Genomic DNA, 436,109 nt, shown 5'->3' with positions numbered 1-436,109 from the left:
GTGACACGAACTTTTAAAGTCCTAAATTCAACCACATTTTAAAAAAATTCTAATGATAAAAACCCCAACCGTTTTAACAGTAGAACCCCTATTTCATACTAAGACAGGAAAACCCACCACAGCAAATATTTTTAAGTGTACTATAGAGTATACAAATACTGAAACATTTTGTAAGAGGCTGTTCCAAAACCCAGTAAAGTCAATGAAAAGACTCCTACTGACTTCAGCAGGCATCGGATCAGGCCCCAAATACAATATATTAGACCACATCAAATAATCTGCACTAATAAAGAGGAGCCCCAATGTGAAGTGGTGAGATTTGTGGACTTTGTGAATACTGTGATTGGTAGGGGCACCAGTGCCATTTGCAAACTCTGAGTGTCCTAGCCTTGTTTCAGGGCATTAATCAATCAGTGCCTAGAAGGTAGTATATATGCTTTTACAATTTTAGAGCAGGTTTGCAGTTTAGCAAGGTTCTCCTGCATTGTTTACAAATGAAATCTTGTGCATCTACAAAAAAGAAAAAGTAAAACTAATTAGGAGTGGCAAGTTATACGGGCCTGTGGTGCCCATGCTCCAGCAATGTTCAGGGAATGGGGGCATGGCACCACCAATGTTCGGGGCCAGGTTCCTCCCCTGGTCCCACCTGCCGCCCCACACAGCTCTCCCGGAGCATCCCCCAGCCCTGCCTGCTGCCCTCGCTGCCTCGCATGCCTCCCCTGGAGCATCCCTGCCTGCACCCTGGGCAGCGGGTAGCTGCCCTGCCACTCCACACAGTGCTTCCTTACCAGCCACTGCTGCTGCTGGCTACAAAAGGGAGCAATGCCAGTGGCAGGCTGAGGTGGTGGCTGTGCCACCGCCTGCAGAGGGAAGATGTGCACATGTGATGGCAGCCCACCCCCGCACCCACCACAGGGGAGGTGAGGGGGCTTCCTGGACCTGAGAAGGGCCCTAGGAGCACATGCAGTGATAGTGGCATGGGGTGAGTGTGATGCCAGGAGGGACGGGGGAGAGAAGTAAGCCCCTCCCCTCCCCTCCTCCGGAGCTCGCTGCTGCTGGTGGGGAGAGGGCTGGGGGGACTCCTCCTCTCTGGCCCCAGCCCCGGGGCAGCCAGCCTGCACCCCAAACTCCTCATCCCTGGCCCCATCCCACAGCCTGCACCTCCAGCCAGAGCCCTCACCCCCTGCCCCGCAACCCTCTGCCCCAGCCCTGAGCCCCCTCCTGCATCATGAACCCCTCATCCCCGCCCCCACCCTAAAGCCCTCACCCCACACCCCGACCCTCTGCCCTAGCACAGATCCCCCTCCCACACCCCAAACCCCTCATCCCCAGCCCCACCTCAGAGCCCTCACCCCCAGCCAGAGCCCTCATCCCCCCACACACACCCCACATTGTGCAATATAGGGAAACTGTTAAACGCTTACTGTTTCCAGTCCATTTTTACATTAGTTTAAAAAATATATATCAGCTTACAAGGCAGGTCGGGGGGACGGGACTTGGACCTGTTCTGGGCACCATCAAAAATTATTTAAAAATTGCCGCCCCTGAAACTAATTGTAAACAAAAATGAAACAACCTAGTCTGTGTTCATTGTTCAAGCTGAGTAACATGTAAAAAGTAAACAAATAGTAAAAAGCAAAGTATATTTTTTAAAGTTGTTTAAGTTCTAATAATCTCATGTTATTAGTAACACGGGTAAAGGACGGTTGTCATTTTTAAGAGACATTATTAGTTTACACAACAATGTCCTTTTAAAGATTCTTTTGTGCCATATATTGGTGTGATCTATTTCTTCCTGTTCTTTAGTCTGAACAAAATTATTTTCAGTTGGGCCACCTATATAGTCTCCTGAACATCTTTCCTTTTCAATCCATCAGGCAGCACGCAACACATTTGGCTCACTAAAGTTTCCCTATTAGAAGTCCACTATTTTGCATTGCTTCTTATGCTTCAATATTTCTGGAAAATGTTGTTTTTATTCAGTAAGGGATCACAAACCTACTTTTGGAAGAAAAGATAAATTAGAATCCAACAGTAATCATAATGACAAGAAAGCAATGCAGCAGGAAAACTATCCTCAAAGTTTTTCTTTCATCGGGTCTGGTCAGACAAATTTCTTTTATTATAATTTCTTCTCCTAATCCTTTAAACCCTTAGGGAAAAGATCTTCCGGGCCTCGGAAGGAGAGAACATATGGTTAGAAAATAGTATAAGAAAAAAACATTGTACATCTATTACACATGAATGACAGCCATAAAATTACCACTAATAAGGAGGAACCAAAAAAACTCACCCTTCAAACTGTCAAGCTTTCAACCTTATACCACAGTATATCCAAATACAACATAGTCTAGTAATTAAATCTAATAACTGTTATCTGAAAGGGCTCTTTATGCCATTTTAGCATGCCCATCAGCTAATCAGCCAAACCTTTCCAAATGCAAGACAGGACCTTGCCAAACCATCTCAGATACAAGACAAGAGGTTTCAACAATTGGCTACATGGAGCATGACATTTATTTTAACTACTATATTCTTAGTCAAAAAATAAAAACTTATTTTCCCATATCCTACTTATAGTAAGTTCATTTATGAACATTCAAAATTACTTATAAGGAAAATATACATCACCATTACTTCTATCATTAAGAAATGTTCCAGCAGAAGAGTCCAAGTTAAATAATAAAAGTCCCAGTTACAATTTTAGTGGTATTCAGCAGAGTCTGAGTCATCACAACTACAGTAAATTTAAAAAAAAAAATCTTAGCTGAAATATCCTGTGGCTGCTTTGGCTATACCAGGTTAGCCTCTTCTGACAGAGATGATAATGTAAATATGTTTTCCATTGCTGTCTGCAACTAACCCAGTACAATGGAACATTATCCCAGCCCAAGATCTAGAATCTCACTATCCTTTTCCTTATTTTAACAGCCTGACTTCTAAAAGGAAATACTAGCTGAAATGTGAACAGATTATTTCATTCCTTATTCTCAATTCAAAACAATTTAACAGATTTTCAACTTTTCTTCCTCTTTATTTTTTTAGCTGGTGGTCTCACTGAATCAAATATTGATTAACATAAAGCATTCTAAAGATACAGTAGTCAAGTACAAAAGAACAACAGGAACAGTAGATATATTTTGGATTTCAAATCATAGACATGTAGGGCTGGAAGGGACCTTGAGAACTCATCACATGCAGCCTCCTGTGCTGAGGCAGGATCAAGTAAAGCTAGACCATCACTGACAGGTGTTTGTCCAACCTGTTCTTAAAAACCTCCAGTGATATCACAAAAAGAACAGGAGTACCTGTGGCACCTTAGAGACTAACAAATTTATTTCAGCATGAGCTTTCGTGAGCTACAGCTCACTTCTTCGGATGCATAGAATGGAACACACAGCAGGAGATATTTATACATACAGAGAACACAAAAGGTGGAAGTATGCATACCAACAGGAAGAGTCTAATCAATTGAGATGAGCTATCATCAGCAGGAGAGAAAAAAACTTTTGAAGTGATAATTGAGATGAACCATAGAAGGTGTGAGGAGAACTTAACATAGGGAAATAGATTCAATTAGTGTAATGACCCAACCATTCCCAGTCTCTGTTTAAGCCTAACTTAATTGTATCTAATTTGCATATTAATTCGAGTTCAGCAGTCTCTCTTTGGAGTCTGTTTTTGAAGTTTTTTTGTTGCAAAATTGCCACCTTCAAGTCTGTCACTGAGTGGTTAGAGAGGTTGACGTGTTCTCCCACTGGTTTTTGAATGTTATGATTCCTGATGTCAGATTTGTGTCCATTTATTCTTTTGCGTAGAGACTGTCCAGTTTGGCCAATGTACATGGCAGAAGGGCATTGCTGGCACATGATGGCATATATCACGTTGGTAGATGTGCAGGTGAACAAGCCCCTGATGGTTGGCTGATGTGGTTAGGTCCTATGATGGTGTCACTTGAATAGATATGTGGACAGAGCTGGCATCAGGCTTTGTTGCAAGGATAGGTTCCTGGGTTAGTGTGTATGTTGTATGGTGTGCGGTTGCTGGTGAGTATTTGCTTCAGGTTGGGAGGCTGTCTATAAGCAAGGACTGGCCTGTCTCCCAAGATCTGTGAGAGTGAGGGATCATCTTTAAGGATAGGTTGCAGATCTTTGATGATGCGCTGGAGAGGAGTTAGTTGGGGGCTGTAGGTGATGGCTAGTGGTGTTCTGTTATTTTCTTTGTTGGGCCTGTCCTGTAGTAGGTGGCTTCTGGGTACTCTTCTGGCTCTGTCAATCTGTTTTTTCACTTCAGTAGGTGGATATTGTAGTTTTAAGAATGCTTGATAGAGATCTTGTAGGTGTTTATCTCTGTCTGAGGGATTGGAGCAAATACAGTTGTATCTTAGAGCTTGGCTGTAGACAATGGATCGTGTGGTGTGTCCTGGATGGAAGCTGGAGGCATGTAGGTAAGTATAGCAGTCAGTGGGTTTCCGGTATAGGGTGGTGTTTATGTGACCATCGCTTATTAGCACAGTAGTGTCAAGGAAATGGACCGCTTGTGTGGATTGGTCTAGGCTGAGGTTGATGGTGGGATGGAAATTGTTAAAATCACAGTGGAATTCCTCGAGGGCTTCTTTTCCATGAGTCCAAATGATGAAGATGTCATCAATGTAGCGCAAGTAGAGTAGGGGCTTTAGGGAATGAGAGCTAAGGAAGCGTTGTTCTAAGTCAGCCATAAAGATGTTGGCATACTGTGGGGCCATGCGGGTACCCATAGCAGTGCTGCTGACTATGATATCACAGCCTCCCTTAGCAGCTTAACTAATCTTATAGTTAGAAAGTTTTTCTTGATATCTAACTAAACTTCCCTTGTTGCAGATTAAGCCCCTTACTTCTTGTCCTTCCTTCAGTGAACATGGTGAACAATTGATAACAGCCCTCTTTATAACAGCCTTGAGCATATTTGAAGACTATCACGTCCCCTCTCAGTCTTTTCTCAAGACTAAACATGACTACTTTTTTTAACCTTTCCTCATAGGTCAGGTTTTCTAAACCTTTCATCATTTTTGTGCTTTCCTCTGGACTCTACAATTTATTCCTATCTTTCCTGAAGTGTGGCACCCTGAACTGGACATAGTTCTCCAGGTGAAGCCTCACTGGTGCTGAGTAGAACATGACAGTTACTTCCCATGTCTTATATACAACGCTCCTGTTAACACACCCCAGAACAATATTAGCCTTTTTCATAACTGCATCACATTGTTGACTCACATTCAATTTGTGATCTGCTATAACCCCCAGATCCTTTTAAGCATTCAGATCCTTTCCCCATTTTGTATTTGTGCATTTGTTTTTTCCCTTCCTAAGTGAAGTACTTTGCATCTGTCTTTATTAAATTTCATCTTGTTGAATTCAGATCAATTCTCCAGTTTGGCGAGATTGTTTTGAATTGTCATCCTGTCCTGTAAAGTGCTTACAACCCCTCCCAGCTTGGTGTCATCTGAAAATTTTATAAGCATACTCTCCATTCCATTATCCAAGTCATTAATGAAAAATATTGACCAGTACCAGACCCAGGATTGACCCGTGTGAGACCCCCCACACACACTATATATGGCCTCCCATTTGACAACAAACCATTGATCACTACCCTTTGAGTATGGTCTTTCAACTAGTGGTGCATCCAACTTCTAGTAATTTCATCTAGGCTGCATTTCCCTAGTAATTTCATCTAGGCTTATGAGAACATCATGTGCAACTGTGTCAAAAGCCTTACTAAAAATCAAGATGTATGAAATCTATTGCTTCCCCCCTATGCACTAGGATAGTAACCCTGTCAAAGAAGGCAATTAGGTTCATTTGGCATGTTTTGTTCTTGACAAATTTCTTTATAACCCTATTATCCTCTAGGTACTTACAAATTGATTGTTTAATAATTTTGTTCCAGTATCTTTCCAGGTATCAAAGTTAAGTTGACTGGTCTGTTATTCCCTGGGTCCTCTTTTTAAAGACAGATACTATGTTTGTCCTTCTCCAGTCCTCTGGAACCTCACCATCCCTCATGAGTTCTCAAAGATAATTGCTAATTGTTCCAAGATTGCTTCACCTAGTTTCTTAAGTACCCCTAGGATGAAATCGCAATGACTAAATGTTACTTCTGCTGTTTACCTACTTTTCAGTTTTAATTAATAATTCTCATGATGATTCCCAGACAAAAACAATGTTATGATGGAGTTTAAGTTGATAATACATATCAGGAATTTAAGAGTAAAAAGATCGCAAGCATGTTGTAATTATCCCCAAAACAAGCACTACACATCCAGGAAATTCAGAGTTAAGGATGAACTTAAAAGAAACCCAAATATGTTAAAGTTTAGCAATCAAACAATCTTTTAACTCGGCCCTGTAGTAATGCCATGCAATAGATATTATACTTAAGGCATTATAGTGTTTGTGGTGCTAGATTAAAGGAAAATGATGGTGTAGCGGGGCGGTCACACTGCTCCAGCCCTGAAGGGGTTAAAAACAGCCCTGTGAAGGGCTGCCATGGGGAGCCAATAGGAAAAGGCTGGGAGGCAGCCAATCAGGGCCAGGCTAGGCCCTATAAAGGAGCTGCAGGGCCGGAAGGCAGAAGAGTCTCTCTCCAGCACTGGAAAGAGAGGGCCTAGCTGCTGGGTGGTACCTGAAGCAGGCCGTGCTGGGGAAAAGGGCAAGAGGAGCTGGGAAGCTCCAGCCTGACAACTCCCCAGGCTGAGGCTGGTAGTGGGGCTGCAGAGGTGCAGCCCTGTGATCCGCAAAGGCAGCAGGTCCTACCCCCTTGCCAGTGATGAGTGGCCATTACAGACTGCAGTTTGCCCCAGTGAGTGGGGGCTAGATGATGACTGGCAGTAGCCACTGAGGCAAGGTGGGCTTAGAGAGTTGGGGGTTCCCCTGGGAGGGGAGCCCCAGAGCATGGGGATACTGCTGGGGCAGCACCCAAGGGAAAGGGCACCAGGGTCTGGGAGGGACATGTGGGGCCAGCAGCAGGCGAAACACCAGCCAATATGAGGCGCTCTGTATGCTGGAGAGCTAATTCCTGAGACAACCAGCAGGAGGCGCCACGTCAGTGAGTCTCATTTCGCTACAGGTGGTTAAATATTTGGTTGGGGTGGTTCTCATGGTGTCATTACTGGGCAGAACTACCATGGTTTGGGTGCCTCAACTGTGCATTTCCACACACTTTTTTTTCTGTTAAATTACTGATATAATCTCTAACAAGCTTCGTTTGCCGCTCCTCAAAATCTGGCACAATGAAGAAACCCCTCTGATTTACGTAACGCTAACATCTTCACCATTTTCAAAGAAAAAGATAGGGCCGACTATGGCAACTATCGAGGCATTGCCCTCCTCTCCATCACTGGGGAGATTCTTCCTAGAATCTTACTGAATCACCTGCTCCTTTTTGCAGAGGAAGTACTTCCAAAGTCCTAGTGTGGCTTCAGACAGTCAAGAGGCACCACCAACATGATTTTTACAACCAGGCACATCCAGGAAAAATGTCAAGAACTACACCAGGAGCTGTATATGGCCTTTATCAATCTGACCAAAGCCTTCAACTCTGTCAACCATGAGGCTCTGTGGAAAATCATGTCAAAATTTGGCTGTCCAAGTAAATTTACCGCCATTGTAAGACTCCTCCACGACCAGATGACTGCCTCCAGCCTGTGCAGTGGCTCTACCTCTGTGCCCTTTGTCATCCGAACTGACATAAAACAAGGTTGTGTACTGGCACCCACCCTTTTCTCCATTTTCTTAGCAGCTATGAAAATAAAAATGCTAACTCAAGACCGTCTCACACAGGGCATTGGCATCCAATATCAGACTGATAACTGGAGATGACAGTGGGAAAGTGTAGGAAGAACTTAGGTTTCAGGTGGGGTTCAGGGTAAGTAAGCAGGAATGTAGAGCTAACAGGGATATTTAGTGGCAATGTTCAGGATAGTGGACAGAGGCCACAGATGTGTATCAAGCTTGGAGAGGAATAGGGTTATCACAGAATCATAGAAACATAGGGCTGGAAGGGACCTTGAAGTTATGTGCAGGGGACCAATGTTGTGCACTGAGTAGGAGCCTGGGATGGACAACCCAGCCCCTCTACATTAGAACATCAGTGCTCAAAAGGCTCCCTCCTGACTCAGCTGGCTCAGCTCCAGCATGCCCCAAAAGAGAATAGCCATGGAGCTGCAACCCAGATGTCTGTTTCTATGCCCCAGGCTTTCTAACACTGATCCCTTTCTCACACACAGCCCTCCTCCCTCTGAAACCCCACCATAATCCTACCCTCTGCCACTGCCCCCTTCCTACTTTTCACTTCCCCCTTTAGCACATCTGCTCTCTGCCACAAGAAAGCAGCACTGTGGAGAGAGAACCCAGGGGAGGAGGACAACAGTCATGGGTAAGTTGGGCATGGGAGATTGATCAGGGACATAAGCAGGCATGGAAAACGCAGCAGAGATGTGCAGAACTGTCCAGTGTACCTTATTATGAGATACCTGCTACCCAAGAGCAGACCACAGGCTTAAGATAGGGGAGCAGGAGAAAGAGAAGGGAGCAGGGTAGGCTGACACCATTTACACAAGAAGGGGGAAAGAAGAAGGAGCAGAGCCAGCTCTGATCTACTGTGTCTTGCATCTGACACTCCTGCTAATACACCCCAGAATACAACTAGCCTTTTTTGCAACTGCATAACCTTGTAGGGTCATATTCAATGTGTGATCCACTATAACCCCAAGATCCTTTTCAGCAGTAATGCTGCATTTACAGTTATTCCACCATGATGGTGGATAACCATCTGAAAATGACTCTCCTGTGTAATGTGGTGGGTAAGAGTGCAAATTCGATTCTTGGATGTATAAGCAGTGGAATATTGAGTAGAAATAGAGAGGTGATATTACCTGTATATGGCATTAATGAGACCACTACTGGAATACTGTGACCAATTCTGGTGTCAACACTTCAAAAATGATGTTTACAAATTGAAAAGATTTCGGAAAAGAGCTACAAGAATGATCTGAGTCTGTAAAACCTTACTTACCTAGAGACATCCGAGACCAGTTAAGGACTGCCAGGGACCTTTAAAAACCCCTTTTCTGGGGGCAGGGGTGATACGGGCTGCAGCAGGGGTAGTGGCAGCAGAAAGGAAAGGTTTCCCCTAGGGGGAGGGCTGTCTCCCCTCCCTATAGAGTTTAAATTGCAAAATATTTTCTATTTTAATTCTACCAGTCATTAAGAGGCATCTAATTGAAAATAAGATTAAAAATACTAGGTTTGTGAATGCATTGATGAAAAAAATCTGGAGAATTAGATAATTTTGTTGCCTCGAGGTGATCTGAATTCTGATCTAACTTCTTCATGGCTGTGCTCATGATTTCAATGAGTTTTAACTAATATGGCATATTTGAAGACTGCCTTATTTACATCATTCAGGACAACAAAGGTCTGATCATACACTCTTACCTACCACATTACACAGGACAGTCATTTTCAGTTGGTTATCCACCATCATGGTGGAATAACTGTAAAGGCAGCATTACTGCTGAAAAGGATCTTGGGGTTATAGTGGATCACACATTGAATATGACCCTACAAGGTTATGCAGTTGCAAAAAAGGCTAGTAGTATTCTGGGGTGTATTAGCAGGAGTGTCAGATGCAAGACACAGGACACAATTGTTCTTCTCTGTTCAGCACTCATAATGCTTCAGCTGGGGTACTGTACCAATTCACGGTGCCACATTTTAAGAAAGATGTGGACAAACTGGAGTGAGTCCAGAGGGGACCAACAAAAAAGTTTTAGAAAACCTGACCTGTGAGGAAAGATTAAAAATGTGGTCATGTTTAGTTTTGAGAAAAGAAGACTGAAGGGAGACCTGATAAGTCTAACATGTTATGGCCTGTTATAAAGAGGATGGGGATTGTTCTCCATGTGTACTGAAGGTAGGACAAAAAGTCACCAGCTTAATCTGCAGCAATGGAGATTTAGGTTCAATATTAGGAAAAACTTTTTAACTATAAGGATAATTAAGTACTGGAATAGGCTACCAAGGGAGGTTATGGAATCCCCACCACTTGAGATTTTTAAGATCAGGTTGACCAAACATCTGGCAGAGACTGGTCCTGCCTCAGTGTAAGGGGTTGGACTTGATGACCTCTCGAAGTCTCTTCAAGACCTACATTTCTATGAACCCTAAAACTCTTTCAAAGTTACTGCTTTCCAAAATACAGTCCCCAACCTAACTGTGACCTGCATTTCCTTTCTAGCTATATAACTTGCAATTGACTGTATTAAAATGAATGTTCAAGTGAGCCCAACTCACCAAGAAATCCATATTACACCTCTACCCTGCTATAACATGACCCGATATAACACGGGTTCGCATACAGCATGGTAGCAGCAGGGCTCCGGCGGCGCTTTAAAGGGTTCAGGGCTCCGGCTGCTGCGGGGAGCCCAAGGGCCTTTACATCACCGCTGGAGCCCTGCTGCTGCTACCCCAGGGCTGCAGCAGCGGGGCTCGGGCAGCACTTTAAAGAGTCCAGGTCTCCAGCTGCTGCGGAACCCTGGGCCCTTTAAATCACCGCTGGAGCCCTGCCGCCACTACCCCGGGGTTGAGTACCTGAGGTATTAACCTTCTGGGATCAAGGCTGGCATGATTGATAAGCAGGGCTTTAGGCAAAAAGAGGATAGGAGAAGGCTGAGACATTCATGAAATCTCCATGTGTGGCTTCAGTACACAGGAGGAAGAAAATCAAATGAAAAAAGTAGGGGATAATGGAACACCACAAGTTAAGAGTATGGACAGCAATGAGAAAAAATATACAAATGTTGATTGGAGTAACAGTCAAGTAGATGTTGCAGTTAGTGAAAGGCCTATATCTATCCCAGCTAGAAAACTGGGCGAGGTCCAAGGGAAACAACTGAAACACTTGTACATTAATTCAAGGAGCCTGGATAATAAAATGGAGGAACTGGAACTACTGTTGCAGGAGATAAACTAGATATTATAGGGATTACAGAAATATGGTGGAATAGCACTCATGACTGGAATACAAGTATTGAAGAGTATATGGTGTTTAGCAGAGAGCAATAAAGATAAAGGTGACAGGGTATAACTGTACATCAAAAAAGATGTAAAACTGTAAAGGAATAAGTGATTGTATGGACAAAACAGAATCTATTCAGGTCAAAAATCACTTTGGGGAAGGATTGAAAGCGAGGTTCTATTGATATAGCATAAGGGGTCTGCTATAAACCCGGTGTCAGTCTTTGATATAGATATAGATTTATTTAATATGATTAGAGAGATAAATAAATTAGAGAGAGGATCAAAACCAGGTCATCAACTATGATTTTTATTTCAAACAGGCAGACTTTGGAAATTAAGGGAATTAGTTAAAGAAGTCAACTAGACTGAAGAGTTCAAGGACTTCAATGTGGAGAAGGCTTGGAATTTCTTTAAATCAACTATACAAAAACTATCTGAAATTTGCATCTCAAGCAAGGGGAAAAAATTTGTAGGGAAAAGGTTCAGATCCAACTGGATAAATAACCACCTCAGAAGGGTTATTAGGAGTAAGCAGAACGCCTACAGAGAATATAAAAAGGGTCAATTAGCCAAGAAAGCTACATCATGGAGGTTAGATAATGTAGGAATAAAGTGAGAATTGCTAAAGTCAAGATGAATTAGCTCTTGCTAAGGAAATTAAAATAAATAAGATATTTTTAAAATTATGTACATAAAAAGAGAATAAGGAAAGATGAGGTTAAGCCACTGTGTAGTGTGGATGGGAAAGAGATTAAAGATAATCTAGGTATAGCACAAAAACTAAATGATTGTATGGCAGGGTTGCTTGTGATAATAGGGTGCAGGGCTCAACAGCCCTGGGACTCACTTCCAGTTTATGTTATTCCAGCTAGAGCCTGAGGTCATGTAGACACCGCAAGAGCAAGGGTCCAACCCGCTACATCCCTGAAGAACAGCCAGGGCCTGGGAAGGAGGTGTAGGACGTGTGAGGAACAGACTGAACTTCCCTTACATTCCAGAGATGCTGGATGTGATGTCCCCATGCCCACAGATTGGGGTTATGTGTTTTTCTTTAACGTTTCCCATTTTTTCCTTATTTTTTTAATTGTATTTGCTTTGAACTATATGCAGTGATCAGTGGGCTAGGGAAGTGTCCAGTGCAGAGAGAGCACCCCGGAGTGCGGACACACTAGCCCCTGTCGTAAGTGACCACAACAAAGTTGGGGGTCGAGCCCCAGGAATCCTGGGCCCGGCTTTGTCGGGGTTACAAGGACTCTGCCACACAGGAGAGTGGAAGGGGAGTCCTTGAGGTCAGGCAGACCTCTGGGTAAAGAGTGTGGAGCAAGGACTCAGATCCTTTCGCTAGCCAATTCCACCAGGGTAATTTATAAGCCAAGAAAGCTCCCGACAATAGCAGGACCATTCCCCCATTTACATACATGCTTAACATGGCTGTCCTTAGGCATATGCAGCATATGTGGCTGTGTAGGGCACCCGAAAATTTGGGGCACCACCAGGACAGCAGGTAAGAGTGGGTTGGCTCACACACACCTAGCATGCGCTGCAGTCTCCTTAGGCAGGGGCCATAATCACAGAACCAAATGCACCAGCACAGCGCATTCTGCATAAGGGAGGGTACGGGGGTCTCTGTGGGGAACTGTGATTCTCCACCACCGTGAGATAGGCCAGGCGGTGCGGTATCCTTTGCTGCCTCCCCTCCCCCGGGGCTGTGAGCCCAGGCAGCCGCAGCATCTGCTGTGTATGAAGCTCAGTGTGTGTCAGCAATAGATGGGGTCCTCTGGGGGTCCATGGGCAGGGGTGATGGTTGTGCCCCAAGCCAGGCATAGGGGCACCAGTTTAATAATACTGCGTAGGGCCCCATAAATCCTAAGGACGGCCCTGGTGCTTAAGTACGTCACTGAGTTGGAATACCAATCTGGAAGGAAACGTTAAAGGCCAACCTTTTTTTTTTCCCTGGCAAACCTTGTGAAAATTCCAATAAACTTCATTAATATCCTTCAAGAAGCATCATTTCATTTCTGCAGGTCTCTTCTATTCAAGGACAAGTAAAACATTAACCCCAGGACAAGTAAACCATTAACCCCATATGCCCCATTACATTGTTCAAGCAACTAGTTGCCACTGGCACTTGTAGAAAACAGTTAAAAATTTTCAGTTGGAATTTCGAGTAGGGATTTAAGACTCCAATTTCTTTTTTTCCAAAAATATTAAACATTTTATTAACATCTACAGTTAAAACTCCAGATCAGCAAGGCTACAATCCGGCCCCCTCCTCCATGAGTGTGACAGCTCCCCAGGCACACAGTAGAATCAGAGGGGTTCTACTGCACAAGCTGTGAGAAGAGTCTGATGGAATTGCACATCCTAGTGCAGACAGAACTTGGCTCTTCACAGCAGCACACAAGGAGTGTGGAAAAGGTAGGGTTGGAGAATCTCTCCCTTTGTGTCGATCCTCCCCATTGTGAAAGACTTCAGAAGTCATTTTGGCCACTGCACCACAGTAACTTCCACAGAGTGGCTCCATTGCCTTTGAGGAAGGATTCATTCCTCCAGCGCATCTGCCTGGATGGCTACAGAGGCCAGTCACCGGGTTTAGGATTTGTCTCTAACAGAGTATATCTACAACCTTTAATAACAAATTACAAATAAGTGCACTTTAAGTTGTGTTTAAACAAGCCAGTTCCCCTCTTATGTGCCAAGATAAGAAATTCAAGATTCAATTTTTCCTCTGCAACTATTGATGAGATCAGCACCATCATCATTATCATCATCAACAGGCCAGGAAGGGTAGGAAAATCCAACAAAGAAGAAATTTCAGCGGAAATGTACTTATAAAAACAATTAGTTTAAAGGATCAATAGAAAAAGAGTAGAAGATGAATATTTTAGATTTATTCCAAATTTGAATGAGCTTCTGTCAGCATAAATAATGCATCCGTGGGCAGGGGGGGAAACAGATGCCTAGGGGACTTTTTTTCTTTCATCTATGTTCACTCTAGTTTATTCTGACTGTGCAAAATAGCTGTAATTGGAGTATAGGCTCATTGAAGCATGCAAATCACTGTTGTGCTACACTTTAAAAATGCTAAGGACTATATGCTGCTTTGGAATTTAAACAGGTGTCTGTATAGAGAAACAGAATATGATGAACAGAAACAGTGAAAGTCTAGTCCCAAGCTCACTGCCTGAGTGATCCAACTCTGCCTGAGATCAGTTCGTCCCTCACATCTGAACCCAGAAACAGTTCACCTGTGCAACTGGGTTGTGGCCACTACTGCAGTCGGTCCAGTGTCTCCCATAGTTTGCTGATCAAACCCTTGCTACTCTCCCATATCACTACTCTTTCCTTCAGAGAGAATCGCCATCCAGCTCATTTCCATGATACACAGATTTCTGCAGGATCACCTTGTGCTTCCTATTCCTTTCACTGTAGTCTCAGCCTTTCATTCTTGAGATGATTCCATCCAAAGAAAATTGAATGAGAAGTCACGAGAGAAGGTGACAATAGCAGAGAAGAAACCAGGAACAAAAGGAAATATTTGTGTAAGAAACAATTGCCTGCAGACAGTTCATCACCCGGAAACTGTCTATCAAATAGCTGAAGTAGTCAAAATGCACTCATTTGTTTTAGGTCATCCTGGTGTCAAGTAAGTTCCAGTATTGCCAACTCTCATGACTTTATCATGACACTCTGTTTTTCTTAAATCCCCTGCCATTGGCATCAAAAGATTGCATCAGCATCTCAGCTTTCATTTGGAAAAGTAAATTTCTAGCACTAATTGTTGCAAAGAAAAGATTGAAAATGTGAAACAAGTGAACCCTAAAGGCACAAAAAAACAGAAGATAAATGAAAACCCTTTTTTGAGTTAAAAATCATGAGACTTAAAAAAAAAATCTTATGGCCTGACTCATGATTTCTGAACACTTGGAACTGGCAATACTGAGTAACACCTAAACATATAGTACAAATATAGTCACATATGGGAACCAATGTGAATGGGAGTGTAGCAATGGGGTGACTCACCCACCGTGGCACCACCTGCTGGTCATCCTGGGAATTAGCTCTCCAGCTCCAGAGCACCCTCTGCTGGCCGATGTCCCGCTTGCCTTAGGCCCCCGTGTCCCTCCCGGACCCCGGTGCCCCTTACCTCAGGGTTCTTCCCTCTGCAGTACCCCCGCAGTCTCTGGGTCTCCCCTCCCTAGGGAACCCCCAGCCCTGTATCCCCACGTTGCTTCAGTGGCTACTGCCAGTATCATCTAGCCCCCACTCACTGGGGAAGACTGCAGTCTATCAACCACTCATCATCGGCAAGGGGGTTTGGACCTGCTGCCTTTCCTAACCCTGGGCTGCACCTCTGCAACCCCAGTACCTGCTTTGGGCCTTTAGCCAGGCCTGCAGCCTGGGAAACTGCCAGGCTGGAGCTCCCCCCTGCCTTTGCCTTTCCCCAGCCCTGCTCTACCTCAGGCATCTTGCTCAGCTCCCAGGCAGCCAAGTCCTTCTCTCTCCACCTGACAGAAAAACTGCCTGAGCAGATGCCTCACAGCCCTTTTATAGGGCCAGCTGTGGCCTGATTGGGGCGTGGCCCCAGCTGTGGCTGCTTCCCCAATCAGCCTACCTTATTGGCTCCCCAGAGCAGCCCTTTCCCAGGGCTGTTTTAACCCCTTCAGGGCCGGAGCGGGGTAACCTCCCCACTACAGGCAGCCATCCATCTCAAGAGACAATGGCCTGAGCACCAAAATAGTTCAGTTGCTATGTGTCATGCTGAAGCATTGCAAGTAGCTAAAACGTCCAATTCTTGAGCAACAGCCCTTGGCACAGAGCCAGAGGAAGAAGCTGGTGCGTTACTGACACTTGAGGCCTGCTGCTCTTTCCTCTTTACTTTCCTCTCTCTACATCACCTCTCTTCAGCCTCTTTGACTCTCTGGTGCAGCACAGCCCTCCAATGTAGCCTGTTAATAGTTACATCTTCCCAGTTTGTGATGTCGATGTTGAAAGTTTTCAAGTCCCTCTTGAAAACATTCTTGAACCTGAGTCTAGGTCATCCCAGTGGTCTTGGAGCATTCTCAAGTTCTCTCTACAGAAGATCCTTTGAAATGCATCCATTGTCCATCCAGTGCACATAAGTCAATGGAGAGCTCTGTGTTTGAGAACAGTGGTTAGACTTGGCAGTTTTGCTTTCCCAAGTACCTTGAAGCCAGAAACTTTGGTTTCCCACTTACTATTTAGAATACAGTGAAGATAGCAGGTGTGGAAAGTGTTTAGCCTTCTCTCATGATTGTTATAGGTAGTCCAGGCCTTGCTCCCATGCAACAACATGCTTAGAATGCACATCCGGTAGGCCCGTATCTTGGTGTTCCATGTTAGTGTCCTATAATCCCACACATGCTTGGTCAGGTGGCTGATTATGGTAGCTTGCCTTTCCAATGCAAGAATTAAGCCTGTCATCAACATATTGGAATAATGCATATAGAAAGATCTCTTATTCTGGATTTATGCAAAATAAACTTTAAATTTAATTCTAACAGTTCATGATGACACAAGAACCTCTTCATTCAAATTACTTAGTTTATACATTGTATGGTGTAATTTATTCTTTGAAATATTTGTCATTAATATCAAGATAATAAAGTGTGCCTCTACCTGAAGTTTCTCATAATCTGTGAGTTCAAATTCACAAATCATCCTAGTTTGTCTAGTTTAAATTTTACACCTCCAGGACCTCACAGATAACAAGATCATTCCAAATTTTAATCCTTTAAACCCTTTCCCACAATCTCTCTGAAATCTAGGATAATTAATAACTTGTAGTCATTGCATGACCAGATTGTTTAATGGGCCCTGGTTTGCTATTATGAAGAAAGTGCATATAAATTGTTCCTTAGGTATAAAAAAATCCCTTTAATAGGGATTTAAACTTATGCACATACATTTAGCCTATTTTATTGCTTCTGCTTTTATGAGGATAAAAATGAATGGTTACCCACAGCCATGCTTAATCCTTTCAGTGATCCAAGGCTGTTATTGGATTTCTTTTCCAGATTCAGTGCATGAACTGTGATGTGTTTACATATTCAAATAGTTCAGTAAATGTATACACAAAAGCCTGTGGGTTTTTTCTTCATGTCTGTAACATATTTACTTTGCCTAGATACACAGCACCATGTATCAAAAATCTTCAGTAAAACATTATGACAGCCTAAGTATGAACTTATCCAATACAATCAAAGTGGATTTTAACAAGGGAATATGAAACTCATTCCTTTTTTAAATTGTTTAATTCTGATCTAAATCAAGAAAACCAAAGAAAATGAGTCAATATTCTTATTTTGTCCTTAGTTTACCTATTGTTTCTAAGTGACAAACATACCATATATAACACCACTTTTCTGAAACCTCTGAGTTACACATTTAGGCTTGGGTGAGTTATTCCTGCTACCTCCAGAAGTCAAACTTCAAGTAGAAATCCCACTACTGGCAATAGGCATACCATGGATGCTGTACCCAAAAGTGATGACTAGACTAAGAAACTTAATCTAGATTCCCTTCTTTTTCTCTGTACTTTACATTACGTTAAAATAATGTTGATATTATACTTTGTTTTTATATATTCACAGTACAGGGATTTCCATTCTTGTCTCACTCTGGGTCTGGAATTATAAAACTCTCTTCTGGGTTGTTGGGTGATGCTAGTGTGGTGAAGTTTAGGTGAGCAAGTCTTGGAATGGCCCAAACATTGAGGAAGAGAACTTTATTGTTCTTATGACAGTCAACTGGAGCCAGGGGCGGCTCTAGACATTTCACCGCCCCAAGCATGGCGGCATGCCGCGGGGGGCGCTCTGCCGGTCGCCGTTCCCGTGGCTCCAGTGGACCTCCCGCAGGCGTGCCTGCGGAGGGTCCACTGGTCCCGCGGCTTGCGGGAGGTCCACCGTAGCCGCGGGACCAGCAGACCCTCCGCAGGCATGCCACCGAAGGCTGCCTGCCTGCCGCCCTCCCGGCGACCGGCAGAGCGCCCCCTGCGGCATGCCGCCCCAAGCACGAGCTTGGCATGCTGGGGCCTAGAGCCGCCCCTGACTGGAGCTTTATAAATATAATATTACATTCTGAAAATGATTATTTAGAGAGTAAATTACTTTGTTCTAAAAGAGGCAAGAAGGAGAAAAACAGTTATTTAAATCCCATGCAGTTTTGTAATAAGGTTTCCCAAATGCTTTGTTTCTCTGTGTGCTTCAATTCAGTGCTGTTTCTACACTCTCACAAACACAGTAGTTTCTGGGTTTTATTCTGTAACTCTAGTTATTTTGCTAAAGATGGTTTATTATACTACATAAGGCTAGAGATGTTTAATAGATTTTAGCTGTAGTATAAAATGCTTGCAGTTTTTTAAATGCCTGAGGAGCAACCCTACTCTGCATTTGAAGATTCTACATCAGGAAGTAGATTTAATTTTTTTGAGGAAAAATTAAATGCTTAGAATGTTGGCAGTATGTGGTCTGGGATTTTGTAGGAAGTACTGTAAAAGGAGAAGCCATGTTACAAAAGCCATGTTGACTCTTCCCCAATAAATCATGTTCATCTAGGTGTCTGATAAATCTGTTCTTTACCATAGTTTCAACCAATTTGCCTGGTACTGAAGTTAGGCTTACCAGCCTGTAATTGCCAGGATTGCCTCTGGAGCCTTTTTTAAAAATTGGCACCACATTAGCTATCCTGCTTCATTTACTTTATTGTTTAGCCACAGTGGCACATTTTTTTTTAAAGCAGGGCCAGCACTATGCACAAGCAGACTAAGCAATTGCTTAGGACCCCAAGCAGCTCAAGCGGGCCCCCTATTATTAATATGTTTTGGGGGAGAGGCAAAAATATTCCTGCTTAGGCCCCCAATGGGCTAACCACCGGCACTGCTTTAAAGGGTACATTTAGACCATGGTGTGATGAATCAGCTGAGAAGGCCTAGGTCAGCAGAAGGCAGAGTGATGAATCTGCTGGTTAGTGATTCTGCTGCTCTCCTCCCCCCTGCTCTAGAAGGGTCATAAATCAGCAAGGGGGTGGGAAGATTCTGAGCATTTGGAAGTATTAAGAGTGGGTCAGGGAAATGGGGTGTCTGAGGACCCAGGAGGGACTGATTTAGTTGGGAGAATGCTTTATTGGGCCCAGTAGAACTTATAAGGCCCAGTAGCTGAAGTGCCTTAAACACTTGCATCTGAGAAGTTGTATATATGGGCATGCTGTCAAGTACAAAGTTTGGTTTAACAAAATGCTCTGGCCATCCCCCTGTAAGGGTGACCAATTACAGTGTATATATTATACAAGGAGGAGAGAACTGGTCCTACTAATAAAAATAAATTACTGTGAGATTAGTAAGGAAGGCAATGAACAATAAAAGTCACAAGATATCTTTATTAACTGCTAGGAGCATGAGTAAGACAGAGAACACCACAGGTTCCACAAGAAGGGAATGTAGAGACCTGATGGGACAAAAATGATTGAAGAGATACAACTTGTCCTTCCAAAGCCTGCAAGATATTCCTGGCAGTATTAAAATGTGCGATTAAATTTATCTCGGACTCTAAACTATATTTTTCAGATGCCAATTCCAGTGACCAACCTGCTGGGTGTTTGAGCTCTACAGACATGAAACAGAAGTAGCTGTCCACCTTTACAATGGCTATCTGGTATCAAGAGAAAGATGTGACATTTGAAACAGTAACTTCTTAGCTAAATTTAATATATTACAAGAAATAGTAAACAATTATCTAACTTACAGTATGGAACAGTGACAGAGACCCAATAGCCAATTATTCCCAAGATTGTTTCTAAATTATTTCTTACAGTGGATTAGCTGAGGATGTCTGAGTCTTTTCATGTTCCTAAGTACCTTGCAACCATATCTGTCCTCTCAGACAGCATGGAAACTGAACACTTTGTGCTTGTGACATTGTCTGGTATGGAGCTGGTTTTAAGGGAATGTTTGTGTAGTCAGTGACACATGGTAAATGAACACTATCAGAATTCCCACATGATTTGTTGTTGATACACTGACTGTCTGATATGATAACCACTTTTTCTAAAGTAACATCAAGAAACTGATATAAAGTGGCAAGTACCTGTCTGGCTAATAGCTGTGGGGTGTCTGCTGATTTGGAAGGATTCTGTTGCCAGGAATACTGAGGCTGTGTTTTCTTCAGCAACCACAGGGAGCTCATTTACCTCACTGTGTTTGGCTTTCCAAATCTCCTTTCAACGCCTCACAGATATTTACTGAATTTTCTTTTAAAACAATATAGATCCCTGCCCAAAGCTCACTGAAGTCCCTAGGAGTCTTTCCTTTGATTTCAGTAGATTGAATCTGACCCACAAAGAGCTATTTTCACATCTTTACAGAACAAGGCATACTATTATTTTTAGTTGTTTATATAAACTGACCCACTACTGACTCCAAGCATGAATTTGAGGGGGAGAGGCTAGGAGGTAAGGTTACATTAGATTTGAAGGGACATGGACTAGAAATAGGGGTCTGGTTGGCATGGAACCATGCAGTCTGATCTCAAAAATGATACCTCAGGAGGAGGGATGAGTGGAGTCATGAAGCTAGCAGAGTATGGAAGGGAATGTGGGGAAATAGGAGATACACAGGGTAGGAGCATGGAAAGCCAGATATTCTTATCCATGTTAAAGTCAAAGAGCTTGAGTCTCCTCTCACACTAGTGAGAATCAAGACTAATCCAATAAAGACTCCAGGGGAGTCAATGGAGATACATTGGTGTGAAAACAGGGCAAATGGAGAATCAAACTATAAGCATTTAAAGTTTACAATGTGGATAAAAGCCTCTTTCTACCCCTATATCTCACCTAGGATAACTCCCTCCCCAGTGGGGATTACTGATATTTATTTACAGATAGACAGATAGCATTTTAAAAATTAGCAGATTCAGAACCTTTGAGTTATGCACATTGTTAGCCTACGTAAATGTATATTCTTATTGTTGTTACCCTCATCCTCCCTCTCACCTCTTCCTTCCTATTATTTATCACACACTTATTTTGTTTGGTGTTAAATTAGACTAAGTTCTTCATGGTTACTCTGTCATGTTATGTCTCTACAGTGCCTGGACCCTACTTCGGTCTTTAGGCACTGCAGCAATATAAACCCCATACAAAAACATTACATTAAAAGACTGTTATTTATGTTGCAACTGCTCAAAAGTTGGGAAGTGTTGAAACTTAGAGTGCCTGTACAACCTTAATTCCAGATTCTTGTACATATGCATTAAGACACTGTCTTTAATTACATGACCATATATTATTTTTTCCAAAGGATTCCGAGCTCATTCAGTAAACAGGATAAATACCGCTCAGGGAATGAGGCAGCTGTTCAGTATTTTTATCCTCATCTTTCAATTAAAGGGTGCTGCTTCAGTTACTGTACACCATCTAAAGCCAGCTCTGAGTACATAATTATTTATTTCCTCATGATCTCTTCTATGACGCTCATTACTGTTATATTTGAGTGCTTCACAAACATCAATAATTTTATCTCCACACCAAGATAAAAGCATTATCACCTTGATTTTACAGAAAAAGAGACTTGCCTGAGGCCATAGCATATGAGTGTTAGAGCCAGGATTAGAATTTAAGGACCTCCTGACTCCTAAACCTGTGGGTTTTTTTCTCCTGACCACCCAGCCTACCTGCCAGAGGTGCTGCACATCCATAGCTCCCATTAACTTCAGCTACAGCTGTGAGCGTTCAGTATACATGCATACAAGAACCAATGGTACTATTTGTTGCTTCTGGAGGCAGAGCCAGCTCCAGTTTTTCTGCTGCCCCAAGCAGCAAAAAAAAGCCGCAGCAGCATGATCGCGCCACTCCACAATTCAGCGGCTGGTCCTTCACTCCAAGAGGGACTGAGGGACCCGCCACCAAATTGCTGCTGAAGACCCGGACGTGCCGCCCCAATAGCGGCCGGAGTGCCGCCCCTTAGTATTGGCCGCCCCAAGCACCTGCTTCTTTAGCTGGTGCCTGGAGCCGGCCCTTTCTGGAGGAGGGAGTTGTCAGGGGAGCCTGACCTGGCTCTCTCCTCACACCCTGAGAGTCTGTCTGCCCGTGGGGTTCCTAATGCAGTGTGTGGTGGAGATGCTGCTCTGATAGTGGCCTGGGCCCAGCCTTAGGCCATGTCTACACTTACCAGGGATCAACGCTGCTGTGATCGATGCAGTGGGGGGTCAATTTAGCGGGTCTAGTAAAGACCCTCTAAATCGACTGCAAAGCGGTCTCCAGTCGACTCCGGTACTCCCCCGGATCAAGACAAGTAAGGCAAGTCGACGGGAGAGCATCTCCCATCGAAGCAGAGCGGTGTAGACACTGCCATAAGTTGACATAAGCTACGTCGACTCCAGCTACATTATTCACATAGCTGGACTAGTGTAACTTAGGTCCAGGGGCGGCTCCAGGCACCAGCACGCCAAGCACGTGCTTGGGGCGGCAAGCCACGGGGGGCGCTCTGCCGGTCGCTGTGAGAGTGGCAGGCAGGTTGCCGTGCTTGGGGCGGCAAAATGCCTAGAGCCGCCCCTGCTTAGGTCGACTTACCCTAATAGTGTAGACAAAGCCTAAGATTAGAATGTTCATATTCAGTTATTCTTTTGACATGTTTCCAAAATTTTGTTGACAAGGCAAGTGAAAAATTACCATTTCCCTCCTGTCAAAAGTTAATCTCTCAACTAAACCTGAACAGCAAAGAAAAGGCACTTCTCTGTCTGCAGGGCTTTCTTCCTACCAAATTTTAAAGGCCTGTTGCAAACAATGAAGATGTTGCAGTTTCTCAAGAAAAGGTCACAAGAATATTTCATAATGGAAAGTGTTAGGCAACCTAAATACTATCATTCCGCTATAATAATAACTGAAGTATAGGTATAGTTTTCAAGGAAGGTCCTCCATTGCAGCCATTAGTCATCTAGCTGAGGGAGAACGGGAGAGATTCCTTATATATCCCATTAATGCTATTGCTCAGTTGACCAGAGGGAATTGCTTCTTTCCAGCGTTCCCAAAGACTGAGGCCACTGCAGTGAATTCTTTTATATCACTTTTCTGATATTTAGGTCTGTGCTCAGCTTTTAAAAAATATGCCTTATTGAAGGAAGATAAGATTATCATTCAATGAGTACAATTTCTTATTTCCCCTCTCTACTGAATCCTTTTCAGTAAAATGTTTAGAGATTCCACTTATGGGAGAGAAAGTTTTTCAAAAGCTTTAACTTTTATTCTATGTTTATCATTTTTATTCAAATGTTATTTAATGAAAACAGGTTTTGTCTGAACTTTTGGAATTTTCTCTTCTTAAAACAGTCAGTAGTTTTAAAAACTCCATTTGATTTTACTGTTCACTTGGTTGTCTTCATAACTTTTGTACTTGGCAGTACAGGGGCTGCAGGGGCTTGACTTTCTGCCCCCTTGCCATTCCTTTCAGTTAAAGGCTGGTGGGGAAAAGGTGAGGGCTTCCATCTACCCTTTTGAAAGTCAAGAGGGTCACTTATACTAACAACTCAATTTCCATTCGCTTCCCCACAGTAATAACCCTAAAATTGCTTGTGAACTTGTGGGCCTGATTCTGGTCTTACTTATACCAGATTTACACCAATGTAATTCTATGACTTCAGTAAGGACTTGAGTCCTTATTTACACCAGCCTAGTAAATGAGATCAGAATCAGGCCCATGGTCTCTTGAGAATGCCACTTTATCTTCCCTCTGGCCAGCTGCTGATTAGAACTCTTGTAATAGTTTATTGGTTTATTTTTATATGTGAACTCCTAACAGAGAATTTTTGTGTGTTATTAAGCCACATTTTAGTGTCATCTATAGAAAAATGTGCCAAACTAATACAAATTCCAGGAAATTGCATAACAGTTTGTGCATAAAGTTTAACAGAATCAATACTTAGCCCTAGTCTACACTATGAGTTTAGCTCAAATTTAGCAGCGCTAGATCGATTTAACCCTGCACCCGTCCGCACGACAAAGCCATTTTTGTCGACTTGAAGGGCTCTTAAGATCAATTTCTGTACTCCTCCCCAATGAGGGGATTAACGCTGAAATCGACATTGCCAGGTCGAATTTGGGGTAGTGTGGATGCAATTTGATGGTATTGGCCTCCGGGAGCTATCCCGGAGTGCTCCATTGTGACCACTCTGGACAGCACTCTCAACTCAGATGCACTGGCCAGGTAGACAGGAAAAGCCCTGGGAACTTTTGAATTTCATTTCCTGTTTGACCAGCAATGCGAACTGATCAGCACTGGTGACCATGCAGTCCCAGAATCGCAAAAGAACTCCAGCATGGACCAAATGGGAGGTACTGGATCTGATCGCTGTTTGGGGAGACGAATCTGTGCTATCAGAACTCTGTTACAAAAGATGAAATGCCAAAATATTTGAAAAAATCTCCAAGGGCATGATGGACAGAGGCTACAACAGGGACCCGCAGCAGTGCCGCATGAAAATTAAGGAGCTCAGGCAAGCTTACCAAAAAACCAAAGAGGCAAATGGCTGCTCCTGGTCAGAGCCCCAGACATGCTGCTTCTATGATGAGCTGCATGCAATTATAGGGGGGGGCCCTACCACTACCCCACCCCTATCCAGGGACACCTGCAAGGGGGGAGTCTCATGCAACAGAGATGAGGATTTTGGGGAGGAGGAAGATGAGGAGATGGAGGAGGAGGAGGAGGATAGTGCACAGCCTGCAAGCAGAGAAACCATTCTCCCCGACAGCCAGGAACTATTTATCACCCTGGAGCCAATACCCTCCCAACCCTCCCAAGGCAGGCTCATAGACCATGAAGCTGGAGAAGGCACCTCTGGTGAGTGTACCTTTGTAAATATAATGCCTGGTTTAAAAGCAAGCATGTTTAATGATTAATTTGTCCTGAAGACTTGGCATGCATTCGCGGCCAGTACAGCCCCTCCTTTTAAATGGCCAACCCAACGGGTGCTTGGTATGGGAAAGGAGGGCACTGCTGTTTGAAACCATTCCCACATGTTATGAAGGTTGAAGAAGCTGAAAGGCTGTGGCTTACCATGGCTGCCTGCAAGCCGAATTCTGTTGCCCGCCTTGCATGTGTGATCTCTCACACCAAACCGGCAGGCCCTCAATATAAGAAGAAAAATGTGACCTTGTACTGAAAGCACAGGTGCTATGTAATGTTAACAGCTTTGTTCACCATGAAAGAGTCTACCCATTGTTCTCTAAAATGTGTCTTTTTAAATACTACTCTCCCTTTTTTCCCTACCGTAACTGCAAATGTTTCAACACTACCCCATCATCTCTGTCCCAGAGGCTAGTGCAGATAAGAAGGTGAAAAAAATGCACTCGCGATGAAATGTTCTCTGAGCTCATGCAGTCCTCCCGCACTGAAAGAGCTCAGCAGAATGCGTGGAGGCAAACAATGTCAGAGTCCAGAAAAGCAGAAAATGAACACGAGGACAGGAGGGACGAACGAGATGAGAGGTGGCGGGAAAAAGAAGAGACATGGCGGGAGCAAAATGAGAGATGGCGGCAGCGCGATGAGTGGAGACAGGATGCAATGCTGAGGCTACTGGGGGATCGAACTGATATGCTCCAGTGTCTGGGGGAGCTGCAGGAAAGGCAGCAGGAGCACAGACCGCCGCTGCTGCCCCTGTGTAACTGCCTGCCCTACGCCCAAGTTCCATAGCCTCCACACCCAGATGCCCAAGAACATGGGGGGGGGCGCTCCAGGCACCCAACCACTGTACCCCAGAGAACTGCCAAAGCAATAGAAGGCTGGCATTCAATCAGTTTTGAAGTGCAGTGTGGCCTTGTCCTTCCTTCCTCCCCTCATCCACCACCCCGCCCGGTGCTTGCCTCCTCCCCCACCCCTCCCGGGCTACCTTGGCAGTTATCCCCCTATTTGTGTGATGAATTAATAAAGAATGCATGATTTTGAAACAATAATTACTTTATCGCCTTTGCAAGCGGTGATCGAAGAGGGGAGGGTGGTTGGCTTACAGGGAAGTAGAGTCAAACAAGGGGGCTGGTTTTCATCAAAGAGAAACAAACAGTAGCCTGTCCAGTCATGCTCTTCTAATCACCCTGGTGTCTGGCTGCGTGTAATCAGCGGCCAGGTGATTTGCCTCAACCTCCCACCCTGCCATAAATGTCTCCCCTTTACTCTTACAGATATTGTGGAGCACACAGCAAGCGGCAATAACAATGGGAATATTGGTTTCGCTGAGGTCTAACCAAGTCAGTAAACTGCACCAGCGCACTTTTAAACATCCAAATGCACATTCTACCACCTTTCTGCACTTGCTCAGCCTATAGTTGAACAGCTCCTTACTACTGTCCAGGCTGCCTGTGTATGGCTTCATGAGCCATTGCATTAAGGGGTAGGCTGGGTCCCCAAGGATAACTATAGATATTTCAACATCCTCAACAGTTATTTTCTGGTCTGGGAAGTAAGTCCCTTCCTGCAGCTGTTCAAACAGACCAGAGTTCCTGAAGATGCGAGCGCCATGTACCTTTCCCGGCCATTCCACGTTGATGTCGGTGAAATGTCCCTTGTGATCCACCAGTGCTTGCAGCACCATTGAAAAGTACCCCTTGCTGTTTATGTACTGGAGGCCTTCGTGGTCCAGTCCCAAGATAGGGATATGCATTCCGTCTATCGCCCCACCACAGTTAGGGAACCCCATGCAACAAAGCCATCCACTATGACCTGCACATTTCCCAGAGTCACTACCCTTGATAGCAGCAGCTCAGTGATTGCACTGGCTACTTGGATCACAGGAGCCCCCCAGTAGATTTGCCCACTCCAAATTGATTCCCGACTGACCAGTAGCTGTCTGGCATTGCAAGCTTCCAGAGGGCTATCGCCACTCACTTCTCAACTGTGAGGGCTGCTCTCATCTTGGTATTCTTCGCTGCAAGGCAGGGGAAAGCAAGTCACAAAGTTCCATGAAAGTGCCCTTATGCATGCGAAAGTTTCACAGCCACTGGGAATCATCCCAGACCTGCAACACTATGCAGTCCTAGCAGTCTGTGCTTGTTGCCTGGGCCCAGAATCGATGTTCCATGGCATGAACCTGCCCCATTACCACCATGATGTCCAAATTGCTTTGAGAGAAGTCTGTGTCCATGTTCTCATCATTATCATGAATGCGCTGTCGTCGCCTCCTCGCCTACTTTTGCAGGTTCTGGTTCTGCACATACTGCAGGATAATGTGTGAGGTGTTTACAATGCTCACAACAGCAGCAGTGAGCTGAGTGGGCTCCATGCTTGCTGTGGTATGGTGTCTGCAGGAAAGCAGAGTTGCAGAGGAAGCGGTGGATGATGACGGATGCCACGAGAATAGATATTTATACCGAACGACGAGAGGACCTGTGAGGTGGATTCATGGCACCAGGAGAGCAGAAGAGCAGAGTTGCAGCGGAAGCAGTGGAGGATGAGGGTTAGCGCCGCGCACATTTCCTGAGGAAGAACACACGTTCCCGGGAGCCCATGATAGACAACATGGAGAAATTCGCTATCGAGACACGAGCAGGAGAGCAGGGTTGCAGCAGAAGCAGTGGATGATGATGGGATGCCACGAGAATAGATTTTTTAAAGAATGACAAGAGGACCTGCGAGGTCGATTCATGGCACCAGGAGAGCAGAGTTGCAGTGGAAACGGTGGTTGGATGACGACAGTTAGCAGTCCTATTGCACCGTCTGCTGAAAGCAGTATGGCATCTGCACGGAAAAAAGGCGCGAAACGATTGTCTGCCTTTGCTTTCATGGAGGGAGGGGCGACTGACAACATGTACCCCAAACTACCCGTGACAATAGTGCTCCATCAGGCACTGGGAGCTCAATCCAGAATTCCAGTGGGCAGCGGAGACTGCGGGAACTGTGGGATAGCTACCCACAGTGCAACGCTTTGAAAGTCGACACTAGCCACGGTACTGTGGACGCACTCCACCGATTTAATGCACTTAGTGGGGACACACACAATCGACTGTATAAAATCGCTTCCTAAAAATCGACTTCTATAAATTCAACCTAATTTCGTACTGTAGACATACCCTTAATGTGACAGAAAACTTGTCTCTCCTCTCCTCTTCCTCCAACCCAAAAAAACAAAAACAAATGACACCCACACAACACACCATTTTCCAAAACTCCATTAGCACCCTGGCAGAGATTCAACATTTTATAATATGAGGTTTCTCTCTCTTAATTCAGTTTTTTCCTTAATCTCTTTCTGTATGTTTACATAAATTAGTTGCAGTTGTCACACAAATCAGGGTATTTTGAGTAAATGTGTTCTTGGAATAGTTATTGGCATTATGGACATTTGTCTTTATTGATATATGTGCACTTATTGCAGATCATTGTTTCTCTCTTAGGCACACAGCCCCATAGATTTTATATATCTATATATTTGGTTCTTTGAGTCTCAAGAGTAGTAGCAATGTTCTCAGAAGAAAAACTAATTCCCACATCTAATCTGTATTAAAAGAGAAACTAGAGTGCATCACTTGGTTGCATTTCTATTCATGTAATCATTCTGCATTTAAAATAAGGCAACATGAGCCCTAGATATCTGTAAAATGTTCTAGAGTCCCTGCTTAAAGGAAAACTTCCCTAGCTTATGTAACAGTTTACACAGCTAGGCAGCTACCTCAGAGACTGCAATTGAAATTCAATCAGAATTAATTCAGTCAAAAATATCATCCAGAATAATGTTAGGGATTTTTGGACTCTGAAAGCAATAGACCGTTTTTGTGAGGAAGCCTCCTCACTGAAGTCAAAAACAAACCACAAAAAGGGTAAAATAAGACTGACTTTGTCTTATTAACCTGGCACACATGCCTAGTGATCAGCGGCTGGCATTTGCAGGAACCTGCTATGAAGAACTCTTAACTCTACAAATGAGTGTCACTATGGAAACTAATCAGATGAACAAAAGTATGACAGAGAAGGCCCAGGGAAAATGTCTGAGAGGAATGAATATTACTGTAAACAAATTCTTTAGTTTAAAGCGCCTGATTGAAAAGGTTAAATAAGCTAGCCAGGTGTCTTGGGGTCTGGCGTGAGTTCATGACTGTTTCTCACTGGGTCATTAGACTCTGTGAGCATTGTATATCTTTCTAGGGGAGAACACAGACTGCCTCATTCTTATGCACCCCAAAGCAGTTGGCTCAGAGAGCAATGCTGCTTATATTCTCCAGGAGGATGGCTTCTTGGCAGAGTGCAGTGTCCCTTGCAGTTCAAGAGACACAGGATACATAGCAGGAAAATGGCAACTCAAATACAAATTAGAATTAAAGGCTTTAACAAGCTAAATTTGTTAAACAGTAAGCTAGACACCTCTTGTATTCTAACTAAATATAAACATCAACATATATTTTTCTTGTAGAAAGTCTTCTCCACAATTCCCTTAAGTCAGGGGTGGCCAACCTGTGGCTCTGGAGCCACATGCGGCTCTTCAAAAGTTAATATGCGGCTCCTTGTATAGGCACCGACTACGGGGCTGGAGCTACAGGCACCAACTTTCCAATGTGCCGAGGGGTGCTCACTGCTCAACCCCTGATTCTGCCACAGGCCCAGCCCCCACGCCACTCCTTCCCGCACCCTCCCCTGAGCCTGCTGTGCCCTCGCTCCTCCCCCCGAGAGCCTCCTGCACACCACAAAACAGCTGATCGGGAGGTGCAGGGAGGGAGGGAGAGGCACTGATTGGCGGGGCTGCCAGTGGGTGGGAGGCACGAGGGGTGAGGGAGCTGATGGGGGGCTGTTGACGTATTACTGTGGCTCTTTGGCAATGTACATTGGTAAATTCTGGCTCCTTCTCAGGCTCAAGTTGGCCACCCCTGCCTTAAGTGAATATTGGTTTCAGCATATCTTCTGTGCAGCTTACTATTTAACTGATTTGCAAAACACTTTCTAGATAATAAATTACAGTTATTAATGAGAAAAGAAAGATATCAAAGTTCAAAGCTATTACTGACCCAAACCACAATTCTTTATAATTAAGTATATCATATGCCGCATCATATCTTGTTATCGCATTGTGATGCATCGTAAATAGCTAGTCTTTTAAAAAGAAGAATGAAAGCAAAGGTGACATTTGTTTGGAAACCAGTAAGTATTGCTGTTACACCAGTGACTCTGAACAACAGGGTAGGTTTGTAATATCTCCTGTATTGATCAACTGGCACCTGCAATCAGCCATAATTTCATACTCCAGAGGTACAGTGTAAAAGTCTACTATAATTGAACATCTCAACTATATTTCCAGCAAAGTTTGGAAAAGAACAAGCAAGAGAGCCAAGAGCTGTCTGATTAAAAAAAAAATCAAATGTAGGTGAATGAAGCAGCAAGTTTAGATAAAAATGTTTTCCCAACCTCTGCCATTAATTTCTTCTCAGTTTTTCAATGTGTACAGAAAATATTATAAAAAACATCTGTTTATTATGAAGTTGAGGTAATAGATTTGATTAGTATCCACTAACAAGAGAAGTAAAAGGATTTGGCTCTATGAATCAGTGTGACAGGAACTGCAACATGCAGAAGTAATCAGCTGTGATGTTTTCTTGCCAAAGATGGATCTAGCCTAGGAAATTCACAAGCTGCAATTTGATTAGTTTATAAATTTTCTGGTTTCCAGTCAAGCCATTTTGCGAGGATTTCATATATATATATATATATATATATATATATATATATGCCTAAAGACTTGTCCAACTTTAGAGTCTATAAAAAGTAAATGTTTTGGACCTGTGGCATGAAAAAGCCAGGCAAGGCCTTCTGCACAACTTTCTCTTCTGACTATTCTATGGGAGCTTTGCCATTGAACTGAAAGGAAGCAGACTTGCATCCAACAGTAGTATGTATAGCCATTCTATAGGCCTCCAGCCACTAGTGGGAAAAGATTGTATCATCAACTTGCAAAAATTACTAGATCTAGTATTAGTTCACAGGTATGCTGTATCTATGCTGTATTTTTATACAGTAAAACAGTTCCCTTGTTCCGTATTTCCCCTCACTCTATCCAAAGATACTATACGAAGATCCAGATCCTCAAATACAGCCAAGATGCAGAGTCAGGGGGTGGTGTGCAAAATTTTCTTTTGAATTGTGCTGTTCTGTTTATGACCATTCCCCCTCTGCTGAAGTAGAGCAGCTTAAAGCCTTGTGTAACTTACAGGCTTTTAATGGCCATAGGTGTCTTGCTGAGGCCCTCCACACTATAATGCCACTAAGGATGGATACGGTGTAAGGTCGTCCCTTTTCTGTAGCAATGTCTCCTTTTCCCTGCTTGCCAGCACAAGGGAAAGATGTGTCGCATACAACCCGCTACACAGGGTTGAATCTCCCTGAACTGGTTAAACTGGTTCATGACCAAATTATGCTGATGGTGCCATACCACGTGGCCAAAGTGCACTGGAGGATCTAGCTGCAGCTACTTGATAAGTCTGCTTCACAGTGTATAAACAAAATTATGGACTTGTAATGACTAAAAAGACTGATCAAGTTCAGACTTTTCTGATTTCAGTAGATCCTCACTTTCTTATTAGTATTGATGACCGAAGGTATCAGCCCATTATGATGGACCTATAGGACTCATTGATGTTGATTATAACTGAATCACGGTGTCCACATAATCTTTCCATTGAGCTGAATTTGTTCTTTATAAAAATGTTCTGAGAAATGTGTGGTGGGGGGTTATTTGCATATGAAGCAATGTGCATATTATTTTAAAAGTGAGAATTTGTAATGGTGATTAACGTAGGTGGGAAGTAGAATAATTTATCTGCTGCATGACGAAGGTAGCACTTCAGAGGCTGGCTTGCATAACAGCTTCCTTTGTGAAATTTTTTTCTTTTTTTAAGCCCCATGCTCACTTAGCTTCCACATGCAGAAGAGAAGTGCCACAATTAACTAAGGTCATTTAAGCAAAGAACACATCAAACAGAAGCCTTTGCTAGCATGTTAGGGTACGTCTACACTACGGGACTATTCCGAATTTGCATAAACCGGTTTTGTAAAACAGATTTTATAAAATCGATTGCGCGCGGCCACACTAAGCCCATTAATTCGGTGGTGTGCGTCCACGGTCCGAGGCTAGCGTCGGCTTCTGGAGCGTTGCAGTGTGGATAGCTATTCCCTAGCTATCCCATAGTTCCCGCAGCCTCCCCAGCCCCTTGGAACTTCCAGGTTGAGATCCCAGTGCCTGATGGGGCAAAAATCATTGTCGCAGGTGGTTCTGGGTAAATGTCGTCAGTCACTCCTTCCTCTGGGAAAGCAACGGCAGACAAGCATTTCGCGCCTTTTTCCCCTGGATTGCCCTGGCAGATGCCATAGCATAGCAATCATGGATCTTGTTTTGCCTTTTGTGACTCTCACCGTATGTGTACTAGATGCCGCTCACAGAGGCGATTCAGCAGCGCTACACAGAAGCATGCTTTTGCTTTGCATGACAGCAGAGATGGTTACCAGCCATACTTCACCATCCAAACCCTTCCATAAATTGGAACTAAGATGATCATGGCTACCAGTCCTTTTGTACCATTTGCTGCTGTCATAAGTGCCCCTGGCTGCTCTTAGCCAGGGGCACAAAAGCCAAAATTGGGAATGACTCCCTGAGTCAATCCCTCCTTTTTGGTATCTAAAAATAGAATCAGTCCTGCCTAGAATATAGGCAAGTGTACTAGATAACCACTGTATCATAGAACCAGAGAGCACAGCTGCTCTGTGTCAGATCCTGCAGAAACTATGATCTGTATGCTATTCACAGGGGGTGCTCCTGTAACAACCCCACCTGTTGATTCCGTTCTTCCCCCAGCCTTTCTGGGCTACCGTAGCATTGTCCCCCCACTTGTGTGATGAAGTAATAAAGAATGCAGGAATAAAAAGACATGGTGACTTGTTAGTGAGAAATGAGTGGAAGGCAGCCTCCAGCTGCTATGATAGTCCAGACAGGACATTAAGCAGTGTGTAGGAGAGAAGCCCAGCATCCCTCTGCTAGTCCAGGGGCAACTGAATCTGTTCTTTACACATGAAGGGTGGGGGCTGATGGAGCTCAGCCCCCTGTTGCTATGATGACGATGGTTACCAGCCATACTGCATCATCCACCATCCACCAGAAAAAATTAGGGCCAGGCGCCCTTGATCGACCTGACGGATGCTAGTCAGCATGGTTACTGCCCCATGTGCCAATAGACTGATGACAAGGACGGTTACCAGTCCTTTTGTACCATCAGCCACCCATGGCAGGGGGGGAGTGAGGATGTTGGTGTTGACGGCTGCAGCATCGTGTCTATCTGCAGCATTCAGTAAAGATAGGGTGACATGTAAAAGAGTCAGAGGATTGTTTTCCCTTTCGCTTCTGGGGGTGCGTGGGGGGGGTGAGTAGATTGCCAAGCTATGCCCTGACCCACCGCGGACACTGTGTTTGACCCTAGAAGCATTTGGAGCTCAGCCAAGAATGCAAATACTTTTCGGAGGCTGCAGGAACTGTGGGATAGCTTCAGTCCTCCAGTCCATGAGCGTCCATTTGATTCTTTGGCTTTCCATTACGCTTGTCACGCTGCAGTGCGCTGAGTCCCTGCTATGGCGTCTGTCTGGAGATTTTTTAAAAAGGATTCTGAATTTCATCTTCTGTAACGGAGCGCTGATAGAACGGATTTGCCTGCCCTTACAGCGATCACATCCGCATGGTCCGTGCTGGAGCTCTTTCTTTATTTTGATTTCGGACTGCATCGCCACCCGTGCTGATCAGAGCTCCACGCTGGGCAAACAGGAAATATTCAAAAGTTCGCGGGGCTTTTCCTGTCTACCTGACCACTGCATCCGAGTTCAGATTGCGGTCCAGAGCGGTCACTGCTGCACTGTGGGATAGCTCCCGGAGGCCAATACCGTCGATCAGCGTCCACACTACCCCTAATCCGATATGTTAATACCGATACTAGCGTTACTCCTCTCGTTAGGGAGGAGTACAGAAACCGGTTTAAAGAGCCATTAAAATCGATATATGGTGCCTCCTAGTGTGGACGGTTGTGGCGTTAAATCGGTTTTACGCTCCTAAAACCGGTTTAAACGCCTAGTGTAGACCAGGCTTTATATACAGGAGGCATGTTACAGATAAAATCTGTAAAAACTCCCCTGCTTCTCTGAGTTTGAGAAATGTATCCCGCTGCAATTCATCCTAAAAACAAAGAGCCCTGGAGTTCTGCTGAATAGTGGCACCATCTGGTGGATATTACAAGTACTCCTTGGCAAGAGAAAGGCACAATCACTTTCTAAATGCTTATGTTGCTTGGGGGCTTTTTTTTTTTTTTATAGTGAGGAAATATGTATGAGGAGGAGCACTTCTGCATTTGACTTTTTCAGTGGTCATTTAAATAAGTTTGCAGTGTACTTTTTGTTACTATCCTAATTGCTATGTTGTTATATTATCCTGTTGCTGTCACTTATAGTATTAAAATGTCCCACAGATGCATTTCTACATGACTGTTATTTTAATACTAGCTGAAAGCTCACGCTATTGCATGGGTGTAATTCAAAAAGATATGTGAAGCAACAGTGACTGCTGGAAGAAAATATTAGACAACAAACATAAAAAGAATATTAATGTAAAAGACGCACATTGTCAAATTCCACACATATGACAACTCTGCCTCATATCACCTAACTCAAACATAGCCACATCCCAGTTGTCCATTAAATGACTTAAGACATTTGTCCATGTTTATACAAAATTTTGGATACAACATTTCATTAATGTTGAAAGAATGTAGCCATTTCCATTTTGTGGCAGACAACTTCTCGACAACTTGAGTGCCTGAGACTTGTTTGATTTGAATGTGAAACTTGCTACCAAGGTATCCTTCACCAATTTTGATATACCACTGTACCAATGATGAACTTATTGCTAAAGTATGTTTTCGCCATAGTCTGCCTTTGGACTTTTTAACCTCCCTTTATTCCTTTGTGAATGTATGTGACATTAAAGGTTGACTTTTCAACCTGAAGTTCTACACACACAAAAATCACATCTCGCTTAGATGGAGACTTCACTTAGCTTTTCTTTACTCTAACACAGGCAAATTGCTGTCAATTTCCTATTATTGTATTGACCCACATCTACATTTCTCTGCCCCCTATTGCCCTGGGGCTTCTCTACCTGGGACACAGCAGCACCAGTTCCTCAGCTTCTGCCTCCCCTGCCTTTTGCTGCCATAGATCTTTTCTCTGCTATAGGGCCATACATGAAGGCAGGGTTCAGCGGCAGGGCAGATCTGTGACCTTAGACTCAAGGCTCTCACACAGAGCTCTGCCTGCATGCCCACCCTGAAAACTGCAGGATCAGAGACACTTCTTGCATCATCACCACAGCTCCTCCTGTAGGCCACAAAATCCTGTGGGGGGTAGTGTTGAGAGTTGGCAACACTGCCTTCACCTGGCTGCCCAGAGGGGACTCTCCATACCCACCACCATCCCCAGGATGGGGAAGCTGATGGTCTATCCCAGGGGTCAGCAACCTTTCAGAAGTGGTGTGCCGAGTCTTCATTTATTCACTCTAATTTAAGGTTTCGCGTGCCAGTAATACATTTTAACATTTTAGAAGGTCCCTTTCTAGAAGTCTATAATATATAACTAAACTATTGTTGTATGTAAAGTAAATAAGGTTCAAAAATGTTTAGAAGTTTCATTTAAAATTAAATTAAAATGCAGAGCCCCCCAGACCGGTGGCCAGGACTCAGGCAGTGTGAGTGCCACTGAAAATCAGCTCGCATGCCACCTTCGGCAGATGTGCCATAGGTTGCCTACCTCTGGTCTATCCCCTCCATCTCCCATCCCCATCACTGTCCCACCCCTCAGCCTCTCTCCCGCTCTGCACATTCTCCTGCGCCCCACTCCCCTACCTCCTGATCCCCACCAGGGACCTACACTACCCCATTCACTTTTCAAAGCAACTCTGGTGCTCCTCACAGTCCCTGTGTTCTGTCCAGCCTCTTAAACCATAGAATGGCAGCCAGCTAATTGAAAACAATGGGAGGTGGCAGACAGATTTTTTAAGGGCAGCCTGACTTCCAGATGCAGATAGACTGTAGGGAAATTATGGCAGCCATCTTGCTGGCTTCGCCCATTGAGAGAAATAGGACACAGTGGCCATTTTTAATAAGAGAAAATGCATGAGTTGAAAATGGCTTGTAAGTTACAACCTGGACAATAACAGCCCAAGAATCACAGTGATGATTGAATCTGGTGATGTTCTGAACTAAAAGATCTCTCAACCATATTTGTAACTGTTTCCATCACTTCACACTGACTGTACAGACATTCCAGGCGACAGAGTGACATGCAGGTATGTCTACACTGCACACTCCTTTAAGCAGTGTGTAGAGTACATACACTACATGACCCCCAGCATGGGTATAAATAGCAGTATAGATGATGAGGCACCGCTTAGTCGAGTAAAGACCCTTGAATCCTGTGGGTATGTGCATTACGTGGCTCTCTTTAGCAGTGTAGCATCCAACCACCTCCCCATCACTGAAGCCTCTCCCTGCCTCAGGGAGCTACTGGAGCCTTTTCCTGCCAAAAAGAAAGGATCCAACAGTGGGGAAATGCTCTGGTAGCAACCTGCTGCCAAGCCGTTCCCCATTGCCAGAGCCTTTCACTGACACATGTAGCTACACACCACATTGTGGACACAGCCTGCTTTTCACTGCTGTGTGTAGCTATTCATTCCCTATGTGCTGCTTCAAGTGGTGTACCATGCAGACATAGCCTAAGATGTATTGCTAGATGTTAGCTTTCTCTAATCCCTAAGTTCAATCTTTTGTGAAAGAACAACTGTATCAGACAATGAGTTTTTCCTACTCCCTTCGATGGTCACTTAAAATGGAATTACAGTGAAAGTTACTGTTACAACTGAGATCCCGATACTCAGTAGCATATTAATTGTATTTTTCATCTTTTCTATATTTTTCTGTGACTGATACTTATTATTTATATTGCAGTAGCATCCAAAATATATTAGGCACTTTCCAACTACATAGATGATGTGATGGGGCCATGTTCTGTCCTCTTCTTCTGATGCCCAAGAAACTGATTAGCCCCACTTTCTTTTAGTGTTTAGGCTGTATTTTATTCTAAACCTTTCCACCCACACCAGTATAGCGCAACATCACAGTTTTTCAAACCCCTACTTCTTTCAGCCCTTCTTTACTAGGGCCCTAGGAGGAGAAGAGGTCTCCCTCTCTAGGAAACTCTTTCATTGTAGGGACAATAGGGTTGAGGTCTGTTATTTCTCACCTCAGTATATTATTTATTTAAAAACATTTTTGCTGTTAACAAGCATGTTATCTCTAGACACACACATCCAGTTTGAGAACTGCAAAACTAAGCATCTCTGATGGTATCTTCTAGACGGAGCACTGAGTCCCATTGGGTAGATAGAAAGATTAACCTAAATGATCTATACAGAAGCCGCTGGAACCCCATAAGATTAATGTTCTGGAGGATGGCATGCATTGCACCCTCAGCAAGTTTGCAGATGACACTAAACTGGGAGGAGTGGTAGATATGCTGGAGGGTAGGGATAGGATACAGATTAGAGGATTGGGCCAAAAGAAATCTGATGAGGTTCAACAAGGACAAGTGCAGAGTCCTGCACTTAGGACAGAAGAATCCCATGCACTGCTACAGACTAGGGACCGAGTGGCTAGGCAGCAGTTCTGCAGAAAAGGACCTGGGGGTTACAGTGGATGAGAAGCTGGATATAAGTCAGTGTGTCCTTGTTGCCAAGAAAGCTAACAGCATTTTGGGATATATAAGTAGGAGCATTGCCAGCAGATCAAGGGACGTGATCATTCCCCTCTATTCAGCATTGGTGAGGCCTCATCTGGAGTACTGCGTCCAGTTTTGGGCCCCACACTACAAGAAGGATGTGGAAAAATTGGAAAGAGTCTAGCGGAGGGCAACAAAAATGATTAGGGGGCTGGAGCACATGATTTATGAGAAGAGGCTGAGGGAACTGGGGTTATTTAGCCTGCAGAAGAGAAGAACGAGTGGGGATTTGATAGCTGCTTTCAACTACCTGAAAGGGGGTTCCAAAGAAGATGGATCTAGACTGTTCTCAGTGGTAGCAGATGACAGAACAAGGAGTAATGGTCTCAAGTTGCAGTGGGGGAGGTTTAGGCTGGATATTAGGAAAAACGTTTTTACTAGGAAGATGGTGAAGCATGGGAATGGGTTACCTAGGGAGGTGGTGGAATCTCCTTCCTTAGAAGTTTTTAAGGTCAGGCTTGACAAAGCCCTGGCTGGGATGATTTAGTTGGGGATTGGTCCTGCTTTGAGCAGGGGGTTGGACTAGATGACCTCCTGAGGTCCCTTCCAAACCTGATATTCTATGATTCTAAGATTGAGTCCCTAATCCATGAACTATTGGAACTCATTTACAAAACTTTTCTTAAACATTACGTGAATATATTGTCTCCTACTATAGAATTAGAATTTATAATCCCTGTTCCATGATGAGATACATTATAGCTCAAAGCTATCTATCTTTAGATAGGTCTTTTCCTCAAAAAAATTTTATAAAAAAAAATTGATTTAAATAAAAAAAATCCGGTTTTTATTTTTTTAAAAAAGATCATTGATTTTTATCCACCCTGCTCCTTACTATACGTGGCAACCCAATGCAAATATTCTTGCTAACAATCAGCCTCTTCCCTCTGCACAGGTCCCCTCTTCATGACTCCTACTGTGAGTGGCTCCCAAAACTGCTTTTCACATCTCCACTGCTGAGTCCCACCAAAAAGCCTGCATGAATAGACTGGTGATATTACCACTTACACAGTGCCTGCCCATAACTTCTGGGAGAAGCTTTCTCTACCCATATTGCTGGGGGAAAGGCACTAGTGCCTTGAATAGGATGGGTTCCCTTCTGCCTCCCCTGCCCCTCAGTATCCAGGTCATGGATGGGGGAAAGTGGATGGCCACGACTGGACTGTTCTTCCCAATTTCTGGCTGGTGCAACAGTTCTGATTATTATTGGTGAAATTTCTGGCTACTAGAGCCTGACTATCTAAGCCATTTCTATTATCACTAAATGTTTATGCTTTACAATCTTGCATGGTACATAACTTCATTAAATTCTTCTTTGATGAGGCAGATGTCTTGCTTCTTTCGCCATCTTGTTTATTAAATCCTGGCACCTGGGTCTTTCATTTGTATTTATGGTAATATGCTTTTTTCCCCCCATGGCTGTTCAGAATCCAATTCCTTTTTTATCTCATATTAGAAACATCAAGGGAGTGTTTACAGTAGTGTCTCTGCTTGATTCTGCAGTTGTCCCACATAGCAAAACTCCCTTTGTTTTCAGAGGAAGCTCTGAGAGTGAACGATGGCAGAATTAAAACTACTGACCTGTTTTCTCATGGGAAGGGTATGGTGAGGTAGTAGTGGTAGTTTTGCTTGTACATACGTTTTCCAAATACAGATTTAAACAGGTTTGCATGTGCCTTAGTATTCTCCAACAATGACTAATTTTTCCTCTAGTATTTCAGAGAACCAAATCACAGACTGAAATTTGTTCAATAGTTTGCCACATGCATTCTCTTCTGCCACACTTCTGAATATTCCAGTGTTGCAGTAACCCCAGAGATGTATGGCACAATATGACATCAATTTTCTCCATTACTCTTAGTTCTTTCCACCTTGTCATTCACCTCTGGCAGCCTTTCCCTTACTTTTCCCTTCCCTGTTCCCTCTCTCTATCCCACTCTAAACTGATTCAAAAAATTTAACCGTTGCCATGCCAGCTCAGACTAGTGCTCCATCTAGTCCATAACAGTGTCTCTGACAGTAGCTAGCTTCAGGGAAGAATTAAAGCCTGGCAAAATGGACAATTAAACAATAACTTGTTCACTGGGGCAGTTTCATCCTAACCTCCATTAATTAGTGGTTGACTCATGCCTTGAAGAGTGAGGGCTTATATCTCTAATTTTTAAAAGTTATATATTTTCATGTAACTGGATGTTCTTATTGTCTGTGTAAGTATCTAATCAAAGTATCTAATCACTCTTTCTATCTTACTAAGCTCTTGGCCTTGATCTCTTCTGAACAAGTTCCACAGGCTAGTAATGCACTGCATGCTGGGTGGAGGAGAGGAATTCAGCACTCCTTTTGATCACTTAAGGGATTTTATTTTTCATTTTTTTAATTTTATTGGATGCCCCTTTGTTTTTGTAGTGGAAGAATGAGTTTTTCTTACTTACTTTTCTATATTTTGTATCTCCCTCTCATGTCACCGCTCATCCACATACTCCCTATTTAGTCTATATATGGAAGTTTTCCCTTGCTTCTATTCATTTGCCATCTAAACCCATTCTACTTCTGATATCTTTTTTGCAAAAGTTAAACTAGAACTGAACACAACATTCCAGGTGATGGAATACTATTATTTACATTTGGCATAATCATAGTTTCAGTACTTTCTATCTCCTTCTTTATTTATACACATTGAGTTTGTCATCCACTACCAATTAAGCCAAGGCTTTCATTAAATTGTCCTCAGTGACACCCAGCTCTTTTTCTTTACCTGGTTACAGTTTGTAATCCAGCAGCATGCATGAGTAGTTCAAGTTATTCCTTCCAATGTGTTTCACTTTAAGTTTGTCAGCATCAACTTGTATTTTCCACTCCACTACTATTTAAATGGCATTTAAAGATCACTGTTCAAAAGATTAGTCTGAGACATATCAATCACTGTACCTTGTTTTAGTATTAACAGTAAAAAGTGGCAATAAACTGATTTTTACATTTTCATTATTTGTATATTATGGCAGAGATTTTCAAAAAATTGCCTGAAGTTAGGTTCCTAAAGCCATATTTAGGCACCTTAATAAATGACCTGATTTTTTCAGAAGTGTTGAGCAGCACATATCTTTCATTGACACCAGTAGGAGCTGCTGGATGCACAGTACATCCAAGAAATCAGGCCACTTATTTAGAAGATTCATCTAGAAACCTTTTTTTTTTTTAAAGGAATCTTGGCCTGTATAAGCCAGCCTTCAATTTTTCCAAAGAAATGTTAAAATATATCCTGGCTTTACCTCTTTTCTCTCCTATCCTCTTTGCATGTGTGCATGCACACACACACACACACACTTTCACCAGCAGCTTGGGAGCACTATGCATAGTTAACCCACATCATTAGGTCTGCTCACCCTGCTTGTAACACATGGGAAAAATGGGGAGCACTGATTAAGGGGAAAATTCAGAATGTTGGAGCAGTATCAGCAGGAATGAGACGTAACAATAACTAGAGGTGTTCAAAACTTTTCAAATGAAGAACTGTTTAATTTAATATGGCTTTTATTCCTAACTCAGAAATTATCATGACAAATTTGTGTGTGTATGTTTGGTGTTTTTCAGTTTTTTTAATGAAACTGGAAAACAATTTTAGTCTTCTCATTTTTCAATTTTCCTTTGGTTCCTTCCTCTCAGTGGCAAAATGGAAAAGGAAGTGAGGGGATATGGGAAGGGGAAATGGGGGGACAGAAAAGTGAATTTTTCCATATTTCAGACAGCCCTAAGGACAACTTAGCACAGGAATAGGACAGAGCAAGTAAATCATCTTAATGTAGAAGCATAAGAATTGCCATACTGAATTAGACCCACCTGAAATACATCTAGTCCAATCTCCTATCTGACAGATGCCATCACCAGAGGCCTCAGTGGAAGGTGTAAGAACACCACAGCTGCCATATGTATCTGCCTCCACATTAAGTCCCATCCTGATCTTTAATAAACATTTTCTTAAGCCCTGAAGCATGTTTTAATATCACTTCTACAAAAATCATCAATTATAACTATGTATTCTTGATATCCTTAAATTTTCAATCCTTTTTTTCTTAAGTTCTTGCCCTCAACTTCTTGTGGCAGTGGGTTCCACAGTTTAATTACATGTTGTGTGAAAAAGCATTTCCTTTTATTGGTTTTGAATTTCTTACCATTTAATTTTAATGAATGTCTCTTTCTTTTTGTGCTTTGAGATAGGCCAGGAATTTCTCTACCTTCTGAATATCATTATTTTATGTTCTTCTTTCAGGCCCCTTTTTATTCATTTCCTTTTTAAGGCAAACAACCTAAGCCCTTTTTTTGCCCATGCCCTTATTCATTCCAGTCACCCTTTTCTGAACCTCCCGCTCCCACCCACCCCAATTCTGCAATATTCTTTTTGAGATGGAGTGATCAGTTCTGCACAAAGTGTTCCAGATGAGGTCACACCATTGATTTATATAAAGGCATTATAATATTCTCCATATTGTTTGCTGTTCCATTCTTTATGCAATATAACATCTTGTTAGCTTTCTTGATTTCAGTTGCACATTGAGAAGAGGTCTTCACTGAGCTGACTATAGTGAAGCCTGGGTTCTTTTCAAGAGTTGATACATTTAATATAGAACCCTGTAAAGTGTATGAGTTGCTTAAACTTTTGCCTCAAATGTGCATTAGTTTGCATTTATTGACATTGAATTTAATTTGCCATCTTGTTGCCCATTCACCCAGCTTGTTTAGGTCTCTCTGAAATTCCTCAGAGTCCTCTGTGGTCCTGACTAGCCTAAATAACTTTGTCATTTACAAATGTTGTTACCTCATTACTCATCCCCTTTCCAGATCATTAATAAATATATTAAACAGCACAGGACTTAGTATGGTACTTTGAGGCACCCTGCTGTTAGCCTTTTGCCATGATGAAAGTTAACCATTTAATCCTACTATTTGCTTTCTGTTTCCTAGCCAATATTAAAAGTTGCATGTACTAGAAAATACCAGAAACTTAGACTTAGACTTAGACTTAGACTTAGACTTAGACTTAGACTTAGACTTCACTAAATCAAATCCAATCAATATAGGATTGATTATAAATAGCCAGTCACTGGACTCACTGGGCCACATTCTGCCTTTATACCTCTGCAATCCCAATGAAGTAAATAAGAATTACAATGTAAATGAGGGGAGAACTTGGTCCACTTTGTGTCACAGTTCTTCCCCTCTCCCTGCATGTGCTCCAGGGAGGAAGTAATCTGCTCCAGTCCCTTACCTGGTGCAGATTACTTCCTGCCACTTCTCTCACCCCAGATCAGCTCTGCCGCTTGGAACATAGAGGGTGGATCAAGGCTCTACCCGATTCCCAGGTCCTCTATGCCTCCTCCCTGCTCATTTGTGGGAAGGGAACAAAGAAGTAAGGCCTCACTGCACTTGTTTCTCCCCTCTCCCCAGAACTTACAGCCACGGTGAGGTCCTCTTCCCCATTGCATGGCTTCCTTCTAGCTCTAAAATTGAAGGCAGGAGTAAAATGTTAGGCTCTGTTTCAGTTTTTTAATCCTAGTTTTCCCATGTGACTTATCAGACCATAGCCTAGTGTGCTATGCCTGAGAAGGCAGGTAGTTTACTGCTGAATATAAACATTTTTTTAACTACATTTTAATTTGGACATCGTGGTTGACTAAGATAATGCCCAAAATTATACACAAATATTTGTTGCCAGTAGTTTCAGGATATCACACTGCACAAACTCTTTAGTGACTGGGAACATTGTCAGCATCCTTCACCACAGCTGATTCCAAATATCAGCACTCCAATAAAAACTCTGTTTAAGCACATGTAAGTATTAAAGAAAATTACAGATTGGCTTTTATCATGTAATGGCAATCACTTATGAATATCATACTCATGAAACCATTACACTAGCAGAAAAGGAGGATACAATTTTTGAATCCTTTTAAATATTTACCCCTTTGCTCAGAAATATACCAGGTAAAACACTAAAGGACAAATTCATGAACCAAGGTGTTGACTTGTAATAGAATAATCTGTATCTAAAGTTAACGAATTTTGCAAATGACAAGGCTTCAAGTCACTACCTTTAACATGATGGTCCAGCTGTAATAATGAGTCTTTAAACAGACCAAGATTACTGGATTTCAAGTTAAATATGTTATAGGAAACACTTCAAAGTGTGTGTGTCACCCCTCAGTATGTATTACTATTAATGTTGACAAATAAGCATAGAAAAAATAGTTTGCCCAACACTTCACTGAAATTTTCACATCTAGTCTCACATAATGGATTTAGAATTGTTTCTGTAACCATAAAGTTGTGCATCTTATATACAGTCTCATGTTGCTGCAACAAAATTATCCCTTTAAAGTTTAAATAACTTCTCTAAAAAACTAATTTTTCTTTAGTTTTAGGACTTGTGCCATGTGGTTTGTTTTTTTGTTGTTGTTTTTTGTTTGTTTGTTTTTTTAATTGTAAAGAAAAGAACAGGATTTCATTTTCTACTTAGGGGCTTTTTAAATAAATATCAGGCCTATGATAATGTATCTAGGGAAATGAGGGGAGAGACTAAAAGATGCTTAATGCAACTCACACTAAACAGTACAAAGATTGCCACTCCATAAACTAGATGCCACTCAAAAGGAAAATCTGGAATTGGGTTACCAAAGAGATCTGTCTATTAAGATGAATAATTTTAGCTTTGCATTATAATAGTGCTATTATTTTATTTTTCAGAAGTTTTCACACATCCATACAGACAACATAGGGCAGGGGTTCTCAAACTGGGGGTCGGAACCCCTCAGGGGGTCACAAGGTTATTACATGGGGGGTCGCGAGCTGTCAACCTCCACACCAAACCCCGCTTTGCCTCCAGCATTTATAATGATGTTAAATATATTAAAAAGTGTTTTTAATTTATATGGGAGGGGTCACACTCAGAGACTTGCTATGTGAAAGGAGTCACCAGTAAAAAAAGTTTGAGAGCCACTGACATAGGGAAATACAGTGGCATGTGGATTTAATAATCCAATATGAAATATTCATAGATAAATACTCCTGAGCATTATAAAATAAATAATTCCCTAAAATCCACTCCCCCCCTTGCTTAACAAAAAGAGGCATCAGAATCCCAATCTGCCTAGAGTCAACCTGTAATGCTGTCATGAAAGATCCAAGTGTTTTCATAGTTGGATCCTGTGCCTATATAGATTGTCAGTTTTTCCAGGAAGGCAGTGTTGGTTAGCTCAGTTAGCCAACCAAAGAATGTCAGAGGCATAGCAAACTTCCATGTTCATACAATGATTCTTTTGGCCACCATAAGTGCTGCAGCAATCTGCTTCCTGGCATTACTCGACCAGGGTAGATCTTCTAGAATGCCCAAAACACAGGGACTTGACAGAAGGGAAACCTCTACCCCAGTATCACACTGCTCTTAAACAGTAAGCTTTTATGAGCATTAAACAATCTAATTATATGAAGAACATTCACATGAATATGACAGGGACATGTACGTTTGACTCAATCTTAATCATTCATTGGAGAAAACTCCCCTTACCATTGAGGATTTTCCCTTAGTAAAGACTGCAGAAATGGGCCGCTTATGTATAAATAAAAGTTTCTAAAGGGAAAAATGTTAATATAACTTTCGTAATATTACTATGCACTGTGGCTAAAAGTCTGCCCTGACTTGCACCCCATCCAAACCCACTGAAATCACAGGGTGTAAATCAGGAAGGAATTTGGTTCAATAACTTTTAATTGCTGATGCCTTAACAGTAATTAGTATGCAGATCCTGTTCTGTTCATTGTTCCTTAAGCTGTTTTGTGGGTTTAGAAGCCAGGTTGATATTGTGACAGAGCTGGAAGGCTCTTATTAAAACCTGATTGAAGTATTTGGAATGAGGAATTTATTTTGACTGGTGAGATGTAATTGGGTATATCCCGGTAGTTTGCATTCAGATGCAAGAGGAAGAAGAGATTAAGTGGATTAGCCTCAATCAACTGGGAGATGACATTTCTTGCTGTGTTTGAAGTATTTTGTGAACTGGAGGATGGGACTGATTTTGAAGTTTATATTAATCTAATCTGTTTGATGCAGCAGCTGCTGTGACACACCCTAATTCTTTAGAAGTCTTGAGCTCCAAAGGTCTGGGTTTAGAAAAGACCAACTATACCACAGAAATGTTGACTTCAGCCTCCAGGGGAAAGAGAAAAGCACTCCCCTACTTAGCGTCCTTAAAACTTATGCTGGTGTTGGCTACAAAAAGACGGATACTTACATACAGGGGCGGCTCTAGGCACCAGCAAAACAAGCTGGTGCCTAGGGCGGCAAAATCTAGGGGGCGGCAAAAGGCTGGGGCCCCAGCTCATCCTGCCGCTGCGAGCCGAGGAGCGGCCCGTCCCCTGCAGCCGGGGGGGGCGGCAGGCTGGGCCGGCGGACCTGCCGCATTCATGACTGCGGAGGGGGCGCTCGTCCCGCAGCTCGGCTGGACCTCCCGCAGGCATGACTGCGGCAGCTCAAGAGGAGCCGCCGGACCCGCGAACCGTCGGCAGCCGCGGGAGGTCCAGCCGAGCCACGCGGAACCAGCGGTCCCTCTGCAGTCATGCCCGCGGGAGGTCCGCTGCTCCTGCGGCTCCGGGGCGCCTCCCACGCATGACTGCTTGGGGCGGCCAAAAAGGTAGAGCCGCCCCTGCTTACATATTGGTATAATCAAAAGGAAAAGGGGATTTTTGCAGCGAAACAAACATGAAAAATCAAGGCCTGGTCTATACTAGAAAATTTAATTGGCTTAACTACGTCGCTCATAGGATGTGAAAAATCCACACCCCTGACAGGCATAGTTAAGTCAGCCTAACCCCCATTGTAGGCATGGCTAGGTCGACAAAGAATTCTTCTGTCAACATAGCTACCGCCTCTTGGAGAGGTGGAGTACCTACACCGATGGGTGAACCATTCCTGTCAGTGTAGGCAGTGTCTATGCTGAAGTACTACAGCAGTGCAGCTGTAGCATTTCATTTGTAGACAAGCCCTAAGAAATTACCAAAAGTAACACTTTTCTCTTAACTTCCTGCAACAACTGTTATCTTTCCCTTACAAGCAAGTTCCTCCTGCAGTGCACACACAATCTTGTATTTTTTCACATCATCTGCTCATACACAAGTGCTATATATTAATAAAATAATTGCTTAAGGCCAAATTGTGAACTACTTACAACAATAAGCAGTTACTCACATGAATAGTCCCATTAAGCAACTGCTTCCCAATGGGAGTAAAGGGTTCGTTTTCTGGGTGTAATTAAGTCACAGTTTATGGCAGAGGTAGGGAACCTATGGCACGTGACCCAAAGGCGGCACACGAGCTGATTTTCAGTGGCACTCACACTGCCCAGGTCCTGGCCACCAATCCGGGGGGCTCTGCATTTTAATTTCATTTTAAATGAAGCTTCTTAAACATTTTAAAAACCTTATTTACTTTACATACAACAATAGTTTAGTTATATATTATAGACTTATAGAAAGAGACCTTCTAAAAACATTAAAATGTATTACTGGTACACGAGACCTTAAATTAGAGTGAATAAATGAAGACTCGGCACACCACTTCTGAAAGGTTGCTGATCTCTGGTTTATGGTATAACCACTGTTTAATCAACACATACCTATAGAACTATATTTAAACACCCAGTTGAATTTGTTTAATATGTAACTGGCCCACTCTGTAAAAGTGCCATGAATCTGTCCATGACTTCTTCGGTGTCATTTGTCTCTTAATCTGCAGTCATGGATCTCCCATCTAGGAGGAGTTTAGATCTTTGGTTAATTTACAAAGTTTAGGCAATGTGGCCAGAGACCACACTTTTCTAAAGTTAGCCACAATACTAAACAAAGGGCATAAAATCTATCTAGATGAAGCAATATTATTGGAAATCACTAGATGGCACTATTATAAATGGTGTTACAAGTTCTGCTTTAATTAAATGCATAAGCAGTTAGGCCCTGAACCGTAAAAGTAATTAGGTGCCTAAGTCTGGAGTTCAGGCTTCATTGCAATCCACAAAAATAGCACTGAACCCTGTAGGTGCCTAAACTCACTCTGAACCTATGTTTTCAGAGTAAAAGTTCCCTGGTCACCTATGCTTCAGCCTGGGGACATGCACACTGCAACCTGGCTCTGGGCATTCAGATGCCTATCTCCTGCCTAAACCCCAGAGCGATCTGCAAACTTGGGGAGATAAGGTTGTCTGTGCTACCTGAATTCTGACATTTCCTAACTTCTGAATGCTTGACTGTGCAACTTTAACATTCTTTTAATGTAGCTTTTTTGGATGTGATACCAAAGTACATTTGAGACTGAGTATAAACTTGGTCTGATATTGACCTGCCCATCACTGTGTATTCAGGAAAAGGATGGTCAGTGTGAAACATAGCACTGAGCATCAGGAGATCCGAGTTCTATACCTGACTTTGCCACAAAGGACCAGATTCTCCCACCCTTACTAACATTCAGCATATTGGTCCTTGAGTAGTCCCACTGACTTCATTTAGGCTACTCCAGTAGTAAGGTGCAATTCAGCATGAGTAAGGGTAGCAGATCTGGTCCAAAAATCTATGTAACTTTGAGCAAGTCCCTCTGTTGCTTCATCTGTAAAACAGGAGTACTACTACTTCCTATCTCTGAAGGGTCTTAATTAGTGTTTATTAAGAACTTTGGGAACATGATCCTGTGCCCTGGCTCCTGGGAAGTGCTATACATCTTCTACTCCCATTGACTCTAGGCCACCACTCTCATGGCTGGGCCCCAAGATCCTTGAACAGAAAGCACTATACAGTAACTCCTCGCTTAATGTTGTAGCAATGTTCCTGAAAAATGCTACTTTAAGCAAAACAATGTTAAGCAAATCCAATTTCCCCGTAAGAGTGAATGTAAATGGAGAGGGTGGATTAGGTTCCAGGGAAAATTTTTTCACCAGACAACACATTTTATATACACCTCTACCCCGGTCCCTTTAAATCACCGCTGGAGCCCTGCCACCCCTACCCCGGGGCTGCGGCAGCAGGGCTCGCCAGCGATTTAAAGGGCCCCGGGCTCCCCGCAGCGGCTGGAGCCTGGAGCTCTTTAAATCACCACTGGAGCCCTGCTGCCACTACCCCAGGGCTGCAGCAGTGGGGCTCGCCAACGATTTAAAGGGCCCAGGGCTCCGGCTGCTGCGGGGAGCCCAGGGCCCTTTAAATCACTGCTGGAGCCCTGCCGCCCTACCCCAGGGCTGTGGCAGCGGGGCTCCACCAGAGATTTAAAGGGCCTGGGGCTCCCCGCAGCGGCTGGAGCCCAGAGCTCTTTAAATCACCACTGGAGACCTGCCGCCCCTACCCCGATATAACGGGGTTTCAGCTATAATGTGGTAGGGATTTTTGGCTCCCTACAACTGCATTATATATATATATATACACCTCTACCCCACTATAACGCGACCCGATATAATACAAATTTGGATATAACACGGTAAAGCAGCACTCTGGGGGGTGGAGATGTGCGCTCCGGCAGATCAAAGCAAGTTCGATATAACGCGGTTTCACCTATAACGCGGTAAGATATTTTGGCTCCCGAGGACAGCGTTATATTGGGGTAGAGGTGTATATATATTGTGACAGGGTCAGGCCAGATGGCTACAGGAGAGTGTTAGAAGGCAGATATATTAGTCCCAGATTAAGTAGATCCCTTTTCCCTGGGTAAGGTAATGGGCAGTTCCAGAACAAGCAGGAACTTGCTGGAACCAACTAAGGCAGGCAGGCTAATTAGGACACCTGGAGCCAATTAAGAAGAAACTGCTAGAATCAGTTAGGACAGGCTGGCTAATCAGGGCACCTGAGTTTAAAAGGACCTCACTCCAGTTTGCAGCGTGCATGCGAGGAGCTGGGAGCAAGAGGCACTAGGAGCTGAGAGTGAGAAGACATATTGCTGGAAAACTGAGGAGTACAAGCATTATCAGACACCAGGAGAAAGGTCCTGTGGTGAAGATAAAGATGGTGTTGGGAGAAGGCCATGGGGAAGTAGCCCAGGAAGTTGTAGCTGCCGCGCAGCTGTACCAGGAGGCACTCTAGACAGCTGCAGTCCACAGGGCCCTGGGCTGGAACCCAGAGTAGAGGGCAGGCCCGGGTTCCCCCGCAAACCTCCCAACTCCTGATCAGACACAGGAGGAACTGACCAGGACTGTGGCTTCTACCAGAGGGGAAGGTCTCTGGGCTGTTTCCTGACCCACATGGTGAATCTCTGAGTCAAGCAAATCTGCCAATAAGCGCAGGACCCACCAAGATAGAGGAGGAACTTTGTCACAATATATACACACACAGTATAAGTTTTAAACAAACAATTTAATACTGTACTGATTGTGAAACTTGGCTGAGGTGGTGAAGTCAGAGGGTGGGATATTTCCCAGGGAATGCCTTACTGCTAAATGATGAACTAGCACTCAGCTGAGCCCTCAAGGGTTAACACATTGTTGTTAATGTAGCCTCACACTATACAAGACAGCACGAATGGAGGGAGGGGAGATCTCATGGCAGAAAGAGACAGACACACACTGTGTGTGTGTGAGAGAGAGAGAGACACCATGTGTGGAAGAGCGAGAGACGGGCATTGCCCCTTTAGGTATGCTGACCCCACTCTAAGTACACTGCCTTTTTAAGTAGATCTGCAAATTGAGACAGCAGCTGCTGCCACCAAGCTCCCTCCATCCTGAGCCCTGTCCTGTCCCGCACTGCTCTGTGGAGATGGGGGGGGCAGGAGCTGGGGGAGGGAGACATTAGCACCCCTCTCCCCCCCACCCACCCCCACACAGCAAGCAGGAGCAGCTCCAAGGCAGAGGGCAGGAGCAACATACGGCAGTGCGGGGAGGGACAGCTGAACTGCCTGGCAATTGATAGCCTGCTGGGCGGCTGCTGCACAGGGAATTTAGGGGAGCTGATGCGGGGGCTGCTAGTCCACCATGGTTCCAAGCCCCCACCCTGCTCCTTCTGCAAGCAGTGGACAAAGCAGGCAGCTGCCAAACAACATTATAAGGGAGCATTGCACAACTTTAAATGAGCATGTTCTCTAACTGATCAACAACGAAACAATGTTAACCAGGACGACGTTAAGTGAGGAGTTACTGTGTTAAGGCAAAAAGTTATCTTGTACATGTCCATAGCTGATTTCAAATGGTAAAAAAGGCACTATATACCTGAAAGAAAGATCAGGCCCTTGTGTTCTGGTAGTTTAATCAAACACAACAGCAACGCTTTCACATGGGCATCCTGGTTCCACCTGGAAGAATTTGTGCATCCATCCATTCTGAACAAGTGCCAGTGTTATGCAGGAATGAACCCAGAGTTTAGATATGGATCTGAACTCTTTGCAAAGTTTGGGGCTGTACCGAGGAAGGATTTTGATTCAGCAAGTTAATAAAACAGGAGCCAGTTGCAAAGTTCAGTGAGAACTTCCCAAAGTACAGGAGTTTGCTGATCTGAGCTTCTGATCCCTGCCTATCTTTAGCTTTACATGTGAAAAAAAGATAATTACAGGTTCTTCCTTGTTGTAAGAAACATACTTCCCTCTCCTACCCCCCCACACCCCAAAAAAAAATACAATCTGATTTGGACAATATAATTCCAGACTGAACAGTTCTATTATCAATTTTTATTATTGACATTGGACCATGATAACAGCTGCTAGCAGAAAATGGAGCACAGCATTTTGCATTACTCTCCTATATGATATGCCAGTACTTGCCAAAATACATATTCTCCCCTGTTTTCTTTACTGTTAAAGGAATGTGAGGAAGCTTTGTAGTTTGTTTGTTTTAAAATGCATTGCCAATGCACCAAGAACACACACTATAATTGATAGCAGAAGAAAAATTGTGCAAACAATAGAAAGCATAAGAAACATCAGGGAGTTTGATGTACCTATATCTTCAACTCTATCTACTTTGACCTAGAAACTGAGGATCTGAAATGTGGTGCTCAGCACTTCTCAGGATCATGCTGCAAGTTTGGGGGCCATTTACAGCTAAACCAGTTTTAAAATACATTTTTGGCCAGCCACTATGGATGTGTATTTAAAATATTCTGGTCCCATCCTTATAGAATGGCTAAATCAAGTTAAATCCCTGAGTGTAAACAGTTAGATAACTTGTTTTCTAGGTCTAGGACACTGAGTGAAATCCTGCTTCATTGAAGTCAGTGGGGCCAGATTTCATCCACTGTCTTTACCCCTTGTATATGACTCTGTGTAATAATAGTAGTAAAGTATTAATGAACAAAGAATGAGAAATATCTTACTGAAACAGACATTCACAGCAAACTATGCTTCTCTGTCTGTACATGCTAATAATACTTATCTCAGATGAATTAATTAGGTCTGTATCCTGCAAAGATTTACACATGCACTGTGAGGAATCCCTTGGCGCTGTATGTGAAAAGTGCCATATCAATCCTAAGTGGTGGTGGTGGTAGGCCAAATCTTGAAGTCCTTATTCAGTTTTTACTTGGCTTTTATTCTGGTAAAATTTACATTGATTTCCATTAGATTTTTATCTTTGTAGAGACTTGGACTGTTTTTTGTAAAGCTAATACTCTTCCATCTTAACAATTAAAACTCTTTCTGTATTAGGGTGACCAGATGTCCCAATTTTATAGGGACAGTCCTGATATTTGGGGCTTTTTTTTATATGGACTCCTATTACCTCGCACCCCCGTCCCGATTTTTCACACTTGCTATCTGGTCACCCTATTCTGTAAGTCTTAAAACAGAAACATGGGTAAATAAATGAAATGATTCAGTGGCACTAACAGTCAATTTTCTTGGTCCTATTAGTCCTATTACAATAAAATATTAAGGGAATTCCCAGTTGATTAATATACATTATTCCAATAGATGCACCAATGGAGAAGAGCATTTAGTAGCAACTCAACGATAGGGACACTGAAAAAAATATCTCCAATGCAAAATGTTATGTTCCCTCTGCAATTTTTGTTGTTTTCTGCAGAATTATAGCGTGTGATATTTTTAATTAAATTTCAAGTTCTTTCCATTGTGAGATAGCCTTTGTATTAATCCAGCCTTGCAGAAAACATCCTTCAGTACAGCGGAAAACATGTGAACTATTCCATCTGCCATCCTCCATTCAACCAAGTGTTAACTTCAAAGCCTAGCTGGGGCAATTTAAAATGCTAACCTTATTAAGCACAACAATGAGAAACAAACACTCAGCTAGAGGTAAGGCACTTAGTTTGGCTTGGGGGCTTTTTGTTGTTTAAATCTCCCTCCTTCCTCCCCCATCATGTTTTCAGGATGGACTCTGGCCATCCATTCTCCAAAACAAGATTTTTCTGCCACACTGCTGAGTCACTTAGACCCAGCAGTGGAGTAAATAAGTTATTAATAGTTATTAATAGTAGTTAATGTTATTTGTAGTACCATAAGCTACAGAGAGAAGGCTGGAGGCAGTAGAGGTGAGAGTTCTTTGGAAGATGGCACAAGTAAAGTGGAATGATCTGAACACAAATGAAGAAATTAAGAGAATAGGATGTGAAATTGGAACAGGCTTGGCTGCAGTTGAAAATATTTGAGTGGTGAGGACACTACAGAAGACAGACAGATGACAGGATGCAAAGAAAATAATGCAAAGGCAACCAAGGTCAGTCAGACCTGAAAGCCAACCACCAATTAGATGTCAGAACATCATAAGCAGGGACATGGCCAGGCTGGACTTAGTGGAGAAAGAAGCTATAGATAGGAATGAATGGTGATGCTGTACTGCTCCCCGTGTCTGTAAAGATGCTTTGGGATGAGAACAAGTAGAAGAGAGACCCCCAGAGGGAACCTCAATTCCTATAGAATGCATCAAGCCATTTATTAAATATGTATGTCAGCCATCCTTTGTCTTGCAGCAATATCTGGCATGCAGTGTTCGTGGAGAGACTGCTCCTAGAACTATGGCAAGCACATATTTATTGTGTCTGTTTGGTTATTTCTAGGTAGAAGGTTATTTCTAGGTAGAATGGGTGAGGGATGTACTGTGTATATTGGATAGCTCCTAAGGACCTACATAGGAAACAGATTAGCATATTATAAGACATCACAGGGCAAGTACCCCTTTGAGGAAGGGAAGGGGCATTATAGCCCCACAGCTGCACCCACCTGACTGCCTTTAGTCCCAGGGCAGTACTGCCTAGGGGCCAGAGTCAATACAGCTGCTCTCCCTCTCAGGGCTGCATGGCCTAAGGGCCAGAATCACTATGGCTGTCCTCCCTCGCAGGGCCACATGGCCCAGTGGCCAGCAGAGTCAACATGGCTGCCCTTCCTCGCAGGGCTGCGTGGTTTGACATCTAGAAGGGGATGGTCCCTCACCCGGGTAAGTCAAAGGTAAAAGAACTGGGGCCCTCCCTACTCCACTGAGTCCTAGCCCAGGGCACTGCCAGTGGCAAGTGTGCTCACCACTGGGTCGACTGGGATCCAACTGAAACACACTGACTTAGTGCCTGGTCCTACAACCGGATCAATGTCTAGGTCCCCTGGGCTACTTCCTACTGTGTCTTCCAGTGGCGTGGTCACTGGGTCTCCAGCCAATGAAGCTCCCACTGGTTCCAGTGTCTCCTAGATGTCTACAGATAGCTGTGTGGCAGTCCCAATCTCTGCAGTGTTGGGCTCCAGCAGCTCCTGGGCAGGAACTTGCAAAGTACATCCTCTCTCTTCTGTAGTCCACCCTGACTGAGCTGGGCTGCTCTCTTTTATACTGGTGCTCTAGTTGGAGCATGCCCAGCATGGCTTCCCATGAGATTAACCCCTCCTTGTCCAGTGTGGGGCAAGTAAACCCCGTCACATAAGACTGGACTGAATGTCCCAGAGGCCACCACAGAGTACCTTTTCAGCATAGGTGAAGAGTACTGATGGCCAGAAAACTGGGATTTGTCACCTTTTGTAATTTTTGTCAGTGGGAAATCTCAAAAATGTGGGGAAATGTTATTTTCCCCAAACTTCCTTAATATTTTCCAAGGTTTGCAAGATGGAAAACAGTAACAAAGTGTTTTGTCTCTGAACACAACACCACTTTCAACACTCTGATACTGTTTCAAGTTTGAAAACGAAGTGGAGGGAGGAGAACACAACTTCAAAATCAATAATTTTGAGAAGTCTAAAATTTTCCAGAGGGTGGTATCCCAATATTTTTCATTTAGGATGATGGTGTTTGGGGGTAACTTCAGAAAACAAAATGAATCCAATGAGATTTTTCTGCAAAAAATCTTTAGTTTTGACAAAACTCTATTTCCCAATTTTAAAACTTTTTATTGGATTTTTTTATCATCATTATTATTAGTCCTAGTGATGAATCCTTTCCCAGACTTGCATTGGAGCTATTGAAAAGAATAATTCCTGAGGACATCTTCACTCAGTACAAATGTCCTGCTAGTTGCAGTGAAGGCAGGGGACACAAGACTCTATCGGCTTATGTTTTAGGCAAACTTGCCTTTGACTAATAGACATTCTCCTATTACACCAAAAAGCACTAGGCAAAGGTCAGCGCAAGAATCATCCAGTGTCTCAAGCAGTGATCTGTGATGTGTCCTCCAGGTCACCATGGACTGTGCCCCCACACACACACACTTCCCATGCTGGAAGCAGATTCGAGAACACTGACTTTGATAAAAGACTTTGGACCTTATACTTAATTCACTGACAGGACACTCCTAGAAGTCCTCAAATGGAGGTGTCAGAAACACTGATCATATACCATGCTTCATTTTTACATGAACCAGTCTTAATAGTCAATATTAAAGTTGGTCAAATGATTAAAACAGTTCTTCATGAATAATGTATTTGATTATGAGGGGGAAATGCAATATATTTATTAATATGCTCCAACTCTTCTTAGTCAACATCCATTATATTAGATGTGAGGTCATATGAAGCTGAGATAATCAATAACATTTACCTACTCTAATTCATGTTTGTTTCTGTGCAAGTTGTAGCACACCAATGAAAATCAGCCTTGAGAGAGGGAGGTGGTGTACATTTTAATTTTAAACATGAGGCTTTGTTGGAATGCCTTTATAAATTTCTCTGGTTTTGAAATGCGGTCTGTTCTTGAGATATTCCCTTATCATTTAGGCACTGTTTCTGCAAATGTCTCCAGTCAGCTTGGGTCCCTGCACCTGCATAGCACCACTCCTCCAAACTTGATGATGTTGGGACCCTGTGTGGGTACAAGGATCCATTCATGCAGAAAAAAATGTATGATTGGAACCTTAGGTCACAGTGAGGGACTCATGGAGCTCCACCTGTTTAGCTTAACAAAGAAGGTGAAGGGGTGATTTGAGTACAGTCTATAAGTACCTACATGAGGAACAAATATTTAATAATGGGCTCCTTAATGTAGCAGATAAATGTAGATCCAATGGCTGGAAATTGAAGCTAGACAAATTCAGACCGGAAAGAAAGCATACATTTTTAATGGTGAGAGTAATTAACCATTGGAACAATTTACCAAGAGTCGTGGTGGATTCTCCATCACTGACAATTTTTAAATCAAGATTGGATGTTTTTCTAAAAGACATGATGTAATAGATATTCTAAGAAATAGAAGGGACCTCAGGAGGTCATCTAGTCCAACCCCCTGCTCAAAACAGGACCAATTCCCAGACAGATTTTTGCCACAGATCCCTAAGTGGCCCCCTCAAAGAGTGAACTGTAGCCTATAGGACTAACCTGCTTGCATAGATATAGATATAGATATCTTTTTATTTGATGTATTATATTAGGTTTATATTATAGATTTATATTAAAATAAGTTTGGCTCTAATGCAAGAGACCTACAGGCCATATCCTGTATGTTAAGCTAAAGCAAAGTTAGCATATCTATATTAAGACCTTTTACTCAGAAATCAAAGTTGACCTATATCTTGTTACCTAAATAGATGAGTACCCATGCCTATGTCTATGACCTTTTATTTAGACCAATAGACAATGATGAATGGCATAGGGGGTTTTCCCACAGACTTAATAAGTACACCACAAGAGACTGATGTGTGTACATACCTGTCATCAATACACACACACATATTAGCCTATGGGTTAAGTGTACCCTAACATTTCTGTGGGTGAGGAATGAAATTTGGGCATAAGGATGTTCAGCATTTGCCCTATAAAAGAGGTAACCCACCTCAATAGAGTATCTTCATTCTCTCCATTTCTCTCTATCTCCATTTCTCACTTACTTCTTCCACTCTATCTATCTACGATGATTGCTACTATTTGTAGGCTATACTTGTTCTTCTTAAACTTTAAGTTTCAAGGGAACTAGGCTAAGCTTGGTTTCCCTAAGTTTTATTCTTAGTTTGTTTATTAGGTTTTGATGTAAGTTAGTCAAGTAAACCCTAGTCAGTTTTAACAGCTCTTAGCATTGTCTCAGCACGGCATCTCCCACTCAAGAATTGAGAAACCTGAACTGCAAGGCTGGTCCTGTGTCTCTTACCACCAGGTTATCAGGAAAGGGTGTGAGTATGTTAACCAAAGCTTTGTTGCATATAATACTATATTCTCATATGTATCTTTTGAATAGCAGTAATGCAATTGTAACTTTGTAACGCTTGAGTATTTTACCATTTACTTACTATTATTGATTTTAATAAAAAGTCTTCAAGGCTCTATCTGTCTCAGTGTGAGCTTCCTGTCATACCCTCGAGGGGCCTTTATAAAATCTGTGGAGCCAGATTCAGGACAAGAACGTTTATCTTCTGATCAAACAGATTGGCGAGCCTAAACCCATACTAATTAATATTATATTATCCAAATTAATATTATCAGTACACCCTAAATCAGGCTACAGCACTCACAACCTTGGGTTTAGCAGGCCAATGCTCAAACCATAATTGTTTTGGGGAAGTCCTATGGCTGTGATATACAGAAGGTCACACTAGATTATCATAATTGTCCCTTCTAGCCTTTGAATCTATAATTTTTTCTTTAATTTATATTCACCACCTTGAGCAAGTGCCCACTTAGGAGTAGACTGTGATTAGCACACTGCCCTACCTGGAGTGGTATTGAGCCAGAGCATAAAAGGAGGCCCTCCAGGAGGGCTTTTACCTCAGTCTCAATTTTGATTCAGGGTAAAAACAGTGAAGACATCTAAGACTCACTTTCAAAAGTCACTTAGGCACTTGGAAGCCTGTCACTTAAGGTGCTTTTAAAAATTATTCTTGGTTAATAACTTACTTACAGTTCCCATGTTTCTGTAAAGCATGCAATATTATTTGTGGGTGGGGTGGGTGTAGAAGATAAATCCCTTTCCTTACCAAGATCCTTTTTCTAATTTTATTTTTACGATTTCCATTTATTCCTTTCTTTTATGTTAGTGGATTTTTTCCCCTAGTTAAGAAACTTACTACTTGTAGTTACAGGTGCTTTAGCCTTGTTTTTCTATGTGTCTGCATCAAAATGTTCCATGACTAAAACGTAAAACCCTCATGTACTTCAGGAGAACAGGAACATTTGCCACTAGAGACTCTTAACCTTCCCTTGGTGTCATTTTATAAGGCAAGGTTACTAAACATAGTTGAAAAATAGTGTCACTATTCCGTTTGCCCGCCCCCTCAAAAAATTACTAGTTCTTAAAACCAAAAGTAACCTCTTTTTAAGCTGTCAGGTGTCCAAACAGATTCCTGAAGACCAATGATCTCTTGCTATTACCTATATTATAAGATGATGTTGTACATGGATTTTTTGTTTTTGGTATGCTATGGAGATAACAAAACACAGAAGCTTCATTAACTATTGGAAGCAAAATAATCGTTCCCTTCTGCCAGTTTTAGTTTGTTCCTGAGTCAACTTTGCATCCAAATCCTAATCATTATTAATCTGCAACCTTTTAGGTAATTTTGCCAATGAATAATTTGTTTTTCTAAGTTACAACATTCATTTGTACAGAAGTAAAATTAAGGTTATACATGTTTTTTGTCCATTATTGCATTGTCCTGCAAAAGCATGATATGAATCGTGGTTAGAGATGCAATTTTGTTCCAATCTGATATTAATTCAGAGTTTCCCCTCTTAAAAAGGAAACAGGTCAAAGGATATACCCTCTTGGGTATACATGGGGATTACACACCTGTGATTAATCTAACAAACTGCTGGAAATGTGATTGTTTCTTCATAGAACTGCAGCTGAAATAACAGTTCTTTGGCAGTAAAATAAATGTAACCCCTTGTGGTGCCCCTAGACATACAAGATAATTACAACAAAGTACATTCATAGGGGGTTAAGACCCTCCTGCTGCATCATTAAAATAAACGGACCTGTGATAACTGATGAAGCCATGGGAGTGCCAGAGAGGAGCATGGCACTCAAAAGATGAAAGAGGTCTGTTCTCCTCTTGAAGCATGCATGTGACTTCCATTAACCTTAGTGGAAACTGAGACTTGTATTCAAAATTTAGAAGGAAAAGTAAGAGACAGGTCTTGTCCCACTGAAGACTGTTGGAGTTTTGCCTTTGACTTCAGTAGAACAAGGATTTGGCCCTGCACTTCTAAGATTTCAATCTAAATTTAATTCAGATCCAAAATTTCATAAAGTCATAGACGTTAGAGATGGAAAAAATCTACTAATGATGGAGTCCATCCTGCTGCCAGCCCAGGCTTGATCCTTGCAGTATATATCCCCTTCCTCAGTCCATTCTAGATGTAAGTGCCTCCAATAATGGGCTTTCATTATTTTCTTTGGGAGGCTGTTCTGCACTCTAGTAGATCAGTGGTTTTCAACCTGTGGTCCGTGGACCCCGGAGGTCTGCAGATTATGTCTAAGATTTCCCAAGGGGTCTGCACCTGCATTTGAAATTTTTAGGCGTCTACCCAGGGCCAGCTCCAGGCACCAGCATTCCAAGCAGGTGCTTGGGGCAGCAATCTGCAAGGGGCGGCAGTCTGTGTGGTTTTTCCCCCAAGCAGCGTGCCGAATTGCCGTCACTGCAGACGGCGGGGGCAGTCCGTGTGCCGTTAGGGCGGCACATGCGTTTCCGCGGCGGCAGCAATTCGGCGGCAGCTTCTGTCTTCAGCCAGAAGACAGAAGCTGCACCGCCGCGGACAGCTGAACATAGAAGCTGCCGCCGAATTGCCACCGCCGCAGAAATGCACAAGCCGCCCTAATGGTGCATGGACTGGCCCCGCCGTCCGCCGTGGCAATTCGGCGCGCTGCTTGGGGCAGCAAAAACAGTAAAGTCGGCCCTGCGTCTGCCAATGAAAAAAGGGTTAAAAACCACTGTACTAGATCTAACCACCAGGATGTTTTCCTACCATTCTTCCAGAATCAGAAAGATAGCACTGCATTGGTTCACAGTTCAAAAGTTGTCTTAACTGCCACAAGAACTAAAAGCTTTTTTTAAAAAAAACCAAAGTCTTAAATTCGTTGTAGGAATCCATTTACACATGCAAGTTTGTCATGTCAGGCAACCATGTTCTAACAGTGTTAGGGGAGTATGATGTTATTATGCAACTTTCAACACAGTATATTTGCCTGTGTAGATGGGACCCTTAGCTAGATGAATACATCACGTCAACTGCATCCAACCAGTGAGCAGGGAATCTGATGTTCATGACCAGATGTCCCGATTTTATAGGGACAGTCCTGATTTTTGGGTCTTTTTCTTCTATAGGCTCCTATTACCCCCCACCCCCTGTCCCGATTTCTTACACTTGCTGTCTGGTCACCCTAATGCTATAGGAGGTCTGAGTTCCAGGCTCAAATTTGTTAGGAACATGTGGAAGCAAGTGTGATTAGATTTGGGAGCAGCAGAAGACAGAGCTTTTCAAAAAATACATTCTTGTACATGCAACCTATATCAGGCATGATAAGTAACTATAGCCAACTTCCTTGGCCAGAAGTAGATTTGATTCCTCCCAATGTGAGACCTGGAGAGTAAAAAGAGTAAAGCAAAGGTGTGGGAGGGAATCCTTAGTCTTAGAGATGCTCCTTTGCCATGGGGAAGAAAAAGTGGAAACTGTATACTAATTTACCACAAAATTACAAAATGCAGGTTTTAACACAATTTTAAAGGGCTATAATTTAAGGTGAAATGTATTATTGGACTGTGCACAACAAAGTATGTGGTTTATTCTCCATTGTGTACCACACATGTAAAGAATAAACTCTGAAGAATAAGAGAACTGAAAGTAAGTACAAAAAAATCATTAAAAATGCCATTAAAAGCTACTGATTTAAAGAAAATTTAAAATACACTAAGTGAAAATGACCACTTTCTTCTATAGAGTCCATTTTTGTGAACTGTATGTGACTGTATATACTGCTTTAAAGCAATATGTGTGAATTTCACAAGGTGTTTTTTTGTTTTAGTTTTGGTAACAAAGCATCACTGACAATTCTTTACAAATCTTGTGGGGGTTTTCACAAGGGGGTTTCTGCCAAAAATACCCTGTTCTGCATTTGGACAATTTTTCTTTACAAATTAATTACCATGTCCTAGTACAAGGAGTAAGATAACAAAAATATATTAGCCAAAGAAAAGCCTTTGATGTTCTGGGACTGGAACAGGCCAGCTCAAGGGATTGGAATGGAACACAGAGGCTTCATCTTTAGATTACCAGACTGAATCCAGCCCAAATATGTAGGGATAGAAAGTCACTATCTCATGACTATTTGCAGGCCTTGGTGAAAAGAGCTGATGCTTTATAGATCTGTCTACCAAGCAAATTATATTGTACATAAGGATCATGTTATAACATGATTTGGCCTTTCCTGTGTAGAGCAGGGCAAAGCCATATCATGCTTGTGTAAAGATCAGGGCTGTAATAGCGTTCTGTAATATGGCTGACATGGTTTAGTACAAATCCAAATAAATATTAACATATGTTCAGGATGCCATTGTAGGTACAACTCCACAAAATAGTAACATTTCTGTGATAATGGTCAGTTTCTTCATGGATAAGTTTCCACATCACAATTGCATTAATCGGTACTCTTATTGGCAGTGCCACATACTGTAAACAGGCATAAAGAATGAACTACCCTCCCACCCCGAGAGATGTTTATTCCCGGGCAGGGTTGAGGCACAATGGTAGAGTAAGGAAAACTTGTATTTTCACCTCCAAATGTAGGCGGCAGGTTATATATTTGTGCGGTGCCCGGGCTCCAGGAATATTCAGGGCTGGGGGCCCTGCTCCAGCAATAGGTGGAGCTGGGTCTCTCCCCCGGCCCTGCCTGGATCGGGCCCCGGCCCCCGCAGGTCTCCCCCCGCCGCCGCGACCCTGCCTGGATCAGGTCTCAGCCCCCGCCTGTCACACACCCCCCGCGTGTCCCCCCTCCCTTCGCCGCGCCGCATCGCATCCCTGCCTGACAGAAAGCAGCGGCGCGCCTCTCCCCTGCCTGCTCTGTGCTGCCGGAGGGCTCCCGGCAGAACTGCTGTCTGCTGCCGCAGGGTCCTAGTGCCTGCCCCCCACTAATGGCAAGGCAGGCTGCCCTTACCCTGAGCCTCTCCAATGCCCCAAACCCTCATCCCCAGCCAGAGCCCTCCTCCCCCTGCACCCTAATCCTCAGCCCCAGCCCTGAGCGCCCCCGCATCATGAACCCCTCATCCCCATGCACCCTAATCCTCAGCCCCAGCCCTGAGCCCCCCGCAGCATGAACCCCTCATCCTCATCCCCAACCCTCATCCCTCTGCACCCTAATCCTCTGCTCCAGTCCTGAGACTCCCCCCACAGCATGAACCCCTCATCCACAGCCCTCACCCCACAGCCCAACCCTCTTCCCTAGCCCTGAGCCCCCTCCTGCATCATGAGCCCCTCATCCTCAGCCCCACAGCCCTCACCCTGCACTCCCTCCTATCCCCAAACTCCCTCCCCAGAAGGTGCACCCCCTCCCCCTTCCCACACACCCCTTCCCAACCCCAAACTTCGTCCCAAAGCCTGCACCCTTCACCCCCTCCTGCACACCCACCCCCTGCCCCAGCCCAGAGCCTGCACCCAGCACCCAAACTCCATCCCAAAGCCTGCACCCTGCACCTCTCCTGCACCCTAATCCCCAGCCCAGGATCTGCACCCCAGACCTCCCCCGCCGAGCCCCCTCCCAGAGCCTTAGGCAGGTGGGGGCAGAGTTTGGGAGGCGGAGTTGGGGGGCAGGTTCTGGGCACCACCAAAATTTTTACAAGCTTGCCACCCATGCCTCCAAACTGTGCTATTCCCACTGTAAATAAATAGAAAAATACAGTCTCCTTTTCCTGAACACTAATATTTACCTAGATTTTAAAAATATATTATAATAATGTAATAATGGATCAGATTCAGTCTTCATTAACATTTGTGCAGCCCCCCATCCTCTTCAAAGAAGTTCTACACTGTAACGAAAAGCAAAATATGACCAATTCTTCTGAGCTCAAATACAGAAAAAGAAACAAATGTGAATTAAAGAGAGAACAGAAGCCTGCACTTCACACTTCCTGTGGGAAATGACAGACCTTGAAGACTACTTTAAAATAACTTATTAATTTTATAATGTACGTTTGAAGAAAATCTTAATGGAAATGTATAGCAAATAAACAATAAATTAATGAAGTAATAATGTAAAATCTCCTTTTGAAGTTGGTGAAGTCTAACATACTACACAGTACACTGTCATTACAATCTTATGTCAGGGGGAGTTTTATTTTAAAACACACATCTAATTAACCTAATACAGTATGCTGCAGAGATGCAATGTTAGAAGTCTTCATGAAAGAATAGTTTACACATGCAAAACAGCTCTTTTAAATTGAGTATTTCAACAAATTCTTTTATCTTCAGTACATCCTTTCTGTAAATCAACCTTTTTGACTTTGCAAAAAAATCTGTATTTATCATAAAGGTTGTATTTATCAGTTTGGCACTCATTTAACTGTAATATTCTTTAAAAAGTGTTCTCAGGATGATATGTTGTCTGATAAGGATCTTTCTGAGTTGAAACTTAACTACAAACAGGCTTTGTTGTATAATTTAGCACGGCTCTATCTGTTCTACCCTATAACTGTACCACTGTTACATACTTTGGTGAACTGAGACTGGACATTTTTCAGTTATTGACTGTTTCATATCTCTGAGTTTTTTCATGGATTTTGACATGTCTATACAACAAAAAGCTCATCCTTACCAAATGCTCACCATCTTCTCATGGCCCACCTGAACCAGTAATGCTAGGACTGGTACTTCTCTTCTCACTTCTCTTCCTGCTACTATTCAAACTTCTGATGGCACCATACAGCACTCTCTGTAATTTCTTATTCCCTTCTTTTGTGAAACTACTGACTCATCACCAACAACACAATAGCAACTCCCTCAGATGCTAAGGCCTTTGCAAGGGACTCCTAGATAAAGCCAAAAGGGGTCATTATGATCATCTAGTCTGATCTCCTACCCTGGACTTTTTAAATCAATTCCTGTTTGAATGAGAGCATATATTTTAGAAAAACACCCAGTCACCCCACGTTATCTATTGTTTTCCACCCAATGCTTCAGGATTGTGACTCTGTTTTACTATAATTTTGTTCTAAACAGGCTAGCCAGTTCCGCTCATATAAAAGAACTGTAATTTTATGGTGTCTTTCCCAAGTGTTCTTCAGAGATCAATAGCAGTGGAAGAGAGAAATTGAGAGACACCAACAAAGAAGAGAGCTGTTTTCGGCTAAGTTCAGAAATGAGTTGAATAGGCTGATGGCAGGACTTGCAGATAGGGCTATACTGAAATTCAACTTCTTAAATATTTTATTTGACTGAATTCTGGTCAGAATTTTGATATGTGTCTCTAGCTGAATAATTTTTCAGATACCAATTTGAAGCTGAATCATTAGGAACAGGAAGTATACCCTTGCCTTGCATCTATAGTATGGCCATCTTGGGCATTTCTTCTCCACTCAGTCCGGTCTGAAGTTAAGAAGGAATATAGAAGGAATGCACATGTACTTGGGAAAATCATTCATGGAACCTGTTACCAAGGGAGTTGGCATCAAATCATAGAAAAGGATATGCTCCAAAGACTAATTAAAAATTAGAGTGTCACATTCACTGCTGTATCAGAGGGGTAGCCGTGTTAGTCTGGTTCTGTAGAAGCAGCAAAGAATCCTGTGGCACCTTATAGACTAACAGACGTTTTGCAGCATGAGCGTTCGTGGGTGAATACCCACTTCTTCCGATGCCATCGGAAGAAGTGGGTATTCACCCACGAACGCTCATGCTGCAAAACGTCTGTTAGTCTATAAGGTGCCATAGGATTCTTTGCTACATTCCCTACTGGTTTCAGTGGGGTTGGAGCAGGGCAACAGAATTAGTATCAGAAATTTTACAGTGAAAAAGAGTAATAAGGAAATTCTACTGTCCCTTTTGTGTGTGTGTGATTTTCTAACAAGAATTCTTTTATTTAAATGATTGTTTCCAGAACCAGCGTTCTGAATGTGTTTATAATTAAAAAAAGCCAAGTTTGAATTATAGAAAATAGGCAATTCCTACTGATAAGAGATGAGATCTGGCAACTACTGGTTTCAAAGGATGTGTCATTCTCCAGTTACAAGACTGATTGAAGACAAGTGTGGAAGAAGGACTGCAATGGGTCTTTGGAAAGAAAAATAAGATATAAAAATATTTAAATTAATTTGGGGGGAAAACGTTAACTAAACTAGAGAATTTTCATGTATGATAAAAAAACACTTTGACCAGAATCTTTATTCTAAAGCCCTGCAAGTCATTAATTCAGTGTAGAAAACCAGCAGTGAACTTAATACTTCATATCAATATTTCCTTTAAGACTTGGAGAACTAGAGGAGACCTGTGGAGCAAGCTCCAGAAGAGGAATAGGACACCAAATCCCCAATGCTGCAAAGAGAACTGTGTGGCCAGATCCCTGGGCCCGCATAGAACCCTGATGACTTCAGTTTGGCTCCTGGATTCTATGGCAAAAGACTTGATGCAATTTAGATAATTTTTTCATATCTTAGCTCACAGAGAGCCGAGAAGCGATAGTATACCCTCTTCCTTCCCCACCCCCCACTCCCAAAAAAGTAAGGACACAAAACAAAAAAAGGAAAAAACTAAAATGTTAAACACAAACCTTCTTTAACAATCTCTTTTTCTCTCTTCCACTCTATTTGTATCATTTTCTTAAATGGAAAACTCTTGCTTGGTAATCTCTTAGATGGTATCAAATGTCCTTAGTAGAGAAAAAATTTAGGTGGTAGAGCTTAGCTCTCAGGTTACATAGCTAAGTCTAGTTCTGTTTCTTCTTAAAGCAAAACAAGATAAATGCGCACAGGAGGCGAGAGAGAAAATTTGTAGGAGACTGGAGACAGACACTGCATTTTCCTGTGCTCACAGTTTAGAAGTTGGAAAATTACAGGCATAATATATAGCCCTTGTTAGTCACTCCAGAATCTGGAAAACTTTTACCAGAATTAGACTTTTCCATCACTACTAGCTTACCTAGTGTTGCAAAGGCAGATGTGTCCTAGCTGCCTAAGCCAGATTCCTGTTAAACAGAACACAACACATAAATAAAAACAAAAAATAAGATGGAGGTGGAATTTAATACACTGGGGAGAAGGGGGCTAACAGAAACCTTAGATTCACATCTCAGGAATTGCTCAACAATCAGTCATACAAACAGGGGTCCTGTGACTCTAAGAACCCCTGGATGCCAGTTGGCAAAGGGTTGACTGTTCTGTATTGGCAACTCTTATCAGGCCTGACAAACTCACTACATCTAAGACTTTTCTGTCATGGTATTTATCTGTAAAAAATGTTGTATGAGATCTTAAATGAAAGCAAAGATCATGCTGGTCATTAACATCATTATGAAATGTATGTACTGATTATATTTAAAATTATGTCTATATGTTAGAAATGTCCTACTTTGCAGAGGTGAAAAACTGCCTTTGCCAGACAGAGGGATGTATTTTCAGATGTCTGCCTAGGTTCATATGTAGATTAAGCATTGTAAAGCCAACACAATGAAAGCCCTATTTACATGTGAAAGTCAAAAGGAAAAACAGTTCAACGGCAGGGAGGATGTGAAACAACAGGAGTATGGGAAGCTACATTGGAGCCAGCACCCCAGGAAGGAAACCATGGGGTTATCCTGTCTTTGGGGGGAGAAAACTATGAATTTGGAGAAATAAAATGTCTTTGCTTCTCCTTGTATCATCCATCAGTAAGGAAGCAAAAAGGACCGCACTTTTTGCATTCACGTAAGTTGGATCCTGGCATGTGGGCTAGTGGCATTGGGAGGTTGCTCTGGGAGAGAAACTGCTCTATGATGTAACCTGTTAAAAGTTAAGTTTACACTCTAAGAAGCATGTAGTCCCTTATTTTACATGTAACCTGTTGTTCTTATTATTCTTGCTCTCTATCTCTTAAATCTTAATCTCTGTAAATAAATGTATTTGTTTTCACTATTTCTAGATTCCAGTGCTGTGTTATAAAGGACCTGATCCTGACTTGTATCTGTCAGCTGTGTGTACACTGTCTCTGGGGACAGCTTACCTAGTAACTACAGTGAGTGTCCAGTGACAAGGCTGAATACTACAGGGGGGATGCTTCTGAGAAGCTCGAGGACTTGAGTACATCAAGGGTATGGCTACACTTGCAGCCAAACAGCGCTGCCGTGGGAGCGCTCCAGCGGCAGCGCTTTGAAGTGCGAGTGCAGTCGCGGCGCCAGTGCTGGGAGAGAGCTCTCCCAGCGCTGCAGGTACTCCACCTCCCCGAGGGGATTAGCTTACAGCGCTGGGAGCCACGCTCCCAGCGCTGGGGCAGTGTTTACACTGGCGCTTTACAGCGCTGTAACTTGCTGCACTCAGGGGGGTGTTTTTTCACACCCCTGAGCAAGAAAGTTGCAGCGCTGTAAAGCGCCAGTGTAGCCAAGGCCTAAGTGTTAACCTGCAGGACAAAATAGGGGCTGGTAGAGCTGTGACTGAGGAGAGTCTTTGAGTGGCAATGTCAGGGAACTGACATCCTGCTACCACGAGGAAGACTCCCTCACACCGGAGGCAGGAGGGTAACATGGTGACTCAGTCCTGGACACCTCAAGAAAATGTCATGGTTGCCATCTGGTTCCTGCTCCTCCTCTGCTCTGAATGAGGATCAGGAAAAAGAAGGCTCAATGCTGTAATACTAAATCCTTGGGTCCAGGGGTGCTGGAATAATTTTTATAGTGGGAGTGCTGATGATGGAAACTATGTATTTGGTGTTTATCATTACTTCAAGCCAGGGGTGCAGCAACACCCCAGCATCCTTAGTTCTAGTACCAGGGCTTGGATCTCAGTATGTTAGGCTAGTGGTGGCAGCAGTCAAGGCAGTGATGCTGATGCAAGTCAGTGTGATATGATATCCCCAGCTTACTAAATGACTCTCAGAAAAAAAAGGCTTGCAACCTTGTTCCATCAAAGCTATCCAAGCAAAACAATGCCTGATGGTTATGTATACATATGTTCTTTCATCTTAAGAAGGTTTTAGTCAGTTGCTATGATAATTCTGATACTGTTACAGAAGCCTTGAAAAGCTCTGAAGGTTTTAGTTCCCACAGATTGATTTACATCATTCGTTTGGGGGGAGGGAGTACAGAATGGAGTCAAATAACTTTATAAAACACATTCAGAGGTGACAGGAAGGTCACTTTAACCCATCTCCCACTTTGGACAATTAAGATTTTACCCCAGTGTGGCACTCAGCACACCATTTGTTATAATATTCACACACACAAAAACTACATTAAAAGCCAAAGGTTAAGGTTGCAAAGTTAAGCATTACAAAGTTAGGAAATGCCAGAATTAAGGTTGCCTGTGCAAACCTAATTCAGCCCCCTTGTGCATATGTATTGTGATACAGTCTTTAATTACATTAGCTTATGCAATTTTTTCCCACAGAATGCCTGCCTAATTCAGTGCCCAGGATGAGCCTACTCTGGGGATGAATCAAGGAAGGCTGTTGTCTCTAGGACTCTGTTTTCCTCCCCCTTCTCCCCAGCCAACTGGCTCCCGTCTTCTGTCCCATTTCCCTGTCTCCCAGCCTTCCTACCCAAACAGTCTCAGCCTCTCCTTCTCCCCACTGACAGTCTCCTCACTCACCAGTCCAAGACTTCCCTCCTTATCTGTTCCCAGTCTCCTTGCCCAGACAATCCCACTTCCCCACATGCCTCAATCCCATTCACAGTTGCTCCTCCCTCTGCCCCAGTCCCACCAGGCTGCTCGTTCCAATCTACTTCTTTCCTTCTCCTTGGTCCACCTTTTGTCACTTCCTGCATTCAGATCAGTTATCTTCCTCCTCCATTCTGCCTGGCTGCCAGAAGGGGCATTATAGAGAGTACTGGAGAGAAATGTGCTCAGGGCCCAGCCCAGAGCACCTGGGAGTAGTCATTACAGGGAAAGTCTGGCTTAACTTGTGTAGCCCTGGGCTGGAGCCTGCTCAGTGAGGATGTTGTATGTGCACTCTAGCCATGCATAGGAGCAGTGAGAGGCTGGAGCACACTTAGTCTCTCTGTGGCGATGGCACGTGTGTAGTCTGGTCAGTACTAGGAGCAATGAGATGCTAGAAGACAATCTTTGGAGATTTTAGCTGCTAAAATTGAACTCTCTACTGAGCATGTTCAAACTCACTTTTCAAAGGCTTATAGCTAGGGCCCTACCAAATTCATGGCCATGAAAAACATGTCACAGACCATGAAATCTGATCTTTTGTATATTTTACCCTATAGCAACATTTTCTCAGCCTGGGGGTCCCAACCCAAAAAGGGATTACAAGGCTATTGTAGGGGGTTCCGATAGTGACACCCTTACTTCTGTGCTGTCTTCAGATCTGGGCGGCTGGAGAGTGGTGGCTGCTGGCTGGGCGCCCAGCTCAGAAGGCTGTGCCGCCGCCAGCAGCAATAAGGATGGCAATCCCTGGGTGGCAATGGTGGCAAGACCAGAAGAGGCAATCCCACCCTTACTTCTGAATTAAGGGCTTTACATGTTTATATTTTGCCATTTTTAAATACATATTCATGCTTTGTTACACCGTAAAACTTAAGATTTAAATATCTGAAACCATGAAATTCAAGATTTTTTAAATGCCATGACCATGAAATTTATGAAAATGGACTGTGAATTTGGTAGGGCCATGCTTATAGTTTAGCTTAGCCAAATTTGGGGGCAAATTTCACAGGAACAGCAAAAGGCACATCCCTAACACAAAGGCCACCACTCTGCCAAATTTCAAGTCCATGATCCAAAGCATAAGGCTTGCTACTGCTTTTCAAATAAGCTAGCCAGAAATTTTTTTACATGGACAAAACAATGTGTTTTTTCCCTAGCCTCATTCTTGGAAACAGTTGAACTCTTTTGACAGAAATTTTCCAGAATAATTCAGTTTGACTCAGACACCCAGCATGGAAAATTTCAGACCAAATAATTAATATTTGGCAAAGTTATAAGCAACTGAAAACGGTCTTATTATGGTAAGTTTTGAACAACCTTTATTATAGGCAGTGCTACCAGCTCCACTAATAATACTTCACATTTCTATATCACATTATTGTTTCAAAGCAATGTACAAACATTAATCACGTAACTGTACATTTTTCTGAACTTTACATTTTCCATCATCTATTTCCATAACCTTGGGATACTATATGTAAGAAGAATAACTTACAAAAATAAATGGTGCAATCACATCCTATAAATATCTTGTAAAATTAAAGGATGAAAGTGATATTTTAGAAAAAGTTTACAAAGGATGCAAATTTCTCTTGGTAAGTTACTAAAGCATTTAGCACAATATACACTTTAGTCCTCATATAGCTGAAATCTTCAAGGATTATTTACTAAGCAAAAATACAGTAGCCATGGTAGTTAGAAATCAAGACAAGCACATTTCCAGGAGGTATAGCAGACATTCACAGCATTGGTTAGGCAGAACATTCCACACCTAAAAAAAATTAATATAAAAGTGCTTGCACTACCATATAGTGGAAGAGTATGGAAAAGAAAAAGGTAAGTTAAAAAGCACTGAATCTGAGTTTATTTAAATTAAAAACTGACAAGATTTCATTAAACTTTTCAAAACCGTAGTCCTCTGCCCACAAAGATAAAACGCTAACAAGATAAACTTCTAATTTAAATTACAAATACTTCTAGGATACTTTAAAGGGTTTAGTCTTTTCATTTAACCTGATGATGAAAAATGCCTTTGGGATTTTGCCTAGAATAATGTTTTACAGTATGTAGTCTAATAAAGAGGCTTTTTGCTTAAACTTGGATCAGATACAATTACTGCTCCCACCTCTTAATCAATTAAAAATATATATCGTAACAGCACATGCCTTGTAAGAGGCAAAACACAGGCGTTATTCTCCTCTATGAACATGCATAATTACAATTTACATTTAATGGGAGCTATGCATGCACATTGAATAGAGACTATATTGCATAATATGAAGGAGGTTTGTGTACCTCTATAAAAATTAATACACTGCTAGAGTCAGATTAACTCTGATTGGCAGAACGTAATAGCTCCCCCGTGTAAAAATCGCCACTAGTGTGGGGACAGCGAGAGAGAGGCAGCGTGTCAGTAGCTTATATATATATAGAGAGAGAGAAGAAAATTAGAAATATATTGAGAAAAATACCAAACATAAAATTTGTGTGTGTACATTCAAAGTAGAATGGCTACAAAACTGCCACATCTATGCCACCAACCCTATAAATTGTTTATTCTAAACAATCTACACTGGTGTTAGTGGAGATGTTACCTTTAAATATTTAAATGAAAAGCTGTGGGATGCCACACTTCAAACATGCCATGGAACATATCTACAACTGGCATTGTATGCACAATGGAAAGGCATTTATATTTTGTAGGTATAAATTGTCCATCACACCCACAGATTATAAATAGTAGGAACACTTTCAAAAAGTCATAGATCTTGGCGTTTAATACTATTTGATATGCGTCTAATGAAATGTATCTAACCAGTGCCCAAAGCTCTTTCACGAAGCATGGCAGAACTTTAACTTTATCTATGGAGCTATATTAAAAAGGTGGGAGGAGAAAAGTATAGCACTTCACTGACTGCCTCATGCCTAGCCCTTCTAGATGGGAGGACAACAAGGCAGCAAAGACAACAACAAATAGATGGTCTAGGGAAATCTGAGCTTTTAATTATTTATACTTCCCTGCTCCCTTCTACCCACCCAGTATCGCAGGACATTTAAGTAACTGGTGACAGAAAATATTATTGGTGAACTATCAATGATATTTCTACACAAAACATCATTTTTATGAACTAATTTACCCCCAGAGTTTGTTTTGCTTGTACTTGGAGCAAGTAAAGGTGGCAGGCTTTTCATACAACCTTTCAAAAAATAAATCAAACATTTTATTTTTAAAAATGTCATGGACCAGAGGCATGATGAAAAAGGTAGTGGAAAAAGAGCAGTTACGAATAACAGATGTTTTACAGAGAAAAAAAGCCTTAGCTGGTAACTTACTATTTATGATCAGCTAATTCTCTCTGCTTGGGCTGCCAACAGCTGTAAAAACATCCCAAAATATGCCTACCCACAAGTGAAGGGGGAAAATATCTAAATCAGTGGCAAAACCTGTGGCTCTGGCAACACTACTGGAGTCAATGGGCTTGATTCTCCTTCTGCTCCCCCTGCAAAGTGAGTAGGGCTGGAGCCAGCCGTGGGCATAAGCAGAGTAAGCAATTGCTTAGGGCCCCAGGTAGCTCAAGGGGCCACCCTAGCCACTTTTTATTATAAGAACTTGCCTTTTTTAGTGGGAGGGGGAGCGAGACCAAAAAATATTCCTGTTAGGGTCCCCTGTGGGATACCACCGGCACTGAGTATGACCCAGATCAGAGGAATTTTGATGCCTAACTCCCCTTGAAATCAACAGGAGTTAAGTGCCTAAATACCTCTGAGGATCTGGAGCTATGTGTATCACCACATTGAAATGGCAAAGTTTGACATCCACTTTGCACAGATGTGAAATGACTACAAAAGGTACAGTGCAGCAGAGAATCTGGGGAATTCTGTCCCTTCATCTGAACCATCTCTATCTGCCATACAGGCAGAAATGAACATGGCCTTCCCTGCAAATAGCCACAGGCTTGCTGTCAGCTGCAGGTTGAGACAATCTCCAATCAGTCCTTTCTAGTGACTTTAATGGATGTTGGATCAGTCCTTTGATTATAGCACTGAGGAAGGAAACATTGGAAGATGAAAGACCTAACCATTTAAGGTCCTGATCCTGTAAAACACTTACATACATGCTTGACTTTAAGCAGTGAGTACCCTTATTGAGGTCAATGGGACTACTCACCTGAGTAACAGTTTTCAAGATAGGGTGACTATTGGAGTAGGCAGCTAGTTGAGTTTTTGTCTTGATAACCTGATCATGAATATAGTAGAACAAAGTGAGAGGAAACAAGTGGCAGATTCATCACCCTTCCCACATTCTAAAAATAAAAGCTGGAAGTTAATGAGATCCTTAGTCTCCACCATGCTAAACACAGCATGTCTAACTGCTATCCCTGCAGTCCTTGCAGCTTATGGTAAGCAATGTTTTATGGGCAGTTTGGGGTTACTGTTTTTAAAAACTTTTTCTTAACTAGTCTGCGGTTCTTGCGATGTCTGATTAGCAGTGTCCTCTGTGGAATTTTGTTTTTAGTTTTGAAAATTATGGCTTGCCCATGTGTGGATCCAAATTTCAATTTCTTCAGTGAGGCTCTGTGTTGGAGGAGAGATCTGAGTTGATGGTGTTCCCAGAAGAAAGAGGGTCTAAGAGGACTTCAGAGTTTGGCGATAGTATTTAATGAGTGCTGAGCCCCGCAGTGTGATAGTCACAATTATAGTGGAGAAGTTTGCAATACATTTTTTGCCATTTCCTTTTGTACACAAATGCCACATTTTGATTCATTCACATTTTTTATTAAATAGTTACTTTCCAATCAAAAGGTTGTAAAAATACAAAGCTTTGCATGATTTCCACCCCTTCCCCCCAAAAAAAATATTGTTTGCAATAGGGACACAGTTTGTCGTGTTGTTATAGTGTTTATCCACCGATAAATTTATAGCATGAAGCATTTATGTTGCTTGAAACAAAACCAAAAAAACAAATAAAAGTTAACAATAAAATTCCAACATTAAAATAATGTTTACTGGGTCTGATATGATTTATCTATGACCAGTTTTTAAAATTTAAGGGGAAAGAACAGTAATTATGGAGCCTTTTAAATGTGAAAAAAAGTATAAAGATGTTGTGACTTGGGAGTAGAAAAGCATCTTTCAGCATCTTTTTTAAATGGAGACCAGATAGCTATGTATTCAGCATAGCTGTCTGATCTGCCTGCACGCAGTTTCTCCAGAACCAGGATGTTCCAAATACATTGATAAAGATCAGTTGTGAAAGGAATTATCAAAGGCTTCAAGTTACTTGCAGGTTGATTTTTAACTGCCATCTGTAAGTGACCACCATGCCACCTAACAATTAGAGGGAGAAGGGGATCTTGTAAATGTTTGGATCCATGACTAAAATGGTTATACTCAGGGCCATCACTGCTAAATATGTGCCAGGGAACCGTACTGGCCAGAGCCTTTCCAGCACAATAGAGTTGAATGCAGGGAAAAACAAAGTGGTAATATAAGCCCTACAGAAGATTTTTCTTTTACAAAGTTATAGATGCAACAGGTTGTTGGGGTTTTTTAAAGTTGTTTTTATCAATTTCAATTAATGTAACACCCAAGTCTCCCTCCCATGTATTCCAATAATAAAAGCATTTTTGGTGGTATGCAAAGAATGATAAGGAAATGAAATAAAGTCCTTGGCTGTACCACTTTACAAGATACAAGCCTCAGTAGAGGTAACTGCATATGAATGGCTTGCCAACTACAGAACCAGTTTCTCCTCCCTTGGTTTTCACACCTCAACTGCTAGAACAGGGCCTCATCCTCCCTGATTGATCTAACCTCGTTATCTCTAGCTTGCTTCTTGCTTGCTTATATTTACCTGCCCCTGGAAATTTCCTCTCTTGCATCCGACGAAGTGGGTATTCACCCACGAAAGCTCATGCTGCAAAACGTCTGTTAGTCTATAAGGTGCCACAGGATTCTTTGCTGCATATTTTATGTTTTTGAAAACTGCAGCAGATTTGAATATAATGGAAAGGAGAAACTTCCCTATGATGATTTTTGTGATGTCTTCTACATTCAGACTTCCCCCTCCTTTTCAACAGCTTGTATAATTTAGTAATTTTATAATTGACAAGGTCTACAATTAGATCCCTAGCATACTTTTATCTATGTAATTTATAACAGATTAGATCTTTACATGGCAAGAGAATATCTAACTTATTTTTAACTAGACCAAACCTGCCAAGGACGTACAGTGAGAAGAGCTGAGAAGTGAGTATCTTAGACTCCTTAATTAACATAGGAACATAAGAGGGTCAGAGGAATGGTCCATCCAGCCTAATATCCTGTCTTCCAACAGTGGTCAATGTCAGGTGCTTCAGATGGAATGAACAGAACAGGTAATCATCAAGCGGTCCATTCCCTGTTCCCCATTCCCAGCTTTTGGCAGAGGCTAGGGACATGTCAGAGCATGGTTGTGCATCCCTGCCAATCCTGGCTAATAGCCATTGATGGGCCTATCCTCCATGAACTTATCTAGTTCTTTTGTTCTTTTTTTAACCCTTTTTTTAATCCACTTCTGCAAGCACCAGACTGGGGAAGATTATTGTTTTGCTTTCCGTCACAGTCTAGAAGACAGGCAGGGAGAAAGCATACTATAGAGCAACACCTAGGGGACAGCAGCCATGTAATCAATGTTAAGAGGAAATGTTATCCTCCTTCTTTGGGGCAGCATAAAATGTATGTACCATTTAAGCTTGCATTTTTTGTTTTGTCAAATGAATCCACTGATCTCTGTTAAGGTATTAAAAGAAGAACTGGAGCCATTAACAGTGTCAGGGTAGCAATGTTGAAGAGGCAAAGGAGGGTGACAAATATCTGGACAGATTTTTGTGTGTCTCATCCAATTAATTAATAGGTCTTCCTGTTCACTAAGGTCATGAGGCACTTATGGAAGAAATTGAACATAATGTTTTTGATGCAAAAGCTATATTTTCCCAAAGAGAGCCGCCTTCAACTACCTGAAGGGGGGTTCCAAAGAGGATGAAGCTGGGCTGTTCTCAGTGGTGGCAAAACAAGAAGCAATGGTCTCAAGTTGCAGTGGGGGAGGTCTAGGTTGGATATTAGGAAACACTATTTCACTAGGAGGGTGGTGAAGCACTGGAATGGGTTACCTAGGGAAGTGGTGGAATCTCCATCCTTAGAGGTTTTTAATGCCTAGCTTGACAAAGTCTTGGCTGGGATGATTTAGTTGGTGTAGGTCCCGCTTTGAGAAGGGGATTGGACTAGATGACCTCCTGAGGTCTCTTCCAACCCTAATATTCTTTGCTTCTATGAAAATATAGGTTTACTTTTACTCTATAATTATATACATATAGGTCTGGAAGGGACCTCAAGAGGTCATCTAGTCCATCCTCAATGCTGAGGGAAGACCAGGTATACCTAGATCATGTCTTGACAGGTGTTTGTCTAACCTGTTCTCATGATCACTTATTCCAGTACTTAACTATTCTGGATATAGATCTGAATGGATCTACATTCTAATGGATATAGATTTATAGATTATAAGGCCAGAAGGATCCACTGTGATCATCTAGTCTGACTTCCTGTATAACCATAGAACTTCCCTAAATTAATTCTTGTTTGAACTAGAGCATATATTTTAGGAAAACATCCAATCTTGCCAATGATGCAGAATCCACCACAGTGTTTGGTAAGTTGTCCAAATACTTAATTACCCTCACCGGTAAAAATTTGCACCTCATTTCCAGGCTGAATTTGTCTAGTTTCAACTTCCCACCACTGGATCTTGTTATATCACTGTCTGCTAGACTGAAGAGCCCATTATTAAATATTTGTTCCCTATGCAGGTACTTATAGACTGATCAGGTCACCCCTTAACCTTCTCTTTGTTAAACTAAATAGATTGAGCTCCTTGTGTCTATCACTATCAAGGCATGCTTTCCAATGCTTTAATAGACACTGCTATCTTGCCCCCTCCCACAAGTCTATCACTGTCCTCCCCATCCCAACTCCTGCCTCCCATCTCCTCCCTTCTACTCCTATCCTCCTTTCAACTTCCTTAGCTTCTACCCTCTTACCATATGCAGCCCCTCCTCCACCCATCCCAGATCCTGCTCCCATCCATGCCTGGCTCCTGCAACCCTAAGTCCCCATATTCCCCAACTGTTCCTCACTCCTCTGCATGTCAGTTCTGGTAGGCGGTTTCCTCCTCCTTCTCCACACTGCCTCTGTGCCAGCAGGAGGAGCATTGAGAGCACAGGAGAAACAGTCTCTATGCTTTCTTCACTGGTGCCAGGCACGACAATGGCCCTTGGACACTGGGAGGAGCAACTCTATTAAAATTTCTGGAGCATGCCCAGTGATACAGTTGGAAGGTAACTGCACCTGTATTCACCCCCACCTCCAGGGTCCAATCCAATAGTGCCCAGTCAGGTCTCAGGCAGTGGGAGATTTAAAAGTCAGCAAATGCTGACTGGGCCCCACCTGGCCCTCCCCATCTCCCTCTCTCATCTGCCAGGGGCAGAGGAACAAAAAGATGGGCCCTGGTGCAAGTTTTCATTTCATTGTAGGACCCCATATGCCATCACATTTTCCACATTCAGATAAACTCTCACTTCTCCCACCCTGGCTTTGCAACCCAGCTCTGCTCCTCCTTCCCCCTGCCGTGACCCAGCCATGCCATATGCTCCTGATGGTGCAGGCCCTGCACCAGTGCTGCAGCTGCTAGAGCCATCACCATTTCTCCTGCCAAAGCCAGAACTGCTGTTGGGGAAACTAGAGCCATGAACCACGCCTGCTGTCGCTGCCACCAGAGCTGGACTCAGAGCCTCAAGGAGGAGGAGCGTGCCAGTTCCTGCTGCCCCATTTGAATTTCCCTGGACAGTGGGAGAGGAAGAGGGGCCTCCAAACAAACTGGAGACTCTGCCACTGGCAGTCCCACTAATCAGAATTCATGGCAGAGTCACCATTTTGGAGGCCTCCTTCCCAGGCAAATTCAAATGAGGGCAGTGCATTGCTCTTCCTAGAAATTCCAGCAGGCCACAAACAATGGCAGCGGACAGCACGGTGCAGCCCTGAGTCTTCAGGGGCCCTCCAAGTGCATGGGCCCCTGAGCAGCTGCACTAGCTATTCCATAGCCATCTGCAGGGGTGGCTCCAGGCCCCAGCACGCCAAGTGCGTGCTTGGGGCGGCAAGCCGCGGGGGGCACTCTGCCGGCGCCGCAAGGGCGGCAGGCAGGCTGCCTTCCGCGGCTTGCCTGCGGAAGGTCCACTGGTATGCCGAAGCCGCGGGACCAGCGGACCCTCCGCAGGCAAACCGCCGGAGGCAGGCTGCCTGCCGTGCTTGGGGAGGCAAAATCCCTAGAGCCGCCCCTGGCCATCTGCCCACCCACCTCACCTCCCACTCAGTCCTGGGGCCCTACCTTCACAAGTAACTGAGTCAGTCACCATGGCGAGGGGTCCCCTCACTGCCTCAGGGCTGATGCAATTACACAGAGTTTCATGTGTCTAACACGGCTCCCTATCCATCAGCACCCACCTGTACTGCAATGCCTTTGCAATATTGCACCACATTTGAGCATGCGCAGCAGTGGCAGGTGATAGTAGGAGTTTCCTACCCTTTCCTGCAAGGGTCAAAGCTACTGGGCATGCTCCCTTGCTGAAGGGGCTGCTCTTGGGGAAATGTAGTTTTGTTTCTATAGCCTCCATATCCTCCTCTTGCTGTGACACACTGAGATGTCTGTGTCTGACTGCTCTGGCTTCTCCCTAGCCCCACAATACTCTCCGCAGCCAGCCTCACTCTATCTCTGCTAGATTCTGCACAGAAAAAAATCAACATTTTTTAGGATTATCCCCACAATTTAAGGATAAATAAGCAGCACAAAAATACACTCTATTTAGGCCTATATTTCCAGCTTAGTTATTCTCATACTAGAAGATGTCTGAAAATGAAAACCATAAATATGAAGTCTAATTTTAAAAAACGAAAAGAAAAATGTGGTATACAGTAAACTGCCTTCAAAGATCCTAAGCAGCAGAAAATTTCATTTTGTAAATTTCCTTATCCCTTCATTCTGAAATAGAAAGTCAAGAACTACATCTCAGTTCTGCAAGCATGAATCTGTCATTGTGTCAAGGCTTAAGTCAGGAAGATGATTTGTGCAATACCACTGCAGTTGCACCTGTAGTAGTAGTTGATATTTCCAGAGAAACTTTGGTTGAAACCAGTGCAACTGATGGCATTTACTGATGAACTTAAGTCTTTTTAGCATCAGATACCAGGAGGTTCATAATTAATAGCTACAAGGAAGCTACTTCTTTTTTTTTTTTTACTGTCATTGCAGATGCAACCACAGATATTAGTCATGTTGATCAAATGGCCATTTTGCTTCACTTTGTTAATATTGATCTTACTGAAGGAAAAGAAGATGTATAAGAGCATTTTGTAAGCTTTGTGGGAGTAAGTGTGGCAGATGCTGCATCCTTGTGTGACCAGTTAACTAATGTTTTATTCTGAAAGTATGGATTAGATCCCAAGTACATGTCTCAACAGGGATATGATGGGATCGGTGTTATGGCTGGAGCTCATGGAGGATTGCAAGCAAAAATGAGAGAATACCTTTCGGGTAAGGGAGACAAAGTGAATTCAGGCATGCCTGCACTGGCCAGCACATCAAATTAACCTAGTTTGCTGAAGATAAGACCAGTTGGAATGACTAGTGCTGAATGCATAATGCCCACATTAAGATGAGTCAAAAACTGCATGTGTTCAGCACTATCACAAACATGGCTGAGTGACCTTGCTTTCCTTGCAATTGAGAAAGATGAGATAGCAAGATTTGGCATGGGCAGCATCATAGAACAGTTTGCCAAGGGAAAGTGTCTCCATGATGAGAGGTTCCAATCATTGGAAATTCACAAGGCAACACAACTTAAGTGAGATTTCACTTTTGTTAAGGCCTGTGATTTTTTTATTATTTTAACTTTTTATATTTAAAGAAGCCTCAGGTGATCTGGCCATTGGGCCCCAAGCTGCATTTTGGCTGACCATACGCTGACCCTTAAATCTGCCCCAGGCCTCAGTTCTCCTGCAGTAACTTGTCTCTGGGCCTTGTCCCACTCCTTTCTGACCAGAAGTTTTAAGGCTGCATAGCTCCCTGCCTTACACTGTGATATATCCAGCAAGCCAATCTGTCTAATGGCCAGTGCCTATGCATTGCTCTCACTGAGTCAGTTTAAACCCAGCCTTTTTATATCCAAAGCTGTATGTTGACCTATGGAGCACCCAGTTTGAAACACTACATAAAAGCTTCCCCAGAGGGTGGTACCTCTCTGGAGGTGTTTACAACACAAGTGATTCACCTTAATTTAAGGGGGCTGTTGGCCCCTGTGGGCTAGTGTTGGTGCAACAACACCCCTTCTGGCCAGGTGGGGCATTGCACCAGAGTTCACTTGATCTGGCAAGGCAGTCAGTCTGTTCCCCTTGCCTGAGTCCCCCTGGGGTGTGAGGGTTTTCTCCTTATACCTGGAAGTGTCAGCTGGTCCTGCTGCCCAGAGGGTCTGGAAATCCCCTCAATTCTCAAGAATCTCAAGGTGGTTGGTAGGGAAACCCACACCTGCCCATTCCACTGGGTTCTAGCTCAGAGCTGTTAAGCCAGACACGCAGAATCAGGATTCAATGACTCCAGCTGTGCCCTGAACCTCTCTCATTCTTCCCCTGGTTGCTGTAGGCATTTCAGCCTGTTGATCCAGTCATCCCTTCTCAAGGTGCTGTCTCTGAGCAGCTTGTTTGGCAGGAGTTCCCTTCTCCAGCCTGCTTGCTCCCCTGGCAACCACCATGCTCCCCTGTTTCCCATCCCCTTTTATCTTCCCAGCTGCTGTGAGGCTCCCAATCAGCACTGGCCAGCAGTACCTGCATTAACCCCTGGGTTGCTGGGCCAGCATGGGGTATATCCACCCTGTGACAGCCCCTTACTGAAACTTAGTGAGATTTTTTTGGTTGGCCCTCTCCCAATACCAGGAGAAAGGGGAACGGCTGAAGAGGAGTCAGGATCCTGAGACTGGGGCCCATGGGAAGAGGCCAGCACTCCAAGTCAGCTGAGTTGACAGTGTGGGCAAGCCAATGGGAGTCGGGAACCTAGGGCTTTCCTCCATGTGAGCTGGGGCTGTGAGGGCAGAGCCAGTGAGAGAGCTGAGCTGGGGAGAGTGCAGCGAACCAAAGCAGCAGTCCAGAACAAAGCCAGACAGGGTGCAACAGCCTGGTGTCAGAGCAGCAGCCGGAGGCAGAGAAGCATTGGCGTGATAGTGGTGGGGTGAGTCTCCTGCTCTGCAGCAGGGTTGTGTGCACTGGTCTAGGGTGAGAGGGAGAGATGGGCCCCTTTCCAAAAGGCTGTTGAGAGAACATTAAGTGTCAGAACCAAGGGTGGAGAACGGGTTCTATCCCATTCTAGGGCAGTGCCACAGCCGCAGGTCCAGAAAGCACTGGACTCATACATTGGTTCTAACTGTAAAGCTGATTGCATTTTAGAAACTGCTATTCTGAACCTTACCCAAGCCACTTCCTCGCTGTGTTTATGCTGTGACATGCTCTTTAATCTCCAAAGAAACAGCTTTGGTGTAAATAAATTGTATATGTGTTTAAGAGAATGGCAGTAATTACAGGTGAAAAGGGTAACAAAGGAGTTAGGAGTGTCCTGGAGTAGGGGCACCCTTGTCCCTCCCCACAGTTGCACATGGACTAAGGTAAACCCAGGAACCCTTGGGTTCAGTCCTCCCTGTAGGGTGTGAATCCTGCTCATGAGGGACTGGGAGGGAAAGTCAAGGCGTGTAAGTACTGAGACCCTTTAGTCACTAGCAGCTCCACCTAGAAAACACAGAAACCAAATCCTGCTAATTCACACTGACTGAGAGATACACTGCAAATGAATTTCCAGTGCAGCCCAGATCCTGCAAACACACATGGGAATAACTTTCCTCTACCAGGACTATTCATGTGTCCGCAGAGCCAGCCCCTAAGTCATCAGATATAATTTGTTAAAAAAGTGAGGCAAGTGCATGATTAAAAGTGTTTTGTTCATTGACTTGACAAGTTTAGTTCTGCTCTCAGAGCTGGTTCAGATGATGACAAATCTGCAGCCAGCAGAACAATGGGGGGGAGGGCAAGGGTCCCCTCCCAAGCCCCCCATTGGCCAGCTCTGGGCAAAGACCAACCAGCTGTCATCTCCCATCCCTGCCATGCCTAAGAAAGTAGCACTAGGTAACCTCGCAGCCAGGGACCCGCCACCCACACAGAAGGTGATGGTCTGAGGTGCCCACAATCCCAACTGCCCTCCTTGGCACTTCTCCAAGCCCTTTGCCCAGGGAGGGCAGCAGCAGGGATGAGGGCTACAGCCCAGATGCCGGGGAGCACTGAGAGCCTGCAGTACTGCATGGTATCTCCCCCTGTACTTTTCAGGCTGTGCCCTGCCCTGGCACAGGGGTCCTGGGCTCAGCATGTCCCAGCACTTTATTCCCCGGCTACAGCCCAGCAAACCTGCCTGCGGCTGTTTCTGCCCTCTGCAAACCATGCACACAGGGAACCCTATGCCCCATCATCTTCTCTGTCCCAGGACAGGCACCCTACTGAAGAGAGGTCTTCTCCCTGGGTCCTCTTCTTAGTAAAATTATGGTTGCACCCCTGCCTGCAGCCACAGGGTGTGACTCACGGGGACCCCACCCCACAGGAACAGGTTGAAGTGCTAGTTTCACTCTTTCCGGAGATGCTATATGCTGGTTGAAAGGTCTGCAGTGATAATAAAGTGAGCCCTCTGGGGAGCCAGGATTTCTCCTGCTTTTTCATGACCCTGGTTGTGACATATTGAAGGTTTTTCCTCCTCCAGCTATTTTACAGGAAGCTTCCATTCATGCTTCCATTCACTCCCTCCCCAGTTGCAGCAGCTCTGGACACAGCATCTTTTCTCCTCACCTCTTTGGAGGTGGACCCACCCACCCCACATCCCCTGCCACCTCTGAGCATCAGAATCTGTGGCAGGCAGAATGAGGTAATATCTTTTATTGGACCAACTTCTGTTAGCAGATGTATCCCACTGAATTGAGTCTCTTAGCCTGGGGGTCCTAATCATATGACTTCACAGAGGGCCCTTTATTTAAACCAGCCTGTCTATTCTATTTACACTGGTATACCCCACAATGAAACAAAACTACTGCTCTTTTTTTCCCTACTTATCATTCTTGTAGTTCGCAAATTGACCTAGACAGGTAAGCCTTATAACTCAACTTGCAGATGGATTTTCATGCAGATCCTACTGTGATCAAGTACAGTCACGGTTTGATTCTCAACATCCCTGTCAGAACAAAACTTACAGCACATCTTGAAACAAAGATGAATGGGGTTGATCTTTGAAGTAGCAGCCCTGTGGGTGGGAAGTGTAGATAAAGGGTGTTTATATGCCATCTTTTGCTGTTAAAAATAATGAATAATGCTGACTAAGAGTAAACATTTCAGTTTACAAAAGCAGCAGTGGCCTCCAGAAGTCTGACAGGGATAAGTAGACAAGAGCCTCTTACAACAAGAATGTAGAGAAATTCTCTCACATATATTTCTATTTAATAAAATTGTGTGATCTAGTAGCAAATTTTCAAATGCAGCCCCAGACAACAGTAATAAAATCAGCAGATGGTCATGAAGTGTTAACAATTTTGAAACCAAGGTTCAGACCAAAAGCAGTCTCTCTCACAAATGAAACTTGTAAACAGTGCATTGGGACTTTGGATCATAGGCACTGTTGGTAGTAAAGGCCAGATCATCAAGTCCACCCCCTTGTAAAGATAAGCTTATTCTCTGCTATAGATCTTATAATGTTTTATCCAGTCTAGTTGTACAGGTTCCATACAACAAGGCTTCTATTACTTCCCTTACAGACTAATAGACCTTGTCTCCATGGGAAGGTTTTACCAGTTATACAGATATAGTCATGTTGGTATAATACCCTGTGTGGTCACTCTTATTCTAATACAAGAGTGGCTTTTTTCTTTTTCTTATTTGAATTCGTTTTACCCCCTTCCTAAGCAACATAAACTAAACAAGAAAAGGATGCTCTTGTACTGAATAAGACTGTCTGCGTGGTAGGTTATACTGATATAACCATCTTGGTTTAAATTCACATCTTAAGTTATACTGAAAATCTTTCCCATGTAGACAAAGCCTTCGACAGCTGAATACATCTCGCTACTAGGAATTTTTTTCTTGATAGTCCTCCTAAATGTTTCCTCTCTTAATTTCATTCTTTATATCATTCTATATTTATATATTTATATCATTCTATATTTATATATTTATATCATTCTATATTTCATTCTTTATATCAAACTAAGGGCTGGTTCACTGGAGTCAATTAAAAGACTCCCATTATCTTCAGTGGACTTAGGCACAGGCCCTAATTAATTCCTCTTCATCTTTGGAATTAACACACTTCAAGTATTTATAGACTGTTTGGATGGAGCTGAAAGCAATCCCTGTTTTTAGGTTACCTAACACTTTCCATTACAAAAGATTTTTGCAACCTTTTTAGAGAAGCTCTAATACCACCATTGTTTGCAGCAGGGTTTTGAAATCCGCAGGAAGAAAGCCCTGGAGCCAAAGATGTGCCTTTTTTTTTTTTTCCCCTCTAGTCACTTTCCTTTGCGGCAAAATTTTGGCAGCATGTCAAAAGAACATCTGAACCTGAACTTTAATATTAGACCAGGCCTATGTTATTGCTGCAGGAGCAGCTATGGCACACACTGCAATGGGAACCCTGGGAGCAGACAGCCTCTCTCCAAGTGAGGGGGAAGAGAGACCCAGGTCAGGCTCTCAACTGTTTTCCTGACCCCAGCAACCCATTTTCCCTACCTAGATAACTACCTTCTCCCACTGCAAACTACTGTAGTTAGTCGTGTAGCTGAAAGTGCTGAAGGGTCACATTTCAAACCCTACAAATGATAGGTGATGTGATAGTTGCACCTAATAGAATTTGTTTTTGTCCTATTAATAAACTAGAAAATTGCGTACCCAAAAACCTATGTTAAAAGACTGTTATGCAGGCTGCAAAGTCAAGCACTTAAAAGTTAGTAAATGCCAGAATTTAGGATGCCTGTGCAATCTTAATGTGCCCCCCTGTCTTGTGCATGCGTTATGATACACATTTTTAGTTACATAATCACATATTGGTTTTTTCCACTGAACCCCTTCTCATGCAGTACACAGTAAACAGGTAAAGGACTTAAGAAATTAATCAGGGTTGTGTGATGAATGAGGCTGTTTGTACAGAAATATTTCTTTCTCTGATAAGCTGTGTTAAGTATGTTTCATTGTTAGATATATATATAGCCTTTAACTTCTGATATGAGACTTTTCTCCTACATATATAACTTTCAATTTTGTATGAGCCTTGATTCCCTGAAAATAGTTTTTGATTATGGATTGGAATTTAAGACTTTCCTTTGACTACAGGTACTGCTGATTAATTTCTCTTCAAAGATAAAGCATGCTTTAAAGCAATGTTGATTTTACTTGAAAAGATCCAAGTGATGAGACAGAGCGAAGGCAATTGAACCAAAGTAGCCATTCAGAGCATTTCATTTTCTGTCCAGAAAAGGAAGGTGGGAAATTCCCAACTTGTGTATTTGAGCTTCCGGGTCATATTGACTGCATACCAATAGCTGTAGACAGAAGATATTTTCATGCCATGGGATGTTCTCAAACACTTGAATAAGATTGTGGGTTTTTAATTTGAATGCTATTTACATCATTCTGTTCATATTGAAGTTTATTAATGTAGCATCCTAGCCATAGGTCATTTATAAAATACTAATTTTAAAGTGATACAATTCCAAGACACACAATATTTTAAAAAACACAAATTAAAAATGCAAGAACACAGACCCTTCCCTAAAATCAGTTACCCCTTTAAAATCACCAGTTCTAAAATGCTATACGAACATAAGATTTAAAAAAAAGTAGTACATTATTTTATTTAGCTCAGAAGTAGCCTCTCACATATGTTTTTCTTGTTTTTATGGCTAAGCAGGCAAATAGGGTCACAGCCCATATAATATAAACATTTTCATTCCGTACCAAATTTTCTGATTTCTGAGGTGATGTAGTAAAAGGCATCTGGGCCAGGAATGGCGCTAGCTATTTGTTTCTCAGGTGGCAGTATAGGTTACAAGACAATAAATAGTGGGGTAAGACTTCAACCTGGCCATACCTGCATGGATGAAGACGATTACACGAGCATACCTCCCTTCCAAAGAGGCTGCCTGCATAGTCTGGAAACAAGACCGGTAAAGGCCTTTTAATGTACTGCTGTTCAAAATATACAAACCATTGTGTTCATATCAATTGTTCTTCTTTTCAATTTATTCTATTTTCAGAGGTTTATTTCCTTCCAAACAGGGGCGGCTCCAGACCCCAGCACGCCAAGCGCATGCTTGGGGCGGCATGCCGTGGGGGGCGCTCTACCGGTCGCCGGGAGGGCGGCAGGCGGCTCCGGTGGACCTCCCGCAGGCGTGCCTGCAGAGGGTCCGCTGGTCCCGCGTGGCTTCGGTGGCCGCGCAGGACCAGCACATCCTCCGCAAGCACGCCTGCGGGAGGTCCACCGGAGCCGCGGAACCAGCGACCGGCAGAGCGCCTCCCACGGCATGCCGCCCTGCTTGGGGTGGCGAAATGTCTAGAGCTGCCCCTGCTTCCAAATTTCACATCAGATTATTGTAAGACCTAGGCCCTTAGGAGTCAGGCTAACTTTTGTTCCTGAAAGAGGAAAGAAAACAAACAATTTAATTTACTCTTCCACTCATAAGAGAACTTTTCTCATGTTATCACATAAGGGCAGCAAATTCTGGCTTTCCCCCCTCCTTCCCAGTTTATTCTGTTCAGGACATCGTGTAAGTTCTCTGAGCAAGCAGTTCTCTGAGCAAGAAAAAAGCAGATATTGTTAATGCAAATTTTGTAGAGGTCACATAGTACAATGGGACCTTTATCTTATTTACTCCTGAGCTGTGTTATTTACAAAGCCCTAAAAAGAACAAAATTTCAGCATTTTGAAAATCAAAATTTCAAACTACTAACCTGTTTCTATCTCAGAAAGCAAAGCAAAAACCCCAATGATGGCTACTCTAGCTAAAAGCATAAAATAATAGGGTAATTTTATAGCTGTGCTCTTTAGGATTTAATAGAGTTAGATGCTCATCTAAAAGGTTGTGCATCCTACTGTGGAGATGTTTTTATAGGGCAAAAGTGGTTATGAGAGACCAGCATAAAAGCTGTCTGAAGTAAGCCATAAGAGCTCGCAATTTTGCCATAACTGCACAGTCAAAGACAGATCACCATGTTACATTGTATTAAAAATGGACAGTGTGACAGCTGCAGTGGTTCTTCACAAGAGCTGCATATTCTGCTATCACAGTATTTTAGGGTGGAAGAATGTGATGTGACTCACCTAGATCCTTCCACCTGCCTCGCACTGGTGATCAAGATGCTAAAAGTTCACAAGTTCATGTAGTGAATGTGATTTCACTGTTCCATTTCCAACAACATGCCAGTTGTTTCCCTCCTTACATCATGTCCCCTTTCTTATGTCAGCATTGTAAAAGCTGGCAGAACATTATCAATGTTTTTAGAAAGCCTAGTTGGTGTTTAGAAAAAAACATCTTTTTAATTTCTGCTTTGACTTGGCTGAAAAATGGTTAAAAAGTGATTATAGTCTCACGGCCAACAAAAGCCATTGAAATATTATATTATCCCTGCAGCAAAGGAAGGGAGATACTAATATGACAGCAACTTAAATAACTTAAGATGAAAGTATATGTTCAAATCAAGCAAAAAGGAAGTTCAAAATAGTCTCACATAATTTGTTTCATTGGGTTAATTCCTCTCAAAGATGCTTTTAGTATAAAAGTCCTCCCACTGAAAGCAATAGGAGTGTTGTCACTGACTTCCAGGAAAGCAAAGCTAATGCCTACACCAGCCATTTTACAGCGTATCACGGTGTTAATCTAATACTCCACAAAGTGCTGCAGTTTGAGGTTCAGTATTGGCTGGTTTTTCTTTCCAGATTTGGGGGGGGTTGTGTTTTATAATATCAGAACCCTAGAACTTGGAAGTGGAAAGGCTCTAGTAGATCACCTAGTCCATTTTCCTGTGTGCACAGTGTTTCTTAATATACGTTTGCTGCTGGTATTTGAACAAGCCTGGTTTTTTAAATGTTCCAGGTGATAAGACTTCATTGAAATTCTAATAGAACTTTGGCTATGACCAAATCCTGCTGTTTCATGCTGTGCAAGAAGTCTCTCCAAATAAGTCAAAACCCAGGACTGAGCATAGTGACTAATATCATGGACAGTGCAGTTATGCCTAGTTATAGGGCAGATTGAATTGGGGAAATATTAGTTTATTATGCCATAGGGAAAAAGACAACATCTTAGGAAAAGACACAGAAACCTGCTCCAAAGTGCTTCCACCACAGATAAACATGGCAAGATATTGCCTTTAAATATATTGTCAAGGGAAATAACATTAAATTGAGGGGACATGAAAGACTCTAGTAAACAGCATTGTTAAGGTATAATTGTGCATCATGTTCCTCACTCATTGTTCGAACAATAGAACTGTGATCAAAGAAAAGCAAATAACTGCATCTCGCATCATTGTCAAGACGTTCATAGATTCAGAGAGTTATAGGTACCAGCAGACAGCTCCCCCACCCACCCCTTCCCCCAAACCCCCTTGCATTTTCCTGCCTCATTCCACCCCTTCCCCCCCAGCGCCTCCCTCCCACCGATGGGCATACCAATCAGCACCTCTCCCTCCCTCCCAGTACCTCCAGCTGGCCACAAATCAGCTGTTCTGTGGTGTGCAGGAGGCACTGAGGGGAGAGGGGGTGGATTGGGGTAGGAAAAGGCAGGGTGTAGTGGGGTGGGGGTGGAGGGAAGAGGCAGACGTGGTGGCTTGGGGAAAGAGGTGGAGTGGGGGTGGGGCCTAGGGCAGAACGGGGACGAGCACCCCCCGGCGCATTAGAAAGTCGGCACCACTGCAGAGAGTTTAAGCCCAGGGGGACCATTGGATCATCTATTCTGACCTCCAGTATATCACAGGCCATTAAATTTCACCCAGTTACCACTGTTCTGAGCCCAATAATTTGTGTTTAGCTAAAACATATCTTCCATAATGGCATCCAGTCTTGATATGAAGACATCAGATATGGAGAATCCATCACTAGCCTTCATAGTTTGTTCTAATTTTTTTTTTTTTTAGATCTGTCTTATTTCTAATTTGAATTTGTCTGGCTTCAGCTTCCAGCCAGTGGTTCTTGTGCCACCAAACCTCGTGCCACCAGGGGGTGGCAGTGGTGGATTACCACATGGGCCCATGGGACCAGTGCCCAGAGGCCCTAGCCAATTTAGAGCCCCTGGAAAAATCTCCCCCTGCCATGGCCCTGGGGCTGGAGAAGCTCTTGCTCTTCACCATGGAACTATGGCCACGGTGGGGACTCGGAACTTTTCTGGTCTCAGGTTTGCAGTGGGGGGGGGAGGCGGAAAGGAGCAAGTGGGGGGGGGGGTTCCTCAAGGGGAAACGGTGGAGTGGGGCTGGAACAGGTATGATTGAAGGGGAAGGGAAAGAATGGGGGTAGGGTCACAGAGGAAGGAGCAGAATGAGGTGGGGCCATGGGCATGGCCGAAGGGGCAGGGCATGGTGCTAGTCTCCCCAAGGAGAAGCTTCCACCACCACTCATGCTTGAATGGGCCCAGCTTACAAAGTGATCCCTCTGTATGACTGCCTTGTCCTCATCATTATTCACTGATCTTTGTGTCATCTGCATATTTGATGAACAGTGGCTTATATTTACTTCCAGATCATTTATGAAACTGTTGAATAGCATCAGGCCTAGTACTGACCCCTGGAGAACCCCACTAGAAGCATCCTTCTCCCACATTCAATGATTATTCCCCCTCAACAACTCTTTTTTTTTTTTTTGAGATCTCTCAGTTAAGCCAGTTCTTAATTCATTTAATATGGTGCTTTATTGGCTAGTACTAATTTTTCTAATCAGCATGTCGTGCAGTAATAGGTCAAACACGTTACAAAAGTCTGTGTATATTACAACTATGCAGGTACCTTTATCAGCCAAATTTGTAATTTCATCACAGAATAAAATCAGGTTTATTTGACAAGAATTATTTTCCATAAAACCATGTTGACTGGTATTAAATATATTCCTACTCTTTTTAATATTTATCAATTGAAGCCTGTATCAGCTTTTCCATTATTTTTCCCAGGACTGATGTCAGGCTAACTGGCCTATAGTTACCTTGGTCATTCCACTTTCCCTGTTTGAATACTAACACAGCATTGATACTCTCCCAGTCTTCTGGAATTTCCCCAGTATTCCAAGATTTATTAGAAATAAATATCACCGGACCAGAGAACTTCTCAACCAACTCTTTTAAGACTTTTGGGTCCAAATTCTCTGGAACTGCCAATTTAAAAAATGTTTAACCCCCCTCCTTAGATACTTAATGGACTGGAAAGTTCAAAGGGGTTGTTGAGCATCTGGAAACACATCTATAATAGATATCCCTATTCTAAGAAAAGGAGTAAGGTTGAAATTGACTAATGTGATGGCAGGGTATCAGTCATTGTAGTAACTTATGCTTATCATGAAAAATAATCACAGAAAACACATTTCAACTTTTTACAATAATGCATCCAGTCTACACAAACCAATGGTTCACCCCATCAACCAAAGTGCTGTAGTTCCTTGGAAGAAGGGATCTGTAGAAAATGTCAGATGCTAGAAAAATTATAATCCTGTGGCCCTTTTAAGAACAGCCATAGCAAATCTCAAAAGATATTTTTTTTCTCCTACAGACTACTGTAGAAAAATCAAACAATGCAGAAACTACCATAAACATAAAATTAACATCTCAACTTCTTCAGGTAGTGATCATCTTTTTAGTGTCTGGAAAAACGTCCAGAAGGTCGTGGCTGGCAGTGTTTGCCTGAAACATCCCATCCTGTTAGCAAGTGTTTGATCTTGATGGGAAAGAACTTAAATAAGTTCTTCTGACTCACTGATACAGGCGATTCCTTACATAGCTTAAATGCAAAGAAGAGAGAAAACCGGGATCTAGTGTCCAGGCTGAATAATCTTCAGGTAGAAACCCTAGAAGCAGCCAAATCAGGATGAAGCTTGGAGCTGTATTTTGTCAAGTTATTGTTAGTTTATTTATTAATAAACCCCATGAAGGAGGTGAGCTTTTGAGTCTAAATATTGTGTGGACTTGGTTTTAGAACAGGATTAAAAAGGCACTTGCTCATACATGTTGCCTATATGTATACGGCCAAAACTTGTACTGGTCTTTTTTCTGCATTGTTGCATTATAAATTCATATGTTACTTGCTGTTGATTACTGTTCAGATTAATAAATATTGCTGAAAGACTTTCCCTCTGCCTCATAGGTATACTGCATGTTAAAATTCAACATTAAGGCCAAATGCAATTTAAAAAAATCAGAGAAAAATCTCCTCTTCCTCCATGCTTCCATTTCTCCCATCCACCCATGGAAAAAAAATTGCTCCAGTATATCCCCTCCTTCAGTAAAACATATGGGAGGTTTCTTATAGTCTCTTCCACATCATTCCACAATGGGATGTAAATCTTACCCCTGCAGACAGGGCGAGGGACCCATCCCCAAGCTGCCTGAATCCCCTGGGATCAAAGAGAGACCATGGGTCCTATATGAAGAGGTTCCAAATCTCCACGCCTGTTCTCTGTGCCCGGTTTCTTTGGCCCGAGCCTTTACAGTACAACTCCAGTGAAGCTATACAGCCAGGGCCTTTGCAGACCAAGAATGCCCTGGGGGCCCTTGCTATGGAGAAGGGTCCATGGAGTAGCTATTTGCTACAAAACAAAATGAATTGAACCTTCTTTCCAGGTGAAAAAGGTACTCGCTGTGTTTCCAAATCCTGGATTCTTTTTCAGGTCCCACAGCTAGGAAATTGTTAGTCTCTATTACAACATAAAATCTTACTCATTTATTGTGACACTTGTTTGGGCCCAGGATAAAGAATGTGGTTAGTAAAACGGGAGGCAGAAATATTTTATTTTATATAGCAATAAGCTATACGCTATCTGTTGCCAGAGTAACACAGCATCAATCACAGAGAACAGTTTCTTTAAAAGGTAAATTCCCTCCTGTTGGCACTGCCAGTGTGCTTTATTCACCTAAATGACATGTACTTAGGGAGCAAAATATGTTTCATGTTGTTGACAATGTAAACACAAAAAACGTTTTGAATGCCAGCTCTTTTGCCAAGAGAAAACAGATTCTCTGATGATTTAATTAAAAATTGTGGAGGGGGTTGCCTAATCTGTTCCTTTTTAATCACTTTTCTGATTATTGTGGCTTGTTGTGATATTGTCTATTCCAGTCTATTGGATTTCTGCTGTGCTATGGTAAAGCTAATCTGGTCAATATAAAATATTTTTGACCCACCTACATGATACTGGCCAGCAATTTGATGTGCTTGTTTGTTTATTTTAAATCTTCTTGTGCCTGTTGCATAAGATGGGCATATATCCAAACCCTTTCATTCATCAGAACTGTGAATTTTGTATCAATTTACTTTATTTTGAAATGCATCTATTCTGAGCTAGTTCTCTGAGCTTCCTACTGTACTGAGCATGACTTATTGGCTAGTACACAACTATGTATAGTTGAAGTTTGGCTCCTGTACTGGCAGCTCATCTTTCATTAAATTGTAACTGGTTCGACTATTACTGTTTTCCCTTGTCTACTCCCCAGAATGTTTAAACCAGATAGAAAATGTCTGGTGAAATAAAATGCTCACACACAACCCCCACAATCATTGATAATTCAATGTTTCTTTTTAACTTATTTAAATTGCCCTAGTCTCTCTTTCACTCCAGGGGCCTTAATTAGACTTTCTACAATCTTAAAAGAATGGTAACATTAATTATTATTGTAATGAAGTTCTCTAAATTCACCAGACTAGATCTCCAAAGCTTTAGCAGAGTGTTCTTTATTCCTGCTAGCTGGAAATATCATATCTGCTGTTTCAGCCCGATCAGCAAAAGAGTTCTGTGACTGTTGTCTAATGAGACCAATTTTCATCCAGGCAGAGCAAGTCCAGCTTCTAACACCACCTTGAATTCTTTGCGTTTGGATTGGATGACAGAAATTAGACGCTCTGGGGGGAAATGGTGTCAGAGCATCTTCTTTTTTAAGCATAGTTCTCTCGATTCCACTTAAATAGTCAGCAATGCAATTAATGGAAGTAAAATCCAGAAAAGAAAATCATACTTGTGAATTAAATATGGTGATCCAACTTTCTCCTCCAACACTCCTCTCTTCTTTCTCGTGGCTTCCATTCTAGACATACTGCACACATTTTTCCAAGTCCTGCAGAACTCGCTTAGCTCCTTCAGCCAAAAGTCACATAAAACTAACAATCACATTAGTCACAATCCACTGAACATCACTTACAGTTGTATTACCCTGCATCTGATGAGGAAGAAAGCTTCCCTTGCTTTATTATCTTTTAAGGAGCACTCTGGAGCCTGCCTAAGTGCTATGACAAAGAAATAATATAGTGTAGATAGGTTTTTAAAAGATGCTTTGGTTTGTCAATAGCTGCATTGTTCAGTGTATTTCGATTCACTACATCTGTCATGCAAGTGAAATCCTAGCTTTCATTCTTACATTATTGAAAGTCATTCTAGAAAGATCCCTCTACAGCTCTTGGAAATAAATGCCTCTAGGAATCATCTTTTCAGGACCCTCAAACTATCCAGTTATAGGTATCTACAAGCACCTGAGACGCTTAGCCGATTCTTAGATACTTTGCAAAGAATTGTTACCGACTTTTTGTATATTCAGCAGGGGTGAAAGGAAACCAGGTCCTTCGTTCCCTGTTTTGGTAATATCTCTTCGGGTAATTGTGATATTTTGAAAGATGGTCTTGGTGCAATCTTCACTTACTGTTCCTGTAGCATACATTCTTACGTGTATAAGACACAACTGTGCTGTTTCTGCACAAAGAGATGACCAATGGAGAGTCCTGAATGAACTCAGCTGTTTAGTTTCATAGGTACATTTTATTACTAACTTCTGATTTTGGGCGGGGGGGAATCCATGACTTTGAAAGCAGTTAGCTTGTAATGTCTGCCATTGGTTATAAACTTTGATTTTACGAGCCTATGTGAAAGTGTTTTTGAAAGAGTACTCGGTCGGCATCTCTAACTGATGGCCCAGTGACAGCATCCTCAGTCTGTGAGGCTGTGCCAGTGATGGAATTAAGAAGAACCGACAGTGAGCGAGATTGTTCCCGGTTGATGAAATTGTGCAGTTATAAATCGGAAACAGGCCATTTTAAAGTCAAAATGGGTTCGTGGGTTTTTTTTACATTTCTCGTATGGAATCTCTGATACAGATTTACTTTCAATTAATTTCCAATCCCCAAACAAGTGGCTACCGCTAATGAGAAATGTACCCCTTGACATTTTAGAACCAGGGTTTTGTAGCCTTTTGGCAGCCGGCTACACCTATAGGTATTTGTGCTGCTTCTGTTTGTGCTTTTGTTGATATTTTCTGATATACGTGTGTAAATAATGTCAATGTGTCCTCACTGGGGGGTCGCCTCCATTTATTTTCGACCATAATAAAGCTTGTGGCTATGGAGCTGCATTATGTTAATTACTGCCAATATATTATTGATGAAGAATCTGTATAACCAGCAGGCTAATGGGGTTCTCCTCCCCCTCGAAAGTAAACACGTTATTCTTCAACAATACTCCTGTAAATCAGAATTTAAAGAAAGCGTTCAATTGCCGCCATTAATACCAAAAACATTACACTTTTTAAAACATTGACACAGATTGACTGACTAAATATCGGCTTCTGGTGGGGGGGAATTATTGTGGTAGACGTATCTGTAAATTTGGTTAGGGACTAATCTCTTGCATAACAGTTACCTTCATGGATGGGGGCAGGGGATAATGGAGACGTGAGATAGCTATAACTGTAATCCTCGGTGCTGATCCGAGATCAGCCCTCATGTATTTTGTGCAGTGTCTTCTCAACTTTAACGGCTGCGTTAGCTGTATATAGATACAGCGTGTGCTATTTGTTTGTCTTTCCTGGGACTATTGAATGCCATTGGCGCGAATTGGAATTGCCGGGGCAGAAAGTTCTCAGACTCTGGGTAGTTTGTAATTGTGTACCTGACATAACCATGGGAGTGTGCGGGGCTAGACAAACAACTCCATGCAGACAGGAGACGGAATCAAGGGGACGAACGTTTCAGAGGAAAATAACTATTCAAGTTAGTAAGCGGCTTCCAAAATATGTGTCTCGGTGTGAGCGATCGGGTGTGGCTTTCAGGTAAGCACTACTAAGTATCGCGCACCTGAAACTAACATACACCAGTTAGTTCAATACTGTGAACTATCTGCCAGATTACAGGGGAAAGAAAATCTAAAACGCACAGTTGAACAAATGGTCTAGGGGCATGTAAGCTTATGCGTAGCTGCACGCGAAAGGGGGTGGGTAGGTGGACCCAGAAGACTGACAAGCCTTCCCGACTGCACGTTTTCCTTCTCGTGTTATATTCCTCTGCCGCTCATTTCTTGCATGAATAGCTCAGCTACGAAACCATCTCATGAACCAAGAGGGAGGAGGCGGTTTCATATTATTTAGTCCCCACCCCCACTTTGAATCGTTTTAAACACGCGAACAGTCGTCGCCAAAATCCATCCACTTCTAAAACGTGCTTGCGAGCGGAGCCTCTTTTTACAGCGTGGCTGGAAGAGTGGCCACCGCCGTGCAGTTCTACACACGCATTTTCCAGCAAGGGTTCGCCGGTGCCTGCCGTCAGGAATAGGAGCGCCCTCCCGAAAGGTTGGCGGGAAGCTTTGGTCGGATCGCCGCCTCTCCGTAAAGCTGCGGGGTAAATGCGCTAGGAAGGAGCCCTGGGAGAGGGCAGCTGGGCACCACGGACCGCCCCGGGCCAGTGGGCACCGCTTTGCCATTCCTGCGCGATCCTGCTTCTGGAAGCTAATCTGCCAAGGAGGCAAATCCACCAACTCAGGTCATCAGGAACCTCCACTCAGGATGCCCGCGCCGCGTGGGGAGAGCCCTGTGTTCGTGTGAAAATAAAACACGCTCCGGAGTCTAGCGAACGGCAGCGCTCCCCCCCCCCCCCAACAAACCCAAATCCCAGAGCCAAACTTCTTCAGCTGGTCCGGTCTTCGGTCAGCTTTAAAACCAAAAAAAGTCCCACTTTGTGTTTTGTTTTTTCCCGAGGGGAAAAGAGCTGGATGTTGCGAACACTAACACGAGCGTTACGGCTGTTCTAAAAGCGGTCGGGGCGCTCGCATTAAAAGCTGGCTTCGGTGAATCAATCGGAGCTGATTCCTGTTGTTAACTCAGCCCTACGTACGGCTGAAGCAGCGCTAAGGAGGACACCGTCTTCCCCCGTTCCCCCATCCTCCACTTTCCTAAAATCAAACCTTGCTTGGAAGCCCGGCGCCCGGAATTCTGCTGGACGTGTCTGAGCCTGAGGACACAACTCAAAAATCGCAATCCGATTGCGAAAGGGAGAGGGGGGCTTAACAATGCAGACACATGTTACAGCACATGAATCTGCTTGTAGCCGTCAGCTGTGATCCGTATTAAAGCTGGCCAAGGCTGGCAAGAGTCCAGCAGGCTCATTGGCCGGTGTTTAGGCTTGGGAGCGCTACGGGCACATCTTTCTCCCATCGTTCCAGCGATGTAGTGGAGCGCTGAACTCATGGAAGGCTCGTGTGGCGCTCTAGCGTTTGTACCGGATGCTAGAACTGAATCCAGGGCTAAGGTGGAGAAAATTCCCAGGCAAGGGTTAGCTAAACCCTGCTGGGGGTGGGGGGGCTGGAGCAGCTGGAGTTGCTCTTCACAAATGGCAATCAGCATCTGGCGCGGTGCCAGCCCCTCCTTGCTAATGTAACCACCAAGGAACCTTTCCATGACAGTCCCACTTCTCTACAGTGACATTCCGGGCTGCACGTGGCCAGCCGCTGCGGGCTTGCCAAAAAACACTCGAGCTTCGGGTCCTCGCAGGGGTCGGGACAGGTGGAGGAGGTGAGATGGCAGGCAGTGTTTATAGAAGGGGTTGGAGTTGGGGGCGGGTGTTTAAAGCAGAGATCCCTATTGTTTTGCAAACGATTTCCGCGGATGAGGGAAATAATTGGAAACGTCTTGGCTATCCCAGAGAGATCTAATGTAACCCTGGGCTACTTGAAGTAGGATTATGCAATGTTAAAGTGGAACTGCTGAGAAGTGGATTTCGGATTGTGAAGATCTCTGGAGATTGTGGTTGTTTTTGTAAACAAATTCATAGGAAAGGAAAGAGACCCTGATTAACGATAACGGGGCTGTTTCTGCATTAGACTTTGCTTTTACTTAGCAGTTTTATTTCATTTTCATTTTCCAGCCGGAATACATCCTTTTTATGGTAATTCCCTGCATACAATTGAGCCATGAATTGTTGTTAGTTAAATTTTATTTCTGATATCGGCAATGTCTTGCCTCTAAAAAACACAAATTCTTTCAAAGCAAAGTAAAATGTTTGTTCTCTATAATCATGGTTGCGAACTCCTGGGGGGGAGCTTTCCTCGACTGTAGCGCAAGATTCTATGACCTTCCAGAACTTGCGTTTTTAATTGGATTTAAATAACAAATATCCCCGATCGGGATCGGCCTTCCCTCAGCCTCTCCCGTTATGTTCTAAAGAAACCCCGGGTTATTATTTCTACCCGTTATTGGTTTGCATTAACTGGAGGGCAACTGACTGAGTCTAGTTAATAAAATCGACACGGAACACACATGCAAATTCCAGGCAATAAGAAAAAGCAAACACTGCAGGTATTTCGAGATTTGAGGCAGGAACCCGTCCTGTGAGAATGATAAGGACAGATTCCCACAGGGGATGACTGCTGGGAACGAAGCATAATGAAAACGATCTGCTGCAAATAAATGAAAGGTTCCCTCTGCAGTTCTGAGCATTCCACCTTAAGAGCGCCTGCCCCTTTAAGAGGAAGCTTTGCTTCTAAGCGCTGCGGAAAGCCTGGCCGGCTGCAGGGGGCGCTGCAGGTTCGCGTTTCTCCTTGTGCCTGCCAGAGCCCGCGTGTTAATTGCCAACCACACAGGCAGAGCCGAGCGCGGCCGTCCGAGCCTTCTCAAGTGGGGCTTGTCACATGGAAATGAGGAGCCGGCGGCCTCCTTGTTATTCCTGCAGGGTGCTGGGCCCGACTCGGCCCTGGCCGTTCATTGGCTCTGGGAACCTGCTTGTAGTGCGGCAGCGGCAGAGAGGTCTGCAGAAAACGTTTCCCCCACCGCAAGACACCGGGCAGGATCGCCTCCCCGGTCTTTGTTCCCGCTGACACGAGCGGTGGGAGGCTGGGGCTTGTTTGGTTGGTTGCAATTAGGGAATTTGGGCTGGAGGCGTTTGTGTTTTCCAATCGCAGCCCATTGCATCGTATTTTCTGGGGTTCCCTCCTTCCATATCCTTCCAGCACCTTTGTCCTCCTACACTTGATCCTTTCCCCTGGGGGGGAGGGGAGAATCCCCGGGGGGGGGGGTGTATTTGGTACTTATTTATTTGTCCTGTGTAGGGTTACTTGACAGACTCGTGTCTTCTGCCACCATGTGACCCAGAAAGACAGCTGAAGTGTCTCCGAGTACTCGGACTGATTACATCCATTGTGAATTCGGGGGCGGGAGGTTACAGGTCCAAATTCACAAGAGCAGGAATTCGGTCCGATACAGTCCATCCAGATAAGTCCTGGGGAAGTTGTGGTGGGGCGTTCTGATGTATTTGGAAGGCTAAACTGGATGGGATCGTGAAGATGAATGTAAAACCCTATATTGTCCCAAATTAAAAACAGGAATCTGTCTTCTCCCCAGGTCCATTCCCCTTCCCCCTCTCTCTCAGAAGATATTTACGATAGTGACAAACAATTCCTGTAATGTCCTGATGCAATCACTGTGGAAGCAGGTACATGTGTATCTCACAAAGTACATTCCATTTTTTTTCTTCCGGGAAAATATAGAGGATGATTTTCATAAGTACAAACGAGCATTTGCTGCTCGCTGATATTCCCCTTGACCGATTGCAGGACACCAAGGACATACTGAAGCTGTCCTTTCTTAAGTGTTGCACTTGCAATTTGTGTTAAACTTATTTATTGGATCGGGGCAAAGCTCCGATAAACTCAGCCGCTGAATGAGCAAATAGCTGAGTGAAGGATTTCAGAATTTGAAATTCTTAAGTAAGAGAAGAACCTGTTCCATACACGGTACCATATGAAATAATGTCTTCAGAAATAGTTCAATTAAAAGAAAGAGGAGCATAAATACTTATGTGTGAAACGGAGTAGTTCAGGGTAAAATGGCAATATTATAAGATGCATGGACAACAAATGCGTTCAGAGCACAGGAGGTAGAATCAGAATTATCGTCAATTTCTTATAAAGTAAGGAATCAGCAGTGGTGTTCTGAACTTTTCAAAAGTCTTCTGATGATCATTTTGTGATTCTGCGATATGTAGGTACAAATCGAGCATATTAATCCGGAATCATTTATTCACAAACCCTGACAACAGCAAATTGGAGAGGGCAGTACAATTTATAACTTTAAAATGAAAGCACACTAATGTGAATACGAGACACCCACCCACACGTTCTGGTTCCAAACATAAGCTAGCAAAGCATTTAGTAATGTGTCAGTTCATTCAAATCCCCCCCCGTTTACAACACGTTTTCTTAGTGCAAAGCACAAGAAGCTTCCAATGCCCCCATTTCAGGTTGAATTCCTGCTAGGTATAATTTCATTTTAATGTATATCTATTCAATCCGAGCGGTCAGGGCTATTGGAGAAAGTGAATCAAACTGGAGCCCTAGAAATAAAGAGCGAGGCAGCTCGACTTTAGACTTCTAACATTCTACCTGATTTTACCACCGTGTTCCTCTCCTCCCTCCAGATGGCATCTATAAGAAAATGTTGAAAAGATACGTTGCCCTTTACCATAAGCAGGACTCATTATTGTATATTTCCGATCTGGCGCTTTTTTTTTTTCAAATTCCTGTCGAATTAAATTGCCTTTCCCTGGTAATTCAAAATATAATTAGGCTGAATAATTTTTGTTTAAAAGCCCAGATAAATTAAAATAATCTTAATTTTAATGTGACATGACCTCGTTTTTTTTCTTGTGAATAATGAGAATAAAGAAGTCATTAATTAAAACCAAGCTGTCTCTGTATGAAGATACCTAGATCTGCAAAGGCTCTGAAGCATCGGTTGTATTAATAATGATTATTATATAATTGAACATGTAGATAATCTTTGGTTTTAACCTGTAAGCACCGAATTTATTGGATCTAATATCTTATAATTATTTTTTTATTCCTCGTTGCTAAATAAATAATTTCAATTGATCTGTCTCTACACGCAAAAACAATGACTGCTGAGCAATACCCAGGTTTGAGAACTGATAGGCAAGTCCACGGTAGTATTACAACCTTCTCTCGTGGTCACATTTATGTCGTTGGTTAAGCATATCTTCCTGTAATATGTATCCTTGCTTGCAGTTATCCACATAAAGATAATACGGTGCAAATAAAAACACATTTCAAATGCATTACTCTCGTGCTGTAGCTATTGACTGTGTTTAAAGTTTCAGGATTTTGACATCGTTGTAAAGACTATAGCCTGGTATTTTTTTAAATAGAAAGCATGGTAACTAGTTGCCATAGATTTTGCTCTTATCTTCCACATACCCTATATTATCTCCTATTCCCAATTTTGTTAAAAATAGACTTTGCTCAGACATTCTGTCTTCCAACAAGAATTCAATATCATCATTCGAGATTTCCTCTCTGAAATGTACACAACTTTTCCACACAGAAGTAATTAAAATATCTCCTTTTTCCTAAATATTGAAGAAGTACGCTTTCCAAATATATAAGCATCTAATTATTTCTTCACATCTATTAATAATCTTCTAATATATAATTTCTACACAAAATCTACAGATCTCAGCCAGAAGATATTAGCATGTAACATTAAATATTTGATGGTATCCAATTGTTTATGGTGGTTATTTTTCATCTGTGAGGTTAATTTTATCCTACAAAACAGATAACCGTGTTTCTTATTCTAGTTTGAGGTTCTTCATGCAATCAATTCAGCCTTTTAGTATATGAAGGAGTAATTTTTTCTCTTTTCTCTTCGAGTTGGTATTTTGCTGCTATAATTTAGAGTAAAATAAGATTTTTAAAGGATCCAGAGTTCTAATCTTGGTTGATGTTTTGGTGTATTCACGGTAATGAGTCCTATTCCCTGGGGTCATGAAGCCCCTAATGTCAATCAAACAAACTGATTCAGAAATGCCATTGTTCGACTCCCACGTCACTCGCCTTCTTCTCATTTTACTTAACAATACCGGAGTTCTCTGATCACTCATTCGGAATATGGGCATTATCTGTGGAAAATGCACAAAGTGTCTTGATCTTTCACTAGCAGATACTGTTAAGGGATTTCTGCAGAGCAGACTGTGTGCATGTTTATACTTCTGTCTCTGGACTTTATTACAGCTCGGAAGAGCCAATGAATATCTTGAAAGCAAACCATGCCATAAATCCGTCAAAAAATAATTTGTCTAGATAGATGTTACATTTCTATTTCCGTGATGAAAGGAGTTTCCTGTAAGCCTGCACTCTGATTTGTTACCAGAGGACCAGCTCCCTGATTTGTTACGAGAGGACTAGCAGAACTATGTCTGCATTTAACTGACGTGCCAACACTCTCAACAGTGGATTATACCATGGAAATTGTACCCAAATTGCTATTAATAACACCAACAAATGATGATGTTTAATAAATAATTGTTAAAAGGTGGGCACATAACAGTCTGAACAATTTCAGGCCGCGTCAGCGAACTACTGCAGCTCAAATTCTTTATTCACTGTCCTAATGTAACCTCTTCAACTCTATACAACCTACCTACGAGTTACCAAACCAAACCGTACTAGGTAAGATTAAAGCGGCAGAACGCTAATAGCCAATCATGAGCATGGGAACGTTAAGCCTTCACAATACTGACAATCCAGCAAACAGCTAAAGGATCAATAAACATAATATTCAAAGCTATGTAAAAGAAAAATAAATTTGTAGATGACGGAATTCTACAGACAATTAGAGCTTTAGATGTTTGTTCTCACAAAGGCATCAGAAGAGTCTACCAAAAGATTAAGTATCCTTGATATTAAAGGCAGAGGTTTTGGTGTTACTTTTTAAATACATAAATCAGATAGGTGCCACCAAGTACCTTTTCAAATTGGTGTGTGTTTGTTTGTTCTGTAAATCTGGTATACTTAAAACATGAATAATTCAACAGTTACAGACTCAGAGGTAAGAGACAGTAAGTCAGGGCAGCGTAAGCACAATAGCATATAGGCTTGAAATAGTTTAATAACTTTTTTTAATTTCACAGAGATCTGAAAAGTGAGCACATTAGAATAAATGTTAGCCTTTCATAAGAGCACCAGAGCAGACATTACACAAATTGCAAGATGTTAACATCTTCTTAATTTAAAATTACAGACACAGGCTTCCCCACCCCCAGCGTTTAAAATGCCTTTTGTCTCTTCATTTCACTTAAGCAAGCTTTTTGTTGCCGGCTGCCAAGTTCTATTAATGAAGAATTTAATGGGAAAATGTTTTTCCCTTTTCTAAGCCAGTGGTGAACACCAGCCACTGAGGCCTAGGGTAGAATAAAATAGATCCCGCCTCAAGCATTAGTGATACCGTACAATTCAATGTTTGTTTCAGTGAAAACCATTTACATGCAAGCAACTTTTTGCTTTGAAAGGGAAGATTGGGGTTTTTTTTTGGGGGGGGGAGTTAACACACACCTATAACCCCCAACTCTGGAATATGAAACCACAAAGGTTTTCTCTAAAGGGAGAAGGGCCTTAATTGCTAGATTCCATGTACAACTAATCCTAAGGCACAGTTAAAAGGAAAGGTAATATTGTGAGTTTCTATTTCATTCTGAGTCCTTATGTATCTCCTGGCTTGATGCTTTCTAACCTGTCTCTTCAAATGCTTTTTGTAAGGCAGATTTGGGGCGATTCTCTCTCCATTTTGTTCAGAATATGTGTGGTTTTCTCAGTATCCCCTTATCCCCGTAGTGGGAATAAATGGAACGCCTTCTTTGGGATTAAACCCTTAGGTTTTCCCCTTTGCTAAACCGATAAAGAATGAGAGAAGGAAGAGAGGAAATGAAATTGTTATGGAGATTACAGTGTATGTCACTGGTTCTTTGGCCGGCCCTTGGTTTTTGTCACTGAACGGTAAGTGCAACCTTGTATTTCCCGTCACAAGAATGGTCAATTTTTCTCGCTTATTTGCAGTTTTCCAAAGTTCTACACCCAAACCAGTGAACCTTAAGCGCCCCTTTCACTCTTTTATTGTGAATATTTGTCAGTGGTCTGATGCGGTGATTGTAGTGACAGGTGAATCCAGGGGCCCACTGATGCCATTCTGACTTCATAGGTTTGGAAATGTAAAAGAATATCAGCCTCTTCACTCGGAGCCTGGCAGGCAACAGGTTCCCGTTTGCAGGGCTGTAGTTCGTCTCCTCTGTTCCCAAGAAGGATGGCAACAAACCTGAGCTCGTCCAAACAGTCTGTGGGCCGTGCAGGCATCCCCGTAATCTTCTGATGATAAGAAGAAATATGATGGTGCTGGAACAAGCGATAAAAGGAAAGAAACCTGGAGGGAAGTGAGCCCGGGTCAGACACTGCTGAGCGGGGATCAGGCTACATTTGCCCTAGCACGGAACATTAGTGCTTGGGAGATGAGCGGAGATCTGCCAAAGCTATGAAAGTTAGAAACGTCAAGCTCTGCGCTCTCCTTCCCTTCGCCCCTCTTCAAACCCCCTTCCCTCCTGTTCATTGTGAATTAAAGAAAAGACGGTCTGGAGCGGAGGTTGACAGAGCGCGGAGCGCTGGGAGTGGAGTGTGGCTCAGGCGCAGCTTTGTGTGCCGTTTTAATTGGCCTTGGCTACAAAAGGTTTGCGGAGTAAAAGGTCACCCCGATTCATTTTCTCCTTTAGCTGTTGGAGCTAAACACGCTTCCTTGTCTCCTCAGGTCTATTTTCCGAAAAGTGATGGGTTTTCATATTGCTATGGCGATGTCTCCCCTAACCACGGCAACGGGCGGCGCGGCGGCTCCCTGGCATCCAGCGCAGGCGAGAAAAGCCCGGGGGTGGGGGGCGGGCTCCGCCGGAGGGAATTGGCAGGCAGCGGAAGGAGGCACCTTTCCCTTCTGCACCGGTCGCGGCTGCCTGAGGAGAGCCTGGCTGAGCCCGCTGGATCCGGGCCGAGCCGTGCTGTCTGCTGGCCCGAACTGAGCCAAGCCGGGCCAGGCCTCTCCACACCCCACCCCCGCCAGGCGGGTGGGATTTTCTCTCCTTTCCCCCTGCAGGCCTGATCCGGGCTGGTGGGTTGCTCGGCGAGGCCGGATGGCAGCGGCGCTGCAGGGGCAAGCCGCTCCGGTTTAGGGCTCCCTGTTGCACGCTTCGCCTTTCGCCCTGGACACAGCCGATCCCCCTAGCAGCCAGCAAGGGAGCTGAGAGCCCCCGCGAGCTGCAGCTCAGTCCGCTCCCCTCTGGCCCCCTGCAGCCCGCGGCCTGCTGCACGCGGTGTTTACACTGGGGGGAGGGAGGTTTGCTTCGCTCTTTCCACATTGGGGACAACTCGGAGTGGTCTGAAACTGACAGATCAATCTGAAGCCAAAAAGCTCGCGTTTACGGACAAGAGCGATGCGCCCGGGATGAGGCTGAAATCTGTGCTCTGCACTCCCGGAAAAGGCTCCTCTCCTGCTCCTGTGCTGACCTAGCTGCTGTGAAATAAACCCGGGGGAGTCCCTGTCCAGAGACTCCCCTCTCTCAGGAGCCCCTTTGTCAGGGTGCAGCTCTTTCCCAGCCCTGCCGCGGGAGGAGGGTGTTGCTGCTGCGCAGACATCATCACTATGGGGCTGATGTTACCAAAGGAAAGAGGGAAGAGCATATGTAACGCTGCCTGCAGGCAGTTCCTTCGGCTCCTGCCTCGAGAGGCAATGCCCATCCCCCCAAAGAACAAATAAATTACAATGTAATACCGAGACTTGGTGGGAACAGAAGGTTTGGGCTAGAGGCCTGTGAGCGGGTCTTTGGGCCAGTGGGCTGGGAACAGGACGGTTCCGCTCCGAACAGACATTTTGAAATGGATCCCAACTTCCAGTTACCAAAACGTGAGACATTTGCACATTCTCTACCTCGGACAAACCTCCTGCAAACCTCATCGCGGGTTTGCCCTAGGTCGAAATTAAAAGGAGAATTGTGCAAAAGCATCTGCTCAGTCCGAGTCAGAACAAAGACAAAACCACCGGCGTGGAGCAGCCTCTCCAAAATGTGACCCTCCCTGATTTTGGAGGCAAACTCCTAGCGTGGTCAACCTATAATTGTGGTTGATATTTAATCCTCCTTTCTTAGGACAAAGACCCATCTTTTTACCACGTAGAAATGCCATTGAGATGTGACTAACCTTTAGGGTTATATCCCAAACTGGGAGCCTAGGGCTTAAAAGATGATTGTCCAGCCCTCTTCTAACCTGAACAAAAAGGATCTGCAGAAAATCGCATTTCTTTTCTTGCAACAAAGCATTGCTAATCACTTCATCTTGGGGGTGAATTTTTATTCCTGTGTCCACTCAGGGTATTGAAATCGATCGCTGCAATAGTTAATATATTACAGTTTTAGAGTCGTCGCTTTGTACGGCCTGTTTTATTTGCTGTCGGTCTGTCTCTCTAGCTATACTAGCCAGCTCTAAGTGTGTGTGTATATATATTATTTATTCCGGTCTTCCGGGGGAAAATCACTAAAAGTTGTGGTTAGCTTTCCAATAATGTGAAAAAATAAAACGCCAAGTAAATTAAGTTTAAAAATAGTTCCATTAAAATAATCTTGTAAATACCCACGTTATAAACTAATTAACTAAATAATTGTGGATATAGGTCCAACATTAGGACTAACTATATAAACCGCACATAATTAAAAATATAATGTACCCTTCCTTTTTTTTTTCTTTTTTTTTTTGTTTAACTTTCCTATAGTGACCTGTCCCATAACCTTGTAATCCACTGTGGGATATTTTCTTTCTGGCCTCTTTCTTTTGTTACACCCCCACAGGTTTCCAGTCTAGATGCCTTTTTTCCTTGTAAACGCGTATTTTAAAAATATTTGACCTATTTGACTTCGAGACATTCATACATATTGGGTTAAGGTTAGAGGTTTCCGATTATTTTATTAGTCTTCCTTAAGCAACTACACCGGAATTTTAAAAAAAATGAAAATATTGCAGGAAATTGCTGCATTAGCAGCTTTAGTTGGTTTGGGTATTAAACAGTTTGAAAAGTGCCTGGTTCAACAGTTCAAATGTGCCTGGTTTTTATAATCTTTTGATACATATTTGGGCGGATCCACGGCTGGTGTAAATTGTCATGGCTCCATTGATTTCAATAAACCACCTATTGGGCCTATACTCTATGTATATATGGTACTGCCTGTTATGTAAGACAGGCGGTATTCTGAGAATCTTGCAGTATCTAGGTGCACAGCGAGAGTGGCCTCAGTAGTTTCGTTTTTCCTTGATTTTGCTCGTTGAGGTAGACTCTAAAGGTAGATCATTTTATTTTATAATAAATATCACATTGGAGAGGAGTTTCAGGAAGAATAAGGACAAATCTGTGATTGTTTTTTAACCATACACAAGGTTTTCTTGGAAGGACACTCAGAATTAAAGCATCTAGTTGTTTGTTTTCAGATTTGATCTCTGAATGTTTCTGTGAGCAAAAGATTCGAAAACAAAATGAAAGCAGAGCTAAAGCGCGTATATCCTTATAGCCTTACTCGGAAGAAGAATTCACCCCGATGAATTGAGTAACGTCTAACGGGACTCCTACAGCACCTAAGAAGACGAAGCTAATGGATCTTCTTCAAATTACAAGCGAATCTTTCTTTCGTGACACATTTATCTTCAATAAACTTGGATTATTAGGGATGCAAATTCTTAATATCTATAATATCAGGACAATACTATTAACATTTTTATTGTTAATAGGGAAAATCAAAACTTCCTTAGTGAAGACAAATCTGCCACATATTGATGTATAAACACTTGAGGTACAATTTAAAACAGCTCTTTGCAGTTAGCACTGTGCTTGATTCTAATACAAAAGTATCATATGTTTATATGTAGTTCCTCATTTTTATATAATCAGATGCAATCCGCATTTCATAACCAAATGCAAGCAGTATTCTGAAGCTAAAAGACTTCTTGGATTTGCGTGTCGTGTGAAGTCACTGCACCTAGCAGGGTCCCAATAAAATTACGTTATAATTTGTTCTCGGGTTCAGATGGAAATTCCAGAACTATTGTCATATACTCTGGTGAGCTTCCAGAAACTGAACGTCCATAAAGCTGCTTACATAAAACTTGAGAATTACAGTACTTCGGGTTGTGGACAAAATACAGCTCAGTGTTGGAATTTTCACATTAAATCCTCAGAGAGAGAGAGAGAGAGAGAGAGAGAGACTGGCCTTTGGAAAGATAGGAACCTCTTTTAACCATGTTGGCGCAGAGTTCTTGCTCTTTATCCTCTTCATATGCGACAAAGGTTACATAAATTTATAAAAAGGAGTCATCAAGCTTCCCAAGCTATAGATGCTTATAAACAAAACTCAAAAAAAAACCCAAAACCACCACCCTATCTCCAGCCCTGTGTAAGACATTTCCAACACGTAAACATTTCTTTAAAATGCCCTCTGTACAGATTTCATGATCTGGCATCCCCCAGATTAGTGGGATAATATTGATATTTATCTGCATTTACACAAATATAGAGATAAATGCCAGTTTACACAGACTTGTTCGATGTTGTTTAATGGCCTGGCTTGTTTAGAATTACATATATTTGTACATCCCTTTATGAATAAAGATACTGAAATCATAAACTAATTCATACATTTTACTGCTATAAATTGAAAACCCGAGGCCATCATTTATAGAATAAACTACCCTTAGAATAGAAAAGAGACGATGGGATCATAGACGGGAAGACCAGGCATTATTTTGCAGTGTATATTGAATTCTGTTCTCTTTTTCTTCTAACACATCATTCACTAATAATATTATATGGCTTCAAGTGAACCTGGCAGATTTTGCTGAGTACAAATATATCACAATTGGAAATAATCCGAAAACCCGTTTTATGGGTATAATATCCACAGTATTCAAATATCCACACAGTGACGTTTTTCAAATGGTCTGGAACACTGTCCATTAAATGGCACGTTATCACTACTTACTCTCTTTACCAATGGTGTCATGTACACGGAAATGGAAACGGACATTTCCAAAAGTTAGCAACTTCTTTGTCCTGCAGTTTACTAGATAAGATTTCTGATTTTGCTGTTGTGCGATTGTCTCGAACAGTTTGCTGCTAAATCTTCGGAATACAATAGCAAAGTCGGTAAATATGAAACGTGCTGGCACAGGTTATGTTTCACACTCACGACACATACACTTACGTACAAAGAGCCAGCGAAGCCAGCAAATATGCTATTTAGAGTATATGTAATTGCTTTTCTGAAGCTCTCTTTGATTCTTAAATCAGGTTTATTCAAACTAGGCAGCAGGTTTGCTTGGGGAATAAAAAGTTCGCTCGCCAAGTTATCCTCACCCAAATAATTAAATGGCATTTTAACAAGTAACTAATAGATTCTTGTTTACCAAAATATAGTAGCTAGTAATCAGGAGTAGCACTACATTAATGGCTCTAATACAGCAAACCCTTCAAGGTAAAACAAAGAGTTGATAGCGAATGCCTCCCGGAATGGATTGTGTCACTGCTATTAGAATGGATGTATTTAATTATAAACAGGTACATTTTTGTTATCCCAGAAAGATAAAGAAAGAGGAATGACAGTTTGAAATATAATACAAAGCTGTGACGTGACCCGAATGGCAGCTAAAGACAAGGGTTTATCTCCACGTGTTTCTGGGAGCTGTTTCCCAACTAAACTTTGTAGTGATCTTTGGGGAAAACCAAATACAGCTTGATGGAAACATCCTGTTTTGAGGGAAATGGACTGTACAACCCCACATATCTATTTCGAGTGTGTGAATCAAACTGGAAAAGAGCTGGAAGTTAAAGACCTGAATTGGGCGAATTTTTGCATTTTACACATTGCAATTCAGTATTGATCATGAAACTCAATTTTGAAAATAGCTTCTGTCCTAAGTGGCGTGGGTTATGTTATCCCAGTATCTACACAAATCGACTAGTCTAAAAACAACCGTCACCATCGTTTCTATACAGAGAAACGCAATGTTATTTATAAAAGAGGAGAGTAGGAGCAGTAGAAAGTTAACAGATGTGGATTGTACAAAAATCCGTGGAAACAAGTGCTTTAAACCCAGGGGGATTTCTCCTAATAGCGAAATCAGAAAGATCGAGCGAGTGGGAGAGATTTTAGGAAAGAGAATAGCCCTGTATACGTTTCTAGAGAGGAATGTACGTTTCACCACGATTTATATTTGGTAATATACAGACACGTGCACTCGGAGTGAGTTTAAATGTAACAGCGTTTATGTTTCAGTTACAGTTAGCAGGGCGGGTTTCATTTTCCTTTGAAAGCAACGAAGAGTAAAATCTCTTGCCCACCACCACTCTGCAGACTAGCGTTTAAACCCAGCAGCCACAGCGCTGTATTTGCTTCGGGAACTCCTCTGAGCACGAAACAGCGTGCAGGGTAGTTTGGGGAAAATTCAATACATTTTTAGTCAGAAACTGGAATCTGCAGGTTCTTCTCCAAATCGCTATTGCCTTTCCTTTTCCTAGCAAGTCCCAAACCACAACAATGGCAGAGAAGCGAAGGGAGTGGGAATCTTTTTTCAAAAACAGAACTGCAATTTTCCCTCTAAGGACTGCACTTTTCAGTTAGCACTTTGAATTTTTCTCCCGTTTTACTACCTCCTGAGTCCCTCTGTAGCGAAGTTTCCAATGGATGATGATGATTATGATGATGTGTGTGTGTGTGATCCTTTAGTGGTTTATGTTAACAAAGGAGAGACGTGAACATTGCACGTGTATTTTCTTCATTTTCAGATTACTTAGCATTTTCTGCATTAAGCGGGTATTGGATTTTTTTTTTTTTTGAGGAATACCGGATCTGGGTAATTTCTGGAGCTTGACTGCGAGAAGATTTTTTAAAGGCGTCTGTCTATTTGCGAAGTATGAAGGATTCGCCTCTAACACGAGTTGGGTTTAATCAAATGATTAGATTTTTGCTTGTGAAAACGCGGCCCTTTCATTTCCCACTGACAGCAGCAAGGCTCCCCAACAGGCCGGCTGCCAGCAGGATTGCACTGAACTGGCCTGCGTGATACTGAACTCCACTTTCGCTTAGCTCTTCAGACCCTCATCGTTAAAAGCGCACCTTTGAGTGCATTAAAATCCGGAAGATCCTCTTTTTTCACCAGAAGAGACCTGCTCCTGCAGCATCTCTGAAAGGTCACCAGCTCCGCCATGGCTGATCCCAGCTTTTGCTACAGGCCACATTAGCAGAGCGGCCATTTACTGCCCCTTGATTGCACCAATGACCAGGTTAGCTCATAAAGCCATTCACACTCAACAATGGGGATTTTCTCAACAATTAACAAGAAACAACATAATAAACCCATTTACAAAGCCCTGGCTATTTACTATAAATTAGGCACTCTTTAAGAGACCAGCGCGTAATTTCACACACTTTACAACTGTAACTGCATTTTAAACGCGAGAGTAAACAACCTTGTTGCACTTTTCTCATTGACCTGTCTGTGCAGCTCACCACTATGGTTTCTCTCTTTCGTGTGTGCTGTTTTATTTGTATTGCGGAGCTCCCAGCCGTATCACCCCCAAATCCGTATTTGCTTTCCACATTGCAATTTGATTTTCAGATGGATTGGGTAGGGGGAAGGGAAATTGCATCCTACCTTATTTCTGTAAAACCTAAGCCCCCAAATAACAAGTGGGCTGCAGGAAGTGTATTTTTTGTTATATTTTTGTTATCTTTTCCCGACGATGTTGGCTGGCTGCGTCACTCATTTAATTAGTGAGTTGTTTTCAATATGAGCAGTTAACTATTACATTTTAGAGACAGTTAACTAGTGTGGCGCCTGTGTGTGAGAGAGAGACAGAGATGGGGGAGATCACACAAAAGAAGTGCAAAGTGAAATGGATGATCAGCCAGAGGAGCTACCAAAATGGGGGGAAATATGTGAGCCTGATCTTTCCACTGGCCCCCTCAAACTGCAGCCTGAGAGCAGACGCCTGCAAAAAGGCCACTTTGATGTGAATCTATATGAGAGCTACTGGTAGTGAGTGAGTGCAGGAGCTCCTGTTCCGCCTCGCCTAATGAGTTGGTAACAAATTCAAGAGAGAGAGAGAGAGAAGGAACTGGGCGAAAAATCACAAAGAATTTGTTTTCCATAAAGCAAGATGGCGGCATTTTTAGTGTTTTCCTCAAGTGTCTGCACGGTCTGAAGGGGAGTCTCTAGACCATCACTGCTACATTTCAGGGGAGAACTTTAGCTCGCATGTTCCTGCCAACGACTCTAATGATTTTGAAGGCAACGTACAGTGGTAACCTTATGTTGCACGCTACACCACAGACTTGAGGGCCAACTTCCTTCTTCTTTCTCGTCAGGAAGCAGAGATATTGGTCACTCCGGCTCATCACATTCATTTACAAAGTATAAAACGAGGCGTTGCTGGCTCCATCCAAGCTGCTCCCCCCCCCCCTGTTTACAAACACAGCTGTTGGAGTATATTTGCAATGCTAAGGATAAAGCCACCAGCAGCGAAGAGCAAACGAGAGATGATGCAGGAAAGGGTTTCTCGGCATCTGGAAAGGACAGAACGCCTTGTTTTTGAAACTGTCAATTCTCTCAACCCCTATTGTGAGAGCTTCATGCAAAACATCTAGGGCCTTTTAAAGCTGGGACTTGTGAGGCCGCCTGAGATTGAAAAGGAGGGGGTGGGGGCTAGGGCATAGTAAATAATTATATCAGAACAGTTTAAAAAATGCAACTTTGAAGGCCTAAAATCAGTTAACTGCATACCCAGGTGTCTTTTCCCAAAATGTTTTGGAAGTGTCTTCTATTTAACAGAAAGCAATTTGGCTACAGAGAAATAAGAAACCCCACATTCAACCATGGAACTGATAAACGGTACATTCTTAAACATGATTGTAAGGGTAAATACCAGTGGAAAAACCCCGTGAATGGCTCATTTCTGTAAATCTGATTTAGCTGGGTAGATTCCAATGCCTTTGTCCTTATTTAGAGGGATTTATTTTAATTTGTGCAGGATTGTACTTTTTAACTTTAAAGTTATGTCCAAACAGATTTTAAGATGAACCATTAAATTTTTTCAGTAACCATTTTAACTGTAGAAACCACAACTAACCACGTTCTCTCTGTTATATACTTTCTAGTATATTACATGTATTACAATAGTTTTTCTACAGATTACCACTGAATTAGACGCCTGTATAGAAAAAATGCCAATTTTTACATCCCTCTCTCTATCTTAACCACTCACACGTGTGAAGTGTAACAAACAAAAACATGATAGCATTGTTCTTATTTCTGCAGAAACTTTAATTTATTGGCGACTAAATCTGATATAGGAAAAAAGGTCAGAGACCATGTAGAAAATCACCAAGTGAATGATTGAACAGCAAACGTCATACAACAGCCACCACCATTTTTGCATTATTGCTACATAGTGGCGTTTTAAATAAACCAGTAAAGAGATTATCCCACTGTAGAAAAGTAAGTGTATACTATAGAACAATCACTTTTAAAAGTAAATTGTTGTAAACTGAAAGTTACATCTTTTTAAGGCAATATACTTGGTTGCTGAAGGCATTACACATGTTCCCTTTTTTAATGCTCTAGAGAATTAGACATAGTCCAAAACTTCCTTTGTCTTCAATATGGGCGCAGAAATCTTCCCAATAAATGTATCAGTAGCCTCTACTTGTAGCAAAATCCCTGGAATAATGTTCCAGACAAGTTCAAGTACTCTCCTAGGTGTGTTTTATTGATTATTTTTATTATTATTATTTTATTTCATTGTATTGATTTATGCATTGTACATCAAGAAACAGGAAAACTGTCAAGTTTCATAGCTGATACCCTTTAGTTTCTCTTTCCTACAAACATTACAGCAATACCATAATCCCGCTGGCTAGAAAACCCTCGTTTTCCTCAGTATTAAGACTTACCTTTATTGGGGAAAATGTGCTATTTATAACAGTAATTTTATTTTATTATTATTATCATTAAGTCTAAAGTTATCATAAACTGTGTTCGCAAGAATTATTACAACACAATGAGAAACAGCTCCCAAACTACCAGGGATTTGAAATAATACCTTTTTCAGTAAATTATTGTACCTGGCAGATTACTCTGACAGAAGTAAAACTCAAATGTTCTTGCTTGTGGCTTGAAACTAAATTGAGGTGTACACGTGTGACAATTATTTGGCCATTTAACTTCTTGCCTTTTGATGGTGCCTTTATTCATCATACTTCAGCAGAAAAGTCTGCAGGAATGATACACTCAGGAATGTATTTGGCTTGGTGGTGTTCGTTCTCCAGCTTCCATAAACTGGAACTATTAATTCATGTAGGGCGACAGAGCTAATATCAGAGCTGGGCGCCATATTTTACGATTTAAACTCCACTGAAAGTATTTGGTCTGAATTTGTGCTTTGTTTCTTTCCCCAATATTAGTCAGAGAGTCAAAACAAATCGTCTCTGCTATTTATAAGTTAGGGTAAAGTCAACATGTCTCTAATTGTAAGTACACAGGGTCAGTGGAGGAAGCTACTTTTAAAATGATATACAGTTTAATAGATAAGGTGAAATTTCAGGTTTTAAGCTTGCACATTGTAGCTGTGTAGATTTTTGTCAAGGGGAGACCCTTTTCAACCAAACCCTGCTTTCCCAAAGAGCCAGGGGATTTTCCTGAACAGTAAATTGTGTACGTATTTACAGATTTCTGGAAATAAGCCTGTAATTTATGCAGTTCCAAACACTCGAATGTAAACATTAATTTCAGAACAACTTCATCCAGTAAACAGATTTTTAACGACCACCATAATTTCCGCTGAGCAGGTTAAGTATGCAATGCACCTTTTGCAATTGGCAACTTAAAGTGTGTATATGGGGGGGAAGGGTGAATCAATTGAAAGGCAATTGTTTACTCTTTCTAAATATATTTGGCTGCAGGTATTCTTAGAAGAGGTCTTTTACAATGAGAGGAAAACCACGGTGTGCATATAGTAAATAGAGCTAAAAGCAGCCAGTGTCTACTTGGAATATTTAGAGACAAAGAGGGTAGAGGATAAAAAATAGTCAGTGAATTTCCATAAGAAATGTTGACTCTGAGTCACACGATAAACATTTCATTGTTGTTTTGTTTTCTTTTTTGATTTATGATAAATTATTCTCCCGGAATTAATGAAGAGGTGGAATCCCTAAGATGTAATTTGGAAAAGGCTCTAGTATAAATAAAATGTAAATCAAAAAGAGTAACCAGAAATTTTTGATCTAAAACTCTGCTGATTCAGCAGCTCAGTTGTAACTGACCTTTTCAAATCCCAAACTGTTAAAACGAGTTTATTATAAATTTGTAACGTATTTCCCTCCCAAAATATAAACTTTACATTGTTCAAGATTGCCTTAAACTGGGTTAATAACAATTTTATTTAAAAACAAAACAAAACAAAAATAGCCTCTGGAAGCGTATTTTCTCCAAATAAAAACCTTAAACTTTCAGATGAAGAGGAAATTATGGACAACTCTGCAATAAGTCGAAGTGTATGAAATCAGGAATTTTTAAACAGTGTTTTTAATTGAAAATAAAGCTAAAGCATGCTTTTCAACAGTGCAAATTTTCATAATTTTGATTTACTGCTTCCATCATCACAACATATTACACCAGCATGTCTTACCGAGGGCTAGACTCTAGAAGTCTACCTGTTAAACTATTTCGATATTAAGTGCAAATATAGATAATTGCCTCTGATTGTCACGTGCAGTAGAAATGCTCCTGCTACATAGATAGGATGGTATTGCAAAACTCAAGTTTCAAGAGATTCGGATAAAACAGTGAAGTGTACTAAGGTTTAAATGCCTGAGTTTTGTGCCAAAAAGCTATGAATAACATGATATTCTCATTTTGTGTATTCTTTCCACTTATGGCCTCACGTTTCACTTTCTGTGTTGCATTTACCGCTTTGCTATTTCCTCCATCGAGTGTGAGAGGTTAGACCGTAAATTGTACTGCTATACAGACAAATATTTTAGTTGCTTTGCAAGTTAGTAGGGGCATGTTCAGACCAAAATTGAAGTATGACATTAGTGGGTAACAGTAACCTTATTTAAGACTTTTGGGTGAAACAAAAAGTCTTTCCAATTGCAAAGAGTGACTGTACAAGTAAAAAGACACCCTTTACCAAAAACAGAATTCCATATTTATTTACTAGTTTTGAGATGAGGCAGCTTTTCCAGTGCTCCAACTGTACTCCAACCCCAACCTTTCCAAACCATAGAAAAATTAGTAAATGCAACTGCTCTTGGAAAAAGAGCCCCCTACTCTGGAAAACAAAGCTCCCGAAAAGTAGAGACTGCTGCCACATTGAATTATAGTGAACCCTTACTGTGCAACCAAGTAACTTAACAAACTTTAACTGAATTAACAGTTAGACTTCCATTTTCGAAATCTAGTGCATAAATTTAATGGCTCATTCTAATATGTATTATTCAACCTTTTGACATTTATTTGTAGCAGTTGAATTGAGGTACCGGTGCATTATTAGCATTTAAACAGTAAAGTGTTCCAGCTCTACCATAATAACTGAGTTTAAGTTGAGTCTTTAGCCTGAAGTACTCTGTGGAATGTAAAAATTACCCAGACAAACAAACAAACAAACAAATAAAAACTGTAATGGAAAAGAAAATAGTAATCCGATTTCTATCTTCACAATGTGATAAAACAGAACTCCAAAAGTGTGTAAAGCATTAAGGGGCTTGTACAAACCATCCTGTTGAGTTTAAAACAAAAGAAAGGTAAAGGTGGTTCAAGAAAGTATTTTCCAAACTATTTTATTAATTAAATTTCCTGAATTTGTGGCTAGGTGGAAGAGGTATTGCAGAACCGCCCAACTGCCATTTCCATACAGGATGGGCCTTGTGAGGTGGTTGGGAATCCTTAGTGGTGTTTAAGGAATAAGCTGGCAACAAATCCCCATCATTGCCAATAATTAGTGACGGTGGACAGGGAAAATTTGCCATGAAATTAAACGGCCTTTTCACTGCTGATGCTACATTGCTGGCTACCCTTTTGCGTCTATTGGTAACTGTAAAATCATCCAGTGTTCCTTCATGTGTCTCAATTTTACCTGTAGGACGTGGGCTTCTAGCTGATTTCAGATTTGGTTTGACTGGAGGAGTCTGCAGTACAGGTCGCTTTCCCAAAACCAATGTCCTGTAATTTTTTCTCACCCTCGCTCCAAATTTATACTCCCCATCCTCAGGTTTTGGAGTACCTAAAGTGCATGAAAGGACCTGACTCTGAGTCAGCGTGTTTAAGGAAGCGGTTTCTTTCTCAGTGCATGCAGAATCTTCCTGGGCTGTTAATAAAACGTCCGGGTTATTACTCTCAGTCACACCGTTAAACTCATCCTTAGTATCATTGCACTCACACTTTAGCTTATGTTTTGAAAGGTCAGGTTCATATTCTTCATTCGTACTGCTATCCTCTATTTTGATTTTAATATTGTGCAGGAATGGCAATGCCTTATTGCCTGGATCAGTGCACTCAAGCTCAGCTGCTGCTGTTGTAGAAGCACGATCAGTTTGCAAAGAGGGTAAATCCGTGGCAAATTCAATACAATGAGGGATTTTGGAATCTTCTTCTGAATTTGCTGCTGTTGGTGAAGAATCATTATTTAAGAACCTAGCAGCTATTGTATTGTTATCTGCACAGTGTGTAGTTGTTGCTTGAAGGCATTTCCTTGCCTCTCTGAGTATTCTTTGTTGTGGAAATGCATTGTTTGTCTTTGGGCTAGGTGAAGAGGCCCCCTTTGCAGCACAGTTAATTGTTAGGTCAGTACTCTTTACATTATTGGAAAATTCAGGGTGTGGGAATGTGATCTCAGATACCCTATCATCCCTTATCTCAGCAAAACAACTTCCAAGGCTGCTGGAGCAGCACACTGGAGGTGCTTTGGATGCCCAGCTTTGATGACTCCATTCCTCTGGCAATTCCGATTTGACACCACACTGAGCACTTTTGAGGTCGGGAAGCCTGCCTGCCTCCTCGAAAGCTGGCGATTTGGTGGGGGCGGCCGTGGCCAAATGATACAAGAAGTTGGCCTGGGCCAAGGCGGGGGGGTTGCAGAAACTGGTTCGCCTGAAGCGGATGCTTTGCACCGAGACCTGGCTGGAAACCGAGCTGGAGTCGGAGTCTGAGGTCGTATCCTCCTCCTCGGAGGTGACCTCGCTGGAGTCCGAGACGCCGCTGCCTTCCTCCTCCTCGTCTTCCTCCTCCTCCTCCGAGGACACGGAGTTGCTGGTGCTGGAGAGGCTGGACCCGAAGTCCGAGTCGTTGGCCACATGGTCGGAGTAAGAGCTGGACTCCGAGTCGCTGCTGTAGCTCTCGGGGAAGCTGCCCAGATGCTGTTGCTGCGGCTGCTGCGGAGAAGTGCAAAAGCCATTGACGAGGTGAAATCTCTCCAGGCAAGCGGCCGTGCCTGCTGCAGCTCCTTTGGGCTTGCAGGGCCTGGGCACGATCAGGAGCCGCCTGGCGCTGCTGGGGGTGTTTAATAAACAGTCCTTTGGGGCGGCCTCACACGGTCTTTTCCTTTTGTATCTGTAAGTCAAACCCACAGGGCTCCCTGCAGCAGCCGCCGCCGCTAGCTTGGTCTGCGCGATGGCGGCGGCGGACTGGTAATAATAAGCAGCAGCAGCAGCAGCAGCCGGGTGCTTGCTGCAAAGGACGCTCCGAAAATAAGGGGGATCCGAGTGAAAGGTGACATAGTTGCCCACGATCGGGGCAGTTTCATAGTTTAAAGGGAGTTTGCAAGGCGACCGAGCGATTTCTGGGTAGCTGTGACCAGTGTATTTACTAAAAATGTGAGGTAGATCAGAGGCCGGTAGCAAGCCTGTGTCCCCGGGACGCAAAGCTTTTCTTCTAATTGGCAGAGGCTGAGCCGCTTCATTCAAACCCAGCCAGAGTTTGTTCTCTTTCCAAAAGCTGGAGTAGGGGTCGGTGGATGTGTGCTCCGGTTGGAGATCTTTTGTTGAGAATGCCCGGCTTATTTTCCTCCTTTTTGTCTTAAGGACTCGTTCCGTTTTGCAAGAAGTGTAAAGAGCTTCTACGTCCTCTCTGGATATCAGTGTGCATTTGGCTGCATGGAAAGCGATGGAGTTGATGGCTTTGAGTTTCCTCAACTCCTCCAGGTCGCAGTGATGCTTTTTTACTTTTAAATGATCCATTCGCTTGTGCACTGTAGTTCTCGGGATGTTTTTAAGCAGGTCTGTAAAAACCTGAGAGAGTGCAAACATTTGCTTTCCTTTAATGATGAGGTAGCCGAGCCTCACGCCATCCACCTCTTCAAAACCCGACTTCAAGTCTCCCATTTCGTGAATTAAATTATTCCCAGCATTTGCAGAAAGAAAGAAAAAAAGCCACACACACAATCCTCAGCCAGATGCTGTATTTGTCTCAAGGCATCCTGCTAATAAAATAACAAAGACTGTTATTCCTGCTCAATGGAGTGCCAAACTTTAGAAGAAATTAGAAAAAATAAAAGAAAAAAAAACATGTGAAACTACAATCTCTCTATATTTTTGTTTGAAAATCAGGTTTGCCAAAGTGTTTCTCTAAGTTGCTGTTGAAGATCAGTACCTGTTCCCCTTCATTCCCTGCTTTTCCATTGGAGAACTATGATAATGGAATGTGAAGGGAGGAAGAGAAAAGAAATGCAGCTGCTATTCCCGCCGCTGCTTTAGCTACAAATAAAATGACAGAGTGAAGTGAGCTCGTCCGGAGACACCTTCATCAATTAATTCCCCTAAAGCCAACGCTGATTGGACACTCCTGACAGGTGATGCAATAAAAATTGATATTCCACCCCTTCCCCCCCAAAAAATCTCCCACTAATTAGCATACCCTTACACTGCCAAGCCCCCTCCCAAAGTAAATAATACAGTTAGTATATAAATCTTTTTATTAAACAATCTGAGCTCAGATACACTCAGACCTCTCAGACTTCATCGCTAGCTACAGATGTAGGATTTGTATGTTTTTTATTGTCATTTTACATATATATATATGTATAGTTAGACTATTTTGGACAAATGCTGCTATTTTGCGCATTATGTGACTGTAAATGACATAAGTATTATCATATCGAGAAAAAATACTTTGGTAATGCAATAATTTTAAACTGATATTTTATTCTGCATTGTGTGGAAAATTAAGCTTAGCGGAAATGTGCAGAATAGCCTGGTATTTCCCTTTTTCAAGCTTCAGAGTGAAAGGCTCTGTTAGAAACCGAGAACGAATACTTACATTTTTCGAGTTTCTCTTGATTTTCCTCTTCTATTTAATTGTCGTTCTACAGTCAATGGCTAAGTTTGTTTTTTGCTCTGCATATCTAGGGTTCCAACACCGTAATACTGTCACTCTGTAGTTGAAATGCTGTCTGTAATATTGGGGGAGGGGAAGGAGGACGTGGGCTCACGTCAGACCCATAACAAAGCATAGATAAGCCAGAAATGTACACACTTTTCACAATTAACCGTGCTGGATCACAAGCAGGAATGTCCTAGAGTCCCAGACTCCACGTCAGGATTCTTGTGGGCTGACTGCTTCCAGTAGAGAAAAGAGAATATAAAATATCCAAGGTGCTTCCAGAGGCTTTACGTAATAACAGAGAAGTGCTGTCACACGATATAGAATATTGCAATGGTCCAGGACACTTCTGGTTTGCAGCACGTTCAGTTTGGGTAGACCTTCTGCAGACTTTAGATGTTCCAGCTATACCAACCCTTTAAAAATCATTTTGAAGAAGCAGCATGAAGGTGTAACCTCTTCGCAGTGACGTTACAATACTTGTGTTAGGCATTAATGATTTCGAACATGTTGCAATGTTAGCAAACCTCTTCCTTCGTGCGTTAAAATGATGTTTGCGGTTTGCACGTCAAAAGCTGCAAAAATAACTATCCGCCCATAATCAGTTTTCAACTGAAAACTGGATAGAACACAAGCACTTATATATAGCAGTAGTTTAGTGCATATCCAAAATTAGACACATCCGTGTGATTAAGAAAACATCTCATATTTCTGGGACCAATTTTTCCCTTCTAATTGAAAAGTTCCATTATCCACTCTATAGATTGGCAATATGGTGAGTGGAGCTCGTATTACACCATCAGGTATAGCTGAAATAAATAAAAGGATCGCTTTAAAAATATTTTTCGGTAGTTTTGCATTACAAAGTAGAATGCACACAACCTCCCAATTTCGCAGGAATTCTGGCGAGAACTGGGAATTTGCAGAAGTGCATCCGGAAATTAAGGAAGTCTATTTAGGAGAGTCTGTAACTCAGTAGGTTTGAGATTTGAAAAGCCACCCCTAGACTACTGTTGCTCTCTGCACAGATGTAATCGCCGCTCTTCAACTTAATCAATGTGTGTACAAACCACATCTAGTTCTTCCTTTTGAAATCTAAGGATAGTATTCCCATCCAAGAAACCAGAGCTACAGCAAATTACATTTTGTCCCTTGAATGAGAAAGGGATCATTGAATGGATCTCGTGATATTTCAGCCTTTAAACGTAACCAAGAGGCAGCAGTGAACAATGCCTCGTCACAGCTAATACCATCCACAGAGTTAAGCCTTCTTTTGCTTTGCATCTGGATTTATCAGCATACATTTTCCTTTCTCACTTGCGTAAGAGACATCATGTTATATTCTCTAGCTGAAAGCAAAGTTTCGAGGGAAAACAGCTGCTGGCGTTAAAAGGAAATCCTCGTAGCCTTTCTAAAGCTAGAAACAATAAGGTCGTTTAAAAATTCCTCCTGATGCACTTATATGCTGCTCGCACCCCCACCCCCACCCCATTATTCTCCTCCCCCTGTTTTAAGGTTAAGGCTGTGGAGTCAAACAGTAAAGAAACAGTAACCTCAGATAAAGCTTTTAAAGAAGACATTACAAAAAAAGTGGGCTAAAAAGTCATTTATTTGCCAGGTAGCTTAGTTGTTTCGCTCGCTCGCTCGCTCTCTTTCTTACTACATATGACACTCTGGTAATGTGATTCAGTAACTATTTTTTAAATGCATGCTTTTTTGTTTGTTTAATACTTGCACTATCAAATGTTTTAAACTACTAGCGGCTATTTGCCAGACCCCCCCCCCCCCGCAAAGGTACAGCTATTAGCTTCTGGATGTAGTCAGAGCCAACGTTGAAGTGAGGGGGGGAGGGAAAAGTCTTCGAAAATCTCTCTCTCTCTCTCTCTCTCTCACACACACACACACACACACACACACACACTTATAGATATACACACACTTTCAATTTAATATCTTACTCCACATCACACACAGCGTCTTTTGTTTCTTTAACTTCTCCATCATTTTTTGTGCAGAATGAAACAGGCAGCTTTCTTATAGCCATCAGCACACGTTGTATATTGGGATCTTCTTCAGGCACATTGGGGATAGGCCACTATAAAGAGAGCTGGTAGAGGCCCTTACCCGGGCACACATACAGAATAAAGGCAGGGGACTTTAAACTGGATTTGCACGCACACAGGGGATTGTGATCAATAGCTACCAACATTTATGGTTTAGATTATTAATGTGAAAGCTAGCCGAAAGAATGGACAGGAAAAATTAAAGGTGTCTGTTATCAATTATATTAAAACCTATGCAATAATTTACTCTCTCCCTGTGTGTGTGAGCAGGCAGATACATATGTATATTTCTTTAGCAATTTTGTTGACCACCTCAGCCTCACTTAAAGTCAAAGATGAACACGACTCAAAAGATGGATGTTTGCCTCTCATTTCTTCAGAACAGAAGGTCTAAGGATGCCCATTTTACCAACTATATGTACATGCAACAATATATAGTTGTGAATACACACGTTATCAATCAAATGTATTCCTTTTCACTTTGAGTCACCTGCAATCTGTGATCTACATCCTAGAGAGAGATAATATTTCTCTGGCCAAAGGATCAACCCAGCAGAAAATAAAGAGAAAAATAATGTTCATAATATATACAGTAGACATTTTCCCATTTATCTCAGATTACTTTCATTTTTGAAAAATGGTGTTAAAATATATAGGCTTGCAGAAAATATTTAATTATATTGCTTCAGAAAGAATGTATATAAAATTTTAGATACCTTTTTTATTTTATGTTTTGATTTATTTCCATTATATGATTGTGTTTAAATACTATTACAATTCTGCCTGACCTCTTCCTTCTTGAGCAAAGTAATGCACACACTGTTTCTTTAAATGTTTAGTTGTGAAATGCAACAGCAATTTACAGCAGTAGTTTTACTAATGAAGCAAATTCTTTTTCTTATGGGTTCATGTGCATTTTCATACTAGGATTGCCATATTATTAGAGTATTTCTATTACTATTTAGTATTATTTTTAAGCACTGGACCAATCTTCAGGTACTGACAGCATTAAATACACCTTTTATTTTCACAGTTTTTATGCAGAAATAGATCATTTAAATGAGAAATAACCTTGTTCACCAGTTTTAGATACACTGTGCATATTGTGCTCATAGGGGATGCAAACAGAAAACAGAGGATATCACAAAGAGTCCAGTAACAGGGTCAAAGAACAGTATACTAGGGTCCTTCTGCTATTTTAAAGTCAACCAAATGTGACTTCAGTGCTTAAAATTTGCCATAAATTCTAATATGTCAAACATAAGAATGCACAACTAAATTATCAAAAAACCTGGGCCAATTAATTGCCAACTAATAGTAAAAAAAAATCGTGGTAATTTATCAAACATAATATCACAACTGAGTTATTTCCATGTAAACAAAGCAACAATATATAGTTCTGTTCAGCATTTTGTAAGTTTTATTTTCCCATGTGGATGTATCACAGACACCAGAAATTTCTGGAATTCAGTAAAATCAGAAAATAACACAGCAGATGTTGATAATCTTGTTTTTTAAATACAGTTTTTAAGGGGATTTTTTGGACACATACTACATGCCATGTTGTCTACTGACCCACAATCAATATGCAGTGACCTTCTACCCTTTTTTTGCCCCTTGACCCATCCTGAATTCAATGCAGCCTTTATAAATTTTCAAATCCTTGGATGTAAAGGGGATTTGGCAAAGCTTTGTTCTGAAAGGATCCTAAAATGTGCATTTTTAATTAGACAAAGGTAAAGCAACAAACATTGGGGAAGATCATTTCTTACGTACAGGTGAGCGATAGTAATTTCTTTATTCAAGAACTATGTCAGAGAAAACATATTCTGCAAGCTGAAAAGCAATTACAAACACAGGAGATCAGAAGGTTATGGATTGCACCAAATTAGCAATGTGGCACAAATCACTTTCATGACGTAAGGGATGGCCAGGCCACAATCTTCCGGCGCTCCTCATCTCCAAGGACTGTGGGGATTCTGGTGACCCGGGGAGAGGAGACTGGAGAGAGAGAGAGAGAGAGATTTAATCTGAAGCTACAGGCACATTCCCTTATCTCTCTTGCTATCAGCGAGCTTAAAGGACACCATAATTATGATGGTGATAAAACAATGCCTGCTTATGTGTGCTGAATAAATAAAGAATGTTTACAGCTCTAGAATGTTTCAATTCCAATTAAACGCTATCAAAGAAAAGCCACTTCCCCTCAGCCAGCCCCTATTTACCTTGTTTGTTGCAATATTTTCCTATGAAATACAAACCTTCCAGAATGCCATTAAGGACAAGTTGGTGGTGAAAGAATAGACAGCACACACTCTCGGTCCCACAATTTATTTAGATCTCCTAAGCTTTTATTTGTTTATTTTGCAAAGGCCAGCTGCTTGGAGATGCAGTGCTAAAAGGCGCTTAAGTGTCCAGTTCCAAGCTCCAACCACAGGCGAAGGAATTGGGAGTAATTAATGCAGCGCCCATGGGCGATAGAAGAAGGGGGAGGGAGAGAGGAGAAGGGGGACGGACGGCTATAGTCTCCTGGTTCCGACTCCCGACCAGAACCTAGAGGAGCTTGGTCTCCAAGCAGTGCCGGTTTCCTCTGCATCTGAGACCCCTGGAAACAGGAGGCTGAAAATTCATCCCATTTACTAAGACACAAGGATCATTTAAAATATTCATTGTATCAGGAAATCTCATCATAATCAGATTAAAATAAGGTTTGGGGGAGTGTTGCCTATGAGGCTGTGTACTAAACACTGATTGGATTACTCAGAAAGCTGATTCTTTTTGTATGTTAGAGTAATAGTACAATGAAAACCAATCATTTTGCCACGGGAGACACTTTTTAAAGTAATGTTTCTCCATTATGTTTTAGAGAACACACTTCTCCCAGATACCATTGTAATTTAAACGTTCTAACCCATATTTCTACATGATGTTCTTGTTTATTTTTTAAAGCCCATGCCTTACAAATGCTGTGGAATATACAGTGCTGTAGATTGTAGTTTATCTCAATTTGCCTTTAAGCTAAATTAGTCTAAAAGATCAACACTGCTGAATTTAGACTTCTTAAATGTTCATGGGTGAAATATTTATTTCTTTTTAATTGGAGCAGAATGTAGTGGAAAGGCTGAGTGTATTTACAGATTTTCTAGATAGTTGTAGGCCCTTTCCTTTTTAAAAGTTTAGACCTCCAATGCCCTCGATTCTACTGGCAGAATTAGGATGGACTTGGAGGGTCCTGAACGTGACCATTCACTAAGGCGAGGGGCTACAGCTTGCAACAACGTGCTCGGCAACTTAATCTTACACTAAAAAAGGCAGAGAGCGAAAAATAATGGAATACAAACTCTCCCGATAGTTGTAGTCACTCCTAAGGTGGATTGTGTATTTGAAGGCTGATGGGAACGTCTGGTTTTTGGAGCAAAAAGGAAAGAAGGTAAGCGTTTGTCCTTGTATCCGCCAGTTCGTGGAGAAACAATGAAAGAACAAAGGGCACCACTTCTCCATTCGAACTCTTTACATTTTCTTCCTCCATTTCAAGCTTATTGTGAGGGGCTGAGGGTGGACTCGCTTAACTTTGCCTTTAGAAACTGTGTAGGAGGGTTTGGGTTTAAGAAATTATTAGAAAGTTGCGCAGCAATGTAAATTAAAACATGTTTACCGGTAAAGATCCTCACAATAGCAGTAACAGCAGCCACGATTAAGCAGAAGTTGTTAATTTCATGGATCTAAAACTCCTCAGATAGTCTCCCCAAAACCAAGAGCGATCAAAGTGTAGTTTGTATGAGCGTGGATAGGAACCTTTCTTAGGATTTCAGTGCTCCCCCAAGAGAGACTATAGTTTGTGGGACTTAAAAAAAAAACAACGATTAAAAGGGTTTTAAACTGTGTTCCCAGTAATGATCTCCGTGCTGATTAGAGAAGTAAGAAGGGAAACGGGTGAAAACAAAACTTTCGTATAAATAAATCAAATAAATTCCTGCAAGGATAGAGGCAGTGGGGGTGGGGTTATATGCAAACAAATATAATTCACATTCGGCTGAGCAGCAAAAGTCTTGCATTTTTGCCAGTCGGTGTTAGTAGCAAACCCCTGCATAAGACATAATTATATTGAGCTGCCACACTGGGTGGGGTTGTGGCGAAGACAAACACCTTCCCTCCCCCCACCCCCAAAGCAAAGCACGCGGATCAGACAGAGAAGACATAGCTCCAAAGTAGAAAAGAGATTGCCTAAGCAGAAGCCTCCGTTGCACTCCCTGCCCCTCTTGCAGTGGAGACACGCTTGGTGTTTATATTCCTGCTTTGCTGTATTGTCAGGGACACCGGCATGGGAGGAGAGAGAGGAAAACAACCCCGACTTGTTGTTAAGCAAATTTAATGCATTGTTGGCAGCCTCTCCCCCTGGAAAAAAAAGTTGGGGGTGTGATGCGCAAGGAGCCCCCTGGAATGTGCGTCCACATAACAATGCGCAACGCTGCGAGCGCTACTGCTCCCTCCATTCACTACTTGGGCGCAGAGCGCGGGGGCTCCCGGCGGCTGACCTTTCACCTCCCCACCCCCACCCCCTTATCTCAGCGTTTCCTTTTGCCGCTCGGGCACTGTTTTACCCACAATTCCTCACGCCGGCCGCGCTCGTGCCGAGCTCGAGCCTGTCGTAATCGCCCCGCCATTGGGCTCTCCGGAAGTCACACACCCAGAGCGCAGCCCAGCGCCCGGGCGGCAGCAGCCCGAACAGAGCCCGGGGCTGAGCCTAAGGAGGGCAGGGCTGCGTAGATCAGTTTGAAGAGGGCTCCTGCAGCAGGATTTGGGGGTACTCCTGCCATGGCCCCAAGCAGTATATTAGTAACATATAAAACCTGGCGGAGGGATCCGATGAGGCAGACTACAGAATCGGGGGGGGGGGGGGCGGGGTGGTCTCTCACATAAGTTTAAAGTGGACACGTGGAATTGGCACAATTTAAAGCAGCCCCATCATGGCCCCGAATAATGTTGGGAGCTCAGAAAACATGTGTTTCAATGACTGGGACGGCATGTAGAGGCAGCAAGATTTGGGATACCTTAAGTTTAACCCCTACAGGGTGAAATGGCTCCAAGGAGTTTAAAGGAGTGATACATGTGCTTGGAACAGGAACTGGAGTATCTTCCCGCCCCGAATAGAGCCTCTCTAGGCTACAACGTAATGGGAGATGGAGGGGAAACTCTAGAGAGAAGGTTATTCCAATGAGTTTAAAGGCATTATACACATGGTGAGGGGGCCAAGATCAGGGACAGTCCCCCAAATAGCAGCTTTTTAGAAGACACCAGGAGGGAAAGAGGGCAACTTCCAGAGAAACAATAATTCAAAAGGGGGGGGGTGTATTGGGGGAGAAGGTTGTAGCAGAACTTGGACTGCCCCTGCGGTGAAATAATTGATGAACACAAAGTGGAGGGGAAGAAAGATTTTTTTTTACCCTCACCGAATATAGCAGAAAAGGAGTTTAGGCCGAGTTTAGATTCAGAGGAATTGGATACTCACATACATGTGTAGGAGAAGAAATATAGCCAGGGAGGAAGAGTTGGACTTAGTGTTGCCTGTTGAATATTATTGGCAAACATGAATGTCTCAAATTTTAAAGTACCTTGTCTTGAGCGTTCAGGAAATAGGTGCAGAATCAAATGTGACATTAAGCAAATCACCCAAATATAAATATTTGTCAGTTAAACCCTAATATGTAGTTAAGCCCGATCCTCCCTAATTTTTTGCGCTAAATTTTGTCCCAAGTGCTGATCTCTTTCCATTAAAAATGTTTTAACATACCGGAGAGAAACATCTGAATTGTTATAAGCAGATTTTAACTAACAAAATATAGGAGATAAAGGGGATTAAAACAAATGTAATTATAAACCCCCCAATACAAATCAGATTAAAAAGGAACATGTTTTATTACATTTCTGTAATAAACTCTTCAAATAATTAGTGTTGGCTAGGTACATTTTCCGATTAATGTGTGAAACGTTTGATCTATATACAAAGTTAAAGTGAGAAAGAAGCTGATTAAAACATAATTACATGGAATTAATCCCCCCTCCCCAAAAAAGCAATCCTTACATCTAGGTTGACTATTAAAATTGGAAGAATGGACATTAATAGTTTAACAGGAGCCGTGTTTAGTTGAGAGAAGAGTCGTATCTGCCGCACTTAATGATTTTAACTGTGAGGAAGGAGTCATAGCAGAAAAGCTAAGGCGCTCGAGGTTCGGCAAGAGACTGCAGAGAGGAAAAGGCTGGTTCAATAAGGCTGTTTTGGGTGAGAGAGGCGATGGGCTTGGGCTAGCTGGACTGAGCGAGTGGGGAAACAAATCAAAATGCTCCCGCGAAGACCGGGCTACCTCGTTTCAGAAAGGCTGCATTTGAGTGAATGAGTGGAGCTGGAGGGTCCTTGAGGCGAGCTGCAGCGAGTATTTTAGTGGAACTGGCAGGCTGCAGTGAAGGAGTGAAATAACCAGGTTTGGGGAGGCTACAGTGAATGCCTGTCAACTTTTCAGAAAGAAATTAAGGCCATATAGAACATCCAAATGGACGGTTTTGCAGAGGGTATGTCTCCTTTCCCTTCTCCTTTGTATCCTTTCTCTTGATTTCCCCCCATTTTCCTCTTCCTCCTTCCAGTTACTGCAGCGTGGAAGAGAGGATTTTGGGGTCAGGGAGGAGAACAACGCTGACCAGTCTGGTGTACAGCACTGTCCCCTGAAGGGAAGAAGAAAGCACTGCATTTAACCCACCCGCTGCAGTGCTTCCTCCTCTCCTGCTGGCAGTGCTCATGCTATGTGAGAAAATACACAGAATTGAGGCCAGCTGGGGGAAGGTCAGTGTAACAAATGGAGTTGGCAGGATCCTTGCAGCTCAGCATAATTGGAACCCTGAACCCAGGCTAGGATCTGGAGAACAGTTGGCTGCAGGCCAGCTAAATAATCTCCCACTCTTCTTTTAAAATACTTTACATTGAGGGTGAACAGCTGATAGAGTAACTCTGTGGGTGTCCTCAACAAAAGGAGGGCTAACTCTTAGGCTTGTGCGTTGGTCAAGAGGGCAAGCAGAGGATTGTAGCAAGCAGGGCGAGCAAAGGGAAAATACTAGTCAGTTTAACAGCCAGAGAGTGGGGTGGGCTCATGGAGGCAGCATTAACGGCCGTCATGGAGAGATTGACTAGCAAGACACTGCACCATGGGAGTGGAGTGGGCTCCTGAAGAGAGCAGTTAGTGAGGAAGAAAAGGGGCTGCAGAGAGCGAGTGGGGCAGGCTACAACGGTTGAGGCAGGAAATGCAAGCGGGCGGGCTTGGGGAAGGTTGCTGCAGTGAGCGCGCGGGGTAGGCGGCCCGGAGACGGTGCAGTGAATGAGTGACTCGGGCGGACGGGCTCGAGAGGGCTGCAGTGAGCGAGAGGAAGTGTAATTTAGGTTCCTTTTCCTCCAGCCGCTCCCATTGTTCACAGGCCGCCTTCTTCGCGCTGTTTTCAGCTGGCTGGGCTTGTGCTGGCTGGGCTTGTCCTGCCAGAGCGAGGGAAGGAGACGAGCTCCCGCTGCACAGCATTTTATGTTAGCTCCAAACACAGTTGGGTTATGGCGCAAGTTTGTATTATATCCTACTCAGCAACTGAGGGGTTTCTAACAAGACAACTGGTAAATAAGTAGAGAGGATTATTTAAAAGTGCTATTCACTGAGGGATGCTCCAGTGAGGCTGTAACTTACATGGTACACAAAAGGTAAAAACCCCACCATAGGACTGGAATTATACGTAGAAAGAACGTTTGTGAGTGGATTTTAGAACAGGACTTCCTAGAGAAACTCGGAGAAAAGCAGCTTTCAGAACCACGGGATTTGGAATAATAAATACAGTCAAATAGAATTTTGAAAATAACACTTTTGAATGTTTTATGTATAAAAATTAAGATTTATCTTATTTTGCATTTAATATAAACACAATGAAGCCAGCAATTTCTTCAAATGCTAGCTGCGTGTTTGTTCAGTTTAAAAAAATAAAAATTAGTGCTTTTCAGGAAAAGTATACTTTGCTTTAATGTTTTTCAAAAACTTGTTTAGAAATAAATGATTTCAGCACTCCATCCAGACCTGAGCTTTTCACTCTACATTAAATCAAAACAGTTAACTAACTTGATATGAAAGAAAATTTCCAACAAGTGCGATATTATTTAAAGCAAAAATAATCTTTGTGCATTCCACGTTAGTGAAAAAATTAAGCAGTGTGGGAGTCCCATATATTTATTAGGAAAAATGATAATTTCTGGATAAACCTTTAAGTAGTTTTGCACAAATTCCTTCTACAAAAAAAGAGCGATTGGTTTCAGTAAATTGTTTCACTGGGCTTGAAATTTTATTTTAGCAAATTAGAATTGACGTCTTATTCCATATTGCATATACACACCACCACGAAACTAACATTTGACAAAAGTTTTTAACTACAAGACGAAGAAGTTAACAGATGTTTATAAATAGGAATTATTGTCAGCTAGATGTTAACTGACTTTTCTCCCCTGCTTGGAAATGTGGGCGTTTAACTTTGTAGTCGCGTTTAAGTTGTTTAAAAGTATATCCAGAACTTGTTTTTGCTGTTCGTTTTCCTTCACTCTTTGTAAAGTTGCAGTCTTTTGTGGGATGCAATCGTTTAATAAAAGAACAATTATATTTATGGTAGAAGTCCTTAAAATCGTTTGAAGGTTTAAGATGCAAATAATATTTCACAAGAAAAAATGCTAATTAAATTGGCTTAAAATATTTAAAACCTCCGATTATTTTCTCAGTTGAAACGTGTTTACTCTCAAATGCTGTTTGGTAATTTTCAGAATGTGAACATAACTTGAGAAAATGTAATTTAAAATGAAATTACGTGCGATCATATTGTTTTAGTTAATCTATATTGCATATTGTGGATTCAAAATTATCTCGTTGAAAGAAAAAAATTAAAATAGTCAGGGGAACATCATTCTGGCCACTCTTCGATGTTCTTTATATTGTACTTGTCTTGTATGGAATATGTTGACGTATTTAATATAGTCCTCCTTTCACAAAGGATCATTGTTGTTGTTTTTAATTGGGGAAGTGCCATGATATAAAAATTACCCACATTCCAACTCTGAAGTACCATAGTAAGATTGACAAAAAGTGATCTGAGGCTTGCGCGCTTAATTCGCTAGGAATGTTAAGCTTCCCAAGATACACCCTATGTGGTCACGTTACACTTGTTATCAGAAAGTTTTTAATGATAAAACCCCATACATAGAAGAAATGTGTGTGCATCTACAAATCCAAAATCGAAATTACTTTTAGCAACTAGCAGTGGGAACATAGCTCATTGATCTATGGGCTTTTTTTTTAATTGCATTTGGCAACCTCTTTATTTCAGGGACACAATACAATTAATTAACATATTCTTGGGCGTGTTTTTGAGATTGAGAGGTGATGGCCCCTTATTGAGAAGAAAACACTTTAAATAAAAAAGTAACATTGTTTTGTCCAAATGGTACTTGGTAAACTAGGCTAATATCATTTATACAGCCCACGAATGTGGTTCATTTACTCGAAGTTGCTTTAGTATATAACAAAACCAACTTTTCTCTTTCCCACCCCATTATCTTGAAACTGCATATATGGATTTAATTTATACACATCCATCTTAAAATAGTTTTATATCAGACACTTGATTAGAAACTCAGCATGTCATTTCTTGTATTAATTATAATATAAATGTAACTCTTAAGTGGAAATAAAGGAAATGTGACCCTTGATATTAAAATTACACTACTAATCATAACACAAAAAATAAAAATATAAGATATTGCTTTAGTAGAAAAATGCTAATTTAAGAAATTCTACACAGATATGCATGCATAAAGACAATTTAAGGTTTGTTTTAGGAATGACTATGTAAATTTACTTCTTAAAAAAATCCAATATATTAATAAATACATCACAAAAAATCCCAAACTTTACAGTGGATATTAGTCTTATCTAAAGAAAAGCTGTGCATTGCATTTAAATCACATATCTAAATTCCAGAGTTTGCTAACCCAGCTTTTCAAGGATTAGCACAGCATTAATATTCAGTGTGGTTTGCTGGAAGTTTATTTCACATCTTTTGTAATATTCTGTAATTATTATTTTGACCTGACTCACATAACAATGTGGTTAACATGTAAATACACTTTTAATGTGGAGAATTATACATTAATTGCTAAATTAAAATATGTAACCTATATCACTTTGGGAATGTTAAATCTTTTAGCAGGAACTAAGCACCACGATCAAAAGATTCCGTGTTACAATTCCTTTACTTGGAATTTTGGTTTAAGATTGTTCATTCAAGGAAAAAAACTTGCTTCATGTTTACAGTAAACCTCAGATTAGAATTAACATTTAAATGTCAACATTAGTAACAGAAGCAATACTTGAAAACCACCTATTTCATTCATTGCTACTAGTTAAATAGAATTTGCCAGAAGTCTCCAAAGGTGATAGTGCAATTAAAAACAATAAAATTAATGCTTTTAAACATTAGTTTTAAGGAACAGTGAAATAATACTGCCATTCTAAAACATTAAAAATGATACTTATGTTCACACAAATGGCAATAGCACAATAAATTAGAAGAAACAATATTCAGAGCATACATCAGACACAGTCTTAGATATTATTACCTATACTTGTATAATCTATAACTGTATAAGATACAAACCACTAGATAAGAGGTGAATTCATATTAAAACATTTTAATTATTAAAAAATATGTACTGGTTGAATAACATGTACTAGTTTGATAATCGGTATTAATGTATTGAAGAAAATAGAAAACTATACTTTTTAGCGGTATAACTTATAAGCAAACATACAGCAAAGACTAGATACATATTTTTAATATGGATTTCATAGATATACTATGTCTCTCATAATTGAACATGGCTAAATTGGTTGGATCCAAGCCAATCTGCCATTTAAAACACACTATGTGCAAAGGTCAGAACTCAAGAGTCACATACTCTCTACAATTGTAGAGTGACCGTTTTGCTGCTTTTTTCCTAGGAATAAGCAAACAGCCATGATTAACATTTATTTTGATTAAGGCTATTTGTGATGTTAACACATGTAAACAGAAGGCAAACAAAACTTCTGATGTATTTTACGTAGAAAAATATGAACAATAGTAACCTACCTATTGAATGTCAGGTTATTGTAATTATTCTTGTTTTTAATTACATGTGTTTTGTTGTACATCACATCCCTTTGCACACAGGTAAAGATGAAAGCTCTTTGAATATAGTCTCAATTAAAAAATACAGTCTAAAATTTCTAGGAAAGACTTACTTTCTGTAAAGAAGACAATTCTCCTACCTAGAAGTCCAGAAACAGAACTCCTACATTTATCTCTTGTTTTTGAAAATAGCATATAGGATGAATGCATTTCTTTGCTTTGTGTGCTATTCCTCAGATTTTTATATCTAAGGAATCTTCAGAATATTGCACCTGCTTAAATTTTTATATGCTGTATTTCTGTCAAATGATTAAACAACAAAGGGCCTTCTTTCACTGAGCAAACACAGGATATGTTTTTGTATGCCTTAAGAATGTTTAGCAAGATTTAAAGAAAATGTTTTAAAATGATATTTTAGAACTGTTACAGGAAATTGCTAATTGGTAATCAAAAATATGAGTACTTTTCTTATTTTGTCAGTGAGCCTGGAGTGCTGCACAATAATACATTTAATCACTGAAGAAGCTGTTTAACATTTTCTTGAATAATATCTTAAACCTTTTTTTAAAGAATTGCCAGTTTCTAAGTACAATTCCCATTCTCCTCTGGAGATAAAAATAAACAAATTATTTGAGAAATATAAAATATAAAAATAATACAGAAAAATGTATAATCTTATATTGTACCCATTTTCTCATAATGTTACTATGTTAAATTTAATGTTTTCTAGACACCTTAGTAAAACAATTGTATCCACCCCTTGCACACAAGTTAAATTTTAAATGATTAATTCGTATTCATTGAATTACTTTCCTTTTTAATTATTATAATCCCACATATATGTATATAAATCATTTTAAGGACTGACTTATTTTTCCAAAAGAAAATCACCCCCCTGTATCATGTCAGTGCTTATTAATCACTAGACTCATAAAATATATGTTACAAGATTTTACTTGCTGATCCCATAGCTTGTTACAGGCACACTACTTGCAGTACTTATTTTGTGGTAATGCATTTCTTCTCTTTTGCATTTCAAAGGTCTCCTCCAAATGATTGTTTTGCAGAACTATCAAGAGGTTATCTAAATTTTGCCATCAAATATTACACACTGCCATAAGGTACTGATCATGGAGTCTCTTTCAGCCTATTTAATTTTCATTCCATCAAAGGAACTAAACTACAATCAATTAAAAATAAGCAATTTTTTATTAAATAATTTAGAGGATCAAAGTTTGACTGCATTTTTACGAAAGGAAATTTTCAGATTGATCAGTACTGAAGTGGCATTACATTGTGTTAATGTACTGTATAGATAAAATTTCACACATTTCAAAGTATAATTACAAAATATATTCTTGGTGAAATCTTTGACAGTTGTTGCATTATGATTTTCTTTTGTGACAGCTTTCAGTTTTATGAAGGGCCAAATCTTAAGATAACTAATATTACATGGAGAAAGATCTATGGATTGTAACACTTATTTTTAAAAGAATAAATTACAAAATGAGTATCTTAAAATACAGTTACCTTGTTAGGAAAACTTTCCAAATTGCTAACAAACTAGGAGAAAACATTGTTTCTAATTTTTAGTTGGAATATAAGTTTTTCAAGCATGGATATGTTAATTCCCAAAACCATAGTATGTTCACTATATTATCATAAAAAGACATAGATATTTATTTTCTAATATTACCAATCAGGGACATTAAGAAAATTTTGCTTTTATACCATTATTTTATTCTTGTCAGGTTTAACAAAATAATTGGGGATGCGGTTTAAATTAGATGTCATTGTCCTGACAGGAATGAAGAGGGCCTGGGACACTGTATCTCTCAGCTTCAAATAATTTGTGGGTTTTTAGAACTTCAGGATATTAATTCCTTTATTCTCAAACAAAGTAGCTGGTGTGCACCTGCAATTTTCAGATTATTTTACCAGCCCAAAAAGCAATCAAAATTGTCTTGCCAATATGTCATGTAATCAGTTCTACATTCTAACTTTTATTCTAACTGTTGTTATAGTTCTTTTGTTTTGAAGGGAAGATACTGGGTGATTTTACACAAGCTAAACTATATTAAATTCCCAATATTTTATGGCATCCTCTTTTTAAGAACAAAATTCTAATCTCTATATATTACTATATATGTTTTTGAAGGAATTGTCAGAAGATTACAGATTTAAATAGTCTTATGTTAATCAAAATGTTTAGCTAGGGCCTATCTATGTAGGAAATGACCTTCACCACTCCTTTTCCCCTCCCCCCAGTTCTTCCTCCTCTATCTAAATAATTTCATTTAAAACTTTGTAGGAGAGAAAGAGCCTGACCTAAGATATCCTGCGCACAAACTGCATTGCATACTCAGATATCCCAAGGGGCTAGAGTTGTGCACATCCCTCCTCCCCTTCCACACAGCAGCTCTTCTCAAACCATGCATATGTGCAGAGGTTTTATTATTTATTTAGCAATTTATAAAATGCATCCAACCCCACAATTTCTGGGTACTGGTAACAACACTTTGAACAATACATATAATTCAGTAATATTTATTTAAATAAACTCCAAAATGTTACTAAGGCAGCCTTACAAAATCATCATGAAAATTTACCAGGCCAATGTACAAATTCTTCTTGCCTGCCCTTTAGCATGATAATGAAAATAAATCAGTGATATTTTACTGGGAAAAAAAGAAAGAAAATTATTACTGGCCCTAGGGCAAGTGAGGGAGCAGAATTTTGCAAGGCTGTGTTTAATCTCTCTACATTGTCAACCACCACAATTAGTTCCTTCTGCTACAGCCATACCTGCTTACAATGGAGAATTGAAAAGCCTGAGATTTTCCTCTCTGCTGACCACCTCCTCCACCCCTCCCCCACAGTTTCTCTCTGCTTTTTGAGAAAGACAGCAAATGAATTTACATTAAAAACAAAACAAATCTGGCAAAGAATAAACTACCTTTAAGTAAATTTAGAGAAGAGTTCTGCTCAAGAACTGTTTTTGTGTAGGGCCTGTAGTGTCTGGTGCCTGTCATAGCTTCTATTCAACATCACTTTCACAATGTGGCACTAACTGCCAACCTAGGGTGCAGCCACATTACAGCGAACGATCAGGATTAATAACGATAATTTATTATTTGTATTAGTTAATTAGTCACACTAAGGGGGGAAGAAACAAGAGAGCACAGTGTGTGGATGGGGGTGGGATGGTACACTACAGTGGCAGTAGGAATGACTCCTGCAGTCATAACTGAGGACAGCAACAAGATAGTAACAAGATTTGGGGGGTTGGACGTGGAGCGGCAATGTATTATAGTGCAGCAGTCACAGCAAGGGGCAGGTAAAACGGCTCCGGTGAGCCACAGCCCCACCAGTATGAGCCTTTATAGGCAGGTCTGAAAACCCCCACGTGCCTGCAAGGAGGCTGGCCTGCGGCTACACACAGGTCATTGCACAGATAACATGGATAACACCCGACTCAGACGTGCCAGGCGGTGGTGTGTTGGGCCCTTGCTCCAACGGTGAGGGGCTGGCTGCCCTGGCGGGGGAGGGTGTCCCTCAGGGCCCCAGGCAGGCCCGAGCTGCCGCTCTCTGTGCTGGAGCAGCGCCCCCACGCAGCCTAGCCCGGGCAGCTCGCACATCAGGTGCCATTGACGCTGGAGTCTTCCGGCTCGCTCGCGCGCGCTCGCTCCCTCTCACACACGCGCAGGCGATGGGGGCGGCCCTCCCTTCTCTGAGCCAGCCTCTGGCTCGCGCACGCTCTGTCTGGGTATTGGTTAGAACCGTTGGAGGGTCAGAACTCCGCCGTTGCTCACGTTCTCCTGTCGGCCCATGAGGCACCGCGAGGTAACCCGGACCCAGGCCTTCTCCACGGAGAGCTACAGCGCGCCTGCGCGCGGGCCTTGCTGGGCTGCCTGCAGACTGCTGTCCTCCTCAGTGTGCTGCCTCTGTGTGCGTTCCTGACTGACTCACTGATACAGCCCGGGTGGGGGCGAGGAGAGACTCGGCCCGCGGACATGCGTCCCAAATCACTGCTGTGGCGGCGGCGGCGGCGGTGGCGGCTGAGTGCCTGAGGGGGAGCCCCGGCCGGGGGAGGGAGAGAGGCAGGGGCGCTGCAGTGTGCGGTGTTGACGGTGTTTTTACCCTTAGATGGTCTCCAGCGAACCCCTGCTGCTGCCTGTGTCACTGGAGGGCGAGTTCTCCAATAGCATGAAGGAGATGATCGGCGGCTGCTGCGTGTGCTCCGACGAGAGGGGCTGGGCCGAGAACCCGCTGGTTTACTGCGACGGGCACGGCTGCAGTGTCGCAGTGCATCAAGGTGAGTGAGTTGAGTGCCCGGGCCCGGCCTGTAGATAGTCTCCTGCCTCCGGCTACCTCTCGCCCACTTGAGACCCTCCCCTGCCGCACACCCTGTGCCCTGCACCCCTTCCTGACCTGCCCTCCCCTCAACAGCCTCCCAAACCTCCCTCCCTCCCTCCTGCCTGCCTCCCTCTCAACCCCGGTTTCCCACAGCTTCTTTTACCATTTCTTCCTGAAACCAGCCCTCCCCCCGCTGCTCTCACGGCACATCCATCCCCTCCTAACACAACCTGCACCTCTTCCTTCCAGAACGGCTCCCTCCTGTTCCCCGAATACGTGCCCCTGCCACATCAGCTGCCCTGGGCCGCCCCGGAGACCATCCCCGTTTCCTCTCCCCCAAATTAGACACCTGTCTGAGGGAAACCCGGACAGGAGAGGCTGGGAGGCGTCTGCAAATGGAGACTCGCCTGTTATGATTGCCTCCTCTGCTTGCTTCTTTCCCTGAAAGTTTGCAGTGTTGTTGTAGCTCTGTTGGTTCCGGGATATTAGAGAGATAAAAGGGGTGAAGTAATATCTTTTAGTGGACCACCTTCTCTTGGAGAAAGAGGCAAGCTCGCAAGCTTACACAGAGCTCCTTTCCTTGAAGAAGAGCTTCTCTATGTAAGCTCAGATGCTTGTCTCTCAACAACAGAAGTTGGTCCAATAAAATATATTGCCTCACCCTCTTGTTGCTCCTTCCCTGAATGTCATTTGGCTCATAGTATCTGGTAGATGTGGAGACTTCCGGTTTTGGTGGTTTTGATGGCGGAGGGGCTGGTATTACTCACTGGAGTTGGATTTGCTTGGATTAGTGGAGAAAGAGATTGGTTGATGTCCAGCTCAGAGGCCATAGCGCACAGTTTATATGTGTGATTACTTTGCTGCTGTCATTGCATTGCCTTTTCTTTGTGACAAGGGAGAGAGACTGGATTGTGTTATTTTCACCCAACTAGAAAAGGAACAAAATGATCATAATTTCTAAATGAAGGTCAGAAATAAGGAACTAGTGGCAGTTAGTAGTTTCTCTTTCCACCAGCAGCAGGCTGACTGCATCTAAAATAAACACTCTTTCCTCTGATGTTTTTTTAATATGTTCAACAAGTCAGAACAGTGGAGAAGCTGGAGTCTTATATCCAGATCATTAGTCTGAATATCTGAAATTGTTTGTTACATTGGGTTAGATATACCTTGTATTTGTGAAACTTATTTCCCAGTTCGTAAAATGAAAGCTGGGGCAAGCCAGATAGAACTGCAAAGGAATGAAATTGCACCTTGTAGAGAACTTGGTGTCATGAGGTGAATGGCGGCTGAAAAGCAGCTTATGTAATGAGTCTGTTTTTGATTCAGGGTTGCCCTGTCTTCAGAGTGAAATTGATGTTGAAAGGTATCCCAGTTTGTCTGTAGTCATGCTTAGATCAGGATTTTGAGTTTTTGTTTTGATGTGGTTTAGAATAAGAAAAGAATGACCAGAACATAAATAGTATTTGTTTTCAGAAGGAGAAGGCAGTCACTTATGACAAACTGAATAAATTTAAAAAAAAAATGTATCCTACCTTTGCTAACACCAGTTCAGCTTCATAAGTGTTGGTAACCTTGGGAGTCTTAGGTTCTTAAATATGGTCCTCTGAGTGGGATCATATGATAGTGTTTAAAAAGGTGGTAGTAGCCCTTCTATGTTGATTCTCAACATCTCTATTGCCTGTGGAGCTAAACTAGTGTTAGCAATATGGGAAAAGTTTTGGAAAATGCCCCTAATGTAGACAGGGACTCTGAAGTTGGCTATAACTGTATTGCAGCCATGGTTATTCAAATCCAAACATGGAAGGAAGTTTTTGAGGTCAAACACTATTGTGGTGGTTGCAGAAAAGGAAGAATTACTGACTTAGATCTATTGTATTACAGGTGTAGTATATTTTGAGTGTATGTTAATAAAAATGATGCACATCTTGACAGTTGACGTTGTGGAACTGGTAGAGGAGGAGGCACTTCCATTATAACAGACTTTTTTCAAAGGTGCTTATAACTGTCCAAATACCCTTTTGGGGCTGAATATTTTCATACTACTTATTAGTCTATGAATTAAACATCTCCTTTTTTTTGGAAGTTTGATTTTAAATTATTTGGCTATCTGTGAAATCCAAGAATAATTTTTTTTTATCAGACTTCTCAGATACCTGTTTTTCTTGTCTAGTTCAAAAAAAGCTTCTTTAAAACTTACCAATGATTTAATCCTCTAAGAAGATAAGTGCTCCTAACAATCTTGAAGAAACTTTGTCTAGCAGTAACAAAGGTATAAGCATAAGGAAGTCATGTATTGAACAATAAACAATCTTTTAATTTGTTAATGCACAGAAGTGATGTTCAAGATCCAGATGCAAATATATCTTTGCTAATTTGAAATGTAAGATATGCCACTTTAGTCTCTGCCTAACTGTGATGGATCTGGACCTGACTTGCCAAGCCCTGTCCCTGAATTGTCCCTATCATTCACTTCCTTATACTATATGCTATGTGCCTCTGCACTGTCCATTGCCAGTTTCCAATTGTACATACTGAGAAAGGGCTTCAACAGGAAGGTTGTCAGATTTGCTGTACTGCTTCTGATGATATTTTGAAACTTCAAACATTGTAGTGTATATTTGTTTGACTATGCAAACAAGTCACAATGCTGAATTTCTTTATTTGGGGGAGTATCTCTCTGTGCTTGTCTTTGCCAATATTAGTTTACGGTAGGACAATAAAGCAAAATGTTTTCTCTTTATTATGGCTATATTACAGAACTTTAGCATATACAAATCAAGAAAGGGATGACCAATATGTTTTAGTTTTTAATACTTGAATAGTGCAGGTGACAATTTGATAACTGATTCATCATTACCTGAATATGGATAGACTTATGCAATAGAGTGGTTGAATTTTTTTTTGTTTTGTTTTGAGGGATGATAATTTCATGTTTTGTATATCAGAAGACAATGTTTTATATTGCATGTACTGTTTTTCCCATCTAAGTTAAAATGTAATGCTCAAGGTGTTTAGAGTACTCTACTAGTTGGTAATTCCTCCTCCACTCCTCCCCTTTGTTTGCAGTTAACTTGTCAGGTGACTTTTTAATCACTACTTTGTACTTTACTGCATATTTAGAATTTAAAAAAATCTGGCATTTAAAGCAAAATGCAAACCACTGGGTTCATGCAGCCTTGGAGATCTTAAATGTAGAAAGTCAAATGCAAAATTATTGTTCCTGTGGAAAACATAATTTGACTTTGTTGCATGTATGAAAGTATACAAAATACACACATCTGTACTTGAGGTTCCAAGAGGACACAATTAATGGTGCTATGAGAACCATTACTTTAAGTTTACTGTTCTGCATATTTAAAATCTGAACTATAAACAGGTCCTTTTATAGGACCCTCTTTTGTTATATACCATACACACACAGACCCCAATTCTGTAAGGTGATCTGGACAGGCAGACCTTTATACCTACATGGAGCCCCTCTGAATGCAGTAAACCCTGCATGTGGGCATAGGGATCCACATGTGCAGATCTTTCAGATTCAGGACTGTAATGGTCTTTCCCCCAAGAGTTTACTCTGAACTTGGTTGGACTACTTATGTGTGCAAGTAATTTATAAGTATAATGTTTCAGGGATTGGGGCCTTAGAATGTATTGTGGCTTTAAATCCAGTTTTGATATTCTTCAGTTCAGATGTGTCATATTTGTAGCTCCACTTGCCTTTTCAGACAAAATATTATTTCTACATTTAGTCTTCAGAATACCTTATGCTTGCTGCAATACTTGAGTGCAGGAAAAGTCATCTTATTGAAATTAAAATGTTGGGTTTTTGTGACAGTTTTTCCCCAACTATGTTCTATTTTAGCATGATTACCTTTTCTCTTAAAAATATTAAAACTTACTACAAATGACAGATGTTTGTTATTGTAAAGCTGTCTTTTTATCCTAAATTAAATAGCAAAACATATTACATGTAAAACATCTATTATATTTGAACAGTTTTTCATTTTTTCCACAATGTAAGGTATGCTGTAGTTTGTTTTACTTTATGCAAAATAATTGTTTTGATTAACTTAAAGGTCAAGTAGCTTGTACTTGACCATGAGCTTGAGAGGTAGTTCTGACAGTGTGTCGAGCATAACATGTTTTACACACAGAAGTAGACTTACCCTTTCTGTAAAATGCTTCAAGCTCTGCTGATGAAAAGTTATAACAGACAAAGTATTACTGTATTGTACTGTATTATGATTGCTAAAATATTTTATCTTGTCTGAAACAGCTTGCTATGGAATTGTTCAAGTACCTACTGGACCTTGGTTTTGCAGGAAGTGTGAATCTCAGGAAAGAGCAGCCAGAGTGGTAGGTGCTTTGTTTATTAAATAATACTACAAAATTGCTTAGTAGCGATGTTATTGAGCATATTTGTTGAACTTTCTATTATAATTCCATGTTAATTGGACACCATCAGTTTGAAATACAGTTTTTTTAAAAAAAAGTTAAACTAGCTTCAGGTATTACATCTGCACCTAAGTATCCCTGGCCATTTTTGTGGTTTTACAACCACTTTCCAAAGTTGTCACCTTGTCCCCACTTGTATTGTGTAAAAGACCCACACAATTAGGGGAAACCGATTACTTGGTGAACTTTGCAAGACATTTAGTATACAGTTAATCAAAAAGAACATTTATTCTCTAATATTTTACAGCAGTGTTGGGTGTTGAAACAGGAATAGTTTTAAAAAGTATTGTCCATAAGAGTTAGTGTGTTTGTGAAAGTTGATAGTGTCCCTATAAGTCTGAGATTAAATTTCATACCGCAGTTCTGTCCAAAAATGGTTTTTAATCAGAGAATTTTCTCTCCTTCTTATGCTCCAAATTTTGCAAGATGAAATTGAAGGATTAAGATAATCCTTCTGTTACCAGAACAAAAGTGTGTTTTTTTGTTTTATTTTTTAAGCACACAACTAAGTTATATGTAACTCTTTGGAAAAAAAAATTTTTTTTTTTTGGAGGAAATTAGACAGTAATCAGATCAAATTCATGTACCTTTATGGGTGCTTTTAAAAAGAAGGATCACGTTTGGCTCTGATTGGCACCTTTATTGGTACCCTCAGCAGAGGCAAAGTATTGAATTGTCAGGGAGTAAACTATCATTTCAGCCACTAGAAGTGAGCCCTCCAGGTCAAGAGTAAAATATGTGTGCTACGGCAGTTTTGGAAAGCTGGCACTGGTCTTGACCATTTTATATCTATTCTGTAGTTAAATTGACCACCTCTGAGACCAAACTCCTCAATCTGTCATCCCCCCAACCCCCACCTCAGTTTTCAACTAACAAAGGGCCTGTCTGTGCTACAATTCCAACACAGCTGATCTGTGACCTGGTTACAGTATTGTTCCAATTTGTAGTATTGTAGTGTGGACTAGACCTTAACACGGTTTCATAACTAGGCTAAAGCTCTGGCCATGTTATGGAATACAGTTAAGGTCCATTCTGTAAATGGGAACTTTGTCTTAACCAGGTATTCGGACACAGCTGTAGTATCCTTCCTTAGAGGTTTTTGAGGTCAGGCTTGACAAAGCCCTGGCTGGGATGATTTAGTTGGGTTTGGTCCTGCTTTGAGCAGGGGGTTGGACTAGATGACCTCCTGAGGTCCCTTCCAACCCTGAGAGTCTATGATTCTATGATAAGAAGGTGCGTTATGAAAGCAAACCCTTAAATTTGCAAGTGTGATGGTCAAAAGTAGTTCCTCTGCTTGCATATCTGTCTAGAAAAAAAATCAGAATAAAACTACCTGTATTATATTGAACAGACCTCCAATTATTTGTGTCCTGCTACCTCTTTACTTTAAAATAATAACTAGAGTTTAAGAGCATGAAAATCTAGGCATATGTTCTCCCACTGATGCACAGTTGCTTTACCTGGTTAATTGCCATTAATACTAATAAGGCAAGTAAATCTGATTTGGTGGGAGACTAGATTTCATTGTTTCTGTGCACTGAAGTTTTTCTTTCTGCCACGACACTTTTAAGAAATCATGTAATTGTGTAGTTGATGGGCAGATGGAGGTAACTGGCACTTATTTTGTCTATGAATTTTAAAATTGCACATTTTTATATTACAAGCAAATACAGTTTTTATCTTTTCCTCTCCTTGTCTGTCACTTAAAATATTAGATTGTAAGCTTTTTTGAAGCAGGGGCCATATCTTTGTGCTTTTTATGGTGCCAAGCAGAATGAGCCGCCAGTCCTGATTGGGGCATTTGAGCCCTGGTATGAAAAGTTCAAAAACATTGATCAGTACAATGTTAAAAAGCATTCAGAGTCTTAACTAAATTATCCATGTTTTATGTAATTCATTAAGACTTCTCAGATATCTGAAATAACAAAGTTAAACAAGAAAGCAGGTGAAAATTGTCTTAGCTGCCTTAGTGACTTAAGGATTTTAATTGTCTGTACTACTGTTTTGTTAGTTCTAAAAGGGTCTGTTCTCCCATTATTGTATTTAAAGCCAAATGTTTTATTGGATGGATCCAATCACCAGCATGATTATGCAGTCTTCATAATATTTATTAAGAATTAAAGGAATACCATGGTATTAGTTTCCTTATTTCAAATGCCTCCATAACGTGGTCAGGGCTCTAGCCCTTATTCATAATAAAACTTAGGAGGGAATAACTTCAGTAAGGAAAAACATGAGTGCCAAGCTCCCATTATATGTGCCTCAAATGTTTGTTGTAGAACTGCATATAAGCTGGATAGTGTGTATGTTTCCTTAGGTAGTAAAAGAAAAACAGCAACACTAAAGCCTTTATAATAAAATAAAAACACACCCAAAAGAAAACACCTGCACAGTATTGTGGGTGTAATGGGAAATAATAATAAAGACTTTGGTGCAGATCTTGCAATTTACAACATTTAATGGCTGGCTGGAGCCACATAGAGCCTTGTTGACTTCAGTGGGGCTCTATGGCATATGTCTACACTGCAGCTGGGAGTTAGTCTTCCAGCCTGGAAAGACAGACTTAGTTTGTGGGGCTCACACTAGCACTCTAAAATAGTTGCATGGATGTCGCAGCACTGGTGAAGGCTTGCACTAGCCACCTGAGCTTGGAGTTGGGGTAGGGAGGGCTGAAGCTTTGATTGGCTAGCCTGAGCCTTCACTCCTGCCGCAATGTCTGCACAGCTGTTTTTTGCATGCTAACAGAAGTCTGTCTATCTGGGCTTGTAGATTTGCTTCCAGCTCCAATGTAGACATCCCTGTGCAGGCCCAGCAGTCTACCTGCATGTTTTAAATTGATGGAATGAGGCTTTTATGCCTATTGATCAGGATCAAGTTTTAGTGTTGTGATCATGAAACTATAAAATGAATGTAATCTTCAGTATTATAGTGGTTGTAGATACAGTTAAAATTGCAAAAACACTTTCCATTATTGTCTCCTCCTTTCTTTTTTTCCTCATCTCTTTTATAGTTTCCAAACCATTCACTTTTAGGTTGAAATTTTACTTGTTTTCTCTTTGGGGGCATCGAGGTGGGAGGCAATGTGTGCAAACACACTTCCTCTCTTTGAGAATTAACACTTTTTTTTTAAAGTGAAGTCTAACTCAAATTATGAAAAATGAAATTTGGCATGTAAATAACGAGCAGTACATGCTTTGCTAAATTCGGGGGGATGGGGAAGGAAATTGAATAAGATATTCAAATATTTCAGAGTGCAAGTTTGTACCTATGTAGTAGCAAATTCCTTCAGTATTCAAAAGGACACCAACTTACATCACACTCTAATCTAAATTTTTACCTGCTATTATTCTAAGTAGTACCTAAGGCTACTGTAACAAATAGAGAAGTCACTTTTTCTTTTTTCAGTTTGATTTATACAGATAATAGAAAACCTGAGCTTTTCACACTGCAATAGGGAGATAACCTCCTGAGGTCTCTTCCAGCCCCAATCATCTATGATTCTGTGATAACCTCTTAAACAAAAGAGAAGGAAAATGTGATTGTAAAACCATACATTTCTAAAGTGTCTGATTATAATATCTGAAGCTACCTCTAACTGTTTTAAAAATGGACTGTATCTCAAGTTGATAGTGTTCCTTGTAAACTGTATAGCTATAGATCAATGCCATGTTTTTGCATATGTAGCTTTGTTTGTGAAATTACTGCTTTTCCTACTCTAAGGCCCTGTGGTATTGGTCAGTGGTGTATTTCCTGACACCTAGACATGTGCCTCATCCCTGGGAAATCCCTGCTGTTGACATGAATGATTTCTGCTTCCTTTGCATCACCAGAGTAGTGGAAAGGAAGTGAAATAGGGCAGAGAAGGGTGTACTGAGTGTGGACCCTTAACCTTTTAAAAATGTTTTATCCTTGGGCTGAAAAGGATAGAAACTAGCTCCAGGGCAGATCACATAAGGTCAGGTAATGGTTGGCCTTGGAAGGCATAAATTCAGTCCTTACACTCAAGGGCCAGTGCAGTGTTTGTACTACCAATAATGAAAGATATTTCAAAAATGGTGTGAAGGTGGCACTATCTCAGTTCTGCCCTGCCTGGTGAATTGAATCTGAATCACCCGCATGTCAAAACGAAGTGTAGGTGCCACTTCTCCCTCTGGGCCACTGGTGCATTTCTTAATGCTTGAGTCTCCATAGGTCAGTGCCTCAAAGTGAGACTGTGGTTCTTAAAGCCACAACAGAATCTTTAAACGTATAGGTGCCTTATTTATCACATCTAAAAAAGAGCTACTAATGCTTAAGCTACCTTTTGTGTACCTAGAATTTTCCCATCTTTTCATTTCAGTGTAAATGTAAGTATTTATCTAGACTTCTAAGTAATGCATCTGTGCTAAAACCTGGGCACATGAACAGTTCAGTCTTTAAAATATGGAATAAAAAATTCAGATTGATGTAGTATTGTCATTAATATCCTACCTAACAAACAAAAACGTAGACTTCTCCACTCAGCTCTCTCTCCTCAGAAAAACTGAGTAAATAGGTCGGCCTTACTTTGTGCTCTAATGGTCAGCGGGCTTTCTGACTGTTGGACCAAAACAGGGAATAAATGATATCGTGAATGGTTTTTTCCACTATGAAAACTTCCCAGCCCTTGAACAAAAATGTCTAGGGATTGTTGACTTCAGTATTCTAGGTAATAGCAAATGTTAAATGGCTACCACACAAGGAGAGAGAGGTAGTCTATAAAATGCACAGGATTCAAACCACAAGGGGCTTTATAAATATAAACCAACATCTCGAGTGGCACCTGGAAACTATTTAGAAAATAGTTTAGCTCTGAAGCACAAGTACAGTATGTTGCCTGAGAGAAGTATCTTTAAGTAGACACAAAGAATATGCTGTTTCAGATAGTGTTCAGCTCGGCTTGAAGTGTAGTCCCAGATTCAAAGTAATCCATTCTGGAGATGGTAGAGGCTTGGATAACTGGTGAGAGATCCAGTGAAACTTGAAGGAAGATGCATCTTGGGGAAAAACGGGCCTAGGGCAGGAGTGGCCAACCTGAACCTGAGAAGGAGCCAGAATTTACCAATGTACTTTGCCAAAAAGCCACAGTAATATGTCAGCAGCCCCACATCAGCTCTCCCCCCCCCCCCCCCAGCGCCTCCCACTCACTGGCAGTTCTGCCGATCAGGCCCCCCCACCCTCCCCGCACCTCCCAATCAGCTGTTTCATGGCATGCAAGAGGCTCGGGGGGGGGGGGAGTGGGGGAGAAGCAAGGGCACTGCAGGCTCAGGGGAGGGGGTGGGAAGGGGTGGAGTGAGGACAGGGCCTGTGGCAGAGACAGGGGTTGAGCAGTGAGCACCCCCGGGCACATTGGGAAGTTGGTGCCTGTAACTAGCCCTGAAGTCAGTTCCTATACAAGGAGCTACAGGTTGGCCGCTCCTGGCCTAGAGGATTAAGAGTGCTTTATCTGCTTGCTATCTGAATATCTAGATGTAACTGAGGAATGCACCAGAACCTCCAAGCAGAAAAATTGTGTAACAAAAAGCTAAGAAGCTCTCTAAGTAGCTGATGAACTTCTGCAATCCTCTATGGTTGCTTCCCGTAGCCTTCTAACATTGGCTGTGGCTACACTTAGCGCTTCAAAGCGCTGCCGCGGCAGCGCTTTGAAGCACTAAGTGTAGTCAAAGCGCCAGCGCTGGGAGAGAGCTCTCCCAGCGCTGTCCGTACTCCACCTCCCTGTGGGGAATAACGGACAGCGCTGGGAGCCGGGCTCCCAGTGCTGTGGCTTTGACCACACTGGCGCTTTGCAGCGCCGCAATTTGCAACGCTGGAGAGGTTGTGTTTTCACACCCTGCTGCAGCGCTGCAAATTTGTAAGTGTAGCCAAGCCCATTGATCATGGAAGGTAGGTCACATCCAACCTTTCACTCAAATTTAAATAAGGAGATATTTTTTGATCACAGAAATTCCTGCTACATCTAGCAGGACCTTCAAACTTTAGTCTTAACTGAATATTGGGAAATTGATAGTCTGGGTCTTGTGAACTTGCAACTGCACTGCCTGGAAAGAGATGCAGAACTGAGTATCATCGGCATACTGTTGAACTGCATCCCAAAGTGTCTCTTCTCTTCTATCCACACACCAAATAAGAGGGCTGACGAAGTAGCAGCCTGTGCAAAGGAGCTGTTGGGATGATGACAAATTGTCAACACTGCTATTTGCACCTTGGGGGAAAAATATTAACTTCAATGCAAATACAGTAAGTCTTTTCCTGCCAGGGTCTGCAGATATGTCAATGATATCAAATGTATTTGATGGATTTAATAGAATCTGCATGTGTTTGATCTTTGTCCATTTCCAAGAGGACATCTTTGACAATGGAGAGCAAGTGCAGTCTCCATAACATGCCAAGTTGTTTTGTATATGGAGTATTGAGGTTTTCCTTCTACTCATGAGTTACTTGCTACAGACTTCTCAATTATCTCTTCCCCAGTAGAGACTGTGTGGTGATTAGCAAGTTTGTTTGCCTCAAGAGATGATTATTTGAGCACAGAGCTGACAATAGATTCTTTAAGTTTTAAATGCGTCTCTCTGGGGGATAGGGCACCAACAATCTTCTGCAGTAATTCCCTTGACAACTGAGAGTTCCTTGTAGTAGTGGTGTGCCCCAGAAACAATTCCTGTGTGTCTGCTTCTTAGGGACAGAAGGTCTCTGAGGCGCTTGTTGGTTCCCCATAGTGGTTGTCTGGTTCCTAGTACCTCCTGAGTACTAGGAGGTCCTGAGCCAGGAGTCCTGAGCCAGGAGTCCTGAGCCTGGTTGGAGCATCATGTGGCTGTCTAGCTCTCTTCAGATCCTTCCTCATTTCAAAAGTTTGTATGGGCAAAAACAACTAGGGGCAATTTAGAGGCAAAAGTGGAAGATGGCTATCTTGAGGAATTTCAAAGGTAGTGGCTTTAAGGGCTTGAGTGCTTCAAGAGGAAGGTTGTGAGTGTGGTCTGGATGCAAGATTGTGAGGCTGCAACTCCAGAACTGTGCAGATATAAAAATTGTTCAGGTGTAGCTAAGCAAGAAAGTTCATGTTGCTGTGTAGTCAGCTTAACTTTCCATTGGCTGCTATGTGTATTCAGGAGGCAGCAGTAGGAATAGGGGCATAACCAAACCCCATTCACGTTCCTGATCAAGTGAAATACAGGATTTTCTGAGAGGCAGTGATTGTAATACATATTGAGATGGGGTCAGGAATAAGGTTGGAATAGGCTACAGTGGGAGCTTGAGGGAGAGAAATCTTTTATGTTTGGAAGGAAGGTCAAAGGGAAGGGGAGTGAGTGCAGGATGGATTTGAGGGCACAGTCAGTTTGGATATTGGATGGGAAGGAGTTACAGGAATGGGAGTAGGATCTGGGAATGGGGGCATACTGCCTCTTAGGTTTCCAGGAACTTCTGAATCTCCAAAGTGGGATGAGAGAGTGACCTCACCAGCGGGGCACTGTATGTCGAGACTATGTCTTTTGCTTTATCCAGGACTGATAGAGACAAGGTAAATAGAGTAATGGAAGTTTCACATTGGCTCTGTGAACTCCTCTTAAAACTATCACCAGCAGATGTAGGCATTCTAGCCAATCTGGCGCACACATTCTGTGACTGGACCTGTCTGTTTTTGTATTAATTGCCTCTGGAACTGCAGGTCCAGTCTGCATCTAGATATTGGATATTGGCAAATAAATTATTCATTGCTTAGTTCATCCTGCTCTGTAAGTTCATGGTTTCTGATTGGTCAGTTTCAAAAATCTGATCTCTCGGAAGTTGTCAGAGATATGTGCAGTCCCTGGCTCTGTCTGGTTGTACAGACCAGATACTTTGTTTCTAGCAACAATCTCTTATAGAAGAGATCTAGTTATTAAAAAAAAAAAAAAGTTATTACACTTAAACACTATTTTCTCCCCTGAGAGTACTGTAGCTCAGGGGTTCCCAAACATTTTTTTCCTTGAGGTCCACCTGTGCAGCTGCAATAAGCACTACAGCCCACTGTTAACACAGGTCCATTAGGGAGAGTGGTCCCTGGGGGTGTACATGGCCCCTTGCCTCAGCAGGGACCAGGCCAGCGAGAGGGAGAAGGGGCCATAACCAGCCCCTGCTGATACCTTCCGGCTCAGCAGCCTGCTGAGTGCCCTGAGTTGGTCACCTAGCAGCCATGCCTCAGTCACCTACCCAGCACCCTGGCATGCCTCACAGGTACCCCCTGCCCAGGAACAAGGAAAGGGCTCGGGGGCTGCCAGTGCCAGGCAGAGGCTCTGGATGGGCCTGGCCGTTACCTTGATGGTCCCAATAACCTACCACGAGTCCTGATCCCTGGGGGTTGCAGCGGGGCCAGTACTCCAGGGTGCCCCGCAGCCATGGATCATGGGATGCGGTGGCTCGGAATGGGAACAGCTGTAAACCCTCCAGCCTCCTCCAGCTGCCCTGGGAGCTGCTGCATCTTGGGGCCAGCCCCTCCTCCTTGCCCAATGCCCAGTGGTTCTGCTTTGCTCTCTGTTGCCCACTGGTTTGCTGATCAGCTGCTTTTGTCTTTTTTCTGTAATCCAGCCATAGTACTTTGAGAATATGTTGAGTTGGCATTCTAACACATCTGGAAATGCCCTTGAAATTCCATAGTGTGCGTTAGAGCAAAGATGTTTGGAAGCAAAGTGAGAAGTAAAGCAATGAAGTGTAATTGACCCTGTGGGAGCATAATTTCTGCTATCTTTCCTGGTTTATGTTAAATTTAAAAAAGTAGTGCCGCCTTGTTTTTTTTTTTAATTACTAAAACCAACATGCGTATTTATGCCTAAATATTAGGAATTACAGAAGAGTACGTTTTGTATATTATGTTGCAGTTCCTCTCCAGTGCACGGTGAGGAGAAGCTAGAATGATGTTGAATGTCTGTTTTTCAGAATCATAATGTTCTAACATAACATGTTTATCATTGTGCTTATTAAATACTTTACTAATTTTAACCTTAAGTATTGTGATTATTTTAAAAGCTTTTTTTAACTAAAAGCAAACGTCTTTTTAAATGATCTTACTCTGTTTGCCACTGTTTGACAATATGAATCAGTTGTCCTCTAGGAAAAAAGTGCGTAGAATGTAAGAATGGTTTCTGGAACATATAAATGTGATTTGCTGGGCAAAATACAATTTGTGATGGAAAGTATACATGTAAGCTAAGCAATTTGCATATACTGCTTATGTCTACTAAAAAGACTTTAAAGAGAGAAAAATGTCAATCTAAATTATACTTCTGATTTTTTTGGGGGGTAGTAAAGGGAGGGAGATCACATCTCTAATCTCAGGGTATGTCTGCGCTGGTAGAGTTACAGTGCCAGCAGTTAGAGCGCCACTCAAAGTGCTGAAGGGAAACCGCGGTTGTGTGTTCACACTGTCCGCTGCCTGCGTAATAGCGTGTTCACACTTGCAGCAGTATTTGGAGCAGTGCACTCTGGGCAGCTATTCCACAGAGCATCTCTTCTTCTTCTGCCGCTAAGAGTTGTGGGAAGGTGGAGAGGGTCACGGGGCATCTTGGGACCTGTCCCAATAGCCCGTGATGCATTGCTTTGGATCCCAGCAATCCCTGTGCTACCGTCCACATTTGTTGCCATCTTTCAATGATTTGTGTACTGCACGCTCTGCTCTGCCTCTTCAGTCTGCAGTAATGGATCCTGCACTGTTGACCAATATGCTGCTCGCTCTCACCAACATGTCACAAATGGCAGTGGAGTTATTCCTTAAATTACAAAAGGCAAGAGCAATTCGACATTGATCTCGCCATGCGTAGTAGCTATGAGACGAGATTGCTTGTGGCATTCACGGAGGTGCTGACCACAGTGGAATACTGCTTTTGGGTTTGGGAAATAAGCCACATTCCTGTGACTGTGTGATGAGCTTGCCCCAGCCATGTGGTGCAAGAACATGAGAATGAGAGCTTCCGTGACATTGGAGAAGCTCGTGGCGATTGCACTGTGGAAGCTGGCTACTCCAGACTGCTACCGAACAGTCGCTAACCAGTTCAGTGTGGAAAAGTCGACTGTTGGACTCGTGTTGACAGAAGTGTGCAGGGCCATTAATTGCATCCTGCTCCAAAAGACCATGACTCTGGGCAACATCTGTGACATTGTGGATGACTTTGCACAAATGGGCTTCCCTAACTGCGAAGGGGCAATAGATGGCACGCATATTCCAATTCTGGCACCAGACCACCTATCACATTAACTGGAAGGGGTATTTCTCAATGGTTCTCCAGGCGCTTTTGGATCACCAAGGGCGTTTCACAGACATTAACGTAGGCTGGTCTGGAAAGGTGCATGATGCACACATCTTTTTGAACACTGGCTTGTTCAGGAAGCTGCAAGCAGGGACTTTTGACCCAGACCAGAAGATTACCATAGAGGAAGTCGAAATGCCCACTGTGATTGTGGGAGTCCCTGCCTACCCCTTAATGCCGTGGCTTATGAAACCATACACGGGGCTCCTTGACAGCAGCAAGGAGCGGTTCAACAACTGGCTGAGCAAGTGCAGAATGACTGTTGAGTGTGCTTTTGGGAATTTAAAAGTCCTCTGGTGCTGTCTATATGGGAGGCTGGACCTGGCTGATTATAATATTCCTATGCTTATAGCTGCATGCTGTACTCCCTGTAATATTTGTGAAGGGAAGGGTGAAAGCTTCATTCAGGGCTGGACCACTGAGGCTCAGCGCCTGGAGGCTGAATTTGAACAGCCAGAGACCAGGGCTATTAGAGGGGTGCTGTGTGGGGCCATGAGGATCAGGGATGCCTTGAGGCAGCAATTTGAAGTTGAAAGCCGCTGATATTTGTTGCTATGCTTGGGAGTGCAGTGATTGTTATTGGTGCAGACAATGCACTTTTAAGATTTAAGAAAATAGGCTGTTGCTTTGCAGGGCTCTTTTTGCTTTCAATTAATGGAATAAAGATTGCTTTCAAACCAAAACAATTCTTTTATTAAAAAACAACAACCGGAGGAGAGAGACAAACAAAAAAGCACATCAGCACTGAGGGGTATGGGGGAAGGGGGAATGGAGGGTCTTAGGAGGAGGTGGGGTCCTGGGACAGTTAAAGATTTGTGTGTCTCTGGGTACCATATCCAGCCTTCTCCTTTGGAGTACAGTGCAGCAGGTACTGTACTTCAGCAGGGCTAAACTGCAGAGGGATGGGTGTTGAGTGCAGTGGGTACTGGGAGTCCGCAATGCTGGACTGTGACAGGGGAGGAATGGAATGCAGCAGGTACAGACTGGAGCCAGGAGGTTGATAAGAGTGTTGGCGGTGTCTGCGGGGCGCATGGGAAAGAGTTTTGCAACAGCGGCTGCAGGGGAGGGTAGGCACGGAGCTGCTCGGTTTGCAGTGCTAGTAGTGCCTACAGCATGACCACTTGGTGCTACATAACATTTAAGAGCCACTCCGTGGCTTCATTCTGGCACACTGCGTTCTTCTTTTGGTCCCTCTTCTCGCTGTCCCACCACTCCTTCAGTTCTTGTTTTTTGGCTGTGGAGTGTGTCATGACATCAAGCAGGAAGTCCTCCTTAGTTCTTTGTGGCTGCTTTCTAATTCTGCTCAGCCGTTCAGCTGGTGATAACGAAGAGGGAGGCTGGGCTCCCAAGGTCATAATCCGTGAAGCCAAAATGCAGCATTTTAAAGAAGCAGCATTGTTTGCAACACACAGACCACTGATTCAGTGATTTAAAACACAGCCACTATTCACATACCTATCACTAAATGGCTGACCCCAGGCAAGCACACATGAGCCATAAGACCCTCAAAATGGTGAGTAACAGCAGGGAAAATTAGTGTTCCAGGACCATATTGTACACTGGGCATGTGGCTCTTGGGGAGAGCCAGAACTGTATGGGGGGGGGTCTTATAATCATTACTGTCCCCACATTTTCCATAGGCTGTGTTCATTATGGAAGATATATCGCTGCTGAGGGCGAGCAGAGGGAGGATCTTCTCCAAGACTGCGGCTTCCGCCCTGGCCTTTATGTGGCTCGCCTGTGTGCAGCAATAGTCATCCCTTTCCGCTCGTCCCTCCCCCCCCACCTCCTGATGATGGCAGAGTGGTGTGGGAAAGTTACACTTAATGGGGCAAGAAACAAAGCAATGCTGCCAAAGAACCTGCAGCAGCGGTTGCCTAGTATATCCATGAGATTTTCCTGGAGATCTGAGGCAGATTCCTGTAAAGTGAGGGAGTCAGTCAACACCTTGTTCTGTCACTCAGACTAGGCATGTGATGGTATGCGCATCATACAGACACAAGCCTGCTTTCTGCCACCCTCCTGCCCCCAACAATTCGCTTCAGCGATTCCCAAAATCAGAGCCACTTACCAGGGGCCTCCTCTCCTGTTTGTGCTTCGCCAAGCTCCGGCAGCTGTGCCTGGCTAGCCTCCTCCGGGATAGAAAAGAGCTCCTGGCTGCATGCATCTCTGACCTCTGAGTTGTCCTCTGCCTCTGGGTCCCCCTCCCGCTCCACATCCTCGTCCAAGATTTCCTCCTTCTGGCTTGGTCCATTCTCGACTGGCACGCAGGCCTCCGAAGTATGCACAGTGGCCATTGCAATGGAGGTGGGGTCGCCACTGAGTATGGCGTCCAGCTCTTTGTAGAATCAGCAGCTTGTGGGCGTGTCAGGGTTCCTTCTCCACTCTGAACTCTAGGATACAGATGTGGGGACTCCCATGAAAGCCCCCTAAGCTTATTCCTACCAGCTTAGGTTAAAACCTGGTACTCTGCTACCATGAAGTGATTTAACAAGAAACGGAGAAAGGACCACTTGGAGTTCCTCTTCCCCCAAAATATCCCCCCAAGCCCTTACACCCCCTTTCCTGGGGAGGTTTGAGAATAATATCCTAACCCAGGCCTGCACAACATACGTCCCCACGGAGCCTCCCTGTGCAGCCCGCGGGGGGATTCTGAATCCCCCCCACACAGCGCTCTGCGGGCAGCCCAGAGCTGGGATTCAAAGGGCTCTTTGCTGCCCGCAGCGGAGGGCAGCCCAGAGCCCTTTGAATCCCGGCCCGCAGCGGCTGATTGCCCCCTCCACGGACCTCTGCCCTAACTGCCCCCCCAGGACCCCCACCCCCTATCTAAATGCCGCTGCTCCTTGTCCCCTGATTGCCCCCTCCTGAGACCCCTGCCCCTAACTGCCCCTTGGTACCCCAGCCCCTATCTAAGCCTCCCTTCTCCTTGTCCCCAACTGTCCCCTCCTGAGATCCCCCCAACTGCCCCTCCGGACCTCACCCCCACCTGTCCCCTCAGGACCCCCTGAGACTCCCATGCCGAGCCAGCTGCGGCCTGTCCCTTGACTGCCCCCTGAACCTCCTCCCCATCCAACCCCCTGCTCCCTGTCCCTTGACTGCCCCCGGAACCCCTACCCCTTTTCCAGCCCCAGCCCCCTTACCGTGCCACTCAGACCAGCGTGTCTGGCTCCATGCAGCTACAGACACGTTGCTGCCATGCTCCCAAGGAGCCCCAGCCCCCAGCACCTGCCTTCCAGATTTGAACACCTCAAAATTCAGGAGTGCTCAAGCTCAGTTTGGCCAGCTGTTACTTCATCTTTCCCAAATCAAATATACTGATCCACTGTAACTTGCTGTAGAAAAGGTAGGATAAAATTGAGCAAGAAATGCTTATTAGGACTGGAATTGCTATTTTCAACAGCCATTGCCTTTTTGTTTGTTTAAAAGGAAGACAGTGATATTGCATTGGCAAATTCCCCATAGAAAGAAAGAATGGAACAAAAGAATAATAAAGACACCTCAACTTTTCCTCATTTATGGAGGACAGTCTTATAATATGCATCCAGATATCCTCCAGTCACACAAGCTGAAAATTGTTCCACTTTACTACAGCTCTGTAACCGTATGGGAACCAATCCTGTCTGTGTTTTGTGCACATCCAAAATTCCTGCTGAATGACCCACCCTGGGAGCGAGTTACCAGTGACCCAGGGCTGGGGCGGCAGGAGGTGTGGGGCACTGGTGGGGAGGAAAGGGGGAAGCCCAGTGCTGGGGCGGCAGGGGGTGTGGGTGGGGGGAGAGCCCAGGACTGGGGCAGCAGGGGGGTACAGGGGGGAACCCAGGGCTGGGACGGGGGGCAGGCAATTTTTTTTTTGCTTGGGGCAGCAAAAAACCTAGAGCCGGCCCTGCTGGGTTCCCCCAGCCGCCGGAGCCCCGGGCCCTTTAATTTGCCCCTGAGGGCTCCCAGCCACCTCTTCAGCTGGGAGCCCCTGGTTGATTTTAAATCAAAACCTCCCCACCCCCAACCTTCCTTTTTGGCCCACAGCTGTTTTGGTGGGGTGGTGCTGGGGAAGGAGGGTTTGTTTCCGGTCTTTTCTCGGAGAAAACGGACTCCAGGATTCAGACCCTCAAGGATGGTCGTATCGCTATTCGCACCTTGGGTATGCACACACCGGCTACCCAGAGGAGGTCATTCTGGCAACAGCAGCCCTACCGGCCATTTACCCAGGCCAGGTCGCGGCCATATAATAGTCGGCGAAGCAGCCTAAACCGCCGTAGGCCATCTGGAGGCGTCGTCCAAGGCCCCGCAAGGGCCCAAGCAGGCGTTTTGACGGGACGCCCGAGGACGGCCTATCAGTCTCTTCCCCGGATCCTTCCCGTTTATTTTGCAACCGCCTTTCTCACTTCCTCCCGGCGTGGTCCCAAATAACGACGGACAACTGGGTACTTCATACTATCCAGTGCGGGTACCGCCTTCAGTTTGTTTCGCCCCCACCCTCCCCGTCCCTCTTCAGGGACCCCTCTCATGAGCAATTCCTCTTGCAAGAGGTCGAGACTCTGTTGAGCTTGGGTGCCATACAGGAGGTGCCGCACGATATGCGGGGCAGGGGATTCTATTCCCGTTATTTTCTCATCCCCAAGGTGAAAGGAGGTCTCCGGCCTATACTAGACCTCCGGGAGCTCAACAGGTACCTGGTCAAGCTCAAATTTCGTATGGTAACCCTGGGGACCATTATTCCCTCCCTGGATCCGGGAGACTGGTTTGCCGCCCTCGATATGAAGGACGCGTACTTCCACATCGCGATTTATCCTCCCCATCGACGCTACCTGCGTTTCGTGGTCAACAGCGCGCACTACCAGTTTGTGGTGCTACCCTTCGGCCTGTCCACTGCGCCGAGGGTCTTCACCAAGTGCATGGCAGTAGTTGCTGCAGCCCTCCGCCGTCGTCGCATACACGTCTACCCGTATCTCGACAACTGGCTGGTTCGCGGGCCATCCCGACAACTGGTAGCAGATCAAATGGCCGAAATACTATCCCTGTTTCGGGTACTGGGCCTTCTCGTCAATGCCGAGAAGTCCTCTTTGACTCCATCGCAAAGAGTGGAGTTCATCGGAGCGGTCCTCGACTCCACGGTGGCCAGGGCCTGCCTCCCTCGACCTCGGCACCAAATGATGGTCTCCATCATCCGGGACCTGCACACCTTTCCCACTAAAACAGATCGGTCCTGCCTACGCCTCCTGGGTCACATGGCATCCTGTATGTTCGTGACCACGTACGCGAGGCTGCGCCTTCGCCCATTTCAATCCTGGCTAGCGTCGGTGTACCGCCCGCACCGCGACTCCATAGACATGGTAGTCACAATCACGAAACCAACCCTCGACTCACTCAACTGGTGGCTGAACCCAGAGATTGTGTGTGCAGGAGTCCCGTTCCGCCCCCCTCGCCCATCCGTCACCCTCACCACGGATGCCTCGGGATTGGGATGGGGGGCTCACCTGGGCGACCTTCACAACCAGGGTCTCTGGTCGCCCCAGGAGCTCTCCCTCTACATCAACGTCAGGGAGCTGCGAGCAATCCGCTTGGCGTGCCACACCTTCTGCGCCCGTCTGCAAGGCCGATGCGTGGCGGTGTTCACGGACAACACGACGGCGATGTTCTATGTGAACAAGCAGGGCAGAGCCCGCTCCTCCCCGCTCTGCACAGAAGCGATGCTCCTGTGGGACTTCTGCGTGACCCACTCGATTCGCCTGGAAGCATCCTTTCTTCCAGGAGTGCAGAACACGCTGGCCGACCATCTCAGCAGGTCGTTCCTCTCCCACGAATGGTCCCTCCGTCCAGATGTGGTGCACACAATTTTCCGGAGGTGGGGGTTTCCCCAGATAGACCTGTTTGCCTCCAAGGAGAACAGAAAGTGTCACCAGTTTTGTTTGTACGAGGGTCGCTCTCCAGGCTCCCTGTCGGACGCTTTCCTTTGCTCCTGGACGGATCACCTCCTCTACGCCTTCCCTCCGTTCCCGCTCATACACCGGGTGCTGCTCAAACTTCGGAGGGACAGGGCCCGTCTTATACTTGTCGCTCCGGCCTGGCCGAGACAGCATTGGTACACCCTGCTGCTCGAGCTCTCCGTTCGGGATCCCATGCCCCTTCCGTTGTGGCCGGACCTCATCACGCAGGACTTCAGCAGACTCCGCCATCCGAACCTGCAGTCCCTCCATCTTACAGCTCGGTGCCTGCGTGGTTGACCCACGCGGAGAGGGACTGTTCGGTGGCAGTACAGCAAGTCCTGCTAGAGAGCAGAAAGCCTTCCACTCGCTCCACCTACCTCGCGAAATGGAAGCGGTTCGCGCTCTGGTGTGACCAACGCGGCCTCAATCCCTTCGTAGTCCCTATCCCTACAGTCCTGGACTACCTCTGGTACCTTAAGGAACAAGGTCTTGCGGTCTGCTCCTTGAAGGTGCACCTGGCAGCAGTGTCCGCCTTTCGTCCATCCATGGGAGGTCGGTCCATCTTCTCCAACCAGATGGTTTCCCGCTTCCTTAAAGGCCTGGACCGCTTGTACCCGCCGGTGCGGCGTCCTGCCCTGACCTGGGATTTAAATCTCGTTCTGGCCAAGCTTATGGGACCGCCCTTCGAGCCCCTGGCCACGTGCTCTCTACTCTACCTCTCCTGGAAGACAGCCTTCCTAGTCGCAATTACATCGGCAAGACGAGTTTCTGAGCTCCGTGCATTAACGGTTAGTCCACCATACACCGTATTCCACATAGACAAGGTGCAGCTTCGACCACACCCGGCCTTCCTCTCTAAGGTGGTGTCGGCCTTTCACCTCAATCAGGAGATCTTCCTTCCGGTCTTCTTCCCGAAGCCGCACACCTCACCTCGTGAGCAACAGCTTCAGACCCTGGACATCCGCAGGGCCCTCGCTTTTTATATTGAGTGGACGAAGCCCTTCCGGCGTTCGCCACAGCTGTTTGTAGCAGTTGCCGACCGCATGAAAGGCGAGCCGGTCTCCTCGCAGCGGATTTCCTCCTGGGTGACGGCATGTATCCGGACATGCTACGAGCTTGCTCGCGTGCCACCATGCCACCTCACCGCTCACTCGACGAGAGCGCAAGCCTCGTCGGCCGCCTTCCTGGCCCATGTCCCCATCCAGGACATCTGTAGAGCGGCCACCTGGTCTTCTGTCCACACCTTCGCTTCCCACTACGCGTTTGTGCAGCAATCCAGAGACGATGCAGCCTTCGGCTCCGCAGTCTTACACTCTGCCACGTCTCACTCCGACCCCACCGCCTAGTTAAGGCTTGGGAATCACCTAACTGGAATGCATAGGAGCAATCACTCGAAGAAGAAAAGACGGTTACTCACCGTAGTAACTGTTGTTCTTCGAGATGTGTTGCTCCTATCCATTCCAGACCCGCCCTCCTTCCCCACTGTCGGAGTAGCCGGCAAGAAGGAACTGAGGAGTGGACGGGCCAGCTGGGGTATATATCTAGCACCATAGAGGCGCCACTCCAGGGGGCGCCCAGCCGGCCCGCCGGAGTTGCTAGGGTAAAAATGTTCTGAAGAGCCGTGCACGCGCGGCGCGCACACCTAACTGGAATGGATAGGAGCAACACATCTCGAAGAACAACAGTTACTACGGTGAGTAACCGTCTTTTTTATTAAAAAGAAAAGGTAAAAATCATCTCTGTAAAATCAGGATGAAAAATAACTTTACAGGGTAATCAGATTCAGAGAGCCCAGAGGAACCCCCTCTAGCCTTAGTTTCTGAGTTACAACAGAACAGGGGTAGCTCCCTCTAGCAAAGGAACATTCACAGGTTGAGAAAAAACAAAGATAAACTAATCCGCCTTGCCTGGCAATTACTTACAAATTTGAAATATGAGAGACTTGTTCAGAAAGATTTGGAGAACATGGATTGATGTGTGGTCCCTCTTAGTCCCAAGAGTGAACAACCCCTAAACAAAGAGCACAAACAAAAGCCTCCCCCCAAGATTTGAAAGTATCTTGTCCCCTTATTGGTCCTTTGGGTCAGGTGTCAGCTAGGTTACCTGAGCTTCTTAACCCTTTACAGGTAAAAGGATTTTGGTGTGTCTGGCCAGGAGGGATTTTATAGTATTGTATACAGGAGGGTTGTTACCCTTCCCTTTATAGTTATGACAGGGCACAACACCAGAGTGGTGGTTTGCCTCCCGTGCCTTGTGGTAGGTGTTCTGCGGCTCCTTCACGTTGATCCTGTACTGCACTGTGTCCCGGTCATGGCCCCTTCTGTCATGCATCATGAAATCTTTCATGGGTATCATAATTCCTACGCCTGGAGTGCATCTGGGACTGGACAGCCTCCTCTCCCCAAATGCTGATGGGATCCAGCAGGTTAAAATTGCTCCAAGCGGGGGATTGCCTGGTGCGTGGAGTAGGCATGGTCACCTGGAAAGATGCGCTGATACCACTGCATGCATCACCAAGAAAACAGGGAGGGGACTTTCAAAATTCCCAAGGAATTTTAAGTGTGGGGCTCATGGTTGGTCACCTAAGGGCAGGACAGTAGAGTTCAAACCGCTGACCAGAGAGGCAAGAACAGGCATTGTGAGACATCTCCCAGAGGCCAGTCACAGCACTGTAATGGACCAGGGTGTCTACACTGGCACCGTGGCGCAGAAAGCTGTATGCCTCTTGTCAGGGTGTGTTTTTTATAGCACTGCAACTGCGCAGTTTCTGTGCACTACATGGCTTGGCACTACATGGCTTGGCAGTGTGTACACCTTGGGAGTTAAAATGCAGAAAGCTGTGCCAGTGTAGACAAGGCCTCAGTAAAGGTGTTGAGAGAGGATCTCCTCAGAAGTGCAGCATGTCATATGTCCCTTCTCCCCACCCATGACCCCAACTCATGTTAATGGAAACTTTTGCATGAGTTTTTGGATTAGTGGCATTACTGACTAAAATCTTTCTTCTATCATATTGTACCTATGCAACAAAATACTGCATTACAATATTTCCTTAATTACATTACATAAAGCATCTACCATTTTCATTTACATAATCTCTTTTTAGTAAGAGTTGATAGCAATCATGTGAAACTAGTGGAGCTGGATAAAAAGTTTTAAAGTTTTTCTTGGAAAAAGACTTTTCAAAAATGAAACTTTTAGCAAAAAATGGACCTCAAAATTGCATAATCTCCATGGAAGCTTCTTATTTGCTTAAAAACCTGGGTTTCAGTAAATGAGAAATTTCAATGATGATTTCACAAATAATTCAAATGATTTCACTAAAGCAACAACACCAAAAACTTTGGGGAAAAAAGGGTGGTGGTGGGGGAGCAGCTTTAACCCTGCAAAACAAAAACAACTTTAACATTTTTTGTCAAACTTTTTTTCTTTTTTTTAACCATCTCTCGAAATTAGTCCATTTCTACCAGGGAAACCAATTTAGGCATTTCCATTTAAAAAAGAAATAAATAAAATGTTTCCTGTGGAAACCTTGCAAATTAATCCTTCACGTGCAATCACATTGTCTACTGCTTCAAGAGAAATTTCAGCCCTAGTCCTGCAAACCCTTACTTTCATGAAAAGCCTTATTCAGGTGAGTAGTTCCATTGGCTTCCATAGGGATGGTCATGTGATTGACTAGTTATACAAGTAAAGATTTGTAGATCTGTGCCTTTGATAGTATAGTATGTAGTGTATGCCTAGAGGGTCAGAACAAGTGTAGCTTTATTAAATGCATTATAAGTTCACAGGGTGCTGAAGGGGCAACATGCTGTTTGTTAATAAAGACTTGACCAATTTTGCTACTGTTTATATTTTTCCCTCCCCTCATGTTCTTTCTTTTCTTTTACCACCCATCTACAGAAATCTCTCTCTCTGTACAGCATGGGCCTTTCCTCTTCATCTTGGTTCAGTGAGATCTCTTCCTAGGAGTGCTGTTCAGGTTTGACTGTTCCATGTGCTAGTAGTGTATTTAATGAAACTTAGTAAATATTTCTTTCTGGAAATCATAGTAGCATTATAGTAAATTGTTCTTTCCTGAGTCTTGACCTCTGCCCTCACTTTGCCACTTCACAATGAGTAAATCAGTCAGACAAGCTGAGAACTGGTAAACCTCTTACAATGGTCACTAAGTAAGGAAGCCCTCTGATGCATATATTTTGCCCTCCATCACCATCATATTGATCTGTTTGCATTTACCAGGAATGAGCCAATGACTCAACTTAGACTGACTAATAACGTCAAAAAATCTAATAATCAGTTATGATTCGCTAACTCCAAGCTAACCAGAAACACTCTGGTAATCTGACCTGATAGAAGCCTGAGTGCTCCACTAATTATCCCTAACAGACCTGACTATCTTCACCAGGGCCATTTACTTCATGCTGCTTAGCTCATCTGTGTTTAACAACATGGCTATTAGAACAGGAGTACTTGTTGCACCTTAGAGACTAACAAATTTATTTGAGCATAAGATTTCGTGGGCTACAGCCCACTTCTTCGGGTGCATAGAATGGAACATATAGTGAGGAGAGATATATACACATACAGAGAGCATGAAAAGGTGGGAGTTGTCTTACCAAATTTACCTCTCAGAGTTGGTAAGACAACTCCCACCTTTTCATGCTCTCTGTATGTGTATATATATCTCCTCACTATATGTTCCATTCTATGCATCCGAAGAAGTGGGTTGTAGCCCACGAAAGCTTATGCTCAAATAAATTTGTTAGTCTCTAAGGTGCCACAAGTACTCCTGTTCTTTTTGCGGACACAGACTAACACGGCTGCTACTCTGAAACATGGCTATTGAACATGACAAATTCTAAGGCCTGGTCTACACTTAAAAATTAGATTGACTTAACTGTGTTGTTCAGAGCTGTACAACATTTCACACCCTGAGCGCTGTAGCTAGGTTGACCTAACCACCAGTGTATGATGTGGCTAGGTCTTTGGAAGAATTCTCCCGTTATTGTAGCTTCTGCCTCTCTGAGAAGTGGATTAACTCTGTTGATGGGAAAAGCCACTTCCATCAATGAAGGAAGCTTCTGCACTACAGTGGCACAGTTGCAGCGCTATAACTGTTCCACTGTAGTGGCTGTAGTGTAGACATACCCTAAATTAAGATGATCGATCATCTTTGAGCGGTATGTTCATCATGTATAGGGCCTCATATATTCTGTGGCACAATGGGGCCCTATTCCACAATGACACAATTTATTCTACCACTATGACATTTTTTATTTCCCAATTTGCATACAGACATGCACAACTATGACTTGTTGAAAAATACTGACTCATAATTAATCAATTTATTTCATTAGATTATATCAGAGGATGGGTATTTTCAATGTGTTTTCCAGGTAGCCTGGCTCAGAACTATATACAGTAGGAAACCCAATGTTATGAACAACTCGGGAATGGAGGCTGTTTGTAATTCTGAAATGTTTGTAACGCAACAAAAAGTTATGGTTGTTCTTTCAAAAGTTTACAACTGGACCTTGACGTAATGCAGCTTTGAAACTTGACTATGCAGAAGTAAAATGCTGCTTTTAACCATCTTAATTTGAATGAAACAAGCACAGAAACAGCTTCCTTACTTGTCAGATTTTTTTTTAAACTTTATTTTTTTGGTAGTTTAACATACTACTGTACTGCATTTGCATATTTATTTATTTTTGTCTCTGCTGCTGTCGCCTGATTGGGTACTTCCGGTTCCAAATGTGTGGGTGACCAGTCAGTTTGTAAATCTGGTGTTCGTAACTCTGAGGTTCTACTGTACATGAGCACAAGGGACAAGGGAAACTTGTAGCTGGCTTCAGTAGCCTATTTTCTAGGCCTCAGCTGATGTGGTGTTTTCCAGGCTGTTCAGCTCACAAGCCTATACTTCTGGTTCTCCAGCTTTCTGGCTGCAAGCTTGACTTCAGCTCTGGCTCTGCACACTAGAATCTAACTCCTTCTTGTGAGGAAAGTTTGAGAGCATGAGACAGTTGGAGGCAGGTTTTGGTAGACCAAGGAGACAGAAAACAAAACACGTGACACCTGTCAGTACAAAATGACACATTCTGCAGGTAAAAAAAACAACCCAGAATCATTGGCATCTTGGGGGAGGGAAGGGATGCCAGATTCTCCAGCTGTGAAAATTCTGCCATCCTTATTGGGATAAATGGGATAAGTTACGCTTCAGGGCTATCGTTTTAGGCTCTTTGCAGATTCAGTGAGTTGTCACTGCATCAGTTCAAATTTTAAAGATGTATTTTTGCAGCCATGTAGGCTAGCAAGCAACATTTAAACAAAATAAAAACAAATGCAAACAAATTCGGGAGCATAATTGAGTAGCAAAAGGGTAAATTTCACTGCTTTGGAATTATGGAATACATAGGGCACTGCTTATGGCCTCAGACAGGCTTTCTGTTATCTCATGTAAACTGAGATAGTGAAAAAGGGTCTCCTTCTCTATGAGGAACAAAGTGATGTTTTGTGGTTATGGGGGTGGGGATCTTTGCATCCCCAAACTATTGAACTCTCTTCAGGGTAGCACTGCACTGCCTCTCTGCACATCTTAGTCCTGAATAGTGTAATTAGTGCAGGTTTGTCTCAATACTTAGTGAACCCTCTGCTTGTGTCCAGATTTTTTTAGAGCAGTTTATCATTTGAAAACCGGTAATGGAACTGGTGTTGCTTTCATGACAGTTTCGGTTAATGTTGCAAGCTCTAGCATCTCATCTGTTTACACTGATGAGTTCCATATCACTCTACCCATTATCTATCAAGGCATGTTTTTAGTAGCTGTCACATAGGTAAGAAGGGGCTCGAGAGTAGTCCTAAGCAGTTGTGAGCCATAGTGCATTTTCCACAATTACGTTATAGTACTTTGCACTAAAGAATCTTTGGCTAAATTTGGTACTCTGTGTGTGTGGTTTTTTTTTTTAAAAAACATCTTCCAGCGATTCCTGTCCTCTTTGTGTTTGAACTCATGGCACAAGTGGGAGAGGGAATGGCACAATCTGAATGTCTGAGTGGTGACAATATATGGCCATCTTCAGGAAATCAGCAGATATCTTCATTTCCTCTCGCCCTAAAGGCTTAGTAAAAAGACCTTAATGCCAGATGCATGAACCAATGTCCAAGGGAAGCATATGTCAAATTCAAAAATCCTGTGTCAGAAGGAATTCAGGCTCACTGAGACTATTCCATGGCAGCTTCAGAGGCAGAGAGGTCATCTGTTACTACTAAGGAAATATGCAGGCTAAAACTCGCTTGCACCACAGAGTAAGGGAAAATTTTCAAAAGTAACTTAGTAACCTAAAATGACATTGAAGGTCAGTAATATTTTAGCAAAAACAATGAGGGATCCTTGTGGCACCTTACAGACTAACAAATTTATTTGGGCATAAGCTTTCGTGGGCTAATACCCACTTCATCGGCTGCATGAAGTGAAAAATACAGGAGCAGGTATAAATACATTAAAGGATGGGTGTTGCTTTACCAAGTGTGATGTCAGTCTAATGAGGTAAATCAATTAACAGCAGGATATCAAGGGAGGAAAAATCCCTTTTGAAGCGGTAAGAGAGTGGCCCATTACAGACAGTTGACAAGAAGGTCTGAGTAACAGTAGGGAGCAATCAGTATTGGGGAAATTAAGTTTAGGTTTTGTAATGACTAAATCACTCCCTGTCTTTATTCAGGCCTAATATGATGGCATCCAGTTTGCAAATTAATTCTAGTTCTGCAAGTTTATGTTGGAGTCTGTTTTTGAAGTTTTTTTGTTGAAGAATTGCCACTTTTAGGTCTATTATTGAGTGACCAGAGAGATTGAAGTGTTCTCCTACTGGTTTTTGAATGTTATGATTCCTGATGTCAGTTTTGTGTCCATTTATTTTTTTCTGTAGAGACTGTCCAATTTGGCCAGTGTACATGGTAGAGGGGCATTGCTGGCACATGATGGCATATATCACATTGGTAGATGTTCAGGTGAACGAGCCCTGGATGGTGTGGCTGATGTGGTTAGGTCCTATGATGGTGTCCCCTGAATAGATATGTGGACAGAGTTGGCACTGGGTTTTATAGCAGGGTTTGGTTCCTGGGTTGGTGTTTCCGTTGTGTGGTGTGTAGTTGCTGGTGAGTATTTGCTTCAGGTTGTGGGGCTGTCTGTAAGCGAGGACTGGCCTGTTTCCCAAGGTCTGTGAGAGAGAGAGAGAGAGGGATCATCCTTCAGGGTAGGTTGTAGATTCTTGATAATGCACTGGAGAGGTTTTAGTTGGGGGCTGTAGGTGACGACTAGTGGCATTCTGTTACTTTCTTTGTTGGGCCTGTCTTGTAGTAGGTGACTTCTCGGTACCCTTCTGGCTCTGTCAATCTGTTTCTTCACTTCACCAGGTAGGTATTGCAGTTTTAAGAACACTTGATAGAGATTCTGTAGGTGTTTGTGTCTGTCTGAGGGATTGGAGCAAATGCGGTTGTATCTTAGAGCTTGGCTGTAGACAGTGGATCATGTGATGTGGTCTGGATGAAAGCTGGAGCTGTGTAGGTAAGTATAGCGGTGAGTAGGTTTCTGGTATATGGTGTGTTTATGTGACCATCGCTTATTAGCATTGTAGTGTCTAGGAAGTGGACCTCTTGTGTGGACTGGTCCAGGCTGAGGTTGATGGTAGGGTGGAAATCGTTGAAATCTTGGTGAAATTCCTCAAGGGCCTCCTTCCCATGGGTCTAGATGATTAAGATGTCATCTATTTAGTGCAAGTAGAGTAGGGGCGTAAGGGGACAAGAGCTGAGGAAGCATTCTAAGTCAGCCATAAAAATGTAGGCATACTGAGTGGCCATGCGGGTACCCATAGCAGTCCCGCTGACTTAAAGGTATAAATTGTCCCCAAATTTGAAATAGTTGTGGGTGAGGAAAAAGTCAGAAAGTTCAGCCACCTGGTTTGCCATTATGGTATTGGGAATGCTATTCTTGATGGCTTGTAGTCCATCTTTGTGTGGAATGTTGGTGTACAGGGCTTCTACATCCATAGTGGCTAGGATGTTGTTTTCTGGAAGATCACCAAAGGATTGTTATTTCCTCAGGAAGTCAGTGATGTCTCGAAGATAGCTGGGAGTGCTGGTAATGTAGGGCCTGAGGAGAGAGTCTACATAGCCAGATAACCCTGCTGTCAGGGTACCAATGCCTGAGATGATGGGGCATCTAGGATTCCCAGGTTTATGGATTTTGGGTAGCAGGTAGAATACTCCTGGTCGGAGCTCTAGGGGTGTCTCAGTGTAGATTTGTTCCTGTGCTTCTTTAGGGAGTTTCTTGAGCAGATGATGTAGTTTCTTTTGGTAATCCTCAGTGGGGTCAGAGGGTAATGCCCTGTAGAATGTGGTGTCAGAGAGTTGTCTAGCAGTCTCTTGTTCATATTCCGACCTATTCGTGATGGCTACAGCACCTCCTTTATCAAGGTTGGAATAAACCTGCTACAAACCCCGATGCCAACTCTGTCCACATATCTATTCAAGGGCCACCATCATAGGACCTAACCACATCAGTCATGCCATTTGGGGCTTGTTCACCTCAACATCGACCAATGTGATATATGCCATCATGTGTCAGCAATGCCCCTCTAACATGTACATTGGCCAGATTGGACAGTCTCTACGGAAAAGAATAAATGGACACAAAACTGACATCAGGAATCATAACATTCAAAAACCAGTAGGAGAACACTTCAACCTCTCTGGTCACTCAATAATAGACCTAAAAGTGGCAATTCTTCAACAAAAAAACTTCAAAAACAGACTCCAACATAAACTTGCAGAACTGGAATTAATTTGCAAACTGGATGCCATCATATTAGGCCTGAATAAAGATAGGGAGTGATTTAGTCATTACAAAACCTAAACTTAATTTCCCCAATACTAATTGCTCCCTACTGTTACTCAGACCTTCTTGTCAACTGTCTGTAATGGGCCACTCTCTTACTGCTTCAAAAGAGATTTTTCCTCCCTTGATATCCTGCTGTTAATTGATTTACCTCATTAGACTGACATCACACTTGGTAAAGCAACACCCATCCTTTCATATATTTATACCTGCTCCTGTATTTTTCACTTCATGCAGCCGATGAAGTGGGTATTAGCCCACGAAAGCTTATGCCCAAATAAATTTATTAGTCTCTAAGGTGCCACAAGGACTCCTCGTTGTTTTTGCTGATACAGACTAACACGGCTACCACTCTGAAAACATGAATATTTTAAGCTCCTAAATGCCTTAAGTCACTTTGCAGATTGATTCTTTGGAGAAAAGAGGAATGATATAGTTGACTGGTTACCCCACCATTCCGGGGTGCCACCTGATGTACTGAGGTCTCACTGAGCCCACCCGTTCCACCAGCCTGGGTGCCCTCCCCTGTCCTGCTGTGCCAAGCCCTCAAGCCTCCTCTAGCGCACACACAGGTAGGGACACACCCAGTTGCAAAGGCACACAGACACTCAGAACAGCGCTGTGTGGAAAGACTCAGCTTGGGCATTGCTCAGCACTCAAGTGAACACACCCTCTGGAGTGTAAACCCCAAATTATATTGTCTTGCACTGCACAGAGATCTATACAGTGTAAGCTTATGAAATCCGCCCCCTCCCTCAGTGTGGAGGAAGATATGCACAGCTTTACCCCCCCCCAGTTATGAATTATACAAACTGGTTTTAAAATAAAAAAACTAGTTTATTAACTACAAAAGGTAGATTTTAAGTGATTATAAGGGATATCAAACAGATTAAAGCAGATTACTGAGCAAATAAAACAAACACGCAAACTAGAGAATACAGTAAATAAATTGGCTACAAATAGTAATTTCTCACCCTAAATGTTTTAGGCAGGGTGCAGAATTTCTTGACTCCTCTTGCTTACAGCTTAAAATTCCAGGTATACGCTTCACAGGCCAGACACCATTCCCAGCCTGGGTTCAGTATTTCCCTCCCTTTCCCTTTGTTTCATAGGGCACATCTTCACTGGCAAGCAGCGCTTTAATGTGGCTTGTGTAGTCGTGGCATAGTGCTGGGAGAGAGCTCTCCCAGCACTCTTAAAAAACCCACCTCCACGAGGGGCACAGCTACCAGTGCCGGGAGCTCAGCTCCTAGTGCTGTTGCACTGTCTATACTGGCACGTTACAGCGCTGAAACTTGCAGCACTCGGGTCTTTTTTTTTTCCCTTTCATCCCTGAGCGAGAAAGTTGCAGCGCTGTAAAGTGCCAGTGTAGACAAGCCCTTACATGTTTCCAGCTGTCATCTTGGGTGGGGATTCAGTGAAGAGTGAACCAAGATTAACTCACTCCCCAGCCTTAAATAGGATTTGCATATGGAGGGAATCCTTTGTTTCCTAAAAGCAACAAAGAATCCTGTGGCACCTTATAGACTAACAGACGTTTTGCAGCATGAGCTTTCGTGGGTGAATACCCACTTCTTCGGATGTTTTGCATCCGAAGAAGTGGGTATTCACCCACGAAAGCTCATGCTGCAAAACGTCTGTTAGTCTATAAGGTGCCACAGGATTCTTTGTTGCTTTTACAGATCCAGACTAACACGGCTACCCCTCTGATACTTTGTTTCCTAGTTTGACCCCCACCCCCTCTTAATGGAAAAACACTAGAAGTCCAAGATGGAGTCCATTACGTGGAGACTTGATCACCTGACCCTGCAGTGTCAAAGCAGCATTCCTGGAAACTTCTCAGAAAAGTGGGAGATTAGCATCTTCAAAGTCTGAGGGCTGGTCTACACTTGCATTTTATAGTGTTCTAACGTGCTGGCTCAAAGTGGTGTGAAAAATCACCCCCCTGAGCGCAGCAAGTCTGAGCACTTTAAAGCGCTAGTGTAGACAGGCTCCGAGTGCTGGGAGCCGCGCTCCGAGTGCTCGGAGCTAATCCCCTCGTGGAGGTGGGTTACCAGGAGCGCTGAGAGAGCTCTCTCCCAGCGCTCGTGCGCGACCACACTCGCACTTCAAAGCACTGCCGCGGGAGCGTTCCTATAGCAGCTCTTTGAAGTTTCCAGTGTAGACATACCCTTGGTGTTCTCCCTAATGACCCATCCAGGCTGATTGCATTCTGTCTGGTGGGCGTTTCCCAGGTGCTAACACAGTTGTAATTGTTACATAGTTCATAGCCCTAACTTTAGATTAAAAAAAAAGATACAAGCAGGATAATCATATACTGTAAATCATAACCTTTCCAATGATATCTCACATGACCCATCTTGCGTAAAATCTACCTTAGTTATGCCATATTCATATTATAATAATATTTGTATGAAGAATATGGGGTGTAGTGTCACGATAGTTATTCCTAAATGAACCAGCGGTACATTCCAGGAAAGGAGTAGGATGGATCGTGTGTGTATATCCCCTTTTCTTTATCTTTCTTACTGCTCACTGTGACTTCTTAGTAGAAGATTCAGGGATGGGTCAGGATCCAGAATATAAAATTGGTCAGCTGCTTTCCTTTCTGGGATTGGCTTCTACCTGCAAACTAACTCACCCTGGTTGAATTAATCTCTTAAGAAAGCACTATATATATGCTTATCTAATTTCTATCCAGGTAAAATTCAAAGTGGCTGACAAATGCTGCTGGGAATTTTTAAGTAACTCTACATCTTAGGAAGCACTCAACTGGTGGGACACAGAAGCAGTGTCGCTAAGCCCCGGTCTCTGAATACTTAGTCTGGACTGTCCAAGTTCTGTGGTAGAAGAGAGGCACAGCCTACTGGTGCTGGATTAAGGAGAGGTCAGCTTTTTTTTTTTTTTTTTTTTTTTAAACCTCTGTAAGAGATTTTCCACTTTAAAGATATTGGGCCAGATTCTTAGCTGTTCTAAATTGGAATAGCTTCATTAACTTCAATGGGGTTCAGCCTATTTATACTAGCTGAGGATGTAGCCCCAATCTGTGTCGGATTCTGAACTCCTGGGATTCAGCTGCCTAGGGTCAGACAGGTACAATTCTTCAAACTTTTAAAGCCTTTTTATTCCTAAAAGCAATCACAATATGTAGGAGCATGAGGTTCCTCTTCACAGGGTTGGGGGAAAGCCAACAGGTGTGGAGGAGCATGTGGTTCCGACAGCGACATCCTTTGGGAAGGATGTATTAATGGAGATTTTCTATGTCCTAGTGAGGAGAGGATGGAAGATCATGGGATTATAGAATATCAGGGTTGGCAGGGACCTCAGGATGTCATCTAGTCCAACCCCCTGCTCAAAGCAGGACCAATCCCCAACTAAATTATCCCAGCCAGGGCTTTGTCAAGCCTGACCGTAAAAACCTCTAAGGAAGAAGATTCCACTACCTCCCTAGGTAACCCATCCCAGTGCTTCACCACCCTCCTAGTGAATTTTATTTTTCCTTATATCCAACCTAAACTTCCCTTGCTGCAACTTGAGACCATTACTCCTTGTTCTGTCATCTGCTACTACTGAGAACAGTCTAGATTCATCCTCTTTGGAACTCCCTTTCAGGTAGTTGAAAGCAGCTATCAAATCTCCCCTCATTCTTTTCGTCCGGAGACTAAATAATCCCAGTTCCCTCAACCTCTCCTCATAAATCATGTGCTTCAGCCCCCTAATAATTTTTCTTGCCCTCTGCTAGACTCTTTCCAGATTTTCCCCATCCTTCTTGTAATGTGGGGCCCAAAACTGGACACAGTACTCCAGATGAGGCCTCACCAATGCTGAATAGAGGGGAATGATCACATCTCTCGATGTGCTGGCAATGCTCCTTCTAGTACAGTCCAAAATACCGTTACCCTTCTTGGCAATAAGGGCACACTGTTGACTCATATCCAGTTTCTTGTCCACTGTAACCCCTAGGTCCTTTATGCAGAACTGCTGCCTAGCCACCCGGCCCCTAATCGGTAGTAGTGCATGGGATTTTTCCATTCTAAGTGCAGGACTCTTGATATATGATGATAAAATACAGGTAGGATCTGATGAGAAACAGTCAAATGAAAAAAAAGTTCCATTCAATTACATCATGTAATGGCAGACAGCTAAAAAGTGACAAGTTTTTAAAGTGCTTATATACCAATGCTAGAAGTCAAAATAATAAGACGGGTCAACGAGAGTGCCTCGTTTTAAATGAGGATATTGATATAATAGGCATCACAGAAACTTGGTGAAATGAGGATAATTAATGGGACAAGTAATACCAGGGTACAAAATATATCAGAAGGACAGAAGAGGTCATACTGGTGGGGGAGTGGCACTATATGTGAAAGAAAGCATAGAATCAGATGAAGTAAAAATCTTAACTGAATCAAACTGTACCATAGAATCTCTATGGATAGTAATTCCATGCTCTCATCATAAGAATATAGCAATTGGGATATATTACTGACTTCCTTTGTGAAATGCTCAGGGAGATTAGAGAGGCTATTAAAATAAAAAACTCCAGTAATAATGGGGGATTTCAACTGTCTCCATATTGACTGGTACATGTCATCTCAGGATGGGATGCAAAGATAAAGTTTATTGACACCTTAAATGACTGCTTCTTGGAGCAGCTAGTCCTGGAACCCACAAGAGGAGAGGCATTTCTTGATTTTGTCCGAAGTGGAGCAAAGGATCTGGTTCAAGATGTGAATATAGCTGGACTGCTTGGCAATAGTGACCATAATATAATTAAATTTAACATCCCTGTGGTGGGGAAAACAAAACAGCAGTCCAACACTGTAGCATTGATCTACACAAAAATGAGGTTAGTTAAATAGAAATTAAAAGGTACAGTTCCATAAGTGAAATTACTGCAAGCTGTATGGAAACTTTTTAAAGACACCATAATGTATACCCCAAATTAAAAAACATATTAAGAGAATCAAAAAACTTCCACCATGGTTAAACAACAAAGTAAAAGAAGCAGTGAAATGTAAAAAGGCATCCTTTTAAAAAGTGGAAGTTAAATCTTAGGAAAATAGAAAGTAGCATAAACTCTGGCAAATGAAACGTAAAAATATAATTAGAAAGGCCAAAAAAGAATTTGAAGAACAGCTAGCTAAAGACTCAAAAAGTAATAGCAAAACATTTTTAAAGTACATCAGAAACAGGAAGCCTGCTCAACAACGAATGGGGCTATTGAACTATCGAGATCCTAAAGGAGCACTCAAGGACGATAAGACCATTGCGGAGAAACTAAATGAATTCTTTGTATCGGTCTTCACGGTTGAGAATGTGAGGGAGATTCCCAAACCTGAGCCATTCTTTTTAGGTGACAAATCTGAAGAACTGTCTCAGATTGAGGTGTCATTAGAGGAGGTTGTAGAACAAATTGATAAATTAAACAGTAATAAATTACCAGGACCAGATGGTATTCTCCCAAGAGTTCTGAAGGAACTCAAATGTGAAATTGCAGAACTATTAACTCTAGTCTGTAACCTATCAGTTAAATCAGCTTCTGTACCAAATGACTGGAGGATAGCTAATGGGATGCCAATTTTTAAAAAGGGCTCTAGTGGTGATCCTGGCAATTACAAGCTGGTAAGCCTGACTTCAGAACCAGGCAAACTGGTTGAAACTAAGAACAAAATTGTCAGACACACAGATCATGGATCAGTAACTGGTTAAAAGATAGGAAATGAAGGGTAGGAATAAATGGTCAGTTTTCAGGATGGAGAGAGGTAAATAGTGGTGACCCCCAGAAATCTGTACTGGGCCAAGTCCTATTCTATATATTCATAAATGATCTGGAAAAAGGGGTAAACAGTGAGGTGGCAAAATTTGCAGATGATACAAAATTTCTTAAGATAGTTAAGTCCCAGACAGACTGAAGAGCTACAAAAGGATCTCTCAAAAGGGGGTGACAGGGCAACAAAATGGCAGATGAAATTCAGTGTTGATAAATGCAAAGTAATGCACATTGGGAAACATCATCCCAACTATACATATAAAATGATGGGGTCTAAATTGTCTGTTACTGTTGCGTTGCATGCGGGCCGGATAAAGCACAACAACCAATATGATTGCAAGCTGAATTCTTTATTATTTACAATGCCTCATATTATATAGGCTTCTCCATATTAGCAAACGTCAGACACACCAACATTATATTGCTGCTGATTGGTTCTTTGTCTGATACACACACTTTTCACATGCATGGCCCTTTGCTTACTGGTTTCCCATTTTCCATGCAACTTATCTGATCCCAATTAGGCCACCTGGCATTTGCCTCGCTCTGGCAGTTCCCTACTTTCTCATAAACAACTTTATCTAACTCCTCTATTCTTGTTGTCCTGCTGCTGTAACTTTCCACCAAGGCAGCATAGGGATGATGTAACCCGACATGTTACTACTCAAAAAAGAGGTCTTGGAGTACTTTGTGGATAGTTCTCTGAAAACATACACTCGTGCTGTGGCAGTCAAAAAAGCAAACAGAGTGTTGGGAATCATTAAGAAAGGGATAGATAATATCATAGAAAATATCATATTGCCTCTATATAAATCCATGGTATGCCCACATCTTGAATACTGCGTGCAGATGTGGTCGCCCCATCTCAAAAAAGATGTATTGGAATTGGAAAAGTTTCAGAAAAGGGCAACAAAAATGATTAGAGGTATGGAACGGCTGCCATATGATGAGAGATTAATAAGACTGGGACTTTTCAGCTTGGAAAAGAGACTACGAAGGGGAGATATGATAATGGTCTATAAAATCATGACTGATGTGGAGAAAGGAAATAAAGAAGTGTTATTTACTCCTCATAACACAATAACTAGGGCAGGGGTCAGCAACCTTTCAGAAGTGGTGTGCCGAGTCTTCATTTATTCACTCTAATTTAAGGTCTCGTGTGCCAGTAATACATTATAATGTTTTTAGAAGGTCTCTTTCTAGAAGTCTATAATATATAACTAAACTGTTGTTGTATGTAAAGTAAATAAGGTTTCAAAATGTTTAAGAAGCTTCATTTAAAATTAAATTAAAATGCAGAGCCCCCTGGACCAGGGCCAGGACCCAGGCAGTGTGAGTGCCACTGAAAATCAGCTCGTGTGCCGCCTTCCTCACGCGTGCCATAGGTTGCCTACCCCTGAACTAGGGGATCACCTAATGAAATTGATAGGCAGCAGGTTTAAAACAAACAAAAGGAAGTATTTTCCTGCCAGAGGATGTTGTGAAGGCCAAGACAAAAAAGAACTAGATAAATTCATGGAGGATAGGTCCATCAATGACTATTAGCCAGGATGGACAGGGATGATGTCTCTAGCTTCTTTTTGCCAGAAGCTGGGAGTGGGTAACGGGATGGATCACTTGATGATTACCTGTTCTGTTTATTCACTCTGGGGCACCTGGCATTGGCCAATGTTGGAAGACAGGATACTGCGCTAGATGGACCTTTGATCTGACCCAGTATGGCTGTTCCTGTGTTCTTATGTTCATCCTCTGATAGTCACACACCACCCCAGCTTCAGCACTGGGAAGCTTCCAGTCATTTCTTTATTGACTGCCATAGAGTTTAAGGCCAGAAAGGACCACCAGATTATCTAGTCTGACATCCTTTTTATGACAGGCCACTAAAGCACTCAGTCAACTCTACAGAAAGACCAACAACCAGAATTAAACTGAAGTGTTCTAGCCCTCAGGAGACTAAACCATTATGTGCTGTGGGCAGAAAACATGAGGGACTGAGGCACCAATTCCCTGAATTGGCAGGGAATTAAGTAAAATATGCCCAGATCCCAGATGATCCTAGCAAGTGACCCACACCCCACACTGCAGAGAGAGGCAAAAAGCTCTCAAGTTCCATGCAAGTCTGACTGGGGGAAAATTCTTTCCAGATTCCATGTATAATGAACAGTTGGACCATGTGAGGAAGAACCAAGCAGTAAGCTCCTGAAAGAATTCTCAGTACGATCTCAGAACATCGGCCTACCCCATCCAGTGTTCCATCTCTGATGGTTCAGTGAAAGGAGACACCTGCCCCCTCCACCCAAATACAATGTGTGTGCGGGAAATTCCCTTCCTGACCCTGCAGGTGAGCTGCTGACCCCTGAAGCATGTGAGTTTTAGGAACATAAGACATGAACTGAGGGGACCACCAGGGCTGCCTATCCCTGCCCCCACCATTGCAAGCCACTCTGTCATATGGTCCCACTCATAAATTTATCAAGTGATATTTTTAAAGCTAACTTAGTTGTTTGCCCCCACAACTCCTACTGGGAGGCTGTTCCAGAACCTCACTCCTCTGCTGGTTAAAAACCTGATTTACAGCCTGAAATTTGTTCATGGCCAGTTGTATCCATTTGTTTTTGTGCTAACAATAGCTTTCATCTTAAATAACTTTTAGTCCTCCCTGCTGTCCTCCCATGACATATTTTATAGAAAGCAATCATATCCTCTCACAGCCTTCATTTTGCTAGGCAAAACAAGCCGAAGCTCTGCCACTGAAAGAGCATCCCTCAGGAGCCATCTCTTTTACCTGCTCTGTTTTGGGGTCCCTTTTTTGATATTTCCCCTGTGTTCCTGTCAGTCTAGTCCTGTTTATTTTGATGTTCCTGTGGCCTTTTGGGCATCTCTGGCCCATCTCTGGTTTCCAGATTTCTCTGAGGAACATTAGTTGGTTTTCGAATGCTTGTTCCTGTCAGTATTCCACACGTGGATACTTATTCTCACTATGCATCTGATACTGAAAATTTTTGCCAGTAGTGCCCAGTGGTTTGCACCTGCGCCCTGCATCTTCTCATGTTCAGCACCCAGGGTGTAAGGGAAGTGCACACTGACTGCCTCTCCAGTTTGTCGTTACCACCACATGGCCTGAGTTGGAATCTTTTTATTTCTGGAGCTATCCTCGCATCATCTTAATCTCAGTAAATATAATTGCATATAGTTTGTTACTGTTTTTATAGTATATTATGTAGTTAGTGTAGCATAATGTTTCCCACACTGGGAGAACCTCTTTGTCCTTCCTTTTGGTAGTAGGACTTTTGCCAGAATTCTGGGATTTAAAAAACTGTCTCCTGTCCTTGCTCCTCCTTGGTCAGCAATGACCATCATTGCTGCCCTTACTGCCTAAGAGAGATGCATACGTCTGGCAAGTGCAGTCTCCGTTGTTTCCTTCCACCCTGGACCTGAGAGGAATATAAGCTCCAGCTGAGGAAGCACCTCAGGGAGAAAGCCATGAGACCTGAGTCAGATGCCGGCCTGGGAGACTCCCCTGTACATTGGCCTCAGTCTTCAAGCAGAACGATTTTAAGCACGAACTCAGAAGCAGAGGCCAGCTCAGATAAATCTAATGACCCATTTTCTCAGGTTTCTTATGAGAGTAAGGTGTACTGTCACAGACATAAAAAAGATCCACCTCTAAACCTGCTTCCAGGAGAAGGAATTCTTCCCTGACTCCTTCCAAGTTGAGTGAGTGTTGATGTGCAGGTCCCAAGGATTTAGGTCTGCCTAATCCTCTCTGGTAGCAACCAGATTCCTAAAGGGTCTGACTAGGGTCTTCCCACTACTAACGAAGCCAATGTACTTGTACTGCAGCACTTACTGGGCCACCTTTCAGACTGATGGCCATATGCTCAGTGTTCCACCTGTCTATGAAGGTCGCCTTCCTGATAACCATTATGTTGACCAGAAGGGTAGGTGAGCCAGAGGGCCCACATGGCCAACTTGCTGCATGTTTTGCTTCAAAAGAGAAGGTATCCCTTCTCCTCCTTCCGAAATTCATCCCAAAGGTAGTTTCTGAGTTCCACATAAACCAATTGATTCACTTACTGGTATTCTTCCCAAAGCCTCATGCCTCTAGCAAGGAAAGGAGACTTCATCCTCTTGATTTCAGATGAGCATTGGCATTCTACGTACAAAGAAAGAAACCATTTAGAAAATCACCTTTACTATTAGTTGCTATTGCAGAGTGAGCATGGGTATTAGCAGTATCTGCTCATATTCCCAAAGAGGATTTCTGCCTATATTCTCCTTTGCTATCAATTGGCACTTTCCCCTCCCCTAGGTGGGGTGAGGGCCCATTTCACTAGGGCATAGGTGAACTCAGTAGCATCTCTTTGAGAAGTGCCTTATGCTGGCCATTTATAAGGCAGCAACCCAGAGTTCCCTCCACAAGTTCACAAAGCTTTATGCTTTGGTCCAAGCCTCGTCTGCTGATGCAGCCTTTGGAATTGCAGAGCTAGACGTGTATGCTGCCTGCATCCTCGCTCTCCCTCTTCCCGATTTGAGTACTGCTTGCCAGTCACCAACATATGGAAAACACATAGGGACCCGCTCTTGAAGAAGAAATGGAGGTTATTTACCTGTAACTGGGAGTTTTGAGATGTGTGGTCCCTCTCTATATTCTGCTTCCCGTCTTCCTTCCCCTCTGCTTTGGATCATGAGTGAATTTGTGGTAGGGAAGGAACTGGAGAGATGGTCAGTCTGCAACTCCCTTTATACCCTCAGTTCTGCATGTGAGGAAAGCCAGGGTGCAGGCATGGACCAATGGACACTTGCAAGATTTTCCAGTCTCAGGTGCATGGTGCATACCCACATGTGGAAAACAGTTATGGACTACACCTCCTGAAGAACCACCAGTTACAAGTAAGTAACCTACATTTTTGTGATTCAGGTCTGTTTCAGGCACTGAGGGTTTCAGCTCTTTTCAATGACACTTCAGAGTTCTGTGAATGTCATTTACTTGGTTTGTGTGTGTATTAGGGTTTTTTATGTCCTTTCAGGGTGACAAAATATGCATACTTAACCCCAGAGGCGTGCCTATTATGAAAAGTCATGTGTTGCATTTTCTTCCATGTGTCCTGTGAAAGGAGTGTTTGGGGCAGATACTGTCTCAAATGCACAGGTGTCCTAGGGAATGCTTTCAAGTGTTCCTTGAGGCAACTTTACTCTAGAGATTCCATTGATCTCAGCTTCAGATCAGACCAGAGTGCTTTGAAAGAGGAAAGCCTGAGTTGGCCTCACCTCTGGAGGGATTTGGGTATGCACTGATGCAAGTAGTGCAGAAATCAGTTTTCTGCCATATGTCCACTGATATAGCTTCACCACCTCCACTGAAGCATCTTGTGTCATTCCTGCCAGTGGTTTTGCCATGTACAGATACTGATGCTTGAAGTCTGTGCTAGTAGTATTAGGCAATACCAGGGGACACAGAGAGAAAGCAAACTGCTCTCTGACTTGCCAGTACTGAAGCTTTTAATAACTTTATGCACATTAGCACTTGAAGCCTCTTGTATCCCTTCTCCATATGTATTTAGAATTGGGAAACTGTTCTGAGAGGCTTCAGTAGTAATATACATTTGGGGATCTAGGCAGGCCAATCCTGTTAATCTCTGAAGCGGTAGTAATTACTTTCAGTGCTAACTTGGGCTTGTGTCAAGATTTTTGAGAGCTGTTTGCACAGTCAGAGTGCTTATTGTGCCAAGATTGGCCACACGCTGTGGAATTAGCTCCTTTAGTGTGTTGAGGATTGGTTTTGACCCCAGTGTACTCCCACTTTGAGGGGCCTTAGTGCAGCTAGTGTTTGATGCCTGGAGGGCAGGTGTCTGTCAAACATACCACCCATAAGTGTATTTTTGTGGTCTACATGACCTATACAGATTCTGCAGAATTTGTTTTAATTAAAAAAAAATAGCATTTCTGATTTCAAATAAACCCTTCAAAAATGTGAACTGAGTGTAACTGATGTAGTGTTGTCTGCCTGAGTCTGCAGGCAGCCTTAAAAAAATGACTGACAGGTATTGAAACCATCTTTTTACTAACCAATTCTAAAGCCACATGATGACCCCTTCATGTAAGCATTAATTATTTAACTGCTCATCATTTTAGCAGAAGACATGATGGAAGGGTGAGTGTGAAGCCTGTGGGATTTGAAAGGTGCTGTAGGGAAGGAAATGCTGAGAGAAAAAAGGAGAAGATATGGACAGGAGAGGATGGGGATGGTGGAAAAACAAAGGGCAAAAATATCAGTGGCTCTAAAGACCATCCCCACCCCTTGGCATGGTGCTGAATGACAACTGTGTACTGAACAAATAATAAGTAATGTAAAAGTTTTAGTTACTACTGAAAGGCCAAATTCTACCTTTTGATATTTGTGCAAGCCTCCCATTGTTGCCAGTGGAAGTTTTGCTATAGAATGAAAAAAAAAATTAAGAATGGAATTTGTCACTCTTCATTAAATGAGTTTAACACCCTACTTCAGAGGAACTGTCAGTGATGTAGGCTCCTCCATCACCTCACTATGATTAGCCATCAGAGTGAGAGCAAGCTGATGGTCAGGAAGAATATTGTTGTCTCTGGGACACAGGTGAATTGGCCATTCTCTACTGATGTTGCCAAGTATATCTCCACTCAAAGCCTGCTGTCTTGGAACAGGATGCAAGACATCATCAGTTGTATCAGGAGGGAGAAGTAAGAGGCAGCCAGTGACTGCTAGGACCATGCTATGAATTTTGAGTCTTATGTCTGCAGCTGTATTCGTTGTATTCATGACTTCAATGGACCTTGAGATTCTGGTGGAAGCAAATATATCTCTCTCAATCTTGGGTTACATCCTGGTTCCTTTGGGATTAGCTCCTCCCTCCCAAATCCTTGGAGGGGCTAATCCCAAAGGAACCAGGATGTAACCTGTAAAAATCCTTGGAGGTCGGTCGGTCTGTCTTTCTAGGGAGTGAAGATCCAGAAATGAGAATTCTGAAAGCTATCTGGAGAGAAGTAGAATTACAAGTAACTGTTTCCTATTTAAGTGAGTACAGTGCCATGGTTTGAAACATATCTGAAATTAGCAGCTTCATTCCCTAAGAGCTCTGTAGTATGAATACATCCTTAGCATTGTTTAGATTAATGGAAATGTGTATCTGCTTGCTTCTCAAACTCTAATCTGTCAATTATAAAAGACAATTACAATGATACTTTTGTATAATCTATATGGTTTCTCTTATAATGTTCTATGATCATTCCAATTCTTTGTTTTGTTTTTGCTTTTCCCTAGAGATGTGAATTATGCCCTCATAAGGATGGTGCTTTAAAGAGAACAGATAATGGGGGTAAGTTGCATTTTTCTTTTTCTTTTAATTTTTTACTTAAAGGAAAACGGTACCGTAAACTGAAATAATATAAAGATCATATTACCTGCTAGCAAAAATACTGTTTTAACACAATAGCTGACTGAAGCTAATATTTATTTTACAGTAAAGTATAATGTGCTGTAGTTGTCCACTGTAGGTTGAATTTCAGTCAGAAAACCTAATCAGTTCACTGTATATTTTATTAACTCTATTTAAAAATACAAATTTCTGACTGAAGGAAGAAACTGTTTTGTAATACAAAAGATTCTAATCATGAGATTCATTAGGATAAAGGGTAAATTACATATGCATTTTAGAAGATGAACAGTCATTGGAAACTGATGAACAGTCATTGGAAACTGCTGTTGAGAGTTCAACTCATTTTCAGGTGTAGAAAGTCAGGGACTTCCAAAGTTGTAGGTCAAGCTACCTACACTGATGCATGTTTCAGAGAATAGTTTTCATGCATATTTACAAATAGGTTCTTCAACACAGAAATTAGAGATCGAAAAGACACGGTGGTGATTTACCACCTTCACATCTGCTTGTAATGTTGTTCAGTGCATTATCAATTCTGAGCTCTTACTGAGTAGTATCATTAAAGGAAATCTTAAGTGAGTATTTATGTCTTTACTATTAAATGGGATATAAAAGAATGTTCCAAGCATTTTTAGAAATGCCTGTCCTTTTTTCAGTACATTAATGAAGGGCCAAATCCTGCCCCCACATCTGTGGCTGTAAGGGGTTCAGATTTAGTGTGACTGGTCAAATTCTGGTGTCAAAAGGGGATGGATGAGCAAGATTTTAGGAACCTATTCAGGGGCTTTGCACCTGTTGTGTGCTGAGAATCTGTGTTCTGGGGTGGCTCCTGTATCCCAGTTTGTGTACCTATCTTGTTTTTAATAGGATTTACTGAGGCATTAATCACCATAGTATATGAGCACTTCAGATACACTAATGAATTCAGCCTTAAACAGCCCTCAGAGTTAGGGAAGTAGTAGTATCCTCATTTTTAAAGGGATGACCCCTTAGGGAACTTTAGATCCCCGACAATACAATGAAATAGTATCTACAAAGAATTATAGGCTAAAAATATGCCAGTCAACATGGTTAAATGAAAGGTAAGTCTTGACAAACAAACTTGTGGTCTTTTTTTACAAGATTATGGGTCTGGTTGATAAACTGTGTTGATATAGTTTATTTGGATGTCCCCAACGCATTTGATAAAGTACCAAATGACATTTTGACTAAAAAACTTGCATTATATAGAACTACAGGGTACACATTAGCTGTATTAAAAGCTAGCTCACTTACAGAACTCAAAATATAGTTGCTAATAGTGAGACATCAGTGCATGGAGCTGTTTCTAGTAGGGTCCATCAGGGATCAGTTTTATGGCTCAATTCCATATTTTTATCAGACCTAGACAATCTAAATTCTTTGCTGGTAAAATTTGTAGATAAGGATTGGTGGGATAGTAAGTAATGAGGACTGGTTACTGATCGTGATCTCAATCACTTGATTAAATGGTCACAGTCTAACAAAATGCACACAAGTACACACCTGGGAACAAAGAATGCGGGCTGTACCTACAAGAAGAGAGACCATTTTGGCACTCAGGGAAGGACTTATGTCTACATCAGCATGAGCTTTCAATGCAATGCTGTAAAAAAAAAAAAAAAGGCTAATATAATCCTCAGATGTATAAAAAGGGGAATATTAAGTAGAAGTAGGGAAGTTACCTTGTCTCTGAACCCAGTATTGAGAAGATTACTGCTAGAATACTATGTCCAATTCTGGTGTCCATGTTTCAAGAAGGATGTGGAAATAGTGGTGAGAGTTCAAAGGACGGCTGCAAAAGTGACCCAGAGTCTAGAAAACAAGCCTTTGAGAGTTTTAGGAGCTCAACCTATTCTGTTTATGGCAGAGAAGATTGAGGTGACTTAATTGCTGTGTGTTGGTACTTACATATGGAAAAAGGATATTTGGCAGTGGGAAGCTTTTCAGCCTGGCTCACAGACATAACAAGATGAAGTGGCTGGAAGTTGAAGTCAGACAAATTCAGCCTTGAAATAAGATGCAATTTCCTAGCAGTGAGTGTGATTTAAAAATTGGAATAGCTTACATGGGAGGTTGTGGAGTCACCATTGTTTGGAGTCTTTAAAGTGAGATTAGATATCTTTCTAATCCACGTGCTTTATTCTAGTTTCTGAGAGAAATTCTATGGCCTGTGTCTGTGGGAGGGTTGGGTTAGATGATTGTGGTGGTCCCTTCTGGACTTCGAATGTGAATCTATGAATCCCTTTGTTTATTAACTTCTTTCACGGGCCATAGGGAGAACATCAAGTTCTGCATTGCCCTCACTATGATAACATTAACAGCTCTGTGTTATGACAATGGCTGTAGTCAGGTCTCCAGCATCAATCAATTCATCGCCAGGGGTTAGGAAGAAATTTTTTCCCAAATGCACAGTGGACTTAATGTATTCTTTTCCTCATGTGTCTCCCCCCCCCCCCCCCCCAAGCATCAGAACTTGGCCACAGCTGGCGACAGAACAAAGGACAGAGTAGATCAGTGCTACAAGGTGATACAGTGAATCCTCTTTCTCAGAAGCTTGGCTGGTGTGTCTTGCTCATATGCTCAGGGCCGAACTGATTGCTAGGTTTAGAGTTGGGGAAAGAATTTTCTCCCAGGTCAGATAGACAGGGGCCTTGGGGGTTTTCAGCTCCTTTGTAGCATGGTGTCTAGATTGCTTGCTATGGTCTTCTGGGCATATGTCACCTAATCAACTCCATGACATTGCAGGTTCTTTGGGCATTGGTGGCACATAATTTCTCCTGTTCGCTACTTGTGGCACACAATTTAGTCTTCTGAGGACTGAAATGCTTTAGTCTAACCCAAGTTATTTGGCTCAATGTAAGGGTAGCTAGATAAAATTTAGCAGTCTGTGGTATCCCCAAGGTCAGGCTAGATAATCTAATGGTCCCTTCTGGTTTTAAATTTTATGAAACTATTAAATTTTAAATATGGGGAATCAAGGCAGAACTTCTGAGTCCTAGTCCAATGTTGAATTATAGGATTATTTTTCTTTGGGATGTTGGGGGAATGGCAGTATTGGTGGATTTGTTATCCATTCTGTCCTTCAAGTTACACTGCTTGTGGTAGTGAATGCCACTGCAGTGTTCTACACAATGCAGCCTTGCCAGTTGCTTCTCAGGAAAGCCCTTCTTATGAAGGGGAAAATAGCATTGAAAATATTCTTTCGCATTAGAAAGCTTGGAAAATAAATATGTTTCAGAGCTCTTGTTAAGGTATAATAAATGTCTGTTGTTGAATCAAGAGTCAACAAAGTGTTAAGTGAATAAAAAAAAATATATACAGGACTCTACTGGACTTTGAAACTTGTTTTCCAATGAGTTTTGATGGGTAAAACCAATACTTTTAGATCTTCTTTAATGCAAGCTGTCAGTGTCCCTTTCCTATTAATTATACCTCTTGCTGTATTTAAGATGTGTATTTTTAGTAATGTACTCTTTGTAATTATATGTATTGATTTGCATATATGAAACTAAAATAGTTAGAAGGTTGTAAATATGATTAAATACTTGAACATTTTAGTAGTTTTTTTAAGGTTCCACAAATAATCTTTGATTGTGCTTTAATGATCAGCCTTCTACTTCTCCAGCAATCTCAACATGGACCACAAACCCTTTTAATCTACTGCAGATACACTAGATATTCAAAGGGTCAGAGCTGTTAGAGTACCTGAATATTGAGTTGCATGATTTTGGCTCTAGCTTATACTGGAAATACCATCAACTACCATAATGTGGTTGCACATCTATAACCACTGCCCTCATCCCATAATGATCAGTGTCCAAAATAAGACCTTTCCTTTCAGCAATTTGACTCTGATATACCTTGTCTCACCTCTGATTTCTCTTATAGACGCTTCAGAAGCAATACTGTCTCATTATATTGGAATAGCTATGAATCAGAGTCCAGTCCAGTAACTCCTCACTTAACCACCATCCCGGTTAATGTTGTTTCGTTGTTACATTGCTGATCAATTAGAGAACATGCTTGTTTAAAGTTGCGCAATGCTCCTTTATAACATTGTTTGGCAACCGCCTGCTTTGTCCACTGCTTGCAGGAAGAGCAGCCCATTGGAGGTAGCTGGTGGGGGCTTGGAACCAGGGTGGGCTGGCAGCTCCCCATAAGCTCCCATAAGTTCCCTGTGCGGCAGCCGCCAAGCAGGCTATCACATACTGGGCAGTTCAGCTGTCCCTTCCTCCACTGCCATGTGCTGCTTCTAGCCTTCTTTCTTGGAGCTGCTTCCAGGAGCCTTCTGCTTGGTGTGTGTCTGTGTGGGGGGTGAGTGGGAGGGGTGAAGAGAGGTGCTAATGTCAGGGTGTCCTCCTCCCCCGCTCCTGTCCCTTGCTCCTGTACCCCATCTCCACAGAGCAGGGAGGGACATGACAGCGGTCAGGATGGAGGGAACTTGCTGGCAGCAGCTGCTGTCTCAACTTGCTGATCTACTTAAAAAGGCAGCGTATTTAGAGTGGGGTCAGTGTACTTAAGGGTGCAATGTCTCTCTCTGTCTCTCTCTCTCTCTCACACACTCTCTCTCACACACTCTCTCTCACACACAATCTCTCTCTGCCATGCTGTGTCTACTGCCTCCATGCGTGCAGCTTTGCAGAGTGTGAGGCTACATTTAACAATAATGTGTTAATCCTTGAGGGCTCAGCTGAGTGCTAGTTCATCATTTAGCAGTAAGGCATTCCCTGAGAAATATCCCACCTTCTGACTCTGCCGCATCAACCAAACTTCACAATCACCATTGCTGTGTACAGTATTAAATCATTTGTTTAAGTTATATACACACAAAAATATACAAAAAAAATTTCCCTGGAACCTAACCCTTCCTATTTACATTAATTCTTATGGGGAAATTGATTCGCTTAACATCGTTTTGCTAAAGTAGCATTTTTAAGGAACATAATTACAACGTTAAGCGATGAGTTACTGTACATTATCTGTTTTCCAAAATATATACTGATAGGAATATTCTGTGTTTATGACCCTCTGATGTAACTGTACCAGAGGAAGAGACCTCAGGAAGTCATCTAGTCAAATCCCCTGCTCGAAGCAGGACCGATACCAACTAAATCAGGGATTGGCAACTTTTGGCACCCTGGCAGGCCAGGACGGTTTGTTTACCTGTGGTGTCCACAGGTTCGGCCGATCGCAGTTCCCACTGGCCACGGTTCGCCACTCCAGGCCATTGGGGAGTGCGGGAAGCGGCGCGGGCCAAGGAACGTGCTGGCCGCTGCTTCCCACAGCCCCCATTGGCCTGGAGTGGCGAACCGCAGCCAGGGGGAGCTGCAATCGGTTGAACTTGCGGACGCGGCACGTAAAGAAACTGGCCTGGCCCCCCCCAGGTGAGCCGCAAGCCAAAGGTTGATGATCCTTGAACTAAATCATCCCAGTCAAGGCTTTGTCAAGCCAGGCCTTAAAAACCTCTAAGGATGGAGATTCCACCACCTCCCTAGGTAACCCATTCCAGTGCTTCACCACCCTCCTAGTGAAATAGTTTTTCCTAATATCCAACCTAGACCTCCCCCACTGCAACTTGAGACCATTGCTTCTTGTTCTGTCTTCTGCCACTACTGAGAACGCATAGCTCCATCCTCTATGGAACCCCCCTTCAGGTAGTTGAAGGCTGCTATCAAATCCCTCACTCTTCTCTTCTGCAGACTAAATAAGCCCCAGTTCCCTCAGCCTCTACTCATAAATCATGTGCCACAACCCCCTAACCATTTTTGTTGCCCTCCGCTGGACTCTCTCCAATTTGTCCATGTTCCTTCTGTAGTGGGGGGACCAAAACCAGATGCAGTACTCCAGGTGTGGCCTCACCAGTGTCGAATAGAGGGGAATAATCACTTCCCTCGATCTGCTGAGAATGCTCCTACTAATACAGCCCAATATGCCGTTGGCCTTCTTGGTAACGAGGGCACATTGCTGACTCATATCCAGCTTCTTGTCCACTGTAATCCCCAGGTCCTTTTCTGCAGAACTGCTGCTTAGCCAGTTGATCGCCAGCCTGTAGCGGTGCATGGGATTCTTCCTTACTAAGTGTAGGACTCTGCACTTGTCCTTGTAGAACCTCATCAGATTTCTTTTGGCCCAATCCTCCAATTTGTCTAGGGGTATGTCTACACTACGAAATTAGGTCGAATTTATAGAAGTCATTTTTTAGAAATCGTTTTTATAAGTTGATTGTGTGTGCCCCACACAAAATGCTCTAAGTGCATTGTCGGCGAACTGCACCCACAGTACCAAGGCTAGCATCAACTTCCAGAGCGTTGCACTGTTGGTAGCTATCCCACAGTTCCCGCAGTCTCCGCTGCCCATTGGGATTCTGGGTTGAGATCCCAATGCCCGATGGGGAAAAACAGTGTCGCGGGTGGTTCTGGGTACATGTCATCAGGTCCCCCTCTCCCTCCCTCCATCCCTCCCTCTGTGAAAGCAATGGCAGACAATCGTTTCATGCCTTTTTTCCTGGGTTACATGTGCAGATGCCATACCACGGCAAGCATGGAGCCCGCTCAGCTCACCGTCACCGTACGTCTCCTGGGTGCTGGCAGACGTGGGACTGCATTGCTACACAGCAGCAGCTCATTGCCTTTTGGCAGCAGATGGTGCATTACGATTGATAGCCGTTGTCGTCATATTCCTAGGTGCTCTGTTCGCTGACCTCAGTGAGATTGGTCAGGAGTGCCTGGGCAGACATGGGAGTGACTCAGCCAGGTCATTTCCATCTTCTGGCAAGTACCCAGGAGATGACGATGGCTAGCAGTCGTACTGCACCGTCTGCTGCCAGCCTAAGATGTAAAAGATAGATGGAGCAAAACAAGAAATTGACCCGATTTGTTTTGTGAAATCAACAGCCTGCTAAACCCAGGGTTTTGAGTTCACCCCTTGAGGGGGCCATTCTGTGTGACAGTTGTTTGTGTTTCTCCTTGATGCAAAGCCACTTCTTTTGTTGATTTTAATTCCCTGTAAGCCATGTCATCAGTCGCCCCTCCTGCCGTCAGAGCAACGGCAGACAGTTGTTTCGTGCAAAACCAGGCGAGGAGGCGACCGCAGCGCGGTGACGAGAGGGACATGGTCATAGACTTCTCACAAAGTACGGGCTGGGCAATGTGCCCCGGCAATGTGCACATCATGCTGATGAGCTCTGCAAACATGGTGGCCAAACAGGAAATGAAATTCAAAAGTTCGCGGGCCTTTTCCTGTCTACTTGGCCAGTGCATCTCAGTTGAGAGTGTTATCCAGAGCGGTCACAATGCAGCACTCTGGGATAGCTCCTGGAGACCAATACCATCAAATTGCATCCACACTATTCCAAATTCGACCCAGCAAGGCCGATTTCAGCACTGATCCCCTCATTGGAGGTGGAATAAAGACATTGATTTAAAGAGCCTTTTAAGTTGAAAAAAAGGGCTTCATTGTGTGGACAGGTCCAGGGATAAATAGAGGTAATGCTGCTAAATTCGACATAAAGTCGTAGTGTAGACCAGGCCTTTGTCACTCTGGACCCTATCCCTATCCTCCAGCATATCTACCTCTCCTCCCAGCTTAGTGTCATCTGCGAACTTGCTGACGGTGCAATTAATCCCATCATCCAGATAATTAATAAAGCTGTTGAACAAAACCATCCCCAGGACCAACCCCTGGGGCACTCCGCTTGATACCGGCTGCCAACTAGACATCGAGCCGTTGATCACTACCCACTGATCCCGACAATCTAGCCAGCTTTCTGTCCACCTTATATTCCATTTATCCAAACCATACTTTTTTAACTTGCTGGCAAGAATACTGTGGGAGACCGTATCAAAAGCTTTGCTAAAGTCAAGATATGTCACATCCACCACTTTCTCCATATCCACAGAGCCAGTTATCTCATCATAGAAGGCAGTCAGGTTGGGGTCAGGCATGACTTGCCCTTGGTGAATCCATGTTGACTGTTCCTGATCACCTTCCTCTCCTCCAAGTGCTTCAAAATGGATTCCTTGAGTACCTGCTCCATGATTTTTCCAGGGATTGAAGTGAGGCTGACTGGTCTGTAGTTCCTCGGGTTCACTTTATTCCCTTTTAAAATTGTGGGCATTATATTTGCCTTTTTCCAATTGTCTGGGACCTCCCCCAATCACCAAGAGTTTTCAAAGATAATGGCAATGGCTCTGCAATTACATCAGCCAACTCCCTCAGCACCCTTGGATGCATTAGATCTGGACCCATGGACTTTCTAAATAGTTCTTAACCTGTTCTTTCACTACTGAGGGCTGCTGACCTCCTCCCCATACTGTATTGCCCAGTGCAGCAGTCTGGGAGCTGACCTTGTCTGTGAAGACCGAGGCAAAAAAAGCATTGAGTACTTCAGCTTTTTCCACATCATCTGTCACTATGTTACCTCCCCCATTCAGTAATGGTCCCACACTTTCCCTGACCACCTTCTTGTTGCTAACATACCTGTATAGAAACCCTTCTTGTTATCCTTCACATCCCTTGCTAGCTGCAACTCCAGTTGTGCCTGGGCCTTCCTGATTACACCTCTGCTTGCTCTAGCAATATTTTTATACTCCTCCCTAGTCATCTGTCCAAATTTCCACTTCTTGTAAACTTCCATTTTGAATTTAAGCTCATCGAAGATTTCACTGTTAAGCTAAGCTGGTCACCTGCTATATTTGCTATTCTTTCTGAACTTTGGGATGGTTTGTTCTTGTGCCCTCAATAAGTCTTCTTTAAAATACAGCCAGCTCTTCTGGGCTCCTTGCACCCTCATATTAGCTTTCCAGGGGATCCTGCCCATCAGTTCCCTAAGGGAGTCAAAGTCTGCTTTTCTGAAGTCCAGGGTCTATATTTTGCTACTCTCCTTTCTTCCTTTTGTCAGGATCCTGAACTCAACCATCTCATGGTCACTGCTGCCTAGGTTGCCAACTACTTCTTCCCCTACCAATTCTTCCCTGTTTGTAAGCAGCAGGTCAAGAGGAGCACAGCCCCTAATCAGTTCCTCCAGCACTTGTACCAGGAAGTTGTCCCCAGCACTCTCCAGAATTTTCCTGGATTGTCTATGCACTGCTGTATTGCTCTCTCAGCAGATGTCGGGGTGATTAAAGTCCCCCATGGGCAAGGAGATGGAGTTGTGGCTGAGGTAGATATGTAACCTTCTCCTTTACCACTTAGCACAGTTGGACCCTGATTCTAATGGAGCCCTCTGAGCATTACTGTTATTTGTTTTTAGTTGAATTGATATCTGGGTACAACTGCAGCTGATTAGAATGAAGTTTGTGTGGAAATGTCTTGATTTGCTAAGGTTACAAGTGTAGTAAAAAGAATATGCATATTCAGGGCTGAGGCGGGGGAATGGGGTGTTGGCTCTGGGAGAGGGCTGGGGTGTGGGCTCCCGCTAGGCGCACTTACCGTTGTCTACACCAGGGCTATTCTCAGTAGAGCTGAATCAATGGTGGTGACTGGGAAATTTTAGAGGAATAAGCTTGTTGTAAACAAGAACTTAGAGCCCATAGGCTGTGATATGGTTTCGGAACATGGTTATCACATGATCATCATTGTTATAACATGATTTCCGGGGGAGTTTTGGCAGTGTAGATTGGCCTTAAAGAAGTATTAATATTGAATGTTAATTGTGACCTACCTATACAGGAAAGTTGTGTTGCACTGGGAATTATTTTAAGGAGTTTCTGCATTGGCACAACTCCACCAGTGATAGCAATGGTAGAAATTCTGTTTTAGACAGGAAGAAGGCATTTCTCCCATTCCATACATTATGGATTCTATGGCTGCTGCCATGGGTGGGGCTTCTTCAGTGCAGGAAAAACATTTATGAGCTTTCCTAGTGTGTTCTGAAGTGGCTTTCAAGAACTGATGTGGAAAGTGGCTTTAGGTAACACAATTGTGTTGACAAATGTGGATGTGGCAAAACTTGTTAATACAATTATTGAAAACTCTTCTTGGCTCAAACTGTTCTAATGAACCATTAAAAAAATGTTTGCACCAACTACTTGAAAGGACCAATTCTTGAAATCTTGCCTCAGACAAACTTTATTGATTTTAGTAAGTTTTGTTTTATCTTTTTGTCTGAGTCAGAGCAGAGTAAAAACTACATAATTTGGCTCAATTTTATCCATATTGGCTCTTAAGAACAGCTAGGCAATTTCCATGTACATTAGGGACCATAGTTAGCCATCATTTACCGTGTTTCTGCAGCTAGTTGTATTAGAAACATGCAGGTAACCTGCTTGTGAAGAGTAGTTGGACATACCAGTCTTGGCTACCTTCATGCATTCAGAAACCATAGGAATAAAGTATAAGGTGTTAAAGATACGAATATGCAAAGAGTGGAACATTCTTTCAATTTATTTGACTACCTAATATGTTTGCTATTGTCCTATAAATATTGGATTACAATTGTTTATGGTCTTGTAAACAAAGTAATTATTCCTATTGTGTGGTTTGCAGGACATTGGGAGTTAAAACTGTTTTGCTATAAAACCTTTCCAAAATCCAAAAAACTGCAATTTAATAAACACTACTAAATGGCCTTTGATTTCTTAATGATATTTAATATTAAAAATAGAAAATTAGGCTTAAGTAGAAAATAAGACTTCACATATTGGATGGAATAATCACTGTGAATAGTGCCAGAATTCCTTGCTTTTCATGTTCATCAAGGCGTATTTATGTGAAAAGTAAAATACGTGAGATTTAAATGGGTTATAAAATCATCAGAACCCTTGATATGCTTTATTATTTTTTTCTGTTTCAAATATTTGAAGGCTATTACAAGACTTAATAAACTTTCTAGTAATATCTTTCTCTTCCTGTTTGTGTTGTGTAAGATTATATTTCTTAGGGTACGTCTACACTACAAGACTATTTCGAATTAACTTAATTCGAATTTGTGGAATCGACCTTATGAAGTCGAATTTGTGTATCCACACTAAGGACACTAATTCGACTTTGTGAGTCCACACTAACGGGGCCAGTGTCGACTTTGGAAGCGTTGCACTGTGGGAAGCTATCCCACAGTTCCCGCAGTCCCCGCTGCCCATTGGAATGCTGGGTAGAGCCCCCAATGCCTGCTGGGGAAAAAATGTGTCGAGGGTGGTTTTGGGTAACTGTCGTTATTGAACCGTCAATCATGCCCTCCCTCCCTGAAAGCGCCGGCGGGAAATCTGTTCGCGCCCTTCTCTGGTCGGTTACAGCGCGGACACCACAGCACTGCGAGCATGGAGCCCGCTGCGATCATCGCTGCACTTATGGCCGTTGTCAACTCCTCGCACCTTATCGTCCACCTCTTCCACAGTCAGCTGCTGAGAAATCGGGCGAGGAGGCTCCGGCAGCGCGGTGAGGAGAGTGGCACAGACCTCTCACAAAGCAGGGTATGCCGCGCAGTGGAGATCATGGTGGCAATGGGTCAAGTTCATGGTGTGGAACGGCGATTCTGGGCCCGGGAAACAAGCACGGACTGGTGGGACCGCATAGTGCTGCAGGTCTGGGATGAATCACAGTGGCTGCGAAACTTCAGGATGCGTAAGGGCACTTTCCTTGAACTCTGTGACTTGCTGTCCCCTGCCCTGAAGCGCCAGGACACCCGGATGCGAGCAGCCCTGACTGTGCAGAAGCGAGTGGCCATAGCCCTCTGGAAACTTGCAACGCCAGACAGCTACCGGTCAGTAGCGAACCACTTTGGCATGGGCAAATCTACCGTAGGGCTTGCTGTGATTCAAGTAGCCCACGCAATCGTTGAGCAACTGCTCTCAAAAGTAGTGACTCTAGGAAATGTCGAGGTCGTCAGAGATGGCTTCGCCGCGATGGGATTCCCAAACTGCGGTGGGGCTATAGATGGGACTCACATCCCTATCCTGGGACCAGCCCACCAGGCCAGCCACTACATTAACCGAAAGGGCTACTTTTCTATGGTGCTGCAAGCACTGGTGGACCATAGGGGACATTTTACCAACATCTGCGTCGGGTGGCCGGGCAAGGTTCATGACGCGCGTGTGTTCAGGAACTCTGGTCTGTTTAGACGCCTCCAGGCAGGAACTTTCTTCCCGGACCACAAAATAACGGTTGGGGATGTGCAGATGCCTACAGTGATCCTCGGGGACCCAGCCTACCCGCTAATGCCCTGGCTCATTGAGCCCTATACAGGCGCCTTGGACAGTGAGAAGGAACTCTTCAACTACCGGCTGAGCAAGTGCAGAATGGTGGTGGAGTGTGCTTTCGGACGTCTCAAGGGGAGATGGCGGAGCTTACTCACTCGCTCGGACCTCAGCGAAAAAAATATCCCGTTATTGTGCAGCTTGCTGTGTGCTCCACAATCTCTGTGAGAGCAAGGGGGAGACCTTTATGGCGGGATGGGAGGTTAAGGCAAATCGCCTGGCTGCTGATTACGCTCAGCCAGACAGCCGTGCCGATAGAAGTTCCCAGCGGGAAGCGCTGTGCATCCGGGAGGCTTTGAAAGCTAGGTTCCTCGGAGAGCAGGGTAACCTATGACTGTCCACTTGACTTACAGAGAAGCTGAACCTGAGCCTGTTTCAGTGACTGTTGACTTCGATCTGCGGTTACATACCCCGTTCTCCAGGTTTCCCCCCTTCTAACACACGTTTTAAAATAAAGTTAATTGAACACTGATTATTAACAAAGTTTTCTTTAATTATGAATTCCTGTTCTAGGGTTGAAACATGGACGCAGACTGTGGTGGGTACAGTGTGCACTGATGTACAGACCACTTCTACACTAGAGGAATGACAGGCTCCTGCTCCTACAGCGGTCTCTGGGGGGAGGACGGTTGCGGGTGGGTGTGCAGGAAGGGGTGGGTTTGCAGGAAGGGGTGAGGGGTGCCGTCTTTGGGACGGAGTTTGGATGCAGGCTCTGGGCTGGGGGTTGGGGCGTAGTAAGGGGTGAGGGGTGTGTGGGAAGGGTGAGTATGTGTCCGTGGATGAGGGCTCTTGCTGGGGCTCAGGGCATCGGAGAGGCTCGTGGCTAGGGTGGAAGGGCATGGTAAGGGCAGCCTGCCTTGCCATTTGTGGATGGCAGGCGCTAGGACCCTGGGGCAGCATACACCTCACAGACTGACCCGGGGCAGCATACACCTCCCAGACTGACCCTGGTGCCTAGTGACTGCAGTCTGTGTGTGTCCTGCTGTTGATCCTGCCCCCAAGTCTGTACCCTGGTAATGGAGGCTGTCCTATGCGATTAAAAAACCCCTCCCCCCCTTCAGACAAAGTCTTCTGACAAGAAAAACGGGACGGAAACAGTGAATAACAACAAACTACTTTTAATACTCAACTACACAGTGGGGGGATGAAACTTGGATTTGGGACTGGGTGATGCAGGAAGGGAAGCACTTCTCAAAGTTTATGGCATCAGAGCTGTGTGGTACATGAGCGCTCTGCTGGGGTGCTGTGCCAGTTTTCACGGCCCCTAGCGCCCCTCCTTCTTGTTATTTTGGGTGAGGGGGGGACAGGACTTTGTGGCGGGGGATTGCGGTTGCAGATACAGTGCAGGGGGGCTCTCTCCTCCTGCCTGCGGTCCTGCAGAACATCTACAAGGCGCCGGAGCGTGTCCGTTTGCTCCCTCATTAGCCCAAGCAGCGTTTGAGTCGCCTGCTGGTCTTCCTGCCGCCACCTGTCCTCCCGTTCGATGTGTGAGCGCTGGTGCTGACGTAGGGTCTCCCTCCACTGTCTCTGCTCGGCCACCTCAGCTCTGGAGCAGGCCATCAGTTCCGAGAACATGTCGTCCCTAGTCTTTTTCTTTCGCCGCCTAATCTGCGCCAGCCTCTGTGAGGGGGATGCCGGGGCAGTTCGGGAAAGAGCCGCAGCTGTGTGATGGGAAAAAGGAAGTGATTTCCTTGAAAAGATACATGTTTGCGAACAGTGAACACAGTCTACTCAGTTTCTGTGAACAAGACCATACAGGGAACCTAGTCTCACGAGCTCTCAGGACAAGTTCGAGATTTCGGAAGACGCTTTCAGTGGCTGCGGTCTTGCACCGGAGATCGGACAAGCGGGGCGGTACAGCTGAATCTGTTTATCAGCCAGGCCTGGTAAGCCCTACACTATAGGCTGCTTAACAGTTAATGGGTAGCTGTGCCCTCCCGCAGAAGGCAATCTGGAAAGCATAAAGTCCGACCCTGTTCCAGCCCCTCGCGGCTGGGCCCGGGAAAGATCACTGTATGCTTTTCCTCTGCGGCCTCCAACACGTGCCTGTTGAACGAAGGTCTTTGCTATGCAAAGTAAAATGAAGCATTCACAATAGTAACAGTACACTAATTGCCCTACTTAGATGCAGCAGTCGCCGAATGACATTACCCTGAGGCGGGTCACTCGGAGAGAGAGAGAGAGGATGCTGCGGGAATCCCTGCACAGACCAGGACCGTATGCAGCCATGCTGGTGGAGGCAATGGTTGCGCTTTATGTGAGGATGGCCTGGCGCGGAAGTGTGTGCTTCCACGGGGCACCAAATAAGGCACCTCTCCCCAGGAACCTCCTGCGGAGGCTTTTCGAGCACCTCTACGAGACCTTCGTGGAAGTGACCGAAGAGGATTTCTATTCAATCCCTATATGTGTGGACCTTCTTTTTATATAGTTTTATATGGACAACTTTTTAGCTAGTTTTTATAAAGTATATATTCCTGTTTTTTAAGAAATAAATGTTTCCATGTTTATAACACTTACCGACTGATCCTTCCCCTGATTCTGAGTCCGTGTTAACGGCCGGGGAGGGTTGGTAGGGGATCTCTGTGAGGGTGATGAAGAGATCCTGGCTGTCGGGGAAAGCGGTATTGTAAGCGCTGTCGCCTGCGTCGTCCTCCACAAACCCTTCCTCATCTTCCCCATCAGCGAACATCGCTGAGGAACTGCCCCTCGACACTATCCCATCCTCAGAGTCCACGGTCACTGGTGGGGCAGTGGTGGCAGACCCACCTAGAATAGCATGCAGTGCCTCGTAGAAGCGGCATGTCTGGGGCTGGGCTCCAGAGCGTCCGTTTGCCGCTCTGACTTTTTGGTAGCCTTGTCTCAGGTCCTTGATTTTCACGCGGCACTGCATTATATCCCGGCTGTATCCTCTGAGTGCCATGGCTTTGGAGACCTTCTCGTAGGTCTTTGCATTCCGTTTGTTGGAGCGCAGCTCCGAAAGCACAGACTCATCGCCCCACACAGCGATCAGATCGAGGACTTCCCGGTCTGTCCATGCTGGGGACCTCTTTCTATTCTGGGATTGCATGGACTCCTCTGATGGAGAGCTCTGCATCGTTGCAGGTGCTGCTGAGCTCGCCCCGATGTCCAACCAGGAATTGAGATTCAAACTGGCCAGACAGGAAAAGGAATTCAAATTTTCCCGGGTCGTTTCCTGTGTGGCTGGTCAGAGAATCCAAGCTTGGACTGCTGTCCAGAGCGTCAACAGAGTGGTGCAGTGTGGGATAGCTCCCGGAGCTAGTAAGTTCGATTTGCATCCACACCTAGCCTAATTCGACATAGCCATGTCGAATTTAGCGCTACTCCACTCGTCGGGGTGGAGTACCGAATTCGAACTAAAGAGCCCTCTAGGTCGAATTAAATGACTTCCTGGTGTGGACGGGTGCACGGTTAATTCGAATTAACGCTGCTAAATTCGAATTAAAGTCCTAGTGTAGACCAGGCCTTAGAGAAGCACATTGAAAACAAGTGTCAGAGGGGTAGCGTTAGTCTGTATCCACAATAACAATGAGGATCTGGGGGCACCTTAAAGACTAATAGATTTATTTGGGCATAAGCTTTTGTGGATAAAAAAACCACTTCTTCAGATGCATTTGAAGGTGCCCCTGGATCCTCATTGTTTTTTTACATTGAAAACAGGAAGCAAATACTCTTTTCAGGATAGCTAGCATCAGTGAGCTGGGAGCTGTAGTGTGGGATTTTTGGCATTGGAGTTGGTCAGTTTGAATACAATGAAATTTTGTTAATTGGATTGACTGAAATGCTATAATTTTTTTTAATCCATTAAAAGGGAAGGACCTCACAAGCATTAGAAGTTTAAAAAAAAAAAAGACTAAAGTTTAGGTCAACCCCTAAATTTCATATTTATATTTTCTCATGGTATCAGGTACTTATGCAAATCTTTGCTTTTTTTTTTTTTAAAAAGAAAGTATGTTATTTACTACTTTAAAAAACTGTTAAGAAATGTTTTGATATTGTTGGAATGAGTGCTTTACAGTAATTTTCTGTATCACTGTTTTTGTCTGTGAACTTAAAAGGTTGGTACTGAGGCTTGTTGTTTTACTGAATTAAAGTAGAAGTTGTTTGAAATCTGATCCAGCTGGATGATGATGAGGAATGCTGTTACACAGCATTCCTTATGTCAGCTTTTCACCAGGACATCTCACATGCAGCTGCTTGGTAGAAAGCCAGCTAATAATGCAACGTTTTTATGTCATGGTGTTTTCAAGGGTTAGAGCAGGGATCTCCTAAATTTGTAAGGAATGTCACATGCCAGCTCTTTTGAGTCAGCAGCTTTCCCTGTCTGAGTTTCTTTACTGCTATGTTGCATTTTCAGTAAGCATTAATATATGAGAAGGCGGGTAATAGAATGCAGTCTGTGCATGACTGCTGACATGTTTTAAGAAGTGCCTACAACTCACTGTTACTGTATACTCAGGGCTTGGCTACACTTACAAGTTGCAGCGCTGGGAGTTACAGCGCTGCTCATGCAGCTGTGTAAGGGCCAGCGCTGGAGTGTGGCCACACTGACAGCTACCAGCGCTGCAGTGTGGGAGGTGCATTGTGGGCAGCTATTTGGCGCTGAGTATTGTGGGAAGGGGAAGAAGGCGGGTCATTCATCCCAGCATTCATTCCTTCTGTTACTCTCTGTGAATCGCGATTTCTGTGGCAAATGGAGCCCGATCTGCTGAGGACTCTGCTGATGAGTGTCACCAGCACAACTTCCTTCAGCTCCAAAGTGACAGTGAATGATATCAATATGGATTTGTCTAACAAGCACTGAGTGGTGGGATCACATCGTCATGGAAGTCTGGGATGACGAGCAGTGGCTGCAGAACTTTCGTATGAGAAAAGCCACTTTCATGACACAAGATTGAGAGCTGCCCTGACGGTGCGACGGTGGCTATTGCAATCTGGAAGATGGCAAATCCAGACAGCTAGAACCAGTTTTGATGCAAGTTTGCAAGGCAGTGTCGCATCCTGCTAAGAAAGACCGTGACTCTGGGGGCGTTGGGCAGGACATTGTGGATGGCTTTGCACAAATGGGTTTCTATTCTGGCCCCACCTGGCATCAACAGGCTGGCCTGGAAAGGTGCATGATGAACAGTGGCCTGTTCAGGAAGATGCAGGCAGGGACTTTTTCCCAGACAGGAAGATCACAGTAGGGGATGTCGAAATGCCCACTGTGATCGCCTTGGCTCATGAAACCCTATACAGGAAGCTTGACAGGAGCAAGGACCGGTTCAACTACAGGCTGAGGAGATGTTTGTATGGGAAGCTAGACTTCTCCATAATATTTGTGAAGGGAAGGGTGAAACATTCAGTGAGGCATGGACCACCGAGGTTCAAGTCCTGGAGGCTGAATATGCACAGCCAGAGAGCAGGGCTAATAGAGAGGCCCAGCACAGGGCTTCAAGGATTAGGGATGCCTTGAGGGAAGAATTTGAGGCTGAAAGCCAACAGTAATGTTTGCTGCCTTGCATGGGAGTGAATTGCACTGCTTACACTGTTATTCTATTATCCATAATAATAATATGATTTGCAGTGCCTCTTTCTTTACTGGGCTAAGTGTCTTTCAATATCTTCTATAATAAAGACTTTTTTCAAAGCCAATAATTGTTTTATTTAAAATAAAAAAACTTCCTTGACAGACAGACAGACACACAACATTTCATTAACACAAGAGGGCAAGGGTGTGGGTTGGTGAACTGTACAGTCACAAGTTTGCATATGCTATGTCTGGATTGCTGTTTAATGAATCCTGCACTTCAGGGTGCATATACTGCATGGTGATGGGGTTGAATGCAGAGGGTAAGGGTGGTGGTAGGTATCAGGGCTGGTTGGGGAACGACAGGTGTTGGAGGCAGCTGGTGGTGGTAAGAGCCTGGATGCTGGGGAAAGGTGGTTGGAGCTGACATTGGGGCACAAGGCACGTAGTGCTCTGCTTGCATGGCAACGAGTGACTCTATAGACTTTCCTCTTGGCCACTGCATTTCTCGGTCCTGCTTTCTTTCTCTCGCCACTCCTTCAATTCTTTTCTCTCTGTAGCAGAGTGCTGAAGAACAGTTTTCAGCATGTCCTCTTTGCTCTTTCGGGATTTTTCTCAAATTTTGAAGCCTCTGTGATGTTGAACATCTGGGCAGTCCAGTCAAGGTCACTGTACACACAGAAATGACAACATTTAACACGGGCAGCATTGTATCCACTATCTCCAGACATGAATTGTTACACTGAGGGAGTTCTCACTTGCAAGTTCTCACTTGCATTCTTTATCCCAAAAGGAAAACACAACAGAAGCCACGAAATGGTGAGTGAGGGGAGCTGGTTGCGTAATCTGGAGTGCTAGAGGGGTTGAGTGAAGATGCAGATGCAGGGGTGATCTTATCTCCCTATCTCTTCACTAAAGAGTCTCCCAACATTTTTCACAGGACTTAATCCTGGAAGATGTTTTGTGTTCAGAAATGGTCCCCTGGCCGAAGAGTGGCGGACAAGGGACACAGTGGCTCTGCTGGATGAAGCTTTGCTGAGATAACTGAAGCAGATTACCACATCAACGGGCTATTCCACATCTAGACGCTGCCATGCATGCATCCATAACCCCCTTCCTCTCCAGAAACATTTCCACCCAGAAAATGCCTCTGCTTGTCCTTCTGCAACTGCTGGCTGCTGCTGCGATTGGGTACTTCTCCTGGCTTGAGAAGAGCTCCTGGCTGCATGCCTCCAGGAATCTGCGGTTTCTTCCCCATCCCAGGAGCTTCACTCGCGGTCTCCTCCTCCTCCTGTCCCCAGCCTGCTCAGAAGTGTCCATCGTTACCCTGGGATTGGCAGTGGGGTCACCCAAGTATGTTGTCCATCTCCAAGTAAAACGGCAGGTCGTGGGGGCGGATCCGGATGCGATTTCTCCTCTCTTTTTTTAATTAGGCACGCAGCCTCTTTAACTTTCACCCTGCATTGTAGTGCGTCCCGTTGATGGCCCCTATCCAGCATGTCCCTTGATATCTGCTCAAAGATATCGAACAGACGCCTCACCCCAAACACTGATGAGGTCCTGCAATTCACCTGTGCTCCATGCTGGGGCTCGAGGCATGGTTACCTGTAACCTGTAACTGATTAACTGATTGCACTCCACACCTGGCTGCAGCAAACAGGAAGGAGATTTTTAAATTTCCCGGGGCATTTAAAGGGCAGGTCACCTGAGGCAAGAGCAGTAGAGTGCAAACTCATGTGCAGAGTGGCTGAACAGGAATTCTGGGATAGCTCCTTATTCCCTGGAGGACAGGTAAAGCGCTGGTGAGTGTCCACACCTGCTGAGCAGCGCTGGTGTCACCAGCGCTGCACTCCTTATACCCCAACCCGGATGGGTTTTCAGCCAGCGCTGCAACCAGGGAGTTGCAGCGCTGGTTGTGCCCTGCAAGTGTGGACGGGGTGTTAATTGCAGCGCTGGAAAGCCTCCACCAGCGCTGCAACTTGTAAGTGTAGCCAAGCCCTCAGGAATATGTTAATCCTCTTATACAATAGATATAAAACTTTAACAGAGGGAAATTAAAAACAAACCAACCACCCAGCCACTTAATTTAAGAAGTCTTTCTTTTTATTGGGGAAAATAGCTTTGCAGGAAGTTTCAGATATAAACATTTGAAATCTCTTCTTCCTGTTAATTAATTTAATAATTTTGATAAGTTTTAGGACCCTCCTCCCCCAACTGATAGCAGTGTCAGATAAAACTGTGTTTTACCCTACTCTGTGGACAAACTACACCTCTATCCCGATATAATGCTGTCCTCAGAAGCCAAAAAATCTTACCGTGTTATAGGTGAAACCGCGTGATATTGAACTTGTTTTGATTCACTGGAGCGCACAGCCTTGCCCCGCTGGAGCGCTGCTTTACCACATTATATCCGAATTCGTGTTATATCGGGTCATGTTATATTGGGGTAGAGGTGTACATTAAAACTAAAGCTGTTTTTACCATGGTTTAGCTACTTCAATCCAAGTGGTGCAAATTCCCAACAGCAAATTGTTCAAAATTCCAATTGAAGGAGGGCTGGCTTATCTTTTCATCCTCAAGGAAGATAAATTGAATTTCATGCGGTTTACTTTGTGACCTCTTCAGAATTCTTTCACTGTAGCTCTGTGTGCATGTTTAGGATTCTGTGATGGATTTTGTAAGAGTGACATCATGCATAATCCTAAACTACAAATTGTATATCCTTACCTCTGTCTATTATGCAGCATCCTGTTTGTTGTTTGTCTACTGTTTGCCATCTCTGAAGTATATGGGGCCTCATAAACATTGAATAGGATGGGTGACAATTGGAGTCTGAGAAACCCTGAATGAGAGTGTCATCTGGGCAGATGAGCTATTGTCCAATATTACATTCTGGCATCTTTTGGAAAGAAATGGAGCCACTTGAATTACTCTGTCTACTCCTGATAGGGTCTGCTGGTATGTCAACAACATCTTGCTTTCAACAACACTGAAGATGGCAGAAAGATCTAAAAAATCATCATATGCCCGCTATCTTCATCCACCCCAGAAGGAGATCAACCAACACAGTGGATGCAGTCTCCTTGTTATACCTAAGCTTAACATTAAGCAAATTGACTGGGGTCAAGGAAAGCTGATTACTCCAGGAATTATCAAAATGTCATCCGTACAGCCTTAATTATTTTCCATGGAAAGGAAAGGAGGGTTTGAGATGTTGACAGTAAATGGAGTGTCTGTCTGCATTAAATAATGTTTCTTGACCAGAGATTTTCTAAAAATGGTTAAAAGAAGCGGGCAGATAATTACAATAATATGCCTCAGTACCTCCCTTTTGGCCTTCACCATTCTAATTCACAGGTGACAGTTTGCAAGTCTCTTAGTACTCCCAGGAGTTCAGTAAGCAACATTGACTAAAACTCCAGCAGAGAAGACTCTTTTTCGACTTAACTTTATCATTGTGACATACAGCTCAATCCAAATTCCAAGTGAATTTATCCGCAAAATAATGCGAAAATTCCGTAGTAAGAAATACTAGACTTTGTTACTAGATGCTAACAACCCACATTTAACAAGTTTCTGAGAACAATTCTGTTTGTTCAGATTTTGTGTTTCTTTGAGTGATGGTCCCTATATGGATTCCAAACATTGGTGCACATGCGCATCATGTGCTGGAGCCTGAATGATTTGTAGCAGTGTCAGTTGACCCACACATGCATCTTGCATCGCCCTTGTGTCTGCAGCCAAGGCTATAAGATGCCATGTGCACAGGCGCTGACTTTCTAATGCGCCGGGGGGTGTTCGACCCCTGGCTGTGCCCCAAACCCCACCCCCACTCCACCCCTTCCTCCAAGGCTCCACCCCCATCCCGCCTCTTCCCACCCCGTTCTGCCCCCTCCCCCCAGTGTGCTGTGCCCTCACTCTTGAACACCCTCTCAAAGTCTCCTGCATGCTGCAAAACAGCTGATCATGGTGAGTAGGAGGCTATGGGAGGGAGGGGGAGGCGCTGATCAGCCGATCGACTCTGGAAGAAAACTTCATTTGCCTCCTCCATCACATAAGATTTCAGAAATTATTTGTTGCAATTTTTGGATTGAGACTTCTGCCACTGCTCTCTTGTTGCTTTTCTTGCAAGTTATCTGGATTCAGTGGTGTCATGTGAGGATGAATCCAGGTGTGTTAGGAACTAAGTTCTCTTACAGAACCAGTTTCTCCTCCCTTGGTTTTCACACCTCAGCTGCTGGAACAGGGCCCCATCCTCCCTGATTGATCTAACCTCGTTATCTCTAGCCTGCTTCTTGCTTGCTTATATATACACACCTGCCCCTGGAAATTTCCACTGCTTGCATCCGAAGAAGTGGGTATTCACCCACGAAAGCTCATGCTGCAAAACATCTGTTAGTCTATAAGGTGCCACAGGATTCTTTGCTGCTTCTACAGAACCAGACTAACACGGCTACCCCTCTGATACTCTCTAAGCTGCGTGGCCACGTGACTACGCAGCAAGCTATCAAGGGCTGTGCAGACAGGGAGAGGCCCAGCCCCAGACCCAGACCCGCCAAAGCTGCTGTGGCCAGGGAGAAGCACCTCTCCCCACAGCAGTCCCGGGCAGCCTGCACCTCAGAGCCCGCACCCTGAGTACCCTCCCACACTCCAAGTCTCTCAGTCCCACCCCTGCCACACATCACCTCCATATTGGTGCACATAACAAAATTCATTCCACACATGGATGTAAAAAATTACACTGGTTAGGAAGCACTTTGTCTATAGCTGTACATTACAGAATATTATGAAGTTCTTGCCTAGTGTTCTGATAAGTCACTATCTCCTATTCTTCCCAGAGCTCTCTGAAATTAAAATTCCAAGGATATACCATTAAAACCAAATCCTTCCCTCTGATGTGAAAGGTGTGCCTCAACCTCAAAATATAGACTGTTTATGAGGAGAATACAACTTTGCCCTTTCTCTGTCTCTAGTCTCAGCCCAAAGGTGATATGCAGAGTGCTTTTAACTGATTTTTCATTCTGGTTGCTAAGATCATCTTTACAAATTTTGCTAGATAGTATAATACTTTCTGTTATTAATAGTTATAATGAAAGTAAAATATGTTGATTAAAAAAATCCAGTGCAAAAAATTCAGTTGTTACTGATTAGGTTATTCTATTATCTAATTTAAAAAAGTAAACAAGGAAAAAACAGTAATCAAGCAGGAAGCTTCTGTCTTGACAATTTGATGCAAAGTAGGAATGCAAGAATATGTGTTACCATTATTGTAGAAACACTGGAAATTATTTTAAAAGTTTTTTTTTAAATATATTTAAACTAGGGCTGTCAAGCGATTAATTGCACTGTCAAACAATAATAGAAGATAATTTATTTAAATATTTTTGGATGTTGTCTACATTTTCAAATATATTGATTTTAATTACAACACAGAATACAAAGTGTATGTGCTCACTTTATATTTTTTATTACAAAAATTTGCACTGTAAAAAACAAAATAAATAGTATTGTTCAGTTCACCTAATACAAGTACTGTAGTGCAATCTCTTTATCATGAAAGTTGAACTTACAAATGTAGAATTATGTACAAAAAAAACTGCATTGAAAAATAAAACAACGTAAAACTTTAGAGCCTACAAGTCCACTCAGTCCTACTTCAGCCAATCGCTCAGACAAACAAGTTTGTTTACAATTTGCAGGAGATAATGCAAACAAATGCTTCTTGTTTACGATGTCACCTGAAAGTGAGAACAGACATTCGCATGGCACTGTTGTAGCCGGCATCATAAAATATTTACGTGCCAGATGCGCTAAAGATTCATATGTCCCTTCATGCTTAAACCACCATTCCAGAGGACGTGTGTCCATGCTGATGGTGGGTTCTGCTCAATAACAATCCAAAGCAGAGTGGACTGACAGATGTTCATTTTCATCATCTGAGCCAGATGCCACCAGCAGAAGGTTGATTTTCTTTTTTGGTGGTTTGGGTTCTGTAGTTTCCGGATCATAGTGTTGCTCTTTTAAGACATCTGAAAGCATGCTCCACACCTTGTCCCTCTCAGATTTTGGAAGGCACTTCAGATTCTTAAACCTTGGGTTGAATGCTATATCTATCCTTAGAAATCTCACATTGGTACCTTTGCGTTTTGTCAAATCTGCTGTGAAAGTGTTCTTAGAATGAACATGTGCTGGGTCATCATCCGAGACTGCTATAACATAATAATATATGGCAGAATGTGGGTAAAACAGAGCAGGAGACATACAAGGAGTTCAGTCACAAATTTAATTAACACATTATTTTTTTAATGAGCATTATCAGCATGGAAGCATGTCCTCTGGAATGGTGGCCGAAGCATGAAGAGGCATATCTGGTACGTAAATACCTTGCAACGCCAGCTTCAAAAGTGCCATGTGAATGCCTGTTCTCACTTTCAGGTGATATTGTAAATAAGCAGCAGTCAGCAGTATCTCCTGTAAATGTAAACAAACTTGTTTGTCTTAGCGATTGGCTGAACCAAGAAGTAGGACTGAGTGGACTTGTGGGCTTTAAAGTTTTACATTGTTTTGTTTTTGAGTGCACTTATGTAACAAAAAAAAAAAACCCACTTACATTCGTAAGTTACACTTCCACGGTAAAGAGATTGCACTACAGTACTTGTATGAGGTGAACTGAAAAATATTTTTTATCATTTTTACAATGCAAATATTTGTAATAAAAATAATAATGTAAAGTGAGCACTGTACACTTTGTATTCTGTTGTAATAGAAATTAATATATTTGAAAATGTAGAAAAATACAGAAATATTGAATACATTTCAATTGGTATTCTACTGTTTAACAGTGCGATTAAGCACAATTAATTTTTTTAATTGCAGTTAATTATTTTGAGTTAATCGCATGAGTTAACTGCGCTTAATCGACAGCCCTAATTTAAACACATTTGATTTAGCAATTGTTAAACGCTAATGTTTATCGTGTACATATCACTGCATTTTTAGAGGACTGAGCAAATATTAACTTTTAAAATCAGCTACTAAAATAACCAATTAGTTTCAAAAGTTTTATCTCATTTTCCGTGCTTTCGAACAAAAACATTGTTTTTAGCCATGCTTAAGATTATGCTGCTGGGAAATATGAAGATGCCTACCTCCATTTAGAGAGCCAACAGCTCGTTTAACTGATTGTAGATACTGAAGCATGTATTTCTAAAAAGTATTTAGAAAAACAATGTCTCAATGTAGTTTTCTGTAGTAAATACTTAAAGTACTTTAAGTACTATAACTAATCACTGGAGGGTTCTCTTTTGTGTGTTCTTTGAAAACCCAGCCAAATCCATAAGATTGTGTAAAAAGTAGTGTTTCCTGTATTACTTGTGCTTATCTTTGATTAAACTAGCCTATCCAGTAAATTGCAAAGAATACTAATATTGAATTTCAGGATTTGACAATAACAGTCAATAACACTATCTTTGTGATTTCCTACTGCATGTTGGTTTTGAATGGCTTTTGTGTCACCATTTTGTGTGGTGTTAAATAACTGTCACATTGTGTCCAAGTGATAACTATTTCAGTGATAGAGTTGGTGTTTGCATGTCACATTGTGTCCAAGTGATAACTATTTCAGTGATAGAGTTGGTGTTTGCATGTCCCTATATGTGACCTGCTCTGGGATCATTGTAGATGAAGTATAATTATATGACTCTTTCCATATAAATCCTGAGACTGTTGCTGCTATTTCAATGGTTCTCAAAATTTTGTACTGGTGACCCTTTTCACACAGCACGCCTCTGAGTGCGACCCCCCCACCCCCAAATTAAAAACACTTTAAAATATATTTAACACTATTATAAATGCTGTAGGCAAAGCGGGGCTTGGGGTGGAGGCTGACAGCTCGTGACACCCCATGTAATAACCTTGATACCCCCTGAGTGGTCCTGATCCCCAGTTTGAGATTGTATTATGAAGTAAAAGGTTAGAAATGTTTAGGCTTTTGAAATGTAGATTGTTATAAGAAGAAATTGTATAGTAAAAGCTGTGTTATCTGGCACTTTACCACTCTATAAATCAGCATTTCTGATCTTCATTGAAAGTGTGGTTTATAGTCTGGTTGGCGTGAGGCTGCTCCCTACCTGGTTCTGCGTGGCTCCCTGGAAGCAGTGACATGTCCCTGCTGCTCCTAGGCAAAGGAATGGCCACGAGGGGTTTGGAGTGCAGTAGGAGGTGTGGGGCTGGGGTTTGGAGTACAAGCTCTGGGAGGGAGTTTGGGTGTGGGAGGGGGTTTGGGGCAGGGGGTTGGTGCGTGGGAGGGGGTATGGGGTGCTGGATCTGGGCGGCGCTCACCTTGGGCGGCTCCCTGCAAACTGCGATCTGTCCCTGCTGCTCGTAAGAGAAGGCGCGGCTAGGCGGCTCTGTGCGCTGGCCCTGCCCCACATTGAGCACTGGCTCCATAGCTCCCATTGGTCAGGAACTGCGGCCAATGGGAGCTGCGGGGTCAGCGCTTGCGGGCAGAGGCAGCACGCAGAGCCGCCTAGGCACGCCTCTGCCTACGAGCAGAAGGGACAGATTGCTGCTTGCGGGGAGCCACCTGAGGTGAGGGCTGCCTGGATGCAGCATCCCGCTCCCACTCCCGTGCCCCAACCCCCAGTCCCGCACCCCCCCTCACACGCAAACTCTCTCCCTCTTAGTTATTTCGATTTTTTCAGCACCTCTCATTTCCCCCAAAATGTTGGATAAAAAGGCTTTTACTGTGTTTCTATTCTGTATTTAGAAAAGCTGGATCATGTAGTCATATCTGACAGGAATAATGAAATTTCTAATCCCACAGTAAGTAGGCATGATTTTAAACAGGTTCTAAGAAAGTTAAATTTGTGTGGTCCTATGGAACCAAATAATTTGCACTCAGGAATTTTAAATGAATTAGCCAAGGAGCTCTGAGTTATTGATATTGTTTAACCAATCTTGGAACAGTAAGGAAGTTAAGGAGGACTGAAAAAAAACCCCTAATGTGTTAATATTTAAAAACTATAAATAGGATGACCTGAGTAAATATAGGCTGGTTAGCTTGATGCTGAATCCAGGCAAAATCATGGCAAGCCTGATGTGGAATGCACTCACATAAATTAATACCAGTCAACATGGTTTTATGGAAAATAGGTCTTTTCAAACACATTTGATATTGTTTTTTATGAGAGTACAAGCTTGCTTGATTAAAAAATAACTTTTTTCACATAATAGACTTCTGTAAGGCATTTGATTTATTACCACATGACATTATGAATAAAAAATTAGCACTCTACAAAATTAGTATAGCACATGTTAAATGAATTTAAACTAGCTAACAGGGAGCTCTCAGAGCAGCTCTATGGAGAATCATTATTCAGAGAGGGTGTTTTTAATAGGACCCTGAAAGGATCTGTCTTTGGCCTAATGCAATTTGATGTCTCTGTCAAGGATCTGGAGGAAAATATAGAATCGGTGATGGTAAAGTTTGAAGATGACACCAAAAATTGGTGAATGGAAAATGACTGAAACAGGTCAATTCTACAAAATAGTTTGGATCTCTTGTCAAGATTGGCTCATTTGGAACACCTGGACCACCTGTTTTTCAGTACCGCCAAATGCAATATCCTGCATCTCCTAATTGAGAGTGTACGTCACACTTGTAGTCTCTCATATGTTGGAAAGTAGCAACTGAAAAGGGCTTGAAAAACATGGTAGAAAACCAACAGAGTAAGAGCCAGTATGTGGGGGCTGAGAGATCTAACACGATCCTTGGATGTATACGATTGGAAAGTAGAAGTAGTGAGGTGGTATTGCCTCTGTATACATCACTGATGAGACCATTATAGAACTGTTTGGTCCAGTTCTGGTGTCCATACTTAAAAGAATGTTGGCAAATTGGAAAGGCTTCAGAAAAGAGCTAAAAACTTGCTGTCTCAAAAATCTGCAATGAGGGATTAATGTTCAACCACCTTAATTTGTGCAAGAGAAGGTTAAAAGGTGACTTAATAATGGTACATAAGTATCTACATGCAGAGATGATGTCTGGTACTAGAAGACTCTTTAATCAAGCCGACACAACCATAGCCAAGTCCAATGGCGGGAAGTTGAATCTAGACAAAGCTAGAGTAGAAATTAAGCACTTTTTTTTTTAATAGGGAATCATTGGGACAGCTTTTACAGAGAATCCACCCCATCACTGTCTCTTGATGTCTTTAAATCAAGATTGAATATGTTTCTAAAATATGCGCGCTAGCTCAGACAGAAGTTATGGGCTTCATGCATGAATTGCTAGGCAACATTCTATGACCTTTGTTATGCTGGATTAGACTAGATGTTCCTAATGATCATTCTGGCCTTAAAATCTATGAGAATTTTGACTACCAGACCTCAAGGAAGAGTTGGGATCCCAGTAGAGATACCTGCAAGAAGGAAACTTTGGGTAAGGGGCTGTTTGCTTTATTTGAACTTTGCTCAAAGACTTTTTAACTTGCCACTTGATCTCTGGGGAGAAAGGCACGTCATACCCCCATGAGTTGTCATATTGTTTGTTTTTAAGAGCTCCATGTGACCTGCTACACTTCCTTCTGAAAATATCACAATCTGTCAATTGTTAATAAGACAGAAGGTACCAACAGGAAACTCAGAAATGCCTATTTTTAAAAAGTGAAATATGCTTGAAAATATAGTTTATTCATAGTGGGAAACTTTTTACCTTTCAGATTCCTTTTGTGCCTGACTTACGGTTTCTGAAATGTTTGGGGTTAGCAGTACTGGGCTTCTTGTCAGAGAAGGAAAACTTCTTTTAAAGCAACCTAAAAATAATGTTTTAAAACCTTTGAGACTTTTCTTTGGAAATAAGAGTAGAAATCTGAGGGTTTTTTTTCCAATTAAAAAAAATACAGATATTAATACAAGCAGGGAAAAATAAGAGAACATGAAAATGTGACTGGATATTTACCCCTGTAGCTTAGAATAATCTGAAAAGTCTACTGTGGTTCTACCTGGCTCCGGTAGTGGTTGACAAACTGGTAGCTGTGATGATGGTTGTTGATAGTGTTTCCTAAAAGGCTAGCATTGAAGACAAAGGGCAGCTATATGCTTTCTGATCAGAACCTTATATAATAATGAAAGTATGGGCTAGTAATTGCCAAAGGTAAGTATTGTTTTAGAAAGAAATTAAAAGTATATTTATTTTTGGGGGTTGTCTGTTAGGAGGTCCCAGGGGCTGCTGTTCCAAAGCAAGAATAAACCTTGCCTCATGTTATGTCAACTGTCAAAGATCCCTCTAGGGTGCGCTCACAGCCACAAATGTATATGGCATGGGAAGCCTTTCTGGGGCTCTCTGCAGTTGGAAGCAGTTTAAGGCTTCCACCTCCCTTAATCCTATATACGGGACAGGCATGACAGGAGCTAATGACTTCCTCCCCGCCCCCACTACTAAGATACTAACAGAGAAGATGGCAACATACCAGTGTTCTTGGGAAGATGTAGGCAGGAACCCTTTCACCCCCGTCTACCTGTCTGGGAGGCATTGAACACTAAGAACCCCCTTCTCCATAATATTTCATGAGGAAGCCTTAGATGCTTCATCTTGAGGGTCTCAGAAGATGTCTTATTCCTGCTTTGGGGAATGGTCTCCAGAGGTCTCTATAGTGCTAATTAAAAAAAAATCATTATAATATGTTAATATTGTATATTGATATTTTATAAACCAGAATAAATAGACTTTAACTGAAGACAATTATTGGTCCTGGGCCTCACTGTTTGTTCTTCGTAGTGAAGGTCCAGTATAGAGCAGCATTCAGTGAAAAACTCAGCTTGGCTGTAATTAGAAGACCTTGAAACTGACACTGTGGATTTGCAGTGGAAATTCCTCATTGAAAGAGTTAAGATACTTCATTTTAGTCAGACTTTTTATAAAAAGAGAGGATATTTTTTCAGTGTCTTGGATATTTTGTAGATTAGTTACTGTAAATAGGAATTGGATAATTCCACAGTCTGTTGCCAATAAAAAAATGTATCTTGCCTGCTAATAACTGATGTAAGAAATTCGGAAGAAAGTGCTGAGCGGCTCTCTGTTGCCATTCTACAGTGTTAGTGGATTTTTCAGATTAGTGACATTTTTACTGTACTGAACATTTTTCCAGATAGGAAAATCATTAGTATGATACTTCATGTGGAACACACTCACTTTTAATACTGTTGCTGTAAGTGTGTTTTTAATAGTGTAGTGGCAGGAAGCCTAAAGCCTTAGCAAAAGCCCTTGTATACTTTTATTTCCTGGAGTCACATTCCCATTAGCTGCTATGTTTTCAGCCAGAAGGATGGGTCAAGAAGGAAAGGGACAGGCCTGTGTGGGTCCTCCAAAGTTGTTGTTTACAATGCTTTATGAATTAATCGTCAGGGTTTGTTTTTAAAAGAAATCAAGTTAGCAATTTACAAAATGACTATCTGTAAGAAAGGAGAGTAGTGTATGTGAAGAGTTCTACAAAAAGTCATTTGAAGAAAACAGTAAAATAGAACAATTATGCCAAAGCTTGCCAGTCAATGAATGTTGCTAACTGTAACCATTACCTGATTGAGTTTTGAATTTTCTAGACAGATTAAAGTATTATGCCAGCATATACTGAGAAAAACATCAGTTTAGTTTAAGAAAAAGGTTAAGAATCATCATAAGTCTGAAACAATTAGACAACCAAGAACCAGCCTTGTGCGCAGTTTGTTTTTCTAACCATGAAGAGAACTGATTGGAAAGCAAAACCTGCTTTCTGTGATATGTTCCACTCATATTAATACCAGTTTAGAGAGTTAATAATACTGACTATTATAAGTTGATGCTAACTTGTTAGAACAAATATGTTTGGGAGTCAAGATGCTTCAGTTTTGATAGTTGGGAAACTTAAGACCTGAATATTGTACGTTTTTAAAACATTTTGGAACACTCTCTTAATTGTGTTGGAGCTGTAGTTTTTTTTCTATTATTGCATGCATCAATACAGAGGAAATTTTTTGATGTCCAGGGGGAAAATCAACAACTCATTCTACTCAAAATATCTAATTTTCCATTATTTGAAATGAATGTGAATATTTAGGGCACATAGTGAGCAGTGTGAATATAGGGATGATGCAATTTATTTTTAAGGAGAATCCCACATATATTGCTAGTTTTGTGACAAAATACTGAACTGTGCACCATCTAGATAATTTCTGTTCTGGGGGAGTATAAGATACAGCCTAAATAATTAGACACACCAAATTTCTTTTGAGTTGCAGCAGCTCTGCACTGAATATTTTTACTGTTAGAATGCATGGAACTCTTATTAATATAAAGTGGCTCTTTCAGATTAACTGCCTAGTAGTTTGTGTGTAAAACAGTTCAAGGTAGAATATGGTGTATTCTTGAATAGCAAAGTAACTTTCAAGTTGAACTGTCTGTGATGAAACAGTAGCAAATACGATAAACTGTGTTCTTCAGCTGGCACAAATCGTTGACTCCCTTGGGAACAAAAGAAAACCTAGAATTAGGTAGGCTCCTTTCTAGGTCACAAATCTGTGCAAACTGTTAGGAAAGTGAGACAAACAGGTTTTTATTCCCCTTGAAATATTGTTCAAGATCTACCAAAAGGTGGTAAGTGACAAAATATGTATTAATGAGCCCAGGCTGATGTTTTGTAGTGAGATTATCAATATGAAGATGAAAAGTAAATATGGAGTTTACCTATTGGAGCTAACAAGAGAAGAGACTGATCAAACAGTATTTCATTCTTACTGTGGTGAAAGGTTTATGGGAAGAGAACCCTTTGGGGTAGAATGGTTGTTAATGAAACCCATGAATCTAGTAGTCAAAATAAAATTCATCTAGTGAGTTTAAGAGAAAATAACCCAATATGCAAAAGAAAGATTACATGGATGACAAAACTCACATAAAAACTAGATATTCATAAAATATTTCTCTGCATAAATTGTTTCAAAATTTAAGGAATGTGTGCAGTTTATTTTAAATGTTGAGCTTGTTGGTTCAAAGAATCATAAGGAATCATCTCTTCTTTTATCAGTGTATTAGGATTTGTTTGGATAAATCATGACCTTTACCATTTCATCAGTATTATGTCTAAATTCTCTACACTTTGAGACAGTAGAAACTCGAAAATGTGTTGCAGCCAATCCTATCTTTGCATGCTACAATATGGTAAAGAATCTTTTTTTTTTAAAGTAACTTAAATCTGCAATGTTCTAAATAATTAAAACAGTACATGGCAAAACATGCTGTGAAAGGTTCTCTTTGCTGTATTTGAAGTATCCTTTGAGTTTTTAAAAGGCATTAAAAATAAAATGCAATTATAACTTTTTGTAGGTTGGGCTCATGTGGTTTGTGCCCTGTACATTCCCGAGGTGCAGTTTGCAAATGTTTCTACAATGGAACCTATCGTGTTGCAGTCTGTTCCTCATGATCGTTATAATAAGGTATAATTATATGTGTGTTTATGGCTTATGTCTCTGTATGTGACTTCATTATTTTAAAAAACTGTGATCTTTAGTTTTAAGCTTGTTAAAATATAATTTTAAAGTCAAGCATATAACTGGTACTTTGCATTTTTTTAAAAAAGTATAATTTAACTTGAATGTATTGCATTAAACTTTTTACAATATGCTTATTTTTCATACATAAAACAAAGCATTAGAGCATAAAAAAGTCTATGTAATTTTTATACAAAATTCCAAGATTTAATAAAGCATGATTATTAAAATGTTCTTCATTGCAGTATACCACAATGTCTTATTGAAATACTTATAAATTACAGGGTGTGAATTATCTACTTAGGTATCTCTTTTATTCCAAAATATTCTATTGTTTTAAAAATATTGTAGTTTTTTTAATTAATGTTTTCAAAATAGATCCCTGGGGTAATAAATATTTTGTTAAATTTTAGTCTTTTTAGTAACTATTTCTATTAACACTTCTTTAGATGTTGATATGACTATTCATAAACAAGAGTATTTTTTTTGCATGTTAAGAACATAAAGCTTATATTAATCTATTACTTCTAGATCCAGCAAACCATTATTGACCTAAGTAATACCATTAATCTCAGTGGAATCATTTGTATGTGTAAGGACTACTCATGTACGTAAGGGTTTATAGGATTAAACTGTTTTCCTTTTCTTGTCTCACAACACTTAATTTTTTACTCAATGTGTTAATTTGTGAATTTCTCTCATTTCTACTTGCATCTGTCTATTAACTTCCTACCTCTTTGTAGTTCTTATAGTTTTCCTTTATGTGCAACTGATGACCCTTTTTTATTATCCATATATTTGCAAGCATCCCTTTTCTATTTTTTATAGGGCTGTCAAACCATTACAAAATTAATTGCAAAATTAAAAAAAAATTGTGATTAATTACAGTTTTATTTTCACTATTAAACAATAATAGTTTATAGCATGTCCTCTGGAAAAGTGGAAGCATGAAGGGGCACATGAATGTTTAACGTATCTGGCACATAAATACTTTGCAACACCAGCTACAACAGTGCCATGTAAATGTCTGTTCTCTTTCAGCTGACGTAAATAAAAAGCAGGCAGCAGTAACTCCCATAAATGCAAACAAACTTGTTTGTCTTAGCAATTGGCTGAAAAAGGAGGACTGAGTGGACTAGTAGGCTCTAAAGTTTTACATTGTTTTGTTTTTGAGTGCAATTATGTAACAAAAAAATCTACATTTGTAAGTTGTACTTTCATGGTAGAGCTTGCACTACAGCAGTGGTTCTCAAACTTTCTAGACTACTGTAACCCTTTCAAGAGTCTTTGTCTTGTGTACCCTAAATTTCACCTCACTTAAAAACTACTTGCTTACAAAATCAGACATAAAAATACAGAAGAGTTACAGCAGACTATTAGTGAAATATTGCTTATGTTTTCATTTTGTCTGTGTGAAATTGTGGTTTATACTGACTTGGCTAGTGGTTTTTGTGTAGCCTGTTGTAAAACTAGGTAAATATCTAGATGAGTTGATGTACTTCCTGGAAGACCTCTGCGTACCACCAAGGGTACACGTCCTGCTGGTTGAGAACCACTACATTACAGTACATGTATTAGGTGAATTGAAAAATACTATTTCTTTTGTTTATCTTTATTACAGCACAAATATTTGTAATACAAATAATAATATAAAGTGATCACTGTACACTTTGTATTCTGTGTTGCAATTGGAATCACTATATTTGAAAATGTAGAAAACATCCAAAATATTTAAATAAATGTTTTTCTATTAACGGTGCGATTAAAACTGCGATGAATCACGATTAATTTTTTAATCGAGTTAATTTGTTTTGAATTAATCGCTTGAGTTTACTGCAATTAATTGACAGTCCTAATTTTTTATTTTCATTTTTGTTTTTTACTTTCTATTATGACTGTTCTAACGGTCACAGACAGAATTTTCAGGGCCTGGAACAAGAAGAATAGGATTCCCTAGTAATGAAAATCTTGCACCATTTCTGGTGGTCTTCCTTTAGAGAATTGACTTTCACTTACCTTGTCTTTCCCCACCTCCACATTGTATTTCCCTTTTTGTGTTTCATATCTTTGCCGTTATTTTTTCTTTCACTCCTTCATATTTTCTGATCACACTCCTTTGGCTTTTCCCTGTTTTTTTACATTCCCCTAATCTCTACTACCTGATACTTTTGCTGCTTTCACTTACCAGGGTTTCTGAATGGCCCAGGGACATTTAGGGCTTGTCTACACTTAAAACAATACAGCTGTAATGCTTCAGTATAAACATTTCCTACGCTGATGGGAGGGATTCTCCCTTTGGTGTAGGCAATCCACCTTCCTGAGAGGTGGTAGCTAGGTTGTCAGAAGAATTCTTCCATCAACACAAGGATTTAGGTTGGCTTAACTGGGTTGCTCAGGGGTGTGTGTGTGTGGTTTTTTTTTTGTTTTTTTTTTCCTTCTTCCTGCTGGTCTCTCTTTGCTTGTGGAAAGTTTTTTCTTCTTTGGGTTTGTTTCAAAGTCATGTATTTGTGTGTGTGTCTGGCACCATTTCCATTGATTGAAATTGTGTGGATAAACCTCTTTGCGCTACTTTGAAAATTTACCCTTTAATCTCTCTCATTAATTTTCTCTGCCATTCTCTGGCAGTTTTTGTTTATCATCTCCTTACTGCTAGCAATAAAATCTTTGCAAACTGCTTGCTCAAACCATTGTTCTTGCAATCAAATGATATTGTTCCTCCCCACTAATACCTCAGTTTACATTTGGTTGATCTGTAGCTAACTGAAAGTCCTTCACCCACTTGTCAGGCATGAATGACATGGAAATCCCAGACAAAATACTATCTTTGTCTCTTCTAGTTTTTAGTTTGGTGCTTTTGAGGGTGAGGTTCAAACACAGGCCTATTTTCATGTTTAGGAACCTATCTAAGACTAGTCTGCTTATTCTATAATGTTTAAGATATGATGGAACTTGTTTAATTGGAAATTTGGTTTGGACTGAATTTGCAGGTCCGTCCCCCCCCAAATAATAATTTTGAGAGCGTCTGACCTAACCTTTCTTGGTCTCTCAATTATTGTCTCTTACTAGTTTGCAGTGTTGAATCCGTGCTGGTCCCAGGATATTAGAGAGGCAAAGTGGGGAAGTAATGTATTTTATTGGACCAACTTCTGTTGATGAAAAGAAAAGTTTTCAAGCTTATACCGTGCTCTTCTTCAGGTCTGAGAAAGATACTCAGTGTCACAGCCAAATAAATACATGGTGGAACAGATTGTTTAGCGTAAGTATTTTAACATATATTGTAAGAGACCATTCAAGGTGAAATGGCCAGTTAATATCTCTGGAGTCTTAGAACAAAAAATGGGGATTAGTGGGTTACAGATTGTTGTAAAAAGCCATAAATTCAATGCCTTTATTAAGGCTGTCTACACTAGCACTTTTGTCAGTCCTGGGTATGAAAAAAACACCCCTCTGACTTACATAAGTTTCACCAACAAAAGTGCAGGTGCGGACAGCGCTATGTCGTCCGGAGACGCTCTCCCACCAACATAGATACCACCACTCATTGGGCGCTCTCACCAGCATAGAGTGGCCACATGGGAGACCTTTCAGTGGCACAGCTGCAATGGTACAGCTGTGTTGCTGTAAGGTCTCTAGTGTAGACATAGTCAAAGTCAGTGATTTTTAGTGTCTAGCAAAGTTATGAATTTCAGCTCCTAGAATTGTCTTTTGAAGGTGCTGTGTAGGGTTCCTTTGAGGATGAGGACTGAGAGAGAAGATATGGAGTGATTGCTTTGTTATTTGCAGGGTCTGGTGCTGTTTTGGGTTGGTGTGTCCTAGTCTGTGCAAGCTCCCCATAGAGCAGGGCACACCAACTCAGAGTGGCACCAGACCCCACATAACAGACGCAAAACCTGCAGACATATCTCCACTGCTACGATAATAAATACTCCGTACTTGCTTCTCAAGATCCGTGGGTCCTGTGCATGCCTATCACAACATGTGGTGTACTTAGATGTCCCATAACAACTATGTGGGTGAAATGAGACAATCACTCTGCCCTTAAATTAACTTGCACAGAAAAGTGATAAGACAAAAACACCACATCATGTGTGGGTGAACACTTTCCACAAAGTGATCACTGTACATCTGACTTCTGTCCTCATCCGCAAAGGAAACCTGCACAATATCTTCAGAAGACAAACTAGGGAGCTTAAATTAATATCTTTGCTAGACACGAAAAATCATGAATTTAATGAAGACACTGGGTTTATGGTTTAATACAACAATCTGTAATCCACTAAGCCCCCTTTTTTGTCTTACAAATACAGAGGTGTTAACTGGCCACTTCACCTTGAATGGTCTCTTACAATGTGTTAACTACTTATGCTAAACAATCTGTTCCACTTTATATTTAGCTATGACACTGTAAGTACCTTTCCCAGACCTGAAGAAGAAGCTCTGTGTAAGCTGGAAAGCTTTTGTCTTTCACTAACAGGAGTTGGTCCAATAAAAGATATTTCCTCATCCATCTGGTTTCTCATCTTTGTCAGGGTAGATTTCAGTTATGGTCTTTGGGGATTTTATGTTTTCTTTTATTAGGGCTGAGACTTCTTACTTTAGCCAACCCTCAGCCTGTGAAATGCGCTTGACTACACTGTTTAGTAATGCTTTATTCCATTCAGGTTATTACTCTTAAATACTGCAAAATTTTGTGAGCGTATAGCTGAGAATAGTGAACTCTTCAGTGGCAGAAGCACTACCATAGTTAAATGCCTGCCAGTACCCTTGCTATTAAGCTGAATCTTTCAGTAGTTTTTATAAACTGGCTTGGGGCTGAGGCTACACTTGCACTTAAAAGCGCTGCCGCGGCAGCGCTTTGAAGCGCTAAGTGTAGTCAAAGCGCCAGCGCTGGGAGAGAGCTCTCCCAGCGCTGTCCGTACTCCACCTCCCTGTGGGGAATAACGTACCACACTGGCACTTTGCAGCGCCGCAATTTGCAGCGCTGGAGAGGGTGTGTTTTCACACCCTGCTGCAGCGCTGCAAATTTGCAAGTGTAGCCATGGCCTTATAGACTGAACTATCATATACAAGCTCCACTAGATGAATATTGCTGTATAGTACCTTTCTTTGTGATGTGTCCTTTGCAGGAAATATGCTTCTTTCATAAATATCATTTATAACTTTTGTGAAAGACTTCTGTTGTATGTGAATAAACACAATGCAAAGCTGTTTGATTTTAAAGGAAAATTGTCAAAACAAAAAACTTATTTCCACCTGAAAATTGTATTTACTCTCATTCTGAGTAGCCCATAAGATTACTATAAGTGAGAGATTAAAAATATTTTAATGTATTTTTTTAGTCATTGTTTATTTGACAGTCACTTTTGAAGTTTGTTAATGGTGTATGTCTTTTCCAGGCTCTGTAAGAAGGTTTTTAACAACTATATCAAAACTAATACTGAAGAGGCAGTAGACAGGAGTGTGCCCAGAGAAAGTGGGTGGAGGAGGAATATGCCCTGAGTATGTTTGGTGTCTTTCTGCTTGCCCAAAAAGAGTCTTTGAAATATCAACAGGGAGCAGAAACAAAATGTATGTCAACTTATTTTTTTAAAGTAGTTAAACCAATTCAGGATACATTATTTAAAGGGTGCTCGATCAATTTAACAAAATCAGGTTGAGTGACCCTTTCATTTAAAATCTATTTCTATCACACATGACAGTATATCAGTTAAATCTTACTTGTAAGTAACCTCTAAAAATTTCCTCCATTTATTTTTCTATTTAAAATTTAAAACATTTTAACTTCACACAAATATACTCGTTTGGTTTTTATACTGAACTATGTAGAAGCGTTTAATCCAGACTGTGCCAGTTTGAAGTGCATGCTCTTTGGGGAATGGGAAAAGGATGCTTTTTCTCAAATCTAGGTAATGCGAAAAGCCCTTAAAAATAATTGTAGCAATGTTTTGAAAAAACGTAAATTTATAACCAAGGAAAGATGTTCTGGATTGCCAGCCCTTTTTAAAAGGCTGCCAACTTCAAAATGTGTGTTTGCCAAATTGTCACAACTCAAACTGAAGTAGATAATTTAGGAAGAGCCTCTAGAGATTTTTACTTTCCTACAGAGTTCTAAGTAGGTTGTGTATATTCAATTAAGTCTAAATAGAAAAATAATAGGAATTGTACAGATTTATAGTTGGCATGATATGTTGATACATAGAAGGATGCATGTCATGCAACCTTTACAGCAATGAAGGTTGCATTGGCAATTTGACAGAAGTCTGAGGATGGTACCTAATTTACATATACATTTACATAGGACTTTTGTTAAAGATAAATGCATGCAATTATTTGTTTATAGAACAGTGCTTTGCATAATACAATAATCTTGAACAGAAGACAAAATATATTTGTTGATAAAGGGGAAAATAATAATAATAGGAAAAGTCTGCCAACATAAGTACTTCGAACAAGGTCTGCACAGGTAGTAGCCCTCTCAAGCAAGTGGATGTTTGTTACTCTTTGGACAGGATCATTTCAAATCAGTTAATTTTACCTGGATTTTGATAATCTCATTCCTCAGATTCAGCTGAAAATGTGAAGAACTTTTAACTTTTTTTTTATCCCGTTTGGAAACTTCTGCTGTGTTGATCAGATAAATCTGGAACTTCTTGATCTACTCCAGGAGTAGTCAAACTACGGCACACATGCTGAAGGTGGCACGCGAGCTGTTTTCAGTGGCACACTCACTACCTGGGTCCTGGCCTGGGGGGCTCTGCATTTTAATTTAATTTTAGATGAAGCTTCTTAAACATTTAAAAAACCTTAGACTTATAGAAAGAGACCTTCTAAAAACGTTAAAATGTATTACTGGCACACGAAACCTTAAATTAGAGTGAATAAATGAAGACTCAGCACACCACTTCTGAAAGGTTGCCGAACCCTGATGTACCTAGTAGTAGGGGCAGCTGTCATACTTATATTTATTTGAGTGTTTTCTGGGAAACTGGAAAGTTTGACCTTCTGCTGAAGCTTGGAGATCTGTAAGCAAAGGACTCTTACTCCCTTGATAGTTGTAAGCAGTTAGATGCAGAATGGTCCTTTATCCAGTTTGGTGGTGCCAAAAGCTTTGGATTTTTTCTGATTATCTAGCACACATGGGCAGGATTTACTATCACAGTTTAGGGTTAGCTGTACCTTTGACCCCTCTAAATCTGAGTGCAACTCCCTCAGTTGTTAGGCCTCTTGCCGTCACCTGTCCTGGGATGGAATCTTGTGATTCTTCTACTCTGTGGACTAGTTCCTGAGATACTGTAGTAGCCTGTGTACTGACCATGATTCCACAGCACTTTAAACTGGATTTGAATGCTTCATGTCTTCCCTTGAGGAGTAGTGACCTGTGTGTACGTACGTACGTACATACAGTCACCAAAATGTTATTTTCAAAATAAATTTTTGTTTAATCTCAACAGTAGGAACAAAACATAACAGAAGCTAAAGGGGTTTTATCATAACAAATAGTCTCTAGGCATATTTGTTTTATGTGAAGTAGGTAGGCCTAACTTATCCAGCTAACCCTTATTCTGGGAACTAGGGTTCAGTCTGCTTGCCCACAGTCACTCTCTCACTCCCCCTGTACTTCAGCGGTAAACCTTTTATCAGTCCCTAAATTCTTACTGTATGTCTTGAGCCTGGTCAAACCAGTTTATGTAGCCCACCAGAGGGGTTGGGGGTTGTCTTCAAAGCATTGTCCTTTAAGTGTCAGTAAATGGTGATCACAGAAGTGTTTGTCTGCTTTCCTGCTTATGTGCTGGAGTTAATCCCTGGTAATCATATAGTCACAACACAATAATATGGAGCATCTAACGTTAATAAAATATTACCGGTGTCTCTCATGTCCTTCGCATCTACTTTCTTTTTCTAGAGCAATATTAAGAGAGCACAGAATGAGGACCATGATTTGAATAGCTCAGAGATGGAAAAATGCTTATTAATGCTAAGGGGTTCTCAAACATTTTGCCATCACGACCCCATTTAATTAATTATTTCCTCCAAGAACCCCAGACAGCATGGAAGATGTCACTTTAAAGAGCAAAATGGCATCCTCTGTACAACATAACCTCACCCACACTATACCAGTGAGAGCACGCTGCACGGAGGACAGCATTTTGTAGAGTAAAATGGCATCCTCTGCCCTTCATGACCTCATACGCACCATATGTGTATGGTTGCACCACATAGAAGATGCTGTTTTGCTCTACAAAATGGCATCCTCTGCATTACATGACTATTACTACTATGTATTTTGCATGCAAGGTCACGCTGTCCAGAGCAAAATGGCATCCTCTGCACACTAAGGATTGCCACGACCCCGTCTGCTGATATTGTGACTATCTTTGGGGTCTTGACCCACAGTTTGGGAACCCCTGCTCTAAACTGTGTGGTGTTCAGTCATAATGGATAAGTCTATTGGCCAAATATTTCTGCTAAACTGGTCAGTATTAAGGTAGTTAAGAGTGTTGCAATTTCAAATGGTCCTTCTTACATCTCAGAGTTAAGACCTATTGGTTAATAGTGGTAGGTCATACTATAGTTTTGAGCTGTTGTTTCATACTAACAGTCTAGTTTTAAAAAGCTTCACAACTGTAAGGGTTAGAAACTTTATTTAAAATGAATGATTACATTCTGCAAAAACTGAGAAATAATCAGAGCTCACAAGGAATAACTTTTTTGGATGCATGGGTGCTGTGTGTAGCACATCATAACTATGACCTGTGCAGTCCTCAAAAGAAAATGTTTTGAAGTTAATTTTTGTTAACAGGTTTTATTTCTCCCCCCAAATTTGGAAACTTTTTCAAAGAGATATTAAAAATCTCTTCCAGCAGATAAGCGCACACAGTAATGCACAGTGTTTAATTGGCAAAAAAAGGCCTCTGATATTTCTGTTTTGCTCCAAGCATAGCATCCTTGTTTAACTGGGAGCTTTGTCCCACTTGATCAGTTGGTTTATTGCCATTTGCTATCTCACTGGAGGCCCAGGGATGGAGGAGAGTTCAAGAGCTCTTCTCCTCCATCAGTACTAAGGCATGACTGATGCTCTTCTGGATGTTGGTGAAGGAGTACATGGGTTGCTACAGTTCAGGCATCTAAAATCTTAACTGGGGTCAGAAAGAGGTCAAACTAATATATGGACTGTTGAATTGACTTTGCAAAATCCTGGGGTACTACCACATGAAGGGAACTTTCATCTTTTGTGTCCAGTCTATAGCTCCAAGAGACAGACCAGAGTACTGGAGAAGTTCGACTTGAGATTTGAATTTTAGCCCTTGAAGCAAAGGGAAAGTATGGTGTGTTTGGTCGCTTTATGTCAAACTCAGAGTACTCCGAGTTTTTATGGCTAGTGTAGGAAGAGTTGAATTATGCTGAACTTGTTATAAATTGTAGCTAATCTATGGCATTGTTTTATAAACCTGTTTATAATGCAGTTCATCAGTGATTTATCATGTTATAAATAGTTTGGCCATTTAGTTTGGCCATTAGTTGTGCTTAGGCACAATTTTTAAATGCAGTTCAAAGTTCTAAATAGACAGGACCTATAGCCATACTGAATAGATGTTTGTATAATTTCCTTTACTGGGATTTATTTAAGGAAAAACAACTAGAATAATGCTTAGAAAAATTCTGGGCAGTAAAGTAATAAAGTAGTAGCTGGATCTTGTGTCTTATGGATTTTGCTAGAACTTAAGTTTTCTTTTACTGGAAATGTTCAAACAAAACAAAGGATTTATTACCGAAGTACATTTCAAAAGCAAGAAAACTTGTTAGATGGTGACCTTGCTTTTTCTTAATACGTAAGTATTGAAGGTCATGTGATACTCATTGGGAGTTGGAACAGCGAGTGATCTCAGATACTATGTGAACTGTAATCTTGATGCACTTGGTGAGTGAGATAAGGAATTAGTAAAAGCATTTCCAGATCAGAGGCCCCTCAGCTAGTTCTTGTCTAAACTAGGATTTAAGGTGTGATGTTAGCATGTTAGCTAATTATGCTTGTTAAAAGTGTAGTGGAGACCAAACACATGGCCTTGTCTGCACTTGATTCTGTAAAACATTTTAATTTGCATACTACCTAATATATGCTAATAGTACACCTTAAATTCTAGTCCAGACAAGACCATAAAAAGCCATTCTATCTTTAACCCAGAATTTCATTGATTTATTTGTCTTTGTCTACTGTATTTTGTTTTAGTTTTTATATTTTTTCTTTCTTTATGTTCACTTTTTTTATACTTAAATTGTACCTCCAATATATTTGCCCCCATATTTCCCATTTATTCCCTCTTGCTCCACTCAAGTGTAGTCATACGTAAGCATTAGTATGATTTCCTGTTCTTCAATGTAAAGATATGATATAGTTTAAACAAAGGAGATACTGAAAAACAGAAGCAAACAAAAGTTGCTTCCCATCCTTTTTCTGCTGGGGGAGGAGGGAGTGCAAAAGGGACAGTTTGTGTGGGCCAACATTTGAGAGTGCCCCAGAACCAAGTGATGATGCAATCCAGCATGCAGGGTCATAGTGCCACTTGGGTTTGGCCTGACCTGGCCTTCCCTGTATCACAGAGGAGGGGCAGCCAGGTGAAACCTGAGTGATGCTGCAGCCCTATGCACCAGAATGCAATGACACTCACTGAAATTTGGCTTGGCGATGCCTCTGTCAAAATGGCCTTGTACGGCCCTGTGTGCATGTGAGAATTTTGTTTTTAAGGCCATCTTTTATTTTTGGTGTGTCCAAATCAGAGGTTGCTTCCATGAAGGATTTCTAGTTGAAATCATTTTAATTTTGTTTGTGCAACAGATAGGGCCTACCAAATTCACAGTCCATTTTGGTCAATTTCACAGTCATAGGATTTTAAAAATTGTAAATTTCATGATTTCAGCTATTTAAATCTGAAGTTTCATGGTGGTGTAATTGTAGGGGTACTGGCCCAAAAAGGAGTTGTGGGGCAGGTCACAAGGTTATTGTAGTAGTGCTACCCTTATTTCTGCGCTGCTGCTGGTGGTGGTGGTGCTGCCTTTAGAGCTGGGCAGCTGGAGAGTTGCAGTTGCTGGCCAGGAGCCCAGCTCTGAAGGCAGAGCCGCCATCAGCAGTAGTGCAGAAATAAAGATGGCATGGTATGGTATAGCCACCCTTACTTCTGTGCTGCTGCCTGAAGAGCTGGGCCCTCAGTCAGCAGCTGCTGCTCTCTCTGGCCACCCAGCTCTGAAGGCAGTGCAGAATTAAGGTGGCAATACCGCAACCCCCCTAAAATAACCTTGCAACCGCCCTGCAACTCCCTTTTGGGTCAGGACTCCCAATTTGAGAAATGCTGGTCTCCCCTGTGAAATCTGTATAGTATAGGCTAAAAGCACACAAAAGACCAGATTTCACGGGGGGGGGGGCAGATTTCACAATCGGTGACTCAGTTTTCATGGCTGTGAATTTGGTAGGGCCCTTGCAATAGGCTGGAATTATATTATAAACATAGAACAGCAGAATCTCTCTTAATTTACACTTCAGTAATCAGCATACCCCAATATTTATATTATAAAAAAACAGTTGTTTCACACACTTCTCACCAAAGCTTTAATTAGAAGAAGCTATAGTGAAGTCCACTATAATTAAGCCTTCATTATTTTAGAAAATACATTGTAACGTGTACTAATATATTAAGTATTTATAATTACAATTACAAACACACCTGTCAAATAATGAAATATATTTTGATGGATTATTTTTGTTCTTTTTGATTATTCACTTAATTGATAATTTGCAAAATTAAATAAATTGCTATAGGTCTCTCCAGTTACTGGGCATTCAGTGAGATTCTGTAATGACATTTTTAGAAATCTGACAATCTGCTTTAAATCTAACTTGTTCCTTGGCCTTTGAAATGAGTTTAGGCTCCTGAATTAAACTCAATTTAAACAAGGTTCCAGGTAGACTAGTTTCTAACCAGGTGGTTATAAGGCTGTGCTGTTTTAGACTCCTATTTAAATAAAAACTGTGTTGAATAGCATTACTAAACTTGGTTAAAGGCCTCTGAACCTCATGTAGGCTTGGAGACATATTGTGAGACTTCTGAACATCTATTTCCACTTATTTGTATGTAAATATGCATTGCATAAAATTATTAAGTTTAACTTTAAATAGGAAGCTTCTCTGGACATAAACTAGGCTGTCCTACTTGTTTATATGGTATCTAGCATAATTAGACATTGATCCTAATTGGAATTTCTAAGTGCTACTATGATACTGTTACTAGTAACTATACTTATAAGCAAACATATGAGAGTAATTCAGTGATTTGAAGGAATGAACACAGGGTTGGGGAGCGGAAAATCTTGAGTTCTAATCACGTGTTAGCCATTGGCTGTTTGGCCATTAGAGAGGTTATTTAAGTTCTCTGCCTCAGTATTCCCCATCTTTAAAATTAGGATAATAGTGAATTAGGATAATACAGAGGTGGTGTGTAGATTTAGTTAATTTAATGTTTATACAGCACTTAGAAAAGGTAAAGTGCTATGCAAATCCTAAACAGTGTATATAGCAGTCTGCTTTAAAAAATTGTGATTAGGCTGTGTAAAGGTGTCCTCAAGTAAGCTTGACTACAAGATTGAGAAAATCAGTATGTCCTTGTAGCACATCATATAAAATGCCTCCTATGAGTAATACAAAAATAATTTGGGTACTTTGTATGATATGTAAATACTTTTTTTTTCTTTAATAGACGTGCTATATTTGTGATGAACAAGGGAGAGAAAGCAAAGCAGCAACTGGTGCTTGCATGACATGTAACAAACATGGATGTCGACAAGCTTTCCATGTAACATGGTAAGTGTATATTATTATGTAATGTGCCAGAAATCCTTTTAAAAACAAACAACAACAACAAAAAAAACCACCTGGAGAACACAGTGTCAAAATGAACAACCAGTTTATTCCTGGTATTTGAGGCACCTAATACTGTGACATCTTAGTGAGAGGCCAGGCTTAATGCTGGATTTTTTTCTCATTGAAATGAGTGCCATTTTTTCTGGTTAAATATGGCAAATTTTATATGGCAACATTACATGCCATAAACACATTTTAGTGGCCAGAGTCAACCAGTGTTTTATAAGATGCTAGAAATAATGCAGTGAATCATTCTTTTTCGAACAATGATCCTTATGTGTATTCTACTGTGGGTGTGCACATGCGCTCGACGAGAAGATCCTTGTTAGCAGTGTCCATTAGTCTGTGCCTGTATCCCTCTCTGCTTCTCATTCTCTGAACTGAGGGCATGAGGGATGATGGAGACTGACCACCTCTTCAGTTCCTTTCTGCTGCTTGGGGTCTGAGATGGAACCTCTTCTGTGTCCGCAGAAGTTGCTAGTTGCTTCTGTGTTGAACTGTAAATATTTGTAAATACATTTTAGATAATGTTTTTGTAGTTAATTAGTGTAATTATTAATAGTTAGGGCTTAGGTCTCTCCCTCCTCCTGCCTCTCCATCAGGGTGCCCAGGCCCAAGATCCTGGGATTCAAGACCTATGTTTCCTGCCTCCTCGGGCTTCCTTGTCATTAAGGACCACCTCAGATGCCTCTGCTGCCTTGGGGAAGCTCACATCCCATTGAAAGGTGCTATTAACTGATCCTTTCCAAGCTGAACCTGTCAAGCCTCTTAGTGCAGGCTTCAGAGAGTCCTGATGGATTGTGCTATGAGGTCCCAGTCCAACCCTGGTTTGTCAGACTCCCCTGTATGTTGGTTGGAGTAACTGAGGAGTGCCCTTCGAAAAACTGAGATCTTTGGCTCGGGGGCTAATAAGAGTAGAGCTAAAGACTCCTCCAAATGGGCATGAGGCTAGAGAAATCTTCCTCCAGTTTCTCATCCAAGAAGAGGACCTCTTCTCCAACACCTTCCAAGTTGGGTGAGACTCTGCACCCAGCATACAGGAGCATCAGGAGCTTACAGGGAGTATGGTACTGGTCTCCTAGCTCCAAAGAGCAGGAATGCCCTGAAACCAGCATTAACAACAGAAACAGGACTGTCCCCAGTATCAGCAAGAGAGAAATGGTATGGATTTTGCCCACATCGATGGTACTGTTGCACTATGGTAAGAAGTCAGTACCAAAGACCACAATGAGACCAACACCGCCAGTGCGCTATACTCCATCCCTTTTCTTCTGAGAAGGATGCTCTGCCCCTGAGGACATTGCTGTCGTCTTGGACCTGGAATCTCCAATCCTTTTGGAACTGATCCTGACAAGGGAGAGTCGCTCATCAGTACACAGGGCTGCCCAGAGAGTTTTCAGGGGCCCCCATGAGAGTTTTCGGTGAGTCCTTCAGTACCGCCGAACACACCTGGAGTGAGTGAAGGACCCACTGCGGAAGACCTGGAGCTTCTTCCACTCCGGGTCTTCAGCGGCAATTCGGTGGCGAGGCCTCCTTCACTTGCTCCAGGACCCGCCGCCGAAGTGCCCCGAAGACCCGGAGTGGAGGGACCCCCGCCCTGTCAGTACCTTCTACTAGCCGGGGCATGATAAGAATCTTGGTTCCGACAGCACCACCCATAGAGTCTGGAGCTGCCTCTTCCTCTGATAGGTTTGGTGTTAGTGGGAGTGTGTGTCCACTCCCGTTAAGACAAGGGAACAGTTAGACAGAGGATCAGGAGTCTCGGTTGTCATCCCAATGTCATAGGAGAGATTATGCATCTTGGGACTAATGGTGCCCTACTCCAGGGGGCCACCTCAGTTTTATTTTGACCCCTCACACTGGCCTTATTTGGGGACAGTGAGACCTGTACATGATATATTTTGAGGCTATACAGGGATCCAGGCAACCCTTTCCTTACAGAGAGGATCCTGAGCCTCCTTAGGAATTAATGGAGGAATCAGAAGAACTGGATCTGGTGGAACTACCAACTTATTGTCATCCTCAGATGAGGCAGTTGCACTAACTTCACCTTCACCATCTGATGACTACAGGCTGTTTTAAGACCTGCAAAGAAGTAACGCAAATACACTCTAGATCCCTCTGCAGGAAGTGCAGAACACTCCCCATAAACTCCTGGATGTTCTCCGAAGTATTGGACCCAGCAGAGTGGAGGCCATCTTTAGAACTGGACACGATGGTTTGACACACCCTGGCCATGTGTACCCCCACTCTGACAAGAGTGGAGAAGTAATACTTTGTGCCAGCTAAAGAAGCAGAATTTTTATTGGCACAAACTACTCTGAATTTGTTAGTAATTTAAGCACTTACTGAAAGAGGCAGACATCCACCTAGATCTACCCCTTCTGACCAGCTTACAGTTCTGCATAGCAAACTATCAAGTATTAATGTCAAAGTATGATTTTATTATTATTTATTTGGAATTTACTGACAAACTATTCCAGGAGCTTAGGCTGCAGTTCAAAGTGCTAATCAGGGAGGGCAAACTGCTTGCTATATTATCCCTCAAGGCCTCAGTTGATGTAGCAGGTACAGCCTTCTGCTTTATGGCGATGTCTGTAGTCATGCATTGAGTGTTGGGGCTTCAGGACTCTGAATTTCCAAAGGAAGTCCAGTCTGAGGTGGAGGACTTACTCTTTGAGGGGAAACAGTGTGCTCAGTGAAAAGACAGACATCATTAAATTCACTAAAGGACTCAGGGTATGTCTACACTACGAAATTAGGTCGATTTTATAGAAGTCGATTTCTACAAATTGATTTTATACAGTTGATTGTGTATGTCCCCACTAAGCACATTAAGTCAGCGGAGTGTGTCCTCACTACCGTGGCTAGCATCGACTTACGGAGCGGTGCCACTGTGGGCAGCTATCCCACAGTTCCCGCAGTCTCCGCCGCCCATTGGAATTCTGGATTAAGCTCCCAATGCCTGATGGGGCAAAAACATTGTCGCAGGTGGTTTTGGGTATATGTCGTCAGTTGCCCCTCCCTCTGTGAAAGTAATGGCAGACAATCGTTTCGCGCCTTTTTTCTGTGCAGACGCCATACCACAGGAAGCATGGAGCCCACTCAGCTCAGCTCATCGTCACCGCTGCTGTTGTGTCCTGAGTGTTGCTGTCAGCAGACGGTGCAGTAGGACTGCTAACTGTCACCATCCCACACCGCTCTTTTGGTGCCATGAATCCACCTCACAGGTCCTCTCGTTGTTCTGTATAAATATTCTCTTGGAATCTGTCGTCATCCACCGCTTCCGCTGCAACTCTGCTCTTCTGCTCTTCTTTAGACACCATGCCACGGCAAGCATGGAGCCCGCTCAGCTCACTGCTGCTGCTGCAAGCATTGTAAACACCTCGCAAATTATCCTGCAGCATGTGCAGAACCTGCAAAAGTAGGCAAGGAGGCAATGACAGCGCAATCACGATAGTGATGAGGAACATGGACACAGACTTCTCTCACAGCATGGGCCCTGGCAGTTTGGACATCATGGTGGTAATGGGGCAGGTTCCTGCCATGGAACACCGATTCTGGGCCCAGGAAACAAGCACAGACTGGTGGGACCGCATAATGTTGCAGGTCTGGGATGATTCCCAGTGGCTGCAAAACTTTTGCATGTGTAAGGGCACTTTCATGGAACTTTGTGACTTGCTTTCCCCTGCCCTGAAGCGCAAGACTACCAAGATGAGAGCAGCCCTCACAGTTGAGAAGCGAGTGGCGATAGCCCTCTGGAAGCTTGCTATGCCAGACAGGTACCAGTCAGTCGGGAATCAGTTTGGAGTGGGTAAATCTACTGTGGGCACTGCTGTGATCCAAGTAGCCAATGCAATCACTGAGCTGCTGCTATCAAGGGTAGTGACTCTGGGAAATGTGCAGGTCATAGTGGATGGCTTTGCTGCAATGGGATTCCCTAACTGTGGTGGGGCAATAGACGGAACGCATATCCCTATCTTGGGACCAGACCACCTTGGCAGCCAGTACATAAACTGTAGGGGGTACTTTTCAATGGTACTGCAAGCACTGGTGGATCACAAGGGATGTTTCACCAACATCAACGTGGGATGGCCGGGAAAGATGAATGATGATCGCATCTTCAGGAACTCTGCTCTGTTTGAACAGCTGTGGGAAGGAACTTACATCCCAGACTAGAAAATTACCGTTGGGGATGTTGAAATGCCTATAGTTATCCTTGGGGACCCAGCCTACCCCTTAATGCCATGGCTCATGAAGCCATACACAGGCAGCCTGGGCAGTAGTAAGGAGCAGTTCAACTATAGGCTGAGCAAGTGCAGAATGGTGGTAGAATGTGCATTTGGATGTTTAAAAGCTCGCTGGTGCAGTTTACTGACTTGGTTAGACTTCAGCGAAACCAATATTCCCATTGTTATTGCTGCTTGCTGTGTGCTCCACAATATCTGTGAGAGTAAGGCGGAGATGTTTATGGTGGGGTGGGAGGTTGAGGCAAATCGCCTGGCGGCCAATTACACGCAGCCAGACACCAGGGCAATTAGAAGAGTACAGCTGGGTGCCCTGCGCATCAGAGAAGCTTTGAAAACCAGTGTCATGACTGGCCAGGCTACGGTGTGGACAGTTCTGTTTGTTTCTCCTTGATGAAAACCCGCCTCCTTGTTTCACTCTACTTCCCTGTAAGCCAACCAACCTCCCGCCTTTGATCACTGCTTTCAGAGGCAATAAAGTCATTGTTTCAAAACCATGCGTTCTTTCTTTATTCAACACACACATAGGGGGAAAATTTGCAAGGTAGCCCAGGAGGGGATGGTGAGGAGGGAAGCACTGGGTGGGGTGGTGGATGAGGGGAGGAGGGAAGAACAAGGCCACACTACAGTTCAAAACTTATTGAATGCCAGCCTTCTGTTGCTTGGGCAATCCGCTGGGGTGGAGTGGCTGGGTGACTATAGCCTCACTTCTCTCCCCCTCCCCCCGTGTTCTTGGACATCTGGGTGAGGAGGATATGGGACTTGGGGAGGAGGGCAGGCGGTGATACAGGGGCTGCAGCGGCGGTCTGTGCTCCTGCTTCCTTTCCTGCAGCTCCACCAGACGCCTGAGCATGTCAGTTTGCTCCCCCATTAGCCTCAGCATTTCATCCTGCCTCCTCCATTGTGCTCCTCCCATCGCATTCATTTAATGCTTTCCTAGACTCTGCCATTGTTTGCCTCCACGCATTCTGCTGAGCTCTTTCAGTGCGGGAGGACTGCATGAGCTCTGACAACATGTTGTCACGAGTGCGTTTTTTTCGCCTTCTAAGCTGCACTAGCCTCTGGGACGGAGATGATAGGGGGAGCGTAGAAACATTTGCAGCTGCGGGAGAAAAAAAAGGGAGAGTAGTATTTAAAAAGATATATTTTAGAGAACAAAGATAAGACTATTTCACACTGAATCAAGCGATTCACATTACATAGTATATGTACAAGGTTGCATTTTGCCTCGTATATTGAGTGCCTGCCGGTTTGGTGTGAGACATCACACATGCTCGGCTGGGCAACAGAATTCAGCTTGCAGGCTGCCATGGTAAGGCAAAGAGTTTCGGCTTCTTCAACCTTCATAACATGTGGGAATGGTTTCAAACAGCAGCGCCCTCCTTTCCCATACCAAGCAAAGCCTGTTGGGTTGGCCATTTAAAAAGAGGTGCTGCGGTTTCAGGGTGAACGTGCAGCACAACCCTAACCCTCCCCCCTAATTCTCTGGGACGATTGCTTCACACCCTCCCTTCCCCACCGTGTGGCTAGTATCAGGGAAGATCCCTGTCAGCCAAAGGCAAACAGCCGAGCAGGAACGGGCATCTCTGAATGTCTCCTTAAACAAATTTCCCGTATTTCAACCAGGTGATCATGAATGATATCACTCTCTTGAGGCTAACACAGAGATAAAGAATGGATGTTGCTTGATGCCACCAAAGCCTGGGCCCATTCGCTGCAATGCTTTGTTCTCCAATGATTCCAGACTACTTACTACTGGCTTATGTCCTACCATGGAGGACGGATAAGCTCCCCCATTAGCCTCAGCATTTCATCCTGCCTCCTCCATTGTGCTCCTCCCATCGCATTCATTTAATGCTTTCCTAGACTCTGCCATTGTTTGCCTCCACGCATTCAGCCCTCCCCAGAAACCTTCTGCAAGGGCTTTTAGAGTACCTCCAGGAGAGCTTCATGGAGATGTCCTTGGAGGATTTCTGCTCCCTCCCCAGACACGTTAACAGTCTCTTCCAGTAGCTCTACTGGCCACGAATGCATCCCAAGTCTTCAGGGCAAATTAATCATTGAACACGGTTGCTTTTAAACCCTGTATCATATTTACAAAGGGTTTACATATTTACACTCGCCAGAAGTGCCTTCTCCGGCATCATGGTCCAGGAGCCCGCCTTGGGAGGGTTGGGAGGGTATTGGCTCCAAGATGATGAACAGTTCCTGGCTCTTGGGGAGAAGAGATTCTCTGCTTCCCTGGTGTGCGTGATCCTCAACCTCCTCCTCATCTTCCTTATCCCTGTTGCATGAGACTCCCCCCTTGCAGGTGTCCACGGACAGTGGGGGGTAGTGGTGGGCCCCCCCCCCCCCCTAAAATTGCATGCAGCTCATCACAGAAGCGGCATGTATGGTGCTCTGACCTGGAACAGCCGTTTGCCTCCTTTGTTTTTTGATAGGTTTGCCTGAGCTCCTTAATTTTCACGCGGCACTGCTGTGTGTCCCTGTTGCAGCCTCTGCCCATCATGCCCTTGGAGATATTGGCATTTCGTCTTTTGGAATGGAGTTCTGCCTGCACGGATTCTTCTCCCCATACAGCCATCAGATCTGGTACCTCCCATTAGCTCCATGCTGGAGCTCTTTTGCAATTCTGGGACTGCATGGTCACCTGTGCTGATGAGCTCTGCATGGTCACCTGTGCTGATGAGCTCGTCACGCTGGCCAAACAGGAAATAAAATTCAAAAGTTCCCAGGGCTTTTCCTGTTTACCTGGCCAGTGCATCTGAGTTGAGAGTGCTGTCCAGAGTGGTCACAATGGAGCACTCTGAAATAGCTCCCGGAGGCCAATACCATCGAATTGCATCCACACTAACCCAAATTCGACCCAGCAAGGTCAGTTTTAGTGCTAAATCCCTTGCTGTGGAGGAGTACAGAAATTGATTTTAAGAGCCCTTTAAGTCAACAAAACAGGCTTGGTCGTGTGGATGGGTGCAGGGTTAAATCGATCTAACACTGCTAAATTCGACCTAAATTCATAGTGTAGACCAGGGCTAAGTGACAACACCCCATTTGCTGGGCATCTACACTCCAGTACAAGAAAGTGCAACATGGCAAAATGGAAAACATTTTCTATCTGTGTCACCATCATTGGATAACACCAGTGGATTCCCAGATCCCTGTAATCTTGGAATCTCTCCTATCCTTAAAAACTTCAGGTCTGTGGGTGCACGTAGGAGCTATTAACACTTATCACCCTCTGGTTGACAACCACTCTATCTTCACCCATCCTCTGACTGTCTGTTTTCTAATGGAAATCGTTAGAAGTTTTCCCTGAAGCTGAAATCTACCTGGACTTGGGATCTCAGTCTAGTCCTATCAGCATGAAGGATGGCTCTGTTTGAATCCATAGCACACCTGTTGATGAAGGTTGCTTTTCTGTTAGCCATCATGTCAGCCAAAAGAGTAGGTGAGCTGGGGGCCCTTATGGCTGATCTACCTTACATGGTCTTCCATAGGGATAAAGTCTTCCCGGTATTACACTCAAAATACACTCCGAGTTGATCTTAGAATTCCATCTAAATCATACTATTCACTTATTTGTCTTCTTTCCAAAGTTGTATGCCACCAGTGAGAATAGAAACCTTCCCTCTGTCTGTGTCTGTTGAGGCATGGCATTCTACCTGCAGAGGACTAAATCCTTTAGGAAATTACCTATTTGTTGTTTGTATTCTTTGTGCAACATATGAGTGATGAAGCAATCTTGTCCCAAAGACTATCCAAATGGATTTTGGGTTGCATCCTGCTCTGTTACAAGCAGATAGGGACCTCTCCCCCACAAGGGGTCAGAGCCCACTTGACTAGAGCACAGGCTGCATCACTAGCCTCACTCCAAGAGGTTGTTCTGGAAATCTGTAAAGTGGCACAATGTGTGATTCTGTTCAGGCTTTCATGAGACATTATGCCCTAAGCATTATGCAGAGATCTACTGCTGACTCATCCTTTGGCAGAGGTGGTACAGCAAGGGTTCTTGAACCCTCCTTCTCAACGAATATGGCTTGTGACTCACTCCCAGTGGAGTACACATAAGGAACAACACTTGAAGAAGAAAGGTAGGTTATTTACCTTCCAGTAACCGGGATTCTTCAAGATGTGTGGTCCTTATCTGTACTGCATTACTTGCCCTCTTTCCCCTCTGCAGCAGAGCCTTATACTAGGTTATTCATAGTAGAAAGGTACCGGAGAAAGAGTTGGTACGCACCACACCTTATGCCCTTGGTTTGGAATGTGAGGAGAGAAGAAGGGGCACAGGCATGAACCAACAGTCAGGGCTAGCAAATTTCTTCTAGTCTCAAGTGCATGGAGAATGTGTGCACCCACACTGGAATAAAGATAAGGACCATATATCTCGAAGAGCCAGTTACTGGAATGTAAGTAATCTTTCTTTTCCACTTCCAGTTTAGCTTATTGAAGCTTTACTTTGAGCAGTCTCAACTATCAAAGGATAACTTGTATATACAGTTTATTCAAAACCACAATTTATGAAAAAAATTCTGGAGTGTATATATAAATATTAATTCTTGCTGCATCTATTCTGCTGTAGCATATTGTCTAGATGCAAATTCTCTGGTTTTATCCTCTTTCTTTAAGCAGTGCAGCATTGTTTCAGCATTCATCATTTGCTTGTGTGTGCCAGTCCACAGTGCAATTGCAATATTTTGCCAAATCTGTGAAATGTTATTTAACTAGCCTAAGATGAATTACACTTTTTTTTTCTTCAGTCCAGTCAAGCTGATTTTTCATATGTATCTTATTTTTCATGGTGAACAGTGAATTTCAAGTTTTCTTTGAGCATGAAAATAATATTTAAGACTTGCTCCTAAAAACATTTTATACATGAGTAACTTCAACCATGCATATAGTCCCATTAACTCAATGGGATTACTTGCATGCCTTCAGTTTCTCATGTGGATAAGTGTTTGCAGGACAAGGACCTTAGTTATATTTTGTACTTCCAGTTCCTTTATCATTCATTGTTCCTCTTCCCTCCCACCCCTGAAGCCCAATTTATAAAATGAATGCCATGAAACAACATATTTCTGTGTAAAATGTGTTCATGCCTTTCCTAATCCTGGTGCTTTTTGGTATTCCGTGATTAGATATGTGAAGTAGCATGATACTTAATCAAAGGGGCTGGAATTACGTTCTTGGTCAACTCCAGGTTCTGTTGGTTTTGGGGGACACATAACTTTTGTAAAATAGAGAGAATGTGAAATAATACAGAGTAAATAAAGAGATATAAAGCTAGTTTTGTGATATCTGGGCTAATAAAAAGGAGTGTTGAAAAGAAAAATTGGGGTTTGTATAGCTTTGTTCCTTGAGTGTTTGCACATGTCCATTCCACTTTAGGTGTTTGCGCACTAGTGCACTGAAGCCGGAGAACTTCTTCCGATAGTTGTACCCATTGGGGCAGCGCTTCTACCTTCCGCGCTCGAGCTGCTAGCTGAGAGTCTAAAAGGCATAGTTGCCCCAACTCTCCTCAGTTCCTTCTCACCGCCCAGGGTTGGTAGTTGGAGCGTGAGTGAGCGCTTTTCTATCCTTACCTTTCTCCTGTAGATCTTGTCTAAATATATATATATCTATCCTGTATATAGTTCTTTAGCTTAGTTAAATTAGTTAGTTTGTAGTGGTACCCTATAAAAAGTTTCCTTTATACTCAGTTTTTGTTCATTTTGTTTTTTCTCAAGCTTTGGCTTGGTACAGGGGCATGCTGAAATGCCTGACTTTCAAATGCTGTTCTGGTTGTAAGTCCATGCCAGTCAGCAGGCCCCACTCCAGCTGTTCAAAGTGCACAGGGGAGCGTCACGTTATGCATAAGTGCCCTATTTTCAGAGTGTTTAAGACCCTAATGAAGAAGCTGAGGGAGGTCCGACTTCAACACATCTTAATGGCGCATTGTGTCCTCACTTGGTATCTACCCATTCAGTACATGGGGTTTTGGACTTGACTCCTTTCCAGAGTGTGCTGATTGATTCAGTGGATCCCCTATATTGAAGGGAGCAAGAGAGAAGACAACACTCTCTGTCCCAGGTACCATGTAAGCACCAGGAGAATTCTAGCACCTGTATTTCCTTGGCCAGAAGTCTTCCTCTTTGTGGGCTAAGTCTCCTTGGGACTCTCACCAAAGGAAGTTGGGTACTCATGGTAGAGCAATCACCAGTGCGGTAGTACCATTGAAACTAATTCCATTGACTAGACCTTCAACAGCATTGACTTCCTCCTTGGTGTGTGGCAGAGATGTTTGTGACCATCAGAGACCTTCTGTGTCTGTCAATACTGGACTTACCGCTGATGCAGGATGAGACTGCAGACTATTCTAGGCATGCAGGCGCCAACTCCAGGATCTACCTTGATACCTATATATAAACACTGTCAATATCAAACCTGGCATCAGCACTGTCTGGTTCTGGTGCATTGGAATTTTGAACTAAAGGCATGGCCATAGGAAAGCCCTGTATGCTAGAACTGGTACTGTCCACGTCTCTTAGTCCTGTAACTGGCTTCTCTGCCTGGTACTGCACCTCCTTTGAATTCTGATGCCAATTCATTGTCTGACTTTTGAAGTGGTTTCTACAGGTTGGATTTCTATTTCAGAAGGTCATGAGGGTTCACCCTTTTCTTCAGTGCATAAATCAAGATCTGAATACCATGATCCTTACAGTAGCTGGTCAAGAGACAGATTGCCATGGGGCTGGGCTTCAGTACCTTATCAAATGCAGCAATGGCTCTTTGTGAAATCTCTGAGGACTTCTTACTGATTCCAGGGCTGCTTCTCTATGTCACCCTGCTACGAGATCTCTACGGAGATACAATTCCCAGTACTGATATCGTTACCCAGCAATCTGTGGAAGTTATTCAACTTGCTTCAGATCCTCCGATGGAGGAGATCTCATTACCACCAGAGCAGATTCACACTGATTCCTCTGCTCAATACTTCCTCCTGTTCTCTGGATGAGGGTATAGTGCCAGAGTTGTAATCTCCAGTTGCAGATGACTACAAAACCTATCAGGGTCTGTTGAAGAGGGTGGCCACTGCCCTGGGAATGCAGGTTGAACTGGTCCAGGATTACCCTCACAAGCTAGAGGGCATTTTGTATTCCACAAGTCCTTCGAGAGCAGCTTTGCCTATTGATGTCTGTATTAGAGCCTTGGAAAATCCTTTGGCAGAGTCCTGCTTTTCTGACTCTTACTACTAAAGGAATTGAGAAAAGCTACATCATCTGGTGGCAGTGATTGAAAAGGCCAGAAAAGGGCATTTTCAATCCACTCCCAAAGTTAAGGATGCAAAGAAATTAGATTTATTTAGGGGATAGGTACCAGAGGGGTAGCCGTGTTAGTCTGGATCTGTAAAAAGCAACAGAAAGTCCTGTGGCACCTTTAAGACTAACAGATGTATTGGAGCATACGCTTTGTCAGACGCATGTTAGGAAATAGGTTTATTCATGCTCAGGTTTACAGTTCAGGTTTGTGACCCATTGGACTTTGTTGTCCTATTATGATTATTCAGTGTGGGACTCAATGTACAAATTTACTGACAAGCTGCCAGATATTATGAATGAGTTCAAGGCTCTTTGAAATGAATCTGATTGCTTGTACATCTTTGCAGGCTGCACTGGATGAGGCCGATTGGGCTGCTTGTGTCATGGCAACAATGGTGATCATGTGTCATGCTTCCTGGCTTCAGTCATCAGGTTTACCTTCCGAAGTTTGGCAGATGATTGAGGACTTGTCCGTCAAGGGCTCCAACTTTTTCTCTGAGAAAGACAGATGAAGCTCTGCATTCTCTTAAGGATTCAAGGGCGACGTTGAAATCCTTTAGCATTTACACTCCAGTCCAAGAAGAAAGCAGTTCTATCCTCAGACCCAACAGAGGTACTCTTTCTACCTGACTAGACAATCAGATCAATCCAAGAGATGACAGAGCTCTCAGAAAGAGATTATCTCCTTCACCTCCATTTTCTGCTACCTCCAACCATCAGACTTCTTCCAACCCATCTACTTGATTCCTTGACAGCAAATCACTCTATTTGATCTCACCTCCCTTTGGCAGCCACTTGTCCCACTTCCTAAGGTCTTGGTCCCACATTAGAACCCACCTGTCTGTTGTAAGCACGATGGAACTGAGATATACCCTGCAACTCACTTCTGTTCCCCCATCCCTTTTCAGGGACCATTCTCATGAAACTGTAACTAGTCCAAGAGGTGCAGTCTTTATTGCAGTTGGGCCCATAGAATAAGTGCCTCTTCAGCATCAGGGAAAGGTTCTCTTCTGGCTATTTTCTCATTCAAAAATCCAAGGAAAGCTTAAGACCTATTTTAAACCTGCAAAATCTCAACAATTACATAAAGAAGATAAAAATTTTGTAATCCTAGCTTTTATTATCCCTTTCCTACCTCGCAACAACTTGTTCGCTGCCCTGGACGTAAGGGATGCATGTTTCCATATGACGTTACACCAGAGTCAGGAAGTTTCTAAGATTTGTTGTAGTAGCAGTTCATTATCAGTTCACGGTCTCCCCCTCTGGGCTGTCCTCAGGGCCCTGAGTATTCACAACATGTGTGGCAGTGGTAGCAGCACACATCAAAAAGGCAGGATTTCATGTGTACCAGTATCTGGATGATTGGTTAGGCCAGGGTCAGTACAGATAGCAAGTGAAGGGCAGTACTGAGACTATGCCTTTCCTCTTAAATGTATTGGGCCTGATAATCAATGATGAAAAGTCAGTTTTACTCCCTGTAGAAAGAATTGAATTTATAGGGGTGCTTCTCAATTTGACATCAGCAAAGGCATACTTATCTCAGGCCAGATTTCAAGCAATTTTTGACCTGTGCTCACAGTTCAAGGTGTATTTAAGTATAACTGTAAGGAATTGCCTGAAACTTTTGCGCCACATGGTAGCTTGCACATACCTGACTCAGTATGCCAGACTTGATTTCTGGGTAATGCAAAGGTTGTTGAAGTCTGTCTACCATCCCTCTTGCAATCCACTAGATATGCTGACACATATCTGCAGCTGTCTTGTCTTCTTGAAACTGGTGGATGGTCTTTGACAATGTATGCACTGGAGTTCCTTTTGTTGCAACATTTCCTTCCATGACCTTAGTCAGAGATGTGTCAGGTAGGTAACCCTTTGCCAAGAAACATTGGTTTCTGGTCGCCCTACATCCAGAATGGCATTTATCTCAAGGCTTCTCACTTCCCCAGATCTGAGAACTGTATAGCTGACCATTTCATTAGATCATTCATCAACGATCATGAATGGTTTCTCAGGCCTGATTCATAAAGTCCATTTTTCAGATTTGGGGAATGCCAGAAGTTAGCTTGTTTTACCACACAACAGAACAGGAAGTGTCACCAGTTTTATTCAAGAGGAGGTCTTAGTCCATGGTCCATGATGGATGCTTTTCTATTATCATGGCAGGGGAAGCTTCTCTATGCTTTTCCTCCCATACCTTTGGTGGCCAGGGTACTGGGCAAACTCAGACAAGTTTATGCTGTTCTGATTTTTGATAGTGACAGCCTGGCCTCATCAGCACTGGTTCTCTGACCTTTTGAACCTCTCTACTTGAGGTGCCATAACTCTTCCATAAGTCCCATAACTCTTCCACTTAATTTTGCAGGACAGTGACCAGGCTCTGCATCCCATCCCTCTTAGCCTACATCTGACTGCTTGGATTCTCAGTAGGTAGCTGCTTGAGAAGCAGTCTGTTTTGCTGTATTACAGAATGTTCTTTTAAATAGCAGAAAGTTCTGCACCAGATTCACTTACTTCCTGGACTGGAATAGGTTTTCATTGTTACCCCAGCAGAAGGATGTAAGCCATTATTTTCAGTTTATTTTGGATTGGGTACTCCACCTGAAGGGAACAGGTCTTTCAGTCAGTTCCATGAGAGTGCATTTAGCTGCCATCTCTGCATTCCAGCCTCACGTAGATAGGTGGAGAAAATCAACCTCCCATTTGACTATTTGGTGCTGAAAAGGTTTGGATAGAGATCCAATACCGTCCTAGGATTTAAATTTGGTTCTTTTGTTGTTGTTGTGGGGTCCCTTTGAAACTATAGCTACATATTCCATCTTTGCTTTCTTGATGAAGATAGCATTCTTAGTAGCTATTGCTTTGGTCAGGAGAGCTGTGAAGCTTCAGGCTTTTATGGATGACCCTTCTTATGCTGTCTTTGACAGAGACAATGTGGGTTTACATCCATACTCCAAATTTCTTACCAGCGTGGCTTCTAATTTTCACATAAATCAGACTATATTCTTGCCAACCTTCTTTCTGAAACCCCACCCTCACAAAGATGAGGATAAAGTTCATTCTTTGGCTGTGATCAGAATGTTTTCATTTTATCTAGACAGGACTAAGAAGTTGCAATCATGCCTGTAACTATTTGTGTCTGTTGCCGATAGAATGAAGAAGCCTGTTATCTCTGAGGATATTTTACTGAATTTCCTCCTACATTTAATTGTGTTATGATATTGCTAAAGTTCTGCTACCCCAAAGAGTTTTAGCAGACTCTACAAGGGCTCAAGCTGCTTCAGCATCTTTCCTGAGTCATGTTCCCACTACCGACATTTTTAGGGATGCCATCAGGTCTTCTGTTCATATGTTCACTGCCCTTTATGCCATCTTCCATGCCTCTGGAGATGATGCTAAAATTGGGAGAGTATTGCTGTAGTCTTTGTTTCGATAGACTCTGATACTTGTCCCCATTTGGAACTGTTTGTGAGTAACGTGAAGTGGAATGGACATGCAGTCACTCGAAGAAGAAAAAAGAGTTGCATACCTGCTTACTATTGTTCTTCAAGATGTGTTGCACATGTCTGTTACATGCTCAACCGCCGCCTCTCTACATCAGAGTTTCTTCAAATATTGGCTTTGGTGTGAAGGAACTGAAGGGGTTGAGGATGGCTCTGCTCCTTTTACACTCTTGGCTGGCAGCATGAGAGTGCAAAGGGCGCATGCACCTCCCTGTGGTACTATTATGGGGAAAAAATTCTCCTGGCACTTGTGCACAGGCGCTTGAAGTGGAATGGACACGTGCAACACATCTCAAACAGTTCCAGTATAGATATGTAACTGTTTTTTATCAAAAACTTGAACCAACCTGGAAGTATATTTGTGTCAAACTTAAATTAGTCAAACCTGACTAAAAGAGATAATGTCTTGAGTACTTTGGGGCGCACATTTGCTGAGGTTGTCTGTGTTTTTAAAAAAAAGAAAATAAAAATCAAGCTAGACTAAGTCCCTAATATTAATAGAAAAGCTTTTAATTTTTTTTAATGTGATGAAATGTGTGAAGTACTTGTTTAAATCCAAACATTTCCTTGCAGCATTTGTAACCAAACCATTGCATTATTGTGCTAATGAAAAAGAAACAGAAAACTAAATCTATTTTCAGTGTCCAAATTGATTGCTGCACAGAAAATAAATCAACAATGAAAATGGTAAAAAGCAAATTTGTTTTTTTATAACTTTGAGTAGTGTCCTGGTGGGTGCTCCACTATAGGGGTACTTGCGTTCCTGCACTGCTGATCAGAGTACTTCAGTAGCAGTGTCTGTTAGGCCCACATATGTGCGCTCTCTCTTCGTGCTCTGCCATGAGGCTAGCCAGTGCTCGTGAGCTAACCCCCCCTCAGTTCCTTCTCAACTGCCCCTGGCTAGAGACAGCTCTTTGCAGTCCCTTAAGTTCATTACTTTTGCTTTACATTTCTATAACTAAGTTAGTGCCCTAGTACTTACTTGTAAGTTTTAGTTTCCCCCTTCATTTTTTTTCAATGAAAATAAGACTGTTTCCTGCTTTTTCTCATTGGGGACCCTTCCCCCAACGGAGTATGCCTGGTTCACCGGGCTTCAAGAAGTGCCTCTCCTGCAAAGTTGCAGACAAGCACTGTCCCAGTTGCAGACAAGCACTTCCTCAGGGAAGGCCCCATTCCACAAAAATGTGGACTCTGCCAGAAACAAGCACTGTCCCAGTTGCAGACAAGCACTTCCTCAGGGAAGGCCCCATTCCACAAAAATGTGGACTCTGCCAGAAACTCAGACCCTGGTCTCTTAAGGACAACGAGCTGAGACACAAGATTATCTTCACGGAGATGGCTCTCTGGACCTGCGCCAAGAGTCACCTGGCAGACATGAGTCTTTCCCACAGCCCATAACATCCAAAGGCTGTGGGTTAAAGAAACCAGCGGATGACCCATCTCATAAGTCTTTGAAAAAGAGAGTGGGAAGTCCCCACAGTGAGCTGAAAGCTGGCTGTAAACTATCTCCGGTCTGCTTGGTACCGTCAGCACTGAGTCAGTCCCAGCCTGGTATGCAAAGTTCATGAAGATCTGTAGCGTCAAGTGCTGTTGATGTGCCTATCTGATGTTGCCAATATTTGATACTCCATTGGCACTGTCCTGGATGCCCCATCAGCACCAGAGCAGTTGGTGTGGGCAAGATCTCCATCCTCCCTGGTATTGCCAGTGGCATCAAGTTGATTGGTACCGCCGGAATTCTGTCACTCAAGAGACCTCTGCGTATCTAATGTACCAGAGTTTCCTTGGAACAGGGATCTCTGCTCTGAGTATCTGTATGGCACAGGAGTCTTCCCTGCTGCCCTGCCACGCTCCCCCACTCTCAAGTGTGTACTTGGACAGCAAAGTAGAGGAGGCAATATTTCAATACTTCTCCCAGGCTCCCTATGGTGTCCAATACCAACAGGGCTCTTGAACATAGCCTCAGATGGCCCCACCACCATCACCTTGGTATGGTCAACCATGGGCACCACCACCGCCTCAATGGTCATACTGGGACCCTTGGGCTGCATATTGCTCCCATGCCGCTCGGGTTTCTAGCCCTACCAGAGAACCCTCAAGATGCACCCCTTTCGCCGTGGCATCCGGAACGTTGGAACCTCCAAACGAAATTGTGGCGGAACGGGAGGATGACATTGCGGAAGAGGTGACCCCAAGGACCATATCTTCCTCCTTCCTGCCCAGATGAGGCCGTTATACCTCCCCCACTATCTCTGGCTGATGACTTTTGCCTCTTCCAGGACCTAGTGAAGAGAGCAGCAGACACTCTTAAGATATTGCTAGAAGAAGTCAAGGACACCCACCACAAACTCCTTGACATACTCCATTCATCCTTGTCCTCAAAAATTGTCCTCCCTATTAATGAGTCTCTTCTGGACCCTGCAAACCAAATGACAGACCCCAGCATCGGTAGCACCTACCTGCAAGCGGGTGGATACAAAAATGTTATGTCCCGGCAAGGGAGACAGAATTCCTCTTCTTCCACACAACTCCATCGTGGTGGATTCTGTTAATTCTCGTGGCCATGAAAACCAGATGAGGTCCACTTCCTATGATGGGGACTAGAAGCATTTGGATCTTTTTGGGAGGAAAATGTACTCCTTGGCCATGCTACAGTTTCAAATAGCCAATTACCAAGCCCTAATGGCAAAATACAACTACGGAAACTGTTGGAAACTGAACTATTTTATTGAACGGCTGCCTGAGTCACACCGCAACCAATTTAAAGCCATTATTCAAGAGGGACAGTTAGTGGCCAAGATAGCACTATAATCTGCCCTCGATGCAGCTGACAGAATGGCCAGGTCCGTCTCCACTGCAGTGATTATGAAACGTGCATTGTGGCTACCTCTGTCAAGCTTCCCAAAAGAAGTTCAGTCAACAATTGAAGACCTTCCCTTTGAAAGCATTAAGCTCTTCACGGAGAAGATGGACGCCTTTCTTCACACACTAAAGGATTCTAGGACAACCCTCTGCTCAGTGGGTATCTACACACCAGGACGAAAGAGGAAATTTAGTCCACAGCCACATCATAAGCCATGCGCCTCCCGATACTTGACTCAGCGCTACTACGAGCCACAGAGAGAGAAAACTATGTTCCCGAGGCATAAACCATCTGGCCCACAATTTTCCATGTCCCAGCCATACACTTCCAAGCACCAGTTTTGATGTGTTGATTGAGGCGTTTATAGACCACTCCTCCCAACTGCTACAGCTGACCACCACTATCTACCAATTTGGCTTATGCCTGGGAATGCATAAGATTGAACCGAGGGTCTTGGAGATTGTTTGTTTGTTTTGCAATGGGTACTCCTTACCTCCTTACCCTCTCCACAACACCCTTTCCCGTCCTCCTTTAGGGACCCTTCTCAATGAACATAAGATCATATGAATGGCCATACTGGGTCAGACCAAAGTTCCATCTAGCCCAGTATCCTGTCTTCTGACAGTGACCAATGCCAGGTTCTTAGAAGGAATGAACAGAACAGGTAATCAGCAAGTGATCCATCCGCTGTTGCCCATTCCCAGCTTCCGGCAACAGAGGAAGAGACACCATCCCTGCTAATAGCCATTGATGGAGCTATCCTTTGTGAACCTATCTAGTTCTCTTTTGAACCCTGTTAGTATCTTGGCCTTCACAACATTCTCTGGCAAAGAGTTCCACAGGTTGACTGCATTATGTAAAGAAATACTTACTTTCCTCAGTCACCTAGTTTTGTGAGATCCCTTTGTAACTCTTCACAGTCTGTTTTGGACTTAACTATCTTGAGTAGTTTTATATCATCTGCAAATTTTGCTGCCTCACTGTTTACCCCTTTTTCCAGATCATTTATGAGTATGTTGAACAGCACTGGTCCCAGTACAGATCCCAGGAGGACATCACTATTTACTTCTCTCCATTCTGAATACTAATAATTTATTCCTACTCTTTGTTTCCTATCTTTTAACCAGTTACTGATCCAGGAGAAGACCTTCCATCTTATCCCATGACAATTTACTTTGCTTAAGAGCCTTTGGTGGCCTTGTTAAAGGCTTTCTGAAAATCTAAGTACACTATAGCCATTAGTGTAGCCATTGTATCACCCTTGTCTAGATGCTTCTTGACCCCCGCAAAGAATTCTAGTGAATTGGTGAGGCACAATTTCCATTTTCAAAAACCATGTTGACTCTTCCTGAACAAATTATGTTCATATATGTGTCTGATAATTCTGTTCTTTACTATTGTTTCAACCAATTTGCCTGGTGTTGAAGTTAGGCTTACTAGCCTGTGATTGCCAGGATTACCTCTTGAGCCTTTTAAAAAAATTGGCATCACATAAACTGACTTCCAGTTATCTGGTACAGAAGCTGCTTTAAATGATTTACATACCACAGTTAGTAGTTCTGCAATTTTACATTTGAGTTCCTTCAGAACTCATGGGTGAATACTATCTGGTCCTGGTGACTTATTACCGTTTAGTTTATCAATTTGTTCCAAAACCTCCTCTAATGACACCTTTCTCTGGGACAGTTCCTCAGATTTGTCACCTAACTAGAATGGCTCAAGTTGAGGAATATCCCTCATATCCTCAGCTGTGAAGACTAATGCAAAGGATTCATGCAGTTTCTCCGCAATGGCCTTATCCCCCTTGAGTGCTCCTTTAACATTTTGATTATCCAGTGACCCCACTGGTTGTTTAGCAGTCTTCCTACTTCTGATGTACTTAAAAAAAATTCAGCTGTTACTTTTTGAACCTTTGGCTAGCTGTTTTTCAAGTTATTTTTGGCCTTCCTAATGACTGCGCGGTAGAGAAGGAACTGAGCAGGGCTTAGCCCACGTGCACTGGCTGGCCTCGTGGCGGGGCATGAGGAGAGAGAGCGGCTGTGCGGGCCTAATGGACACTGCTGCTGAAGTTCTCCGATCTGCAGCACAGGGACACAAGCGCACCTACAGTGGAGCAACCATAAGGGGGACACATCTTGAAGAACCATCATTACCGCACAAAGTGAGTAACTTCTTATTCTACTGAATTATTGCTTTTGAAAATTCCATAGAACAAACTATTAATGCAGGCAAGGAAACTTTTGAGGGTTTTTAAAAAACATTCATCTGATACTGACCATTTTAAACCAATAAAATATGGCTTCATTTGTTATGGTACTTTCAGTTTTATTTAAAAATTCTTTAATCTTTATATCTTCTATTAATGCATTTCCACTGGTAGGTTAGAAGAGTAGCTGTTAACATGTTCAGGACTTGAACAATTTCTACTGTTGTCTAAAGCACTGGTCTGTTGAAAACTCTTCTTTTGCTTAGATAAATGAAGTTTTTTGGGCCAAGAGTTTGAAGGTAGATCTACACTTATGGCAGCGTGTAAAGTACAGATACTGCTTGCCCAGCTAGCATGGGTATAAATGGCAGTATAGATGGAAAGGCACTGCTTAGGCAAGTGGAATGCCCTGTATGCCTGAACCCTACGGAATGTAGCTTACATGGCTCTCTACACACCCAAACAGTGCCTCTCATATCTACACTGCTATATTTAGCAATGTTGTGTCCCTCTGCGTCCCCAGTGCTAGTCTTTCCTTGCTGCAGTGAAAAACTGGTAGCGCAGAAAGGCTCTGGTAGCTCCCCAAAACTGAAGCCTTTCTCTGTGGTGGGGAAGGCAGTGGGGAAAAGCTCTGGTAGCTGCTGCTGGAGCCTTTCCCTGCTGTTTTCCCCCTCTGGATCCTTTCAGTGCCTTGTGTAACTACACACAGCAGTGAGTGTGGATGCAAGCTGCCTTTCACTACCCTGTGTAGCTACACGTACCCTGCACACTGCCACAAGTGTAGACAAATGTGGATAAGTTCAGAGTTGGGAACCTTAGTAAGTGGCCTGATTTTTTTTTTAAACATGTTCTGCAGCTAAGCGAATGCATTGTTGGACTGGTGTCTTATTTAGATGTCTTAATATGTATTTAGTAGTGTAGGGGAAGACTTAACAAAGGTAAGTTAGGCACCACATCGCATTGAGTCAGTGATAGTTGCATGTCCTACTCCTGTTTATGCCTTTTGGAAATCTCCCCACTAACTTTAGGCACCTATATTTGAAAGTCTCTTCTAGAGATTTTGAGGTGATTTGGTATAAAATTACTTCTGATCTTGAATTTTTTTTTCCCCAGTGCACAGTTTGCAGGACTTCTTTGTGAAGAAGAGGGTAATGGTGCAGATAATGTCCAATACTGTGGCTACTGTAAATACCATTTTAGTAAGCTGGTAAGAATTTATTGAATTCAGTATATAAAATATGACACTAACTTGAATTTTTACCCAATGACTTGTTTCTAATAGCAATTAAAATAGTATTGTATGTGGGTTAGGGTGTTGCTTATACAAGAAACTGAATAAAATTATACAAAATTATATGGAAAATATTCTTGTTTTTTCCTTATGGTAACGATTTAATTTTGAGGGCAGAAATACTTCCTGAAAATGTATTATAGTGTTATGAACAAACGTTTGCTTTGGAATGTATTATCTCTGTCAGAGAAAAATAGGGAGCATGTTTAGACAATGACTTAAAAAAAAAAAAAAAAGACGTAATAGACCTGTATCATTCAAAATGAGCTTCTGATTTCAGAGGCGCGGACTTTCCAGTTCCCTGGGGGTGTTTAACTTCTGCTCCGCCCCAGTCTGTGCCCCTGCTCTGCCCTGCCCCACCTCTTCTTGCCCCCGTTCCACCCCCGAGTGTGCCCCCTCCCCGTGCCTCCCCCTCTCTCCCAGCGCCTCCTGCATGCTGCTGAACAGCTTATCGTGGTGGGTAGGAGGCAGTGGGAGGAAGGGGGAGGGGCGGATCAGTGGGGCCTGACAGTGGGTGAGAGGCGCTGGGGGAGGGAGAGGAGCTGATTGGTGGGCCTGCCACGGAATTGGCACCTATGTCTGTTTGCATTAAGGTCCTGTAATGTTTCCTCTTCCTATTTGATTAGTTTGGCCACACTTACATATTCTTCTGGAAGCATCTTAACAAATTTTTTCCTCTTGGCAAGCCATGTATTGGAGGATATATCAGCCTACAAATTCTTCTTTCCTTCTTCTGTTATCCTTCCCCTAGCATTCTGTGTATTGATCTATTACTCTACATTCAGCTGAGATCCTTGGCTAACTGTCTTTTTCTGAAGCACACCAGAAAGGGGATGTTTTAGGGCTTGATCCAGTGCTCTTTGAAGTCAGTGGAAAGACTCCCATTGACTTCAGTGGGCTTTGGATCAGACCCTGTGAGTAGAGTGGCTTGTACCTCTTCTGGTGATTCAGTTTGATAATCCTGAATATCTCTTCATATTAATGTATGTGTTCAGACTTGGAGAATTTACAGCTTTTATTTATTAAAATAGTATTAAAATCCTAGAGTGAAATTCTGTCTTCTTACACCAGTGGCTGAATTTATATGACTCAACTGATGTTTACACTAACACTGAATTTGTCCTCAGTGCTTCAGTGCAGACATGATTTAAGGATACTGTTATCAAATTAGTATGTCTTTTATAAAAAAAAAAATCCCATATATTAAATATTATGTGGTGTGTGGCTTTCCACCAGAAGAGTAAAATATAAACAGCAACTATAATGAATTGGCTAGAGAATGTTGGTCATATGAAGCTTTCTGATGGACTGTTAGTGAGGTCCTGTCAATAGTGGCTAGTAAATGCACAGTTTTTTCCCTTTATAGTAGTTGTAAGACACCTAGGGAGTGAATTTCTGTTGTAACCTCGAGAACCTAGGATGGTTAGAGAAGCAGCATTGGGCGTAGTGTCTTTAAAATCCCTTAATTGTGGTTCAATCACTGAGACATGCTTTGCCTGCTTTGTTGTGGAATTATGAAGTGACTTCAGAATTTTGGACACTCACCTGGCATAAAGAAGTCCTGGTCCCTAACAAGGGCTCCTGGGTATTATTATAATATAACAACAACAACAAAAATCACTATCTGTCACCAGTAAATTAATGTATTAACTTGACATCCTTGTATCTTTTTTTAAAAATAGTTTTTCAACTTCTGTTTCATAACTGATAAGATACTCCAGATCGGTATTTATTTGAATGATAAATCATGAAGCCAGAACCCCTCCTCCTCACAGTGCACTTGAGACATTTCTCAAGTATGCAATTTTGCCTGTGTCTTGTTTAAGTTAATGGCAGTGTCAGCACCATGGCTTACTATATTCTCACTTGAGCAAAATCTTTTTTGTTTTTTTGTTTTAAGTTACCAGAAGGTGAAAATATATCTAAATGTAATTTAACATTGTTAAAAGGTGGTTATTGGCTCTTTTGTGGAAAGCATATTTGCAAATTGATAGGCTGCAAATGTCAATCAGAGGGTAGTTGACTTCTGGTATGTTTGGGATAGTTAACATTAACACTTCAAACAGCAGTGTCAGTTTTTGTCAGGCTCTCAGTTAAAAGCATATTTATTTATTTATTTTTTGTGTGGAGCAGTAAGGCATTTTTATCAAACTCAGTTGAAATGGATTGTTCCGTAATTTATTTAAATGGTTCCTTTTTTACATACATAAATATATCTTCTCTTTTTAGAAAAAGAGCAAACGGGGAGCTAATAGGTCATATGATCAAAGTTTAAGTGATTCTTCCTCTCACTCTCAGGATAAACATCATGAGAAGGAGAAAAAAGTAAGTGGATTTGTTGTTGCTAATTATGTGGCACATCTGCTTAATAGTAGCACCTTGTAAATATTTCATTTAGTTATGGCTAAAATATATGGAGAAGGTTTGCTTCTGAAATGTAGAACATTGAGAGTACATAATAAAGATAAAAGAACAGGAGTACTTGTGGCACCTTAAAGACTAACAAATTTATTTTAGCATGAGCTTTCGTGAGCTGCAGCTCACTTCTTCGGATGCATAGAATGGAACACACAGACAGGAGATATTTATACATACAGAGAACATGAAAAGGTGGAAGTATGCATACCAACAGGAAGAGTCTAATCAATTGAGATGAGTTTTTTTCCCTCCTGCTGATGATAGCTCATCTCAATTGATTAGACTCTTCCTGTTGGTATGCATACTTCCACCTTTTCATGTTCTCTGTATGTATAAATATCTCCTGTCTGTGTGTTCTATTCTATGCATCCAAAGAAGTGAGCTGCAGCTCACGAAAGCTCATGCTAAAATAAATTTGTTAGTTTTTAAGGTGCCACAAGTACTCCTGTTCTTTTTGCAGATACAGACTAACACGGCTGCTACTCTGAAACCTGTCATAATAAAGATAGTAAATTAGAGGCGATAGAACCTAAAGGGGAAGCCTTCTATTCTGGTACATTTGTGTACATAGTTTCCCTTTCCCCCTCCTCTAATGTTGGTATCTGGGATGTGAGAATAGCGAAACTGTTGGGGAAGAGTTGCTTGTATGCAGTTGCCTTAATCTTTAATGAAAACTAAGAGGATTTTTTGTGAAATCTTTGTTTTTTGCCTACAAAAAAAAAGATAACCATTTAAAAAACATATTGGTAGCCAGTCACTTCTAGTGCGGTAATTAAATCTCTTATTTTCTGTTTTTTCGCTTCACCCTTGGAGAAACTGAGAGTGAGGTTAGCGAGATTGCTTGCTTGTTGGCAGATTATTTTCAGAGGTACTGTTAAGCCCACTGTGATGGCAGAATGACATGTCACGTGGGAATTTAAATCTTTAAAAAAAAATATAAAAAGCATGACTAACCTCTAATTTGTATCCTTGTTGACTTACTCTTCTTATACTTTGATTTTAGATAGTTTAGGGAAGAAGGTTGATTCTATATTGGTAAGTGAATGATTGCAAATTTTTGGCTCACACTACCAAATTTACAATTGTGTAAGGTCATTTTGCTGTCTGAATGCTGTAGAACAAAATAACAGATAATTGCATAATAATACAAACCTACTTGCATCCCGAGGGAGCAAAAAAAGTGACAATTTACAGGTGCAAACCCTGTATCCCTAATTTTTTATTTTTAAAAAATGAAATCTTTAAAATTATTTTATATGGGCATACTTGGTATTTCATATTTATTCAAAGGAATGAAATAAGAATAAAACAGATATAATAAAGAAACATGTTTATATACATGTTTATGGTATTTAGAAACAACAGTTGTAATAGCAGGGAGAAGAAATTTGAATGAGTAGTGTATGGGTCTTCCTTCAAAGAGTGAAATTTTGTGAATTTTTGTTTTGCAAGCACATTTTCACCGTGGATGAATGTTGTGCCCCTTTTTTTATCAAGATGACTTTTTAAGTGTTTAATCTTTGGCTGTGCTTTGGGTGAATAGTTCCATAAACTATTTACCCTTTTACCTCATCTGGTAACTCTGCAGTGGCTTTGTTCAGATGTATTTGTCTCTCTAAATTAACTTTAAAGATTAAAAAATATATTATGCCAGAAAAGGATTTGATTTTGGCAGATTAGTCAGAAATCCTGATAGAAAACAGCTTTGATGTCTACTGGCAACAATTGCTTTTGTAGGCTTTTTCAGTGGCGCTGTTGTGGATAGCATAACATTTGGACAGGAGGGCACATCCTAATTATTTATTAGATGGAAACTCAAAAACAAAGTCTTAGAATAAATATAGACTACAAAATTATTTGTAAGTTGAAAGTTAATATTTGTTTTGCTATTAGCTGAAGTCAATAGTAATTTAATTGCTTTATTGTCTTGATTATTATATTGCAGTTTACAATTTCTCAGAATAGGTGCTGGTCAGTTTAGTCCAGTTGGAACGTCACAAAGATAGTTGACAAAAGTGCTACTTAATTTTTAAAATGTAAATCAAACTCTCCTGTAATTGTTAGGTGTGAACATGGGGCTGAGTTTTGGCTGTTAAAACTTGAGCAGCATTGAAGAGTCCTGGGGGGAGTACTGGGAGGGGCATCTCTTACTACACCTGTTCAACAAGTATAGTCAGCACTTTCCCAGCACAGCTGCTCAACTGTTGCCATACCTAGAATCTCCCCCCTCTGCAGCTGCTAATTCTACCAGTACCAATAAGTTCCTCTTTGTACTGTACTTCCCAGCTTGAGAGCGGAATTATGTTTGCCCCCTTTCTAGGTGCACTGGGTTCCGTGAACTTGTTTGCCTTCAGCACACCCCAGAGGCAGAATTAAACCCACAATGCCTGTAAAACTAAACCAATCAGTACCATTAGTTTGATGAAGTTATCTACTATTTTGGTATTTAAAAGGCTTTATATAGTATTGTGACGTTGCAGTCTATATGGTTTTATAAAAATATGGTAATGAGTGAATATAATGTAACTGGAATATGCTTCATGCAAAAGGTCTCTTGTAAGGTATCATTACAAAGCTTATAATCTACTGAGTGTGTTCATCCTATTTGTATAAATGTACCACTCTTGTATCTGAAACTAGAAATACGAAATATAACTCTGAGGGCCTATTGTAATTATGCAAAGTGAGGGCCATTAATGATGGTTTGGAATGTTGATGACTCCCATTAACCAAGACAGTTGTCTGCAGATGGGTGTGTTTTACCTGTAAGTCTTCCTATATATGTGGGTGCTGGCAAGTGGGCAATGAAGTCTTGCAGTGACATGTGATCATGTCACCTGAACTGGAATCCATCTTTAACCTGGTGTCCTTCCATTGAGAAGGGGGGTGGGTGGGAACCCAGAGAGGGACAAAGGATTCCCGCCTTATGCAAAAGGTATATAAAGGGATGGAACAGAACCAAGTGTGGAGCCATCATGAAGAATCCCCTAGCTACCACCTGAGCTGGAACAAGAGCTGTACCAGGGGAAAGAATTGTGCCCAGACCTGGAAGGTGTCCAGTCTGAGGAAAAAAACTGACTGAAGCATCTCTGAGGGTGAGATTATCTGTATTCAGTTTGGTTAGACATAGATTTGCGCATTTTATTTTATTTTGCTTGGTGACTTGCTTTGTTCTGTCTGTTACTACTTGGAACCACTTAAATCCTACTTTCTGTATTTAATAAAATCACTTTTTACTTATTAATTAACTCAGAGTATGTATTAATACCTGGGGGAGCAAACAACTGTGCATCTCTCTATATCGGGGTTATAGAGGGCGCACAATTTATGAGTTTACCCTGTATAAGCTTTATACGGGGTAAAACGGATTGATTTGGGTTTAGACCCCATTGGGAGTTGGACATCTGAGTGTTAAAGACAGGAACACTTCTGTTAGCTGCTTTCAGGTAAATCTGCAGCTTTGGGGCAAGTAATTGAGACCCTGGGTCTTTGTTGGAGCAGACTGGAGTGTCTGGCTCAGTAAGACAGGGTGCTGGAGTCCTGAGCTGGCAGGGAAGGCAGGGGTAGAAGTAGTATTGGCACATCGGGTGGCAGCACCCAAGGGGGGTTCTGTGATCTAACCCATCACAAGTATATTATAGTTATTTCATAAAGCAATCTTGATTTGTTTTACATGTCACATATTCGCAAAGCACTCTTACAGTTAAGACCACAGATCAGAATAAAAAAGTTAGTTTACTAGAGTTAATAACTTTTTATCAGTTGTATTTTTTTAACCTTTTTAATAATTTGTATTATCAGAGGACAATCCTCTTAAAATTGTATCCCTACTTACATATAATGCAAAATTCTTATCTTTACTGGGGATAATGTTACCAACGTCCTTTGTAAAGTGCTTTGAGACTGACTGATGAAAATTGCTATAATGAGAGCTAAGTATTATTATTTTATTATAATTACGGATCAGTAAGCCAAGCATAGTATGAAGGTTAGTTATTTTGTTAAAGTTGATTACCTTTTTCATGCGACACTCATCTGATATATTATGCAGATGGCAATCCATTGCTGCTTATCTTATCTTATGGAGACCTGGGAAAATACAAACTAGTGCTACTTATTGGATGTGGTTCCAAAAGAAAAATGAATGGTCATGTAGCTTTGGATAGTTGAAAAGTGTTGAAATTGTAAGAAAAAGCCCTCTTGCTCTCTTTTTTTCGGGTGGGGAGGAGCGGGAAAGAGAAAGGAGAACCTTAGCACTTGGGAAGAAATGTCTGTGTTGAAAATCTGCCCAACTGGATTGTAAGATGTACCACTGAGAGACTAATGGCAGTAATGCTTCAAGAGGCCTATTTGATTGTAATGTTCTGGATCTAGGAGTGTGGTCTTGTTTATCCTGTATGCACTGTAGGTAGAAAAATTTTCTAATATTAGTTGTGCACAGTGGGTAAGTGATTGGTTAACTAGTTGAATGCTAATGACTTTGAAGTGTGTGCTTATACTCTGAAAACTGACTCTTTAAAAATAATGTAGTGGTTTTCCATGTTTCATTTTTACAGGCTTCCATGGTGAACCCGCTTAGTTTTCAAATAAAAAGATGTTATGTTTATATTTATTTTACCCCGACTGTCAGACTAGACTGAGTTTCCATTGCTGACTCTAGTATTGCCAATAAGTAAAGATTCTTCCACTGTAAATTAATTATTCTTCTGATATGTAAACCAGCATATAATTCAGTATTATTTTTGCAATTGTAATAGGGCTAAAAAGTAGTTTTAACATGCAGAAAAAGCAAGGCCCAGATTCTATCTTCAGGTAAGCACATGCAGCTCTTGCTGAAGTCTGAGAAAGGTGGTCTCATTTTCACATAATCCTTTTTTTTTTTTTTTTACACTCTCGTGGCAGTTTGAATGTCAAATGGAGATTCAAACAAACTTGATTTTCTACATGCTGTTTTCTCAGATTTCTTTTATCTTCACGTGTCGTCATATTTACTGAAGCTATCTGTGATATTGATCCTTATTTGCTAGTTGCTTATAATGAGTGTTTATTTTTTGATGACATCAGAAAATAACTTTGGGACAGTAATATTTTCCCTAAAGACTTTTCTAATCAATCATTACACCTAAAATGTTGATAGAAAATATTACATTGCTTGTATTTCTCAGAACAATAATTGTCAAGGAACTGTAGCTTCAAGAAATAAGATTAAAAATGGCCTAAAACCACAATTCATATAATATTCTGGCTGTCTGAGTAACAAGCCCAGACCAATTACAAAAAAAATTCGGATAAAAATGTAAATTAAACTGAAGCTTTAAATGTTGTAGATATAAGACGTCTTAATTTAAAAGATGTCAACTATTTGTACCCTCCACAGTGTAATGTTTCTCGGTGCATTTACTTACTTTTTAATAAAAAAGGCAGCAAAGGGTAGCTGAAAGCCACCTTTTGTGCTTCCCCTGATCCTGGGTCAGCTAGGGATTGCTCTACCTTTGCCCTGGCTAGAATGGTTCGGATGGTGTGTGTTTCATGCTCTGTCTTCTAAGAGCTGGATGTGTGCCCTTATTACTTGATGTGTTTTGGGGAGGACCCTTCCCTGATTTTGTACTCATTGTTGTCTTGACCCCGAAAGGCAAGGCACACTCAACTCCGGACTTTCCATTATTAATAAGGTTCAATGAGCCATATATTCAGCAGAAGACGATTGAGCCAGGGCAATCAAATATATCCAGAGCTGCTTGCAATTCCAGACTTCCTGACTGCATCAGTTGTTTGCCTGAAAACTAGCCTGTGGACAGAATAGGATTTTATGACATCTGGCTTTACATATTTTTGTGTAAAATGTATCACATTTCTTATTTGAGGGCTTGTCTACACTTACAGTGCTGCCATGATGCAGCTGCGCCTCTGTAGCAATGTCTACACTACAGTTTTGTCAACAAAAGATAGCTTTTGTTGACAAAAAGTGGAGGTGTACACACTGCAAGGCTCCTCCTGCCGAAAAAGTCATCTGCTACGCTGACAAAATAAAACTACCTCAGTGAGAGGCATAGAGCTTTTTGCAACATAGAGCGATGCAGCATCAGTGTAGACAATGTGTTCCTTACGTCATTTATCTGGCCTCCAAGTGGTATCCCACAATGCCCACTGTGACCACTCTGCTCACTCTTTTGAGCTCCGCTGCCCTGCATCCAGCTACACAGGCATGCACCCCTGCCCTTTCAAAGCCCCAGGAAGTTTTGAAATTGCTCAGCATGGAGAGCTCACATAGCTACTGCCCAGCTGAGCATGTGGGCTCCCAGCAGCCAACACGCTCCTGCGTGGAGTACAGGGGTGGGAGTGGATCTCCTTGGTCTGTGGGGAGAGGAGGCTGTGGGAGAACTCGGAGGGAATCATGTAATCAGAATAAAGAACACAAGAGGCTCAACCTGTTCGGGTGCAAAATTTATTCTTCAGGCATATTATAATTCAGAATCGCCAACTATTCTGCCTTGTTGGCAAAATACAATTATGATAACTGTGAGAAACTTAGCTCGTTCACAGCAGAGCTCCCCAAGGGAAAAAAAAATCACAATTTCAGGCCACTGTAAACGAGGGTCAACTCATAGCCAAAACAGCCCTCTAAGCGTCCTTAGACATCACCGACACAGCAGCCAGAGCCACAGCTGTAGTGATGCACTGGGCATCCTGGTTGCAGGCCTCAGGCATCCCTAGAGAACTTCAAACTAAAGTAGAAGACCTACCCTTTGATCGAGAAAAGTTGTTCTTGACCAAAATTGACGAGATACTCCACACAATGAAGGACTCTTGGGCCACTCTGCATACTCTGGGAATTTATAGCCCACCTGCAAAAAGAAGAAGATACCAACGTTATCAAGGACTCAGAGACTCCTCCAACAATCGACAGCAACAACGGCAGCGTCAACGCTCACAGCATCAGAGAGCACCCCAATCCCAAGCGCTGACTTCTCAATCGGCTTCTCCTAAACCATAATTTTGAAGATTTGGTCGAGGGGTTGAATCACCTCCCTCACCATGCAGTGCCTATACACAATCTGTTCCCATGTTTTGGTCATCGCCTTCGCCCATTCTATCACATCTGCGCCTCAGTGGACCAATGCGTTCTAGAAATAGTCTGTTGGGGATATACCATCCACTTAGCCTCCCGACCACCTACCTTACCCCCCTCACCCCATCCTTCTTCAGGGACCCTTCTCACGAGCACCTGTTACGACAAGAAGTACATCACCTTATGCAACTAGTTGCCATGGAACCAAGTGCCTTCTCAATACAGGGAGAAGGGATTTTACTCCCATTATTTCTTGACCCAGAAGAATAATGGGGGATGGAGACCTATCTTGGACCTCAGGAAGCTCAACAAGTTTGTACACTCCCAAAAGTTCCAAAATAGTCACACTGGGCATGATACTGCCAGCGCTGCAACAGGGGGACTGGTTTTTAGCCTTCGGCCTCCAAGATGCCTATTTCCATATCACCATTCATCCAGCTCTCAGAAAATACGTGTGAGTCACAGTAGGACAGGAACACTTTCAGTACAGAGTGCTACCATTCGGCCTATCTACTGTTCCAAGAGTTTTCTCCAAAACCCTAGTGGTAGTTGCAGCACATTTATGCAAACGGAGAATAATGATCTTTCCTTACCTGGACGATTGCCTTCTCAAAGAATCAACTCAAGAAGAAACAATGGACACAATCCAAACCATTATCACACTATTCAGGGATCTAAGGCTACAGAAAAATGAATGAAAATCCACTCTAATCCTGTTCCAGCAACTGGTCTTCATTGGGGGCACACCTTGATGCCATAGAAGCCAAAGCATCCCTGCCACTAGCCAGATTCACAACTATCACAAACCTCATCTCAGAGGTAGGAGCCTGCCTCTAATACAGGCCCATACTATCTTGCAACTACTGGGACACATGGTAGCCACAACATTTGTGGTACGACACGCAAGACTACATATGCGGTGCCTACAGGGCTGGTTAAGCACGGTATACATACTCAGAAAACACAGCCTACGCAAACAGCTCTCAGTGCCAACCAGTGTCCTAGACTATTTACAATGGTAGATCGGACCACAAAACATTTATATGGGCATCCCGTTCCAGCAAGAACCCCCATCGATTGTGATTGGTTGGGGCACACATATGAATCAACACATGATTCAAGGCAAATAGTCTCCTGGGGAGACTCACTTACACATCAATTTACTGGAGCTATGTGCAGTCCGCAATGCCTGCAGGTACCTCCTACCTTATATAAAGAACGAATTTATCCGCATTATAACCGACAACATTGCATGCATGTTTTACATCAGCTGCTAGCAAGGCTCTCAGTCACACTTGCTGTGCACTGAAGCCATGAAACTATAAAACTGGTGCATACAACACAACATAAACATCTCAGCATGCTACCTACTTGATCGCCAGAATGCGACAGTGGACACACTCAGCAGGTACTTCTCCCAAGACCACGAATGGGATATGAAGAGTGAGATTCTGAGATCAATCTTTAGCCGGTGAGGTATTCCCATCATCAACTTGTTCGCCTCCCCAACAAACTGCAAATGTTCAAGGTTCTGTTTGTGAGCGGGACTGGGACCACGAGTACTGGAGGACGCCTTTCTCATCAAATGGGAGGCACAATTCATATGCGTTTCCACCAATTCCACTGATACCATGCGTGATACATAAGATACTAACAGGCCAAGGTTATCCTCATAGTCCCGACATGGCCCAGACAAGCATGGTACCCTTACCTGATATGCATGGTGATATGCACTCCACAAGCTCTCCCTCGTCGTCCAGATCTGCTGTCTCATCACAACAGTCACACACTTCACCCTAACCTGGAGATACTCCACTTACAAGCATGGCTCCTGATGGTTCCATCATGACGAACTAACCTGTTCGGAAAAAGTTAAACGTGTTATTAAACAGCAGGAAGTTAACCACTTGTAATACTTACCTTCAAAAATGGAAGAGGTTCTCTGCCTGGTGTCAAGAAAGACATTCGACGGGTGCTGCAGTACCACTACAATTAATGCTGGAATACCAACTGGAGCCGGAAAGTTCAGGGTTAGCTATGAGCTCGGTCAGAGTCCATGTTGCAGCCATTTCTGCATTGCATCAAGAGATTGATGGAACCTCAACTTTTGTGCACCCTACCACTAAGCGCGTCCTCAAGGGTCTCCTAAAAGTTTACCCAGAAGTTCAGCGACTTACTCTGGCATAGGACCTCAACCTGGTGCTGAAATGCCTCACCAGTCCACCATTTGCAAACTGCTCCTTCCTACATTTATCTATGAAAGTGGCATTTCTGGTCACTATTACTTCTGCCAGAAGGGTGAGCGAGATAGGGGTGCTCATAGCTGATCCTCCATATACAACATTCTTAATATATGGAGATATACCTATCTCATAGAACTGGAAGGGACCCCGAAAGGTCATTGAGTCCACCCCCCTGCTTTCACTAGCAGGACCAAGTACTGATTTTGCCCCAGATCCCTAAGTGGCCCCCTCAAGGATTGAACTCACAACCCTGGGTTTAGCAGGCTAATGCTTAACCCACTGAGCTATCCCTCCCCCCTTCATTCTTCAAAGACAAGGTCATGCTATGCCCGCACCCTAAATTCCTACCGAAAGTAACTTCAGCATTTCATATGAACCAAACAGTCCATCTCCCTATATTCTACCTTAAGCCTCATGGCACTCCAACAGAGGCCGCCCTGCACACATTAGACTTTAGGCGTGCACTAGCGTTTTACCTTGAAAGGACCAAACCATTCCGGAAATCCCCATGACTTTTCATCTCTACTACCGAGCACTTGAAAGGAGACGCAGTATCCACTGAGATTGTCTAAATGGATCTCCACATGCATTCAAATGTGCTATCGTATCTGGAATACAGAACCACCCGAACATATTAGAGCACGTTCTACTAGATCTGTTTCAACCTTTAATAACGTTCCTAAATAATGTTCCAATATTAGAGATCTTTAAGGCAGCCATTTGGGCCTCTGTCCACACATTTGCTGAGCACTATACAATCACTCATGACTCCAGGGCTGACACCATAGTGGGCCTCACAGTACTTGCCTCAGTGACTCAAACAAACCCGAAGTCCCCCCGGCCCTCTGAGAGGCAATACTCTATAGTCACCGGAAGTGGAGCACCCACAGGGACAGCACTCGAAGAAGAAGGGAAGGTACTGTCTTGTGCATTAACTGAGGTTCTTTGAGATGTGTCCCCCTGTGAGTGCTACACTACCTGCCCTCCTCCCCTTTACTTTGGAGTTTGCAGTAGGCACTCTGCAGTAGAAAAGGAACTGGAGGGCTTGGGTCGTGCGCGTGCTACATGTGACACCAACAGCACCATGAGTCGCCTACTGTGCACACATGACCCGCATGGACACTGCTACTGTAAATCTCTGATCAATGGCGCCAGGACACACTGACACCTGAAGTGGAGCATCCACAGGGGGACACATCGCTAAGAAGGGAGTAACCTTCCCTTGTGTGGTGTGGTGGCTAGGTGCGGGAACAGCTGTGAACCACCCAACCTCCTCCAGCTGCCCTAGGAGCTACTGCCTCTCAGGGCTTGCCTTTTCTCCTTGCCCACCACACGGCAGCTCTGCTTTGCCCTCTGCCGCCTGCTGGGGACGCTGAGCTCCTCTGGCTCTGGGCGGGGGCCATCACTGGCTGCCACTCCGCCAGTGTATACCGTTTGGGGGGGCCAACGCCCCCCCCATACCCTCAACTCTGCCCATGATGGACCACCGAAACTGTCATGGCCCACTGTTTGGGAACTCCTGTGTTAACCCATTAGCTTGTGTGTCTGGAGGGGACGTTTTAAGTAGTATTCTATTGTCCCCCCCGCCCCTCAATCCTTGCTACAGTTGAAAAATGGAAAATTTGACCATAATTATAGAAGCTAAAGTTTTGGTAGTCTGTTAAGTAAGACAATATCACAAAGTGTTGCTTAGGAACAGATTTCATTTGTACAAATGAATATTTATGTATTTAAATAGTGTCAAGATTCAGACCATCACCAGATGTTTTTCTTTTAAATGTGAAATAGCAGCGACTACTGAAGCACAAGATGATACTTCAGCAAAGACTGAATGCTGCTGCATGTCACTATCCTCAAAGTAGATACTCTTGCTTACTTTGATAAGTAGTCATACGTCAGTTTAAGTTGGCCACAGGTTAAAAACAGCATTTTATATTTGTTTAATATTTACATAACACCTTGAAGATGTTCATACTTAAACAACACACACACACACACACACACACACACACACAACACAAGCAAAAACAATGAGTGGGGAGGATGTATTAAATAGCAAGGTTTAGCACTTTATTCAGGTCGGAATGGTATCCTTTAAAAATGGGTAATGGAACATGTAATGGAACAGAAGACAGTCTTTGTCACCTGTGAAAGCTTTCTTTTTAAGAGGACACTTAAAAAAAAATCCAAAAATGTGAAGAAAAACATTCTTTATGTAGGCCAGAAGTTGGAATCTCTGGTGTTTCAGTGGATCAACTAGAATACCAAAATTAAGAGAATAAGCATTTAATTTTTCTACAGTGATTTTCACCACATAAGATGATGGGCATTGGAATGCCACAGTTAGGTTTCCTTTTGTCAGATAGAGAAAATAAATTTCTCAAGTTGTTTCATCAAATTTGAACTGTAGTATATCTCCCAGGCCACCCGACATCCTTCATTTTGGAGTTCTGAAGGATTTATACTAATTAATAACAAAGATACTAATACAAGTAAACAATATATCCTCAATCTTCTGTGCTGCAGGGTGGCTAGCATTGTGCCCATCTTTATTAAAACTGCTAATGATGATCCTAGGAATTATAGACCTGTATGCCTTCAGTAAAAGAAATAATAGTTGAGAAAACCCATTAATGACAAAAACACCAAAAGGAGTACTACTTAATAAGATAAGAATCCTGCCACTCTCCTAGGCTTCTGTAATGGTAAAATGTGCCTCTCTAACCTATTCGAATTCTTAGGCAGAGTCAGTAAAATAGTGGATGAAGAATTAGTTGATATAGATATCCAAAAAGTCTTGAGAGAGTTCTTATGGGGTTATTAAGGAAATGGGATGACTTGATTGAAAGGTGGAGTTCTGTCATGGTTTAAAAGTAGTAGAGACAGAAAGTAAAGTAGAAACAAAAAGGATTGAACAAAAAGGATAAAAATACTAAATGGTCGTCTCACTCACTTTGCACCATCCAATCTCATGGAACCTGTGGAAAAATAGTATATGACCATGTTCTAATGAATATTGTTGTAATATAAGAGAGTAGAAATAAAATTAAGAAGTGGCCTTAATTTTGGCATTTCCTGACTCAAGTGCTGACTGTGGTGCTTAATGACCTGCAAAACCAAAAATTTTTTAAGTTGAGCATCTTGATCTGCTAGAATCCTCTAGAACAAACATTTTATATGTGTATCTTTTTATTTGTATACCAGTCCATCATTGTATTTTACAGAGCACATTAAATAAAAGACCTGGTCTCTGCCCTGAAGAGCTTGCAATCAAAACTGACTAGACCACTATAGTGAAATTTACTGGGAAAGTCTGAGGAGGGTTCATTAAACCTCTTCCTCAACACAGAAAAAAATACACAGCCATTGAGCTGCTTGAAGAGTTTTCCTGCTGCCTACCTAGCATAAGTGCATTTTAAAATGCCCTTTTTTATAGTTGCTATATGTTTGTTTCTGTTTTTATTTCAATTTTTCTTTTCTTTTGTAACTGGTCAATCTTGAATAATAGTCACATTTAAATGTTAATCTAATGTTATTAAAAAGTTGTAGTTAATAGTTCTGCTTCGAGTGATGGTCCCTATATGGATTCCAAACGTGGGTGCTCATGCGCTGGAGCCGAACTGTTCATAGTAGTGTCCGTTGACTTGCATGAGCATCGTACTTTGACCATGTAGTGCATCTGAGGCTTTTAGAGACTGTGTGGGTTGATGCCGCTCCAATTCCCTCTTACCCACTGCATGGCCAGTATCTGTTAATCAATGCTCTTAGCTTGCTAAGAGAACTAGTCTTCAATTTTGCTGTAAATAATTTTAATTCTTAGTTGTATATAGTTGTCCGTTCGTGTAGTTAGGTCTCTCCTTGGCCTTTCCCCTCTGTGGGGCATTTCCCCAGCCAGTGGACTATGTCCCTGCCAGCTGGTTTTAAAAACTGTGCTTCATGTCTGCGCTCCTTCTCTGTGAGTGACAAACACCACCACTGTCTTTACTGTCTTGGTGAAGCCTGCATCATCACATGTTGCTCCATCTGTCATCTGTTCCCATCCAGAACTTGAGTGGCCCGAGAACTTTGCCTCCACAAGTACCTCATGGAGGAAGGTATGCACCCGTATGTGCAGCCAGCTCCAGCACCAATGGATCTGCCGGAGCAGTGCCTGTCACTGGCGGTGAGCGCCTTCCAGTGCGGCACCCACAGTACTGATGCACCCATTGAAGCCCCACCATGCACTCAAGAAGCATAAGCATAAAAGTGGTTCCCCGACGGGGACCACCGCCAAGTGCAGCATTGCCTCCTTCAGCCATGCCAGGTAGGATGAGAAGTCACGCATCAACATGGATGCCCCTGCTCCAAAGAAGTCTCATATGGAGCATAAGTCTAAGCATCCTCAAGCTCTGCCGGCACTTCCCTCAGTTCAGGTGCTGGGCCACCGTCAACCATCCAGACTTTCACACCTGGTCCCACACATACAGGGGCACTTGTCTCCCCTTACGCTGATGGCTGAGCTCCTCCTGTCATATGCTGGCTCTCCTCGGCACTCCGGTCCTCCACCTACTTTGAGACTTGGGAATATGAGCTCCTCCTGCTCCGCCAGCATCCTGCTTTGCTCTGACGTTCTCCACAGGTACCCCTTATGGATGAACCTCTTCTCCTCGTGGACCATCCTCCTGGACTACCTTCTTCACTTCTGTCCACTCCTCTGTCCACATCCACCTAGTGGCACTCAGTGCCTTCCTTCTCCCTAAAGATGGCATTTCTGTCTTCACCCACCCAACTACTGTCTGCTTTCTTCGTGGCCTTCTCAATGTCTTCCCCTCTGTGTAGAAGCCTGCTCCCTCTTGGGACCTGAATTTCGTCCTCTCCAAGCCGCCCTTTGAGCCCTTCATGGCCTGCTCCCTTGCCCATCTTTCCATGAAGGTGATCCTCTTGTTGGCTATCACCTCTTCACGGCGCGTTAGCAAACTGGCAGCCATGATCGCAGACCTGCCTTTTACCTTCTTCGAGAAGAATGTCTCTTTGTGTCTTCCCCAAGGTGGCTTTCTTCCTTTCACCTCAACCAGTGCATACACCTCCCAGTCTTCTACCTTAAACCATATTCCTCCTCCAGAGAACTGAACACTCCACTCCCTTGATGTTCTCCAGGCACTGGTCTTTTATCTCCAATGTACTCATGCCTTCCGGGTGTACCCCGGCTCTTCGTCGCCATTGCCGAGCGCTGCTGGGGTCGTGCCCTCTCCTCACAATGCCTCTCCAACATTCTCCCATTGTATCACATTGTATCACGGACTGCTATGCACTCTCTCATGTTTCCTCCCTGCCTCCCTTTCGGGCATCACAGCCCACTCCAGGCATGCATATGCAGTCATGTCCGCTTTCCTTGCAGATGTTCCATGGCAGGATATTTGTTGGACAGCCACTTTGTCCTCTGATCACACCTTCTCCACCTACTACACTATTGCCCTTGCATTAGTGACTGATGCAGCAGTCGGTCGAGCTGTACTGCAGACTGTGTCCTTTCAAGATCCCTTACACCTGGTGCTGCACTGAGCACTGCTTGCTACTCTCCTGGTGTTTGGAATCCACATAGGAATCATCACTTAGAATCATAGAATAATAGAATTAAAGATCAGAAGGGACCATTATGATCATCTAGTCTGACCTCCTGCAAGATGCAGGCCACATAAGCTGATCCACCCACTCCTGAACTAATTCTCTCCCTTGACTCTGCTGTTGAATGCTCCAAATCATGATTTAAAGACTTCAAGTAGCAGATAATCCACCAGCAAGCGACCCCTGCCCCATGCTTCGGAGGAAGGTGAAAAACCTCCAGGGCCACTGCCAATCTACCCTGGAGGAAAATTCCCTCCCGACCCCAAATATGGCGATCAGCTGAACCCCGAGCATGTGGGCAAGACTCTCCAGCCAGACCCTCTGGAAAAGGCTAACAATATCCCAACATTGACCCTTTGTACTAATTACCAGTGTGGCACGTTATTGACCTATTGACTAAACCCGTTATCCTATCATACCATCCCCTCCATAAACTTATCCAGCTTAATCTTAAAGTCATGGAGGTCCTTCGCCCCCACCGTTTCCCTCGGTAGGCTGTTCCAGAATTGCACTCCTCTGATGGTTAGAAACCTTCGTCTAATTTCAAGCCTAAATTTCCTGACTGACAATTTATATCCGTTTGTCCTCGTGTCCACATTAGCACTGAGTTGAAATAATTCCTCTCCTTCCCTGGTATTTATCCCTCTGATATATTTAAAGAGTGCAATCATATCTCCTCTTATCCTTCTTTTGGTTAAGGAAAACAAACCGAGCTCCTCAAGTCTCCTTTCATACGACAGGCTTTCCATTCCTTGGATCATTCTAGTGGTCCTTCTTTGTACCCATTCCAGTTTGAATTCATCCTTCTTAAACATGGGAGACCAAAACTGCACACACTACTCCAAATGAGGTCTCACCAATGCCTTATATAACGGGACTAGCACCTCCTTATCTCTACTAGAAATACCTCACCTAATGGCCACATCACATTGCCTACTCATAGTCATCCTACGATCAACCAGGACTCCTAGGTCCTTCTCCTCCTCCGTTACTTCCAACTGGTGCGTCCCCAGCTTATAACTAAAATTCTTGTTAGTCATCCCTAAATGCATAACCTTACACTTCTCATTATTGAATTTCATCCTGTTACTAATACTCCAGTTTACAAGGTCATCCAAATCTCCCTGGAGGATATCCCGATCCTTTTCCGAATTGGCAATACCTCCCAACTTGGTGTCATCCGCAAACTTTATCAGCCCACTCCTACTTTTGGTTCCAAGGTCAGCGATAAATAGATTAAATAAAATCGGACCCAAAACCGAACCTTGAGGAACTCCACTGGTAACCCCCCTCCAACCCGACAGATCACCCTTCAATACAACCCTCTGCAGTCTCCCCTTTAACCAGCTCCTTATCCACCTCTGGATTTTCATTTCGATCCCCATCTTTTCCAATTTAACCAGCATTCCTTAGCCCTTCATTAGCCTCATTACAGACCGAGGCAAAATATTCGTTTAGATATTGTGCCATGCCAAGATTATCCCTAATCTCCACTCCGTTTAAAGTTTTAAGTGGTCCCACTTCTTCCTTCTTGGTTTTCTTCCTATTTATATGGCTAAAAAACCTTTTGCTATTGGTTTTAATCCCCTTCGCTAGGTCCATCTCCACCCGGCTCTTTGCCTTTCTCACTGCTTCCCTACACCCTCTGACCTCAATAATACTTGAAGAAGAAGAGAAGATTACTTACTGTAACTGGAGTTTTTCGAGATGTGTGGTCCCTGTTTACATTCCAATCCCTCCCTCCATCCCCTCTGCTTTCGGCTACTTTGATTCCTGGTGTGAGGGAACTGGAGTGGCGTTGACCCGCATAGCCTCTTAAAGCCTCAGATGCACCACGTGCTCGACGCATGTGTGTCAACGGACACTACTATGAACATTTCCAGTTCTGGTGCATGGTGCACATGCACACATGCATTTGGAATCTCAATGGGGACGAGACATCTCAAAGAACCTCCAGTTACAGTAAGTAATCTGCACTTATTCTTTCACGTTTTAGAACTTCATTTAATTGTTTTGCATTTTTCTGAGTTAAAATAACTCATTTAAGTAATATGTGTTTTGTAATTAGGCAGAAGTATCTATCTAAGGCTAAGCCTACTGGAGAACACAGTCTTACTCTGTTGTTCTAATAAATTGGTGCTTTAAAATATTAACTATTTTGGGCATTATTTGACAGGTCAGTTGACCAATTATTTTTTGACTGGACAGATTGCCAGCCCTACACACTCCAGACACGAGTTCCCAGTTGGACAATCCTACAAAACTCTCCCACATGTGTTAGGTCAATCCCCCCCATTCCTTACCAATTGCCACTTCACCCTGGAACTCCAGTATACTTTTTGTCCCCAGGATTTCTGTGACCAGAAGAAAGATGTTCCATATTTAGGTCTTTTAAAATTTGGTTGACCATCCTGTAAGCATTTTCCTAGAAATAAAGTTGCAGCTATGAAATAGACTTCTTGACTTATTTTACACAGGAGGTGACATTTTCCTCCTGGTAGCTAAGAATAGAAGTTTTGCTACACCTGTAAGTGTATAAAAGAAAACAAGTGAACACTTTTAATCCCCTGAAATAATCTAGATTGCACAGCATGCAGTTCAGTCAAAGTAACTGAAGAATTTTTACTAATCGATAACTTGTATACAAGTTTATCATTTAATGACATTAAATCTTTGGCCTTTCTGAAGTAATAGATGTATGCCTTCTCATTTTTTTTCTTCATAGAGGACAGTGTCTGGAATAGCAGTTGCTTCTGTATTCCAAAATGATATGCTGCTGTCTGTTTTCTTATCCTGCAGCCTGCAATTATTGTAATTAAAGTAGATGTTATATAACTTAAAAGAGAGAGGTGTTCTTGAGCTCCCAAATGTGAAATAAAGCTTTCTGATTAATCATAGCCATGAAATATGAATCTCTGGTGACGCTAGTTGTAGTTTAGCTATATCCTAGATTAAGGTTTGCTTGTTCTTATGTTTGTGTATATGTATGCAAAATATATTTAATATCCGTAATATACATGTTTTCCTACCATTGCTCTTCCCACTATAAATGTTTTCTCATTATCACAAGCTTCATTGCATGTCTCTTTAAGTACGATTATCAATGTATTCTCCATTTATGGGATATATAGTTGCCTGTGCCAAGTCCACAGCTATCTAAAATGGCAGTGCTGGTTAGGAGCAGTTGAGGTTAGGGTTGCCAACTTTCTAATCGTACAAAACTGAACACCCTTGCCCTGATGCCTGCCCTCCCCTTCTCTGAGGTCCTGCCCCCCGCTCATTTTCACTGTGCTGGCTGAGAGGGTTGGGGTGGAGGAGGGGGTGAGGGCTCTGGCTGAAGGTGCGGGCTCTGGGGTGGGGCTGGAGATGAGGGGCTTGGGGTGCTGGAAGGGGCTCCAGGCTAAGGAGTGGAGCAGAGGGGTTTGGAGTATGGGAGGGGGCTCCAGGCTGAGGCAGAGGGTTGGGGTGCAGGAGGGTAGTATGGGCTCTGGGCTAGCTGTGCAGGTTCTGGGGTGTGGCCAAAAATGGAGGGTTCAGGGTGCGAGGGGGGGCCCTCTGGGCTGGGGCAGAAGTTTGGGGTGGCGTGGGGAGGGTTCCAGCTGGGGGTGCGAGCTCTGGTGTGGGACTGGAAATGAGGGATTGGAGTGCAGGAGGGTGCTCTGCACTGGGACCGAGGGGTTCAGAGAGCGGGAGGGGTATCAGGATTGGAGCAGGGTCTTGGGGTGTGGGAGGGAGTCAGGGGTGCAGGCTCCCACCGGCGCTTACCTAAAGTGGCTCCTGGAAGCAGCCTCATATCCCCCCTCCGGCTCCTACACAGAGGCATGGTCAGGTGGCTCTGTGTGCTGTCCCATCCACAGGCGCTACCCCTGCAGCTCCCATTGGCTATGGTTCCCAGCCAGTGGGAGATGCGAAGTTGGTGTTTGGTGCAGGGGCTGCTTGCGGAGCCCCCAGGCTGCCCCTACGTCTAGGAGCTGGAGGGGGAAACATGCCGCTGCTTCTGGGTGCCACGTGGAGCCAGGAGAGGTAAGGAGCCTGCCTTAGTCCTGACCCCTGCTGCTCTGCCGACCAGACTTTTAATGGCCCGGTCGGCAATGCTGACCGAGCTGCCAGGGTCCCTTTTCGACCAGGCATTCCGGTCAAAAACCAGATGCCTGGCAACCCTAGTTGAGGTCCACCTCATGAATCTTAAATGTTCAGACATGAGGCTGTAAAGGGGATGCATATCATCTTTGGTCAAGCTGGGATCAGTTTATACATAGGCATCCAAGCCTTGTCAGCCACTTTGAAAAGGGGGAAGAAATATGTCTCTCTGAAGAGGAGGAATCATCCACATTAGAAGAAGGAACATGGATCTAAGGATAGGTCTCTAGGGATGAGATCTTCAGATCTGAAGGGTCTTTGGAGAGTGTGTAACCCAGGGTCATCTTCTGTGGTGTGTCCTGAGGAACCTGTGCTAGTGAATCTAAGTGGTAACCTTTTGGTCTGGAGGGAATGCCAGATCAATGTGATTGCCAGATCTTCACTTTTTAGGACTTTGTGCTAGATCCTCTTTAGATGCTGACAGACTGGTTTCCCCTCTGTTGTCTCTTCTTTTTTTTCTTCCCAGAAGAAGTGGGAGTGTTTTTTGGTACCAAGACTAGTGTCTAGCTTCAGTACCCTGTGGGATAGACCTTGTGATTAATCTGGCTAACTCTTGGATCAGACTTAACCCTTTATCTCAAACATAACTTGCCCCTTCTTTGTCTCCTGTAAGGCCAAAGCAACATTTGAAGGCCTGCTAAGGAAATTGTTTGAGTGGCAAGTTGTCTTAGAAGAACCTCATTTAGATGTCTGCCTGTGTCCTTGATAATGCTGTGTAATTTCATCTTCAGTCATGCTGAAGTGATTGGATCTCAGTTCAAAGCCCCAGTCACACACTGAATATCTTCTTTTTGGGTGGTCTAGATTTATTTAGTGGATACTTTTGGAAGTCTTAGATACTAGACTTTAAGTTTCAAAGACACTGCTTTGGGTCTACTTTGGTCTTAATTGTCAGCTTATCAAAAACCTTTATCCCAACAGTGTAGGAAACTGAGGAATAAGTACTGGTAGAAGGCTTCTGCATGAACTCCTGTTCTGGTTTCATGCAACACAAGAGTCTTGGTCCAGACATTTGTATCGAACCCTTATTTCCCTTTTCAGCGCTGGTATATTCATTTCCTGGCAGCCTCAGATGGTGTTGTTATGGATTGTTGGGTCCTAAAAGTCGTCCAGAAGGGCTATGCAATGCAGTTCTGCTAGGTGCTGCCTCCTAACCCATCTTCCCTGTATTTTTTTCAGGGATCTATTTTCATGGTCTTAGAAGATCTACATTACTTTATTACAGGGTGGATTTGATTTAAATCAATATGATTTAAATCACTAGTCAGGAAGACTCGATTTAATCATGGATTTCTGCATAAAAGTGAATTCTTATTGGTTGTTATAACCTTAATACTTATTCTTCACCACTCAGAGATAGAGGAAGGTTTCATTTTTAGAAGGTACACATTTTTAAGTGATTTATTTTAGTTTTACAGCTATATCAGAAAATGAATGATTGTTTGGTTATTTCATTTACCAAAGGTAATTGAAGCAGATAGTTCACCTCCCAGTGACTTCATAAATGTCTCCAATTCAACAGTTAATCATTAATATTGGGAGGATTTTCTTGTCATGCTATATTAGGAGGAGAACATCAACAGACAGACATTTAAATTGTTTTATTTAACTAAAACAACGTTATGTATAGTGGATTTTTTTCTTCAACAGCAAACAATATTTTAGCAAAACAAGCATATGCATTTTTGAATTTAGTTAAACATTCAAGTTTTTTTAAAATCAGGTTTGTTTTTGTTAAAATTGTTTTTAACTAAAATAGTTAAATGAAATATATTTTTTGAAAAAACAAAAATTAAATCGACTATGTCAGCCAGGTCAACATGAGAAACTTAAAATATTGGCTTCTGCAGCTAACTCGGTCCTCTTCACTTTCATTTTCCTATTTGTTCATAATCTGGAAAAGAAAAACCAGCTTTCCTGCTTTTTCAGGTGCCACACGATCACTCAATTTGGAATGAATTAGTCTAAAGGAAGAAAATATTCTTTCTACACTGGCAGAAGAAGCTACTGCTGTTAAAAGTGAGATTATCACTTCAACAGTCTCTGAATCCAAGTGCTTAAGTGACTTCCACCAGTTCACTGGTGTGACTTTCTTTAAAACATCAGCAGCAAATATATATTTCTTGAATGGCTCACCCTTAGTGACTAGTTCATTATGGTTGGCATTATGGAGGGATGGTTGCTGGATGTCCATGTCATAGCCAACTCCCCTTCTTCAGCAATTAAGGTTTGACCTTGGTACCAAGTATTGAGAATATTTGCAAGAAAATGAGCTGGAGATATTGCTTGTCCCATTCGTTTTTTTAATGCTTGTAATTTAACTCTGATTGCATATTTCTCTTTTTAAGATCTCACTCAGTTCCTTTCAAATTTCAACAGTCAACAATAAAACAGCTATTTCCCTGCATTTTGTTCAAGGCTACAGAAATAAGCTTCAGGGTATTCAGCATGTGTTCAACATTTCTCTTAAGCCCAATGTTGAGAACTTTGGCTGTGACAGTTTTTCACAATTTTTTTTCACTAACTATCATCAGATTAGGCCAGTTCTTGATATAGTGCTCAAAGCAGTTCACTACTGAGTTCCATCAGACTTCTTGTGGGAGAGTTAGCTTGGTTACCCCCACTTTTTTCAGAGCAGCTGCTGCAAAGTGGTTGTTACGGAAGTATTTTGCAATTTCAACAACATTCTGGAACACTGAAGTCTTTGGCTAGGAGGTGCATCAAATGAGCACTGCAACCATATGTTATTAGCTTGGGACTCTCTTCTAAATAATTTCTTTTCATCTTGGATACATTTGCAGCATTGTCTGTGACCAAGCTGCATACTAGACATTTGAATTTTTTTCACAGTTTGTTATAGCTTTTACTGCTACTTCTTGTAAGTATTCTGCTCTGTGTGCATTTCCTGATGTATCAATTGTTTCTGTAAGGAAGACATTCCATTCTTCTGTTGTCACACAAGCACATACAACAGGATCATTGTGGACATTGCTCCGCCCATCAAGACTCAGGTTAACTGAGGGTTAATTTTACCATCTAGATCTTTTGCATACTGCTCAATTTCTCTTTCATACACTTTATCCAGGAATTTGCCTGCAACATCTGCTCTGTTGGGTGGACTGTATCCTGGTCTTAATGACTGAACCATGTTAATGAAGTGTGGGTTCTCAATCATACGGAAAGGAGAGTTTGTTGCATAAACAAACTGGGCATTTTTTTTATCAATTACCTCTTTGTAATCTGCTGGTTCTTATCACAAACTTATCTATGGTTGGAGCAGCAAAGAGTCCTGTGGCACCTTATACACTAACAGACATATTGGAGCATGGGCTTTCGTGGGTGAATACCCACTTCGTCAGATGCATGTAGTGGAAATTTCCAGGGGCAGGTGTGTGTGTGTGTGTATATATATGTATATATATATATATATACACACACACACACACACACATATAAGCAAGAAGCAGGCTAGAGATAACGAGGTTAGTTCAATCAGGGAGGATGGGGCCCTCTTCTAGCAGTTGAGGTGTGAAAACCAAGGGAGGAGAAACTGCTTTTGTAGTTGGCTAGCCATTCACAGTCAGAATTAAACAAAGAAGTATGAAATAAAGTTTACCAACCTGAAGATCCTGCATGTTCAAACATGTTCCTTTCATCATCTTCAACTTAGCTTCCTCCTGAGAAGGAACACTTCTCATGATGTTGTTTCATTTGGACAACCAGACCTTGCATTTCTTTGTTGCACTGTTTGCATTTTGCACACATGGCTGCCTGTCTTACCCACAGGTAGAGGAACTTCATTAATATATTCCCAAACTGGGTCTCTCTTATGACCTGCTGCCGTTATAGGTTTTCCCTTCTAGTGAGAGAATGATACGTTAGATCTCAAATCAGTGAAGGCTACGCTCAGAAAGACCTCAAGACTTCTGGAATATGCTGCTCAAACAGTTTCACTTTTGCTTCTACTGCCTGTCCCTCCCTTCTCACATTGGTCTCCAGACTTCTCCTTGTCCAGATCTATTCCGCCCCCAACAATCTTCTATTCACTGAACCTCTTGAAGCTTTGCACTTGGAGGGCTAGTCTACACTGGCAATGCTAGCGTGCTGCCGTGGCAGTGCTTTAACCTGGCTTGTGTAGTCACGGCATAGTGCTGGGAGAAAGCTCTCCCAGCGCTCTAAAAAAGCCACCTCCATGGGAGGCATAGCTACCAGCGCTGGGAGGCGGCTCCCAGTGCTGGTGCACTGTTTACACTGACGCTTTACAGCGCTGAAACTTGCTGCGCTCATGGGGGTATTTTTCCACACCCTGAGCAAGAAAGTTCAGCGCTGTAAATTGCCAGTTTAGACAAGCCCTTAGAGAGAGATAAGGGATTGACTCTGTGTACACAAATTTGCAGAGGGACAATAGGATTGAGGTCTGTTATTTCTCACCTCTATATATTATTTATTTAAATACATTTTTTTGCTGTTAACAAGCATGTTATCTCTGGAGACACAAATCCACAGTTTGAAAATTGCAAAACACTGAGTCCCATTGGGTAGATAGAAAGATTAACCTAAATAATCTATAAAGAAGCCCCGGGACCTCATAAGATTGGGTCCCTAATTCATGAACTATTGGAACTCATTTATAAAACTTTTCTTAAACATTACATGAATATATTGTGTCATACTATAGAATTAGAATTTTTAATCCCTATTCCATGATGAGATATCTTTGAGCTATAATGTTTCTTAATTAAAACTATCTTTAGATAGATTTTTCCTCAAAAAGCATTTTATCAAAAAACCCAATTTAAATAATAAAAACAAAATCATTGATTTTTATCCACCCTGCTTTATTAGATTGGAGACAGTTGAACAAGTACGTCTGGAGATTCAAGTATTATATTGTGATGGTGGTATCCATTATTCTTTCCTTTATCTGTTAGGACTGGCTTAGGCCTTGAAGTGTTCAAGCTGAAATTGCCATCATTCTGTCAGAGTTGCAAGTGGACAATATCTTTAGTTCTGCGTAAAAAAACATTCATAGTTATAAAGCGCTGTCTTTTGGACAGCTCCCAGGGTTTTTACAAAATGTGGGGAGTCAAGGCAGTTCATTTCAGAAATTTAGGAATCTCATAGATACCTGTAGTTGGATGATTGGTCAGTTCAAACTCACTCCTTTCAAGGAGTTTGTCAGTCTCTGAAAGTAATCCTGTTTCAAGACCTGGGTCTAAAGATAAACTTGAGGACTTTTGGGGAGATGATGCTTCAGATAAATGTATTATAATTACAAACAGTACTTTGGGTTCTGAAAGTGTTTCCTTACACAAAATCAAGAGTTATGTAGCTAGATGTTAACTGCCATACCACACCCATGTGCTACAGAAATAAGTGCTCATTCTCAGCCTTTGTATCAGAAGGTGCTGGGTCTTTGGAACTGCTATGTTATCAAATCTACAAGGCTGATTTTCATCTGTTAGGGAAAAGGAATTTGCTTGTAGACTCTTGATACTCCAGCATGGGAAGAGGAACAACAAAAATAGTCCTTGAAGACAGCAGTGGCACAGACTCTGTTCTGGAGAAGAGAATCACCTATCCATAGATTTTTTTTTCTACAAAAACTCTGTGTGTAAATGTTCACTTTTTGTTAAAGGACAGGAAAGGATACTGGCATGTTGACAGATGGCTTTTTTTAGGACTGGAGTAATCATTTCCTGTTTTCATTTTGTGGTTCATTTTCTGTATGTTATGAGGAAGATAAGAGGAGACAAAGCTCACTTGCTTCTTATAGCTCCAGCCTGGGCTTGTCACTTCTGGTGTTTTGATCTCATGAAACCGTTTTTGGAATTTTCAATACTTCATCCTGAGCTTCCAGATCTTCTGCCTAGGAAGGAAGTCAGATTTGACAGTCAGGCCCAGAATACTGTCATCTAAAGGATTAAATCATGGTACTTCTGAGTACAAGGTGTTCAGTGCTCCAAGGAGATGCAGGACATAATTTTAGAATCCAGGAAGGTGCCTACAAGGAAGCCAACGTTCCTTGAAATGGAAAAGATTGTCTGTGTGAACTATGGCCAATGGGTTGTGTACTTTACTAACATAGATTTCTGATATTTTTGAGTTTGTTTTAGTTAAACATATCAAAATTTTATTTCTTAGAATACACTGAGTAGTTTCTAGATCTGGGAGAATAAATGATTTTTCAGTTTACTTGCAGTTCAGAAAAAAGATTGATTTGAATCAAAAAATTTCAAAAAATGTGGCAAATCAAAAAAAATCTGTTTTTAGGTTAAATGAAACATTTTGTTTGACTTGAAATACATTTTTTTGCATTGTGGTTGTGGTGGTGATCTCCTTTATAACCTTAGCCTACTAATGTAAAACACTCCCCTGGGATTTGGGAGACTTGGAAACAGTTTCCTCTTCTGCCTAGTGTGGAGAAGGAATTTTGAATGTGGATCTTAACTGTATTGCACTAGTGTGCCCTAGCTACTTGGCCATGGGTTATTCTGTGGAAGCTTTTGCACCTTTATATATAATTAAATAGTCATTGGGCCAGGGACTTAAACTTGAGTCTCCCACATCCTAGGTGACTGAATTGTTACAGTACTATGAATAACAATAAATAATCATTGGGCCAGAGAGAGAGCAAGAGCGAGCATGTGTGAGTGACTCCATAGCCTGATGGTTAGGGCACTCACTTAGGGCGAGGGATTCCCAAATTCAAATCTCTATGCCACAACAAGTATAGAGAGGAATGGAACCCTGGTTTCCAACATCCCATGTGAGTGTTTTAATCACTAGGCTAACGATTGAGAGGGAGGCCACTGCCTCCACCGCTGCTGCTAATCCCCAAAAATATTTTTTTTAGGCCAAAACTATTGAGTGAATTTGTCTCAAATTCACAAATAGATTTGGATTCACCAATAAACTATTAAACATATTGTCCAGCTCTAGTTATTTATGCTTTCCACTGCAAGGTTCCAGATTCCCCTGTCTTTAGACATTGTACAGAAGTTCTGAATAGAACATATCAAGCAGACAGAAGATTTTTTCCATTTCAATGACTTGAAATTAAAATTTAAGACAGATGGAAACAAACTTTTAACTGTTTGAGAGCGCAGTCTGTACTCCCCCCTTCTAAATCTTATCTTTTGTTGCTATACTAGCTTCATGAGGGGGCTGAACAAACTACAGGGTTTTGTGGTTGTGTCCGCTGTTTATACTGTGTTCCACAAGGACAAAATGGCTTTATGTTCTTGCTGTATATTTATGCTGAAGATGTTTTGAAATTCTGTTTTTCTTAAACCATATTCATTTCCTGGTGAGGCTAGGTAACATAAACATGATCTTAAGAGGGTGCTGAGTTATTTAGAGAAGATAAAACTTTTTAGAAAATCAGCCAAGTTATTTATAGTTTATGGGTGTAGAGTGGAGTTTGCTTTACTCATATTTTCAAAATGAATTAGACTTTGCATGTAGACTTTTTCAGTTAGTTGGTGACCCATTACTAAGGAAGTTTAAAAGCCCATTCAGCTAGTTCTAAAGCAGCTTTTATGGCATGCTTATATGATGGCTCTTCTGTTGCAAATATGCAGAAAACTGCCTTTGGAGTTATATTTATATGTATTTACATTCACTTCTCCCTTTTGATATGACTTCTGATTCTGCCAGTGTTGCCATAAGAGCAGTTTTGCAGCCATATTTAATAAGTATTTTGCTCTCCTGCTGGGGATTGTATAGCCACTTAATCTTCATGTGGATCTACACTGATAATTCTCAAAAGAAAAAGAAAGGTTACTTACCAGTAATGTCTTCAGATCCACAATGCCCACCTTCCTTCTCCACCTTTTGGAGTAGTTCTTCTGAGTCTTTCAGTTTGCCAAAGGGAGTTGGGGCCATGCATATTTTTTTGTAGCTTTGTGTCCAAACTTTTGCTTCTGTGAAGGAGTTGTCATACATATGGTACTGCTCTACTGGGTATGGTGCAGGTACACAAAAATCCCGGAAATGTGAATCTGCAGAAGTAAAATATTCAAGGAACAGTTGCTGGTAAGTAATCTTTTTTTTCTCCTAGTGACTTCAGGCAGCATAATCTTCCCAAACAAAAGTACAGTAATGTTTATAGGAAGAAATTAAAACCCAAAAACTTTTCAGTCACAGGAAAAAATGTAGAACTTCTACAGCATTTTGATGCTATAAAAATCATAATTTTCATGTTAATACCCTTCTATTGAACTCAAAATATAGGCCCTGGTTCTGCAAACATGCGGAGGGCTTGTAGGCAGGATCATGCCCCTAGATTGGAAACAGTTAGGGAAAGAGACAGTTTTCTTTGATATTTGTACAGTATTAGCTAGCTATATGTGTAGTCGTCAGTAAATAAAGGAAAACAGAACTACTTTCTAATTTTTCAGCCTATTTTAAAAGGGAAATATTCTGTTTGCTCAGTTTAACATACTGAAAGTTCAGAATGATTTCCTCTCAGTATATGAACTAATAACTTTATTTGAGACTGAAGTTTGTAATAAATAACATTAGTGTAGTTTTCTGGAGGTGGCCATCTTGGTAAAAGTGTCATTTGTGATACCCGTAGTAGAGCAAGCCTGAGATTTGTAAATAAGTTAATATTCTGCCTTACTGCTCATTTATAGTAATAACCCAATGAAAAATAATATGTTCACTATTAATACAGTAATTCTGGTGGAAATATAAGAACTTTAAAACAGTATGAACAGCAATATAGCTTTTTAATTCAATTTTTCTGTAATGTTATGGTACTAGATCTTGATTTTCGGCCAGATGGTTTTATTTTAGTAACAGTAATAGATTCAGTAATGCTAATTGTAACTAATAAAGAATTTCAGTGTATGCTGCTTCTCAATGCAAACATTCTAATGGTTCTGCTGAACAAAATGTGTGTAGTTTAATATTTGAAATATTAGTCATATTTGACTTCCACAAGAATGGAATTTTGTAGTCAAAATTTGTTTTTTACCTTTAAGTAACAGAAAATTGTATTATGTATGTCATACATGGATTATGTTGAAGATTAACCTGAACTTGGGTTATATTTTGCTTTCATATTTTTTAGAAATATAAAGAAAAAGACAAACACAAACAAAAATACAAGAAGCAGTCTGAGTCTTCACCATCTCTGGTTCCGTCTCTTACTGTAACTACAGAGAAAGTAAGTTTTCTTTTTTCCCCCTTCTAAGGCTTAAGTTCAAATGAATTATTAAATTTACATTTTGACACGTTTTTAGTAATGTAGAGTTGTAAACTGTTTGTGTTTGTGGTATGAAGAATGTCCGAGAATTTTATAATTGCAAAATAGTTACTATATAGTGACTATAGAGACTGTAAGAATTTGTACTTGTCTGTGATAATTTGGTGAATTGAGAAATATGAAAAATTAAGTTATTCATACTCCATTGTAATAGGACTCTTTATGCATTCCATGAGTGGCGTACCTGAGCCCACTTATCCACCGATGCTTTAAAAAAATCCGCACCCCAATCTGGGTCTATGCTGGTTATGTGATATGTATGTATCTCGTGATCCTTGTAACTGATACCTGTAATCCCTCATAACTCAAGCCAGACCCCCAGATGTACAGTACCTTCCCTCTTAACTTGTGTATATTTAATTTTAAACATTAACTTTAATAAAATTTTAAATCTGCTCTTGGAGCATTTGCCCAGACCATCACTGACGCAAGAAGTATTCAAGTCAATAATTGCAAACTCATGAGCACGGTACACATCCACAACACATCACATTTCTTGAGTGTTAGCAATTTTTGCCTCTTATCTGCCTGCTGCATTGAATCTTCCTTCTTGTTGTGGCGCTGACTTGACTCTAATTCAAGGGACCCATGTGAAATGTCAAGTTGTAAAGAATATTTTTAAGAGGGACTACAAAAAATGACACACATTAATGGTGCTGTTACAGGAGGGCACACAATAACTTATAAATGTGTTTTTCTTCCCCAGAGTATGAATTCATTTTCTTCCATTTTTTTGGGATCTCAGGTTCTCAGTACTGTTTGACACATGATTCTGAAAAGTGGAGGTTTGAGTTCATTAGTTCTTGGTACTCACCAGTATAATGGTTTTATCTTTCTATGGAAAGATGGCAAAACCCTGCACCCAGACCCTACCGTGTGGTAATCTGATTGCTGGATCTTTACTCATTGCTCAACAAAATATAACCTTTGTGTTTCCAAAACACCAAGACTCTTGTCAGATCATGGAAAAACCTGAAACTTCTGCTCCTTCTTCGAGTGGTTGTTCATGTCCATTCAAAGTAGGTGTGCGCGCGCCGCGTGCATGCCAGCCGGAAGATTTTCCCTAGCAGCGTCCGTAGGGTCGGCCCGGGTGCCCCCTGGAGTGGCGCCACCGCGGCGCCCTATAAAGGGACCCACCGACCCTCCACCCCCTCAGTTCCTTCTTACCGCCGGTGACGGCTAGCTGGAACTTCTCTTGCATAGCAAGTCGACAGTGTCCTATCCTTACCGTTTAGTGTATAAAGTTGTATTATAGTTAGCTGATTAGTTCTCTGTATATAGTTCTTAGTAGTTGGGGGGTCCCCTCCCCCAAGTTTTTGTTGCCCGCTGAGGCATGCCCGGGTCCCCCGGGTTCAAACTTTGCAAGGATTGCGGGAAATTCATGCCCAAGAGTGACCCGCACTCTGCGTGTTTAAGGTGCCTTGGAGAGAGCCACCAAAAGGACCGGTGCTCTATCTGTAGAGGCTTCCGCCCGCGAACTCTTAAGGACAGGGCTCAAAGACTTAGTCCTCCTGATGGAGGCGGCCCTACAGCCACCCTCGGACCCGGAGCCGGCCGAGGCGGTGCCCAGCACGTCGTCTTCGGTGCGGAGCGCTCCGGCACCGGCATCAGGACTTAGGGCCCAGCCCAAGTCGTCAAAGACCCGACACCGGACGGAGTCGGGTCATAGGAAGTCAGCGTCAGTGCGGCACCGCTCGCCTTCTCTGGTGCCCGCCAAGAGGAGGAAGCCGGTGAGGGATAGGTCACCCCACCAGGATCCGAGGCCGATGCCGTCCGCGACCACGAGCGGACAGGCTGGGCTACAGCCCTCGGTGGTTCCGTTGACTCCCGCACCGCAGAGAGGGCGGTCGAGTCTGGACCAGCCTAATTCCCCGGATCTCAGCAGAGACCTACGCCCCTCTTGGACCCCGGAGGTGTTTGAGGCGGCCTCAGGTCTGATGGGACTCTCAGCGCCGATCTCTCCGCACCGCAGGGAGTTGCCTACGTTGGTCCGTCCCCCGGTGCAGTCTAGGGGCAAATTGGCCATGCTGTCACCTCCCTCCCCGCACTGCGCCACGAGGATGGCACTGGACCAGGTGAGAGGCCCGCCGCCGCCTCCACACCGCTCTCCATCGGCACCGGGTGCTGCTCCCCCCAGGTCCTCATACTCAGAGACCTCAGACTCAGAGGCAGACTCCTATCGCTCCAGCTGGTCGCGGAGCAGGAGATCGGGGTCGGGGGCGAGCCACCACCGTTACCCACAGTGGCAGCAACAATGGCAGCCGCCATCGCAGTGGCCGTTTTGGACTCCCTGGGCCTACCACCGGTCGGTAGGCCAGGCATTCGGCCCGCGATCAAGATCGGCATCGGTGTCCTCGACCTTGGTGGCCCCGGCGCAGCTGCCGCCTCCTCCACCGGCACCGTCGCTGAGCAGGGGTGTGCCATTTTCAAGCTCAGCACCCCCTAGCAGGGCAGCGGCACCGGCTTCAGGTCCGGCTCCACAGGCACCGCATGCTACGCCAAGCCGCTCACTGGCGACCCCGATACTGGTTGCGGTGCTGCATTTAGACTCAGAACTGGCACCACAACCACAGTACCGTGTGCCGCAGGACCCTGAGGGACTGCATGCACCGCAGGAAGGGCCGCTGCAGGTACTCTCCTCATCATCCTCCCCGGGCGAAGCGGTCTCAGGCATGGCTGTGGCACCAGCCCTAGAGGACACTCGTATCCTCCAGCAGTTGCTCCGCAGAGCGGCGCAGAGCCTCGCGATCCAGGCGGAGGAAATCGAGGTGGACGTGGACCCTGTAGTGGACATCCTGGCTCCCTCAGGGCCATCCAGGGTGGCCCTCCCACTGATAAAGTCTATAGCGGATACGTCCCGCACCCTATGGCAAACGCCAGCCTCATTGGCCCCTACTGCCAAGAGGTCCGAGCGGCGCTATTTCGTCCCCTTGAAGGGGCATGAACACCTGTGTACACACACACACACACACACACACACACACACACACACACACACACACACTCTCTCTCTCTCACTCACTCTCCGGACTCCCTGGTAGTGGATGCGGCCAACCAGCGGGAGTTTCAGGGGTCAGCGCCAAAGAGCAGGGACGTGAAAAGACTCGAGCTCTTTGGTAGGAAGGTGTACTCCACTGGGGGCCTACAACTCCGCATTGCCAACCAACAGGCGGTTGTAAGCCAATATGATCACAACACGTGTTCGGCCATGTCAAAGTTTGCAGAGCTCCTTCCCCAGGACTCGAGGCCAGAGTTTTCGGCCCTAGTGGAGGAGGGCAAACTGATCTCTCGAGCCTCCCTCCAGGCCGCCTTAGATGCGGCGGACTCACCCTGGCCACGGGCCTCGATCATGCGGCGGGGAGCCTGGCTCCAGGTCTTGGGCCTGCCCTATGAGGTCTAGCAGACGATTCAAGATCTCCCCTTCGAGGGGCAGCTCCTGTTTTCGGAGAAAACGGACAAACGTCTGCACAGCTTAAAAGACTCGAGGGCCATGCTTCGCTTGCTAGGCCTGCATACCCCTGCAACCCAGCGCAGACAGTTTAGGCCGCAGACGGCCCCCCGCCCGTACCAGCCACAGACTCGCCAGGAGCCGGGGCGCAGGTGGGGCAGAAATGGCAGGAGGCGTCACCAATGCCACCCCTCCGGCCAAGCGTCGGGTCAATCGAGGCCATCATCAGGGCCTAGACCCCCTATTTGATGGTACGGTCGAGGGAGACCTACCAATCGAGACTCTGGATCCTTCCACCCCTACCTTTGTGTCACGTCTGTCCCCCTTCTACCGTGCCTGGTCCCGCATCACGTCGGACAAATGGGTTCTCCGCACGGTAGAGAGGGGATATTCTATCCAGTTCTCCTCCCGTCCACCCCACCAACCCCCTTCCCCGTCTCTCTTCAGGGACCCATCTCACGAGCATCTTCTAACTCAAGAAGTGCAGTCCCTCACGCAGGCGGGGGCAGTGGAGGAAGTTCCTTGGGAGCTCAGGGGCAAAGGCTTCTACTCCCAATATTTCCTCATACCGAAGGAGAAAGGGGGCCTAAGGCCCATCCTAGACCTGCGGCGGCTGAACAAGTTTGTACGAAAACTCAAGCTTCGCATGGTCTCCCTGTCCTCAATCATTCCCTCCCTGGATCCAGGAGATTGGTATGCCGCCCTCGACTTAAAGGACGCCTATTTCCACATTGCCATAATTCCCCGACACCGTCGGTACCTCAGGTTCGTCGTGGCCGGTGTCCATCTGCAGTTCACAGTGCTCCCGTTCAGCCTGTCGGTCGCTCCCAGGGTCTTCACGAAGTGCATGGCAGTCGTGGCCGCCTTCCTGCGCAGGCGGGGCATCCAGGTATTTCCCTACTTGGATGACTGGCTCATAAAAGATCGCTCCAAGGAGCAGATAGAGACACAGGTGTCGTTCATCAGGCGGACCTTTCTCGATCTCGGCCTCCTCTTGAACAAAGCCAAGTCGACCCTGTCTCCAACACAACGAATAGAGTTCATAGGAGCTGTTCTAGACTCCACTCACGCCAAAGTGTATCTGCCGGAATCCAGGTTCCGTGCGATTTCCGAGCTTATCCTGGATCTGTGCCGTGCCCTGGTAACCCCGGCACGAGTGTGCCTCCGGCTGTTGGGCCACATGGTGGCATGCACCTATGTGGTGGCCCATGCCAGACTCCGGTTCCGCCCGCTAAAGTCCTGGTTAGCGACAGTTTACCGCCCGGCCAGGGACTCCCTGGACTTGGTGGTGTCCATTCCCAGTTTGGTACTAAGCTCGCTGCGGTGGTGGCTCGACCCGCGGGAAGTATGCATGGGTGTCCCCTTCGCTGCCCCGCAGCCCTCCCTCTCCCTGGTGACTGACGCCTTGGATTGAGGTTGGGGTGCACACCTGGGTCACCTCAGGACGCAGGGCTTGTGGTTGCCGGAGGACCTCGAGTTGCATATCAATGTCAGGGAGCTGAGGGCGGTCCGCCTGGCTTGTTTGACCTTCCGGTCCCACCTGGCCAGCAGATGTGTTTCGGTCCTCTCGGACAACATGGCAACAGTTTTCTATATCAACAAATGGGGGTGCACGCTCCTCTCCCCTATCCAGGGAAGCCCTCGCGCTGTGGGATTTCTGCGTTCTCAGTGCCACCCACCTGACGGCGTTCTACCTCCCGGAGGAGCAGAATGGTCTTGCAGACACCCTCAGCCGCTCGTTCTGGGGTCACGAGTGGTCCCTTTGGTGGGATGTGGTGCGCTCAATTTTCCAGCTCTGGGGCTTTCCCCAGTTAGACCTGTTTGCTTCGAGGGAAAACAGGAAGTGTCGACAGTTCTGCTCCCTCCTGGACCGCAGCCGGGGGTCTCTGTCGGACGCCTTCCTGCAGCCCTGGGCAGTCGGTCTGCTCTATGCCTTCCCTCCGTTCCCCCTGATACACAGGGTGCTCTTGAAAATTCTCAGGGACCACGCGAGGGTAATCCTGATAGCCCCGGCATGGCCGCGCCAGCATTGGTACATGTCTCTCCTGCACATATCAGTTCAGGCGCCCCTGACGCTGCCCCTGCTACCGGACCTGATCACGCAGGACCGGGGCTCCCTCCGCCGTCCGAACCTCGAATCCCTTCACCTCACAGCCTGGATGCTCCATGGCTGAACCCGATGGAGTTGCAGTGCTCCCAGCAGGTTAGGCAGGTGCTGCTGGGTAGCAGGAAACCATCCACCAGGGCCACCTACCTGGCAAAATGGAAGCGCTTCTCCATATGGTCGGGTCAGCGAGGTCACGACCCGCTGGGGGTCCCAATCCCCATTGTCCTAGACTATTTGCTTCACCTAAGACAGCTAGGCCTCTCCCTTTCCTCCATTCGCATTCACTTGGTGGCTATATCCGCCTTCCATCCCGGGGAAGGGGGTGCCTCAGTGTTTGCGAACCCACTGGTTGGGCGTTTCCTTGCGGGAAGAGCCTGTCCATACCCTTATGTTCGTCCGCCGACCCCTGCCTGGGACCTGAATCTGGTCCTCTCCGTCCTCAGGGCCTCCCTTTGAGCCTCTGGCTTCGTGCTCCCAGCTATACCTGTCATACAAGACCGCCTTCCTGGTGGCAATCACCTCGGCCAGAAGGGTGTTGGAGCTTCGGACGTTAACATCTGAGCCCCCGTACACTGTCGTCTTCAAGGACAAAGTCCAACTTAGACCTCACCCAGCCTTTCTACCTAAGGTCGTATACCAGTTCCACATGGGTCAAGATATATTTCTGCCGGTGTTTTATCCGAAACCACACTCCTCCAGCGAGGAGCGGCGGCTACATTCCCTGGATGTCAGCCGGGCCTTGGCTTTTTACATAGAGCGTACCAAGCCCTTCAGACGCTCGGCTCAGCTCTTCGTTGCAGTGGCAGAGAGGATGAAAGGTCTCCCAGTCTCCTCTCGGCAAATCTCTTCGTGGATTGCGACCTGCATCCGGGAATGCTACCGTATAGCTAAGACCCCTGTCCCTCCGGTCACGGCCCACTCCCCTAGGGCGCAGGCCTCCTCTGCGGCGTTCCTGGCTCAGGTCCCGACTCAGGAGATTTGTAGAGCGGCCATGTGGTCCTCCATCCACACGTTCTCGGCTCACTACATCATCACGCACCAGGCGAGGGATGACGCAGCCTTCGGTTGTGCAGTTCTCCAGTCAGCAGTGATCTCCGACCCCTCCTCCTAAGGTTAGGCTTGTGAGTCACCTACTTTGAATGGACATGAACAACCACTCAAAGAAGAAAAAACAGTTACCCACCTTTCAGTAACTGTTGTTCTTTGAGATGTGTTGTTCATGTCCATTCCAACACCCACCCTCCTACCCCTCTGTCGGAGAGCCGGCAAGAAGGAACTGAGGGGGTGGAGGGTCGGCGGGCCCCTTTATAGGGCGCCGCGGTGGCGCCACTCCAGGGGGCGCCTGGGCTGACCCTACGGACGCTGCTAGGGAAAATCTTCTGGCTGGCATGCACGCGGCGCGCGCACACCTACTTTGAATGGACATGAACAACATATCTCGAAGAACAACAGTTACTAAAAGGTGGGTAACCGTTTTTTTTCACTGTCTGAGGTTCCAGAGGCTGTACTTACCTTTTCAAGTAACTGTACAAGTTTTGGAGATCCATCACCAACAGAGCAGATGTTCTCAGTATGCTTGGACACTTTAATTTCTTCTCATCAAGATTAGGAACATTCATTTGAAGTGTGCACACTTCTATGGTTTCATAATTAATACAGTAAGCCTGCCTTTGGTCTGTTCCTCAAATGTCTTGTGAAGGGAAATGTTCCAAAGAAGCTAATTTGTGGTCTTGGAATGTATGGTCTTCTTTGGTCTTGGAGTCATCCTTTTTTCAGCCATTGACTTCTGTTCTGCATAGTGTACTTGTACTTGCTAAACATAACAACGATATTTGGCGATGGGCGATATTTGGATTGTGTTGCAGCTCAGCTGGCTGGAAATGGAAGGAGTAGTAGGAGAAGAAACTGCCTGTGACACTATTGTGATTTGATGTAGGACACAGAATTCAAGAACTTCTGAGTTCTGACCTGCCTCATTTTTTTCCTGAGTCAAGTGGGGGAAAAAAATTACCTACTTCACAAGGATGTTGTGGTGACACCTAATGTTCTAAGGTTCTTTTGAACATGAAAACATGAACATTTGTAAATGGTGGATATTCTACTTACACTGAGATCCCAGAGCAAGCTATCCCTGACCAAGACAAAGCAGAGGCACTAGGTACCTCCTTGACTTTCCCACTGTTATGTGACGTAGCAGCATCCATCTTCCAGAGTAAGGTTACAGCCCTTGGAAGTGCCAAGACTTCCAGTTGAGACAGTAGCTGTGTGTGTGGAATAGGGCCTCAGCCAGGGCTCCCCAGTATACCTGTTTTCCCTCCTAAAACCTGGAGTTTACATTTGCAACATATAATTTCCCTTACCCTTTAGGCTTTTGTCATAATCTTTGTTAACAGGGTTTGACTGAAGGGGAAGGATTGAAGGTAACTGGGTGAAGTGAGGACAGGGAGGAAGCTGAAGTAAAACATAATTTCACTGCTCAAAATCTTCATTAATGCTGAGATAAGGTTGACTGGCAGTGCCTCATATTCTTCCAGAATGTCAAATGCACTTATACCTAAGCCTCTAAAAACAGATAATATAAAGTTAAGCTGGAAAATAAAGTTAAGGTAATGGAGTCCAGAGCCCTTCCCTCCACAGAACCTTAACTCTGTCCCCCTTTGCAGTTGGCAATTGGTAGTGGAAGAAAACCAAACCTGACCAGTCCCCTTTTAAAAAAAACCCTGACATTTTCTGTGTTGTGTCCAGTGTAATGGTATGCCATTGTTCTTCTTCAAACATTCCTGCTAACTCTCACGGTGCAAGATGTTTCCCATAGCACTTTATTTCCTGGTTTTAGTGGTTTATGCACATTCAATGTTCTGGAAAAGTGTGAGGCGCATTGTTAGTCAAGTGTAACAAAGTTTTGGGTAGTCAGTTTCCCTTGTATTTTGAGCAAGTGATGACAGTGAGAGGGCATAGTTGAGAGAAACCTGTAGGGAGGCGGAGGATTGATGGGTCTTCCTCACCACCACTCAGCTACTAGGTCTCTTCTCCCCCTGTTCCCTCCATGGCCCAAGTACGGTTGGAGGGGTTATAGGAAGGAAAGAAAGAGGCAATTGGGCTGTGAGGGTATAGCTACCAAGTAGAGGCAGAGGTGAATGCCAAGCTCTTTAGTCTACTTTGGGGGCTAGTGTAAGGTGAAGGGCTCCTGTACCATAGGAGGATTGCAGGGATATGAAGTGGTCCATTCATCCCAAAGGCTGTGCTCTTCCCCATTTCCCAAAGTTTTCTGAAAATCTGCTGTGGCTGCCAGTTTTCAAGACAATTTCCCTGTGCATCTGGGATTTAGAGTACTTTGATTGTAAAAAATAGCTTTGTATTAGGGGAGCTGTATCTGAGGAACTCCTTGACCAGTGACCCCAAATGCACACTACTTGCCCTGTGCCATGGCATAGCACTTTTCAAGACAATCTGGGTATCTGTGTGGATTTTTAAGCACTGTGAAATATCCACTCTTAAACAAAAGGCTCTTCTCTCAGGGCAAAACTTCCAAAAGTGGAGCCCCTGTGCAGCCCCTCATACAAAGCAGATTGTGGGCAGAGAATGGTAAAGCGCACAGCAGACATTCTGAGTAATCTGTTGAGGGCAGGACTCAAAATCACAGTTTTTGGGAGTTGCTTGTGAGCTACCCAGTGACAGACAGCAGGTGTGCCTATAAACACACTTGCTCATTTCAGAGCAGCAATCTTGCACTACATGTACAAATTGATGTCTCTAGCACCCAGGCTCAAGCCAATTTGTAGAGCTAAATTAAACACTTAACTTGTTAAAAAATATTTAACCGAAGTGCTAGTATAGCTGCTGGACACTAGCTGAATACAGTCCTAATCAGGTGATACCAGTTTGGGGTAGATCAGTGAAATATTTTGAGCCTCCGGTATGTGCAAAAAATTATACAAACCCCAGAAAATGTTACTGTCGGGTTCTTTATTTCAAGATTCTGAATCTTGGGAGCCCCTGGATTAAATGGCCCCAAATTTGGCCCAGTAATCCTACTCTCAGACCCCTATTAAGCACAACAGTCTTCAAAACAATTTGAGTATGCTTGTGAATTTTAGCAAAAAAACAGGAGTACTTGTGGCACCTTAGAGACTAACAAATTTATTTCAGCATAAGCTTTCATGAGCTACAGCTCACTTCTTTGGATGCATAGAATGGAACACACAGACAGGAGATATTTATACATACAGAGAACATGAAAAGGTGGAAGTATACATACCAACAGGAAGAGTCTAATGTGAATTTTAGAGCACTTAGAAAAATCAACTATTAAACAGTAAGCTTATCTCATCCTTAGGAAAGGTCAACACTAGAAACTCCTGCCAGTATAACAGTGTTGGTTATGTTGGGGTGGGGTTTTTTGGGCAAAATTTTTATACCAGCAAAAGCCTGAGTGTGGACACAGTTATACTGGGGAAAATTTGCTTTTTCTAATATAGCTTATTTCACTCAGGGAATTGGTATAAACTGTATCAGCAGCAGCACTTTTTATATGTAGCTATACCTACAAACCTTTCTTGGGGTATGTCTACACAGCAATTAAAAACTGCAGCTGGCCCGTGTCAGTCAACTTCGGCTCATGGGACTGGGGCTGCAGGGCTGTAAAATTGCAGTGTAAATCTTCTGTCTTGCAGGATTTCCCACAATTTTACAGCTCCGCAGCCTGGGCCCTGTGAGCTCGACTCAGCTGACGCTGGCCAGCTTTGGATGTTTAACTGATGTGTAGACGTACCCTTAAGGCTTGTTACTCCTGAGGGAATTCTGCGCCAAAAAATAAAAAATCATGTGCACAATATTTTTAAAATTCTGCAAATTTATTTGTCAATAAATAAATGAGGCTTCAGCATGGCAGTGGGGACCACATGCCACTGGCTGCATTGAGGTGGGAGATCACCCTGAAGACTCTACCTTCCTTGGTACAGGGACTTGACAGTGAGGTTGGACCCTGACCCTGACACAGTGCAAGGGGTGGGCCTGCCCTAGAAGCACCCTGGGGTCCTGCCCCTCTGCGCCAGGTGCACCAGGTATGGTGAGCAGGCTCAGCCCAGCAGGATCCAAGTGTGGAGGGGCTTAGTGTGAGAGGATCCAGATGTGGGGTGAGAGGTTTCTGTGTGGGGCAGTCTGGTTGCGGGTGGCTCAGTGGGAGATCTGGATGCACAGAGGGTATGGGGAGATGGAGCTTGGCAGGGGAAGGGCCTGGGGGGCACAGTGGAGGGGTCTGGGTGCTGGGGGAGTGGGGCTTGATGGGGTGGGGGTCCAGGTGCAGCTGGTTGGGGATCAGTGGGGTGGAGGTCTGGGTGTGGGGAGCTTGTTGGAGAGGTCCAGGTGTAGAGGGGTAGGGCTTGTCAGGGTGAGGGTTCAATGGGCCTGCTTAATGGGGGAGCCCTAGCTGCTGCCAAGGGAATACTGCCTGCTGGGCTCCCATGATTCCCCTATACCCTTTTCTTTTCCCCACCCCCTTGCTTCCCCCTTCCTTCATTTCCCTCACCCCTCCTTACCTTGCCCCACTGCAGGCACTCACTGTTGCACAGAATAGAAAACAGGAAGGCTCCCAGCACACAAATGGAGAGCACGACTGGCATGAGGACCCAGGAGGCATTCAGCTGCAGAGTCAGCAGATCTGAGACACAGCTTTCTTCAGCTGGGCAGCTCTGTGCTTGCAGAACGAGGGAGGCAGTGTCATGTAACCTCATGTACCATCCCAATGCCTCACCTTTATTTGGAGGGGGCAATCCTTGTCCCAAAAACTGCGCTCACAGTCCGCCACCCCTCCACCCTGCACAGCTTCCCTTTGCTTCTCTGCCGTTTTCTGCAGGGAAACACAGGAAATCTGCAGGAAGGCCATTTTCCATGGGCACACAGTCATGCAGAATCCCCCCAGGAGTAGCTTAAAATGCCAGGGCTGCCCAGAAGGGGGGGGCAAGTGGGGCAATTTGCCCCGGGCTCCGCAGGGGCCCCCAAGAGAACAGCTGAGGCTCCCGCCTCCGCCCCTCTCCTGGAGTCTTAGCGCGTCAAGCGGTGTCCTCAGACAGTGCGGCAGCGCGCCTCCGGCGGGGCCCCTGAGCCCCGCCCCACTCAGAGTCGCGTGGTCAGGGGGCGGGGCTGCGAGCTCCAGGCTGAGCTCAGCTCCCTCCGCTCGGCGTGGAGCTCGCAGCCCCGCCCCCTCACCACGCGGCTCTGAGCGGGGCGGAGCTCAGGCCCCGCCAGAGACACACTGCAGCTGTTCAGTGGCGCGCTGAGGCTCCGGGTGAGGAGGGAGCCGGGGGTAAGAGGCTGGGGCCAGGAGGGTTGGCTAAGGGGCAGGGTGTCCCAGGGACAGTCATGGCACAGGGAGGGGGCAGAGGTTGGGGGGGCGGTCAGGAGACTGGGAATGGGGGCGTTGGATTATGGGGGTTCCGGGGGGGGTCTGTCAGGACTCAGCGGCGGGAGGTGGATAGGGGTTGGGGCAGACAGGGAGCAGGGGTCCCAGGGTGGTGGTGGTGGTGGGGTCTCTGTGGGATGGTGAGTGGACAAGGAGCAGGATGGGTCAGGGATTCTAAGGGGGGCAGGAAGTGGGTGGGGGTTGGATAGGGATAGGGCCAGGCTGTTTGGGAGGCACAGCCTTCCCTACCCTAAAGCTCATTCAGCAGTTTGAGGCTTGCAGAAGAGCCAAGCTGTTAGTTTTTCCATCCCTTTCACTTCTCAAATGCCAAATTATAGTCCTATATGTAATTTCAGTGCCATAGGGAGATACATGTCAGGGGAGGGTAGCTTCATTTAAAATTAGCCACTGGGGGGAGGGATCACATGAGAAGAGCAACCCTACCAAGGGAGACCCCCCTCCCTTGCATTCCCTGAGGCTTCAGAGGGGTTAATTCAGTGGTTCTCAAACTTTTGTCCTGGTGACCCTTTCACATAGCAAACCTCTGAGTGCAACCCCTCCCCCCATATAAATTGAGAACACTTTTTTATATATTTAACACTATTATAAATGCTGGAGGCAAAGCGGGGTTTGAGGTGGAGGCTGACAGCTCATGACCCCCAGCTCATGACCCTCAGGACCCCTGAGGGGTCCTGACCTCCAGTTTGAGAACCCCTGGATTAATTTAATTTTAGCACCCTGTGTCCATTCACATGCATGTGCTATTTTGAGCATTTCAGTTTTGACAACATAGGCTCATCCCAGATTCTGGAACAAGCTCAAATGCTCAATTCGTGGAGTATGTACATAGTCTATAAAGACAAACCCACAGTAACCGTCTCCAGTTTGTGAGGGACCCCATGGAGCCAGTCTCTAGGAAACAGTTAAATGCGTGGAGATTAAGTCCATTAATGGCTATTAGCCAGGATGGGTAAGGAATGGTGTCCCTAGCCTCTGTTTCTCAGAGAGTGGAGATGGATGGCAGGAGTGAGATCACTTGATCATTACCTGATAGGTTCACTCCGTCTGGGGCACTTGGCATTGGCCATTGTCAGTAGACAGGATACTGGGCAGGATGGCCTTTGGTTTGACCAGTATGGCTGTTATGTTCTAACCTAAATGAACCCAAAGTTATGGAGACAGATATGAGTCAAGGAAGCCAGCAGAGTATCAGAAACCTGGAAAAATCTCTGCTTGGATGGGCTCAGGTCAGGGGCGGCTCGAGACCCCAGCATGCCAAGCGCGTGCTTGGGGCGGCATGCTGCGGGGGGCGCTCTGCTGGTCGCCAGGAGGGTGGCAGGCGGCTTCGGTGGACCTCCCGCAGACGTGCCTGCGGGAGGTCCACCGGAGCCATGGGACCGGCGACCGGCAGAGCGCCCCCCGTGGCGTGCCGCCGTGCTTGGGGCGGCGAAATGGCTAGAGCCGCCCCTGGCTCAGGTGTTTGGTTACAAGCTGAGGTGGTTCAAAAGGTTTGGATTTTTTTTTAAGCAGAATTTTTTTATTGTTTCTTTAAACAATCAAACACAGCAAGCAGCAAATATTTGGCCACACACTTCTGAAACCTCAAACCATGTTCAGGTTTTGGCAGACTAATTTCAGCTTTTCAATTAAAAAAACCACAACAAATTTTGAAGGAAAGCAGACATTGTCCGTGATTTTTTTCTGCTTTTTAAAAACCGCTAGTTTTCGATCCAGAAAAAGTTTTGATGGAAAATATTTGTCCAACCCTTTTAATGAGCTTTAGTGGCTTTTAGCACTAGCTGATGCTGAGAACCAGTGATACCTTGTAAAGAAGTTTTCTCAAAACTGGGTTTGTGCCGAAATGCGGAAGGTTTATTTTTCCCAGGGGCGCCCGTGGGGGGGAGCAAGTGGGGCAATTTGCCGTGGGCCCCGCAAGGGCCCCCAGGAGAATATAGTATTGCAATTTTTTTATAGAAGGGGCCCCCAAAATTTCTTTGCCTCAGGCCCCCTGAATTCTCTGGGCGGCCCTGTAAAATGCTATAGAGGCACAGCTGCATCGCTGTAGCGCTTCAGTGTATATACTGCCTATGCTGCTGGGAAAGATTCTCCCATCAGACATAGGTAATCCATCTCCCATTTCCCTAATGCTGTCTACACTGGGACTTAGTTTGGCTTAACTACGCTGCTCACGGGTGTGGATTTTTCATGCCCCTGAGTGATGTAGTTATGCTGACCTAATTTTTAGTGTAGATTGGGCCTTAGTGTAGACAAGGCCTTAACTATTGTGGTATTGCCACCATATTGTAATAATTAATATCAGATTGTAATGACTGTAAATCAAGAGGTGAATTTGTAATGGCCAAGAAATAGATTTTCAAAAAGAAGTTAAGAATAAAACTGGAAATTAAAAGTATAAAAGCAAAGATAAAAGATAAGCAAGGTTTAAGACAAAATAAATCTAGAAATAGGCAGAGTGAAAAATAAATAGGCAAGAATTAAAACAAAAATTAGAAAATAGGCCAGTGTAGGAAGTAAAAATAAGTAAAATAAATGAAGGGTTAAAACAATTATAGAAGTAAGGGGGCAGTGGCTGAAAACTTTTAAATACAGAAGCTTTTTTTTAAAAGAAATTGTATTGGCAAGAGTTATTAATAAATCTTCTTAAAATAGGCAAGTTATTGTTGTGCTGTACCAAGCATGTACGAACACATGGACTTTGACCTAAGGAGTTAAACATCTTTAAAAAAAAAATGATGAAAGAGGTCAGGGCAGTTAATAAACTACCAATCCTGCATCTACTGCCTTTCATCCCAACGTCTCTTGCCCACCCCCCACGAAAACAAAACAAAATAAAAACCTATCAAACATGTATGGAAAATTACTGGAATAAAAATTTGTGCCTGCCATTACACTGATCGCTTTGCCTGTTTCATTGGATCTCTTTCTCACACCCTTTGTCTATTTTTCATTCTTTTTAGTTTGCAGTAAGCATGTTGGGTCTGGGTCTATGTCTTAGGGCATCTCTTCACAGCATAGTTAGGTCTAGTTACAACTTGAACATTACCCATAACTCGATTCTCATCCACCCACAAAATTCTCTCGCTTCAATTAAGTGGTGCTTTAGCTGGCCTGTTGGGGTAGGGTGGATGGAGGCTCCACTGATGCAGGTTCTTGAGATTGTAATGCCCTGGGGCTGCAGTATCTCAAGTTACAACAGCTCATCAGCAACTAATCAAATCACTCTGTAGCTGGAGTGTTGTTTTGAAATTTGGTTTGGCCTGTCACTCACTCTAGGGGCTTGGCTACACTTACAAATTTGCAGCGCTGCAGCAGGATGTGAAAACACACCCTCTGCAGCGCTGCAAATTGCGGCGCTACAAAGCGCCAGTGTAGTCAAAGCCCCAGCGCTGGGAGCCGCGCTCCCAGCGCTGTCCGTTATTCCCCACAGGGAGGTGGAGTACGGACAGCGCTGGGAGAGTTTTCTCCCAGCGCTGGCGCTTTGACTACACTTAGCGCTTGAAAGCGCTGCCGCGGCAGCGCTTTGAAATGCAAGTGTAGCCAAAGCCTAGGTTAACTCGAGGTGCAGTAACTCGAGTGCACTATTTCAAGCTAACTGTGACAGTGAAGACAAGACCCATGTGTTTGTCCAGCACAATGGGAATCCCATTCTCTTTGTGGCATTTAGGTGCTGCCTAATAGAAATAATAAGTATAACAGTTTGGAGCAGCTGTGGCTAAACAAGTATTTGTCAAGTGGGGTAGAGTCATAACAGATGAATGCTGTCTGTCATAACTATACACACACACACACACACACACACACACCCACCCACCCACTTCTTTTCTAGCATTGTGCTAGTCCTGTGCTGCCATCCATTGTAGTTCTGACATTCCTTATGGTGACTCATTAATTTAGTTATGCATATTTCCTTCTCTTACTACTAGATGACCTCCTGATGTCTCTTCCAACCCTAATTTTCTATGATTTTATACTATTCAGAAAATCCTAAGTGAAATTTTTCTGCAGCTCTGAACTGAGCCATGTTGGCAGTTTTGAAGAGTCCCGCTTTGCCTACCTTTATTTAAAGTAATTAACCTGACTGGTATAAATTTAACTCCCATTCTTCTTTCCCTGATACAATAACATCAGTTAAAACTTGTTGGATGTTATGATTGGGGAATATGCATGGTTATTAATACAATTGGTTGCTTTGCAGATCTATTCCTATGACTTTCTGCAGTTTGCCTGTTAGCATTGTGTTTCACTTAATAGTGTTGCATGGTGGGGTTTTTTAGTTCATAGTACTACATATTATGGCTTTGTTTATTTGCTACAGTGACAAAAGAACAACAGCAAGCATTGGAGTGCATAGCTTTTTTCATATTTTGCAGCTTTTTCTGAGGCTAGCTAGCTAACATGAAGACAATATGATTTCTAGAATTTCAGAGTTGGGGGGGGGTGTCAGAATATTACATAATATGTATGCTTAGAGTTGGAGTGGAGAAAAGTAACCGCTTTAAACTTCCAGGTGACTCTAGTATCTTTTCCATTAAGTGGCATTGGGGAACTGACCAAACCTAATTTGATCCTCTAAGTGGGAGTTCATATTATGTTTCCATTTACAGTACCCTTGCCCGGTTTCCTCTCCCTCCCCCACTTGACACATGAGTGAAGAGTACCAATGTGTTTTCTTTACATGGCTTTTGACCTGTACTAGGTCATATAGGTCACATGTGAGTGGGATGGAGAGTTTCAGGACCAGCCCAAGCTAATGGAAAAATGATTGAAAAATGAGCTGGGGTGGTTTCCCAATTGACCTGCCCAGCATGCAAAAGGTTCATGTTTCCAAAGTAAGCCATGGAGTTTAATCAGCTTGAATCCTATTGGTCTATGCAAATGGGATTTCATTTCTTACAAAATGACTTTGAGAGTCAGTTGGTAAACTTGTAGGTAATAAGTTAAAAAAAAGTAGTGCCCTGCTCTGTGCCATGGTTTACATTGTTTGTACTGAACTGTGAAAACTTGGAAAAAAAAATACAGTTAGAACGAAACAAATTAACATGGGAATATATTGCTTCTAAAGAGGCTATTGAGCAAATGGGTAGTTTTCTAAAATAAAAAAGTATTTCTGAACACTGATAACCTACTGTTTGAAAGGTGGGCCCATTTTTCTCAGTACAGCTTCCTGGGATCTCACATTTTGAGTAACATACCTCAACATGTAAAATCTGAATTGTATTGAAACAGCAGATAATTTTATTATAATTAACTTTTTGAGTTTCTGTCTGGTGGTGGTTGTATTAGTGAAAAGTTAGATCATTTTTTCATGCCAGTTATATCAAAGCACAGTGTAAAATATAATAAAATTGTTATAGTGCTATAGACCCAATTCAGGAAAGCATTCTTTTAGAGAATAGTTTTAATGGGATTTAAGCAGCACATGTGTAAATGTTTTCTTTAGTAGGGATGGATTTAAAGACATTTTAGTGCTGTCCTGAATCTCAGAGCCTAAATAATGATTAAATAATCAGAAAGAAAAATGTACTCTTTAATATTGTTATAAAATATTTAAACAAAGATCTGGTTGTTTAACCAGTATTTAACACTTAGGAGGTTTTCTACCAATCAGAATGCAAATTAGTGTTTTGTTTAATTATATGTCTGCTCAGTTTAGTGAAATATAACTGCTGAATAATGTCACTCCTTTTTTTCATTTTTTTTCATCCAACATATAAAATCTTTCATCTTTATTAGTTTCTAAAGACTTTATGGAGTTATTTAATATCATTATATTTGTATTTTTTTCATTTTAGCATACATAAATTATATCATCACAAAAAACCCTTTTGAAAAATATCACTACCAGCAAAAGGACTCACAATACCTTAATAAAATAATCCATACAATATTAACTAATTCATAGAAATACCAGATAAACTCAACATAAATATAGATATTGAATGGGAGTTTTGCCATTGATTTCAATGGAGTCAGAATTTCACTCAATTATCAAAATAGTTATAATTGACCAATATTCTAACATTTTCGCCAAAAATCGCACAGCCAAGCTTATAGAGTTTAATCGTGTTATATTAACAATCCAACAATTTCTTCAAAGTAACTTCTACATCTGAATAATCATTACTTAAACACTCCTAATTTTGCCTAATAAGTAAAACTTTGTCATAATCACACATTTTCTGGTCTAGTCTTAGTTTTATAAGAAATAAGCATTTCTCCCAGTCAGTTTAAATTCATATCTTAAAGTTACCAAAAAAATTAAATGACATCTTCTATTAACTTGTATGGAAAGACTGTGTGCATTTGTGTGTAATGTAATATTATTATAGTATGTGTATATATTAATAAAAACTATAAAATATAAATAATTTTTTCAAAGGATTTCAAATCTCTCTTTTAATGTGATAGAATTCTCGTTACACATTTGCAGCTGAAAATACTCTTGGCATTCTGTAAAGTAATCCAGAGACTCCCATCCAACCCCAAAATATAAACATTTTCTGTATCATGAAACTGTTTTTAGACCCAGTCTTTCAAAGACTTAGGCTTATTTTTAACTTCATACACTTTGAGCAGTCCCACTGAGTACAGTGGGACTACTAACTGTACAAAATTAAGTACATATGCAGTCTGCAGGATTGGTGCCATGATCGTAAAACTGTAGGTTTTCTGATTATACAGCATGCTTCACAAGCTTGCTAAAGTTTCAGGAATGATTGCCATTATTTTGATAAGTAGAGCTAGTAGTGTTACTGTTTGCCTTTTGATAAATATAGTGGATATGTCAGCACGTACATTTTCACTAATTGCTGCAATCTGATGCTTGCTAACTGAACTGACAGCTGGCACTATATCTGATCAGAAAAATTATATATTAGTAACTGACTTTCTGTTCTTTGTTTTTATGGTGCTATCATAACATAATAAGATTAAAAGTTTCAAAAATTATTTAAAAAGTATACTGCTAACTTGTGAAACTACAAAGAAAAAATATTAATGTTTTCTTTAATGTTAGGGTACTCGAATGATTCTCTCTCTTCCACGAATTTTTTTTATTGGTTGATGTACAGGGTTTTTTGTGGTCTAACTGTCTCTTTTTTAACTTCTTTTCTCTTAATCAAAATTGTCAGACTTACACAAGCACTAGCAACAATTCTATGCCAGGCTCCTTGAAGCGGTTGGAAGATACCACAGCTCGATTTACAAATGCAAATTTCCAGGAAGTCTCTGCACATACTTCAAGTGGAAAAGATGCTTCAGAGGCTAGAGGGTCAGAGAGCAAAGGGAAGAAATCTGCAGGTCACAGCTCAGGTCAGAGGGGAAGAAAGCCTGGTAGTGGAAGGAATCCAGGAACAACCGTATCAGCTGCTAGTCCTTTTCAGCAAGGTATTTAAAATAGCAATAATACTGTTTCCATGATGACCTATGAGTAAACAGATAGATAGAAGTCTTCCATACTTAAATTAAAAAAATCGTTTACCCGTCATCCAGAATAATGATAGGAAAGTTTGGTTATTTTAAATCAATAAATGCTTGTTGCATCTTTTGCGGATTACTTTGTTTTTAGAAAAAGAGATGCCTGTCTCTTTTTTGTATGCTATGTGTATGTTCTGTTTTTTACAGGACAAGACGGTTTATGCCCATTTAGGTTTAGTTTTCACTTGACATTTCTGTTTTTGGCCATTTGTAACTCTATTGGCAGATTTGCTCATTGCTGAAATTTGGCATATAAGGTCTGAGTATAGGAGACATTTAACTCCCCCTCCAAATCTTTAATACTACTAAATAATAATAGGTATGTCTCAAATTATTATTATAATTATCTCATAGAACTGGAAGGGACCCTGAAAGGTCATTGAGTCCAGCCCCCTGCCTTCACTAGCAGGACCAAGTACTGATTTTTGCTCCAGATCCCTAAGTGGCCCCCTTAAGGATTGAATTCACAACCCTGGGTTAGCAGGCCAATGCTCAAACCACTGAGCTGTCCCTCCCCCGAATTTGTCTAGGATAAAAATGTTAAATAGCAATTTAAAATACTGATTTTAAATTGCTGAGTGTAAAAATGAAACAGAACAAACTTCTGTTTGTATTTTGTGTACCTTAAAATCATGTATAATGTGTCCTAAATGATTATTTTCAAGATAGACTGAAACTTGTCTTAAGAGCTTTTTCTGAGTCCACAACGTGCTTTTAGAAATATAAATACACATTTTAATTTTTACATCATTCCAGTCTATTGGGTATATAATGTTTTGGGGGATGTATGTATGTTACACATATTTTGGTGATTTATATATACTGCATAGATCCTTCTGACATTCTAAAATAGCTTTCTAGAGCCATTACTGGCATCTTTAAAACAACAGCAACAAAAACCACCCCTTTCCCACCACCCCCGAAAAAACCCCAACCGAAAACACACAGGCTATTTCTGGTCTGTCTGGAGGATAGTTTGTGGTGGTCCATAATAATTTTTACATTGTTTATTAATAAAAATTCATTATACTAATCTGCTAATCTGTCGGGTATAAACCCACAAGTCATGCAGTTTAAAGAGGAATTATGTTCATTCTGAAACTTCCAGTGTGGTGAATATCAGGATGATGACAAAGGAATATGGATTTTACATCTTATTTCATGTTTGTTTGTTTTTTAAAGGTTGTTATTGTGTGTGCGTGTGTGTAGTATTATTATTTGCAAATTTCTTTGAGGGTCTGTTTTATTTACATTCTTGAATAAAACTTCAAAAATTGATTATTGGAATCTTATATTGGAAGAGATCATTTCTTACTTAAAGAAGATGATAGTTGAGAACTTTATTATTTTATTATGAAGATTATTATTTTTTAAATTTGCTTATTTTGTGCAGGTTATTTAAAAACAGCGTACAAGTTGAATTAATAAGATTTTGAAGGAGTCATTTTGGCTTTAAATGACCTCCCCTGCTTTTCAGGTCGAAACTGGGCCCAACAAATTTTGTCTTGAGAGCAAATAGTAAAGGTGCATCAAATGACTGACTGTTTTGACTGAGACATTTTTAAGATGTTGGGAGCCTGTTCTGCCATGAGATGCCCTTGTGTCTCACTAATTTTAATGAGAGTTCTTTCTGCTTGTTCCCAACATGTGGTAATTTTTACATGTATATAACTCTACTATTAAACAAATTAAAAAAGGGAAAGCTTTCTTTCAAACAAAAGTGCTGTAAAAGTATGTATTAAAGTGCAGCTTTTGTTTTGAAAAAATATGTTGGGAAATCATTGCAACTTTTACTACCTCTTTGAAACCTATGACTTCCCTTTACATTCTTTTGGAAGTATATACTAAGTGTTTCAAAACAGGTTAATGCAAATGTTCTTTTGTAACTAAGACTCTTTTCCTAATGGCAAAATTAGGAATGGATTTGTGCAACCCTTTTCAGACTTGTCCTTGATGCCTGTGGGTAGTCTTATTGGAGCCAATAGGGCTGCATGCATGAGTACCATCTGCAGGATTGAACTCTTAATTGCAAATCTTCTGGGTAGTCATTCCTCCCATATGCTTATACTTTTTTAAACAATGTCTTCAGTTTGCATTCTCATGCTAAAATAATCCAAAACACTATCAATTTGTTGTATTGAAGTATCAGAAAGTATAAGTAATGTTTTTCATTGTATTATGTCTTAAAAATCACCAAGCCCAAGACAGTGAAAGAAAAATAGATGCCAAGAATGGCAATAGAGTTCTGTTAAACAGAGTTTAAAGCATTGTTTCCTGCTAGTCAAGCTAGTAGATGTTTAGTGTTTAAGGTACCTTATTGGTTAGGAATACTAGTTGTTTCTAAAGTGCTCTGTAGTTTAAAAGTATTTTATGCATCAGTGCGCTCTTTATACCAGCTGTAAAAACAAAAGTATAGAAGAAAGACAGATGGTGACGGGTCAGGATTGATGATGGAAAACCTCTTTTATATACATGCTAATTGAGTAGCAAAATTGCAGTTGTCTTAAAATCACTGATGTAATGTAAATTATATATTTTAAACAGATCATTAATCTGTGTTTACTGTAATGGAGTACTAACATTAAAATTTGACTTACCAGTTTTCCAAAATGTAATTTGTGACTTTCTCAATACATACTTTGTGTAAAGTCAAAGGAATTCTAAATGTATTCTTAAAAGAACACTGACATGCAGATAATTATGCCACATAGTCAGTTTTTTTCAAAACCTAACTTTAAAAAAATCTATAGAAATACTTACTGAATTTCAGTGAAAACACATTTGTATTTGGACTTCTTAAGCATTCCTCTGAATATTTGCAACCCAGTCATTTCAGTATTGTGCTACTGCATGAGAAGTAGAAAGTGAGGGGGCATGATTCTCAGTTACATAAAGGCCTTTTTATGCTGTTCCTACAGTATGAAGGGGCTTAAAGTGCCCTTTATACATCTGCCTGAAAAATACCCCTTGTGAAGAGGACCTCCATAGCCAGTGTAGAACTGGGTGCAAGTCCTCCACACACAACCCTACTTCAGAACCCTGGCATAGGGGGCATGTCAAGGGCAGAGTGTAGGCTTGTTGGGTATGTGGCTGGTGTACGCTGTGCCATAGTTATTCTTTATATCTTGGGGGACATATAAAGCAGAGTGTAAGTTAGAGCAATGTGCTTTAACTTACACCAGAGCCCAGCATGATCCCAGAATATAGGGGCCATTAGAGGGGGTGTATAAACCACTTTTGTCCATCTTTTCCACTCACTTTCTCCTTCCCTCTCCATCCCTGTCCCAAGTGCAGGAATGAGATGACTGAGAATCAGACCCAACTGAGTGAAAAACTAAGAAGTAAACACAGTAGAAATAATAAAACCAAATTAAATGTTTTTAAAATTACATTACAAATGTAGGGCTTGTCTATACAGATTGAAGCAAGTTAGGGTATAAATCTATCATGCACTAGACTGCCACACAATCATTACCTGAGTGGACTCTGCTTCTGCACAATAGGTATTTTGTAGCACACTCCAGTCTACTCCTGTTTGAAAGTAGAGTAGATTAAAGTGCACCAGGGAACTCTTAGGTTTTGTCCCATTGTCTAGGGGTCGATTTATTGCACCTAGTGCACGGTAGAGATATACCCTCTCTTGCCACATATCAACTGTTCACATAGACAAGCCCTAAAGTGGTAAAGCTGTATTTCAAAAGAGACCTCCACCTCCAAGTTTTATTTTCTAGAATATCCAGCTTCTTGAGCAATTTTAATAGTGATAGAAGCATTTTATTTTTAAAATCATAAAAATAATCATCATAAAAAAATTAAATCCTTGTCTTTCCTTCTTTCTACAGGCAATTTTTTGGGGACTCCTGGCAGTGTAAAATCATCTTCTGGAAGTTCAGTTCAATCTCCCCAGGATTTTTTGAGTTTTACAGAATCAGATCTGCGTAATGACAGTTACACTCATTCCCAACAGACTTTGTCAACCAAAGATGTACATAAAGGAGAGATGGGAAACCAGGAAGGGAGTGTGAATTGTTTTAGTTCTTTAATTGTTCTCCCTTCAGCCTCAGCCATTGTTTCCCAGTCTAAAAACTTTGACAGCTCACCTGGAGACTTAGGTAATACAAGCCTTACTTCAACGGGATACAAGCGAGTCCAAACTTCTGGGATAGAGGAAGAGACTGTAACAGAAAAGAAACGGAAAGGAAATAAACAAAATAAACATGGGCCTGGTAGGCCCAAAGGAAATAAAAGTCAGGAGAGTATTTCCCACCTATCAGTTTCTTCTGCTTCTCCAACGTCATCTGTGGCATCTGCTGCAGGAAGTGCAACAAGCTCTAGTCTTCAAAAGTCCCCAACGTTGCTCAGGAATGGAAGTTTACAAAGTCTTAGTGTTGGATCATCTCCAGTTGGTTCAGGTAGGCATTTCAGATTTGTTGTTTCATATCTTAAAAAAATGTGTGGCTTCATTTTAGAAAGTCACAATTCTGAGTATACTTTCAGAAATGTAAAGTGCATTTTACTTTAAGTATTTTTAATATTTCTTTAAAAAAAAAAAGAATTGATAAGCAGGTAATGACCTTGGTAAGACTAACTTTTTGCCATATTTTTCGGTACATATAATCCTTAAACAGCTGCAATAGATTGATCTGACTGTATCTGGTATTGGCCTAACCGTGGAAGCTGCGGAAACAATGAAATGTATAAATGTGTTATTTTGAAATGATGTAGTATAAGATTTAACTACAGTAAGTGATATTTTGTGCAGGTTACAGAGGTTTATGTTCTATTACACATACAAAACAAAATCAATATTAAAATATATTCAGCATCCTCTGCAGCTGACAGACTGCATTCGGTTTCAGTCCACCTGGACAAAAGTTTTGAAATTTGTTTATGGAAAAAGTACTAGTTTAAAAAAAACATTTAACAAGTCCTTCGTCATAACCTGGGCCCAATGTGCCTGAGTGACCATCTCTTTCTCCAATATCCCTCTGAGGCAGTTGAGTTTGACGGGTTGTCTTTCCTCTGTGTTCTAAGGCTACATGTGAATTGGGCCAGGATAAGGCTTTTCTTGTCCAATCTATGGCACAACCTCACAAACCGTTAGGCTTACCAGAGGTGTTCTGTTGTCTTCAAGGCTCCTTACAAGGCCTTTTTGTTTGGATCACTAAATTTAATCACTTGACATCTCTTTTTCACCAACTATTAGTCCCCCCCCATTTTTTTTAAACTATTTTCTTTTGGTTTCGTTTTTGTGATTTGGTGTCTGTGTTGTTGGAACAGTTTTACATATTTTTAATTATAAATTTGCACAGACTTCAGATGCCTAGCAATAGATACTTCAGAAAATAGCTAAAGGAAAATTCTACCTTTTTTCAAAATGAGACACATACCCCAAAAGTATAATTTGTTTTTAAAAAACAAATTGTAGTTCACAAAAAAGTCAAAATGTACTTTATGTAGGGTGCTGTTTTCCTTCTAACAAGTTGGAAGTCATAGAAATTAGGATCAGAACACGTACTTCTGCATTGAAATTAATGGGAAAAACTGAGACTCTGAAGATAAATATTTAACTAGTGTTTTGTTTTCCAGCTAAATTCTGCTTTTAAAAATTTATTTTACTATGTATTACTTTATTTTATTACTTGATGATGTCCAAGAACTTCAGAATTATGTCCCAGTCCTGCATCAAGTTCTGCTAGTGCTGACTTCTGCATCTGTGTGGAGTCCCATGGAAGTCAATCAGTGGCATGGTATAGTAGTTCAGGTAGCAGATCCAGATGCGAGATCCTGGTTTTGGATAATCTTCATTCCCACATCTTATCTTTGTCCCTATTCTCTTCTTTTTCAGTATAGTACTCTTAGGGTAAATTTATACTGCAGCCTTGGGTGTAATTTTTGCCTCAGGTAGACATGTGTGTGCTAACTTTGATCGAGCTATGCACCCAAACACTCCTTCTCCTGGACTGCCAGCTCGGTGCTTGAAGACCCTGCAGATAATCTCACCCCATCTGTCAAACAATGTAGGAACTGTAAAGTATCTACTAAACCCCCCACCCCCAAATAAATGTCTAGGTATGTACAGTTCACTGTTTGATAGTCCATTATGTTAGGCCTCCTAAGTTTATCAGTTGAAAAGCTGAAGAGCTTTCCTTTGCAGGCTGCTCCTGTTCATAATTCCACAAAGTTTCAGGTAGCTGATTCAATGAGCAAAGGGCATCAAAAGGTGTGTGATGCTGTTTCATCATAGGGCAGTCACCATCACATACATGAAGCGAATATATGTAAATTATATCTCTTGCCCAAAATTTACATTCAGAGTCTATTATGGCTTCAGTTGATTTCTGTGAAAAATAAGTTCTTCAAGTGGTTGCACATGTCCATTCCACTGTGGGTGTGAGTGCACCTCATGCACAGTTGTTGAGAGATTTTTCTCAAAGTGGTACCTGTCTGGGCAGTGTGAGTGCTCCATGATGTCTCACACCGCTGCATGCAGGCATAAAGGGCCACACTGCCCTCAACCCCCCTTAATCATAGAATATCAGGGTTGGAAGGGGGACCTCAGGAGGTCATCTAGTCCAACCCCCTGCTCAAAGCAGGACCAGTCCCCACCTTTTTTTGTTTGTTTTTGCCCCAGATCCCTAAATGGCCCCCTCAAGGATTGAGCTCACAACCCTGGGTTTAGTAGGCCAATGCTCAAACCACTGAGCTATCCCTCCCCTCTCAAAATGTCCATAGAATATTAGGGTTGGAAGGGACCTTAGGCAATAATCTAGTGCAATTCCCTGCTCAAAGCAGGACTGATTCCCCAGAAATTTTTTTGCCCCAGATCCCTAAGTGGCCCCCTCAGGGATTGAATTTACAACTGTAGGTTTAGCAGGCCAATGCTCAAACCATTGAGCTATCAGTTGTTGTTAGAGATGTGATCTTTGTTTCTTCATATCGTGCTCCCTTAGTGTAAATAGTACCAGTAGCATTAGTTTTTAGTGGTGTTAGTTATAGGATTAAGTTTAGAATACTGTCTTTTTAGAGTAGGGTCACTGGTGCATGGTTGGGTACCAGAATGAGGTCTCATTTTCTGGGCTTCAAAGCCTGTCATTTATGTAACAGATCTATGCCAGTGAGTGACCCAGACCCCAGCTGCCTTAAGTGTCAGGGAGAGGTGTATGGAAGTGACACATGTCACATTTGTAAAGGGTTCAAACCCCATTGGAAAAGGACAGGATTGCCACACTCAAGTACCTGCTCATGAAGTCTGTACTTCATCCGCTGTTGGAACCCTCCTACTCAGAATGGGTACTGAGCACATCTAAGTGTGTTAGAAGTGCTCCTCCTATTCTGACAGAGTCTTCAGGCAGTTCTGCATTACTGGTGCCTAAGAAAAGACTGTATAAGTCTCCTAAGGACTCTGTACTGAGACCCTTGGAGAGGAAGGCGTTGAGTGTTCACAAGGACTCAAGTATCAGAGGGTTAGCCGTGTTAGTCTGTAGCCACAAAAACGAGGAGTCTGGTGGCACCTTAAAGACGAACGGATTTATTTGGGCATAAGCTTTCATGCATGGAGTGAAAATCACAGATACAGGCATAGATATACTGGCAGATGAAGCGGAGGGAGTTACCTTACAAGTGGAGAATTAAGCCTGGTCTACACTACGCGTTTAAACCGGTTTTAGGAGCATTAAACCGATTTAACGCCACACCCGTCCACACTAAGAGGCCCTTTATATCGGTATAAAGGGCTCTTTAAACCGGTTTCTGTACTCCTCCCTAACGAGAGGAGTAGCGCTAATATCGGTATTACCATATCGGATTAGGGTTAGTGTGGCCGCAGATCGACGGTATTGGCCTCCGGGCGGTATCCCACAGTGCACCACTGACCGCTCTGGACAGCAATCTGAACTCGGATGCAGTGGCCAGGTAGACAGGAAAAGCCCCGCGAACTTTTGAATATTTCCTGTTTGCCCAGCGTGGAGCTCCGATCAGCACGTGTGGCGATGCAGTTAAAAATCAAAATAAAGAAAGAGCTCCCGCATGGACCATGCGGACGTGATCGCTGTAAGGGCAGGCAAATCTGTTCTATCAGCGCTCCGTTACAGAAGACGAATTAAAAAACATTTTAAAAAAATCTCCAGACAGACGCCATAGCAGGGACTCAGCGCACTGCTGCGTGACAAGCGTAACGGAAAGCCAAGGAATCAAATGGACGCTCATGGACTGGAGGACTCAAGCTATCCCACAGTTCCTGCAGTCTCTCTGAAAAGCATTTGCATTCTTGGCTGAGCTCCAAATGCTTCTAGGGTCAAACACAGTGTCCGCGGTGGGTCAGGGCATAGCTCGGCAATTTACGTACCCCCCCACCCCCAGTAGTGAAAGGGAAAACAATCCTCTCTTGACTCTTTAACATGTCACCCTATCTTTACTGAATGCTGCAGATAGACGCGATGCTGCAGCACTGAACACCAACATCCTTGCTCCCCCCCACCATGGGTGGCTGATGGTGCAAAACGACTGGTACCCGTCCTCCTCATCAGCCTATTGGCACATGGGGCAGTGCAAAAGGGCTGGTAACCATGCTGACTAGCATCCGTCAGGTCGATCAAGGGCGCCTGGCCCTAATTTTTCCTGGTAGATGGTGCAGTATGGCTGATAACCATCGTCATCATAGCAACAGGGGGCTGAGCTCCGTCAGCCCCCACCCTTCATGTGTAAAAAAAAAAAAAAGATTCAGTTGCCCCTGGACTAGCAGAGGGATGCTGGGCTCCTCTCCTCCACACTCCTTACTGTCCTGTCTGGACTATCATAGCAGCTGGAGGCTGCCTTCCACTCATTTCTCACTAACAAGTCAGTGTGTCTTATTCCTGCATTCTTTATTACTTCATCACACAAGTGGGGGGACAATGCTACAGTAGCCCAGGAAGGCTGGGGGAAGAACGGAATCAACAGGTGGGGTTGTTGCAGGAGCACCCCCTGTGAATAGCATACAGCTCATAATTTCTGCAGGATCTGACACAGAGCAGCTGTGCTCTCTGGTTCTATGATACAGTGGTTCTCTAGTACACTTGCCCATATTCTAGGCAGGACTGATTCTATTTTTAGATACCAAAAAGGAGGGATTGACTCTGTGAGTCATTCCCAATTTTGGCTTTTGCGCCCCTGGCTAAGAGCAGCCAGGGGCACTTATGACAGCAGCAAATGGTGCAAAACGACTGGTAGCCATGATCATCTTTTTACCAATTTATGGATTGGTAGATGGTGCAGTATGGCTGGTAACCATCTCTGCTGTCATGCAAAAGCAAAAGCATGCTGCTGTGTAGCGCTGCTGAATCGCCTCTGTCAGCGGCATCTAGTACACATACGGTGACAGTCACAAAAGGCAAAACAGGCTCCATGATTGCCATGCTATGGCATCTGCCAGGGCAATCCAGGGGAAAAAGGCGCGAAATGCTTGTCTGCCGTTGCTTTCCCAGAGGAAGGAGTGACTGACGACATTTACCCAGAACCACCCGCGACAATGATTTTTGCCCCATCAGGCACTGGGATCTCAACCCGGAAATTCCAAGGGGCGGGGGAGGCTGCGGGAACTATGGGATAGCTACGGAATAGCTACCCACAGTGCAACGCTCCAGAAGTCGATGCTAGCCTCGGACCGTGGACGCACACCACCGATTTAATGTGTTTAGTGTGGCCGCGCGCACTCGATTTTATACAATCTGTTTTACAAAACCAGTTTATGCAATTTCGGAATAGTCCCGTAGTGTAGACGTACCCTTAGTGATAACAAGGCCAATTCAGTCATGGTGGATGTGGTCCACTCCCGATAAATCAATGAGGAGGTGTCAATGCCAAGAGAGGGAAGATTGCTTTTGTAGTGAGCCAGCCACTCCAGTCCCTATTCAGGCCCAAATTAATGGTCTTAAGTTTGCAAATAAATTGTAGCTCTGCAGTTTCTCTTTGAAGTCTGTTTTTGAAGTTTTTTTGTTGAAGGATGGCTACTTTTAAATCTGTTGTTGAAAGTCCAGGGAGATTGAGGTGTTCTCCTACTGGCTTTTGTATGTTACCATTCCTAATGTCTGATTTGTGTCCATTGATTCTTTTACGTAGAGACTGTCCGGTTTCGCAGTGTACGTGGTAGAGGGTCTTTGTTGGCACCTGATAGCATATATCACATTAGTATATGTTCAGGTGAATGAGCCCTTGATGGTGTGGCTGATGTGGTTGGGTCCTCTAATGGTGTCGCCTGCCTCAGACCCTGAGTCCCCCATTCTAGGCCCATGGGTTCTTACAAGATGTTTGTGGATTGTTCACATGAGAATCTGTAATTGTGTTAACACAACTAAAAAATCAAGTGTAGCCACAGCTTGTTAAAAAGAACATTGACAATTAAATGACCCTGGATTTCGGATAGAATACTAGCATTGGGTTAGTGAACATAGAGGAGAATTTGTGTGGAGGGGTAAGTGCCCCCGGAAGCCAATTTAGGGGAGAGTAGCGGCTGCAGCCGAGCAGGCACAGATCCCTGCCTTAGAGTAAAAATACAAGCCAGATGTTTAATTATATCTCCAATAAATGGAGTAAAGAAGATGGAAATTAACACTTTCATAATGGTTAAATTTTAACTACAGCACTAATAGAACCAAACAGTATTTGTATGATACAAATGTGAGAGTTTTTAGAAATAAAATATAAAAAAAGTGAAATGATTTTAATGTATTGATAAATATTTTGTGTGATTTCACAGTACCTGCATCGATTAACTTTTATATCTGATTTAGAATTTAATGCAACACTGACACAGTAGAGTAGTGTTGTTTTTTAACCATTTTGCATATATTTGCATATATTTAATTTCTTTCACAGTCGCTTTGGCCCGCAAAGCCCCTTCAAAAATCTAATATGGCCCTCATCTCATAAAGTTTGGAGACCCCTGCTATAATGGAAGGCTAAATTGGACCACACCATATTAATCCCCCAAAGTGCTCAGAGAACTAAATTTGATCTTTACTTTGGTTCTATGCTTTCTTTAATTTCTTCATCCAATGTACTGCCCTCCCTCTGAAGATCCTAATAATTTTGGGGGAAGGGTTGCACCTTTATCAGACTTTTCTGAGAATCCATACTGCAGCATACCCTGTTACTGTCTGCCGCTTCATGTGTAGCTAACTTTGGTTACTACTAACCTAAACTTTAAATTCTGATTTTGGTCAGAAATCATCAGGGTTTTTTTAGGTATCTCTTTCTATCTCTCCTTAGGAGCATGGATATTGAATACCAAGTCTATTTTTCATTCCAATGACAAAGTTCATATTACTGTCAGCACTTCTGAAGAGCAAGCAAACTTACCTTCTCTTTTGTTTCATGAAAGAACAGTAAAATGGCCAAGTTAAGTCTGTTCTTGTACTTCATAGTTGATGCTGTGCAATAACAGAAACACTCTGATAAGGGCAACATTCAACAGGTGAGGCCTGCTGGTGAATGCACAAAAGTCAACCCTCTCTCCCGCTCAGAGAATTGAGTTTATTGGGGCAGTACTAGATTTGTGACAGGCCAGAACATTCCTCCCGGAATTTTGTTTCCAGGCCATTTGCTCCATCACAGAAGGCCTTGGGTGCTACCCTGCCTCCCCATGGCACGGAACTGTTTGATACTTCTGGGGCATATGGCTGCCTGTATGTATGTATGTAGTACAGCATGCGAGGCTTCAGCTCAGGCTTCTCAAGTCTTGGCTTGCCTAAGTATATCGCCCAAGCCGAGACCACTTAGACAGAGTTGTCACTCTGTCCCCCTCGGTTATCAAGGCTCTCTGGTGATGGCTCAATCCTCAAATGGCATGCATGGGAGTGCCCTTCCTCAAACCCCAGCCCTCGCAATCTCTGGTTACAGATGCGTCAGCAATGGGATGGGGAGTGCATCTAGCGGGGAATCAAGACTGAAAGTCTGGTCTCTAGCAGAACTCTCATTTTACATCACTGTCAGAGAGCTAAAAAGCAGTTGGTTGGCCTGCCAGACCTTTCAGGACCATCTGCAGGGGAGATGTGTATCGGTCATGGCAGACAATATGACAGCGATGTTTTATATAAAACAGACAGGGTGGAGCACACTCCTCTCCCCTATGCCAGGAAACCCTCAAGCTGTGGGACTTCTGTATAGCCCACTTAATATATCTAGAAGCATCTTATCTTCCAGGATCTCAGAAAGAGTTGGCGGACCATCTCAGCAGGTCTTCCACAACCATGAGTGGTCTATTCACCCGGACAACATCTTCCCCATATAGACTTGTTCATGACTAGACACAACAGGAAGTGTCTGCAGTTCTGCTCCTTCCTGAATCACAGCTCAGGCTTAATGGTGGACACATTCCTCCTTCCCTGGAAGGACCATCTGTTTTATTTGTTTCCACCCTTCCCACCTGTTCACAAAGTCCTACTGAAGGTCAGAAGGGAAGGAGCTTCTTTGATATTGATAGCACCAGCCTGGCCCCGTCAGCACCGGTACACCATTCTTCTAGACCTGTCAGCGGAGACCCCAGTCACACTGCCCCTGGTTCTGGACTCGATCACCCAAGACCATGGTCACCTTCAGCATTCCAACCTCGAGTCTCTCCACTTCATGGTATGGAACCTTTATGGCTAAACTCTCTGGAGCTAACATGCTCAGATCCTGTTGGAGACGTCCTCCTGGGCAGCCGGAAGCCATCCACTAGGGCCGTGTATGTGGCTAAGTGGAAGAGATTCTCGATTTGGTTGGTGGAGAAGGGCACTCCACTTACTCATTCATCCATACCTCTTATCTTGGACTATCTGTTACACCTGAAGCAGCAAGGTTTTTCAATGTCATCAATAAAGGTTCATCTGGCTATGATTTCAGCATTTCACCCAGGGGTCACTGGCCAATCTGTTTTTACTAACCCGATAGTCAGCCATTTCCTTAAAGGTTACACCTTCAAGTGTGACACTCAATCCCCACATGGGATCTCAACTTAGTGCTATTGAAACTAATGGGCCCCGAGCAACATGTTCACCGCTCTACCTTTCCTGGAAAGTAGCATTCCTGGTTGCTATAACTTCAGCCAGGAGGTTGTCTGAGCTTAAGGCCGACATCCGAGCCCCCATACACTTCTGTAAGGACAAGGTCCAGCTTCAGCCTCACCCAGCATTTCTTCCAAAGTTAGTCTCACAGTTTCATGTCAACCAGGACATTTTCTCCAGTTTTCTACCTTAAGCCCCTCACCAAGAGCTGGGAACAAAAGCTCCATTCCCTGGATGTTAGGCGTGCATTGGCTTTTTATATCAAAAGGACAAAACCATTTCGGAAATCAAACATCTTTTTGTTACAATAGCAGCCAGGATAAAGGGCCTCCTAATGTCTTCCCAAAGCATTTCATCATGGATCATGTCCTGTATCTGAGCGTGTTATGACTTGGCAAAGATACCTGCCCCCCCACTGACAACACACTCCAGAAGGGCGTAGGCCTTCTGGACAGCATTCCTGGCACAAGTCCCAATCCAGGAGATCTGCAGGGCTGCAACATGGTCATCGAGCCACACCTTCACCTCACACTATGCTATTTCTCAACAGACCAGGGACGATACCGCATTCGGCAGAGCGGTACAACAATCGGCAAATCCATGAACTCCGACCCCTCCTCCTGGGAACTGCTTGGGAGTCACCTCCTTGGAATTGACATGAGCAAGCACTTAAAGAAGAAAAAATGGTTACCTGACTTTTCATAGCTCTTGTTCTTCGAGATGTGTTGCTCATGTCCATTCCAAGACCCACCTGTCTTACCCCTCTGTCGGAGACAGCTGGGAAGAAGGAACTGAAGAGGCGGCGGGTCGTCAGCACCATATGTGTGGCGCCATGAAGGCGCAATTCTTGGGGGTGCCTGAAAACTACTCGACAGATACTGCTAGTGGAAAACCCTTTCAGTGACTGTGCATGCTGCACGCACGCAGCTACTTGGAATGGACATGAGCAACACGTCTTGAAGAACAATAGTTACAAAAAGGTAGGCAACTGCTTTTTATTTTCAGAAAGAAAGAAAAAGAAAATGTTGTTCTGGCATGATCTGCCTTTTCTAAAAACCATATTGTGTGTTTTTTCCAATTATTGTTTACCTCTATCTTTAGTTTCTCTTTCTTTCAGAATTTGTTCTAAGGCCTTGCATACAAATAAGATCAAACTAATGGGCCTGTAGTTTCCTGGATCATCTTTTTCCTTTCTTAAGTATAGGTATTGTATTTGCAGTTCTCCAATCATAGGGTATGACAGGTAAGTTGACAGATTTATTAAAAAAACCCTTGCTATTGGGCTTGCAATTACATATGCCAATTCCTTTAATGTTCTTTGATGGAGATTATCTGATTTGATCCCATTAAGCTGTTTGAGTTTCTCTTCCTGCTTGGATGTGGTAATTTCTACTTCTGTATCTTCATTCACATTAGCCACCCTGTCACTGTGCCCAAGTTCCTCATTACCCTTATTAAAAAACTGAGGCAAAGTATTTGTTTAGGTGTTGGGTCATATCTAGATTAAATATAATCTCCACCCAGTCTTCAGTGTTTAGCAGTCCCACTTTGTTTTTCCTTATTTTCTTATTTATTTATTATTGTTAAAGAACTTTTTACTATTGGTTTTAATTTCCTTTGCTAGGTCCAGCTCTGCTCCGCTTTTAGCAGTTCTGATTTTTTTCCTACACTTTCTAATCTCCAAGAGGTAGCTTTCCTTGTTGATCTATCCCTTCTTCCATTTCTTGTAGACTTTCTGCTTTCTCCTAATAACCTGTTTGAGATGCTTGTTCATCCAGTTTGGGCTGCAGCCCTGCCCTATGAATTTTTTACCCTTATTTGGGTGGCATGCTTCAGATAGCTTCTGCAGGTTTGACATAAAGTAATTCTAAGCCTCCCCCACATTCAGATCCTTTAGTTTTTCAGTACAATCTGCTTCCCTAACTAATCCCCTTAATTTTTTTAGGTGTGCCCTTTTGAAATCAAGGAGACCCTAGTTGCAGACCTATTTTTGTTTATCCTTACATTTAGTTTAAACTGAATTAACTCACAATTACTTGAACCAAAGTTGTCCTCTACAACCAGCTCTTCTTTGAGGTCCTCACTACTTAGCAATACTAAATCTAAAATAGAACCTCTTGTGGGTTCAGTGACTATTTGGGGAAGAAATCCGTTAGCAATCACATCCAGGAATATATGGGGTGCTATCGTGATTAGTAGCATTCGTCTTCCAATGAATATCTGGGAAATTAGTCTCCCATAATCACATAATTCCCAGTACTAGTTATTTCATTTAAAATATTAGAGGTTTCTGTACGTATCCACATCTGATCCTGGGATTCTACTGCAGACCCCTAACACTATCCCAGTGGAGCCTCTGTTACCATTCTTTCTCAAAGTAATTTTGACCCAAACAGATAATGTTTTATCTTTTCCATCATTTCTGATTTCTAATTACAATGCTACTCCATCACCTTTACCTTTATTTCTGTCTTTCTTGAACCGCACATCCCCTTCAATGCCTATACTCCAGTCATAACTACTATTCCACCATGCTTCCATTATCCCAATAATATCTGGTTTCACTTCCTTCACCTAGTTGCTCCATTTTGTTACTCAGGCTCCTTGCATTGGTGTACAGACATCTAGTTGTTTCTGCTTGTCTGTACGTAGATTCCTTGTCAGATTAGGTACAGTCATTCTACTGCTGGTATCACCTACCTGACTGTTACAATCTTTTCTTTTGTTGTCTATTCTCCTACCCTCTGTTGTTCTTTTCTCCATTGCTGTGTCCTCGTTTACTTGATTTACTTCCCACTCAATATTAGAATCAGGTGTGCAGATTACATGAACATGTCCCAGCCATCTTCTCTGAATTAATACTGGCAACATTTTTACACAACCTGAGACTCTGGTCCTGCCAACTCGTGTGTAGTTACTCAGATTTGTGTTGGCAGGATCAGAGGCAATAAAACTACAATTCCCCCCCCCCACATACCCCGAAACAAGTCTAGTGAATGGTTGAAATTCATTTGCTATAAACAACAAATGTTCTGCAAGAGTTCCATAAACAAGAAAGTAGAAGTTTCACAAGGTTGAGCTTTGGAAAACCAAATGATAGATGAGTAGGCTGTGATACCTAAAACTATTCATGACAACTATTTTTTAAAGAGGTCTGCTGGAAAGGTTTCAAAAGAAACACATTAATAAATAGGTGGTCCTCTCTCAGCTTTCTAGTAAAACAAAATTACCTTGATGATGCAAGGAATGGTAGTTAGACCAAACAATAGGACTTTAAACTGGAAAATGTTTATCCAGGGCAGGCACATTAAAATTTCTACCCCAATACATTGTGCTATGTGATGAATAAAAACATAACCATAGTCCCCGTTTACCTTCCTCCATTTCTCTGTGCAAGTAATTTTTTCAACATCACAAAACAGCTTGCGTTATTGGTAGAGGTTGGGCTAGTGGGCCTCTGGATAGTGGCCTTCAGATGCCCCAGTGAAGATTGAGGCTGCTGAGATCAGAATGCCTGTATGCTGCTGGAAGTGTGGCTGGGTACCATAGTGGGGTCCATATGCTACTAAAGACCTGGCTCTGCAGTGAAAAGATTGAGGTTGCCATGATTAGTTCCTTACTCCTGGTCCTGCTGGCTGTGATAACCCCTTTTTATATTTAAAATGGTGGAATTCACAAGATTTTTGGATGCTTGTAATTTTATAGATATTTCCAAAGAATTCAACAACTTTTTGTTCCCTAACCTTTAAAGAAAGCTGAACAAAATTTTAGAATCCCAAATCTCTGCACACATGCCCTTTGGCTCTGTTTACAATACAGTAACTCCTCGCTTAACATAGTTATGTTCCTGAAAAATGCGACTTTAAGCGAAACAATGTTAAGTGAATCCAATTTCCCCATAAGAATTAATGTAAATAAGGGGGGTTAGGTTCCAAGGACATTTTTTTCACCAGACAAAGACTATATATATACATACACGTACACAGTATAAGTTTTAAACAAACAATTTAATACTGGTACGCAGTGATGATGATTGTGAAGCTCGTTGAGGGGGTGAAGTCAGAGGGTGGGATATTTCCCAGGGAATGCCTTACTGTTAAATGATTGATTAGCACTCAGCTGAGCCGTCAAGGGTTAACATGTTGTTAATGTAGCCTCCCACTCTACAAGGCAGCAGGAATGGAGGGAGGGGAGACAGCATGACAGGGAGAGACACACACACACACACCATGTATGAGAGAAAGAGATGTGCATTGCCTCTTTAAGTACACTGACCCCACTCTAAGTACATTGCCTTTTTACCTAGATCAGCAAGTTTTGACAGCAGCTGCTGTCGTCCTGAGCCCTGTCGTGTCCTGCCCCTGCTCTGTGGAGATGGGGTAAGCGGTGTGCAGGAGCAGCGGGGGAGGCGGACAACCTGACATTATATACACACAGACACACCGCACAGCAAGGAGGAAGCTCCGAGGAGCAGTTCCAAGGCAGAGGGCAGGAGCAGCACATAGCAGTGGGAGGAGGGACAGCTGAACTGCCCGGCAATTGATAGCCTCCTGGGCGGCTGCTGCACAGCGAACTTAGGGGAATGGGGAGCTGATGGGGGGCCGCCGGTGCACCCTGGTTCCAAGCCCCCACCAGCTAGCTCCAACGGGCTGCTCTTCCTGCAAGCGGTGAACAAAGCAGGTGGCTGCCAAATGAGGTTATAAGGGAGCATTGCACAACTTTAAATGAGCATGTTCTCTAATTGATCAGCAACGTAACAACGAAACAACATTAACCGGGATGAATTTAAGTGAGGAGTTACTGTAGGTGAAAAAATATTCCAACAAAAGCATTAGTTGAAGGGCATTGACTTTCCAGTGCCTTCTACCCACACATAACTGTCCCAGGTATTTTACAAGTACCTGTTGTTTGAACCATTGGTGGAGTTGGACCTGAGTTAATCTTCAATAGTTTCTCCCAAGCATAGACAAAAAGCAAGAGAGGCTACTGCTGCATCACTTTAGCATGTCCTCCTGCCTAACTGCCCATAATCCAGCATTTTGAATTTAGAAATTACTCAAAAGACCCATCATAAATGCTGTGCATTATTGGAAAAGTGCTTCAGGAGCCTCAACATTTACTGTACAGCCACAGGTGGGAGGTGTGCTATGTGGGGACATCTCAAAACAGTTATTGCAAAAACCTCTGCTATGGGCAAGGTAAACCAATGCAAGAACAAGCAACTAACCAGACTGCATTAATGCAGCCTGTATCACTGGTTTAATAGTTTCTTCATTAGTTTCAAATCCTGCTCCAATTGAGGTTAAAGCAGAACTTTACTCAACTTAAATTGGACCACAATTTGACCCTTAGTTTAGACACAGCCTTTGGTCTATCATTTAAAGTGTTATTCTTGCCACATCGTTAATTTTATCATTAGTTTAATTTTTAGATTGACAGCAGTAAGTGAATAAATCAAACCTGGTGGAGGCAGTAACGTGTGGGAAGGACATAATGATAACCTAGAGAAAATTATTAGATCTTCAAAACATGACAGCTTGTTATATATATTTTTGAGGAGAATGAGGTAGAGAAATGTGAAAGTACAAGAATTCTGAGATAATTCCTAATGAAATCGGGTAATTTGGAGAAAATCTAAGGCACCTTTGTCCAAAACAATGAGGATGCTCTGGTCTTGAAGTAGGACAACTCCAGAAACTTTTAGGCTTAGAAGAGGGCTCCCTGGATTCTAGTGTTAGACTAGTTACAAAAGAAACTTAAGTTAATAAGTGGAAAATGTTAGTTTAGCAATAGGCTTTCCTGCATGGTAGCTCCTCCTGATAAAAAATGAATAGCGGTTCCAAATAAAACTCTTTTGCTACCCTTTGTCAATACAAAAATAAAATAATCTTAAATCCTTACATTTACATAATTTGTTCTTAGGTAAGAATGTCAAAAAGAAAGATCAGTAAAGTGGCTGTTATCTGCAAACCACTTGCCTGACCTAAAGTACCCTTTGGATGATGACCACAAAAGTCATACTCTAATATGGACCAAATAACACCGTAGGTGGTTCTGCTGTGGGAGTAGTAGTAAGTTTAGGGCTTGGCTTGTTTTGTTTGTAGGTAATTCCCACAGCAACAGAGAAGATTAAAAAAATAAAAATAAGAGGGGGTACTCAGAGGCATTAGTACATAGTCAACTTCAGTTTTTGAAACTTACTCTAAAATAAATTGCTCTAAAATAAGTAGTTGAAGTCAACAGGAGAGATGATGTCCGCTGACTAAACCTAATGTCAGGAAAAGGAATGAGGAGGGTTCCAAAAAGATCCATTGCAGATATAGTGAGGGTTGGACTGAGGAAAGGAAGGATTCAGCAGGGAGTAAAAGTAAAGTAAATGAGGCTCCAAAGATAGAAGAGGATAGAAAATGTAATGAGGGTGAGGGGTTATTTTTTCACATACAGCTTACGTGACACACCTGCCACTGCACCATCTCACTATCCTTTCATGACTGTAGTAAGTATCAATGTGCTGCAGCTTGCTTGCTCGCTGCAGGAGGATACTAGATGGCTGGGAAAGGTACTTCTTTGCCTCCCAGAGCTAGGAAGAGGCTAGCAGCCAGCTGATGCAGTGACACTGGGAACCTAGATACAGCCCTTTGTCTCTGCAGGACTCCAGAAAAAAGGCTGATCCTTTCTTCTTTAACTTAGTAACCTCTTGGGTGGGTGGAAGTCGGTTCTTTCTCTCCTCTGTGAAGTGAGGAGGAGGTCTGGGGACAGCTCTTCCTGGTGCCCTGAAATGGGAGGGGCTGTGGAGAATGCTATAGGGTTAAACGTGACTGCCTTGGCACTTGGCTAGGGCTTCTTGTCTTTATGGGGGTGGGAATGGGAAGACATTCGTTTCATTGCCCTCAGCACCCCTTTCACTAGCCTTTGATCTCTTGTGTTTAGGAAGAATTGTGTGTGTAGTGGTGATCTCTTTTGTTTTGCATAAGTAGGCTTGGCAGATTTTTTTTTAATATAATTTTGACTGATTATATAGATTTTCGTAAGCATTTTTTCTATTTTTATCTATTTCAATTTTCAGAGTTGCGAGAAATCATGGGAAGGCCATAATTATTTAATGACAACACACTCTGAGATTCAAAAAGTTAAAGCTTTATAACCATTAAAACACAAACTGTCAGCATCACATGTCAGAGTATACTAAGAAAATAGCTGTAAATCAAACTAATAAGTTCTCAAGAAGCATTTTTCTTTCTTTCCCTATCTGTAAAATTTGATTATTAGAAGTGGAAATTTTTTTTATTGATTTGTGTGCATAGGGTGAAATTGGCGTTTACCAACATTTACTGACATTTTTTTTTTAATCCTTCCAAATCTATGCATAAACAAGGAGAAACTGAATCCAACATTTCTGCTGATCCAGCAGGGGGATCTCCTATCTCAGTGGGTGGAGCGGGCTTCTTGTAATCAGGAAAGAAAAGGGCAGTTAATGAAATACCCAGAATGGAGATGACTTTAGAAACCCACCAAATTTGTTTTGGCAGAATTGAGGTAATTATATAAACAACACTTTAAAATATGTTGTAAAGGATTCTGTAAAAATATTAAAGAATCCTGTGGCACCTTATAGACTAACAGACGTTTTGCAGCATGAGCTTTTGTGGGTTCACCCATGAAAGCTCATGCTGCAAAACGTCTGTTAGTCTATAAGGTGCCACAGGATTCTTTGCTGCTTTTACAGAACCAGACTAACACGGCTACCCCTCTGATACTTGTAAAAATATTTATTAACATAAATATTGAAGACTTCTTTTGGTGTAGATCAGTGTTTCCCAAACTTTGTTCCATGGAACACTGGCGTTCTGCATGATGTGAACAGGTGTTCCGTGAAAAAATCATAATTAAAAAAAGGGTCTTTAAATTTTTTTTAATTTTAAATTTGGCATATTTGAAGCGTAGTTTACAACTCTTTTTGAATGACTATAATTTAACATAAAACTCTTTTTCCGGTTATTGATAGAACTCGTATTGAGTATCATGGCGTAAAGAGAACGTCGCATGCAAGCATGTTGACGTCTACCCCTTTCGGGCACGTTTCAGTTAGTGACATCATAACCCTTCCGCTCGAGGCTGCGTGAACTGCAGTGGTATGCACACACCATTCTCTTTACGCCATGTTGAATATAACATATTCAATCAACACGTTCAAACCTCTGGGTCTTTACCATGTGTGCGGTAAGCACAACTAAACTAGCTTCGCTTGAAACAATATAAATATTTGTGACAAACAAAATTTGACAAAAATCAGTATTTTGAAATATTGTTACTAAACCTAATCACCATGGATTTGTGGCTAAAAGAAGGAACTTTGAAACGAAAAGCAAGTTCCTCTGGTACTCCAACTGTGGCCGAAATAAACGAGCAAAATATTGAGACACTTCAAAGTGAGGATGAACAATCAGTCTTTTGTTGCCGAAAAATCTGTTAGTACTAGTGAGTTCTTCTTCGAGAGATGTCCCTGTGGGTGCTCCACTCTAGGTGTCGGTGCGCCCCTGCGCTTTTGATCGGAGATTTCTGCAGCAGTACTCCTACCGGCCACGCATGCTCAGAGCCTGCCCCACCCCGCTCTGAGTATACCTCTAGTGAGCATGCGTGGCCAGATCCCTCAGTTCCTTCTCTACCGTCCCCGGCTTGAGACGGAGCTCAGCAGACTCCTAAAGAATTTCTTTCCTCATCTTAAAATACTTAGAGTTAGATAGTTTTCTTGTTAGTTAGTTGTTAGTTAGTGTTACTTACCTTTTTCTCTACTGTTTTTAAAAAAAATTTTTTCTCTCAGCACTTCAGACATGCCTGGCTCAACAGGCTTTAAGCGCTGCTCCTCCTGTGACGACGCTATCCCTCTTTCCGATGGTCATTCACAGTGTATAAAATGTCTGGGGGAAACTCATATTCCCCAGAAATGCTCCCACTGTACTAAACTAAGCTCCAGAGCAAGAAAGGACAGGGAGCTAAAACTTAAACTCATTTTACTTCAGAAATCCTTAGGGTCCGCCTCAGACCCTGGCGCGGACTCTGCCTCCGCTCACCGGCACAGCTCTCCCCCTGCTAAAAAGCAGAAGAAATCAACAAAACGAGGGCACTGTCTGTCAGGAACAAAGGAAGCCCTCAGATACAAACCTTCTCCGGTGAGATCCACAGTCTCCTTACCAGTGCTCCCCCGTCTGAGCACTTTCGACCAGCCGGGCTCCTCAGGAATCGCTTTAAACCCGCCTGCGCTTTCGGCAGCAGCACGAAGCTCCGGTGCCGAGGCGACAGGCTTTCAGTTGCCTGCCTCGATTATGGCACCTATTGGCACCGCAACGAACGCGGTGCTGACATTCCAGGACCCCCCGGAGGCACCGCAGCCTGCTATTAATAGCGCGGCATCGGCTCCGACACTGGCACCAAAATTGACAACGCTACTTGGCACTGAGCCAACACTTAGAACTCTGGTGCTAACCCGAGTTGCAGCAATTCTATCAGCCTTCACCCTCTGCTACCTCAGTGCTGCCGTTTACACAGTCAAGTGACCTATTAGTGTCACCTACAATGCAATCACTCTTCCTTAAAGATTGCTTCTCCCTTACCAATGATTCAGGATCTGAACAGCATTCCTCCAGTGAAGAGGAGTCTGAATTACAGGGTGATGCCTCAATACAATCAGAATTCCACCCTCGGATTCCTGTCAACCGCGGGCACAGGAAATTTGTCTCAGACTCTCCTCGAGATCCTGCCTCCTGGTGCGTTAACCCCTGGATGGCTCCAACTGTGCCTTTTCCACCACCATGGCAGTATTGGGCCCCATGGGCACCTTTCCCTCGGCAGCACACCTGCTATTCCACTTCCACGAGACGCCAACGTCCAGATGATATCACTCCGTTGGCGGCACCTTCTCATTCTCAGGATCAATTAAATCCTGCTCTGGACCCAGTACCAACCAAAATAACAACTGAAGTAATGCCTGAAGAAGCTTTACTCCCCCACCCCCCAACTTCTTCAGACGATTTTACGAAATTCCAGGATCTCTTTAAAAGGGTTGCCAGCGACCTCAGAATTAATCTGGAGGAAGTACCGGACCAACAACATGAGCTAACGGACATCCTGCAACCCTCTTCTTCATCCAGACTGGCATTACCAATCAATCCAGCCCTTCTGCAACCTGCTAAGTCCATCTGGCAGGCTCCAGCCACAAGCCAGCCTACCTGCAAACAAGCGGACCGTAAATACTTCATCCCCTCTAAGGGCTCTGAATTCCTTTTCTCACATCCTGCGCCAAACTCACTGGTAGTGGACGCAGCCAATCAAAGGAACAAACAACAGTATTCCCGCCATACCCCAGCCAACAAGGAAGGCAAATGTTTAGACCTGCTGGGTCGCAAAGTGTATGCCTCTTCAACCTTACAATTTCGAATTGCCAATTATACCGCAGTTTTGGCAAAGTACGACCACAGAAACTATAATAAGTTCATGGACTTTATTGAACACATTCCAGAACAGAAGTAACAACAGTTTTCAGCTTTAGTTTCCGAGGGCCAAATCATATCACGCACGGCTCTTCAAGCAGCTCTGGATGCAGCCAATACCACAGCAAGGTCCACCGCTATGGCGGTGGTCATGCGCCGAGGGTCATGGCTCTCTTCTTCCCTCTTTCCTCGCGAGGTTCAGAGCACCATAGAGGATCTCCCTTTTGATGGTGACAAACTCTTTGCTTCCACCACAAATGAGGTGCTTCACTCAATGAAGGAATCAAGGGCCACTCTTCTATCCTTAGGCATCCAAACCCCTACAACCAGAAGGCGACAGTACAGATATCAACCTTACCACCGTCCACGCTACCCCACATATACTCAGCAGTTCCCAAGTTCTCAGGATCAACATCAGCAACACCAACGCCAGAGATCCAGATACCAGAGGCGTCGCCCCAATTCTTCCGGGATGCCCCAGCTTCCTCCAACTAATAAGCAGATTTGAATCTTTGGTCGAGGGTCTCGTAAACATCGCCCCAACTTCAGCGTATGCACCACTTACAACTATCTTTGGACACCGCCTACAGCCATTTTTACACCAATGGCAGGATATTATCACCGACAAGTGGGTTTTAGAGCTCGTCACTACTGGGTATTCTATCCCTTTCCTCTCCTTCCCTCCTACCCACCCATCCACTCTCCCCGTTCCTCTTCAGGGACCCCTCTCACGAGCTACACCTCCAGCAAGAAGTACAACATCTCCTTCACCTGGGGGCTATCGAACTCGTGCCAGACCGCAACAAGGGAAAAGGGTTCTACTCCCATTATTTCTTAACAGAAAAGAAAACTGGAGGATGGCGACCGATCCTCGACCTCACGCGGCTCAACAAGTTTATCAAAAAGCAAAAGTTCAAGATGGTTACTCTCACCACCATAATTCCAGCCCTGGAGCAGGGCGATTGGTTTTCAGCCCTCGACCTAACAAGATGCCTATTTTCACATCACTATCCACCCGGCCCACAGACGTTTCCTTCGTTTTACCCTCGGCTCAATGCATTACCAATACAGAGTTCTACCCTTCGGCCTTTCCACTGCCTCCTGAGTTTTCTCCAAGCTCCTGGCGGTAGTCATTGCCTACCTCAGGAAGAAAAGGGGTCATAATATTCCCTTACCTCAACGATTTGTCTCCTGAAGGCCTCCACGTTCGACGATGCCCTCCGCTTCACACAACTCACCATCGATTGCTTCCAATCCCTGGGCCTGCAAATAAACAGAAGCAAATCCACATTAAATCCTACCCAACATCTGGAGTTTATAGGAGCGAGTCTCGACTCCACAACCGGGCTGGCATCTCTCCCACCCTACCGTTTCAATACCATAAAACTGCTGGCTACGAGACTTCGCAACAGTCCCCGGGTCAATGCCCGAGACTGCCTCCAACTACTAGGCCACATGGCCTCGTGCACCTTTGTGGTCCAGAATGCACGTCTCCACATGAGATGCTTCCAAGCTTGGCGGGTCACGGTTTACAAACCGAATGTGCATTCACTAAACAAACATCTGGCCATACCCTACCGAGTCAAGGACTCTCTCCTTTGGTGGACGATCCCCTACAACCTCTGCTCTGGAATCCCCTTCCTCCAGACTTCCCCAACTCTGATAACGGCGACCGATGCGTCTCTCACCGGCTGGGGGGCCCACATCTCTCACCAAACAGTCCACGGGTTATGGTCTCCTTCCGAGACTTCCCTGCACACAAATGTTCTAGAACTTCGAGCTATACGGAATGCCTGCCACCACTTCCTACCACTGATCAAGAATCAGCATGTCCGCATAATGACAGACAACATTGCCTGCATGTTCTACATAAACAGACAAGGAGGGGCTTGCTCCCATTCTCTTTGCTCAGAGGCCATAAAACTCTGGAATTGGTGCCTTGCAAACCGCATCCGCATATCAGCTGCTTATCTCCCAGGGGTGATGAACACCACTGCCGATGAGTTAAGCAGACGTTCTTCTTCGAGTGATTGCTCCTATGCATTCCAGTTAGGTGTGCGCGCCGTGCGTGCACGGCTCTCTGGAACATTTTTACCCTAGCAACTCCGGCGGGCCGGCTGGGCGCCCCCTGGAGTGGCGCCGCTATGGCGCCGAATATATACCCCAGCCGGCCCGTCCGCTCCTCAGTTCCTTCTTACCGCCCGTGATGGCCAGTTGGAACAGTGGAGTGCTCTCTTACCTCCACAGCCCTAGCGTTTCTCCGTTTCTTCAGTGTATATAGTTGGTTAACTTAGTTTAGTTGTTAGATTAGTTGAATAAGTTTAGTAGTTATAGTATAGTAAGGGAATTAGGGGGGTTAGCCCCTCTTCTTCCACAACCGGTGCGGGCTCATGCCCAAGGCACCGGGGTTTAAGCCCTGCATGGCTTGCCAGCGGCACATGCCCATTGGCGACCCGCACGACTCCTGCCTGCACTGCCTCGGGGAATCTCACAGGACAGATAAGTGCCCGATTTGCACGGCGTTTAAGCCGCGCACGAGAAAGGAGCGAGACTCTCGCCTCAAGCAGCTCCTTACGGAGTCAGCACTTCAGCCTCCCGCTCCGTCCCCGGCTGCACTGAAACCGTCCTTGGCGCGCAGCGCACCAGCGGCACCGAGCCGCCCCGGCACCGATGCGGCTAAAGCTTCGCAGATGGCACCGAAGTCCCGGCACCGTTCCCTCTCTCCACCGAGGAAGCAGAAGACGGCGCACTTGGCTCCTAAGCCTCCGACTTCGGGACAGCTTACCCAGCCATCACCGGCACTTCCGGCACCGGCTGTGGTAGTGCACAAGCCGTGCACGGTTCCGTTGACTCCGGCACCTCAAGAGCCGTCGAGTCCGGTACCTCCCTGCTCCCCGGTGCCGACCGCGGTCGAGCTGCATCTCCCGTCCACGCCTGAGACATTCGCGATGGTGAGAGAGCTTATCGAGCTCGCAGAGGCACCGAGCCCCCGGCACCGCCGGTGCAGGCTGTTCAGTCAGTGGGCAAGCCTGCAATGATGCGGCCCCCGACCCCTGACAGACGGGATGGACGGCGCTCCAAGTCTCGGACCCGGTCCCGATCCAGGAAACGGTCGCCGTCACGCCGATCCCGGCACCGATCACCGTCTCGGTACCGCTCCCCGTCTCGGCACCGGTCGCAGTCCCGGTACCGCTCAGTATCGCGACGCTCACGGTCCCGGTCACCGGACCGACGGTACCGTCGGAGGTCTGGCTCCCGGTACCGATCTCGGCACCGTGACTCCCGAAGCCGCTCCCGTCACCGCCGATCGAGGTCGCGGTCGGGCTCCCGGTACCGAGGCAATCGACGGTCCCGATCTCCATCCTGGCACCGTGACGGCCGGCACCGATCCTCGGCACCATCCGGGGACAAGCTGCCTCCTTCCACGGCGCACTCCATCAGCGCCTCTGCCCCCCCGTGGCCTTCACGTCAGCCATCAGTCACCTCCCAGGCGGGCAGCGGGAGAGATCTCCGGGCGGGCACCCAGAACCAGGACCTTGGACCACAGCAGTGGGGTTTTTGGGTCCCCTGGGCCTACCATGAGCCCCAAGGGCTCCCTTTCCCCCCGCGCCCAGCGGGTGCTGAACACAGGGTGCCAGAAGCCACGGTGAGCAGGCCTCCCCCAACACCACCAGGGGAGGCCCTGTCGCCATCAGGTCCCGCAGAGCATCCGGGGCACGATACAGCTTCCCAAGCCCCGGAGCAACCACCTGCAGATGTGGTGGTCCAGACTCTTTCCTCGTCTTCCTCACCGGATGAGGCGGTGGCGGGTGCCGCTACGGCAGACCTTCCCCCGATTGACCTGCGGGCCCATCAGGACCTTCTTCGCAGGGTGGTGAGAGCTATTGACCTCCCGGTGGCGGAGGTCCCGGAAGACGAAGACCCAGTGACCAACGTCATCGGAGCCGAGGCCCCGGTGCGGGTGGCCCTCCCGTTTATTAAGACCATTCAGAAAAATGCCACTATCATCTGGCAGTCGCCGGCATCCGTTCCTCCTACTGCAAGGGGCGTCGAACAAAAATACTCGGTCCCCCCCACGGGGTACGAGTATCTGTACATCCACCCCGCTCCAGACTCACTCGTCGTGCAGTCTGTTAACGACCGTGAGAGGCACGGACAGCCAGCCCCGGCGCCAAAGTCCAAGGACGCCAGGCGCATGGACCTGTTGGGCCGGAAGGTGTATTCGGCGGGGGGGGTCTCCAGCTTCGGTTTGCAAACCAGTTGGCCCTCCTAGCTCGTTACACCTTTGACATTTTCGTGTCCCTCACTAAGTTTTCGGAGCTGATCCCGACGGCTTCCCGACAAGAGTTCTCGGCTCTGGTCGAAGAGGGCAGAAAAGCCTCCAGGTCCTCCATCCAGGCTGCTCTGGACTCAGCGGACTCAGGGGCCAGGACTTTGGCCTCCGGAGTGACTATGCGGCGCATCTCCTGGCTGCAGTCCTCCACCTTGCCGCCGGAAGTGCAGTATACCCTACAGGACCTCCCCTTTGAGACTCACGGTCTGTTCTCGGAGAAAACGGACTCCAGGATCCAGACCCTCAAGGACGGTCGTATAGCTATTCGCACTCTGGGTATGCACACACCAGCTACCCAGAGGTGCTCTTTCCGGCAGCAACAGCCCTACCGGCCTTTTACCCAGGCCAGGTCAAGGCCGTATAATAGTCGGCGGAACGGTCTAAACCGCCGTTGGCCATCCGGCAGCAGGCGCAACCAGGCCCAGGTGTCGTCCAAGGCCCCGCAAGGGCCCAAGCAACAGTTTTGACGGGACGCCCGAGGACGGCCCATCAGACTCTTTCCAGGATCCAACCCCTTTGTTTTGCAACCGCCTTTCCCGCTTCCTCCCGGCATGGTCCCAAATAACATCGGACAACTGGGTACTTCGTACTATCCAGTATGGTTACCGCCTTCAGTTTATTTCGCCCCCTCCTTCCCGCCCACCTTCCCCGTCCCTCTTCAGGGACCCCTCTCACGAGCAATGCCTCTTACAAGAGGTCGAGACGCTGTTGAGTTTGGGTGCCATAGAGGAGGTGCCGCACGACAGGCGGGGCAGGGGATTCTATTCCCGTTATTTCCTCATCCCCAAGGCGAAAGGAGGTCTCAGACCCATATTGGACCTCCGGGTGCTCAACAAGTACATGGTCAAGCTCAAATTTCGCATGGTAACCCTGGAGACCATCATTCCCTCCCTGGATCCGGGAGACTGGTTTGCCGCCCTCGATATGAAGGACGCGTACTTCCATATCGCGATCTACCCTCCCCATCGACGCTATCTACATTTCATGGTCAACAGTGCGCACTACCAGTTTGCGGTACTACCCTTCGGCCTATCCACCGTGCCAAGGGTCTTCACCAAGTGCATGGTGGTAGTTGCTGCAGATCTCCGCCATCGTTGCGTTCACGTCTACCCGTATCTCGACGACTGGCTGGTTCGCGGGCCATCCCAACAACTGGTCGCAGAGCAAATTTCCAAAATACTATCCCTGTTTCGGGTACTGGGCCTTCTCGTCAATGCCGAAAAGTCCTCATTGACTCAAACTCCACCCTCTGCGATGATCGGAGCGGTCCTCGACTCCACGGTGGCCAGGGCCTGCCTCCCCTCGACCTCGGCACCAGACGATGGTCTCCATCATCCAAGACCTGCACGCCTTTCCCACTACGACAGTTCGGTCCTGCCTATGCCTCCTGGGCCACATGGCATCGTGCACGTTTGTCACCGCCTACGCGAGGCTGCGCCTTCGCCCATTCCAATCCTAGCTGGCGTCAGTGTACCGCCCGCACCGCAACTCCATAGACAGGGTAGTCACGGTCATGAAGCCTACCCTCGCTTCGCTCAGGTGGTGGCTGGACCCAGAGGTCGTGTGTGCAGGAGTCCCGTTCTGCCCTCGTCGTCCATCCGTTACACTGACCACGGATGCCTCGGCGCTGGGATGGGGGGCCCACCTGGGCGACCTCCACACCCAGGGTCTCTGGTCACCCCAGGAGCTCTCCCTCCACATCAACGTCCGGGAGCTGAGAGCAATCCGCTTGGCGTGCCACACCTTCCAAGCCCGTCTGCAAGGCCAATGCGTAGCAGTGTTCACGGACAACACGACGGCGATGTTCTATGTGAACAAGCAGGGCGGAGCCCGCTCCTCCCCGCTCTGCAAGGAAGCGATGCTCCTGTGGGACTTCTGCGTGACCCACTCAATTCACCTGGAAGCGTCCTTTCTTCCAGGAGTGCAGAACACGCTGGCCGACCATCTCAGCAGGTCGTTCCTCTCCCACGAGTGGTCCCTCCGTCCAGATGTCGTCCACACAATCTTCCGGAGGTGGGGGTTTCCCCAGATAGACCTATTTGCCTCCAAGGAGAACAGGAAATGCCACCTGTTTTGCTCATACCAGGGTCGCTCGCCAGGCTCCCTGTCGGACGCATTCCTTTGCTCCTGGACGGATCACCTCCTCTACGCGTTCCCGCTCGTACACCGAGTGCTACTGAAGCTTCAGAGGGACAGAGCCCACGTCATACTCGTAGCTCCGGCCTGGCCGAGGCAGCACTGGTACACCCTGCTGCTCGAGCTCTCCATTCGGGATCCCATCCCCCTTCCGTTATGGCCGGACCTCATCACGCAGGACTTCGGCAGACTCTGCCATCCGAACCTGCAGTCCCTCCATCTTACAGCTTGGTACCTGCGTGGTTGACCCACGCAGAGAGGGACTGTTCGGCGGCAGTGCAGCAAGTCCTGCTAGAGAGCAGAAAGCCTTCCACTCGCTCCACCTACCTTGCGAAATGGAAGCGGTTCGCGCTCTGGTGTGATCAACGAGGCCTCAATCCCTTTGTAGTCCCTATCCCTACCATCCTGGGCTACCTCTGGTACCTTAAGGAGCAAGGTCTTGCGCTCTCCTCCTTGAAGGTGCACCTGGCAGCCGTGTCCGCCTTTCATCCATCTATGGGAGGTCGGTCCATCTTCTCCAACCAGATGGTTTCCCGCTTCCTTAAAGGCCTGGACCACTTGTACCCGCCGGTGCGGCGTCCTACTCCGACCTGGGATTTAAACCTCGTTCTGGCCAAGCTTATGGGACCGCCCTTCGAGCCTCTGGCCACGTGCTCTCTGCTCTACCTCTCCTGGAAGACAGCCTTCCTCGTCGCAATTACATCAGCGAGATGAGTCTCTGAGCTCCGTGCTCTAACGGTTGGTCCACCATACACCGTCTTCCACGGAGACAAGGTGCAGCTTCGACCACACCCGGCATTCCTCCCTAAGGTGGTGTCGGCCTTCCACCTCAACCAGGAGATCTTCCTCCCGGTCTTCTTCCCGAAGCCGCTTGCTTCACACCCTGGACGTCCGCAGGGCCCTCGCTTTTTACATCGAGCGGACGAAACCCTTCCGGCGTTCGACCCAGCTGTTTGTAGCAGTTGCCGACCGCATGAAATGCGAGCCGGTCTCCTCGCAGCGGATTTCCTCCTGGGTGATGGCATGTATCTGGACATGCTACGAGCTTGCTCGCGTGCCACCATGCCGCCTCACCGCTCACTCGACGAGAGCGCACGCCTCGTCGGCCGCCTTCCTGGCCCATGTCCCCATCCAGGACATCTGTAGAGCGGCCACCTGGTCTTCTGTCCACACCTTCGCTTCCCACTACGCGTTGGTGCAGCAATCCAGAGACGATGCAGCCTTCGGCTCCGCAGTCTTACACTCTGCCACGTCTCACTCCGACCCCACCGCCTAGGTAAGGCTTGGGAATCACCTAACTGGAATGCATAGGAGCAATCACTCGAAGAAGAAAAGATGGTTACTCACCGTAGTAACTGTTGTTCTTCGAGATGTGTTGCTCCTATCCATTCCAGACCCGCCCTCCTTCCCCACTGTCGAAGTAGCTGGCAAGAAGGAACTGAGGAGTGGACGGGCCGGCTGGGGTATATATTCGGCGCCATAGCGGCGCCACTCCAGGGGGCGCCCAGCCGGCCCGCCGGAGTTGCTAGGGTAAAAATGTTCCGGAAAGCCGTGCATGCGCGGCGCGCACACCTAACTGGAATGGATAGGAGCAACACATCTCGAAGAACAACAGTTACTACGGTGACTAACCGTCTTTTCCCTTCAGACCACGAATGGGAGATAGACGAGGGAATCATTTACAACATATTTCGCATTTGGGGTCTCCCAACCATAGATCTCTTTGCAACCGCAAAAAACACGAAATGCCTCAATTTTTGCTCCAGGACGGGGCTGGGCAAACACTCCCTCGGAGACGCATTCCTGATCCCGTGGAACTGGGACTTGCTCTATGCATTTCCCCCAATACCTTTGCTCAACAGGGTCCTCATAAAGATACGGTCGGACCGCGCCAGGGTGATTCTGATCGCACCTTCATGGCCGAGACAACCGTGGTTCCCTTTCCTAACCAAAATGTCAATTCGACCACTGATCTCACTGCCTCTCATCCCGAACCTTTTATCACAACAGCACGGCTGGCTTCTTCACCCGAATCCGGTCATGCTTCATCTCAAAGCCTGGTACCTCCATGGTTCTTGCAACGAGAACTAGACTGTTCCGACCAAGTTCAGAGGGTGCTTCTACACAGCAGAACACAATCCACCCGTACCACCTATCTCCGAAAATGGAAATGATTCACAGAATGGTGTTCAACTAGACAACTGTCTCCTACCTCGGCACCCCTTCCCTGCATACTCGATTGCCTATTGAGCATTAAGCAATCCGGCCTTTCCTTCAGCTCCATCAGCGTCCATTTAGCTGCCATCACAACCTTTCATGGTACAGTTGACAATACCTCAGTCTTTGCTCATCCCATAACCAAGTGTTTCCTCAAGGGACTCCAAGCCTTATATCCAGACATTAAGCCACCTGTCCCTCCATGGGATCTTCACTTAGTATTGTCCTGTTTAACTCATCAACCCTTTGAGCCATTAGCCACCTGCTCCCTCTTGCATCTCTCGATGAAAACAGTCTTTTTGGTGGCGATTGTCTCCGCCAGACGAGCAGGAGAGAGAGCAGCCCTTATGGCAGATCCGCCATATACGCTGTTCTTCAGGGACAAAGTGACTCTACGCTTGCACCCGAAATTCCTTCCTAAAGTTCACACTTCATTTCACATCAATGAACCAATACATCTACCAACTTTCTTCCCAAAACCACATGCAAACTCTTTCAAAGCCACAATGCATACACTGGATGTGCGCAGAGCCTTATCCTTCTATTTGGACAGAGCCAAACCCTTCAGAAACTCTCCTAGGCTCTTTGTCTCCATCGCGGAGCGCTCCAAAGGCATGCCTATCAGTCCCCAGAGACTGTCGAACTGGATCTCCGATTGCATACGACTCTGCTATCGGATAAAGAATGTTACACCACCAGCATTCATCAGAACTCATTCCACTAGATCTGTATCTACCTCTATAGCCTTCTTACGTAAAGTGCCATTGACTGATATCTGTAAAGCAGCCACTTGGTCCTCCGAGCACACATTTGTCAAACACTATGCTCTTATTCAGGGTCCTCTCTCTGACACTCGATTAGGCAGGGCAGTATTAACCACGGCATTCCTGCCAGATCCGAAGTCCCTACCTCCTTGAGATACACTGCTTCGAAGTCACCTAGAGTGGAGCACCCACAGGGACATCTCTCGAAGAAGAAGAGGAGGTTACTCACCTTGTGCAGTAACTGACGTTCTTCGAGATGAGTGTCCCTGTGGGTGCTCCACTACCCACCCTCCTCCCCTCTACTTCGGAGTTGGGGTAGCCTCTGGTGTAGAGAAGGAACTGAGGGATCCGGCCGCGCATGCTCACTTAGAGGTATACTCAGAGCGGGGTGGGGCAGGCTCTGAGCATGCATGGCCGGTAGGAGTACTGCTGCAGAAATCTCCGATCAAAAGCGCAGGGGCGCACCGACACCTAGAGTGGAGCACCCAGAGGGACACTTATCTCGAAGAACGTCAGTTACTGCACAAGGTGAGTAACCTCCTCTTATCCAAGGTGAAAGAATTTCCACCGAAGTATATCAAAAAACAAGAAGCAGCAGGTGTTAAAAGACCGAAATGAAAGTACAATGAAAGTTATTTGTCTTTCGGTTTTGTGTGTTGGAAGTAAAGATGTTCCTGATGCGCAGTGCGTCGTGTGCAACAAAATACTAGCAAACAGTTCATTGTCTCCTGCTAAACTTCGTAGGCATTTGGAAACCAAGCATGCTGAATACAAAGACAAAGATATAAGTTTTTTCAAGAGGAAGCATGACTCACTTGGAAATTGTAAACTTTCAATGATTAAAATTGCTAAAACTGACAACAAAAATGCAACAGAGGCATCTTACTGAGTAAGTTACCGTATAGCGCTTGCCAGAGAAGATCACACTATTGGAGAAACACTTATCAAGCCTTGCGCGAAAGATACTGTAACGTACATGTTGAGCGAGCAGTTTGGTAAAAAAATGGATGCTGTACAGTTGTCAAATACCACCGTTGCTTGCCGTATTAAAGATCTTGCTGATGACATAGAAAAAGAGCTAGTTTGCCGACTGAAAATTTGACATGAGTATTCATTGCAGCTAGATGAGTCCACTGACGTTTCAGGACTTGCTGTGCTACTAGTATTTGTCCAATATAGATTTAATAATATTATTGAAGAGGACCTGCTCTTATGTGAATCTCTGCAAAGCAACATGACTGAAGAAGAAATATTCAACTGCATCAACAATTTTATCAGAAAGCATGAAATTAGTTGGGGAAAATGTATTGATGTATGTACTGATGGTGCTCAGGCAATGATAGGGAAGATGAAGGGGGCTGTAACGCAAATCATAAGTGTGGCACCAGAAAGCACCAAGTGCCATTGTGTTCTGCACAGACAAGCACTTGCAGTTAAAAAATACCAGCATATCTGAAAATTGTGCTCGATGAAGCAGTGCAAATTATCAATTTTGTCAAATCTCGACCACTTCAATCCAGGTTATTTAAAATTTTGTGTGAGGAAATGAGTAGTCAGCACAAAGCGCTTCTTTTACATACGGAAGTGAGGTGGCTATCCAGAGGAAAAGTGCTTGTGAGGCTTTTTGAGCTTCGTAGTGAACTATTGGCATTCTTCACTTCAGATAATTCAGGATGAAAATTTAATGACTGTCTGACAAATTCCTTGTGGCTAATGAGACTTGTGTATTGCAGATATTTTTGCAAAATTAAATGAAATTAATCTGTCGCTGCAAGGAAAGAATGTGACAATTTTTTATTAAAGTGGATAAAATTTTGTCGTTAAAAAAGAAACTGGAATTCTGGGTATCTTCTGTAGAACAGAATAACTTTGACTGCTTCCCTACAGTACATTAATTTCTGACTGAAATAAATTCTACAGTCCATGAAGAAGTTTCCAGCACCATTTTACAGCGCCTTTCTTTTGCTACAACTTATTTGTGTGAGATGGGATTTTCGCATTATACTGCAACAAAAACGAAATATAGGAATAGACTTGATGCTGTGCCTGACATGAGGATTCAACTTTCCAGCATTATTCCTAATATTAAGCGAATTTGTGATAGAAAAACGCAGAAACACCAATCCCATTAAATCCAAATTTGTATTTCTGTTTATAAAAATAGATTTTCCTAGTAAAAATCTAATTTGTTTGGTGTTTGTGTATATATAAAAACATTTTTTTAAGAATACACTGTTTTTAATTTTGACTCTTGCACTTGATTTTTGTACTACTTTGTACATGCTTTCCAGTTAGAAATTGGTAGTTCAAGTTATTTTAAATTTGTATTTTTGCTTTGTTTTATAAAATAAAATACATTTGAGCATAAATAATGCCATTTTTAATTTGAAAACCAAATGACTACAAAATAATAATATAAGTGTTCCATAAGAGGCTAAAAAGTGTTCCATGGCCAAAAAAGTTTGGGAAACGCTGGTATAGATAGATTACTTCAAAAGCCATAACTACTTCTCTCTCACTTGCTCTCGCCACTCCTCCCTCCTCTTACCCATTTCTTCCAGTTTCTTAATAATTTTCACTTATTTTGTTTTTATTTTAGTATTATGTGAACAATAAAATAAGAGAGTTAATACAGCTTTGTAGATGAAGAAGGACCTCAGAGCAGAAAGGTATTTGGAAGTCTTATCACTGTAAGATTAGGAGCAAGTTTGTCATAAGGAACCACCTAAGGGAGTGACAAGGAAGATGATGGAGAAGAGTTACGGTAGCAAAAGCCTTATGAATTTCTGGAAGAGATAGGGCGATCAATGCTTTAGGAGGGTTGATGTGAGACCTAGGGTATATCTGAAAGAGGACTATGTTAACATGTACTAGTTACCTTTTAGTTTGTGCCGGCAACCTCCACATCAGACAGATTGCACCACTTCAGTGTGCGCTGCAATTCACACCCATATATTCCACACTGTGGCACAGTGTAGACCAGCTCATTATTTGGAAATGAGTAGCAGAGCTACCTTTGTGTAGCTTGTTTCCTTTTAAAATGTTATTAAAAACTTGTAGCTGAAAGCCCATGCTGTCGCACAGGTGTAATTTAAGTCATCTGTTTAATAATAAAAAATAAAAAAAAAAGCCAGAAATGTGAGCTCTTGTTTCCATGCACTGTGATGTACAAATAGCAGTTCCCCAAAGTTTATGCTCAGAGCTGCCTCCTGGATGGAGGCACAGCCACCTCTTTGTAACTCTATGTAATTATTATTCCCACCTTCTCTGATCAACTGGCATATTCCAGCCACCACAGAAGCCTTGGACTCCACCGTTCCTTCTGGTTCTCACAATGCCCACTGGTGATTGAACTTGGTGATATTCTGTACAAAGAGAACTGTCAGCCATGCTTGTAACTGTTTATATCACTTCACACTGACTCAATATCAGAAGGGTAGCCATGTTAGTCTGGATCTGTAAAAGCAGCAAAGAGTCCTGTGGCACCTTATAGACTAACAGACGTTTTGGAGCATGAGCTTTCGTGGGTGAATACCCACTTTGTCGGATGCAAGTAGTGGAAATTTCCAGGGGCAGGTATATATATGCAAGCAAGAAGCAAGCTAGAGATAACAAGGTTAGTTCAATCAGGGAGGATGAGGCCTTCTTCTAGCAGTTGAGATGTGAAAACCAAGGGAGGAGAAACTGGTTTGGCAAGCCATTCACAGTCTTTGTTTAATCCTGAGCTCCTGAGGGTCGAAATGACAGTCTGGACCTATACATTGAATGCTTCTGCAGACGTGCACAGGCAGAAATTGTGGAAAAACAACATCGCTTGCCTCATAACCTAAGTCGTGCAGAACGCAATGCCATCCACAGCCTCAGAAACCACCCTGACATTATAATCAAAGAGGCTGATAAAGGAGGTGATGTTGTCATTATGAACAGGTCTGACTACCAAAAGGAGACCGCCAGACAACTCTCCAATACCAAATTCTACAGGCCACTTCCCTCAGATCCCACTGAGGAATACACTAAGAAACTGCACCATCTACTCAGGAAACTCCCTACACTAACACTGGAACAAATCAACGTACCCTTAGAGCCCCGACCGGGCTTATTCTGTCTACTACCCAAGATCCACAAACCCGGAAATCCTGGACGCCCCATCATCTCGGGCATTGGCACTCTCACTGAAGGACTGTCTGGATATGTGGACTCTCTAGTCAGACCCTATGCCACCAGCACTCCCAGCTATCTCCGTGACACCACTGATTTCCTGAGAAAACTACAATGCATTGGTGACCTTCCAGAAAACACCATCCTAGCCACCATGGGTGTGGAGGCTCTCTACCCAAACATCCCACACATAGATGGAATAGAAGCTGTCAGGAACAGTATCCCTGATGATGCCACAGCACAACTGGTTGCTGAGCTCTGTGCCTTTATCCTCACACACAACTATTTCAAATTTGATGACAATAATACATCTTCAGATCAGTGGCACCGCTATGGGCACCCGCATGGCCCCACAATATGCCAACATTTTTATGGCTGACCTGGAACAATGCTTCCTCAGCTCTCGTCCACTCACGCCCCTTCTCTACCTACGCTACATTGATGACATCTTCATCATCTGGACCCATGGGAAGGAGACTGGAAAAATTTCCACCACGATTTCAACAGCTTCCACCCCACCATCAACCTCAGCCTGGACCAATCTACACGGGAGGTCCACTTCCTAGACACCATGGTGCAAATAAGTGATGGTCACATTAACACCACCCTATATCGAAAACCTACCGACCGCTATGCCTACCTTCATGCCTCCAGCTTCCATCCCGGGCACGCCACACGATCCATTGTCTACAGCCAAGCACTGAGGTACAACCGCATCTGCTCTAACCCCTTAGACAGAGACCAACACCTACAAAATCTCCATCAGGCATTCTCAAAACTACAATACCCGCATGAGGAAATAAGGAAACAGATCAACAGAGCCAGACGTGTACCCAGAAGCCTCCTACTGCAAGACAAACCCAAGAAAGAAACCAACAGGACTCCACTGGCCATCACATACAGTCCCCAGCTAAAACCCCTTCAACGCATCATCAGGGATCTACAACCCATCCTGGACAATGATCCCACACTTCCACAGGCCTTGGGTGGCAGGCCAGTCCTCGCCCACAGACAACCTGCCAACCTGAAGCATATTCTCACCAGTAACTGCACACTGCACCGTAGTAACTCTAACTCAGGAACCAATCCATGCCACAAACCTCGATGCCAACTCTGCCCACATATCTACACCAGCGACACCATCCCAGGACCTAACCAGATCAGCCACACCATCACCAGTTCATTCACCTGCACGTCCACCAATGTAATATACGCCATCATGTGCCAGCAATGCCCCTCTGCTATGTACATCGGCCAAACTGGACAGTCTCTTCGGAAAAGGATAAATGGACACAAATCCGATATTAGGAATGGCAATATACAAAAACCTGTAGGAGAACACTTCAACCTCCCTGGCCACACAATAGCAGATCTTAAGGTAGCCATCCTGCAGCAAAAAAAACTTCCGGACCAGACTTCAAAGAGAAACTGCTGAGCTTCAGTTCATCTTCAAATTTGACACCATCAGCTCAGGATTAAACAAAGACTGTGAATGGCTTGCCAACTACAAAAGCAGTTTCTCCTCCCTTGGTTTTCACACCTCAACTGCTAGAAGAGGGCCTCATCCTCCCTGATTGAACTAACCTCGTTATCTCTAGCCTGCTTCTTGCTTGCATGTATATACCTGCCCCTGGAAATTTCCACTACTTGCCTCCGACGAAGTGGGTATTCACGCACGAAAGCTCATGCTCCAAAACATCTGTTAGTCTATAAGGTGCCACAGGACTCTTTGCTTCTTTTACTGACTCAATAGACATTCTAGGATCCCAGTGACACAGATAGTGACAATCCTGGAAGATTTGTGTTGATGGCAAATAATGGGTGGGTGCTGTGGTGTGGGGCTATGCATGTTTGGGATTATTGTGTATGCTGGTTGTGATATTGTGTGAGTGGTTGTGTTGATACGTGTCTTGGGGGATTGTGCTGGGTGTTTTGTTATGATTTGTGCTGGTGGTAGTTGAGCCAAGTGATCCACTATATATGCAGTCTATATGTTTTAAAAAGGAACAAATTAGCCACCTTGAGACACACTTTAGGACCTGCATTCGTAAAAAGATGAAAGTACAGGGTCCTTGATGGTGAAAGTCTGTCACTTGTACAAAGTGGCTGCAACTTCCTGCTTGCTGGTTAGTCTGCAAGCAGCCAGCACAGCCCAAAAAAGTGGATGCTATTGACCAAGCAAGAAAAATGGAGAATGGGTGTCAGTGAAATGATTCTGAACAGGTGCTTCCTTTTTGAGGATTCGTATACAGCAATCCTATCGTGCAGGAGCGGTGCCAGGGTTTCTGGCGCCCTAGGCAGAATTCGGGGGGCGGCATTTTGAGTGCTCCCCACAGGGCGCGCGGGAGCTTCCGGTTCTGCTCCTGTCGCACCGCCGAAGAAGGACCCTCCGCCGAAATGCCGCAGGCGATAGCGGCAGTCATTGCCCAAACGTTGGCGGTAGCTCAATTGGCTACCGCTGTTTTCCGTGGCACGTCGGCAGAGGGTCCTTCATCGGCAGCGCGACTGGAGCGGAACCCGAAGCTCCCCACGCGCCTGGTGGGGAGAGCACAAAATGCTGACCCCCAAATCCTGGCGCACTAGGCGATCGCCTAGGGTCGCCTAATGGAAGCACAGGCCCTGCTATCGTGTAGTCTCACATGTCAAATCTCTCAGGGTTGCAACAGGCCAGTGACAGGGTAGTACAATTTGTACCATCCTGTCATCATTAATTGTTTTATCTACATGAATTTTAGTCACCATTGCTTTGTAAGATAATTACAAGGTGACTTATGTAAATATACTTGTGTACACTGTTATAAGATCTGTGAAGTCTAATGAAGAAAAGGTTATTTAAAGTTCTCCATTTCGTTGTCCATAGGAACTCCCAGAATCCTAGTATAGCTCAAGCTTCATTTATTTTCTGTCATGCAACATTTTGATGTGTTGGGTTTTTTGTATGAGTTCACCAGTGATAATTTCATGAACATCTTTGTTGGTTCATTGTTCACTACTTTCTCCTGCAAGTTCGATGTTTACTGTACCTTCAGTCAGTTTTACATATGGATATAATTTTGTTCATATATCCAAACTTTTTGGTAATGCGCAAAACGCGTGACGTTTCTTCATGTTTTTCTGCAATACTTTGGTTTTCTTGTTATTGGTAATGCCAATTACAAGAGATTTGTATCTTGTCTTGTAAATGGGCTTTCATGCCATCAATAGCATAAAAATATGTAATTCAGAAGTAGTGTAAGCCTGATTTTTCCCAATAATTCAGCTTCCCAACAGCACCCATTGAGAAAAATGAACTATGGCAGCTGTCTTTGGCAGTTGTATATTGTGGAGTGAACACAGGAAGGATAACGCAACATATAAACAGCCACATTTATAACATATGTACAGAAAAACATCAGATGGACTAAGACAGCTAGGGAATTTACCTCCAGAAGTAGTGCAGAGATCTTTACTAGATCCTGAGCCTCCAAGATCACTCAGTCCATGATCTAGCCAAAACAGAAATCTAAGCTAAGGAGATGAGGCATTATAGTCTAAGATAGGGGACACGATGCCCTGAAAAAAATGTGTTTTGCAGCAGCCAGATCATTATGCTGAGTATAACAGGTAGTGTCCTATGTGAAAATGGTCTCCTGTCTCTCAGTAACTACTATCACTCCGCATGACTCAGCATTGAAATACTATTAGCGCATTCTGGATTATTAGGATCTCTAGCTGCTCAGCAGAAGAAACAGGTACATTCTGCCAAAGTATAGCCAAAGGTCAGTATTCTTCAGGTGGCCACCCTGTCCCTGATGACAGAGAAAATTAATGTAAGTACCTCCTCTGCTGCATTATCAGTAATTGGCTTTTCCTTTCCCCCTACCATCACAAATTCCTCCTTACCTCATCTCTCTATAGTTGATAAAGATGCAACAAGCTTCTCTTAACTCTCTTGATTACATGAGTTAGTAGTCTCAGCCAAACAGGGAACCAGAACTGATGTCATGGGACAGATTTGACTATGTTGGTCAAGCTAATCCCAGTTGAAGTTTTGAATTAACTTTTGTCAAAGGAACAACTTTAATAACATTTGCTACAGGTTTGTGAAATCACAATCAGGTATATTTTGATGGAAAAATAAACTGTAATTAAAAAATATTTCACCCAATTGTGTATTAAACCCAGTCTTACAAATAAAAAGTGATTGGCATTCTGGTAGAAGATACTTACTATGCTAGAACATTCAGTGGTTAGCAAAGGCTGATAAAATAAATGTTAAAAAATAAACCTGTTTTACAATTTAGGCTACTGTAAGTGATCAGAGTAGCAGCACAAGATAGATGTATTCAAATATATTCTTATTGTTCAGTGAAACTTCGGTCTCTAGATGTATTCTTTTGTGTGTCTGTTAAACATGATCTCAACATGAAGACCTTTTTGTCCTATCTCAAAAGCCTTCTCATAGTTGATGAATACATACGTGATGGTAAGTTATAGTAGAATCTTCTCCAGAGGTTCATCTATCACAAAAGGTAGTCTTTTGTGGAAAATCCTGATTGAAGTTCTGCATATTCTATTGATTGAATGAAATGCAGGGCTGCAGTGAGTCAATTGTTCAGTATCTTAATGAAAACTTTGTAGATTGCCTGCAGGAGGCTGATAGGTCAATAGTTCCTCAGGTTTTGTGTGTGTGTAAGTAAATGATAATAGCCTTATTCCAGTTCTGAGGCTTATATTATTTTTGTGAATCATGTTTCTAGTTCTTCTACGCTCCATTCATAGTGATGTAATGGTGATGGCCACTTACCTTCCCGACTATTTGTACTACTATTCTAACATGCGGAGACATCCTCCTTGCTGTATCCATTATTGGTTATTTCTTATTAGGGTCCAGTGCTGCACCTGTTGCATTCGTTTGTAACAGTCCTATCTACTTGCCTTTCATCTATTAAGGTACTAATTGCTGTCTCCCTGCAGTGTTCATTATGTTCGTCCTCTACTTTTAGTTCTACCATTCATTCATAGTGGAAAATGGAATATCTTATGCAATACCTTTTATTAAATAAGAGTTGGTTTCTCATATTTTTTGTGAGTTTATTTCAATCTCCAGCAGGACAAAACTGCTCTCTTTGTTTGTAGGGTATAGACTGTCTTTACAAGTTACTAGAAAGACTTAGGAGTGTTTGTTTATTGATTTTTTAAGACCAGCCTCCCTGGGAGATTAGTTTTGAAGGTGATCAGGTTTGTCGGCCAACTTCTTGACTCATTAAGTAGTTTCAGGTGACAATATTGCAACTGTAGGTCTCTGTTAATAAAATTTGGAAAGGCTTCTCCAGTGGTGTCAGCCAAATAGAATGAATTTTCTTATCATATGTATTTATACAAGGGTATGGCTACACTTGCGAGTTGCAGCGCTGATGGAGGCTTTCCAGCGCTGCAATTAGTAAGTGGCCACACCTGCAGGGCACTTCCAGCGCTGCAACTCCCTGGCTGCAGTGCTGGCCGTACACCTCACTCAGCATGGGGAATAAGGATTGCAGCGCTGGTCATCAAGTGTGGCCACACACCAGCGCTGTTATTGGCCTCCAGAGTATAAGGGTGTATCCCAGAATGCTTTTAACTAAATTACTCCCTTTGTTTTGTTATGCAGCCTCTCTTTGTTTTGTTGTGAACCTCCGGAGCTCCGTTGTTACCGGAGCTGCTCTACCGGAGCTGCTTATCAGCTCCTGTTTGCTGTGATCAATCTGTGAACAATCAAATGAGATCCTCCTCCCTGCGTGATTCACAGGGGTTGAGTGTTTGCATTTTGCTTGACCAGCAGCGAGAAAAGGAGTCATTCACAGGAGTTGAGTGTGTGCTGGGCTTGAGAGAAACGGGGGGAGGGGGCAGAGGGGGGAAAGAGAGTATGTTGGATGCAGGCTGTTTGCAGTTAATAGTAAGGGGGTGGGAAAATTTTCTGATTTTGCAGTGTCAGTTCCAAAAATCCACTCTCTCTTTCCCCCCCCCCCCCGATCCCTGTCACACTGCCCCACACCCCCCTCTTTTGAAAAGCATGTTGCTGCCACTTGAATGCTGGGATAGCTGCCCATAATTCATCACTCCCAACAGCGCTGCAAATGCTGCAAATGTGGCCACACTGCAGCGCTGGTAGCTGTGAGTGTGGCCACACACCAGCGCTGGCCCTGCACAGCTGGATGACCAGCGCTGCAACTACCAGCGCTGCAGATTTGTAAGTGTAGCCATACACCAAGAAGAGCTGAAACTGCAGCTTCAAGTGTAGCAAACTGTGTCATCCTGAAGATCAATAAATAGGAAGGATTTAAATGTTTGTTTACATATACATTTTTTTTCAGATTTTAAACCAATACTAAAGCAGGATATATACTGGTTTCACAGTGTCTTTGTATTGCCACAAATGATAATTTTTAGGATAGCCATCTCCAATAATAAGCTTTAAAATGTTAATTTCAGCATAACATTTAAGTATATATTTCATAGTCTCTAGAAGTGTGTGAATTTTCAGGTTGTGTTGCTTAGTAAAATAGGTGTAGCTTTTTTCCTTTTGATATAGGGTTTCCCTATCACTCTCCGAGGTATAGAGTACTTAACCCTAATCCAGCTTTGAGATGAAGGAAAGAAAGTTTTAACATTTTTCTGAACAAAAATTAAACCCAAGTGTAGCTGACAAAGTATGCTGAATTTTTGGACTTGATGAGTTTCTGCAGTTTATAAGCAGAGCCGTTTCACTCGTACATTGAAGGAATAGAGCATCATAACATGGAATGCAGAGTGTAACCTGATGAACACCATTTGTTATTATTTGATTCCATTTTGCACTCTTGATTGTAGCTCTGGCTACATATTCCTAACTCTAGAACAGATACAGAAAGGGCACGGAAGACAATGGTTGCTTATATTGTTTGCTTCCTTGTTAAGCAAGCAATCATGACACTTTGACAATGTTAATACATTTGAAACTTATTGTGGGGCAGCTTAATGTTACTTAAATATTCATGCTTTAGTTTCAGACAGCCTGTGGATTGGTATGTTTCTTCAAATCTTAACCTGATTTAGTGTCATTCCCTTTTAGGATCTTGCTAAGATTTTCCAATTTGAAGTTACCTCACAGATTTCACTTTTTGGAGTCTGGATGTGTGTATGCTTCAGAGTCTTTTAAAGAATTGAAACATTAAATTGATGGCCTAGAAAAGAGGTTTTTGGTAATGTGAAGCGGGAGGAAAGGTTGGATCTTGGAGATGTTATGTAAAGGGCAATATTTAGACGTAACCTCGATATTTGGGACTCAAAGAGCTTATCTAGATTATGGGCCTGAATAACAGGTTCTGTGAGAGGAAAAATGGGAAGGGTTAGTGGGGAGGGGAGAACATCAACAGTTGAGTTTTGGCCACATTGAGTTCAAATTGATGGCTGGACATCAGCAAGGAGATGTCAACAAAAAAGATGAGATTCTTCTTTGAGTGATGGGTCCCTATTGCATTCTACCGAGGGTTTACTCATGCACACTATGCATCCAGAGCTTTAGATTTTTCAAGTAACAGTGTCCGTCGGTCCTCCCATGCGTGCCCTTGGCTTACTGTTTGGTTTTGTCCAAGGTAAGAAAGGACAGGGCAGACCGACTGGGTCTCTGGTTCCTTCTCACTGTCATATGGTCTGGGTCGGAACTATTAGTGTCCTCTTGTGTGTGATGCACTTTAAAAATATACAGTTGTACATAAATCGTTGTTGTTTTTACAGTAGTTTTTAGTTGTTTGATAGTTTAGGAGTAGGATCAGGGTTCCTTTTTAGGGAGTTTTTGTTCCCCGTGAACACCCCTGCCCTCTGTACGACATACGGGTACTGGACTATGCCAAAAACCCTAGGCTTTAAAATCTGCACCTCCTGCCTGCATTCCTTCAGTCAGCAATGCACATCAACACTGCCTCTACTGCTTGGGAGAAGCCCACAATGCATTCAGGAATAGTATCTGCCAGTCTTTCCCAAGCCATACCTGAGAAGGCCAGGCTCTCTGCCTCTGGAAACACCTCATAGAAGTTGCCATGAGACCTCATTCAGACCCTGTACATTTGCCTGAGGCTTCCAGGAGTGCGCCTCCAACTATGAGTCCCAGGCCTGCACCAGCGGACCACCACTATGGACCCCATGTCGGGGCATAGTTGGTAGGTAAGGAAGCATGCACATAAGCATGACAGTAAGTCTTCCTCTAAGCCTAAGAATGGAGAGACTCTTTCCAATCATGGGAACAGAGTGTGCCGTAACACCCACAAACATGAAAAGAAGCCACATAAATCAGCGGCTCCACCAGTATCGAGTGTGGACCTGCACGCACAGTCAGTATTGGCATCCCTCGGAGCTAGAGTGCCATCCACTCCACGGAAGATCATTGCTCCAGGTCTGGTTCCGGAGAATGTGAAAGTGCCCTTGACTTTGTGTAGATCAGGAAAAGTGCCAGAACCACAGGAAGTGTTTGCACTGGGGCCCTGTACTTCCAGGGAGACATCTCAGGCACCAGACATGCCACATCTGTGGCACTCTTCACCCCACCCCATGCCCGCAATGGTCATCCTTATCACCCCACTGTAGCCCAGAGAGTTCGGGTTTCCCAACCTTTTCCACATGTCAGGTCACCTCCATTTCCCATCCTTGCTTTCCCCAAGCTACTACTGCAGTACAGTAATTCCTCACTTAAAGTCGTCCTGATTAAAATTGTTTTGTTATGAAGTTGTTGGTTTATTAGGGAACATACTCATTTAAAATCGTGCAATGTTCTGTTCTAAAATTGTTTGGCTTGCCTGCTCCACCCACCCTGCATTCCAGCCTGGGAGCGTGCAAGCCCCTGCACCCCCAACCCCTCAACCAGGCTTCACAATCATCATTGATGAGTACAGTATTAAATAGTTTAAAGTTATTGAAAACTTATACTGTATATGTTTATAATGTATTTTGTCTGGTGAAAAAAAAATTCCCTGGAACCTACCCACCCCATTTACATTAATTCTTATGGAGAAATTGGATTCGCTTAACATCGTTTTGCTTAAAGTAGCATTTTTCAGGAACATAATTACAAGGTTAAGCAAGGAGTTACTGTACAGTGGCAAGATCAGACATCCCGATCCAAAGACGTTTTGCTTCAGAGCTTGGTATTTGGATGGGATCTTCTCTAGAATGGGATTGTTCATCAGAAGTGCAAGACATCCTCTCAAGCAACAGGAAGGAGCTGGCTTTCCTACTGAGCCGAGTGGAACTGCTTCGTCTTCTGGGCCCAACAGAAAGGGCTCTCCCCAGAAGAGGTGGAGATTCCCCTTCTTTTGGACTACCTCCTGTCCTTGAGGGCATTGGGTCTCGCCCTCAACTCTCTCAAGGTCCATGTAGTGACAATTAGCACCTTCTACCCCCCTATGGAAGGACACTCCATATTTACAAACCCGTTGACTGCTAGGTTTTGGAAGGTTCTTACCTGTACAGCCTGTTACCCACCAGTGGGACCTTAACCTAGTTCTCTCAGCACTAATGAAACAGCCACTTGAGCCACTAGCTTTCTGTTCTGTGTCCCTCCTTTCCATGAAAGTTGCCTTCCTTGTCACTACCATTTCAGCAAGAAGGGTAGGTGAACTTGGGACCATGATGGCAGACCATCCTTTTATCACTTTCCATAAGGATAAAATCTCCGTGTGCCTACATCCCAAGTTTCTGCCGAAGGCCATGTTCCAGTTTCATCTCAACGAACCCATCCGTTTACCTGCTTTCTTTCCAAAGCCTCAGAAGAGGAATGACAATTTCACTCCTTCAACATCCAATGGGCCTTGGCCTTCTACCTGCAGAGGACAAGATCAATCAGGAAATCTCCTAGATCATTTATCGCAATAGCCAAGAGAGTTAAGGGGTAGGCAGTCTCCACACAGAATCTCCAAAGTGGATTTTGGGGTGCATTACACTATGCTATCAGTTTCAGGACTCCCTCCACCCGCTGGGGTGAGGACCCATTCCACGAGAGCCCGAGATTCAACCAGGGCCACCCTCCATGATGTGCTGTTTTGGGACATATGTAGAGTGGCCATGTGGAGTTTGGTACATATCTTTGCCACGTGTTACGCCTTGATGCAGGACTCTGTGATGGATGCCTCATTCGGTGCAGCTGTCCTCCGCTCAACTGTTCCATCCTCACACCCTCCTTTGACTTAAGTACTGCTTGTTAATCACCCTCAGTGGAATACAATTGGGGACCATCACTCAGAAGAGGAGGAGGATACTTACCTGTCACTGGAGGTTCTTCAAGATGTGTGGTCCCTATCTGTATTCCATTTCCTGCCTTTCTTTCCCTCTATTATGGATCTCTTGGATTTGCGGTGGAGAAGAAATTGGAGATGCAGTCGGTCCACCCCACGCTTTATCACCTCAGACAAAACCATGAGGCAAGCCAAGGACGCATGCGTGGACCAATGGACACTTTGCACAGCAAGCAAGAGGCTCCCAGGAACAGCTCTAAGGCAGAGGGCAGGAGCAGCAAGGCAGTGGGGGGTGGGGGAGGGACACCTGAAGTGCTCATGGCACTTGATAGACTGCTGGGCAGCCGCCCAGTTGCATACCTAGGAGGGAACTTAGGTAGGGGAGGGAGAGTTAAGAAAGACAGAAGTACCAGAGTTCTCTCCTCCTTAAATAGTATATTTATGATATTTTTAGGGATCTCTGCTTTGTACAACTTCTTGACTAATGGTGTTTCTGCAGAATAATGGTCAAACTTGTAGTTCTTTATGAAAGTGTTGTTGGAAGACCATATTGTTAGCTTTACAGACTTCCTATGTGGTAGCTGCTACCCTTTCTGTCTGTGGTGCCATCATGCAATGCACTAAATGGGCTCCAATTCCTTCTGGAAATGGTTCATAAACACCTGTGCAGACATCAAAGATGCAGAGTCTGAGTGGAAGTTGTGCTGCTTAGGTGTCTCTGAAAATCCACCCTTTGATGTCTTGGATTTAGAAGCCTAATTTTTAGGCTCCTATTTATTGGCCGAAATTTATTAAACAACTCATTGTTTGGAAGGGTTGTTTTCAGTTACTACACTAGTATATGTCTGCCTGCAATGACTCACTCACTAAGGTTCTGATCCTGTACCATGGAAGACAATGGGAGCTTTATCATGAACTTCAGTGGACATAGGATCAAGTCCAAAATATCTTTCTTGGATGTAGCAGATAGAAGTGGTTGAATACACTGTAACAGATCCTCTCTCTAACACCGTAGGTCAGTTCTAGTTTTCTCACTTCATGGGCAATATATCCATCCTGAACAACTCCTTGGGACCTTCTGGCCAGTCAGGATCAACAAAGACTTGAGATATTAATTCTGCAGTTCTTATACAATGGGCCTTATAGAAAAGCAAAAACTGCAAGTAGTACCAGGAGAAGGACTAGTTGTACATACAAGTCACTGTATGTATATGCTGACAGCCATTTGTTTAAGAATCATTATGAATAGAATCAGATTCTGTTGATGGTCATCTACCAAAGGGTTTTTCTGGATAGTTGGGAGAAACTATAGATCTTCCCATCTTAACCCAGTTCTCTCAGGATAAGTGAGAATTGTTGTAATGTTATTTTTATTTGTCAAATTATGTGAGATTTGATCTATAATTTTTTGGAGATTATCATCCAACTGGAGTATCTTCCCCTCTCATACCAGTTTTTCTTGTGGAAGATGTTCTTGTAGATTCTTTATTAAGCTGACTCTTTTCCATGGGCTGTCAATAATGTTTGGTATACTCATGTTCTCTGAACTGCTTAGCAAGCATCTGGTACAGCATTTGAATTTATACTAATATATTAAGGAATGTCCAGCTATACATCTGTCTTGAATTCAATAGGTTTTTGCGCATCTTGAGACCATATGGACTTGCCTTTATCTATTGACACCTCTTCAATGTTCTCCCAACTCTCATATCTCTTGTTGTGCATGGAGATTTGTACGTCTCCATGGTCTCTTTTTGGCTTATGTGAAACTGTCTTGTACAATTTTTGTTGCTATAAGATTGGAGAATCTTGGTTCTGTGGAAACTCATTTCAAGTTTTTTAGTATGACTCTAACAAACATAGTCTTTTTAGAGAAGAGATAGCTAATTACTTACCTATAATTCTAATTTTCTGAAGTTACTATTTGACTAGATTTCTAATTTCTAACCTACCTCCCCTCAGGCTTATGGAGTGAGGACATTTTCTGTGTCTAAATTTTTCTTGTTTTTTATCATATGCATATTGTTTGGACATATTTGTTATGTTTAAAATGTGGAGAGCTCTTTGCTTCCAGCTCATCAAGGAATTGAAGGAGAATGTTGTTGTTAGTTGGTCTCAGATGGAGAATGAGTGTGGTTTGCCTGTGAAAAGGGCCCCAAACTGTTGAAAACAAGACTAGTTATGGCTTGTTATAAGGTCACAAGTAAGTAATCCCTTTCTTGCTTATCTTGCAGTATTACTAGTGTAAGTGTTTTAATTAAATGCATATATTTTTGAATATATTATAATTTGGTTATATATCACATCTAGGCAGGCAAAATTCATATAATACAGAAATAGGTTAAATGAAAAACTGTAACTTTTCCCAAAAATGCATCTGGAATTGAAATTCTGACTCCCTTGCTCACAGGCGGAGGCAAAAAAAATTGATTACTTGTTCATAGATAGCTAAACTAAGAGAAGAAACAGAGGCTGCTGGCTCGTGCTGAGCAGCAAATGACTGTCAGTGTGTATACATACAGTGACTAGTAAGTACAACTAGTCTTTCTCCTGGTACTACTTGCAGTTTTTCCTTTTCTATAAGGCCTATTATATAAGAACTGCAGAATTAATATCTCAAGTCTTTGTTGATCCTGACTGGCCAGAAGGTCCCAAGGAGTTGTTCAGGATGGATATATTGCCCATGAAGTGAGAAAACTAGAACTGACCTACGGTGTTAGAGAGATGATCTGTTGCAGTGTATTCAAATTGGTTTTCAGACAAGAAAATAAGGTGGTCCCAATTTTCAGGCTGCAGTCTTATTTTCTCTAGTAAATTTTAAATGAAATACTGTTCCTGGTGTGATTGTCTTATAGGCAAATTACTGCATTCTGTCTTATGCTTTAACTGTTGTTACCAGGGTTTCATTTTGTTTCTCTTGATTCCATGATCATACACATTTTGTCCATGCTGCAATAGAAAATAAATGTCACTGCCACCACCTATCTGAGACTGAGTCAGAACTGAGCCTATAATATTTTGAAGTCAGTTAAAATTCTCATATTTAAATATCGTATGTAGTATTCCTCTAGTTTGAAATCAAAATAACACAAGTACAATCTTCCACTAGAGTTGCATACTGTTGCTGTTGAGTGTCTACTCTGACTGTCCACAAGTAGCTTCTGTTCTTTAAGTTCGTTATGGGAAAACCCATCTTCTGTTCCTGTAATGCTAAAGGACAAAAGAACATATCCTGACAGGCTTGTGGTGGCCTGTGGTGAAAAGTTGTGTTGATCATATATGAAACAGATCACTTTTTGTGTATTTGATGGTCCTTAATTGTAATTTTAGAGGAAACCATTGTTAAAAGGTACACTCATTTTCCTCTTCACTCCATGTACATTGTAGTAGACCACATGTTTTTTAAACAATAGGTCTCTGTGAAATCAAAGAATTGAAATAATGTATGTGGTAGTTGCCGATTGTTCTCAGAAAGCCAAAATTATTTCCCCCATTCAAATTTCCCATCCTTAAGAGGCAGGTTTGTCTTTCATTGCTGTGAGTTCCACCAGAGACGTCTTGCAAAACCTCAAACAAGATATTTCTCAAGATAGAAAAAGAGACATCAGGTACAATATCATTACATCCATCTGTCTACGATTTCTGTACACAGACTTGCCTGACTTGATCTCCTCAAGAATACTCCCAACTTGGACTACCTCAAACCCTGAAAAGTTTCTTCAAAGTGTTCCATACTGACTAGCAATCCAGCATATATTGTAGATACCTCCCAAATAGCTTACTGTTGCCTCAGTCATCAGCAAGAGTTTGATGTTTTCCCTCTTTTGAGACTGAAATAGAAAACATTAAAACGTCTTTCAAAATACATTCACGCTTCTAAAGATAGAATTAATTTTTTGTTGAGATCCTGAATTACAAGCTCAAGTTTACTGTAGTGTAGAGGGTGTATGTTGTCTAAACTTGGCCTATGCACCACTTGAACAACCTTTATTCACTGCTGCACTTTCTAAATTTAGGCTAATCAGTTCTAATTTGAACTCAATCACTTTTAAAGCTCTTTTTACTTTGTGTATGTTACTATTAACTGTCCCAGATTCAAAGTCTACTTCTGTATGTCAGCAAAGGGAGTACAAAATTTGTTGTCATGCACAAATCTGCTGTATACCTTACTCTTGCTCTGCTACAGACTTGTCAGTAGATCCATGCAATGTGCACAGCAATAAATCTTGCATTCTGTATGCATGGCTGAGACGTTTTTTGCAGTTGTCTCTATTAAGACATATACTCCAATGATATAGTTGATCCATGAATTAGATCATTTTTAGTCTTGTTCTAAATTTTGAACACATTATTTTTGGATTTATTTCAAAATCTGAAACCATGTTTAGTGACTCTGTAAGTGATATTAAACAAGGTGTCAAAACATTTGTCTCCTCATGTTCTGTTTTAAAGAGTAACAAGTATTAACTTCTTGTGGGCAAATTTTCACATCTGCTTCCATGCATTTTATGTTAGTATAGAGAAGTTATATACATGTGAGAATCAACATAAAAGCTCTTATAACCCACTTACAAGAGGACTTCCTTTATCAGAAAGCTACTCATGTTTTCTGGAAGTTATACAGAACATTTAATATTTCTGTCACATAATCCATGGAGGTTTAGCTATCCACGAATTCCGGAAAATGTGTTTATGTGTGTTTTTCATATACCTTAGCATACTCTTCTAAACCACATGTTTTATGATGATTTTGCCCAGAGCCTCAAGTATTACACTCTGCTGAGTCAACCCTAAAAAAAACAATAGGGTGGTTTAATGTGTTAGACATTTTTTCCCTCTCCCCCCCATTCCCAAATCATTCAGAACTATGTACATATAGTTTTTAAACAGGTATATTTAAAGTAGTGTGAAAATCAAGGATTGATTTGCAAATTAAGGGCCAGATTATAATCCCTTTATTCAAATTCAGTAGCACCTTACTGCAAAACTAGTCCCAGTGAAGTCAATGGGACTACTCCTGGAGTAAAGTGCTACTGAATGTGACTAACGGTATTAGAATCTGGTTCTTTTAAGGGTGTAGCAAAGAGAGAGAGGCCATCTCCCTCCTAAAACCAAATTGATTTAGCAGAAACAGCAAATAGTGTATATTTTAAACTGTAGTATATTTTATTACAAAGCCTATTCTGGATGAATTGGCAAATTAAACTATTGCTGGTCTTTCTGAAAAAATAACTATAAGTTTAATGCCCATGGAGTGAAAAACTTATCTGATAGTACATTTTATCTTGCAAAATTTATTCTCCATCTTAAAATCAAACTAAACTAGGAGTTTCAGCAACCTACTGCTAATTTTGCAAGGTTCTTAACAGTTGCTAAAAAGCCTACTGTGGAAAGGCTGAAAAATTTAAGCTGTTTCCTATCATTGCCAGAAAGACAAGAATGTTTTTGAACTACCTGGCTGTAGCAGAAAATTCCAGACCCAATCTCTCTCCTCCCAATTGCCAAACACTTCTTATGGGAACATTAATATTCACAGAGATGCCAGTTCTCATGATTTAATCACGAGTCTTGCAGCATTTGGTGTCTTTTCTTGAAGTCTCTGTGGCATTTGGGTTTTTGAGTAAATAGAATACCACCACTTCTCCCATCAAATCTGAGTACTCTGTGCTCAGACTTGTCTGTCAGTTTTATTTAAAAAATACACAAGAACCCTTCTTAAACTTCAAAAATGCTCTTACAACATTTGTGTTTTTTAAAATGATATATGTAGTACAATAATGGTTATTTTTTATTTTTAGAAAAGCATTTTTCATTTAAATTATTCATTTTCAGTTGCACAATACAATGCACAATTCTTTATCCATTTCAGCTTGGACTATAGCTCACTGGAGTAGTAAACTGATTACAGGCTCACTTGACAACAAGCATTTTAGCAGCAAATTGTGGTAGTGCTAATATTTAGATGCATTCTATATGGTGTACAAAAGCTAGATTGATCTGTCACACACATTTTAGAAAAAATTATTATTAAATCAGAACAAGTGTTTTAGACATTTGAAATATTCTGGAGTTTAGACTATTTCTATCACTGTGTTTGAAATCCTAATACAGTAATTTTCTGTAATGTGCATTAAATAATCTTGACTTCATCTTTTTTTAGTTAACTTGCTAGATTAATTTTCTGTAGTAAATATATGTCTTCTAATGAATACAAGAGAGAAATATTATATAAAACTTTTGTTTTTGTTTTGTTTTTTTTCAGGTATTTATAGCAGCAATGATGTAGCAGTATCATTTCCTAATGCAGTATCTGGCTCAGGATCTAGCACTCCGGTTTCCAGTTCTCATTTACCTCAGCAGGCATCTGGTCACTTGCAGCAAGTGGGGGCTTTGTCACCTTCAGCTACACCTTCTGTAACTACTGTTGTTGCAACAACTCAGGTAAATCATCACAGGCATTTGGATGGGTAAAAATATCATTACAAATTGTTTTTCATTTTAAAAGAATTAAAGATTTCCCAGCTTGGAAAATTTCAGTCCAAATTGTTCTAGTTGGAGAATTTAAAAGCAACTGGAAACAGGATCGTACAATGGGAAGCATCTGACAACCTTAATAATAGGCACTGCCGCCAACCCTGCCTATAACATTTGGCCCTCTAGGAGGTCAATTTCCCAGAGCTGAAAACTGTTATGAGCAAAAGTGATTGGGAGGAAATACGTAATGTGAATGATGAGTAGGAGTTGTTTAAAAATATTTTACTGGCTGCCCAAAATGCCACAATTCTGCAACCAGAAAAGAAGGCTGTGCCAGTTAAAAACTGTCCTGGTTGGGAAGGGAAGGCAGTGAAAGCAGCAATAGTAAAATAAAATAACCCAATCTATTTTACAAATGGGGAAAAGGAGGTAGTTCATATCAGTGACTATAAATCAGAAGTTACACAATGCAGACAATTGATAAGATAAACATATTAATGAAAAGTATTATGGCCATTAGTGTTAGACAATAAACAATTTTATTTTTGCATTCCCATCTTCGTGCAGTGCTTTGAGACCCCCTGGTGAATAACCACTGTGTAAATACAGAGCACTGCTGCTGCTGTTTTTAAATGGAACCCAAGGGTGAGAGCTTTTGGTTCCTTGTTTAAGCACTAACCCACACTCCCCTTGAAAGCCAAACACAGAATCTCAAAATCTCTTTATTCAGCATTGTCAGGCAGATAAACTGATAATCATGCTTGAATGTCTGGTTTTTCAGTTTCCTTAAAAAAAAAAAAAAAATCAAAAACATAACACCACAGATGCACAACATGGAAATTTAATACAAAAAGTTGAATTAGAAGAACATAAAGTTTGCAAAGTGAAATGCTAACAAGTTAGGAAATTCCAAAATTAATTATTTTTACTCCTTAGTAGTATTTAATTACATAATCATACTACCTTCCCTCCCTCCCCCCCACATAAACCCATGCTTTATTTAGTACACAGCTTAGATAATGTTAGGTAGTAAATGAGGCTGTTTATCTGTAGCATCCTTGACTCAGACACTGGGGATGTTGGAAAATGTGTAGTGAATGAACTAGGAGGCTTCAGAAAGAAAGAGTGGTCTTGTAAATTTGCTAAACCACTCAGAACTTGAAGAACTAGGCTCTGTGTCTGGTTTTGCCACAGAGTTCTTATGTGATATTGGGCAAGTCATTTAGACCAAAATTTTCAGAAGTAGCCAGTAATTGTATGCTCCTTAGTGTTTGTGTTTCTAACGCCAGATATCCAGGACTTTACAGCAGTACTGGGCACTCTCCATTCTAGTTTAAATCTGTTGGAGTGGTGGGACCATACCACCTCTGCGAAAAAATCAGACTTAGTTGGGTACCCAGAAATTAAGATGCCCAAAGGGGACATTTTGCCCTTAACCATTGCACCTCGGTTCCCAATGTGTAAAACAAGTATAATACCCCACCGTACTTCACAAAAGTGTTGTGAAGATAGATTGGGTAATGCTTGTGAGGAACTGAGACACTATGGCAATGACTGCCTTATGGAAAGCTAGAACTGGTAGGAAAAAGGAAAGCACACACCTACCTACTTACCTCTCCCCCCTCCCAAACAGGACAGAACAGATGGAAATGTTTACCTTCATAGCTGTCTGTCTAGAAGGCTCTTGTCAGTTTTATTTTCTGCCAAATTGATAAGAGCCTTCCAGCCCAGCTGCCTAAGAGTTAGAAGGCCCAGTCACTCAGCCTTCCCCAAACTCTGGCAGCCTTTCCCCAGCCTTGGGGCTAAAGATTCAGAGAGTCTGAGCACTCAGACTCTGGCCCTAGAGCTGGGACGGAGGCTGAAACGTTTCTGCTTTTCCAACTCTGGAGCTGGGAAAAGGAGACTGAGAGCCAGGACACTCAGCCTCAGCAGCCCTCCTGGAAAACTTGTGTCAATTTCACTTTTGGCAGAAGAGTGGGAAATTTCCTGCAGAAAATTTAAGTTGTGCAAAAAGGGCATTTTTTGTCGGAAAATCAGTCAGATGAAAAATTTCCAACCAGCTCTAACAAAAATTGTTTAATCAGTGCAGGGTTTAGAGGTGTAGTAAATAAGGCATGGGACAACACAGTGAATATTAATAGGGCCCTACCAGATTCACAGTCTGTTCTGGTCAATTTCATGGCCCGAGGATTTTAAAATTGGTCAATTTCATGATTTCAGATGTTTAAATCTGATATTTCACAGTTCTGTAGGGGGCCTGACCCAAAATGGGATCAGGGGGTTGGGGGAGGTTGCAAAGTTGTTGTAGGGGGGTTCCCAAGATTGCCACCTTCACTTCTGTGCTGTCTTCAGAGCTGGGCTCTGAAGGCAACACCCTCCCAGCAGTTGGAGGAGATTCCCGGAGGTGGAGGTGTGGGTAGGCTCTGCCCCATGTTGCTGGGAGCACACCAGCCAAGGGCTCCTAGCTTGTAGTCCATGCCAGAGACAGATTAAGGTAGGTGCCCCCAGGCAATTTGCAGGCCCCCTAGGAAAAATGAATGCCCCAACCCTGGAAAAAGCCCCAGGGTAGAAGCCCCTCTTGGGTCACTCCACGCCCCTGCAGGAGCGACAGGGTGGAGCGGTGGGGGTGGGAGGGGAGAAGCCGCGAGCCCGGGCTGCCCCAAGCCCTGGCTGGAGCGGTAGGGGGCAGACACTTCAAGGCCAGGCTGCCCCAGCTGGAGTGGCAGGGGGGCAAAATCCCCGAGCCCAGGCTGCCCCGAGCCCCAGCTGAAATGGCGGGGGGGGGCACAAACCATGAGCCTGGGCTGCCCGAAGCCCCAGATGGAGTGGCAGGGGGGGTGCGAGCCGCAGCTGGAGCAGCTCAGAGGCACAAGCCCTGAGCCCAGGATGCCCCAGCTGGAGAGGCTCAGGGGGCCAAAAGCCCCGAGCCCCATCTGGAATGTTAGGGGGCTCAATCCCCAAGCCTGGGCTGCCCTGAGCCCTGGCTGAAGCGACTTGAAGGTGGACGCCCCAAGCCCAGGCTGCCCCAACTGGAGTGGCTCGGGGATAGACGATGCCTTGAGCCCAGACTGCCCTGAGCCCCGGCTGGAGCGGCTTGTGGGCGGACGCTCCGAGCCCTGGCTGCCCGGACCCAAGGCTGGAGCAGCTCGTGAGTGGACACCCCAAGCCCGGGCTGCCCCAGCTGCAGCTGGAAGGAGCGCAAGCCCACAGCCCCTGGAGGAGCTGCCGGGGGAGAAAGCCCAGAGCTCAGCACCTGGAGCTACGGCAGAAGCCGGGGTGGGAAGGGAGGGGAGGGGAGAAGCCCAGAGCTCAGCACCTGGAGCTACGGCAGAAGCCGGGGTGGGAAGGGAGGGGAGGGGAGAAGCCCAGAGCCCAGACTACCCCGTTTGTGGGAGGGGTGGGGGGGAAGAGAAGTTCTGAGCTGCCCTGGCTGGAGCAGAAGCCCCAAGGCTGGGCTGCCCCAGCTGTAGCTGCCAGGAGCGGAAGCCCCCAGTGGAGGAAGCCCTAGGCTCGGCACCTGGAGCTGCAGCAGAACGGGACTGGGAAAGAGCCCAGGCTGCTGCTGCTAGGAGCGAAAGCCCCCTGCCCATCAGAAGCCACTGTGGGAGGAAGCCCCAAAAGCCCCAAGCTCAGTACCTGGAACTGCAGCAGAAGTGGGAGGGGAAAAAAATGCCCAGAGCCCATCTCCTGTGCTGCAGTGCGCAAGTGAGAGTCTATCAGTCTCATTTCTGTGCTGCCTCTGGATGTGGGTCTGATCTCCCCACAACTCCTGTCCCTCCCTAGCGTGGCTAGACTAGCAGCTAGGAGCCCCAAGCTCCCAGCAGCAGGGGACATCAGATTTCATGAGATAGAGCTGATTTCATGGTCCGTGACATGTTTTTCACGGCCGTGAAATTGGTAGGGCCCTAAATATTAAGGATAAAAATTATTGATCAGCTGCTTCACCATTCATTCACCTGTCAATAGTTGTGCATGCATTCTGGTGAATGCTTTCGTTATTTTTTTTAAAGAGTGAGAGAAAAAGATTGAGGAAAATAACTTAAAATTCACCAGAAAGTGTCTAAGGCTTACCAGACTCATTATTTATTTGAAATTCAATCACTTGGAACAACTCTCTCTCTCTCTCTTCCCCCACCCCCCAACCTCTTTTCTGTTTCTGCTGCCATCTGTAGACAATATGACTCACTGGCTGCCATGCCTCCAGTGGCTGTGCATGATGTAGCAGGCTCTCCTTTCTGACTGCCCTTCCAGCCTTGCAGTGGTCTGCTGCTTCTTGTAACTCAGCCCTCTGGCCGGGTCACTTTTAGTCTTGCCCTTTCCGGGAAAATCCAAGTACAATGTGCCACTGGTCTGGAGACCTTACACCAGAGGTTTGGACCAACTTCAGGTGTTTAGGACTGCCAGTCCTTGGCTCTGTGGTCTTCATGCTCTCATCCTACACAAGCTGGTAGGGGAACCAGGCTTGCCCTCTACTCTGGGTTCCAGCTCAGGGACCTTGAATGAAGCAGAGTTATTTAGACTCTCTGCTGTGTCCTGTGCTGCTTCCTATAGTGGCCTTTAGGTAGGCATTTCTCATATCTCTTCCCCAGCTGACTCTTGCAGGATCCAAAACAAAGGGGATCCAGTCTAGTTGAGGAACAAAAGAAACAAAAAGGTTCTGAACCAGGCCTACCTGCCCCAAGGGTTTTAGCTCCAGCTGATCATCCTCCCTGCCCAGGCAGCTTCATGGCAGTCTCTAACACCAGTCAGGCCTGCCTTCACAGAGCTAGCTCCAGATCTACTCACTCTCCCAGCCAACCCCCATTAAGCTTGGCTTTTCCTCTTTTACCTCCTCTCTCCAGGATTGACAATTACTGCAAGTGTTGGAAGGCAAAGCTGATTACACCCACAGGCCTCATTTACCCCTCCTGGTCTAGTGTAGGGTTGGTATACCATATCACACCTCCCAGTTGCTTTCCTCAGCTTGGCCTCTGCTCCTTGTACTATACATTTACATTCATTGAGACTTTATTGGCATGACAAGCTATTCAACTGTTACCAAAATATAAGAAAAAGACAGACCCCTCGGGTATCTGTCAGAGATGAATACGACCCACTTAAGATAGGTACACACAGTGTGTTTTGAGGGTTGATCTACTGTGAGTCTGTTTGTCACTGCTGTCCATTCTTCATCCAGTGGCAAGTTACTATGCACGATGTACCATGCTGCTGTCTTTCCTTTATCTCAAAGTCAGGCACAATTTTTCTTTCTCACTTTTTGATGAGAAGTTTTTTGATTCCTGTTAATGTGAGGAAATAAGCTTTCTTGCATTTCTTTGCATTTGGACAGTGAAGTACAAATAATCTCTGTCACCATCTCTTCTTTGTCATACTGGCTACACAGTTGCTCCTCTGAGTTTAAACTGTGCTTTATATCTGTTGGTTTGCACCTCTAGTTTGTGGTGATTGATTCTGTATTTGCAGAGTCTGTCTTTAGTTTTTCACATTTTACTATAGTGAGGTGGTTTGATAGTTTTTTACGGGGATCTATAGAAGTCCAGCATGTTGCTTTTTTTATTCTTCTCAGTGATTAGTATACTGATGCTCTAGCATCTTAATTTTTTTTTTTATGCAGCAGGATTGTGTTGTTTGTTTGGTGGTGAAGTTGTTTTATTGTTAGACCCATATAATATATATATATCTCATAATCATTATTATATAATGGCATGATTTTTGATTAAATGTAAGTTTCACATCATGACTAAGGCTAATATTTTGTTTCAGATATTTTTTAGTAAAAGTCATGGACAGGCCAGGGGCAATAACCAGAAATTCACAGAAGCCTGTGACTTGTCCCTGACTTATGCTAAAAATATGCCTGACAAAATGGGAATGAAGGAGGATTCAGCACCTGCAGTGGCTGCTGTGGACTGCCCCCCCCCCCTGCCCTGCCTCCTCCCTCCACCATCCCTGCCAGTCAGGTCAGGGGTCCACCCCCACCCCTGCAGGGCCAGGAGAGCTGTGCACTGCAAGGCAGCTGCAGCAGCAACCTTAACTCTGCCTGGTTTCCTTTGTTTTGTTTTTTGCTCAACTCAGCAATCAACAAATCAACAAAAGGATGACAACAAAAAACAAAACAAAATTAAAATTTTTTTTTTTTTTTTTTTTTTTTTTTTTTTTTTTTTTTCTTAGTTGTTCTTGGTGGTTTTTCCATTGTTTTGGAGCACATATGCAGCTCAGCTGTGTATGCAGGTCACAATGCACACACTATATAATATATATATACTGTATATATGAGGGATGGATGTCATGGCCACAGCTGCCACAGCTGTTGACTGCTGGGCTGAGATTGCCACCTGGGGTGCAGAACATGTTGTTTGTTTGTTGTGTGTCTGTTTGCTGTTTTGGCTGAGATGGGATCAAAAGTTAACTATTCTTTTCTGTGTGTTGATTAAATGGGGGAAATCAGCCTAGTTCTGGTCTGTAGTCATTGTTACTGGAGTTCCTGTGCATATGGGTGGATTTGTAGAACTGCAGTTGTAGATTTTCTATTGGAGTGTTATCCCAGTCAGTGTATGATTCTACTGTCAAATAATTTTATCAGTAGTTTTACTAGGGAGATTGTATGTATCTAGTGGTTTATTTATAACATAGAAGATCCACTGACCTTTTTCTTTTAATGCTTTTGTAACCAGTGTGAAGTGCCTTGATGCATTTATTATGAGATGTAGGAATGTGTAATTTTAGTATGTGTTCAAGCTCCATGTCTCTCTAATAAAATTTTATTCTATTTTGGTAATTCAGGGACTATTTTCCAAATTAACCTGTAGGGTCCATTTATTGCAGGTTTCTAGAAGTAAATTTCTCTGTGAGGCCATTTTTTGTAGATGATAGCATGACGAGGTCTTCAGCATACAGCAGACATTTTATTGCACCTACAGTTTCATTGTCAGCAGGCATCTCCCAGTAAGGCAGCTACAGGAGATGTGTAGAGAGTGGGGCATGGGTAGTCAGGCCTAATGTTTAAAGTCAGGAGCCTGGAGCTGGAGCTGGGATCAGAGTTAAGTGCCAGGCCAATGGTTAGAGCTGGAGACAAAGTATAGGGTATAGGAACAGGTACCTGAAGCAATGCATGAAAGCGGGAAGCGGAAACAGACTAGGGTCTGGGATAAGGAGGACAGGAACCAGGAACAGGCTGGGAGGCAGGAACCAGGAACAGGCTGGGAGGCAGGAACCAGGAGTCAAGCAAGTAGGCAGGGTCTAGAGTAGAGCCAGCCAAGGATTCCTAGAACAACTTCCTTTACCTTTTTCTGGTTTAAGTAGAACTTCCAAGAAAATTGGTGGGGCTGGATGTCTCCCCCAGCCAGGAGCTTTGTAGTTGGGGGCCCTTTGCAAGCTAGAGCTTCACTGGCCCCTTTCTCCAGTCGATCAGGTGAGCTGCTGGGTTGTGGCTGTGGTCTGAGCACTACCTGAGGACCTGCACGCCAAGGTTCAAGGCCCATGATTAAGGCTACGTTTTAGTCATTGGTATTTTTTGTACAAGTCATGGACAGGTCACGGGCAGTAAACAAAAATTCACGGCCCGTGACCTGTCCATGACTTGTACTATATACCCCTAACTAGATGTTGGGCCAGGGGACTGAGACCCCTGCTGGTGCTGTGGGGGGAGGCAGGCAGTGGCACACAGCCTGGGACCCCTGCTGGTGCTGCGGGGGAGGGCTGGCAGGGCTAGCAGGCTCCCTACCTGGCTCAGCGCAGCTCCCAGCATGTCCCTGCAGCTCCTAGGGCAGGGAAGGCCAGGGGGGCTCTGCGCACTGCCCCCACTATGAGTGCCAACTCTGCAGCTCCCATTGGCTGGGGGGGGGGGAGCCTGCAGCGTGTGCCAGTGTGTGTCCTGACATTGTGCCAGCAGCAGCCAGTGCATCTGGCCCAGAGGCTGCCTGAGCTGCTTGGGCAGCCCCAGAGCCAGCTGCACTGACAGCTGCAGAAGTCACGGAAAGTCACAGAATCCATGGCTTCGGCAACCTCCGTGATATAGACACAGCCTTACCCATGATCCCTCACAAAATGTGGCTTGCAGCTGAAAGTAATCTTCTTTAAGAATATTACACAGCAGACTGTCTTCACTCCACTCCTCAGGTCAGGATGGTTGCAGCAGTGAATCTTCTTCCTTCCCCTAAAGCTTTTGCATGAGCCCTGTTCCTTCCTTCCAAGCTGCTCTGTTTGCTTTTTTCCTAGTTCCCTTCTCTTCTCCCACTTCCCTATTGTTCTGCCCTGAACTGAGCAACTGGTAGAAGGAAAGAAGTGGAAGAGAGACAGCTACTAGTTGCAACTCCAGCCCCTTTAGGGAAGATCCTCCTTCCCCATTTCCCCTCCCTGCACCTTGTCCACAGCCTCTCATGCATCTAGAAAGGGAAGCTCATAAGGTTTCACTTCCCCCCCTCTCTCTCATTCCCAGGCACAGGCGTAGTGAGAGGGCACAGAGAGCTGGAAAGAGAAAGGATGGCTCCATCTCTCCCAGCAGTTCATTTTTTAAAAAATTGTTGAGGAAGAGAGGCTGCCCCCACTTTCCTGTATCTAGCTTTGCATCTAGCAACAATGGATGAACACATTAGCTGGGATTTTCATCACTGAGCTTCAGAGATAACAACCTAGTAAGGGGGACTGACCTCTCCTGTAAGGTTTGTCTTGACTGGGATCACAGGTGCTTTTAACACTTTTACTGTCAAGGGCCACCATCTTCCCTGAGGGCAGTTTGACTTTACTTGCATTGGGAATAATGGAAGGGACTGAACATTTTGAAAGTGTGTATCTTAGATTAAGGGAAACTGGCGGCTTCACTCCAATTGAGAACAGTAGGAGATGTCAGCCATTTTGAACGAGGGCAGTTCTTCATAGATTTGTCTGTAGCAGAACATTATTCATCAGTCCTGCTGAAGAAGAATATTTGTTATGAAAAATAATGGTAAAAATGATTAAAGGGAAAAAAACTATTAATCCTAAAATAAAAAAAAATATTTAAAGTATAGCCACGCATCAGATTTCAGTGAGTGTTAACTCTATGGGAAGTTTGAGGAGTCTATCCTATTTCTCTAGCAAGGTCACTTGGGACAAAAAAAGTCTTGACACAGGATGCTAAATTTCTTAAGTCAACCATTTTCAAATTAATTTTAACTCCTAATCTATCAGAAAATTAATTCTTTACTCAGAGTAAGTATTGTAATTTCGAGGAGCTATGCTGAATTGTATAACAAAATGGTTGAATACCTGTTTTAAATGCAAAACTGAACTCAACCTTAACTATGGAAAACAAAAGCCATGATTCAATAATGTATAGAATGCCTTTCATCCTTAAAAAAATATATATAGAATTCTATATAGGCTTAATCAGTCATTGCTGAAATGTAGCCAACTCTTGGGAGGAAATAGTAGCCATTCTGTACCTGCAACACTGCTCTGTAATTTTTAGTAGAGGGAAGTCTACAAACATAATTACTATGAGGAGTTGTATATTTTTATTTGAGTAACCCTTCTTTGAGTATTTGGCAGTATTAGGAGATTAACTGGCAGATACAATCCTCGAAGGTGGGTCTGAGGAGATCTAATTAAATAAGAGTGCAGGATTGCTCTTTCAGATTGGACCTCCGCTTTAAATATCTGAACTCTTAAGTAGCAGCTTTACATCTCTTTTTAATACAAATGTTTGTAAGACATACCATATAGGCTTCCTTGTATAAAAATATTCTAAGACCTTCAAAATCAAAACTGTCAAGTCCAAGTTGAAACTATTAGTATCATAGAATCATAGAATTCAAGATCAGAAGGGACCATTATGATCATCTAGTCTGACCTCCTGCAAGATGCAGGCCACATAAGCTGATCCACCCACTCCTGAACTAATTCTCTCCCTTGACTCTGCTGTTGAATGCTCCAAATCATGATTTAAAGACTTCAAGTAGCAGATAATCAACCAGCAAGCAACCCCTGCCCCATGCTTCGGAGGAAGGCGAAAAACCTCCAGGGCCACTGCCAATCTACCCTGGAGGGAAATTCCTTCCCGACCCCAAATATGGCGATCAGCTGAACCCCGAGCATGTGGGCAAGACTCTCCAGCCAGACCCTCTGGAAAAGGCTAACAATATCCCAACATTGACCCTTTGTACTAATTACCAGTGTGGCACGTTATTGACCTATTGACTAAACCCGTTATCCTATCATACCATCCCCTCCATAAACTTATCCAGCTTAATCTTAAAGTCATGGAGGTCCTTCGCCCCCACTGTTTCCCTCGGTAGGCTGTTCCAGAATTGCACTCCCCTGATGGTTAGAAACCTTCGTCTAATTTCAAGCCTAAATTTCCTGACTGACAATTTATATCCGTTTGTCCTCGTGTCCACATTAGCACTGAGCTGAAATAATTCCTCTCCTTCCCTGGTATTTATCCCTCTAATATATTTAAAGAGTGCAATCATATCTCCTCTTATCCTTCTTTTGGTTAAGGAAAACAAACCGAGCTCCTCAAGTCTCCTTTCATACGACAGGCTTTCCATTCCTTGGATCATTCTAGTGGCCCTTCTTTGTACCCGTTCCAGTTTGAATTCATCCTTCTTAAACATGGGAGACCAAAACTGCACACAATACTCCAAATGAGGTCTCACCAACGCCTTATATAACGGGACTAGCACCTCCTTATCTCTACTAGAAATACCTCATCTAATGCGTCCCAAGACCGCATTAGCTTTTTTAACGGCCACATCACATTGCCTACTCATAGTCATCCTACGATCAACCAGGACTTCCTAGGTCCTTCTCCTCCTCCGTTACTTCCAACTAGTGCGTCCCCAGCTTATAACTAAAATTCTTGTTAGTCATCCCTAAATGCATAACCTTACACTTCTCATTATTGAATTTCATCCTGTTACTAATACTCCAGTTTACAAGGTCATCCAAATCTCCCTGGAGGATATCCCGATCCTTTTCCGAATTGGCAATACCTCCCAACTTGGTGTCATCCGCAAACTTTATCAGCCCACTCCTACTTTTGGTTCCAAGGTCAGCGATAAATAGATTAAATAAAATCGGACCCAAAACCGAACCTTGAGGAACTCCACTGGTAACCCCCCTCCAACCCGACAGATCACCCTTCAATACAACCCTCTGCAGTCTCCCCTTTAACCAGCTCCTTATCCACCTCTGGATTTTCATTTCGATCCCCATCTTTTCCAATTTAACCAGCAATTCCTCATGTGGTACCGTATCAAACGCCTTACTGAAATCAAGATATATTAGATCCACCGCATTTCCCTTGTCTAAAAAATCTGTTACTTTCTCAAAGAAGGAGATCAGGTTGGTTTGGCACGATCTACCTTTCGTAAAACCATGCTGTAATTTGTCCCAGTTGCCATCGGCCTCAAGGTCCGTAACCACTCTCTCCTTTAAAATTTTTTCCATGACTTTGCATACTACAGATGTTAAACTAACAGGCCTGTAGTTACCTGGGTCACTTTTTTTCCCCTTCTTGAATATAGGAACTATATTAGCTAATCTCCAGTCAAACGGTACAACCCCCGAGTTTAGAGATTTATTAAAAATCATTGCTAACGGGCTTGCAATTTCACTCGCCAATTCCCTTAATATTCTAGGATGAAGATTATCCGGGCCCCCTGATTTACTTTCGTTAAGCTGTTCAAGTTTGGCTTCTACCTCAGATACCGTAATGTCTACCCCCATATCTTCATTCCCGTCAGTCCCTCTACCACTATTCCTTAGCCCTTCATTAGCCTCATTAAAGACCGAGGCAAAATATTCGTTTAGATATTGTGCCATGCCAAGATTAGGGATAATCTCCACTCCGTTTAAAGTTTTAAGCGGTCCCACTTCTTCCTTCTTGGTTTTCTTCCTATTTATATGGCTAAAAACCCTTTTGCTATTGGTTTTAATCCCCTTCGCTAGGTCCATCTCCACCCGGCTCTTTGCCTTTCTCACTGCTTCCCTACACCCTCTGACCTCAATATGGTAGGTTTCTTTGCTGATCCCTCCCATTTTCCAGTCCTTGTACGCTTTCTGTTTTTTCTTAATCACCCCTCTGAGACGCTTGCTCATCCAGCTCGGTCTAAAACTGCTACCTACGAACTGTTTTCCCTTTCTTGGGATACAGGCCTCTGACAGCTCCTGCAACTTCAACCTGAAGTAACCCTAGGCGTCTTCCGCCTTTAGATCCCTAAATATGTTAGTCCAATCCACTTCCCTAACTAGTCGCCTTAATTTAGTAAAGTTAGCCCTTTTGAAATCGTAAACCTTAGTCTCAGATGCAATTTTGTTTATCCTTCCATTTATTTTGAAACGAATTAGCTCATGATCACTCGAGCCAAGGTTGTCCCCTACAACTATTTCCTCAACAAGGTCCTCGTTACTCACCAAAATCAGATCTAAAATGGCATCCCCCCTCGTCGGTTCAGCAACTACTTGATGAAGGAATTCATCAGCTATCACGTCTAGGAAAAGCTGAGCCCTATTATTATTACTAGCATTTGTTTCCCAATCTATATCCAGGAAGTTAAAGTCTCCCATGATCATACAGTTCCTATTAGTATTTACCTCCTTAAAAACATTAAAGAGCTCTCTATCCATATCCAGGCTAGATACCGGCAGTCTATAGCACACCCCAATCACTATCCCAGGGGACGCTCTAGTAGTTTTCTTCCCCAATGTCACCATTGCCCAAACAGACTCCATATTATCCATTGCATTGCTAGTTATTTCGTTACATTTCACCTCATTATTGACATACAATGCTACTCCCCCACCTTTACCTTTGTTTCGGTCTTTCCTAAACAGCACATACCCTTCCATACCTGTACTCCAGTCATGGCTACCATTCCACCATGTTTCGGTTATTCCTACGATATCCGGTTTCAATTCTCGGACCAGGAGCTCCAGTTCCTCCATTTTGTTACCTAAGCTTCTCGCATTGGTGAACAAACATCCTAATTTTTGCTGTTTGGCTCCTCTCACCCTTTTCACCCAACTTGGTAGGACACAGTACTACCAGTATGACCTGTCAGTCTAGTATCCGTCCCCCCGCCCCCTCTTCCTTATACCTAAGCCTCCCCCTCTGGCTATATCTGTTGTTATCCTGTTGTTCTCACTCTCAATGTATAAATTTGGCGTGGAGAGTACCTGGACCTCTCCTAACCGTCTACCCCCAATGTCTAGTTTAAAGCTCTTTTAATCAGATGAGCCAGCCTCCCTCCTAGAATTCTACTTCCTTCCCTACTTAGGTGGAGCCCATCCCGTGAGAACAGTTCTCTGTCCCCGAAAGCCTCCCAGTGCCCATACATCCCAAAGCCCTCCTTGTAACACCACTCACTCAGCCAACAATTTATCGTCACGATCTTGTCACCCCTTTGGCGCCCTTCCCTAGGGACAGGTAGAATCCCACTGAAGATCACCTGAGCCTCAATTTCCTTGAGCGTCTTACCCAACCTGGCATAGTCTCCCTTGGTCCTATTTGATTTTCCTGAAAAACCTTGGTAATAAAGCAGTTGGAGCCGAAGACATACAGGGAGTATTTGTGTCCATCCAGAAGTACAGTAGAACCTCAAAGTCGCGAAGACCTCGGGAATGTTCGTAACTCTGAACAAAACATGATGGTTCATCCAAAAGTTTACAACTGAACATTGACTCAATACATCTTTGAAATGTTATTATGCAGAAGAAAAATGCCGCTTTCCCTTTATTTGTTCAGTAGTTTGTTTAACACAGTACTGTATTGTATTCATTTTTTGTTTTGTTTGGTCTCTGCTGCTGTCTGATTGCGTACTCCCAGTTCCAGTTCGTAACTCTGGTGTTGGTTATTCTGAGGTTGTATTGTAAGGTATCTGTGAAAGTGCCAGCATGTCTGCCTCCTCCAGAGCAGTACTAAAGGCATTGTGTGTTCTCTCATTTGGGAAAGAGGTCTGTGTTTGAGATCCCCCTTTCATCCCAAATCTGGAAGTAATCACAAAATGCTTGAGACACCTCTCATGATGAGTATTGTGATGAGGAGAGGCTGAGGGAACTGGGAATGTTTAGTCTGCAGAAGAGAAGAATGAGGGGGATTTGATAGCTGTTTTCAACTACCTGAAAGGGGGTTCCAAAGCGGATGGATCCAGACTGTACTCAGTGGTAGCAGATGACAGAACAAGGAGTAATGGTCTCAAGTTGCAGTGGGGGAGGTTTAGGTTGGATATCAGGAAAAACTTTTTTCACTTGGAGGGTGGTGAAGCACTGGAATGGGTTACCTAGGGAGGTGGTGGAATCTCCTTCCTTAGAGATTTTTAAGGTCAGGCTTGACAAAGCCCTAGCTGGGATGATTTAGTTGGGGATTGGTCCTGCTTTGGGCAGGGGATTGGACTAGATGACCTCCTCAGGTCCCTTCTAACCCTGATATTCTATGATTCAGCTCAGAGTTCCCATTAATGTATTGCCCTTGCCAGGCAGATGAAAGGGCGGAGTGATTGAATGCATGATACTTCATGACCAAAGCTGTGCACAGATTTTTGACACAGTGGTGAAGAGTGAGTTCTTTGTTGTCATTTTGTATAATATTACAGAGAGGAAAATGCACTGAAAGAGTTTTAAGGTTGCAAAGCCAAGCACTCAGAAGTTAGAAAATGCCAAAATTAAGGTTGCCCAGGCAACCTTAATTTGGCCCCTTTCTGCATATGCATTATGAAACAATCTTTAATTACATAATCTCAGACTGCTTTTTCCACAGGGCCCTTGTCTCATTTAATGTACAGAGTGAACAGTGCTTACTGAATGAGCAGCTATGCAATATTTCATTTTATTCTCATCATTGTGTGTGGCCCTATGCATTATTTATTGCAAGATTTATTTCTTGCTGTGAGTACAAAATTAATTTCCTTGCGGGGGTTTCTGTGGTGCTCATCTGAACATCTGAGTTCTTCACATAAATTAATGAATTTATCTTCACAGCACCCGTAAGAGGAATGATTGTGGCATTATTCCCATTTTACAGACGGGGAAATAAGGCACAGAGACGCTAATGTCAAAAGTATCCACTAATTTTGGGTGTCCAGTTTGAAATGCCCATGGCCTGATTTTTCAGAGAACATAGCATTTTATAGCACTTTATTTGTTCAGCACACTGGTCTCATTGACTTCAGTTGGAATTCTAGGATACCTCAAGTTAGGCATCTAGAAAATGAGGAACATGCACTTAGTGGTCACCTGTGAAAAGCTTGGTTTAAATGATTTGCCTGGCATTACATAGGAACTCTATTGCAGAGGCAGGGTTGAAATGAGATGATAGATAGTCTCATTCAGACCACAACTCTGAATAATCCCCAGAGCAGATCCATTCTGCGCATTGAGTGAGGTGGAGGTCTGGTCGATAAGTAAGGTCTTCGGAGGTTTCCAGAAACCTTATATTATAATTATATGTTAATTTAAATGGGTTCCCCATTTTGAACCCAAGCCATCATTCACAACCACAAATGATGGCTGAAGATGAGGATTAGACACTCTTTGGATTATCCGCTATAATAGAGAACTTCTGTGGTGCAGTAACCACGGTCTAAAATAGCATCCTAATGATTCATCTCCAAATCCAGAGTCTGAAATAGGCACATACTACATGAATGATTAGTCTCATTTTTCATACATGGAAACTGTGCCTTTGGAAGCCATGATTCTCTTGGACTTTTTTCTTCCGTTGAGAGAAGCTAGTCAGACAAATAGGAATCTTATCTCCCCAACCCTTTGTAATTTGCTATTCTCAAATGAACTGTAGCTCTCATGTAGATTTCTTTCCAAGTAAGTCTGTCCTCTTAGCATCCTACCCCTGCAGAACAAATGTGGAAACTCTTCCTTGGTTATTTCCATGATTACAAACCTGTTTGTTTGATATTTTAGAGCTACAGCGTAAAGATAGTGGCCATCTCAATCAATGAAGACCTCCCTGAGCGAGCTTGAAAACTGGCTCATTTCTACATCTGTAAATGCCCAAAAGCACAGGTGAAATGTCCCTCAACCTGGATTTGATCATTTTTACTAACATACTCATGTGTCCTTATTTGATCCAAAGCCCTGGAGACCAGGGAGAGTTTCTATATCCACTCTACAACCTGCACTCATAGCTGTCATGTTTTGGATCAATGTAGTAGTTTTCTTATTGAAAATTATTAGAGTTAATAAGTTCTAGATTTAAACTACAGAGAAGTGGGGGGTGTACTCCAGGTGAGGAACATCATGACCTCAAGCCATATCAATATTTTCTTTTTGTTTAGAGCAAGATCCTTTCATTCTCAATGCATTTTATGGGTTTTTTACTTAAATTATAGTATATGTTGCCTTATAACTTTTAGATCCAAAATAAAACATTAAGATTCGCTAATGTTAAAACTAAACTGACTCCTTCCTTCATCTATGTAGGTGTTTCTCAGGATGATTTATATTACTTTCAGTATGAAGAATAATTAAAAATAGAGTAATAATACATCTGGAAATTGTGATGTGATAGGGTCTAACCAGCACAATGCCTGCAAAGGGAAATCATGTTTCACTAATCTGTTAGAATGCTTTGAATGTGTCAAAGTAGTGGATAAAGGAAAACCAGTTAAAATAATTTATATAGACTTTCAAAATAGCTTTGACAAGGTATCTCATAAGAGGCTCCTAGTCATGGGGTAAGAAGCAAAGTATTGACATTGATCAAAAACTAGCTAAGAGCCAGAAATCCCTCTGTTCTTCCTGTCCCATAACACAAGAATAAAGGAATTCAATTGAATTAAAAGATAGCAAACACAAAACTGTTTAAAAAATATTTTTTTACACAACATATAATTAGACTTTGGAACTCATTTTCAGAGGAAATTGTTGACATCAGGAATTTAGCAAGTTTCAGAAATGCGTATGGATAAGAAGAATATTCAGTGTTATAATAATTAGTGCTAACAAATTTTAGAGGCTAGATTACACATTATAGTTCAGGGTTGAAGCCAAACTCTATTAGAAATGAGGAGGGTTCTTGGACCTTCCTCTGGAACACATGGTGCTGACCATTGTCAGAAACAGGATACTGGACTAGACTGATAGATCCAGTATGGCAATTCTCACGTTTCTATTTTCGTAACAATATTTCCAAATATGGTGGTGTCAGCAAATGCTATTGCTCTACAGGAAGAGCCAGAATTTAGGTCAACATGTAGAAATACAGAGCACAGTTAAAGCACGCAAACAGCCTTAACTTGACCCTGCAGAAATACCATGAGCAAAAGATTTTTTTTTTTTTAAAGAAAAAATCCTTTTAATCTAATCTGGGATTACAGACACTGGGATTACATTACAGCATCTGTAATGTAATCATAACTGTATGGTTCTTGTATAGCGTCACAGCAGCGCAGAGTTAAGATTTGGGTGCCTTAACTGTGCATTTCCATGTTTGAACTTGTTTGGATTTCTTCTTCGAGTGTTTGCTCATATCGATTCCAATTAGGTGTGCGCACGCCGCGTGCGCGTTCATCGGAAGGTTTTTACCCTAGCAACACTCGGTGGGTCGACTGAGGCGCCCCCTGGAGTGGCACCGTTATGGTGCCAGATATATGCCCTGCAGACCCAGCGCCCCCTCAGTTCCTTCTTACCGCCTGTGATGGTCGTTGGAACTGTGGAGCACAGCATAGCTGATCTCCACCTCCCTAGCTTTACTCATTCTTCTGAAGATAGTATTTAGTTGTGAATAGTTTCAATAGTTTTAGTAGTTATACTTAGTTAATAGTGAGTTGTGTGTGTGTATGTATGTATATATATGTGTGTGTGTATGTATGTATATATATAAATAAAAGATAGTAATTGGAGGGAGCGGGGTTCATCCCCTTCCCTCCTCTCCGGTACTAGGGCCCATGCCCAGGTCACCGGGCTTCAAACCTTGCTCAGTGTGTCTCAAGCTGATGCCAACAGGAAACCCCCACGACTCCTGCCTGAAGTGCCTGGGGGAATCCCATCAACCAGAGAAGTGTCGCATTTGCAAGGCTTTCAAGCCTCGAACAAAGAAGGAGCGGGACTTTCGTTTGAAACAGCTCCTAATGGAAGCGGCACTTAGCCTGGCGCCTTCGGTATCGTGCACAGAACAGATGCCGTCAGTCCGAAGCGCTCCTCTGGCACCGGAACGACCCGGCACCGGCAAAGAATCTCGGCACCGGATGTCTCTGGCACTGGTACAGTCGTGATATTGTTTGCTGTCTCCGTGGCCTGAGAAGCAGCATAAGCCACCTTCTGCTTTAGCACCGCCTATGCCGCCATTGGAGCAACAGCCCAGACCAGACTGTCCCACTAAGACTCCAACTCCGGCGCCGCTGACTTCGGCACCGTCGATTCCGGCTCCACAAGGGCCGTTGAGTCTGGTGCACACAAGCTCCCCAGTGCGCACCATGGTTGAGCTCGGCCTTCCATCCACTTGGGAGACCCTCTCCACTGCTCACGACCTGGTCGTGCTGACGGAGCCCAGACCACCCCAACCCCCGGCACTGCCAGTGTGGGCTATCCAATCAATAGGCAAACCTGCCTTGACGAGACCTTCCTCGCTGAGCGTGGCAGCTATGCACCGATCTCGGTCCCTGTCCAGGTTGCGGTCCCGATCCCGCCGATGGTCCCGGTCCCGGCACCGCTCGCAGTCCCGGCACCGTTCTTCATCGCGGCGCCGGTCATATTCGCGGCGCCGCTCCGCGTCACGCATGTCTCCCTCTCAGTACGGTCGGTACCGATCTGGGTCCCGACACCAATCGCCTCGCAGCCAATCCCGACACCATAGATCCTCATTGAGATCTAGATCAGCCTCCCAGTACCATTATGACCGTCGGTCCTGATCTCAATCGCGGTACCGCCGAAGATCCCGGCACCGGTCTCCAGCCCCAACCCGTGAGCTGACAGCAGGATGGTGCAGAGTCGCATGGGCGTTTGGCCCCTCCTTGACCTTAAAGACAGAATTTGTTGTTGTCCCAGGCGGGGAGTGGTTTCCACACTCAGGGCCATGACATAGAGGGTGCTAGTCAAGGCCAATATGAAGGTCAAGACCCTGATCAGGGACCACCACAATGGTCCTTCTGGATGCCTTGGGTATACCATCAAGCCCAAGGTGCCCCCTCAGGTGCCTCTCAGTCAGCTCATTCGGACCATCGGATGCCTGAGGCCACTGTAAGCCGCCCTCCCTCACTACACTCGGATGCGGCTGTTATTCCGCCAGTCCAGGCCCAGGCCACCACCTTAGTGGACCTCGAACACCAAGACCCCCCCCCCCCCAACCAGAACTTCCCCAGGATCCACTGGTCCCTGGAGTTTCCTCTTCCTCCTCGCCTGACGAGGCAGTAGCAGGCACATCCTCTTCTGGGCACTGCCGATAGATCTTCGGGCTCACCAAGATCTCCTGCGCCGGGTGGCACAAAACATGAACCTGCAGATGGAGGAGGTGGCGGAAGTGGAAGATCCAGTGGTTGACATTTTATCAGCAGATGCACCCATACGTGTCGCTCTGCCTTTCATTAGGACCATCCAGACCAATGTCAATACGATCTGGCAGTCCCCACCATCTATTCATCCCACGGCCAGAGGGGTGGAGAGGAAATATATGGTGCCATCTAAGGCTACGAATATCTCTATGTTCACCCTCACCCCTGATCTCTGGTGGTGCAGTCGGTGAACAAGAGGAAGCGACATGGCTAGCAAGCGCCCACTCCTAAGTCCAAGGAGGCCAGGCACCTGGACTTATTCGGGCACAAGATTTATTCAGCTGGTGGCCTACAGCTCAGGGTAGCTAACCAGCAAGCTCTCTTGAGCCGTTATAACTATAATACCTGGACCTCGATGGGGAAATTCAAAGAGTTGGTCCCCCAGCAGTCGAGGCAAGAGTTTGCGGCTTTGCTTGAGGAAGGCAAGAAAGTGGCAAGGACATCCCTGCAGGCGTCTTTAGATGCGGTGGACTCAGCGGCCAGAACTCTAGCCTCGGGCATGGCCATGCACCGCATCTCATGGCAACAGCCTTCCGCCGGAGCTGCAAGAGACTATCCAGGAGTTGCCCTTCGATGGCCAAGGGCTGTTCTCTGACAAAACAGACCCCAGGCTTCAGAGCCTGAAGGACAACCGGGCCATCATGCGCTCACTGGGTATGCATACCCTGGTGATTCAGCGCAGGCCTTTCCGGCCTCAGCTTCAGCGCACATACCCTATCCCTCGACCACGGCAAGACTTCACTAGAAGGCGTGGCCATGGTAACCGCAGGAGACAATCTGGTCCTCAAGGAGGCCAAAATCAAGGCCCCCCAAAGCCACCGGCGGGGCCCAAACAAAACTTTTGAAGGTGCGCTCGAGGACCGAGTACCAGTCTTCTTGCTGGATCCTTTCCCACCTTTCTGCAACCGTCTCTCCTATTTCCTCCCTGCGTGGTCCCGCGTAACCTCAGATTGTTGGGTCCTACGCACGGTGGAAACTGGATATCATCTACAGTTTGTTTCCCCATACCACCACCCTCCCTCCCCGTCCCTCTTCAGGGACCCCTCATGAGCAAATCCTCCTACGGGAGGTACAGGCGCTCCTGGCCATCGGAGCAATAGAAGAGGTCCCAAAGGACTTGAGGGGCAGGGCGTTTTTATTCCTGTTATTTCCTAATTCCCAAGGCAAAGGGGGGTCTACAGCCCATCCTGGACCTGCGCGGGCTCAACAAATTCATGGTAAAGTTAAAGTTCCACATGGTATCCCTGGGAACCATTATCCCTTCCCTGGATCCTGGAGTCTGGTACGCCACCCTCGATATGAAGGACGCATACTTCCACATAGCGATTTACCCGCCGCACAGGCGATTCCTTCGCTTTCTGGTCAGCCAGCAGCATTTCCAATTTACTGTCCTTCCCTTGGCCTGTCCACAGCGCCAAGAGTCTTCACAAAATGTATGGCTGTTGTAGCAGCCTCACTCCGCCGATGTCAGATACAAGTCTTCCCATACCTCGACGACTGGTTCATTCAAGGTTCCTCCGAGACGCAGGTGCGGTCTCATGTTCACTTCATCATCGACCAACTCGGCCTGCTGCTCAACACTGAAAAGTCCACTCTGGAACCTACACAGAGAATAGACTTCATTGGGGTGATCCTAGACTTGAATCTCGCCAGGGCGTGCTTACCGCAGCCCCGCTTTCAGGCCATGGTGGCCATTATTCAGGGCTCTGCTTGGCCACATGGCCTTGTGCACTTTCGTGACCAGACATGCCAGACTATGCCTCCGTCCACTTCAGACCTGGCTCTCATCAGTGTACCGTCCTGGCAGAGACAGCTTGGACACAATTCTCACTGTGCCGATGGAGGTCTTAGCCTTTCTGGGTTGGTGGCTGAACCTCTCACCCTGGTATGCGGGGGGGATGCCATTCCATGCCCCACAGCCTTGGCTAGCCCTGACCACAGATGCGTCATCTCTGGGCTGGGGCGCTCACCTTGCGGGACTTTGCACGCAAGGTCTTTGGTCCGCACAACCCTACACATCAACATAAGGGAACTGACAGCAGTATGCCTCACGTGTCAAGTATTCCGCAAACACCTGCAGGGCCGTTGTGTCACAGTCTTCACAGACAACACAATGGCCATGTTTTACATCAACAAACAAGGTGGGGTGCGGTCCTCCCTCCTTTGTCAGGAAGCCATACATCTCTGGGAATTTTGCATAGCCCACTCAATCGATCTGGTGGCATGGTTTCTCCCAGGAGCCCAGAACACCTTGGCAGATCACCTCAGCAGGTCCTTCCTAGCTCACGAGTGGTCGATTCGCCCGGACGTTATCCATTCTGTTTTCCGGAAGTGGATGTTTCCCCACATAGACCTCTTCGTGAGAATCGGAAGTGCCAGGTGTTCTGCTCCCTCCAGGGATGCTGCCAGGGCTCCCTGTCAGACGCATTCCTGATAACTTGGAAAGACCACCTGCTCTATGCCTTTCCTCCGTTCCCACTGGTCCACAAGGTCCTTCTCAAACTACGCAGGGACAAGGCCCACTTAATCCTGATCACTCCAGCGTGTCCGAGACAGCATTGGTACACCACGCTCCTTGACCTGTCGATGACCAAACCAATTCCCCTACCAGACCTGATAACTCAGGAACACGTCAGATTACGCCATCCAGACCTGATAACTCAGGAACACGTCAGATTACGCCATCCTGACCTACGGTCCCTCCATCTCACAGCATGGATGCTGCATGGTTAACTCAGTCCGAGCTGCGTTGCTCCAGCTCAGTGCAGCAAGCACTCTTGCGTAGCAGGAAGCCCTCCACTAGGTCCACATACCTGGCCAAATAGAAGCTTTTCCTGCTGGTGTGCCCAGAACGATGTTGTCCCCCTGCAGGTACCAGTTCCTACCATACTGGAGTATCTCTGGTCCCTGAAGCAGCACGGCCATGCGGTCTCATCCATCAAGGTACACCTGGCAACGATTTCAGCCTTCCATCCAGGCAAGAACGGACGCTCAGTCTTCTCTAATCCTATGGTCAGCAGGTTTCTCAAGGGTCTGGAGCATTTGTACCTGCAGATTCGTCATCCGGCCCCTACGTGGGACCTCAGTCTCGTCCTGTCCAGGCTTATGGGTGTCCCCTTTGAGCCGATGGCCACCTGCTCGCTTCTGTACCTTTCCTGGAAGACAGCTTTCCTCATCACTATTATATCGGCGAGGCGCGTGTCGGAACTTCGGGCCCTCAGAGCGGAACCTCCATATACGGTGTTCCATAAGGATAAGGTACAGCTGCGACCACACCCCGCCTTCCTCCCTAAGGTGGTGTCTGCCTTCCATATCAACCAAGACATTTTCCTCCCGGTCTTCTTTCCGAAGCTGCACGCGTCACATCGAGAGCAACAGCTGCATTCTCTAGATGTTTGTAGGGCTCTCGCCTTTTACATCGAGTGAACAAAGCCTTTTAGAAAGACGCCCCAGCTGTTCATAGCAGTGGCAGACCGGATGAAGGGCCTACCGGTCTTCTCGCAGCGAATTTCATCTTGGGTCACGTCATGCATCCGTGCATGCTATGACTTGACTCACGTTTCAACTAGCCACCTCACCGGCCATTCCACTTGGCCTCAAGCTTCGTCTGCCGCCTTTCTGGCCCATGTACCCATCCAGGAGATCAGGCAGTGACTTGGTCATCTCTGCACACCTTCGCTTCCCACTATGCATTAGTACATAGTCCAGAGAGGATGCGGCATTTGGTTCAGCGGTCCTTCACTCCACGACATCTCACTCCAACCCCACTGCCTAGGTAAGGCTTGGGAGTCACCTAATTGGAATCGATATGAGCAAGCACTCGAAGAAGAAAAGACAGTTACTCACCTTTGTAACTGTTGTTCTTCTAGATGTCTTGCTCATATCCATTCCAAACCCGCCCTCCTTCCCCTCTGTCAGAGTAGCCGGCAAGAAGGAACTGAGGGGGCGCTGGGTCGGCATGGGCATATAACCGGCGCCATAATGACGCCACTCCAGGAGGCGCCTCAGCCGACCCACCGAGTGTTGCTAGGGTAAAAATCTTCCGACGAATGTGCATGTGGCACGTGCACACCTAATTGGAATGGATATGAGCAACACATCTCAAAGAACAACAGTTACAAAGGTGAGTAACCGTCTTTTCTAAATTTAACCTTTCCTCTTTATTTCCTGTGTTTGTAGTGTTTGTTTCTGGTGTAATTATAAAATCTCTGTCATGTTTTTACCCTTAAATTACTGCTTTGTACTCAACCTTAACTCCAGTTTGACATAGTCTTTATCTGGGAAATTAAATTGTTAATATTCAGGCTGATCTGAATGTCTAGTGGCAGCCTAAAACACTGCCATATGAGAGAATCAGATGTCAGGTCTTGAACTCTGTCCTCAGTTCCTAGGCCTTCAGGGGATGAGAGAGTTTATGGTAAAAGGGAAATGCCTTGTATCATTCTATAGTGGAGGTAATGTTGACTGATTTAGAAGGCATTTCTCATCATCCCTCTACAATGAGAGAGGGATTTCTGCATTATGAGGAAATGAAAGTCCAAGATAGTGACTTCCCTCCCAAATACAACAAAACACATTTTTATCTGATTGAATTATATTTAAACTTCAGGAGATTTGACATGAGTCAGTGATATTAAGAAACTGTCATGTTAATAAGATTTTCAGTATGAATTTATTTGTTCATTATTTCAAACCTGTTCTGATTAATTGTTGATTGCTTCCAGGCAAAATTAGGTAAAAGACTTTTTTCTTCGCATTCATTATGACTGAGGATTTTGGGTGTGGGTGTGGGGAAGAGTAGGGTGGAAGAGGAATTTACAGCCAGAGGGAAAATTCCTTGTAACATGTGACTCAACTAGAAGAACAAAGGAATCATAGTTGCAAGTAACCCAGTATCTGGTCCAATTAAAATCTTTACCGTTTATATTTTCTTCTTGTTTCAATAAGATGGACTTCACATATTTATATGAACATGCAACTAGACCGATAGGCACTTGCATGATTTTATACACTGCTGCATGCTGAGACAACTGCATCTGTGTTTCAGTCTAGCAGTAAATGCTTTCTGCCTTCAAGCTGAAGCTTATTTAGCTTGGCTTATCTGGTGCTGCTGTAGCAACCATCAGTCTCCAGGCAACTGAGGCACATTGACCTCTTGGTTGAACTGAATGTAGCACTACTTCAATTTAGCTGCCTGAGACAATAGTGATGGTGCTGAATGTGAAAAATGTGAAATTTTCTAGTCTATATGCAGTGAAAGAAAACGAAAATATTTAGGTGAAATTGAATGTTTAGGTATGACTTTCAAAATATTGTACATCACTTTGTATAGTGAATCCTTTGTTCAAGCTTCAAAGTTCATTTCTGATGCAAAGTGCTTACAGGCCACATATAAAATGTAGTGTATTTTGAAAGCATCCTTCAGAGAGCAGTAATTTTTTGGACTTGGGTATTGTGGACGTTTGTTTCGTCATTTGAATAACAACAAAGAGTATTGGGCTTTATTTAGGAATTTAAAATACCAATGTTTATTGAAAAACCAGCTCACTCATTACTACTAATATTTTGATATTATTATGGAATAATTATGAATAAGGTTTTTTTTAAAATTACAGGTTATTTGTAGTATTATTAGTGTATCTTGGATCAAGTTGGTCTATTTTGGAATATCCACATTAAGAAAATAAGACTACTGCAAAATATAATTTTGATAATGATTTTATTGCTAAATCAAATCCTGCTGTCTGGTGCCAGCCAGGATAAAGAATTAATTTGGGATTTCCAATATATAGGTTCTTGGTTTTAAGGAAGACTAATTTTCTTTTAAGTTTGATATTACCACAATCAAATTGGTTAACTGCCATGAGGTAGCGAAGTGGAAGGAATAGGGAACAAATTGACGTAAAAGGGAATCCAGAATCTCTGAATGAAAGCTCAACTTTATTTAGGTTGTGAAGGAGATGGAGAATCCCCAGAATCTTATACCTGTAGGCCCTCATTTTGAAAAATTGTGTAAGTTCTACTATAAAAGAGTATGTACCCTAATGTGATATTTCAACATTAAATATTGTTATAGTTAATTTGCCCATTTGTTAAACAATTAGAGTTGAATTAATGAATAATTTACAGAATATCCAGTTTAGTTAACATAGAAGAGATCAGTAAACCAGTAGTACAGTTGAGATTATAGATGTTTCACATTACTGGAAGATAGAACTTCTACCCTTGTGGTTTTTAATGGTTTGATGTGCCCTTGTTGTACAGTGGGCAGAGGTATAAATTAGTTTCTGTAGGTGTGCCATTAATTTTTCATTTTGCCTTTCAAATCCCACTGTGTTTCCCAGTTGTATTCATTCTTGCCTCTCATAGAGAGTATTTGAGTGCTTTTGTTTGAAGGGTAGGGTTGGTTTTTTTTATTTAATTGAAAGATTTATGCCTAAATTTAATCAAAACAATTGATTTCTCTTAAAATCAGTATTTGGTTATCTGTTTGTATAGATAGAATCTTCATGGTTCAGTTACTTAAATTACTTGCCTTCTCTGTGTTGTTCTAAAAATCAGTATAGTAGTTTAATTATTTAAAATCATAATATTGAAGGAATATTCACAGTTTGTATATACTTAAAACCTGATCTATATTTTAATTTGCACATCAATGGAAATGTCCTTGGTTGAGAAGTTGTCTTTTTCACTTCTAAAGTTAGTATGAGACTACTTCTGTGATTCTTCTATTTTCATTTGTCTAGCATGTTCTAATAGAATTCTCTAGTCAAATTGTTTTATTTCAAATAATTAAATAGTGAAAAAGCTTGCTTGTTGAAATTTTCCTATGGATAGGTCAGCCCAGTTAATAAAATGGTAGTTTTGCCATTGATGGAAAACTTTCTGGGCTTTGAAGCACTTGAGTAAGGGCCAGGATATTTCTTTCAGAGCGGGAATAACTAAAGTAGGTCTGCACAACTCGTAAAGCGGCGAGGGCCGAACCCCCCTCCCCACCCAAAACACCCCTCCCGTGCCGCCCAGCCCCCCCCGAAAGACCCCCCCCGCCCCAGCACCGCCCACCCCCACGGAAACAAACCCCCCTTCCCCAGCACTGCCCCACCGAAACAGTGGTATTGAACCTTGGTAATATGTTATAGCGGGCCCCTAAGGTAGTATAATTAAGGTAAAAGAAAAATGTCTCTTGCTAGAAGTAGAATAAGATCTTCCCCCCACTTTGTAATCAATTGCCCTGTTGAATGAATGAGGTGTGAATGAGGAAGGTGTGGAAGGCATGCACCTCCAGACAGCTGCAACCCTTGGAGAGGGGATGGGAGCCAGACCAAGGACAATCAAACTTGTCAAGTGGGCTGACTAGAGAAGAGCAGACATACTGACGGCCAGGGGGGTTAGAAGCAAGCACCTTCCTTTGGGAGCACCCTCTTTGCAGCATTGGGACAACTCCCAGCCCAGAGAAAAGCAGCAAAAAGGACCAATTTTTATGAGAGACAAGATCAGTAGAACAGGTCAGCCACCGACTCGCTGCTTGCCTCCTCCCCCCCCCCAAGTATAAAGCCCCCCTGCCACTGCCCGCCCGCTCAGCTCATTATCTCCCCCCCCCCCCGCTTGCCTACTCATCCCCACCGCCCGCTCACCTCTTCAGTCCCCCTCCCCTGGCTCACCTGCCCCCCCAGCCACTGCGCGCCTGGCTCATCATCTCCCCACCCCCTCTGGCTCGCCCACTCACCCCCTGCTGCCTGCTCACCTCCTCAGCACCCCACCCCACCGCTTGCTTACTCACCGGCGCACAGTGAGCCCATGTGGCCCGCGGGCCCTATGTTGTGCAGGCCTGAACTAAAGGCTACAGTAGGTGTTTGATTTGTTCCCTTCTGCTGACATGGAAGTGATTGGATAAAGTGGGATTTGCTGTAGGAAGTTCATGCTGTCCCCACCTTCAGTCACCAGTAGTCCTGTAGGCTCTTGCACTGAAGAAGCAATAAGATGCATTGTTTTAAGGTTTATTGTGAAAACCATATGAAAATTGAAAGATGACAAATGAAAGTGTTAGCCTTGGGTTTTCAGCAGAATCACAAGTTTCAGTCCAAAAGCAGTTCACTAGACACTTTCTATTATATGTCCTACATTACTGCATGCATTTGGAATGTTGATATGGTGACACTAGGAAATAAATGTTGAAGCATTTAACTGCATTGAACTTTTTTTTAATTTTGGTTTTCAAATCCCAGCTGTGTTTCTGGCTATCAGAAAAACACTAGAAAGTTTGACTGAGCATTTTTTCCACAGAAAGTTTAGTTCTAGATTGTGCCTTTAAAACATATCCCTCACTTGTGGTGAGGAGTTTCAGAAGTGATATATTGCAGCAAGTACCTCATAAGTAATTCTGTCTGACTCAGACAAAATTTATTCTGGGTTTCCCTGGGAGTGTATGCTGCTACAGCAGCAATTTAACCACCCTTTAAATGGTATGGTGTGGAGCTAGCAGAACTGGAAGGGGGTAGGGCCGCTAATAACATGGAACAGAGGGTTCATTGCCTAGTGAAATTATAGCTGGTCCCCGTACACTGTCAGAGAGCCGATCGTAATCTGGTGCCGAATTTATTGTTGAAATTTGTAAAACAAGAGGAATAACAGTCACATACATTGTTTTATCATGCCTTTTAAAAAAGGGAAAAGAGCAGGTAGCCCTGAAAGCAAATTTCAACTGGTATCAGCGTACATCTACACATTTCAAGATACCAGTTTTGGGTGACGCTCGATAGACTGCTGCTTGTATTATTCCTTTCTTTTCCACTCTTACATCTAGATTACAGTGCTTGAAATGGAAACATTCTTTTTGTACCAGAAATTTTGCAATATCTTCCAAATCAAAGACAAAACTAATATGCACTTTATTTTTAATTACTGTGTATTTTAAAAATCCTACAACTTGGTTTTGTGTAGTGTTTTTTACTTTAGAAAGTTTGCTGAAACATGATTAGTATTAACTGGTCAGCATGGTTGCTATAATTCATATAAAACAGGACATCATGACATGGTTATGAGTATTTTCTGTCACAAGACTTACATTAAAAATTTGAAAAAATAACAGAATTAGACCATACTATTATGGCCTTAAATATACTATTTTGCTGTTCATATTTGAGGCCCACAGGCAACTTAAGTAAGAATAAATATTTTTTATTTTAAACTTTAAAGAAAAATTCCATCCCTCATTTAATGACATATCTCTGGGCTAAAATAGTCAATGAAATTATCTTCCATTTACTTTAAAGAATCACCAAAATATTGTGGTACGAAACTATTAGCAATGATTATATTTTTAATCAAAAGGGAAGAAGTGTATTGATTAGATATAAAGCGATTAAGAAGCAGTCTTGGAATTGGTTGTTCAGCCCATTCTTGTTGTCCTATCATGAATGAAGGAGAGTTCAGTAATGGTTTAACTACAATTAAATCCCTCCCCCTTCTTTATGGAAACTCAACTGTAGGCATTTCAGCATTAGCCTAAACAATGGTTTTGAATATGTTAAGCCCCTAACAATTAGGGAGCAGTTTGGGGCATTGAATAATGTCGAATGATGCAATTGAACCTGACAGCTTCAATAGTCAGCCTACTCATGGGACCTGAAAGTTGTTCACACTTGGTTTCATCTCTCATCACACACTGAGTATTAAAACCTTACTGGTGTGGAGCTCAGACAGAAATGGGGCCTGTTATCAGAAAATATTTCATGGCATAAAACTTGAAAGAAACAGGGGAATGTGCACACTCATGGGTTCTCAGATTATCAAGACCTTTCTGATAAAAATTTTAGATAGCTAACTATTGGGCTCCTTTTATTCCCTTTGATTTTCTTTCATTGGCTCCATGTAACTTTTTTTAGGCAAGAAACTGTTTTTTCCTGGAAAATTAAATTAATTTCCAGACCTATAATTTAATACTTTTTGCTAGTTTTAGAAACTTTATTGTTCATAAATTCTGTTTATTTTTATGTAAAGTAATACTTTTGTACTTTACTCCAAAGAAACATCAGTGTTGCTGATATATTAAAATATTTCACAGGGTATTTGTGTAACTTACTCAATTTAGTTGATTTGTACAAATAATTTTCAAACTTAATTAAAAATATATATGACTTTCCTTTTTACTATAGGAGAAATACATCAGAGACCAATTAGAATTGTCATTTTTTCTTATAATCAACCATTCCTTGAATTACAGTGAATTAACTATCTTCATCTTGTGTTGCTTTACTCCTTTATTGAATTTTCCATAAATAAAATCAAAATACAATACATCTCTAATTAGGCTTAAATCTATCTGTTGAAATCATTTTGAGTAAGATTTGTTTTCTGGGCATTAAAAATAAATATTTAGTTAAATATAAATATTTATTATTTAAATTTTGTAAAAGTACATTTCAGCCATGTGTTGCAAGTTGGCTGTTAAAGAGAATCAGCTGAAATAAAGAATGCTACAGCTTTAAAAGTGATGCATTTTAGAGCTTGTTTCAATCCTGTGACCTTAATGTGTATTGACAGGATGATTGCGCATTTTTAATAAATGCTTGCTACAGCCTGTTTCAACTGAGTGAAATGTGACGCTCCTATTTCACCTTTAAATAATGCAGTACTCTAATACCTTCCTTACTTTCCTGTCAGATGAAGTCGTCACGTACATAGTAATACTTTTCAGATCCATATTCCCGACGTTTTCCCTCCTCATGAAAAGAATATAGTTCTAAGTTTTACCGCCAGCTATTTGAGCAGTTCTATTAAAGTGAGCTTTTTCTAGAGTTGCATAAGATGTGTGATGTCACTAGGAATTCTGTAGTTCTAGCTTACGTCATAGGAAGTCTTAAAATATTCTTTTAGTTAAAGTGTAAGCAACGATTTATATGTAGGTAGTGAAGCTACCTCAGACTCTTAAATATTGTTCAAATCATGCCCCCCTTTTGATCTGGTATGTCAACCCACATAGCAAACATTTAATTTCTTTGATGTGTGTTGTTTTGTGCTTTGATAGCTTCTCAGCAGAGACTTGCTGTTCCTTTCAAGATATGTAGATCATTCTAACTAATTTCATCTAGCTCTGCTTATGAATTTTTTTGTTAATTTCAGTCTACTAAACATGTTCTGTTTTTGCCGATTATGGCAATTCTGCCACTATTCTACATTTATTTGTAATCATATACATGCTGCTTTACTTTAGTTTTATTAACCTTGCTGTGAATTAAATAGATTGAGAATAATGGGGGCGGAAATCCAATCTCTGCAGCAGAAGTGAGTAGTGTACCTTTTTTACTTGATTTTTTTTAAAAATCTCACTCTCCTGAAATGCTAGCACTTTGAACTTTCAAAAATTAAAAACGAATAAAACATAATTCACATCGATTAAAGGGTAGAAATACACTAATATAATTTATAACTGCCTCAATTAAACTTAAATTTGGAATATACAGTGTTTTACCTGGTTGGTCTTGTCTTTTTTAAGTATAGGCGCAGATAATTCCTTTGGTTAATTTTTCTGTTTATTAACATTTTCTTCAGAGAAAGTGTTTACCAGAAATTTGTAATTCCTATTATTTGCATGAGAGGAAAAATGAAAGGTTACTAACAAATAATGCTAGTCGATTTGGAGTCATGCTATAGGTGTTTATTGAGGAAAACAGCTGGAATGGTTCAGTGCTGCCTGCCTCCATCAGTAAGTGTCACTGAACTTAGTGGAAATTAATGTACTACATTTCAGGGGCATATTCACATAAACAGGTAAGTGAAAAAACTTACAGTATTTTAAACTGCTTATAACTTGTTCAGATTTATTCTAATGGAAATATTCTACAAACCTTTAAATAAGGGCCAGATTCTCCATACTTGGTGAACCTGTGAGCGTTTGTTCTTATAAAAAAAATCTATTAAAATGACTATTGTCTTACAGAATTTCTTGTTCCTACATTTTATGTTTGTTTATTCTAACAGTATACTCAACAATAGAAAAACTTGAATACAAGTACTGGCCATGATTTCTCACCAGTATATAGTAAATACAGCATCACTGGAAACAGTTGTGTGAATTTGTAAAAGTCCATTCATCAAGTTTAATACGTTGGCTAAAAGCCAAACCTTAATGGCAGTGTATGATTCTTTCCAGAGACATAGTTTACACTGTGTAATATTTTTCTTGTAATAACCAGTATGTGTCTCTTGTGTGCAGTTATATATGTCAAAATGTCCTGCAACTTGACTTCCCTGCTGTTCACCTTCTTTTTTACATCACAAAAAAATAAGCATTTCATTTCTTCTGAAAAGCTTATTTGCATGTTCTTATTCAGGTTCATGCTAAGATTATTGTTAATGTAATCTCACAGGTTGTGCATCTGTTTTTCTGTAAACACAAGAGCATAGACCTAAAATATATTTTTTATTCTGAAAAAAGTGTGTTCTTTCAGGCTAATGTAAATATCTTCTATTAGCACCGGCAGTATTGTTTTTGTTTGTGATCGTATGCTTCCAAAATTCAGTATTAAGGCAGATCTGTTCTTCGAAAGGGAGAAAGTATAAACAGCCAAGGGGGGAAGGTATTTTTATTGCATTGGATTATGCAAGTTTTTGGCCAGCCTCCTTAGCTTCATCTGTTTAAGGGTTCATTTTCGCTTGTTTGGCACAAGTCCCAGGAAAGACCTTCAGAATTGTGGTTAGCAACATGAATGAATACAAACTTTTGACGAGCTCTTCAGTAAGTAGAGCTGGCCAGCTGCCAAAAATACAATTCCTTATATGGGGTCAGGGCAAAACTGTGATTCGTTGAGCCCCGTATTGTATAGAAAACATACTTGTAATGGCTGTTTGCTTTCTTTAAAATAAAAACAAAACAAAACAAAAAAACACCAGGCTTCCAAGCCTATCAAAATAGGAAGTAACAAAATAGTGTGCAGGTTTTACTAATGACAGAGTAGAGCAAAGGAAATATGGCTCTGTGTAGTTAAACTATAGAGCTGGAAGGTGGACCTTTTGACCTCCACAGCCGTCTTGTGATGTAAGGAACCCAAGCATTTGTGAGACATCTGTTGTCTACCTGCCCTTATTTTGTAAATGGTTTAATAAGATTAAATAATTAGTAGGATAACCGCATGGTCACCATGCCACTAAGTCCTGGCATTGGCTGCATACTTAGTTAGTATGCAGTTAGTATTAGTTACATAATTGTAAGCAAGTCTACACATCCTACTTGTTGTATGCCAATCATTTAAAAGTTACAATTCAAAAATTTCTAACAATTCATACACTAACATTTTTACATTTTTATAGAAGCTTTTTGTTTAATGTATGTACCAGAGAAAATAGCAATTTACACTTTAATACATTCAGAAAGTATTGCAATTATATTTCCTTATTCTCAAATCTTGTTTGAAAATCATTAATTACTTTTAAAATATTAATTAACTTTTAAGTATTTTACATACTAGTAATTAATTTTAATTCATGAGGAAGTGTCCCTCAAATAAATTAAGAATTTTTCTCCCAGACTTTTTAAAGATTGTAGTTTTAATTGTTGTCTTACAGGCAAACACCCTACCTGGATCTTCCCTCAGTTTGCCTCCATCCCACATGTATGGCAATAGGCTGAATCCTAATTCAGCAATGGCAGCACTTATAGCTCAGTCTGAAAACAGTCAAGCAGGTAAGCTTGCTAGAACTGTTCAAAGCATCTGCTTTCCTGATTTTAACTACTTAAAATATGACTGCTAATTTTATTTGTGAACTTTTGGTTGGGGATTTGGTTCCTCAATGACTGTATATGGTTCTTTCATGTTGGAAGTAAATTCTTTGTTGTACTGCAAAATAGCTATGCATTTTTTACTGTCTGAAATGTAAATGTTTAAGCAGAGCCATCAGCAGGCAGGAATGCAACAATGTCTCCTGTGACTTTTGTGATTGATGTGTTCAGTTCTCTTAGTTCTTTGCAAAGAAAGTAACAGCACTGGGTTTTGTCTTGAATAGTTTAAACCTTTATTTGCATAATTCATGAAATTGCATTGCACACAACTTTGTGTGGCAGAAAGATCCTGTTAGAGAACTTCTACACTGTTTAATAATCCTGTGAATATTTACCAATTGACATTTTGTAACATCGCAGAAGAGACCAGTTTTAATGAGCTACTGGATTTGCTTTGTTTCATTCCATCCTTAAGGATTTGTTGACATGTCATAGTAGTCATGCCTGTTTGGGGGAAGGGAATGAGTTTAGCAGTTTACCAAGAATGGATCAGTCATGTCTTTGCCCTCTAAGAGGTCAGAGGTCATTTGACTCAGAAAAGGGGGAGGGAAGCCTTGAAGGGGGCAGATAGGGTTATTTTACTGAGAGGCCATAGGGAAAATAACCTTTTTGAGTCCTTCCAAGCAAAACATTTCTTTATATTTATTTAATGAGGGTTTTTGTTTGTTTGTTTTAATACATGGTAGCAAAAGTCTTTCCTATGCTCTTGCTTATAAACAGTAGCAATTTTATAAAGTAAGCACTTCAATAAAATGGTCAGTAAATCTTTAAACCAATATATAATTGTTAGACAGTGGTAGGTTTTATGCATTTTATATTTTGAGTTGTCTTGGGATGAAAAGTGTTTTAAAAGAAAAGAAAGAAAGCATCAGGATTTGCTGTGATAAGCATACAGATTAGCTGTCCACAGCTGTGATTCATTACTTTCACCGTAGAAATTAAAAGTGGCTGAGGGGAGGGTACTGCAAATGCAAACCACGCTTCTGTGCTGTAAAACAGAAAGGAATGAAAGAACTGAACATAATCCATGGCCTGGTACACCCACAGAAATGTGTAAGGACAATGCCTTACATGCTACAGTTCAGCAATCTTCAACTATCTACACATTAGTAGTAACTGCAGGTAGTGGTTAAGGTTTAATATATTTTAAAAATACAGCAGCTTTAAAACTCTTATCTAATAAGAGTAACTTTATCAGCTGTGAAATATTTACATTATAGATCAAGATCTTGGAGATAATACTCGCAGCCTTGTTGGCAGGGGAGGTTCACCCAGAGGAAGTCTTTCACCACGGTAAGCATTATTTACATTGGAGAGTACAGGCAAAGGAAACATTTTAAGATTTGGAAACTTATTTATCTTTTATCGATAGTACATATATTTGCTAAGATTCTAAAGAATTATGCAGACAATGTACATGTCCAGGAAGTTAGCAAAATGGTTTCAAATTTACTCTGATATTAACTAAAACTCACATGATTAGATTTGCAAGATAAATGATCTCTTTACCTAGGGTTACTGAGATAATGGAGATCTCCTTAAAGGGACCTGCTTATAATTTTCTATCCACATGTATTATTGGCTCCACTCTATACCTATTTTTGTTACTATAATTCTTTTTTTTTAATGTCCAAAAATTCCCATATACCTCAGATTACAATACTGGAGGTAAAACATAGATAATATTACTATATCCAAATATTGTGTGTTCTTGCTCTAGAGACAGTGCACTTGATCTCCACTATGGAAATTTGACAATAGAATCTTCTTTACAGAATTCTTTCACTCTAACATACTTATAATTGTTGCCATTGATTTTTAAATTACACCGCTACCTCAATATAATGCCACCCGATATAACACGAATTTGGATATAACACAGTAAAGCAGTGCTCCGGGGGAGCAGGGAAGGGCTGTGCACTCCAGTGGATCAAAGCAAGTTCAACATAACATGGTTTCACCTATAACGCGGTAAGATTTTTTGGCTCCCAAGGACAGCGTTATATTGAGGTAGAGGTGTATAATTTTAAGGAAAAACATTCAAACCGTCTGTGGGGGGAGGGGGGTTAAGTGCTTTAAGTGAAATAAGAGTGCTGTTTGGTGATGGTTATTTTTTAAGAGTGATTATTTTGCATATGTGGCCTATTTGAAGTAGGGTATTTAAAGGATGCTGTTGTATGCCTTGCTTGGGCATTCGCATCAGGATTGCTCAATAGGTGTGATAGCTCTGGGCATGTCTGAGCCTCTGGTACCTCTGAGCCCAAGTCTGCTTAAGCCTGATGTATCATCTCTGAGTCCAGTGTGTGAGATAAGTCATCAGGGTAATCAACTGCAGGTCTTGTGGTAGTCGTCATACCACTCAAGCGTGTTCAGCCTATCCACAGGCAAGGACCCAAGAGGTGATCCCTAGGCACATACATAAGCTCCTAAGGAAAGCAGTCTTTCCAGTCTGCTCAACAACACTACTCTGGCCAGGAACACTCCAATTGCCAGTAATTTCAACAGACTGCCTTTGCTCTTGGTCCTGCTTAGCCTTTCCTGTTTTCACGCTAGCCTGCCTTTTCTCCAGCCTGCCTCTGCTCCTGCCTCAGCTGGCCATCTGGTAACTCTGACAATAGGCCTTCAAAGAATTTCAGTTACTATATTATAGTATTGTAACACTGTATTTTATTATTACAGTCCGAGATAGTTGTAGAAGTCTGTAATTAACAAAGCTATATTAGGTTATAATTTAATGTATATGTTATATATTGGTGGATCCAAACCATGGGGACACTAGAGCTGTTCAAGGAATAGGTTACTAGAATTTTTTAACATGGGCAAAATAATGTATTTTTCTCTAGCCTCATTCTTGTAAATGGCTGAATCATTTTGACTGAAATTTTATTTAAAAAAAAAAAATCAGCCTGAGGCAAACACCCTGAAATCAAAGTTTGGCAAAGTTATAAGCACTTGAAAACTGGGTCTTATAAAAGGAAGTGTCAGGCAGCATTAATGATAGGCAGTGCCACCGGCCCTATCTACAATATAAAAAAAGACCATACTGTGACCTGTGGTGCCTAGGGTAGCCCAGACTGAAAATGCCAAGGTCAGGGCAGGCTGCAAAAAGGAGAGCATATTCTCCCAAAACTGGAGGTTAACGCTGAAGTTAGATTCACCAACCAGTCACAAACTGTGCTCCTGATCCCCCACACTGGTTATCAAGAAGCTGAAAAAAGAAATCTCCCAGCCCCCTCTATTTCATTCCAGTTCTCTGGCTCCCAATTAGCACATAGGTCCAGTAAAATGAGAAGTTATTTAAAAACTCTGCTCACTATACAAAGTGTTCTTCTGATCCCAGAAGGGCCAGCCACAGAACAAGAAGTGAGTTGTTAAGTGGTCAGAGCAATGAGTTACTATATAAGACTTCAGAGTCCATACATCAGGTTCTTAGCAGCATTGGTGAATTTGCTGGCTTGTAGAGTCCCTCTGGAACACGCCGAAAGCTTGTACGGGTCTGTCAGTCCTTTGTTCAATGCTTCAGTTTGTAGAGAAGTTGCTCCAGAGGTAAGAAGCAGGATTGAAGACAAAATGCAGCTGGCTTTTTATATCCATTGCCATGTGACTTGTACTTCCTTTGTACCAAACACAAACTTACAGCACATGGGAGTCCCCTGTCCACCAGCATGTCCCTACATGTCCTGCTGACTCATCGGTGAAATCCCTGGCTTCTCTCAGTGGTTTCATTGTAGGCTTCTCTCAGTGGGTTTCATAAGCCATCAAGCACGCTGGATAGTGCTGATGCCAATCTGTCTGGAGGTATTACCCAGACACACAGCACAAGTTTGAAATACAAACATACCACACACATTTATAACTCTCTGTACAAAGATGATACATACATATAAACATGATTATCATATTTAGCCAATCATATTTTTCCACTGATATCTTACATGGCATATCTTGTAAGATTCTTTGTAATACTGGTATCAATAATACTATAAATGGTCACCCATATTCCAGACAGCGTCACACGTACCTTGCACCTTTGACTGCCTAATATAACCTCTGCCCACTAATCCATCTCTGTCTCTCTTGCAATGTTCAAATCTGAGTAACTTCATACATTTGCCATTAAAAAAATAGAAATGTTTACTTCATTCTTTGAAATATGGACACTCCTCCCCCCCCCCATTACACCAGTCTCATATGTATGACAGACAATAGTTAGGCCTGAAAGTCTTGGAATATCAGAATTTAAAGTTGTGGGACTTTTATGTATTAGACAAGCTATTTTAAGACACATTTACAGGGTTTTCTGGTGGGTTTTTTTTTTTAACGTTTATTAGTTTTATTTTTTTCTTTCTGAATCCTGTACAGTTGGGCTTATTGTAACTAGACCACCTACTTACAGGTAGTAGGGTACAAAAAATAGACCTAACACTCAAAAATATTCTTTATTTAATATATAGTATACTAAAGTGGAGTGGTTTGAAGACCTTATTGGCAATCATTTGGTATGACCTACAGAACTCACTTGTGAATTGTGCAGCCATTCCAGCTCATGCTAATAATACTTTTATATCACTCTACAACAATTGTATTAGATATCTAATCTCACACACACACACCCATACTTAGTGTATAATATAAATGTTGGTGTGTATAGTGTGCATATAAATGATTTCAGTTTCAAATGGGAAGCGCCTCAAATGTTGTTTAACTAATATACCAACAAACATTCAAAATAACATACAGTGTATAATAACTGTTTTTAAATATATATGTACATCCCTATATAAATGCAAATCAATATGTTAATATAATAGTAAGGCTGAGAATTTACACAGTTACATGCTGACTCTGCAATAAGTAGGAAGTAAATATTGAAGGAGACATGGTACAAAAACGTATGCCTGAAATAAGGCAAGGGCTTCTGTTTCATTGCATATATAACACACTATACAGAGCATTCTAATTCTGTCTAGCAAATAGGTGAACATGGTGGAATTTTTTTTTAATTTTATTTTAATTAGGAAATTCTATACAAAAAGTCACTTCACAAGAATGTTAAGGTTGAAAGTGAAGCACTCAGATATCAGGAAATGAGAATGACTTGTCTGCCCAACTGTAATTCTCCCCTCTTGTACATATGCATTACAATATAATCCTTTATTATAGCATCAAATACTATTTTTTAATCGGGACCCGTGATTTGTTCCCTTGTAGTGAATAAAACAAGGGGGCACTGGAAGAGATCACTTCATAGCTAAGGCAGTGGACTGGAGTACAAACTAGTTAGATTCTGCTCTTGACTTTGCTACAGACTTCCTGTCTGACCTTGGGCAAGTTGTTTAATCTCGTTGCTTTAGTTCTACAGCTGTAAAATACAGAGAATATACTTCCTGACCTCGCAGGGGTGTTGTGAGGATTAATCTCATAAGACAATCTGTTGTTATGTTCAATGCCTTAGAAAAGCCTCTACAGAAAGAATAGAAGTTTCAAAATTATAGTGCAGATTTGAATGAAGTAGTAAATCAGTTCAAAATGATTCTGCAAGAGTCTTCTTCCTCATTCATCACTTCAACCACATGAAGACAAGTAGTTTGTGGTGACATTAAAGTCCATTCTTGGTCTATCTTTGCCCTGCATATCACTTATATGTTGTTGAACCATCAGCCTCTGCCTCTGCTTTGCTAGTGATGCCAATTTTTATCCATTTGTCAAATTTTTCAGTAAGCTCCTGTGCACTTTCTCTCACATCTTTTATATGTAGGAGGAATAACATGTAAAAGTCTGCAAAGTTACTGTATTTTCTCTCTCTAAGTCAAAATCACCTATGCTGTAATGCCTACTACAGCACTTGATAGTTGTTAGGCATCTACTGTGCTGTGACCATTGCTTATTACATTAATTATAGTTAAGGCTACGATTTAGTCATGGCTATTTGTAGTAAAGGTCATGGGCAAAAACAAAAATTCACGGCCCGTGACCTGTCCATGACTTGTACTATAAATACCCCTGACTAAATCTTTGCTGGGGGGCCTCTGGTGGGGGGGGGGAGGGGCAGAGCCAGCGGCACCACTTGACAGGGGCTGCCAAGCAGTGGCTGCTCCGACCGGCCCCGGATCACTGCCAGAGGCCACCCACCTGCTGCTGCTGCTAAGGCTGCCCCCGCAACCGCTGCTCAGATGGTCCCCAGGACCAGCCACACTGGTCGCTGCTCAGGTGGTCCCTGGGATCAGCTGCCTGAGCAGCGGCCAGTGCAGCTGGCCGCAGGGCTGCTCCAGCAGTGGCCAGTCAAGCAGGCTATGGAGCCGCTGCAGAAATCATGGAGGTTGCAGAAAGTCACGGAATCTGTGACTTCCCCAACCTCCATGACAGACATAATCATAATTGACTCATTGTTTCCTTGTTCTCTCCCCGTCTGTCTATATCTACCTGTTGTCTTTTGGTCTGCATTCTTTTTCAGTGACAAATTTGTTGTTATATATTTGTACAGGGTCTATAATAGTGGGACTGTGATCCTTGATTGCGAATTGCTGTCACACCACAAATAAGTAGTACTTGAGCGCCTGATCCAGAGCCCATTGGAGGCAGTGGAAAGATGCCTGTTAACTTCAGTTGGCTTTGAATCTGGCTCTGAATGAGGCACAGGGCCAGATAGGGAAAAATGAGGATAAGAAGAAATATTGAGCAGCTGTTCTGTTCACTGAGTATGGTCCACCTTGTAGACTGCAGGTGAAGCCTCAAAAAGGGATTAAGGCAGTGATCCCCAAACTTTTTCGTCTGGCAGGCACAAGGCAATGAACCATGGAGGACCGTGGCGGCAGACGAGCATCCGCCGAAATTCCGCCGACAAGCGGCAATGTCAATAGGTGTTGCCGCCGACAAGCAGCAGCATCCAGAGGCGTCGCTGCCAAAATACTGCCGAAAATCGGTGGCATTTCGGTAGCAACACCTCTAGATGACGCAGTTTGTCAGCGGCATTTCGGTGGATGCTTGTCCACCGGCCAGTACGCGGGTGCGCTTAGACGCCCCGTTGGGTGCCATGGCGCCCACTGGCACTGCGTTGGGGACCCCTGGATTAAGGGGTACATAGACCTTGTACTGGCTTTCTTCAGAGCAGTGAAATTCATTCTGAATGAGATGGGTCCAGTGGGAAGACTAGGGTATGATTATGCATTAAGATAGTATATGAATGCATATGCGCAAAGGTGGCAGAGTTATGGTCGTATAGGCAACTTTAACTTGGCACCTTAAAGACTCTGAGGAATCCAGTGGTACCTTTTTGTGGATACAGACTAACACGGCTACCTCTCTGAAATTTTTTGACTTTTGAATGCAAATCTCATGTGTTTAAGGTTTTTTTATGAAATAATATTACTAACTACTTCAAGTGCTTGCACATGTCCATTCCAGTGTAGGGTGTGCACACCCTGAGCAGTTGCCAGAATTTTTTCCCATCAGTGGTATCCGTTGGGACCACTTTGCTCAGGCAATCCTTCTCCTAGTGATTTTTCTGCAGTTGTTATTGTAAATAGTTGTTACAGCTTGATAGGAATTAGTTTAGTAATTTTAGTAGTTTTTAGTATTTAGTTCCGGATGCCTCCATGCTTAGCTAGTGGAGTCATCTGCTTCCCTGGTGCTGGGGCAAGACTCAGTGGGTGGGTAAGTCTGTGCCTTTGAGTGACCTGCACTCAAGCTGTCTTAAGTGCCGTGGAGAATCTCGTAAGGAATACTGCTTCCAAATTTGCAGGGACCTCAGATCCTGAAACAAAAAGGACTGAGTGGCGAGACTAAAGGTCCTCCTCATGGAGGCAACCTTAAGACCTGCCTTGGAGCTGCACTTGGACTCGGCACCGAGCACCTCAGCCTCCGTGCGGAGCACTCCTCCCACAGCTCAGGATTTGTGGCACCGATGGTCTTCCTCAGTGCCTAAGAAGAAGCATCATTAAGCATCAAGAGAAGAGCCAGTCCCCGGTGCATACCAGCAGGGTCGAGGAAGTACTACAGGCCCCAGAAGACTGGCTGTTACTTTTCACAGCCACCCAGACAAGATCAGCAGAGGATTCAGGCACAGACCCTCTCTCCCATCTTCCTTGACTGGTCCTGTGCAGCCTGGCCTCAGACACTCAGAGTCTTTGAAGCACTCGTTTTGACGAGACACTCAAGGTTGGCATTGCCATCCCTCTACATCGGATCCAGTTACCCCCTTGTTCTCCAACTGCCTCTTCCACTTTCTGGTTGCCTGAACTCATATTACTTCAGATCGCTACGTTCTCAGCACAATAGAACTGGATTGCACCATCCAATTGCTGTCTACCCCACCTTCCCATCCCACCCTCCCCATCCCTCTTCAGGGACCCTTCTCACAAGCGAATGTTGGAACAAGAAGTTCAATCCATCCTTCGGATGGGAGCCATGGAAGAGGTTCTGTTTCACCCAACAGGTTAGAGCTCCTATCCTCCCTGGGACCTGAGCCATCTCCCATCAAAGGTTACAAAGGTGCTCGATGTTACACCTTTCCTGTAAAGTAGCCTTCCTAGTGGCCATCACTTCAGCCAGAAGATTCTCAGAGATCTGGGCCCTCACATCAGAGCCCCCGTATATGGCCTTCTTCAAGGACAAAGTCCAGTTACAACCACAACAATCATTCCTCTCAAAGGTGGCCTCACAGTTCCTAAGCAATCAAGCAATCTTCCTGCCATTATTCTACCCTAAAGTGCATGTGAATAGAGAGGAACAGCGCCTTCGCTCTTTGGAAGTTAGGCCGGCTCTGGCTTTCTACATACAAACGATCAGACCATCCACAGATCTGCTCAACTGTTCATAGTGATAGCGGAAAGAATGAAGAGTCTCCCCATGTCTACACAGAGAATCTTATGGGCATCCTGCCCCCAGCTAATCTGATGGCTCACTCCACAAGGTCTCAAGGTTCCTCTGCTGCTTTCCTAGCATAAGTCCTGATTGAGGACATCTGCAAGGCAGCAACCTGGTCATCAGTCCACCATTTGCAATGCACTATGTCATTACCCAGCAGGTTAAAGACCATGCCAGCTTTGGCTGAGCTGTCTTGCAGTCAGCCTGCCCTTGAACTCTGAACCCATCTCCTGTACAACTGCTTGTGAGTCACCTACCTTGGAATGGATATGTGCAAGCACCCGAAGAAGAAAAAATGGTTACTAATTTTTCTGTAATTGTTGTACTTCGCGATGTATTGCACATGTACATTCCAAAACCCATGCTCTGTCCCCACTTATCAGAGGCAGTTGGTAAGAAGAAACTGAAGGGGGAGCGTGGTTGACAGGGCCATTTATACTGGCACTATGAGCATGTGGCACCAGGGGACTCTGGAACTGACCTGACGGATACCACTAGGGAAAAAAAATTCTGGCATCTGTGCTCAGGGCACGCACACACCTACATTGGAATGGACATGTGCAACATTTCTTGAAGAAGAACAATTATGGAAATATTAGTAACCGTTTTTTCTACTCAATCACTCGCTATTCAAAAATTTCTCTTTACATGGGTTTTTGGTACAGGTCACATATCAAAATTACATGTGACCTATGTACTATGGGAGAATGTCATAATTGTAATGATTTTAATCAGGCTTCATATTTTGTATTTCACCATTGTTTAGATGTTTTTAGATATTTGATTTATATATAATTTATTACTATATTGAGCACCTATTTCCTGTTCTAGCAATATGTGCTCTTTTTGAGTTAAATAAGATCTGTCTGTTAGACATAAACTTCTAGTGCAGCTAAACTGTGCATCTGTTTTCTGTACACAAATTCCCAAACTGCTGTTTTCTGTTAAAACCTTGGTGATGAGAGCTCAGAGTTCCTAGTGGCTTTGAGAAGCTTAATGTTGGAAGCTCTGGATTATGTAGGTGCTAGGGGCTAGCGCAAGGTACGAAACTTTATGGGCCCTTTGCTAAATACATTTTCTTCCTTCCTTTAAATGTGTACATTACAATGTTTTCAACAGATCTCCTGTAAGCAGCTTACAGATTCGCTATGATCAGTCAGTGAACAGCAGTGTGGAAAATTTGCCCCCGGTAGCTGCCAGCATTGAACAGCTTTTGGAGAGGCAGTGGAGTGAAGGACAGCAATTTTTGCTAGAACAGGGCACCCCTAGTGACAGTAAGTGTTCATGTTTTCTGTTATTACTGGGCTTTTTTGTGTGTTGGGCAGTGTTATAAATAATTATCACCCAGTGAATGCCTAAGTCTTTTTAAACAACTTCTTCACCATTTTATGCTGCATAGTTTGTAACTTCTGTTTTATACTGATTATTATTAAGGCTTGGTTCCTCAATTGTGCTTTATTTTATGTGATGCTGATATTCTGAAATGTTTCTTTAGAGCTTTGTTTCTGGTATTTTTAGTATAAACTACTGGTTTCAGTTGTGAGAAACTCCATTGTTTTTCACAAGTGTTATGCAGGTGTCCTACAGTGCTTTTGTATTTTGTTTATGTTCTCCATTTTTCATGCCATTCTTGTACTGAGTTATTTATTTTTCAAGAGTTGTGTTTACCAAAATGAAATAACTGAAAAGTGAATACAGATACAGCTTAACTGAGGAAATAACACTGCTTTGTATTTATTCATAATCAATGAGAAATCAATATGAATAAAAATTGATTGAATAGTTTTAGACAAGATATAAAAATCATTATTTTGTCACTTTTTGTGTGTATATGTTATTGAACATGCTATTCTGGTTGTTGGTAGTGAGTAAAGTGCCATCTAGTTGGTACTTTTATGAATGGTACCCTGACAAAAATGCTAATTGTGAGGAAATTCATGCGGGGATAATCCTTTAAACATGATAGCTGGAGGACAGGTTTAGCTAAGTCTTATTGCATCTCATTTGGGTGCTCTGAGGGTTCCTTTGTATGTTCTTGAAGAGGAGGGATAAAAAGCTAAATCCTTGGGAAATGACCAGATGTGTCCATACCAGTAGACTTGTGTCTGTCGTAGGCCCAGAGGTCATGTTAAACAAATACAATTTGGTATTTAAAAAGTGGCTGGCTATCCCTGTGACATGACAGCTACTCTGTAGCCCTAGTTGGGTCATCCATGTTCTGGAACAAAATCAGAATTTGAGGAAATGGTAGAAGCTGTGCCTGTTCAGATGATGATGCGCTTTATCTGCAAAGAAAGGGTGGTAACTGCAATGCTCATGTAGTGCTCCCTGCTGGGTGATCTATAGATCGACACTGAAAGCAGCTGGAAGATTTGGCATCCAGCAAGGTTTGTGGTGACTCAAAAGAATAATGAAAACAAAAACCAAAAAAACCATAAACCCGAATAAAGGGTTTTCATTGATTACATAAATTTGCAATTTATTTGACAAATAATTCAACGGTTCCTTTTGCACATACTTTTCCTTTGGGTTTTTTAAAAAACAATAATCGTTGACTACATAAAAATAATGCATATATTTCAGATCTTTGATCTGCTCTTAGAGTTTTTAGTTGTATTTTAAACTTCATAAGCCAAATAGAATAGGCATTCCACAACTGCTCTGTTACCTGCATGTCATTAAATGAATCTTGTTTTTATTTCTTTATTGTTTTGTTATGGCTGTGTTTACAGAAAAAGCACATTGTACTGAAACTTGCTCAAAATCAACATAAACCCTGATGGTGCAACTGTCTCTGCATGGAAGTAAGGGTCCATCCATGTGGATCCACAATTGCATACATCTGACTTCAAAGGAAAATTTTTAGCATTTTTTTTATTTTAATACATTATTAATTAATTATTTGGGGTGGATTTTCACTTTAAGTGCTATCTTAATTGGCAATATTAATTTGCAGTATGTAACTAGGGATGCTAAGGATTTGTACAGTATTTAAAATTCTAGCACATGACATATTGTGCAATCCTGAGATATTTTTCTTAAAGAAAAAACTTTGAGTGTGACTTTAAAAGAGATCAGATTTATTAGTCAATTGTTTTCTAGTTCTGGGAATGCTGAAGTCATTACACCAACTTCAAGTTGAAAATCGACGGTTAGAGGAACAGATTAAGAACCTGACTGCTAAAAAAGAGCGCCTCCAGCTATTAAATGCACAGCTTTCAGTTCCCTTTCCAACAATAACTTCAAACCCTAGCCCATCTCATCAAGTACATGCATTTCCAGCACAGGCTGGTAAGTAGAGAAAAATGTTTCCCACATTTTGCATAGTACTCTTATCAAAGTAACCTGAAGACTCTTTATGTAAAAGGCCTATTTTACACCTATTTGGCATGAATGGGAGATATGTGTGTGTACAAAGAGAACAGATCCAGTATAATTAGTGTTGTTTTTTTTTTAAATGATCTGTCTGGTGCGTATAATTAATCACTGACAATATTTTTGTTGGAGAAAAGAATGGCAAGTTTATATTGGATTTGGGGATTTTTTTCAATATAAGCTTTCCCTGAATAAGCTACTTTGTGCAAACTTGTCTTTTACAAAAAAACAATAAAAAGTAAAAGATTTGAAAAGCTTTCACAAGAGAAAAGTTTCCCCTTGTTTTAATATGTTTTTAAAGAAGCATGAGAATTATACAAATCATTGTTGTTTATGTCCAGGCATTTTCTTTTTTACTATTCAGTCTTGAGCCCATCCATCACCTTTCACTAGTTAGTTAAGCTAATATTTTACCTTTGGGTTGTGATTATAAGAAATGAAATTTATGTTCAAGTTTTGTGTATTCTGTGTTTAACATCAACGTTCTGCTGAAATAAATTATTCTGAATATTTTAATATTTAAACATGTTACATGCAAAAATTAAACTTCACTTTATTTTTTAATTAATCACTTTAGCACATAGCACTGATTCCTTGAACAGCAGTAAAAGCCCTCATCTGGGAAACAGTTTTTTACCTGACAATTCTCTCCCTGTATTAAACCAGGTAATTTTGTTTTGTTTTTTATTTTTGTTTTTCTAACCTTGTTACAAATTAACTTCATCTCAAAATCCTTGTGCTGTTCTGTTCTGTTTGAAATTCTATACAGCTGAGGGTTTTTGTTTGTTTTTTTTTTTTTACATTAGGAGATAACCTCCAGTGGACAAAGTACCAGCAGTTCATCAGTTCTTTCCACTCCACCACCTGCTGGGCAGAGTCCCGCTCAGCCAGGCTCAGGAGTTCAACAGGTCAATGGTGTGACAGTGGGGGCACTAGCTAGTGGTATGCAGACTGTAACATCCACCATTCCTGCAGTGCCTGGTGTGGGTGGAATAATTGGAGCATTGCCAGGTAACCAGCTGGCAATCAATGGAATTGTAGGGGCTTTAAATGGGGTGATTCAGACCCCTGCCACAATATCCCAGAATCCTTCTCTCACTCATGCGGCTGTGCCACCTAATGTAACACATCCTCTGCCAACAACACTAAATAACAGGTAAGAATCTTACCAAAACGTATTTGCTTTTTCTTACTGCCGCCATACACTATGTGCAATACTAGCTTAATTTGGTTAAACAGTTTTAAGCATAGAATTAATTTTATTTAGCATTTCTTCTAGCTTATTAATGCCTGACTAGATTCTTGTGTTCTGTGTAAGACCAATGTTAAGAGGACAGGAATTTAATTGCACTATGGATAATGAAGTTTAAAAGTCAGCAATATTCTGTTTAAAAAGAAACAATGCCTGCCATACAATTTTTGGAGCTTCACTGACTATGTTAGTTAGGGTTCATCTATTTCTGCCTTTTCCATTTGCTTCTAAATATGTGTTGGTTGATCCTTTTAATGTGTCACAATGAGCCCAAATAGGTTCACTCAAAAGAAAAGTAGTCTTAGCTAGAGTAAACTGTTTTTCCAGTGGCAATGAAGTAGCATTGAAAATGATGTTAAGTTATGGTGTTGCATTTATCCCACATGTAATATGCTAATATACATACAAAAAACTACATAAAAAGAGCACTTATGTTGCAAAGTCAAGCACTCCAAAGTTAGAAAATGGTAGATTAAAAAGTTCCGGTCCTACCTTAATTCTTCCCTCTTGCACAAGTTGGGCAGCATTATGGTTACACAGGCAATCATAAATCTGGCACTTCCTAACTTTTGAGTGTTTGATTTTGCAACCTAAATAATGTTCTTTTAATGCAGTCTTTTTGTATGTAATTTCCTATGGGTTTTTTTTAAGAAAAAAGATAAAAGATTCAGTTATGAGCATCTGTTAACAACCCCTCTCTCCCATCAAAATGCATCATAAGCAGGTTTTGAATCCTAAACCTTCAGGATTGCAGCACATATCGCTGGAGCTATGGGGCTAACTATGTTAGTTGGCAACAGGAGATGGCTGTTATCCCAGAGGGAGGATAGACTTGGGAGGTAGTTGAGGGGAGAGGCCAGCCTGGTCCTGTTCTCTTTCTTCCTGCCCATCCACCCCACTTGGGAGTTGGGAAAGCTCCATCCCCATGTGGGCTTCCCCCAGAGAGTGGGCACAGAGGGAATGGGCTTTAGGGTCTTGACTGGGGCTATTTCCAGGGGTAGGGGAGCATCCCAGCTTCATGTGGTTGTCCCAGAAGGGGGCATTGGCCACTGGGGCCATTTCTGGGGGAGGGGAGACCAATTCCAGATCTCTTCTTCTCCCCCATCTCCCATGCCTCCTTGCTGTTGACTATCAAAACTCTCACTTTATAATGGAAAGTGTTAAACAACCTAAATTTAGGGCTTTTTACCATACCATAATTTTCCTTTCCCGTGTATAAAAGTGGGGTCCAAATACTGCCATCTTTTCCTCCATTGCCAAAATCTGACCATTTATTGTGTCTGTCCAGATCCTGCAAAAACTCTTGTGCATGCCTTCCTCATATCATACTTTAATTACGGTAGCCTGCTCCTCTACAGCCTCTTTGATACACACATCACCCACTTCAGTCCATTCAAATGATGCTGTCAGAATTCTATTTCTTGCCTGTCAATAACTACATACCCTCCCCTCTTGGAAACATTTGGAAGAGTCTCCCTTCTCCACTATTTTAAGTTTCAACTTCATGTCTGCCCCTTCCAGGTGGTCTGTAACCCCAGTTACCTTACCTTTATTCCTTTCTTATTACCCTTTTCTCTTCTGCTCCCCCAGCAAAGCCAACTGCAATGCCCCATTCATGCCCTTCTCCCACATATATCTCTCTTTTCTTTCACGTACTGGTTGCTCATCTGTAATGTTCCCCCTTTCTCTTTCAAGTTCCTCCTTAGGACCCACTTCTGCCATGTAACTAACCAACTAGGACATCCATGTAGTCACACATTACAAAAAAACAAATTCACCCTCCTTATTACATTAGAGCAAGCACCAATCCTCACTGATGAACCATATAATCTTATTAATGACACTGGTGTATTCCCACCCTATTCCTGCTGTCTTGTTTCTCCCATGTTTGCTTGCCTAGCTTAGTTTGTAAGGGATCGTATTGTCTCTTCGTGTTTTCAAAGGATTCTGACACACCTTTGGGGGTAGATAGAAAGATATATTATTTCACATATATGAAAGTACTTTACAGGTGGTTGAGCCTTCAGAACTACTGTCTCTGAAAATATGCTGAGCACTGTTTTGTCCTGTCCACTTTTGCAGTTAAACCATGTTCAACACTGGTTCAGCTACACCTACACTCATTACCCTGTATCTTTTCCGTACTAAGCACCTTTGGAAAAGTCTCTCGCTTTTGTACTACCACTTATACAGCTGACCCAGTGGGAGTGCTTATTTAGGGTTTGTCTTCACTACCGGGGAGATTGACGCTGCTGCAATCAATGCACCAGGTGTCGATTTAGTGGGTCTAGTGAAGCCCTGCTAAATCGATGTCAGAGCACTCTCCGGTCGACTCCAGTACTCCAGCTTCCCGAAAAGATTAAGGTAGTCGACCGGAGAGCATCTCCTGATATTTAGGGTGAATTGTTCCTGCTGGTTAATTACAAACGTCATGGATCTGAGAAGACAACTTTATGTGGGAGATAGGTAGTATAACTGAAGACCTCTGCATGCATGTTGCTTCCACAAATCCACACAATTCTCATTACTGTGCTGCTTGGGAAAGCTATGAGCTGCAGCAGAAGTATATGTTGAAGTATTTCACTGGGGGAAAAGCATTCAAAATCGGAGGCTGGGTTAGAAATACATTAATAGAAGGAGCCCCACCCATACAACAAGCGGGAGGGTTAAATGATTGTTGGAATGAAAAGGAACAATCAACTTTTTCTCCAGGCAAAGGAGATTGTGCAACGGGAAGTTTCAAACTAATCAGATATGTTAGTCAGGCCTACAAAAAAGTAAATCCCTATTCCAACCAGGGAAAGCACACCCTGTTAGGAATCCCAAGAAACTTCCCTTTCCTGGCAGCTTTGGGAGGCAAGCTTATCTTCTTCACTTGGGTGTTTCTCTGGACATTTAATTCTCCAGCTATTGGGGAAGAGGGGGTGCATTTGCTTGTTTTCTCTCAACCCTTATGTATCAGCAGGTGACTAGATCAGGGCGGGGTAGGTAGGACAAGGGGATGAAGAGACAGAAATTTTTTTTTAGGGAGAAGTGAGACCCTAAATATGTGGGAAGAGGTAGAGCACATGATATATGGAGAAAGAATGACAAGAGCAACAGGCAATAAAAACAATACAGAAAAGGATACATTGTAATTATAGGAAAATATGTAAAAAGTGGAGTGAAACCAGGAAAAGAATACTAAAAGCTAGATACAAATATGTTAAGTTACATTTAAAATCATTTATTAAATAGTTGATTAACATGAAGTACAATACAGAATAAAAAGTACACAAAGAGTTTTGTTCCTTTACATTCTAAGAGAGTTTGTTTGGGAGGAGTGGTGAGAGGACAGGTATTTTTCAACCCAAGCTAGTTGATGTCAGGCAAAGTTTTCAGGCCCTGCTAATTCATCATTGTCTATTTGTATTCCATAGCACCTAGGAGCCCTAGTTATTGTGTCCTGTTGTACTAGGCATTGTACAGACACAGAACAAAAAGACTGGCCCTGCCCCAAAGAGCCTACAATCTTAAGTGTAAAACAAGAGATATCTGATAGGAGAGCACAATGAGACAGCATTGGTCAGCTTTTTAGGCAATGGTCTCAGCACCCTAGCCATCATGAAGTTTTTGTAGGCACCACAGCAAACAAGATTTTTAAGCAAGGATTTGAGGGACGATAATGAGGTAGTTTTGCAGATGTTGATGGGGCCTGCTCCCTCATGAGTGACAGCATGGGAGAAAACACAGAGGTTCTTGTTTGAAAATTTAGCAAGTGGGCAATGGAGGCTGACATCATGGGCTATTCGGAGGTAGGAGTCAACATGTCAATAGCAAATGAAAGATGATAGGTAGCATGGGGATAGGTCTGTGAAAGGCCTTCAGAGTGAAGACTAGAAGCTTACATTTGATGTGATGGAGAAAGAGAAGCCAGTGGCAGATTTAAAGAGGGGGTAACGTGGTCAAAATGAGAGGCTAAGAAAATAATGTTTGTAGCACAGTTCTGAATGGATATGTGGCCAAGATAGCATTTGTCAAAGCTGCAAAAATTGCATTTGTAAAAGCCACAGAAAAATATGTTTTACTAATTGAGATGTGAGATCATGAGAGCCTGGACAAGAGTTTTAGCTGTGTGGATGGATAGGAAAGGCCAAGTCTTAGAGACATTATATAGAAAGAATCTGTAATATTTAGACATACTCTGGGTGTGAGGGTTTAGAGAGATGTCCAAGCTAAAGATAAAACCCAGGTTATCAGCCTGGTGACAGGTATGATGGTGGTGGCGTCCATAATGCTTGAGAGAGAAGGTATTGGGGGAAGTTAAGGGGGAAGGATTGAGAGTTCTGTTTTAGCCATGTTGAGCTTGAGCTGATGGCTAGACATCCACAGGGAGATGTTAGAAAGACAGGCTGAGATTTCAGTTTGGACAGGTCTGTAGACAGACAGATCTGTAAGTAGTCAACATAAAGATGATAGTTAAATTTGTGTTTGTGGGTGAGATTGGAGTATTCAGGCATATGTTAGTAAAATGTGGGTAGCTGTGGGCATATTATAGCTGTGTGTATATGTTGTTTACTTTGCTGTCCAACTTGTGCAAGAAATAACTACTTATTTGCTATTGGTATTCAGTGGGATATCTTGCAATATTTAATCAAATGCTATATAGCAAGTGAGCGTTACTTATCCAAAAGTCTGTACATGGTTTGGGTTTGTAATTTTGCTAAAAGGCTGAAGTAAAAATGATGATCAGACCTCCATTAGTCAAATAAGCTGCACTGTTACTTGCAGAAACTAAGAGTTTGGTCATTGCTTTGCAGTGCCTCGGGACTAGGATTACTTCCTGACCAACAGAGACAACTTCTGCTCCATCAACAGCACCAGCAATTTCAGCAGTTACTGAGTACTCAACAACTCACATCAGTATGTCCTATATTTATAATAGAATTAGCTATGTTCTCTGTAAGCCTGAGCCAGGACCACTGCTTTCTGAAGTATAGACAAACTCCTCAGGTTAATACAAATATTAGACTTGTGCAGATTAACTCCTTGATCATGTCTGCTTAAAAATTTTAATTTTCAAAAATATGGTAGTTTATTGTTCAATTGTCTGCACCTTTTTATAGCATGGAGAATATGTTCATTGTAAATAATGGTTTGCGCTGAAGGATATATATGCCACTTGGCAGCTGCTTGGAAATATTTTAGTTTGTATTGGAAACAGCATGAGTTTAATACTGTGCCAAACATATTTGAGACCCTTTTTTGTAAGAAAAGGATATCAAATCTAGGGGCCTGCGATAGAGGCTTGCCCAAGCCAGCTGGCTCAGCTGGACATCTGTTGAGCTGCTGACATTAAGAAAGCTTTAAGAGGCTCTCTTCCATCCTCCACGTTCCTGTGGAGCTTTATCATTGCAACCCACGTTAACTGGAGTGTGGTAAATTGTGGTTATGTTGCAAAAAACACTAGGGTAAGAAAGGACCTAGAAAGGAGTGACCATTTGTTGAATGATTGTTGATTAGAATGTTCTTTCCTTATATTACCTAGGAACAACATCAGGCCCTTCTGTTTCAGCTAGTGCAGCAACAGCACCATCAACACCAGCACCACCAGCCTGAAGTGCAGCAATTGCAGATCCCAGGAGCAGCACAGATGCCCATAAATAACCTGCTTTCATGCACTCAAGCATCACCCCTTCATACAACTACTACCAACCCATTTCTTACAATTCATGGGGATAATGCAAGTCAGAAAGTGACAGTAAGTGTATTTTCACCTATAGTGGCATTTTCAGTGATATAATTAAAGGAACATTGTGCCAAATTCAGAGGCAAGTCTTAAGGGAAACCAGATATTTAAGTTGGTGTAACCTATACCTTCTGTCCATACAAGGACTTACATACATTTAGGCTTCCTTAGACTCTAAGCCACTTACTATAATGATTGCTATACTGGATAAGACCAATGGTCCATGTAGCCCGGTATCCTCTCTCTAAGAGTGGTCAGTACTAGATGCTTATGGGATACATGCAAGGAACTCTCTAGTGAACTTCTTTCATCTGTCTTTGTTTAATTGACATATTCAAAGCTTTATCGTCTTACTTTTTCATTATGAAACCGATGCAGTCAAATCACCAATCACAGCTGTAAGTGTTTCACTTGGTATTTTCCAGGTAATGCCTTAAATGAGTAAAAAGTAGGTACTTAAGTCAGTTGACATTTTGCCTTGCCAGAGTTTTGTCTCTAGCCACTGTCACTTTCTTATTTTTCCTGCATTAGCATGATGATATGAGCCTCCTTGTGTGCTGCTCTGGGAGCTCCCATGCATGTGCGCTCCTAGTCACTGAGTGGAACAAGTATACCTGCTGCCATTTCACAGATTTTTTTTTTGCTGTTATGGATCTTTCATTTAGGAAATTAAATAATTTTATTTATTTTAATATACTTAAGATCTATTCATTTCCCCATAGCCTTTTAACAAATTGTTTTAAGTGAGGCCTTACTTACCTTTTAGATTAATTTACTTGTCCTAGTCACAAATAAATACAGTGTGGATGCGACACATCCAAAAATCTGGGATTTTCCCAGATATATAATAGCAGTTGCCTGTACCTGCAGATACAATATAAATCCTGATGGTCACTATGAAAGAGGGGACAGAAGACATGAAAAGAATGGGCAGAGAGAGAGAGAGTGCATGTGCGCATGTTAGAGAACTTCTGGCACCAGGGAAGGGTTGGCAGGGAGTAGAAAGTGTATGTTGTGTGGCTTCAGGAACAGTGACTTGGAACAGGTATTTCCGTGGTGAGAGTTTTTTGGGTCCTTAGATGGAATTGTTTTGACATGGTGAAAATCCCCTTCCCCCTCTCCATGAAGCCTGGCAGATCAAAAGCAGCAGGAAATACAAAGCAGGGTTAGATAGCCCCAGAGAGAGATCAGTAGTTTGGATCTGTTTCCTGGTGGTAATTTTGGAGGTATAAAATACCTTTGCTGTAATTACTTTCTTCTTTCCAAAGTTTTGTTTCCATGGCGTATGAATACTTTTATTTAAAATCCAAACATTTTGCTAAAATCATGAGACAAAATTTCTACATTTGATTCTTTAGCATAATTATCTAATCTTATCTACTTTTGTGTCCAGACTGTATTCCAGCCATGCCTTTTCATTTATATCTAGAAGTTGTAGAATTTAGCAAATCTAAAATACTGTCCTGTTGTACAAGTGTTTTGTTTTGTTTTTTTACCACAGAGGCTTAATGATAAAACTGGATCGGTTGCATCTGAAAAAAGTTGACATTTGAATAATATTTGAGAACTGCATATCCTGCTGTTATAGCACTTCATCTAGCTGTGAACTGCGGATCTTCATTTCTGCAGATATGAAGAAATGCAACAAGGACCTAACTGCACAGCAAAGAATTAATCTTCATAAGGACATTCTTCTAAGGCTTTGATCTATTTTCTTGTTGCACTGAAATGGAGCTACTTTTTCAGATTTAACAGACACTGCAAGAAATTAAATTCTGCAAACCATAATTATTTTGTCAGTATGACAATACTAAGTACAACTACACATTCAACCCTGGAAAATATTCTACTTTATGCTCAAGTAGTTGTTCTTATTATAAAGCTGGAGGGCTAGTAAACTGAAAATACTTATTCCAGTCACACATTACTTGATTTCAGAACAGGAGTCTTAGCAAACAAACCAACCTTATCTCTGCTGCAATTGCAAATGCTTTCAGACCCAGGTTGTAATTGGCAATGTGGATTTCCTGTTAGGTGTGTGTGGCATTTTGGGATCTGACTCATGATATAAAGAATCCAATTCTGAACTTGTCACGCCATCACATTTCTACTGACTCTAGAGTGAATTTTGCCAGAATAAGATTTTCAGGGTAGAGTCCAAAGGTTATTAATGTTCATTTGGGTTTTGGGAGTTCTAAGGTTGCTGGACAAACCAGATCAGTTTAAATGGATTTTTTTTTTAACTAGATGAGAAGGCCATTTTGGAAAGTACTGGTGGTGTTTGGCCTAAACTAAGTGCCTGTTGCTACCTCCATTGTGTTGAAATGGCTGCAGACAGCTGAGCATGCACTAGACAAGTCCTTGTAAGCAGCAGAAATATTCAACATTGCACCAGCAGCCTTCCCCATTGTTCTGCCTTTATTAGAAGTGTTAATGCCACTGTAGATAGCTCAGGCAAATTGTTACCTGGGTCACTTTTTTCACTAATAAATTACCAAAAAAGTGAGTAGATATTTAAACATTTCCCAGTGAAATATACCAGTGGTTGAAACGAGTGAACTTATTGTTAGAACATTTTCACTTAGGATAGATGATTTCATGGCAGTGTGGTAGCGTGTAGATAAAAATTGGGGTAATGACCACTAATCTGTATTTAGAAATGTAAATTATTAGTGAAAAACGACCCAGCTGTAATTAGACCTCCACTGTGTACTTAATTGGAAGAACATGTTAATTCTGCAATATGTCTCTTGGTTAAACATTGCACAGTTCTTACCTCATTTCTGTAAATAAGGTTTTTGTGAATCTGTTTTGTATTGTGAGGAATTCATAAGAAAACATTGATATTTTGATTTGTAATATTTCTAATTGGTAGATTTAATCAAATAATTTATTTTTATATGTTCAGGGGGATTTTAAAAAATTGTCACAAATCACTTTTGTGGATACTTTACAAAAGTAAATCAGTGTGGTTTATTTTACTTATTTAACCCACTGGTTAATATTCTGTAACAATTTGTACAAATGATAAAATTAAAATGGGCTGTTATTTTGCTTAGATGTAAAATTCCAAGAGTATGAAAAGATATGTACAGAGCTTTTGTTAATAAATTTTAATAATGTTCATAGTGGTACACTTCACAGCTGTGTGAGAGAGATTCTTATAGAAATTGGAGGATATTCTGTCCTTCCAGTTCTATTAATATTCCATGATTGGCTGGATTTTAGTACTTGTTGCTACTGTAATAATCAGATATCAAATTATACTAAAGTTATTATTTACAACAACCAGTTTCTTAATGTTTTCTTTCCTCTCTTTAATTTTGCTTGCAAAATACACTTTGACACTAATATACAATCTTTTTACTGTAAAAAAGGAAATGCATTTTTGCTTATGTGATCCACTGTAGCAGGTCACCAGGCTGGTGTCTGTGCCCTAATCACAGTATAAATTACCTATGGTCAAATTTTAAAGGCATTGGTCTCAGCAGAGACACTCCTGTTAAGAACTCCAACTGAGCATAACTCCTAGTGAGATCTGTACAATAAATCAAGTACAGAGACATTTTGTTTTGCCATTGACTTCACCAGTGCCAGGCTTATCATATGTCAGGCTACAAGAAAAGCATTTCATATTTGTCACTATTAAATTTATATTTTAAGGCATAAGTAGAAAGGGCAAGCTTTCAACTTTACATTTATGAATTTCTTATCATTTAAAGTTTCTTTGACGCTAGACTTTTGCATGGAATTTCTTTATTTTTATATTTGTTAAAGAAAACATCTGAATAGCCAATCTTTTCTGGAGCTATTTGTAAATGAACCCATTTTTAGAAGAGCTGCATCCTAATTTATCCTCAGTTATCTCAAATTTTGGGCCATGTCACAATTAACACTTTATGTATGTTACTTGTCTAGAAAACATCTTGTGGTTGGTAGTGTTAACTAAACACATGGAAAGATCCTTTGCTCCACCTGCCACCTCTCATGGAGGGTCTCATTCTTGAGGGCCTTATCTGAGTCTGCAACTTCCTGGATATGATGGCTCTACCTACATTATACTGTCTTCCACGAAGATAAAAGTGGTACTTAAACTTCACCTCCAAAGTCAGATTAAAATTTGGTACTTTCACTATACCATGGCCTGTGTTTCCTCCAAAGTCCTATCCTCATCCTTGGGTAGTGAGGTTACATGTCTTGACTGTTGAAAGCTTATTAGCTGCTACATGTAGATTGCCTACACACACAGTTATCCAGGAATAGTGATTTCACTATAAATTCACACCCTAGCTTAATCCAAAACAACTTTCACATATAGACAAAGCCATAGACTCATGCTATTTAAAAAGCCAAACTATTTGTGACTTTTGGAGAAAAATCTAGGGATCAGGACATCTCAGCTCAAAGAAACAAAGACTGTGCAGCCAGTAATGTAATAAACCAGTTCACATTCCTATATGTGAATTTTTAGAGTTAATTTAACTAGGTGGGTAGTTTCAATAGATTGTATCTCAAATATTAAATCTGTAACTTATACAGAGTTGTTTATACCTTTACAAATGACTATTTTCTCAACACTTCATAGAGATGTTGGATTGGCAGAGCAGGACTCCTCAGTCTACATCCTTATGGAATTTACTTTTAGTCTGCTACAGTGGGGTCATCCTCATCATATTTCACATAGCAATTTGAAAAGCAACATTAAACATTGACATCCAGGTTTACCATCCGCTCTGTGACTTCCCATGCCATGGAATGAATCAAGGTTGTCTCATTGGAGAAGGATCTTAGAAGGCAGCAGTTCACTAGATATGCCAGGGTTCTGATGTATTCTCCACATTCACATAGCAGGCTGTCCATTTGGGTAGTAAATAATGCAAATCCTACAATGGGATGCTGTGAAGGCAATGTGATAGAGAAAAAGTAGTTCTTAACTAGTAGTAATGCTTGTACTCCAAATATATTGCCTCCAAAGAGTCAACACTGTTGTCTGTGTGATGGACCTCCGCTACAAAAAGGGCTTCTAGAGAGTTGAACGCAGGGACCAGCTTCAGTCGTACAAAGTAGAGTTTGAGCAAAGTTCACGTGCGCCCCTTGCTGCCACCTACTTGGAACGTTGCACATGACCTTACAGTGGGCTAACCTGAGAACAAATTGTTGTTAACCTTGATCAACATGCTGCATAAAAGCTGAAAGCACATTTTGTACTATTGCTGCATTAATCATGGATAGATAGGCTCACTTTCATAAAGTGTCAAAGAGAAAGCTGGGTAAAAGTATATAAAGGTTCACCGTTGCAGAAGATAATATATTATTGAAAATAGTTGATGTGCTTTACAGCTGGAAGAGCAAGGCTTTTTTAAAAAAAGACACCACTAGATTCTGAAAATTAAGCACAGTGGATAGAGCAATCCCACACAGATCTGCAAATTTGGTATATGTCTGTACATTTGAAAAAAAAACACTTTTTAAAGCCCTAAATTCTCAAAATGGAATTCTTGCAAAATAGTGTTGTTGATACTTTTTTATAGAGAGTATTACGTAGTTCAACTTCATGAAGCGCATCCACTTGGTAGTCAGTGCATACCTTTACAACCCACTACGTGGTCAACCAGCAGGCCCGGGAGGAGGTGGCTGTTGGCATGGTCCTCCAATCAATTGCTCTGTGACGCCTACCCTCCTCTGAAGGCAAGCTTGTGATTCACCTAGTGAAGAAGCACTCAAAGAAGAAAAAACAGTTACCTAACCTTTTGTAACTGTTGTTCTTTGAGATGGGTTGTTCACGTCCATTCCACCACCCACCCTCCTACCCCTCTGTCAGAGTTGCCTGCAAGAAGGAACTGGAGGGGGTCGGGCCAGCGGGGATATATATGCACAGCGCAGTGGCACTGCTCGGGGGGGGCCACCAGCCCAATGGGTACCGCTAAGGGAAGTTTCCGATGCTTGTGCATGCGGCACACACAAAGCTAATGTGGAATGGAAACATCTTGAAGAACAGTTACAAAAAGGTAGGTAACTTTTTTATCTTCAGTCTACTTTGGTTTATTTCTTGTCAAAGCAAAGATGTCAGCAACACTACCAGCAGGCTACATCTTTCCAGAGACAACCCTAAGTTTTAGTCAGTAGGCAGCGTGTTGTGTTTTGTTCATAACTATACCAGTCTTTTTTCCTCTTGCTCAGTATCACGTAAATCAGGGGGCTGATATACAGTTTAGCAGAAGTAAAGCTCTTTCTTACCCCTCTGCCTTAGCAAAAGTGAGTGGCTCACAGTTCTGGGGATTCAGAGCAGGACATCACAGTGGCATAATCTAGTGCAGGATTTACACACAGCTTGCTGGTGAGTTCTGACTGTTTCCAGCCTTCTCAAAGGTCATCACACTGTTGTTTTTTGTTTTGGGTAAAGGAAATAGAACATAAGATACACAGAACAACAGCTAGGGCAGGGTGAACAAATAAACAGATACTGAGCTTACCAAGAAGCAGTGAAGAAGAGCTGTGTGTACAGTGAGGTCTGTCAGCAGCTGATCAGAAGGAACTGGTGCTAATGGCCATGCTCTACTCATATGCCAGGAGGCAGGATGGGGCACCTGCTCCAAACCAGGAGCAACTAGGGATCTTTTTCTCCTACAGGGCATTAGACAGATAGTTCCCCGGATGAGCCAGCAGAGACAGCGGCGATGGCAATTGGACCACAGCCTTGAAGGCTGGACTGGAAAAGACTGCTAGGGAAAGTGAGATGGATGGAGCTGGAGACCACGTGTCAAGGGTGTGGAGGCAGAGCTGGAGCAACAGAAGCTTCCTGACCAGGGCAAACACAGGCCGCTAAAACAGGAGCAGGTCAAGTCACGTCCATGTGGGACTCAGGAGGAAGTACATAATGGTGTGCCTGATCGGGGGTGAGCAGACAAACAGCTAGAGGCATGATGGCCCCATCACTCTGTATCCTAACTTGTTATGGACACTGAAGGTTATTCTGGGATTCTGACTGGATGCCAGTGGGAAGTATTTTTTCTTGACATGTTGTTTTCTGTAATAACATAACAGGGTTGAGCCCACGGGCTCAGGTACAAGCACGCCATGGGCCAGACTCATGGGAGTAGGAGGGGGGCATAAACTGTGTCAGTCCTGAGTATGTCTGTGCACACTGAGAGGTGTTGAGACCCAAAATCTGCTGGGAGCAGTGGGACACTGGTGCTGCTCCTGTGGGCCATTACTCTGCTGAAAGCAGGGGAAACTGCCCGGAGTGGTAAGAGTCCCTCTGGGACATCTAGGAAAGCAACGGGCCAGAATGCCACAGAGAGCAGGGAACGTGAGGTACAGCTAGTAGGGGCTGCAGCCCAAAATCTTCTGGGTGTGATGAGTCACTGGTACAGCTAGGCAAATAGGTGTGGGTGGTTACTTCGCTGACACAAGGGAAAAACTGCTAGGTGCAGTGAGACACTGGCACAGCTGAGGGTAGCTGTATTCCCTGTAAGCTGCGTGCTTGGGCGGCCCTGCAGGAGAGACTCAAGTGCTGCCCAGCTGACAGCAGAGCATCATGTGCCTCTCCCCACATGTTGCTCTGTCCTGAAGCTGCTCCCGGGACCCTCCTGCTGGCTGTTCAGAGTGGGGGTGGGGAGGAGCAGGGTACTGCGGTCAGGGTGTCTCCCACCCCTGTACCCCAGAGCAGGGCAGAGGGGATGTGGAGCTGCTGCCCGCTGAGGTCTGAATAGTGAGTGCCTTTCTTAAAGAGACAGTGCACTGCTTCTGAGAGTTCCCTGGCAGCCAGTTCACACAATCCCTGTCTCTCTCTCACACAAGCCCATGCACTCTCTCCCCCTGCCCATGTACCCCATCCCCACAGAGCGGGGGAGGGGAGAGAACAGGGCTCAGGACAGAGCAGGAGAGCTTTTAGTGAGTGTCTTAGAGACAGTGCACGGCTTTCCCCAGCGCACACACAGTCTGTCTCGCACAGAGTTGCTGTGTGTGTGTGTCTCTCTGTAACGCACTCATAAGTTGCTGTCTCACACACACTGTCTCTTTCACACTCACCTCTCAACACATACTTGTATTATTGTTGTTACTTCTTGGTGCTTCCTGCAATGCACATATATTCTGTAATTTTATTCTTTCAAAGTGTGTTATGTTAGTGTTTTGACTGGTCTATGCATTTCACAATTTTTATTTCTCTTAATTAAATGTAAGTGTCTTTGCGGAGTGAGTTCTAAAATGCCTAACAGGTCCTGGCTGGAGTAATTATTCCTATGGTAACTTTTAAAAAATATATATTATATTTAGGGTTTTTGTTTCTACTGGAGGCACACATCCGCACATACCTCAGTGCAGATAAAATTTATTCTACACATGGCTGGAAAAAAATTAGAGGGAACATTGGCTGGGAGCCAGGAAGACTCAGGATGGTAAGAGATCTGGTTTCACACCTTAGGAGGTGACAGAACCCTTTACTGCCCTGGGTGATCAAGGTGAGGGTGAAGCAATCACTGGGGGAAGTTAAAAAGGGGGAGAGGTGCCCCTTAATGTATGGGTTTAGGATGGTAATTTCAAAAGTAAACAAACATATTGAGGGATTGGAGAACAAGGTAGACAATGCCCTATTCAGCAAAAAGGGGGCAGAGGTGAAGCTGAGGTGATGGCCTGTGGCCAAAACTCCAGCATCAAATTCAAAAGGGGATGTGACAATTGGTCCAGAAAGTCCAGAGGGTGAACCCCAAGGAATAAGCAATGGAATCAACCGATCATATACAATATTAGTGTACTACAGGGGTTGGCAACCTACGGCACGCGTGCCACCTTTGGCACATGAGCCGATTTTCCCTGGCACGCGGCTGCTGGTCCCGCTCAGCGGCCTGCAGGCCTGGGGTTCTGTTCACTCAGCCGGCAGGAGGCTGAGCAGGGCTGGCAGCCAGGACCCCAAACTGGCCGCAGGTGGTTTCACACCCCCCCCCCCCCCCGCTCCCCTCTCACCACGCTTGGGTTCTGCGGCTCCCGGGCGTGTGAGCCGCCTGCTGCGGGAGGGGTAGCGGTCACAGCCCGGGCAGGCACACTCCCCCCTCACTGTGCTTGGATTCTACAGCTCCCAGAAGTGTGAGCCACTCCCCCGCCTCCCACTGCCTCAGCACTCCACGTGGCATCTGACCGGCATGGGCATGGTAAGGGGAGTCCCGGGGGAGGGTTGGGAGTTCTGGGGATCCTGTCAGGGAGCAGGGAGTGGTTGGATGGGGCAGGGAAATCCCAGGGGTCTGTCCGGGGGGAGGTGTGTGGATAAGGGTTGAGGCAGTCAGGGGACAGGTAGGGTGGGGGGGCAGTCAGGGGACAAGAAGCAGGGGCGGTGGGAGGTTCTGAGGGGGCAGTTGGGGTGGGAAGTGGTTGTTGAAATATGGTAACCCTAGGCAAGGAGGGAGCCGGGGGTGCATGGGGGCTGGTGCCCACATACATCCTCCTCTATGACCTCCTGCAGGCTGCAGTGGAAGCCTTCTGGGTCCAATTTTAACCAGCCAGACTGTTCTCCACCAGCATGGAGCAAGCAGCCATTTTGACATACAAGCCTAGGCATTCCAGTTGAGACATTCCTGCCCCCATTTCTATAGTTCAGGTCTCATTTTTATGGGCTTAGGATACAGTAAACACAGACAAAGGGATCCTAAGCACCATGAGAGAGTGTTATGCCATCCCTCCCCCCCCCCCCCCCCCACTACATCATCCCTTTTCCTGCTCCTTCAGCAGGTCCAGATGCTGACAAGCCTAATTGTGATAGGGTTTTTATTTACATAATCACATGGTATTTTTTCCACAAGATCCCTGCCTCATTCAGTGCACAGGATGAACCTGTTCTAGGGATGAATCAGGGCTGTGTAATGAAGGAAGCTATTGTGTCTGTAGGTCCCCTGCTTCATTTATTGTAGAATTTGGAAAGTATGCAGTGAATGAGGCAGGGGCCTGCAGGATAAAATGGCATTTCTCAAAGCTGAAAATAATTACATGCCATTTAGTTGGGTGAAAGTATTTAAATATAAACATGTGAATGATAATTGGGAATTACTTAAGAATATTTTCCTAGATGCCCAAAAAGCCAAAATCCCACAACTGAGAACAACAGTCAACACTGTTGTCTGTGTGACACAAGGAGAAATCTACAGCCATCAAAATTGAGTACAATAAGAAGGAGCTTTTTAAGTGGACTAGGAACAAAAAGAATCCTAACAATGGTACTGGCTCATTACCAGATAGTGATGGTAGAATTATCAATAATAATGCAGAAAATATTCACTAAATATTTGTTCTGTATTTGGAAAAAAACAAAAACAAATCATATGATGTAGTCATATATGATGATGAAACACTTTCCATTCCAATGTAATTCACAAGGATGTTAAACAGCAGCTACTAAAGTTAGATATTTTTAAATCAGTAGGTCTGTATAATTTGCATCCCAGAGTTTTAAAAGAGCTGGCTGAGCAGCTCATTGGACCATTAATGTTGATTTTCCATAACTCTTGGAAAACTAGGGGAGTTCCAGAAGACTGGAAAAAAGCTAATTTGTACCAATATTTAAAAAGGGTAAACGGGAAGACTGAGGTAATTATAGATATGTCAGTCTGACATTGATCCTGGACAAGATAATGGAACAGCTGATAAAGGACTTGATCAATAAAGAATTAAAGGAGAATAATACAATTAATGTCAACTAACAAGGATTTATGGAAAATAGATCGTGTCAGACTAACTTGATTTTTTTTTTAATGAGGTTACACATTTGGTTAAAAGTAGAGTTGACGTTATATTCAGACTTCAGTAAGGTATTTGACTTTGTACCACACGACATTTCGTTTAAAAAACTAAAACAACAAAAAAATCAACATGGCGCACCCATCGATTAAAAGTTGGCTAACTGACAGGTCTCAAAATGCATGCAGCATAGTCAAAGCTGTGTTGGTCCCAGGATATTAGAGAGGCAAGGTTGGTGTACTCGAGTACCTTTCCCAGACCTGAAGAGCAGCTCTGTGTGGCTTCAAAGCTTGTTTTTCTCATCAACAGAAGTTGGTCCAATAAAAGATATTACCTCACCCACTCAGTGTGTAATTGTAAATTAGGAATCATCATCAAGAGAGTGTGTTTCTAGTTTAATATGTTCAAAGGAACAAAGAAAGTAGGTCTTGCTTACAGGATGGGGGATTCTATCCTGGGCAACAGTGACTCTGAAAAAGACTTGGGCATAGGGTGACCAGCTATCCCAATTTTATAGGGACAGTCCAGATTTTTTGATATTTTTCTTACATAGGCTCCTATTCCCCACCCCTGTCCCGATATTTCACATTTGCTGTCTGGTCACCCTACTTGGGTGTCATGGTAGATAATCAGCTTAACACAAGATCCCTGGGCGACACTGTGGCCAAAAAGGCTAATGCGATCCTTGGAGTAAAGAATTGGAAAGCATACTTTTTAGGTATAGAGCTCAAGGAGCTCAATCTATTTAATGAAGAAAAGGGATGATTGGAGCAGAGTCTACAACGGCTCAATCCACAAGGGAGATTTAGTCACCTTGCCACCTAATAGAATTCACAGCCCTGCGTTAGCCATCCAGGTTCCTTATGCAATGCAGGGGAGAGAGAGACACCTAAAAAAGGGATTAATGAAAGCCAGCAAGCTGAGTGGGGAACCACTAAAGCAAACCAGTAGGAAATGACCTAAACAGCACCCCTCAAAGGCACTTAAAGGACTAACTCCAGGCCGCAGGTGGTGGTCTCAGCTTGGAATTAACAGCTGTGAACCCTTTCCTGCAGTTAAGCACATGAGCCAGGTTACTAAAACTGAGGCAGAACCTTCCCACCTTGTATCCAATAACACAATTGTTAGAGCACTCACTCAGGCGGCGTGACACCTGCCTTCAAATGCCCACTGAGGAGCATGGTCATGAAGCCTGTTCTCCCACCTCTCAGATGAGCACCTTAACCCTGGGCTATAGGGCCAGGGTACCAATTAAGTAGGGCTACGGGCAAATACCCCCACCCCTGCTTTTTGCACTTGCTCATGACAAGGACAGGTTACAGCCCACCGTTAGGCTCCAGGCCCACCCAAATCTGAGCCTCTGTGAATGCTCTTGAGAGGGAAGGGCTTGCACTCAGCCCTGAGCAAATGACCCCGTAACTCCACCCTGTTGTTGTCCTGCCTGTCCTGCCCCACCGCGGCAGCAGTGGATAGAGCTGTGCAGTCCCATTTCGGACATGAGTTCTGCCTCTCCATCCCAGCAGGTCACAGTGCAGGGAGGCCTCTCCCCATGCTGGGAGGGGTCGGGGATGGGGTTTGTGCCAACAGGCCTAGGCAGTGACATGAGGGGGGGAAGAGAGCACAAAGCCCCCCAAGCCCCATCCTAGGAGTTGCAGGTGCACGAAGCATCTTCTCTTCCCCAGGGTTTACTACTGGTTCTGTCCCGCACCCCTCACAGCCAGGGTTTCTGTGCCAGTCACTGCCTGCCTGCTGTGGTGGGGTTTTCCCCTTGTCTCTGCAGGTGGTGATGAGGATGTACAGTGGCTGGCAGGGGCAGGCAGCAGAGCCTGGCTACATTTTTTTTTAAATTGTATATTTAAATTTGGAGCTGAAAAATTTGCTGCTCCTCTCCCCCGCCCCCAGGGAATTACCTAACTTGGTGCCGTGGGCTATAGGGGTACCGCCACCTCTTCCACCCTCTGCTCCACTAACACCGCAAGCAGGAGTCCAAGCAGCAGCAGGAGGCAGACACACACTGTCCTTGCTACTAGTGACACTGTTCCCGTTGGGTCCTTTGCACTTCAGTGCCAGATAGAGCAATATACTGCTGTTGGTCTGAAGGTGGATTTGGGCCTGCTACTGGCGGGGGAGAGAGAGCTTTGTCCTCATAAGGAGAAGGCACTTTCCAAGCACTACTGCAGGGCATCAGCAGCTCTGAATGCTACTCCTTGTCTCCATGTCTCTGCCTCGGCGTGCAGAATGGTGGAACTACCAGCCTCATACCCTAGTCCGTTTCCTCCTCCTCCACCCAAGCATCTCCCTCAGAAGTGGAGGGAGGCAGGGAAGTATCTCCTGGTAATGTGGGAAAATATCCTCCCAGAGGAAGAATTTCAATCTAGCAGATGGGATGAAGCACTGCCTCTTCTGCCTGCTGCCAATGGTAGCAGGAGCCTGCTCAAACCAAGGACTGCAGAATGGGCTTGGGGGATTTATCTGAACTGTTCAATTAGATATTGTAAGTTAAAAAAACAAAGCAAAACAAAATAGGAATTAGGGATGTACTATTGATACACTTCATTCCCAAATACACTGCCTCTGCTGCAGTGCTTTTATTTCATGTGTTTGGATTACCTTATTGCCTGCATGGTAGGGTAAGAAAAATAAGCATCATTCTGTTATTTCAAAGAGTTTTTTTCCCAAAATTGAGCCATTTGAAATTAGGATAGTTAGCTGTTCACGCTCTCCTATAATGGTGGATGAGCAGATATGCCTTTCTTCCCCTTCCCCTGCTCCGCAGGTGCTGAGAAAAATGTCATGACAAAGCTAGTGTCATTCTCCGAGCCTCCTACTGTCCCAGGCAGTTTTGGTTCCCAGAACTTCTGTCAATATCAGTTCACTCTCTAATCAAAATCCACCCCTTCGTGGAACTCCTGACAGGATAGGGGCAGGGTCAAACACCCCAACCTAGGCTATCTCCATCTCCTGGCCTGGTGTTTGGATGGGTGTTGGAAGCAGAGCGCTCTTGTTCGTCCCTGTGCAGGCTATACTTACCCAGAGTAGAAGAGAATCAACCAGAACCTGTTATTTGGCTAAATGGAATGCTTCTCCACCTGGTTGCAGCATAATCAGTCTCACCCAGTGTCTTCAAGCATCCTTATTATTTTAGATTAACTCTTGTCTGTCTCTTGATAGCTTGTTATGCATCTACCTAGCAGCCATTAATGCCTTCCTTCCTCCAGTATACAGACACTATGTTTTTACCCACCCAACTATGACACAATTCATGAAGGGTCTCGTCAAGGCCTTTCTACCAGTCATTAAACCAACACCACTATGGGATCTTAACCTCTCACTGTCAAAACTTACTAGACCTCCATCTGAACCGCCAGCAATGTGTTCCATGTCCTATTTATCCATGAGGGTGACATTTCTAGTGGCCATCACTTTAGCCAGGGGGGTCAGCGCATTGGAGGCCTTCATGGCGGACCCTTCCTTTACAGTATTTCACAAGGACAAAGTATCCCTTCACCTTCATCCTACATTTCTACCCAGGGTTGTCTCCAAAGTCCATCTTAACAAGTGTATTCACCTACCTGTTCTTTTTCCAAAACCCCATGCATCTCCTGAAGAGAAGAGACATCACTCCCTCAATGTCAGGCGTGCACTGGCTTTTTACCTGCAAAGAACCACGCCCATGATAAGAAAGTCTCTGAGACCTTTCATCACGAGAGCAGAAAGATCTTGTGGTCAAGCTGTATCCTCTCAGAGGATTTCTAAGTGGGTTTCTGACTGCATTATTGAATGCTACAGACTAGCTTGCATCCTGCCTCCCAGCGGTATAATGGCCCATGCTACAAGAGCACAGGATGACAAGGTAGCATCACTGCAGATAGTCCTGATGCAGAGCAGCCACCTGAAGCTCCATACACACATTTGCTAGGCATCGTGCGCTAGTCCAGGCCACTGCTGAGGATGTAGCAGTGGGATCTGCAGTACTTCATGAATCTTTGTTGCCGGCTTCCTTGCACCCAATCTGAGTACTGCTTGTCAATCATCCACATGTGGAATATACATAGGGACTAGCACTTGAAGAAAAAGTGGAGATTACTTACTGTAACTGGAAGTTCTTCCAGATGTATGGTCCTTATCTGTATTCCACTACCTACCATCCAACCCCTCTGCTTCGGATCCAATTGGATTTGCAGTAAGAAGAGGAACTGAGGGGATGTCAACCCACACTGCCTCTTATAATGACTGCTTCTTTGAGCAGCTACTTGTAGAACCCACAAGGCTAGAAGCAATTCTTGATTTAAGTGATGCACAGGATCTGGTCCAAGAGGTAAATATAGCTGAACTACTTGGTAATAGCAAAAATAATGTAATTAAATTTAACATCCTTGTAGTGAAAAAATACCAAAGAAACAAACCACAGTATCATTTAACTTCTAAAAGGGGAACTACACAAAAAAATGAGGAAGCTAGTTAAATGGAAATTAAAAGGAACAGTCACAAGAGTGAAATGCCTGTAAGCTGCATGGAAACTATTGAAAACACCATAATAGATGCTCAAACTAAATGTATATTCCCAAATTAAAAAATGAACAATAAGACGACCAAAAATGCTACTATGGCTAAACAGCAGAAAAAATGGTTACTTACCTTTGTAACTGTTGTTCTTCGAGATGTGTTGCTCATATCCATTCCAGTTAGGTGTGCGCGCGCTGCGTGCACGTTCGTCGGAAGATTTTTACCCTAGCAACCCTCAGTGGGTCAGCTGAGCGCCCCCTGGAGTGGCGCCATAACAGCACCGGATATATACCTCAGCCGACCCACCCGACCCTCAGTTCCTTCTTGCTGGCTACTCCGACAGTGGGGAAGGAGGGTGGGTGTGGAATGGATATGAGCAACACATCTCAAAGAACAACAGTTACAAAGGTAAGTAACCGTTTTTTCTTCTTCGAGTGCTTGCTCATATCCATTCCAGTTAAGTGATTCCCAAGCCTTACCTAGGCGGTGGGGTCGGAGAGAGATGTGGCGGAATGTAGGACCGTGGAGCCAAAGGCTGCATCATCTCTAGATTGCTGGACCAGAGCATAGTGAGAGGTGAAGGTATGAACCGATGACCAGGTTGCCGCACGACATATTTCTTGTATTGGAACATGCGCCAGAAAGGCGGCGGATGAAGCCTGGGCTCTGGTAGAGTGGGCGGTGAGATGGCCCAAGGAAACATGAGCTAAGTCATAGCAGGTGCGTATGCACGCTGTCAGCCACTAGGAGATCCGCTGCAATGAAACAGGAAAACCTCGCATCTGGTTGGCAACTGCCACGAACAGTTGAGGGGACTTGCGGAATAGTCTTGTCCAATCTATATGGAAAGCCAGCGCCCTACGAACATCGAGAGAGTGAAGCTGTTGCTCGCGTGAGGGTGTATGCAGCTTTGGAAAGAAAACCGGAAGGAAGATATCTTGATTGTTGTGGAAAGCTGATACCACTTTCGGGAGGAACGCTGGATGCGGACGCAGCTGTACCTTGTCCTTATGAGAAACAGTATAGGGCGGGTCCACCGTGAGCGCTCGGAGCTCAGAGACCCGCCTAGCCGATGTGATGGCTACCGAAAAGACCATCTTCCAGTACAGGTACAGCAGCGAGCAGGTGGCCAACGGCTCAAAGGGTGGAGACATGAGCCTGTTGAGGACCAGGTTTAGGTCCCAGGTAGGAGTCAGGTGACGTACTTGAGGGTAGAGACGCTCAAGGCCCTTTTGGAATCTAGCAGTCAATGGATGAGAGAAAACCATATGTCCACCCTCTCCTGGGTGGAAAACGGATATGGCTGCTAAGTGTACTTTTAGAGAGGACAATGCTAGGCCTTGCTGTTTCAGGGACCAGAGGTAGTCGAGGACAACGGAGCTCCCTATCCCAGAAGGGCCAGCGTTGCGCGCCTGAGCCCAGCAAGCGAAGCGCTTCCATTTGGCTAGGTAAGTAGAGCGAGTAGAAGGCTTTCTGCTGCTCAACAAGACATGCTGCACAGGAGCAGAGCAGCGCAATTCCGACTCGTCTAGCCACGCAGGAGCCACGCCGTGAGGTGGAGGGCCGTCAGGTCTGGGTAACGGAGAGTGCCATGATCTTGGGTTATAAGGTCCGGGTGAAGCGGCAGAGGAATTGGGCTGGCTATAGAAAAACGGAGCAGCGTGGTGTACCAGTGCTGCCTGGGCCACACTGGCGCAATCAAGATGAGATGTGCTCTGTCTTGTCGGAGCTTCAGCAGGACTCTGTGGACTAGGGGGAATGGGGGAAATGCGTAGAGTAGATGATGATTCCATGGAAGGAGAAAAGCGTCCAACAGGGACCCCGGTGACAGGTCTTGAAATGAGCAAAAGTCCTGGCATTTCCGGTTTGCTCGAGATGCGAACAGGTCTATCTGGGGAAATCCCCACTGTTGGAAAATTACATGAGCGATGTCCGTTCTCAGCGTGGGAGAGAAAGGATCTGCTCAGGCGATCTGCTAAGGTGTTCTTCACGCCTGGGAGGAAAAACACCACTAGATCTATCGAGCGGGCTATGCAGAATTCCCACAGTTGTATCGCCTCGTGGCAGAGTGGGGAAGAGCGAGTTCCCCCCCGCTTGTTGATATAATACATGGCCGTTATGTTGTCCATAAAGACTGAGACACAACGGCCGCTGAGTTGATTTTGGAACGTCTGGCATGCGAGGCGCACTGTTCGCAGCTCCCTGACGTTGATGTGCAGCTTCAACTCCTGCAATGACCAGAGGCCCTGTGTACGAAGGTGGCCGAGGTGAGCCCCCCATCCGAGGGACGAGGCGTCCGTCGTCAGTGAAAGTGAAGGCTGAGACGGATGCAATGGGACCCCTGAACGCACTTGGGATGGGGTCAGCCACCAGTCCAGAGAGCGAAGGGTGCTCGTTGGAACGGTGAGCAGGGTGTCTAGAGGGTCCCTGTGCGGGCGATACACCGCGTTGAGCCACATCTGGAGGGGGCAAAGGCGGAGCCTGGCGTGTTTGGTTACGTAAGTGCAAGCCGCTATGTGACCCAAGAGGCGGAGGCAAGTACGGGCCGAGGTCATGCGGGAGGTCTGAAGCCCCTGAATGATCTGTGTGAGGGCCTGGAATCGAAGCTGAGGAAGGAAGGCCCTGGCTAGAGAAGAGTCCAGGGTCGCTCCGATGAAGTCCAGCCTCTGGGTGGGCATTAAGATGGACTTCTCCACATTGAGTACCAGGCCCAGTCGCGTGAACAAGATCACTGTTACATGCTGCTGCACCTGGGTCCGCGAATCCCCCCTGATGAGCCAGTCGTCTAGGTAGGGAAAAACGCAGATGCCGCGCCGACGGAGGTGGGCGGCGACGATGGCCATGCACTTTGTAAACACCCTTGGGGCCGTGGATAGGCCGAAGGGGAGGACCGCAAACTGGAAGTGAAAGTGATTGAGTGTAAATCGTAGAAAGCGCCTGTGCGCTGGAAAGATGGCGATGTGGAAATAAGCGTCCTTCATATTGAGGGCGGCATACCAGTCTCCAGGATCCAAGGTAGGAATGATGGTCCCCAAGGAGACCATGCGGAACTTCAACTTTAGCATGTATTTGTTGAGGTCTCGCAGGTTTAGGATGGGCCTGAGGCCCCCTTTGGACTTGGGGATCAAGAAATAACGGGAATAAAACCCCTTGCCTCTTTCCCTCTCTGGAACCTCCTCTATCGCTCCGATAGCGAGGAGCGTCTGCACTTCTTGTGAGAGGGGTCCCTGAAGAGGGACCGGGAAGGAGGGTGGGAAGGTGGGGGTGAAACGAATTGGAGGTGGTATCCATGTTCCACTGTGCGGAGGACCCAGGCATCGGAGGTCAGCCGGGACCACGCCGGGAGGAAGTAGGAAAGGCGGTTGGAAAAAGGAGGGAAAGGATCCTGAGTAAGAGCTGGTAGGCCGTCCCCGGGCGCATCTTCAAAATGACGATTTTGGCCCTGCCGGTGGCTTGGAAGGGGCGCGACCTTGGGACGGTTGCAGACCAGGCTGCCGTCTACATCCCCCTCGACCGCGTCACCGACCAGAGTCTTGCCTGTATTGGGGCATAAAGTGAGGCCGGTTAAGCTGGGGGCGGAACGGACGTCTCTGGGTCACAGGGGTGTGCATCCCCAATGTGCGGATAATAACCCTGTTATCCTTCAGGCTTTGAAGCCTGGGGTCCGTTTTTTCTGAAAACAACCCCTTGCCGTCGTAGGGCAGGTCCTGAATTGTATATTGTAATTCAGGGGGGAGATTCGAACTCTGCAGCCAGAAGATGCGGCGCATGGTGATGCCGGAGGCCAGAGTTCGGGCTCCTGAATAGGCCGCATCCAAGGAGGCCTGCAATGATGTATGAGCCCACCTTTTTACCTTCCTCCAGGAAGGCCGCGAACTCCTGGCGCGAGTCCTGAGGTAGCAGCTCCTTGAACTTTTCCACCTCAGCCCATGTGTCATGGCAATAAAGGCTCAATAAAGGCTGCTGGCTAGCCACCATCAATTGTAAGGCACCCGCAGAGTAGACCTTGCAGCCTAGCAAGTCCATTCTCCTTGCGTCCTTAGACTTAGGAGCCGGGGCTTGCTGTCCGTGACGCTCCCTGTCGTTGACGGATTGAACCACTAGCGACGAGGCGGGAGGGTGGACATACAAATACTCATATCCCTTAGAGGGGACCATATACTTGCGTTCCACCCCTTTGGCTATGGGAGGGATGGAGGCTGGTGATTGCCAAAGACTGTCAGCATTCGCCTGAATAGTCTTTATGAATGGCAGAGCCACCCTGGTTGGAGCATCCACCGACAAAATGGTGACCACAGGGTCGTCCACCTCTGGCACTTCCTCTGCTTGGAGGTCCATGCATAATGCCACCCTCCGAAGGAGGTCCTGGTGGGCTCTCAAATCTATTGGAGGGGGCCCTGAGGAGGAGGACCCCGCTACTGCCTCATCCGGGGAGGAAGAAGAAGAGACCCCCGGGACGATGGTGTCCTGTCCAGCCTCTGGTTCCTGGGACGGCTCCTGGTCAAGAGGCTCTGGTGAATGTTGAAGGGGTAGTGGCGGAACCTCCGTCTCAGCCGGGGGGCGGCTTACTGTAGCCTCCGGGGCACGCGGCTCTGGTGGGGCTGCGTGGGTGGAAGGCAGTGGAGCGCCTTGGGCCTGATGGTAAGCCCAAGGGGTCCAAAAACCCCATTGACGAGGGTCTTGGTCTGCAAAACGGGCCTCCTGGAAGACTCCCGAGGGCACTTGAGGGTCATGCTCGTCCACATAATAGCTGTCGGCCTGTGATGATACCGACGCATGCCTGGAGGGCCACGGAGGAGCGGAGAAGCCTTGCGCCGAGGTGCCGACTGATCTCGTTTCCCTGCGTTGAGGCGACCGGTGCCGGGAGGCAGCGCAACAGCGAGAGTGAGATCGGGACCTACGACCGGCCCGGTGCCGGGAGGTCGACCGTGATCGCCACTCGTGGTGCCTAGAATGGCTCCAAGAGGCACGGTGTCCGTAGCGTTACCGGGATCTGGATCGGTGCTGCGAGTGCCGAGTCGGGGAACGAGAGAATGACCGGTGCCGCGAGTCTGACCGGCGCTGCGTGGCAGAGCGGTGCCGGGACTGCGAACGGCGTTGAGAACGGTGCCGGGAGGGAGATCTTCGGCGGGACCGGGAGCGTCCACGTGAACGGGAGCGAGAGCGGTGCCGGGTCAACTTGGTGCCAGGAGGTGGACGGAGCAAGGACGGCTTGCCAATAGAATGCAGCGCCCGCACCGGCAGCGGAGGCACAGCCGAGTCCGTCAAGGCAATAAGGTCCTTTGCTGCCGCGAAGGCCTCTGGAGTCGACAGCATCTGGAGCTCTACCACGGCGGGTGCCGGGGAGGACACAGGTTCCGGACTCGACGGTCTCTGATGGACCGGAGTCAACGGTATCGGCAGAGTGGTCGGTGCCAGCGTAATCTGCGCCGTGGCAGGTTTCGGTGCCAGGCAGTCTGGTCGGGGCACACTCTGCGATGCCGAAGTGGGTGGTGCCGAGACGGCAGCGGCCTTCACTTTTTTCGCTTTCGGCGAAAGGGAGCGTCTCGTGGCCAATTTTGGTGCCGACGGCGCTCGTGGCTTGTGTAGAGAAGAGCGGCCCGGTGCCGAGGAGGTGCTCCGAGCGTCCGATGGAGCGGCGGACGGTGCCGAAGCTGGAGGGGTCAAGGCTGCTTCCATGAGGAGCTGTTTGAGCCTGATGTCTCTCTCCCTCTTGGTGCGCGGCTTGAAAGCCTTGCAAATGGGGCACTTAATAGATAAGTTTGACTCCCCCAGGAACTTTAGACAGGAGCTGTGTGGATCTCCTGTAGGCATAGGCCTGTGACAGGCCGAGCATGGCTTGAAACCCGGGGAGCAGGGCATGCGCTCCGGTCCCGGGCGCGGGAGAGGGGCTAATCCCCGAACCCGCTAACTAATAATACGCTAACTAACTAACAAACTAGTAAATAAAAACTGATAAAGAAAAATATAAACGAACTATATACAGAATAATGAAGAGGATATCTATAAGGAAGCTAGGGAAGTGGAGGTCAGCTACGCCGCACTCCCCTGTTCCAATGACTGACACGGGCGGTAAGAAGGAACTGAGGGTCGGGTGGGTCGGCTGAGGTATATATCCGGTGCCGTTATGGCGCCACTCCAGGGGGCGCTCAGCCGACCCACTGAGGGTTGCTAGGGTAAAAATCTTCCGACGAACGTGCACGCAGCGCGCGCACACACCTAACTGTAATGGATATGAGCAAGCACTCGAAGAAGAATAAGGGAGATGGCAAAATGGCATCCTTTAAAAACTGGGAGTCAAATCCTACTGAGGAAAATAGAAAGGAGCACAAACTCTGGCAAAGTCAAGTCAAAAGAGACAAAAACTAACAGCAAAATTCTTTTAAGTACATCAGAAGTAAGAAGCTTACCAAAAAATCAGTAGAGCCAGTGGATGATCAAAGTGTTAAAGGAGCACTCATGGAAAACAAGGCCATTGCAGAAAAGTTAAATGAATTCTGTGCATCAGTCTTCACTGCAGATGATGTGAGGGGGATTCCTACACTTTCACCATTCTTTTTAGGTGAAAAATCTGAGGAACTGTGCCAGACTGAAGTGTCAATAGAGGAACAAACTGATATATTTAAACAGTAGTGAGTCACTGGGAAATTTTCACCCAAGAGTTCTGAAGGACCTTAAGTATGAAACTGCAGAACTACTAACTCTGATATGGAACCTGTTACTTAAATCAGCCTCTGTATCAGATGACTGGAAAATAGCTAATGTAATACTAATTTTTAAAAAAGGGCTTCAGAGGCAACCCTGGCAATTACAGGCCAGAAAGCCTAACTTCAATACCAGGAAAACTGGTTGAAAATTATAGTAAAGAACAGAATTATCAGACACACAGATGCACACAATACATTGGGGAACAGCATGGCTTTTGTAATAGGAAATCATGCCCCACCAATCCATTAGAATTCTTTAAGAACTAAATAAGAATGTGGACAAGTGTGATCCCGTGGATCTAGAGCACTTGGACTTTCAGAAAGCCTTTGAGGAGGTCCCACACCAAAGGCTCTCAAGCAAAGTAAGCTGTCATGGGATAAGCGGAAAAGTCCTCTCCTGGATCAGACTGGTTAAAAGACAAGAAACAAAGGGTATGAATAAATGGTGAGTTTTCACAATGGAAAGTGGTAAATAGCAGGGTCCCCAAACATCTGTATTGGGACCAGTGCTGTTCAACATATTCATAAATGATCTGGAAAAGGGGATAAACAGTAAGGTGGCAAAGTTTGCAGATGATAAAAATTTCTCAAGATAGTTAAATCCAAAGCTGCGGGCGAAGAATTACAAAGGGATCTCATAACATTGGGTGCCTGGTCAACAAAATGGTAGATGAAATTAAGTGTTGATAAGTACAAAGGAATACACAGTGGAAAACATAATCCCTACTATACATACAAAATGATGGGCTCTAAATTAGCTGTTACTACTCAAGAAAGAGATCTTGGGAGCCATCGTGGATAGTTCTCTGAAAACACCTGCTCAATGTGTAGCAGCAGTGAAAAAAGCCAATGGAATGTTAGGAATAATTAGGAAAAGGGATAGATAATAAGACAGAAAATATTAAGACACTATATAAATCCATGGTACACCCACTTCTTGAATAGTGCATGCAGTTCTGGTTGCTCCATCTCAAAAGATATATTAGAATTGGAAAAGATACCAACAAAGGCAACAAAAATAATTAGAGGCATGAAACAGCTTCTGTACAAGGATAGATTAAAAAGAACAGAACTATTCATCTTAGAAAAAAGATGACAAGGGGGAGGGGGATATGATAAAGGCCTACAAAATCATGAATAGCGTGGAGAAACTGAATAAGAGTTATTTTACCCCTTCACATAAACACAAGAACCAGGCGTCACCCAATGAAATTAATAGGCAGCATGTTTAAACCAAACATAAGGGAATAATTCTTCACACAACTCACAGTCAACCTGTGGAACTCATTGCCAGAGAATATTGTGAAGGGCAAAATTATAACTGGATTTAAAAAAGAATTAGATAAATTCATGGAGGATAGGTCAATGAATGGCTATTAACCCAGATTGTCAGGGATGCAACCCCATGTTCTGGGCATCCCTAAACCTCTGACTGCCAGAAGCTGGACTCGACAACAGGGGATGGATCACTTGAAAATTGCCATGTTCTGTTAATTCCCTTTGAAGCATCTGGCACTGGCCACTATCAGAAGACAGAACACTTGACTAGATAGACCATTGTTCTTATCATAGAATCACAGAATATCAGGGTTGGAAGGGACCTCATGAGGTCATCTAGTCAGGGGCGGCTCTACGTTTTTGGCCGCCCCAAGCAGTCATGCACGGGAGGCGCCCCGGAGCCGCGGGACGACTGGACCTGCCGCGGGCATGACTGCAGAGGGACCGCTGGTCCCGCGTGGCTCGGCTGGACCTCCCGCGGCTGCGGACGGTTCGCGGGTCCGGCGGCTCCGCTTGAGCTGCCGCAGTCATGCCTGCGGGAGGTCCAGCCGAGCCGTGGGACGAGCGCCCTCTCTGCAGTCATGCCTGCGGCAGGTCCAGTTGTCCCGGGGCTCCGGTGGACCTCCCGCAGGCATGACTGCGGCAGGTCCGCCGGCCCAGCCTGCCGCCCCCCACGGCCGCAGGGGACGCCCCCTAGATTTTGCCGCCCTAGGCACCAGCTTGTTTTGCTGGTGCCTAGAGCCGCCCCTGCATCTAGTTCAACCCCCTGCTCAAAGCAGGACCAATTCCCAACTAAATCATCCCAGCCAGGGCTTTGTCAAGCCTGACCTTAAAAACCTCTAAGGAAGGAGATTCCACCACCTCCCTAGGTAACACATTCCAGTGCTTCCTCACCCTCTTAGTGAAAAAGTTTTTCCTAATATCCAACCTAAACCTCCCCCACTGCAACTTGAGACCATTACTCCTTGTTCTGTCATCTGGAACCACTGAGAACAGTCTAGATCCATCCTCTTTAGAACCCCCTTTCAGGTAATTGAAAGCAGCTATCAAATCTCCCCTCATTCTTCTCTTCTGCAGACTAAACAATCCCAGTTCCTTCAGCCTCTCCTCAAAAGTTCTGACCCAGTGTGGCCATTCTTATGTTCTTACAGAACATCCTCATGGAAGAAAAGATCTCAGTCACATGGTTCCAGAAGTCTGTTTTGGATCTTTGCCTAAGAGAGAGATATCTAACCAAGAAGTGCAGGATCCTGTTTATATTGTGCCCAAGTAGCGATTCTGGGTCTATGCCAAAATTATCCTCGAATCCATCAGAGAATTAGCCAGTCATGTGACACTGGGAGGCTCTTCTGCATCTGAGCTTACCTGCAGAAGTTCTTGGACCAATCAGGACAGGAAATCTTTGAGATATTCACCAGTAAGAAAAGCAGCCAATTCCGCCAGCGTTTTGGGTGCTCCAAGAAAAGAAGGAAGAATAAGGACACAAAAAGCCATCCAAAAACATGCACCAGTCCTCTTGATTAAGTAAGGACTCATAAGCTGGTTTTAAAAAAATTCTTGGAGGTAAACAACCATTTTATAACTTGTGGATCCAAGGTGTTTGGATTAGTGTTGGTTGGGAAATTTCTAGCAGAAAAAATTTGATGGAAAATGCCCTTTTTGCAAAATCAAAATGTCATCTCTCTGCCTAGAAGCTTCTTGTCAATCTCACTTTTTGCCTGCAGGGTTAATGTGAAATTGACAAGAAACTTCCAAGTGGTCATCCAACAAGCCAAAAAAATTCTGTTTCAGTTCTTCCAAAATGAGTTTTTGCTCAAAATTCCTTCCTATGAAAAATTTCACATTTTTGACTTTTTGTCCGGATTTGGAATAGAATTTTTTTTTAAAAACAAGATGCAACTTACAGAGGACAGTCACTGGAGGTCTTCTAGGGGTGTTGTCCATATGCACATTTTATCACTGGTGCACACACACCACATGTTCAAGTTTGGAGTCTTTTAGCCAGCAGTATCCAGAGAGCACATGTCCTGAAGATCAGATAATCACAGAAATTTAATGCTGAAAGGGACCTTTCCAGCCTCCTGCAGTGAGGGAGTACCAAATAAACCTAGACCATCCCCAACAGGTGTTTAAAAACCTCCAGTGATGAGGATTCTACAAGCTCCCTTGGAAGCCTATTCTGAAATTTAACTACCATTATTGTTAGAAAGTTTTCCTTGCATCTAACCTAAATCATCTTTGCTGCAGATTAATACCATTACTTCTCATCCTATCTGGACCTGGAGAACATTGATCACCATCCTCTTTATAACAGCTCTTAACATATTTAAAGACTTCTCAGGTCCCTCTGTTCAGTCTTCTTAAGACTAAATATACCCAGTTGTTTTAACCTTTCTTTATAGGTCAGGTTTTCTATGCTGCTTTTTGTTGCTCTAGTCTGGACTCTCTAAACTTTCCACTACTCCAGTTGAGGCTCCACCAGTGCTGAATCTAGTGGGACAATTACCTCCCATGTCTTACATATGACATTCCTGGTAATGTATAGCAGAATGATGTTAGGTTTTTTCTCAATTGCACCACATTATTGACTCTCATTCAATTTGTGACCCACTAAAACTCACAGCTTTTTCAGCTCACGTTATTCCCCATTGTGTAATTGATTTGTCCTTTGTAAGTGTAGTACTTTGCACTTGTCTTTACTGAATTTCATCTTGTTGATTTCTGACCAATTCCCCAAGGTTCATTTTGAATTTTAATCCTGTCCTCTAAAGTGCTTGCCACCCCACCCAGTGTGGTGTCAGCTGCAAATTTTATAAGCATACTCTTCAAGCCATTAATGAAAACACTGAATAAGATCAGACCCAGGACATACTCCTGTGCAAAATCATTAGATACAGCCTCCCAGCTTGACAGCAAACCATTTATAACTACTCTTTGAGTAGTTTTTCAACCTGTTGTACACCCGCTTTATAGTAATTTCATCTAGAACCCATTCCTTAGTTTATAAAAATGTAATGTGGGACCATGTCAAAAACTAAACCAAGATAAATTGTATCTTCTGCTTCCCCCATCCACTACGCCAGACACTTAGTCAAAGAAGCAAATTAGGTTAGTGTGTCATGATTTATTCCTCGCAAATCCATGGTGGCTATTCCTTTATTATCCTCTAGGTACTTACAAACTGATTGTTCATTAATTCATTCAAGTATCTTTCAAGGTATCAAAGTTATGCTAACTGGTCTATAATTCCCCAGATACTGTTTGTTCCCTTTTTAAATATAGGTATCATGTTTGCCTTTCACCACTCCTCTGGGACATTATCCATCTTCCCTGAGTTCTTAAAGATAATTGCTAACAGTTCTCAGATTGCTTCAGCTAGTTCCTTTAGTGCCCTAGAATAAATTTCATCAGACCCTACTGACTTGAACAAATCTAAGTTACCTAAATATTCTTTAATCTGTTCTTCCCCTATTTTGGCTTCCACTCCTTATCCCTTGTTGTTAATATTAATTGTGTCACAATTAACCTTTTTAGTGAGGACTGAAGCAAAATAAGATTCTCATGCTCCTCAGCAGGGGCATAAAAGGGTTGATGCTAATCAGCACTGGAGTCCCAGCTGAAGGACTCCAATGTAGAGGGGATGGCAGGTAGGTCATGGAATATATATGACAACACATCTCAAAGAACTCCAATTACAGTACAGGTGAGTAACATCTCAGTCTTCTCTGAGTGACTGTTCATATGGATATTTCATTATAGGTGACTCCCAAACAGTGGACCACTGCATTGGAGGTAATAGGTCAGAGTCTAGAAGAATGAGGATTGGAATACTGCCCTGCCAAATGCAGAGTCTGACCTGGAGGCTTTTGTAAATCTATAGAGCTGAGTGAACATGTGAACATAGCCCCAGGTAGCTGCCTTGCTGATTCTCCTTGCGCTCTTGTAGAGGAAGCTTTAAAGGGCAATAGGCAGGCCCTTCTTCACTGTGCCAGAACAAGCTTTCACACAGCCAGATCTCCATTCAGGGAATGTTGGGGAGATATAACTTTGCCTGTAGTCCTTTCCACAATTGCTACAAAGTGTCTTGGTGAAGATTTGAATTGCTTCATCCTTTGCGGATATACCAGCCCTGGCATTCTAACATCCAATGTGTGGAGAGCAGCCTCCGCATTGCAAGCATGAGGCTTAGGAAAAATACAGGTAAGTGAATTTGCTGGGTTAGACAGAACTTCATAATGCTGTTCTTTGATAAATACATCAGGGGTGTTCTTCAAGGATACCCTATCAGGATGGAAGACTGCATAAGAAGGGTCAGTTATCAGGACTTTGATGTCTTCTAACCTTCTTGTTGAGATAATGTCCACTAGGAATGAAGTTTTCATGGACAGGTGTAGAAGGGAACACAGCCATTGGTTCAAATAGAGAGCCCATAAGTGCTGAAGGAACCAAGTTGATAAACCATGGGGGAATTGGCTACTGAAGAGGTAGAAGCTATTCCTGCCCCAGCCTTGCCTGAGCCTTGTTCCAGCCCACTTCAGTCTTGTCCATATTCTATTCTGACCTCACACCAGCCCTGCATCTGCCTCCTGAGCCCCAGATCTTTGGACTGACTCCAACTTAGCTTTGACCTTTGGCCTACATCTGGACTACAACTACACTCCTGATGTAGCTGGTTTGAAGACTGATTCCAACCCATGACCTGTCCCCAGACCTTGGTTTCAGTGCTGCTCTGGTCTGATTCCTGACTCTACATCCAGCTTTGACCACCGCTGTAACCACCAGGCCTGACCACCTAGAATCCAGAGCCTGAGAGAGAGTCTCAGAATATCCAAAATCCCAAATTGTCTTGGCCAAGCCAGAGCTACCAGGATCAGGCTGGTGGGGTCCTGCTTGACCTTGCAGAGTACCTTCCTTCTAACCGCAGCATGAGGAAGTGATCCAGAAGGAAGTCAAGCTACCTCCTGAAGAGAAGCTGCAGCACTTTCAGTTGCTGTGCATTACAAACAGATCTATTTGAGGGTGGCCCTGCTCTGAGAAGATGCCTTGGAGAATGGAGCATTTGAGTATCTACTCATGATTTGGTGAGCAATGTCTGTGGTTGTGCAGCAGTTCCAGAGTTTATATAGCAGGAGTAGTTTGGATGCCAATATAGCAAGAGTTTCTTACCTTTGAGGGCATTGTTAACACATTCATTAGTTCCCAGGCCAGAGTATTTGTGTGTGAGAAAACTTTCTCACAAGATCCCAAAACAGAGAGAAAGTATATATTAGGGCTGTCAAACTATTAACAGTGAAATTAATCTTTTAAAATAATAATAGAATACCATTTATTTAAATAGTTTTGGATGTTTTTCTAAATTTTCAAATATATTGATTTCAATTACAACACAGAATACAAAACGTACAGTGCTCACTTATTTTATATACGTGTTTGCACTGTAAAAAACAAAAGTAATAGTATTTTTCACTTCATACAAGTACTGTAGTGCAATCTCTATCAGGAAAGTTGAACTTACAAATGTAGAATTATGTACAAAAAACTGCATTCAAAAATTAAAAAAATATAAAACTTTAGAGTCTACAAGTCCACTCAGTCCTACTTTTTGTTCAGCCAATTGCTCAGACAAGTTTGTTTACATTTGCAGGAGATAATGCTGCATGGTTCTTGTTTACAGTGTCACCTGAAAGAGAGAACAGGCATTCACATGGCACTGTTGTAGATGGCATTGCAAGACATTTATGTGCCAGATGCATTAAAGATTCATATGTCCCTTCCTGCTTCATCCACCATTCCAGAGGATGTGTGTCCATGCTGATAATGGGCTCTGCTTGATAAACATCCAAAGCAGCGCATACCGACGCATGTTCATTTTAATCCTGAGTCACATGCCATCAGCAGATTGATTTTTTTTTTTGGGTGGTTAGGGTTCTGTAGTTTCCTCATCTGCGTGTTGCTCTTTTAAGACTTCTGAAAGCATGCTCCACACCTCATTCCTCTCACATTTTGGAAGGCACTTCAGATTCTTAAACTTTGGGTTGAGTGATGTAGCTATCTTTAGAAATCTCACATTGGTACTTTCTTTGCATTTTGTCAAATCTGCAGTGAAAGTATTCTTAAAAGGAACAACACGTGCTCGGTCACCATCCAAGACTGTTATAACATGAAATATATGGCAGAATGTGTCTAAAACATAGTAGGAGACATACAATTCTCCCCCAAAGAGTTCAGCCACAAATTTAATTAATCCATTTTTTTTTTTAACAAGCATCATCAGCATGGAAGCATGTCCTCTGGAACGGTGGCTGAAGCATGAAGGTACATACGAATGTTTAGCATATCTGGCACGTAAATACCTTGCAACACCGGCTACAAAAGTGCCATGCAAATGCCTGTTCTCACTTTCAGGTGACACATTGTAAATAAGAAGCGGGAAGCATTATCTCCTGTAAATGTAAACAAACTTGTTGGTCTTAGCGATTAGCTGAAAAAGAGGTAAGACTGGGTGGACTTGTAGGCTCTAAAGTTTTACATTGTTTTGTTTTTGAGTGCAGTTATATAACAAAAAAAAATCTACATTTGTAAGTTGTACTTCTACCATAAAGAGATTGCACTACAGTACTTGTATGAGATGAATTGAAAAACACTATTTCTTTTGCTTGCCATTTTTACAGTGCAAATATTTGTAATAAAAATATAAAGTGTGCACTGTCTACTTTGTATACTGTGTTCTAACTGAAATCAATATAGAAAAAGATCCAAAAATATTTTTAAAATTTCAATTGATATTCTATTGTTTAACAGTGCGATTAAAACTGCGATTAATTTTTTAAATCATGATTAATTTTGAGTTAATTGCATGAGTAAACTTCAATTGACAGCCTGTGTGTGTGTATATATATATAAATATGAGAGAGAGAGAGAGGGTGTGAGTGCTAACAGGATGTGGCAGTTAATGTTGTATTTAAACAAAATTTGAGATATTCCTGAGGAATCAGAGCTGTAGACTTCCTGATTTCCCTGCTAGACAGACAGATGAAAAAACAAAGTTGAAAGACAGTCCATTGTTTTAAATCTCTATTTTTACTCAACTGCTGCAAATTCTGACCCTTTTTCCTTGGTCTGTAAATACAACAGTTATATTCAGCAAGATGGTTTTTGTGTAGAGAAAGCATCAGGAAAATCGGTGAAGTTTTTCAGACACAGGGGTATGATAAACTGCCCCATATTCCCTTTAAATATATTAATATTAAATACTGTGGTCAACTAACTAAAAAAAAATGGTTCATGCTTAAACTTTACATTTGCTGGAAATTTAATTCAGATTCTCAAAGGTATTTAGGTGCCTAATTTCCATTGAAATCATGAGATAAGCATCTCTAAGAATCTGGTCCTTACTGAAATGAAGAAAGTTGGCCCACAAATGAAGTTCTAAGTGACTGAAAAGGACATACTGGATATGTAGTACTATTCTGGCTCTGAAAGTGTGCTGAGTAATTGAACAGTTGATATGATGCATGCCAACTGCTAAGTTAACTTTTGGGGTTATGAAGGTAAGATTTGCAGCTTAGAATTTTTATTTGGAAAATAATTGTGTAAAAAGTAACTCAATTTTATCATATAAATATAGATGATACAAGTTTCAGAGTTGGGCAGGAACCAGATTTTCCATTTCATGGAAGTTTCCACAATTTCAAAACTTTTTCTGAAATCGGACAAAAAAAATTCAAAATTCCCCATGCATGTTGTGGGTCAACTGAAACATTATTTCAGTTTTGACATTTTTATTTAAAAAAATATTGTATATAGTATAAAGAAAGAAATTTTGATACAAAAAACTGAAATGTTTCGTTCTGAAAATGTCAAAACAGAACAGGTTGACCCTACTGAAATGCTTTTTTCCCCCCTTTATTCTTTCCCCAAATGAAATTTTGTCAATATTGACATATTTCTGCAATATGTTTCTCTTTCAGTGACTCAGCACTTTCTGATGAAAAACTGTTCCACTGGAAAATTTCTGATCCGTTCTAGTCCTGAGCACCAACTTCCACTGATTTCAGCTTTGAGTTGTAGGTGCTTGGCATCCCTGTAGGGGAAAAAAAGGCCTGTAAACCATATCAGAGTTTATTATTTATATTAAATTTGAGTGTGAGTAATTCTGAAAGATGCTGTAGTCCTCTGTGTTCTTGCACAAGAGTACAGTATATTTCACCTCTCCATGGGGATATGCATGTTATATTTAAATCAAATTCTGTAATTGAAAATCTGAATGATATGAAACATTTGCATATGTTAGCAGTCTTTCTCAATTAAAAAAAATCCTCTTAAAAACCTTAATTAAAATATAGCTAAAAAATAGCACTACTTAATATCACTGTATATCAGTGGTTCTCAAACTTTTGTACTGGTGACCCCTTTCACATAGCAAGCCACTGAGGGCAA

At 43.2% G+C, this 436,109-nt stretch overlaps 2 protein-coding genes and 1 long non-coding RNA gene across 13 annotated transcripts; 1 reads left to right on the top strand and 2 right to left on the bottom strand.

Annotated features, from left to right (window-relative positions):
• Nucleotides 1-114,948: 114,948 nt before the first annotated feature.
• SKIDA1 (SKI/DACH domain containing 1) lies at nt 114,949-120,655 on the bottom strand. Of its 2 annotated transcripts, none has more exons than XM_039527987.1 (2): nt 119,921-120,655; nt 114,949-119,084 (listed from the first exon to the last, which is right to left on the bottom strand). In XM_039527987.1, exon 2 carries the CDS (start codon nt 118,984-118,986, stop codon nt 116,452-116,454), a length of 2,535 nt encoding a protein of 844 aa, XP_039383921.1. In that variant the 5' UTR covers nt 118,987-119,084; nt 119,921-120,655; the 3' UTR covers nt 114,949-116,451. The 2 variants fall into 2 exon arrangements, with proteins under 2 accessions (XP_039383921.1, XP_039383922.1); XM_039527988.1 differs by having other exon boundaries at nt 114,949-119,081.
• A 16,068-nt stretch (nt 120,656-136,723) lies between these two features.
• On the top strand, nt 136,724-407,742 carry MLLT10 (MLLT10 histone lysine methyltransferase DOT1L cofactor). 10 transcript variants are annotated; one of them, XM_039523898.1, is made up of 21 exons: nt 136,724-136,796; nt 137,425-137,593; nt 141,911-141,990; nt 181,271-181,325; nt 213,481-213,590; nt 226,391-226,494; nt 247,782-247,875; nt 250,189-250,284; nt 278,513-278,608; nt 297,814-298,069; nt 302,002-302,571; nt 351,762-351,940; nt 385,021-385,138; nt 386,455-386,527; nt 395,219-395,373; nt 397,202-397,390; nt 398,052-398,140; nt 398,281-398,630; nt 403,526-403,628; nt 404,254-404,466; nt 405,956-407,742. In XM_039523898.1, the coding sequence occupies exons 2-21, from the start codon at nt 137,425-137,427 to the stop codon at nt 405,998-406,000; spliced, it is 3,144 nt and encodes a 1,047-aa protein (XP_039379832.1). In that variant the 5' UTR covers nt 136,724-136,796; the 3' UTR covers nt 406,001-407,742. The 10 variants fall into 10 exon arrangements, with proteins under 10 accessions (XP_039379832.1, XP_039379831.1, XP_039379829.1 ...); XM_039523897.1 differs by lacking the exon at nt 136,724-136,796 and adding an exon at nt 137,061-137,121; XM_039523895.1 differs by lacking the exon at nt 136,724-136,796 and adding an exon at nt 137,098-137,226.
• On the bottom strand, nt 178,109-201,650 carry LOC120397662. Its single transcript, XR_005593918.1, has 3 exons — nt 201,606-201,650; nt 191,627-191,707; nt 178,109-178,129 (listed from the first exon to the last, which is right to left on the bottom strand). It is a non-coding gene; the product is annotated as an uncharacterized LOC120397662 (long non-coding RNA).
• Nucleotides 407,743-436,109: the final 28,367 nt, after the last annotated feature.

The sequence above is a fragment of the Mauremys reevesii genome, linkage group 2 (assembly GCF_016161935.1).
Source record: "Mauremys reevesii isolate NIE-2019 linkage group 2, ASM1616193v1, whole genome shotgun sequence".
NCBI lineage: Eukaryota > Metazoa > Chordata > Testudines > Geoemydidae > Mauremys > Mauremys reevesii.
Note: the sequence above shows the minus strand (reverse complement) of the source record. Positions and strands in the feature narration are given on the sequence as shown.

What these genes read in the sequence shown, in the direction of transcription:
- SKIDA1 (XM_039527987.1), bottom strand. Translation starts at nt 118,986, where the DNA reads ATGGGAGACTTGAAGTCGGGTTTTGAAGAGGTGGATGGCGTGAGGCTC.
- MLLT10 (XM_039523895.1), top strand. Translation starts at nt 137,107, where the DNA reads ATGAGGCACCGCGAGGTAACCCGGACCCAGGCCTTCTCCACGGAGAGC. An exon ending in ATCATGAGAAGGAGAAAAAA is followed by an intron (nt 250,285 to 278,512) that starts GTAAGTGGATTT and finishes CATATTTTTTAG; the next exon opens with AAATATAAAGAAAAAGACAA. An exon ending in CTCTCCCTGTATTAAACCAG is followed by an intron (nt 398,141 to 398,280) that starts GTAATTTTGTTT and finishes TTTTTACATTAG; the next exon opens with GAGATAACCTCCAGTGGACA.